Consider the following 576,716-nt stretch of genomic DNA (forward strand, 5'->3'; position numbering starts at 1 on the left):
GATAACAACGATGAAGATAGTGATGATGATAATGATGAAGAAGATTATAATAATGATGATGAAGATAATGAAGCTTATGATAATTGGAATATTTGTGGTGAATTTGAGAATGCAGAATAATACAAATATTTTAGTATATTTTTTATTAAAAAGGTAAAACGAAACCAAAGATTCCCCAAAAAGTTTTAATTTTTTTCAGATTCATTTTTACATTTACTGAATTTAGTGAAAGCAAAAACTGGACAAAAATTTATAATAATAGGAATACATATATTATTAACTTATTCTTTAAATTTATTTTGATTTCAAAGTTACAGCGAAAATTATGTTTTTTCCGAGAAACAAAAATTGTCTAATAGGTTAAAAAAATTTGTTCTTCCATTTTTTGAAAGCTGTGTTTTTAGGTATTTATGATTATTCATTGCAAAAATTTATAGATAATATTCTCTTTTGTGAGTTTTTTGAAAAAAATTTTACATTTATAAAATTTTGTGAAAAACAAAAATTAGATTTTAAATTTATACTAATATAAATACATACATACAATAAATTTATTATTTGAAATTTTTAATAGCACATTAAGTATGCTTTAATTTCCAATTTAATTCATTAATTTTTCGCTTTCCATTCCAAAGTTACAGCATAAATTGTGAACTAAGGTCTCTTTTTTCATAAAACAATAATGCCCTTAACGGGTTAAACAAATTTTTGTTTAAACTTTTTTTTTCTAAAATGCTTAGTTTTTATGTGCTTATAATAACTCATCAATAAAAAAATATAATATTTTAAAATTACGACTTCTATGAATTAATCGCCACTTTGGGTACCACTGTGCGTTGACTATAATTTCTTTACAGAAAATATTGCTTTTGCGTTTTTGACCCACATCAAGGCATCGAATATTGGTTGCAGATCAATGATGCCCATTTCATACTGCTTTCGCGCTGACTAACAACTCAAATATTCTTATTCTCTTTTGTTTAGTCTTCACTGAGACAGCGACAGTTACATCTATTTGTATTTTTAGATCAGCGAAATGCAATGAGCTCTCAATTGAGCTCTCTTGTTTTTATTTTCACATATACGCAAGCACACACATTGTATAAAAACAGTCAGTCTCGCATGAGCATTGATAGAAGCAGGTTGTGTTACGCTTTTATGCTTGTTTATTTCATTATTTCAGCTAGTTGTTTTATTTCAGCTTTTATGTTGAGCCGTGCATAAATGCTCATATTTCGTACGTTGAACGTTGGGTTCAAATGGTATCAAAGTGGCGATTAATTGAAATTTAGAAATAAAGTTTTTACAATAAATTTTGGTATAGGAATAAAGTAAATAAAATTCTGCATAAATAGCAGTAAAAATCAATCAACTACATATGTTGTTTACTTTCTATTCAGTGAGCGGTCAAAGTTAGCAAATTATTGCTGTTTTTAAAAAAAGTAAAAAAATTGGAAATTTTTACAATTCAAGCGATTATTACACTGTGCATGGAATTGACACTTTTTTTTCTGTCAAGAGGGGCACCCAGTGGCTTAAACTAATTCGGGTACGCTGAATTCAGTAGTGCTAACCGTTTTTTTAGGTTAGCTCGTATTTTCGAGATATACCGTTATTTCGAAAATGGAGGAGGTTGTACAACGTATATTCGCGTAACTCAAAAGCCGTTTAGTTTGTTGAATAAACTGAAAAAACTAAATTCCGCAACAAAATTACCTTCAAGTAAAGCTTAATATGTTTATAATCTTCGCAGTCGTTTTAGAAATATTAATTTTTTTTTGGAATACAAAATATTTTTTTAGAAAAATTTCGAAATTTTTGGTTTTTAAAACGGTATTAAAACTTGAAAAATGCATATACGCTCTTAATTTTTTTTTAAACATTTTGAAAATGAAGTTCCTAATAAAACAAGCTCTAAATAATTAAAATCTATCCACAACTTTACATTTTATTCAGAAAAAATAATACAAATATCCCCTAATATTTTATCAAAATGCAGTGCACAGTGGTATAGAAAAAAAGAGGGAAATAAATCTAAACCCTTAGTCTGATTTTAATGAAATTTGACATGTGCAAAGACGTAGTGTTGTCGAGTTTAAGGTTTGAATTTTGACCAAATGAGTCCACCAGAGGTGCGGCAAGGGGTCCAAAAGTAGGACTCGGGTATGATCAATTTTTAAAACGATCGTACAAAAAACCTCGTCTTGGCTATCAGCCATCTCGTATAGCTTAGGAGATATTCGCATTTGAAAATTAAATTATCAACATTTTCACCTACCATACATACTCCAGTATTGCTCCTTTTTTCTTTTATTGGACTAACTACAAATGTATATGTCAAACAAAAAAAGAATTGTTTACAAATCGTCACTGACTCCAAAGTTATATGCATTTGAATTTAAAAATTAAGAGCGTATATGCATTTTCCAATTTTTAATGCCGTTTTAAAAACAAAAAATTTCGAAATTTTTCTAAAAAAAAAGTTATATTTCTAAAATGACCGCAAAGATTAAAAACGTGTCAAGCCTTATCTAAAGGTAATTTTGTTCCCGAATTTTTGTTTTTTCAGTTTGTTCAATAAACTAAACCGTTTTTGAGTTACACGAATATATGTTGTGCAACCTGCTCCATTTTAGAAATAACGGTATATCTCGAAAATACGAGCTAACCTAAAAAAACGGTTAGCACCACTGAATTCAGCATACCCGAATTAGCTTAACCCACCGGGTGCCCCGCTTGACAGTTTTTTCAACTAGCACAGTGTTATTAGTATAAAATCTAATAAAAGTAAATCTTTTATAATGGTACCTTCACCATCTAGTATTAAAGTATATAGTAAACATTTTTTTATAAAAATTATGTGTAAATATTTTTAATAATTTTTTTAAAAAAGGTCCAAAATTGAGATAATTTCCGCTAGTTAGTAATAGTTGGAATTAGTTTTATGGATTTTAGAAAATTACACGCAGAGAAAAAATATAATTGGGCATGGTTACTGTAACCATTTATATAGTGTTACAAGTTTTTTAACTATATTGTAGTCACAGTAACCATTTACATGATTGTGGTAACCATAATATGGTTAACTTACGATTCACATGATTGTCTCAACCATATATATGGTTACAGTAAACATATATATGTTTGTGGCAACCATATTTATGATGAATAATTTTATCATAATATGTTGTTCTCAGATTATGATAAGCCGAGAGCACCATAATATGATAAGTCCTTCATCATATAAATGGTTGTCACAAACATATATATGTTTACTGTAACCATATATATGGTTGAGACAATCGTAAGTTAACCATATTATGGTTACCACAATCATGTAAATAGTTACTGTGACTATAATATAGTTAAAAAACTTGTAATAATATTGAAATGGTTACAGTAACCATGCCCAACTATATTTTTTCTCTGCGTGTATAAGATATCAGCTTATATTTAAAAACAAAAAAAGTCCAGACAATGCCCGGACCTTTTTTTTATTTTAATTTTTGTGTAAAAGCTCTTGTTGTCATTTATTGAACAATACCAGTAAATGATAACAACGATGAAGATAGTGATGATGATAATGATGAAGAAGATTATAATAATGATGATGAAGATAATGAAGCTTATGATAATTGGAATATTTGTGGTGAATTTGAGAATGCAGAATAATACAAATATTTTAGTATATTTTTTATTAAAAAGGTAAAACGAAACCAAAGATTCCCCAAAAAGTTTTAATTTTTTTCAGATTCATTTTTACATTTACTGAATTTAGTGAAAGCAAAAACTGGACAAAAATTTATAATAATAGGAATACATATATTATTAACTTATTCTTTAAATTTATTTTGATTTCAAAGTTACAGCGAAAATTATGTTTTTTCCGAGAAACAAAAATTGTCTAATAGGTTAAAAAAATTTGTTCTTCCATTTTTTGAAAGCTGTGTTTTTAGGTATTTATGATTATTCATTGCAAAAATTTATAGATAATATTCTCTTTTGTGAGTTTTTTGAAAAAAATTTTACATTTATAAAATTTTGTGAAAAACAAAAATTAGATTTTAAATTTATACTAATATAAATACATACATACAATAAATTTATTATTTGAAATTTTTAATAGCACATTAAGTATGCTTTAATTTCCAATTTAATTCATTAATTTTTCGCTTTCCATTCCAAAGTTACAGCATAAATTGTGAACTAAGGTCTCTTTTTTCATAAAACAATAATGCCCTTAACGGGTTAAACAAATTTTTGTTTAAACTTTTTTTTTCTAAAATGCTTAGTTTTTATGTGCTTATAATAACTCATCAATAAAAAAATATAATATTTTAAAATTACGACTTCTATGAATTAATCGCCACTTTGGGTACCACTGTGCGTTGACTATAATTTCTTTACAGAAAATATTGCTTTTGCGTTTTTGACCCACATCAACTCATCGAATATTGGTTGCAGATCAATGATGCCCATTTCATACTGCTTTCGCGCTGACTAACAACTCAAATATTCTTATTCTCTTTTGTTTAGTCCTCACTGAGACAGCGACATTCTAAGCGGGTGTATTGGTATTTTTAGATGATCACTCAATTTACTTCTGTGAACAATTTTTTTCAAAATAATGTCTCATTTCTAATGTCTCATTCTCAAGTACTCAACAAATACTGTAAAGATTTTCAAATTTTAATTTGACTTTTAAATTAAAATATAATCAAATTATTTTATTTTCCAAATCAACATATAATGACCTGTTTATATTAAAGGCCATTCTTTAATTTTATTAACAAGAATCTATTAAACACTAATATTTATTCTACTAGAATTTATTCATAGAAACACATTCAAAGAAAAAGCCGCAAACATTCTTAATTTTCTAAACAAATATTTGACTGCCTTAAGAAAAGAACATTTTCTAAATGCAAACAATAACAATGATCTTGAAAATAATATTAATATTAACAAACAAAAAAACAATAACAAGAAATTTGGCTAAAAATTTATTGTATTTTGAGCAAACAAAAAGTCAAGGTCATTGCCACACTTCAGTAATTTTCACTCTGTACACATATGGGTTTGTAGAATTGTGTGTAATTTTTTGGGTTGTCTTTAGTTGTGGAGTCCCTTTTTTGGCTTTTAAAAATAAACTTGAACTTGAAAAAATGCTCACAGGAATTTTTATGGCCAGACAGAGTTGAAAGACAGTGTAGTAGTTTAAAATACGAAAATATAAGTAAAAAGCAAATATTTAAAGTAATGCATTTAAGTAGAATATAATGAACACTTCAATAGATTAAATTTTGCCAAAATAAAAATAAATTAGATAAGAGTTTTATTTCATCTTCATAAAGAATGAAATAAAATAATATTAGATATTTTAATTATAAGTAGTTTCTAGTTTCTATGTAGGGTGTCTTTCGAATGCCCTGTAATTTTTTTTTGGAACATTACGACCTTTACTGTCTCTGTTTGTTTCTTGTACATAGAAATTGTCATGTCTTCTTATTTGTCAGTTTGTTTGTTGATTTTTTTTTATTTGAATTCTAATACAAATACATTCGAATTTACGCAAACATACTTACATTTCCACGAACGTTTGTGTTTATTTGATTTTTCGTTTTTGATGCCAATAAAACTCACTGCAGCAAAAATGTGTTTAAACAAATGAAATATTTTTTTATGCTCTAACGCCATTTACAATTTATTTAAAGTAAATTATCAATATTTGCAGTTTTCGTAAAGTGTTAAATACATATTTAATGTACATATGAGTTGTAAGAGTTTACTATTGGGGTATTCACACGGTCTGCTATTAGTCATATTGTCATAATATCTCTAAATATTATAATAGTTGTTGTTGTGTCTTTTTTTTAGTATTTTTTTATGACATAACAATAGACATATATCAAATAGTCTTATTAGTTTAGAACATTTTTTTTTGAAACACAACAAAAAATAGTAGACCGTGTGAATACCCCATATACATATGTTTAAACATCTTCTAAATTCGTATGTATATTAAATCAGATTTATTAATAGATGTTTTATTTTCATTTTTAAAAACAATATTTCAAGTTCTCCAGAAATTTAGAAATACACTTTAGTTTGGTTTTTATGTAGGTTCAAAGTTCATATTTTTGTTAATAGATGCGTTGATATATAATATGGGCATTTCCACCGAAAGGTCCACCGAGACCAGAAAATTAAAAATGTTTGAAAACACTTTGTTTTATCCCATTTCCATAGGGAAACAATCAAATTTAAATAATTTAAAGAAATTTTCCATTTATTCATAACTCATTTCGAGATATTCGAATGCAAAGTCGACCAAGGGCAACCTTTCTGATTTGAATATTTATAATGCACATTTTGTTTTGATACAAGTTCTTAAGGAGAGACATTATATATTGACTTTTGATATCTAAAATCTTCCTGAGGGTACAAAGAGTCAAAATAGAATGCATCAGATACTATGCGATTGCAAATAATTGTAAGTTTTTCCTTTGAATTATCACATATTTCGATGTTCCGTGCGACATTGAAAAACAACATTTGGTATCAGTGCGTTGAAAGTACATGCAGAAAGATTATCAAAAATTGAGTCCAAACAGAGATTTTTAATACAATTAAAATAAAAGAAACTTTATTGAAAAATAAGAACATTTATGATTTTGGTACTCATATAAAGTTGGTCCCGTGCGACATCGTAAGTGTGAAATTTAAAAATTTTAAAATTATTTTTTCTTCAGCATCACATAAATATGGTAAAATTATATCTTCTGTCATCTAATCATATTGAAAAGCATTCTTTGTTATATAATTTCGACAAAAAATGGAGAGAAGTGAAAATCATTCCAGGTATAGCCCAGTTGGACTACTGTTGTTGCAATGGGCAAGAAGGAAAATCAGATAGAACTGCGTATTCTGGAAAAAAATATCCGTTTGATATTCCTGAAACTACTTTCATTTAAATTTATTTTTTTTTATTGTAATTACTGATATACAATACTTTCCCTTTGTCTATACTTGATAAATTTTTTGAACGATAAACGCCAAAATGGTTGTCAAGATATAAAATTATAATTTTTTAGTGTTATTGCATCGTTATGACAAAATTGTTAGTGTTTTGCTCAGACAACATTGTTTTGAAAACAAATGTGATAAATATTTGTCAAGTATAGACAGGTGCTTATTCGTACTAAATATTTTTCTTACGTTTTTAGTTTGTTGATATTATATTGAAATAAATACATTGAATACTTCTGTTAATTTAAAAACATTTATACTAAGCTTGATTACATATTATTTCGTAAAAAGGCAACAGAAACTACATAAATATCATGATGGAAAAAAATGTCCCGTGCGACATGTCCCATAAGACTGTGATTAAAATTAATTAAAAAAAAGTATAACTAATTTTTGCGTAAAATCAAAACCATTTTTAAGAGACATCAATGCACAACATTCTAAAATTAGTCATATTGAAATATTGCCTCTGGTTTCGCTGAAAATTGGCGTTCGAATGGTTGGCCGCGAAATTGACTTCTGTATTTGTAACGTGCGAATGCCTCTTTTTTTTTGCAATTATCTTGAAAATGAAAACTTGCCCAAAATCAAACTTAGCGCCAATTATAGGGCTAATTAAGAGCTACAAATTAAGCCTTTTGTCAAAAAAAAATTCTATTTTTTTGACTTATTTTTCACTTTAAATGTGTACGAATGTCCCGTGCGACATAATGGAATTGCCCATATGTATAACTTTTCTTTTACACTAGTCAAATTTATGGATTCAAAATCAACAAATAACTGAAAATTATAAAATCTTTCCGTTTTGTAATATATTTGTTTGCACTGCCTTGCCGACTGCTGCATAACCATAACCGGTGAACACTACAAGATGAAACTAATTACTGTGAGTTATGTATTTTGAAGCCATTAATGAGACTAACAGAAAAGATAACATACACATATTATATATCAACGTGAAGGAAATTATGTCTTCTTTTCAAAAATGTACAAAATATTTAAGAATTTATAAAATTTTAGAAGACTTTTTTCAAAAATATGGAAATAAAAAATGGTAGCTGTTGTTTATTGAAAATTTTAATTTTTTAAATGCAATAAAAGTTTTATTTATGAATAGTTTTCAATGACATTTTACAAACTTATATAGAAACTTTTGATCCAAATCCAAAAGCGAAAAAGATATTTGTGTTAATGACAATCCCATAATTCCCAAAAAGCTTTTAGAAAATCCCAAAATTGGTATTTTTTGGATCTATTGAAGGCACCAAGTTCGGGGCTATTGCAAAATCATGAAGAACATATTGCGACATACAAAACAGGTCATAATTTTTTGAAAGCAGCTATGCGATTAGAGAACATGTTGTCTAAATTTGAAATTTATACAAAATAGGTCGACTTTGGAAGGCTCTGGACCACGTACAATAAGAATTATGACATTATTTTGCTTTTATAATATTTCCATAGATGTTATCTTATATTATATATATTTTATATTATTTATGTTTTTTTTTATTTTCTGTATAATTTAAAATTAACGTAAGCACTTTTTCGAAAAAAAATGGCGAAAAAACTACGTTTTTATTATTTTTTTTTAAGTTTGAATATACATAACTTTTGACTTACTAAAGTTTTTTAAACTATTTTTCCCTTGATTATTAGTAAGTTTGTTGTTAATTCAAAAAATATATTTTAAGAAAATCGGGAAAGAATTAGATCCGTTATTAGCAAAAAAGCAGACCAAGGGAGGTAAAAAACATAGAATTTTACTTTTCAAATGCGAATAACTCGTAAACTGTAAGAGATAATATATGGCTGAAGCAATGTTTTTTGTAGATCTCGTCTAGTAGATTCCATATATATAAAAATCTTTTAAATCGTATTGCACACACAAAATTGGCATCATTTATAATTTGATATGCCCGAGGTGAGCATTTGGGGCATTGTGTTGCGGCACCCCCTTGGAGTTATAAGCCAAAATTCAAAACTTAAATTTATCTATAGCCGCGGGTATTTTTATTAAAATCGGTATATTCGTTTAGAAGTTACAGATTTATTTTCACTTTATTCCCAGTTCCCCCACTGTGCGCTCTTTGAGCCGTGAATTCAATTCGTTAGTAGACCAGAAGGTTTGGATCAGTGGTTGTAGGTAGGACTATGATGTTTGGCTGTCCGCTTTGAGCATTTCAGGGGCAATGTTATCTGCTCTATCTGACATTATTTGCTTTTTAGGCTAAAACAGCGTGCAAGCGTGTGTTTGCGAAGTTTTTAACAGTGAGATTTTTAGCATAAAGATTTGGGTGTGCTCTTCCGCAGCTTTTTAGGCATCACATGCGAGTTTTGTGTAAAAGCGTCTTTTGTCGCTTCTATCACTTTGTTTAGATTTGTATCAGATGCCAAGTGTCATCAGATATCCATTGCTTTTTCCGTGGTGTTCTGTAACCAATATGCTCTCTGGCGACATCCTCAAAATGTGTTTGGATGTTTGGCCATTAAGTAACCGGATGGGCGCGTTGGACGTTTAAGACTTCCTTAAGCTCTGTGATGTAGTTATGCCTCCTACACAGAGAAAACAGATTCGTGATAGCAACCGAATTTGTTGCCAATCGAATGATTCGGTTGCACACATCGAATTTTTCAGTTCTATCAACAGAAAGTCAGTTGATAAAGAAGAATTTCGGTTGAAGCAACCAACCTTTGGTTACCCTTTCCAAAATTCTGTAGCCACAACTGCAAAATTCTATCACTAAGGTAGAATCATTCGATTGGCAACAAATTCGGTTGCTATCACGAATCTGTTTTCTCTGTGTAGCAGGAATTAGCAGGTTTCTTACTTCGTATTTCTTCGCAGATGTTTCGGGTCTTCGGATTGCAGCGACCTTAAGAAGGATAGATGCTATTAAAAGTTTGTGATCTGAAAAGCAGTCCGCTTCTCTCAAGGTTGGCTTTGCTGCACATTTCGGTGAACAACCGCCCATTCTCCGTCATTCTACCAATGTCATGTGTACCCGTTATCCTCCCCCGGTCTTTGTTGTCGGGTTCCAGTTAAACGTTTATATAGTAGCACTATATTGCATCGTGGTATTGTGGATTGAACTTGTTTCAGATGACTGTAAAAGATGTCCTTTTCAGTAATATCAGATATATCTGTAGATGCATAGCACCGCACGCATATAAGGTTTCTTGCCTTTGTACGGAAATTCGCAAGAATTATTATATCTCCGTATGGACAGAACTGTGTCGTAGATTATAGTGAGCACTTGCCTCGAGGGCCTTATATTAGTTGTTGTCTAAACACCAGATAGAGATAATGCGGCTATCGACGCCATTAAAAGACTTCCAAGGAACACTTAATTGGCAAATTCTTGTACAAAACCCTTGCTAGAGAGCTGGGGCTATCTAATCCCTGCCACCATAGCTAGCTAGCAATTCTACAAGCCCAGGACAATTACTAAAGCAACAACATCCGGCCTGGTAGTCCAGTCCGATGTATGGTTTCAAACCTGGAACAGAAGTCGATAAATCGACACACAATCGACCTCGACCGAAAACCAAGCCAAATAACCAGTACATGATGCAGATGCCACTACAATAATACATTTCCTGAGCATACCGTCAAATTTCGATCTGCTACAATTGGTGTTCCGAAATCTGTCACTAGCACAGACATCAGTGACCTCACCAATGATCCCACCTGTCTAAAAGTCCTAGGGCCAAAGGATCCCCGCTGTACTTGATAAGACTCAAGTCAGCTTCGAATTTAAAAATATTAAATTCTTTCCAGGAATGAGGTTCGTGCTCATCGGAGCCCGGTTTCGTCCCTTGAAGCTTTCTCAGTTAGCCACTCCAGTTATATAATGATCAACCGTCATTTTCTAAACAAAGAAGGCGACGCGATCATCACACCCGGAGTGTTTCCAGCAGGCACCAATCGGAGAGGTCTGACATAGGCGCATGCAAAAGATATGGTTCATATAAATTCATTTGTCTCCCCTCCGTATGGACAATAGTATGCCAACATCATTTGATTTTTGTTTTTTTGGTATATCGTTTGTTCAAGGAACATTTTCCTGTGTTCAAAAGAATGGAATTTTTGAGAAAATATATTGTAACTATGGTACAATATAGTAGCTGCATGGTGTAGTGGTTAAAGTGCTTGCCTACAAAACCAAGCAGCACAGGTTCAATCCCTGGCAAAGGACGAAGAATTTTCAATCATGGTTTTCGAGTTTTTAAAATTAACCCCCCTCTAGACAATACATCCAAACGAAACTGATACAGAAATAACAACAGTCTGGTTCTAATGGCAACATCGTACATGAAGACGCACGATACTCCAATAACAAGGAGTGCAGTCTTACATGGGAAATATGCGAAAAAAACAACTGCAAACAAATCGTATAAGATGGAGATGCTTTGTGGAAGCCAAATGCTCCCGAGAGGGGTAATGGAGAAAAAATGGTACATTACAAGACCCATATTGTTAAAATTGAAAGAGCGGTGCAAATGTTATATACAATTGATATTGAGCAATTTTACACGACCTTATATAAAAATTTGAACCTCGATAAAAGACAAAGGGAAACGAATTTAAAATGTTTATGGAACTTTAAATTTTGTAGGACCATAAAGATCCTGTGTACCTATTATTAACAAATTCGGAACTGGTAAGGTCCAATGACTCATCGAAAATTTTTCATTCTTCCCACATATGTAGAGATTGTACTGTGTAGCGTATGATTAATACATGTATATTTTAGAATTATTATTACTCATACGTCATATATAATTTTAAAGTTTGATGTGATTGAAAAACTTAAAATATTGTAATCAATGGGCATTGTTGCTATTTGTATCACTAAAAATACTTTTCAATAAAGTTATTTGATTTTTAGTTTTCCTTTGTGCTGCTTACCCACACAAAGTTTATATACCTTTGCCGACCAAAGACCAAAATAACCTTTTTTACTGTTTTAATAAGTCTCATGATAGTTTATCAAAACTAAATTAGATAATCTTGTTAAATTTATTTATATACTTACAGTAACATAAGTTCCAAGTTTATTTCTTTATAAACACAGAATTAATTTAATTATGTATAATAGTTGTAAAGTTTTTAACATGATTAAAAAGTGAAGCCTTGAAAATATTTAAAATCTTATACATAGAAATAAGGGATTATCTCTATAAAGTATTTGTTTGTAAGTAAATTGGGAAGAAATTGCGAATTAAATTTGTCTCCTTTATTATTGTTTTATTATAATTACTTGACTTTTAGGTAACCTTCAAGCTAATTTTATATTGTTAGAAATTTGTTAAACATGAAAATATTGAAGAATATTGTGTTTGTTGGTGGTGTAGGTTGTGGTTACTGTGTTACAGTTAATTTGAAGATTTTCAAAAACAATATTCGTACTTGTAGATAATTATGAATTTAATGATCATTCAATTGAATACAATTCATTCGATTCTAATTCATTTACACTATGCAACAACAAAATTAATATCATTCAGTGTGATAATATATGGAGTTGCGTGTCGCTTATTTTGCGTGCACATTTCTGATTTTCGATGATCCCAAGATTTAAGTTATTCTCCGTCCAAATGCCGAAATTTTGAGCAAAATCGGATAACGTTTATTTGAAGTTTCTAGTTTTTGTCAAAGTAGCAACAAAAGAAGTTAGAAAATATAGTCGGTCAAGCTCTACCATAAAGTCAGTCAAGCTCGATCATATACCGATTAAATGATTTAAACAATTTTTCTTTTAAAATTTCAATAATTTGTTTTTGTGAATGATTTACGGAAGTGGGCCTTATATGAAAGCTATTACCAATTACTGATGGATCGCTTTATATTGGAACTATGGTCAATTATACTGTGTATAATTTTTTGAATCATGGAAATATAACCATATACGGACATCACTACGTGATAAAAGACCAAAAAAAAGACCCCGTGTCTCCCAGTTTTGCCCAAAGTCATGCACTTTTTTATGGGCCCCAAAGATTTGGGGCCTCGGTGTAATTTTTGCAAAACATTGTCAGTTTCTCAGGCTCATATCTTGCAAACAGTTCGGAATTTGATTTACACTCTGAGGCAAAGTTGTAGCCCTTGTCATAAAGAACATAAATTGTGAACATATAAAATCAACAAAAACTTCAACTTCAAGTTCAAAATTGCAAAAAACTTTAAAAAAATCGAAATAAATTTAGAAATTACTTTTTTTAAAGCTGCTTATAAGTATGCTTTAGTTTATAATAATTTAATAGTTTAAGGCCCAAAAAACTTAATTCCTATAGTTTTTTCTTACTAACTTATATTGATTTACCTAAACGGTGTTAAGAATCATTCCTAGGAAGTTCATATATTCTAGAAAGTTGTTTATTGATATCTTAGATACTTTTAGTAGTTGATTGTTTCCCTGAATTTTGAAGGGAAAAAATCGAAACATGTTTAATGTTTTTTTTGCGATTTTGATCTTGAATTTTTTTGATTTTATATGTTCACAATTTTTGTTCTTTATGGGCTAAAACTTTGCCTCAGAGAATAAATAATAATTCCGAACTTTTAGCCTGAGAAAATTATCCCGTTATTATCCCTTTCCAAACTTTTTGCAAGATATGAGCCTGAAAAAACTATCCCTTAATTGCCCAAATCTTTGGGGGCCCATAAAATAAAAGTGCATGACTTTGGGCAAAACTGGGAGACACGGGTCTTTTTTGGTCTTTTATCACGTAGTGGTGTCCGTATATGGTTATTTTTTTCGTATTGCACTGTGTTATGGATCGATCCGTACAACATTTTTATGTGAGCCTTATTTGTATATACATCTTATTTGTGAAAAAATCTGTGTGCATTTCTATATAAATCAAGCACTTATGACCTATAAAGTCCTATTTCTGGAGGATATTTGTATGGGCACTAGGTTAGCTAATGGACTGGATTTTTACTAGTTTCAATATACATCGTCCTTGTGATTTTGAGTCGATCTGTATACTGTATATTATACTAATAGTTTTGGGCGTTAGAAACATCAGCACAAATGCATAATACGCTATTGTATAAAAATAAATGTTGAAAAAAAATCCAATCAAATAATTTTTGTAAAAATAAAATAAAAATTTTCTGACAAAGACAACCTATTATTGATGAAAACAGTTTGGTAAAACAAAAATTGATGGTGGTAAAAAAGTTGGTGAAAACCATTTTTAGTAAAAAAAAATTGTTGAACAAAAATGTTGGTTAAAGAAAAAAATTTTAGTAAAAAACTATTTGTTGAAAATATGTGAAAAAAAATTATGGTCCGATTTTAAATAGTCTGACTATAGCAGATACATTGATGTATCAATTAGAGTTTCCAAAAAACCGAAGTATTTCAAAACCGCTGTTTCGGTTTATTCAAACTTGACGTGTGTTCAAGAAGATAAAGGAAAATTGGCAATTTTTCTTTTAATAGAATTTTTTTTAATATATTAAATTAGTTAACTTATATATATACATTAATACACGATTGTCAATAAAAAAATAATCAAGAATAGTAGGCTCAACGGTATTATGATACCAAAAATGTAAAACTGAACCAAACTAAGGATTACTTTTTCGTTCTTCAAAATGGTACTTTTTGAATTTTCTATAATATTGAACGTGGAATCAGGAAATTACTTTGATTTCAAAACTTGTACTTTTTGAATATTTTATAATAATAAAATTAGGCAAACACGATTCTGAATGAGTTAGAATTCACAAAAGTTGATTTTAGTGGTACCTTTTCTTTTCATTATACCCTACACCACCATAGTGGGGAGGGTATAATGCGTTTGTGCAGATGTTTGAAACGCCCAAAAATATCAGTCTAACACCCACCTTAAAGTATGCCGATCGACTTAGAATCACTTCATGAGTCGATTAAACGATGTCCGTCTGTCCGTCCGTTATTCCGTCTGGCTGGCTGGTTGTCTGTCCATGTAAACCTTGTGCGCAAAGTACAGGGCACAATTTTGAAGATATTTCGATAAAATTTGGTACATATTATTTTTTCGGTCCAAAAACCAAGCCTATTGAAACTGGCTGAAATCGGTCCATTATTTCACCTAGCCCCCATACAAATGTGCTCCAGAAATTGGACTTTATCGGTCATAAATGTTTAATTTATATATGTATCTCCACAAATTTTTCTCCAAATAAGTTTTATACACACAAAATTCATGTCACCAAATTTTTTTACAATCGGTCCATAATTGGTCATAGCTCTCATATAGACCCACTTCCGAAAATCACTTTAACGTGCATAAATCTCTTAAAAATGTTGCTATACACACAAAATTCAACATAAATAACATTCATATAGACATAAATCACACGACTTAATTTCATGGTGATCGGTCCATAATTGGTCATAGCATCCATAAACGCCCACTTCTGAAAATCACTCACAAATATGAATTATTGATATTTTAAAAGAAAAATGTTTTTGATCATTTACTTAGTGTAGGGTATAATATGGTCGGGCTTGACCGACCATACTTTCCTACTTGTTTTTTTATGATAATGGACCTGAGTGGGAATAAAAAATGTGGGTCTTTATGGTAATTTTTTTATTCGAATGAACTAGAGTCCACATTACAATGAACCAATAAACATGGAACTAGAGACATGTTATCCTGAATTAGTATTAATTCACAAAGGGAGACTTGATAGTACTATTTCTTTCTTCTAATTGGATTGGCAAAGCGCGCCGGGTCAGTACACCACATTTTATCGAGTATTTGAAAGGTGTCGTTGTTACAAAAAAGTTGCATTCTTTTTTTTTTAAATTAAATAACTAAACAGTAATTTGAAGTTCAATTGTAAGGAAATAGTCGTATGATCAATATTTTTAAATGAGTTTATGTCGGCGAAAGATAGCCTGATACATCACCTGAAGCAATTATTGTAATACAATTAAAAAAAATTAAAGAAATCTTAAGATATTTCTACATCGATTTGTTTTTAGAGAAATTGGATGAATCATTGAATGAAAAAGTTTGTTTTTCATTTATAAATTTTGAATTTTTCTACTGAAAATAGATTAAAAGTTAAAACCAAAGAATAATTGTCGGTTTCGGTTTTAGGCCTTGAAAAACCGTGGTTTCTGTTAAAACCGAACACAAAGCTCTAATATCAATCATCTATGAAAAAGGCAGAAATTACATACGGAACGAAAAACGTTTATTAGCCTTTCCACTCATGATGAAGATTATACAATTATAATCATAAAATTCCATTCTTCCCAAACATCACTTTTACCACAGTTATTATGTATTGGAAGTGTTTATCAAATAAAATTTTTGACTCAAGACTCTTTCCGGTGAGCAATTTTACACCATCTTATATAAAATTTTAACATCGATAAAAGACAAACGAAAACGAATTTAAAATGTTTATGGAACTTTAAATTTTGTGCGCCCAAATTATTGACTCCTCCTACATATGTATATAGTGATGGTACAGTGTAGCGTATGATTAATATATGTATATTGTAGAATTATTATTATTATTACTCATACGCCTTATATAATTTTAAAGTTTGATGGTGATTGAAAAACTTCACAGATAAATAGTATTGAATAGTATTCCGCCACCTATGGTAGACGATTATCGTTTTTGCTAAAATTTTAAATATTCGATTTTATGATATATTCGATTTTTAGATATTGGGAGCTGTGCTGAATTTAAAATAGCCTCCAACAAAGTATAATGAGAATGACATAAAGTACAGTGTTTCTTTTTCGAACTTAGGTTAATATGATTTTCAGAATGTTATAGTCAATTGCTAAACTAAATTGAGATGAACCTTAATCTCTATATGTCCTATATTTGACCGATGTTCACAAAATCTGGTAGTGTGAGTTTTGCAATTTCGTTCGATATCGATATTTTTAAGACATTTATGTAGGTAAATATGTTTTTGGAAAGTTGTCTTTATATGGGAGATATGAAAAATCTTCCGATCTTTATAAAATTAAGTACTGAGATTTTTGTGAATATGTGCATTATTGATGTCGATTTTCAAACTTATAACGATATTTATAAGAGATTTATGCATATTTAAGTGATTTCCGGAAGTCGAAATTATATGGGGACTATGGTGTGATATGTACCGATCCAGACATATTTGTATGAATACTACTGCTATTCAATATGCATTTATGTACCACAATAGAGCCATATTCCGGTAAGAAATTTGTATGGAGGCTAAGGAATCATGAATCGATTCTTACCATTTTATACAGGGTTTCTCCATTTTCTTAGAAATAACTTGTGCAAAATTTCATGGTATACCTGCTATATTTTTAAAGAAAATATGAAAACTTTTTTTAAAAATTTGGAAGTTGTTTTATATGTTGGTTTATAACTTTGAGAATGATAAACAGTTTTTTTTGTAAAGTTTATTGATGTAGATTCTGTATATTGGATGAGAGAGTGTTTTACATTTACATACAGACGGACAGATAAACGGACATAGCTCAATCGACTTAGAATTTCATAATGATCAGTAACATATACACTTTGTTAGATCTCAGATGAATATTTCTCAATAACGACAAAGTTGTATTGTATATACAGTTTTGGTGCAAAAATTCCAAAGTATTATAGAAGTTACAATAAATTTAAAGGGAAACACCTTTTGATCCATATACCGTGGAATTGGTTAAAATCATATGGGATTCCAAAATTGTTATACAGTGTAATTAGCATAAGAAACAATAATGTTATTAGAGTTTCCTGTTGTTTTTGTTTTACCAATTATCATTTTCATTTGATGATATGTACGAGTTCAAGTGGTATAGAAGCAAAGGCTGTAATCTCCACTTTTTTAGTTTCGGTACTAAACACGTTTGATTTGCTCTAAATAGAATAATAAAAACACAATTTTATTTTATATTAAAACAATTATTCATATAATTCAAAAAGAAATAGTTTAAAATATTTTACTTAGTATAAGTTCAGCGTTTTTCAAATTGAAAATAACAAAATAAAAATTCATAAAATTTTAACTTTGGGTTGCTCCCTCCCCAAAACGATCCGATAAGAAGGGATTTTTGGAAATTCGGACGTTTAGGGGGTAAATTCGGTAACATTATATCTTCAAAACTAATAAAGATACAAAAAAACTTAAAATTGCTGTTACTCCATTTAAAAAATAAGCTGACTTTTTTTCGAAATTCGAACCTTTTAAGGGAGAAAACGGGTAAAAACTGTATTTTGGTACTTTTTTGGCACCCTATGTATATTTTAAACCAATAAACATAGAAACAAATTTTAAATCGTATTCTTTACTTATCAAAAAATAAAAAATATAAGTTTTGTAGTTTTTGGAAATTCGGATAAAAATTGTGTTTATTTTTGATACTTTTTCATAAAATATATTTTCTATAATTTGACATACACATACGAATATTTTATTATGAGCTCCCACAACGATACAGAAATTTATTAGTACAAAATTTTACCACCGCAAAAAGGGGATAAAATCGGGAAAATACATTTTATTTGAAATTTTTAAGCCAATTTTGAAAGAATTTTTAACATTGGTTTCTGGATTCATACAAAAATTAACTAACAGGGCGTTATTTGGAATTCAAGTGCTAAGTTGTATATTGGTCCTAATCCGGGTAAACAGTTTAGTACTTTTTTTAAAACATATTTTTTCTTGGGCACATTAACACAGATTTTAATCTTTTGAGACCTGTCTGTAGCATAAATAATTTTGGCAAAATGGATTATTTTAAAATTTAAAACTTGAGGAGTGTTCCAGGGGGAAAAGGGCAATTGGTACTTTTCTCCTAATGGTACTTTTTTATATTTTAAAGTATTTCATTTATCTACATTAAAGTTAGCTGATATGTATCTGAGTGTTTTAGAAACAAAATTAGTTGATAATATAGGAAATGCTAAACAAATTTAAAATTCAAACTTGACGGGTCAAAAGTGATAATCACTGGTACTATTTCTTTACTGCAATAGTACTTTTTGAATATTTTAAAAAAATAAACCTAAAAATTTTAAATTAGGCACACATGATTCTGAATGAATTCGAATTCACAATAGGTGACATTAGTGGTAATTTTCTATAATAATGGACTCAAATATATGAAATTAGACATTTACAATTAGATTCACAAAGGGAGACTTAATAGTACTATTTCTTTCTTTTAATTGGGGTGGCGAAGTGCACCTTATCAGCTAGTATTATATAAAAGCATACTTGGTATTGGCATATTCACTAATCACAAGCATTCAACAAATGTTACTAGAACGCATTATTACCTATGTTCAAGAGAAAAATGGAGTTTGCTGACTTTGCTTAAGTGTTTGTATTGTATTGCAATTTTAAACTTCTTACAATCCCTTAAGTGTGTTTTGTTCTGTAAAATGTTAGATTGTTTTAAGTGTGTGAAAATGTGTATGTATTACATTGAATATCTCTGCATTTATATTCATAGATATTTGTAAGATTATTATTATACATAAGTACTTGTATATTTGTTAAGAGGCTTTTGTAATAATAACAACACACATACAATACACATTGACTAAATATGATTAAATTGTATTTTGTACTAGTAACTAAATCATATTTTAATTATACAAAGTCTTTGCAAAATTAAACATTTTAAATGAAGATTTATGAATATTTAGGATTTACATTGATATTACAATTTAAAATTTGTCGTTTTTTTTGTAAGCAATTAAATTTTGAGTAAGCAATTATTAAGTTGAGATTTTCTGCTTTGATGCATTCACTTATATTTACTTATATGGATTTACTAAGTTCATTCATGACTTAGTAATTCAGATATAAATAAAAAATTTCAAAAATCGAGGCTTATATCTCAGCCATTTGTGCAGACTTTCGGAAATTTGATTTCAACCTACAGCCAGACAGTTGGACATATCTTTAACGATTCCACTATCTATAACGATCCAGAATATATATCTCTGGGTTTTTGACAAAACAACTTAAGGTTTTTAAAATTTTTCAGGAGAGCATAAAAACTGTTGAATTGATCGATAACACTATGCAACAAATAAAGACTTTTTGGAAAAACACACGATCATGGCATTATATTTTCGACTCTGCTATCACTTTGTATCCAATAGCCAACAACTAATTAAGACGTGGTGATATCGCTTAACTTTATATGGAAATAATACAGCTAATAGTCCGCCAAGCTAATTTTTTTACTTTTTTAGAATAACTTAAAGGGACACCTAATTTCTCAGAAACAATATTTAGCAAAGTTTTTGCTACGGTAAAACTGAACAACTCTTGTGAACATATTGTTACGTAATTGTACCTGAATTCAAATATAACGATTTTAACGGCTGATTTAAAAGTAGCCTAATGCTTTCAAATAACAGCGCTGTAATAGCAAACTGTAACATAACTGTGGGCATTATTAAATAAAAGCTTTCAGTTGACCATTGATCGTAAGTTGGCAACGCTGCGACCGTATATTCGAACTCGAATATTCAGTTAAAGAACATTATAGAAATAGAGCTTTCTAGATGGTTATGCAGTGTTATAAATAGTGGCAGAGGTTGCAGTCGAGGGTGAGTTTATCAGAGACGCCTTTCGAATAAACATCAACTAAGTGCCTTAAAGTGTGTTGTGTTTTTCAAGTAAATTCGTGTACATTATAAATTGTGTCTGTATTTCTGAGAATTTAAAAACGTGTATAAAAAACATTGAGTGGCTATTTAATTCTGTGGTTGTTGTACATTTTGAATAAATAAAGAGTTGTTGCAATTTTTAAACTACTAAACGGCTTTTATTTTCAATCAAAAGTATCCGGTTTATTTAAAGGAAATAAACCAGCGTTTTGAAAAGGTTAAAACGTAATAATATCAATGAATTCTGAACACTAAATAGCTCAAAAAATCACTTTGCATTATCCGAATGAGCTGATATTTAATATATAGATAGTCCTTGAGATGGTCTACAAAAAATGTAGTTCAAGAGACATTTAGGTTTAATTTTATTTTTAAATTTAGCTCGATCTTTTTTTCGTATTTTATACGCACTCGTTCAACAATACAGTATTAACTCAAAATTTAAAAATTTTCAGTAGAGGGCAAAAACTATTTGTGATTACATTTTAAGAGAATTTGAACATTTCAAATTCCATTTGAAAATATATTTACATTGTTTTTCTTTAAAATTTTTGCAATTATTGCAAAATAAATCTATTTTTTGAGTTACTACCATTTTTCTGGAATTTCTCAATATTTTTTTCTATTATTTTATCAACAAAACAGTATCAACTCAAAATACAACCAAATTCAAATAAAACAATTTGATTATTTTTGACTTGAACAAAGGCTCAATTCAAAATAATAGATTTTTTATGAAAATATAGGATGTATTTCTATTTAAATTTTTGTATTAACTCAAAATAATACTTTTTTGTTGATACAAGGTAGTCACTAATTATCACGAAAATGGTCTCAAATGTGGTTTTCAAGATGAAAGAGTAATCGGAATACGTTGAAATTTTTACAGTAGATAGATATTGATGTTGTCAGTTGATTTCTTGCAAAAAGTGAATTTTTAAAAATTTTCAGTTAATACAGTTTTGTTGAACGAGTGCGATATGATCTTGAAAGAAAACTTAATGCAATAATGTATAAAGCAAAATTTGACTCACTTAAGTGGACATTTTGAAACAAAATTTTAGGTTTGAGTAAATAATTCTAAAAATGAAAAGCACTGATCCTCAACAAAACAAAACGTTTTTACTATAACCCTATAAATAACGTCAAAGTGGGTACTTTTCTAAAAAAAAACTCAGTTTTTGGAACACAAGAGTTGTTAAGCTTTGCCGTAGCTACAACTTTACTAAATATTGTTTGTGAAAAACTAGGAGTCCCTGTAAGTTATTATAAAAAAATTGAAAAAAATTTTCTTTCTATATTTCTTTGGTGGACTCTTATCATCATCATAAATTAATAGGCAAGTCGATTTCTTTAGACCCCTTTTACGCTTACATTACACATTAAATTTGTTCAAAAAATATACCATTTTAAAGGGATTTATTCACAGAAGTGCAGAATATATATTTTATTGAAATCGGTTCAGGTTTTAAGGAGTTATAAGCGTTTAAAGATGTTACTAACACATATGCAAAAACGTGTACATGTGAACCTTAAGCTAAAAAGTAAACAAAGCAGTGCGTGTTTGTCCAATTTGTTGTTGTAAATAAGAGAAACAATTAAACAGTATTGATTTCGCTCTGTTTTAAGTGAGAGTTGTTATAGAAAACAAAGAAGAAGACTTTAGTATTCTAAAGTCACAAAAATATATTTTGAAGGTGTTTTTTTTTTTCTAACTCCCATATGCATAAACAATTTTTAAATTTATCAAAGGTTTATAAAACAAAGTTTCCATTCAAAATTTGTTTTATAAACCTTTGATAAATTTAACAAGTAAGAAAGTATGGTCGGTCAAGCCCGACCATATAAAACCCTACACTAAGTAAAAGAGCAAAAACATTTTTCTTTTAAAATTTCAATCATTTATATTCGTGAGTGATTTTCTGAAGTGGGCCTTATATGAAAGCTATGACCAATTATGGACCGATCACCATGAAATTAGGTCGTGTGATTTATGTCTATATGAAGTTTAACTATGTTGAATTTTGTGTATATACCAAAAGATTTAAGCGAGTCTATATGGGAGCTATGACTAATTATGGACCGATCGTAACAAAATTTGGTGATATGAATTTTGTATATGTAAAACTTATTTGGAGCGAAATTTGTGTAGATAGATATATAAATTAAACATTTATGACCGATAAAGTCCAATTTCGCGAGGACATTTGTATGGGGGCTAGGTGAAATAATAGACCGATTTCAACCAGTTTCAATAGACTTGGTCCATGGGCCGAAGAAATTATATGTACCAAATTTTATTGAAATATCTTCAAAATTGCGACCTGTACTCTGCGCACAAAGTTTACAAAGTAAATAATTAATTTTGAATATCTGGAGAACTATAATTCTATAAGAATTTAAACTCTGTATCAATCAATTTATTACCATTCTACGGAGGTTAGCTAAAAACGAATTTATTCCTGTTCCCTGTTCGAAGTTTAGCCTCCCTTATAAAGGAAAGATAAAGTAAAGCTTGATATTTACATAAAAGGTTAAAATGGGTGGGATCAGAGCAGTGGAGTGGTATCTCCCATACAAAATTAGTTAGTTATTTTCGAATATCAAGTGAGGTGTTATTTTCGTATTTCTATTCATATTTTTTAAAATTGTTCTAGGGTAGGGGTAGCGAAGTGCACCGGGTTATGCTAGTTTATATTATTGCCATATATAGTTAAGCGGTATCTCCAAGTATGAATTAGCTGTTGGCCATAAACTCATGATAACTTTTTTTGAGGGCGCAATATTTTGAGAATCTTTGGAGGCCCATACAAAAAAAATTGGTCACCAAAACTATATTATTGGATTTGTCGAGAAATGTTCGTTAAAATTTCTCCATCATTGTAGATTTTGCAACTTCGTTTTACTCTCTGTGTACTATTATTAAAGTTACTTTTCTCATAACAAAAGAGTCGGTTTCTTGTTTTCAAATTTTCCAAAAATTTTTAATATTTTCTAAGAAACAGTCATTATATTTATCTGTAGGCGGCACCTGCTTGCGATTATATTTTTGTAATAATAGTATTGTAATAATCATTTGATTTCATATTTATTGTTATGTTTCCATCTAATTGCCTACAAATCCATTAAACATATGCACATTAGGGAGCCACCCTAATAAACGAAAGTTGAATTTTGGCCATTCTGTTCCTACATTTCTTGTTCTAGTTGCCTGAGACACGTTAACGGCCTGGCGAGTTTTTAATAACTTTAAAATTTTTTGACCATTTTTTGTTTTTTATGTCATTATAACGACAATTACGTAAACATTTCTATTATTTTAAATTAAATTGCAAAAATAAGTTTTTAGTAACAAAATTTGTACAAAAACTGAAAAAAATGCATCTCAAAACTTCAGAGGGCTTAACCCCAACCGATTTACCTAAATTTTTTTCAGTATGATTTTTTTACTAATGTTCTCCAAACTGTTCCAAACAGAATCCAACTTTCGTTTATTAATTCCTGATGTACATATGTATGTTGCCTTCAAGGAGCACATGTTATTATTCTTATGAAAAATTTTCCGGAAAATAATTGTTAAGAATTCCCGGGAAATTTAGAATTTTTTACGGGGAAAAACGGGAAATTTAATATTGACGCAGTTTTAAAATTGTTTGGCAAAGAAATCAGAGAAATAATTAGAATTATTTAAATGTACTAATGTTTTTTAAAAAACAAAACAAAAAGTAATAGCCAAGCGACTATTTAACATATCTGTCGACCGTTTCATTATATGCCTGCAGCGGTTCCTTATCAAGTTCTGAATTCGGGATTGATAGACTAAGGTCTGCTGTGTCGTAAATACTGTAACCCTCTCCAGACGATACCCTTGCGGGTAAAACATCAGCTTTCGAGAGACTTGTTGGTATGCTTAACTGGAATGCGAAGCTAAGCTAAGCTCATATACATATATCTCCGATAAATCTTTCTGATATTGTAATTTGTAGATTATACCTGAATACCTGATGTAATCTTAAGCCGTGGCTGTAGTATCCTAGCTGGTTGTTTTATATTCATATTTTTCTAAAGCAGTACAGATTGTTAAGCATCAATTTGAATACTGCAACAAATTATAATTGTATACAATATAAAATAATAACTAGGAAATTTGCAAAAACATGTGCTCTTTACAAACAAAAATGTTACTTTCAACATGACTCTCAACAACTTACCAACGCAAGTACACTTACTTATCGAATACTTGTATTGCCAGCAATTGGAAGTTAGCCCAGCAGTTAAGCAACCCATCAGTTAAGCAAGTAGTCAATTTATCTCTTATAGACAGTAATTGTCAATAATGTCTGATCACTTGGCTGATTCCAATTTTTATATTTGGGTCATTTGACACGTATGTACTTTCTTATACATTCCATGTAATCTAGCGAGTTGGAACACTTAAGTGTCTCTAAGTAATCTGGAATGTAGTCACTTTAAATGTTTTTTTTTTGTTTTTCGTTACGTTTTTGTGAGTATTTCGTACAATCTGGTTTTATACAAATTGTGTTGATATAATTCTCATACAGTTTATTTTATTTTTTGCTTAAGTACACTTATCGTGATGTCAATTGTCACTTTAGTGTCTCTAAGAAATCTATATTGTAGTGAATTTAAACTTTTATTTTGTAATACACTGTAGAAAGTATTTATTTTACCCACCAGAAGTAATCTGTTGCAGAGATGGTGGATGAAGATTTGTTTATAAGCAATCGGTTATTGGACTGTCTAATTAGTTATGTAGCTGATCATGTAGCCAATTAGGTAACTATTACGTAACTAACTCTATGTAACCGGTATAGGAATCCAATGCGTTGATTACTTTGGACCAGCTATTAGACAGTCTCATTGTAATCAAAAAGGGTCAGGACCATCAGTTGATGCAAATCAATGCTTAAATATATTTAAATTATAAATCATTAAATGTAAATTTTAAATTTTTTTTTTCAAAAATCTACAATTTTACAAAAAAAATCTACAATTTTATAAAAAAAATTATAAATTTTTAAAAAATTCTTCAATTTTACAAACATTTTTTAAAATTTAATAAATTTTTCCAAAACTCGAACAATCTATCTTCCATTACTTTGATGGAAGATCGCTATACGATCACGAAACTTGTCTAAATAGGTGTGCTAAATAGCAGCCAAGATTTGTAAAACTAATTATAAGGTCTACACTGGTGCATATTCCTATAAACGCACACTACTTTTTTTTAAAAAGATTGTAAAAATTAAACATGAACATATTTAGGGGGCAACAAATTTCTTTATTAAATTAGTTAAGACTTTACTTAAAATATTGTTTACAAAAAAAATTCATTTGTACTTTATTTATTTTTTTTTACTTAATTTTCGAGATTAACAGCCATTTTTAAGGGTATTTTCCTATAAACGCACTTTAATTTATGGACCACTGTAACATTATTAATAATGTGTGGATGATCTTTTGTTATGGATTGTTTCAAAAATACGGTCTGGCATTGATTACACTAATTTTTTAAGGAGATTGAAATCAATTTCCTCCCAGACTTGCTTAATTCATAGTTTCAGCTCTGTCACAGTCATTATGCTTTCATTCTGGGCATTATTTGCATAAACTTTACGGGCCATGTATCCCCACAAGTTCTCCATTGGATTTAAGTCCGGACTACAAGCCGGCCAGTCCAAGATTTTCTTGCGAATTTTAGACGATTTTCTTTAAGTGCTTTTTTAGCATTGGTTTACATTTCGGCTTTTTCCATTTTATGTTTTCATCGTTTCGTAAAATGTGTGCAACGTGTTTGGAAGTCACTGGAAAATTCAATTTATTCTTTATTTGTGTGGAATTCAATTTGTTGCGGGTTGCTTCTTGTTTTATTAGATTAAGTTGTCTTCTTGTTAGTTTTGTATTAACCTTTGTAGGTTTGCGAACTCCATAATTTTGACCTTTCTTCAAGAAATTTCGCACCACACTTTCCGTACGATCGATTTTACGTCCAATTTCTCTATTGGAACATCCTTGGTCGTAAATAAATTTTATTTGAATCTTTTCTTGATCGGACAAAAAAGTTCCCTGGGCATCTTTAAAAGTGATGAAATTTATTGATTCAAATAGAAAAAGTTGCAGTAAATTGAGATGTTACTATAAGAAACGTACCTTTGGTTGAAAAAAAATTATAATTGATAATATATTATTTTTGGTAACTTTTTTAAAAACAAATTTCACGTCTGCGTTTATACGAATCTTCCATTTATAATAGCACCAAAAACATTTGATCGCATATTTAAAGCAAACAACAAGAATAAGAAAAAAAACTTGCTTACTTTCAAAAAGTACCGTTAAGTTGTCACTCATTGAAAAAGTTAAATTTTGCTTTTGGATGAGAACAACAAAGATATAACAAAAATACAGAAAAAAATTAAGTGCGTTTATAGGAATATACACAGTGTATAACTATTTCTTCATAATTTTCAGAGTCAATGAAGTGTTTTACAACTGCATCAAAATATTTCCAAGGCCCTGCTTCTAAATTATTCATTAAATGTATGGCATCATTGTGTTTCATTAAAAGTCTTATTTATGGGCCATTGGAAATACCAGCTCTCTGTACTCAAACCTGAAAGAAAGGCAAATCTTGGACCAGTTTTACAAAATATTTCTTTTTCTAGACTGCAATACAATAAGACTTACGAATCTTGAGTTAAAATATGTACATATTTCTTTGAGTGTAGATGCTGGCAGCTCAGATCTCTCTTTCGAAAGGTCAATGTCTCTTAACAAGTCACTTAGGGCATTTTGTGCAAAAACTGAAGGCGTCGTTAACACTTAAAAATCGTTGTCATGTTCATCTGAAAAAACTTCCACCATCGCTATATCCGACAAATCTGATAGATGTTCATTCATAAGAGATTTTACATCGTCCGAGTATAAAAGAGGCCTTTTAGCAGACGGTAAGTCGATTTATGTCATTTTTCTTTTATTCATACCATATAATTTAAAAATAAAAAACAAGTAAGAAAGTATGATCGGTCAAGCCCGACCATATAATACCCTACACTAAGTAAATGATCAAAATCATTTCACAGTACCAGCTGAATGTAAATGGTTTCATCTTTAAGCGTTTTTTTCTGAATGGTGGCACTATATCGATAAGAAAGCGATGATTTTTACCTTCAAAATGATAATTTTGGGAGACATTTTCGATAGCAATTGTTGGCAGGGTGTGTAGATTGTATTGGTTTAATATAAGAGTATTTATGAGCAAGTGTGTGTGTTTCCAAAAATGTTTGAACATTTACAAAACATATCGACATATTTGGTTTATAAATCTTCTTAGTTACTTACTAACAACTCATAGTAATAGATTTGATACTCAAATTTTAGGCCACTTATATTACAAGGACTTTTGTGGCCAAAGTAACTTGACATTTGTAACTTAAGGTTTTCTGCCCTTTTGTAGCTCGCTCTGTCTCTTAAGAAACAAGAAACATAAAGGACAATAGATAATGATGTTAAAACAACAGAGATACATTTATTAAAGTCTATGGTTTTCACTACGTTGTTATTGCTACTAAGCTGTAAGTGCTCAAGTTTAAATTGCTTTAAAATACTTATGAACAATTTTCCAAAGCAATTTCTAATCGAAAATAATGAATGTTGTCAATTGTTAGTAAACTATAAAGAATGCAATTTTAAACAGCTTTTCATAACTAATTAGGGTTTTGAAAAGCCAAAAAATAAATAAAGAACCACTACTGCATTTTCACAAGTACCTGAAGGAATCTTTTCCTTCTTCTACGTATGATTTTTGTTCACGTATACTTAAGTTATTTTTAATAATTTAGCTTGTCTTTTGTTGTTTTAATTTTTCAAAAGTTTTCATTCTTTGTCCTTTACACAATTCATACACACGTCTTGCTGTCACATCTTTGTGAAGGGTCATGCAACATTTGTTGCTTTTTTCTTCCTCAAGTTTTTAGCATCATTTAATGTCCTCCACGTTTATTGTTCTTGCTTCAAGCACAAGATAAATAAGAATTAGTGAGAAAAAATACTCTAAAGAAACTTAGTAAAATTGCGCTTTTCGTTTTTGTGTTAAAGTTGGCACAAAAAAGTTTTAAAGTGAAAAAGTTAATGCGCTAAATGTCATAAGATGTGCGTGTGTTCTTGCGTTTACTGTAATATATTTTCGTGGAGTTGACATTTGGCCAAGTTTGAAAAATATGGTCATATGAGCTGTGTAAACGAGCGAAAATACTTATATTTTAAATACTTTTGTAATAGAGTTTTGGTTTAAGAATTATTTGTGTTGTAATTTAATATTTATACACTTGAATTAAAACTGCATTTTTCTGCTGAATATAACCCCTGTACCAGAAAAATATATTATTGTCACATATTGATGGTGGGTATACAAATTTCGGCACAGCCGAATATAACACTATATAAAATTTGACAGCCAAAAGTCCATATATAAACAAAATAAACAAAACATTGTTTAATGTTCCATGCAAAAGAAAAAACTGTTGTCAAAGCAGTTTCGTCACAACATTATTTCATATGAAAGTGTAAATTATCTTATAACAACAAGTTCACTTGCTACTCTTATTACAATTAGAATTTTGGTTCAGAAGATATAGCTCTTCAAATTTGACTGAATTTCAGTGTTCAAAAAATAGACCATTTTTAGGTAATGCGATGCAGTTGATAGACCTATTTATTAAGAAAAAAATCAGGCAGTGTTTCACAATTGTCCAGTATTATATACATACATTCCGAGTACACTGGCTATATTTCATAATCAAAAAGCCCTACTAAACTGAAACGTTAGGAAACGTAAAGTGTTACAGAATGTTTGATGAATGTGAGCAGCAGCTTGATACTTGATTGTTCATATGATAATTGATCGTTAATATCCAGAAATCCAAACTCTCGGTAAAACTGGTGACTATAGCAATTTAGTATATTGAAGTTAGTTCAAATATTGAGTGTTCAGATCATCTTAAGGCCTATTACGTAATAAGCTAATGGTAGCAGATCTTTCAATTCTTTACAGAATCTTAGTAACATTTGGGTAAAAAAATATGGAAAAATGTAAAGGTTCATTATGTATATTCATTACAATAATTTTTTTTTTATAAAATATCGTCCACTTAATAAAACAGTGTATAATTTTTTTGCCATTTCGAAATAATTGAGTTTAAAATTTGTGTGTTAGTAGACATCTAGAACAAAAGTAATATTTCAATTGATCTTTTGACCCACCACACATAGAATCAGTTATGTAGATTATTGTATCCCAAAAAAGCATAATTTAAAAGCTTATAGGGTAGAGTATTTTTGAGATTTTTTTCAGATTTTTCGGAAGTGGTTTGGGATCGCTCAAATCGAGTTTTTGCCAAAAATCGGGTTTGTCAACCTTTTTTTGAGTTTTATTCATAATTTTGTCAAGATCCACGATTTTCATTAATTTTGAGGACACAGTTTAAAAGAAAAATGAGCTTTATTTTTGTTTGCAAAAAATTTTAGTTTTTGTAATGAATTGGCTCAATAAGGTGCCCTACATTACAATTTTTCGAAATTTTTTCATAAATTTTTGTAAATAAGGCTTTATAACTTTTAAAATTTTCATGAAAATGAAAAAAACTAAAAATGCAGTCTGAAAGATCAATTAATTCTTAATAATTTAAAATAATTTAGAAATTTTGAATTTGCTTTTACTGTTGTAATCAAACTACAAGTCGCAATTTCAAAGATAAAATTTGATACAAGCTTTTCTATTGCCAATTGTACGAATCATTTTGAATTTGGTTGGAATCGGTTCATTATTTCTACTAGCCCCCATACGATTGACCTATCTAAAAATATATAAAATCTCATAAATATCTTAGTTATAAAGATATCTAAACCAAATTGAGCACAAATAAGTTTTATATAAACTAAACTCGTGCCTACCAAATTTTGTGGAGATCGGTCCATAATTAGTCATAGCTCCCATATAAGGTCCACTTCCGAAAATCACTTTAACTAGCATAAATCTCTTAAAAATATTCGTATTCAAATAAGATTCAATACAAATAAGTTATATATATATGGAGGATTTCACGTCAAGTGAACCAACTTTTAAAATCGATGTCTTCCGATCGGGATGAAATTTACACCAAGGTAAATAGGTCTAACCTATTGAGGCATGGTCCAGAACTCTCAAAATGTAAAATTTTGACCAAACATGTGATTTTTCTCATCCATGTAACTTATTACCTACTGTTCTTAGCAAAATGTGTTCCAAATAGTTTAGATAGCTATTTCTTCAGTCTTTCGAAAAAAAATATTTAAAAAAAAAATAAAAAATTTTTAATATTTTTTTTCCGAAATCAAAAACTTTTTTAACTTTTTTTTCAAAATGGTCCCTTTTTTTCTTAAAATAAAGCTTAGATATTTTCCTTGAAGACCTATTTGGTCGCTTAGTGGGATGCGAGTTTGATATCTATCAAAAAAAATGTTTTGTAACTCAAAACATGCAATTTTTGACTTTTTTTGCAATATCAAAAACTTTCTTGACTTTTCTTTTCAAAATGGACCCTTTTTTAATTTTTTTTTCTCTAAAGAAAGCTAGGATATTTTCCTTTCAGACCTATTTGGTCAATTAGTGGGATGCGAGTGAGATAGTATCAAAAGTTTTTATTATGAATTAGACCGTTATTATCTACATATAAAATAATAATTGAAATACACTGAAAAGAAAAAGTTTTAAATTAATTTTTAGCACGAATTCGCCAGTAGCAAGAAATGTTTAATATATAATACAATTAGATGTAATTTGCAATGCTTTGCAGAAAATAGTTAGAATAGTACAAAACTTACTATTCATGATAATAATGTCCAAAAGCAAGTGACTCTATTTTATGTAGAATTTATTCTGTAAATTAAAAACAGTAAGTACAGATATCAAGTTAATGAAAGAAATAATATTATTAAAGTTTAAACTTTTAAGTTACCATAATTTTAAGAGGTGAATGATTATTGTCCTATGATTTCGGATTCATAGGTTTTTTGTATAAAGTTTACTGATCACCGATTTTTTTCATTTCGAAAACCAAAAAAATTACAAGACATCTGAATTCAGTTTCAATGATTCTCCAAAACTTTTGATTTCCCTCATATACCTTCGTTATTGATAAGAAACACGCATTTTTTAAAATAAAAAAATTATTTTTGTTCGAACAATCGACTTATATAAACTTAATACTATTTAGGTCGTTTAGTTATGACGCTGAATACTCAAACCAGGAGTCATACTCATTTCATAAGAATATTGTTAACCAAAAGGTAATTAATCCATCTATTTTATTTTTTATATCATCAGTACACTTAAAAATATTGTTACTTACAATTTGCATATAATAAGATACTTGCAGAATTTAAATATTGTATTTTAATACAAATTAGGGGGAATATTTGTATGTTCTTTAAGAAACTTTAATGATAATATCTTCTGTCAACTTCATCTCTGAACTTGTAGAAGGAATTAATTGTGCAAGTTTCATGGGATAAAGTAACTTGAAGCTGTGACGGACTGAGCCTTGAGGCACGGCAGCCATGATAATTTTGAACAATTCCAGTACTTTTACGTCGAAGTGTACTACAATTTATAAAATTTAGAATTCTCTTCACCTAATGAATTGTTGAATGTTCTCTTCGAATTCCAAATTCTATTTAAAAGCACTTTTCCAAACACTTTATCTAAACAATTCAACCTGCTAATGGGACGGTAACTATTTTTAGATTTTAGATCTTTACCCTGTTTGAAATTGGTATTACCTTGGCATTTTTGAAAGATTATAACATCAGACTTGTCCTTATTTTTGAGAACCTCAACGCCATTACTATGACTATGTCAGATTTCTTACCCTTTACTGCTTTAGTCAATAACCAGAAATATTTCTTACCCATTGGCAAATCTTGAAGAAATAGTTACCAGCTGTTATTTCTATCATTAGACACATGGTAATGGATCAGTGATGGACCAGCTGTTTTAGTATTTCTGCTTTTGTGCGTTTTATTATTGAGTCATTACTTATTTGAAAAATACTACTGAGGGCTTTGTAGGAGAATCTTGAAAATGAATTGGGGTGGTAAATAAAATAGTTTGATCTAAGGTGGTGATTGCAGAGTTTATTGCCAGCTGTGTTGTTTTGATATTAATGCAATTATGGCATTTATATATTACAGGACGATTTGTTTGAATTTTAGCTATGTGCAGACAGAGTAATCGTTGTCTCCACCAAAGCACCGTGTCCGTACAATGTACATTTTGAGCATATGGTTGGTCCACTTTTTTACGAAGTGGATTTCTACACTGTATGAAATGTCACAAAAAGCAGCATAAACATTCGTATGTCTTTGAATGTGTGAGTAAGGAACGAGGCATTAATTTTAGTTATACCCATTTACATATTTTTATACCCTTCACCTTCGTGGAAAGGGTATATATAAGTTTGTCATTCCGTTTGTAATTTCTACATTTTTCATTTCCGACCCTATAAAGTATATATATTCTGGATCCTTATAGATAGCGGAGTCGATTAAGCCATGTCCGTCTGTCTGTCTGTTGAAATCAATTTTCTGAAGACCCCAGATATCTTCGGGATCCAAATCTTCAATAATTCTGTCAGACATTCTTTCGAGAAGTTTGCTATTTAAAATCAGTAAAATCGATCCACAAATGGCTGAGATATGAGGAAAAAACCAGGACAACCTCGATTTTTTACCTATTTTTTACCTATATCTGGATTACTAAGACATTAATATAGACAATATGGATATCTAATTATAAATATTTCAAAGACATTTGCAACGACGTATATAGTAAGTTGGACCTACAATGGGTCAAAATCGGAAAAAATATTTTTTAACCAGAATTTTTTTTTTCAAAAAAAAAAAAAAAATTTACAAAACAAAAAAAAAAAATTTAAAATTTAAAAAAAAAAATTTTAAATTTTTTTTCCAAAAAATGAAAAAAAACAACTGGAAAAAAATAAATTTTGTTTACCTAAAAATATTTAAAATTTTTAAGTATAATTTGGTGAAGGGTATATAAGATTTGGCACAGCCGAATATAGCACTCTTACTTGTTTTTTTTAATTACATTTCTGACTGAGTAAGTTGATAGGTTAGGTTAGTCTACATGGACAGCCACTCGTCAAGCAGATCACTTGGTTCCATTTAAGAAACTGATCGCATTGTGATACCCAAGAAGTAAACAGCAGAATATTTATAATACGTCCTTGGTTTGCAAGGTGAATTAACCAGATAGGCCCAGTCTTCTAGCATGTGTCCCAATTATACAGTATTCTATAATAAGGATACTATTAGCCTTATTCGCTCACGACGGAATTCCATAAGTAGATTCGATCTGTCGGCATCATATACGTAGCAAGTCGACTTCGCTTTAACACAGGTGTGTTCATTGGTCCACCTGTTTTGTACATATAGCAGAGAATTCCACAGCAGTGGTGATAGTACACCACCATGGTGGTCTTTAAACATTTCTCTACAAAACTGCATCATTTGATTTTTCAAATTGGAACATATGCACAGATGTTCCACGATTATTCACTTTTGAGATACTAATGCCACCTAAGTAGCACATATGACTCTTGGAGTATCCTATTCGACGTATACATAGATGAATCATAAGTCCATCCATCGCATATGGGATAGCGACTTCTCAATGGAGGCTCAACATGCTTACCCTTGGTGTAAGATTTAGAGATGAGTTCCGTCGGAATAGTCATTCTCAAGTGTACCTCAATCGCCGTTTCTAGGGGTTTCAGCAGAAAGGTGTGAGTCGCCTTACCTCCTTTCGGAATGAAGACGACTCTACACATCGTCCACCGTATAGGTCAATCTGATACACGCTAGTTATAATTGATGAGTCATGCTATCACTATTTCTTCGTTATTCTGAAGACCAGCAGTAATGATGTCATCCGGCCCAGGGGATTTAAACTGGTCGAAGCTTTTGTTTTCCCAATGGATTCCTTCCTTATTCACTGGAACAGGGATAACATATCACAGTACAACACTTGATTTTGGGACTCAATTCTGACAATTGCACGTGAAAGTAGTCCCAAAAATAAGAACTTCTGCATCATTAGTTTTGTCAAGTTGGCTAATGGCCATACGAATTTTTTTTCCTCAAGGTGGATTTTTATCACTTTTTCTATATTTTAGCACGGTTATATCTCGTATACCGTACGGAATATCTCTTTTGTGGCTGAAGCAAAGTTGTAGATATTGAATAGTAGAAAAATAAAAATTAAAAAATGGGCATTTTTTAGGCACTGAAAGTGAATGTGAAGTAGAACCTCAAGTGTCTTCTTACTATTCAGAGTCCGTCTACCACAGGCTTTCTGAATATAGCTTGGTACAACCGGAGAGGATGATAGAATTTTACGTAATCGGTTAGTCTCAGATGATCCTACCACGCTGCCACTTAGAAGTCCTTCCAGGCTTTTAATTTCGTGTTTACCACAATGATCTTAAAGTGATTCAATGTTTCCCATCCTCTTTGTTACGTTGAACAGTTTTCGACACGTCTTTCAGTAAGATGGTGATATGGAATTTATGGTAGATGTCTATATTGATTGGTGGCACTTTAATGCCGGGCTTTGCAAGCTTTTCATTTTGAAGATTCATGATATCAGAATCGTTAAAATCAGAAAACGGATGGAACATTTTGCTGGTAGTAGCACCAGACAGTTTAGGCTGCTTGTATTTATTTCCTCAGAATCATTTGCGCTTTTGATTCATTATGGTAAACCAAAAGTGAAATTTAAATTATTAAAAAGAGTTAGTTTGATAAAAAAGAACCTAATACAGCTGATAATAAAACGTCTATTGGCTTTAAGTATTAGCATGCGGCTGAAGCAAGCCATTCAATGAATGACTCTTCCAATGTTTAACTTGTTTCGTAACGAAAACTATAGAAACTAGATACTATTATCAATTTAGTGTTCCAACTATTACTTAACACTGAGTGCAAACGCAACAGCAAATAGCCTGTATAAATCACTAAATCGATTAACAAAATTCCTTAACTACAATACGAATTAATATCACTCATACGTAATTAATATCATCATCCTCAGTTTCGTCATGTAAATTCCAAGCGTAACTTTCAGCCAAATTAGTTATTAACAACAAATTAGATAAATGTCTTTATTTGCAGCCATTAATAATGGTACTAAAGAAAACCCAAGTTGTTTTCTTTTTTTTTGTTTTTCTAGAAATGGAAAAAAAGAAATCACAAACATTTAGGGTTTGATAAATGATTTACAAAAAATAAGAAAAGTCGACCAACCGCAACATTGTCATAAAGAAATATATTTTTCTTTACTTTAAGAGTGAAAACCAAAAAAAGAAACCAGAAAATATCAAGTACGTACCTATGTATATATTTAGGGTTTGATGACTTTGTAATAAATACAAATTTGTAATGAATTTTTACTTGGTAGTTGTTATTGCTGGTTGTACCCAAAAACAAGCACCATTAGCCAGACAATAGAAAACCATCATTTATTTATTTGCTACTTTTAGGACAAGTATGGAAAAGTGTAAACAAATAATGTCTAAGAACAGACCATTTGTTTATTGTAACACATTCTCTCACTTTTATTTAAGTTACAGGACTTGGGTGCGTTTTCTAAGTCAAATAAATAAAGTGGTAAAGTTTTAAAACTTGTTTCTTTACTCGGTTTATTTGTGAGTTCTTGTGGCGGTTTTTTTTTGTTGAAATTAAGATAAATAATAATGGACAAAACAAACAAAATTTATGAAAGTCACAGATAATATTTTAGAATTAAATTTGTGAAATTTATTACAAAACTTTACAAAGGTTATATTTGATATCAGTTTAAAACGAAATAAAACGGTTAATCAAAATATTAGCCAATAATTATGTTGATTAAGTGATAATTTATACAACTAAACACATATTTTATTAAAATTGCATCATTGTTATTTTGTATATACTTTAACGTCGAAAAATCGTATTTAATAATTCTCAAGAAATTATGATTTTATTTTTATAATCATGATAAAGTCATGATGTTTTATTTACAAAAAAAGCTAAGCAAATATCTTAAATGAAAATATGATTTCTTACACTTGAAGTGTAATTGTTAAGAAAATTGAAATCACAACATGAAAACCAATTAAATGTTTTCCCAGTATTACCATGACCATTAAGCCATGTCAACCTACAAGGCTTTTAGCCAAACATTATTCAATTTTATGTTTAATGTGACCAACATAAAAGTGAGGTGTAATTAAATAATTTAAAACCATTTTTCATAAATATGTATTTTATTTTGTAAATAATTCGGTAGTTCGTAAACGATTAAATTTATCTGTCGGCCCACCAAAATTGGTCACTTCGGTGATGCAACATTTTGAATAATTTACCAATAAATTCCAATATTATCTGTATGTCAAGAAATTTTATATTCAGATTGTACTTGAAAATGTCTACAAAAACCATACTTTGTTCATGAGTAAATTAAAATTAAACTTCCAAAATAATTAATACGTAATGAACTGTTTAGTCTTTATGATGAATGTTATTCTGAAAATTGATCGGAAACCATTTTTCTTTAAAATGTTAATCAGCTAGTTCTAAAGTTGTCAGTATTACCAAATTGTTGTAAATAATACCCTTCTGGAGGCTTACAAACCTGGATTTTTTTTTTGAAATTCATAATGATTTTTGGTATTTTTTTTTTTCAAATTTTGTATTCTTGAGGTAAACATCTCAGCTGTGACCATGTGAAATTTCAATAGGATGGTTTCAATCGTGAACGATTAATATTTGCATAAAATGGTCCGAGGAACTCGGCCTAGGGTTATCAATCCTAGCAGAGATTTGCACCAGCGGATATATATTCCGATATAGCTACTCCATATTAACCACAATTGCCATTCAGGTCACATAGGGCTTAAATCAGTAGATGCCTTATGAAAGGACCTCGTGGTGCTAGACCTGTCGAAGTTCAGCCACGACATTCTCTTGCAGGATATACTTTAATTCCTAATGCTAAACAACTTCAAGATATGGTCCGTAAATTATCTGATTGACCGGCGGTCGTTCGTAGAGTTTATTTACAAACACTCACCACCACGAAGAGATAATCAAAGGACTGGCATCTATCGCCTACTTCTACTAAATTACTACATCTCTTAACTATCCGCACCTCCAAAAAGAGTGGAAGTGATATCGTATGCGATGACTGACAAATACACCATTTTCATAAAGAAACAAAAGGTCATGTTGTCGAAACTGTTCCTCTTGGAATGCCATGGGTGTAGTCATCCTAGCTTCAAAACATAGAGCAAAAGCCTCCCCCGAGGTATGTCAGGAAGGACCTTAGTATATACGAGGATAACCAACAAGGATAATAGTGTTATATTAAGCTATGTTGAGTCTTATATACCCAGCACCAATATAATACGAGCACTTATTTGCGTTTTGTATAAAAACATTTAACTAGTTACCCGATTTGGTCAGTTTTCTAAAACTAGCTATTATCTTTGGTAAATTTCAATACCGGAATCGAATGTACGTATTTTCCAGATGTGAGCCTTATATTGGAGCTAAATATAATTATGGATCCATATTCAAATGTGAATATGGTAGTGGTCCTTATATGGGAGCTACGACCCATTAATGACCGATATATATAAAATTCTTTACAGCGATTTTTATATATGGGTATTTCCTCCAGTCAACCAGGAAATATCGTACGTTCGCGACCAGTACGTTCGATACCGGTACTTTAGCCAATTAAACAAAAACCAATAGAGATATTTTATTGTGTAAATATGAGATTTATGCATATTTAAGTGATTTTAGAGAGTGATATATATATAGTGGTTATGTACCATAGAGCAATATTTCGGGTAGAAATTTGTTTGGGGGCTGGACCGATTCTTACTATTTTCAACACAGCTTGTCTTATTATACACCACCATAGTGGGGAGGGTATAATGCGTTTGTGCAGATGTTTGTAACGCCCACCTTAAAGTATACCGATCGACTTAGAATCAATTTCTGAGTCGATTAAACGATGTCCGTCCGCCTGGCTGGCTGGTTGTCTGTCTATGTAAGCCTTGTGCGCAAAGTACAGGTCGCAATTTTGAAGATATTTCGATAAAATTTGGTACATATAGTTTTTTCGGCCCAAGGACCAAGCCTATTGAAACTGAATGAAATTCGTCCATTATTTCACCTAGCCCCCATACAAATGTCCTCCAGAAATTGGACTTTATCGGTCATAAATGTTTAATTTATATAAGTATCTACACAAATTTCGCTCCAAATAGGTTTTATGTATACGAAATTCATGTCATCAAATAAACTCGTTTACGAAAATCACTTTAACGTGCATAAATCTCTTAAAAATTTTGGTATACACACGAAATTCAACGTAAATAACTTCCATATAGACATAAATCACACGACCTAATTTCATGGTGATCGGTCCATAATTGACCATAGCTCCCATATATGGCCCACTTCCGAAAATCAGTCATGAATATAAATTACACGGTGCTACGATGGAAAAAAACTTGGAAAATGACCCAGCGTGGGTTATAGGGCTTGCTGAGTTCATTACAAATTGTGTCAAAAAATTTCAGAAACACCCTCAAATTCAGAAGTTATTCTGAAAAAACCTTTTTCAGTGATGTTCGTCAACTGATCGATCTGTAACTCAGTCAGTTTTTATCCAACTTTAAATTTGTTACCGGGTTTGGAAAGAAAACTGATTACGCTTTAAAACGACGTGCATTTTTTTATACATTTGTAAATGATAAATATTGTTTTTGTTAAGAATATCTAAAAGAAAAACATAATTTATCACCTTTTTTGATTTTAGTCGCTGTTTATTCGGGTTTTTGGGTAAATGTTTTGAGGGGAACCAAGTAAATAACAACACATATGTATCTTTTAAATAATGTTATAATCATAGTTGGGGGTAGTGCACTAATTTTTAACTATCACTAATAGTTAGTGGTAGTGTAAAATATTTCACTAATTTTTTTAATGTTTAGTGATGAGTTGAAAAATATAAGCCTCACTCAATAATAGTGATAGTGTAGTTAAAATTTTTTAACTAATAATATTTTGAAAATAGTTAAAATATTTTTTTTGCAGCCTAATGAAATAATTTTTTCTACACTAAAATTTTTAGTTAAAAAAATATTCCTGCACTATTTTTTTCAACAAAGAAATGTTTTACTCTATTCATAGTTTAAGTTAATATATTTAAGGAAAAAACGTAAAAGCGGTATATAAATATACAAATTACAATAAAAAGAGGAATAAGCAATTACACATAAAATAATTAGCAACTATTGGCTTTAAGTAAAACAAGCTTTTCGAAATTCGAATCACTTAATTTATTTCTCGGAGGAGAATCCACCATTCCACTAAAAGAAAATAAACGCTCTACTGGAGCAGAAGAAGCCAAAAGCGTGTTAAATTTAAAAAACATTTGCCTTATTATTGGATATTTTTTGAGACTGCAAATATCAGTGTCCGAGCTTAAAAGGAATGCACGTATTTCACTATGCCATCTTTCTGAACAAAGGTTGAAGGTCCTAATATTGAAGATGTTAATAAACTAAGTAATTTCTTCAATAACTTTTTCACTTACTGTCAATTTCCCCAAAATCTAAGAATCCTATATTATCAGTGTTTTTTTGTGTTATTATTTCTTCGGATGCTGAAAAACACTTTGAAGCTTGCTCAACAAACATCTGTATATTTAATATTCTAGTTTAAACTGGAATAACTTCACGATCACTAATTTTGAATATATTAGTGCAAAGAAAATTATTGAAGCTTTTTTTTAGTTATTGTTAAATTTTTTAACTATTTGAGTTTAGTGCTTATTTCTACACTACCACTCAATTGATTTATAGTTAAAAAAATATCACTATCACTAAAAAATATTAGTGATAAAAATATAAGCTTCACTACCACTAAAGCTGATGAAAATTAGTTAAAACTATATTTTTTAAAATAATATTTAGTGCTAGTGAAATGTTGATTGCACTCAACATTTAGTGCACTACCCCCAACTCTGTTTTATATATATATTTTTGGTTAATGGTTTTTATCTATTTATAGTTTTAAATTTCAAAGAGTTTTAAGTTTTATATAGCACTTTTAAGTTTATAATTTATTTGTGTTAATTTTTTAAATATATTTAAACTTTCACAAGGGTGTTGGGGGCTTTCGCTGCTTCTTTATCTGTTGCTCTCACTCACTTCTTCACTTAGATTGTTGATGTTTTTATAATTCAACTCTCTTTTGAACCACAATCTTCAGTTGTGGGCGTCGATATAGCCAGTGTTGGTACATTTTGGTACCTTTTTGTTCATGGTGTGAACAATCGCTTTTCATAGCTTATTTTGATATGGAAGCTTATACAAATTTATACTAATATATAAAGAAAATTTAGTTCTTAACAAAACATGGTTTTAAATATTTAAATCGGATCAAAATTGTAAAAGTTATTCAACTTTTCATTAACACCTTTTTAGTCTTTTCTCCATAGAGAATTATACATAGAGACGAGACACTCCGATTTGACAAACAAAAATACAACAAATCATATGTCTGATACAACAACAAAATACATTGACTAGCATGTATTTTGTTGTTGCCAGAGATAGGTTTTTGACAACAGACTTATGTTTTTGACAATTACGTCTCGTCTCTATGTTACCCTATGGTTTTCTCTCCCAGCACATATGAATAAAAAAAAAAAAAACAAAAAACTGTACAAAAAAAATATTTGTACAATTTTTAATTTACAAGGTAAATTTTATCGAACTTTTTTCGAAAAAGTTTAATAACTTTGGCAAGTATAAACCGATTTTAGCAGCTAATGTCTCATTTTTGTCTACATAAAATTGTCTTTAAAATATAGGGTTTCATGGAAAAAAATTAAAATTGATGTTGTTGAATTTGAAAAATTACGAAAAAAAATAAAAAAGAAAGCGAAACTATTTATAAAAACTTACACAATTTCTTGGAATATAGATTCCTTGCATACATTTTATTAAAGTTTAATTCTTTACCTATCCGTAATTGTTTAGAATTTTTAAATCGTTCTAAAAATGTGTGAATTAGATGTACTAAAGTACTACGATATAGCCTAAAACAGTTTTTTCAAAATAACTAAAAATTTTGAGGGTGCTTCAAAATCTTTGAAAACGGTTCTAGTATGTAGTCACCAAGGCCTACAACCTCCATTGTTCGCTTTTCAAGTTCGGACAAAAAGTGTCATTTTGAAGCAGAGTGTTATTGAAATTATAAAATAAAAATATTTTTGCTGCACTCCTTGTTTCATCAAGGAGTGCAGCGATAAAATATTAATATTTCATATAATTTCCAAAACTTTTGACCTAATAGCCTTATAAATACACTGGTCTCATTCAGCACTTTTTAACACCTGACTTGTAATAACAAAAACAGATTTTTTTTCATTATTTTGCTCTCTTAGGCGATTGTTATATTTTTTTTTTAATTTTACCCCACAAAATTTCACTCGTATAATTTCTCTCCCCCTGCTAATTTGTTTCTTTAACAACTAGTAGTACTTATAAAATAAAATGAGTTTGTGTTGTACGTTCTTTTCTTTCTTGTTCTTAGTATTCATTTTATCATCAAAAGCTGTTGCAGGGCACGTTTTTTCAAGTACAAGACTTTAATCTGATTTTGGCTGTAGTAATGCCAATTGAAAAATAGCCACTATCAAATGTACAAGGGCAATGTGAACATAATCATACAAATGTACATAAATACATATAAAATACATAAAGTACATAAGTATAAATATAATATAATGTATCAATGTATTCCTGTTTTATGTATACGTACATAATTACATATGTACGAATGTTTACAAGTACATTCACATGATATTTTGTTATGTATGTGTGCGCAGAAATTATTATCAACAGTTGTTCATATTCTTACATCCGCCGGATGTTGTAACTTGTTGAAGTGTATCACTACATTAATACATAATTTTTGTATTCTTTGTTTTGTTTAGTCATTGTCGTTTTTATTACGACGCCTGTTTTTATGCATTTGTTTTTTCTCACTCTGTTGTTTTTTTTATTCATTTATATTCTTTTGTTATGGGAATGTACTTATTTGTGAGTGTCTTTGTAGGAAGGTATCATTGTGTGTGGTTTGGTTTTATTTTTGTAGTTGTTCTTGTTTCTATTTTTTTCTTTACTTCACATTAAGTTTTAATGTTGTAATATTTTGGGTAATTTGTTAATGCAGTAAAATTGTTAAACGTAACAGTAACTGACTTTCTTTTGTTTTTTATTATTGTTGTTTTTTTATTGTTTTCTGTCTGCTCGTTGTAAGGCGTAAGGTCAGTGTCAGATGCTAAAGATACAGAGTTAGGAATACGGGGTATATATTGTTAAAGGGATTTGGGATTTTCAAAAATTTCAAAGTTATATAGATTCATAATTCATTGGTTGCGATAACTAATATGATCGATGAATGATCCTTTAAAGAGACGTGACTTTTGTATCCTATGTTTACCACTTGTAGAATATCGAAAATGTATTGTCACTTTCTGGCATGGTAAAATCACTATCAGTGTTCCTATAGATATGCTTACTGAGCACTAGATCATACATACTGTACGGTTTGTTACACACGTTATTATTATTATTATTTTGGATTAATGGCAGAAGAAGATGAGAAATAATTGCAATTACTGCAGATGTTGTCAGAAGGAAGAAGATTCGAAATCGTTACAACATGATTTATTAACTGACCCGTTTAACAAGAGCCAATTCTAAGATATCCTGGTGTGAGCTTTTTGCATGATCTGGACATGATCAAACATGTTTCACTGACAGATCTTGTCAAATTAGTCAGGATTACCAAAGTAGAGAGGCCGATTTTTTTACCAATAATCCACATAAATTATATGTGAAGTTAGGGTTTTAAAAAATTGACTAACCTTGTTGCGTTAATAACTTGCATTTGCAGAATATTTTGTTCTTTCAGTACTTTGAAACATTCAGAAATTCAGAAGTAAATCCATCATTGAATTTGGCCATTAAAATTTGATTCGAGCTCAGAGAATTGTGCAGTACTGAAATTTGCAAAACTAAAGAATTATTTTACAAACACCTTCTCTGGATGTGGTCGTGCCAATACTGTCGATTTCAGTTGTGTTTTTTAATACTCAAACACGCAATATATCATGCAGCAGTAAAGTGTGATGTTCGATGGACTAAACATATTAAGTGCTTTCGGTTTATAAAACGTTGTAAATACGTTTCTCATATATGGGCCGGTGCACCGAGAACATTATTATAGAATGAAATCTACAGCTCCATAATGGAAAACAAAGCGTAGGATCCATTAATCGAAGAGAGCCAAGTTAGAGCATAAATACTAGAGTATTCATTCGAGTAAAGATCGTTCGATTAATCGAATAATTTCTTACGAATAATTATTCGAAAAATTAAAATTTCCATTTTCGAATAACGAATAATTCGAACAATTTTATGTATATAGAATAATCGAATAAAACGAATAAATGTTTATACATATTTAAATTTATTAAATTACTTAAAATTTTTCATAATTCCAAATTTAAATAAGTAATAATGACTGACAAAAATTGTATTGTTTCTGAAATTCGACAAATAACTAAATATATAGGGAATCTTACGATCACTTAAAATTGGAAAACGGCTACACCGATTTGGCTAATTATTTGTTCAAATGTTCGTAGTTATCCAATTTAAGTTTTTACTGAAGGAAAAATAGACCACGCCCACTTTTACGCCCAATTTTTTCGATTTATCTTCTGGCATGTTCAATTGTATGTCGCCTTTTCCCGTGTCGGAACACCACCAGCATTATTTGTTTATGCGCCAGAGAACTGCAATGAACGAAATTATGATATCACAGCAAACCAATCGAAAAGTATTTCTTTATTTTAATTGGTTAACTCTACATCGATCTTGCACTCTCGGTAACGTGAACTAATTAAAACCAAGGGGGTTCATGTTAGAGACATTGTTCATGTTAGCGATTGTCGAATTTCATGAGAAAAATATAAATTTTTTTTTAATATAAACCTGTGTTTTACATGTTTGAACGTGAAATTCTTTTATTATTAACTGCTTTATTAAAATATTCATTGAAATAAAACTACATAGCAAATAAAATTAATCATTCTTTCCCCCATTAACACCAAGTCTGGTTATGCCTTAACTAATAGTTATACTGTCGGTTAAAATTATTTTTGTATGTAAACTGTCAGTATAACTATTAGTTAACACATAACCAGACTTCGGGTTAATGGGCGTTTGTCATACAACAAATTAATTTAGAGGATACAAACACATTTTTTATATAAACTTTTAATTAAAAGTATGTACTTCAGTGTTGTCTACATTCTAAATTCGCTAATAACTTCGCCAATAAGCGTTTAATCAAGAAAAGGAGCTCCATCTGTGATCACTCATATTTCTGGAAAAAATTCACAATATCTAAATTCGCTAAGAACTTGACAAATAAGCGTTTAATAATGAAAAGGAGCTCGATCTGCAATCACTCATATTTCTGAACAAAACTTGATTTTTTTTATATAAAAACTCCAAATATCTAAATTCGCTAATAACTTAACCAATAAGCGTTTAGTCGAGAAAAGGAGCTCGATCTGTGATCACTCATATTTCTTAACAAAAATCGATTTTTTTATAAAAAAAACTCACAATATCTAAATTCGCTAATAATTTGGCCAATAAGCGTTGAATCAAGAAAAGGAGCTCAATCTGTGATCACTCATATTTGTGACCAAAAATTGATTTTTTATATAAAAACTCAAAATAGCTAAATTCGCTCAATAAGCATTTAATAAAGAAAAAGAACTCGATCTGTGATCACTAAAATTTCTGGCCAAAAATCGATTTTTTATATAAAAACTAAAAATATCTAAATTCGCTAATAACGTGGCCATAAGCATTTAATCAAGAAAAAGAGCTCGATCTGTGATCACTCATATTTCTGCCCAGAAATCGATTTTTTCTATAAAAAAAATCATAATAAATAAATTCGCTAATAACGTGGCCAATAAGCGTTTAATCAAGGAAAGGAGCTTGATCTGCGATCACTCATATTTCTGAACAAAAATCGATTTTTTATACAGAAATTCAAAATATCTAAATTCGCTAATAACTTTGCCAATAAGCGTTTAATCAAGAAAAAGGGCTCAATCTGTGATAAAAACTCACAATATCTTAAATCATTAATAATTAGCCAATAACCGTTTAATCAAGAAAAGCAGCTCGATCTGTGATCACTCATATTTTAGACAAAAAATTTTTATTTTATATAAAAACTCAAAATATATAAATATGCTAACAACTTGGCCAATAAGCGTTTAATCCAGAAAAGGAGCTCGATTAGATTAAGTTTCTTTGTCTCTTAGTAAGGCTTCTATGTACATATATTTTATTCTATGACCATAAAATTCATTGTACATATTTTAAAATCAAATGTAAATCAAAACCCAAACCAATATGAATAAAAATTACAGTTTTTGTCAGAACTTGAAAAGCGACCTAATGGTGGTTGTAGGCCTAGGTGAGGACATACTAAAACCGTTTTCAAAGATTTTGAAACACCATCAAAATTTTGAGATATTTTGAAAAAACTGTTTTAGGGTAGGTCGTAGTACTTTAGTACCTCTAACTCACACATTTTTAGACCGAATTCAAAATTTTAAACAATTATGAATAGACAAAGAATTAAAATGTATGCATAATATGTATATCGAAAAAATTGCGTAAGTTTTTATAAAAAGTTTCGCTTTATTTTCCAAATTCAACAATAGTTATTTTAGTTTTTTTTTTATAAAAACCTATTCTTTTTTGCACAGTGTTTTAAAGGGAAAAAATGAGATATTACTTGTTAAAATCGGTTTATATTTGCAAAAGTTATTAAACTTTTTTGAAAAAAGTTCGAAAAAATTTACCTGTAAATTCAAAATTTTACAAATATTTTGTTTTCTAGAGTTTTTTGTTTTTTTTTATTCATATGCGCTGGTGGAAAAATACTAAAAATGGTGTTAATTAAAAGTTGAATAACTTTTACAATTTTAATCCGATTTGAATAATTGAAACCATGTTTTATTAAAAACTAAATTTCCTATATATGTTGGTATAAAGTTTTATAAACTTTCATATCAAAATAAGCAATGAAAAGCGACTAAAATCAAAAAAGTTGATAAATTTTGTTTTTCTTTTAGATATTCTTAAGAAAAACAATACTTATAACTTACAAATGTATAAAAAAACTGCACGTAATTTTAAAGCGTAATCAGTTTTCTTTCCAAACCCGTTAACTGATTTAAAGTCGGACAAAAACTGACTGAGTTACAGATCGATAAGCTGATGAACATCACAGAATAACTTCTGCATTTGAGGGTGTTTTTGAAATTTTTTGACACAATTTGTAATGTACTCAGCAAGCCCTATAACCCACGCTAGGTCGTTTTCCAAGTTTTTTCCATCGTAGCACCGTGTTATCATTCAACAATACCTTTTTTTTTTAAACTATTTTATATTTCTGATGAAAATTTAATGATGAACTTTGTTTTTGAAAGTTTTTTTACATTATCAAACTTGAATAATGAATTTTAACGTTATTTTTTCTATCTGCATCAAAACTTAATTTTTGTTTATAAAAAAAAAAATTAAATTATTCGAATAATTCGATTAATTTTAAACATGTTGTCAAATTATTCGAACAAGTTAAAATCTCTTATTCGATTTATTCGAACAAGAGAAAAATCTAATAATTTGAATACCTCTCTAAGAAGGCCTGGCAAAGGAATCCTATGTAATTTTCCCGCATGTGAAAATAACTAGATTATAAGGACTTGCGTAGTAAGTAAATAGTTTGTTACTTCGTAACGATACGTTACAGTTTAGGGGCTCGTGTTACCCCGCCCTTGTCGAAAATATAAATATTTGTGCGAAAAATTGTCGTGACTAAATGATAATTATATTAAATCTTTATAATTCTTTCTAATTATAGTTATGTTATGAATCTGCAATCTTTTAAATATTCTATTGTCTCCTAAACATAAATAAAATCGAAGATTTCTTTGCACGATAATATGATAAAAATATAAATTATTTCTTTGTCGATAGTGTAAATCCAAAATTCGACCATAAGTTAAGAATTTAAAAACGTATTTTTTGTTTTATTTGCGTTATCTATAGTAAACATTAAGTACTTTGGCATAAAATTTAATTAATTTTGTTTTATTTCATTTGTTTGCTGTTGATGTTTGCTGTGTGCATTATTACTTACATATATGTGGGGGATTTCATGTCAAGTGAACCAATTTTTGAAATCGATGTCTTTCGATCGGGATGAAATTTGCATAGTATTGCATAGTAATTCAGACATAATGGCCTATTTTGAAAAAAAAGTCAAAGAAGTTTTTGATTTCGGAAAAAAATGATAAAAAATTTATATTTTTTAACAAATATTGAAAAATAGCTTTCTAAACTATTTGGGACACATTTTGCTAAGAACAATATGTAATAAGTAACATGGACGAGAAAAAAACCTGCTTGGCTAAAATGTCTAATTTTGATCCCTCTAACTCAGAGAGTTCTCCACCTATAAATATTGTTTCTCAATTACTATCAAATAGAAATGGTGCAAATTTTAAAAGTTGGTTAACTTGACATGAAATGCTTCATATATTAAGAATGTAAAGAAATTTACAAACAAAAAATGAACCAACATACTTCTATCAAATAATTTTAACATCCAATACAAACGAACATAATGTTGAAAATAATGAGAAAAACTGTAATAAAAATGAAGGTCAAGATTTCGACCTTATGGAAGTGGTGGCAATTTGATTTGAATACCAGCCTTACAGTCATACACGATTTTATCTCTTGTTAATGTTGCTGTTTTTTTTTGTATTATACTCTGCTGCCGATACACTTGACCTGTAAAAGTAAAATTAAGGTAATTTTCAAAAGAATTTTTTGCATTCTTATTTAAATTGTTCTTTAATATTTTAATTCTGTTGGCAATATTATTTGTAAAATACTTGTATAAAAAAGAATTTAAAGTAATTTCCAGAAAAAAATATAACAATCAAAACAATGAGATTATGTTAAGAAGTTTTATGAATTGTATTAAAAAAGTTCAACATGAACAGAAGTAAGAACAATATTTAATTTAATTATTAAAATGTGTATAAAAAACATACATAGATAGAACCACATTCTGATCTTTAGATATTGAATGCCCATGGAAACACCTTTACCGAATATTGTAACATATAGAAAATAGTAGAGGCTCAAAAATATTATTTTTTTTATCGAAATTTTTCGTTTTTTCCAATGGCCAACAATAATTAAATAGCGTTAAATGTGAAAAAGGTCACAACAAGTGTTAACAATGTCACAGAGATTTTATTTAATTAGAATCTGATTACATTCTATTTAAGAGAATTAAACCTTTGCAGATTTTCTTTCAACATTATAAAAAAGAAACATATTTAAGCTTCTTAAATAATATAAAATTTCGTTTCCTTTTCTTTCTACTATTCGTGTGCTTTTGTCAACTAAATGATTCTTTCTTTGCGTTTCTGTTTTATTTTGTCAATTAAAAATTAAGTTGAATTAATTTTGTTTATTTCAATTTATGTTTGTTACATTTTAAGGTATAAACAGTAAAATTAAATTGTAAATTAAAGTTAAAATTTAATTAATTTCACAGAAAAAAATTAAACCTCTTTACATTTAACTTAAGCCATTTTGGATTTGAACAATAATTATTCATCAATTATCATTAAGAATATCTTATAGTGTTGTTTTTTTAAGAAATTCTATTGAAACCATTTACTTGATCTTAAACAGCACTTATGCGCATTTGTATTATTAATAAATAAGTGCAAAATTTCCAATCAATACATATGCGGTAGCGTATGAGTAATATTAATTATTTTTAAAGTATTCGTATGTGAAAATGTACAAGTATGTAATTTACTTAAGCTGACACAAATTGTATGCAAAACAAACCAATTATCTTTATTTTTTAACGAAATTCTTTGTAAATCTTTTATTGAGTGCTAGGAGAATATCCTTGTATATAATTATGTTATTACCAGAGAAGACAAAAAAAAAAATGCACAAAAATCGGTGACTATTGCAAAAAAATATCAGGCAAAAAGCAAAAAAAATGTATTATGGATAAACAAAACTAAGAAAAAATCACAAAAAAAGGGAAGTTTTGAAAGTAGAGTTTTTGCCAATAATTGGGTATGCCGGCCTTTTTTGAGTTTTCTTCATAACTTTGTCAAAACCCACGATTTTCAAAAAATTTTGAAAAAATATTTTAAAAGTAGAATGTCCAAGCTTTATTTTTGTGTGCAAAAACTATTAGTTTGTGCAATGAATTAGCTCATTAAAGTGCCCTAAATTATAATTGGTTTGCAATTTTCCCATAAATTTTGTAAATGACGTTTTATAACTTTTAAAACTTTTACGAAAATTAAAAAAAACTAACAATGCAGTTATAAAGATCAATTAATTCTTAATAATTTAGGGACAACAATTTTTGCTTTTAAGTGGGAAAACCTGTAAAATTGGTACCTTTATTTCTTAAACAATCAATACTAAACTGTTGAAACGATTTGATTGAAATTTCGAACATACACCGAGCCTTACTTGGAAGCATCAATTGGCTATATTCTTTTTCACAACTAGGACCATAAAGCGACAAAAATGGGAAAAACGTGAAAAAATTGGTACCTTTAGTTTTTAAACATTGAATATTTGTTTTAAAAGGAAAACAGTTTTAATTTAGCTCACTATAGTCTCAAAAATATGCATTTAGAGAGTACCTTTTCAAAACTATAATTAAAGGGGTAAAAATGGATAAAATTGGTATTTTTTTGTTTATCCATATTTATGTCTGTTTATTTGTTTGTTTGTCCAATCTTCTAGAAATTTTTACGGTATATTCGTACTATATATTTAAAACTATTGGTCGTATACTAATTTTTATTTTGAAATTTTAAGTGGGCGTGGCAGCTCCCATACAAAGTTCATAGTTATTATGGTGTATCTGGTGAATTATCATTGTGAAAGTCGCAAAACTTCACGGGATTTACTTCGGTACTATTGTAGGCTGCTTGCCCCAAAATGGGCGGGATTGTATAAATGGGCGTGGCATCACCTATACAAAATAATTAGTTATTTTTGAATATCTGCAGAACTATAATTGTGACAATATTCAAACTTCATGCAGTGATAAGAAATTGATTGATCAATTTCTTATCACTGCATGAAGTTTAACCGAAAATGGGACGGATAGCAACAGGGGGTGTGACATCACCCATACAAAGTAAATAGTTTTTTTCAAATATCTGGAGAACTATGTATAATTGTGGAAGTCTTCAAACATTATCCGAAGAGCACCGTTAGCATTTTATATGGGCGTTATTGAATTAGTGGGTGTGGCACCTCAATGTACAATTGTTATTTCGAATATCTGGTGTGCTATAATTGTGAAGGTCTTCAAACTTCATATGAATCAATTTCTTATCACTGCATAAAGTTCAACGAAAAATGGGAGGGATTGGAACTGGGGCTGAGTCACCTCCCATACAAAGTTAATAGTTAGTTCTAGATATTTGGGCTTAGTGGGAATGACCTCCTTCTTATAAAGAAAATAGTTATAATTGAATATCTGGAGAATTATAATAGTTATAGTAATGCTTCAAATGAGTTAATTTGTTATCATTGTAGATAAAATATACATTAGAGTGACAGCCGATTTTTTTTTTAGATTTCAAAGAGTGCCGGGTGGAATATTGCGACACTAGGCCTAAATGTTAAGTGCTGAAAATTTGAGCCAAATCGGGCAACGATTTCTGGACGCGCATCGAGGTCAAAGTTCAGATATATGCAAAATTTTATTGTTAATATGAAATAAATAGGTGGTACTCGTTAACTTTCTGCATTGTTTTCTAGAAATATGTAGATATATTTATATTAATGAATATTACATTAAAACCAAATTTTTGGAAATTAACCCTGTATCTCCTTTGGTTCAAAATGACCCAAAAACTGTATCGCCAAAATTAGAGAAAAATGCAAATTTTTCAGTTTTTGAACAAATTTTGCTACTAAATAAATACTTTTGCAATTGAATGCAAAATAATCGAAATATGTACGTAATTATCGTTGTAATGATATATAAATGACAAAATTTGATTAAAAAATTTTAAAGTTATTACAAATTCGCCAGACCATTAACGTGTTTCAGGCCACTTGAACAAAAAATTTAGGAAAAAAATTAAGATATTTCGAGAAAAATTAAAATAAAATATGTCCATATGTACTTGTATATGAGTTTTTGTCTTCGTAGGATACCGTTAACCTATACGTTAACTCCATTTTCAAATTTTTAAAAATTTTGTTAAACAAATTTCAGATTTTTTCGATCATCACATTGGGGTTTATTGGAATAAAAAATAGAGAATAAAAATATGAAAAAATTATGTCAATACCTCATACAGTTTTTCCGTACCTGCGATTTAAATTTTGCGTTTTTCAAGAAAAACTAATTTTAAAAAAAATATTTAGGCGAATGAGTTCAATTTCCTTACTGTTATAAATTTTAAGTAAAACCTATTCATAATATCATAGTCCTTGTAATTTTAAATATGTTCTGAAAGTTTTACTAAAATCGTAAAACGATAACTTTTGAATCGTGAAGGTCAAAATTCAAATTTTTCAATATTTGGAATTTCTAATGAAAGGATAGCGAAATGTTATATATTTTTGGCCCGATTTTCATGAAACTATATATTAACTATATTATATATTTTTTATATAAATAATTCGAATATCAAGTGAATGTAATTGTGAGAATCTTTAAAGTTTGTGTAAATGCCAGTGCCCTGTTATGATGAAAATTAAGGAGGACGTGCCCCATCCCATACAAAGTAAATAGTTATTTTCGAATATCTAAACAAATACTATAGATTTATAATATATGAAGTCGGCATATATTATAAATCTCAAATAGTTTATGTGCATTTATTTAGAATAAATGAAGGTTGGATAGTTTATGGCAAGATTCGTAGTAACGATCTTATTATACTTTGCTCCTAAGTAACAAGGTGTAATCAGACGTGGACAAAATTCTAGAAATTTTCCTCAATTACAAGTCGTTAGCCTGCAAAGAGCAGTTTCATTCAATGAACCTTATTTGTTTAATTAACATTTAAATTAAACAAACATTGATTTGGATTTCATTAATCATACTTTTAGGCTAACGGTGATACGACCGACAAGTCAAACGAAAATTTTAAATTTTGTTTACAAAATTCCGTTTCTCTATTTTTGACTCTTTGAACACAAATGTCAGTAATCTCTGCCGAATAAGGTTTCAATAGGAATAGGCCATAAATTCGAAATTGACATGATCATAAAAACCATAAGGGCAGTACATGAATTAACCAATAATGTAATTAAACAAATATTCTTGTCAAAATTTACTCTAAATGATGAAATTGTTTTATTAAAAAATTTTCGCCAATAAACTTTTTATGAAACTTTTTTAAAAAAAAATTTAACTCCAGATGAACATGACAATTACGAAAAGAAGACTTAACTAGTTATGATCTTCATGATGATTAAGCTACTTCTTCCAATAGTCGTTAAACATTTCCAAACTCCAGGAAAAGTTTTTTTTGAAAACAAAACCACTGTTTTCAGCATCAATATCCTTAAATATTTTTATAAACTGATTCCTTGAAGCATTACTTCATATAAAACTTGTTGCTAATAGTCAGATCAGTAGTATGTACATAGTTATTATTTAATTTATTACTGATATTAAATGTTTGCTTTATACAATTTTTTTTTTATATTGTTTCCCTTGTGTACATTTTTAAATTTCGTTTGCTACCAGCAAAAAATTTGGGTCATATTAAATTTGTAAATTCTTTTATTCTCACCCTTGACAATTGGCATACATTTCTCAGCAGTCAGACAAGTGTAATAAAAGAAAATCAATTGAAAATTGAATTGAAAAAGTCAAAAACCCATGACACTCTGACAAAATCATGGCCACAAATTTAATGACAACGTTTATTTAAGCGTAAATGTTTTCCAAGACGTGACAAATATATTTAATTCGAAATCTTTTTGTTTTAGAATTTTCTATTGACAGAAATGTGCCTATGTGTCTGTTATATTTTTAATGCAACATGTACTGGTTGGCATTTTTAAATATTTAAAAATAAAATAATATGATTGTGATTCAGCAATAGTAGCGGTAATCACAATGTCGTGTACTTGAGCTAGTAATGTTGTAAGAAAGCACATTAGCACAAACCAAAATCGAAACGTGCTAAGTCCCTTTTAAAAAAAATTTACATTAGAGGCAAAAAATTTTGAAATTATTATTATTTATTTTGTATGAATTATAAATAATAATTTTATTTATTTTCTATTAGAGGACTTTTTTATTTTTATCGTTTTAATTTTGTTATTGGTTTTAAAGAAAAAAATTTAATATTTTCTAACCGTTATGCAGAACTGCTTTACGCACGTCAGCAGCAACATACCTGGGTATGTACATACGTTTTGTATGGGAAAAATACTAATATCTAACTCGTTTGTTGGAATTATTTTTTTATTTTATTAGAAATAGACAAATGGTTCAAATTTAGGTTCAAACAACCACTTTTTGAAAAAAGTGGTTATATAGGTAGTAGGGTTTGGGGTTTCCCGCATAATTTTATTTCCCGGGAAACGGGAATGAAAAATTTGATTTCCCGGGATTCCCGAGAATTTTTTACTACTAGTAAAATAAGTAAAAAAGAAAATTATTTTATAAAATTGTATCATTTTATTAAAAACAAAAAGAAAAACAATACATTATAATTCAATTGTATTAACATAAAACAAATAAAATTGGTTAGAATATTTGGAGATCATTTTATTAAAAATTATTTCATACAAATAATGTTATGTACATATATGTTCGTCATAGAAGTATTTTTTAAAAAAAATGAGTTTTCAAAATAACTGAGACATTCAATAAGTCATCTGACATCCAATTTCATATTTTAGTGGCAAAGTTTCCAGCCACTGAGGAAACTATTTCGCTTTCCACAGATGTTGGCTTTATCGTCAATAAAGCATTGTAAAGACAATCTATTGGTAATTGCTTCAAATAAAGCTGATTCCCGTTTAAAAACACTTTCAACATTTGATTTTAAATGTTTAGGGTTTTCTTTTGCAATATTGATTGCATATTCTAATTTGTTATTAAAATTTTGCTCCATTTGTATTTCGGAAACATCATCATTTACTCTTACAAGTGTGTGTAAGATCAACCAGTATCAAATAAAATAAAACTAAAATATTTGTTTTGAATCATAGGTATACACATTTTTTAAATTAAAATTAATTTTTTATTCATGAATATTTTTTAATGAAATTTTACAGTTATATAGATTTTTCTATTATAAATGGAGAAATAAAAATAAATTTTAAAACTTATAATCAGGAATTCCAAAAAAAACTGTTGAAAAATCCCAAAAATGGAATTTTTTAGTTTTTGGCTATAATATCCATACAAGGAGCGGGGATATCGGAACCGTTTACAAAATAATTAAGAACATATTTGGTCATATAAAATGGGTTACTTCATTTTGATATCGACTATGCGCTTTTGCACTAAAGTTGAATTTTACATAAAAAATAGTCGTTATTTGGATGGACCTGGTCCCTTCCGTATCAACAATTTTTAAATTTGTTTTCATTTAAAATATTTAGTGTAAAGTTAGCTTTTCAATTCCTAAGAATTTTATTAGATAACGTAAAAGGAAAAAAAGCAGAGACCAAAAATAACTGTTATTAAATTTTTTTAGACTGAAAAAGTTAGGCATAAATCAATGAATATTTTTTACGTTTTTAAATAAGAGTTATTCAAAATTTTTATTTTTTTTCGTTGCTCATAACTTTTATTTTCAATTTATATTTTTTTACGTTGCCTAATAAGAGTTATTCATAATATATGTATATTTTTTTAAGTTGCTCATAATTTTTATTTTCGATTTATAATTTTTTACGTTTCTCATAACTTTTATTTTCGATTTATATGTTTTTAAGTTGCCTAATAAGAGTTATTCTCAAGAATATTTTTTTTTCGTTGCTCATGACTCAAACGAATTTTTTTTCGACGCATTGCTTTCATTTTATTAGAACATACATTGTATTTTAACCTTCAAAATCGCAAAATAGACGCCTGGTATGAGATTGTTTGTTTTTATTGTGTGGTTTTTATTTACGAAGTATTTAGTTTCACAAACAATGTTTTGGCAGTATCATTGTCCATCAAGTTGCACCTTTTATCAGTCCACAAAAGACGCGAAGCAGAAAGTGCTCTTTCAACAGAAACCTGTGTAGCCGGCACTACATGGACAATATGAACCAATTTACGTAAAAATGGAGAAGTATACTTTTTCTCTTACCAATATTGCAACAAATCGGCTTCTTCGTCCAGTCTCACAGGCTTAAAGCTGTCTATATCAGCTATAGCTGCTAACAACTCTCGCGTCTTAGTCATGTTCTGAAGATAAATCCACTTCAAGTTCTCTAATTGATGTTCTGAGCAACGATGACGTATTTCGATTCGTCGATTAGTCAACCAGAAAATCGGATATTGGTTCAGGAGAAGTTACCGACATATTTTTCCCCTGAAAAAGAAATTTGAAAACCATATTAATCAAAAATAAAAGTAATGAGTAACGAAAAAAAATATTCTTTAGAATAACTCTTATTTAGCAACGTAAAAACATATCAATCGAAAATAAAAGTTATGAGCAACGTAAAAAATATATATTATGAATAACTGTTATTAGGCAACATAAAAACATAAAAATCAAAAATAAAAGTTATGAGCAACGAAAAAAAATATATTTTATGAATAACACTTATAAAAAATCAAAACATATTTTCATTGAAAATAATTATTAGTTAGGGAATAAAATTTTATTTCTACAATATAACAATTATGGCTCAATTTTTTTAATATTTCTTATAACTGTTATGTCTCTGAAAAAAGTACTTTTTTTCCAAAAAACTACTTTTTTAAAATTTTTAATGTCAAATGCATGTAATTTTTTAGTCAGTCACGATTTTTAAACAATTCTTTTTTTATTTGACATATACATTTGTTGTTAGAATAAGAGATAAATGGAATATCGGTTAATATTTAGACCCGCTGTTATTAAAAATGTAGAGTATGATGGGTAAAAATGTAGAAAAAAGCTATACTTTTCTTTTTACTATATATACCCATGTATGTATGTTGTTGGCGTAAGGGTGCAACTTTGTAAATGGGTTATATCTTCCGATCGGGTGATCCTATCCAAACCAAAATTCATATTTGTGCAAGTTACAAGCTGAACAAAGTTTTGTTTGTCAAAGAGCACAGTGTCAGATTTGAGTAATCTAGAGGGTCTAAAGTCTGAATTTTAAAGACGGGTAAAGATAATTCAATGATTTTTGAAACACAGTTTTCTTAAAAATGAAGGTGGGCGTGGCAATATTACGCCTACTCCCATACAAATGTTTTTTTTTTTTTTTTTTTTAACGTTTTATTGATTTATTGAATCTGTCTATTTTGACCTTACAATAAGTATTCAAATCTTATAACTAAAATTAAAACTATTTGCTCTTCAGCAAGAGAGCCATTATGGTAAACTGTCACTCATCTTAGCGGGGTGGTAGATCTGCTCTACGGAGCCTGGATCGGGTTTGGGTCTGCACAAGTTGTCTTGCCAGCGTATTGGGATGGTTTCGCAGCTTCACAATATATTTCTCACGGACTTTCTCGAACTCTTCCTTTACCAATGTCACTTCTAAGTCTCTGTGGATGTTTTCATTTCTTATGTACCATGGTGCTCCCGTCATGGTCCTAAGAATTTTAGATTGGGCCCTCTGTATAAGATCAATACTGGTGTTGCTAGCCATTCCCCATAATTGAATTCCATATGTCCAAATTGGTTTTAAAACGGTCTTATACAGGATGACTTTATATTCAAGGCTTAATTTTGATTGGTCACTGATTAACCAATGAAAGCTAGAGGCTTTTAACTTCATGTGAAGTCTCTTGGTTTCTATGTGTCGGCGCCAAGTAAGCCGTCTATCTAGATGAATACCAAGGTAGGTGACATAATCAGACTGCGGTATATTAACGTTGTTGAGTGTGACAGGTGGGCAATTTCCTCTCCTTAGAGCGAACGTAACATGTTTACTTTTCAGCTCATTTACCTTTATTCGCCAGTTTTTCAACCATGACTCCACACGTACGAGGTAATTCTGTAGTTGACTAGATGCCATGAGTGGGTTTTCGTCTGAGCTAATAATGGCGGTATCATCAGCAAATGTTGAAATTGTTAGTTTATCGCACGTAGGGAGGTCGGAGGTGTAAATCAAATATAGCGTAGGTCCTAGTACACTTCCCTGTGGAACGCCAGCTCCAATCTTGCATTCTCTCGTCACATAATCATTGTACTTAACTCTGAAAAGTCTATTCGATAAATAAGACTCCAGCAATTTATGAGTACATAGTGGTAGTAAACATTTGATTTTATGTATTAGACCCTTATGCCATACCTTGTCAAAAGCCTGAGCAACGTCTAAAAAGATGGCAGAACAATATTTCTTTAATTCAAAAGATTTTCGAATCTCTCCAGTTAAACGATTGACCTGTTCAATGGTGCCATGATGTTCACGGAAACCAAATTGGTGTACTGGGATAATGTTTCCATCATTCAAAAAAGGTATTATCTTTTCCTGGAATATTTTTTCGAATAACTTCGACAAACAAGGGAGTAGGCTAATAGGTCTATAAGAAGATGGCAGGGTTAAATCTTTACCCGGTTTAGGTATCATTATTATTTGAGAAATTTTCCAATTTTTTGGATAAATTCCTAGTTTCAAGATCGCATTAAACAATATAGATAGCACAATTATTGCCACATTTGGTAGGTTCTTAATCATTGATGGCGTTATTAAATCATATCCCGGTGATTTTTTCAAGTCTAATTTATTTTTAATTACTCTATTAACATCCTCAGGACTAATATCGAATTGGGCTGCATTAGCCATTGTTGAAGCTGGCCGTTCTTCTAGTTCAAACTCATTTGCCGTGGAGTTGGGTTGAAATACTTCACTTAAATGTTCAGCAAATACTGAGGCTTTTTCTATAGCACTTCGTGCCCAGGTTCCGTCAGCTTTTCTTAAAGCGCTTTGTGCCTCTACCGGTGGCTTAATGTTCCTCGTTGCCTTCCAAAGAGAGAAATTTGTGTATTTTGTACTCGTCAAACTTTTAATATATTTTTCGTTTATGCGATCCTCCTCTAAATGAAGGGCTCTTTTCAGTTTTCGTACTGCTGCGGACAGCCTCTGCTTTGCAGCAGGTGATCTATTATGTTGCCATTCTCTTCTGAGTCTTCTCTTTTCGAGAAGAAGTCTTTCAATATCCGAACTTGAAATAGGCGTATTAGTTTTTGGAGGGATCTGGCACCTAGAGTGTTCCAGAGCCGAAACAATCAATGACGTGAAGTCATTAACGGTCCTATCTATGTCTTCCTCACACTGTAAATTAGGATTTGTGTGGATATGACTGCTGATATATTTCCTATATTTTAGCCAATTTGTCTTAAAATACAAAGAGTCCTTAGGAAATCTTGGGGTGTTGGGTCTCTCACAATAATTAATAATTACAGGAGAGTGGTCAGAAGATAGATCATAGGATATTTCTGTGGATATTGCATTCCGAATAATATTTCTGCATATGGCGAAGTCTATTAGATCAGGAATTTTTCTAGGATCAGTTGGCCAATAAGTTGGGTGTCCAGGAGACACAAAATCTAAGCAATTTTTGCGATCAACTAGAGCTTTATACAGCTGTCTACCTCTGGGATTTACCAATCGCGAACCCCAATATGTATGTTTGGCATTGTAGTCTCCACATGCCAGAAACCGATCTCCTAGTGTTATAAAGAATTCTTCAAATTTTTCCTTGGTCATCGAAAAACGTGGTGGGCAATATATAGAGCTCAGAGTTAGGTCTCCAGCTGGGTATTCAAGGCGAATAGATGTTGCTTGCATATAATCCTTTGAAAACGCTTCTAGGGCATAGTGTCTCAATCGGTTTCTAATTATGATACCGGTACCGCCATGTGCCTTACCATCCGGATGGTTTGTGTAATAAAATGAGTATCCTGATATATTAAAGTTATATCTATTTGTAAGATGTGTCTCCGAAATTAACATCACATCGATGCTTTTATTTAACATAAAATGGGAAATTTCCGATTTGTGCTGGTTTAAACCATTTGCATTCCAGAAACATATCTTCAAAAAATTCATTTTCTTGTTAATAGAATTTGAATCATTTGGTTCTGTGCTCTCAGAAGCTCTTGTATTGTGTTTTGCATGGATGACATGAAGTTAGTCATATTTTGATTAAGAGAGGAAATATTCTCAGTAAGTGTTTGCATAAGGTTTTCCAACCCTCCCATATTTTGGGGGACTTTTGGCTTTTGATAACCCGTTTTTAAAATACTGGCGTATGAGCTGGCTCCAGCATTAATTGTAGCTCCCTGGCCATTTTCCTGTGATACTGGATGAGCCGCATTTATTTTATCATTTGAAAAATCTACTCATACAAATGTTAAAATCAAAATTTAAATATGTATACAATACACCACCATAGTGGGGAGGGTATAGTGGTTTATTTTTGCCAATGTTTGTAATGTGCAAAAATATTGTCCTAACGTCGACCTCAGAGTATACTAATCTGATCAGGATCACTTTCTGAGTGTATTTAGCGATGTCCGTTCGTCTGTCCATCGATGTAAACCTTGTAATCCAAGTACACATCACAATTTCAAAGATAATTCAAAAAATTTGGTACAAGCTTTTATATTGCCCCAAGGACTTATTGAATTTGGTTAGAATCGGTTCATTATTTCTTCTAGCCCCCATACGATTGCCCTATCTGATAATAGTTAAACTCTCATAATTATCTTAGTTATATAGATATCAAAATCAAATTCAACACAAAAAAGTTTTATATAAGCCGAACTCGCACCACCAAATTTTGTGACGATCGGTCCATAATTAGTCATAGCTCCCATATAAGGCACACTTCCGAAAATCACTTTAACTAGTATAAATCTTTTAAAAATATCGGTATTGCAATAAAATTTAATACAAATAAGTTATATATATATGCAAAAGTCATTTCGCCAAATTTTATTACGATTGGTCCATAATTGGGAATATCTCCCATGTGAGGCCCACTTCCCAAAATCAACAGCAACCTCTCCCAGATATTATGGACTTTCTAAAAAAACAAAAGTCTATAACTTTGTCGTTTCCAGTACTTATATTTCCACATGGGGCATTTCACGTCAAGTGAACCAACTTTTGAAATCGATGTCTTCCGCGATGAAATTTGCACCAATGTTAGTTCTATTGGATAGTAATTCCGACACCATTTTTCAACAAGATCGGTCAAGAACTCTCTGAGTTATAGGAGGTCAAAATTTGACATTTTGGCCAAACAGGTGTTTTTTTTTATCCATATAACTTATTACTTATTGTTCTTAGCAAAATGTGTCCCAAATAGTTTAGATAGCTATTTATGCAATCTTTCGAAAAAAAAAATTAAAAAAATTTAATAAAATATTTTTGATTTTTTTTTTTTTAAATCAAAAATATTTTTGACTTTTTTTTTCAAAATGGGCCCTTTTTATTTTTTTTTTTATTTTTTTTAAGAAAGCATAGGTCTTTTCCTAAGCGACCTATATGGTCGCTTAGTGGGATGCGAGTGGGATATCTATCAAAAAAAATATTTTGTAACTCAAGATTTAAAATTTTTGAATTTTTTTGCAAAATCAAAAACTTTGTTGACTTTTTTTAAAAAAAATGGACTCATTTTTTAATTTTTTTTTTTTGCTCAGAAGAAAGCTTATGTGTTTTCCTTTAACACCCTTTTTGTCGCTTAGTTTTGTAACTCAAGACATACAATTTTTTACTTTTTTTTGAAAAATCAAAAACTTTTTGACTTTTTTTTTCCAAAATGGACTCTTTTTTTATTAATTTTTTTTTCTCAAAAGAAAGCTTAGGTCTTTTCCTTTAAAACCTTTTTGGTCGCTTAGTGGGATGCGAGTGGGATATCTATCAAAATAAATGTTTTGTAACTCAAGACAAAGGTTTTTAAATTTGCACTATTTTAATTTTTTTCATATTTGTGTGTAAACCTTAAAAATTAAACTTACGCAGAGAAACTAGACACATTAGCCTTTCCGATGGTATGTAACATACCCAACTAAAATTTCATAGCCTCGATACTGTAATACCCATAATATGTTAACCTCAGGAATAAAAATCACTTTTTTTCTATGGAAATGTTGAATAATTTAATTTTGTTATTTATTTTTAATAATAATTAATTTAATATATAATAATAATAATAAAAAGATGAATAATTTAGTAAAATTTAATCTTAATCACAATAGATCAATTTATATAATAACTATTTTTACACTTAATTTATGAAGTTTTTAAATTTTCAAACATCCATACTTTTATCCTCCTTATTTGTCACCTTTATTAGCTGCTTTTTTTTGTCAATCCTTTCTTGGCGTTATTAGATTCAGCTACTGATTTCGCTGCTGGCTTCTTTTTTGGCTTTGGAAAGAAATCGCATTGAGTAGATGCAGAAAACTTTTTTAATTTGAGTCTTCCATCGACAAGCGGTATGAAAGCATGGTATTGAGCAGTGCCATCGATTGTTACCGCAGCATCGAATCTGCTCTTTAGTGTTTTCAATGTTTCCTCATGATCCTCTTTCCTACTAAAAACTATTTTAGTTTCTTTACAATAATTCTTTGGCCAATGAAATAAAGCAGTCGCATCTAAGATGAGATCTTGATGAGAGCACTGGAGGCTATACTTCGCTGCATACCATATAGGTCACTTAGGAAAAGACCTAAGCTTTCTTAAAAAAAATAAAAAAAAAAATAAAAAGGGCCCATTTTGAAAAAAAAGTCAAAAATATTTTTGATTTAAAAAAAAAATCAAAAATATTTTATAAAATTTTTTTAATTTTTTTTTTTCGAAAGATTGCATAAATAGCTATCTAAACTATTTGGGACACATTTTGCTAAGAACAATAGGTAATAAGTTATATGGATAAAAAAAACACCTGTTTGGCCAAAATGTCAAATTTTGACCTCCTATAACTCAGAGAGTTCTTGACCGATCTTGTTGAAAAATGGTGTCCGAATTACTATCCAATAGAACTAACATTGGTGCAAATTTCATCGCGATCGGAAGACATCGATTTCAAAAGTTGGTTCACTTGACGTGAAATGCCCCACATATAAAATCAAAAACACTGTCATGTCATTTTGCTTTTTTGAAAGCCAAATTTCGAAAATTTCATTATAAACAACTTGTTTGGGCATGATGCTTTTATGGGTCAAAATTTTTCGGGGTGAATTGGGCTGGATTTTCTTTTTTGTTTCTAGAAATAGAAAGGATGGTAAACGCTACAGTAAAAAAAATTTCACTGAACTCAACGGAACTCTGTAACTTTTTTTCTATTGAAAACTTAAAATTAAAAAAAAATCTTACCTAAAATGAATGTCTTGAATATTACTGCCAAACAAATTTAGCTGGCATTATTTTAAAATGCAATAAAACTGTTATTTAGTAAAAATATTTAAGTCTAATATTCAAAAAGAATTTTAAAAAATATCAAAAACCAACAAAATTCAACGTATTCAAACATTGATTATTTTGTGCAAGAACTATTAAAAATGTTTAATATCAATAAAACATCTCACTATCTGATACTGTTGTATTGTTGTTGTTTGTATTTTTTGTTTTAAAACATGTTTTTGTAAATACCGGTTTTGTTGTTTATTGTATTCAATAAAATTTTTTTTAAAAAATAGGATTTTTTTATTTTAATTAAATCCCGCTAAAACAATGAAATAAAACATGTTCTTCTTTACGATTATTTTATTCATAATTTTGCAATTGAATAGAAGATACAGATTTTTTATCGCTTGTTTTACGATCGACCCCACTGTGCGGCGCTATAAATGAAAACAAATTTTATATTCGAATTCATCGATAACAGGACAAAAAGCTAGATTCAAAATTTGTCAAAAGTTGTGTCACTTCATTGTTCTTTTACTTCTTTAATGTGGCAGGATCTCTTCATCATGAATACCGCTATTATGAAAGTATAATAGATATTGTTACGTTTTAACCTTTTCAAAACGTTGGTTTATTTCCTTTAAATAAATCGGATACTTTTGATTGCAAATAAAAGCCGTTTAGTAGTTTAAAATATGTAACAACTCTTTATTTATTTAAAATGTACAACAACCACAGAATTAAATAGTCAGTCAATGTTTTTATTTTATACACGTTTATAAATTCGCAGAAATACAGACACACTTTATAATGTTCACGAATTCACTTGAAAAATACAGCATACTTTAAGGCACTCAGTTGATGTTTATTCGTTAGCGTCTCTGATAAACTCACTAACTACTGCAACCTCTGCCACTATTTATAACACTGCCATCTGCGCTCTAGATTGTTCTTTAACTGTCAAAGCTCGTATATTCTAGAGCATCTCTGGTAAACTTTCTACAATGTTCATTAACTGAATATGCGAATTCGAATATACGGTCGCACTGAAAGCTTTTATTCAATGTTAATAATGCCCACAGATATGTTACAGTTTGAGAGGCACTGCTATTTGAAAGCATTATGTAACTTTTAAATCAGCCGTTAAAATCGTTGTATTTGAATTCAAGTACAATTTCGAAACAATATATTTGTTAACTTACTAATTAAGATAATACATACATTTCTTAAACAAAAAAATATTGTATTATTTCTTTTTATAGAAAAGTTTTACTAGAAAATAATAAATAAAAGTGAAATAACTTCAAGTTACTTTCTTTGACAACTAATAATAAAAATAATCCTTGAAATAACTATTAAAGCAAACAAACTATTACTATTTTTACAAGTATATTAGGAAAATATTGTAAAAGTTAAAACCCCCCAAAAAAAAATCATCAAAATAGAAAATAAATATAAAGTACATCATCTAAAAATATTTGTGAGTAAAAAATAAATTGTTAATATTTTAATGGTTAAAGGAAGAAATATAGAAATATTAATCATAAAAGTGAAGAAGATAAAAAAAGTAATAGCCAATATTTTAGAAGTATTTTTCATTGCCCTTACAAATGAACATGACAGAACGATGGCAGGAAACCTGGCAACCGAGTTGTAAACTGAATAAAATAGAAAAAATGTTGTGTATAATAAAAGGAAACTGAACTGTTGTTGCAGTAAAATGAAATTGTGTAAAACACAATGAAGTGGAAAATCAAAAAGAATAATATATATACTATTTACTACCAAAAATAAATGAATTTATACTCTGTGTACATCAGGTAATAAAGGTGAACACAAAAGGGTTTTCATCGATTATTTAATTAATAAAATTCTTTATGATATATTTATCACATGGAAACTGTTAAAATAAAACATAATTAAATCTATTTAAATATACTTTTAATATTGAAGTTTTATTTGCTATAGCATTATTTTGTATATATCGTAAACTAAAATGCGATTAAAAACTTGTTTTACTGATTCCGGTGGCATCCAAACTCGTTGTATTAAAAATAAAAATATTCTTAACAATATTCCAACATACTGATTAGAATTAGTTGTTGGTTTCACCTGCTTTATTAAATTGTTAGTTGGGGCCGTTGGATGTTTAACATTTTTTTACATTTTTGAAAAAAGGGCTCAAGGATATTTTGGCAGCTTACAGGGTAAAGTATTTTTGAGATTTTTCGAAAGAGATTTACAGGTCGCTCAAGTTAAGTTTTTGACAAAAATCTTGTTTGACGGCCTTTTTTGAATTTTTTTAATAACTTTGTCAAAGCCAACGATTTTCTTTACTTTTGAGGAAACATTTTAAAAGAAGAATGTCCAAGCTTGATTTTGTGTGCAAAAACTATTAGTTTTTCCAATGTTTACATTATAATTTTTCGTAATTTTTTCATAAATTTTGTAAATAACGCTTTATAACTTGTAAAACTTTTATGAAAATGAAAAAAACTAACAATGCAGTTTGAAAGATCAATTAATTCTTAATAATATAGGGACAACAATTTTCTTTTAACAGTTTTCTTTTAAAATGTGCTCGTTAAAATGGCTTTCGGAAGTGGGCATTGTATAGGAGCTATGACTAATTATGGACGGATCGTTATACAATTTGGTGACATGACTTTCGTATATATATAACCAGAGACCGAAAATAACGAGTTCACTTTCATTTCAATGGTAAATTCTCATTCGCAGCCATTTAAAAATAATTTTTTTGATATATCACTGAGAGAGTGATTTATTAGTGAACATTTTAGGTTTGGGGTTGAGAGAAACAGAAAAAACAAACACAAATAATCTGGATGAGTGATTTATAATTTATTTTCTTCGTAAAGGTCAGACCATTAAAAAACAACAAAAACGAATAAAGGTCATACCAAATCATTCAAATAAAAATCATTTTATAACTGTTATTTTCAGTGATTTATTTTTATACACGAGTTATTTTCGATCTCTGTATATAACATATTTGTGTTGAATTTTATTTCAATACGAACATTTTTAAGAGATTTATGCTAGTTAAATTATGGACCGATCGTCACAAAATTTGGTAGGCGCGAGTTTAGCTTATATAAAACTTATTTATGCTCAATTTGGTTTAGATATCTTCATAAGTAAGATATTTATGAGAGATTATCTATTTTTAAATAGAGCAATCGTATGGGAGCTAGTGAAATAATGGACCGATTCTAACCAAATTCAATAGGCTTCGTTCATATGGAAATGCAAAAGGCTTGTATCAAATTTTATCTTTGAAATTGCGACCTGTAGTTTGATTACACTACGGTGGTTTAGGGTATAAAAACCATTTTATGTACATAAAAGTTTTCGTATTCTTTATATAAATCAGTAACGGTAAAAGTAAATTTAAAAATTGTTGTCCCTAAACTATTAAGAATTAATTGATCTGTCGAAATTTTAAAAGCAATAAAGAGTTATTTACAAAATGTATGCAAAAATTACGAAAAAATGTTTTGTAGGGCACCTTCATGAGCCAATTCATTGCAAAAACTAATAGTTTTTGCACACAAAAATAAAGCTTGGACATTCTTCTTTTAAAATGTTTCATCAAAATTAAACAAAATCGTGAGTTTTGACAAAGTTATGAAGAAAACTCCAAAAAAGTTCGACAAACCCGATTTTGACAAAAACTCGACTTGAGTGACCTCTAAACCTCTTCCGAAAAATCTGAAAAAAATCTCAAAAATACTTTACCCTATAAGTTTTTAAATCATGTTGAGCACCCATGAAAATATAAAAATGAAAGATTTTTGGGACACACTAATGTATATCTTTTCTTTTCCGCTAGTCTCTAGTTAATGGCTATCAAATACATAATTCGCATTAATTAGCTTCAGCTTGTAGTTTTCTCCGATGTTTGGTGATGCAGGTTATCGGCAAAAATATATTACAAAACAGCAAGATTCTATACATTTTCAGTTTGTTGTTGATTTAAAATCCATAAATTGGACTAGCAGAAAAGAAAATATGTATATACTAGGGTGGCCCTTAATAAACGAAAGTTGGATTTTGGCCATTCTCACCCTCCAGTTTGGTGAACATTAGTAAAAAAATCATCCTGAAAAAATTTTAGGTAAATCGGTTGGGGTTAAGACCGATTGCGGCACCGCAAGCCCTCTGAAGTTTTGAGATGCATTTACAAGGGGAAAAAATTCATTTTTTTCAGTTTTTGTAAAAATTTTGCCATTAAAAAATTATTTTTGCAACTTAATTTAAAAAAATCGAAATGTGTATGTAATTTTCGTTCTAATGAGACATAAAAAACAGAAATTGGTCAAAAAATGTTAAAGTTATTAAAAATTCGCCAGGCCATTAACGTGTCTCAGGCAACTAGAACAAGAAAGGTAGGAACAAAATTAACATATTTTAATAAATATTAAAATAAAAGCTCATTTTTAATTAAAATATGTCCATATTTACTTGTATATGAGTTTTTGTCTTCGTAGGATACCATTAACCTATTCTTAGTTATGAACAAAAAAATAAAATTTTTTTAACGGCAGTTTCAAAACTCCATTTTTAAATTTTTAAAAATTTTGTTAAACAAATTTCAGAATTTGTTGATCATCTCATTGGGATTTATTAAGAATATAATAGGGAATAAAAATGTGAAAAAATTATCGAAATATCTCTTATAGTTTTTCCGCACCTGCGATTTAAATGTTGAAATTTTCGAGAAAAACCAATTATTTGGCAATTTTTACTCGAATAAGCTCTATTTCCTTACTATTATGAATTTTAAGCAAAACTTATTCAGAATATTATAGTCCAGATAATTCTTAATATACTCTGAAACTTTTACTAAAATCGGAAAACGGTAATCCTTAAATCGTGAAGGTAAAATTTTTCAGTATTTTGTTTATTTTTTTGTTCATAACTAAGAATAGGTTAACGGTATCCTACGGAGACAAAAACTCATATACAAGTAAATATGGACATATTTTAAGTAAAAATGAGCTTTTATTTTAGTGTTTATCAAAATATGTTAATTTTGTTCCTACCTTTCTTGTTCTAGTTGCCTGAGACACGTGACCAATTTCTGTTTTTTATGTCTCATTAGAACGACAATTGCGTTCAAATTATATATTGGAGCGAAATTTGTGTAGAGACATATATAAAATAAACATTTATGACCGATATAGTCCAATTTCGAGAGGACATTTGTATGGGGGCTAGGTGAAATAATGAACGGATTTCAGCCAGTTTCAATAGGCATGGTCCTTGGGCCGAAATTATATATACCAAATTTTATCGAAATATCTTCAAAATTGCGACCTGTACTCTGCGCACAAGGTTTACATGGACAGCCAGCCAGACGGACGGACGGACATCGTTTAATCGACTCAGAAAGTGATTCTAAGTCGATCGGTATACTTTAAGGTGGGTGTTAGACCAATATTTTTGGGCGTTAAAAACATTTGCACAAACGCATTATACCCTCCCCACTATGGTGGTGTAGGGTATAAATAGGTCTACATCGGAAGGCTCTGGACCACGTAATACGAATTTTCATATTATTTAGCTTTTATAATATATTCCGAAGTATTGTCTTTAACAAAAATGTAAACACATTATTTATCTTTTCCTTTTTTTTCTGTGTAATTTAAAATTAATGTAAGTACTTTTTTCGAAAAAAAATGGTGAACAATTTTTTATTTTTAAATTTGAATGCACATAACTTTTGACTCAATAGAGGTTTTTAAACAATTATTCCTTACGATTATTAATAAATTTGTTGTTAATTCAAAAAAAGATATTTCAAATCGGGAATGAATTGGATCCGTTATTACCAAAAGGTAGGTAAATAAAATAAAATTTTACCATTCAAATGCGAATAACTCGTAAAATATAAGAGATCTCGTCTATTAGATTCCATATATGTAAAAGTATTTCATACCCGAGGTGACTCACTTTGGGTTATTGTAGCTCGCTCCCCCCCTCCTCTATAGCCGTGGGATTTTATTAAAAAAGAGCTATTCGTTTAGAAGTTACAGATTTATTTCCACTTATTTTTTCAGTTCCCCCAATGTGCAGTGGTTAATTCTACAATCTTTATTTGCAACCTTCTGAATCTTTTTAAATAGCGGTATCGATTTAAGGATCACTATAGGTGCTATATAACTGACAGGATCTGTAAAACCCAGAAACCAGCCAGTTGTCTTCCCTTGACTGTAATTTTGTTAAGACCTTATAGGGATATTAATGGTTGTAGACATATTTTCAATTAAAAATAACATATCTTAATGCAACACCTTCATGTACGTGATTATATAATTGTACTGAAATTTATTGTGAAAACACAAGGTGCTGCACACTTTTTTTTTTTTTAATAGAATAAGAGCGGAAAACAGGTCAGTTGTTCGAGTATTTTTGAATAGACAGTAAAATGTGTAAAAAAAACTTATAACTTATTTTCTGAACTAAAAAAAATAGTTTGTATGTAAGAATGTTAGTGGAGAAGTATCCTGAAGTTTTAAAGGTAACAATTGACAACTTTGTACAAACTATATTGCTACTACAGCTGCAAAAATAGACATTTTGTGCATTGTAAAGTTATAAAGAGAGTGTCATTTGGTTTCATTTGCGAGACAACATTGCTAGTTCAATATCTCCAATATTGTAACAATCAGTTAAAAATCTGACACTGGCTGGACGGCTGCACGGAACTAGTTCCATATGATGCAGGGTAGATGCAATATATTGCGATTGGTTTGACTGTGTTAAATAAAATGTCTTTAAAATATTTCAGGACCATAGATAATTTTGAACGAATGTTCATCAATAATTAAATTAAAAATTAATTGAAAACCAGCATTTCGGCACATGTAACACTTTTGGAAAGATATTAGTTTTCTATGATTTTGAACTTTTGCTTTTTTTGGATTTTTGATGCTTCCATGGTTTGAAATTGTTTTCCGGATAAGCTCACTGTCCTAGAAATTAAGACTTTTTGATTGGAACAGAATAGCGACAATATAATTCTGAAGGGGTATGTTGAGTAGATAATTTTTGTAAAATAAATAGTCCAGATGTTCTACGTTTCTTTTTTGCTGTGGGTCAAATTTTTGATCGAAGGGAGTATTATACTATATGAAAAAAAAAATGTATCAAGTTAATGTCTGAGAGAATTCTAATTATCATAGTTTTATTATGGAATTTTATGGGAATCATTTTTGTGGAAGATTGATTTGCGTTTGCTAAACTTATTAGCGCTAATGGGGCTAGAGTATAACCCCACAAAGTGGGACACCTTGGGTCTAATTTTTTTTTAAATTGTTTGACCATATTTGACTTTAGAGCATATTTCCTGCTCTCCTGCTTATAATTTATTGATATTTGAGGTAAGAATCTAATTAATTCAATCTAACTATTGATTAATTTAAGTAAAAATACTCCTTTAATATATTTAAAATATACGAAAATTTCGTCGAATATTTTTCTTATCATTTGCTAAAATTTCATTAACTATTTTCCATAAACATTCAAAATACCAGCAACGTGTTTAACATGAATCTAAACTCTTTTTAAATTTCCCTTATGGTAGTTTATTTAAATTTGTCCCATAAACCCAAACTAATTAAAAGCAATAAATTACCTGAAATGCTGAACTGTTGTCAAATTATCATCAAACTATTGTTAGTTTTCGATATCAAATACATCGCAACAATACTTATACAATTTGTTATCATATAGTGTTACGCACAAAACACAAGTGATAATAAATTATAAATGTTAAAATCCACAAACAATTGACCAAAAATTATGTAACAGCAACTATAATAACTAGAACCTAAAACATTATACTAAACGAAGTATTTCACATAACAATGGACAAATAAAATCAAAATTGCTGTGTAAAAACATTTGTTAACAAAACAGTGATATGTATTCTACGTCCGATACATATGTAAAGGGTGTCCCAAAATGTAGGCAAACTTGCACAAATAGCTTGCACGGCTTTGCTGGTGCACATGCACTCTATTGTGGAAACTTTCCATGACCATTGCATAAAAATGGATAAATGTCCATGTTGCAGCGTTGAATTTTCAGGTTGATGGCTTGTTGGCATATACCTTAGACTTACTTTTATGCACAAATGTAATGACAAAATCAAATTTTGTACGAATTTTGTTTCAGGATGTGTATTGGAATTCAATACACATCCTGAAACATTAGAAAATAAATACAATTGCAAATTTTAACGAAAAATGTTACATCAAATTCACATTTACAAACATACATAATATAAAACAAGTTAGAACGAATAGGCAGTCAAGCCCGACCAATAGACCGTCTCACTTTTAATTTTTTTTCCGATTCTTAATCTACTCTAAAAACCAAGAATTTTGGTGTATAACACTTAAACATTGATAACGGGAAGTGGTTTCTAAAATCGTTTTTTCGTGTTTTAGGCTAACTGCATTTTTTCGATAAAATTCAAAAAAATCTTGCTTTAGTAATTTGCCTCTAACTCAAGCAGTTCATGACGGATTTGAACCTAATTACATGCATTAGAAAGCTAATTAAATTTCCTAAATGTTTCTTAAAGCAACATTGCCATTTTGTTCGATGGCTTTTTAGTCATAGAATTACAAATTCAGATTTTCAAATATGAACTTAATTTTTTTCAAATATGAACTTAATTTTTGCTTACCTTTTCTTATATAAAAATTAAATAAGGCAAAATTTGTATATTTCGTAAATGAAGTATGGTAGGAAGTTTTTAAATAAAGATTTTGGTGTAAAGAAAACCAGTTTTAGTTGAAATGATGGAATGACAAAAATTGTTTATTGTAAATTTTCTTCAATTTCATAAATACATTAATATAAAGTAAGAAGATATTGTTACGAAATTGTACTTGAATTCAAATATGACGATTTTAAGGGCTGATTTAAAAGTAGCATAATGATTTCAAATAACAGTTCTGTAATAGCAAACTGTAACATATCTGTGGGCATTATTAAATAAAAGCTTTCAGTTGACCATTGATCGTAAGTTGGCAACGCTGTTTGAATTCGAATATTCAGTTAAAGAACATTGTAGAAAGTATACCACAGATGGCGTATGTATTAGTAAGATCTAGAATATTCGAACTTTGACAGTTAAAGAGTAATCTAGAGTGCAGATGGCAGTGTTATAAATAGTGGCAGAGGTTGCAGTCGTTAATCAGTTTATCAGAGACGCTTTTCGAATAAACATCAACTGAGTGCCTTAAAGTGTGTTGTGTTTTTCAAGTAAATTCGTGTACATTATAAATTGTGTCTGTATTTCTTCGAATTTACAAACGTGTATAAAAAACCATAGAGTGACTGTTTAATTGTGTTGTTGTTGTAAATTTGAATAAATAAAGAGTTGTTACCATTTTCAAACTACTAAACGGCTTTTATTTGCAATCAAAAGTATCTGGTTTATTTAAAGGAAATAAACCAGCGTTTTGAAAAGTTTAAAACGTAATAATATTGATGTGGTTTTTTTCTTTTTTTCAAATTTATTAAAATTGTACTTTTGTTGGAGTTAAATGCGTTTTGTGAAAATGCTCGATGAGTTGAATCAAATCATTTTTGGAAATAAATCTAGCATTTCTAAACGGCTGGTTCGATCGGGATAAAATTTGACATGGGCGTAGCCAAGGAGTATTCGAGTTTAAGGTTTTAAAATGGGGCCTACAGAATGTAGGGCAGAACTGCTTTACGCACATCAACAGCAACATACCTGGGTATGTTCATACGTTTTGTATGGTGAATTGCTGCCGTTAGTATAAAAATGCTAATATCTAACTTGTTTGTTGGAATTTCTGTATTATTTTTCTTATTTTGTTAGAAATAGACAAAAGGTTCAAACATTTTATGATAACCAGTTTTACCCTTACATTTAGTCATTGTTTTTTGAATAAAGTGGTTGTATAGGTATGACAAAAAATGCTTTTTATTGAGTTTTTGCAAAGATACAAATTTTCAAAATTAAAATAATTTTTTTATTTATTAATAGTTTTTAATGAAATTTTACAGTTGTATAGACTCTTCTATTAGATATATTTATTTATAATCTGGAATCCCGTAATTCCCTAGAAAGTTTTGAAAAATCATAAAAATGGGAGTTTTTAGTTTTTTTGCTATAATATCCACACCAAGGGCGGGGTTATTGGGTGGGTAAAAACGTTGAAAAAATACAACACTTTTCAATTTGATCATTATATTTACACATTTACATGCGTTTTACTATTGTTCGAATAAAACTCGAATTATTCGAATAATTTAAATTTTTTTAAAAAATATGTAGGTTTTATAATATTTTATTATTAAAGAAAAACAAAAAGTAATTTTAAAGTTAACAATTCAAGTATTGATAATGTTAAAAAAACATTCGAAAACAAAGTCCATCATTAAATTTTCATCAGAAATATTCTGATCAGATTAACTCCCGAACAATCTACAAAACAATTGACTGGCAAACCCTTTAGTTGAGCTAGTTGGACATGATCCTGAATTCAAATACAATATAGACGTATTAAGAACTTTTTTTATGTCGTTCATTAATTCGGGTTTTAAATTGAGAAACTAATTCTCTAGTAAATTAATTATTCACTATTTCTGAATTATTTATAACAAATTGTATTATACAACACAAGCTCTATCAGGCTTAATATCAACTTTGCTTAATAAAGTGGTCTTGTGGAATTACACAATAAAGGGCTAATTTGAAGTCAGGCAGTGCATGATTGACGCATTTACAAATACGCAAAAATTTTATTACCATGTTAGACAAAGATATTCAACGATGTTCAAAATCATGTATAAGACGAACTCCATGCTGTTCTTGCAACAAAACGTTAGTTTGCAATATTTGTGTTTATCATTCGATTTATTATATATATTGCAACACTTACGTACCCGGTTAATAACATCGCTTATATACATATATTTTAAGATCATGACCTTCATCTATTTCAATGTTATCATTATAAAAGTCATCCTTAATACCACTTTCGATGACCGTTTCAAAATCACATTCTCCCTCACTTTCAACAACACTTTAATCTAAGTTAATATTTTGATTATTAATTACGATTCATCTAATATTTCGACAGCTAAATAACGAATATTTTATTCCGTATCTTTTATTTTCAGTGGTTCAAGTCCTAAGTTAAAAATTTTGAAAGATTTGTTTTTAGAATTGTAACTTCTTGCAGTAATATTTATATATTTGTAGAAGGAGCTATCGGAACACTCATCTACAGTGATCGAAAATCCCTTTGTCTTTAGTTACTTGTCAAATTTCAGAAACACTACAATTTTTGTGAGTCATTATTACTTATTTAAATTTGGAATTATGAAAAATTTTAAGCAATTTAATAAATTTAAATATATATGAACATTTATTCGTTTTATTCGATTATTCTACATAAAATTGTTCGAATAATTCGTTATTCGAAAATGGCCATTTTTAAATTGTTCGAATAATTATTCGTAAGAAATTATTCGATTAATTGAACGATCATGTATGTATGCTGTTGACTTAAGGATACAACTTTGTAAATGGGCTTTATCTTCCAAACGGGTAATCCTTACCTAGACAAACTTGGGACACTTGCGGAAAATAGTTTTGGCTAGGATAGCAAGAAATTTCAAGTCGATCCGATTATCCCATTATAAGGTATCTTTATGGAAAAAAATATAATATAAAAACTGGTCCGATTTTTCGACTATGACTTAGGAATTTGATCTATTTTTGACCAAAATTTCGACCTTGGGCCACATGTTCTAAAATCCCTATGTGTTCCCTATGTATCCCCAAAGTATTTTCCCAGCCCCGATGGAAATGTGGGACCTATGTGAAAATTTTAAAAAATACAATTTTTTGGGTTTTTCGCTCCAAATTTTAGGAATTTTGGGATTCCCTTTGACCTTTTGACAAGTTTTTTTTTAGACTTTGTTATTTAGAATGACAAATATAAACAAATTTTGACAATTTCATTGAGTTTTGTCAAATAAAGGGATTCTAAGTCGATTGGTACTCTTTATGGTGGATGTTAGATTAATATTTTTGGGCGTTACAAACATCGGCACAAACCCACTGTTGTGATGTAGGGTATCAAAAAACTCACAAATATAAATGAAACGGTGAGAATGTGTTTGTTACTCACGTATAGCACACTCACACATACATATATAAATGCTGAACATTACGCGAGAATTTTTTGTTGTACACAGAGAAACCAGTTTCGTGATAGCAACCGAATTTGTTGTCAATCGAATGATTCTACCTTAGTGACCGAATTGTACAGTTGTGGCTACAAAACTTTAGAAGGGGTAAAAAAAGAAGCAATTATGAATCTGTTTTCTCTGTGTAGAAACCATTTCATTTCAAAATAGTTTAGTATATTTTGTGTGTAAAACATGTTTTTTTATTGTAATTTCTCCTGTTTTGTTTTTGGAATTCTTTTAGACAATTAAAATGATCAGCAAATTTTGTAATAGTGAAATTTATCAAAACTAAATGATGCCATCATCACGAATACTGATCCTAGATATTTAAATGTAATTATGGAATAACTATAATTTCTTCCTAGAACTGCTAAAATGTAAAATTTTAGACAAATATTGCTTATATGTATATTGCTTACTAAAAACTAATTACACGGTGCTACAGTGATAAAAACTGGAAAACGAACTAGCATGGAATATAGGTCTTATTGAGTACATTACATATTGTGTCAAACAATTTCAGAAACTCCCTAAAATTCAGAAGTTATTCTAAACAAATGGTTTTCGCTGATGTTAGATCTTGAACTCAATCTGTTTTTGTCCAATTTTAATTTTTTAACAGGGTAAGGCTTAACATTTTTTTAATCTGCGCAGTTTTTTTTTTACAAATATATCCAATTTCTTTCCGCATTTTCCTATTTATTATGCCTCGGCTTCATACATTTCTTACTCCTCAGATCAATAGTTTAAAAGATACGATTTTTTTATAAGCTAGATTGGTGATATTTCCCACTGTGCACCGTGACTATAAGTTTATTCTACAAAAATGATCTACTCAACATGTGCTTTCAGAATCATAGGGTCGCTAGTCTGTTCCAAAACTGCTGTTGGACAGTGTTATTAATAAAATATGTTTATCATACTTTTTTATGGATATTTGTTTTACAAACGTTTGCTAAATTTAATATTTTATATAAAAAATGCAACTCCGAAGGTATTAAGCAGATACTTTTGAGTATCGAGTACTCAAGAAAACAGTTGATATTAAGTACTCATTTATTCAATACATTTATATCACTAGATCATAATATTATTTCAGTGGATCGTAAATATGAATACGTTAGATCATAATATGATTTTATTGGTGCATAATATGATTAATTTGGGTCATATAATGACTGATTTGGATTATAATATGATTACTTCAGAACATATTATAATCATGTATGACATTAAGATTACGACTATATTTATTCATAATATGTTTAAGAAAACCATGTTTTTTCTGTGCGTGTAAATAAAAAAATATTATTATAATTAAAATTTTATGGTTTATGTTCTCGCAATGGTAAGTCCTTTATGTAAATTAATATGTTTGAGTGCATGTGTGTACAAGATATTAACAAACTTTGACGAATTTATTACCTTCTATAGTTGAACAATTTGTTTTATGCTTAAACAAATATTTAGAACTAACCTTTTTTTCTGTCTCCAAACAAACGTAAACTACCTTAATATCCATGCTTGCTTTATTTTTCATCATTAAAACTTTAAAACTACATAAGTACATATGTAGGCATATACAAACATCACTTGCTGTTGGATTTTGGCAAAGAGACAGTTGTCTATCAAGTCTTTTATTATGCCAACACGTGTTGTTTTTGCTTTATAGTTTTGAATTGCAAAATTTTCCTACTTAAAGTCCAAACAACATGACGATTGAACACAACAGACTGTTTGTTTCCTTAGAACTTATTTTTAAATATGTCATCTGAATTAATAAAATCTCCAACATGTGCTCATCCCATCCTTATTTACATATATACTATATGTATGTACGGAAACTTTACTGTTTGAATAGATGGATGTACCATTTTACATTTGTAGATGATGACTTGTAATATTTTCATAAATTGAAAAGACAAATAAAATACTTGTATGAATCTGCATACTTGAACATTTGCTAGATTTCATTTGCTAAAACATAACAAACGCTAGTGCAACTTCTATACATACATTCGTACAAGGGTTCCTAATTTCCCGGAGTTTTGCCATTCCAAGAAATAATAAGAAATCCATTTTTTACCAGGAATTTCTTAATAAAAATAAAAGCCAGCTACATTCAGTAAATAATGTACATATTTTTATTAACAGATTTGAGAAGTCCGACTTAGTTAAATGTGGAAAAATGCTTAATTCTTTTCGTTTTCAAATCAGAGTGAATATAATCAGTAGAGCAACCCACTTCGTATTGAGAGGAAATAAGTGATTTTATTACTTCCCTCAAATTAAACCATGGCTGTTTTAGGACGTCTCCCAAAATATTTTAGGTCTAGTGATAACAAAATTACATTTTTCTCTGTGTTGGTGTAATAGTCATTATTTTCTTTTAATATGAAGTTTTAAACATCTTTTTAACATATTAATTAATACTAGTTTACAAAGTTTTTGTAACTGATGCGAAACATAAATGAGTTTGTCATTTTAGGTTGTCAAACTTTTGAGAAATATACAATATTCAGAAAGAAGATACTAAAGATACCTAGGTGGTGCTAATGTGACATTAAGTGACTATAAACTTCATCAAGTTTATTCGCTTAGAATCTTTTAAATATAATCCAGACTTAATGGTTAACGCATTACAATTGAGTATTAGCGATAACAAGCAATTTTATTAAAAAACAAGTAAGAGAGCTATATTCATCTGTGCCGAATCTTATATACCCTTCACCAAATTATACTTTAAAATAAATTTGTTTAAATATTTTTAGGTAAACAAAATTTTATTTTTTTTTTAATTGTTTTCCAAATTTTTTTTTTTAATTTTTTTTAAAAAAATTTTTTTTCCAAATTTTTTTTTTTTTTGAAAAAAAATTATGACAAAAAAATTCGGGTTAAAAAATATTTTTCCCGATTTTGACCCATTGTAGGTTCAACTTACTAAAGCCTTATCTACATCGTTGCAATGGACTTTGAAATATCTATCATTAGATATCTATATTGTCTATATTAATGACTTAGTAATCCAGATATAGATCAAAAATAGGTCAAAAATCGAGGTTGTCCCGGTTTTTTGCTCATATCTCCGTTATTTATGGACCGATTTTGCTGATTTTAAATAGCAAACTTCTCGAAAGCATGTCTGACAGAATTATTGAAGATTTGGATCCCGAAGATATCTGGGGTCTTCAGAAAATTGATTTCAACAGACAGACAGACGGACATGGCTTAATCGACTCCGCTATCTATAAGGATCCAGAATATATATACTTTATAGGGTCGGAAATGAAAAATGTAGAAATTACAAACGGAATGACAAACTTATATATACCCTTCTCACGAAGGTGTAGGGTATAATAATAGCCTCTGGTTCAAGCGAAGTGTTGTTAAAATGTATTCGCCTTCAGTCCTTCTACGCGTATGAACGTTTTTTAATTCATACGATAATAATAAGTATACGCCTGCTGTGTTTATTATACATATTTATTATTGTTAATTTTTGGAAACGTGACGTATGAGAAATATTTATTTCAGCATCAAGTTTAATATTGAGTATACGTCAGAAAAAAAAAAATAAACAGTTTTTTGAGTAATTTGTTTATTTGAGTTTTTGGTAGTTGGCTCTTTATTTATATCGCTTTATGCTTAGAAAAAAACTCAAACTTGACACCCTACACTAAGTAAATGAGCAAAAACATTTTTCCTTTAAAATTTTCGAAATGGGCCTTATATAGGAGCTATTATGGACAGATTACCATGAAATTAGGTCGTGCGATTTATGTCTATATGAATGTTATTTATGTTGAATTTTATGTGTATACCAACTTTTTTAGGAGAATTGTGCACGTTAAAGTGATTTTCGAAAGCGAGTCTTATATGGGAGCTATGGATAATTATGGACCGATCATAATAAAATTTGGTGACATGAATTCCGTATTTATAAAACTTATTTAGAGCAAAATTTGTGAAGATACCGATATAAATTAAACATTTATGACTGATAAAGTCCAATTTCAGGTTGTCATTTGTATGGGGGCTAGGTGAAATAATGGACCGATTTCTGCAGTTTCATTAGGCTCCGTCCTTATATTACATGTACCAGATTTGATAGAAATATCTTAAAAATTGCAACCTGTACTCTGCGCACAGAGTTTCGGGCTCGGTTTTAACCGAAACCGAATCCGCGGTTTTCAAGGCCTAAAACCGAAACCGACAATCATTCTTCGGTTTTCACTTTTAATTTATTTTCAGTTCAATGGTAGGCTAACTTTCGCAGGCTAGGCAAGGAAACCTTTTAATAAAGAATGACACAAACTCATTTAAAAATATTTGTCATACGAGTATTTCCTGACAATTTAACGTCAAATGACTTTTTATTTATTGAATTTAAAAACAATAATGCAAAACTTTTGTTACAAAAACTTAGTTATTTTCAAATATCCGATAAAAGTATGGAGGACTAGCTGGCCGGGTATGCTTCGCCACCCCAATTGGAAGAAAGAAATAGTACTATTAGGTCTCCCTTTGTGAATTAATATTAATTCAGGATAACATGTCTGTAGTTCCTTGTTAATTAATTCATTGTAAAGTAGATTCTGTCTCATTTAAAAAGTATTATTAGAATAAAAAAGTACCATAAATTCCCATTTTGTATTCCCACTCCTCTATTATAGATAATGCTAAAGAAAGGTAACACTAAAGTCACATTTGATGAATTTTAACACATTCAGATTCATGTGTGCCTCACAATTTTACTGATTCTAGGTTTAATATTATAGAACATTTAAAAGGTATCATTTTTAGAACGAAAAAGTACCCCTTAGATGGTTTAGCCTCATTTTCTTGATTATTTCATTACTAGGACATCAACACTAATGTATATAAGCTAACTAATTTAAAATACACCTTAAAAAAGTACCATTAAAAGAAAGAGTACCAATTTTCCTTTATCATATTGAATTTTTAATTTGTATAGCATTTCCTATATTATAAACTGATTTTGTTTCTATAACATTAATATTTAACAAATTATCCCAAAACCGCAATAAAACCGAAACCGATCGGTTGGACGGACATCGTTTAATCGAGTCTAAGTTGTGTTTTAGACTAAGATCGATTCAGAAAACGATTCTAAGTGGATTCTTTAAGGTGGGTTTTAGACTAATATTTTTGTGCGTTACAAACACCTGCACAAACGCATAATACCCTCCCCACTATGGTGGTGTAGGGTATACTTACTTTCTTTTTATTAATTAATTATTGTTTTCACATAGTTTATTTTACTAATACATTCTCACCACTTAGGTTTTTGACAACTATGTTAGGTTTATGAGAGCAGATTATTAGTTCTATGTGTATTTATCTATTTATGTTTCAGAATTTCAATTTTAAATTAAAAAATTCCAAATAAATTTGAAATCGAGAAAATTCAAAATAATATTGAGAAACATTTATAAATTATTTTAAATTAAAAAAAAATCATTAAATTCCACATAAAATATATAATTTACTTTTTAGAAACATAGTATTCAACCTGCTGCAAATGATTTATTTTGGTCAATTTCATATGAAACCAATTTTCATGAATTCAGAAGGATAAACATACATATTTATGTTTATGTAGAGTAAGATACAAATTACACAGTGCAACAGTGCAAAAAACACACGATCATGACAGTATACGTTCGACTCCACTACCAAAGGGTAATAAAACCCTATACTCAGTTTGTCCATGACCATTTTTTTTATGGGCCCCCAAACATTCTGAAAATCAGTTGGCCCTCAAAAAATGGTGTCATCAGTTTTTGGCCAACAGCTAATTTAGACTTGGAGATACCGCTAACTTTATATGGCAATAATATAGCTAAGAGTCCGCCAAAGAAAGAAGAATTTTGTTAAAATTTTTTTAAAAAAAATTAAAAAGCTATTTTTTTGAAAAAAAAATATAGGAGGACAAATTTTTTAGAATAACTTTCAGGGACTCCTAAATTTCTTGCGTCTTGCGGTCTTGCCTGATCAAGATTGGGTAACACGATGGGCCCGGATCATACTGATAATATCGCAGTGCAATGCAGATCTATACACTCGAACATACTTTTTTTTAACAACAAATCTTTGTTTTAGCGTACAAAGGTACGCTAAAACAAAGTGATCTTTGTGAGCTATTTAGAGTATCTAGTTGTGGTCAGATTGCATTGATAAGTTCACAAGAGTTATTCAGATTTACCTTAGTTACAACTTTGCCAAATATTGTTAGTGAAAAATTAGGAGTCCCTGGTGAAAAAAATTTTTTCTTCCTATATTTTTTAAAAAAGTGCACGAAAAAGCTATTTTTGGGTAAATTTTAACAAAATTTGTCTTGCTCTTAGTCTGGACTCTTAGCTATATTATTGCTATATAAAGTTAAGCGGTATCACCAAGTCTAATTTAGCTGTTGGACAAAAACTGGTGATTTTTTGAGGGCCCACTGATTTTCAGAATCTTTGGGGGCCCATAAAAAAAATTGGTCACCAAAATGGAAAAACTGAGTATAAGATTTTACTACCCTTTGGTAGTAGAATCGAACCTATACTGTCATGATCGTGTGTTTTTCCATTTGTTGCATAGTGTTATTTAAATTAAAATTTTTTCAATTTTATTTAAAACTTTTTCAATTTTTTTTTGGAATTTTTGCAATTTCAAAGTAAATTTTCTGTTTTAATAAATTCGAATCATTTAATTGGATGATTGGATCACTACAAACACATTTTATCTGTGTAGAAATATTACTGAGACTATATACTTATAAAGATATTCCCGAAATTGCCGGGATTTTCTTTAAAACTGTTTCACGATTAAAAACCCTAATACATATGTTTTTACATACCCACATGAATTGACGTAACTAAAGAAAACTGACATATGAAATGAATGAAAGTACGTACTTTGTACTCAAATTATGTAAATCAACTTGTTTAGAAATGTATTTATGCATTGTTTGTGTTATTTCTTTTGCTCTGTTTTATTTTATTTTCTATGAGTACAAGAATTTACGAAAATATGAGTGTTGTAACCTTTTATTTTGTCAAAATACATATTTTTTTAGTTTTCTTTTTATATACTTCTACAGTTATATTAAGATGGTCCCATTTAAATGGATATATTAAAAATTTAAATTTAATTTCAATGTTGGCTCGCGTTACAGATAAGCCAGCATCATTCCTAAAGTTACCGATATACATAATTGTAAAAATCGTTACCTCTAAATAAAGTTACCGATATTCTATAAATAATTTAAATTATAAATTATTCATAATCAATTTTTAAATTTATTACAGGCTAGCGGACCCGACAGACGTTGTCCTGTCCAAATTAGAAAAAAAGTTCGATTTGTGAATTTGTGAGAAGCTGTTTAAAATGTGTAAAAATAGTTAAAAAGAGAAAAAAAACGTATTTTTGAATGATAATGTTTGATTTATATTTTATATTAATCTTATGGTGTTCTATTTACCTTACACAGTACAACACCTGATTTTGGGACTCAATTCTGACAATTGCACGTGAAAGTAGCCCCAAAAATAAGAACTTCTGCATCATTAGTTTTGTCAAGTTGGCTGCCGTAATAATTTTATGACCATACGAATTTTTTTTCCTCAAGGTGGATTTTTATCACTTTTTCTATATTTTAGCACGGTTATATCTCGTATACCGTACGGAATATCTCTTTTGTGGCTGAAGCAAAGTTGTAGATATTGAATAGTAGAAAAAAAGTACGGAACATACCTACCCGAAAAAAGTGGACCCAGAGCCTTAAAAATCGCAAAAATGCCCATTTTTAAATTTTTTAACCAATTTTTCACCTTTTTTGCTCAATAACTGGATTACAAATCCAATTATGGACCGATCGCCATGAAATTAGGTCGTGTGATTTGTGTCTATATGAAAGTTATTTATCATGAATTTTGTATGTTTACCATAATTTTTATAAGATTTATTCACTTTAAAGTGATTTTCGGAAGCGGGTCTTATATGGGAGCTATGAATAATTATGGACCGATCATAATAAAATTTTTTGACATGAATGTTATATATATAAAACTTATTTTGAGCGAAATTTGTGTAGATACATATATAAATTAAACATTTATGACCGATAAAGTCCAATTTCGGGAGGGCATTTCTATGGGGGCTAGGTGAAATAATGAACCGATTTCAGCAAATTTCAACAGGCTTCGTCCTTGGGCCGAACAAATTATATGTACCAAATTTTTTTATGATCGGTCCATAATAAGTCATAGCTCCCATATAAGACCCGCTTCCGAAAATCACTTTAAAGTGAATAAATCTTATAAAAATGATGGTATACATACAAAATTCATGATAAATAACTTTCATATAGACACAAATTACACGACCTAATTTCATGGTGATCGGTCCATAATTGGATTTGTAATCCAGTTATTGAGCAAAAAAGGTGAAAAATTGGTTAAAAAAATTTCAAAAATGGGCATTTTTGCGATTTTTAAGGCACAGGGTGCAACTTTTTCGGGTAGGTATGTTCCGTACTTTTTTTCTACTATCCAATATCTACAACTTTGCTGCAGCCACAAAAGAGATATTCCGTACGGTATACGAGATATAACCGTGCTAAAATATAGAAAAAGTGATAAAAATCCACCTTGAGGAAAAAAAATTCGTATGGTCATTAAATTATTACGGCAGCCAACTTGACAAAACTAATGATGCAGTAGTTCTTATCCTTGGGGCTACTTTCACGTGCAATTGTCAGAATTGAGTCCCAAAGCAATGAACTGAAAAATGTTGTACTGTGTTATGATTGAAAGATCGATGTTCAGGTAACCAAGTAAAATAAAGAAATACATTTTTCGATTGCTTTGCTGTGATATCATAATTTCGTTCATTGCAATGCTCTATGATACACGACATTTTTTGTTGATGTCTGGCACGTAAACAAATAATGCAGATGGTGTTCCAACACGGGAACAGACGACATATGGAGCCAACGTCTTGTCCTTTGTACTTCCTTTAAGTATTGTTGACTCGAGGACGTTATGCATCAGGCTTTTTATCGCAAGCCAGGTGCCTTTACAAAGACGTGGCCCGATTGTGAGGCGGTAATCTTGGTAATTCCAGCGAGTTGGATAGTTGACGACAACATCTTGGGAAGTAACAGAATCCACCCATTTGTATGTCATCATTTGACACATGCGACAGCAAATTCAATTCGTCGACATCAATGTTTTTCGGAGCCAATCAATCATGATTTTTGTAATTTTCGGATGAGTTTGGATTTTGATTCGGTGAACTAGCAGAAAGCGTTGGAAAATTAAATGCAGCCGTTCGAAATGTCAATCGGGATTTTTCCGTTGCCAATGTCCAGCAATTGTTTGGAAAATGCTTCTCCAGATTGATCGTTCTGCAGCTCGACACACATGTTCATAATTTGAGTTTCTTGACGTGTTTCCATAAAACGGACGACTTCAAACATGTATTAAGTTCATCGGTTTGCGTTGACCATGGAACCACTGGCAATGTTTGCCAAAAATCACCTGCCAACAGAATCATTGCACCTCAAAACCCGATTTGATTGTTTCGTAAATATTGCAACGTTTTGTCTAATGACACCAAATACTTTTTATACACCATTGTACACTCATCCCAAACGATCAGTTTGCTTGCTGCAAAACTTTGGCCATCGCACTATTCTTGGAAATGTTGCATGTTGGATTTTCATTGGTTTGCATATTCAATGGCTGAATGAGCAGTTCGACCGCCTTCCAAGAACGTAGCAGCAATTCCTGAGCGTATCGTTGCCAAAATCAACGCGATCAGAAGTTTTTCCAGTTCAACCGGGAGCGTGCAAACAAAATCCTTCCAGTTCCATCTTTCACAACTTTCATAAGAGTGTCGTATGCAGTGGAAAGTTTGTTCGAACTGATTCCCTTAAGGCATCGCAATGATATTGTTTTTCGCGTCGCAACTCTTGATTAAATGCATCGTGCATCGGACGATTGGGAACTGTCATGCCTAACTCAGATAATACCTGCTTCGCCATCATCAATCACATGTCCTCAATTAATCAACAATCAAAGACTCGTTGAAAAATTTCCTCGCCCAGTTGCAAATTTGGATCTGATGTTCTATACGCCTTTGATGCAAAATATCATCACACATGGAATCTTTATACTTACTTCAAAAATCAGTCGGTTTATCTCAACATGCTTCCCATATGTTGAGATGTGCGTATTTGATGAGCATTTGACGAAAGCACTGCATCTCCGAAGGATTATTTCCAATGAGTGTCATTATCTAACAATCGCAAGCGTTGACACGTTTCTTTATATTTCGGAGTATAGCAGCGTTCGGGCAAAGTCACTTCCTTTGGTTACATATTTGCAGATGTATTTGATAAGTGGGCGTGGACAATTTTTCTTTCTGTTGCGAAAATTTAAAAAAAAAATTACCCAAATCCGTCCAGGCGTCTTGCCTGCGAAAAAGTGGGCGTAAAAGTAGTCATGGTCAATTTTTTCTTTCCGTAAAAACCTATGTTGGACTATGACGAATATTTGACAAAAAAAATTGTCCAAATCGGTCCAGCCGTTCTCAACTGATGCAATTACCAACGAACGACATTTGATTTTTGTTTATATAGATTTACTAGCTGTCCCAACAAACGTTGTTCTGCCATAGCTCACACAAAGTTTGAAGACTCCCACTATAATACTACTCCAGATATGCAATAATAGATTTTTACTTTGTATGGGAGGTGCCACGCTCATTGTTCCTAGATAGGTCAATTGTGAATCTAAACCATCCACGGACCACTCAAACACACACAAACAATTTCATCCAAATTGGCCCAGCCTTTAAGGAGGAGTTCAGTTACTAACACACGTACATAAGAATTATATATATAAAGATAAAACAAATTTGGTATGGAAATTTGGTTTTATAAGCCTTTTATAAAACAAAAAATTAATTATGAATAAAGGGGTTTAATTTCAATAATATGATTTGAAAAACAAATTAATACATTTTTTATAAAAGGTCCGTTTCATGAGCGGTTACTAGATACAACAAACCAAGAATCATTTTCAGGGAGCATTACAAAAAGACTTTCTTCTGTAAGTCAGTCTAATGTACACACAAAAACCAAAATTATTCATTCCGACAATTGTTGATTGGCATGGCTTTTGTTTTCTTATATTTTACTTCTGTTATATTTTTTGTTGTGGTTCTGTTTTTCTTATTGCATTTTTATAGTTTTCTTCTTTAATTCACTTCCTTCAAATAGTTTTTGGTTGTGTCTTTTACTTTTTGTTGTTTCTCTGCAAATATTTGCCAATATTACAATTGCAAATGTAGTGGCAAAATGTACATCAAGATTACCTACGTGTATATATGAGATATGTATGTATTTATTATATTTTCTTTACAGTTCACTGTGGTTCCAAATCAAAATCTAGGTGGACAAAATTATTTGGCGATCTTTTTATATAGAATTGGTGTCTCCGATTCCAAAAAAAATTCTTAAAAGATCAATATAAACTTTTTTCAAGTTACAGTAGGGTCTAGATATACATATAAAAAACATTAATAAAAAAATAAAAGAATACGTTTTCAAATCTGTATTTACTATATTTCAAATTACAGTAGGGTCTAGATATATAAAAATCAATAATAAATAAAGAAATATTTCTAAAAATTCCATTCCGTAAAAATTAAAAAAAAGTATTTCGGCGGGTGCTGGCGGCTATAATTTTTTTACAAAGACATTCCCCAGAAGTTTCTTTAAATTATGTATATAGTCATTGGACGGGCTTGGACGGTCATTTTTTTGGCAAGCTATATAACATTCTTAGAAAAAAAAAATATCAAAAAAATATGACATGAAAAAGGAGAGGCCCATAAATATAAGATATACATTTAATAATATCTTATATTTTGAAGTATATCTATGTTTTGAAGTATGAATTTCTATATGGTAAAACCATTGAGATATATCTAATTTAGTAAAGCAGTAAAATATTAAAAAAAATTAACGGAAATATGATTAAAAATTTGTTGAACTTGCGGCGCTTCTGTCGAGAAAACAAAATGTCCAATTGAAAAACCCATTTGTATTGGAGGAGAGCAGATTGTCAGCTTCCGAAAAAACTTAGTTTTTCCAAATTCTGAAGATACTGATTTTCATAATTTTGTCCACCTAGATTTTGATTTGGAACCACAGTGCAGTTGTGTTCAATGAAGGATATATGATGTAGTTGTAAATTATTTACATCCGAATGAGGAGTGTATGAGACCAATTTTGTTGTTCTGCTATATTTGTTGCTTTGTCTACGTGTGTAATATCAAAGAAAACATTTTGTTGATCAATAATCTATTAAGCAATGAAGTATTTAATTTAGAATACTAACATTATTTTCGACAATTCTATCTACTAATATGTGATCTGTGTAACATTTTGGACCAATCTTTAACTTAATTTTGTTTTTTAAGTATCGATGCCAACATTTGTAAGAGATTCATAAAGAAGATAAACACTTCTAGTTTCTCCGCTTCGAATCTCTTATATATCTCCCAGACAAATACCCAGTAGATAAATTTTCCTAAAAGCTAACTCGACAGTAAATTCAAATCTATATCTACGAGTAAAAATTACCAAATATTTTTACTCCATAAGTAACTAAACACTTATCTATCAGTGCTTATTTGTTGAAATTAATGGCATTAATAGTGAATGCATTCAAATTGAGGTTTAGCGGTAATAACCCATTTTGTTGAAAACAATAATAGCTCCTGATTCATGCAAAGTGCTATTAAAATTTATTCGCCTTCGGCTCTTCTACGCGTATGAAGGTTTTTTCATTCATACGAAAATATAAAGTATACGCTTGTTGTGTTTACTGTATTTGTTATTGTGATATAATATTTCTCATACTGACGTATGAGAAATATTTATTTCAGACACAAATTAAATATTAAGTATACGTTAGAAATCAATAGATTTTCTATGCATATGAGAAGTCGCAGAACAAAAGGTACTTTTTTGAAAATTTAAAAATTTTGGGAAATTGATTTTTTCTAGAAGATTTCAACCTAAATATTATAAAAATACCAAAAAATGAATTTGCAAAAAAATTCGAAAATTACCTTTTGTTCTGCGGCTCCTCATATGTGGAATTTCATGTCAACTTTTAAAAACGATATCTTGCGATCGGGATGAAATGAACCAAGTTTAGTTATATTGGATAGTAATTTAGATACAATTTTTCAACAAGATCGGTCAAAAATATGGGGTCACTATTTTGTCCAAATGGGCTCTTTTTTTCCAAAAGAAAGCTTAGGTCTTTTCATTGAAGAGTTATATAGTCGCTTAGTTTGATGCGAGTTGCATATCTATTAAAATAAATGTTTTGTAACTCAAGACATAGAATTTTTGACTTTTCTTGGAAAATCAAAAACTTTTTTGGCTTTTTTTTTCAAAATGAACACTTGTTTTGAAGGTTTTTCATCACCGATTGGTATTATTATTTTCTTAAAATTTCGACTCTTGAGATATATTCAGTTGTTTTTATTCTGTAGAAAATGTTGATCCGTTGTTTCAGCTGCAGATATGCAGCAGTAGAAGTTGGAATTAACAAAATACACTGTGATCACTGAAATCTTTTGGAGAATAACCATATATCTTCTTTGGGTTAAAATAACCCACAAACTCTATTATCGCTAAAATTTGGAAAATATGCATATTTTTGATTTTTTGTAAAAATTTTGCTATTAAATAATTACTTTTGTAATTGAATGTAAAACTTTCAGAACATATTTAGTATTATCTGGCCTATAAGCTTCTGCATAGGTTTAACTTAAAGTGCATAACGGTAAGTATCATTCGACAAAATTGGCCAAAAAATTAGTTTTTCCCGAAAATTGCAATATTTAAATCGCAGGTACTGAAAAACAACATATATATAATATTTCCTATTATAATGTCAAAAAATCCCAATGTAGCGATCAACAAATTCTGAAATTTGTTTAACAAACTTTTTAAAAAATTGAAAACGGAGTTTTGAAACTGCCGTAAATACTGATATATTTTAGTAAAAATTAGATTTTCTTTTAATATTTCTCAAAATATGTTAAATTTTTTCTAAATTTCTTGATCAAGTGGTCTGCGAAACTTTAATGGTCTGGAGAAATTTTAATAATTTTAATAATTTTAAAATTTTTTAACCAATTTTTGTCACTTATATCTCATTACAACGACAATTACGTACAGATTTCAATTCTTTTGGACTCAATTCCAAAAGCTATTATTTTCTAGCAAAATTTTTACAAAAACTAAAAAAATTGCATTTTTTCCAAATTTTTGCGAAAATGTGGTTCATTTTGACCTAAAGGAGATATAGGGTTAATATGTAAAAGATTTTTTTTAATGCAATTTACTTAAAATATATAAATCTACATATTTCTGAAACATATTGCAGAAAAAAAAAGTGAAGGAGTTTCACAAATTTATTTCATATAAATAGTAAAATTTTGCATATATCTGACCTTTTACCTCGATGCGCGTCTGTAAGAAAATATCTCAAAATTTTGAGGGTATTTCAAAATCTTTTAAAACGGTTTTAGTATGTCCTCACCTTGTCCTACAACCGTCACTAAGTTGCTTTTCAAATTCTGGCAAAAAGTATTTTTGTGTAGCAGAGTATGATTTTCAAGTTCTGTTTTGATTGATTTTTTTACATTCAAATAAAGGGTATTCCAATAGGGACTTCCGAACTTTTACATTTGATAGTGGTCATATTGTTCATATTCTTTTTCGTTCACTTTTGTTTCTCGGTGTAATAATCACATGAAATAGCCTGATTAATAGTTTATAATGGTTGTTTAAATCATCATAGATCTTTGTTCATATCTTTGCTACATTTATTTGCATTTGTTGAAACAAAAATCAAAGCAATAAAAAATGTTTACTATGAAAAAATAAATGATTGAATATTTGTTCTATTTTGCTGTTAACTGATTGAAGTTGCACAAATATAGCTTGTGCATCTATTTGAAAGCAGATTTGTTTTAATGTACTATATGTAAGACATGGAAAATATTGATTTAGTATAACGCAAATGCAAATAGTTTCCATATGAAATTTGGAAACAAGTTTCTTCAAAAAAATCTTATGATTTTTAATTTTTTTACAGTAGATATATAAATCGATGGCTTAATATAAAAAAGGCGTAAGTCGATTTTTTGTTACTTTATAGTAGAAGGAAAAAACTTAATAAAATCCATAAAATTTTAAAAACAAGAAAAGTTTCAATGCAATTTTTAAAAAGAAGAGACTTCACATTTTATTTCTCATTTAAAATTTATTTATTTTTATTTAAATTACGTTATTTAATATACCCTTTTTACATTGATATTTTTGAAAAAAAAAATTAGTTACGCCTTTTTTATATTAAGCCATCGAAATATAACTTTTATATAAGATTTGAAAATTTTTTTAGAAAAAAAATTTACAAATATAAAAAATATATTCCAAAATTTAATGGTTTTGGATTCACCAATGACAACTGTGTGCTTCTTATCTTGTTTATTGTAGATTTGTGCAAATATTTCACTAAAGCCTTTTCTACATTTGTATGATTTTTAAGGAGTTTTCCATTAAGAATTTAGTTTCTTTTTTTCTTCATAATGTTTGAATATTTTCAGTATACTCCAGTGGCTATTAGTATTTTTAGACTAAAGCTAGGTACTCTGTTAAAAATTTCGTGCGAAATGCTGTCAAACTACATATAAAATATTTGGAATGAAATATATGCGAAATAATTTCTCAAAAGCAGTACTCTGTTTTTATTGTGGAAAACATGTGAAATACATCTGGCAACCTTATTTTTCCACACGAAATAACATATGCAGCACTTCTTTCGCACGAAATTAAAACTAACAGCTAGCTGTCAAACAGCATATAAAATTTTTCGCATGAAAAAACCATAATTTTTCGCAAATATGAACAGAGTACTAGGCTTAAGGTAAAAGTAGTCTGGTTAATCATTAGTAAGACAAATTTGTGTGGTCAAAATGGTAACATGAAAATCAATGTTGCAATCTTCGATGTTGAAAGAAAATTTTGTGGAAAATATTTGCATGAGGAAATACAAACATTTTCGAATGATTTCCCTACAAATTATTTCGACTCACTATTGTTTAGACGTAGAGGTACTCACAGTTTTATTAAGGTCTATAAGGATAAGTGAAAGGATAATATTACATTTGTCTGTAAAATAATGTCTTAATTTTAAAGAATCTAGCGTCTAATAATACTTGCATATTTAAATATTTATTTAATAATTTCTAAAGATTTAATTCAAAATTCTGTTTTTGTTTATGCGTATTAATGGTAAAACCAATTAATTATTCGAGTTGGAAAAATGCTATGTTAACAAAAAATATCTTTAAGTTGAAAAGAAGCCACAATCTAAATTGTGCTACTACATGTGACCATAAACCCTTTTGTGCATATTCAGTTAAAGTAAAAAAAGTGACATATTTTTGCCAGTCTAATGAAAATTGACAAAATGCTGACACATACAGTTTCAGCAGTTGAGAGTAAAAATTTCTACTGAAAGTTAAAAAAAACAAAAAACTTCATACTAGGGTATCCATTCGAATAATAATCAATCGAATAATCGAAAAACTTTTTAGAAATAATTATTCGAATAAAGAATAATTCGAATAACACTGTACAACACCAAAAGAAAATTACGAGGTCCGACCAATAAATTTTGATAGAGGAGAAAAAAAAGACACGTGTATCGGCGTTTTGAAAGTTTACATTTTTTTTTTTTTTTTTTTAACGCTTTATTGAATCTGTCTGTTTCGACCTTACAATAAGTATTTAAATCTTATAACTAAAATTAAAACTATTTGCTCTTCAACAAGAGAGCCATAATGGTAAACTGTAACTCATCTTAGCGGGGTGGTAGATCTGCTCTACGTAGCCTGGATCGGGTTTGGGTCTGCACAAGTTGTCTTGCAAGCGCATTGGGATGGTTTTGCAGCTTCACAATATTTTTCTCACGGACTTTCTTGAACTCTTCCTTTACCAATGTCACTTCCAAGTCTCTGTGGTTGTTTTCATTTCTTATGTACCATGGTGCTCCCATCATGGTCCTAAGAATTTTAGATTGGGCCCTCTGTATAAGATCAATACTGGTGTTGCTAGCTATTCCCCATAATTGAATTCCATATGTCCAAATTGGTTTTAAAACGGTCTAATACAGGATGACTTTATATTCAAGGCTTAATTTTGATTGGTCACTGATTAACCAATGAAAGCTAGAGGCTTTTAATTTCATGTGAAGTCTCTTGGTTTCTATGTGTCGGCGCCAAGTAAGCCGTCTATCTAGATGAATACCAAGGTAGGTGACATAATCAGACTGCGGTATATTAACGTTGTTGAGTGTGACAGGTGGGCAATTTCCTCTCCTTAGAGTGAACGTAACATGTTTACTTTTCAGCTCATTTACCTTTATTCGCCATTTTTTCAACCATGACTCCACACGTACGAGGTAATTCTGTAGTTGACTAGATGCCATGAGTAGGGGTTCGTCTGAGCTGATAATGGCGGTATCATCAGCAAATGTTGAAATTGTTAGTTTATCGCATGTAGGGAGGAAAGTTTACATCTGAATTTCATTTGAGGGAGGGTTAAAATTTCCCAACTCTGGCACATTCTTATTGTTAATAGGCATAAGAAACCATGTGATCCTTACATTTTAGATATAAAATGTGTTCAGCAAATTTATGTAAAATGTTAAGGAGAACATTTTTTTTAGAATATGTTAACATTCTAAATCCTCATGACATGGGTCTTTTTGACCTTTTTTTATAAAATAGCAAAAAACACCATTAAAACAGGGATTTAAGGGGTTAAAATGTTCCGAAAAAATATTATCCGTGAAATTTTACTGTTAGTCCCTGAATACACCAAAACGGAAAATTCAACCAGAAAGTCAGAAATAAGTCACAACAAAAGAGAGCGTAGGGTTAATTTCGCATTTATTAAGAATTTTGATAGGAGGTTTTTTTACACCTCCTTTATATTTAGCCATGGGGAATTTTATTATAATCGGAATATGCCTTTAGAAGTTATAGATTTATTTCAACATTTTTTTTCAATTCCCCACTGCATTAATCCGAAAAAACATATAGGATGGCAGTGATAAAATAAACTAAGAACATGATCTTACAATTTATATAAATGGCTTTAGACGACAAAAACTTGAAATCTCTTATTCGAATTATATATTTCATTTGAACAAAATTAAAAATCTAATAATTTGGATACCCTACTACCTACCGTAAATGGGAGTGTTGTGCGTACAGTGAAAATGACACAATTCCAATGCAATTCATTTCTATCTTTTCTTTTTTTGGGGGGATTTTCCTGTTGTGTTCTTTTATGTCTTACAACTACTTGAACAATGATAAATGACTGCTGTGAGTATTTAAAACGCATATGTCTGATGTCTGTGTAAATTCACTTGAATTTGCGAGGACGTGTATGGTTTTGTTTCTTTTTTTCGTTTATTTTTTTTTGAAAGTATTATTCGTGCTGAAATGTTTTACTCTAATGGTCAGTTACACATTTGAGATGAACGAGTTGTTGTTGCGTTCTATAATTGATTATTTGCTTTAATTTCTAAGGCATTTGGTGTTTCTAGCAGACAAGATTTATTATCATCCAGTTGGCTTTTTGGTCATTAAAAAACTTGTCGTAACTTTTCTTAACAAGAAACTTTAAAATATTCCATTAAAGGAAAAACAGACTAATCGCTTAGTGAATTAAGGATATTACTGGGGAATGAAAGGCAGTGAATGGCTTGCGACTATTTATTTTTAAAAGTCGCCTAAAATCATATGTCCGCATTGATAGCTATTGGCGGTCAATGGTCACAAAAATTTTTGCGGCTAAGAAAAAATTTAAACTCATGGTAGTCGCCCTAAAATTTAGTAAATTATATTGTATTGTAGTTATATGAAAATTAACTGAATCATAAACATGGGAAAAATACGATAATCTGTGATAACTCATATTTTCAAGCTAAAATCGATTTCTTATATAAAAATAAACTTGAACATAAAAGTGGCTATAAGTCGCTAAACAATGATCCAAAAAGGGCGAGTTTATTAACATACAGAATTAACAAAATAATATTAGGACAATGAAATAGTATCACTTCTAGATTCATAAATATAGATAATTCAGAAAGTGTCATTAAGAATAAGAAAAAGTTCCCACTTTACTTAGAATTATGTGATTATCATAAAGAAAAAGTCCCCCTTTTTGGATTCTGATTAATTACTGGGAATGAAAGGCATTAAGAAAGTACCACTGGAATGCAAAACTATTAAGAAAGTACCATTGGAATGCAAAGGGTAACCCATTAGTACCATATATGCCACTTAATATTCTATAGTATCATTGAACCACTTTTATTTTAGTAAATGGAAGAATCGAAAATTTTAATTAAAATTCTTAAAATGTGAGAATTGCATTTCTACAAACTTAAGTTTTATTTTATTTGTTTAAATTTTTTTCAAATAACACTGTACAACACCAACAAAAATTACAAGGTCCGAGCAATAAATTTTGATAGAGGAGACAAAAAAATAAGACACGTGTATCGGCGTTTTGAAAGTTTACATATGAATTTCATTTGAGGGGGGTTTAAGTTTCCCAACTCTGTCACATTCTTATTGTTAATCGGCATAAGAAACCATGCGATCCTTACATTTTAGATATACAATGTATTTAGCAAATTTATGCAAAATGTTACGGAAAACATTTTTGTAGAATATGTTAACACTCCAAATCATCAAGGCATCGGTCTTTTTTGTCCTTATTTTAAAAAAGAGCAAAAAACACCATTAAAACACTGATTTAAAGGGTTGAAATATTCCTCAAAAATATTATCCGTGAAATTTTACTATAAGTCCCTGAATACACCAAAACGAAAAATTCAAACAGAAAGTCAGAAATAAGACACATTTATTAAGAATTTTATTTTAAAGTACCCAAAAATTTAGCATGAAACCCATGTCTTGAGGATTTAGAAGGTTAACATATTCTACAAAAATGTTGACCGCAACATTTTGCATAAATTTGCTGAATACATTTAATACCTAAAATTGTCTTTATAATAAAATTCTTAACAAATGCGAAATTAACCCTAGGCCCTCTTTTGTTAAGTCTTATTTCTGACTTTCTGGTTGAATTTTCCGTTTTGGTGTATTCAAGGGCTTATAGTAAAATTTCACGGATAATATTTTTGCGGAACATTGTAACCCCTTAAATCCGTTTTAATTGTGTTTTTATCTCCTTAAATCCCTGTTTAAATGGTGTATAAATAAGGAAAAAACGGCCCACGCCTTGAGGATTTAGAGGGTTAACATATTCTACAAAAATGTTCTCCGTAACATTTTACATACATTTTGCTGAAAACATTTTATACCTAAAATGTAAGGTTCTCATGGTTTCTTATGCCGATTAACAACAAGAATGTGCTAGAGTTGGGAACATTTAACCCCCCCTCAAATGAAATTCAGACCTAAAATTTCAAAACGCCGATACACGTGTCTTTTTTTTTTGTCTCCTCTATCAAAATTTATTGGTTTGACCTTGTAATTTTGGAAAAAATGTGATTTTGTTGTATAGTGTAATTAACGGTGACAAAATACTATGAATTTCTAAACGTTTCAAATATTTGTCTAAAGTATTGTGAACGCAATCGATTTCTTGGATTTGTAAATGACCAGGCTCAGAAAATATCTGGATAATACTTTTGACCTGTAAATGGTCTAACAAAATTTGAAAATTGTTGTGGACATTATTTTGGGCAACAAACGAATCACTCCACATAACTATATTTTGAATAGTTGGATGTTCTATCAGCAGAGTATTTAGTATTTTGTATATATATAATTGTTATAAAATTCGTCCCAAACGCAACAATAAGTAAATTTTGCCTTATTGGGAAAAATAATTGTATCGGTCATATTGCGAACATTTATTTTGCGATTATAATAAAATGCAAAACCTTAGGAAGGTTGAAAGCGATTAGCAAATCAAAACATACATCATCAGAAAAGAGTCTTGTTTTCAGTTATCTATGTATGTCTCGTTCTACTTTTGTTTCATTTCTGTAAATATCGAATTCTTCAATTTCTTCCTCCGTTGGATTATTTTTTATTGAAAATTGTGCGCAACGGTCACATTGCTATTTTCTAGGCTTCGTAAAGGACAAATTAAAACTGAATTTGAACTGATCTCTATAAAATCCTTCCGATTCGAGGGTTCTTGCTCCACATAAATGGGTAAATGCAAGGTGTTACAGCTAAAACTAAATAAGCGCGTCAAGCGTTGACTAAAGCGCTAGAGTTTCTCACTACGAACTAAAAAAAATTAAATATGTATACAGTAAGAAATTAGTTAATCTACAGCCTAGTGCAACACTGTCAGATAGAGTATGTTATACAACAGTATTATATATAAAAGGAAATTTTGCTCTATACGCCATTGAATGACATATAGAATGTATAAAATGGACACGATTTATCTCAGCAATGAGAAGAGATAGCCGAAAACGGATTGCAGATTTGATGAGAGCTGTGGCCAATTATTGACCAATATTCACAAAATTCAGCATTATGATTTTTGAATCCAAATTACTGATCTGTGTACTATTTTGGTTTAATATATGGATGCAATGACCTATTGTGGTCCTCAGTATTGGAGCGCTAATTTAGAAGAATTTCATATAAACAACGCTATTAACAAGAGTGGACCTTATATGGGAGCCATGCCGAATAATGGACCAATATTTAAAAAATCTTGTAGTACAATTCTTGGATACAAATTACTGATCGGTGTAAAATTTAGGTTCAGTATAGATTTTTTTGGATATTTGTGCAGGTTAGTGTGTTTTCCTGAAGTGGTTCTTATATGGAGGCTATGACCAATTGTGGGCCCATCATAACAATCGATTTGGTACACCGATTTTTGTATATATTGAATAAATTTGTTTCGAATTTCAACCTGATAACTATAGTTGTAACAAATTTATGAGGATTTTAGTGATTTTCGGGAGTGGACCTTATATGGGAGCTATGGTTAAACATGGGGACCGATATTCAAAAAATTCAGAAGTATAATTACTGGATACAAATTACTGATCTGTGCGTTATTTCATTTTGATAAATATTTTTTAAGGTGAATATCTTTTTCGGAAATGGGCCTTATAGGGGAGCTATAACCAATTATCATGATAAAGGAATTTATAAGAGAGTTATGAGTACTTAACTGATTTTCGTAAGTGGACCTTATATGGGAGCTATGGTCAAATATTGACCGATATTCACAAAATCCTGTAGTATGATTTCTAAATATAAATTACGGATCTGTGTAAAATTTTGTTTTTATATTGATATTTTTCAGATATTTATGTTGATTAATGTGTTTTTCGGAAGTGGTCTTTATATGGAAGCTATAACCAATAATGGGCCGATCTTCATAGGATTAGTTACAGCGATTTTGGTATATATGGGGATTATTTATGTTGAATTTCAACTTGATAGCGACATTTATAAGACATTTATGCTTATTTAAGAGATTTTCGGAAGTGTACTTCATATGGGGGCTATTATCAAATATAGGCCGATCCACGAAAAACTTTGTAATATAATTTTTTTACCACGAAACTTATTTTTGATGAATTTCCTATGGATATTCCTATTCTGTAGGCATATTAACAATATAGACCATAGATCCATATTTCGGGAAGAAATTTGTATGGGGGCTAGGAGGAATCATGGACCGATTCTTATAATTTTCACCAGAGTTACTCCTTTTATCATAAAAGTAACGAGTGCAAAATTTTATGATATTTGCTGCATTTTTTTTTGCAAATCTACTAAGTTTGTTTGCGTATTTTGGACGTGAGCGTGTTTTACACAGACGGACAGACAGACAGACGGACATGGCTAAATCGACTTAGAATTTCATAAGGATCAATAATATATATATATATTTATTATTTTTTTTGCAAGTGTACCAATTTTGTTTGCCTATTTTGGACATGAGCGTGTTGTACACAGATAGTCAGACAGACGGAAATGGCTCAATCGTCTTAGAATTTCATAAGGATCAATAATATATATACTTTGTTGGGTCTCAGATGAATATTTCTCAATGTTACACACGGAATGACAAACCCTCATTCACCACTTATGTGGTGGAGGGTATAAAAAAAATGGCACGATATGGTTATATTGGTATAAAGAGTAAAAGTATAGTTTTTAAAAGTTTATCCCCCAAAATATTCGAATTAAAAACAAGTAAGAGCACTATATTCGGCCGACCCTCCACCTAAATATGATGATATAACAATTGAAATAATATAACAATTGTTAGAAAGACTTGTTTACACAGAAGATATTTTATTTAAAATTTAAAAAAAATTTATATAATTCAATAATTTATAATTGAAACAAATTCAGATTCTTACCATTTTCAACACAGTTTGTCATTTATATCTATTTAAAGTATGAAATTTCACAATTTATATACTTAATAATTGGTTAACATTACACGTTTGGCTCAACAGTATAAAAAAGGGTGTACAAATATATTTAGACAAAGTTTAAGTGATTTCTATGTATTTTAATTGAATTTCATCTTTACAATAGTTATATGAGTATTATAGTTATTATCGCAAGTTGTGGGCAATTATGGACCGACATACACAAAATTCAAAATTGATTTTTAATAGAAACTAGCTGACCCTGCAGACGTTATCCTGTCCAAGTTAAAAAAATGTTTGTGTTCGATTTGTGCATTTATGAGAAGCGGTTTGAAAAGGGTAAAAATAGTTAAAAAGAAAAAAAAACGTATTATTGAATGACAATTTTTATTCATATAGGACATAGAATAAAATATACATAGAAGGGCTACTGAGAGAAAAAGAACCTAAGTATGTTGTAAAAACCCAAGTCTTGCAACAACAGAATACATTTAAATCAATGTACATATTTTAAGTTTTTATATCGATCACAGATCGAGCTCCTTTTCTTGATTCAACGCTTATTGGCCAAGTTATTAGCGAATTTAGATATTTTGAGTTTTTATATAAAAAATCTGGTTTTGGTCAGAAATATGAGTGATCACAGATCCAGCTCCTTTTCTTGATTAAACGCTTATTGGCCAAGTTATTAGTGGTTTTAGATATTTTGGCTTTTTATATAAAAAATCGATTTTTGGTCAGAAATATGAGTGATCACAGATCGAGCTCCTTTTCTTGATTAAACGCTTATTGGCCATTAAGCTATTGTGATTTTTTATATAAGTAATATAATTTTGGTCTGAAATATGATTGATCACATACCGATGTATTTTGCAGATGTATTTAATAAGTGGACATATTAGTGGACGTGGACAGTTTTTATTTATGTATAAACTTTTGCGGACTATGTATTGCGAAAATTAAAATAAATAGTTATATCGGTCCAGAAGTCCTGCGATTTTAAATTTATCGAAAAAAAAATGGGGTGGTCAATTATTCTTTCAGTAGAAACTTAAAATTAGCCAAATCGTAGCCGTTTTCCGATTTTAGATAAATCGAAAAAAGTGTGCGTAAAAGTAGGCGTGGTCAATTTTTCATTCCGTAAAAACCTAAGTTGGGGGCTATGACCAACATTTAAAAAAAAAATTTGTCTAAATCGGTCCGGCCGTTCTCTACTGATGCAATTACCAACGAACGACATTTGATTTTTATTTATATAGATAGAAGATAGATGGATTACTGATCTGTGTATTATTTTGGTAACATACATATATGGGAGCTGTGACCTGTTATGGGACTATCGCCATATAATAATTTCTTAGTATTTGAGCGGACCTTTTATTTGATCGGAGCTATGGCGAATTATGGACCGATATTTAAAAAATCTTGTCGTATGAATCTTGGATACAAATTTCTGATCGGTGTAAAATTTGTCATGTTCTTAGCCTCCCTCTATGCCCAATTATGGGCCGAACATGATAAAATTTAGTACAGCAATTTTTATAAATATTGACATTTTTTATTTCGAATTTCAACTTGATAACTCTATTTTTAAGAAATTGATGAGGATTTTAGAGATTTTCGGTAGTGGGCTTTATATGGGAGCTATGGTCAAATATGCAATGATATTCACAAAATCCAGTAGTTAGATAACTGGATACAAATTACTGATCTGTATATAATTTCATTTTGATATCGATATGTTTTAGATATTTATTAAGGTTAATATCTTTTTCGGAAACTGTCCTTATATGAGAGCTATGATCAATTATGGGCCAATCTTCATAAATTTCGGTACAGTGATTTCTATGTACATGAGTATTATTTGTGTTGAATTTTAGCATGATAAAGATATTTATAAGAGATTTATGAGTACTAAAATGATTTTCGGAAGTGGACCTTATATGGGAGCTATAGTCAAATATGGACCGATATCCACGAAATCCTATATTATGATTTTCAAATATAAATTACAAAATTATGGTCCGATCTTACTAGAATTTGGTACTGCAATTTTGGTATACATCCCAATGTATTTATGCCGAATTTCAACATGATAGCGACATTTATTAGATATTTATGCTTATTTAAGAGTTTTGAGAAACAAACCAAGTCTAAGAAATCCTGAGGGATAGAGATATGATTTGATATCAGTGACTTATGATGCAATGCAATAACATAAGACCTTATATCCCTTATCAGGATCTGTAAGACAACGCTAACTGCCGAATTCTACAAGAGGACACAGTCGGCTCTCAAATAATTACAAAATATGAGCATAGCAGTGCTGAATACCGAATCACAACCCATTTCGTGGCTGCGTAAATCGCATCATTCATCCTATATTTCTTGGCCACCATACAATATTTGAATCTTACCTAACACATCTCCCTATAGGCAGATATTCTATTTGTTGGAGTCCATAGAGTATTGAAATATTTATAGTTTTTGTCGATCACTTTGTTTTAGTGATCGGTAAATAAATATATTTCTGAAAATAATAAAAAATGGTATTACTTACTTATTTCATTTCTGCCACAATAATAAGTAAATTAAAAACTGAATTATTTTTTTGTTTAATAGTTTTGTTTTACTTAATAGTTTTTATTGAGTATCTTTATCATTCTTTAGTTCTTAACGAGTTTTTTTTATTTTATTTAGTATTTTTGGTTTTTATTCTTTGGTTTGGGTTTTTATTTATATTTAACTTAGTTTACTTAAAAGAAATATTAACAAAATATTTATACCAATATAGAGAATTGTTGCTAGGCAAATTAACTTAAAAAATAAATAATAAACATAAATTTACAAGGAGTTTTTTGAAAACTACACATTTATGGGAAGTACTTTTTTTCTTTTATAATTTTGTTACAACTTTTTGGAATTTGTCGATAATAGTTTTTATTTTCTTTGGCTTGTTTTCATAGAATAATGTTTTGGGTTTTTTGTTGGTAAAGTAAAAAATTAATCACATTTAAGAGACACTTACTTAAAATTAAAATATTATATAATTTTAATTATACATAACATGTTCATAAACATTCAGCTAATAGAAATTATTTTTATTTTTCTGTATATTACATTTTTAGTTAATTTAATTTAAGACTAAGTTTTTGCTTTACAATTTTTTTTGGTTGGAAATTTTCTTTAGTTTTAGCTTAATTTCTTTATAATTAATCATTAATACAGCATTTCTATACTCTAATTTATAATTAATTATATCTTTCTGTTCTTTTTTAATTAAATATTGATGGTTTTAAATTATTTTACAATTTTCTTGTTTATATAAACATTTTAAATTTGATTTAACTTGACTTAAGTTTAACTGTACATTGTTGAAATTGTTTAAGAGTTTGTTTAATTTTATTTTACATTTACCAAGATATCTGCTTGTGTGTTTTTATTAAACTTTTTAATTAATTAACTTTAATTTTTGTTTCTTATTTAGTTTTTTTTTTGTGGGAAATTCGATTTTATAGGCTCTTTTTTTTGAAGCTGCTGTGGAAGGTACAAAAACATTTTTATCTCTATTAGTAGTATTATTTATTTTAAAATTATTTCTCAATTAAGATTGCTTGTGGCATTCTCTTTATTTTAATTTATTACACAATTTATTTCTTATTAATTTTACATTCAACATTTTTGGTTTTTTGCTATTTTACATTTTATATTCTTTAAGATATGGAGCTTCTTTTTTTTTGTATATCATTTATAATTACTTTATAGTGCTTTTTATTGCTAAGGGAATTTGTAATTGTTTTATTTTCTTTTTGTATTTTTTAGTTAAAATTTAAATTTACAAATTTTGTTGCCAAATTTAATTTCGTTTTTATTTTTTTTATTGATAGTAGCTTTGCTTATTTTACACAGAGTAAAAAAAAGTTATTTAGTTTGTTTAAAATAAGTTTTTTTTTTTGTTAGTTTAACCCAGTTGCTGTTTGCAATTATAGATATGAAAATTTACTAAAAAATATTTAGTTTAATAAAAGTTAATTGAAATTTATTGCAAAATGATAATACTGCGCTGCAAAACATAAATTCACTACACTAAAATATGGAGAATTGTAGACTTGGCTGAACAATTTTTAACCTTGTTTTTGATTTTTCGAAAATATATCTGCTCAAAGCAGTTTTTTGTTGATTTTCAGACTTAAAACCAATAGAATATTAATACATTGTACTCATACTTATATGATAACAAAAATTATAAATTTGGTAACCTACACTAACACAGTTGTAAGGAATCTAACTCACAACTTAACCCTCTAATCCGTAAGAGTGCCTCAAGGCACTCAAAAACACCAATTACCTCAAAAAGTAATTCTAATTTTTATTTTAAATTTAACTGTGACTTTAGTTACAGATTTGTGAACATTTCCCTCGAAGGTGGAAATGCATTCTGACTTTTAGTTTTTATTCTGTCAGCTGTTTTGTGAGTGATGTCATAATTTTAGCACGTGCATTTTTGTGTGTAATTTTTTTAAATCAAAGTTTTACTAACTATTAGTCACCCGATCGATTCGAAATATCTTTTATTAGTTTTTCAATAAAATCGTATTATAATTATTGTTTTTTAAACCTAAATCGGCAACAATGCCCTGAGATACTTTTCACCATTTTGCACATGGTTCCTAAACTTAATTTGCAAATTAGTCTCTGATGGCTGTTCTGAGTTTATTGGGCCATAATTACCATATAAAAAATTATTCAACAACTTTTTTTAGCTTTTTAAAGTTTGCGGGTTAGAGGTTTAAAGTATAGCAGATGATTTTGAGTCAATTTAAAGATATCCGGCCATCTGACCGCCAAGTTGACTTTTCATGTAAACCTTGAGCAGGAAATGACAATTGATATTGAGATAATATTCGGCTTAAGCAAAAAGAGGTGCTACATTATACTGTACCGAATCTTAAGGTACGTTCAAAAAACCATAACCACTAAAAAAATCCATATTTCACATTCCATTGAAGCAATTTTTATTTCATGCTTCGTAAAAGTAAGCTAATATCAAATAAGAAATAATTAAAAATTGTGGTTAAGTCATTTTCATTCAAATATCCAAAACAAATGCAGAATATTCATACAACAAAATATATTTAACCAAAACAGACTAACAACATGTTCATTATTAAAATTATTCCAAAAACTCGTGATTGGCTATCACAGAATTCTATTCCGATCGAAAGTGGAATTATTTCAGTATTTTGCTTTTTCACAAAGAGTAAAACGAAAATGTTTGGAATAAAACCATCTCCCGCGGAACTGTATTTTGTTTAATATTGTTGGGTTTTCTTCAAATTTTGCCAATTCAAAATAAAATATTTATTTTTTGTGAATGAACAGAAGTAGTAACGAAGGTAGAACAAAATCTAATGGAAATTGAAGCCATTCTAATACAAATGACAAATGGTGCAGGTTTGTGTATAACCAATATTAGAAATAGGGTCAGTTTAATTCTTTATATTAAATTTTTATTGGATTTTCTTATTTGTATTCAATTTAAGTTTAAAAGCAAAGCCATTTTTTAGATTTTTAACGAAGTCTACATTATTTAATTTGAATAATTTGATCTAGCCGGGAATTCCCGTGAAATTTCAAAATGGGGATTTCCCAGGAAATGAAAAAGTGCAGGAAAAGAAAAAATCTAATTTAGATCCATATTTTCTAAGTCATTCACTTAGGACAAATTGAACTTGTCGTGTTTTTTTGTTTAAATTCAGCCGCTTATAGACCGATTTTCCAACTGAACCAGCACCATATCTGATTTATGAACCAATCATGTTTGCAGAATGTTGATAGCAACACACAGAAGGATATCGTTTATCTGCTCTGCTATCAATTAGTATCCAGAATATATTCTTTAATATTTGAACTGTGAAAAAATTTAAATTTTTTTAATCCTCAAATCCATTCGCGTGAAAAACATTCACGGAAATACTTCAAAAATATTGCATTTTACTTTAAATGTTTTTATAAAATTGTCAGAAATACATTTCGTACTATTATTTGATAAAAGTTGCAGATATTTGCAATATTGGACTTGAAAATTGTATCCATATTTGTTAGGTATTTATTTAAAATGTCCTTTGCAAGTTTTTGCCGAATTTAATAACGATTGATTGACATTTTTACAAATAAAAAACAATTTTCTTAAAGGCATTATAAATCAGAATATGAGTTTAAAGTATTATGTATGAAAAAGTGAATTTTTGTCTTATTTATTACGATGATAAGTCAAACAATATTTTAAAAAAATTTATTACCGAATTTGCCTATATAAAACTCTTTGGTGGTTGATGACCCAAGGTTCGATAGTATTAATCTGAATTCCGTTTTCGAAATAAAATTTTATCTCTTAAACATTCCGTTAATGAATTAATTAATATTGAATTCAATCCTTTGAGAATTTATTCTTTAAAGAATTCTTTAATGAATCATTAAAATTTTCTTTAATTAAAATCTTTTACAAATAGCTTTAAACGTGTATTGAATGATTAAATATTTCTTCAATACGAATCTAATACAAAAAAAATTAATCGTTCAAAGGGTGAATGAATTCTATTATTCTATTTAATGAATGATGCTAAGTATTAGATGTTGTGAATGGATTAGGGGAATGAATGGTTGATATATTTTAATTGCGAATTAAGATTTTAAGCTGAAATTTAAATTATTAATTCAAAACTCTGTTGATGATACATCTATTTATTGTGATTCGTATGCATCTCTAAGGTGAACTGAACAAAATTTGTCTTTGTATCATAATATTGAAGTAAACGGGCATAGTACTGTAGAGAATATAAAAGTTTTAGGTCATATCAAACTATTTTTTTTAGAAATTTCAACATTGACTGGTCATAACTTTGTAAAGAAATTGGATTTAAACCAGCGACTTGAGTTTCATTGATGTTTTGAATGTAACGAAAAACTTATAATCACCAAATTTTATGAAGATGGTTCCTTAATTGGCCACTTTTTATCAATAAGTAAAATAAAAATCTATTATAATTGCAGATTTTGGGGATATTTCGACTTTTCGAAATTTCGGCTATTATTATTATTCTATTTATTTCTGTTATTGTGTACATATTTAGTTTTAGTATACTGTTGCAATTAAATATTTTTTACTTAAAATGCTCTAAACAATATTTCATATTGTACTTTAAAATAATGTTAATTTTAATTCCAATCATATTTACTACTTTTTATGCCATAAAACTTAGTATTTCAATTAAATTGACAAACTCAGTGTCTTTATTCCTTGTTTTCGTGACAAATATTGCAATTGTTTCTTAAAAATGATTTATTGCCACATATAACAAATGAAATGGAAAGTTTTCTATAATGTTTTGCAACATATTTTAGTTTTCATCCAAATAAAATTTCCTTCCTTTTTGGTAATATCAAATGATACTGCTATTCAGTATTGACACTGTCATGAAAGTTTGTAAAAATAAAATATAGAATACAATTTACAAACTACAAAACAAATCAAAACTATACTTTGCTAGAGAATAAATGAAATAAAACAATAATACAATAAATGCAATATATTTGATTTAGGGAGGTTAGGGTGTGCCCAGTCCAAAAAAAAAGGAAAATTCTTTTAAGTTTCTATAGAGTTGGTTGTCAATGCATCGTGGAAAATTATAATTATAGACAATATTAATAATATTTAAATATTGCCATTCTCATGGGTCATCCTTTGCTGGTTTTTTTTCTCCCAGTTTATTGGCTGAACCAGCAGCAGTATAAAAAGTTTTCTAATAAAAATATTTTCCAAAAGCTTGACATGCTCTTATTCAGTCATTCATAATAAATTTTTCATAAATATTTAAGACACCAATAAATAATGTACATTTTCTTTTATTTAAGAAGAAATTGTTTACTAAAATATTAATGCAAGTGGGTGTATGTAAGTGTTGCTATGTGGCAGGGTATGAGTTGTAGTCTTCATATTTTTTCACAGGAAACAAAACCAAAAACATTAGAAAAATTAAAAAGAGACACGAAATGAGAACAGGAAATAAGATGCAAGCGCATTTTGTGGTGTACCACCGATTATTTACTGAATGGAGTGTTGGAAAATAAGGTTCTAGAATTTAAATTAAATGAGTTTCTTATTTTTTCTTCTTGAATCAGCATTGAGAGCATGACTTCTATTCATGGAATACTATGTAATGGAACTAGGAAAATAGTTAATGAAAGTGACAGTGAAGACATTAGTGTTTATGGATAATCGATTTGAAGTTTCCAACCTCAAGGACCAGGTACTTAATTTCAGCAAAACACATTCCACTCTAGTAGTTATCAATAGAACAATCGAATCGATAGAGTTGAATGATCTACTGCCACCGATAAGCTCCTTTACCCTTTCCTATAAGCTACTAATTGAACTTTAAAGCACCGGTTTTGTTTATATTGACGTGCTCTTACAGAATCTGTGGTGATATTAAAAAAATGATCTCAACTCTACTGTTATCAGTTATTTTTCAACGTAAAAATAAAAGTTCGCATGAAATTCCAAAAAAAGTGTTTTAAATAGCCGTCATAAAAATAGAACTCATATGAGGAGTTTTATTTTTACCGTCAGAAAAAACTTATTCGAGGAGTTTTTTTCGTATTAAAATAAAATTCATTTGAGGAGTAATAGATTCGTATTGACGTGCTCTTTCCGTGATATTAAAAAAAATTATCTCAACTCCACTGCAGACAGTTATTTTTCAACGTAAAAATAAAAGTTCGCATGAAACTCTTAAAAAAGAGTTTTAAATAGCCCTCCTAAAATAAAAATCATTTGAGGAGTTTTATTTTTCTCGTCAGAAAAAAACTTGTTCGAGGAGTTTTATTTTTTCCGTCCTAAAATAAAAGTCATTTGAGGAGTTTTATTTTCCCGTCAGAAAATAAAACTCTTTTCGTTTATTTTCTACATTTTTTCAGTATATTTTTTTATTGAGTCTATCTGATATAATCTTTGTAGTAATTTATGTGTTTAAGAAAAAAAAATAACAATTTGATAATAGGAATCAAACAATCACTTCAAAAACAATAAAAAAACACACTTGATTTTATTTTTATGACAATTTATTCAATTGCAATGCAAGGTGCTTTACAAATTGTAATTATCTGACTAGCGACAAGCTTTAGGTGTCAATTTACACAAAATGAGTTTTATTTTCTGACGGGACAAATAGTAGGATAATGAATGGGGTGCATTAATATTGAAATCGTTTGATAAAATCACAACTGCAACAACTCATATAGAGCGATTTCTGAGAAAGCTCGATATATATCGAGATAAGTTATAAGAGAAACCACAAGCAATATACTTTCGTCAAAACGATAAGTTGAATGACACTTTTTTACGACAAGAAGGCTAGCAAGTCTCCAATAGAACATGTCCTTCTAAATCTATACTGGCGATTGAAAAATTCGTCTTCATCTCTAAATATTTAAAAAAGTGGGAAATCTCCTGGAAATTGTTATTGGGTCACTTTCTTCTTGTAGGAATTGGCGTTACCAACAGCAGTCGGATTTACCATATCCGATTTTAATGAAATTTACCACATACATAATATATCAATTATGTTGCTCATATCAGTGACTTTTTCAATGGAAATTCATTCCGATGTAAAAATATCGCGATTTGAAAATTGAAAAATTTGTTTAAATTGTCTTAAATGATACACACATAATTGCCCACAACTTCGAAGCTACTCGAAGTCCAACCTAATTTTTGATTCCATTTTAAAGGCAAAGAGATTGTCCTTAAAATGGTATGAATAAAATTGTTTACTTCCAAAAGGTTAAAGGTCAATTTTCAGAGTATATAATTCATTACAAAAAATATGAAAGATCGCGGTGTTAGAAATTCAAAAAGAAAATGGTATGAGTTCACCAAAAGTCTCTACTATATTCGTGCAAAAAAAATTCGATGGAGACTCGATTAGTTCAGGAGTTATGAAGAAAAATGTTATTAAAAATACATTTTTTCATATAAATTCATATAAAGATTTAAGCACCTGTGTTTTACTACATAAATTGCAATAGATTCAACTGTGTTCTGTTTTCTATTTGCAAAATGGCAATAGATGCCTATAGAAAATAGATGACTATAGAAAAGGTGGTAAGTAAAGTGACCACTCAACCGCAAAGAGATAACATATAAGCTAGAGTTGAAGAACACTGCTTCAAAACTAATGCTGGCATGCCAACTATCCCAGGAAACCTATATATGTTGAGATCCGCTAAAAAAATTTTGATCTTTAGTTGGTCGCTGATAAGCTACAACGAATGACAAAAATACATACAACTCATACTTCGGCAGGACATCATGTATCCTAAAGAATATGTGTACGTTCCCCTACAAAAATTTATTTATAACTACACATAACACAACAAGAAACACAGTCAGTATTTATGCTAAAGCCACATTTCAAGGTTTTTATTTTCTAGTTTAAGTCCCAACGTATTTGCTCAACTACTTAACTACGAAATGTGTGTCTTTCGAAACAGTTGCACTAAAAGCAGGCAAATGCCTTTTGTAGCATAGATTTTTTAAAGCATTTTCATCTTTACGATGCGCTGTTTTTCTTTAAGATTATTTTGCTGAGTTTGTTTTTCAATGGAAGAAAACAATTTTGCGTTCAAATGCGCCACACTATTATGTCCTGAAGACACTTGGTGGTGTTTGGGTTCGCAACAAGAATTCATAAGTCTATGTAACAAAGAAACAGTTGCATATACATTTTATACTTTTTATAAATTTTATATTTCTCTTAGACTCATTTTGCATGCATGACTAAAAAGTATAAACACACATACGTACGTGAAAATATTGTATATTTACAACCTAGCAGTTTTATAAATAGTCAATGTACACCTTTTAGACAGTAATTTTCACTAGTGTATAATCATTTGACCATTTTGTGCTCTTTGTATTCCAAAGGAAAGTTAAGTTAGTTACTTTATACACACCAGGTAATTTAGCGTGAAGACAATTGTCACTTTAGCGTCTCTAAGTAATCTAATATATAGTCACTTTAAACTTTTGTTTCCATTAAACTGTATAAAGAAGTTACTTGACACAACAGAAGTAATATACGTGAGAGTGAATTATCACTTAGTGTCCCTTTGTAACGTGAATTGTAAGTTTGTTTATCATATTCTATTTGTTCATAATTCTTGTTCGTGCAAGTTGAATACATTTCGAAAGATTTGTTATATTTATGTTTAAAGATTATTTTTTTGAACAAACTTATAGTCCAGTTGGTCTGATTTTTTTTTCAGTGGGTCAAAGTTATTATTTTTTGATCGAAGGGAGCATTATACCAACTGAAAAAATGTTATAATTTAATGTCTGAGAGAATTCTTATTGTCAGCGTTAAATTGTGGAATTTTATGGGCATCATTTTTGTGGAAGATCTCAAACTTCTATCTTCTCTCTTTAGGGGCCAATTTGACCCTTATTTTGACGAAATCAAAAAAGTCATTTCAAAAAGGACATTTAAGGATTTAAATATTCAATATTTTTAACGGAAAATTTCAGTGAGGATCACCAAAGTTGTAAATAAAACTCTTTATGCTTAATTAAAATGGCAAAATTACTCGCCACCTCGAGTCTCACATTTTTTTAAAAAATTTTCATCAACTAGCGATCAACTACTTTAAAATATAAATAGTCCTAAAGAAGATTTACAAAAACCATGCATATATATGTAAGTTATTTTTTTTTATTTCAAGAGCTATTTAAGTTTATTTATTTATTGTTTTTAATTCTGCTCGAACTTTTTTTGTTTTTTTTTAGATATGGCGGACCTATGGAGGGTCAACATTTTTTTTAAAAATGTCAGCTACATTTGCTATAAAATTCTGAATAAAATCAAAAGAAGTTGCAAAAAGTTGTCTCGTACCTATAAAAAATTACACGCATCAAAGTTTGGAACATCTTCGTATTTTTTAAGTTTTTTCCCAAAAAAGTCCCTATAGTTTTTATTTTGTAGAAAAAAAATTTCTTCGGGACTATATAAAATTTATATATGATCCGGAAAATGAACTTAATGCGAAAGCGTGTAAAATAAAACTTGGCTAACTGAAGCGGACCTAGTCGCCCCCAGACCTATCCAAACTTAGTCAATTTAAAAAAAAAATAAGTTTGAGTAAAAAATTCTGAAAACACAAAGCACATATCCTAGAAAAGGCTCCATATTTGTATAACCCTATATCTTATTTCAATACAAAGAAAGCGATTTTACTATTTTACATGGTAAATAACGTCACAGTAGGCACTTCTTAAAAACACTCAGTTTTTGGAACACATTTTCCCCGTTTTAGGAATTTTGGTATTTGAAAATAAAAACTGCAAAAATTATCATAAAATTATTGATTTAAGAACATTTGCATCTACACTATTTTAAAACTTCATTGTTATATCTTTAACAGTTAAAATTTTACATTAATTCAAATTTTATATTTTTGTTCATGGAAAATCAATATTTTATAATTTTTTAGTTTCTCAGGCAAATGACGGCCGAAAAATTCATAAAATTATTTCATTTCACTAAACTGTTAATCTCGAAGTCGATAGGTTTGCACCAATGCCAAGTGCTTATACAAAAAGCTTATATTTATTCATCAGGAGCTCCACAAACCTTGCAGTCTTTTGAAAAATTTTAAATTTTTTTTATACATTCCATACATTTTGCATGTTTTGGAAAAAACGTAAAAATACGGTAATTTTTCTCATGTTCTAACTTTGGATGCGTGTAACTTTTTGTAGGGACGAGATAACTGTTTTTATTGTATTCGAAATTTTATCGCAAATATAAATTTCGAATCTCCGTAGGCCCGGCAAATCTAAGAAACCAAAAAAAAAAATCGAGCAGAATTTAAAAAGTTAAATAAATAAATAAACGTAAATATCTCTTGAACTAAAAGAGATAACTGACATATGCATGTTTTTTGTAGATCTCCTTAAGGACTATTTATATTTTAAATTTCAGATCTTCCGGTTCATTCTTGGATTTTTGGCGATTTTTTAAAAAAATGTGAGACCCGAGATGACGTGTAAATCTCTGTTTACAATTTTTGTATCGTTGGTGACCTCCACTGAAATTTTCCGGCAAAAATTTTCGTAGAATATTTGAATCCTTTAATGTCCTTTTTTAATAAACTTTTTTCGATTTTCTCGAAAAAAGGGTAAAATTTACCCCTAAAGAGAAGAGATAGAGGGTTAAGATCTTCCACAAAAATGATCCACATAAAATTCCACAATATAACTCTGACAATAAGAATTCTCTCAGATATTAACTGACAACATTTTTTTCAGTTAGTATAATGCTCCTTTCGATTACAAAATTAAAACTTTGACCCACTGTAAAAAAAAATTGAAAATGCCTTTTAGATAGACTATATATTAGGGGTTCAATTAGTTTCCGCCTAGAATACGTACAGATAGTTTTTTTGTAATATATATAGGGTCAACTGACTTTTGCTTAGGGCACGCAACATAATTATACATGACTAATTATGTTGCGTGCCCTAAGCAAAAGTCTGGCTAAATGTGTAACCAGTAATTACTCTAAATTATAGGTTAAATTACTATTTCGCGTCAGTCAATCAGAACTGCTGGGATATTTAGAACTTGTTAGGTATGTGCTTACATTTCTAAGTGTATTCTAATGTTGAATGTATGTGCATTTGGTAAATATGTTTTGTTTTTTTTCTAAGAAATTTAAATTTTATTATACATGTAGAAAATATTTATATTGCTCTCGTATCTGATTGTTTTTTTATGGTGCTTCAGCAAAGCAATAATTTGCCTGCCACTTCGGTTTTAAAGTTTGGTAATGCGTTTGCAGCAAACCTAGCTTGACTTAAATTTTGCTATTAAATATTGGTTTCTAACGCTAGTTATAAAAAATTTGTAATTTGTACTAAATTAGCTGGTTAATAAGGTCTTGATTTTAGAAATTTATGGTGAACTTATTACCCAACCAATTTTGTGGCAGTTATTCCATATAGGGTGCCCCGATAGACTAGACGATAGTGTGTTGGACTATCAATCCAGGGGTTGCGGGTTCGATTCCTGCCAGAGACTCTGGGTGTTTCTGCAGACAAGCAAAACGCTTCGCAGTTTGTGTTCGTATTTAAAAAAAAAAAAAATAAAAAAAAATATCAGCATAGTGTGATGTTACTGTTGTTGCAAAAGCAATATAAAATATGACAACCCTCCTATAGAGAATTTGAACTAACTTCTATACAATATATTTATTATTTTGCCTCGTGTTACAATAAGTAGTGACTTTGCTTGAGACTGCCACTTGAGACGACACAGATTTTAACTTTTTGTTGTAGAAATACAAAAGAAAGACAGCTATTTTAAATAAAATTAATAAAATATTTGTTAAAGAAAATTAGATTTTTAAGCCTTTTTTAATATGTTTGAAAATGTTTTGTAAAATCTATTTCAATTTAATTTAAATATAATTTGATCGAATACATAAAATATTATAATTCATTATCTTAAACTTTAGAAAATTATCTAATGAAAAAGACGAATATATTTGTAATACAATCCTATAATATGACTGATTTCTTCTATCAAAAGTAATAAGCTGCACAAGAAAAAATTTTATTTCAGAAGTCAAACTGACGGACATCAAAACCGATACTTAAATATAAGGATTCAGAAAATTCTAGCCTTTTGTATCAATTTTTGTTAGGAATTACTTAACCATCAGCAATAACCTACTTTAAAGTATTTAAAAAACACTCCGAAAAACAAATATTTTTTTGTGGGATTGTAAGTTTTAAATATAACTTAAATTATTTTATTTTACACTAAAATTTTCTTTGTGTTATTTTTTCGCTTATTTAACAAAAAAGGCGCACACGCGTTTCATTTAAAATCAAGTCGTGAACAAATTAATATTTTTGTTCATGATTTGTGGTTTTATCATGTCGGATAGAGATAAATGCATCATATAAAATGTACATGAATAATAATAAAAAATAAAAAATAAAAAAAAAATGTGAAAAGCCTACACTTTTTGTAAAAATAAAATCATTTACATACAATTTATAAGTGTATTAATAAAAATCTGTTGTAAAACAAAAATATAACAGTAATTTTTCTATAAAATTTAAAGCATACATAAAGTTTTACATCAATGATTTTTATAGCAGAAACGTTTTATGTCAAGTTGCAGGATATTCTTAAATTTTGTTAATTTTGTATAATTGATATTCTAGATACGCTTCAATTTAAAATGCCTTTTTTGCAATATATGGACATTTGCACTGAATTAAAATGTTAATAAAGAAATGATATTTTCTAGCATTATAACAAACAAATTCATAAATATTTTAATATAATTATGGAATTCACAAGGTCATCATGAAATATTGTCATAATGTTCTAAAAGCAGTTAAAGGAAGATTGGTCAGAAACAAAGAAACCAAAAAAATTAAATTGGCACAAATTTACCACTTATAATTTCCAGTAATAGAAAATATCAATTTAACCAAATCAGTACCGCAATTCTGAAACTTTTTAAAGACAAAATTTTGTCGTTAAGTAATCAAAATTCGTTTGTTAACAATATTTATCGATAAGAGATATTCCGAATTAAATGTTACCGATTATTTTCGTTAAAAATAGTCGGTAGATAACGAAATTTGTCGGTAGGTTAACGACAAATAAAGTGTTCTAGTTAAGCCATAACGATAATTGTTAAGAGTTAAGGCTCCATTAGAGTTAAGGCTCCATTAGAGTTAAGGCTCCATTAGTCTTTGCGTTCTGTAACGTTTCTTTATTAAATTTCAATGTATTTTGAAAATATTACATTTTTTATTTTTTTGTTAATAATAAATATTTCCCTTTCAAAAATGTTGGCACCACTGCTTTCATATTGATAGCATTTTTGTGTGTATGTGATATCAGCTGTTTTAGCTATCACTTAACGTTGCGGAAAAAATTCTGTTTTCAACAGATTCATCCGCAACAGAACGGCAACATTACAGAAAAACTAACGACATACACAACTTTCCCTATGCTAAAAACAACAGCTGATTTGTTACGGAACGGAACGTACAAACTAATTAGGCCTTTAGTTTTGTAACATAAATATATTTTTAAGATAAATTTAACCCTTTGTGGACCGACGGTACTTATAAGTACCATAACAATAATAAGCTTACAAAATGAATACAAAACTTATTTTGACCCTTTTAGCCCAAAAGTACTTTGCAGTGCATTATCATCTTTGGAATAATATATTTTGTTTGCCTATTGGCAAACTCGCTTTCTGGAGTGTAGAATATTTATCCCTATATTCAAATTTCCTAGTGAGCATTTTAAACAATATTTGGCGATGTGATACGAGTATAAACATTAGAGTTCGTTTGTGACCAGGTCACTTCATTTGTTTTTCGGGTTTCATAATTTTTCTGAAGGTTTTTTGCGTAAAAAAAGCAAAAACGGTTGCATATATTGCAAATCTGATTTCACCAATGGATTCTGCATCAAAAATTAATACAATTGATGTTTTTTGAATCCTTATAAATAGTTCCACAAACATACAACAGGGGGTGCAAATATCATAATAAAAAATAAAAAAAGAATTTTAGTTTTTTTAAACATGCACGATGAAAATACATTTTATGACATATTGATTTTTTGTATTTACGTGATATATAGCGTTTTTGATGAAAATGTCTTAAAAGTTTTATGCTGGACATTGTATGATAATGAAGTGGAATTACCTAAGGCTAAAAAAATGTAATTAATGAATAGTTCTATTCCAAATTTGCTATTGAAGGTAAAATAATAGAGATATTAGTGATTCTTAGTTAAATTTGAACTACTTTTTTTTTCATGATAAATTTTTGGGGTACTTTAAAATAAAATTCTTAATAAATGCGAAATTAACCATAAGCTCTCTTTTGTTGTGTCTTATTTCTGACATTCTGGATTTTCAGTTTTGGTTTATTCAAGGACTAACAGTAAAATTTCACGGAGTATATTTTTGCGGAACATTTTAACCCCTTAAATCCTTGTTTTAATGGCGTTTTTTGCTATTTTTAAAAGAAGGACAAACAATACCCATGCCTTGAGGTTTTAGAGGGTTAACTTATTTTTTTCTCCATTACCCCTCTTGGGAACAATTGGCTTCCACAAAGCATCTTCCATCTTATACGATTTGTTTTGAAGTTGTTTTTCGCATATTTCCCATATAAGATTGTTATTGGAGTATCGTGCGTCTTCATGTAGAACCAGACTGTTGTTATTTTTGTATCAGTTTCGTTAAACGGTTGTTGTTCCTGCTAAGTAGGTGATTGGTCTGCTGTAGCGGGTCCAAGGATACATGTAGGATGTTGCCATAAGATCTAGCCTATTGTTATTTTTGCCTTGTGTCAGTTTCGTTAATCAGTTGTTGTTCCAACTAAGTAGATGATTGGTCTGCTGTAGCTGGAGGGTAAACATATTCTACAAAAATGTTCTCCGTAACATTTTACATAAATTAGCTGAACACATTTTATACCTAAAATGTAAGGATCACATGGTTTCTTATGCCGATTAACAATAAGAATGTGCCAGAGTTGGGACACTTTAACCCTCCCTCAAATGAAATTCAGATATAAACTTTCAAAACGCCGATACACGTTTTTTTTGTCTTCTCTATTGGTCGGACCTTGTTGTATAGTGTAATTTATATATATACAAGAGTCAGTCGGTCCATAATTAGTCATAGTTCCCATATAATGCCCACTTCCACAAATAGGTTTCATGTATACAGATTTCATGCCACCTAATTTTATGGCGATTGGTCCTAATTAGATTGGTGTAGGGTATCATATGGTCGGGCATGGCCGACTATACTTTCTAACTTGTTTTTAATTTGATACATTTTAAAATTGTTCGAAATGAGTCATTGGTGTAGAACTGGGCTTTTTATCTACGAATTGTATAATGTTACAAGGAACACAAGTGGTCAATTCACAAGGTCTCTTATCAGTCATATTGTCATAATGTTCTAATGTCCTAATACATCACCGCTCGGCAGATCGGCTTAACCGACTTTTAGGCATTCGGAGCAGGTCTCTGCTGGTTGGTTACGATAACACAATAAACATAGCATATAGAGTAGTATTATTTTAGGAAATTTTTTGCTTGAAAAATAATAAAAACTATTTTGAAATATTACGACATTATGACAATATGACATGATAAGAGACCTTGTGAATTGACCAAATGTATTTGTATCCATATTTTTTTTCTGCGTGCTCTTGGTTACAAACCCGTAAAAATTTGTTGTATTTAAAACTAACTACAAGTAAGGCCTTCATTGATGTCGGCCATTATGCTGTATTAGATCTTGCTTACAAATTATATGTAAATAGAGAATAAGGTAAGCAAACTTGTTGTTATTTTGTGGCCTGCATATTATTGCTGTTCTAAGTTGAGTGTATTTTACTGTTATTGTTATTGAATGGAAGTCATTACCCTAATGTTGTAGTTGAATCAAGGGTTAGATACTATTGTTTTTTTTTGTTTTGCTTTGTTATTTGTTTGTACTCTCCCTACTCTCAACAGAATGTTGTAATTAATAAGGTATTTGTTTGGTTTTTATAAGCAATATACAATTACCAAAATATATATTAACAAACTAATGAAAAAATCTGTTCAGAGCTTTTTGATTAATTTACATACCCTACAGTAAATCACAATAAATTTACATTTGCAAAAAACTTGTTTAGTTTAAAGTAAATTCACTAAAAATAATGAAAATACATCTCTTAATATAGCTTCACAACAAATATTCACATTGGAAATCAAATGAAATTTTAAATTCAAAAAATCAAAAATATAACCAAAATTTCATAAAATTAAAATTCAAATTTAAGTAGTTTACAAAAATAATTAAATTACATTTTAATTTTTTTTTGTTTAACTTTTCACATAGTTCAATCCTATTAAATATAACTTTAGTGTACTTTAAGCGGCTGCAAAAACAAAACAAAAATTATGTGTTTGCATACTTTAAGGCTTTGCAGAACTTAAAAGCCTATTTCAAGGTAAACTAAACAAAAGAATTTAAAAAAAAAATATGAAAACAAAAATGTTAATACAAAAACAAAACAGAATACTAAGCGCAGAGGAGCCGACCAGCAGCTGCCTGCATAAAACTTTGTCTCTTATTATGTACAAAGTTTTATAGAAACAATTTTAAAAATACATGGGAAAATAAAATGAAAACAAAAGTGAAAAAATCAAGAGAAAAATATTTACTGTTTCGTACTGTTTCATTGCCACAAGCAATGACAAAATAAAGAAGATAGAAAAAAAAAGAAACCACTAGAAACCAAAACAATGCAAATATTATTCAGTTCTGATTACAGGACCAGCCTGTGAAAACAAATAGAACTGCGATACATTTGACAGTAAATTAAAAAGGGAATGGAAATAAAAATTGTATATTTAAAATGAATGGTAAATGTTACACCAGTTACTTCAATTTTAAGAAAATAACACGGTGCTACGATGGAAAAAAAAACTTGGAAAACGACCTAGCGTGGGTTATAGGTCTTGCTGAGTACATCACAAATTGTATCAAAAAATGTCAGAAGCACCCTCAAATTCAGAAGTGATTCTAAAATAACCGTTTTCAGTAAAGTTTGTCAACTTATCGACCTGTAACTCAGTCAGTTTTTGTCCGATTTTAAAACTTTTAACGTGTTTGGAAAGAAAACGGATTTCGCTTTAAAATTACATGCATTTATTGATAAATTTGTACATTACATTTGGGTTTTAATTTTTCAAATCGGATGAAAACTGTAAAAGTTATTTAACTTTTCATTAGTACCTTTTTTAGTATTTTCTCCCTCAGCGCATATGAATAAAAAAAAAAACAAAAAACTATACAAAATTTACTAATTTAATTTACAAGGTAAATTTTTTTGAACTTTTTTTGAAAAATTTTAATAACTTTTGCGAATATAAACCGATTTTAATAAGTATGTCATATTTTTCTCTATATAAAATTGTCTTTACAACACTGTGCAAAAAAAAATTGGTTTTCATAGATAAAATTGAAAATTACTATTGTTGAATTTGAAAAATTACTAAAAAAAATAAAAAAAATTAAACTTTTTATAAAAACTTAAACAATTTCTTGGAATATACATTTTATGCCTACATAAAAGAAAAGCCTGATTCTTTCTCTATCCATAATTGTTTAAAATTTTCAAATCGGTAAAAAATATGAGAGTTAGAGGTACTAAAGTACTACGACCTACCCTAAAACAGTTTTTTCAAAATAACTCAAAATTTTGGGGGTGTTTCAAATTATTTGAAAACGGTTTTGGTATGTCCTCACCTAGGACTATAACCCCCATTAGGTCGCTTTTCAAGTTCTGACAAATATTGTAATTTTGTAGCAGAGTGTAATTTGTATAATCTTGTTATTACAGAAATTTAGAAAATGTTGGAAATTCTTAAAGAATACTGAACTCAACAATACAATTTATCAACACATCCGTAGCTAAAAGTTAACATTAAATATAATTCCTTTAAGTATGCTGTGCAATTTTGTAGATAGTTGATTGTGGAAAGTTTATTTTACAATAATTAAAAAAAATATTAAATGATTTTAAAGTTTTTATACAAGCTTTACAAGCTTTTTTACAGACTAAGGTCAAATTACAGTATTTAGTTTCTTTTTAATATATTGTAAAACAAAAACGAATGATAAATGGTGTATGGTTGTTTACTTGCTAACAGCAATAAAAACACATAAATTCCAACAACATCTTAAAGTATGCTATAAATGAAAATAAAAATAAATAGCCCACAGGTATGCTGTGCATTAAATACCAACTTATACGTATTTAATCGTTAAATAATAACAAGCACAAGGCGAGAAGACAACACGAGACAACTTGTTAAACGCCACTATTAAGAATATAAATACTCCTGCTACTATATAATAAAAATAACGGACGAATGACAAACAAAACAAACAAATAAATAAATACATAATACCTTTTATTATAATTTCAAATTAATTGTAATTTATCATGTTATTTCTGGAATCTGTTAGAAACTATATACTAAAAATATTCTCACAAAGAAATACTATATAGAAATCATTTTCAAGAGAAGGCAAAATATGTTAGTTTGTATTATTGTTAAGATAATATTTATGTGTGTAATACATATATTATATTGTGGCATGCTTTCAGGCGTATACAATTAAGATTTGTGTTTGCATAAGTATGTATAACAGTTACAGAACATGATGCTCCCCTCTAGGGATCATCCCTACAAAATTAACAACAACGAGAGAAAATATCAGAAAAGGAAAACTAAATTTACGTTTGTCTTCAGGGAACACGTTTTTGTGTTTAGTCTTCGAGCCACTTAGGAATATCATTGCTGCTTTTGAGAGGAAACTTATGCTCTACTACAATTATACGAGGCTTTTGTGTTGTTTAACAAAAGCACAAGTTAGAGTGTATGGTTTGGCTCTTCAGCATTTTTATATTATTTTGTATTGTTCAGATTTTATGTATTAGTTTAATATATTTAGTTGTTTCTTTTGTTGAATGTGTTAGTTTTCATTAAGGTTTTGCTGGGTGTAAACAAACGATAACAATAGCTGGTAAGAGTATTTTAACAAGGAGGTGTTAAATTGAGTTTAAGTAATGCAATGTCTAGGCCAAACCGCCAAAATATCTTAAGAGCAAAACAACAAACTTTCCAGTAGAAACATTTTTGTGATTGTTGGCATTTTCAAAATCAATGTATACATATGTACAATTCTAGATTTTCGATTTACATTAAACAAATATTTTGTTGGTTAAGATATTTTTGCTGTTTGGGGTCGATATCTTGTAATTTGTTTAATTAGCTGTAATTATACATATTTTAGTGCAATTAAGTAAATTAAATTACTATGAAAAAGTACTATTATAATTATGTATTTACGTATTTAACTTTAGATTAATGAAAAGCACTGACGTTTTTCAATTACAGTTGTAGATAATTGACAATAATTGGAATGGTATCAAATAACTATGTTGATTAATGACTATAAAATGTGTGGCAATAAATTAAAACAAATTAAGTCAAAATCTAAGAAATTATATCTGATGCTTGTTTTTACTTTTGAAATATTATTTCAAGTTTTATAGTCATCTTATATCAGACAACATCAAGTTGTACCAAGGCCTACATTTGTTTTGATTGGATCACTTAAAATAATAGTTATACAGAGTGTTATTTTAAATTATTTAGGAAAACAACAAGTATTTTACTTAGCACTCTAAGTTCTTATATGATTTGATTGATACGAAAAGTAATATGAGTTTTCAAAAACCATGTAATCATCAGATTTTTTAAAACTCGTCCCAGTTATTGAACGCAGACGACAACTCAGATAGTATAAAAGTTGTGTTCCTAATTTCACAGACTTTTTACGTTCCCTAAAAATATATAAAAAAAATCTGTTCGATTCTGAAAATTTGTTAATACTAATTTAAGCCAAAAACCATCAAGAATTTTCATATAAGTCTATAAAATGTATATATCTTTATTAAAGAGGTCCGACTAACTTAAATCTGGAAAAATCGATAGTTATCTTATCCTTCGAATAGTTGTCTGAATAATTCTGAATATCATCTTACTAATTCCGTTAAAGCTGGGTTTCCGCATACAACGTAATCGGCGCCGATAACGAAAACTGAAAAACGTTGATGTTCGTCACCGTCTCGTTTCCGATTTTTTTTGTTTCAGTTCGGTGCGTTGCGGCATAAAACAGAAACGAAATTATTTTTTAATTTTGGATGTAGCACATTAAATAGAATTTCATTAATTTTGACAAAATCTATTATTTATTACTCTTCCAATAAGGAAACATTTTTTTTTATTCATTTTAATTTTCTTTAAATTTGAATTAAAATAATTTCGTTCCTACAGCACCGAAAACAACCTACTTGAAGTTGTTTTCGTTCCGGCCCCAAATGACAGGGTTTTCGTTACTGATCGGTGCCGTTTCGTACCAAATTTTCGTTGCTGATTTCTGAAAAGAACTTTTTTTTTGGAGCAAATGTATGGAATTTCGTTTTCGGTGCCGATTAGACCCCTTTCACACTAGGCAATTTAGTTGCGCAAGTCTCTTGTGTTTGTAGATGTCAGAGGTAATGTTGGGTTAAGGAGAAGAAAATTTTGCATGCTGTTTTGTTGTTGGGCAAGAGACTTGCGCAACTAAATTGCCTAGTGTGAAAGGGGTCTTACGGTGTATGCGGAAACGTAGCTTAAGAAGTCGTCTTACTAGAAAAGAATATTTTCCTGGTATAATAAACATTTTTGTTTGATATAATCGGATTTATGTTTTTGTTCTGGCTAAAACAATGAATATTGCGATGAAAAATATTCGGTTTTTTAAATCGTGGAAACTGATTTTCTGTTCGAAAATATTTTAGGTTATAAACGAATCACTCGATTGGAGCAAGTTTTATTCTGTTGATGTTCTAATGTCGCATTCTTGCACCTAAATCTTCGTTTGTCATCAGCAATCCGCAATCGTTTTAATCAAATGCCTGCAAATTTTAATTTAAATCAAAATTTAACTTAACAAAAAGTGTTATTGCTTATAATATTCACTCTAAACATAATTTTTTTAATATCTAGACCATATTGTAACTCGATAAATACGAAATGCAGAGCTTTTTATAGATAGTTTTTGTATTTAGAGATCACTAATAAATATAAGAAAACCATTAAATAATTTTATCCAGCTAGATTTGAATTTGGAAGCACAGTGAAAAGTGACGGAAAATTATGTCGCGTGCTAAATCAAAAGCTATAGAGAAAAAAACTAATATAAATATTTCAACATGATAACTTTTTTTTAAAAAATATATAAAAATTTTGTTTTTTTTCTAAATTAGTTCTATTTTTGAAGCATAATGACAAAATCTACATTTTTCGCGAAACAAAGATCTACTAAAAACTATCCTAAAATGGAAACAAGAAAAATTGTTGGATTTCTTTATTTTTTTTCACTTCAAAGCGTACGAATGTCGCGTTCTTGACTATTTCATTAACATCACCTATTGAAATACCCTGAAAGTACAAACATAAATAAACGTTACAATTAATTTTGAAGGGCATACAACATATTATTTGAAAATATTTTTGTATGAAAATAAGAAGTTTGTGTGAGTGGAATATAAATTATACGCAATGAATTTCAAAATTTAGTTATATATTTCATGATAAATGAAAAACTAAACTCACAGTTTGGGATAAGGAACTAATCTTTAATATACTTGTAGGTGGATTTAGTAAAATTATTTTGATTTAATACTATGTTTAATAATGAAAATATTGTGACACGAAAAATGTCTAATTCATGCTGAGATCAGTCACCTTTAGTATAAAAAATACTAAAAAAAAAGATTAAACAAATAAAATATTTTAAAGCCTCCTTGTTTTTGTTCCAGCTACCAAAAAAGCAACAAGCGGAAGTTTAGTAAATAGAAAATATTTCTCTAAAAATAACACCAATTCACTAATATACTAACAGAACTCAATACAAAAAAAAACATACACATACAAATACACACATTTGTATAAATAAAGAATCCTGTCTCTTGAATGTGACTACACGGAGTACTCTGTGAATAATGAAAATTGTAGTATTTGTTTGGGTGTTTATTTTGTTGTTGTTATTGCATATATTTCCCAGCAGTTCTAGGAGAATGTACCGAAGTAGTGATTTTACCTATCATTTAGGATATGAACTAGTTACTTCAATAGCCACGTGACTAGTTGTTTTTATACGTGTATGTCCTAAACGGGGGGTCAATTGACTATTTTTGATTACAATGAGACTTTCCAAAAGCTGGTCAAAAGTAGTCAATGCATACCGGTTACATAGCATCAGTTACTTTACTAGCTACCTAACTGTGTACTTGATCAGCTATATAACTAGTTATTTTAACATGTACGGGTGCTAATTGACCACAAATAGTCATCTAAAAAATATGATAGACAGTCCAGTAAGCGATTGCTGGTAAACAAACCTTCATCCGAGAACTCTCTAATATATAGCTTCTGTTGTCTAAAATTACTACTTTCTAAAGTGCTGTACAAAATAAATATTTAAAGTGACTTCACTATAGGTTACTAAGACTATTGACTTCACGCTATGTTACATGAGATATCAGTACTTAGGCAAAAATAAAAATTAACTGTATGATAATTATATCAACACAATTTGTATAAAACCAGTTTACTCACAAAACGTTTAAAGTGACTACACTCCAGATTACTTAGAGATACTTAAGTGGTAATTGTCTTCACGCTAGATTACCTGGGATGTATTAAGTAATCAATTGTCTTCTCTCTGCACTACAAACAGCACATACGTGTCAAGTAACCCAAAATATATAAATTGCAATCAGACATTTGTGACAACTACTGTTTATAAGGGATACATTAACTACTTGCTTAACTGCTGGGTTGTAAACTGGGTGCGTGTATGTGTGTTTATACTCGCTCAAGTGTAAAACTTATTGCTCCAGAAATAAAACATGTTGTTGTACATAAAATATATGTAGCAACAGAAAAAAAAAATAAACAACAACAAGTAAACAATCACTGTTACTACGAGTTTTACACTAACAACCACTACAATGATGACGACAAAAAATGGTGACGACCTACTACAACTACAGTTTCAACCAATTTTACTCCTGCACACCTTCACACACCCATTCGTACATACATATGAATTAGGATATCCATTCGAAAATCAAAAAATTCGAATAATTTTATGTAGAACTAGCATATTACCAGCTACTTCGTTAGCATATATTTTTTTGATATTAAAATAATAGTATATCAATGTAAAATTAAAAAAATGTGTTACTTATGTAGCATAAAACATCTTAACTTATCAAATTATTTGATTAGCAAATAACGTTAGTACATAATTTTCAAAATATTTAATAGTCCAATTGCACCTGGTTCCTATTTATTTTAATTTAGCTAGGTTTATTTTTATAGACTATTCAAAAAGTACCATTAGAATAATGAAAAATTACAATAAAGTCCCCACTTGTAGATTTCCTTTCGCTTAGGTCCATATAAGATTTATTTAATGTTCTTATGTTCATTGGTGAAGGGAATACAAAAAGTACCATTCGCATAAATAAAATGTAGCAAAAGTCTCCCCCTTGAATTCTCACTCATGACCATAAAGCTTAATTTCATGTTTCTAGGTCAATTGCTATAGAAAATTCAGAAATTATCATTAGAATAAAGAAAAATACTATAAAGTACCATTAGAATAAAAAGAAGTAATCACTCAGCTCCATATATGCTAAATTTCATATATGTATCTAATTATATTATTGTAGAAAATTCAAAAATTACCGCTATAATAAGGAAAAAGTTCCATAATGTCACTACTTGTAGATTCGGGTCCATATAAACTTAGCATAATGTTTCTAAGTTCATTGGTGATGAAAAAAGAAAAAGTACCATTCGAATAAATAAAAAGTACCACAAGTCCCTCTATTAATTACCACTCATATAGAACCATATATGCTTAATTTCATGTTTATAAGTCCATTATTATAGAAAATTCAAAAAAGTACCCATGAGAATAAAGAAAAAGTACCATGAAGAATCCCCTTGAATTTTCACTCACTTAGGACCATATACGCTTAATTTAATATTTCTATGTCTATTATTACAGAAAATTCAAAAAGTACCATCAGAGTATAGAAGAAGTATCAAAAAGCAGCCACTTATGGACTCCCACTCACTCGGTCCATATAACCTTTATTTCATGTTTCTAGGTTCATTGGTGAAGAAATTACAAAAAGAACCATTCGTATAAAGAAAAAGTACCAAAAAGTCTTCCACTAGAATTCCCACTCACTTAGGACCATATGCTTAATTCATGCTTAATTTCATGTTTCTAAGTCTATTGTTATAGAAAATTAAAAAAGTACCGTTAGAAGAACAAAAAAAGTACCTGTAGTTCAGTTCTCACATTTTGGTACCTAAATATTATCTCCTATTTTTAACACTAACTTCACTCAGATACATATCAGCTAACTTTAATGTCGATAAGTGAAATAATTTAAAATATTAAAAAAGTAGCATTAGGAGAAAAGTACCAATTTTACTCCAATTTTGAAATTAAAAAATATTCCATTTTGCCAAAATTGTTTATGCTACAGACATGTCTCAAACAATTAAAATCTGTGTTAATGTGCCCAAGAAAAAATATGTTTTAAAAAAATACCAAACTGTTTACTCGGATTTGGCCCAATATAAACCTTGGCAGTAGAGTTCCAAATAACACTCGTTAGTTAAGTTTTGTATGAATACAGGAACTAATGTTAAAAAATTATCAAAATTAGTTTAATAATTTCAAAAAAAAATGTATTTTCCCGATTTTATCCCCTTTTTGGTACCCTTTTTATCCCCACTGCGGTGGCAAAATTTTATTCAAATAGATTTCTGTATCGTGGTGGGAGCTCATAATAAAATATTCGTATGTCTATGTCAAATTATAGAAAAACATATTTTATGAAAAAGTACCAATGGTTCGAATTTCCAAAAAGTACCAAACTTATATTTTATATTTTTTGATAAGCAACGAATACCATTTAAAATTTATTTCTATGTTTATTGGTTTAAAAGATACATAGGGTGCCAAAAAAGTACCAAAATACAGTTTTTACCCGCTTTCTCCCTTAAAAGGTTCGAATTTCGAAAAAGTACGAAACAACGCAGCTTATTTTTTAAATGTAGTAAGATGCAATTTTAAGTTTTTTTGCATCTTTATTAGTTTTGAAGATATAAGGTTACCGAATTTACCCTTTTTTGCCCCCTAAACGTTCGAATATCCAAAAAGCCCTTCTTATCGGATCGTTTTGGAGAGGGACTTTATTAAAAAAAAAATTCTATTATTCGAATAATTCTATTAATTTTAAATGTGTGATCGAATTATGCGAACAAGTTAAAATCTCTAATTTTCTTTATTCGAACATAAGATTAATCGAATAATTTGGTTACCCTAATATGTGGGTATGGGTGTATATTTTTCGAGTTGTTTTTACAGTACATTATTTAAGGCGATTGTTGTATTGTTTTTGTCCTTCGTACAAGAGAATGTCCCATAAGCATGTTTTTTTTTATTGTTGGCAGAGTATTAAAGGAACTTTTTTAAGAGTAGATTGTATCATAAAAATAATATTAATGTTGTAGTAGTAGAACTTATGTAGTTGTTGAACTAATGCAGATTATGAGAAATAAAAAAAATAAATTAAAAGAATTTTATTACTACAAGTTTTCGGTATTTCTTACAATAATATGTGCGGATCTTATAATCTCTTAAGTACTGAAGTGAAGGTGAACATTTCCACATTAATGAAATACTAATTATACCTACGCTACGATTGTGCTGATGTTTGTAATTCCAAAAAATATTAGTTTAACACTCACCTTAAAGTTTACTGATCAATTTAGAATTACTTTCTAAGTCGTTCACACGATGTATGTCTTCACATTCTTTAAATTGTTATTGACAACATTTAGGCATTACAAAATATGAATTTCGAAATGAATAACTCCTTTAAATTCCCTGACTTACTTACATGTGTATTAAAAATAGTGAATGCTGTAGTCAGCATCAGAGAAGAGTTCCTGGTAATGACGCTGTTGATTTTGTTATGCTTGGTTTAATATTTACGAGCTGATGTTTTAAACTCGGTAAATTTCTATTCCCAGACAGACGGGGGAGTATGAGTGAGAAGGTGTGTTGAATTTTTTATTTTTTATTATTGAATTATAAGGTGTTCTAAATATGCTGCTTTCGTTACAAAATTGGGAACAGGCAGAATATGAAAAAAAATATATATTTTTTTTACCTAATTTTATTTTAGTAAATAAAATTTGAAGGAAATAAAAAATAGGGCACAATGAAAAGCAAACATTTTAATCTAAAGTGTATTAAAGCACGTAAACAAATAAGGGTATATTTTTGAGCGAAAAAATCGATGTCAACACAGTTTGGTTAAATTATGATAAAATATGAAGAACAATTATTGAAAGGTTTCAGGTTTTTCTTGATACGCACTTTTTTTTAAATTTTATAGTTTGGTTTTTTTCGGTCTTAAAGCTAAAATAATGTATAAAATCTCATCTACTTAAAAATTTTCAAGAACCCAAAATTCTTAAAATATTGGGAAATTTTTTTACATTAGAAATACATGTAATTTGAAGGGTATTGAAAAACGAACAAAATCGCCTGGTCGTGACAGTTGATGCACGAACAGTTAGGAATAACTTTCTTTTTTTTTAAATTAATGAAATTATTCACTTTCTTAAAATATTAATTTATACTCATCACCAATAAAATTCTAGTACCAAATTAATTTGGACAGACAGTGTGCCACGATGGATGATGAGGTGATATACCCCTTCTCTGGTATTTTCTTGTAAATTGCAAGTCGATTGTCCAGCAAAATAGTTTTATAAACAAATTTGGTTAAAAACTATCATAACTATCATAATTATTAGGTAAAACTAATCCGTTCTAAATCGAATGATGCGTTTCAAAGTTATTCAATACTAATTTTTCACAAAAGTGACCGAGATGTCCAACAATACTCAAGATGAGTGAAATAGAGTTTTGTTTCCAGAAGAACCATCGTTTAATATGGTAAATTCGGAAGGAATGTGATGAGTATGTCGGTATCCTAATCAATGATTGCAATGTACTGTTAAGCATCAAGTGGGGCATGTGAAGGTGTGGGGTTGCTTTTTGGGACAAAGCTTAGGATCTCTACACAAAAACTATGGTATAATAAATAAGAGTGTGTATCGAAATAATCTGCAACATAATATCTGCCTGTTTCACGATGTCAAAAGAAAAATGAGTCGAACAAATTTGTATGAAAAACACTCAGTTTTTAAAATTCTTTCGAATAGTTTTCATACAAATTTGTTGGAATCATTTTTCTTTCGACATCGTGAAACAGGCCCTTACCCCAGGGAAACAGTTTATCCTTTGGATATTCAATCACGACAAAGTTCGATACCTTAAAGATGCGCTCAGCTGATAGAAAATAAAGGATTCGCCACTAAATATAAACGTTTTGTTCTGTTACACAGAGAAAACAGATTCGTTGTGATGACCATATTTGTAGCCAATCGAATGAATCGATTATATTCTCAGATTTTTTTTTAGAAAATATCCGAATTATTGTCACCCCAGCCACAATAGAAAAATCCGGACATTAAAATTGAATGATTCGATTAGTAACAACTTCGTATATCACAACTAAAACAGTTTTCTCTGTGTAGTAATAGGTCTGTTCATTTACTTTCCCAGTGAATACTTGCAACGAGAGAATAAAATCAAAATTTACAAAATTATTCTATTAAATTCTCAAAAATATTAAAAAGTAAATGAACGCTTTTCCAGTAGCAATTGTTTTATACGCGCAATTTCCTTATTTTATTCCTTTTAAAATGTATAAATACTCACATTTTCTTAAATTTTATTGAAAATTATTTTTTTTTTTAATTTTTTTACCACAAAAATAAAATTGTAAATAAATAAACAATAACACAAAACATATGAAATATAAGCTACTAACTATTACGAGTTCAAAACTTGTAATAGCTTGCAACGAGAGAACACTCTCTAAAATTTATACGCTCTTGACTTTTTCTCTACTTTCAAGTTTTTTGAGTTAATGAACGCTTTTCCAGTAACAATTATTACTAGTAACAACTTTTGTTATTGAACAGAGCTAATGTCATGGGTATTGTTCAATTTTAAATTTACTTTAAATTGTTATTGAAAAGTAAGAAAAAAACAAATATAGAAAACTTTAAATAATATGTATATTTAAATAAAATTATTATCTGGATTTAAGTTTTTAGTTAAATTTTTATCTTTCAAAAACTGTGATTTATTTCCTTTAAGAATTGTAACAACTCTTTATTTATTCAAATTTCAACAACAACAGTTTAACCCTCCGGTACTCGCAACTGATCTAGTTGATACAGGCAAAATGTTTTTTATTGTAAAGTTTTTTAAATACCCTAAGTTTTGAGCTATTTTTTGATCTTCCTTCCAGAAGCCTCAAGAAATTTATATTTCTACAATGATCAACTCAAAACTTTTATTCTAAGTTGTATGTTCCACAGCTATGTTAATAATATCCACAGATATGTTTGTAATGTCCACAGTTATGTTAACTATTGTTAATCGGCCGGTAAACAACATTGTCCATAATTAAAAGTCTCCAGAAATAGAAATGTTGAGAAACTTGATGCCACTTGAAACCAGCCATTACATATCTTTATATTTGAATTCATATACAATTTGATAAAAGGAAATTATATAAAACCACAAAAATTGCTAAGATTTTAAACGCTTCTATGAAATAAAACATGATTGGAATATAGGCTAAAAGTAGCAAAAATTTCAAACCCACAGTTATAAATATTTCTTTTACACAAATCATTGTAATTTATTTTTAGATCAAATACTATTGGGTGATTCCATGAAATTACTTGTTAAACAAGTTAAACATGAAGTAAATTCTACAACTTACTATAAATAAAGGCAAGCGCAAATAAATATTTATTTTGTGTATTACCAACAATTAAAAGATAAACTACCTGGGTATTAAAAAGTAGCAAAACACCATAATGAACAATTAATTGCCAACATTTTCGTTGAATAAAAAAAGTGTTGCCTTAAATAACTTTTAAACAACATTAAACAGATTTAATGCCAAAAGTATTTATAATTGTTCTTAATGAAGACACAAAGAAAAGCACTGAACACACGTGTTGTTTTGTTATTTACCTAAATAAACTTTAAACTTAAAAATTCACTTTCTTTAACAAAAGTTTAATTTAACTTTAAATGTATCCTTTCTTTTGTTTTACTTAGCTTTGTACAGTTTTGTTGTTTTTTTATATATATAAAATTAATTAAGTTACATTAAGCAAAGGAAACTTAAAAATAAAATAACAAGGGTTTTATTTTATTTATATAATTTTTTTTGTGTAGCTACTTAAACTCAAACCAGTGTCAGTGACAAGAGAACAACAAGAATAAAAACGATTACTTATTTGCTTTTCCTTCCATTCATGTCGTATTTATGTGACATTTTACCACCATTAACTAAAATCCGACCCGCGGGTATTTTTAGTTAAAAGAACTCGTATGTTTGTCAAATAAATAAATAAAAAAAAACCTGTAGACAAACACTTTAAAAGCTTTCAATTTGTCTTTGTATTGTGTTTTTGTTCGCTTTTTTCGGGTTAATTTTGCTTTAGGAGTGAGAAAGTTGAAATAAATTTGTTTTGAAACAAAAATGGTTTTCTTGGGTGAAAAAACGATGAAAATGATGCCAGCATGAGATTTTGTTTATCAAATACTCTACACTATAGTATGATAGAATTGATTCATATACGTGTGTGCAGAATCTTATGAATATATAGTTGATGATGATGATATGATGCTTTTTTACCTAAAAAAGATTCTTCTAATCAACCAATGAATGATAACTAGGGGCGGATTTTCATGCATTTATTATTGAAAAATATGCGCCTAAAATATCTTTCAAAAAACTCAAAATGTGACTTAGAATTTAAAAAATATGCACTTATATTTTTATGAAGAAATATAAAATAATTAATTATGGATTGCGCAAAGTTCAAAAAGAACATAACAGTGTTCCCAACAGTTAGGACTTTTTAAATTAAACCAGGAATGGACACGTCTGTGCTATTTTTATTGCTAGCGTAAAGACCATTGTCACTTAAGTGTCTCTAAGTAATCTATAGAGTGGTCACTTTAAACGTTCATTATGTAATGCATTTGTCTCTAAAAAGTCGTAAAGGGTCAAGCAGTGGGTAATGTTTAGGACATGCACGTGTTAAAATAACTAACTGTGTATGTAAAGTTACAAAATCTTTCGATAACAAAATCTCTTATAAATTGAAATTTAATGAGGTTTTGAAACATAAAAAACTCAATTTTTTTGAAGCAAAATATTTGCCCTTTGACGACAAAAAATTTTTAAAAACTGGGATAATATATATATTAATATGCATTTTGAAGTTAAATATAATAAAATATGCAAAAATATGCCCTAGCAAATCGATGCCATTTTACAAAAAAATGTGCGATTCGGAAAAATAATTAGTCTACATTATATTTGCATTTGTATATTTTAGCCACCCACTAATGACAACTCTAATATTTTATTGGTCCAAGGATGAATTTTTGTGAAACTGGCTTAAATCGGCTCATTAAAAATATATTAAAAGGTTTATAAATCGAAACGTTGCGCATTGGGTTCAAGTGTGTGCAAAGTGGCGCTTAATTGAAATTTAAGAATTAATTTTTTATTCTTATACATGATTTTGAACATCATTGAACATCTTTGTTTAATATGATAATCAACTTTTTGCGCATTTTTATATGCGTCAATCATATACTGTCTGACTTCAAATTAGCCACGTTCACTGACAATGATATCAAACTTTGGACATATTCCCTTTATTGTATAATTCTCCAAGACCACTTTATTAAGCAAAGATTTGGCAACGTTGATAGAGCTTGATATATAATAAAATTTATTATAAATAATTTAAAAATAGTGAATAATTAATTTACTAAAGAATTAGTTACTCAATTTAAAAACCGTACTAATGAATGACATAAAAAAGTTCTTAATACGTTTATGTATATTGTATTTGAATTCAGGATCATGCCATTGCTCAAATTTTTTAAAGCATAGCCCCAAAACAAACTAAAGGGTTTGTTTTGTAGATTGTTCAGGAATTAATCTGATCAGAATATTTCTTTTGAAAATTTAATAATGGACTTTGTTTTCGAATGTTTTTTAACATTATCAATACTTGAATTGTTAACTTTAACGTTATTTTTTGTTTTTCTTTAACAATAAAATATTGAAAAACAGACATAAAAACTTCATTCTTTACTTTAAAAAAAAAATTAAGGCCCTAATTTTGTAAATCACGTCACAAAGTGATATTTATATGGAAAGCAAAAACCAAATTTCAAAAATTTTAAAAATTTGTTTTTGTTTTATATAAAAATTCTTAACAGAACAAACGCACCAAAATTCAAGCGTTGATTTGCCTTTCAAAATTTGAAAATTTTGTATATAAAACAAAAACATTTTTTTTTAAATTTTTGAAATTTTGTTTTTGCTTTCCATATAAATATCACTTTGGTGACGTGATTTACAAAATTATTGCCTAAATTATTCGAATAATTCGATTAATTTTAAACGTGTGATCAAATTATTCAAACCAGTTAAAATCTCTTATTCGAATTATTCGTTTTATTCGAACAAGAGAAAAATCGAATAATTCGAATACCCTATTGTATACTTTATTTATTTTATTATGTATTCCTCATACGTTAGCAGATTCAATTTCAAATTCCTCAAACTAAATAACCATTGCATACTTTTTGGTTTGCACCTACTTATGTTACTTGCCGGGTTAAAACGTATGATAAGTATTTAATTCTGATAATAAGTATACGTCACAGGGAAAGCACATACTTTTGAGTAGTAATTGTGTAGCATAATTTTGGGATAAATTTAAGAAATCACTAGGCGTATGATTGATATCAAATTCATATACATACATATTTAGTAGGGATGCCAAACGGGACTGTGTTTTGCAAATTCCTGGATTCGGGATTTTAGAAATGTAAATCCCAGGGATTTTCGGGATCGGGATTTCAGGATTGTCATCCCTAATATATAGTAAATGTGTAGAAAATATAAAATGTTCTATAAAGTATACACAGTCTCAAGATTTGTAGTTTTTAGTTGTCAGAAATGGTTAATATTAAATAACTATAAATATACAAAAGTGGTAAGTAAAATTTCAAAATTATTATCTCAGTCAAATGGAATTGAGAATAAATATATTACTAAATATACATATTTTAATTATTGGTTTATTCATTAAATTTCAACCAAAATATGTAAAACAATTTTTTAATTAAATATTTGATAATTTTAGAATTTAGTTATTATCACTTTCTGATATGAAACTGAAAATGTTACAAGTCCCAAAAAGGACCTATAAGATGCAAACGCACTTCTTCTTAGCTGTGATTATTTGTCATTATAAATCATATCAAATCACTGTGGTCCCAAATCAAAATATACAGTGGTGGCCACCAATTTAAGACAAATACTTGAATTTTTTTCATCAACTGAATTTTAAGTGCGATAGAGCCAAAATAAAAGGACCTCTAAGGGTATGAAACTAGAAACATTAATAATAATGTTTCTAGTTTCTGAAAAATGTTTGGAAAATTCGGTAAAACATATATGGACAAAGATATGTGGAAAAACGTTGACCCACCTCAGCGAACATCCGCTGTTAATAACATGATATGACCGAAACTAATGGAACTAAAAATACGAAAATTGTTCCGAATATTTTATAATAATAAAATTATAATGATATAAATGTGAGAAAATATGTTTATTTAAAAAAAAAAAATTTTGGTCAAGTTGTAGAAAAATTTTATGTGTTCATGGTGAATATGTATGAATTGACACAGTCGAATAAAACACACTTGTGTGTTAAAACAGTCCTCATGCATACATATTTGTGGAAATATTTGAAAAAATAATTGACAATTACATGGAATTTAGCAAACAAATTTTGTCTTAAATTCCTGGCCACCACTGTAGGTGGACAAAGTTATTTGGCGATCTTTTTATATAGAATTGGTATCTCCGATTCCAAAAAAATCTTTAAAAGATCAATATAAACTTTTTTTCAAGTTACAGTAGGGTCTAGATATACACATAAAAAACATTAATAAAAAATTAAAAAAAATACATTTTCATGTTTTTTTAAAAAGATCTGTATTTACTATATTTCAAGTTACATTCGGGTCTAGATATATAAAATTCAATAATAAATAAAGAAATATTTGTAAAAATTCCATTCCGTAAAAATTAAAAAAAAGTATTTCGGCGGGTGCTGCCGGCTGAAATTTTTTTACAAAGTCATTCCCCAGAAGTTTCTTTAAATGATGTATATAGTCATTGGACGGGCTTCGACGGTCTTTTTTTTTTTTGGCAAGCTATAAACATTCTTAGAAAAAAAAATATCAGTATATTTGAGAACCAAGTTTAAAGGACTATAACAGGAAAATGGAGAGGCCCATAAATATAAGATATACGTTTAATAAAAGCCTATATCAATGTTTATCTATGTTTTGAAGTATGAATTTCTATATGGTAAAACCATTGAGATATATCTAATTTAGTAAATCAGTAAAATATTAAAAAAAATTAACGAAAATATGATTCAAAATTTGTTGAACTTCTGGCGCTTCTGTCAAGAAAACGAAATGTCCAATTGAAAAACCCATTTGTATTGGAGGAGAGCAGATTGTTAGCTTCCGAAAAAACTTAGTTTTTCCAAATTCTGAAGATACCGATTTTCATAATTTTGTCCACCTAGATTTTGATTTGGAACCACAGTGAAAATAATTAATAAAACTTCAGTATCAGATTTCAAAAATATTTCAAATCATGGATTTTAGAACGTTTTTTGTCCCTCCTGTAATATTTCGGAAAAGGACTTTGTACACTAAGCTAACGAAATGAATTATAAATTAAATTTTTAAGAACAAAACACATTAATGAAGTCAAATTTATTGAAAGAAGTTATGTACATCAAATTCAATTTAACGTTTGGTAAAATCATCACTAAGTTTAATAGTTTCATTATGTGCAATTTATTCTGAAAAAGTTTTTCCGTAAACTCATCGACAAACATTTGCCCAATTCACAACTGGTGTTGTAGCGTTGTATCGTTGTATGTCGTAAATATTTTTCAAACAAATTTTTCGAAACAAAAACAAAACATTAATAAAAAAAATTACGACATACAACGATACAACGCTACAACACCAGTTGTGAATTGGGCTATTGTAATTCTTAAAAATATTAATCTAAAGAGGTTTGTAAATCAGAATTTTGGGTTTCAAATCAGACCAATAATGTTTATACAATGAATATAAAAAATGCACAAAAACATGAGATTTATTAATTTTAGTTCCAAATATTAAAAACCGGTTACCGAGTGATAAAAGCTGGTTAAACCGGTTAAACGAAAATCAACATTTTAAATTAACCGGCTCACAAAAAACAGAGATTTCGAAGAAAATCCGGTTTTTAGGTTAACCGGATTATAAACACTAGTAAAAAGAGAAAACAAAAAACGTATTTTTGAATGATAATTTTTAATTATATAGGTTTAGTGTATGTTTGATTTACATTTGATTTGAAAATATGTATAATGAATCTTATGGTGCTTTATTTACATTTTGATTGAAAGATCGATGTTCGGATAAGCAATTAAAATAAAGAGAAAATCTTTTGATTGCTTTGCTGTGATATCATAATTTCTTTGCTCAATTATACATGATATTTTTTTTTGTTTTGTTGTCTGGCGCATAAACAAATAATGCTGAATAATGTTGTTGTTACGACACGGTTATAGGCAGCATACAATTGACTATGCGAGAATCATGGATTTTAAAGGTCAAACACACAGTGACTGCCCTTGAGATTGGTTAATAGTCATTGCCAATGCAAGCCGTACCGGAATCTGCAAGCGTTTATACTCGAATGGCACGTCTTCTCCATTGAATTTTCCTTTAAGTACCATTCGATGACGTTCTTCATCAGGTTTTTTACCGTAAATAGGGTAGCATTACAAAAACGTGGTTGGTTTTTGTTTCTCAACATAATAATTACCGATCCGACTTCCAGTTGGAGATTGTGAGGTTGTAATCCGGGTAATTCCTGCGAGTTTAAAGACTCTTTGGATGACGTCGAAACAGATTTCGAAGTCATCAATTCGACAGCAATCTCAATTTGAATCTTAATATTCAATTCGTCGACATCAATATTTTTCGCAGCCAATATAACAGGTTTGCTCAACCAATTGCAATTTTGTACAATGTTTTAGAACACCTTTCGGATTCGGAGTTCGGATTTTGATTCGGTAAACTGGAGAATGCGACCAGAAATTGAGTGCAGCCGGTCGAAATGTCTACAGGGATTTTTCCGTTGCCAATGTCCAGCAATTGTTTGGAAAATACTTCTCCATCTCGCATGGTTACAGTCAATTTAAGTTTCTTGTTTTCACAAAATGGATGACTTAAAACATACATTAAGTTGACCGTGAAATCACTGGCAATGTTTGCCGAAAATCACCTGCCAACGGAATGATTAAATGCGTAAAATAGGACGATTGGGAGCTGTCATGCCTAACTCAGATAATAGCTTGTTCGACATCATCGAGCAGATGTCCTCAATTAATATTAAAGCCTCATTGTAAATTTCCTCGCTCAGTTGCAAATTTGGAATAAGATTTTCAATAGGAAATCTGGTTTTTAACTTTATTTTTTATAGAAAATCTTGAGTGAAACAGTATTTTCTATAATTACATTGGATGTAACACGAAAATCGTGTAGAACATAACAAATTCGTTGAAATCCTTTCTATTTCACTTTCAATTGTTTTTCTTATTTCCACTAAAAATAACAACAACTACAGAAGCAAACAAATTAGGGATATAAAAGTAAATAAAAGAGTGCTGAAAGTAAAATCGAAAAAACAACAAAAGGGTGAGAAACTTAAAAGACTTTCTAAAAATTTATAAAAAAAAGTTTAAATTTAATAACAACTTATGCTCACACACATACATACACAATTTTAGTCTCCCTCTTTTATATTCGCAGCCTTTGAGGAAAAACCTCATCACATCATCAACAAATTACAACAAAAAAAGTGTTAAATTGTATTACAAAGACTTTTCATTCAATTTTAAAAATAAAACACTGAGAGGAAGCAAAAAAAGAAAACAAAATGACAGCTGTCAATAGCATAACATTTTACGCGAAGATTTAATTGCCAGCATTGAAACAAAAAAAAATAAATTTTTAAAGTTTTTGTGGTTTTTATTGTTTTGTGAGCTCGATTAACAGCAAAAAACAATTTAAATTAATTGTAAAATCCATTAAGTGCGGTTTGCAATGTAAAATTTGAGCAGGCAGTTGGCAAAAGAATGCAGTGATTTTAAGAAAATTGCATTGCTTTAGATATTAATTTATTTACTTATACATATTGTGTGAATTTCTGTTGCATACAAACTTAATATTTTTTTTCTTTTTAAACTCGGCAAACAGCTACTGATTAGCCAGCCCTTTCCATAAAAACCATTTTGCCATTATTGTGAAATTAAATATTATTCGAAACCACCATGAATAAATTGTATGGAAAGTCGGCTGGAAAACACGTAAATGTACAATATAATTGCAATTAAATGCAGAATATTCATTGAGTTCACAATGTAATTAAATAAATATAAAAAAGGTAAAAATAACTTGTGGAAAAAAACTCAATGTAAATTCACTGAATTGGTAATGATGTATTATATGGCGCACAGCTTAAGTACAAATTTATGTATATGTTGTATCATTTTACCAAAATGCTTTAAAAATTGTGTGGAAAGTTATCCATAAAACTGGGTTAAATTTATTTTGCTGCGTATGTTGTTGATGTGGTTGCTCTTCTGTATTATTAAGTTAATAATATGTATGAATATACAAATTTATGTCGATATAGTTATTTAATAAGTATCTGTTTCAATTTGCATTTGTCAATTCGATTTATATTTGTTTGCCACTTATACATAAATAATGTTGTTATACAATTTTTTCACCCATTTATTTAAGTTTTGTTTACCAAATGTATTTTTCTCAACTAAAAGTTATTATTTAACTATGAAATTTTGTTTTTATTAAATTTATTTTGACTATTTCATTAAAACAATTTTTGGTTAACTTTTGTTTCCTATTAAATTTTCGTTCATAAAAATTGGGTTTCAAACATACTGATGTGAAAGTTATACACATACAAGTACTATAAATGCGGTTCTCAGTAAGTTTATTTTAGTTACATTTCATATTAAATATTTCACAAAAATTTACACCTAACATTTGTTTTGAATTTATTGTAATTCTGCTTTAATTACTATTTCCAGAAATAATATAAGCACAATTACTTTAATAACATTTCTGGAACTAGTAATAAAGTAATAATTTCTGACATCCACAATGTGAAAATGAAAGTCATACTGAGGAACATTTTACCAGAAGATGATTGAAAGCAATGTTCAAATGTGTAGGGAGATGTCGAAAATAATGGATAATTCTTTTAGATAATTACACTGTGCACGAAATTTACACTTTTTTCTGTCAAGAAGAGCACCCGGTGGTTTAAACTAATTCGGTTACGTTAAATTCAGTGGTGCTAGCCGTTTTATTAGGTTAGCCCGTATTTTCGAGATATACCGTTATTTCGAAAATGGAGGAGGTTGCTCAACATATTGTTACTTTTTAACCTTTTCAAAACGTTTGTTGATTTCCTTTAAATAAACCGGATACTTTTGATTGCAAATAAAAGCCGTTTAGTAGTTTGAAAATTGTAACAACTCTTTATTTATTTAAAATGTACAACAACAGAATTAAATAGTCACTCAGTGTTTTTTATACACGTTTATAAATTCGCAGAAATAAAGACACACTTTATAATGTACACGAATTTACTTGAAAAACACAACACACTTTAAGGCACTCAGTTGATGTTTATTCAAAAGGCGTCTCTGATAAACTCACTCACTACTGCAACCTCTGCCACTATTTATAACACTGCCATCTGCATTCTAGATTGCTCTTTAACTGTCAAAATTCGAATATTCTAGATCCATCTGTGGTGTACTTTCTACAATGATCTTTAACTGAATATTCGAATTCGAATACAGCGTTGCCAACTTACGATCAAATCAACTGAAAGCTTTTATTTAATAATGCCTACAGATATGTTACAGTTTGCTATTACAGCACTGTTATTTGAAAGCATTATGCTACTTTTAAATCAGCCCTTAAAATCGTTATATTTGAATTCAAGTACAATTTCGTAACAATATATTCGCGTAACTCAAAAACGGTTTAGTTTATTGAATGATATGAAAAAACCGAAGTTCCGCAATAAAATTACCTTTAAGAAAGGCTTAAAATGTTTTTAATCTTCGCGGTGGTTTTAGCAATATATTTTTTTTTTGGCAAAAAAAATAATTTATTAGAAAAATTTCGTAATTTTTGGTTTTAAAACGGCATTAAAATTTGGATAATGCATAAAGCCTTTCTTGAAGATAATTTCATTGCGGAATATAGTTTTCTTCAGTTTATTCAATACACTAAACCGTTTTTAAGTTACGCGCATATACAGTGGTGGCCAGGAATTTAAGACAAAAATTGTTTGCTAATTTCCATGTAATTGTCAATTATTTTGTCAAATATTTCCACAAATATGTATGCATGAGGACTGTTTTAACACACAAGTGTGTTTTATTCGACTGTGTCAATTCATACATATTCACCATGAACACACAAAATTTTTCTACAACTTGACCAAAAAAATTTTTTTTTTAAATAAACATATTTTCTCACATTTATATCATTATAATTTTATTATTATAAAATATTCTTACCAAATTTCGTATTTTTAGTTCCATTAGTTTCGGTCATATCATGTTATTAACAGCGGATGTTCGCTGAAAAAATTTCATACCCTTAGAGGTCCTTTTATTTTGGCTCTATCGGACTTAAAATTTAGTTGATGAACAAAATTCAAGTATTTGTCTTAAATTGGTGGCCACCACTGTATGTTGTGCAACCGCCTCCGGTATATCTCGAAAATAAGAGCTTACCTAAAAAAAAAACTGAATTCAGCGTACCCGAATTAGTTTAACCCACCGTGTGCCTCGCTTGACAGTTTTTTCAACTAGCACAGTGTTATTATCATTCTGTCATTTATCATTTATTTTTTCGGTAAACCACTAATCTAATTAAGTCTTACATATTTTTAAAGAATTAAAAATATATAAGACTTAATGTTAAAAACTTCACAAAGAAAAATCAATAACAACATAGTAAATTTCCTTCCATTTTTCTTAAATCTTAAATAGTTGCTCCTAAGTGTAGCATAAACAAGTAATAGAGCTATATTCGGCTGTGCCGAATCTTATATACCCTTCACCAAATTATACTTCAAAATAAAAATGTTATATATTTTTAGGTAAACAAAATTTATGTTTTTTCCAGTTTTTTTTTTCATTTGGAAACAATTTTTTTTCGAATAGTTTTTGTTAAATTTAAAATTTTTTTTTGTTTTTTAAATTTTTTTAATATGTAGCGAAAAAAACTTTTGGTGAAAAAAATCGGGTTAAAACATATTTTTTCCGATTTTGACCGATTGTAGGTAAAACTTACTATGGTCTTATATACGTCGTTGCAAAGGTTTTTGAAATATCTATCATTAGATGTCCAAATTGTCTATATTAATGACTTAGTAATCCAGATATAGATCAAAAATATGTAAAACAAGTAACAGAGCTATATTCGGCTGTGCCGAATCTTATATACCCTTCACCAAAGTATACCTTAATTGTATTTTGAAAAAAAAACAAGTAAGAGTGCTATATTCGGCTATGCCGAATCTTATATACCCTTCACCTTTGTTGTGGATGCATTATTATTTTTTATAATTAGTATATATGTATGTACATTGCCCACTTTCAGCGTACAGCATCCTAAATTTATCAAGAACACAAAAAACAACAACAACGCCAAACGAAACAAAACACCAAAAGAAAAAACAAAATACGCAAGGCAATGAAACCAACACACATCCAAACATACGTTTAATTGTATAAAAAACAACAACAACGCCAAAAGAAACAAAATACGCAAAGCATGCACATTAAAACATACGATTTGTTCATTTTTTGTCAAAAAAACCAACACACAACCAAACAAACGTTTAGTTGTATAAAAAACAACAACAACGCCAAAAGAAACAAAACACAAAAAAAAACAAAATACGCAAAGAATGCACATCCAAAAACATACGTTTTGTTGCTTTTTTGTCAAAAAAACCAACACACAACCAAACAAACGTTTAGTTGTATAAAAAACAACAACAACGCCAAAAGAAACAAAAAACAAAAAAAAACCAAATACACAAAGCTTGCACACCCAAGCATACGTTTTGTTGTTTTTTTGTCAAAGCATGCAATACATTGTGTTTTTTGATGAAATTTTCAGAGGTTGTCTCGGATTTTTGCTCATATCTCCGTTATTTATGGACGGATTTTGCTGATTTTAAATAGCAAAATTCTCGAAAGTATGTCTGACAGAATTGTTGAAGATTTGGATCCCGGAGATATCTGGGGCCTTCAGAAAATTGATTTCAACAGACAGACAGACAGACAGACGGACAGACAGACAGACAGACGGACATGGCTTAATCGACTCCGCTATCTATAAGGATCCAGAATATATATACTTTATAGGGTCGGAAATGAAAAATGTAGAAATTACAAACGGAATGACAAACTTATATATACCCTTCTCACGAAGCTGAAGGGTATAATAACAACAAAAATAAAAAAAAGTAAACCAAACGCACTCAAATACATACAAATTATGCACGCGTGTGTTTGATTTGTAATTCTCATTTCATTCCACATTGTAGATTCTACATTGCAGAATGTTGTTGTTTGTGCTGTTTACGTACAGCGTTGCCGTTTTGGGCTTTTCCTACCAAATTTGGTAGGATTTTTTTCGTTTGGTAGAAAGGGAAATTTATTTCTACATTCCCGGGTACTCGAAATATATTATGATACTGTAAATTAGGAATATTATAACCAAATTTCATATAAAAACTTAGCGTTATAATTATTAAATATCAGAGCTTCGAATTAATTAATAAAATTTGAGCTTAATTCACTAAAATCTTAATCCGTAATTGCAAAATGTCAGCCTTTTATTCCATAAATCCATTCCTAATATTTAATTTTTTAGATTCATTCCAAAGCCATTGTTTAAACTGAATTAAATTTAAAGTTAATTAATAATAGAATTTTTTCAAACTTTGAATGATTAAATTTTTGTTAAATCAAATCATTTATAAAATTAATTGAAAAAAATTTTCTTATGCATTTTTGTACTAGATTTGAATTGAAGACAAATTTAATCAATTAATAAATTTGAGAAGCTATTTTGTTATGGATTTGAAGAAGAAATTTAAAGAAATTAGAATGATTCAATAAGAAATAAATTCTATAAATAATGAATTCACTTTTTAAATTTTCATACGAAAAACCACAAATAAATAATAATAGTAAGCGATCTATTATTGCCGAGATATAAGCAAAAACTGTAAAAACAACTTTTCACTGTTTGTTTAAAGAATTTCAGGAATACTGTTCTGTAAAATCTCATAAAATATTAGGTGTTTGCCAAACAAGATGGTTATCTTTAGAAGGTGTTATTGCAAGAATCATAGAACAATGGGACAGTTTAAAATTGTATTTTATATCACGTTTTTATGACGTAAATGGTATAAGAGCAGCAGAACTGGCAGAATGTATGTCTAATAAAATCAAAACTTATTTTTTATTCTTGACATACATACATATGTATATGAAAAAAATGGTAGGTTTAAAACGATTTTGGTAGTTTTTTGACAAAAATTTGGTAGGAATAAGATTTGTTCAGTGGCAACGCTGTTTACGTATGATAGAGTTGCTCATATGAGAACTCATTATAAACAACTCTCTCTATTTTGTTAGAGAATAAGATTTACAAAGAAACAAAATAGGATTGGTGAATATACTCAATGTGTATTACACACATCTACATACATATATACACACAACTAAACTTTTGTTTTCTTTTTATTATGCTATTATATATGTACATGATTTCATGAAACGCTAATAAAATACATGGGTTTTTGCTTATATCTCGGCCATTTGTGGACCAATTTTCTCGATTTTAAATAGCAACCGAGCTGGGAAAATTCCGGAGATTTTGATGTATCAATCATGTTTGTAAGTTATTTAGGGGATTTGGAAAGTTGATTTCAACACACAGACGGACATGGCTATATCGACTCCGCTATCTATAATGATCCAGAATATATATACTTTATGGGGTCGCAAATGAAAAATGTAGAAATTACAAACAGAATGACAAACTTATATATACCCTTGCCACTCATGGCGAAGGGTATAAAAATCGAGGTTTTCCTGGTTTTTGCCTTATATCTCAGCCATTTGTGGACTGGATTTTAACCCATTTCGATCCGAGATAAAATTTTTATTTATTTTTTAAACAAAAAAAACTTTTTTAGGGTAATTCTGACCCCCTGATTGCAAATATCTGGTCAAAAATTTTTTCCGATTTTTCGTTTTCCCAGAAAAGCCAGTTCAATATTTCGAACAGTTAAGTTTAAACATATGTGATGTTCCGCATTTGCATGTAAATCATGGTTTTTATGTTTTATGAAACAGTTATGTTTTATGAAACAGTATGTTGGCAATAATTCCCCATGCTTATTATTTTAATTTTATTTTGTTTACTATTTTTAAAAATTAATTTAAAAAATTTCTATTTTTAGACAATTTTTATAATTTAATTTAATTTTAAGACAGACAGACAAACGGACATGGCTTAATCGACTCCGCTATTTATAAGGATCCAGAATATATACTTTATAGGGTCGGAAAATTATATTGTGGAAATTACAGACGGAATGACAAACTTATATATACACTCCTTACAAAGGTGAAGGGTAAAAAAATCGTGTGTATAACTGAACCTTGTGAATAATAGTTTTTTCTATAGAAAATCTTGTGTATAACATGCTTTTATATAATATATATTGTGTATAAAATTGTTTTATAGAAAATGTTATATATAACAGCATTTTCTATTGAAAATCTTGTGTATAACAGTTATTTTAATAGAAAATCTAGTGTATGTCTGTTTCACCTTATAGAAAATCTTGTGTAAAACTGTATTTTCTATAGAAAATCTCTTGTATAGCTTTATTATCTTTATAAAATAGTATGTATAACAGCTCCTTATATAGAAATCTTGTGTATAACAGCGTTTTCTATAGAAAATGTTGAGTATAACAGTATTTTCTTTAGAAATATGTGTTTATTTTCTAGAGAAAAAATTGTGTATAACAGTTTTTTCTAAAGAAAATCTTGTGTATAACAATATTTTTTATAGAAAACATCGTCTTGTGTATAACAGTTTTTTCCATACAAAATCGAATTTATAATTTTCTTCTATAGAAAATCTTGTGTATAACTTTACGTTTTATAAAAAATCGTGCAAATAACTGTGTTTTCAATATTTTCTATAGAAAATCTGGAGTAAAACTATATGGTTTGTAGAGGTTTTTTTCAAATGATAATTCTGTGTATAACTTTAGTTTTAATAGAAAATCTTGTGCACAATAACATTTGCAATTGAAAATATCGAGTATAATAATATTTTCTATGAAACATTTTGTGTATAATAGTATTCTCATATAGAATCTTGCGTATAACAGTATTTTCTATAGAAGATCTAGAGTATAACTGTATTTTCTACAGAAAATCGTGTGTATAACAGTTTTTTCAATATAAATTCTTGTGTATAACAGTATTTTTTAATAGACAGTTTTGTGTATAATAGTGTTATCATATAGAATCTTGTGTACACAGAAAAAACTATTTCTTAAACCGTTTCAATTCAAATATATATCACATATTGAACTGGTTTCAACTATTTTATAATTGAATCAAGTATTCATGTGCTCAAAAACTAAATTTTCTGATATTTTCTATTGAATTTTGAGTTTTGAATTTTATAATTTTGACAATTGAATATACAATTTTCATTATTGGTTGAAATTTAAATACAAAAATTATTGAATAGATAATTTTCGTAATTGAAAACACATTTTAGTTAAAAACACATACAAATAATTGAAACCAGTTCAATATGTGATATATATTTGAATTGAAATATATTTTTTTTTGTGTATAACAATATTTTCTATTAGTTAAGCCTAAATATAAAGAATATCTAGTTGGTAATAAATAATATGGATCTTCAAAAACATCCGAAAGCTTTTTTCGGATGAAGTGCAGACATTTTTCATTAATATATGTATATATATGTGTATCAAAAGAACTCTGCATTTTCATGGCATAAATAAATATATTCTTGCAGCAAATTTTATTTTAATTTAATTTTTTATATGCATTTTAAACAAAATAAATATTAATATTAAAAAGATATTTTCGCTTCAGCTTTTCTTTAGTAAAAATCAATATTTATTGTTAAAAGTATTGAAATAAGTTGAAAGAATAAATAACAATGAACATAATTATTTGTTAGCTTTTATTTCTCTTGCCTTTTATCATGTGGCATTGCAATGTTTCAGTAGTTATTTATCATGATTATAATGAATTTTAATTAAAAACTTATTTTAATTTCGTTTTGTTTCCTTGAATATGGTCGATTGGTCGGTCGGTCATACGACCAAACATGCTTATCGTACAATAATATTAAGTTTTTAATATGTATATATGAAATATTGCTTGTACGAGTATTTAAATAGTGTTAAAAAGATGTATGCACATACTTTTCGTATTAAAAACAGCTCAAAGTTAATTGTTAATGTAAAACAATAGGGCCATTCCTGGTATTTAATAGAAATTAAAATCTTAACAAAAAGCTATAATTTATAAAAACATATTGTAAGTTATAGAGTTAAGTTAAGAAAACTGACCTTAAGTAAGAGTAACTTTTAAAAATTCTTGCTATTCTCTTAACAGTTTTGTGAAAAGTTTTTGTTTTGTTTTTCGGAAAAATCTTTTTTTACTTGTAAATATTCGAATTTATGTACGATGTGTTTTTCAACAGTGTTTTCAAATTGTTGTCATTTTGCCAAGAGTGCAATTCATTTCAGGTGTTTGTTTCTGAACATAAACTGTAGTTGGCAGTAGAAGTTGTTTTAACAGCAAATACCTTTAAACCATATTTTATCAAATACATTTTTGAACTTGTGTACGTATGTATGGATTTCACCTTTAAGCTCTTTGCTATTAAGTATTGAAAGAGTTTTCAATCTGTTTTGTTGTTGTTTTTTTTTTTGAGGTGGGATGGATTGAGGGTTAAAAAAGATATTGGAGGGCTGTATGACAAATTTAGGTTAACATTTTGATATTTTAAATAAGATCTTTCAATATTATTTGCTATGAAATTTTGTATATATATTTTCAGTAGTTATGGAATATTTTAAAGCTAATTTTATAGACCTTGAGAGATATCTATTACGAAATGATTTAAAAAGATTTTTTTTCATGACATATTTCCTATAATTTGTCATTAGAAGGTATTCGTTGGTATTTTTCTCCAGGTACGAGTCTCCGTCTTCTGTTACCTTGTGGATTCAACTCAATTGCATTTCTTGTGATGTCATTCCATGGCCTTCTCAATGTATTGCCTATCCATTGCCATTTACGTCTTTTTATTTCTGAGGCTATGGGCTGTTGATTAGATTGTTCCCAGTCCATAATATTTGACATCACCCTCGGTCAGAATATTCGCAAGATCCTTTGAAGACACTAGTTCACAAAAACCTGGATTTGTTCATGTCTCGAGGGGCAATGATCCACGTCTGACAACCGCATAGAGAATAGATTTAACATTCGTGTTAAAAATGGTTAACTTTGTACACTGGGAAAGTGAGGACGAATTCCAAATAGATCTTAAACAACCGAAATTTTGTCGCGTTTTCTGTGCGACAGAATATAGCAAAAATGGCTGACACCATCTATTTGAGTATTTTTAATTTTAAATAACTCTAGAGACGTCGCATTAGCTCGGAGGGTTTTGGTTTTAACAGTATATATTTTAAGACCAGCCGTATCTCTTATTGTTGTTATGCTTCCCAGATTTGATGCAAGGTATGAGAAGCTGTGAGCCAAAAGGCAAATTCATCTGCGTAATCAAAATCATTCAGGACTATATTAAACTCAGCCTTACCGAGCTCCGATTTCAACCTTTTCGGTTCTTCTTAGGCGTGTATAATTCGGCAACTAGCGTTCTGTTAAAGGCACTTAATAAGTGAGATAAGTTTGAGCGGGACTTGTTTACACCTTAGTGCGCTCCAAATCACACTGGATTTAATTTGTCGAATTATATAAAGCACATGCATATATAATGGTGATCGCCATTACACAGATTGCTCGACGATTATTTAATTATTTGAGCGATGACCGCGTTGGCAATGCAGACCAAAGTTTCTAAGATCTCCCTTCTTTGGAATGTTTATCACTTTGCCATCTATCAGTTTGTCAGGTAGACTTTCATTTTCCCTGATGCTGCGGATGAGTAGGTAGATTATTTAGGCGCTTGTATGAGAGCCTTTAATAATTCAGCAGATAAAACTACATATGTAGGTGTATGTCGGTACTAAACCGAGCGTAAGATAGTATAGTTTTTTAAAACCAAGCTCTAATATTGTGATAGAATATATTACAGCCATCCAATGAATCTCCCTCAGCCTTCACACCAAAAATTCTTCCAAATAGACCGTTCGAAAATCTATCTGTGTGATTACAGAGCAAGAAAGAACTTTACCTCAATGGTAAAGTACTACAAATAAGCCATCCTTAGCTAGCTACTCGAAACTTTATCTTTAAAGGGAATTGCCGATAAACTGTATACCTTCCTTACAATGACTTTTGCTGAAGCTGCAGATAAGTAAATTGAAAATTTTGTTTGACCCTAAAAAACTTTAGCGACTAATGCTAAAACTCATACGTTACTAAAAGCGCACTCATAAGTCAAGTCTTGTTTGATTTAAAAAGATCAAAGGCAACTAAGGTTGTCAATTATTCTAGTTTTACTTTAATCGAATAAAAGTTTATAATTTTTAAAAATTTCCTCGAGTATTCCAATAAATAACGATTTAAAAATATAATTCATACAATGTAATAAAATATACTAAAAACCAGAACATTTGTTTCGTCTCTTATTAAATATTCTATGAATAACCCACGTATATTGATACAATTTAAAAACACAATATGTACTACTCAAAACTTTTTATTTTAACCGCTTTAATTTTGCAAGTTTTTTTTTATAAAATAACAATATTTTGTTGGCTGTTTCAAGATGAAAATAATGTCTGCTACAAAGTATGCTAAAAATATAGTAATAATAATAAAATCCTAAAAGTATGCAAAACAATTTATATACTGGTTTTTCTTACTTGCACTAAACTAGTTAAGAGAATATAAAAGAAATTGAAAATGAAAATTTCACACAAAAATCAATGAATATTTTATAAGAATTTTATAACTTAAGAAATTGCAGAAAACTAACAAGTACATACATACCTATTATTACTTATGTGTTCTTCTTAGATGAATAAGAAATTGTGGCAAATATTTAAGTCAATAAAAAGTTTTTTTTACAATAAAATTATTAAATATTTTAAATGATCCTGAAAACTAATATTGCTCCCCTATTTTAAAAATATTTTTTATTAAAAAAAAAATACAAAACAATTCATCAAAATCGTTGTAAAATTCCACAACAATTTATATGCAAATTTCAGTGTAGTAAGTATATTTGTGCAGCAAATCTCGTTAAAATTAAACTCAAAAAAACTACCCAGATTTCCAAAGGGAATTTGAAGTAAAAAAAACATCTAAAACATAAAATAAAAATCTTTAAATAAAACTGCAATAGCAAAAACAATGGAAAATAATTGCACACCCTATAGACGTATTAATTAAATACTCTAACAGAATTTTTTTTATTTTTTCTTGGCTTTTCATATCTTTTGGATTTTTGCCATGTCGGTCTTCAGAGGAAAGAAATCTTAACTATGATGCAAAGTGATAACAATAGAAAATGAGGGGGGTAGTTTAACAATAACACACAAGTGGACAAAAGAAATGGAAATAAGAAAATGGGGGTAAAAAAAGTTAGTACAATGATATTTAAACTAAAGTTGGTGTGTTGTACACCAGGATGGTGAATGTATTCAGTTTATCAGGATGTTGTGCAAACATTATTTGAATACTAAATAGTGAAATAATGTTTTTTTTTAAATATCAGTTATATTTCTATATAGTTTCATGCAGCTATCTGGTCCCTATAAAAAGTAACACAAGTTCATGCTCACACAACAATTTGTTTAAACTATCACAATATATTAGGACATTATGACAATATGACTTAATATGAATCCCCCAATTGTGTGCACTTCTGTCATTGAAAGTGTAAACATATTGTTACGTTTTAACCTTTTCAAAACGCTAGTTTATTTCCTTTAAATAAACCGGATACTTTTGATTGCAAATAAAAGCCGTTTAGTAGTTTTAAAATGGTAACAACTCATTATTTATTAAAATATACAACAAAAACAGAATTAAATAGTCACTCAGTGTTTTTTTATACACGTTTGTAAATTCCCAGAAATACAGACACAATTTATAATGTACACGAATTTACTTGAAAACCACAACACACTTTAAGGCACTCAGTTGATGTTTAATCGAAAAGCGTATCTGATAAACTGACTTACGACTGCAGCCTCTGCCACTATTTATAACACTGCCATCTGCACTCTAGATTGTTCTTTAACTGTCAAAATTCGAATGTTCTAGATCTTACTAATACATACGCCATCTGTGGTGTACTTTCTACAATATTCTTTAACTGAATATTCCAATTCGAATACAGCGTTGCCAACTTACGATCAAATCAACTGAAAGCTTTTATTTAATAATGCCCACAGATATGTTACAGTTTGCTATTACAGCACTGTATTTGAAAGCATTATGCTATCAATCAGCAATCAGCCCTGATGTCAACTAATAGCTTGGAAACATACATGGTTCTGGTCTTCCTTTTTAGACTGGAAGAGGAATAAAGAAAAAGTACCACTAATTAACCCCTTTTTATTATCATTCACTCAGAACCATATATGCTCTACTTCATGAAGTACCAATTGATCCTAAATTTGCCCTGATGCATACCAGCTAACTTTTGTGTCTGGAAGTTTAATAATTTAAAATATTAAAAAAGTACCATTACGAGAAAAAGTACCAATTTGCGAATTTTGAATTTTCAAAATACACCATTTTGCGGACATTTTTTTTTGTGATATAAATATATATCAAACTATTAAAATATGTATTCATATATTAAAAAAAGTACCAAACTGTTTACCAGGATTTGTAAAAAATATTTGAGTTTTTTATACTAAAAATGGATTTTTGGTATAAAATATAAGTGACCACAGATTTATTTGGATTGGATTTATCTAAGCCTTCACACTCAAGATCCAAATAGCAGCCAGTTAGTTAATTTTGTGTATGATTTTGTGTAATTATGTGGTTCCAAATCAAAATCTAGGTGGACAAAATTATGAAAATCGGTATCTTCAGAATTTGGAAAAACTAAGTTTTTTCGGAAGCTGACAATCTGCTCTCCTCCAATACAAATGGGTTTTTCAATTGAACATTTCGTTTTCTCGACAGAAGCGCCAGAAGTTCAACAAATTTTTAATCATATTTTCGTTAATTTTTTTTTTAATATTTTACTGCTTTACTAAATTAGATATATCTCAATTGTTTAACCATATAGAAACTCATACTTCAAAACATAGATAAACATTCGTATAGGCTTTTATTAAGTGTATATCTTATATTTATAAGCCTCTCCATTTTCCTGTTATAGTCCTTTAAACTTGGGTCTCAAATGTACTGATATTTTTTTTTTATAAGAATGTTATATAGCTTGCAAAAAAAAGACCGTCGAAGCCCGTCCAATGACTATATACATCATTTAAAGAAACTTCTGGGGAATGAATTTGTAAAAAAATTGTAGCCGCCAGCACCCGCAGAAATTCTTTTTTTTAATTTTTACGGAATGGAATTTTTAGATATATTTCTTTATTTATTATTGAATTTTATACATCTAGGGTCTAGATGTGAAATATAGTAAATACAGATCATTTTAAAAATTTAGTTTCAGAAACACATGAAAACGTATTTTTTTTAATTTTTTATTAATGAGTTTTATATGTATATCTAGACCCTTCTGTAACTTGAAAAAAAGTTTATATTGATCTTTTAAATGGTTTTTTTGGAATCGGAGATACCAATTCTATATAAAAAGAGCGCCAAATAATTTTGTCCACCTAGATTTTGCTTTGGAACCACAGTGCAACGTTGGCTTGATAATATCGAATAAAATGTGTTTTTTTTTAAATAAATTTCAGTATAATAAAATATTCATATCTATATGTCAATTTATAGAAAAAACATTATTGGGAAATTCACAAGGTCTCTTATCATGTCATATTCTCATAATGTCCTAATATTTCACAATGGTTTTTATTGCTTTTCAAGCAAAAAATGTCCTAAAATATTACTACTCTGTATGTTATGTTTATTGTGTTATTGGAACCAACTAGCAGAGACCTGCACCGAATGCCTAAGAGTCGGTTAAGCCGAGCCGCCGAGTCGTGATATATTAGGACATTATGACAATATGACTGATAAGAGACCTTGTGAATTAACCATATGTATTTTATGAAAAATGTACCAAAAATTAAGTACATTGTACCCCTTAATTGTTTAAATTTCCAAAAAGTACAAAACTAATGTGTGCTATTTTGCAGTAAGTAAAGAATACGATTTGAAATATATTCCTATATTTATTGGTTTAGAATAAACATGGGATAGAAAAAAAGTACCAAAATATAATTTTTACCCGTTTTAAAAAAAAAGTACCAAACACATGTCTGCTAGTTTATCAGGTAGATAAAGATGCATTTTAAATTTTGTGTGTATCTATATTAATTTAGAAGATGTTAGGTTAACGAATTTACCCATTTTTACCCCCTAAAATTTTGAATATTCTTAAATCTCTTCTTAGGGGAATCTATATTCCAATTTTATTCTCTACATATTCATAAACCTTATTTCAAATGTGTTTCATATATGGACCTTATATTTCATATCACCAAATGATTACACGGTGCCACGATGGAAAAAAACTAGGAAATCGACCTAGCATAGGTTATAGGGCTTGCTGAGTACATTAGAAATTGTGTCAAAAAATTTCCAAAACTCCCTCAAATTCAGAAGTTATTCTGAAAAAACCGTTTTCAGTGAACTTATCGATCTGTAACTCAGTCAGTCTCTGTTCGACTTTAAATTTTTTAACGGGGTTAAAAAGAAAACTGATTACGCTTTATAATGACGTGCTTTTTTTGATACATTTGTTAGCTATAAGGATTGTTTTTGTTAAGAATATCTAAAAGAAAAACAAAATTTATCAACTTTTTTGATTTTAATCGCTTTTAATTGCTCATTTTGATATGGAAGCTTATACAAATTTATAACAATGTATTAAGGAAATTTAGTTCTTAACAAACCATCGGATAAAAATTGTAAAAGTTATTCAACTTTTCATTAACACCTTTTTTAGTATTTTCGCCCTCAGCGAAAAAAGTCTTTCTACAATTTTTAATTTACAAGGTAAATTTTGTGGACCTTGTTTCGAAAAAGTTTAATAACTTTTGCAAATATAAACTGATTTTAACAACTAATATCTCGTTTTTGTCTACTTAAAATTGTCTATAAAATACTGTGCAAAAAAAATAGGGTTTCATAGACAAAAATTAAAATAACTATTGTTGAATTTGAAAAATTAGGAAAAAAATAAAAAAGAAAGCCAAACTATTTATAAAAACTTAAACAATTTCTAGGAATATACATAGATCTTATACATACATTTTATGAAAGCTTAATTCTTTACTTAACTATAGTTGTTTAAAATATTGAAATCGGTATAAAAATGTGTGAGTTAGAGGTACTAAAGTACTACGACCTAACCTAAAACAGTTTTTTCAAAATAACTAAAAATTTTGAGGGTGTTTCAAAATCTTTGAAAACAGTTTTAGTATGTCGTAACCTAGGCCTACAACCTCCACTAGGTGGCTTTTCAAGTTGTGACAAAAACTGTCATTTTGTAGCAGAGTGTTATCAAATCATTCTCAAAATTTTGACAATTGAGAAAGGGTTCTATTTAAAAGCATTCTCAACATTATAGCAATGTTAATTGTTTGCTGGGTTAGTAAATTAAAAAGTATTGAAATTAAAACAAAAAAATTGTTTTAACATTCTAAAACTACAAGTCGTTCCAGACGAGTGTAAAGCTTTAAAATTCTTAGTTATCCAGTCCTTCACTTATTACAAGCACTTACTAACTATAGCTTCAAGCCGTTTTGCAAAAGATTTCTAAATGGAGAAAACTTTAAATGGTAAGATGTTAAAATACAAAATGTTACGATAAAGTTTTATTTTCTTAAGAACATACTATTTCTTTTTGGTGGTTTTAACCAAATAAAAAGTATACAAAAATAACCAGAACTTTAAGAAACATGGGTTTTTTCTGCTTTTAGTTTTTTGTTATTAAGTTTTGTTACTGGCACAACAGATATAGAAACTATAAATAAAATAACAACAAATTGTTGTTTAAAATTGTAGCAGTTGAACAGAATGAAATTATGAAATTTATGAATATTTATAAGAAAATAAAGTTTATTTTAACAGGATTATTTGTAAGACATAAGTATAGTCAAGTGTATTTTAAATTATCTGGCTAAAATATATATTACAAAGCAATTAATTATAATCATGAGTGCTATATTATATGGCAGTAAATCATTAGAAGTTAATTGTAAGTTTTTAATTTGTATTTTTATGTTATTTTCTTTAAATTTAATGTGAATGAAAACCATATATATTTCTAACAGTGTTTCAATTTTATCAATCATTTATTTTGTTTTGTATTTCTTTTAACGACATCATATTTTCCTTTATAATAAAAGCTAACAATGAAAGCAAATCAAATTAAATTTTTTATGGTATTTGAAAAGCGTGACCACAACCTAAGCAATTGTTTTGAGTCAACATCAAATTAATATGTTGCACCCTTTTTCCAAAGTACATACATACATATTTTTATATAAATACATATGTATATTAGGCTAGATCCGTTTGTATGGAGTCAAAAGTATTTTAAAATATCATTTCCAAAAATTCTAATTCTGCAGCTAGACATTGACTGAATCAAAGGACAAAATGGTTCCTTTTTTCCACAGAAATCTGCTATGTAGATGTATCGAATGGCATAAATGAAATATCTGAAAAATTCCGTTAAAATTAAACTATTCCATTTTTAATTGAAATTGAGAACATTATACATGATATTGAGAAAATTCCAAATGAAGTTGAAAATTTCTACTTAAAATTGGGAATTTTCCTATTACCATTGAGAATATGTAGTTGAAATTGATAAAATTCCAAATGAAATTGAGTAAATAAATTTGAAAATTCCAATTTAAATTGAGAATATGAAGTTGAAGTTGAGAAAATTTTAATTGAAATTCAGAACCATAGAATAGAATAAGCGTTACTGAGAGACAAAAAACCTAAATCAATATGGCCAAAAAATTAGTTTTTCTCGAAAATCGCAAAATTTAAATCGCAGGTACGGAAAAACTATAGGAGATATTGACATAATTTTTTCACATTTTTATTCCCCATTATGTTTACAATAAATCCCCAAGTGATGATCAACAAATTTTGAAATTTGTTTAACAAATTTTTGAAAAAATTGAAATTGGATTAAAAAAAAAAATTTTTTTTTGCTCATAACTGCGAATAGGTTAACGGTATCCTACGAAGACAAAAACTTATATACAAGTAAATATGGATATATTTTAAGCTCTTATTTTAATATTTCTCAAAATATGTTTATTTTGTTCCTACTTTTCTTGTTCTAGTGGCCTGAGACACGTTAATGGCCTGGCGGTTTTTGAATAACTTTAAAATTTTTTAACCAATTTTTGTGTTTTATATCTTATTAGAATGACAGTTACGTAAACATATCGATTATTTTAAATTAAATTGCAAAAGTAATTATTTAATGGCAAAATGTTTACAAAAACAGAAAAAATTACATTTTTTCCCCTTGTAAATGCACCACAAAACTAAATCGCAAGTCGGCACGGGTTGCAATCATGATAGAAAGACAAAATTTCAGATTTAACTATAGTTTTATATATATAAAAAAATTAGAGGGTATGCGTTCCGAAATCCCAAAACAAAAAAAATTTTTGGGACACTCTAACATACAGTCATATCTTCTCTCCTACATCACGGTGATTTACGGTTGGTATATTTCTTGATCCTTGATTTACAATAGTTTTGATTTTGGACTAAATTATTTGATTATGGTTAAGCATTGGTGATTAGGGACTCAATCGTAAAAGTGTTGCAGGAGAGTTGTCGAAAATTGTATGTGTAATTGTATCTTGGATTTAAAGGCAGAAATCTTTGTTTTCTAGTCGTAGTCTAATACATTTTTTGTGGGAGTAGTTATTTTCAGGTGATTTTTTTTTTATAATCAAAGAAAATTATGCGACTGTCGGATGGCTTTGATATTTTACAGAAGCTCTGGAATTTTTTAAAATACGCTAAAGATGTACTTTAAGTAATGATGCTCTTCACATTAAATCATTCGAAACATAGGAAGCCAAGACAAGGTCAAATATCTTGGATAACTTACATTTCAAGAAAATAACGCAACAGTCACCATGTAGTTAAGATAGCCCTTGATATAAGTAGTTGCCAGTTCACCCCAAATGTTATAAAAGCTACGGCGAATTGCCTATATATCTATATCCTTTGTACAATACATACGAATACTTTTATTAAAAAAATAAGTTGGACTACCTTCGTTTATAACAAAGTATTAGACACTGAGTTTTTGAGTGAAGTTTGGATCATATGTCTATAAGACTGCCCCTCGCCTAATGACGTGGTGCAATGGGGCCGAAAATATTCAGTATATTCCAAGGAGTCTAGTCTCTGTATATCAATACGATATCCCGAGCATAGCTGCGTCTTTCATGTAGTAATTCTGATGATTATTGATGATGCAGTTAAACTTATTCGGTATTGTATGTAGCCTTAGTTATTCGAGTTCTTGAGGAAAGAAATTGCGTCTTTTGGTCTTGGGAGTGGGTGTAGATTTGTTAGATTTTCCAACTCAAACCTTGGGGCAATACTGAAGACCAGTCGATGAAGCCCAAATTTGTATTACTGAACAAGATATATAACTCTAGGGCAATGTCAGGATATTGTTCTTACTACTTTATTACTTTTCGCCATTAACTGAAAATTTCTTAAATAACCCTAATAGAAACTTAACCTTGATAAAAGTGATCAAAACTAATTTGAATTGGGCTGTCTAAATGTGATTGAAAGTCCGAACATAAAGTTTCTAGTATTGAAAATCTTGTACTAAGTAGCGTAATGTTTTCAAATAAAGTTTAGGCTTATAAAATAAGGTTATACGAAAAATTAATTTTTGCATAGATTTAAATTAGACTTTCGATTTTGTCTGGCAATATTTCTGCGAATAATACACATTTATTAATTATAAAATGTTTCTGATACACATTCGATCCAGTCGAATGTTTTAAAGATTCATTTGTATTTATTTTGGTCAAAATTTATATCCGAATTTCGAACCAGTTCTCGTTAGTCCAACATTTGGCGTTAATCTATACTTGATGACAATTCGAAAATTCTAACATATGCTCTTAAAATAATTTGTAGATCATCCTTAAACTTGATGTTCGAAAATTCGAATTTAAAAAATTTTAAAAATAATAAAAGGTGGTCTAAAGTAAACAAAATAAACTAATAATAAAACAAGTACGAGTGATATATTCGGCTGTGTCAAATCTTATATATCCTTCAGCAAAGTATACTTTAAGAGAAATATTGACAAGAATTTTTGATAGAAAAAATTTTTGATGAAATAAAAAATTTGTGAACATTTTTGGTGAAAAACAAAGTTTTGTTAAAAAGAAAATTATAGGAAAAACCAAAGAAGACAGCCATTTACATTTGGTTAAATAGCAACCGAGCCAGGTCTATACTCAACATATTGATGTATTAATAATTTTGGTAAGTTATTTGGGGGCTTCTGCTTTTATTTAAATGATGTGCAAAGAAGGAAATAACTTTTAATTTAAATCAAGCTATTCGAGTCCTGAATCAGTAAAATATTGTGACATGCTTTTATATATAATATAATTGTATAATGTAATATATAGTTCGATTTAAAGTTTGTTTTTTTCTGGCAATTTATTAATTTATTTTACATTTTTTAAACTGTTTAATAAATATTTCACCTCAATTTAGTTGGTATTTTGATTAGTCATTATATATTTTCATAAATTTATGATAATTAAGAGCATAACCCTCAAAATAGCTTTTATTGCTCTTAATAAAAATCCTATACTATCTCCAAAAAAAAGGCAAACAATTTCCATTAAAAAAAGCTCGTTACGCCCCTGCCTACAAAAATCCTATTTAAAAACATTAAACCCTTAACAGATATCCTAAAAACGAATAAAAATAAAAAGTACACACCTACACTCACATATAAGTTGCTGCTCCCCCTAATCGGTTTATAGGTTTTAGGGTCATAAATGCAACATGTGTGTCTGCGAGTTTAATAGGTCATAAAAAAAATAAAATGATGTATGGATGTGTTAAACGGTATACTCATACTCGAACATGAATTTAAGTTATCCAGCTCATACACATACGACTGCACAAGAACTTGTAAAAGGAAGCGAAATATATTTTTTGTTTCCTTTCTCATTATCAATACAATTGCTGTAGAAGAAAAAACAACAGCAAAAATAAAAAATTTAAAAATTTTTCCACTTTAACTCTAACAAGTGGATAATAAAACATTATTGCTTTTAAATGTTGCACAAATAAAACTAAAGAGAATTTGACAAAAAAAAATATTGTTTTACCTTTAAAATTATAGCTTTTTCATGTTTGCTTCTAATATACTTAGTAAAATATTTGTTTGCAAAAAATAAATCAAAAAAAAAAACAGAAAGTAGAAAAAAGAACAATGGTAAATCAGAAATAAATAAGCTGTATAAAGTAAAGGCAATAGCGAGTTAAGCGAGTCGTAAAATAATGTTTGTATTAAGACTAACAACAATGAATTTCATTACACTGAAAAAAGTTCGTATCAAAGAACGTTTCTATAAAAATTTAGATCGTTATTTTTTAAATCAGTCCACCTCACTTTGAAAAATTGTTCATGTAAACTATTTTTGTTTTTAGAAAACGTGTTCTATTTTACTCTCGAAATAAGGGGGTTAATTTCTAGCATCATCAATCAATATATGCAATTTTATGAAATGTTAATAATTTTGGTTTTCTTGTAAAGTTAATGTGTAAAAACTGTTGCTAATTAGGTATTTTTTTCAGTGTAAAATAACAAGTTGTATCATATTACAATTTTCTAATACAAAGTAAACTCAAAAACAATACTACTATTATTTGTTATCTCGAAATATAAGCACGAGGGCAATACCACAAGTCATTTTTATTTCTAACAAAGTTACGTTCTTACTGTTAAAATATTTGATGAAACAATATTATTAGTTTTCAAATACATCGATATTGAGTAAAATTTATCGTAATTTTCCTATTTGAGGTTATGGCATTCGATAACGAGCAAGAAAATTAGTTCATTTTATAATAATTTCGATACGATAGCTCATTCGATTACGAATGCGGTAATTTGGCCCTTGGTTCGATTTAGATGTTATTGAGATAATAAATACGACTTTTGTTAAATATTGCTGATCGTCTAATTTCACTGTATTACAAAATTGTACCGTTATACCCTTCAGCATGAGTGGCAAGGGTATATGTATATAAGTTTATCATTCCGTTTGTAGTTTATAGATTTTTCATTTGCAACCCCACAAAGTATATATATTCTTGATCGTTATAGATAGCGAAGTAGCTATAGCCATGTCTGTATGTTGAAATCAACTTTCCGTAGCCCCAAATAACTTACAAATATGATTGATACATCAATATATCGGGAATTCTTTCGGCTCGGTTGCTATTTAAAATCGTCTGAGATATAAGGAAAAAACTGAGACAACCTCGATAACTAAGTCATTAACAGGGCAACCAAAAATATGCAATATCATATTTTTTGCTGTGCATCGTATAAACATATGAGTTAGTTATTTATCCGTTTCAGACAATTAGAAGAATTTTGGCATCGATTTGTTAGTGCATATTTTTGCATATTTTGCTCGTTACTGCATATTTTTGCATATATTGCGTTTTATAGCATATTTTTGCATATTTAACTCATAACTGCATATTTTTGTGTCATATTTTCTTTATTTCCATTATTTTGTTTTCTAAATATAATTTTATTGCTTGTATTGTAATTTTTCATTTCTATATTTTACAATTTTGTTAAGGTCCAATGATAATTTGCCTAAGCTACTTAAAGAAAAAATTAGAGTACCCATAATCGACTTATCTTCATTAAATTTTCATTGACTTAAGGGATCTTAGTTTCAATATATTTGAATTAAATTAATAATATTCACACACAAATATCAAAATTTAACAAATAGTAAAAAATACATAAAAAATTAAAAGAAAAGAAAATGGGCAACTTCTTAACAAAATGTTGGATACATTTAAAAAAAACTTAAGGTGGCTTGAGACAGTTATGGTTGGGCATTAACAGTTTACCACTAATGCAGAATTAAACAACTTTTCAGCAAATGTTCAGAATATTAAGATCCATCGAAAATATCACGTTCAAATCACGTTGATAGATTTACACAAATTGTAACAAAGATATTAGGAAATCATTAAAAAACAATCAATTGATGAGAAAGGAAAAAACATAGAAAATGTCACGGTATTTTGAGTACCAGTAATAAAAATGCAAAAATGTTTTTTTTATTTTTCCGCAGTTTTAAAGAAAACAAATCATTTCACTATTGTAAGGCTTTTTGATAATTCTGTTTAAATTTTGGAAATCAAATTTAGATGTTAATCTTCATATATGATGAATGCTCCAAAATCCAATACAATTTGTTACCAAACAATTACAAACGCTCTCTATAGTGATTTCGAAACATAATGCAAATGATAATAAAGTAGATTTTAAGGAAATTCTTGATATCCTCTCCCTACAATATTATACAACTAATTACTGAACAAACTTTTATTTACTTCTTATATTCTTTTTAATAAAACATTGAAATCAAACAATAACCAACTATTTTAAGTGCATATTTTTTATATTTTAAGAGTATATTTTTCTTTTTTAAGTGCATATTTTATGCGCATAAAACACTTTTTTTAAAGCATATTTTTGGTTGCCCTGGTCATTAATATAGACAATATGGATATTTCAAAGTCTATTGCAACGATGTATATAAGGCTATAGTAATTTGGACCTACAATGGGTCAAAATTGGGAAAAATATTTTTTAACCCGAATTTTTTTTTTTAAAAAATTTTTAAGAAACAATTTCGAAAAAAATATATTTTTTTTGAATTTTCAAAAACAATTTTGACAATTTTTTAAATTTTGTTTACGTAAAAATATCAAAAATTTGTATTTTAAAGTATAATTTGGTGAAGGGTATATAAGATTCGTCACAGCCGAATATATGTATCTCTTACTTGTTTTCATACATTGGAAGAATTACTTAGTAACAGGTTTTACTTTTAGTTTGTTATTTAGTTTAAAAAAAATTATTTTGTTTCTTAAAAAAAATATTCAAAAGTTAAAAATTATTATAAAGAATAAATATTTTTAAAATAGACTTTTGTTCCCAATAAAGGGTCGTTGTAGATACTTAGCCCTGCCCACTTTTTATGTTAATAACATTATGGTTATAAGCTAGTTCTATAACTATCAGTGTTAAACTCCTTATATTTGAAATTTTATTTTTGTCTCCATAGATTGTACTATACTATGGCCGAAAAACCCAAAGTAGCCCATAAGGTGGATTTTCAAAAAAAATTAATGCTTACTCTCTAAAACTGTCTCTTTATAATTTGGTAGATACATATATTTCTATAAACCTTAGAATAAATTATGACAGTCGTGTCATTTTTTTCATGGTGCTTCCATATGAACTTACCTTTTGCAAAAGCAGCATTAAATTGTGAGTTTGAAATTATTTGTCAAAAAAATATTTACATGGCATAAAACCTTAGTTTTCCACGAACAACTTCATGTAGGAAACTCCTTTATCAGTTGTGATCCACGGGAGTTCTACTCCACATATAAATTCTTAAATTTATTCGAATTATTTCCTACTTTATTAAATTATTTTATAATGGAATTACTTTAAACTACTTGACGATTTATTGAATTAAATAAATGTAAAGTATTATATTTCGAGTATTTTTATGGAAAATCTTGAATGTTAATATGAATTCAAGGGGTACATATACCTCCATGGGGAACCGTAGGTTTTAAGGTTGACTATAATCATATAATAGATAAAGAATAAAATATAAATGTTCTACTGTTTAATACATATAACTCATCCAAATGAATTGTTTTTCCGAAGAATAGGATCAGAATTGTAGGTAGGTTTTTCCAAAAAATATAAATGTTACTATGTAATGCATTTTCGATGTGAAAATTTGTGCATAGCATGGGGAAAATGTTTTCAAAAAGCAATCAATCGAAAGAAGAATATTAACTACTAAATTTTATATATCGCTCATTTGCTGCAACAACGTCATAACTCAAAATCCGGGTGTTTTGAAAAAGTTAATTATTTTTTGTATGAGAGTGTTTTTTCGTTTCAAACGTCAACATTAAAATCCATGTTTTCTCGCATATTTGACAAGTAAAAATTTGGGTTAAATACAGATTAGCAAAATATTAATATCTACTATTTAAATCAGGTTTTATTTTTGAAATCGCATGATCTGTTGAAATTTTATTAAAGAAATATTAAAATGTCATAAAACATTCAAAGCCATTTTTCTCAAAAAGACTTTTTTGAATTATGACGTTGTTGCAGCAAATGAGCGATATGTATATCAAAGAAAAAACCAAAATTTTGTGAAAATGAGCGAATTCACTTAATTGTGAATAAATTCGAAAAGAATCAATCGATTTTTGTGATCGATAGCTCATTTTTTTGCTATTATATGTGGCTATGTGATAAAGTAATAAATCTGAACAATTGCTGCCGTTTTCAATTATTCATGGATTTCTTAAAACAAAAAAAGATATTTTCTTGTAAAAAATATATAGTGGGGAGGGTATAATGCGTTTGTGCAGATGTTTGTAACGTCCAAAAATATTGGTCTAACACCCACCTTAAAGTATACCGATCGACTTAGAATCACTTTCTGAGTCGATTAAACGATGTCCGTCCGTCCGTCTGGTCGGCTGGCTGGCTGTACATGTAAACCTTGTGCGCAGAGTACAGGTCGCAATTTTGAAGATATTTCGATGAAATTTGTTACATATTATTTTTTCGGCTCAAGGACCAAGCCTATTGAAACTGGCTCAAATCGGTCCATTATTTCCCATAGTCCCCATACAAACGTCCTCCTCAAATTGGACTTTATCGGTCATAAATGTTTAATTTATATATGTATCTCCACAAATTCCACTGCAAATAAGTTTTATATACACAAAATTCATGTCACCAAATTTTGTTACGATCGGTCCATAATTATTCATAGCTCCCATATAGACCCGCTTCCGAAAATCAGTTTAACGTACATAAATCGCTTAAAAATGTTGGTATACACACAAAATTCAACATAGTTAACTTTAATATAGACATAAATCACACCTAATTTCATGGTGATCGGTCCATAATTGGTCATAGCCCCCATATAAGGCCCACTTTCAAAAATCACTCAAAAATATAAATTATTGAAATTTTAAAAGAAAAATGTTTTTGCTCTTTTACTTAGTGTAGGGTATTATATGGTCGGACTTGACCGATCATACTTTCTTACTTGTTTTTCCTTCAATTTGTTACTATGACTCCGAATATAAACGTTTTTGAGTAATCATTAATTATGTGAACAGACGTCTAAAAAAATTCAAAATTTTACTTAATTTTTTTTTTTTTTAAAACCTCTACCTCTCATAGAATTTAGAATTTGGACCATATTTGTACTACTCGAACCACAATACATCAAAATTGTGTAGTGGTTTAAAAAGTCTCAAAATTTTTCATTTATGATTGATAATGTTCTATTTCGAGAGCATATTTGGGCTAGGAAAACTAATAGACTGCTCCTATTCTAATTCAATAGGCTTCGTCCTAGGTGCAATAAAGAAGCACGTGCTTCATTTTCGACTCATACAATGATCCTGAGCTGATTGGTATACTTTAAGGTGGGATGCTGGGACAATGTTTTTGCACATTACACCCATTATGTTGGTGTAGGGTATAACAAAATTCTTGTATTTATATTAAAAATTCAAATATACACAAAGATCTCAATTCACCAAAAAATGTAACAACAGATTTAATGAAAAATTATCACATTTGAATAAGAAGAAGGTAAATTGCAGACCTGTGGTGAAGAAAGTAAGGAAAAATGTTAAATCAGTCAATAATGTCATAATTTGTTTATGAATGATTTGACATTTTTCTTTATTTTCTTCAAAATAAATTGTTATGGACAACAATAAACGTTAACTTTTTAACCTTTCCAAAATCTTGTTTACCAAGTCCTGTTGGTTTAGCCTTTAATGTTTTGCACGCCAAAAATTTAATCACAATTTTATGCATTTGAAACATTTTCTAAATCCTTTGTGAATTGTTTGTAATATTTTAAAAATATTATTAACGTAAAATGTTTATGTACATCCCACAGTAAAGGTGATTAATAATAAAGACTTTTAATCTTTAATGTCAGGGGTTTCTGACAATAAAAGTTCATAAAGTTTAACTATAAAAATTTTGACTTTGTGTTTATTATAAATATGTACCTTCCTTTGTTAGTAATGTAGCTTTACGTGTATCTGTTTTATGGCATTTTAATCTAAAAACATAAATCTAACTTAAACAAATATGAATATAAATTTAGTTTTAATATAAGACATCGAAATGTCTTAAAATAATATATGTAAATAGTTGTGTAAACTTGTGGAATAAATGGCATTTAACAATGTTCATAGTTACATTTGTATTTGTAATTCTGTTTAATATATTTAGTAAATAAATATTGGTTTTAGCAAAACCTAAAAATAAATACATCTGTTTTAGAGAAAATCTTATATTTGCATGCATAAGTATTAAGGAAATATTTAAATTAATGTCCTCATACAAAATTATTAAAATCTAAAAATATCTCTCACATGAGATACCATAACAAATCAATCAAAATTTAGCCTTAGGCTAAAATCCTCCTACCATATTTCTGCTGAAATAATACATATTTCCAAAAGATTATTAAGCCTTTAAGCCGAAAAGGGTTTTTAACCCAATGTTGGTCAATATTGATAGAGTGAAATAAAAATTTTATATTTTTTCAGCATTACTGCCACAGCGAAAGAAAACAAACATATATTTTTTAACGATTTCCAAACTAAATGAAAAAAAAAACAAGGTCAGAATATGATGCACAACATTTATGGCATGGAAGCCGTTAAAAAAAACGACCGTAATGAAATGGAAAGCAATATTTTTTTTGTTTTCATTTTTTAATCTTTACAATACTCGTACTTAAAGCTGGATTCTTTTGGTATTTGTATTTGTATTTTTTTTTCATTTATGTATATCTTTAAATAAATAATAATGTTTGTAATAAATTGTTGGAATATTATTATTTCTTCTTTATTTGTTAATGGCTGCTGCAACTCTGAAGTATTTAAATGGTGTTTTAAATTCAGCAATAAAATGAAAAAGTAAAAATAAATATTTGTGCTTCGTATAACGTGCGAGTATTAAGGTTTATTTTAGTTTAAAAAAATGGCAACGAAAAATAATAAAATCAAGTAAATTGACAAGTTGTTAAACATTTGTTCATTTAAAAAAGTCATACATTCTTATTTGCATTTTTCTTTACTAAGTATGAACGAATCATAACCAAGTTGTGATCATATCACAACAGAAGTCACGAAAAACATTTATAGATACCACTTTTCAGTTTACATTCTTAAGGTCGCAATTTTAGCGATTTTATTATGAAATGTGTAAAAAACCTAACACCGCATTTACAAGGAGACAAATGCAATTTTTCCAGTTTTTGTATAAATTTTGCCATTAAAAAATTACTTTTGCACTTTAATTTAAAAGAATAGAAATGTGTACGCAATTTTCATTGTAATGAGACATAAAAACGGAAATTGGTCAAACAATGTTAAAGTTATTAAACATTCTCCAGGCCATCAACATGTCTCAGGCCACTAGAACAAGATATGTAGGAACAAAATTTACATATTTTCAGAAATATTAAAGAAAAAAATACTTTTTACTTAAAATATATCCCTATTTACTTGTATATGTGTTTTTGTCTTCGTAGAATACCTCTAACCTATTCGCAGGTATGACCAAAAAAATAAAATTTTTTTAACGACATTTTCAAAACTCCATTTTAAAATTTTTAAAAATTTTGTTAAACAAATTTCAAAATTTTTTTGATCATCTCATTGGGATTTATTGAGAATATAATAAGGAATAAAAATATAAAAAAATTATGAAAATATCTCCTACATTTTTTCCGTACCTGCGATATAAATTTTGAAATTTTCGAGAAAAACTAATTATTTGGCAATATTTTGGCGAATGAGCTCAATTTCCTTACTGTTGTGAATTTTAAGTAAAACTTATTCCGAATAATATAGTCCAGATAATTCTAAATATACTATGAATACTTTACTAAAATTGGAAAACGCGAATCATTAAATCGTGAAGGTCAAAGGTCAAATTTATTAGGAATTTTTAATTTAAAGATAGCGAAATGTTATTTATTTTTTGGCCGATTTCGATGCATCTTAAGAAAAATATAACATGATAACATAACAGCACAAGAATGAAAATTAACCCTTAATGACACTTGGGGTAAAAATTAAACTCAAATTTTAAAATCCCGAAAAATTTACTGTCAGTATCAGAGACCGAAAATAACGGGTTCACTTTCATTTCAATGGTAAATTCTCATTCGCAGCCATTTAAAAATAATTTTTTGTGATATATCACTGAGAGAGTGATTTATTGGTGAACATTTTAGGTTTGGGGTTGAGAGAAACAGAAAAGAAACAAACACAAATAATCTGGATGAGTGATTTATAATTTATTTTTTTCGTATAGGTCAGTTTCAGACTTTTATTTGCGAACATGAAAAATAAATCGCAAAAATGCATTTGATGCAAATCAACGCTTAAATATATAAAATTTATCAAAAGATTAATAACAATTTAAAAAAAAAATATTTCTGTTACTCAGACTTCATTACTTCATACTTATCATATTCAGCCCAATTATGAATAAAAAATTCCCCGGGAGTTTGTTGCCTGGGAGTTTTTTCCCATTGAATTTAAATAGGAATAATGAGAAAAGGGAAAAAACTCCAGGGGAGTTTTTATTCATAATTGGGCTGATTATTTCCATAATTTGTTAAAAATTACTAACAATATGTTATTGTATGTAAATAAAAGAGAAAGTAACAGTTATTAAGAACAAGAATAAATAAATTGTTTAGCTCACACCAAACCATTAAAAAACAACAAAAACGAATAAAGGTCATACCAAATCATTTAAATAAAAATGATTTTGTAACTGTTATTTTCAGTGATTTATTTTTATCACAAAAATATAAATCACAATTTGGGTTTTTTGGTATATGGACGAGTTATTTTCGATCTCTGGTCAGTATGAATGGTGCAAATTTTAATGGTTTTTATAATTAAATATTTTAAACTTAATAAATCAAAAGTACACTAAAGGTTAAAATTAATTTTATTCTTCAAAAATGCTCAATAAAATATTAGTTACGTTATAAAGGTAAGAATTTAGCTGTTTAAAAAATGTGTGGTCAAAATTTTTAAAATGGGTAATACGATATTTTTATGTTAGCTTCCTTTAAAAATTAAATTTTGATCAGCACTATTGTTTTTTTATGATTCTAAAAGTTTCGGGTCATTTTAAGGGTTAATTTCCATTTTTGTGCTGTTAGTATAAATACATTTACGCGGTACTTTATTTACGCGAATTCGATATAACGCGAACTCAAATTAGCAACCATTTTTTGAAATACGGGACTTCTTTTACACGATTTTTATATAACGCTGCAACAAACAACAAGAAACAAAAAAAACACAAGCGAATAACAGATTTATTTTTTGAAAACTTTTTTTTATTTTTATAAATTTTTTGTTACATATGTTTTGATCTCTTTTATGTATTAGAATATTTCGTTTTTTTAATTGACATTTTTTCCTTAATTTTCGATAAGAAATAATTTTTTAGTTGAGTTTTTTTACTTCACTTTTGTTTTAATTAAGTTTTTAAAAGTACAAATAAAATAAGTTTACTTAAAGTATATATCGTCGCCTTAAATGCAAACGGACGTAACTAGATTTTTATTGTTTTTACAGGATACGTTATAAAGTCAATAATAATAGTGTATTCTTGGCCATTTTTCAATCAATCAAAAACTCGATTTTGAATTTTTGTGTAGTTAAGTCCGCTTTCACTTAAGGTGACGATATGTATGTATGTACATTGGGGATATAACATTTGACATATTTTGCAAATATGCAAATTGGCATAGCATAGCCGAATAGAGAATTAAAAATTATGAAAAATCAGGATATTATTTTTTCGCAGTTGTTAAAAAATTTCACGCACCAAAAGCAATAAAGTTTTTTATTTAATATTTTCAATTAATTTGAAAAACAGTATAATTTATTTTAATAATAAGTGCGGACATACTTCAAAAGATAATTTTTTATGCCTCACACTTTCAAAAAAAAATTATGAAATTATTTATATAATTTTTCAAAGAAAAAAAAAATTGGTTTATTTTAGAAATTGGTGATGTTTTTGATTCCAAATGACCTAAAAAATGATTTTCATTATTATTTATACATCATTGGCCATGCCAAAATTAGTTATATGCCTAATGTACATATGTATGTGTTTTCTATTTAACACGATTTTTAGGTCCCAATTTCTTTTTTGTTATGTGAGGTGTATTGTTTTACGCGAAATAAAAAATGATTGGCCCCACAAAAGCATTTCGTTCTAAAGTAGAACCTCGTTTTACGCGAATTTGATTTACACGCAACTTTTTTGGGCCCAACAAACCGCGTAAATGGAGCCCTACCTGTACTAAACTTCGTGTTATAGGGCTTGTGGCACGTCTTAACCCCAACCGATTTACCTAAATTTTTTCAGGACGATTTTCTTTACCAATGTTCACCAAACTGGTGGGTGGACTGGCAAAAATCCAACTTTCGTTTATTAAGGGCCACCCTAATGGGCATAGTACTGTAAAGAATGTAAGGTTTTTAGATATTTGTTGGGATATTTTTGTAGCACATTTAATTATACCCTACACCACCATAGTGGGGAGGGTATTATGCGTTTGTGCAGATGTTTGTAACGCCCAAAAATATTAGTCTAACACCCACCTTAAAGTATACCGATCGACTTAGAATCACTTTCTGAGTCGATTAAGCGATGTCCGTCCGTCCGTCCGTCCGTCCGTCCGTCTGGTTGGCTGGCTGGCTGGCTGGCTGGCTGGCTGGCTGTCCATGTAAACCTTGTGCGCAGAGTACAGGTCGCAATTTTAAAGATATTTCGATCAAATTTGGTACATATTATTTTTTCGGCCCAAGGACCAAGCCTATTGAAACTCGCTGAAATCGGTCCATTATTTCACCTAGCCCCCATACAAATGTCCTCCCGAAATTTGACTTTATCGGTCATAACTGTTTAATTTATATATGTATCTCCACAAATTCCACTCCAAATAAGTTTTATATACACAAAATTCATGTCACCAAATTTTGTTACGATCGGTCCATAATTAGTCATAGCTCCCATATAGACTCGCTTCCGAAAATCACTTTAACGTGCATAAATCGCTTAAAAATGTTGGTAAACACACAAAATTCAACATAGTTAACTTTAATATAGACATAAATCACATGACCTCATTTCATGGTGATCGGTCCATAATTGGTCATAGCCCCCATATAACCTCACTTCCGAAAATCTCTCAAAAATATAAATTATTGAAATTTTAAAAGAAAAATTTTTTTGCTCTTTTACTTAGTGTAGGGTATTATATGGTCGGGCTTGACCGACCATACTTTCTTACTTGTTTTTTTATATAGCTTTTTTATAATATAAATTTATTGTTGATTTTGCATTTTATATTTTATTATTTGTTAATTTTTCGATGACTTAAGGAAACTTGATTTCGATTGGAATTAAATTTAAAATATACACACAAATATAAAACGATTATTAAGATTTTTTTTTTCAAAATTAAACAAATAGTAAAAAAATACGTAAAACAATTTAAATTAAAAAAAAAAAATTAATCTTAAGGGCTAATATGACAGACTTTTTATACCCTACACCACCATAGTGGGGAGGGTATTATGCGTTTGTGCAGATGTTTGTAACGCCCAAAAATATTAGTCTAACGCTCACCTTAAAGTATACCGACCGACTTAGAATCACTTTCTGAGTCGATTAAACGATGTCCGTCTGCCCGTCCGTCTGGTTGGCTGTCCATGTAAACCTTGTGCGCAGAGTACAGGTCGCAATTTTGAAGATATTTCGATCAGATTTGGTACATATCCGTCCATTATTTCACCTAGCCCCCATACAAATGTCCTTCCGAAATTGGACTTTATCGGTCATAATTGTTTAATTTATAAATGTATCTCCACAAATTGCGCTCCAAATAAGTTTTATATATACAAAATTCATGTCACCAAATTTTGTTGCGATCGGTCTATAATTAGTCATAGCTCCCATATAGACCCGCGTCCGAAAATCATTTTAACGTGCATAAATCGCTTAAAAATGTTGGTATACTCACAAAATTCAACATAGTAAACTTTCATAGAGACATAAATCACACGACCTAATATCATGGTGATCGGACCATAATTGGTCATAGCCCCCATATAAGGCCCACTTCCGGAAATCACTCAAAAATACAAATTATTAAAATTTTAAAAGAAAAATATTTTTGCTCTTTTACTTAGTGTAGGGTATTATATGGTCGGGCTTGACCGACCATACTTTCTTACTTGTTTAATTTTGAAATTTAAGATTTAAATTTTTAAAACAATTAAAAAAAATTTATCTATTTTCTTATTTGTTTTATTAATGCCATTCATATTGACTTTTTATTGTTTGCATTTGTTGTATATGTGAATTTTGGGCACAGATTAATTGAGAAATAATAGAATTTACATGTAAAAGACATATTAATTCTTCAAAATAAATTTTAAGTAGGTGTCGCAAATTGAAAATAAACTTATTTCACTCAGTATCATCCAAATAATTTATATTATAAGTGAATATTTAATTTGTTGCTTATAATACGGAAGTACTATTTTGAAAATACATCTAAACTACATGATAATTCATGGAAGATGGTCTAACTGCAAGAGCATATGAAAACTTTTAGAATATTGTTTATTTTTAAAAATAATTTAACTGTAAAGTTCAGAACTTTTCACATCTTGGTTAAGCCCGTAAATAATACAATAAACATTAAAATATTATATCGGCTTAAACAAGATACATTCCAGTTAAATGTTAAATAACAAGAATAATAAAATTAGCAAACTGTCTTATTGTATTACATACAGTTTTCCAAACATAAAAGACAATTTTAAGAAATTACTTATACATGTCAAGTTAAAATAAAAGTTGCTTTTTACTTATGTTTTTCGTATTTAATTTTAAAACGTTGTGTCACAAACAACTCGTAAGTATTTATAAATGCATGTGTGAAAAGTGGCACTTTATTTGCAAAGATAGAACAGCAAAAAATTAAATGTAACAAAAGTAAGAGTATGAATGAACTTTGAAGTGTGTTTTTCTTTGGTAAATACTGTCGTTGACACAAACACATACACTCATTTGAAGTTGAAATGTTTGAATGTAAGTTAGGTTGGCACCAGAAAAAAACGTTGTAAAATTTGTTATATTTTTATCCAACATTTAAAAAAATATGTCTAAAATTAAATGAAAATGTGTTAAAATATTATTGTTATCTTTATAGTTTACTAGCTAAAACCTTTATACTTAGTTTGGAGTTAAACAAATATATGTAAAATAAGGGAGCTATTCGGACAAAGTTTGACTAATATCGTAATTATAGTTCTCAAGATATTTAAAAATAAATATTTAATTTATATAGTTGGTGACTCAACCCCTGTATCGATCCCTCACATTTTTTGGTTAAACTTCATGCGGTGATACAAAGTTGATACATAAAAAGTTTGAAGACATTCACAATTATAGTTCTGGAGATATTGGAAAATAACTATTTAATTGGTATAGGTACTGCCATGCCCATTTTTTCAATTGCACCTATTTTCAGCTATGAAGCGTACAATGGTACAGTAGTAAATTTCGCAAAGATTACAGTTCACCAGATTTCCATAATAACTATTTATGCAGTTTATATGGGTTATAATGGTTTATAGTGCCACGCCCACATTAAATTTCAAAACCAAATGTATCCTATGGTTCAGTATAAATTTCAAAAGGATTGGTCCAGTGGTTTAAGCTGCTGTGAGTCACAATTATATATCGCACTTTATTACCTCAACATTTTTAAAATTTCACTTTTTGCAAGAAATCAACTATCTACTGTACAAATTTCAACATATTCTGATTATTCATTCATTTCGAAAACCACATTTGAGACCATTGTCGTGATAGTGTGGTGACTTCCTTCATATCTACAAAAAGTTTTATTTTAAGTTAACACAAACGTTGAAATATAAATGAATTGTATATGCACCAGTGTATATTCCTATAAACTCACACTACTTTTTTTTAAAAAAATTGTAAAACTTAAACAAGAACATATTTAGGGATACAAATTTGTTTATTTAATTAGCTAAGACTTCACTTAAAATATTCTTTACAAAAAAAATCATTTGTACTTTATTTATTTTTTTTACTTAATTTTCGAGATTAACAGCCATTTTTAAGGGTATTTTCCTATAAACTTAAATTTATGGACCACTGTAGCATTATTAATAATGTGTGGATGACATTGATTCCACTAATTTTTTAAGCAGATTGGAATCAACATGGAGAAACATGGATTGCAGCATTATCTTGTTGGAATATGCAATCTTCATCCATAAATGAGAGAAGAACATCTTCCAACAGTTCAAACAAAACATATTTTCGACTTTCCAACTGCAGAAAACGCTGCCCAAAGCATAACACTGAAACCATCGAAATTACGTTTTGACATCCGAACATTGTTTGATCTCAAATCGTGCCAATATGAGTCAGTACCGTCTAAATTAAATTTTTTTTTCGTCAGAGAAAAATTACTTTTTTCCACTCATCTGTCCATTTCATATATTTTCTTGCGAATTTTAGACGATTTTCTTTAAGTGCTTTTTTAGCATTGGTTTACATTTCGGCTTTTTCCATTTTATGTTTTCATCGTTTCGTAAAATGTGTGTTTGGAAGGCACTGGAAGATTCAATTTATTCTTTATTTGTGTGGAATTCAATTTGTTGTGGGTTGCTTCTTGTTTTATTAGATTAACCCTGCGGGAAATTTGTGTCAATTGTTCTAAGAGCACTTGTCCTGTGACCAGTGAATACAAAATTATTACCAAAATGAACGAATTATGACAGGTGAAAACAATCGGATCATTGTGATAGGTCACATAATGAACGCAAATGAACCGTTTCAGTTTATTATGAAACTGGTTACCAAATAGAATGAATTTTTTTAATCAAATATTATTAAAATACGTTGAACCGACATTGAATAAGTGCACTTAGGTTAGTTCAGCGACTTGTTCACTTGGGACAATATATGAGACAGGTCTTGTATTAACCGAAATTGAATACGTCCATTTAGGTAAGTTCAGAGACCTGTCACAAAGTGTCAGAAAGGTGTCAATTAACCCCTTCCTAGGACATCCCCATGTTAAAGTGACAGGTCCCCTTCATATAAAGTGTTAGAACTGGAACCGGTCCCTACCACTTTGGAACTGCCACGTGATAAGTTTGGTGTTAGTTCCTTTTCCCATAGGGAAGTTGTCTTCTTGTTAGTTTTGTATTTCCCTTTGTTAGTTTGCGAACTCCATAATTTTTACCTTTCTTCAAGAAATTTCGCACCACACATTCCAAACGACCGATTTTACGTCCAATTTCTCTATTGGAACATCCTTGGTCGTGAAAAAAATTAATTTGAATCTTTAAAAGTGATGAAATTTATTGATTCAAATAGAAAAAGTTGCAGTAAACTGAGATGTTACTATTAGAAACGTACCTTCGGTTGAAAAATAACTAAAATTGATAATATTTATTTATTTTTGGTAACTTTTTTAAAAACAAATTTCACGTCTGCGTTTATACGAATCTTCCACTTAAAATAGCACCAACAACATTTGATCGCATAATTAAGGCAAACAACAAGAATAAGAAAAAAAACTTGTTTACTTTCAAAAAGTACCGTTAAGTTGTCTCTCATTAAAAAAGTTAAATTTTGCTTTTGGATGAGAACAACAAAGATATAACAAAAATACAGAAAACAAGTAAGAGAGCTATATTCTGCTGTGCCGAATCTTAATACCCTTCACAAATTATACTTTAATATACAAATTTTAAATATTTTTAGGTAAACAAAATTTTAATTTTTTTTCCAGTTGTTTTTTCGAAATTGTTTTTTAATTTTTTTTTTAAATTTTAATATTTTTTTTTTAATTTAAAAACATTTTTTTTTTTAGTTTTAAAATTTTTTTTTTTTAATATGAAAAAAAAAATCGGGTTAAAAAATATTTTAACCCATTGTAGGTCCAACTTACTATGGTCTTATATACGTCGTTGCACAGGTCTTTGAAATATCTATCATTAGATGATATCCACACGCAGAGAAAAAATATAATTGGGCATGGTTACTGTAACCATTTAAATAGTGTTACAAGATTTTTAACAATATTATTGTCACAGTAACCATTTACATGATTGTGGCAACCATAATATGTTTAATTTACGTTTCACATGATTGTATCAACCATATATATGGTTACAGTAAACAAATATATGTTTGTGGCAACCATATTTATGATGAATAATTTTATCATAATATGTTGTTCTCAAATTATGATAAGCCTTAAGACGAGAGCACCATAATATGATAAGACCTTCATCATATGAATGGTTGTCACAAACATATATTTGTTTAATGTAACCATATATATGGTTGATACAATCATGTGAAACGTAAATTAACCATATTATTGTTACCACAATCATGTAAATGGTTACTGTGACTATAATATAGTTAAAAAACTTGTAACAATATTGAAATGGTTACAGTAACCATGCCCAACTATATTTTTTCTGTGCGTGCATATTGTCTTTTATAATGATTTAGTAATCCAGATATGGTTCAAAAATAGGTAAAAAATCGAGGTTGTCCTGGTATTTTCCTTATATCTCAGCCATTTGTGGACGGATTTTCTCGATTTTAAGTAGCAACCGAGCCGGAAGAATTTTGGAGATATTGATTCGTGTATGTAAGTTATTTGGGGGCTTCAGAAAGTTGATTTCAATACACAGACGGACATGGCTATATCGACTCCGCTATCTATAGCGATTCAGAATATATATACTTTGTGGGGTCGCAAATGAAAAATGTAGAAATTACAAACGGAATGACAAACTTATATATACCCTTGCCACTCATGGTGAAGGGTATAAAAATTAAGTGCGTTTATAGGAATATGCAAAAGTGTATAAATACCTTTAAAAATACATAAACATATCAGTGTGGGGCGATAAAGGAATCTTAATGTAATACAAATTTACAAATATTTCGGAGAATAATCAAAAAACTTTGACATTCTGGAGAACTTTATCTTTTGTAAGGCCATCGGCAACATGTGCACCAAATATTATCTAATTCAGAATAGACAAGTTGAAAAATAAATTTTGTTGATCGAATTGTTTAGTTTTATCCCTGTAAAGATATCATATAGATATTTTACCCTTTTTACTCTCTGAACTTTAGAATTGCCAAAAATCCATTCTGTGTAAGTAGTATTATTTGCCGAGCGGGTAGTAAACGTGAAGCAAACTTCCATTTTATTTATTCGAACAATTTAGTTTTTGGCCTTCCTAATACGCTAACATTAACGTACACTTTATGCGTGTGTTAATTTGGCTTTGTGAAATATTAAAACAAAATAAACAGACACCAATAAGACGAGCTATGTACATTAGGGTAGCACCAAACAAAGTTTAATTCATTTTAGTATACCGTTTCTGAAAATGTTAGTCCTTTGTTCAGTGTTTGGGGAGCTGGATAAAAAGATCCGATTTTAAGGTTTTTATGATTTTTTTTCATATTTATAGCAAAGGAAACATATCGTCACTTCAAATGCAGTAAGAACTAAAAAATTCAAAATTGAGTCTTTAATGGATATTGGTACAGCGCAACAAAAAAAAAACCAAATTAGCGACTTTATTGAATAAAGAAAATCATATTTTTAATCACAATACTTTAAATTTTATTAAAGTATAAAAAATCTAAAAAAGTTTTGACAGGCCTGACGATATGAAATATTGGTATCGTGTGAAAGGTCTTTAAAAATATTAGAACTTTACATATAATTAAAATAATTAGTTTAAATTAATAAGCGTTTTACGAAATTGAATATACATAGTTAAAATTTTATTTGAATATTTGAAATCCTATAAACTGGAAAAAAAATAATAATAATGTTTGTGTGAAATGTTGCAAGTATTTTAGTAAATTAAAATGTTTTATGCAGTAATAAAGTGAATGGAAATACACAGAATAAATTATATTTCAATTCAAACATTTATCCCATATTGAACTGGTTTCAATTATTTCATAATTAAATCAAGTATTCATTTGCTCAAAAACAAAATTTCTTGATATTTTCTATTGAATTTTGAATTTGATTATTTTGACAATTGAATATACAATTTTCGTTATTGGTTGAATTTCAAATACAAAAATTATTGAATAGATAATTTTCGTAATTGAAACACAAAAAAATAACAAAAATGTGTTTTCAATTACGAAAATTATCTATTCAATAATTTTTGTATTTGAAATTCAACCAATAACGAAAATTGTATATTCAATTGTCAAAATAATCAAATTCAAAACTCAAAATTCAATAGAAAATATCAAGAAATTTTGTTTTTGAGCAAATGAATACTTGATTTAATTATGAAATAATTGAAACCAGTTCAATGTGTGACAAATATTTGAATTGAAACGGGTTAAGAAATAGTTTTTTCTGTGTAATGAAGAAAATATGAGTCGAAAAATTAAAATAAAATTCGAAGTAGATTAAAGCTCGAAAAACTGAAATATTTCAAATATGAACAAATCGTAAAAACCTACAATAAGGACTATATTATCCTTTGATCCATCTCAGCAAATACTCAACTCAGCACAAAGATTTTGAGAAATGGTCTCCTCAAACAAAATAAACTTTCATTTTAGTTGGGAACATCGACACCATACAAACTGGGCCCCCCTAATGTATAAGAATGAATGAATGTTTGCTTTTAGGCGTTTGAAATCTTTTATATTTCTCTTTAAATTAGTATGCAGTGTGTTTGTAAATTTTTATTACGCATTTTCATATGTACAGTGGGGAGCTCAAATGAGTACATGTTTCTATTTTCTGCACTTCTTATGGAATAAAAATAAAACTAATAAAGCAAATCCAAAAATGTTTTCTGTCATTTATTTTATGTTTAATATGTAACAAAATTAATTACAATTCAAAACAAAAAACATCCAGTTCTAAATAAAAAAAACAGACAAAACTAAAATAACTCGCATGTACTCAATTTTGCACCCCACAATAACTTTAGGGAAGAATTGCATTTTTTAAAAAAATTTTCAAAATCCTTTATTACGTAAATAAAATTTTACATGCATTGGCATATTTTCTATCAATTTTTCATTAACTTTTTTTGGAATACTCTCTCTCTCGTGCTTAATCCGGTGTTAAAGCTCGTACAAATTGGTAGGAGTTAATCGGTATTGTTTCAACCGCCAATTCTCGATTCACTAAAAATTCTCAATAGGATTGAACTCAGGACATTGAGCTGATAACTACATTAATAAGAAATTTTTCTAGGAACACCATTCTTTACGATTTTTGACGTGTGCATTGAAAAATTGAAAAATTACTTCTTCTGCAGGATTTTCCCTTTTGTATACAAAAACGTGATGATGAGACTAAAAAATCGGTATGGTGAGTCTGCAAAATACGCAGATGGTTTTCTTTACCCATTATTTCATTGATTCTTTGCATTGGTCCAAGGTGGCACCATATAAAGCAACCCCATATCATTACCGTGTTTTACTGTTTCCTTACTGTATCACCAATTTTGAAAAAATCGGCGAAATAATGAGTTAAGAAGACTATCTGCGTATATTGAAGACTAATCATACCGAATTTATAGACTTGCCATTCCGATTTTGTAGATAAGAGCGCCAATCATGTCGAAGAAGTTATTTTACAGCAGAATGGCGAATTAAAGCACTCATCAAAAACTTTGAAAAATGGTTTAGTAAGCAAAATTTCTACCGAAATAGTGTCCAGTTCGATATACTGACCTCAATACGTAATCATCTTTGTGTTTTTCACATTCATCTTTTGACTTTGTCAAAAGAAGTAATTTTTTTTTGCAGAAGAAGTAATTTTTCAATAGGATGGTGACCCAATGCACACGTCAAAAATCGTAAAGAATGGTGTTCCTAGAAAAATTTCTTATTAATGCAGTTATCAGCTCAATGTCTTGAATTCAATTCTATTGAGAATTTTTAGTGAATCGTGAATTGGCGGTTGAAACAATACCGATTAACTCCTACCAATTTGTACGAGCTTTAACAGCGGATTGAGCACGAGAGAGAGAGTATTCCAAAAAAAGTTAATGAAAAATTTATAGAAAATATGCCAATGCATGTAAAATTTTATTTACGTAATAAAGGATTTTGAAAATTTTTTTAAAAAATGCAATTCTTCCCTAAAGTTATTGTGGGGTTCAAAATTGAGTACATGCGAGTTATTTTAGTTTTGTCTGTTTTTTTATTTAGAACTGGATGTTTTTAGTTTTGAATTGTAATTAATTTTGTTACATATTAAACATAAAATAAATGACAGAAAGCATTTTTGGATTTGCTTTATTAGTTTTATTTTTATTCCATAAGAAGTGCACAAAATAGAAACATGTACTCATTTGAGCTCCCCACTGTATATGTTTAAATATTTATTAAAATGAACTCACATGTTCTTTCACACACTCGTTTACGTGTGATGTATAATCAGTAATAATGCCATTATTTAAACAGTTTGTCTAATTAAGTTAATAGTAGAAGAACGAAAAAAAAGTATTCAGCAGGATTTTATTTAAATAATGAGATTTACTTTTAGCTTATTTTCATTGTAATTCGTTTTGTCTTTTCCAGTTTTGTATCTACTCATTACGGGCTTTTTCATTTAGAGTACAGAAAAAGTGTGTATTTAAAACAAGATTAAATCAAATGTTAAAACCTTTTTATGGTTTAATTGTTTGTGCAACAAATATAATCATTATGTTATTTGTTTATCCTTTAACTGACCATTTTGTTGGTTTTCTGTTTATTTTCATTACCACTTTAAGGATAAAATATGCGTAAAAAGTTGATATATTTTAAAATGAATTAAAGAATGAAAAATATTTGCATTGTGTTGGATTAAAATTTATGTTGGTATGAGCAAAATTATTTTTCTTTTAAAATTTCAGTAATTTATTTTCGGAAGAGGGCCTTATATGGGAGCTATGATTAATTATGGACCAATCGCCATAAAATTAGGTCGTGTGATTTATGTCTATATGAAAAGTATTTTTGTTGAATTTTATGTGTACACCAAAATTTTTAAGAGATTTATGCTAGTTAAAGTGATTATCGGAAGCAAGCCTAATATGGGAGCTATGACTAATTATGAACCGATCATAATAAAATTTGGTGACATGAATTCCATATATATAAAACTCAGTTGGAGTATAATTTGTGTTGATACCTATACAAATTAAACAGTTATGATTGATAAAGTCTAATTTCGGGATGACATTTGTATGGGGGCTAGGTGAAATAATGGACCGAATTCAGATTCAATAGGCTGTAGGCCGAAAAAATTATAATATCTTCAAAATTGCTTAGAATTGACTCAGAAAGTGATTCTGAGCCCATCGGTATATTTTAAGATGGATGCTAGACTACTATTTTTGGGCGTTACAAAAATCTGCACAAACGCATAATACCCTTTCCACTATGGTGGTGTAGGGTATAAATATGGATTTATTATGATGCTCTATGGTAATAGAGTTGATGTTAAGTCTAACAGCGACAACAGTACACTAACAATCTGCATCTTGTTATTACTATTTATATACACAGTGCCATCTTCTAGAAGTTCCATGAATCATCTAACGGAAAAAAAACAGAATGCTCTATTTCTAGATCTTTTAGCAGCTTTAATGTTAATGTTAATATACTTGCATACCCGGTATGCAAAATGTCTCGAAAATAAATCACTTTTTCGTAAAATTTAATTTCAATATACTGCATAGAATGTGCGTGGTTTCCTATAACAAGTCAAAATTAGTTATTATTCTCATTCTAATGTTACCACATGCACATTCTTTATTCATGCATTATATCAAATTATATATCGATACAATTTTACGAAAAAGTGATTCATTTTCGAGACAACTTGGAATCATTTTGAATACTGGGAAGTAATAATCCTCGTATATACAAAGGATCTTCCAATAGGGACTTCCGAACTTTTACTGTTGATAGCGGTCATATTGTTGAAGCTACATCTGTCTAATTTGTATACCCTCCACCATCATAAGTGGAGAATGAGGGTATATATAAGTTTGTCATTCCGTGTTTAACATTGAGAAATATTCATCTGAGACCCAAGAAAGTATATATATTATTGATCCTTATGAAATTCTAAGTCGATTGAGTCATATTCGTCTGTCTGTCCGTCGGTCCTTCTGTCTGTGTAAAACACTCTCACATCCAAACTACATAAGCGAAATTAATGAAGTTTATACCAAAATCTTTTTAATTTTTCTAAGCAGTTTGGTATTGAAAAGCAGCAAAATCGAATTGATAGAACCAGAGTTATGGACCCAAATGTAAGACAACCTTCAAAAATTTTGATAATTTTCACATCTTTTTTTGTGACTATGGGTAAAATCATTGCAGAAAATACCATGAAATTGTTCACTCATTATTTATATGACAAAAGGACAAATTGTGTTGAAAATGGTAAGAATCGGCCCATAATTTCTCCTAGCCCCCATACAAATATCTTCCCGAAATAAGGTGGTATGGTATATAAATGCACATAGAATTGCAGTATCCATACAAAGTTCAGCAGAACTAAGTTTCGTGCAAAGAGAAATCGAGAGACCAAATTTTTTTTTTTGAATCGGGCACTATTTGAACATAGCCCTCATATAAAGTTCTCTTCCGAAAATCACTCAAATACTTTTTTTTCATATATATCGTTATCGAATTAAAATTTTACAGAGATGTTACTATTAGATTGTGTGAATATCGGTGCATATTTGACCATAGCTCCCATATAAGGTCCATTTCCGAAAATCACTTAAATACTCATAAATCTCTTATATTATAAAATTATAGACTCTTTTGAAAATAATAAGAATCCGTAGTTATTTCAATTATAAATTGCATATTACCAATCCTCATAATCGGAGCTAAATCCCAATAACAAACACTGAATATGGATTTATAGAGGAAACAGATTCGTAATATCGAATGATTCGGTTGCACACATAGAATTTTTCGGTTCTGGCAACAGAAAATCAGTGGATAAAGAACAATATCGGTTGAAGCAACCAAACTTTTGTTACCACTTCTAAAATTTTGTAGCCACTAGTGTAAAATTCGGTCAGTACGGTAGAATCATTCGATTGGCAACAAATTCGGTTGCTATTACGAATCTGTTATCTCTGTGTATTAATGTGTTTATACAAATGACATTTCAATAATTCTCAGCATATTTAGGTTGAGGGTATTTCAGATTCGGCGTAGCCGAATATAGTACTCTAACTTGTTTTAGTTTGTTTTTCCAAATCACCACGTTCAACAGTGCAAATGATAAAATTGTTTTATCAAAATGGGTGTTCTGTTCGGCAAAGTTCCGCGCCCTTCACTTACAAAATTGTCGAATTTGAGACGATACCAATCCATATGACATCCAAAAGCATCCAATTAGTCACAGTTTGGTGTGGATTTTGGGCTACCAGCTTCACCGTCCATGTCGAGTGCTATAGGTTAATGATTGCCAACTTATTTTGGCCTGAATTGGATGATATGGATACCAACGACATGTGGTTTCAACAGGACGGTACTAAGTGCCACACAGCTCATGCCACATTGGACATTCGCCACGGGCTATTTGGGGGCATGGTCATCTCACGTGAGTGTGATGTGAACTGGGAACATCACATTCATCGTGCGATTTGACCACTTTAGTTAGTTTTTCTACTATCAATTCGGGCTACTAGAGTTTTCACCCAAAAAATCATCGACTAAAATTAGTTTCCAGTCAAATAAAAAGATTACTTCAAAAAAAAAACAGTAATTCCTAAATTAACGTAATGGGTCAACGAAGAATAGGAATATAATTTAAAATATATTTTTAGTTTCTACCTTAAAAAATTTAAGCAACATGTTTTCAAGTTAATAACATTCCGTTTATATTATTAAACTAAACTTTTTCTTTGTATTTTATACAACATTTTTAATCAGAGTAAATTAATTTGTGTAACAAATTATATTTGTGCGTGTGTGTCTGTCTGGTTGTTCACGTCATATTACTTCATAAATAATTAAATCATTTTTGATGGATTTTCGTTTGTTTTATTATGTTCGTCTATAAATCATGCAATTAATAAAGTTTTATACGTCCTGTTGATTTTATAATAAATTAAGTCGGCAACTTTAATCACAAAAGAAATTATATTTATATTTACACATTTATATGTTGATATGGGGGAAAGTTTTATTAACATTTAAAAAGATTTTTAATATTTAAGACATTTAAATAAATGAGGGGATCATAAATTAGATTTTTGATTTAAAAATGTTTAGTCATCTTGTGTTGTTAATATTAATATCTACTATGATATTTAATTGTATTTTCTTTAGCTTAAAACTCTTGCTGGGATTTTCTCTATCTTTCTCTAAAAGTCTGCCCAACTACCGGGTTGTCATTTAAGACTCACAAGTAATTACCTAAATACGTTAACATTTTCTACATTCATTATTTATTTAAAAAATTTATTAAAACTAACAAAGCACAGCGTGACAATTAACAAAGATTTTAAGTAAATTTGGTTACACGTTACATTTTTGTGACAGGAGAGTTTGAAAATATAGTAAGACATTTTAAGTCACCTTGAAAGAAATAAAATTTAATTATTCTTTATATTACGGAAACATCTTACGTTAGTTTTCTGATAAAATACTTTTTGTTTTGCTATATTTGTATCCTCCTCTATAAATTGTTAATATCCTGTTTATTTGTTTTGTTAGTTGTGTCTATATTGTGCAAATTGAATTGTCAATCAACAACACACATTCAAAGAGAAAATTTAATTAAACATTTAACAAAATGTTTAATTTTGAATTCAAGCAGAAAAAACGTAAATAAATACTCTGTAATGGTTAGGGCTTATTTTTTGGTAAAAATTTTTGGAAAAAATGTTTAAAATAAATAGGAATTAAAAAACCACAAATTTTAATTACACCAAAATAAAACATAAACATTTTCAATAATATAAATTGATATATAAATATGTAGTAGTAATTTAAATACATAACCTTTTTGAAAATGTTTCATATATACTCGCACTTATAACGAAATAGTTGGTATTTTTATAGCAGACATATTTATACCCTACACCACTAATTTAAAGAGATTATTATGTGTTTGTGCTGATGTTTGTAATGTCCCGAAATATTAGTATAACACCCAGCACAAAGTGTTTTAACTATGTCCGTCCCACAGTGGTATGAGAAAAAAAAAGAGGGAAATAAATCTGTAACTTCTAAACCCTTAGTCCTATTTCACATGCGCAAAAGGGAAGTGTTGTCGAGTTTAAATTTTGAATATGGAACTAATGAGCTGGGCCAGGGGTCCCCAAAGTAGGACACCTCGGGTATGGTCAACTTTAAAAATGATCCTATTTTTTCGTTTGTTTTTCGATTTCAAAAAAATTACACATATAGAATCTTCACATTATGTAAATTCTCTGTGAGTTGTTAAGTTTTCCCTAATTAATTTGCCATGTAAAAAACATAAGTTAGACATGTTATATATCAATGGATAGAGGATTTTATCTACTTTTCAATAATGTATATAGCTTTTGACAATTAAAAAATTCATGGAATACTTTTTTGAAAAATATGAAAAAAAATTTTACAAATTGAAATAAAATTTTTATTTATAAATAGTTTTTAATGCAATTTCACACTTATATAGATTTTTTTATTGAAAATGGTAAAATAAAAACTAATTTTAAAATTTGTAATCAGGAATCTCGCAATTTCCAAAAAAGTGTTGGAAAATCCCAAAAATGGACTTTTTTAGTTTTTAGGCTATAATATCCATACCAATTATATCAAAAATTATAATTTTTTTTTTCATTTAAAATATTTGATTTCATTCAAATCGGACTAAGGGTTTAGAAGTTACAGATTTATTTCCCTCATTTTTTTTCTCATACCACTCTGCGCCCGTTTGATGGATACGATTGGTGTGATGGGTGTTCATGTAAACATTGTTGGCAATTTTGAAGGACTTTATCGGTCATGAATGTGTGATTTATATAGATATCTACACTGATTTCCCCAGAAGTAAATAAATATAAATCACATTTACAAATTCTGTGCGAAACGGTCAAAATTTTTATGTATTTCGGTTCCAGTAGTACAAATATGGTTCAAATTTTAAATTATATGGAGAAGTTTTTTTTTTAAAAAAAATGGTGATTTTTTTTAGACGTTTCTCCACATAATTAATGATTACTCAAAAACGGTTAGCCCATATTATTAAAGTAAACTTAAACATATTTAAATTTACATAACCTTTTATACATTTATATATTTTGTTTTAATCGGCTCAGTAGTTTCGGAGTTATAATTACAAATTGAATCAAAAAATATATTTTTTACGTGAAAATACCATTTTTTTGTTTAAAAAAATCTAAATTTTTCTAATTTATTACTTCATCACAAAGCCACATGTTATAGGAATAAAATAAGATATCGATCATAAAAATCGACGGATTTTTTTCGAATTTATCCACAATGAAGTGAATTCGCTAATTTTCAGAAAATTGCACGTGCTTACAAGCGTGTACTGTGAGTGTAAATTTTACGTGTGTTTTTGTTACAATAACAAAACACATGAAAACTTTTTTTTTTTTTTAAAAAATGGACCCTTTTTTAGTTTGTTTTTGCTCCAAAGAAAGCTTACTGCTTTTCCTTGAAGACCTTTTTGGTCGCTTAGTGGGATGCGAGTGGGATATGTATCAATATAAATATTTTGTAAATCAAGACAAAAAAATGTTTGACTTTTTTTTTTGCAAATCGAACTTTTTTTCAAAGTGGTCCCTTTAAAAACTATTTTGACTTTTTCTTCAAAATGGGACTTTTAAGTTATATTTTGTAGATGTTAGAGGCTATAAAACAATTTTTATATTTGATGTGGATAACCTGTGCCTCATATATTATTCAAAAAGTCGGGTATGAATCACCAAGTTTCTCACAGACCCCAGAGATTTTATGTTGTTGATGTTCAACACAATGTTTAAGATATGTTTGTATAAATACAGGAATTTATATTAAAAAGTGTTTGCTAAGTTTTCGATTTATAGAAACAATTGGGTGATTCACAAGGTCTACTATCATATCATATTGTCATAATGTTCTAATATTTCACGACTCGGCGGCTTGACTTAACCGACTCTTAGGCGTTCTGCTGGTTGGTTACGATAACGCAATAAACATAGCATTTTTTTTTAGCTTGAAAGTCAATAACAACATTTTCAAACTATTGTGAAATATTAGAACATTATTGCATGATAGGAGAGCTTGTAAATTGATCAATTGTATTTGTCTTATTTAATACCTTATAGTGTCAAGGTCAAGCAAAACCATAAGATCGACTTTTTGCGAAAAAGAACTTTTTTTATTGTTGAATATTAATCTGTGGGTATGAGAATCAATGTTTGTTCTACGACTTTTTTATTTCTGAATTTTTTGAAAAGATACCGTTATTTTTATGTTACCCCCGAAAATCGCCTTTTTGACCCTTAAAACCAAAATATTAGGCTTGACAATGTTCCGCAAATTTATCCAGGAGTTTTAGGTCTACATTTTTTCTGTATGTACCAACTTCGAAAAAAATCAAAATAAGATGTATTTTCTTAAATTTATAAAAGAAAATTTATTACCACCACCTTGTGGTCATTTTTTGATAGAATTATTGTAACAGAAAAATAGCTAATTTCAAAAAATTTCAATCTGTGATGAAATTCTGACAAAAAATAAGAAATTTAGATGGAAAGGTAATAAATATTATACCGAATGTGTTTTTTTATAATTAAGTTTATTAATATCAAACGAATTTATTCAACGTTATTAAATTTTATATATGTATATCAAAATTTTTCACAAGTAGTTTAGATAGTTATTTTTCATCAATCATTCGAAAAATAATAAAAAATATTTTTTTCAATTTGCAAAAAAAAAGTCAAACATTTTTTTTTTAATTTTTTTTCCAAAGATCGAAGAAATAGCTATCTAAACTATTTGGAACAAATTTTGCTAAGAGCAATAGGTAATAAGTTACATGGTTTAAAATTTTGACACCCTCTAACTCAGGGAGTTCTTGACCGTTGATAGTTGTATAAACTACTATCCAATTGGAATAACCTTGCTGCAAATTTCATCCTGATCGGAAGACATTGGTTATAACAATTTGTTCACTTCACATGAAATTCCCCATATATGTATTTAGTTACAGTAGACCGTACCTCAACAAATAAAAAAATCCCCGTTCACCCCCTAATATAAAGTATTTCTGCAAGGCTGTTACGAAAAAAAAATGTTTTTAAATTTTTTTGCCGAATGTAGGTATCGCCTTTTTTAATTTTTCATTATGTCTTTGTCAATTTCAGTCGGATCTTAATGTATGATATATCAATGTTTTTGTCTGGAGAAGACCAATGTTTTTCTCTAAGGTTAGCAAACGTTTAGTGATTTCTAGTGAATTTTTTTAATTTTCATTAATTTTCTGGTGGATAAATACTAGAACGGGATACTTAACGCCAATGGCCTTAGAGCATATCAAATGATATGATCTATTCACATTGCTATCATACATCAAGATCGGTTCACCATGTGAAAAATGCCAGAAATAGGTTCGCTTGTTTATATCTAAAATTCCTCCCAGCCGCTTAACAATAGAATGCTTAGTTTATGAGATATTTATAGCGAATTTTGCATTTTTTCAGTTTTTTTAGATTTTTTCAATTTATGTCCGAACAAAACATTCTATCGTCAAGCGGCTCGGAGAAATTTTAGATATTGAAGTTCTTGCCCAGTGTGCAAAGTTTCGAGCAAAACCCTTAAGCCGTTTTTGTGCCATTTGAAATATAAAGTTGTGATTTTTCCATTTTCACAAAATTCATTCAGCATTTTTTTTACTGTACTGATAAATTTTTTATCTTAAATGATAGAAATTAAAATTCGAATTCTGTTGAAAGATCAAATTCGCAAATAACATCCTATATTTCACACAACGAATAAATGAGAGCCGCCATAATGTCCGTCAGAGGTAGCCGAATGTATCACCCAATGAATAGATGTAATTTGGTATAAATATCTTTAAGTTGGAAAAAAGTTTTTTTTGATATATCGCTAACTATATCTCATGAATAGGAAAGACTATTTTTTTTACCAAGAGTAGCAAAACTCAGGTAAATTAAAATTAGTTTGGCTTTTTTTTAAAATCGAACTTAATGACACAATGAATGTTTTGTAAATCGAGTGATTTTTTTATGTTAAGCAAATCGCACGATTTTGTACATTGAAAGGGGTTTATTTACTCGAAAGATAAGTGAGTAAATCATGTGAATTCGATTTACAGAAGATCACAATATGTGAATTCGTATTGAAAATTAAAACGTTACTCGGATTCAGTTTACAGAGCACGGCCGTTAAATAAAAAGTTTACAGGTGTATTGTCTTGTCTGTCTGTTTAAAGCACAGATTCTATTTACCTTCTCCTGGGATAACGACATGTTAAAATGACAGTATAAAGTGTTTGAACTGGATCCGGTCCTCTACCTCATGAGAATATACAAAAACTTCACTGATGTAGAACACATACATACATATATTGCGTAATAAAATTTTAAATATTTCACTTAACAGTATAAAATAACTAAAATAATATCATTGACAATTGTATTACAACAGTTTAAGCCATTGATTATCATTTATTGAATATTTAAATTGGTATAAATTAAAAAAAACCTGTTTAAATTCTATTCATGCAAAAATAGTATATTAAATACATTCAGCATTTAAGCCATTTGTTAACAGACAGCATACAAAAATATGAAGTTGTTTGTGAAGAACAATAAATTTAATGATTATTAAATGTATATATATGAAATACGATTTATTAAAAAAAACTAAAATAAATATCATTTTAAATAAATAGCGGAAAATTTTAAACTATAAATAACTTTGTCGCTGCGATGAATGAAGTGTAAAGGTTTTTTTTTTAAAAAAATTTCTTTCATTTTAGGGCATTTGGATATTAAACTTACAAATGAACATATTTTTGCAAAAATAACATTCAAATAGATTAGGCCTTCATTCAATGTATATAAAGAAAAAACTAATTCGAAACAATTAACAAATACTCAGCTGCAGTTGATCGATATTGATCAATTCAGATGAGAACTCAGATGCTATAAAATTAGCTTAAATATTTACCAGGTATGAATTTAGTAAGTAAAATATTGGGTTTTGAGTTAATACTGAGTAGTAATTTTTAAACTTTTCTATAACGAAAATCTTAAGAACAAAATATCGGTGTAAAATAAGCATTTCTCTTTATAGTAACTTTGTTTCATAGTTTTAGGAATCATAAATGAGACATCACAAACAAATTAATCTTGGGTTTTCTGATTTTTTCATATTCGTTAAACACATAGTATTTAGAGTCATTTTGACATTTCCATTTTTATTTCTTTTAATTTCGAAAAAAATCGCGATTTTATTCAAGTTTTTATTTTTAAAAAATTTAAAAAAATAGAATTGTGTATCATTAAATATCGGATTTTAAATAAATATAAAATATAATAACGAAATAAATTAATGAATTAATTAAGTATATTTAGTAAAATGAAATCAAACACTTTCCCCTGTAACTATGAAACAAAGTTTATTTTTAAAGTTATATACAAATATGTATATCAATTAAATAGTTTGTAAATTTTTTTTATCTTATTAATCACTCATAATGTAATTAATTTCTGTGGAATTCTTCTTAAATAATAATAAATATGTTGGTTTTTGTCTTTTTTTTTCATAAATATTGCTAATGATTTCATAATTAATTAGTCGTTTTTGAAAATACATTCCTATTTTTTAATTGTTTGTAGTATTTATGGTTAGTAACCAGAAAATAAAATTAAAAATATTTAGAACTTTTAAGAGATATGCCAAGGATAAAAAGTAGAGTATAAGGAGGACCATTCGCCAGCGCCTCATCTGCTAACAACGATTAACTGAACACACTGTAATCGATTTTGTTACATTACCAACTTTTGTTTTCTTTCATGTACCACCCCACAAAGTTTGAGAGTTTCATTTTACATTTGATACAGACAAAAGTATTTATTTTTTCTTCTAAAATTCCCGAAAATATTCAAGTGTAAGCACTTTCTACTTGACTATTATGTATGCTAGGATGGGTAAATTTTTTTGTTCAACAAGCGTATAGCAAAAACGTAATCTACGAAAAATTCTAAGAAAATTTCCCCAAGAAACTATGGGTCACTATAACTATAATCAAAACCTAGCTCCCGCTGAGAGACTTCAAAATACATGTTAAAGAAATTTCACTATCCAACAAATTGAGACTTTTTGATTGGAACAGAATAGCGACCCTGTAATTCAGAAAGGGCATGTTGAGTAGATCATTTGAACGAAGGGAGAATTATATTAACTGAAAAAAAATGTTATAAGTTAATGTCGGAGAGAATACTTATTGTCAGATTTATATTGTGGATTTTTATGGGGATAATTTTTGTGGAAGATCTTAACCCTCTATCTCCACTCTTTAGCAGTCAATTGGACCCTTTTTTCGAGAAAATCAAAAAAAGTCCTTTAAAAAAGGACATTTAAAGATTAAAATATTGTACGATAATGTTTGCCGGAAAATTTTAGTGGAGGTCACCAAAGATACCAAAGTTGTTAATAACGCTCTTAACGCTTAATTATATTTCAAATATCAACTCATTCGTATCATAAATAGAATGTGAGACCCAAGGTGGTGAGTAAATTTGCTAATTAAGCGTAAAGAGCTTTATCTACAACTTTGATATCTTTGGTGACCTCCACTAAAATTTTTCGGCAAACATTTTCGTAGAATATTTTAATCCATAAATGTGCTTTTCTAAAATAATTTTTTGATTTTCTCGAAAAAAGGGTCAAATTAACCCCTAAAGAGTGGAGATAGAGGGTTAAGATATTCCACAAAAAGTATCCCCATAAAAGTCCACAATATAACTCTAACAATAAGAATTCTCTCAGACAAGGTCATGTCTGTAATTTTTTCAGTTAGTATAAAGCACCCTTCGATCAAAAAATTAAAACTTTGACCCACTATAAAAAAAATTCAGACCAGCTAGACTATAAGTTTATTCCACAAAAATGATCTACTCAACAAGCCCTTTCAGAATTATAGGGTCGCTATTCTGTTCCAATCAAAAAGTCTCAATTTGTTGGACAGTAAAATTTCTTAAACGTGTTTTTTGAAGTCTCTCAGCGGGAGCTAGGTTTTGATTTTAGACCCATACTTTTGGTAATTTTCTTAGAATTTTGTGTAGATTCCGATTTTGCTATACGCCTGTCACGTTTTTTCTCGCCCGAATTAATTCAGCCACCCAATACATACTTTATTGGATATTTTATGTTTTCTACATATGAAAATGTATTGTTTAAACCATAAAGACTAGACATAGAGCGGAAACTCTCCTGTCAAAGACCTAACTCAGTTTTCAGAGACCTAAGTGGTAAGGTGAGAATGTTTTAGTAGAAAACAAGTAAGAGAGCTATATTCGGCTGTGCCGACTCTTAGATAATCTTCACCAAATTATACTTAAAAATTATTTTTTTTTTAATATTTTTAGGTAAAAAAATTTTTTTTTATCCAAATTATAATTTTTTTTTAAGTTTTTTCCAATTTTTTTTTTTAATTTTAAAAAAAATTTTTTTTGAAAAAATTTATGACAAAAAAAATTTTTGATGAAAAACAAATTTGGGTTAAAAAATATTTTTCCCGATTTTGACCCATTGTAGGTCCAACTTACTATAGCTTTATATACATCGTTGCAATGGACTTTAAAATATCTATCATTAGATATCCATATTGTCCATATTAATGACTTAGTAATCCAGATATAGATAAAAAATAGGCCAAAAATCGAGGTTTTCTCGTTTTTTTCTAATATCTCAGCCATTTGTGGGTCGATTTTGTCGATTTTAAATGGCAACCGAATAGGAAGAATTCCCGACATATTGATGTATGAATCATGTATGTAAGTTATTTAGGGGCTACGGAAAGTAGATTTCAACATACAAACGGACAGACGGACATGGCTATATCGACTTCGCTGTCTATAACGATCCAGAATATATATACTTTGTGGGGTCGCAAATGAAAAATGTAGAAATTACAAACGGAAAGACATACTTATATATACCCTTGCCACTCATGGCGAAGGGTATAAAAACTATGTGAAAACAAAAACAACACTCGTATGTGTGATTATTTAGAGCATTGGTAGGCAAATAGAGGCATTTAATTTGTATGCATGTTTGGGTAAAAAATAAAATATTCGCAACAACATCAAGCAAATGAATGAAATGTGTGTATTTTTACGCTCTATTACGCTCTTTTGTTCACATTCGGGTTGTTTGACGAAAATCATCGTAACCTGAACAATATGAACGCCTACCATGGATTTAGAGTAATTTTTTTATTTGAGTTTTTTTTTTTAAATTTCCGCTCTATGTTTCTCTATGGTTTAAACTTTTAAAATAGTTCCTTTCAGTTAACCGAAAAACCGTATTGTATTCGGTTAACCGAAATGCCGGTTTTCTAAAAAGGCAAAATTTCGGTTAACCGACAAACCGTTTTTTTAAAAAGTCGGGTAATGCCCAAGTATTTGAAACAATATCAAATTTAAGAATATCTTTCGTAGTTTTTAAAAGGTAGCGTATCAAAAAAGTGGTGTATGGTCCCCCTTCTACCCAATTTGGGAACAGTAAATTCACTTTGTTTTTTTTAACTAAATTAGTTTAATTTAGCTTTATAAATATAAATAATTCTTGTTTGTTTAACTACATAAAGTTGTAAATAAAATATAATGATTTGTTTAACGCTCACCCTGTAATCCAGTTGCTCATATACAATATGTATGTTTGTGTGCGTGTATGTTAATGTAGTTGTGAAAGAGTATAGATGTTTGCGTGTGTGTGTGCTGTAGTGAAAACTTATAGTTGTAATAGTAGTGGTAGTGTAAATGCCGTTTGTTATATACTAGTATATACACATGTAAATAGTGTTTTAGTTGTTGTTTAGTTTGTTATATGTAGTCGGTGTTTTTTGTTGTAGCTGTTGCTGTTTCAATTTCAGTTTTCCAGTTGAGTTGTTGTGGTTGCTTTTGATTATTCTAAACTAATACTGTTTCCATTTGCCTGCTATCGCCCGTTCTAGTAGCCGTGTCCAGTGTCTCCACAACAATTGTCGTAGAAGCCACTGTTACCGAATCTCAGGGACCATACGGCGTAATCGTCAATGAAGTCGCATCTGCTGAGCCGGAAACACAACATACCAATGATGAGGCATAATCGCTGGTTCGTTTTGTTGGTCAAATTGCAGACACCTGTTCCAATTCAGCCGACGAACGACCAGAGTTCATGGCCACCACATGTTTCGAGGCATAGTCCGTGACAAAACGATCACTATTGCGTGGATGTATATTGCCAATGTCTTGATTACAACACCAGGGATTACGCGTTGTCAGAATGCGTTTGAAAGCATCACGAAATTCCTTGTTGAATATCGAGTAGATAATCGGATTGAAGGCGGAATTTGAGTAGCCCAACCATGAGAGTATCTTAAATGTTTGGCCACCTATGCACGTCTTACAGAAGGCAGCCACAATATTCACACAAAAGAAGGGCACCCAACAGATGAGAAATACACCCATTATGACACCCACCGTTACGGCTGCCTTGTGATCAGACACATGATATGGTGAACTATGATGCAGGTTGCGTACTTTAAACTTTTTCTTCTCTTGAGGTTTGGGTCGTCGTATACTTTTGTAACGTTGCTTTTCCGCCACCTCGCCTGGCCTTGTTACAGCCTTGATGGATTTCACGTGTTTTTGAGCATAACAGTAAAGTCTGCAAGAAAATAATAGATAAAGGAGAAAAATACTTCATAAAAAATAAACTCAAACTAATGTTAAATGTTACGGCAAAGTGGTAGCAAGTAGTAAGAATATTTAATGAGCATAATTTATGACAGGTTCTTGCCTTCAAAAATATATTTAAATTGCCACAAAAAGCACATTAATTCGTTTAAATATTATTAAAAGAGAATGATGAATATTTCCGCAGCTTAAAAATACAAAATGCAAAATTGAGGAACAAAAAAAGGTTTCATTTAGTTCCTTTTTATTACAGCAATATGTGAGTGTTGAAATTGGCAACCAAGAGAAGCAATCCATGCATTTAATCGTGGTATTTAAGGGAAAAATTGCCTGTACGTGTTGGTGAATTTATTTAAAAAAGGACTGAAAATATATAGAGGTTAACAAATAGCATAGTAAATAAATTTAAATTATCCTCAAACTCAAAAACTAAATCTATATACAAAACTCAATTCAGTAATAGATTTTTTTCCTGAATCTTGAAATATGAACTATGTATTTTATTCATTTATTTCCTCCCAAATAGATCCACTAGGGCAAAGTTTGGATATCTAAGAATGTGTGTCTTCTAAACCAACAAGTATAGAGGATTATAAAATTATTACTTGGTACTTTTTTGGGAAATTCGAACCTTCTATGTCATAGACATACATATGCAATCATTAATCAAGGTTTATTATTACAATTCTTTAAGATTATGAGGTATGGTAAACCTCTATATTTTATGGAGAAATTGAATTTTGGAATCGAAGAAAAATTGATGTATTACAAGATCGTATGTGAATCTTGGCCAACCAGCATCGACACCAAAGAGAAATATCCATGGCACTGAGGTAATTCTTTGTATTTGGTGGAAGCAAAGGGGTCATATTATAAGCTACTGAAATCCGACCAGACCATCACAGGAAACTTGTACACAACTGATTCGTTTGAAGCGTGAATTGTCCGAAAAACGCCCACAATATGCGACCAGATATGAAACCATTATATTCCATCATGACAACGTTCGCGCACATGCTGAAAGACTGTTAAAAAGTATTTAGAATAAAGATGTTGGGAAGTTTCACCTCAACCGGTTAATAGTTCAGACCGTGCCCCGTCAGTCGATGCAGAAGGATTACCCTTCACTTCAGAACAGAATATCGGATGTTGGCTTGATTCGTTCGTGCCCCGTCAGTCGATGCAGAACGTACCCTCTGGATTACTCTTCACTTCAGAACAGAGTATCTGATGTTGGTTTGATTCGTTCATGGCCTCAAAAGATGAGCAGTTCTTATGGCTCGGAATCCATATGTCGCCAGAAAGATAGGAAAAGCTCATTGCTAATAGTGGCAAATAAAGAATGAGATCGTGAAATTCTTAACACACGGTTTTCATTAAAACTTTTAACGCAAGTATTATTTGATTTTTTTGTAAAGCATGTCAGTTATTATGTTTAATGTCAATTATGTTCATTTGTTGTTAATCTGATTAAAATTAATGACCAGAAAAAACTACATACTAAAATTATTAAAAAACAAAACCCAACTTGGTCCTACAAAAAGGTCTGCTATCAAACTGTTTCCAATGTTATTAACCCTCCGTTACTCGCAACTGATCTGGTTGAAACAGGCAAACATTTTTTTATTGTAAATTTTTTTAATCACCCTAAATTTGAAGCTATTTTTTGATAAAATCATATCTTTACTGCAATTTTTTTTGTATTAAACTTTTAAATACGTTGCATTTAATATTGTTTTTATGATTTCGAAATAAAAAGTGAAGAGATTATTTTCAAACGCTCCTTTTTTTATTGATATCAGTTTGATACATTGCGACTAGTCTTGATTGAAAATGATTGCGACTAACGGAGGGTTAAACAGTACCGGGAGAACTTGTCCGTTGATATCAAACCTGGTTTTGGTAGAAGGAATGGTCCATATGATGTTTCTAAAGCCAAACAAATATATAGCATTTTCAAAAGAGCTCCCAACACCTCCGGTATGAAAACAGCCCGGTGAGGTCAGTCTCGGACTATTTGGCCAGTTTAAAGTCAATGCAGGTTTAAAAGCATACAAGGCTCAAAAAGTTCCTGACTCTGCTAAAAATTTAGAGGCCAAATACGGAGCACGGAAATTGAAGTTTAATTTTATACAAAAAATATAACTGCTGCATAATGGATGACGAAATTTCCGGGTCAATATTTTTATGTTGCTTATGCTCGAGGGAATGTTGTAGAAAAGCTAAGGGCCCAAAATCAGACAAAATATCCCAAAACGTTCTTGGTATGGCAAGCAATATGCAGTTGCGGAAAAAGATGCCACCCTTTTGTTACAAAGGGCTCTATAAATACCAAAATTTACATCAAGGAATGTTTAAAAAAGAGGACGCTTCCATTCAGAAGACTTCTTAATGTGTCCACTTACTTTTGTCCATTCATAAATGCATAACTATTGATTATAACTATAAAAATAATATTTTTTGAAAATTGTAATACTTAATAATTTCAATCAAATAAAAAAAATTAAAACTGTAAGTTTAGTGTTATCATTTTTATTAACAATTATGATTTTTTCTATCTCCGTTCTTATTTAAATGTATACTAGCGAAAGAGTTCGAATATATACACTTACGAGTACTGATTTTGTATTTAATTTCAAATTCCAATTAAATCTGTCTAATTTCAGTTTAATTTATTTATTTGTCTTTCACCATTCCACCCAAACTGCCAAACAAATAAATCTTAGACAAAAATAAAAGGAATCAAAATAAAGCAGCCAGAATCGTTTTCTTCTTCATATATTTATTTATCTTATAACCCCTTGTAAAACCAACAGTTGTAAGATGAATTAGACTAATTAGTTTTATTGTTGCCATTAAAAGTTGTAAAATTCGTGACAGTTTTTTAATGTCATGTTGGAAATAAATTGTACAAGTATTACAAAAAAACTGAATTGCTTGACAAAATACTATTCATTTTTTTTAAAGAAAATAAGATTAAAAAACGAAGTCTTAAAAGGGATAAGAAGTTAAAATGCTATGTTACATAGGGTAACATAGAGACGAGACGGAATTGTCAGAAATATTATTTGTAGTATTATTTTTTGACATTAGGATAGCAGACAAAAAAAAATATTACTGATGTCTCTAACTAAATCGAAAATTTTGGTTTTGTTTACAATACCCTGTGTTCTAACAGTGTGGTAGTTGTTGTAGCAGTAGTGGTTTCTGAGTTGATAGCCCTTGGTTGAGTGAACTCGTGTTATTCCGGTGTGTGGAACCAACTGTCGTGGTTACTCCTGTACCATTCTTTCGGTTATAATCAGCCCAATTATGAATAAAAATTCCCCGTGAGTTTTTCTCCTTTTCTCATTTTTCCTATTCAAATTCAATTCAATTCAATTCAATTTATTTATTGATAATCTGTAAGCCAAGAATGGCCAAATTGATTACAAAGTGATTATATATGGCACTTATATTTTACATTATTATTTATATTAATTTATTATTAAATAATTTGTATATTATATATTTTTAACTTAAATCTAAATAAAAATATCATGGACGTGAATAGTTTTCTCTAAAAAAAAAATCATAAAAAGCAAAGAAATTAAAAATAATATCATATTACCACCTTCACCAAAAAGATTCAAAATATTAAAGATTTGACTTAATCTTGCTTTTAAATTCGGAAATAGAGTGACCGAAGTGCCTGTCACTGTATGGTAAAACAGAATTCCAGATACGACAAACTCTTACTACAAACGAACGTTGCATTATCAATGAGGAAAAACGAGGACAAATTAAGGTATGTGATCTGGAAGAATTTCCAAATTCAAAACGAGATAAAATATAATTTGGTGTATCATTTTTAAAAACCTTATAGAATAACGTCATTAATTTTACCTTCAAAAAGTCCTTAAATGTGCAACCTAAAAAGTCTATTACATGAGAGGATACGTGATCCCCTGACCGAAGCCTATATACATATCTTATAATTCTATTAAAATATTTTTTCAGCCGGCATAAGTTATTATCCGTAGTTCCAGAATATATTTCCAGGCCATATAGTAGTATTGGCATTAATGTAGCATGGGCCACTAGTTTCCGAACATGCAATGGTAATGAACAATTAATACTATATAGTTTACGTAATGCAAAAGATAATCTCGAAAATACATAGTTTAAATGATAATCAAAACTGAGTTTGTGATCTATATAAATTCCCAGAGTTTTCAAATAGTGTACATATTCCATTTCCTCGTTGTTAATATAGATTCGTGGCATATTAATTCCCTCTGCATTGAAAGCAATAGCTCTGGATTTTGCCAAATTAAGGACAATAAAATTTGCATTACACCATTCCTCAATTCTTTTCAAATTACTTCCAATATTAGACATTAGCAAATTAACATTATTTTCTTTTGTTGAGAAAAGCAATTGAAGGTCATCGGCATATAGGTGATTAACAATATTAGATAAATTATTAAAAATGTCATTGATGTATATTATAAAAAACAATGGTCCTAATATTGATCCCTGTGGGACACCACGAATTACGTCTTTCGTTATAGAAATACGCCCCTTATGTTGAACAAACTGAGTGCGCCCAAATAAAAACGATTCAATTAATAAGCATGCTGTCCTAGAAAATGAAAAAAATGAAAATAGTTTATTAAGTAAAACTTCATGACAGATCGACTCAAAAGCTCTACTTAGATCTAAGCTAACTAAGACCGAAATATTTGTACTGTCAATCTTGGATCGAATTTCATCCACCAAATTTGTTACCAGTGTTGTAGTATTGTGATGTTTTCTAAATCCAGATTGAAAGTCAGAAATACGAGATGAAAAATTCAAACTTTCTGTGATTTGATCACTAAATAAAATTTCTAATAACTTTGAGCAAATCGACAAGATGCTGATAGGTCTAAAATCTGCAAGATGTTTTGCATTCTTCACCTTTGGTATCGGAACCACTCTTGCTATCTTCCAACAATCAGGATATCTCGATGACGTTATAATGTTATTGTAAATATATACTAAATGTCTAGAGACTAAAGGGAAAATTAACTTCAAGAATTTTAAAGATACCCCATCTGGACCAATAGCGCCCGATCGAATCCTCTGTATCGCATTCCATATTTCAAGTTCATCTACTGTACGAAAAGAAAATCCTTCTAAATTGTCACTAAGTGGCTGTGTTCGGTACAATAGTGATGGGACATTATCAATAGTTGGCATTATAAAATAATCATTTAATCCATCCACATTTATATCATCAGGCGAGCTATTATTATCACCTATAATGCCAATTTGTCTGATTTCCTCCAACATCTGCGTTTGAGAACATTTTGTAAGCATTTTCTGAAAGTAATGGTCTCTCTGTTTTCTAATTATGGATTTAGTCCTATTTCTATGCTTGCAGTATATTCGCCATCTCTCATCAGATCTTTGTTCAAAATAAGCCCTATATGCTAGATCTCTACGCTCTCTAGCCTGAATTATAACCGAAGATTTCATCCAGTCAATATTTCTACGCGTTCTAACAGCCTCCAACGGAATATGTTTTTCATACAATTGTAATATAGTCCGACTCAAAAATTCAGCCTGTCCATTTATATCAGCATTATTATATATTGCACTCAAATCCATACTATTAATATCCGCCTCAAAAGCCATGTAGTCAAATTTACTGTAATTTCTCACCATCCTCACTTCTGATACCATTACAGATTTTACCTTTATTGATAAATATATTACAGCATGACGTGAATTTAGCGCAGGAAAATGGAATTGACCACTACTAGCTATTAAGTTATAATCCGATATTAGGAAATAATCCAGTAGTTTAGTTCTACTGGAACCCATAGTAAAATGTGTGGGCAGATTATTGTGAACAATATTCAAACCCATTCCCCCAAATAAATTTCTCATCCTTAAATTATCATCGAATAAGTCTATATTATAGTCTCCCATTAAAATTACCTTATTATATCGTGCAGTACAATCGGCAATCAGTTCCTCACAGCTAGAGATAATTCCATATGGCAAATAAATTACTCCAACCATGATTTTCTCACCTCCTTCCACTTCTAACTCTATAAAGATACCCTCAGCCACTCCCTCATCCATCACCTTAGTCACTAATCTGGACTTGAACCTCTTATTAACATATATACAAGTACCACCTCCTCTTCGAAACGATCTGTCACTCCTAAATATGCGATATCCATCCAATGACACTGAGTTATCAGATATATGACTTGTTAGCCAAGATTCCGAAACTCCAATCAAATCAAAAATTCTATTACTGAAAACGCTCCTGATTTCATCCAACTTGGTAGCATTTTCCCTTGGTGAAATACTTTGTGCATTTAAATGTACAATATTAAGACTATGCTGGTTTAAATTTAAATTCTGAATCTCATTATTGGTGATGATGGGTCCAATATTATTATTCATAATTGATATATAGAGAAACTATCCATATCCATGACATAATTAAAAGATTAAATTTTCTAATATTATAAAACTTAAAGTAATACAAATTTAAAAGTAAGCAAGCTGACATAGTGTTCTTGAAGTTGCTCGATAAAACCATTTCTAAAAACAAGTTATATTGTATTCATTGTTATTTTTGTAAAATTTACTTAATTCGAAATTTTCACAATTTTAATAGAATGAAATCCATTTAAGTACAAAATAAATCTCTTATTAAAGAAATAAGATTAAAAAAAAAATAAAAAATAGCATTCATATAACATCTTTTTAAATTGATATTATTTTAATTATTATATATTAATATAATATATAAAAAACAAAGAATCCAAAGTCAAAAATTTTAATACAATTCTGACTAAAATAACATGAATAAAAAGATAGTAGTAAAAAGAATTTCTATAAAAAAAAACATTAATTCATTTTACTCTTATATACATATTTATATGAAAGTATAAGAGTTACACTTATGATTTGAATAATTTACACTCTCTTTGTTTATAGCTTTTATATTAATTTTTCAGTACATTAAGTGTACCAGTAAATATACGCAGAGATGGAAACATCAGTGTTAAGGAGACTTTTAATTTTTAGAGACTTTGTTTTAAATGACTTTATTCAGTTTCTAATTTCTTTAACAAACAAATTAAATTTTTCGGTCAATTCTTAAAAATTCTAGAAAAAGTAAAGTGAAATTTTAAAGTCAATTTGAACCTGAATTTTATGTTTAATATACAAGATTTATAAATTTTTACTAATAAAGAATATTTTTATTACGTTACCTGAATTAGTTATTAGGTTTTAATTTCAGAATAACACAAAGTAGTTACTCATTGTTTTTGTTAAAGCTGGCATTTGCATCTCTGTTTGGTACAAATAAAGTGACGAAATTTAATGTAAAGTGAATAAGGAGAAACAATTTTTTATTTGAAGTTTACCTCGTAGAAAAATAAAATAAAAGATAATAACATTATACTTGGATTATTGGAGAAAGAAACATATATATAAAAAACATAATAATTTGTAATTGAAAAAATAAAACATTTTTAATATTGTAAAACTAAAATTTAATTTTCTGAAGTTCTTCACGATTGACTATCTTTTCTGTGCCATCAGGAAAGAACAGCTTCACCAATGGAACAATCCTATTTTTTATTTGAAATTTGGTTATTTTCTTCTCATACTTTAGTTTTCGGCATATAAACTGTAGACTTGCGGCCATCGGTGTCAAATGGTCATTAATAAATACCCTTGACTCAGTATCTTGGAAATCATCAACGATTTGGTTTAAGGTAAGATTTTGTTTTTCAAAATATTTTTTTGTAAGTTCATCGCGTTTTCTGATAGAGTTAAACTTAACCAGTGCCACCTTCTTGTTCCGTGTCCAAGTGCAGAAATTTATATCATACGGCTGCAAATTTACACCTAGAACATCAGCTATCTTTTCAGTAGTTGAATATAAATCATCATTTGTCAGTTTCTCTGGGAGTCCTCTTATCGTAATATTTCCACGATTCATCTGTTTGTGCAGAAAGTTATTTTCTATCTGGAGCTTTTCTATCTTCAAATTTGTTGTTTCTTCAAAGTGCTCTACTCGAACCATACAGTTTTTAAGATCAGATTTGATAGAGGTTAATTCTGACATTACATTATTTGAAAGAATATTTGTTATTTCTAGTAATTTCGCTTCCAAATTATCTAGTTTTGTGTTAAATTCCTGTACATTGGGTTGATTGGCAATGGATTGATTACCATTATGGTTATCCTCAGCTGGTAATTTAATACACTGAGCACATCTATATATTAGGTGCCCATTACTCTTCTTAATAGAATCAGTCAAAGAAACTGTTGTTTTAGGGACACTATCCGCTACACATTTTGTATGAAATTTATTTCCACATACAGCACATTGAACAAAACCACGAGTACAACTTTGTCCACACAAAGAGCAATCCATTTTAAGTTTTTTTTTTAAAATTCTTTCTTCCTTAATTTCTTTTTGTCCTTTTACTTTGTATTAATAAATTTGAAGCTGTGTTAAATGAGTTTTTAGTGTTTAAAAAGAAACGTCAAACGATTTTTGACAAATCAGTGAATCTATTGATTTAGATAAGTTCTTATTGGGAAGAGTTTTAGATAAAGAGAGCGGTTTAATAAAAATTCTCTTTTTATCACGTTTTCGTTTTTTTTTTTGTTATTTAATTTTTTGTTGATTTCTTATGTTTTAGAAAAATCAATTTATTTATTTAATATAATATACTGTTTTGAAGAAAAAAATCTCAGATTATAATTCACTGCAAGTAAATTCACTCGGTGTTTTACATAAGTTCGTAGTGTTGAATTAATTTCAGTCAGTTTTATAAATTTTCACTTTCAATACATATTTCATATTTTATTCACTAAATAAGCATTATTTAAATCATATGCTTGTATTATTTTTTTCCTTTATGATTTTTTGATTTAATTAAGTAAAAATTACTATTTAAATTAGATTTTGTTCTTAGAAATAATGTTTTTTTTACGAGCCACAAAAAATACGTCTATTCGCGTGCCATGCTTATATTACAATTTTGAAAAAACTCCCGGGGAACAAACTCCCGCGGAATTTTTTATTCATAAATGGCAGAGTTGGGGGTAGTGCACTAAATGTTGAGTGCAATCAACATTTCACTAGCACTAAATATTATTTTAAAAAATATAGTTTTAACTAATTTTCATCAGCTTTAGTGGTAGTGAAGCTTATATTTTTATCACTAATATTTTTTAGTGATAGTGATATTTTTTTAACTATAAATCAATTGAGTGGTAGTGTAGAAATAAGCACTAAACTCAAATAGTTAAAAAATTTAACAATAACTAAAAAAAAGCTTCAATAATTTTCTTTGCACTAATATATTCAAAATTAGTGATCGTGAAGTTATTCCAGTTTAAACTAGAATATTAAATATACAGATGTTTGTTGAGCAAGCTTCAAAGTATTTTTCAGCATCCGAAGAAATAATAACACAAAAAAACACTGATAATGTAGGATTCTTAGATTTTGGGGAAATTGACAGTAAGTGAAAAAGTTATTGAAGAAATTACTTAATTTATTAACATCTTCAATATTAGGACCTTCAACCTTTGTTCAGAAAGATGGCATAGTGAAATACGTGCATTCCTTTTAAGCTCGGACACTGATATTTGCAGTCTCAAAAAATATCCAATAATAAGGCAAATGCTTTTTAAATTTAACACGCCTTTGGCTTCTTCTGCTCCAGTAGAGCGTTTATTTTCTTTTAGTGGAATGGTGGATTCTCCTCCGAGAAATAAATTAAGTGATTCGAATTTCGAAAAGCTTGTTTTACTTAAAGCCAATAGTCGCTAATTATTTTATGTGTAATTGCTTATTTCTCTTTTTATTGTAATTTGTATATTTATATACCGCTTTTACGTTTTTTCCTTAAATATATTAACTTAAACTATGAATAGAGTAAAACATTTCTTTGTTGAAAAAAATAGTGCAGGAATATTTTTTTAACTAAAAATTTTAGTGTAGAAAAAATTATTTCATTAGGCTGCAAAAAAAATATTTTAACTATTTTCAAAATATTATTAGTTAAAAAATTTTAACTACACTATCACTATTATTGAGTGAGGCTTATATTTTTCAACTCATCACTAAACATTAAAATAATTAGTGAAATATTTTACACTACCACTAACTATTAGTGATAGTTAAAAATTAGTGCACTACCCCCAACTATGATAAATGGGCTGAATATGTACTAGGGTATTCAATCGATTAACCGTTAATCGGTTTATTTTTTTGTATTTATTTTTCCGTTTCTATTCAAATTAAAATTAGATATTTTTTTGAACATCCGATAAACATGTTTAGTGAGTATAACAACAGACATATTAAATTTACATGTATTTGAAATAGACGAAATTTTTTTGAAATGAGTCTTTTATTAGAACTAAACGAAACTATTAAAAGTATTAAACATCTAAAACAATCCAAAAATGATTTCAATCGTATAACTAAGGATTTTATATGATTAGAAAAAACTAAGAAAAGAACTGAGATATTGAATATGAGAGTTTTTTCCAGCAACAAAGTCATAATTCAAAAAAAGTCGTTTCCAGAAAAACGTCCTTGAATGTTTTATGACATTTTACTATTTTTTAAATAAATTTTCAACAAATCATGCGATTTCATAATATAAATGGTTGATGTTAATATATTTTTAATCTGTATTTAACCCAAATTTTTACTTGTCAAATATACGAGAAAACATGAATTTTAATTTTGATGTTTACAACAAAAAAACACTCACACAAAAACTAATTGACTTTTTTGAAAACTGATAAAACTATATGAAAAACACGGAGTTTGAGTTATGACAATTTAAAATTAAAATAGAAATTATTCGATTAAACGAATAATTTTGAATTAACCGATTATTACACTCAAAATATTATGTAGGTAAATTGAATAGAAAATTCATTATTATTAACTATAAATTTATTAAAAAAACGGACCGCTAACATTTCATTTGAATCAAAAGAATTTTTCATTTATTTTTTAATGTTTTTTTATAACTAACAATTTACGTAAAAATAACTGATTTTTCTTTAGTTTTTTTTGAAGGCAAATGAAAAGCTTATACTGAAGAATTATTTTTGTTTTTAAAATGATATGAAAACAAATAACTGCAAAGATTAACTGTACAGAAAAACAAATTTTTCTTGTAGTTTGTTTTTTGAACAACATGCTTAAAAAGTTAAAAAATTATTTCTTTAAAAAATTACTATTTTTTCATTAATTTTTAACATTGTGGAAAACTTTTTGAATAAATCAGTTACTGTAAAGAATGTTTGAGTGTATGAACAATCCCCACTAACTTTGGAGTTCCAACCGACCCATGCTATACAAAAATTTCCAAAAATCACAATTTTTGGCACTTTCATGAAACAATCAGCGAAATGGCTATGTTTGTTTTGGAGTTTACATTTTTTAATACAACTTAATAATAGAAAATAAACTAAAAAAAATTATTTGAAATCTTTTTTGCTCTCAAGTCTGGGCAATTTCGCACAGCTCTCTGATGTCGTCGCCATAAAAGCCATATAATAGCAACAAAATGAGATATCGGTCGTAAAAATCGATTGATTGCTTTCGAATTTGTTCACAATTAAGTGAATGTTCTTCTTTCGATTGCTAGAATTTTGAAAACATTTTTCCCATGTTATGTAAAAATGTTCATATATGGGGCATTTTATGTCAAGTGAACCAACTTTTGAAATCGATGTCTTCCGACCGAGATGAAATTTGCACCAATGTTATTTCAATTGGATAGTAAAGTAACTCAGACACAATTTTTCAAAATTTGACATTTTGGGCAAGCAGGTGTTTTTTCGTATCCATGTATCTTATTACCTATTCTTCTTAGCAAAATGTGTCCCAAATAGCTTAGTTAGCGTTTTCTTCAAAATGTGTCCCAAATAGCTTAGTTAGCTCTTTCTTCAATCTTTCAAAAAAAAAAAAAAAAATATTTAAAAAAAAATACAAAATGTTCAATATTTTTTTTTTCCGAAATCAAAAATTTGTTTGACTTTTTATTTAAAATGGGCCCTTTTTTCTTAAAATAAAGCTTAGATATTTTCCTTTAAGACCTATTTGGTCGCTTAGTGAAATGCGAGTGGGATATCTATCAAAATAAATATTTTGTAAATCAAGACATACAATTTTTGACTTTTTTTGCAAAATCAATTTTTTCAAAGTGGACCCTTTTTTAAGAAAGCTTTCTCAAAAGAAAGCTTAGGTACATTCCTTTAAGAAAATTTTGGTCCCTTAGTGGAATGCGAGTGAGATATCTATCAAAATAAATATTTTGTAACTCAAGAAATACAATTTTTGAATTTTTGCGCAAAAATTTTTTTTTTTCCAATATGGGCCCTTTTTTAAATTTTTTTTTTGATCAAAAGAAATCTTTGGTCTTTTCCTTTAAGACCTATTTGGTCTCATAGTGGGATGCGAGTGGGATATCTATCAAAATAAATGTTTTAACACAAAAATTGTATGTCATGCGATACAAAACATTTATTTTGATATATATCCCACTCGCATCCCACTAAGCCACCAAGGAAAAGACCTAAGCTTTCTTTACAGCAAAACAAAATTTAAAAAAGGGCCCATTTTAAAAAAAAGTCAAAAAAATTTTTGATTTTGCCAACAAAAAAAAAAATCAAAAATTGTATATATTCAGTTACAAAACATTTATTTTGATATTTGATCCAATCGCATCCCACTGAGCGACCGGATAGGACTTAAAGGAAATCAACAATCAATTAACATGAAATGTCCCATATATACTGCGTTTCAATCGGCTCAGTAGTTTCGGAGTTATAATAACAAATTGAAGCAAAAAATATATTTTTTACTTGAAAATAGAATTTTTTTGTTTTAAAAAATCATGAAAAATCTAAAACGGCAGAAATTTTACAGATTTTTGGTCTTATCGCAAAGCCACATGTAATAGGAACAAAATGAGATATTTTTTTTCGATTTTCAAAAAATTGTATGTGCTTACAAGTGTGTACTTTGAGTGAACATTTTTTACATGTGTTTGGTTTTTGTTACAATATCAAAATAAGCACATAAAATTTTGCGATAAAATTCCCATTTTTTTTATTTTCCTCAGGAAAGGGAAAAAGTCCGGAAAATTAGGAACCCTAGTGCCGACCAATGTAATAGATCCATGGTGTTAATCTAATACACATTTAAATTTTTGGCAATACTAAACATATCCCTGTTTATGTTTAATTTGCATTCCTTAATTTAGAATCATAGAACAGAATAAGTTTTAAAGACACATTAATATAAAACCTTAAAATAAACACTTTACATTAAAACCTTTTTAATCCTTAAGGTATGCAACATTTTATCCATCATTTTAATACCTTAATGTAGGCAATTTGAAAATTCATTCGAAAATACTTCTGGAATAATCCAGAAACCATGACACAAAAGTAAAACTGCAAATACTTAAATATTACTACAAAACATCATATAGATGAAACGGAAACATTTGTAAAACTAGTTTTCAGCTTTAAGTCTTTGGTACTGACATCCTTTTTTTCATAAAATTAACTCAAATTCTGTATGTTTGAAAAACCGTACACACAAATATACCCCAGCAGTTTTACAAGTAGTCAATGTATCCCTTAAATACAGTAATTTTGATTAATATTTCTACTAATATTTGTTAATAGCATTACTTACATAAAATCACTAGTTGGGAATAGTCACCCAGAACTGCTAGGATGTCTGTATGTTTACAGTTAGTTGCCTGTATGTGTAATCACCTTGACATATTTTAACATCACAGTATGACAAATACAATTATTACGAGTTGAGTAAAATGAATGGAATTACGGTCTCTACACAGATGTTGGCCATTCAATACAACTGACCATATAAATATTGTAGCCAATCACAAGAAAAAGAGAAAGAAAGGAAATAAAGTAAAATTTCCTCACATACATACATTCACAATAAAATGACTTCAATATTTATTTCGAATGATACATTGGGGATCATTTGTGAATTATTTGTTAGTTTAACATTTAAGTAGAAAAATATGACTAAAAGCATGAGTTGGCAATAATACTAAATAATAACAATATTTAATAATATCCCAAAGTCTATAAAGTCTATAATAGTTATATTTTAAGTATGTATATTCTAAGAATTGAAAGTATTTCCAGCTAGAGAGTTGGTTAATTAATCAACAATTTTTTTGCTGGATTAAACTAAATTGAGTACTTTTTCATAAGGCCATCCAATTACGAAAATTTTGTCAACTTTAGTAGGACATTTTACTTAGATGATTAAATGATATATTTACAATAGCTTCGTGTTACTGACTCAAACGGATAAGTAATAAGAAAATTAAAATTGTTTTATCTTTCTGAATTACATGCCTTAATGTAAAGTTATCCACTACTCAGACAGGAATAGTAAATATAAGTCTGGTTCTTAGTTATCGAAGAGTATGCTCAAGTGACAAGGAAAATATATTCTAGGGATAAAACAAGAAACTTTTTTCCTTATTTCGAACCAAAGGTCAAATTAAAAAAAATTTGGAGAATTTGACTAAGCATATTTTTCCAAATTTGTTTATTATGACACGAACGCTTGTTGAACGAACGCTTGTCGCTCATTGCAAACAAAAGTTATGTTGGTTTAAAATTTAAACTAAATCTTAAAGGCCTTATTAATAATCAATTATTAAATTTATTACAGGTTTATAAAACCAGTTTTGTATGGAAATTCTGTCTTATAAACCTTTTATAAAATTAAAAATTGATTATGAATAAGGGCGTGAAAATAAAGCTATGCTGATTCTCTATGCTGAAAATTTTAACATTCTTAAATAGTCAAAACATTATTCCAGATCATCAATTCGGATTCCGTAAACATCACGGAACAATTGAGCCAGTTAACCGCCTAAATGGAGAGATACGAAAATCTTTCGAGCTAAAAAAGTACTGTTCGGCAATATTTCTAGATGTTGCCCAGGCTTTTGACAAGGTATGGCATAAAGGTCTAATACACAAGATTAAATGCCTACTGCATTTAGACGTTCTAGTACTCACAAGATACTAGAGTCTTACCTATCGGATCGCTTGTTTAGGATAAAATGCGGCGATTATGTGACAAGCGACTATGAGATGAATGCTGGTGTACCTCAGGGAAGTGTTCTAGGATCAATCCTGTACTTATCATACACCTCAGACTTGCCTGAGTCCGAAGAATTAACCATTTCCACATTTGCAGATGACACTGCAATTCTTAGTTCTTATGTGGACTTAAATGTAGCATCTAGAAATATTGATAATTATCTCAGGCACGTGGAGACGTGGTTAAAAAATTGGAGAATACAAGTGAACGAAATCAAAAGCAAGCACATAACGTTTTCACTTAGGAGAGGAAATTGTCCACCAGTGACACTAAACAGTGTGAACATCCCACAGTCTGACCACGTTACATACCCTGGCATTCATTTAGATAGACGTCTTACTTGGCGTCGGCACATAGAAGCCAAGCGGCTCCACATGAAACTAAAAGCTTCTAATTTACACTGGCTAATCCACCACCAATCGAAATTAAGCCTTAACTGCAAAGTCAACCTGTATAAGACAGTCCTAAAACCAATTTGGAAATACGGAATCCAATTATGGGGAACAGCAAGCAATACCAGTATAGATATTATACAGAGGGCACAATCCAAAATTCTAAGAACCATGACGGAAGCTCCATGGTACATAAGAAACGAGAACATCCACAGAGACTTAGATGTACCCTTGGTCAAAGATGAATTCAGAAAAATTCGTGAAGCTTATTTATCAAAATTACATCATCATCCGAACCCGCTCGCAAGGCCACTTACAGTTACTCAAGACAGCTCAAGGCTGCGTAAAGCTGATTTACCACTCATCTAATTTTTTAAATATGATTCTCCACTGAGAGATAATAATAATTGTTTAGTTTTAAGATTTAATTACATATTGTAAGGCCTAGAAATTAAATGCAGGAATAATATTATAATAAACCTAAAAAAATGCTGATTCTCATAGACGTATGATTAATATTATTTATTACCTTCATAAGATTTATATTTATCATACGCTCTATAAACAAAATTTATACACAATACATACATCATGTAAAGTTCCAAAAATGGTGATTTTTTTAAATTTTTGTATGGGGACCTCCCCCAGGGGGTTCCAGAGGGTGTGTCACTAGCATAGGTGGGTCGAACCTCCAAAGTTAGTGGGGGCTGGTCATACATTTAGACTCGATTGGGACATTTTAAATGGGTTAAAGTGGGATTTTTCAAAATTCAAAATAAGGAACATCAGAATTCATTTTAGAGTTATGGTTGCTTGGGCAAAGTTTCTTATTTTGATCCCTATTTTTAACCGCCCTAGTACACATTGATGTGTTCGGTTTCAGTAGTAGAGATATTTTTTCCAAGAAAAAGAAGAAGGAGAGACTGTAAATCATAGGTAGGCTTTCATATTGTTCAGTATACGAAGGTTTTCGTCAAGTTACACTTACACAACCCGAATGTAAACAATAGAGCGTAAAAATAAAAATATTTCAATCAGTTGTTTGATGTTGTTGCGGATATTTTATTTTTTACCCACATACGCACACAAATTAAATGCCTCTATTTGCATAACAATGCTGTAAATTTTCAAGGGATCTCTGGCCCTAATTAAACATTACAGCTACGAATCTTCTAGAATGATGAATATGAGTACTCTGAGAATCATTTTAGGATATTAAGGATATTATTTCTTTTTTAAGGATATTTATATTGTGTTGGTACATGTTGTTCTTGTACAAAGTAATAATTTATACTCGAATAACTCGATTAGCGAACATGAGATTTATGGCACCTTATTTGGAATATCACGGTTCCCAATATCGTTCATCGACGAGATTGTGTAACCATTTTTTTGAGCAATAATTTCCTTACATTTTGTTTAATTTTCAAAAAGAAATTTTTTAGGATTTTCAAGATTATTTGATGATTGTAAAAATGTGGCGGCATGAAATAACCCCCACGAAATAATCCCCCAAAAATAAAATGAAATAAACTCCCAAGAATTAGTACAGAGAGCAACAACAACGATTTTTGGGGGGTTATTTAATTTTTTGGGGTATTATTTCATATTTTGAATTGGGGGATTATTTCATATGAAATAATACCCCGAAAAATCATTATGAAATAAGTCCCCAATATAAATTTTGGGGGATAATTTCATTTTTTAATATATAAAGAAAACTTAAAATCTGTAATATATGTCCCCGAAAATAAAAAATCGCTCGATTTTTTATTTTTTACACAATTTTTCGCCTGCGACGCTTGTTTACAAAATAGTGCACTAATTCAAAATATATTTACAAATCAATATTTTAACAAATCTCATTAAACCCAAATATATTTCGTATTGAAATATAGTTTTTATTTCATTCAAAAGTCTTAAAGGAGATTTCAACTCAAAATTAGAAAGCTACAAGCATTGTTTTTATTCCGTGCAAACATCTCAAAATATGCAGTTAATACAGTATGAAGCTAAAGGCAGATGCTATTTCAAATGCCTCCCAAATTTGCAACTATCCAAGTTGTTGGATTACAGTTCAGGAAACTATACAAGTATTAACAACAATTTTTATTTTATTTTGCCAAAAGTAAATACAAACATTTGGGGGATTCAAACGTTCTGCTATTAAGTTATATTGTCATAATATCCTTATATATTATGATAGTTTAAACAAATTGTTGATGTGCTTCAAACAAAAATTGTTATTTTATGATAAAACAATAAAAATAGTTCAAAAAGTCTTATTAGTTTAAAACTTTTTTGTTTGAAAAACAACAAAAATGTGTTTAAACTATCGGACATTATGACAATATGACCTAATAGCAGACCGATTGAATCCCCCAATTGTTTTTGATCACCTTCACTGTGTTTGGGGACTTATTTCATTTTAAAAATTGGGGTTCTGTTTCATATGAAATAAGACCCCAATAATGGGGGGTTATTTCATTTTATTTTTGGGGTGTTATTTCGTGGGGGGTTATATAATGCCGCCTAAAAATATATTTGTCGACCTCGACAGCTCTTCCAAGCTTGAAATATAGGAGAGAGGTATATACGCAACATCAGAATGGGCATTGACAGAATTATTCAACACTTTATCTTTCACATTATGACAAATTTTTTAGTAATCGTTGACCAGTAGACATAGTCTCATATCATACGTACCTATTTATGATGCAGTGACCTGTAATTTTTGATACCAAAAGCCTTAACTGCTAGCCGTGGAATTCAATATTTTCTCTCGCTTAATTTAAGAGCCAAATCAAACTCAAATAGTTTATGTTGGATTTGTAATTGACAAAACAGTCTGGCCTAATCATCAAATATGCAGTTACCCTGAGCGTTATCTTGGACATGGACCCATATTTGAGGTATTCTATAATGTATATATCTCACTGTCACATATACACCAGACGTTATTCGGTTAGCCGAATATGTCGAGAATATATCCGCTAATCCATTAGCTATCTATCAGTTATCATCAGATATTCGATAGTACCAAACTGTATTACAAAAATCAGATAGCCTGAAAGATAATACAGTTCAACAAAATCTAAACAATTTTAGAGGCTTTTAAACCACTACACAATTTTAATGTATCGTGGTTCCAGTATTACAAATATGGTCCAAATTTTTAATTCTATGGAGAGGTTTTTTTAAACAAATTTTTAAGTAAAATTGTGATTTTTTTAGACGTTTCTCCACTCAAAAAAAATTAAAAAGGGTTAGTGTGATATTATTAACTTAAATGATTTATATATTGCGTTTTAATCGGCCCAGTAGTATCGGAGTTATAATAACAAATTTAAGCAAAAAATTATTTTTTTATGTGAAAATAGCAAATTTTTTTGTTTTAAAAAACTCATGAAAAATCGAAAACATAAATTGTTCAGGTTTATTACTTTGTCACAAAGCCACGTATAATGGCAACAAAATGAGATATATATCATAAAAATCGATGGATTCTTTTCGAATTTATTTCCAATTAAGTGAATTTCCTTATTTTCATAAAATTTTTGTTTTTTGTTTGATATACACAAAATTGAGTAGTAATGTTCTCCTTTCGAATGATTGAATTTCGAAAACATTTTCCCCTTGATATGTACAAATTTTCACGTATATATTGCGTTACAGTCGGTTCAGTAGTTTCGGAGTTATAATAACAAATTGAAGCAAAAAATATATTTTTTACGTGAAAATAGCTAATTTTTTTGTTTTAAAAAAATCATGAAAAACCTAAAACGGCGGAAATTGTTCGGGTTTATTGCTTTATCGCAAAGCCACATGTAATAGGAACAAAATGAGATATCGATCATAAAAATCGAATTCGAATTTATTCACAATTTTCACAAAATTGTATTTCAAACCAAAATTTTCATTTTCTATTGGATCGATTTCTATCAGCTTTGGATTGTTAATAAGTTATTTGAAATTATTTACATATTTTTGTATAAAACTGATTTTTGTTTCTGGTGGTATAAAAAAAATAACAAGTTAAATATTTTATAAGTGGTACATTTGTTGTAAAAATAGTACTCAAATAAGTACTATACACTATATATTGTACCAACACTTTTCATCTTTTAGCCACTTTATAAAGAGTTTATGAAACCAGCACATGTTGGTTGGTTGGGTGGTTTGATGTTGGTTAAAATATGTTGTTTCCTTAACAATTTTGAGTGAGTGTAGAGTTTCTAGCACACAATGACATGTTATTATGAATGAGGAGCAGCAGCATATCATAACACTTGAACAACACACGATATATTAGTGGCCAGGGACCATGTCTTGTGGTATTTTATTAAATTCTTACAATCACATTAAGAAATAAAGCATAAGTAGACAGTGTGTTAGAAGTAAAAAAACAAAAAAAATACTAAAGACAGATTCTATGACCAATAAAATTTTACAAGTGTTTAACACCAGACACATGAGTGTGTAAATGTATATATAGTAAGTAACTATGACTTGTATGATTTGTTTGTATCAAGGGGAATTTGTAAGAAAAAAAGTCTGATGATACAAATAATCATCATCGTTAAATTTACACTGCTCTTTATCACTGTAATTTGTGCAGTATTAATGCGAAGATGATTATATTGGTTGCCCAAGAAAATAAACTTTTATTTCTTGCCATTGAAAATTAAAAAAAAGAGAAAAAGAAAAACAAAAACTTTATCTTGCTGTTGGTCTATGGGGAATTGAAAAGGAAAACTATTTGTGCGAATGAAAACGGACAGTTTGGCTGTCGGAGGAGAAGCTTGTTTTTCTTCTGCACTTAATTTAGTTGCGAATTATGAAAAGAAAATTTCTCAAGTCAATCAATAAATTTTCATTACTTTAACTTGAATTCATGAGAGAAAATTAAATATTGTGTTTTTCTATTATGTTGAGTGATTGCAATAGATTAATCAATTAGTATTTAAAAATGAACTGAATAATAATGAAATCATTGTAAATCACTTAACTTTTAAGACAATTTTCTGCTCTTTGTTGCACTTTGTCTATCATAGATGCTTGCAAGGTTAAAAAATTGTTCATTTAATATTTTTGGATCTTGGGTCAATATTCGGTAAACTCATGTTCTTTATAGTCATTTGGACATTTCGATATTTAATTTCGAAAAACTCTCGATTTTATTATTATTTTCGGAAAAATTTAAAAAATAGGTACATATTTTGCAATTTCACCTAAACGTAGATTATGAAGCTGATGATGGATTTGATTGATTTAAGATGCATTTGAAAGATAATTATGTCCTAATTGAAATATAGTTTTTCTTCTCAAAAAATGCTCTTTATGCAAATGCAAAATGTTCAGCCAAAATCTGTAAAATGATAAGAGAACTATTTGGGCAAAGTTTAAAGAATCTCGTAATTATAGTTCTCAAGATATTTGGAAATAACTGTTTACTTTGAATTTTAGCTGACTCACACCTATTCCGATTCCTCCCATTTTTAGGTAAATTCCATGAAATTATTTTTTGTAAAGTTTGAATATTGTCACAATTATAGACCACCAGATATTCGAAATTACTATTTACGTTGCATGGGAGGTGACAAGCCCACAAATCCAATAACGCTTATTTTCAGCTAAACTTCGCATAAAATACTTTCACAATTACAGTTTTCCAGATACTCGAAAATATCTATTTACTTTATATGTGAGGGTCCATAATCCCTGTTGTTGTTGTAACAATTACGCCGTTGCTGGAAGTACTTCCCTGGGGAAAAACTTCCGGTTGATACACCTATTGCAGAGATGACATTCTTTGATAGATTGGGAGCCTCCTGTTCCGATCCGTTGTTGGTACACTTCATGCACTGATAAGACATTGATTCATATAAAATTTGAAGACTGTTACGATTGTAGTTTTGCAGATAGTCGAAAATAATTACTTACTTTGTATGGATGGTGCCACGCCCACTAATATCATCCCTTCCATTTTCACCCAACCTAAGCACAATAGTACCGAAGTAAATTCCGCGAAGTGTTGCGACTTTCACAGTTATAGTTCACCAGATATTCCATAATAACTATTTACTTTGTATGGGAGGTGACGCGCCCACTTGAAATTTTTAATTTAAAAGTAGCCTATTATGCCTTTTAGATAGTCTATTATGCCTTCCGGTGAATTTCAAGAGGATCAGTCCAATTGTACAAACAAATAAGTAGACTTACATAAATTTGTAAATATAATATCGAGCCCTTAGCGCCAAATTATCGTAAGCGACAAAACACAAATTTTACAGGAGAAGGTTTTTTCGATTATTTTGAAATTTATACATAGAATTAAAAATTGTATGATGCGATATACTATAATTTCGTTTAAGCTATTTGTCTATTTTTCAAAAATATTTATAACTTTTGACAATAAAAAATTCATGGAATACTTTATTGAAAAATATGACAAAAAATGTTTTTTATTGAATTTTTGCATGGATACAAACAAAGTATAACAAGTAGTCCAACTCTTTGACAGCAGTACCTAACTATAAGCATGTATTAGTGAAAAAGTACCTAACTCTATACATGTGTTAGTAACAAAATTACACATGTGTTGGTACCTTTTAAATTTTCTCCAGGCAACAGAGTTCTTTAAATTTTAATTTGTATGAATTTTCAATACCAAAAATTGGAACTCTGTCCTATAATTTAAATTCTACAATAACAAAAAATTACATGTCAGAAATTCCAAAAATATTTTTTCTTGATTTGTGCAAAATAGAAACGTTTTAACAATGAAAATGTGCAAAAAGTGTTTTAAAAAAATAAAGAATAACATGTGTTAGTGTAATAATGTGTAAAAAACGTTATTTTTATTAAAATGTAAAAGTTAAAATTTCAAGACATTTCATTGGTTAACATTTCTCTGAACTCACACGGTACCCGTATATGTGAGAGAGTAATTTTAAAAAATTGAGAGTCGGACTACTTGGTATACTTTGGATACAAATATGTATTTCGAATTGAAATAAAATATTTATTTATGAATAGTTTTTAATGAAATTTCACAGTTATGTAAAATTTTCTATTTAAAATGGAAAAATAAAAACGAATTTTGAAATTTATTATCAGCAATCCCGCAATTCAAAAATGGAAATTTTTAGTTTTTTGGCTATAATAATCATACCAGGGTCGGAGCCGGTCGGACAAAATAATTAAAAGCATATTGGGCCATCTAAAATCGGTTATTATATTTTGATATCGAATATGCAATCTGAGAATTTTTGCCCTAAAGTTTAATTTTACATAAAAAAATAGGCGTTTTTTGAATAGATTTTAATTATTTTTTTTTTTCATTTAAAATATTTTATGATAACTTAGCTTTCAGAAAGTATAAATTCCTTATACATCCTCTTAGAAATTTTTTTCGATAACTTAAAAAGAAAAAAAGTTCTTCTTTCCCAAAAAATTAGCGAAAAATCGGCTTTTAAATTTTTTTTAAATTCAATTGCATTTAACTTAGGACTTAGTCATTATTTTTAAACAGTTCTTTTCTTATTTGACACATACGTATGTTGTTAGTCCAATGAAGGAAAACTGGAGAAAATCGGAAAATATTTGGATACGCTGTTATCAAAAAACTGGAGTAGGTTGGGTAAAAATGTTGAAAATTTAATTTTTAAGCTATAAGAGACAATTGTTAGCTACGACTAGGTCTTTTGTAGCACACGATGAAAGGATTTTATGTGTGTAATTTTTATGAAATCGGAACACAAACGAAGAAATAGGATCATTTTAAAAATGTAATATACCCGAGGTGTCTTACTTTGAGGACCCTTGGTCGCGGGCTTGGTGGGCCCATGAGGTCCACGTTCAGAACTTAAACTCGAGAACACTTCCTCTTTGCGCGTGTGAAATTTCATTTAAACCAATCTAACCATTTAGAAGTTACAGATTTATTTCCCTTTTTTTTCTTCTATACCACTATGTGTCGCTTACGATAAAATTAGTTTACTGTAAAATGTAACCATTGACTTACGATAAAATCTTACTCCCTATAATTTTGAAGTTATTAACAAGTTTGATATTCCTAGAACTCTAAAACATCAGTCGGTCCATAAATTTTTAATTTTTGCAATAAAAAAAAATTTAGAAAATGTCGCTTACGATAATTTGGCGCTAAGGGCTCGATATATAAGATAGACAAGTTCGACTGTGGCGAATCTTGAATACCCACCATCAATGTGTGACCATAAAATATTTTTCTGTTTTGGGTATTATGGACGGATCGACACAAAAGTGGCTAGAAAGAATTAAGTTCATATAAAACTTTTTTGTGTCCAATTTCATCACGATATTAATTATTACAAGCCAATTACACTGTCCAACAAATTGAGACATTTTGAATTGAACAGAATAGCGACCCTATAATTATGAAAGGGCATGATGAGTAGATAATTTTTGTAGAATAAACTTGTAGTCCAAACCATGGGTCAAAGTTTTAATACTTTAACGAAGAGAGCATTATACTAACTGAAAAAACAATTGTAAGTTAATGTCTGAGAGAATTCTTATTGTCAGAGTAATATTGTGGAATTTTAAGGAGGTCATTTTCGAGGAAAATCTTAACCATCTAGCTCCTCTCTTTAGGGGTCAATTTGACACTTTTTTTTTAGAGAAAATTAAAAAAAGTCCTTTCAAAAAGGACATTTAAAGATTAAAATATTCTACGAAAATGTTTGCTGAAAATTTCATAGGATCTTCCACAAAAATAAAACCACAATATAAATCTGACAATAAGAATTCTCTCAGATATTAACATACAATATTTTTTTCAGTTAGTGTAATGCTCCCTTTGTAGACCAGCTGAACTATAAGTTTATTCTACAAAAAGGATCTACTCAACATGCCCTTTCAGAATTATAGGGTCGCTATTCTGTTACAAAAATGCTGTTGGACAGTGTTATTACAAGCCAATTATGAATGTTGATACATATCGGGACAAATGTAGCCCGATTTTATTTGTGACTGCTCAAGCTGTATTCGGGGAGAACATTTGTGTGGTTCTAAAGTAAATTTGGATCGATATTGTCCATTTTCAATACCAAACAAACCTTATCAACAGAGAGTATTTTTTTTTTGGAAATTGTCCATTCTTTTGGGCTCTATCGTGATTTTGTCTTAGAATTTCATAGGGACCCAGAATATATACTTTTGCGTCTCTGCGATTAATATTTCGATGTGTCACAAACGTAAAGGAAGCCTCAGTAGAATTTAAAAATTTCAAAAAATACTATGTTGTCTTTGAAAGATTCACAGTTTCTTCAGTGATATTTAAAATTTATACTTACAGGTAAATTACGTGGCATTGTCAATGTCAGTGATTGACATTTCACAAATTTTCATTCATTTATTTGAATTGTGGTTTTTAGTGTTTGTGAACATTTTATTTCAGTCTCAACTAGATGTTTATTTTTATGTATTTAAGGTCTGTTTGGTGTTTGCATACTACAAAAAATTGTGGTTTTTAAATAAAAAGGACATTCACATAAACATGGAGAAATATTTGAGTGTGTGTGCGGTTGAACTAATATTTGTTTAGGATGAAATTTAAGTTCAACCACTAAATACGGGACTGTGTACGTATTTATTATTCAATTAATGCCCAAAGGTAAAGGTAACATTAATTAAATAAATACCACTTTAGCCGCTAAAAAAATACATTTAATTGAGTCAATAGAATAGCTTGAAGTAAATAAACAGAGAGCCTAGAAGTAGGCAATGATTTGGGTTTGAAGTTAGTTTATATAGGTAGACTTATAAAAATAACAAAATTATTTCAGTAAAATGTTATTGCATAAAATAGTAAGATTTTCTGTAGAAATTTGGACACATTTCATGCTAAACAAATACCAAATTCTAAAAATATTTCTTTAACTACTCCCTACTTTTTAGTTAGTCTAAGTGCCATTGTTGTAAAGACTTCAAGAAAAATAACAGTTTCATTTATGAAATACATGTACCAGCATAATTTAAACCTTGAATTAAAATTTGTTTTTTTTGTTTTATACTTACCGACAATAAATGCCAATCATCACAACGCATGGAAAATAAAAACTGATACAACTGGACACAACTGCATACGTTGGCGTTAAATCCAATGCACACGTTGGATACTTTTTGCCATTATCCTCCACAATTAACGGTTGATCGGGTCGATGCAACCCCAATGAGATTGGCACAAATGACACAAAGGCGGCTAATAGCCAAATGGCAGCAATGGTGACGACAGCTACACGTCTTGTCACCCATCGACCGTATCTGTATAAAACGAAATGAATGCAAGAATATTAAAGAATAAAAAGAAAACATCAGTTGAAAAAAAGAGAAAATTCAATGCGATATTTGAATTCGAAATGCATGTTTGCATGTGTACAATGGTGGGTCAAATTGTAGGGGGCCGAAAAAAATGTACAAACGAGCATTGCGATTCTTGTTCTAGAAACATTACCGATAAAACCATAGCTCTAAAATTTCGAGCCCTTGGATTTCATTATGAAAAAAATTAAATATTCGTTAGTTTTCACAATAATTTCCTCAATTTCTCCCAAAAAAAGGCGACAAAATCCAAAAATTCCACATACACATTTGACTAGAGGAAATCAAATTTTCGATTGCCTCGATGGAAAAATTAAAATTTTTAAAAATCCGAGGGATAATTTTTGAGCTATAGTTTCTTTGGCAATGTTTCTTGGAATTTCTTGGACCCATAGAACAAGAACCGCGATATTTATGTATATATATGTAGTAAATAATAACTGATGATGATAATGCTGCTGCTGGTTGGTTACAGTGACTATTAAATATAATAATATTAAATAATTTTACATTGTTTTATAAATCGTAATCCTGTTTAGATTCCACGTATATTAGAGTGTCCCAAAATTTTTTTTTTTTGGAGTTTCGGAACGCATACGCTCTAATTTTTTTTATATATATAAAACTATAGTTAAATATGAAATTTTGTGTTTCTATCATGATTGCAACCCGTGCCGACTTGCGATTTAGTTTTGTGGTACATTTAGAAGGGGCAAAAATGCAATTTTTTCAGTTTTTGTAAAAATTTTGCCATTAAATTATTACGTTTGCAATTTAATTGAAAAGAATCTATATGTCGTTCCAATAAGACATAAAACACAAAAATTGGTTAAAAAATGTTAAAGTTATTAAAATATCGCCAGGCCATTAACGTGTCTCAGGCCACTAGAACAAGAAACGTAGAAACAAAATTAACATATTTTGAGAAATATTAAAATAAGAGCTTATTTTTACTTAAAATATATACATATTTACTTGTATATGAGTTTTTATCTTCGTAGGATACCGTTAACCTACCTATTCCCAGGTATGACCAAAAAAATTATTTTTTTTAACGGCAGTTTCAAAACTCCAATTTCAAATTTTTAAAAATTTTGTTAAACAAATTTCAGAATTGTTTGATCATCACTTGGGGATTTATTGCCAACATAATAGGGAATAAAAATGTGAAAAAATTATGTCAATACCTCCAATAGTTTTTCCGTACTTGCAATTTAAATTTTTCGAGAAAAACTAATTTTTTGGCCATATTTTGGTCCATGTAATTTTAAATATAGTCTGAAAGTTTTACTAAAATCGGAAAACGTCAACCCTTAAATAGAGAAGGTTAAAGGTCAAATTTTTCAATATTTGGAAAATCTCATGGAAAAATAGCGAAATGTTATATACTTTTGGTCCGATTTTGATGAAACTCAAGAAGAGTATAACATGATGTCTAGTATTTATAATAACAGCACAAAAATTAAAATTAACCCTTAATAGCACTTGGGGTTAAAAAGACACTCAACTTTTAAAATCACGAAAAACACATTCTATATGAATGGTGCTAACTTTAATGTTTTTCAGAGTTAAAAATACTCAATCATTCAAATTATTTTTTAAATTTAATAAATCAAAAGTACACTAAAGGGTTAAAATCAATTTTGTTATTCAAAAATCCTCAATAAAATATTAATTACGTTATTAAAGCAAAAATCTGGTATAAATACAATATTTTGCCGTTTGAAAAATGTGATGTCAAAATTGAACAAAATTGTGAATATTTTTCAAAATGGCTTCGTAATACTATTTTCTAATTTCTATTTTCTACACAACACAGTATTTTAAAGTTTGTTTCCTATAAAAATCAAATTTTCATCAGCACTATTGAAATTGACTATTATTTAATGGTTTTAGAAGTTTGGGGTAATTTCAACTCCAAGTGCTATTAAGGGTTAATTTAAATTTTTGTGCTGTTATTATAAATACTAGACTTCATGTTATATTTGTCTTAAGTTTCATCAAAATCGTTTCATTGAAAATACTATTTTTTGGAAACAATAGCTCTAGTATTTTTTTTTTGTAATTTGAGTTAAGCTATTTTGGACGAAAATGGCTTCGCATTTTTTTTATAAAAAGGTTTAATTTGGAATTCATTTTTTTTATAAAAAAAAACTTTTTTGTGATTTGTTAAAATTGTGTTTGTAAAAGATTAAGCAATATTTAATTGGAAGTAAAGAATTTTTGCAAGAAAAAACGTTTCGATTTATTAAAGAACTTATTTTTTTTTGAGTTAAAGCCGTTTTGTTTTTCAAAGAATTTCATACATATAATTGTGTTTTTATAAAAGCTTTTCTTTTTTTTCGAAAATATTTTATTTGGAAACAAGCTTTTTTGTAATACAGAAATTCGGCTTTTGTATTATTAAATAGATTTCTGATAAAAGCTTATTTTGTAAAAAAAACTTAATTCAAAGAATTGTCCATTGTTAACTATGACCTTTCCCCATTTTCTGGCAACATATGGATTCCGAGCCAAAAGAACTGCTCATCGTTTAAGGCCAAGAACGAATCAAGACAATATCGGATACCCTATTCCAAAGTGAAGCGTATTCTAGTGAGAGCGGTCTGCATCGATCGAAAAAAATAGTAGTCGGATGGGGCACAGTCTGGACTATAAGGCGGATGAGGCTAAACTTCCCAACTACTTCATTACAAATAGTTTTTAACAGGTATTGCAACATGTGGCCGGTGCAAACATTATTGTCTTTTATAGTGTTATAGCGTTATTTTTGGACATGCAAAATCGTCTTTCAAGGACTCTCGGCTTCATTTCGTATGGTTCCCAATTTCTATAATTTTGGATGAGTATCTCCCAAACAATTTGCTCTAATCTTCATGGAGTAATTGCTTCAATTCTTCAATGAAACACAATCACCAAAAGCTTCGGAGAGCAATCGGTGTGATTCAGCGTAACTTATTTTCCAATTAAAGAAGTAAAGCAAAACTTTCCGCATATGACGCTTTGTTGGTGCAACATTTTTTTTCGAAGCAAAAAAAAAACTTTCTTGTTTACACTATAATTTTCAATAACTAAGTGAGAATTAATGACAGATATGAACCATTTAAAATGACAAAAACCGCGATCAAAAGATACGCCATCTATTTTAAACCCCGCATTTTTTAGTTTGACTTATTTGAAGCAAATGATCTAGTAGTTTCTGTAGTTGGAATGGAGTTTTGTTTCCAAATACCTTTTTTTTTGGATGTAAAGGGCTTCAACAGCTTTTTTGTAAAAAGCTTTCATTTGGAGTTAATGTTATTAATAAAAAAGCTTTTGTGTGAAGCATTTTTTCAAGCACTTTCAGCAAATAAGATATTGGGGTCCACAGCATTTATTGGCGTAATCTCTTCGAAAACGTCATACGAAAATGGCGTAGGCAGTTAGAAAAAATACTCAGTACAAATACAGAAAGTGATGAAGAATGTGAAGATTATAGTTTTGAGCAGACAACATAGAAAAATTCGTGAAACTCCAGCACTATTATGTGACATGGCTAGAGAGAACAAAACGACATATGTGTCCGATGTGGCAGTCAATGTGTTAAAGAAAAGAAATTTTTTCAATGGAATTAACCTTTTTTTGTAATACAGAAGAAGGATTTTTGTAAAATAAACTTTGGCCGGTATTTTTTTATTGTTAAATAAATTTCTGATAAAAGAACTTTTTGTAAAAAAATATAATTTTTGATTTTTTGTAAAAATGGTTTTTGTGTGATTAAAGCTCTTCTTTTTATTTTGAATAAGGCCCTAATTGTATAAAACGCAACGCCTCCATTTTCTTTGCGTTGCATTAAATTACAGTTTGCAAATCACTGCGTTCAAGCAAGTGACTGCTCGCGTTGTAACATCTGATTCATACGTTATTGTGATTGCAGTTGTTTGAAATTGTATATTTTATACAACGCAACGCTTACTTTTTTTGTCACTTTGACTGTCAAATTTAACGCTTCAATTTTCTTGGCGTTAGTTTAAAAAGTGGTCAAATATTCTTAAAAAAAATAACATATATTTAAACATTTTTAAATATAATTGTTTCTGAAATAAACATACTTATGTAACTACTTTAGGTTTGGACTAGCATCAAATGTCTGCCCAGTACCGCAATTTTATAAGTTTTTATATATTCCTATCGGTTGCTCTAACAAATTTAATATTCAGTATTTGAAGTTAACGATTTCTCTCGGTAATACATATTAACGACGAATATAGTTAAAAATATAAATTTCATTATTTTTAAAATTAAAAAAATCATTTTTATTTATTAAAATGTTCACTGTATTTTCGTGTTGGTAGATAAAATTGTAGTCGTGTGAATAAATAATCGCATTTATATTTAAAAATCAAACACCAGCTCCCCCAAATACATATATTCGCGAAACCTACTGAAAACAGAAGAACAAGAGTTTTTTTTCTAAAAATCAAAGTAACCCAGTGTAGTCCATATGTCTATGCCACAATAAGTGATCATTCAGAATTTAGATATTTGTTGTTATATGGACCGTCGAAAAATTCAGATGAATTTCCTTCTAAGAAAACGGTCTTAAAAACGATTTTTTAGCTTTTATATAAGTTTATACTCGTATCACATCGCTAAATAAATTGCTCACTAAGCATTATACACTCCAGAAATGTGTTAATTAAGGATATCATGCCCCATATAAAAGTTGCTCTTAAAATTCGAATACTATTTTTTAAAAACAAATGATAATTAAGGCAAGTTAATTTGTATATTTAAAACTCAAATCAGTCTGTATCTAACGAACACAAAAAGGTTGACCAATCGTGCTTTCACGGCTTATTTCATTATGTTACAAAACTAACTTCTTAACAATTATCGTTATGGCTTAACTAGAACATTTTATTTGTTGTTAACCTGACAAATGTCGTTATTTACGGACTTTTTAACGAAAATAATCCGTATAATTCAATTCGGAGTATCTCTTAACGATAAGTATTGTTAACTTATGAATTTTGATAACTTAAGGACAAAATTTTGTCGTTAAAAAGTTATTGAGTTCCGGTACTGAGCTTCCACAAGTATCGTTCTCTACCCCAGCAGAAACTTCACTTTTATGTTTTTAATATTTATTTTGTTATATTTTTGTGTCTTCTTTGAACAAATATTTTATGGATTCAAAAGTAAATAATCGCCATACAGCTGTTTGGCTTACAGCATTGCCAACACGATATAACTACATCTTTTGGTATGTTTATACCCTACACCACCATAGTGGGGAGGGTATTATGCGTTTGTGCAGATGTTTGTAACGCCCAAAAATATTAGTCTAACACCCACCTTAAAGTATACCGATCGACTTAGAATCACTTTCTGAGTCGATTAAGCAATGTCCGCCCGTCCGTCCGTCCGTCCGTCTGGTTGGCTGGCTGGCTGGCTGTCCATGTAAACCTTGTGCGCAGAGTACAGGTCGCACTTTTGAAGATATTTCGATAAAATTTGGTACATATAATTTTTTCGGCCCAAGGACGAAGCCTATTGAAACTGGCTGAAATCGGTCCATTATTTCACCTAGCCCCCATACAAATGTCCTCTCGAAATTGGACTTTATCGGTCATAAATGTTTAATTTATATATGTATCTACACAAATTTCGCTCCAAATAAGTTTTATATATACAAAAATCATGTCACCAAATTTTGTTACGATCGGTCCATAATTAGTCATAGCTCCCATATAGTCCCGCTTCCGAAAATCACTTTAACGTGCTTAAATCATTTAAAAATGTTGGTATATACACAAAATTCAACATAAATAACTTTCATATAGACATAAATCATAATTCAGAAAATCACACACGAATATAAATTATTGATTTTTTAAATGAAAAATATTTTTACTCATTTACTTGGTGTAGGGTATTATATGGTCGGGCTTGACCAACCATACTTTCGTACTTGTTTTATTTTAAATTTTAGTATCAACTTATACAATGGCAACCACGGCTACGTAGAGATTTGACAATAGAAGTGACATCGTAATATTTCGGCGTTGACCAAACACAATGCCGTAGTGATTTATAAAATTTTATATTTTTTGTTAAGCGTTCACAACAGCGTTGGTAAAGCGTTTAACGCAAGTGATTTACAAAATTAGGGCCTTAATCATTTTTTTTAAGAAAAAAAGTCTTTATGTGAAATTAGTTTTTGTGTTTGTTTAGAAAATGCGAATTTGAAAAATTAAAGTTATTTTTGATAAAAGTTCATGTTGATAAGAATTTTTCAGCCTTAAAGACGACTTTAAGTCAATAAAGTTGACTATTATTTTAAATTTCGTACCATAAAACAAATTTCAAATATAATTTAAATTGTTGTTTTATTATTTCAAAAATAACGCTTTTTATTTTGAACTTTTATGTACATTTTGTTATTTTAATATTTTGAAATTTCTTTTCATACCCTTTACCATGATTGACAAGGGTATATATAAGTTTGTCATTCCGTTTGTAATTTCCACATTTTTCATTTGCGACCCCATAAAGTATATACATATATTCTGGATCTTTATAGATAGCGGAATCGATATAGCCATGTCCGTCTGTCCGTCTGTGTGTTGAAATCAACTTTCCGAAGCCCCCAAATAACTTACATACATTGAGAAAATCGGTCCACAACTGGCTGAGATATAAGGAAAAAACTAGGACAACCTCGATTTTTGACCTATATCTGAATTACTAAGTCATTAATAAACACAATATGGATATCTAATGATAGATATTTCAAAGACCTTTGCAACGACGTATATAAGATCATAGTAAGCTGGACCTACAATGGGTCAAAATCGGAAAAAAATAGTTTTTAACCCGAATTTTTTTTTCATCAAAAAAATTTTTTTTGTCATAAATTCTTATTCCAAAAAAATTAATTAAAGAAATTTAAAAAAAAAAATTTTGCAAAACATTTTTTAAAAAAAAATAAAAAACAATTTGGAAAAAAAAAATTAAAAAAAATTTTTGATTTTGTTTAAATAAAAATATTTTTAAGTATAATTTGGTGAAGGGCTTATATACCCTTCACCAAATTATACTTAAAACTTATACTTAATTCGGCACAGCCGAATATAGCTCTCTTACTTGTTTTATTTACATTCATTGAAAAATATTTTCAATTATTTGAATGTATATGTTGGAAAAAGTTTTGAAGCTTTTTTCAAATAAAAACTAAAGTTCTATTTTAAAATAAAGTCGACTTTAACAAAAATTAACTTTAAAATTTCTCTCAGAGTTAGGGTGTTTCTTTCTGTAGTTCTGGTTTATATTGAAACATTAAGTTTGGAATAAAGGTTTTTTAAAACTAGTTTTTACTAGGAATAAAGAAATGGAGCTTTTTGTGAAATAAATTTTTGTGGGTAAATATTTTATTATAGAAATTGCCTTTTTGATAAATGTTTTTTTAGTGTATATTTAAAATTAACTATAAAATATATTTTAAAGTTAATTTTTGTTAAAGTCGACTTCATTTAAAATAGAACTTTTGTTTTTTTTCGTACCATATGAAACATTTTAAAAAAGCTTTCAAAACTTTTTTCAACTCATACATTCAAATAAAAGAAAATATTTTTTAATGAATATTTTTTAATAAAAAAAAGAAAGATATTTTCTAAAAATTAAAAAAAATGTACATAAAAGTTCAAAACCAAAAGCTTAATTTATAATAATTTTAAATTATATGTATATGAAATTTGTTTTATGGTACGAAATTTAAAATAATAGTCACCTTTATGGACTTAAATTCGACTTTAGGCTTTTGTGGTTAGGCTGAAGGTTTTTTTTTGTAAATAGCATATATACTACGTATTTAAATATGAATCTTCCAGATTTTATACTGACCTTAAAGTATATCTGACAGATCTGTGCCAGATTTTTGTAAAAAATTACTGAAATGGTTCGAAAAGTATATGAAATTTTGGGGAAAATTAAGAGCCTTAATTACTACAAATGAAGTTAGTTAGCGAAATATTGATTTCATACAATTCATAATTATTGAGAGTTCCAACTATATGGTTATCCACTGTAAAACTATCCCACTGACTGAGTGTGGACATGTGTGCGTACGATGCATACGTAAGTGTGGTTTTACAAAGTGAAACGAAGGCATATATACAGACAGATTCTTGTTAATACAACTCATATGTCATGTATCTGACATAATGATGGTTGACAAACAGAAAAAGAAGAACAACAACGAGAAGAACTGAAACAAGAAATAATGTTCAACATTAAACGTATGTCTGCAACTGACAAATGTTGCTTTCAACATCTTACGAATTCTTTTTGGGCATAAACGAAACTTTGTTTAATGTAATGAGAAATTGTCAATAATGAACAGTTGATGAAGTAGATTAAAAGCAGATTAATATTTTGGTAAATGACTTAAATTTAAGGAAATGCTTTTCAAATGTCTGATAATTGAGAAAATTGGTTTAGCTTTAAGCTAAATTGCTAAGTTTTAGTGGAAAATTATTTACAATATTATATAAGGTGCTAGAGGTGTGAAATTCTGATAAATTTATAAATATGTACATATTAATTTAATGAAAATAATGTATATGCAAACTTAATATTGTCTTAAAGTCGGAAATTTATGTTTTATATTTTTAGTGCAGAGTTTTATATATGATTTATTTCCTTACTAATACAACCTGATATATAATTTCTAAGGCATATTGAAATTTATTAACACACAACATGTCTTCCTAGGAGGAAGGGTCATTAGAGCAGGAAGTCATAAACTAAACAGAATAATACAATTTCCTGTAGCCAACATTTTTCACTTCAATCTTACTCCAACATAGATATTGTATTCCATTTTGCATTATTCTCCTGATTATAAGCAATAAAATTTAATAGTCCGTATATTAGTTCTGTTTTATGGCACAAAACATATTTTATTATCTCCTTAATAGAAGCGTGTTATTCAAATAATATTATTTCATGAGATAAAAATAAAATTATGATTTTATTAACCATAAAAAAGAGGATAGGAGAGAAGAAAAAAAATATAGAAATCTCAAGTGTATCAATATGAAACCAACAGAGCATTTAAATCACAAAAGAAAATAAAATAATACAATTTAAGTATAAATAACACCATGCAACAGTTTTAATCTTGTTTTCCATAAACAAGGAAAAATCGATATATTCGACCGTACATAGTAACACTGTGTACTCAGTTTTTTTTCATCGGGTCAGATGTCCTTTTAAGTGGACTTTTTAAATTTCAAATGATAAACAGTTTTCAAAAAAAATATATTAAATGAGCTATGGTGGAAACAAATCTTATAGCGGTTTTCTTCTAACATAAGTTATGCATTTATTCTGCCTTTTACCCTCTTTTATGATATTTTCTGAAAAAAATGTAGTTAGGTAAGCGTATACTGTTTTCTTTTCAAATAATTTTGCCCTAAAACCCTTAAAATGATATCTGATCCGATCATGAAAAACAGAGTACGCAGTATTAATATGTATTGTATCTACTTTTAGTATGTACCAATTTCCCATGGTTACTATTGTTGCATGGTGTAAGACGTAAGTGTTTTTGATTGTGTGTTTCTGTGTTAGAGACACAGGAGTAAAAACAAAATAAACAGCTTAATATCTGCATTTGCTCATAAACAAAGTACAAGTAAGAATACAAACGACACAGGAAATCTTTGTCGAAGTCAACTGAAAATCATTTTATATTTCAAACACACAAAACAACAATAAAAATAAGAAACGAAACAACAAAAATATCCAAAGTAACAAGTCATAAAATCGTGTATGTTGGCAGAGCTCACATGTATGTATCTTCACTATAAATATTCGCAAATAGAAAGTGAATTTGCAAGCAAAAGGAAAAACACGCATTCAATAGAAATGTTTAGGAAACGGAAATTATATGAAGTGGTCTTACGTTGCGTATTCAATTATTAACGGATGTGTGTCACACAAAGAAATATTAGATCATAAATACAGAAAATACGTCCAAAGAAGTCAAATAAGTAGAGAAAATAAACGAATAGGGAAGTTTACATTTCAGATTATGCATAGACTAACTGAATTAAATGTATTGAATTTTCAAAGAATTTAACATAAGAAATATGAGATTATATACATGAGCATCTCGTTGGTGCAAAATATTAAATATTTGCAAAATAACTAAATTAGGCAAGAGTAATGTGTATGGTCAATACACTACACCTATCTTAGTGAAATGAAAAAAAAAATTAAAATAACACATGCTATTCGAAATATATTGATATTCGAAAATAGTTTACTAACTTGGAATGGGAGATACCGCTCCACTTTTCTGATCCCACCCATTTTTATATTTTTTATGTAAAAAACTAACTCATGCCAAGCTTTACTTTAACTACTATAATTCTTCAATTAGAACTAATTAATCTGTACGGGAGGAGTCATTCCTACTAAGCCGATTCCGCCCAATTTCGAAAAATCATCATCAATATGTTAGTAATTTGGACAAAGTTTAAAGACTCTCAAAATTAAATTTTTTTTTTGTAATGATGGTCCCACAATCATTGTTCCGGCCTCTCTATTTTTTATATAAACTTCGTACAATGATAATGAATAAGTTCGCTATAAGCTAAACTCCGTAGAATGATAAAAAATTGAATTATAAAAGATTAAAATACTTTTACAATTATAGTTCTCCAGATATTCTAAATTAACTATTTACTTTGCATGGGAGGTGCTACGCCCTCTAGTCTACTCCGCACAGTAATAAGAAATTAATTCGTAAATATTTTAAAGTCTTTTACAATTATAGTTCACCAGATATTCGAAATTGACTATTTACTTTGTATACAATGTGCCACGCCCACTAATTCAAACACGAAAATTATCAGTGAAACTATGCATAATGGTAAAAGAGATATACGGACAAAGTTTGAAGAATTTTGAAATTATAGTTCTCAAAATATTTAGATATATGTATGTCTTCCGATCGGGATGTACCATCTGCACCAAAGTTGGTTGTGTTCCATAGTAACTAAGACATAATAAGATCGGTTGAGCACACTCTGAGTTAGAGGGGGATCGATTTGGCAGGTGTAACTTATTACACATTGTTCATAGAAAAATGCGGTCCAAATAGTTAACATAGATATTTCTTAAATTTTTCGAGAAAAAAATTTAAAAAAAAAAAAATTTGAAATTTTTTTCAAAATCAAAAACTTTTTTTAAATTACCTTATTTTTTTCTCAAAAGAAAGCTTAGACCATAGGGTACAACTAGAGGCGCAACTGAGAGTAAGCTGAGTGTAACAATAATTCCTCTCTTCACACGTACTTGTGATATGTGAATTCAACATACTTGTGAGAGAAATTAACACATTAAAATACTTGAAATTTTACCTTTCTATATTATTCTATGGCTTAGATATTTTCCTTGAAGACCTTTTTGAATGCTTAGTGGGGTGCTAGTTGGATATATATCGAAATAAATGTTTTGTAGCTTAAAACATAAAATTTTTGACTTTTTTGCAAAACTTTGTAAATTTTTTTTTTCAAAATTATTTTTTTTGCTCAAAAGAAAGCTTAGATATTTTCCTTGAAGACCTTTTTGGTCGCTCAGTGGGATGCGAGTGGGATATTTATCAAAATAAATATTTTGTAACTCAAGACATATGTACAATTTTTGACTTTTTTTTTTTGGCAAAATCGAAAATTTTTTCCAATTTTTTTAATTTTTTTTCTCAAAAGAAAGCTTGTTTTCATTTAAGACGTTTTTAGTCGCTTAGTGGGTATATTTTGATATATACTCTACTTAAATCCCACTAAGAGACCAAAAAGCTCTTAAAGGCATAGGCAAAGCTTTCTTCAGAGCAAAAAAAAAAATTAAAAAAGGGATAATTTTGCAAAAAAAAAGTCAAAAAAGTAAAATTAAATTAAAAATGAAATCTTACTGTTCTGAAAGCTACGATAAATCAATTTTGCGTAACGCTAAATATTTGAGGTTAAAGGTCACATAAATTAAATTTTTTTATAAATTTGTCTTATTTTGCATACTAAATAATATCTTCTACTCTTTTTGTTTTCGAGTTATAGTAAATTTTTGTGATTTTGTATTGAACATAAATAAAGTTTGTTTGCCCATTTTTATTCCAGCCTTTAGCCGTTATAATACATTATCATCCCGTTCATCTTATATTTACTTCATAGACCATAGTGCAACATAATTTGATGAAACAAAAAAATGTTTTAAAAAACCGAAATCTGTAGAGCACACATTTAAATTCTTACTGCATATTTCCGGTTTCCCTGGATATGACCAACTCCAGATGCTTGTGTAATTGGAGATGAGCAAGATAATGTTTTTGGAATCAATAACAAGGAACGCCATTATGGGATCAATGGCGTTTGAAAAACTATTGCTCAAGAATTGCGATTTAAAATGAGAATGTTAAAGGGCACAAAGAAGGCTGAAAGCGTTTAGAATAATTAACAATAACTACATACGTATTTATTAAAATTATTACTGATTAATAACTTGAGCCGGAATAAATATTTTTAGAATTATTGTTACGTTTTTATCATTTATTTATACAAATTTACATAACAAAAGTTTAAATAGTCACTATGTGCTCTTATACAAATTTACGTTTATAATTCACAATAATAAACTCTCTTAAATTACACTTTATAATGTACAAGAATCCAGTTAATGTTAACTCTAATAGAGCCTATGATTACCTAACTACCGACTGCAGGCTCTGCCACTATTTATACACAGCGCCATCTCCCTTCCAGTAGCTTCATGAATTATTTTAACGGACAAAACTAGAATGCTCTGTTTCTAGAGCTTTCAGTAGCTTGGAAATTTGGCTCAAATTGAACAAGAGCATACATTAGGGCAGGTCGATTTAAAAATCGCACCAGTGACAATTAAAATCGTACTCTAGGGATCAAAATAATATACTTTGACCAAGGAACCATTCCTCTAAAATTAATACTGTTGTTTCTTATTTTGACACAAAGGTCAAATTTTGAAAAAACCCACATTTACCAATTTAAAGTGCCCCAATCGAGTCTAAATGTATGACCGACCCCCAATAACTTTGGACGGCCGACCCACCCATGCTAGTGGCACAGCTCCTGGAACCACCCTGGAGGAGGTCCCCATAATCAAATTTAAAATAATCACCATTTTTGGCACTTTACATGATGTATGTACTGTGTATAAATTTTGTTTATAGAGCGTATGATAAATATAAAGGTGATGTAGTTAATAAATAATATTAATCATACGCACAGTATGAACAAGTGAGGTTGCAAAAATCAAAAATTGCATGTGCCCCTAAAAAATACTGAATAAAACTCTTTTACAGTAAATTGTCCAACGATTTCAAATATGCTACTCTATTACAATCAGATATTTGGTTCAGAAGATATAGCCCTTCAAAGTTGGCTGATTTTCAGTTTTCAAAAAAACACACCATTTTTAGGTAATTTGGTCCGCTTGCAGATACAATATATCGAAAACGATGTAACGAATCGTAATTTTTTTTTTGATTCTATTGATAGATCTATTTATTAAGAAAATAATAAACAAAAATTGTGTTGTTTGCTTTGCATTTGTCAAGGTACATAGATATTTACCAACTATCTATTTTTTCAATATTTCTCAAATTTGAAGGAAAATTAAAAAAAAGAAGTTAGAACGGTATATTCGGCTTTGCCGAATCTTAAATACCCTCCACCTGCATTCATATTTTTTTAGGTTGATATATAGCTATAACCAATTATAGGCCGATCATTATAGAATTAGGTATAGCGATTTTGGTATATATTTTTGCTGATTTTCAATACCAAACTGCGTAGGACAACAATAAACATATTCTTTGCAAGTCTACCAATTCTGTTTGCGTGTTTTGACGTGAGCGTGTTTTACACAGACACACAGATGGACAAACAGACGGACATGGCTCAATCGACTTAGGATTTCATAAGGATCAATAAAATATATACTCTGTTGGTTCTCAGATGAATAGTTCTCAATGTTACACACAGAATGACAAACTTATATATACATGAATGAACTCATTACATGAATGTAAAGAGTATAGCATTATATGAGTATTGAGAGTGTTTCTGTGTTTCAAATCGAGTGCAAAACAGCGAGTGAATCAAATCATAGAGGGCTTTATTATGTGATTTAATTATAATGAAATTCTTTGAACGAATTACTATTCTTATGAATTTTTATAGCGAGATTACAAAATAAAACGCATTATTGTTTACATGTATATTTTATTAATCTAACTCATGTAATAATTATATTTAAATGTTATTTAGAGATGTAAGCAAAACTACTGTAAATTGAAAAATATAAAATATAAGGACCACAAGAAGAGAGCATCTACTTCTTGTGGAACTGCATTTTTAGTGATTCATGTGTAAAAAAATAATTTGATTTACCGCAATATCATTTGAGGCAATCGAGCATCGTTTTTCAGAAATTACGTTACGGGTACAAGAGAAAACCCTTTCTGAAGGTGCGCTACTTGCAGGTATTGCTAAGATTCGGCAGCTCAATTTGTGTAAAAAGGGGATCTCGTTCTTATGCTAATCCCACCACTTAAGTGTGTCGAAATCGTCAAAAAAGGACACTTCTGTTGTTTAGTATCGTCTCAACTCTGAGGCCACTGAATCCTCGTTGGTTTGAAAATCAGATGATCGAATAAAATCTGAAAACAGTTCTTAATTTTTCGATGAGATTGGAGCTACTGATTGTTATTGTGGTTCTGTCATAGGCTCACAATTCTGTATTAGGCTTTGTATCAACTCAATACATTTCAATTTTATAAGATTTCGATCTTCTTCAGAGAAACTTAGCAATTTGTTTGCAGGTGGGAACAGAAATAGTGCAACTCGATGCCAGATGGTCAAATTAGAAAATACGACAGTTTCCAAGTAGTGCCTAAGCTCGTTTTTCAAAGACTTGGCAATACTTATATCCTCATTGTTTTCTGCGCATTTCTTTAGAAGGCTGTTTACATAAATGTAGACCAAATGAATTGTTTGAGGGAGAGAAATACCCTCTAGTACCTTCGAGGTTTCTTCAAAGGGTCGAATTATGTCGAAAACAGCAGTTATATTTCTTAAATCAATATTCTGTATACGATGGATTTCATGTTTTTTTATTATTATTTGCTTTAATTATTTTTCTTTTGGCATTTAAAACTCGATGCACTCAATTCAGAATATTTATTTTGTATTCTTTTTATATACGTAAGTTGTTTACTTACTCGATTTGAATGTAGACGTCTACAAACATAATAATACTCGCAATGATTGAGTAGAACAAAAACTTGAATTATTAAAATCAAAAGTACGTACACTTTGTAAATAATATTCAAAACAACAAATGAGTTGAGTGCAAAGCAATGAATTACTCATTGTGTGTGACAAATAGAGTCACCCATGCAGGGCTCTATTACCAACTATACATTTTTTCAATATTTCTCAGCTTTGATGGAAAATAAAAAAACTATCAATTTCTATATTTGCCATATTTTCCAAATAAGTTCTTTGATTATTTCTATACCTAATGAAACCAAATTCCAGCTGCACGTTCTTGCCCCATTTTTTACTAGAGATAAAATTTTGAAAAAAAAGAAATGGTTCCGAAAATAACATATGACCGTGAAAAATAAAACATTTTTTTCCCAAAAAATTTTTTTTTTATCTTTTCTTTTTATAAAAGCCTTTAAAAGGAAACATAAAAAATTAAAAAATTTTAAAAAAATATTTTATTTTACTTCCCATAAAATTGATTTTGCCACAAATTTCAAATTTGCTGAACATTTTTTAACACTCATTTCATAGGATGATCAATTATAATCATATGCTTTTTAAATTTTTTGATTTCACATTTGGTTTGAAAAAACTCAAATGGCGCCACTGTGATAAGTCAACATAGCTTTATAAAATAACAGATTTTCTGAAATCGTAACCAAAGCTCAAATAGCTGTCTATTTATGTATTTTTAAGAATTTTGAATCGGTTAAAAAATGAATGCGTATAATGCGTAAACGCTATACTATAAATATAATAAAACAAATAATTGCTTGCAAATATTCCAACTTTTGACTATATAATTGATTTACAATTTTGCATCTACTGTTACTTAAAGCTTAGAAAGCTTAGAAAACCAAACTCACTAAAAACAATTTTCCATTAAATAAACTGCATGCTTACCACGTAGAAACATTTCTAGCAACTTTAAAATTTACCAATTTTAAACACTAGTTTGCCTTCAATTTCCCACATGAATAATTTAACGAAACAATTACTTTCGCCATTCAGAAAACTGCTGCCAATAACTTTAACAACACACAGCAATGTCGATCAATTTTGAGTGGAATTTAACAAGTTTATTATATTTCCATTAAGTTTTTCCTCTTTCAACTTTGAAGTGTTTTACGAGAGTGTTTGTTCTTCGATGTAAAATAGTGGCAAAAAACAAACAACAGGAAATGTTTGTTAAATAAAATGGTATAAGACATGTATGAAATTACTTAGACATTTAATTAAATTTCAACCGGAAGTAGTTAGAAAGTAAATAGTCGTATATTCTACTCATTCACACACACACATTCTTTTACTCATGCCGATACTTACTTGCAGATAATGCAATGAATTTATACGGGTTCTGTAAGTGTGTACGAGTATGAGTATTGTTGATATTAATAGATGTACATTAGACCGGACCATACAAAATTTATTTTCATTGGAAGTGTCTAATTTTATACTAGGGTGGCAACAAATAAATGAAAGTTGGATTTTGGCCTGTCTCAACACCCAGTTTGGTGAACATTGGTAAAAAATGAAGTTTTAAGATGCATTTACAAAGAAAAAATTATTTTTTTTCAGTTTTTGTAAAAATGTTGCCATTAAATAATTACTTTTGCAATATAATATAAAAGATTCGTAATGTGTACGTAATTGCCGTTGTAGTGAGATATAGAATACAAAAGTTGGTTAAAAAATGTTAATGTTATTAAAAATTCCCCAGACCATTAACGTGTCTCAGGCCAGTAGAACATAAAATGTAGGAAAATTAAAACCAAAGCTAATTTTTACTTAAAATATATCCATAGTTACTTGTATATGAGTTTTTGTCTTCGTAGGATAACGTTAACCTATTCGCAGGTCTGACCAAATAAATTTAATTTTTTTTAACGGCAGATTCAAAATTCCATTTTCCAAATTTTAAAAATTTTGTTAAACAAATTTCAGAATTTTTTGATCATCACACAGGGATTTATTAAGAATATAATAGGGAATAAAAATATGAACAAGTTAGAACGGTATATTCCGCTTTGCCGAATCTTAAATACCCTCCACCTGCATACATATTTTTTAGGTTGATATATATGGTAGCTATAACCAATTATAGGCCGATCATCATAGAATTAGGTATAGCGATTTTAATATATATGGGGATTATTTATGACGAATTTCAACTTAATAGCGATATTTATAAGATATTTATACTAATTTACTAATTCCTAATTCCAAAAAAAATTTATTGTTGTGATGTCTTTTAGCACGAAACTTGTTTTTGCTGAATTTTGTATGGATACTGCAATTCTGAAGGCATTTATTGACCATAGAACCACATTGGGGGCTAGGAGAAATCATGCCCCGTTTCTTATAATTTTCACCAGAGTTAGTCCGTTTATTACGTGTGTAAAGTTTTATGGTATTATCTGCAATATATTTACACAAATAACCAAAAATATGTGAAAATTGTCAATTTTTTTTTTAGGTTATCTCACATTTTGGTTCATAGCTCTGGTTCTAGTGAACCGATTTTGCTGATTTTCAATGCCAAACAGCCTGGAACAACAATAAACATATTTTTTGCAAGTCTACCAATTTTGTTTGCGTATTTTGGACGTGATCGTGTTTTACACAGACATACAGACGGACTGACGGACAGACAGAAACACAGACGGACTGACGGACAGACAGACGGAGATGGCTCAATCGACTTAGAATTTCATAAGGATCAAGAAAATATATACTTTGTTGGGTCTCAGATGAATATTTCTCAATGTTACACACGGAATGACAAACTTATATATACCCTCATTCAGCACTTATGGTGGTGGACGGTATAAAAAGATATGTATGTCAATACCTCCTAGAGTTTTTCCGTACATGCGATTTAAATTTTGCGATTTTCGAGAAAAACTATTTTTTGTCCACATTTTGGGAATGCGCGTAATTTCCTTACTGTTATAAATTTTCTCATGGAAATATAGCGAAATGATATATATTTTTGGGCCGATTTTGATGAAAATTAAGAAAAGTATGACACATAGTCTAGTATTTACAAAAACAGCAGAAAAATTAAAATTAACCTTTAATAGCAACTTTGAAGCCATGTGACGCAAACTGAAACAAAAATGACGAGACTTATATGATATGTTTCAATGCTAATAACTCTGATTATTTATTCTCTTTATCCCATTGGTCACAAATTTTGCAACAGCTAGTTTTCGCTATTAAAAAACAAAATAAAACCTATACAAAGCAAATCTTTTTTTTAAGCACATGTCTAATGTACACATGTATTAGGAAAGTTTAAAGAAAATTGTTTAGTATAGAAATAAATAAATGTGAAAAGAAGTGTTATCGACATATTGTCTACCATATTGAGGAGTATCATAAACTAGAAGACAATTTATATGGATCAATGTAAGTAATCCGGACTATAAGTACATTTCAAGAGGTTAGAAAGTTAAAAAAATGACAATAGTCAACTAATTGATAAATAAAATGAGAAAAATCGTAGAAATGGTTTTATTGAAATAGTATTGGTCTTTTTAAGTTAAAAAATATTACAAACTTAACATACATACATTTCTGCCAACAATATTATGAAAGCTTAACTCTATTGATAGTCTGCGTTTTGTGCTAATTGCTTTAGTAGTTTCTAAGATTTCTACTGCTTAATTTTTGTTGTTTTTAGTGACCCACTGCACGTATGATGAACATTTATGAATTTATATGAATTTAAATTAATCATACCCCCAACTGATTGCGCATTCATTAAAAGTTATCTAAATAAAATGAATGATGTAGTGGCAACTAAAGTTTAAATTTTTTGATTTTTCTTAAGACATTTTTCAATTTTTTTGAATTTATATTTGGAGCAAAATTCATAAGAAAATTTGACGTAATTAATTTCTATAAGTTACACAGAATATATTATTAAATGCTGGTTTTGTTAAATTGATATTTGACCAAAGTAGAGGCTTCCTCAGATTGAATGTATGTCCCCAAATAAAATGTGATTTAATTCCAACAATATTGATTGTCCAAAAATAATTTTCACAGATTGCAAAAAAATCTCTTAAAATCCATATGACTTAAATTCATATTTATTTTTCATTAGTCATCTGTCAAAAGCAAATCCTTAGTTTTGATTTAAGCAATTTATTTTACCTTTACAAAATCGTCAAAAGGACAATGAATCAACAAAAATTGGTGAGGCTGTTGTTTGTTAAAGTAAATTGTTTTCTCAGCAAACGCTTAAAATAAATTCTATAGACAATAAAAAACACACATTCATTTTATCATGCACATACAAACACATAAAATAATAAAATGAAAGACAATTCAGAGTTCAATATTTGGCTGTGCCGAATCTTGTACACTATTCAGCTTAATAGAATAGAAGTAATTTTAAGGTACATGTAGAAATATGCGAAAATTTGCAAATTGTGAGAGGTGTTATGATTTCTTTTAATTTCTTACACTAAACCAAATATTTTTCCTTTATAATTCCTCATATTTAAATAAAAACAATCTTTGAATGATTTTATAATACATACAATTTAATATCTTATGTGACAGATTTTTCTTTTATAGTAAAACAATATACAAACATATATTCTGTAAATATTCGTATACAAAAACTAAAAAAAAACAAGTAAGAGTACTTTGGGGGCTTCGGAAAGTTGATTTCAACAGACAGACAGATGGATATGGCTTAATCGACTCCGCTATCTATAAGGATCCAAAATATATATAGTTTATAGGGTCGGAAATGAAAAATGTAGAAATTACAAATGGAATGACAAACTCATATATACTGAATCTTAAATATTCTTTACCTATTATAAACACAGTGCAAACAAGTAAGAGTACTATATTCGGCCGTGCCGAATCTTAAATACCCTCCACCTAAATATGATGGTATAACAACTGAAATAATATAACAATTGCTAGAAAGACTAGTTTACGCAGAAGATATTTTATTTCAAATGTACAAAAAATTGTATCTAATACAGCAATTTATAATTTAAATTTCTATTAGAACGTATGAAATTTAACAATTTATATAAATAATAATTAGTTAATACGTTTGGATCAACATTTTTCCCTGATAACCTCAAGTGAATAAACAGAGTATAAAAAAGGGTATACAAATATATTTGGTGAAATTTCAAAATATTTGGTTGTGGGACTTATATGAGAGCTATGATTTGATTGTCATAAAATATTGTAACGTGAATTTTATGGACTTATATGGGTGCTGTGGCCAATTATGTACCGATATTCACAAAATTCAATATTATGATTTTTGAATACAAATTACTGATCTGTGTACTATATTGGTTCAATATATGAAAGCTATGACCTATTATGGTCCTAAGTATTTGAGGGCTATTTTTATAGAATTTCATATAAACAACGCTATTAACAAAAGTGGACCATATATGGGAGCTATTCCGAATTATGGACCAATATTTAAAAAATCTTGTAGCAAGAGTCTTGGATACAAATTACTGATCGGTGTAAAATTTTGGTTCAGTACAGATTTTTTGGATATTTGTGCAGGTTAATGTGTTTTCCTGAAGTGGTTCTTATATGGAGGCTATGACCAATAATGGGCCTACCATCATAAAATTTGGTACATCGATTTATTGTATATATTGAATAAATTGGTTTCGAATTTCAACCTGATAACTATATTTGTAACAAATTTATGAGGATTTTAGTGATTTTCGGGAGTGGACCTTATATGGGAGCTATGGTTAAATATGGACCGATATTCAAAAAAATCAGAAATATGATTACTGGATACAAATTACTGATGTGTGCGTTATTTCATTTTGATATCGATATGTTATAAATATTTTTAAGGTTAATATCTTTTTCGGAAATGGGCCTTATAGGGGAGCTATGACCAATTATCGGCCAATCTGCCTAAAATTTGGTACAGTGATGTCTGTGTATATGAGTATTATTTTTGTTGAATTTTAGCATGATAAAGATATTTATAAGAAATTTATGAGTACTTAACTGATTTTCGGAAGTGGACCTTATATGGGAGTTATCGTCAAATATGAACCGATATTCACAAAATCCTGTAGTATGATTTCTAAGTATAAATTATGTATCTATGTAGAATTTTGTTTTGATATTGATATTTTTTAGATATTTATGTAGGTTAATGTGTTTTTCGGAAGTGGTCCTTATATGGGAGCAATAACCAATTATCGGACGATCTTCATAGAATTAGGTACAGCGATTTTGATATATATGGGGACTATTTATGGCGAATTTCAACTTAATAGCGATATTTATAAGACATTTATGCTTATTTAAGTGATTTTCGGAAATGAACTTTATATGGGGGCTACGGTCAAATGTGGGCCGATCCACAAAAAATTTGGGGTTGTAATTTTTTTAAGCACGAAACTTAATTTTCCTGAATTTTGTGTGGATAGGCATTTACAGACCATACAACCATATTTCGGGAAGAAATTTGTATGGGGGCTAGGAGAAATCATGGACCGATTCTTATAATTTTCGCCAGAGTTAGTCCCTTTAACATAAAAATAACGTGTGTACAATTTTATGGTATTAGCTGTAATATATTTTCACAAATAACGAAAACTATGTTAAAATTATCAAGTTTTTTTTAGGTTGTCTCACATTTTGGTTCATTACTCTGGTTCCACTGAACCGATTTTGCTGATTTTCAATACCAAACTGCTTAGGAGAACAATAAATATTTTTTTTGCAAGTCTACCAATTTTGTTTGCCTATTTTGGACGTGAGCGTGTTTTACACAGACAGACAGACAGCCAGACGGACAGACGGACAGACAGACGGACATGGCTCAATCGACTTAGAATTTCATAAGGATCAATAATATACTTTGTTGGGTCTCAGATGAATATTTCTCAATGTTACACACGGAATGACAAACTTATATATACCCTCATTCACATAGCTGTAAATTGTGAATATTTTTATTCAAAATATTTCCAAAAACTTAATTATTTTTGAATTTTAGTTATATTTGAAAAAATAAATTTATATTGAAATCATTCTATATTATTCAAAATAGGATACTAATTAATATATATCTATTTAGAATATAAAGCAATAAATATTATTTGATTTAAATAGAATACGATATTAAATATATTATACTGAAAAGTTTTGAATAAACATTCATAAAATTATACTAATATTATTTGTATTTTAGTAACAATAAGTTGTATTTTATTCAATATATAATGAATAGATTTTAAAATATTTTAATCAATATCAAAACATGTAATTATTTTCAAATTATATTTTTATAGTAAAAATAAAATATTAATTTAGTTTATTCAACTAGTTATAAATGAAATATTATTTTATTTATTCGAAAATTTGTTGATCGATTTTATTCAAAGCAATTTTCTTTGAATAATTTTATTTCTCCAAAAAAAAAGAAAAATATTTAAATATTCAACAAAAAAATTTAGAATACTTTTATTCATAGAAATTTTCTTTGAATAATTTTATTTGTGAAAATAAAGTCAAATATTTTAACAACTAATTTTTGAACAGTTTTATAAAAAAAAATTTTTGTGTGTGAAAATGAACTCGGACGATGAAGATTTTTCATCCGATGATTATGAAAAAGATCCTTCGTTTTCTATGAAAAACCAAAAACAATGCTCAAAAATAATTCAACGATAAATAGCCCTAGGAGGAATGCCATGTCAGACGATCATTTTGAACAACTAGTTCCTTTAAAAACAGTTTTCAAAAATAATTCATGAATTTTGTTCTTCACAATTTAAATTAATAATAAACCTCCAATTGAAACCATAAATCTGTGTTCATATTCTAGTGATAATCAATGATTAAGTAGTAGTTTTTAAAAATAGAATATTAGATATCATAGAATTAGGGTCTGAAAAAATGTGTAATTCGTTTTGAAAATAACTTTTTCAACTCAGAATGCAATCAGAAGACATTTTACATCAACATTATTGTGAAATAAAAATATTCTTTAACATTTATTAGAATTATTTCTATTCAGTAATTTTTGGAAAAATAAATTTATTTGTTTCAAATTTGTGAGAAATAAAAATATTTCTAAAGTTTTATTAGAATTATTTCTATTCAATCATTTTTTGTTTGAATAATTTTAGTTTTTTGTGTTTTGTTTGAATAAATATTCCAAAGAAATTAGTTGATTTTTTTGTATCTAAATGAAATAAATTTAAATTTTATTCAACTTTGTTTTATTTGAATATATAAAATTTTACTATTTTCTAAAAAAAATTCAATATAATTTAATTAAACTAATATAAAATGATTATATTTATAATTTATTTGGTTTTAAAAGATATAAATATGGATAAATTTAACTGTAAATATTATTAATAAATTAGACAAATACTTTATTTAACTAATAAATAATTTGGAAAATAAATATTTATAATTGGAAACAAAAACTAAAATAATATAAAAAATATTTATATTTAGTATTTTATTCACAAGTTACAGCTATGCTCATTCACCACTTATGGTGGTGGAGGGTATAAAAATAATAGAAAATATACTATATTCGGTTTCAATAAACAATTTGATAATAGCAAAAAAAAAATAGAGTCAAATTCATTTCGTACTACATGCTAACTGGGAGTTTAATTTTCACCGCAATTTTAGCCTAAAATACTAATAAGCTCTAAATACTTGCACATAGTAATCTTTTAGTGTTTTCACCAATTCAAATCATCTAGAAAAAGAGTTTCAAGGTTTTTGTTTTTTCAGTCGTGGTTGTCATTCTCGTGGAATAACTCATATATGGCGGATTTCATGTCAACTTTTAAAAGCCATGTCTTCGAATCGGAATGATATACAAACGTTAGTTCTGTTGGATAGTAATTCAGATACAATTTTATAACAAGATCGGTCGAGAACTCTCTGAGTTAGAGGGCGTCAAAATTTGACATTTTGGCCAAGCAGGTGTTTTTCCTCATCCATGCAACTTATTACCTATTGTTCTTAGCAAAATGTGTCACAAATAGTTCAGATAGTGTTTTCAAACTTTCGAAAAAAAAACAATTTAAAAAAAAATTGGCCGAAATCAAAAACTTTTTTGACTTTTTTTCAAAATGGGATATTTTTTCTCAATAGCAAGCTTAGATCTTTTCCTTGAAGAACTTTTTGGTCGCTGGAATGTAAGTGGGATATCTATCAAAATAAATGTTTTGTAACTTAAAACATACAATTTTTTACTTTTTTGCAAACTCAAAAACTTTGTTGACTTTTTTTGTTACAAAGAAAGCTTAGGTATTTTCCTTGAAGACCTTTTTGGTCGTTTAGTGGTATGCAAGTGGGATATCTATAAAAATAAATGTTTTGTAACTCAAGACATAAATTAGATTTTTGCAAAATCAAATTTTTTTTTCGAAAATTGGCCACTTTTTATTTTTATTTTTTGCTCAAAAGAAAGCATAGGTCTTCTCCTTGAAGACCTTTTTGGTCGTTCAGTGGGATGTAAGCGGGATATCTATCAAAATAAAAGTTGTTTGTAACTCAAGACAAAAATTAGATTTTTGCAAAATCTAACTTTTTTCAAAATGGGCTCTTTTTTATTTCTATTTTTTCCTCAAAAGAAGGCTTAGGTCTTTTCCTTAAAGCTCTTAAAGCGAGTTTGATATCTATCAAAATAAATGTTTTGTAAATCGAAAGATAATTTTTTTTGCAAAATCAAAAAGTTTGTTGACTTTGTTAAAAAATGGCCCATTTTGAAAAACAAAGTCAAAAAAGTTTTTGATTTTGGATAAAAAATGTAAAATTTTTTTTATTTTTTTTTTAAATCTTTTTTTTAGAAAGATTGAAGAAATTGGTATCTAAACTATTTGGGACACAGTTTGCACAAATTGAGATCCCCTCTAAGTCGGAGAGTTCTTGATCGATCTTGTTGAAAAATTGTGCATACCAATTTTAAAATTTCTGAGAATTTATAAAGAGCATTCATTGCATTTTTAAATTTTCTGAGGATTCATTTATTAATCAATTTTATTTAATCGAAATTTTATTTAATCGCCAAATTAATAAAAGGAGAATGAACTCGAAAAAACATACATTTACGGAAAATCTACTGCAATCATTTTAAAGGCTTAGAAATTAGTGTATTAATTCCATTTATACTGTAGAAATTACAAATGGAATGACAAACTTATACTGTATATAATCTAACCACTAGTGGTGAAGGGTATAAAAAACACAATTTAATGAAAAAATACTACAATTTTATTAATTCTACTTCTGTTGTAATAGAAACCATTTAAAAATAAAAACAGCCTTGCGTAAGGTAAGGAACTTGTAAAGAAAATAAATGAAAATGAAATGTATCATGAGTTATTTGGCTTTTTACACTGTACACATTTCCACCTTAGAATATATCACATAACAAGTGTAAGACTGTCACAACTCAAAGTTTAAAATGTATGGGTACTGCTATACGTTCAATATATCGAGTCCTAACCCCAAAAATAACGTAAGCGAAATTTTTTTCAAAATTGACTTTTTAATGAAAATCGATAGAAAATTGTCGTGTGCATCAACACCTGAAATAATGAAAATTAAGTGTTTATATATACAGAGATAACGCAATTTCAATTATATCGTAAGCGACTCTCACCTTTTTGCTTTACCGCAAAAATATCGTAAGCGACATAAAAGCAAAAAGGGGCAGTAAACAAAAGTAAGAGTAGCCGAAGAACTAGAGAGAAAATCAAAAGAAATTGAAATACAAAAAGATAGATGTACTAAATGTGATCAAGGAAAATATTTAGACAGCAGTCGCATCCAAACAGAAGAATTTAAGTTTAAGAATTTTTTTTAAGGAACAAAAACAAACTAGTTTCGACCTTCAAAAAGTTTTGAATATGCCTCATAGTAAAACAAGTAAGAAAGTGTGGTTGGTCAAGCCCGACCATATAATACCCTACACTAAGAAAAAGAGCAAAATAATTTTTCTTTTAAAATTTCAATAATTTATATTTTCGAGTGATTTTCGAAATGGGCCTTATATGGGAGCTATGACCAATTATGGACCGATTACCATGAAATTAGGTCGTGTGATTTATGTTTACATGAAAATTATTTATGTTGAATTTTATGTGTATACCAAAATTTTTATGAGATTTATGCACGTTAAAGTGATTTTTGGAAGCGGGTTTTATATGGGAGCTATAACTAATTATGGGCCGATCACAATAAAATTTGGTGACATGAATTCCGTATATATAAAACTTATTTGGAGCAGAATTTGTAGATATATCCATATAAATTAAACATTTATGACCGATAAAGTCCAATTTCGGAAGGACATTTGTATGAGGGCTAGGTGAAATAATGGATCGATTTCAGCCAGTTTCAATAGGCTCCGTCCTTGGACCGAAAAAACTACATGTACCAAATTTTATCGAAATATCTTCAAAATTGCGACCTGTACTCTGCTCACATGCTTTACATGGAAAGCCAGCCAGACGGACGGACATCGTTTAATCGACTCAGATGCCTGGAAGTAAGTAAGTATTAAAATTACTTACTTACTTCCAGGTATTACCATGATGCCTGTTGTTTCTATTCACAGTACAATAGAATCATTTACTCGAAACCGAACTGTGTGGGCTCCTAGTGAGTGGCCTACAGTTATTCGAAGTGCAAGAACAAACCCTTACTGGAAAATGTTTTCTGATCTGCTTCTTTCAAAGAAAATAAAATTAAGCCCGATGTGGTCTGCAATTTTTGATACAACCGTGATTACATTGATTTAAATACTTCTACGGTCAGTGGACCCCTTCCGCTATACAACACAGAATTAAAAATTTCGTCACATAAATTCAATGATCGAAAAGCTCTTTGCAATAAAAATATTCCTCAATGTTTTCATAACGAATATATTGGCCTAAAACATTCCCAAAATATTAAAGACGCCTTAAACGAAACATATGAAGAAGATGTGCCTTAATTTCCTAAGCACCTACTATATTATGTTAAATCTTTACTATGATTTATAAAAAATGTTTAATTTATTGCATACTTTAAGAAAATATATTTTTCGAAACTTAAGACAATATTTTTTCTTAGTAAAGCATTTATCGTATGCGCCACAATTTAGTCTCAGCTGCCTCAGAGACTGTAAAAATAACGTAAGCTCCAAAACAAATTTGTTGCTCACAAAATTAACTTAAAAATTAATTTATCGCATGTATGATACCATTAAGAGACTACATTTTAATTTTCAAAGAAATCCTTCGCACAACTTAAAAATAACGAAAAAAACTCTCTCCTATAAAATTTGATTTTTGGCGCTTACGTTATTTTCGCTGTTAGGGCTCGATATATTGTGATATTTGGATCGCGATCCATTGTAACGGCACTGCTACACGTTCAATATATATTGACCGCGATCAAGTATCGCGATATTTATTGAACGTGTAGCATGTGTACTGATGGATCGCGATCGCAGAATAACCTAATTTTGCGTGTTCCATTACAATGGATCGCGATCCAAATATCACAATATATATTGAACGTGTAGCAGTACCCTAATAGATCACGCAAATTTAGGTTTTTCTGTGATTTGGATCGCCATCCATCAATACTGCATGCTACACGTTCAATAGATATTGCAATACTGGATCGCGGTCAATATATATTGAACGTGTAGCAGTGCCCTATGAAATGCATTAAAATGTTTTGGATATCTTGATCGTTCTGATTTTACAACGTTCGCGTTAACTACACCATTTCCAATTGTATTTCAGAAGTTTCTAATTGTATTTCAGAAATTTCCAATTGAATTTCAGAAATTTCTAATTATATTTCAGAAAATTCCAATTCAATTTCAGAAATTTCCATTTATATTTCAGAAATTTCCATTTATATTTCAGAAATTTCCAATTATATTTCAGAAATTTCTAATTATATTTCAGAATTTTCTAATTATATTTCAGAATATTCCAATTATATTTCAGAAGTTTCTAATTGTATTTCAGAATTTTCTAATTGTATTTCAGAATTTTCCAATTGTATTTCAGAAATTTCCATTTGTATTTCAGAATTTTTAATTTATATTTAAAATGTTTCTAATTGTATTTCAGAATTTTCCAATTGTATTTCAGAATTTTCTATTTGTATTTCAGAAATATCCATTGGTATTGCTATTAGAATTTTCTGAAATACAAATGGATATTTCTGAAATACAATTGGAAAATTCTGAAATACAATTGGAAACTTTTTAAGTATAAAATAAAAATTCTGAAATACAAATGGAAATTTCTGAAATACAATTAGAAAATTCTGAAATACAATTGGAAATTTCTGAAATACAATTAGAAATTTCTGAAATATAAATGGAAATTTCTGAAATATAAATGGAAATTTCTGAAATTGAATTGGAATTTTCTGAAATATAATTAGAAATTTCTGAAATTCAATTGGAAATTTCTGAAATACAATTAGAAACTTTTGAAATACAATTGGAAATGGTGTAGATATGAAATATTTTTGGAATATTTAGATGAAATTGAAAATAATTTAACTCAAAATTGTATTTTCTGAGTTATGTCAGTCTTATACTAACTCAACGATTTTTATTGTGTGTGTTCCTGTATTTTGTTTAACATGAAAGTGCTGACACTTGACAAATTTTAAATTGTCACATATACTATATATGTTTGTATGTGGGACTGTAAATATGTTTGTTAGGGTGGTCCCGTTTGTATGGTGGAAAAATAAGGTTTTGATGTTCAAAACCTGAGCTGGATCAAAAGATAAATAGTATTTTTTTAAGGTTGTTATGACATTTTGTCGCAAAGGATATATATCGCTATATTAAACCTTTTTGGCTGGGCTGGGCGATCTTTGTCTTCCGTGTAAAAATCACTACTTCTGAACCGCACAAATCATGTCTCGTACGTTGAAGCCGATGAATCGCATTCACCATAAGCTTCGGTGAGCAGTCACTTGTTTTCAAATTAAAGAAGTAAAGCAAAACTTCCTGCATATGACGCTTTGTTGGCATAAAATTCGACATTTTCAAAGCAAAAAAAAATTTGTTAATTCATTATAATGTTTAATAACTAAGTGGGAATAAATGATAGGTATGAACCCTTCCGCGTTCAAAAGATCTTCTATCTTTAAAAACTTAATATTCTCATATTCTCAATTTAATTTTTTTGTAGCACTCTAATGTATATATGTGCTCCTGAATATATGCATCATCAAGTGAATGTAGCATTGTGTTCTTGCTCTGTAGAGTAGTGTAATTTGAAATGCATTTGTACATACAGTTGTGGCCAGGAATTTAAGACAAAAATTGTTTGCTAAATTCCACGTGATTGTCAATTATTTTTTCAAATATTTCCACAAATATGTATGCATGAGGACTGTTTTAACACACAAGTGTGTTTTATTCGACTGTGTCAATTTATACATATTCACCACGAACACATACAATTTTTATACAACTTGACCAAAAAAATTTTTTTTTAAATAAACATATTTTCTCACATTTATATCATTATATTTTTATTATTATAAAATATTCGGAACAAATTTCGTATTTTTAGTTCCATTAGTTTCGGTCATATCATGTTATTAACAGCGGATGTTCGCTGAGGTGGGTCAACATATTTCCACATATCTTTGTCCATATATGTTTTACCGATTTTTCCAAACATTTTTCAGAAACTAGAAACATTAATAATAAATTTCATACCCTTAGAGGTCCTCTTATTTTGGCTCTATCGCACTTAAAATTCAGTTGATGAAAAAAATTCAAGTATTTGTCTTAAATTGATGGCCACCACTGTATGTATGTATATTGTACATATGTACGTATACAACCACATATTCGTCATTTGTTTATTTATAAATGGGTATTTTCCTTTTTCTCCTCTGTTTTAGTGTGTCGGTGGTTGTAATATGGTTATGTGTGTTGGTTGTTTTTTTTTATTCATTTATACACAGATACTTTTACATATTCATACATATGTATGTATAACTACACGTTGGTGTATGCATTTTAAATTAACGTTTTTTTCCTGGTGACAAAACTTTTTCCTGTTTCTTTGTTTATGAGTTGCTGTAACATTTTATGACTCTGTTCGTTCTTGTTTTGTGTTTTCTATGTTTATTTCTGTTAATTTATTTGTACATTTATGAGTGTGTTGTAGAGTTGTTTCAATTTATTATTGAGGCACTTTTCGTAAGCAGTATGGAATATGAAAACCAACATATTGAAAATATTTTGTAAAAGTTTTGATAAGATGGACAAAAAAAAATGTGGCTGACAACATCATTATAAATGCATAACTTTTATTTGATTGGATATATAAAAAAATACTTAAAAAATTGTAGTAGAAATCCATATGTTGATACAGGCAGACAGCCAAACGGAATAGAGTTGAATTTAGCAAAGTAACACACAATTTTTTACTTTTGTTTTTCTGTATATGGGCAATTCCCTGTCATCGTACGTGACATTTGTACGCATATAGCATGGAATAGATTTAGCAAATATAAGAGTATCTGAAAAATAATTTGGTCTTTATGTTCCATTCAGAGGAACATTCGAAAAATATCTGTCCAAAATCTCTATCCAAATAAGGCTATATCGTACGTGACATAAAATGGAAGTAATATTGAGGAAATATCCTAAATTTTGCGAATCGTGAGAGGCGTTATGTTTTCTTTTAATTTATTACACTAAACCAAATATTTTTCCTTTACAATCCATCATATTTACATAAAAACAATCATTGGATGATTTTATAATAAATTAAATTTAATATCGTTTGTGGCATAACGTACGTGAAAAATAAAAATATGTATACAAAAACTAAAGAAATAAATAGAAAATATATATTCGGTTTCAGTAAACAATTTGATGATAGCAAAAAAACATTTCATACTAGGGTAAAAGGGGCACTATACGCCACTTTTTTTTAGGTATTTTCATATTAAAACCACAATACATATGAGGGATTTCACATCAAGTGAACCAACTTTTAAAATCGATGTCTTCCGATCGGGATGAAATTTGCACCAAGGTTAGACCTATTAGATAGTAATTCAGACACAATTTTTCAACAAGATCGGTTAATATCTCGGAGTTAGGGGGGGTCAAAATTTGACATTTTGGCGATACATGTGATTTTTCACATCCATGAAACTTACTACTTATTGTTGTTAGCAAAATGTGTCCCAAATAGTTTAGATAGCTATTTCTTCATTCTTTCGAAAAAAAATATTTAAAAAAATAATAAAAAATTTTTAATATTTTTTTTCCGAAATCAAAAACTTTTTTGAAATTTTTTTTAAAAATGGGTCCTTTTTTTATTAGAATAAAGCTTAGCTATTTTCTTTGTGTACCTATTTAGTCGCTTAGTGGGATGCGAGTGGGATATCTATCAAAATAAATGTTTTGTAACTCAAAATATTAAATTTTTGACTTTTTTTTTGCAAAATCTAACTTTTTTTTAAATTGGCCATTTTTTAATTTTTTTTCGCTCAAAAGAAAGCTTGGGTCTATTCCTTTAAGACCTATTTGGTTGCTTAGTGGAATGCGAGTGTGATATATAGCAAAATAAATGTATTGTAACTCAAGATATAAATTTTTTGATTTTTTTTTTTTGCCAAAATCGAACTTTTTTCAAAAATGGACCCCTCTTTTTAATTTTTGCGCAAATAAAAGAGCTGTTTGTTCGCTTAGTGGGATGCTCCGAGAGTTATTGACCGATCTCGTTGAAAAATTCTGTCTGAGTTACTATCCAATAGAACTAACCTTGGTGCAAATTTCATCCCGATCGGAGGACATCGATTTTAAAAGTTGGTTCACTTGACCTGAAATCCCCCATATTGTTAATTTTTTTTCTTGTTTCGGATACTTAGATATGTTGGCTTTAATTTAGATAATTTCAATCTTGCCTATCTCATCTTAATATACATATTTTTTTAACATTTCTAGACTGACAAAAAACGGCGAAACCACCCCATCCATGGGGTAAATGCGCCATATGGATGGGTCAGATTTGTCATTTGTAAAATATATTCACAAAACAAAGTATAATAAACTAGATATTTATTGTTTATTTCACATAACTTAGAAAAAAAAATGTAAACAAATTGTGACTGATTTTTTCTATATTTTATCAACATTTTGCTCTAAATCACAGGGATCCCTTGTATCTGGCGTATGTGCCCCAGAGGAAGTTTTGAGGTTTAATATAAATTTGTTCATACTTCAAATTAAATGTCCGAAAAAATTATTGTCATTTATTGTTTAATACTATTTGCAAGTTAACTTTTCAACAGACGACTTTGAATGTTTAATATTAAATTTCTTCAAAATGGCCCTACGGATTCTATCCATTTTTGGATTGAATATAACTGGAATATTTTATTTTCATAATCCTCAGTAAAATTTATTGTAATTATAATTACAAAGGCGTTATTAGCCTGTTTGCTTCAGACTACATTTAGCGTATGTTACATTTTTTCACAACAAGTTATTTTCTTTGAACATACGACAAAAAGCCCACTGGATATACATAATTTGATAGAGTAAAAGTAAAAATTTCAAGATAAAATCTAAAGAAAAATCTAAAAATCCTAATGAAAACCAATGAATGCGAATAAAATTATCTATTAGTCAATTTACAAGGTTTCCTATCATGTCTTATTGTCATAATGTTCTAATATTTCGCAATGGTTTAAAAGTATTGTTATTGGCTTTCAAGCTAAAAATTAACTAAAATAATACTACTCTGCAGAGATCTGCGCCAAACGCCTAAGAGTCGGTTAAGCCGAGCCGCCGATTCGTGTAATATTAGGACATTATGACAATATGACATGATAAGAGACCTTGTGAATTGGCCATATATTTATTTATTGTGTTATCGTAACCAAACAGCAGAGACCTGCTCCGAACGTCTAAGAGTCGGTTAAGTTAAGCCTCCGAGTCGTGAAATATTAAACATTATGACAATATGACCTGATAGAACACCATGTGAATTGACCATATGTATCTTTGAATAATTCTTAAAAAAAAATTCCGATCACTCTCTGCGGAAATTTAGCACATCATGCTTTTTAAATCATTTACTTTGATGACATCAAGTTTTTTGGGTTTTAATATTGCTAATTTTATTTGAAAGAAGTTACCCGGTATCTCTCCCACTATGCGTCGCACATTTTTAACAGTTTTATAAATCAATTCATCCTTACCATTCATCAGTCTATACATTTTATTTTACTGAAAGGAATGCATTTAAAATTCTGCCCCTAATTTCTGTATCTGCCTTTAAAAGCATACCTTGTTAACTTAAGCCAATGCCGTTTGACTTGGGACAATTGTCATTTCTTGACAACAATTGTATTTGCAATATGAAAAATCATCATTTTGCATACAAAAAATGTCGTATGTCTATTGTTGGTGCACATACGACAAAATACATGCTCAGGACGATAAAATATTGTCACCTACGATGAAATGCATGCTGAATATCTCGATACCTATACAATTTGGGATAAAACTGATGATACCATTAGAAAGAGCTTGCGAAGTGTGTTATAAATATGTAATAATCTCAAAATCGAAAAATTTCACACAAGACATTCGTATTTTGAGGTACGATATGTAAAATTAAACTTTCAGGGATGATAAATAATCGATAACACTGCGGAACAGAGATTTTGGTGCCCGAGATTTGAACTACCTTTTGTACACGTTGATGAACCCTCATTACTATGTTATACTTGTTTTTTTCCAGTCAGCTCGCGTTTTCGAAATATCGCGGTTTTTATATTTTCATTGAATAGCCTATTTTTTGGTGTTTTTCTTCAAAATTATGGGTAATGCAATTAAGAATATGACATTTTTTTAGCATGAGACTGGTCTACATAAACATATGTTTCTTTTGAGTATAATAATTCTAATGGATATTTTGGCATATTTGTCTGATCTTTCGGGAAAGTTGAAATTTGACTTTTTTAGCTTTATCCTTAATAAAATTGTGCATTATGAAAATTTTAAATAAAAAATTATCACTGCACATTCAAGGCATTATAGCGAATATAGTTTTTAATTAAAATGAAAAATTAGTTAAAAATTTAATGAAATATTTAGATAATATCCCTAAATTTTACATCCTAAAAAACAATTTTTTTTATAAATAAATTTTTAGGTAGTCATCAGTCTTAGTTTTTAATACACATTTAAATCTAACTACAGCAATGTAAATACTTCATTTGACGTTTTTAAAATATTGCGAATTTTGTATTTACGTGATTTACAGCGTTTTTGGTGAAAATATCTTTAATTTTTTTTTAAAAACACTAGTATTTTACAGAAAAAAATAAGTTTTTACAAACATATAGATTTATTTCTACATTATATATCCAGGAATTGCCTATGTTGCGAATTTGAATACCAAAGTAAGCAAAATACAATTGGAGAACAGTGTTGTAATTAATTTTCGCTGATCTTTTAACATATATTCGTCACAAATGTAACAAAACATATTAGGATCTTTAACACAGCATCTCATCTTACTAGCCATAATGAAATAATATAACAAGTGAAATTATATTTATAAAAAAACAGGTGTAAAACATTCAAGTTACGAACATTTATATAGCTTTTTTAATATGAAATACATATGAAAAATACTGTAAAACTTTGAGTTATTTGCCAAATAGTTTAGTATATTTTCAGCGAATTTTCAATATTTTTATATAAATTAGTTTACTGATAAGTTTTTACTGTATATAGTGAAAAAAATTTTAACCCTTTTACCATAGGTCAAACTTATAAGGATGAAACTGAAAAAGGTAATTTTCAACATCCTTTCGATATCACCAATATATCCTGAAACTTAGATAAACAAAATTGATTTCAAAGAAAAGATAATTTTGTGTAGAATACCAGTACAAAGATGCGTTTTTAATTTTAGTCTCCATTTATGAAATAACCCAACAAAAAGAGAAAAAAATACAGAATAACCAAAAAATTTAAAATCGCGATATCTTAAAAATAAGAGCTCCTCAAAAAAAACTAAATATAGTTTTGACTATGTAATGTCCCATACATGATTTATCAAAAACATTTTCCGCGGCACCAAACCAAATTGTCAATTTTGTTCCTCTGTGTAATAGAATACATAACTTGATATTGAAACCAAATCAATTACTCGGTTTTTAAGTTATTCAGTGTTGGCAGATGTGCCCCTATGGCGAATGATCCCCCTTCTACCCTACATGATATTTGTGAGTTTAGTTTTCACCGCAATCTTAGCCTAAAACCTACCAATTAAATATAGTCAGTTTAAACTATTATTTTTGCGCTTAATATGTTGTATAACCCAGCAGTTTGAAAAGTGCCAATTGGAAACCTTGCACTAGCTATATTACTACTTCTACAACTAACTAGTTCGATGTGGCTGCTAAAGTGGTAGTTAAATGGTTATCACTTGCACTACGTTTCACCAGCATATTCAGTAATAAGCAATAGTCACTTATTTGTCCTAAGTTTTTGAAAATAAATTCAAGAAAAATAAAATCATCTAAAATATACCACTTCGATGGCCAAATGTAATGCTGAATGTGGCCGTTTGTGTTTTCATTCTCAGTGATGATGTAGAAAATACAAAAATAGTGAGTAGACTCACATGTTATTCTTAATAACAATTAGAGAGCAGTACAAATAAAAGCTCTGTGGTTTAGTGGTTAGAGCATTTGACTAGAAAACGAGAGGTTATGTGTTCAACCCCGCTCTCAGAAAAATTTATTTTTTCTTTTTTTCTCAAATGCTGGTGTATTTTCACTATTGAATTTAATAGTGAAGTGTTATGCAGAGTGTGCCAATCGGCCACTTGCAATGACATCCCCGTGTTAAATTCACCAGTCAATAACGTTGCGAGTGGGTTGAAAATTCACTAGTAGTAGTTCTTAGTGGCCAACGAATTCGATGTAGCGGAACTAGTGCAATGAACTGCAGGGAAGCTCCAAATACTTTCACATAGTAACATTTGTGTGTTTTCTCAATGGAATTGCCCATATGCAAGTTGTTACAACTGATCACTATTTATTACTCATACGCTCGCGTAGTTCACGAGAAAAATAAATAAAACCATAATAACTGTAACTAAAATTAATACATAAATTAATACTTTTTAATTGCAATTATTTTGAAAATTAACCAAAACTTTAACTTTCTTTTTTTTTGTCTGTATATGTATATTAGTTACAATTGATCAATATTACTCATACGCTAACATAGTTCATACTTTTTAATTGTAATTATTTTGAAAATTAAAACCAGTGACAAACTGGTTTTAACTTTAACTTTTGATTTTAACTAGTTACAATTGATCAATATTACTCATACTTTCACATAGTTCATACTTTTTAATTGCAATTATTTTCAAAATTAAATGTCACTGGTTTTAATTTTAAATTTTTGTTTAACAAATTGTAGTGATGTTTTAGCCTATAGTTATACTGATAGTTTTCATACAAAAATTACACAGTGATACTTTTTTTCTGGTATGTATTGTCGACTACAAAGAGAATATTGTTTTGAAATTTGATAAACACATCGAAAATCTTGAGTTACGGTATTTCATACCTTAATGCACTTATAAGCCAGCAACTTAGTTTACTATCAACTGATTTTAAGTTTTGTAGCAGAGAAATGCATGTGTATTTCTCCAGCAATCCTATCATCCCTATCAGCAATGACATGTGAAATTTATGTTCCCATGAAATATCCATTTCCCTTGAAGGGAGAATTGCTATCGTGATATTCCCATGAATTGTTCATTCACAATAGTTGATTTTGTTCGTAACAAATGTTTATTATTTACAAAATTTCACAACATCCGGAATTTTTTCAAGTGAACAAAGTTGATGAAAGTAAAATGAGAAAATATTTCATGTGAAATAATGATTCCCGATAGGGGTGTAATATATTTTACAATATTTAATTCCATATTTTCGGAATTTGGAGAAGTTTTTACTAAATATTTTATAAATGAACCGTAGCTTTTATGAATTTATTCGTGAGCAAAACGCAGTTTTCTATTTAAAAATTCGTTAACAATTTACTGAGTTAAGTACGTTTCCGCAAACACCGTAATCATCACCGACAACAAAATTCCATACATTTGCACCGAAAAAAAGTTCGTTTCAGAACATTTTTTCGGTGCAAATGTATGGAATTTCGTTTTCGGTGTCGATTACGGTGTATGCGGAAACGTAGCTTTATTGAAATTTTTATTAAAACAAATTTGTTTGCAATGAGAGCCTGACTCATGTAAAAATATTTTTGTTTTTAATTCGACGTTTTAATCACAATTATAATAAAAATCTGTGACAAACATAATAAATTTTGCTATATTTTTGATTTATTTCGGAACTTAATTCACCTTAATCTCAATTTTTTACCACATATTTACACACTCACATAATATTAAAATTGTTTGAAACTTTGCCAAGGAACCATACCTATAAAATGAATTCTGATCTTCCTTATTTTGACCCAAAGGTCAAATTTTGAAAAATCCCACTTTGACCCATTTGAAGTGCCCCAATCGAGTCTAAATGTTTGACCGACCCCCACTAACTTTGGAGGGCCGACCAAGTTGGCACACCTCCTGGAACCAACTTGGGGGTAGACCCCATACAAAAATTTCAAAAAATCACCATTTTTGGCACTTTACATGATGTATGTATTGTGTATAAATTTTGTTTACAGAGCGTATGAGAAATATAAATGTGATGAAGGTAATAAATAATATTAATCATACGTCCGCATAGTTTTATTTTTAAGATTTAGTTTAAAATTTAAACCAACATAACTTTTGTTTGCAATGAGCGAAATGATTAATACGAATAGTTTTAGCGTGCTTAAGTAGCGGAGTATTCAACAAGAACAAAATGGCGTTCCTGTCACAATAAAAAAATATGCTTAGCCAAATTCTAAAAAAGAATACGATTTTCCTTGTCACTTAAGCGATTTTTTTGCGTTCCTACAAATACATGATACGATATTTTTAAAGAACATTACATTATGGTGGAAATTTATTCGATGTTTTTCGAATACAGATTAAAATATTAGAAAATGTGTACAAGTGCTTATTTATAATTCTTAATTAATCACAATTTTTTGGCTCATTATTCTGTATTCAAAAGAAATGTATTTTTAAACAATGTGATCGATAAAGAAAAGGGATAATAAATATGTATCTTCTAAACTCATGGCCCCATGTATGAACGAATCATAGAGGAGGACAAACATAAGATTTCATAAATTTAAATTTGTGATCATCTTTTTACAATGCAAGGTGTGATACAGTGTGTTAAATTCGATCACATCTGTTGTGCAAAACATTGTAGACCTTATCAATCGTTTTCCAATTTTAATAAAACTTTCAGAGTCTATTTATAATTACTTGGGCTAAAATATTCTGAGTAGGTTTTACTTAAAATACATAACAGTAAGGAAATATACCATATTCGCCAAAAAATGGCCATATAATTGTTTTTTCTCGAAAATTTCAAAATTTAAATCGCAGGTACGGAAAAACTATTAGAGATATTTTCATAATTTTTTCATATTTTTATTCCCTATTATGTTCTCAATAAATCCTAATGAGATGATCAAAAAAATCTGAAATTTGTTTAACAAAATTTTTAAAAATTTGAAAATTAAGTTTTGAAACTGCCGTTAAAAAATTTGTATTTTTTGGTCATATCTGCTAATAGGTTAACGATATCTTACAAAGACAAAAATTCATATACAAGTAAAGCTGGATATATTTTAAGTAAAAATGAGCTTCTATTTTAATATTTCGCAAAATATGTTAATTTTGTTCCTACATTTCTTGTTCTAGTTGTTTGAGAAACGTTAATGGCCTGGAGAATTTTTAATAACTTTAATATTTTTTGCAAATTGCAAAATTATTTTTTTAATGGAAAGTTTTTTACAAAAACTGAAAAAAATTCATTTGTTCCCCTTGTAAACATTTCGGGAAATATTATATATATAAGTGTAAAATTTCATTAAAAACGATTCATAAACAAAACTTTTATTGCATTTTAAAATTTTAAATTTTCCAAAAAAATCAGCTATAATTTTTTGTTCGCATATTTTTGAAAAAAGTTTTCAATAATTTTTTTAATTCTTAAAAATTTTGTACATTTTTGAAAAGAGAACACGCTGATATATAATATGTATATCTTTTCTTTTCCGCTAGTCTCATTAATGGCTTCAAAATAGATAACTCACAGTAATTAGCTCCATCTTGTAGTGTTCACCGGTATTTGCTTATGCAGCAGTCGGCAAGGCAGTGCAATAAATTGTATTACAAAACGGCAAGATTTTATAATTTTCTGTTTGTTGTTGATTTTGAATCCATAAATTTGACTCTTTCCAAAAATGTACAAAATTTATAAGAATTAAAAAAATTATTGAAGACTTTTTTCAAAAATATGCGAATAAAAAATTATAGCTGATTTTTTTGGAAAATTTAAAATTTTAAAATGCAATAAAAGTTTTGTTTATGAATCGTTTTTAATGAAATTTTACACTTATATAGAAACGTTCGATGCAAATCCAAAAGTGAAAAAGATATTTGTGAATTGTTAATGACAATCCCACAATTCCCAAAAAACTTTCCAAAAATCCCAAAATTTTGATTTTTTGATTTTTGGATCTATTGAAGGTACCAAGCTCGGGGCTATGAAATCCCTTTGCCTGATATTGAAGAACAGATTGGGACATACAAAACTGGTCTTAATTTTTTGAAAGCAGCTATGCGATTTTAGAATATGTTGTCTAAAGTTGAAATTTACATAAAAAATAGGTCTACTTCGGAAGGCTCTGGACCACGCAAAAATATGAATTTTGATATTATTTTGCTTTTATAATATTTCCCGAAATGTTGTCTTTCAGAAAAATGTAAACACATTATTTACTTTTTTCTCATTTTCTGTATAATTTAAAATTAATGTAGGTACTTTTTTCGAAAAAAATGGAGAAAAAACGACTTTTTTATTTTTTTTAAGTTTGAATGCACATAACTTTTGACTCAGTAGATATTTTTTAACAATTCTTTCTTAAGATTATTAATAAATTTGTTGTTAATTCAACAAAGAAAATCGGGAAAGAATTGGATCCGTTATTAGCAAAATGGCAGACAAAGGTAGGCAAAAAAAATAAAATTTTGCTTTTCAAATGCGAATAACTCGTAAACTATAAGAGATAATATATGGCTAAAGCAATGTTTTTTGTAGATCTCATCTAGTACATTCCATATATATAAAAATCTTTCAAATCGGATCACAAACAAAAATTTGGCATCATTTTTAATTTTTGATATACCCGAGGTGCCCCACTTTGGGGCATTGTGGCTCGGCCCCCCTTGGTTGTTTAAGCCCAAGTTCAAAACTTAAACTTATCGACACCTCCTCTATAGCCATGGGAAATTTTATTAAAATCGGGCTATTCGTTTAGAAGTTACAGATTTATTTCCACTTTTTTTTCAGATCCCCCACTGTGCACCCTAGGGAACATATATTTCTTTTTTAACGTAATAATCTGAAAAAATGCAGTGTGATAGTTGAAGATAACTGTCAAGCGGGGCACCGGGCGTGTTAATCTTCGCCGTCGTTTTAGAAATATTTTTATTTTGGTAAAAAAAATATATATGTAAAAATGTCGAATTTTATGTTTTTAAAACGTCATAAAAAATTGGAAAATTTTTATTTTGGAAAAATACCCTAATCTGACAACTCTAGCTACAGTTACCGAAATAACTAAATATAATCCAAATTACCTTTTAGTAATTTTGAATCGGTAGCCAACAAAACTTTTGCTATGGAACTGCTCACATTCATACAAATCTACATGTAAGTATCACACATGTATTTCACTTGTACTCGCTGTGGTTTCATTTTATTTAACAATGACTGGTTAAAATTTATGTTTTTTTGTGTGTAAATTATTCACTTTAAGTGACGCAAAGACAACAGAAAAAGAAATTAAATAAAGAAACTGAAATAAAAACGATACAAAATGGTCTCATGTGTGTTGTTTAACAAACAAAATACTATTACAAAGAAAAAAAATTAATAAATACTTGTACAAAATACCACTAAAAAGTAATAGAATTTAAAATTTACAAAAAATCCAGCTACAAAATGAAATATCTTTGAGAAATATTTTTAATTTTAGCTGACAAACAAAAAATTTAATCTTCATTTTAATTGAATCAAATATACTATAAATTTTATATTATTTTTATGAGATCATGTCACAAAACATTTAAAAATAATTTAATGTAATAGAAAATATTTAATGGCATCAAATGTAATGAAAATTTGTATAAAAATCCTTTCGTAGTCCTTAATTTTTTAGACAGTTTAAAGCAATTAAAACAATAGGATTTCATGCTCTGCTCAACAACAACAAACCCAGTAGCAACAGCAGTAGCAGCGGAAGGATGTATTTTTTACCATAAAACAAAGAAAAAAAAATCATTTCTTAATTTAATGCCCAAAATAACAAAATAATTATTTTTTGCCAGTTTAAATAGCCACCAGCCGGAGCAACAACACTCTGAAAAAGGACCACAGCAAATGATAAGATTTTATAACCATAGATTATTCACCTTTTTTGTCCTGGCATTTCTTCTCTCTTTGGATTTTAACTACGAACAACTGGCATTTAATTTATTCCATTTTAATTTGTGACGTGTTGTACAACTTGGTTGATATTAGAGGTAGAAATTGTGTAAAATAAATTTTTAATTTTTTTTTCTCTTTCGGTACCACTTTTAAAACGTTTGACAAGCAAATAAATAAATTTTGTCAAAGTCAAATGGCAACAATTCATAAAAAAATGGTGATGTTGAATACATTATAATGCAAATAAGTGCTGAATATTTTAACAGGACTGTTGGTAATGAAATTTAATTTTTTAAAGAGAAAAAACAAAACAAATTGCTGTGACATTTAGTTAATAGACCGCCCCATTTTAATTAAAAGCTATTTTTTTACGAAAATATTCAGAAACAAGTAAGAATGTTATTTCTATTCGGTAGGGGCGACTCTTATATACTCTTCAACAAAGTTAAGATAAGAAATAGAACAAATATTTTTGTTGATGAAAAAATATTTATGTAGAAAACTATTTTTTATGAAATTTTTTTCCAAAATTTGCCAATTGTGTATCCGAATTTCTAACCCGCGATATTTATCGCTGGACAGGTCTTTCATTATATACTTAGTAAAAAAAACTCGAGTTTATTCCGAAATTCACCCAATATAAAAATGTAACGGTTAATGTATATGGTTAATACAATCATGTGAATCGTAAATTAACCATATTATGGTTACTACTATGATGTAAATAGTTACTGTGACTATAATATCCATATCCATAATGATCCAGAATGTAAAAACATACTTTATGAGTAGCAACTGTAAAATGTGGAAATTACGAATGACATAAAAAATGGTATAGGAAACAAAGGGAAATAAATCTGTAACTCCTAAACGGTTAGCCCGATTTGAATAAAATTTGACATGGGCAAATAGAAAGTATTGTCGAGTTTAAGTTTTGAATTTGGACCTCATGGGCCAGCCAGGGGCACGGTCAGAGGTCCCCAAAGTAGAACACCTCGGGTATGTTAATTTTAAAAATTATCCTATTTCTTCGTTTGTGTTCTGGTTCCTCTAAAGCGTCAACTCATAATTTAAAAATTTTCAGTAGAGGCAAAAACCTGTTTTTTAATACATTATAATGAAAGTTGTAGACCAGTACAACTGTATTTTCTGGCGAAAGAATAGAGAAAATGATGTATGATTTTTACAGTGGGTAGATATGACCACTAGGGTGGCCCTTAATAAACGAAAATTGGATTTTGGCCATTCTCACCCTCCAGTTTGGTGAACATTAGCAAAAAAATCATCCTGAAAAAATTTTAGGTAAATCGGTTGGGGTTAAGACGTGCCGCAAGCCCTCTGAAGTTTTGAGATGCGACACACAGTTCAGTTCTAGTTCAGTTCGGACGTGTTTATTTTTACTCCGAGTTAACTCGTTATTTAAATGTATCTATCGGAAAATAAATATAAATATCACCTGTTTATTATTTACGCGAAAGGACGCTTTTTTTTAATAATATTATTAAATAAAAAAATCAAAACAACAACTAAAAGACAAATAAGTAAAAAAAAATTCTTTATATTTTTTTTTCTTTTTTTTAACCTTTTTTGTGCATTGACTATTAAATAAAGATCAAGAGTGTTAACGAAAGTAATTACAAATACTCTTAAATGAGTCTCTTCAACGAAAACAGTGAGCGAAGGTTAAGTGTAAACGGCAGAAATGCATACGTTACAGTTAATGTAGACGAAAAAAATATAAACAAAACAAACAGAAGAATAGATGACAACTTGTTTTTAACAGCCAAACCTGTTAACCGCGCTCGTTCTTGTTCCCCCGCATTGACAACAACTAATGATTGTCAAACAAAAGAAAATTCAACTCAATCAGAAAATAAAAATATTTTATCTATGCCTGAAAGTATGCTAGCTATATCAGCTTCAGATACGAAATCCACCACACTAACTACAAATAAAATTAACCCATTAAGCGGCGCTGTACCCAAGATTAGTCAACCATTAAATAATGAAAATAAATCCCAAATACAGGTTGGAATGGACCGGTATATTACAGTTTTAAAACGGGCACGAAGTCCCAAGTCCTCGAAAGCGGCACCCTTGGCCAAATTATATAAGGATAGTGAACCTCATAGACTAAACAATGAAAATCGTTTTTCTATTCTGGAATGTGAAACTAATGAACCAGTAAATAAAATCCATTCTACAAAACCACCCCCCATTTACTTGAGAGAAAATAATTCGAATCCACTGGTTCAGAGCCTGATCTCATTAATAGGAGAGAACTCTTTTTACGTAATCCCAATCAAGAAAGGCACGATTCATGAAACTAAAATACAGGTCAATAGTGAAAACGATTATAGAAAGGTTGTAACATATTTTGAAACTCAAAAGAAAAGTTTTTACACTTATCAGCTGAAAGGAAGCAAGGGTCTACAAGTTGTAATAAAGGGTATTGACTGTAATGTTGAACCACTCGAAATAAAGCAAAGCTTAGAAGATAAAGGCTATAAGACAAAAAATGTGATAAATATTAGAAATCGCGAAAAAATACCCCAACCACTCTTCCGTGTTGAACTTGAACCCGGTGACATAAACCTGAAAAAAAATGAAACACATCCCATATATAACTTGAAGTACTTATTGCATCGTAAAATTACGGTAGAAGAACCACACAAACGATTTGGCCCCGTTCAATGTATGAATTGCCAAGAATATGGACACACCAAGGCATATTGCAAATTGCCACCAGTATGTGTCATTTGCGGGGAGTTGCATAACACATCCCAATGTAACAAATCTAAAGATGATCCTAAAATAAAAAAATGCAGCAATTGCGGAGGTAACCACACAACAAACTACAGGGGTTGTCCTGTCTACTCAATTGTTAAAAAATCACAAAGCCAGAAACCAAAGATTTTCCCCGCTCAGCCATTAAATAAACTTAAATTTGAACTACCCCCCGTTACAACAGACATATGACAACAAAGTAACATACGCAAATGTACTTAGAAACAACCAAACTCAGCCGCAAGTCCGTCAACCCCAAAACGAAAATATGAACCCAGAGGTAAGAGAGCAAACGCCAATTTTCAGTTTTACCCGACTAGAATCTACAATAGAAACTCTTGTGCAATCGGTAAATAACTTTACAAACTCAATGAGTAACATGATGCAAGAAATGCTTAAGATGCAACCAATGTTATTGCAGGCTGTGCTTAACAGACCATGAACTGCCTAAGAATATGTTTTTGGAATGCAAACGGCATACGCCAACACAAAAACGAACTCGAATATTTTTTAAGAAACCAACAAATTGATGTAATGCTGGTTTCTGAAACTCATTTGACGTCCAGAAGTTCCTTTCGAATAAATGGATATGTAATATATGACACCAAAGATCCCAGAGGTAGAGCATGCGGAGGCTCGGCAATTTTAATAAAAGCTCGAATAAAACACTACTTAATGTGTGATTTTTGCGAAGATTATCTTCAAGCTACTACAATCTGTCTTGAAGATTTTCATCGAAACTTAGTGATTTCATCGATATACTCACCCCCAAGATTCTCAATTACAGAAAGTCAATATAATAGATTTTTTAAATCACTAGGCCCCCGTTTCCTGGCTGCTGGCGATTATAATGCTAAGCACACATTCTGGGGATCACGACTGATTACCCCTAAAGGTCGTGTTTTGTTCGACTCAATTTCTAAAATGGGTTTGCATGTGCTTTCGAGCGGCCAACCTACTTACTGGCCTACTGACCCACGAAAAATACCGGATGTTATTGATTTTAGCGTGATGAAAAATATCCCTAGAGAAATGATTCAAATTGAATCCTCGCTGGAACTATCTTCAGATCACTCACCCACTATTATTACTTTATTGAGCCCCCTAGAAATTGTATCCCCGACTGGTAATTTAGCGATGGCAGGCACAAGAATAAATTGGCTCAAATATAAAAAATACCTCAGTACACATTGCTCGGAAAACATACCGCTAAGAACACCAGAAAACATCGATCACTCTCTTATCAATTTCGATAAAAATCTCAGAATGGCTGCTCAACATGCTACCCAAACACCCCGAAAATTCAGATATAATAGAATTAATTCTGCAGATGTCGAACGGCTCTTAAATGAAAAAAGAAGATTTCGAAGAGAGTGGCAATTGCACAGATCCCCCCAACTAAAATCGAAGCTTAAAGATTGTATAAAAAGACTTAAAAAGCTCTTGGAATTTCGAAAAATGGAATCATTGAATAAATATTTAGAAAGCCTGGACGCAACCCCGCAATCGGATTACTCATTATGGCGAGCAACAAAAAATCTTAACAGACCCGTTATAAGTAAGTCTCCCTTGCGAAATTCAAGTGGTGGTTGGGCAAGAAATGATACTGAAAAAGGGAATCTGTTTGTTAATCATTTAAAAAAAGTATTTACACCGAACACATCAAACGAAGCAATTGAGTTGCCACCTGTTGCACCCTATTTTGGAGCAGCCGTACCCCTTCGTTTTGAGATTCGAGAGATCGAAAATGCTATTGCTGATTTAAATCCCAAGAAAGCGCCTGGTATGGATAAGATCAGCAACAAGATGCTTATGGAGCTACCCCGGATAGCAATAAAAATAATTCTTTTTATTTTTAATGCTATATTACGACTTGAATATTATCCTCCAGAATGGAAGGTTTCACTGGTTACCATGATACCCAAGCCGGGAAAAGATCACACAAAAGTAGAATCATACAGACCCATCAGCCTATTGTCTAATATATCAAAGCTATTTAAGAAGATACTTATGAACAAGTTGTACCCGATGTTAACTGAAAACAATTGTATTCCGAATCATCAATTTGGATTTAGAAGAAAACACAGTACTATCGAACAAACCCATAGACTTGTAAATATGGTGAGAAAAGCGTTTGAAGAAAAGAAATACTGTTCTGCACTCTTCATCGACATCTCTCAAGCGTTTGATAAGGTATGGCATGCTGGATTAATATACAAATTGAGTCAAAATTTACCGGCAAACACACATAAGCTGTTGGAAAGCTATTTAACTGGTCGAACATTTAAGGTTAAAGAGGGAAACTTTTTAAGTACTGCACAACCCATTGAAGCTGGAGTCCCCCAAGGCAGTATCCTGGGACCTTTTTTATATTTAATATATTCGTCTGATATGCCAACTAACAATCGCACTCATGCATCAACATTTGCTGATGATACTGCTATTCTAAGCATTCATGAAAACCCTCAAACAGCGTCTCGTTACTTACAAAACCACATATTTGAATTATAAAAATGGTTAGAACAATGGAAAATTAAAGTCAACGAGCAAAAATGTACACACATAACATTTACATTACGTAGAGAATCATGCCCCCCTATTCATATCAATAACCAAACACTAATTCAACAATCGGAAGTGAAATACCTCGGAATACATCTCGATCGTAACCTTACATGGAAAAGTCATATAGATGCAAAGTTGACTCAAATGAAATTGAAATCAATTCAAATTAATTGGCTTATTGGCAGAAACTTCTACTTTATAACATGATCATAAAACCGATATGGTGTCATGGCATACAGTTATGGGGCACGGCCTCAGCGTCAAATATAGAAAAGATCCAAAGACGCCAAAACATGTTTCTGAGAATGATCACAATATATATACACAAAGATCTAAACGTGCCCATTGTAAAAACTGAAATCTCGAAAAAATGTGCAAAAATATTTAAAAAAACTTGAAGTTCACCCAAACCCGCTGGCCCGCAACATATTAGATAACCGTGGCCACACTCGATTAAGAAGGAGCGACACAGCAGACCTAATCTAGAAGGAAGAATGCCTATTTAACCAAAACAACCATGAATACAAAATTGTTTCGTCCGGCACTGGCTGGACTAATTAAATAATAATTATTAGATATAAGATTAAATAGTGAAGATACAATAAATAAATAATAAAAAAAAAGTTTCACCCAATTCTGCCCAAAAATATATAACATTTCGGTATCTTTCCATGAGAAATTCCAAATATTTAAAAAATTTACATTTGACCTTCACGATTTAAGGGTTAACGTCTTCCGATTTTAGTAAAACTTTCAGACTATATTTAGAATTACCTGGACTATAAAATCCTGAATAGCGTTTATTTAAATGGCACGGGTTGCCCTTCTTAGAACAAACTAAACATTTTTTGGTGGTATTTTAGGTCATTACGAACGTTGTCAGGGGGTACCGTTTCAACATTTCAAAAAATTTAATTCTAAGGTACACACTAATGCACAACTATATTTTTTCTCTGCGTGTAAGGACATCGCTATATCGACTCGGATATCCAAAATGATCCAGAATGTAAAAATATTCTTTATGCGGTAGCAAATGAAGAATGTAGAAATTACAAACGGAATGACAAACTTATACAGTACCAAGTATAAAAAATGCAACGCACAGTGGTATAGGAAAAAAAGGGAAATAAATCTGTAACTTCTAAACGGTTAATCCGATTTGAATTAAATTTGATATGAAATAGAAAGTGTTGTCTAGTTTAAGTTTTGAATTTGAACCTCATGGTCCAGCCAGAAGCACGGCCAGAGGACCTCAAAGTAGAACACCTCGGGTATGCTAATGTTTAAAACGATTTCCGGGTACAACTATATTTTTGGCGAAAGAGTAGAGAAAATGTAAGATTTTTACAGTAAGTACATCGATTTCATGCAAAAAGTGAAAATTTAAAAATTTTGATTTAACTCTCTTTAGGGGAACCAGTGCGATAAGTACATAGAATCTCATAGCCATTTTTAACCCTCCGTTACTCGTAAATGATCTGGTTGATACAGGCAAACATTTTTTTATTGTAAATTTTTTTAAACACCCTTAATTTTAAGCTATTTTTTGATAAAATAATATTTTTACTGCAATTTTTTTTTTTGTATTACTCTTTTAAATACCTTGCATTTAATATAGTTTTTATGTTTTCGAAATAAAAAGTGAAGAGATTATTTTGGAAACGCGCCTTTTTTATTGATATTATTTTGATACGCTGCGACTAGTCTCGATTGAAAATGATTGCGACTAACGGAGGGTTAATAATAATTTTTTTTGGAAAAATTTAAAAATCTAATAAATTTTCTTAGAGTTGAATTTTTTGTTTACTGCCACAAATTTACCACTGATTTTACTAAAAATTTTATAATTATCCTTAAGTACAAAAATATTTTACAAAATGGCATACAATAACTGACTACGACCACAAAGAATTTATAAACAGCAGATGAAGAGAATTGGATTCCGTTACAAGGAAAACCAAATACAATTTTTCACAAGGGCCACAAAAGATTTTCAAGTCGCATCTTCTAACACGCATACCTAAACATAAGCGGCAAGCGTTTTCTAGTTGTCAAAATTTCTCATGCCCATACAATTTGTATGCAGCATGCCGAAATAATGCGGCGGCAACGCTTTACTATTGGAAAATCCGATTTTGACAGCGCGTTTAATAGTGAAGTTAGTTGCAAAACACAATAAGTGTAAACACATACATACAAACTCATTTTTTAAACTTTAATATTTAGTTTTTTTTTATAAAATTTTTGTTTACAAATCACAAAACAAAAATCAGAAACATTTATATTGTAATGTACTTTATTGTTTAAATAATCCGGGATTTTATATTTATTTGTTTGATAACTTTCTTTACGCTTTTATTTAGGTATGATATTTCAGCGTTAAAGCTAAGCAGAACGCTTTTCATTAGGTAGGCCCATTGAATGTACGAAATCGTTATCTGTCGTGAAGCGTCTTATTTGTGGGCCATTAACAAAAAACAAAGTCTGGTTTGCATAATATCTTATTCTGCAATTGTCATGTTTTTTCTCAGAGGCCAGTCTTTTAAGATTTAAATTCCCGGGACTATCCGTTTTCCGAGAAAAATTATTCAGGGGAACATCAAACTCTAAATATAATCAATCAACTTTTATTTAATACTCAAATATAAAATGGCCTTTTAATTAAATAAATAAAACATCATCATAACATATCGCTTTTAATTTTGTTTTTATTAAAAGTTACATCAGTTTTATTATGACAACTTTGACATTCATTCAAAAGATATTAACTTTGACATGCTTTCACTTTAAATGCTTTTTATATGTTGCTTGTTTTTCTCATTTTTATTATTATTATTATTATTATTATTATTATTATTTCTTTGTTTAAATTCGTGAACAAGACACATAAAGTTTTATTGATTGCACAACTCAATTTTTATCCGCTTCAAACATACTACTAACGTAAGCGTAATTCTAAACACGAGCAAGTGATAATAATTTCTTTACATTTTTATATTATTATGACATGAAAATTGTAACAGTTTTTTGGATAAATCATTGGTGAAGTTGACAAATTCAATAAAAATGAACAGGGCTCTGTTTTATCAACATTTAAATTATTATACAAAAAACGAAACGGGAAGTTTTATATCTATTGAAATTTTGCTCGCCATTAGCCCCACTTTGAAGTTTGATTTTATAATTACAAAATCTTAACATTCACCTTTTTAGAAATCAAAATAGAATTGAAAGAAGAAATGTTACCTAAAAAACAATGTAAATTCACAAATTTTCCTATTTTTAGGGTTAAATATTCATGACTCTGCATGTATAAGCGAAAATATAAAAATAAATAAAATATGAAGGAAATCCTTTTTATATGTGTTTTAACTGCGTGTTTGAATAAATAAATTTTCCTAAGTATCAATATTGGAATCCTAAAAATATCTAATATCTACTAATAAACTTTATTGATTGAATTCTAAATGTATGAGAGTGTTTTATGAGTAAATTTTGTATAGGTTTGTGTGTGGGAATACTATTCATAGTATATCAGTGTGTTTTAGTACCTTTCATTCCATTGTCCATAGAAGAAAGAATATCAATAAATTTTATGACAAAGATTGTCATAAGTACACATTGAAATCTTTGTGATTGAAAATACTATTTGTTCAGGTGTAAATTAGTAAGATTTCATTGTGCTCCCTTGTAGCTTTCATTGTCTCTTTCATGTCCTTTTTTTCTGCTCGAATATTGTATGAGTGTGTTTATGGGTGCGTTTGTATTCTAAATCAATTTAATGCTTAAAATCTATAAAATTGGTTATTCACAATTCTTCCACAACTCATTGCACAACTATTTTCCTTACTTCTGAGCCATAATTCAGTTTTAGTAATTTTTTGCTTGAATGCCTTCTCCTATTCCCACTCTCACTCAGTGTCTTAGGTGTCTGCCTCTCTGTTTTCTGAGTGTTTTCTTTCAACACATTAGGATTTGTGTACGCACTGGTATGTGTGCGGTTGTGTTTACTAGGGTGGTCCTTATTTTACGCATTTTGGATTTTCAATGTTCACAAAGTATAAAACTGTTTTTTGTCATCTATTTTTTTTTTTAATTTTTTCACCATTTTATGAATTATGAGATGTTTTTACATTAAAATTGAATTTAAAAAAAAAAACAAGTAGTAAAGTATGGTCGGTCAAGCCCGACCATATAATACCCTACACTAAGTAAAAGAGCAAAAACATTTTTCTTTTAAAATTTCAATAATTTATATTTTTGAGTGATTTTCTAAAGTGGGCCTTATATGGGGGCTATGACCAATTATGGACCCATCACCATGAAATTAGGTAGTGTGATTTATGTCTATATGAAAGTTTACTATGTTGAATTTTGTGAGTATACCAACATTTTTAAGCGATTTATGCAGGTTAAAGTGATTTTCGGAAGCATGAATTTTGTATATAAAAACTTATTTGGAGCGTAATTTGTGGAGATATATTTATAAATTAAACATTTATGACCGATAACGTCCAATTTCGGAAGTACATTTGTATGGGGGCTAGGTGAAATAATGGACCGATTTCAGCCAGTTTCAATAGGTCCTTGGGCCGAATAAAAAATAAATAAATATGTACCAAATTTTATCAAAATATCGTCAAAATTGCGACCTGTACTATGACGGACGGCTGGCTGGCTGGTTTTTATACCCTACACCCACTATAGTGGTGTAGGGTATAAAAACTACCAGAAAAGGAAATTGGTATCATTAGCCAAAATATGGTCAAAAAAAATAGTTTTTCCCGAAAATTACAAAATTTGAATCGCAGGTACGGAAAAACTGTAGGAGATATTGCTATAATTTTTTCATATTTTTACTCCCTATTATAATAAATTCCAATGTGATGATCAACAAATTCTGAAATTTCCTTACTGTTATAAACTTTAAGTAAAACCTTCGTGATTTTAAAAGTTGAGTGTTTTATTAACCGCATGTGCTATTAAGTGTTAATCATGATCATCATGTTATATTTCTCTTAAGTTTCATCAAAATCGGCTCAAAAATATATAACATTTCGCTATGTTTCCATGAGAAATTTCAAATATTGAAAAAATTTACTTTGACCTTCACGATTTAAGGGTTAACGTTTTCTTCCAGACTATATTTTAAATTACCTGGACTATAATATTCTGAATAGCTTTGACTTAAAAATCATAACAGTAAGAAAATTCGGCTCATTCGCCAAAATATGGCAAAAAAATTAGTTTTGGTATTGACATACTTTTTCATATTTTTATTCCCTATTATGTTCTCAATAAATCCCTATGTGATGATTAAAAAATTCTGAAATTCGTTTAACAAAATTTTTAAAAATTTTAAAATGGAGTTTTGAAACTTAAAATTAAAAAAAAAAAGTTTTTGTTTAACCTGCGAATAGGTTAACGGTATACTAAGAATACAAAAACTCATATACAAGTAAATGTGGATATATTTTAAGTTAAAATAAGCTTTTATTTTAATATATCTCAAAATATGTTAATTTTGTTCATACATTTCTTGTTCTAGTGGCCTGAGACACGTCAATGGCCTGGCGACGATTTTTTAATAATATTAACATTTTTTAACCAATTTTTGTATTTTATATGTTATTAGAACGACAATTGCGTACACACTTCTATTCTTTTAAATTAAATTGCAAAAGTAATTATAAACTGAAAAAAATGCATTTTTCTCCCTAGTAAATGCACCTCAAAACTAAATCGCAAGTCGGCACGATAGAAAGACAAAATTTCATATTTAACTATAGTTTTATATATGGGGCATTTCATGTCAAGTGAACCAACTTTTGAAATCGATGTCTTCCGATCGGGATGAAATTTCCACCAAGGTTAGCTCTATTGGATAGTAACTCAGATAGTAACTTTCAACAACATCGGTCGAGAACTCTCTGAGTTATAGGGGGTAAAATTTTGACAATTTGGTCAAACAGGGGTTTTTTCTTATCCATGTAACTTATTACCTATTGTTCTTAGCAAAATGTGTCCCAAATAGTATAGATAGCTATTTCTTCGATCTTTCGAAAAAAAATATTTAAAAAAAAAAATAAAAAATTTTTAATATTTTTTTTCCGAAATCAAAAACTTTTTTGACTTTTTTTAAAATGGGTCCTTTTTTTTTTTTTTTTTTTTTTCTTAAAATACAGTTTAGATATTTTCCTTGAACACCTACTTGGTCGCTTAGTGGGATGCGAGTGGGATATCTATCAAAATAAATATTTTGTAACTCAAAACATAAAATTTTTGACTTTTTTTGCAAAATCAAAAACTTTGTTGACTTTTTTTTTTCAAAATGAACCCTTTTTTAATCTTTTTTTTTAGGTCAAACAAAAGCTTAGATATTATCCTTGAAGACCCTTTTGTTCGCTTAGTGGGATGCGAGTGGGATATCTATCAAAATAAATATTTTTTAACTCAAGACTTACAATTTTTGACTTTTTTTTTTGCAAATACGATTTTTTTTCCAAATGGGCCCTTTTTTTAAAATTTTTTTTGTAGTCAAAAGAAAGCTTAGGTCCATTCCTTTAAGATATTTTTAGTCCCTTAGTGGGATGCGAGTGGGATATCTATCAAAATAAATATTTTGTAACGCAAGACATACAATTTTTTAATTTTTTTTTGCAAAATCAAAATTTTTTTCCAATATGGGCCCTTTTTTAATTTTTTTTTTGCTCAAAAGAAAGCCTAGGTCCATTCCTTTAAGATATTTTTAGTCCCTTAGTGGGATGCGAGTGGGATATCTATCAAAATAAATGTTTTAACACAAAAATTGTATGTCTTGAGTTACAAAACATTTATTTTGATATATATCCCACTCGCATCCCACTAAGCGATCAAAACCATCTTAAAGGAATAGGCCTAAGCTTTCTTTATAGCAAAAAAAAAAATTACAAAAAGGGCCCATTTTAAAAAAAAGTCAAAAAAGTTTTTGATTTTGCCAAAAAATCAAAAATTGTATATCTTGAGTTACAAAATATTTATTTTGATAGATATCCCACTCGCATCCCACTAAGGGACTAAAAATATCTTAAAGGAATGGACCTAAGCTTTCCTTTGACTACAAAAAAAATTTTAAAAAAAGGGCCCATTTGGAAAAAAAATCGTATTTGCACAAAAAAAAAGTCAAAAATTGTAAGTCTTGAGTTAAAAAATATTTATTTTGATAGATATCCCACTCGCATCCCACTAAGCGAACAAAAGGGTCTTCAAGGATAATATCTAAGCTTTTGTTTGACCTAAAAAAAAAGATTAAAAGAGGGTCCATTTTGAAAAAAAAAGTCAACAAAGTTTTTGATTTTGCAAAAAAAGTCAAAAATTTTATGTTTTGAGTTACAAAATATTTATTTTGATAGATATCCCACTCGCATCCCACTAAGCGACCAAGTAGGTGTTCAAGGAAAATATCTAAACTTTATTTTAAGAAAAAAAAAAAAAAAAAAAAAAGGACCCATTTTAAAAAAAAGTCAAAAAAGTTTTTGATTTCGGAAAAAAAATATTAAAAATTTTTTATTTGTTTTTTTAAATATTTTTTTTCGAAAGATCGAAGAAATAGCTATCTATACTATTTGGGACACATTTTGCTAAGAACAATAGGTAATAAGTTACATGGATAAGAAAAAACCCCTGTTTGACCAAATTGTCAAAATTTTACCCCCTATAACTCAGAGTTCTCGACCGATGTTGTTGAAAAATTGTGTCTGAGTTACTATCCAATAGAGCTAACCTTGGTGCAAATTTCATCCCGATCGGAAGACATCGATTTCAAAAGTTGGTTCACTTGACATGAAATGCCCCATATATAAAAAAATAGAGGGTATGCGTTCCAAAATTCCAAAAAACAAATTTTGAAACACTCTAATGCGCACCCATTGAAAAACGCTTATAGCTGAAATATGGACATTGTATGGTAATGAAGTGGAATTGCCTCTGGCGAAAAAAATGTAATTAAAGAATACTTCCTATCCACATTTGCTTTCGAAGGTAAAATAATAGAGATATTAGTGTTTTTTAGTTAAATTTGAATTATTTTTTGTTTCATGCTAAATTTTTGGGGTACTTTAAAATAAAATTCTAAATAAATGAGAAATTAACCATAGGGTCTCTTTTGTTATTTCTTATTTTTGACTTTCTGGTTCAATTTTTGGTTTTGATGTATTCAGGGACTTATAGTAAAATTTCACGGATAATATTTTTGCGGAACATTTTAACCCCTTAAATCCTTGTTTTAATGGTGTTTTTTGCTCTTTTTTAAAAGAAGGACTAATAAGACCCATGCCTAGAGGATTTAGAATGTTAACATATTCTACAAAAATGTTCTCCGTAACATTGTAAATAAATTTGCGGAACACATTTTATACCGAAAATGTAAGGATCACATGGTTTCTTATGCCGATTAACAATAATAATGTGCCCGAGTTGGGAAACTTTAAGCCCTCCTCAAATGAAATTCAGATGTAAACTTTCAAAACGCCAATACACGTATCTTTTTTCTTTGTCTCCTCTATCAAAATTTATTGGTCGGACCTTGTACTTTTTTTTGTGTTGTACAGTGTAATTAACATCGAAAGGTTTAGAATTCGGATATTCTAGTTTAAAAATAATTGTAGAAATAGAGCTTTATAGATGGTAATGCAGTGTAAATAAATTAGCAATGAGAACGTGTATAAAAACACTGAGTGACTATTTAAACTGTTGTTGTATAAATTTAAAAAAATAAAGGGTTGTTACAAATTTTAACCCAGCTTTTATTATCAAAAGTATCAGGTATATTTAAAGGTAAAAACGTAACAATATCTATTTGTTGAAATTAGGTCATAAATACTAGAAAATAAGCTAGTTTATAACCGAAACCTTAATATCATTATTTCATTCAAATCGGTCAGTACGCTGATATAAAAAGTTATTGAAAATATTGCTATATTGAACCAAAACTTCATTGTTGAAATTTTTAGATGACCTCGGTAGCATCGAAAATACAAAAAGTGTTAAATAAGGGCCACCCTAGTGTTTACATATTTGTGTCTGTGTTGTATAAATAAAATATTTATAAGTGTATGAGAGTGCGTGTGAGAAATTCTTTGTAATTTGTTTAGTAGCATGTGTTTTTTCTGTGTAAATAAAAGACTTTGAAAATGGCATCAAAAAGGATTTATTATACCTTTCACAATTTATGACACAATGACTACAATGAGTTTGTTATTTGTTATTGTAGGTGTTGTAGGTAATAAGAAAAGGATAGAGCTGTAGAAGTCATTCAATAAATTTCCGTTTAACTTCTTTAAGTATTTGGTCACTTCCCAATATTGGCCATAAAGTGGCCTAATCCCTATGAAAAACCATTTTGGTCCTTAAAATGTGTTGACCAAATACAATTTAAATTTAAATCATTGCTTAACCCCAACATAAATAAATAAAGAAATAATTTATTGCACTTGCCCACATATGAATATTTATGTGTGTCTAACCGTAAAATAATTATTATATTAGATAAAGGCACACCAGCTGGCTTAGAAAAATGTTTGAGTGTGTGGCAGTAATATTTAAATGGATGTGATTCTACAAACTCCAACTAATTTTCTATGAATAATGTAAAACTATGAGTTCATTGTAAATGGAAAATGATGTAAAAACTAAAATGATATCACAGTAAATAAATGTGGTGAAATGTGGCAAGAATATTGCAGAAAATGTAGTTATACTTAGCAGAGACAATAATTTTTATATGTTTAATATTATGTATTCGATATAGAGGTATCTGATCTGAATACGTTGCTAATAATCATAAATGTCTTAAAAGTAATTACTATTTTACATCCTATAAACATCTACAAAGCAGACTTAAGGTGCAGTGTACAATTAAAACCACCACACTCACACAAATAATAACAACACACTCTAACTTTACTTAACTTTAACACAATAAAGGAAGATAGAAATCTGTAAGGATTACGCTAATCATTTAAATGACCACAAGAATCTACCAGAAAACCTTTAAATTAACTACACAATAAGCACAAAAGGCAAAACGAGTGAATACTGAACTGAAATGAAAGAGAATTAAATTAAAAGAAACTAAACCAAAAGAAACTTTGTGTTACTTACGTTAAGTTTCGTGTACAAAACAAACTTTGCACAGCAACACAATGTAACAATTGTATTTTGATTTCGACTACAATTCGTGACTGGCACATTAAAATGAATTGGAATGAAGATACAATATATAATGCTATTAACTTTTCTTTTTTTTTTTTAGATAAATATAGATTAAATCCTTAAAATAATATAGTTTTCTTATGTACATAAAATAAATAAGTAAATAAAAGCAAACCTAAAACAAAAACATTAATAAATCAATAAATTTGCCACTATTTATAAATAAAGCTTTATGAAAACCATGTGCACATATCCAATCAAATATATGTACACATATAAACACAATTATATTAGGGTGGCTATAAAAAACCTTTAGAACTTGAAGAAGAAACTAATATCCTTTGGCCCAGCATGTCAGGGGGATTCCCAAAACATTTCCTTTAGATAACCCAAGGTTTAGACTGGTCTCGTTAAAATTATTTTGTTTATATTTGGAGAATAAAGTAGGTGAAATACCTATTTTGCCCGTATTGCCCATTCTAAGGTATTTGTGCAAATTTAATCCAAATAATAACCCAAATTTGCCAAATAAGTTCCTAAGTACTTAGCAGTATTAAAAACATTTGCTATCATTAGGAATAATTAATTACACTGTGCTAGTTGAAAAAACTGTCAAGCGGCGCACCCGGTGGGTTGAGCTAACTCGGGTACGCTGAATTCAGTGGTGCTAACCGTTTTTTAAGTTAGCTCGTATTTTCGAGCAAACTGAAAAAACCGAAATTCCGCAACAAAATTACCTTTAAGAAAAGCTTGACATGTTTCTAATCTTCGCAGTTATTTTAGAAATATAAATTTTTTTTTAGAAAAATTTCGAAATTTTTGGTTTTTAAAACGGCATTAAAAATGGAAAATGCGTATACGCTCTTAATTTTTAAATTTAAATGCATATAACTTTGGAGTCAGTCACGATTTGTAAACAATTCTTTTTTGTTTGAAATATACATTTGTAATTAGTCGAATAAAAGAAAAATAAAGTAAATCGGGAAATATTTGGACCCGCTGTTATATGGTGGGTCAAAATGTTGATAATTCAATTTTCAAATGCGAATAGCTCCTAAGCTGTAAGATATAGCTGATAGCCACGACAAGGTTTTTTGTAGTGCTCGATGAGGAGATTCTGTATGTGTAAGATTTTGAAGTCGGAACACAAACGAAGAAATATAATCTTTTTAAAAATTGATCATACCCGAGTCCTACTTTGGGGACCCGTGGTCGCACCTCTGGTAGACACATGCGGTCAGAAAGGTTTGAACCTTAAACTCGACAACACTTTTTCTTTGAGCGTGTCAAATTTCATTTAAATCGGACGAAGGGTTTAGATTTATTTCCCTTTTTTTTATATACCACTGTGCACTGCACGGTGTAGCTACTTACTACGAGTTATGTATTTTGATAAAATTTTAGGGGATATTTGTATTCATTTTTGTGAATAAAATGAAAAGTTGTGGACAGATTTTAATTATTTGTGTTCAAAAATGTGGAATGTGGATATTCATTAGCAAACTGAATTTTTATAAAAAGTGTTTATTTTTTCTTTTTGGGAAGGGGGTTGCTCATCCCAGAATATTAATCTAGCTACGCTTATGTGCGGTTCAGAAGTGGTGATTTTGACATGGAAGACAAATATCGCCCAGGCCATCCAAAAAACTTTCAAGACCAAGAACTGAATGCGTTACTCTACAATAGAGTTAATTTCAAAAATTTGATATGCAGGTATCATCATTTTTCTGAAGGTTTTTGCGTAAATAAAAATAACAGAGTCCTTTTTTTAGAAAATTTTCACTCCTTGTGGTGGTTCAACACACCTACAGACGCGAATTTTGACCACATTTTTCTGTATAGCAAAAACGGTTCAATATATTGAAAATCTGATTTCACTGAATCAAAAATTAATATGATTGATGATTTTTGAATCCTTAAAAATAGTTCCACTAACCCACAACAGGGGGCGCAAAATGGCACCAATAATTCTTTTCTATCACTAACCATTAAAAAGTTATGTGGCTTCAAATTTATTTATTTAACAAGAAATTAATATTAGGTAAAAAAAGTTTATAAATCGACTAGTGAAAGCAGATTTGCAATATATTCAACCGTTTTTGCTCTACAGAAAAATGTGCTCAAAATGCGCGTCTTTAGGTGCGTTGAACCACCACAAGGAGTGAAGATTTTCCAAAAAAAAGAACGCCATTATTTTTATTTGCGCAAAAACCTTCAGAAAAACAAGTAAGAAAGTATGGTCGGTCAAGCTCGTCCATATAATACCCTACACTAAGTAAAAGAGCAAAAAAAAAATTTCTTTTAAAATTTCAATAATTTATATTTTTGAGTGATTTTCGGAAGTGGGCCTTATATGGGGGCTATGACCAATTATGGACCGATCACCATGAAATTAGGTAGTGTGATTTATGTCTATATTAAAGTTAACTATGTTGAATTTTGTGTGTTTACCAACATTTTTAAGCGATTTATGCACGTTAAAGTGATTTTCGGATATATGGGAGCTATGACTAATTATGGACCGATCGTAACAAAATTTGGTGACATGAATTTTGTGTATATAAAACTTATTTAGAGCGGAATTTATGGAGATACATATATAAATTAAACATTTGTGACCGATAAAGTCCAATTTCGGGAGGACATTTGTATGGGGGCTAGGTAAAATAATGGACCGATTTCAGCCAGTTTCAATAGGCTTGGTCCTTGAGCCAAAGATATAATATGTATCAAATTTCATCGAAATATCTTCATCGTTTTGAAACTTTAATGAGAAGTATGACCCCTTTCACACTAGGCAATTTAGTTGCGCAAGTCTCTTGACCAACAACAAAACAGCATGCAAAATTTTCTTCTCCTTAACCCGACATTACCTCTGGCATCTACAAACACAAGAGACTTGCGCAACTAAATTGCCTAGTGTGAAAGGGGTCATACTTCTCATTAAAGTTTCAAAACTTTTGCATTTTTCCTGAAGCTAAGTCCTATCTCAAATGTTTTGCTGGAATAAGGTGTTTTTGTAATCAATTATTTAAAGGTTTCAAAGTTATTAAATAACTTTTTGGAATTGAATGAAACATTTTAATTAGTTAAAGTAATTCGTGAATGTTTTAAAAATTTTTAATTTTGTGTCATTAAAACTTTTAAAAAAATCACTAAAAAAGTACTTAACACTTACTCAATATTTTTTCGCGTTCAAATATTTAAAAAGCTGATTTTTAAAATACTTTTTCGTTAAAAATTGTTTGCAGGGATTTGTTTTGTGGCTGTATAACATATGAGTTTATGTGTTCGTTGTATCTACTTTACCAGCATTATAATGTTTTAGATACTTAAAGTATATAAAATTATTTATGTTAAAACAACAGCATCGCCCCCATTACCAACAGCCATCATTATTATCATCATCATTATTATTATTAATATTATCATCACCGTATGCAGATGACACAATTATAAATACAATATAAGGACGAATAAAGCAAAAAAAAACAACAAGAAAAAAAAGACAGGGAATTTCAGTGAATGACCAGTATTTTATCAACCAGCAACATCATCATCAATGTCCCGCATGCTCAACTCAACATTCACAGCGTCCTCAATATTATGTGATGAATATTTTTAGTTTATTCCTCAATATATTGTGTATTTTCAACGATTTAATGATTTTGTGATAGTGTGAGTTAGACTAAATACACACATACATATTATACATACATATATCAATGTATGTATATAAAATTATACTAATATTAGGTATATATTTATGTATTTTGTATTTTATATAGATATAATATGTGACAGACTTACCTCAGTGGATCTTTTATGTGTATGTAACGGTCTAAGGATATTGCACATAAATTTAATATGGATGCCGTTGAACACATCACATCAAAGGCAACCCATGTATCACAAAATTGTGCACCAAAAATCCAATAACCTACAAAAGACAAAATACAAACAAAACCAAAATGAGATATTAAGTAAATAGTATGTGTATTATATATATCTATCTATGTACATAAGTAAGACTACTTATATATATGTAGTATAATTACTATAGTATGTTTATATAAGTTTTTATACTAAAAGTACCTACATTCATTAATTATATTTAAAATTTTAGATTACAGTTTCAAAACTCATTATATTTATGAAAAAGATTTAGTAGTCTTTTTTTTTGGTCTTTGATATACGTATTTTTTAATACACTTGCCAGCGGATTAGGATGATAAACAATTTTTATAAATTTAATTAATGTGTTTTCGTACTATTAAAAATGTATATATGGTCGTTAATTTAAATTTCTGGGTACAGACTGGATTAAACCAAATAATAATGCCACTTGCATCCCATTAAGCGACCAAATAGGACTTAAAGAAAAACAATTAAGCTTCTTTTGAGCAAAAAAAAAAGTTCAATTATGTAAAAAAAAGTCAAAAATTTTATGTCTTGAGTTACAAAATATTTATTTTGATAGATATCGTACTCACATCCCATTAAGCGACCAAAAAGGTCTTCGAAGAAAATATCTAAGATTTCTTTTGAGAAAAAAAATTGAAAAATGGGCCCATTATGGAAAAAAAGCAAACATTTTATGTCTTGAGTTACAAAATATCACAGGGCAACAAAATCAAAAAAAATTTAGAGGCTTTTTAAACCACTTCACAATTTTGATGTATTGTGGTTCCAGTAGTACAAATATGGTCCAAATTTTAAATTCTATTGAGAAGTTTTTTTTTAAATTTTATTTTCTAAAATTGAGAATTTTTGTAGATGTTTCTCCACATAATTTATGATATCTCTAAAAGGGTTACTCCTATATTACTGAAATAAACTTCGAAAAGTTAAAATTTACATAACATTTAATCTACTTATATATTGCGTTTTAATCGGCTCAGTAGTTTCGGAGTTATAATAACAAATTGAAGCAAAAAATATATTTTTTACGTGAAAATAGGAAATCTTTTGTTTTAAAAAACTCATGAAAAATCGAAAACGGCAGAACTTGTTCAGGTTTATTACTTTATCACAAACCTACATATAATAGCAACAAATTGAGATATCGCTCATAAAAATCGATTGATTCTTTTCGAATTTATTCACAATTAAGTAAATTCGCTCATTTTCATAAAATTTTATTTTTTTGTTTGATATACATAAAATTGAGTAGTTAATATTTTTCTTTTGATTGATTGAATTTTGAAAACATTTTCCGCATGCTATGTACAAATTTTCACATATATATTGCGTTTTAATCGGCTAAGTAGTTTTGGAGTTATAATAACAAATATATTTTTTACGTGAAAATAACAATTTTTTTGTTGTTAAGAATTAGTGTGCTGAATTCCCAATAATTGATAAATTCACTGAAATTGTTGGGGCATAAGCTAGTTCCTATGCGCATTTCACTGGCTGCTTAGGCCAGATCATCAGGAAACCTTTTCCCAAAAGGCTTTAGAAAAACTAAAGATATTATACAAATAAAACACTAGAGTGAATGAGAATTACAGACAATCAAATTTTTTTGTTTTAAAAAAATCGTGCAAAATCGAAAACGCTAGAAATTTCTCAAGTTTATTGCCTTATCACAAACCTACATATAATAGCAACAAAATGAAGTATCGGTCATAAAAATCGATTGATTATTTTAGAATTTATTCACAATTAAGTGAATTCACTCATTTTCAGTGTTCTTTGAGTGTAAATTTTACATGTGTTTTGTTATTGTAACAAAAACATAGCATGGGAAAAATATTTTCAAAATTCAATCATTCGAAAGAAGACCTGTAGTTTGTTTACAAGGTTTACATGAACGGATGGACGGCATGGCATAGCATGGCTTAATGGACTCAGAAAGTGATCCTGAACAGAATGGTATACTTCAAGATGTGTGATGGGACAACATTTTTGCACGTTACAAACATCAGCACTAACCCAATTACCCTCCCCACTATGGTGGTGTAGGGTATAAAAAGTTAGATTTTGCAAAAAAAGTCAAAATATTTATTTTGATAGATATCCCACTCGCATCACACTAAGCGACTAAAAAGGTATTCAAGAAAAATATATAAACTTTCTTTGGTGCAAAAAATTAAAAAAGGAAAAAAAAATTTACAAAGTTTTAAATTTTGCAAAAAAAGTAAAAATTCTGAGATTTGAGTTACAAAACATTTATTTTGATAGATATCCATCTCGCATCCCACGAAGTGACCAAATAGGTCTTCAAAGAAAATATCTAAGCTTTCTTATGGAAAAAAGGGCGTATTTTGTAAAAAAAGTCAAAAAAGTTTTTAATTTCGGAAAAAAAAATTTTAAAATTATTGAATAGATAATTTTCGTAATTGAAACACAAAAAATAGCAAAAATGTGTTTTCAATTACGAAAATTATCTATTCAATAAGTTTTGTATTTGAAATTCAACCAATAACGAAAATTGTATATTCAATTGTCAAAATAATCAAATTCAAAACTCAAAATTCAATAGAAAATATCAAGAAATTTAGTTTTTGAGCAAATTAATACTTGATTTAATTATGAAATAATTGAAACCAATTCAATGTGGGATAAATGTTTGAATTGAAATATAATTTTTTCTGTGTTCATAAACAGTCAATATTAATGAGGATTGCATTAGAGGCGACTTCTTTCCACGGTCGCTCCATCATAAATTAAATTTCACTGAAATAGCTAGTTACATTTAAGTTCTATTAAATTTATTGAGGACTTACATAAAAGTTTATCAGTTTAGATGAAAAGTTTCGTACTCAGAAAAAACTATTGTGAAATACAGTATTGCTTATAGATTGATTGAAATTATTTGTATGGGGTTATTTAATGTTAAAAGTCTATGCCACAACCATTGATGCTTTGAAGAAGGAAATTTAACGCTGTAACTCTGAAATTCAGCAGCATTTATGAAATTGCAATTTTTCATACTAAAAAATGTGTATAAATTTTCTTAATGTATAAAATATTAAGAAAATTTATACAAATTTTTTAGTATGAAAAATGCAATATTTTTGAAAGACGGAGTTTTAAAGTGGCATATTTTTGAATCTCATTGAGATATTGACTTGAAATTTTTTTTGGAAGACCAAAAATTAAATTATCTAAGCAAAAAATATAGCTCGGAATGAATGTGGATCAAATTGTTCCTAATATTTGCAAACCTATTAAAATTTTGATATAAATTTTAGTTTTAGAAACTCAATGAATATGTAATATATAATAAAATCTTTATTTATTAACGAAACTCAATGAAATTCAGCGTTTTTTAAGTTTGTCATTCTAAATAACAAGGTGTATAAAAACTTGTCAAAAGGTCAAAAGGAATCCCGCAATTCCTAAAAATTGTAGCAAAAATCCCAAAAATGGTATTTTTTTACAATTTTGCCTATAGGGTCCACATTTCCTTCGGGCTGGGAAAATACTTTAAGGAAAAATAGGGAACACATCAGGGTTTCCAAAGCTGCTTTCCGTTTTCTGATCCCTGCTTTGGGATTTTAGAACATGTGGCCCAAAGTTGAAATTTTGATAAAAAATAGGTCAATTTCTAAATAATGTTCGAAAAATAGGACATGGTTTTTATACCAAAATGTTCTCCGTAAAGAAACTTTATAGAAAAATATAAAATTGTTATACGTTCTTAAAGAAAGTTGTTTTTTAATAAAAAAAGAGTTAAGTCACCTTTTTGTACAAAAAACAGCAAAAATATACTATTTTTTGAATTTTTAAATTGAAGATCGGTTATTTTTGGATTCGTAATTGATATTGCTCTGAAATCTTTTGTATGTTATTGGTAATTTAGTTGTCTAACTAACAAAAATTCGAGTCCATTCGGTCCAAAAGTGCGCCCTATATTTTTAAAAAAGCGGACCAAGGTATGGCAAAATGTTTTTTCAAGACCTAGCCGAGCGCTTTCCAAAAATATTAAATTCTTTGAAATCGGATGGGAAACAAAAAAATGGCAGGTGTTTAAAAATTGTACATGTCGAAGGTACACTACTTTGAGCCCCCATAGCGCCGCCCCTGGAGCATTTGTAGGGCCCATTTTAATAACATAAACTCGAGTACTCCTTGGCTACGCCCAATTCAAATTTTATCACGCTGGGACCAGCCGTTTAGAAATGCCCCACTGTGCGATGGAGAATTTCGACAAAAGTGGGCAAATGTGCTAACAATGCCGTTGGGGCGATTGGCACCCTAGCCTGAGTACATTTGTGATTTGTTAAAAATCTTAATAAATGGTTATATCAGAATATTTATAAAACAAAATTTGCGGTCAAAATTGAAAATTTAGAAAAAAAATGTTTATTATTATTTAATTGCTTTTCAATTGTAACACAGTATTATTGATTCATTTAAATTTTATTTGATAAACACAAACAAATAAGTTTTATAGAATTTTATTCTAACAACAATTTATACAAATTTGTAATTGTCAAATATTTACATTTTAAACTCAGTTAAATTAATAGCTCAAAACTTAATATGTCACTATAAAATGTATATTGTTAGTATTAGCACTTGTGAAATGTTAAAATGGCCAGGCTTTAAAAGTAATTTACATAGGAATTAATTTTGTAAATACTACATAATTTAATTGATGTACTCATGTAAACAAGTAAGTAAATACGAAAATTTTAATATTTATGTTAGTTAATTTGTTATAACACTTATATGGCAAAATTATAAATAGATGACAAATGAAGATGTTTTCATAATAAATCTGCAGCAGAAAGTCAATAATATTTTTGGTCTGAGAAATATGCCAAAGAATATCGAGAACATATTTCAGAACATATATGTAGCTGAATCGTACATATCGCTTTTATGTATTTTAAAGATACCATTTGTTTTACTGTTTTAACTAATCTCAGGCCTTATGTACAAAACTCAGTAAATTGTTTTTAAATATGTATATCGTTACCTGAAACTTAAAGAGTGTGTATGCACGTGTAACACGTCTTCTAATATCAGATATGTATGTAATTACTTTTGGCTATGATTTGATAAATGTGTAACGATAACGATAGAAATATTAGTTCCGATTTAAGTTAATATTAACATTTAAACCATAGCTTTTTTTTAACGGAATTGTGTAAATAAAACTAAATAGAAAAATTTAGTGTAACTGCAGTATGCGGGCGGCGTGCCCGATTTTAATAAAATTTAGCATGCGTTATTTTTTATTTCGGAAAATGTATGTACCAAATTTCTAGACATTTGCTTGGATATGAAAAATTGTATGCGAAAAAGTGGGCGTTGGGCGTGGTCGATTTTGATAAAATTATTTTTTTTTCTTAATTTAGTCCATATAATTAGCGGTGCCAAATATCAATGCTATACGACCACTCCTTATAATATTTGACCAAACATGTATGAAGCAATCCCTCTGTGCGCTCCACAGCACAGTGGATAATATAAGGTGAATGCATATCATTATTATTTTTTGCAAATGTTTGAAATTATCCATAAAACAAGTTCTAACGTAAAGCTAAGATATCAAGCAATAATTATTTGCAGAAATAATAGTTATTATGTCAACAGAAGTATTCGAAAATGCCGACAGGACACACTACTTTCGACTTTAAAGATTTGGGGAGTTAAAATTATGCAATATTCAAGAGCGTATTTTTAATATTTATAATTATTTTTTTAAAACTGTTATATCTTGTTGGAAAGGGAATTTTGTCCAGATTCTATTTTAGTTATGAGTTTTGTATATGTTGCTAGCAGATTTGAAATTTATTCATTTGAAATATATGTATAATGCTTTTTGGATAACCTACGCAACTTTGACTAGGATTTTAGCTGTTGGCGCCGTTTGCCGCCGATCTAGTTTTAACATAGAATTAAAGCTTAACTTATTATCTAAAAGATATATCAAAACTAGCTGCCTTTCGTTCCTATAGACAAATGGCATGCAAAAATGTTGAGCAACTCAGAAATTAAAACAAAAAATTGTAAATTTAATGAGCTATTTTATCTAGGCAGTTTTGCATTTCTTATTAAACAAGAATATAATTTAAACAATTATGGAGAGACAAGGAATTAAGCTTTCATAAAATGTATGCATAAATTCATATTCCAAGAAATTATATGAGTTCTTTTTTAAAAAGTTTCGCAAATAGTTTTATTTTTTTTCGTAGTTTTTCAAATTCAACAATAGTAATTTGAAAACCTATTTCTTAAAGATAATTTTATGCAGAAATAAATGAGACATCACTTGCAGAAATCGGTATATATTGCAAGAGTTATTAACATTTTTCAAGAAGTTCGAAAAAATTTACCTTGCAAATTAAAAACTTTACATATATTTTTTTATAGTTTTTTATTGATATGTGCTGGGGGAGAAAATACTAAAAGAGGTGTTAATGAAAAGTTAAATAACATTTACAATTTTCATCCGATTTGAAAAATTAAAACCAAATTTTGTTACGAACTAAATTTTCTTTATACATTGATATAAATTTGTATAAGGTTTCATATCAAAGTTGACGAACATCACTGAAAACTGCTTTTTAGAATAACTTCTAAATTTAAGGGTGTTTCTGAAATTTTTTACACAATTTCTAATGGATTCAGCGAGACCTATAAATCTAATGAGAAAATACATAAAAGCAACTATTTTACTTGTCTTAACATCTCAATTTTATACAAAAATTAAAAAAAAAATAAAATATGTATTTTTAAGCGCTCATAACTTTTTTTATAATGATTCGCTTTTTATGTTTGAAAATACAAATTAAAGCTTAAAGTCCCACCTATTTAACAGAGAAAATATTACAGAAATACTCATCCATTCAAAAGTTATAGATTTTTGATCCGAAAATGACCAAAATTTTCCACTGTGCAAAGCCAGAAGTTGTGAATGAAGTTATATGAGAAATATTCTTCTAAGACCTAACAAAATATATATTATTAATCCTTATGAGATGCTCAGTCTATTGAGCTATAGCTCATCTGTTTTTATTAAAAATATTGTTTGAATTTTTCAAAAATTTTTAATATTTTGTGTTAATAGTATATTTTTTATAAAGAAAAATTCTTTTTTTTTTAATAAATAATTTACTATTTTGAGTATTTGATTTTACAATTTCTGTGATAGGTCCTATTTCTATAAAAAAAATGTTTGAGTTTATGGATTTTGTATTTGAATACGAAACTCAGTTTTTTTCCTCAAAAAAATTACAAGTTTCACATATTTTTTGTTATTTTGTGTAAATATATTACAGATAATACTATAAAACTTTACACTCGCGATTTTTATAATAAAAGCAGTAGCTCTGTTGAAAATGTTAAGAAATTCACGCAGAAAAACCAAAAATTCAAATCCAATTTCATAATTTATAAAGTTAATTGAATATCTTATTGAAATGGGACCTGTCACAAAAATCGCAAAATCAAACAACAAAATTTTTAAATATTTTATTGAAAAAAGAAATATTATTTGAAATTCCACATAAAATCAAACAATATTTTTAATAAAATCATACAATCAAATAGTTGGTTTTAAATAGATATTCAAACGATATTTATTATTAAATCAATTAAAATATTAATAACATTTAAATTCAAAATCAATAAATATATTAATTAAATATAACAAATTACATATGCCATAAACAATAGACATACTCTTATAAACAATATTTTCTATAGAAACTACTTATATACACAATATATTCTAAAGAAAATACTGTTATACACAATATTTTCTATAGAAAAATTCTGTTATACACAATATTTTCTATAGAAACTACTGATATACACAATATTTTCTATATAAAATACTGTTATACACAATATTTTCTATAGAAAATACTGTTACACACAATAATTTCTATAGAAAAATACTGTAATACACAATATTTTCTGTATAAAATACTGTTATACACAATATTTTCTATATAAAATACTGTTATACACAATATTTTCTATAGAAAATAATGTTACACACAATAATTTCTATAGAAAAATACTGTAATACACAATATTTTCTATATAAAATACTATTATACACAATATTTTCTATATAAAATACTGCTACAGCCAATATTTTCTATAGACAAATACTGTTATACACAATAGTTTCTAAAGAAAATACTGTTATAAACAATATTTTCTATATTAAATACTGTTATACACAATATTTTCAATATTTTCCAAGCGAATAGGTTAGCGGTTTTTTACTAAGACAAAAACTGATATACAAGTAAATATGGATATATTTTAAGTAAAAATGAGCTTTTATTTTAATATTTCTCAAAATATGTTAATTTTGTTCCTACATTTCTTGTTCTAGTGGCCTGAGATACATTAATGGCGAATTTGTAATATCTTTAACATTTTTTAATCAATTATTGTCTTTTATATCTCATTAGAACGACAATTATATACACATTTCGATTCTTTTAAATTAAATTGCAAAAGTAATTACTTAATAGCAAAATATTTACAAAAACTGAACAAATGTTTCCCCCTTGTAAATGCACCTTAAAACTTTCAGCGACGAGCGACACGGGTTGCTCTTCTTAGAACAAGCTAATCAACATTTTGGTAGCATTTAAGTCATTGCGAAAGTATTCAGCGGGTACCGTTTCAACATTTCAAACATTTAATTCTAAGGGATACTCTAATATATATGAGGAGCCGCAGAACAAAAGGTACTTTTTTCACTCATTTAAAATTTTTGGGAAATTGAGTTTTATTTATTTCGCCCCCTTAAAAAACTGCATGAACCTGGAAATGGTAACAAGTTTATTACTTATCAATAGATACATCTACATCATCATGCCATAAGTCACCACTTTAAATGTTAAGGATGTTTGATATAAAACCATTTTAATATCGGAAAAAGAACCTTTGTTAAAAACTAAAGAACAAAAAAGTACGTTTTGTTATAAACGAAATTAAAAAGTATGTTTTTTATGCGTTTTTTTAACGATAGTATTTTAAATTGATGCTTTTAATCCTGATCTAATAGTATATAAACAAATTACACACTGAAATTATTTTTTTTTTTCGTTTTATACAAGTGTTGTACGTTTTGTTAAACAACGATTTTTTTATAACCCATTTTACTAAGTTGATTTTTTCTGGAAGATTTCAACCCAAATATTATAAGAATACCAAAAAAACAGCTTTTGAAAAAATGCGAAAAAGTACCTTTTGTTCTGCGGCTCCTCATATATACTGTACCCGATAACATTTAAATGCATGGTCTAGCAATGTGAAATTAATCACTGATATTACAGAAATTGTATTCAGGTAACTTTACGTTTTAGTTGACGATATGGAAATTATATTTCTAAAGAACTACTAGTATAAACTACTAATAGAAAATAATAAAAGTGCACAATGACATGTACAGAAGTAAAGAGCAATGTAGTTTCAACATCCTTAATAACTAGTTTGAAGATATGAAAACATAAACACAAACATCAAATGTAAATATTTACTCATTTTCTACTCATTTTCATCTCATATAGACATGAATAAGCAGCAGTCGAACGGAAGTAAGTAGATTTCAAGTATGTATGGAAATATGTATGCAAACCTAATAAGTACTTGCAGGAGGCAAATAAAATATTGTTATTTTTTTCCTACTTAATATTGATATTTATGGTTGAAATAAATACAAATTTATACATAAACATTTACTAAGAACATATATCTGAGTTTAGTAAGGTGACCCTTATTATGAACTTTTTATTTATGCTATATAAAAAATTTATATAGCAGTGAAGAAAATGTTTTTCTACAAAATACTTTTTTGGAAAAACGTAAAAATATGGCCCATTTTGCATTTATAAATTTGGATGCGTGTAACTCTTTGTTGGGACGAGATAACTGTTAGCAAGTTGTTTTTATTTTATTTAGGATTTTAACGCCAATATATCTGATCCCTTTTTTAAAAAAATTGACACCCCGTACGCCCGCCATTTCTAAAAAACAAAAAAAAGATCAAGCTAAATTAGATAAATAATTAAATAAACCTAAATATCTCTTTTACAAGAAGAGATAACCTCCACACATGGGCCCATTTTTTCGTAGATCTTTTCAAGGACTATTTATATTTGAGACTCGAGGTTACCAAATTTGAGGTTCCACAAACTGGCCATCATTACCCCTAGGAAGCTGAACAAATCAATTCGAATACACTTCAGCTCCAACAATATCTCCAACGGTTTCCGGTATACCGAATTATTTACAAAAAAAAGTACAGTGACACCTCGATTATCCGTAATGATCGGGACCGGGAGCATTCTGGATAATCAATTTTCCCGGTTAATTGAGTACCAAATTTGAGTAGGTTTTTAATACATATAGTTTTTCGATAATGACATTTAAAGCTCCATATTGCACCCTGATCCATCGGCTGGATCAAAGTCGTCCAATTTGCTGTGCTCATATTTGCTATGTTACCTAAGCTTTTGTATTGGCATTACGGAAATCTCATGGACATTTTTTAAAGCCCAATAAATAATGCCTTGCACTTGTTTGTACCAGCAGTATTAACGCAAACTAATGTGGTTAGTCTCTCCATTGAGACTTTGTGCCATTCTATGAAATTTCCACTATGGCAAGCTAAAATGCTCTCAATTAAACACTTCCAAAACATGTCTGTTTGTGGTTGATTATTCAAAAATAATCGAAAAAAAATTATGCTTATAATCCTGGATAATAGAGGTAATTACGGTTAATCGATGCAAACAAATTTAAAACGATCCAAAAATGTTTTGTTTTTCTTTCCCGGATAATTGATGTTGCCGGTTAATCGAATCACGGATAATCGAGGCCTCACTGTATCTCAACCACTGTGCACTGTTTTCCGAAAATATTTTTCACACTTTGTTATTCAAATTCGCAACTTAGAGAATTCCTTAATATACAATATATATATTTTTCTATAAAAGAAACTAAATTTTATACAAAAAATAGTATTGTTACGAAATTGTACTTGAATTCAAATATAACGATTTTAAGGGCTGATTTAAAAGTAGCATAATGCTTTCAAATAACAGTGCTGTAATATCAAACAGTAACATATCTGTGGGCATTATTAAATAAAAGCTTTCAGTTGATTTGATCGTAAGTTGGCAACGCAGTATTCGAATTCGAATATTCAGTTAAGGAACATTGTAGAAAGTACACCACAGATGGCTTATGTATTAATAAGATCTAGAATATTCGAATTTTGACATCTAAAGAGCAATCTAGAGTTCAGATGGCAGTGTTATAAATAGTGGCAGAGGTTGCAGTCGTTAGTGAGTTTATCAGAGACGCTTTTCGAATAAACATCAACTGAGTGCCTTAAAGTGTGTTGTTTTTTCAAGTGAATTTGTTCATTATAAATTGTGTCTGTATTTCTGCGAATTTACAAACGTGTATAAAAACATTGATTGACTATTTAATTCTGTTGTTGTTGTACATTTGAATAAATAAAAAGTTGTTACCATTTTAAAACTACTAAACGGCTTTTATTTGCAATCAAAAGTATCCGGTTTATTTAAAGGAAATAAACCAAACGTTTTGAAAAGGTTAAAACGTAACAGTATTAAGTATCAATTATATCGATATTATCATTTTATTATAATATAAGCATTTTAAGATATTTTCACCAAAAACGCTAAATATAAAATTCATGACATTTAAAAATCAGCAAATTAAGTGTTTCTATTGCTGTAGCTTGATTCAAATGTGTAAATATGAAGAAATAAGACTAATGATTTAATTCCCTAAACTAATGATTTAATTCCTAAAAAAACAGTCACCAGAATTATTATACTCAAAACAAACATATGTTTATGTAGACCATTTTCATGCTAAAAAAAATTTCACATTCCAAGCTGCATTATCTACATTTTTTACGAAAACCCTCTTAAAGGAATGGACCTAAGCTTTCTTTTGAGCGAAAAAAAAGGTCTTCAAGGAAAGTATCTAAGCTATCTTTTAAGAAAAAGAGGGCCCATTTTGAAAAAAAGACAAAAAAGTTTTTGATTTCGGAAAAAAATATTAAAATTTTTTTATTTTTTTTTAAATATTGTTTTCGAAAGATTGAAGAAATAGCTATCTAAACTATTTGGGACACATTTTGCTAAGAACAATAGGTAATAAGTTACATGGATGAGAAAAAACACATGTTTGGCCAAAATGTCAAATTTTGATCCCCTCAAAGAGTTCTTGATCGATCTTGTTGAAAAATTGCATTTTTTTTTAAAGAGAAGTAACACTAAGGCTATTAATAGCCTATATATAATTGTGTTACTTTCTTTGGAAAGGGGATAGAGTCTAGAAGAAAATGTGGTGAAAGGAGGAGAAAAGCTTTTTATTGACAACTCTGCAATTGCGCGTTATGTTTGATATTAGCGCAGGTTGCAGCGCCTCTGGTAGTGAGATGGCGCATTAATCAAGCCAACAACCTTTATTTAATTATTTTACTTCGGTGGCGTTTTAGTGTTATACCACCGAAGGAGGGCGCTGTGATATATATTAGTTATTATTAAACTAATAATTATTATAAACTGATGTTGTTGATTGGCAGCGGTTGGGAATCGAACCCAGGCCACAAATACCATATCATGCTCAATGATCAAACGCGCTAACCAATTAAGCCACAGCACCCATTAATTTAAATTACTATCCAACCTTGGTGCAAATTTCATCCCTATCGGAAGACATCGATTCTAAAAATTGGTTCACTTGACATGAAATCCCCATATATTTAAGGCCTTATTCATAAGCAAATTTTAAATTTATTATAGGTTTATAAAACAAATTTTGTATGGAAATTTATAAAATTAACAAGTAAGAAAGTATGGTCGGGCTTGACCGATAATACCCTACACTAAGTAAAAGAGCAAAAACATTTTTCTTTTAAAATTTCAATAATTTATATTTTTGAGTGATTTGCGGAAGTGGGGTTATATGGGGGCTATGACCAATTATGGACCGATCACCATGAAATTAGGTCGTGTGATTTATGTTTATATGAAAGTTTACTATGTTCAAGTTTGTGTGTATACCAACATTTTTAAGCGATTTATATACGTTAAAGTGATTTTCGGAAGCGGGCCTCTATGGGAGCTATGACTAATTATGGACCGATCGTAACAAAATTTAGTGACATGAATTTTGTATATATAAAACTTATTTGGAGCGAAATTTGTGTAGTACATATATAAATTAAACATTTATGACCGATAAAGTCCAATTTCGAGAGGACATTTGTATGGGGGCTAGGTGAAATAATGAACGGATTTCAGCCAGTTTCAATAGGCTTGGTCCTTGAGTTGAAAAAATAACATGTACCAAATTTCATCGCAATATCTTCAAAATTGCGACCTGTACTCTGCGCACAAGGTTTACATGGACAGCCAGCCATCCAGCAAGATGGACGGACATCGTTTAATCGACTCAGAAAGTGATTCTAAGTAGTTCGGTATACTTTAAGGTGGGAGTTAGACCAATATTTTTGGGCGTTACAAACATCTGCAAAAACGCATTATAGAAAATATGTATTGTTTTACTACAAGAGAAAAATCTGTCACGTACGATATTAAATTTTATCTATATATATAACAAGTAAGAAAGAATGTCGGTCAAGCCCGACCATATAATACCCTACACCAAGTAAATGATTGGAAATATTTTTCTTTTAAAATGTCAATAATTTATATTCGTGATTTTCGGAAGTGGGCCTTAAATTTTATCGAAATATCTTTAAAATTGCGACCTGTACTCTGCGCACAAGGTTTACATGGACAGCCAGCCAGCCAGACGGACGGACATCGTTTAATCGACTCAGAAAGTGATTCTAAGTCGATCGGTATACTTTAAGGTGGGTGTTAGACCAATATTTTTGGGCGTTACACACATCTGCACAAACGCATAATACCCTCCCCAGGGTATAAAAATGAAATGGTCCATGTATGTAATGTCATCATGTGAGACCGGCTGGAGCGATTTCGCTGAGTTTTTTTTAATCGATTCGAAATTTTCAGAAGATGGTTTGTAAAGAAAAAAAAAATCAAAAACTCCGGGTAAAACTCGGAAATTCTTTTTTTTGTGAGTCCAGTCAACTGTAATAAAAAAGCTCCCTAAGTATGCAGTACAAATTTAGATATTTTATTTGCAAATAATATGCTGTACAAATTTAGATATTTTATTTGCAAATAAGAACAGGCTGGTGTGAGTGGGTTGAAAAAACTTGAAGAACTAACATTAGTAAATGCTACCGGGCGAAGGCGGGGCCATCATCTAGTTAATTATAAAATCAATCAAAGATTGTTTTTATTTAAATTAAAAGAAAACATAACGCCTCTCACGGTTCCCAAATTTTCGCATATTTCTACATTTACCTTAAAATTAATTCCGTTTTATATCACGTACGATATGTCCTTATTTCGCTCGATATTTTGGACATGAATACTTCGAAAGAACTTATTATTTTTTTAAAATGTAGTACCCTCTGAATGGAACATAAACACTACATTATTTTTATTTTTCTTTTTGCAAAATCTACTCCACTCTATAGGCGTACAAATGTCACTTACGATGACATGGAATTGCCGATATGCAATCTCTAAGCGTATTTTGATGACAAAGAAGAACTTTATTCCTCGGGAGTATCAAAATTCCAAAAATTGTTAAATAAAGGCCAGCCTAATGTACATTACACAAACATATGTACATATTTAAACAACAAAACCATAGTTTATTTCCTGTTAGTTTACACACACACATGTATGTATGTAAGTATTAGTTTTGTTATGTGTATGTTATTTGTATATATTTTCTACATATGTTTGTATCATTTATGGTTAATACTCTCGTCCACAAATTGGTTGTCAAGCCATGTCGTTGGTAAACGACAGCTGGTAACTGACATACACTGTTGGTTGGCAATGGATGACGGTCTGGTCAGGCTATGGTTTCCATTATATACACATATTTATATGTCGATGCATGTTTGATTGTATGTATATATATACAATATGTGAAAAATATAAATGCATTCCCATTTTATTACTTAGATTACTTATGTTTTGCACATTCTATAAAATTACATTTACATATGCATATTAAAATATAACCACACATATACACCACATACACGTATGTATAGTAGACGAGTACATATGTATGAATACATGTGTAATGCAAATGAACTGCAAATTAATAAAAGGAAAAATAGGATGAATGAATAAGAACAGGATGCACATTTAGGTTAACATTTGAATTTATATGCAGTCTCATTTCTCATAATCTTTTGTATGGTAGTTTGTATGAGTTACGTTTTTTAATTGAAAAAATTTACATTTTATGGGAATGACCTATAAAATATAAGAACTGTATAATAACATATTTTTATATTGTAAACATATGCATACGAAGGAAGCTAACAGCAATTACTTAGATGTAATATTTATATGAAATTGCTTTTGGTTTGTAAATTTAAAATGTATTATGAAATGTGTGATTTTATATAAATAATTTACTGCACAGTACAAATATGGTTTAGTTATGAATATGTTTTTGTAAAGGAATTTCAAAGAGTGCTATTTATATGCGGATCTTTCAATTTCAGAAAATACTTTTTGTGATAAAGATAATCTAAATTCTTTTTTTAAACCTAGCATAAACAAAAAGGTATGGTTTCACTTATTGTTTATTTAGTTTATAATCTGGGTTTAATTGAGTATCATTGGCCACTTAAACCTAAGTAAGAACTGTCAAAACACAAACAGCTGGAATAATAAAATGAAATGAAAAAAATTAAAAATTTTGAGGAATACACAAATCGAAGAGTATGACATGCCAACAAAATTGACAGTTCATAATCCATTAAGGAAAATTGCAATCATTGACCACTATTTTCAATTGTCATGTAAAACGCTAGCTCTTAGTTATCAACTTATTTGCATTTGAGAATTCAAATTTAAAAATGTTAACACATCTTCTCAAAAAAAATACTTCAGAAAAAATCTAAGCCATGTTATAAATAATGTAGTGCCACCCCCAAAAAATTGAGATTCTCTAACGTGAAGACGACAATCAAAGGTCTAAAGGCTGGATAATCACCTGGGGGTCGATTCTGGTTCTGTGAAACAGTGAAATGAAAAGTTTTTTCATTTCCCATTTCACAGAACCAGAATAAGTAATCTGCCCAACTCAGCACTGAGAATTATCATGTTCATCTTTAACTCAATAATACGTATAGGATATTTCCTATCCTCATGGAAAATATCTTGTATCATAACTATAAAAACCGGGAAAATATGTCACTCAAGTGACAATATACCGTCCCATTAGCCTGTTGTCAATATTCTCAAAACTTTTTGAAAAGTTTCTACTTGAGAGCCTTACAGAACACCTTGATGAAAATTGCATTATTCCTGACCATCAATTTGGTTTCAGAAAGACGCATAGTACTATCGCACAGGTACATCGGATAACTACTTTTATTTGGAAAACCTTCGAGATCAAGCCGTATTGCTATGCATTAATTATTGACATATCTCAAGCCTTCGATTATTCGATATTAGATTACTACCAATGAATGCACATAAACTGCTTAAAAATTATATACAAAAAAGATCTATCCAAATCAGAAAATATGTGTTCTTGTCACGGCCGTGTCGATTAAATGATGTCCGTCAGTCCATTTAAATCTTTTAATCAATCTGCAGGTCGCAATTTCAAAGATAATTGGACACAAAATTGGCACAAACTTTTATAGCCTATTTTGGTTAGAGTAGGTCCATTATTTCTCCTATACCCCACACAAGTGCCCTATCTGAAAATAGTTAAGCTCTCATAAATATCTTAATTATTTACATACGAGTTTAAGTTATTAAAATGGACCCAACTAATGCTCAAGTGGCGTTCAAAGTAGGGGGTACCTTAGACATGTTAAACCCGTGCCGGTTTAAACACATCCAATTTCAAAGATTTTTATATCTATCGGAAGCGCTCGGCTAGGTTCTGAAAAAACATGATTGCGTGTGCTATTTATCTCATACAATTTCCGAGTTATAGACATTTTAAAATTTTGCCATACCTTGGTCCGCTTTTTAAAAAAATATAGGTCGTACTTTTGGTCAGAATGGACACGAATTATTCTTGTTAGTTAGACAACTAAATTACCTATAACATACAAAAGGTTTCAGAGCAATATCAAATATGGATGCAATGATTTTCAATTTTAATCTTAAAAAAAATTTTAGATTTTTGCTTTTTTTTAACAAAAAAAACTTTCTTTAAGAATATATGTTTTTCAGTAAGCTATCTTTACGGAGAACCTTTCGCTATAAAAAACATGTGGCAGATTTATTTCCAAAAAACGTTGACGTTGCCCCACTGTGCATACTAGGGCTGTTCGATTTAACAACAGCTCAAGTGACAAGGAAAATCATACTCTAGGGATCAAAATAGGAAACTTTACTCAAGGAACCATACCTCTAAAATGAATTCTGACGTTCTTTCTTTTGACCCAAAAGTCAAATTTTGAAAAATCCCACTTTGACCCATTTAAAGTTCCCCAATCGAGTCTAAATATATGACCGAACCCCACTAGCCTTGGTGGGCCGTACTAGTGGCACACCTCTTGGAACAATCCAGGGGGATCCCCATACAAAAATGTAAAAAAATCACCATTTTTGGCACTTTACATGATGTATGTATTGTATATAGAGATGCCAAACGGGGAATCCCGTTTTTCATAAATAAATAGGGGAAATTGTCATTTTTGTGTGCCCTTTTCATGCATTTTGACATTCTACATGCCCGAATATCGCAAAGTGATGTTCAGCAAAGTTGTTAAGCTCAACTCGTGCTACAACATGGTTAATAAAGGAAAGTGGTATTTTTGGTTTTCCTAGAGTGGGGCTGTGGAAAATCAATTCTTCACCTTTTTTTGTAAGTTATCTAACAAAACTCAATTTAAATCCTCTTCACACGAAATTGATTTTATCTCAGATGAGGAGCTCGAACAAAATGAAATTATTTCGATTGCTCAAATGCTAAAAGATATTATTAATAAATGTAAAAAACCCAAATAACATTAACGAAACCAAATTATTTTTTTTTTTGTTGGTTTTGCTGTTTTGATATTTTTCGGCAGCAGCATATGTCGGAAACAAAATTCGTTCCAGAATGTCAGACGAAACCATATATGCAATAGTAAGCTTTTTAGTGTCTAATAAAAATTAATTGCTAAATAAAAAATTTACTTTCAATTGTAAAGACATAATTATGTACGTTTCTTTCTTATAATTTTCGGGATTTTAGATTTCCCGAAAATGCCGAAACCCCGGGACGGGATTTCGGAACTCTTTACCAAATCCCGATCCCCGTGATTTTCAAAAATCAGTCCCGATTAGCATCTCTAATTGTGTATAAATATTGTTTATAGAGCGTATGATAAATATAAATGTGATGTAGGAAATAAATAATATTAATCATACGTCTATGAGAATCAGCATAGCTTTGTTTTTAAGATTTAGTTAAAACTTTAAACCAACATAACTTTTGCTCGCAATGATCGAAATGATTAGCATGAATAGTTTTACCATGCTTAAGTAGCGGAGTATTCAACAAGCACAAAATGGCGTTCATTTCACAATAAACAAATTTGGAAAAATATGCTTAGTCAAATTCTCCAAATTTTTTGAAATTTGATTTAAAATAAAGGCCCAACTATAATATGCACAAGCTAGCTTAAGTTATTGTCGAAACCGAACGAAAAGTCCGTCAAATGTTTAAGAAAATCCGAAGAAACTTTTAGGTGGCCATAATGTACTTACGTGCAATTTAGCCCCATTTGCACATTTATGTGCAACACGTATTTAAAAACAATACGTATTTTTTACTATTTTATGAAAATAAATTAATTTTCTTCATCCTTTTCTTTTTTTCTTTGTATAAAATAAACAAACTTACGGAATGTGCGACCAGCTTCGCTCTTTGCTTAAGCAAATAAAATTTGACGAAACTTGACGAAACTCTCTTAAGTACATTATAGTTTGTCACATTCATTTTATATGTATTTGCACAGTTGCTTAAGTTGACTTAAACTAGTGTATGCATATTATAGTTGGGCCTTAAGGAACATCAGAATTCATTTTACAGGTATGGTTCCATGGGCAAAGTTTCTTATTTTACTCCTTAGAATATGATTTTCCTTGTTACTTGAATAATAAATATAATTGAATTTTGCAAATGTTTCAAATTAACCATAAAATAAGTTCTATCGTAAAGCTAAGATGCCCAGTAGAGTGTCCCAAAAAACAGCACAAAAATTAAAATTAACACTTAATAGCACTTGGGGTTAAAAAGACACTCAACATTTAAAATCACGAAAAACACATTCGATATGAATGGTGTTAACTTTAATGTTTTTCAGAGTTAAATATACTCAATCATTCAAATTATTTTTTAAATTTAATAAATCAAAAGTACACTAAAGGGTTAAAATCAATTTTGTTATTCAAAAATCCTCAATAAAATATTAATTACGTTATTAAGGCAAAAATCTGGTATAAATACAATATTTTGCCGTTTGAAAAATGTGTTGTCAAAATTGAACAAAATTGTGAACATTTTTCAAAATTGCTTCGTAATACTATTTTCTAATACAAGTTTGTTTCCTATAAAAATCAAATTTTCATCAGCACTATTGAAATTGACTATTTTTTAATGGTTTTAGAAGTTTGGGGTAATTTTAACTCCAAGTGATATTAAGGGTTAATTTTTGTGCTGTTATTATAAATACTAGACTTCATGTTATATTTTTCTTAAGTTTCATCAAAATCGGCCCAAAAATATATAACATTTCGCTATATTTCCATGAAAAATTCCAAATATTGAAAAATTTGACCTTTGACCTTTGACCTTCTCGATTTAAGGGTTAACGTTTTCCAATTTTAGTAAAACTTTCAGACTATATTTAGAATTACATGGACTATAATATTCTGAATAGCTTTTACTTAAAAATCATAACAGTAAGGAAATTCGGCTCATTCGCCAAAATATGGCCAAAAAATTAAAAAAAAAAACATTTTTATTCCCTATTATGTTGACAATAAATCTCAACATAATATCATAAATGATCAAAAAATTCTGAAATTTGTTTAACAAAATTTTTCAAAATTTGAAATTGGAGTTTTGAAACTGCCGTTAAAAAAAATATTTTTTTGGTCATACCTGGGAATAGGTTAACGGTATCCTACGAAGACAAAAACTCATAAAACATAAAAACTCACACAAGTAAATATGTATATATTTTAAGTAAAAATAAGCTCTTATTTTAATATTTCTCAAAATATGTTAATTTTGTTCATACGTTTCTTGTTCTAGTGGCCTGAGACACGTTAATGGCCTGGCGATTTTTTAATAATTTTAACATTTTTTATCCAATTTTTGTGTTTTATGTCTTATTAGAAAGATAATTATGTACACATATCGATTCTTTTAAATTAAATTGCTAAAGTAATAATTTAATGGCAAAATTTTTACAAAAACTGAAAAAATTGCATTTTTTCCCCTTGTAAATGCACCACAAAGCTAAATCGCAGGTCGGCACGGGTTTCAATCATGATAGAAAGACAAAATTTCATATTTAACTATAGTTTTATATATATAAAAAAATTAGAGCGTATGCGTTCCAAATTCCAAAAAAAATTTTTTTGGGACACTCTAATGCCCAGCAATAATTATTTGCAGACATTTTAGTTATTATGTCAACAGTATTCCAAAATGGCGACAGGACACACTGCTTTCGACTTTAAAGATTTGGGGTGTTAATATTATACAATATTCAAGGCCGTATTTGTGCCACTGCAAAAATCTCCATGATTTGTTATGCCATCTGGAATCTCTTAATTTTTATTAAAATATTAAATATTTTTCTGGTTGTCAATTTTTAAAAATTAAACGAAACAATTTAACTGTTATCATGTTTCTGAGCCCTCGCCATTTTCACTGAATTACAAGGAAAGACTTAATAAATTTAAAAAAAGTTCCTAGTGGTTTCCATACCAAAAAGTTTATACCATTAATTATAATTAATTTTATTATTTTGTAATTCCTAATTATTTGTATTTATTTAGGAATTCAAATATAAGTACATTTGTTTATTATGAAACTTGTGTATTTTATTCAAAAACCTCGTGGAATTCAGCAGAAGTTTACATAGACTAGACTAACAATATTTTTTATAATAGCTAAAACTTTATTCTCATTAAGTATAAAACAGTGTGGTATTCAAAAATATGTAGCAAATTTATGCTCAACTAAATAATCTATACTTTTGTAAAAATATTGAAATTTTTGTTGAATTTTACTGTAGATAACATTATTGTTACGTTTTTACGTTTTTATCTTTTAAAAACTTTGGTTTACTTTCTTTATTTTACCTTATTCATTATTTACCATATTCATTTAATTGCAAATAAAAGCGATCAGTAGTTCAAAATTTGTAACAACTCTTTGCTTATTTTAATTTACACAATAATTTAAATAGTCACTCTCTTTTAATACACATTGTAACTTATAAAATACTTTTTCATTATTTTAAACTGCAATATATACTGCACAAAATAATCTCAGTTGAAAAGGATTAACTGGAAAATTCATTAAAAAATTACTTTGTACCAAATATAGTATTCGAGGATTAAGTTTGATATTCAAAATTAACATCCATATTTGTATAAAAAGTATGGCTACCATCATAAAATACTGTTCCTAAATCAAGTGAACATCATTTTGATTCAGAAAATTTTCCCATCTTTCAACAGTTTGTCCTAGAATAGTGCCATTCTCAAGCCATTAATGCCCTTCATGTAAAGGTTCCGAATATTATGAAAACAAGCAAATAATTTAATACCTTTAATCTCATAGTGGTGCCACTTTAGTTTGAATTCAGTACCATTTTAAAATCTAAATTTTACCTCTCTGCTTCCTATCATTTTAAATTACTTTTTAAGAGTTTGTGCAAAACAAATATATTGTTGAATATCTAACTTTTATATAAAATATAGATTACAAAAAATACGAATAAAATGTTTTACATACGTTTCAAAAATGTTTTACATTTTTAAATTTCCTGAATTGGTTGAAAAGTTTAAAAAGTTTTATTACAATTTAAACAATCAAACAAATGCAAACAGCTAAACATGTGTTAATTTTTCTGTCATTTAAATACAGCATTTATAAATTTAGTTTAACAATTTAATGCGGGTGCCCTTGTTAGCATATGTACATATGTATAGTAGAATAAAAAAGTTAGAAATGTATGGGGAAAAATCTGAAAATGAATAGAGTATTGTTGACATTTATAATTGAAATCAATCATACAAGTTTATGTGACTTGCAAAACTTTGACAATAAATATTTGCTACATAAAAAGTTTTTTTTATTCTCTTTCTGCCTTGTGTATTCTTTTTTCTTTTTGCTTCCTTGTCAAAATATAATATCTTTTGTCAACATACTCAAACTCCAAGGAAGTTAAAAGTTTTAAGAAATTTAACAAGTACTTCTATCTAGACATACATGTGTAGCATTAACATGTCGATATATTTTATTAAAACCCACTCAGGAAGACTATAAAATGTAGAAATGTCTTCTTGATTTCCTTTTTTCTTCAAATACTGCTGTATAGACAGGTTGGTGTGGCAACTTAATTTCTTATTTTCTGTCGCTATAACTTCCTTTAAAATGTTTGCTTAATGCTTTTTATTTTTTTTAGAGGCTTTTGAGAATACAACAGTTCTACCTGCGTAGAATTCTTTATTGCCTTAGGACTTCCGTTTTAAAATGTGTTTTGCATTATTCATGAAAAAGCAACTGCTTAAAAGTTGTTATTTGTTAATATGAATTTTTATTTATAAAAAATGATTGTTATTAAGAAAATGGTGAAAAAAGTGGGCAGGAAATTTGTGCTAAATATAGTGTATACTGTTTTGGATTTGGTAAATTTTAGCTTAGAAAAAACGTTGACGTCATTATAATGATATTTTTGTTGTTTATATATTTTTAAGTACGTCTATATTTGTGACCGATATTGCAGGCGAAACGCAATTAGTAAATAAAAACGGTCATATATTTTTGTATTCACAAAGTCTTATATGTATAGCTACTTGTAAATGTACATATGTGAATTACAGTTCATAGATTTGTAAATTCGAATACTTTAGGGCTTCTTATCAATTTGGCATATTCGTATATGAGCAACTGTGTCTACAAATGGCAAGCCAACAGTTGTGGACGTGAGAACAGCAAACTTATTTTTATATTCACAGTTTTAAAGAAGTGGCCACTTGAAATCGGTACACACTTTAGTAATCATAACAACGCCCCCTGTTATCAAAATGTTTTTCACAACAAATCTACCGTTATTCTACAATGAATTGCTTGTCATTATGTTTAGTTTTAAAAAGTGTAGACACAATGGTAAAGAAGCTAGAGATAAAATTGTGCACAAATATCTAGAAAATCCGACTTTGTCAGGTTAAAATATAGCCAAAATCTGGTTTTCGGCAGATATCTGGTAACAAATTTTACGTCTCGGCAGCTCGAGGTTGTGTGTCTTTAAATATGAATACGTAAAATTGAACAATAATATTAATTTGGCTGGCAATCCGCAGCTGCGGCTTGAAGAGTCAAGCTTTTCAGAAATGTTTTTAATTTTTATGTCAACAGCAGAACTGCTTTACGCACGTCAACAGCAACATACCTGGGTATGTTCATACGTTTTCTATGGTGAATGGCTGCCGTTAGCATAATAATGCTAATATCTAACTCGTTTGTTGGAATTTCTGTATTATTTTTTTTCTTATTTTGTAAGAAATAGACAAAAGGTTCAAAAATTTTATGATATCAGTTTTACGCTTACATTTAGTCATTGTTTTTTGAAAAAAGTGGTTGTGTAGGTATGACAAAAATGCTTTTTATTGAGTTTTTGCAAAGATACAAATTTTTCAAATTAAAATAATTTTTTTATTTATTAATAGCTTAATGAAATTAATGAAATTTTACAGTTATATAGACTTTTCTATTAGATATAGAAAAATAAAAACAAATTTTGAAATTTATAATCAAGAATCCCGTAATTACCAAAAAAGTTTTGAAAAATCCCAAAAATTTGATTTTTTAGTTTTTTTGCTATAATATATCCACACCAGGAGCGGGGTTATCGGAGCCCTTTACAAAATAATTAAGAACATATTTGGTCATCTAAAATAGGTTACTATATTTTGATATCAACTGTGCGATTTGAGAATTTTTGCCCTAAAATTGAATTTTACATAAAAAGTAGGCGTTATTTGAATGGATAATTTGATCACACTTTTAAAATTAATTGCATTACATATTCGAATAATTTAAAAATCAAAAATTAGGTTTTTTCATTGTTAAGTAGTATCGTCTAAAGCCACAGTTAAACTGACAGTTTTCAATAAAAAATAATTTTAAGCAACACAAAATTACTATTAGTTAACATATAACCAGATGTGGTTTATACATATACATTTTAAGACCAAAATGTTCAATATATTGTTATTTGTTTAAACATAAAGGGTATCAATAACGGAACAATATATAGCGATGCTAATACATAGTTGGAATTCTGCCAATATTTCGTTCGTTTTTGTTAATTTTGTAAGGAGAATGTTGCTCCAGGAAGTCATGAAAGGATTTGTCTCTAAGACGAAACCAATAACACTTTTATAAGCAAAAAGTCTGCAGACCTGATTGTACCTCCGAGGGTTAAACCATTATTTTTATTCGGTTTATTAGATTATTCCACATACAAATTATTCGTAAGTCGACATTTTTAAATTCTTCAAATAATTATTCGTATTTATTTTAAACGTTTTTGATTATAATGAGACTGCCTGATAGCTGGTTCAAAGTAGTCAACGGATTGGATTCACATACCGGTTACATAGTGGCATTTACCTTACTAGCTACCTGACGGCAACATACCTGGGTATAATTTGCATTTTTAAAATGCTGTAGCTCTGAATTAGATAATCGGATCAACTTGAAATTTCTTGATATCCTAGCCAAAACTGTTTTCCGCAATTATCCCAAGTTTGGAAGATAAAGCCCATTTACAAAGTTGCACCCGTTATTTGAATGGACCTGATCCCCTCCGTATCAAGAATTTTTAAATTTATTTTCATTTAAAATATTTAGTGTAAAGTTAGCTTTTCAAAAAATATAAATTCAAAAAGTATAAAAATTTATTCGCAATAAAGACTCATAAACCCACAGTAATATTTTTTAAAGCTTAATAAATTGCCTTTCATTCCATGTATAAAATGTCAATATACGTTGTTTAATTTAAAAGTTATGCTCGCTTTAATCCGCACCTATTTTAAGTGGCCACTTCTTTAATATGTACATTTAATAATGATTGTCTTTTCTAACTTTTGTAAATTTTGTAACTTGTCAAATTGTGGCGAATAGCATTTATCAATGAATTTTTAACAAATTCGTTTGTACTGAAGTTTGTAATGCCCAAAAATATATGTCTAACACCCATCTTATAATCACTTTCGGCATCAATTTAACAATGTCCGTCCGTCTGTCCAGGCTGGCTGTCTGTCCGTGCAAATCTTGTTTGCAATTTTGAAGATATTTCAAAAAGATTAGGCCAGTGGGTATGATTTGTGTTTTGATTTTTGACAAAGAAATTTCTGTAAGATTCAACTATATAGTGGAACGAGTTTCCGTTGGAAAAGTCACTGATATGAAAAACATATTGGATATATTTTGTATGTGGTAAATTTCATTAAAATCGGAAATGGTAAATCCGACTGCTGTCTGCTTTCACATGGATCCTCCCTATAATTTTGTACTCCTACAAAATAACCAAACCCAATAATTGTAAAAATGTGTGTCTTCACAATAAAACGAAATATATTTTTTATAATAGCTTAAAATTAATTCTCATTTAATTTAAAACAGTGTTGTATTTAAAAATGTTTAGCTAACACAGTACAACACATGATTTTGGGACTCAATTCTGATAATTGCACGTGAAAGTAGCCTTAAAAATAAGAACTCCTGCATCATTAGTTTTGTCAAGTTGGCTGCCGTAATAATTTAATGGCCATACGACTTTTTTTTGCTCAAGGTGGATTTTTATCACTTTTTCTATATTTTAACACGGTTATATATCGGTATACCGTACGGAATATCTCTTTTGTGGCTGAAGCAAAGTAGTAGATATTTAAATTTACACAAAAATTTAAAAAGTCGTACTCTTTTAATGCACACACTTTCATGTATTTTGTTTTTTTTTTAGAGATGAGTGCGTGAGGGATTTCGGTAGATTTTCTGAAAGTTTTCGCCACTGACGGAAATACCGCCAGACATTTTTTTCAGAACGCGGAAATTTCTGCTGAAATTACAAAAGTGGACTTAGCACTGATAAAAAGAATGCATACAATACTAATTGTTGTTAATTGTGATCATAAGATTCATTTGGAAAATTTACGTAAATTTACTCACAATACGGCTAGATATTTTGTTGAAAAATATCCCTGGTTTTGTATGCCACTTTACATAAATTTTTTATTCACGGGCCGGAGATTATACAGCAAGCACTTTTACCTTTAGTAAAATTAGCAGAAGAAACTCGAGAAGCAAGAAACAAAGATTTTAAAAATTATAGAGAGCAGTGTGCTCGCAAATACAGTTGGGAAAAGTCCAATGAAGATATTTTCAATAGGTTTCTGCTAAGTTCTAACTAGGGTATTAGAATTATTAGATTTTTCTCTTGTTCTGAAAAAAGTCCATTTTTAAATTTTTATCAGAAATATTCTGATCAGATTAACTCCCGAACAATATACAAAACAATTGACTAGCAAACACATTAGTTTCCATTTTGCAGCTATGCTTTAAAAAATTTGAGCTAGTTGGACATGATCCTGAATTCAAATACAATATAAATGTATTAAAAACATTTTTATGTCGTTCATTAATTCGGGTTTTAAATTGAGTAACTAATCCTTGTAAATAAATTATTCACTATATCTAAATTATTTTTAACAAATTGTATTATACATCAAGCTCTATCAGCGTTGCCGAATCTTATATAATATTTGTGTTTATCATTCGATTTATTAAATATTTTGCAACACATACGTACGCGTTTAATAACATTACTTATATACATAAATGATCATGGCCTTCATCTATATCAATGTAATCATTATAAATGTCAACCTTAATATCACTTCCGACGACAGTTTCAAAATCACATTCTCCATCACATTCAACTCTACTTTAATCTAAGTTAATATTTTGATTATTAATTGCGATTCTTCTAATATTTTGCCAGCTAAATAACAAATATTTTATTCCGTACCTTTTATTTTCATTGGTTCAAGTCCTAAGTTAAAAATTTTGAAAGATTTATTTTTAGAATTGTAACTTCTTGCAGTAATATTTATATATTTATAGAAGTAGCTACGGGAACACTCATCTACAGTGATCGAAAGTCACTTTGTTTTTAGTTATTTGTCGAATTTCAGAAACAATACAATTTTTGCGATTCATTATTACTTATTTAAATTTGAAATTATGAAAAATTTTAAGCAATTTAACAAATTTAAATATACATATATGAACATTTATTCGATTATTCTACATAAAATTGTTCGAATTATTCGTTATTCGAAAATGGCCATTTTTAAATTGTTCGAATAATTATTCGTAAGAAATTATTCGATTAATCGAACGATCATTAGTCGAATGAATACCCTAGTTCTAACCCATTTATATCTAGCATGAGTAGAACAAAATTCTAATTTATCAGCTTCGGAATTAGAGTTAATTTTGCCACATAAAAATTCAAACGTTAAACCATAGAGAACATAGAGCGGAAACTCGAAAAAAACTCAAACAAAAAAGTTATTCAAAAAAGTTACACATACGAGTGTTGTTTTTGTTTTCACATAGTTTTTTTACGAATACATTCTCACCAATTAGGTTTTTGACAACTGAGTTAGGTTTTTGACAGGAGAGTTACCGCTCTATGTGTTTTCTCTATGCGCTAAACTTTCGCTTTTTAAAAAAAATTCGGTTCAATTCGTAATATTTCGGCGACATAAATGCCAAAAACTTATGTCAATTGGTAACTCAGTTTTTATATAAACAGCTGTGAAAGTTTACATTTTTTAAATAAAGTTTCCAAGCTGAAAAAAGTAAAAAAAAAATTGCATTAAGGAAAATGTGATTTTTTAAAAAATTAAAAAATTTGTTGGAAGGTCAGACTTGCACCAAAGCAAATAATTTTATTTTTCTAGAAACATACAAAAATTTTTTATAACTACTTGTAGCGAAGCATGAGAGCTTAATGTAGTAATTTTTACAACGATAGCGAATGTCAAAGACAACACAATTGCCTACCCAAAATTTACTTATAGCGGAGCCCCAAGAAAACGCCAAACAAACGAAGAAATGCTATTTGTAGATATATGAGAATATAAATTGATTTTTTTTTGGAAAATTGTTGATGAGATGGAGGCGGGTTATAAGAAAAGTGAGGGGGGGGTATTTGTGTAAAGAGCTATGAGAATATAGATTGAAATCTTTTTTGAAAATGTTTGGAGAGTTGGTGGGGGAGGGGTTTATCAGAAAAGAGGTCTCTACACAAAGTTTTATGAAGCTAGATCCTTTGGAAATAACTTAATTTTGAATACTTCTATACAACGCCAATGTAAAAATTCAGATAGTTAAAAATTTCAGATTTATTTCCAAAATATTTGGATTCTACGCCACTGTGAAATGTAAAAATATAAACAATTTTCTATATACATAACATGAATGCAAAATAAGTAATATTACAATTTTCAAAATAATCCCTGATAAAAAATAAATATGTATCTAGTCAATCCAAACTAAAAATAACTTTCATTTAATTTATTAGTTTACCAACCTCAAGCAGTCTTCTAAAAAGTCTCACATTTATCATTGGATTATGTCACTAAGTAAAATATAAGTTTAAATTATAATTTAGTAGTTTGTCTGATGACATTTAAAGAGACATTTATTAAACATACACCACATATGACAAAATAAAATGCATTCTCCCCTTAAAATATACTACTATTTTTATGCTCATGTTTAAAAGTAAGATATAATGCATGGATGTGTGCGTTTTTTGTGTGTGTGATGATAAAGCAGTTTTAAATCTAATAAAAAAAACTCTAGTTCTTTTTCTTCATCGTCGTCGTCAGCATATATGATATAATTCATACATACATATTCATTTATTTCATACACACAATCATACCAGCACATCCGCTAAAAGAGGAGGGGAAAAAAGTAAAAGTATGACATAAAAAATATTCAAGAAGAACTCGTAACTTTATTATTGATCCTTATGAATATATGCTGGTTGGTTGTACGAGTATGTATGTAGAATACATCTAAGTATATGTGTGAGTGGCTATGTTTGTGTATATATGTTTCATACCTGAATTTATGGTCATGAAAGAAAGGCAAATAAAATTATAAAAAAAGCATTCAAGCCAAAAATAAAAATAGACGAGTTGAGACGATGTTGAATAAAAATCATTGAACAGATTTATGTTTATAGTATTTGTGTGTACCCATAATTAGGTTGCCCTTATTTTGCACTTTTTGGGGTTTCGAAGATCTCAAGGTTGAAAATGTGAGTAAACTGTTAGTATTTCATTAAAATTAAAATTTTCTGAAATCGATAATTTGTTAGCAAAAAATCATAAAATTTCATGCATATCTCTAATCCAAGCTTTTATATTTTCAAAGTATTTTTTAAACAAAATTTCAAAAAATTAATAAAATTTTAGTTGCTCTATATATTATTATTTCTTAAAAATACATTTCTTATTCCATTATCTAATATTTAATTTCGAATATGTCCTTGGACAGCTAATTCACGTTTTCGTAATTTTTATATCTGTCGGCAATATAGCAAAGTCCAATAGAGCAATGTTAGACCTTTGCGCTTAAAATTAATGAAATTTGTTTCTTTATATAAATATTGAACTCTATTGAACCTCTTCTGACTAAGGAGTGAGATCGAATAAACATTAACACACGTTTTTCCTTAAAACGTTTAACACAAGTATTATCTATTTTTTTATATTTAATTATGTTCATTTGTTGTTAAGCCTTTCCCTGTCCTGAGCACGTCCGTGCATCACATATATTCACAAATTATATTATTTTTCAATTAACAAAAAAAACTTTGGACGTACGGCAAATTGTTTTTGTATGTGGACAGGCAAAGGGTTAATCTGATTAAAACGAGTGACGAAAAAATAGCGTACTAAAATTATTAAATAATTATTTTCAACAAAACCCAAATTGGTCCTACAAAAAGCTGGTCAAACAATCAAAAGCCTGCCTTCAAACTGATTCCAATGTTATTAAACAGTATCGGCAGAACTTGTCCGTTGATAGAAAACCTGATACAGGTATAACGAATGGTCCACATCAGAGATGTGCATGAATACCATTTAAATGACATATTTATTATTTTGCAAACGTGAATACTGAGTTATCACTATACATCAACTAAACGAATACTGTCATTGTATGATTCACTAAAGCAAGTGTTTTGTTACAATATGCATGTAATTGCTTGCATATTCTGTAAACTCTTACCATTCACAAAAGCAGCGAATCAATATGAGTGTTTTGAATATACGCAGAGTTTTTTGAGTATTTAGAAGGATTTTCTTGCATATTTCTATTTTTTCAATATTTTTTATTATTTTTCAGTTCATTGTATCAAAATAAGACGAAACTTAGTTCTTGAAACAAATTAATGCACTGATTTTGTCTTATGCATTCAACTTATCATCGAGCTTTTATGAATCATTTGAATGTTTTGCATACAAACCAAAACACAGTAGAGTAACTTCGGGTAATGTGGTATAGCTGCTTTACTCTAAAACTAAGAGCATAGGAGTAGCGGTACCAAGCTTAAGAGTTTTATGATCTCAGAAAATTAACATTGGGTGAGTGTACTTCATTTTTGCAGGTCATGGAAATAGTCAGTTGTAAAAAATCAACATTATCTTGTGGTAGACTTTTTTGTGATCTGTTAAAAATTAATCTTTTTCTAAAATCACGTGTTTTAAACATTATTAATTTAATTTTAAAGTCAAATGGGAATATTTTGCTATTGAAGAACATATGTAACAATATATCATATTTAGTGTATATGCTTAATTTTATAATAATTTCAATAAACCACGTGGTCGGCTAATGTGGTATAGCTAAAGAATTTCAAGCAAATAATATGCCAAAGAAATGTGAAGTATGAAAATGGACAGCGGAAGATTTGAAGAACGCTATCTGAGCTATTAGAAACAACAAGTGGACATTTTTTCGCATCAGTTATTCAATGTCTCCTACGAAGCGAAGAATGTATTGAGGAGCTTCTGGTAAGCTTGGTCAGCCGCCAACTTTAACCGCATCCATTGAAGATGATTTAAATAAAACGCAACTCATTTACTAATTAAAATACTATGCATCGGTTATGTGGTTTATGTTACAGTCCAATTTTTTCAATGGCTTGTTTATGGGCTTTTTCTCTTTTTTCTTTTTTACTTTCATGGATGTAAACCTAACACTTGTAGTAGAACACTAGCTGAAAACTGTTCCAATCGAATTAAGATTTTAAAAATTATAGTCAAATAAAAAATAGGTATACCACATTACCCGTACTTACTCTAATCATTTTTGAGTTGTTATTGTTAACGGCATTTAAAAAATTATTGAGTAAATGGCAATCAATTGTGAGAGCGCAAGCAGTGCAAGCAATATAATTTTCACATGTTGATGATTGAAAACACAAAAAATGCAGTGATTTCATTCATATAGACAAAAAGCGAATCAACTCATGTACATCTCTGGTCCACATGATGTTTCTAAAGGCAATACATAGAAAGCATTTTTAAAAGAGCTCCCAACATATCCGGTAGGAAAGCAGCCCGATTAGCTCAGTATTCGGACTATTTGTTACGAAAAGTTAATTCCAATGCAGGTTTAAAAACACACAAGGCTCAAAAAGCTCCTGACAGGAACTCTGTTAAAAATCCAGAGTCCAAAGATAGAGCACGGAAATTGAAGTCAAATTGTATAATACATGTACAAATTTGTCGCAGCTTCCAGGTCAATATTTGTATGTTGCTGATGCTCGAGGGAATGTTGAAGACGAGTTTAGAACCCAAAAACAGAAACAATTTCCCAAAAAGTTCTTGGTATGGCAAGCTATATGCAGTTGCGGCAGAAGAAGTCAAACATTTGTTACAAAGGGCTCTGTAAATACCGAAATTTACATTAAGGAATGTTTGCAAAAAGGATGCTTCCATTCATAAGACTTCTTAATGTGTCCACTTATTTTTGGCCTGTCATTATTGTAAGCAAGGTCTTGTGTGGTATAAGACAAATAATGTGATATTTGTACCAAAAGATGCAAATCCTCCAAATTGTCTGGAGCTAAGGCCAGTGGACAAAAGGTGTCCAAAAGTGTCGTAGATCTTAAACGGATATAGACTACCTGTTCGAAAAAAGTGACAGTGACAGGCTTTCCGGTGTTTGTAAGTTGTAATAATAATTTCAATCGATAATTTCAAATCAAAACTGTATGTTTAATGGTTTATTTTTATTAACATTTATGTATATTAAGATTTTTTCGATCTCACTCCTTATTAACAATGTAAGCTGATTTTTGATTTGGACATGTTTAGACAATATTAACCAAATATTGTATAATTATGTAACTAAAATCAAATTAAATTCCAATTCCACTTTTAGGTAATACATACTGAACGACACCAAAAATATGCAGGGGTTCTGATATAGCAATTCCGTTTTATTTGAGTCCATAGAATTCAGAAATACGTACAAAGATATATACATATGATTTTCAAATAGAAAATATTTTTTGAAAATCGGTTGGAAAGAGCTGTATTACGGAAGTTTTTAATAAATTTTAATTTTCTTCGCGTTCTACGTTCCAAAATATTTGTTTCTTATTTTAGTGAAAAAACATATTAAAGTCGCTTTCCAAAACAAAACGTAAGTAAATACAAATCCATTAAAAATACTAATTTATGTTAATTTGTATAATAACATGTTTTTCGACTTTTTCATAAAAAAGATTTCTATAAATCCTTGTTTATAAAAAAATGTAAGTATCTTTAAAATAAACAATTTTAAAACTAGTTCCAAAATAATTTATCTATGATGTTTTGAAGTTGTATCTTTAAGAATACATTTATTTTACTAAAACAAAGTGATCGAGAAAACCTATGAGTATCTTCATAATTTATGGACTCCAACAAAACAGGATACCTTCATATTATTAGAATCGAACAAAGTTTTTTTTAGTTTGTTGATATTTCTTTGAAAAAATTTATGAAAATTTTGAATTTGGGATTTGAGATACAGCACGAGACACAAATGTGTAAATAAATTTGGAAATATCTATAATTTGAATTTTTATGCTCAACATTTACCAATCTGACAATATTTTTTACACAATATGAAGATCATGATTAGTGAAGTATAGCAATACAAAAAAATTAATGTGAAGTAATGGCATTTAAATACCAGGATATCAAAAAGTTAAAAACTGAATTACACAATTTTGTCGCATTTTCTTTAAAGTTAAATAAACTTCTTATTATTATTTAGAAAAAGAACAATTTTAATCAATTTCATTAATGACAGTTAGTTAAAACATGTTACTAGTTAACAATTTACAATTCTTTAAGGAATATTGAATATGAAGAAGATTATCACCGAAGTTGCAAATTCTGTTACCGAGCAGCTGAAAAATGGTATCTCCTATCGAAAAATATCCACCAAATTCAATATTTCTTTTAATCTGTTGAGAACATAGTGAATATATGTGGTTTGGCTTTTCCAGCACCAATTTGTGGACGGAATTCAATTCTATTGTTAAAAGATGGTCTCACTATATAACGTCTAGTTGCATCAGGAGATGAAAATAGTCCCCGTGAGGTACAACCAAAACTATCTTCATGCTACCAAATTAAGATTTCAAAACGTGCATCTCTTAGAGAAATCAAAAGATGTGGTTTTTATGCAATAAAGATTGTTAAAAAACCTCGTTTAACTGAAAGACACAAGTCTCTTCGACTAACATTTGTAAATTTTTTTAAGAAATGGACCTTTGATGATTGGGAAAAAGTTATATGTACAGATGAATCGAAAATTAACCATTTTGGAACTGATGGACCAAAATATGACTACCAAAAACGAAATGCGCCATTTAAAGACCGTGATTTTATGACGACTATGAAATATGGTGGTGGAATATTGCCATTTTGTGGTTGTTTTTCTGTGAAAGGTGTAGGAAGACTTCATAAAATTGGTAGTAATATGAATGCAGGAATGTATATAGACATTATCAAGACAACAGATGTGGATAGTCTGAATGATTGGCGTGGACAAATTGAAAACACTGTGATACTACAAGATAACGACAACAAACATAAGTCTAAAAAGACCCTTAATTTTTTAAAAACCGCCAAAATTACATTGCTGGATTGACTCCCACAATCTCAGAATTTAAATCCGATTGAGAATTTGGTGCGAATTCTAAAACGTCGCGTTTATAATTATCAAAATCCATTTAGAAACACAACTCAGCTCTAGGAGCGCTCCCATGATATCTAGGGATCTATAATGCTAGAAGAGTGTCGCAAACTGGTGGAGAGTATGCCCTCCAGAATTCAGGCTGTCATTGACGCGAAAGCAGTTTCTTCGAAGTACTAAAAAAGTTACTTTAGTAATCTGCGCCAAAAGTGTGTAAATGGGTTGCAGTTATTTTTTTTAGATTACTGGAGTATAACTAAGGAAATATTTTATTTATTTAGTCCTAAAATATCCTTAATAAATATTGTTTAAAAAAACACAAAACGTTTCTTTATAAACATTGCACTTTAAAAATGGTGTCACAAAGTGTAAATATATGACCATCATTTACACATTTTTGTCTCACACTGTATGTATGACATTTTATGATTTTTTTTTATTAAAATTGTGGTTATTGATGTCAGGAAATTTGTATATTTAATTTTGAAACAAATAAAATACTAAAACTTTTTGGAAATACAATTTTTTGTAATATTTTTTTAAATATTACTACTCGAAATGCAACCTCTAACTGTGTTGGCTCAAATATTTAGCAGGGACCGTAACGGTTATAAGGGATATCAAAAAAGTTATTTTATAGCCGTTATTTTGTGACTTTGGTATTTATTTATCTGCAAAGAAAAAACCAAAAAACCAGGAAAAAATTATAAAATATTTATTAAATCTCACTTGCTTAAATCTCACAGTTTCACGCGAACTTTTATTTTTACGTTGAAAAATAACTGTTAACTTTGGAGTTGGGATAATTTTTTTAATATCACCATAGATTCTGAAAGAGCACGTCAATACGAATCTATTGGTATATAAGAGTATATGTCTCCGTTGACTCTAACATAGTGATTTTTTGATTTCAAATTTTCTGGATAACCGTTATTTACGGTCCCTGATATTCAGTGTTTGTTGTTTAGATGTCGGAGAATATTTTTAGAAATACGGGTTACCCTAATCAACACACATATGTAGATCTATGTAAGTGAACATTACAGAAATACAAATTCAGGTTTTTATATGAGAGTAGCTCAACTAACTCAAAACTTCCAATGAAACGTTGCTTTACCAAAATCTTTAGATTGGATTAAGACTGGATTGACTGGTGCTAGTCCTTGCGTAGTTACATGTAGAAACTGTGTAGAAAGATTTTCACTAAATTCATCATATAGTCAATCACATACACGCACAACACAGCCTTACAAACAGACCAACATAATATATCTTAAGCATTATCAACGGAAATTGTATACACATATACCCACCCACACATACATACAACCATAAATACATGCCTCGCCAGACTTGGCACAATTTATTTGGTGTAAATTGTATTTTGTGGCATGAGAGTTTTAGAGAAAAAGTTGAGATTTGTTTTGCCATATTCTTCATACTTGTCTGCTTATACTTTATTCGATTTCTTTTTGTTATTGTCAATAAACCTTATTTCCGTTAAGTTTTGTAGCGGATATACATACACACTTACTTAAGTGTTAGCATGTGTGTGTTTGAAATAACAGGACTGCATGTTCCATTGTAAGAGTATGAGTGAGTGAGCGAATGAGTGAGTGCTTGCGTGGTAAGTGTTCGATACTTTATTCCATCAACAGGTTTTTATTATTTTTTATCGGTTTAAAGAAAATTCTCTTCAATATTACATTATCTTGAACAAGAAATAAAGGCGAGAAAAGAAATGGTTTTTCTTAACAACACGGATGTCTATTGTGTTTGAAGTGTATGAAAGAAAACTTTAGTTATTTATCTTTACAATTTATTTATTTTCTTTCACATTCATTTTGCTGTTTTTTTTTTCAATTGAATTTTTAAATAAATTTTTCTGTGTCATTCTCCTTAATTTTCACAATATCGTTATGATAAGATACCCAAGCCAGTGAATGTTAAAGAATTGCATTAGTCTGAGAGTGAGCATGGGTATGCCTGTCACTTAAATGTAAATACAATTTTGAAATATAATAGATTTATACTATATCAATTGTAATATTTATTTTCGACATAAATTTGATTATTTATTTCGTTTTCCTTAAACAAAAATAAAAGCAATACAGAAAATGTTACTTGTTTGTTCAAGAAAAACATCATAATTTGTTAAAAATTTTAAATTTAATTGAAAATGTAATCACTCAAAGAACGTTAATCAGATTTTAATAAGAAAACATGTCAGATTTTTTAAATGAAATTGTGTAGTATTAATTTATAAAAAGCCAAATCAATCATAATTATTTTTTGCAAATGTTTGAAATTATCCATAAAACAAGTTCTATCGTAAAGCTAAGATATCAAGCAATAATTATTTGCAGAAATAATAGTTATTATGTCAACAGAAGTATTTGAAAATGGCGACAGAACACACTACTTTAAATTATACCATATTCAAGAGGGTAGTATTAATATTTATAATAACACTAGTTTACAAGGCTTGCTCATGAATTGAAACATATGGGGATTTGTGTATTTAAGTCTTCTAACTTCAGAAAAAATTTTTAAAAAAATCCTGGACGTCAAAATTTTGTGATATTTATTAAAAATGTACATTAAATTAGGACAAAAAAATTGAAAGTGAAGTGTTTAGTCCACTTTTTATAATTATTTTCATTTGTCTCCCTTACGACACTTCAACAGTAGTCTCCTAACATATTCTGATCCCAAAAACCTTGATAATTACTCTCGAAAAACTTCAAATCTTAATGGAAACGCTTTGCATGTTCGTCACTCATGTGTCCGAGGTTTTCCGGGAAAAAATCCACATGAGAATGTAAAAAGTTAATTTTGAGGGATATATTTACACCCATCAGTTCAAAATTATGTAATAAATTCGCAACAATATCTTTGTAATTTTGACTTATTCTTATTCCCCAAAAATTCTTGAACAACAAGTTTAAAAGAATTCCATGCTGCATTTTCAACATCGGTTAATAGACACTCAAATTTGGTATCAACCAAAATGTTTCTTATCGCTTCTTTTAGTTTAGCCTCAGAAAGACTCGGGAACACGCTACATAAATATTGAAATGCTGGTTTTGTCTTATCTAAAGCTTTTACGAAAATTTTTTAATGAAAATAAGCATTTTGCAGTGTTTGTGTTATAGGAATACCTCGATTTGGCTGAATAATTTTTCCGCAAATAAAACAAAAATGGTCTGGGTTTATTTTACACTTTCTAGAAGACATTTTAAAATAGTTCTTACTTTGGAGTTTTGTATTTAATAGCGATTTATTAACGTTTATCTACAGGAAAGATGTACTTTTAAACAGTATTTATTTTTTCCCGTTATTTTTTTTTTTGGAATTTGTCAAAAGAAAACAACTCTGAAAGTATCTAGCAGCTTCGCCAGAATGTTGAGTACCCTAAAACGATGTAAATACTTAATTACTACAATTCGGTACACTACAGTATGCATTAGTAGTACTCATGGGAGGTGAAAAATAAAAACCCATATATCTCAAAATTATGACGTATAGGTGGGAAGCTAAAAATTGTCAATTAAATAGCGTCCCTAACTCTTCTCAAAAATACAAGTTTCATTCCATGAGCAAACAAAAATGTTTGATTTGTAAACTAGTGTTATTTTTTTAAGATTGTTATACCTTGTTGAAAAGGTCATCTTGTCCAGATTCTATTTTGGTTATGAGTTTGAAGCTTAACTTATTATCTAGCCGCCTTTTCGTGCCTATAGACAAATAGCATGCAAAAATGTTGAGCAACTCAGAAATTAAAACAAAAAATTGTAAATTTAATCAGCTTTTTTATCTTGGCAGTTTTTCATTTCTTATTAAACAAGAATATAATTTAAACAATTATGGAGAGACAAGGAATTAAGCTTTCATAAAATATATGCATAAAATGCACAATGCAAGAAATTATATAAGTTTTATACTAAATTTTCTTTATACATTGATATCAATTTGTATATGCTTTCATATCAAAATAAGCAAAAACTGACTGAGTTGACAAACATCACTGAAAACCGTTTTTTAGAAAAACTTCTGAACTTGAGTGTGTTTCTGAAATTTTTTTACACAATGTCTAATGCTCAGCGAGACCTATAAATCTAATAAGAAAATACATAAAAACACCTATTTTACTTGTCTTAACATCTCAATTTTATACAAAAATTAAAAAAAAAAATAAAAAATGTATTTTTAAGCGTACATAACTTTTTTTGTAATGATTCGCTTTTTATGTTCGAAAATACGAAAATAAAGCTTAAAGTCCCACATATTCAACATAAAAAAAATATTACAGAAATACTCATCCATTCAAAAGTTACAGATTTTTGATCCGAAAATGACCAAAATTTTAATAATAATTTGAAAATATTGTAAAAATCAGTTTTTAAGAGACTTTCACTCATTCAATAAAAAAAGCACAGTGTTAATTGTTGATCGAATTTAGTGTTACTTTGATATTTCGGTTGTTTGGTCAGAAAATTTTGTCAAAAATATTCGATTTCCAAAAAATTTATACGAAACAAAAAGTTGTATCATAGTTATTTTTAATGCCAACCGCCCGGTGGTTAGTAATAAACTAACCACTTCACTTCACAAAAAACTTTGGAATGGGGTAGTTTTTTTATGGTTTGATTACTTTTTTCTTACTTTTTATAATAAACTAACACTGATTAAAGTAAAAATGCAATTGTTTTGATTTTAAACTTATACACAAACAAGTAAAGTATGGTCGGTCAAGCCCGACCATATAATACCCTACACCAAGTAAATGAGTAAAGATAGTTTTCTTTTAAAATATCAATAATTTATATTCGTGAGTGATTTTTGGAAGTGGGCCTTATATGGGAGCTATGACCAATTAGGCCGAAAATATTATATGTACCAAATTTTATCGAAATATCTTCAAAATTGCGACCTGTACTCTGCGCACAAGGTTTACATGGACAGCCAGCCAACCAGCCAGCCAACCAGCCAGCCAGACGGACGGACATCGTTTAATCGACTCAAAAAGTGATTCTAAGTAGATCGGTGGGTGTTAGACCAATATTTTTGGGCGTTACACACATCTGTACAAACGCATAATACCCTCCCCACTATGGTGGTGTAGGGTATAAAACTCGTGTCTGAAAGAGTTAAAGTATATATATCGACTCAGAATCACTTTCTGACGATATCCGTCCAGCAATTTTGAAGATATTTCGATAAAATTTGGTACATATAATTATTTCGGCCCTGAAATCGATTCATTATTTCACATAGCTTCCGAAAATCACTTTAACGTGCATAAATCTACTGAAAATGTTAGTATACACATAAAATTCAACATAAATAACTTTCATATAGACATGATTTATGTCTATATATGTGATTTGCACGACATAATGTGATGGCGATCGGTCCATAATTGGTCATATCTCCCATATAAGCCGATTTCGAAAATCACTCACAAATATAAATTATTGAAATTTTAAAAGAACAATTTTATTGCTCATTTACTAAGTGCAGGATATTATATGGTAGAGCTTGACATTGAATAAAAGCTTTGAGTTGAGCATTGTTTATAAGTATGGCAACACTAAATGATTAATGATTAACATCGAAGGCTCTAGAATTCGAATATTCTAATTTGAAGATCATTGTAGAAATAGAGCATTCTAGATGGTAATGCAGCGTATATAATAGAGTGACATCCGATTTTTTTTTTTAGATTTCAAAGAGTGCCGTTTGGAATATTGTGACATCAGGCCTAAAAGTTAAGTGCTGATTTCTGGACGCGCATATATGAAATAAATAGGTGAAACTCGTTAACTTTCGGCATGGTTTTCTAGAAATATATAGATTTATTTATATTAATGAATATTACATTAAAAAAAAATTAATCTCCTTTGGATCAAAATGATCCAAAAACTGTATTATCGCCAAAATTCGGAAAAAATGCAAATTTTTCAGTTTTTGTAAATATTTTGCTACTAAATAAATACTTTTGCAATTACTGCAAAAGAATCAAAGAATCTAAAGTTATTAAAAATTCGCCAGACCATTAACGTGTCTCAGGATACTAGAACAAGAAATGTAGGAACAAAATTAACATATTTTGAGAAAAATTAAAATAAAAGCTAATTTTTATTTAAAATATATCCGTATTTACTTGTGTATGAGTTTTTGTATTCGTAGGATACCGTTAACCTATTCGCAGGTATGGCAAACAAATTTTTTTTTTAACGGCTGTTTAAAATCTCCATTTTCAAATTTTTAAAAATTTTGTTAAACAAATTTCAGAATTTTTTGATCATCACATTGGGATTTATTGAGAACATAATAGGGAATAAAAATATGAAAAAATTATGTCAATACCTTTTAAAATTTTTCCGTACCTGAGATTTAAATTTTGCGATTTTCAAGAAAAACTAATTTTTTGACCATATTTTGGCGAATGAGCCCAATTTACTTACTGTTATTAATTTTTAGTAAAACCTGTTTAGAATATTATATTCCGGGTAATTTGAAATATAGTCTGAAACTTTTACTGAAATCGGAAGACGTTAATCCTTAAAACGTGAAGGCCAAAGGTAAAATTTTTCAATATTTGGAATTTGTAATGAAAATATAGCGAAATGTTATACGTTTTGGGCCGATTTTGGTGAAACTTAAGAATAATAACATGAATATGTATATGTAACAACAGCACAAAAATGGATATTAACCCTTAAAATTAAAATTTTGCATATATCTTAACTTTGACCTCGATGCGTCCAGAAATCGTTGTCCGATTTGGTTAAAATTTTCAGCATTTAACTTTTAGGCCTAGTCTCACAATATTCCAGCCATACAACTGATTCTCACTCTAGTATATAAATTGGCCATGAAAACACTAAACGAATGATTCTAATTTAAAGCATCGTTAAGTGAAGACATCGACTGCATTGCCAGTGTATACTTGCACATTATAAAGTGTGTGTGTATTTCTGCGAATATATAAATATGTATAAAATACTGAGTGACTATTTGAACTGTCATTACTTGCGAAGAAAAGTGGATCCATTCGAAGCGTAAGAAATCGTATATGTATGTATATGCTTTATATTTTGTAGGACCAGAAGGGTTCTATATATTATGAGCTGCTAAAATCTGGCCAGACCATCACAGGGAGCTAGAATTAACCGAAAAATAGCCATAATGTGCGGCCAGACATGAAACCGTAGTATTTTATCATGACAAATCTCGGCCACAAATTGCAATCAGATTCATCATGGGCATTAACGTGGACCTTCAATATATGCAAAAATTTAAAACTCATCTGTTTCAAAAACGAGTATAGGAGAAAGAAAATTTTCACAAAATTTGAGCTTGATCGGTTAAAAAAGTTCGTGAGAACATTTACAAGGGGGAAAAATGCTATTATTTCAGTTTTTGTAAAAATGTTACCATTAAGTAATTACTTTTGCAATTTAATATAAAAGAATCGTAAAGTGTACGTAATTATCATTGTAGCATTTTGCACTGTTATTGTAAATCTAAGACCTTAAGGTATATTTTCGCAACGTTCATTAAAACCGCCAAAAATATATAATATTTCGATATCATTCATTTAAAAATTCCAAGTATTGCAAAATTTAACTTTGACCTACACGATTTAAGGGTTAACGTTTTGCCTATAATATTCCGTACACAGAAAAAACTATTTCTTCAACCGTTTCAATTCAAATATTTATCCCATATTGAACTGGTTTCAATTATTTCATAATTAAATCAAGTATTCATTTGCTCAAAAACAAAATTTCTTGATATTTTCTATTGAATTTTGAGTTTTGAATTTGATTATTTTGACAATTGAATATACAATTTTCGTTATTGGTTGAATTTCAAATACAAACATTATTGAATAGATAATTTTCGTAATTGAAAACACATTTTTGTTATTTTTGTTATGTTTTATTTTTGAGCAAATGAATAACTGATTTAATTATGAAATAATTGAAACCAGTTCAATATGGGATAAATATTTGAATTGAAATATACTTTTTTCTGTGTATAGGTTAAATTTCTTAAAATTCATAACAGCAAGGAAATTGGTATCATTGGGCATGTCCAAATTAGTAAAAAATAATATTTCGTAAGTAGCTAATTATTTTAAAGGATAGATGGAATTACAAAAATGTCAATAAAATTGGATTTTTTTTTTTTTAAACAATATTTTGATGGAGGATATAAAAAATACGGTATTGAATATAATATAGCGCTATGTAATAAATTGTGTAACATTTTCAAATATTAACTTAAAATTAAATCTAACACGTACAAAACTGACAGCCTCAACAGTGCCAAACAAATATCATTTGCTTGGAAAATATACATCAATTTGTTGACAAACACGTGTACTACTTCAATTACAAAAAATCTATAACCTTCGTAACATTTTGCAGGTTATTTTACATTTTTTAGATATCTTTCTTCTTTTTTTTTTTGGTAAAAAGAAAAAAATAATCAAGCCACGAAAAGGAAAAATTGAAAATGTGGAAAAGTGAAAACTTACCCAACAAATCATTAACTCCAGCAAATGTCATCACCAGCGAAGCCACAAATAAATCCGCAATTGCTAATGATGCTAGAAATAAATTCCCAATACGACGCAAACTGCGTTCTGTATAGATGGCAAGGCAGACGAGTATATTTCCGGCAATTGACAAGAATATTAGTACAGATAGGAAAATGCCTGCGAAATAAAAGAACAAAAAAAAAATAACAACAAGAAAACGGGAGAAAGAAAAATGAGAGAGAAAAAAAAAAGAATTTTGATTAAAAACCCCCCAAAAAATTGACGGGGAATATTCATGATTTCCAGTGACAAAACAGGCAGATAGACAAACAAACGAATAGACAGACTGACATGTAGAGATAAATGAATATGAAGGTAGTTAGTTTGTGAGTGAGTGAGTGACTGGCGTAGAGTGATTGAATGATTTGGGAGAGTGACTGTATGAATTTATGGCATGAGTGATGTTAAATGCAAAAACATTTTCATAGACACACACTTATATAGAATTTTCCATTTGGATGCAACACTTTGAAGAGAAAATTTATTTAAAAAAAATACTGAGTTTTCTAGTATGTATTTCATTTCATTCTGCGTATGTAACATGCAGCATGGTGCATATAGAAAGAACATGCAGGGTATAGGATTTTGTTTGAATGCTTGAAGGGAAATTTTGTATATGTATGAGTGTGTGTGAATGTTTTTGTGTTTCTTGAAGTATTAAGTTATTTGTATATGAGTGAAATCAAAAAATGTTGCACAATTATAAAATACTTTAATAAGTAATTAAGGTATTTATAGACGGCAATACTGAGTATTAATATTTGTCAAAAACTCAAGTATCATAATACAATTTCATCATCTAAACAAAATTTGTATTAGATTTTCAAAAAATACAAATGATTTTTTTGATTTACGATCGGTATTGAAAATTTGTTTAAAACAATTCAAAAACTTTTTATTTTCGTATGTATCGGGTATGTATTTATAAAAACAAATAAGGCAAATAAAAATGTCAAGAAAATATAAAATAAAAATAAAATTTTCAGAAAAATATCAATCAACAAAGAAATAAAATATTTGTAATACTATCGTGTAAACAATAAATGTTTTTTCAAAATGACTTTTTGAAATACCGACTGATTTCAATAATATTTTAAATTTGAAAAGTGTTAATACTCAGTATTGCCTTCTATAAATACCTTAAATGATACATATTTTTGAAGTATATTTTTAATATGTTTCATTTAATGAAATTCACTGAATTATAAATCAGCTGTTTACTTTGTAGCTGTCGTCTTAAAAATAATTCAGTAGCTGACACAAGACTACAACTGCAGTCAGCAGAATTTGGGTTCTTGTAGTCGTGTAGCCAGCTGTCTTCAATGTGTTTAATTCATTAAGTTACCGGACGAGTACAAAGTTTTTTGAAGTTCATAAGGAAAAGTAGTTTTTGTTTTAAACAGTGCGCTTTACTTGCTCTTCAAATGAACAAACTTTATAATCTTAGGAATAAGATTATTTTATTAGTCATTTTTTTAGGTTAGTTCTCACGAATTTTAAAATTTAATTTTCAACATTTTTACTCGCCTTTCTTCAGGTTTTTGAAAACAGCGTATCCAATTTTCTCAATTTTTCTTTTATTCAACTAAAAAAAATGTTTTTGTCTAATAAAACAAAAATTGTTTCAAAATCATGACCGACTCCAAAGTTATATTCATTTGAATTTAAAAAATCGATTTTTTGCTAGTTTTTTTTGGCAAAAAGTACTTTTTTTAAGTTACATAAAATATGTCTATGAATATGTATAAGAAATTTATATTTTTTAAAAAGCTAACTCTACACAAAATATTTTAAATGAAAAAAAAAATTACTTAAAAAATAAACTTAAATTTTCTGTAACATTTTTTTGGGCGAATTTGACTGAAAAAAAAATACACAGAAAAATCTACAAAATCAATTTTAAATCGAAAAGTACAACATTATTTGATTTCTTCCATATGTTAGTGTGTATGTGTTTTAGTGTTTGTTTTTTGGGATAGATAGAGACATTCAACGACATTTACTTTACCAACAACAACTAATGATAAAAGTGACTCCACTTCGGGATCCTCACCCACTATCGTATCGGTTTCTGAGGGATTTATCCATGATGTCTCATTAAAATATGTCGTTATCTAAAAATAGAAAATGTAAGAATTATGAAAAATTAAATATTTTATTTTTACGTAGCGTATGAGTATTTTGAAAATAGTATGTTATTGATATCAATTATACGCTTCTAATTTAATCCTTAATTTCACCACAATACAATAAAATCGGTTTTAGCTATTTTAAAACTCAGATATTTACATATTTAATTACTGCCAGAGCTAGGGTTAAATCAATACATATAAAGGGAAAAAAGTCTTTAAAATTCATTTCGCAAGTTACTAAAGATCATAATTAATAAATAAATATATGAGGCATTTCATATCAAGTGAACCAACTTTTGAAATTTATGTCATCCGATCGGAATGAAATTCGTACCAAGGTTAGGTCTATTGGATAGTGTAGACACAATTTTTCAACAAGATCGGTCGAGAACTCTCTGAGTGCTCTTCAACGAAAATATCTCAGCTTTTGTTTGAGCTAAAAAAAATAAATTAAAAAAAATTTGAAAAAAAAAGTCAACAAAGTTTTTGATTTTGCAAAAAAAGTCAAAAATAGTTTTGAGTTACAAAATATTTATTTTGATAGATATCCCACTCGCAACCCACTAAGCTACCAAATAGGTCTTCAAGGAAAATATCTAAGCATTATTTTAAGAAAAAAGGGCCCATTTAAAAAAAAAGTCAAAAAAGTTTTTTCGGAAAAAAAATATTAAAATTTTTTTAATTTTTTTTCGATAGATTGAAGAAAGAGCATTCTAAACTATTTGGGACACATTTTGCTAAGAACAATAGGTAATAAGTTACATGCATGAAAAAAACACCTGCTTGGCCAAAATGTCAAATTTTTGATCTTGACCGATCTTGTTGAAAAATCCAATAGAACTAACCTTGGTGCAAATTTCATCCCAATCGGAAGACATCGATTTCAAAAGTTGGTTCACTTGACATGAAATGCCCCATTTGTATGCATATTTTAAAGTTTTAATGTTTGTATTACTCATCATCATTTTGAAATCTTAATTTTCGTTGTCAAAAATTAGCAATTACTACATTCAAAACTCTACGTATGGATTTTCGAAACAAAATCAATTTTTGCGTCAAAAATTCTAATTTTCAAATTTCGATTTATGAAAAAAAAATTTCACGGTCCAATACAAGACCAACAACCAGTCAATCCAATATCGGATACTCTGTTCTAAACTGAAGCCTATCCCAGAGAGAGCATTATGCATCGATCGAAAAAATAGTATTCGGAAACACGGTCTGGACTATAAAAGGGTTGAGGCGAAACTTCCCAATCACTTCATTCTAAATACTTTTTAACAGATATTACAACATGTAGCCGAGCGTTGTCATGATGAAATATTGCGGTTTCATGTCTGGTGGCATATTCAGTTCAATCGAATCAGTTGCGCTCGGTACAGGTTCCCTGTAATGGTCTGGTTAGATCTCAGCAGCTCATAATATATATATCACTTTTGCTCCCACCAATTACAGACCGGCTGGTTGGCCGGGCTTCTCTTACGGATTTTCTTTTATAGCGTTCAAGCATCATTTCGGATACGCCTTTAAAGGTCTCTCCGCTTCAATTCGTACCCAATTTTTCAGCTTTTGGATGAATTCATCTGATCGCAAATGGTTTGAAATTACTGCTTGAGCAACTTCCAAAGCTCTTGTTGAGTTTTACAACAATATTCATTCAAAACCATCTTTCGCTCGATGGAACACATTCTCCATAAGCTTTGGTGAGCAATCGGTGTGCTTCAGCGGCACTTTTTATACCCTACACCACCATAGTGGGGAGGGTATAATGCGTTTGTGCAGATGTTTGTAACGCCCAAAAATATTAGTCTAACACCCACATTAAAGTATACCGATCGACTTAGAATCACTTTCTGAGTCGATTAAACGATGTCTGTCCGTCCGTCTGGTTGGCTGGCTGGCTGTCCATGTAAACTTTGTGCGCAGAGTATATATATTTTGAAGATATTTCGATCAAATTTGGTACATATTACTTTTTCGGCCCAAGGACCCAGCCTATTGAAACTGGCTGAAATCGGTCCATTATTTCACCTAGCCCCTATACAAATGTCCCCTCGAAATTGGTCTTTATCGGTCATAAATGTTTAATTTATACATGTATCTACACAAATTTCGCTCCAAATAAGTTTTATATATACAAAATTCATGTCACCAAATTTTGTTACGATCGGTCCACAATTAGTCATAGCTCCCATATAGACCCGCTTCCGAAAATCACTTTAACGTGCATAAATCGCTTAAAAATGTTGGTACACACACAAAATTCAACATACTTAACTTTAATATAGACATAAATCACGCGACCTAATTTCATGGTGATCGGTCCATAATTGGTCATAGCCCCCATATAAGGCCCACTTCCGAAAATCACTCAAAAATATAAATTATTGAAATTTTAAAAGAAAAATGTTTTTGCTCTTTTACTTAGTGTAGGGTATTATATGGTCGGGCTTGACCGACCATACTTCCTTACTTGTTTTAAATTAAAGTAAAGCAAAACTTTTCGCAGATGACGCTTTGTTGGTACAAAATTCGACATTTTTGAAGCAGTACCTAACTCTAAACATGTGTGAGTAACAAAATTATACATGTGTTGGTAACTTTTAAATTTTCTCCAGGCAACAGAGTTCTATAAAAATGTTTTAAATTTTAATTTGTATGAATTTTCAATTCCAAAAATTGTAACTCTGTCCTATAGTTTAAATTCTACAATAACAAAAAATTGCATGTCAGAATTTCCAAAAATTATTTTTCTTGATTTGAAAGTGTGCTAAAAGTGTTTTGAAAAAATATAAAATTATATGTATTAAAGTAATAATGTGTAAAAAAATGTGATTTTATCAAAAATTAAAAGTTAAAATTTCAAGACATTTCATTTGTTTACATTTCTTTGAGCTCACACGGTAACCGTATATGTGAGAGAGTAATTTAAAAAAAATTGAGAGTTGGACTACTTGGTATACTTTGGTTTAAACTTTAAAGTCATACAACCAATTTTTTTCGGAGTAGATTTTCAGACAGTTAGACTAAGAAAATGTCTAGAAACATATTTTCTAGACAGTTATTGTTCAAAATATTATAAATTTATTTTCCCGAGATCTTCTCTTGGTCGTACTCTGAATTGTATATGTGTTATTGACCATTCAGTTGATATCTTTAGGAAATATTATTTTTTCCAAAAAAATTTGTTGGACAATGATAACTATTTTTAGGAAATATGTTGAGAATATGTATGTATGTATGTATGTATCCTAAGCATTAATATGAGAGCAGTAAGTCATCATGGATATGTTTGTAAAATTTTCTTTTCTCTTAAAATTTTAACTTTAAACAACGATAAAGTAGAAAAGAAAGCAACTTCCAAATTGACCATAAATAACCTGTATACTAAGTTTTAAAAAATTTGGAACGGTTATTGTCTAATAACTTTTCGAAAATATTTGTTTCCTCCCTAAAATAGTTGAACCAGAATTATGTAGTCTGTTTTTTAAAATGCAAAAGGTAATGCAAACGTATACTTAATATTGTGATAAATCTATTAATTAGTAATTATACGACCATAATCACAATAACAACACAAAATGGTTTATAATTTAAATTAATTAATTTTTAATACCTACTTCAGGTTTTATTTTATATTACTACATGAGCTTAAATTTAACATGCAGCATATTTAAACTTTGTAATTAAAGTTTATGAGTTTCAAATATTAACAACATTTTCTTTTTAAAGTGCTGTGCGATTTTTCATGCCGTAATTGTATTAGAACTCTAAAAAAGTGAACAGTTATAAAACTTGTTTATATTTAGAATGAAAAAAAAGGAGGTATTACTTTTTTCCATAAAAAATGTGCACAAAATGAAAATGTAGATTTAAGTAAATAAATTGTATAAGCAACGAATTAAAACAGGGCTATACAATTTTTTTTAATTATTGTTACACCATACACAGAAAAAAATTACACGGTGCTACAGCGTCATGCTGTGTACATTACAAACAGTATTTTCTCTCCCCAATGAATACAAAACATCAATCTACTATAAAAAGCAAAATATTTTTACAGATTTAAATTTACAAGTTGAATTTTATGAACTTTTTTCGAAAAAGTTTAATAACTTTTGCAAATATAAATGTAAAAGTAATGCCTCGTTTTTTCTATATAAAATTGTCCTTAAATCTCTGTGCAAAAAATAGGTGTTCAATGAAAGTATACAGAATATTATATACCAGATAATTCTAAATATACTATTACAGTTTTACTAAAAGTGGACAACGTTAACCTTTAAATCGTGAAAGTCAAATGAAAATTTAGCAATATTTGGAATTTCTAAATGAATGATTGGGAAATATTATATATTTTTGTGCCGATTTTATTGAAAGTTGAGAAAAATATTTCTTAAGGTTTTAGATTTACAATAACAGTGCAAAAATGGTACCTAAATTTGACTGTGTTTTTCGTGATTTTAAAAGTTGAGGGTCATTAAGATTCCAAGTGCTATTAAGGGTTAATTTCCATTTTTGTGCTGCTATTGTAAATTCAGGACCTTGTTATATTTTTAGCAACTTTCATTAAAATCGTCACAAAAATATATAAAATTACGCTATCATTAATTTAGAAATTCCAAACATTGCTAAATTTTTCCTTTGACCTTCACGATTTAAGGGTTAAAATTGTGCGCTATTAGTAAATTTTTCAGAGTATATTTATAATTATAATTATAATAATAATTATCTGGCCTATAATATTCTGTTTAGGTTTTACATAAAATTTATAACAGTAAGGAAATTGGTATGATTAGTCAAATTTAAATCACAGGTACGGAAAAACTGTAGGAGGTATTGAAATATTTCTTTCATAGTTTTATTCCCTATTATATTCTTAATAAATCCCTATGCAATAATCGAACAAATTCTGAAATTTGTTTCACAAAATTTTTAAAAATTTTAAAATGGAGTCAAACCTGCGAATAGGTTAACGTTATCCTATGAAGAAAGAAACTCATATGCAAGTAACTATGGATATATTTTAAGTAAAAATGTGCTTTTATTTTAATATTTTTCAAAATATGGGCAGTTCCACGAAAATCGTAACCACGACTGAAATAACAAAAACCATTGAAACTTTTTTTCGAGATGACTTGAATAGAAGAAAATAATAAAATGTTATTATGTGATTGTATTTAGATCAGATTACAACATATTAAAGACAAAAAAACTAATTTAAATTGATTATATTTAATTTTTTAATGCTTTAGGCTAAAATTGCAGCGAAAACTAGGCTCCCACTTGGCTTGTAGTATGAAATGAATTTGATTCTGATTGTTTTTTTGCTATTTTCAAATTGTTTATTGACCCCGAATGTATATTTTCTATTAATTTTTTTAGTTTTTGTATGCATATATTTACAGAATATATATTGTTTTATTATAACAGAAAAGTCTGTCACGTACGGTATGTCACGTACGATATTAAATTTTATTTATTATAAAATCATCCAAAGATTGTTTTTATTTAAATATTATAAAGTAGAATCATATAGACCCATTAGCCTATTGTCAAATATATCAAAGCTATTCGAAAAACTGTTAATGCACAAGTTAAAGCCGATAGTGAATCATTTTGATTGTATTCCAACTCATCAATTCGGATTTCGAGAAAAACATAACACCATAGAACAAACTCACAGGTTGGTAGAAATCATATCCAAGACATTTGAAGAAACAAAATATTGTTCTGCACTCTTCAAGTATGGCATGAAGGATTATCGATAAAAATAAAACAATATTTACCAGTGAACACACACAAGCTTCTAGAAAGTTATTTAAGTCATCGAAAGTTCGCTCTTAAAGAGGGAGACTTCATAAGTTCACCACAGCCTATTGAAGCAGGCGTACCCCAAGGAAGTATACTGGGTCCATTCCTATATTTGCTATATACTTGTGATATGCCTACAAACAGTCGAACCCACATATCTACTTTTGCTGATGACACAGCTATACTAGTCATTCATGAAAACCCCCAAGAAGCATTTGTACTTTTACAAGACCATATACTCGACATAGAAAGGTGGTTAAAACAATGGAGAATAAAAGTAAACGAGCAAAAATGTATACATCTTACATTCACATTGCGTAGAGAATCGTGCCCTCCAATCCTAATAAATAATCATATAATACCTCAACAAACTGAAGTTAAATATCTAGGTCTGCATCTAGACCGACGTCTTACCTGGAAAAAGCATATAGATACGAAATTGACTCAAATGAAGTTAAAATTACTACAAATTTACTGGCTAATTGGTAAAAACTCGAGATTGAGTTTACATTGCAAACTTTTGCTGTACAGCTCAATAATAAAACCCATATGGTGCTATGGAATTCAATTATGGGTCACGGTCTCAGCTTCTAATATTGAAAAAATTCAAAGATTCCAAAATAAAATATTACGAATGATAACAGCAGGGCCTTGGTATGTGAGAAATATTAACATTCATAAGGACCTAGGTGTCTCCCTGGTGAAAAATTAAATAAAAAAACAAGCGGAGTCATATTTGCAAAAGTTAGAAGTTCACCCAAGCCCACTTGCACGAACATTAATGAGAAGTAATGGCTACATCCGACTAAGAAGAAGGAATCCAACAGACCTGCGCTAATGATAGGATCTATAAATTAAACATAATTTTTCGTCCAACTGTGGTGGGACGTAAATAAAAAATAATATTTAGATTTAAGATTTGAACAAATTATTGATAGTTCACATTATTTTGTGAAGATACAATAAATAAAATATGAAATAAAAAAAAAAATATGACGGATTGTAAAGCCAAAATATTTCATTTAGTGTAAGAAATTAAAAGAAATCATAACGCCTCTCACGATTCGAATATTTTCGCATATTTCAACATGTACCTCAAAATGAGTTTCGTTTTATGTCACGTACGATATACCCTTATTTCTCTCAATATTTTGAACAACAATATTTCGAAAGAACTTGTTATTATTTTAAAATATTGTTGGTTTATTTCCTTTAAATAAACCGGATACTTTTGATTGCAAATAAAAGCCGTTTAGTAGTTTGAAAATTGTAACAACTCTTTATTTATTTAAAATGTACAACAACAGAATTAAATAGTCACACAATGTTTTTTTTATACACGTTTATAAATTCGCAGAAATACAAACACACTTTATAATGTACACGAATTCACTTGAAAAACACAGCACACTCAGTTGATGTGACTTCGAATATACGGTCGCAGCAAACAGCGTTGCCAACTTACGATCAATGGTCAACTGAAAGATTTTATTCAATGTTAATAATGCCCACAGATATGTTACAGTTTGCTATTACAGCACTGTTATTTGAAAGCATTAGGCTACTTTTAAATCAGCCGTTAAAATCTTTATATTTGAATTCAAGTACAATTTCGTAACACTATATTACCCTCTGAATGGAACATAACGACCAAATTATTTTTCAGATACTCTTATTTTTGCAAAATCTATTCCATGTTATAGGCGTTTCCATATCATCGTACGTGACATTTGTCACGTACGATTATATGGAATTGCCCATATGTTAATTTTGTTCCTACATTTCTTGTTCTAGTGGCCTGAGACACGTTTTTAAAAACTTTAACATTTTGTAACCAATTTTTGTCTTTTATATCTCATTACAACCACAATTACGTACACATTTCGGTTCTTTTATATTAAATTCAAAGGTAATTATTTAATGGGAACATTTTTACAAAAATTTAAAACATAGAATTTTTTCCACTTGTAAATGTTCTCACGAACTTTATTTTATGTTTTATTCTAACCTCACACAAAAGTGTCAATTTTTTTTTTATTCTAACCTCACACAATAGTGCCCTTCGTTTTTGAAACAGATGAGTTTTAAATTTTTCCATAATTGTTTAAAAATTATGAAATCGGTCTAAAAATGTGTGCGTTAGTCCGAGGCCACGCAATGAGCGGTATTTCTGAGTGTAAGTACTACGACCTACCCTAAAACAGTTTTTTCAAAATAACTCTAAATTTGTATGGTGTTTCAAAATCATTACAAAAATTTCCTTAATAATTTAAAAATTTGTTTGTATACTTAGTACTTGTTTAAATGGTCCTTTTATGCCTTTAATAACAAATCTTTCAATACAGAATGTTTCATGCCTCATATGTATCTAACCTTCAGCCGCTTATATGCCGCTTTTAAAAGCAATGTTGAAACTTTTTCAAGTGTCTAGTTAAAGGAAGAAATACAAGGGAAAAACAGTAACTTTTGCTAATGTATTACGCTAAACTGCGCTAATGAATTTCTGTGCTAAAGGGCGAACGAATGAACACACGCACACAAAAATTTCATATTCTCACGCACTCGCCTGCTCCAACATACCGATGGCTTATATACAAAAAGGACTATCTGGAGGGAAAACTGCGTCTATGCTGTTGAGTCTGTGTGTTTTTCCAAAAGTCTTAAATATACAGTTTTTTTGCTCTCCTAAATTTTATTTTTGCAGATAGCCCTTTTTGAATATAAGCCCTTGATATGTGTGTACAGTAGGACGGATCAATTTCTATGGAATTAAAAAAAAGAAGTTGGTAATATTTCTAGCTAAAACAAACAAAATTTAAATAAATTTTTAGAAATGTTATCCTAAAACAAGCTAAACTTTAATTTTAGTTGAGACCAGAGATACCTTTTCTTAATCCTTACAAACAGGGTGCATCCTACTAATGATACATTTGTAGTAATACCATTAAAAGAGAAACCAAACACTCATATTTTTGCACAGAAAATAACAAAAGTGTAATGATGATTGTTGTTGTTTTACAGTTTGCATGTTAAAGAAACACTCACATGAAAAGGGCAGAGATACAATCAACAACGACAACAACAGTTTTATAAACAAAAACATCCACAGACAACACACACAGCCATAAACAAAAGAACATTATTGTTATTTTAAGGAGGCAATATGAAAAATGAGATTTTTTCCTCAAAAATAAAAAAAAAGATAAACAAAAATATTTTTTTTTTTGCAAAGTTGTTGTCGCTTTTATTTAAGCACAGAAATGATGATGTATTTTGTTGTTAAGGAACTAAGAAGTCACATAAACAACTTTTTCATATGTGTGATGAGAGATTATGAATAAAAAAAACTAAGAGCAACAAAAAAAATTAATTTCCTTTTTGTAGTTTCCGGGGGAAGTGTGAGCGCAAACTTAAATAAATATTTAACTAGTGTTTGTGTTGGAAATATAGATCTTAGTTACTAAGGAATTATCTATTGTAAAATGGGTGACAATTGTATATTAAATTTAATATTAATATCAAACAGTTGATTCCTTAAGTTTTAAAAAAATTAAAATTTTTAATAAAGTCGCGAAATATATTAAAAATATATATGTAACTAATAGGGTATTCGAATTATACGATTTTTCTCTTGTTCGAATAACTCGATCAAACTTTTAAAATTAATCGAATTATTCGAATAATTAAATGTTTTTTAAAAATGTAAAGAATGAAGTTTTGATGTCAGTTTTTTAATATTTTATTGTTAAAGCAAAACAAAAAATAACGTTAAAGTTAACAATTCATGTATTGATAATGTTAAAAAACATTCGAAAACAAAGTCCATCATTAAATTTTCAACAGAAATATTCTGATTAACTCCCGAACAATCTACAAAACAATTGACTAGCAAACCGTTTGGTTTCCGTTTTGGAGCTATGCTTTAAAAAATTATAGCTAGTTGGACATGATCCAAATACAATATAAACATATTAAGAACTTCGATGTTCAGTTGCCGACGTCATGTGTGTTATTCTTCGGAGACATCTATCAAGTTTCGCATGCATAGAGGACTACAGACTTGAAACAATCTTACCAATTAGGGGACAATAATTCAAATTCATTTTAACGAATATGAGATACAATCGACACAGATTCGAAAACAATATAAATAAATAAAGAATAATGGAAACAAATACAATAACTATTGGTCAATTACATTCCAAGGTGGCAGAAGGTCTCAACAACGGTAAGATATTTATGACAATATAGTCAAATATTTATTCACAATCAAACATATATTTAATTTAAATTTGATTAATTATTTTGTAAAATCTATTTAGCATTATTATTAACTTAGACATTCGTGAATATCTATACCGTTCAAAATGTAACGTTACCAAGTAACGTTCAAATTTACTGACGTTAACCCTCTAACCGGCCAATTTTATTTCGTGGTAAAATAATATACCAGGTTATTGTTTGAAAAAAAATAAATACGTTGGAATAAAAACAAACAAAAGTCAAGTGCACGTTCTTGTTTATCACAACAAGTAAATTGTTTGTCTCTTTACACATATTTACCGTTATAACGGAAAAAATAACCAAATAAAGCATCATTACATACATTTAACATACGCGCCTAAAGGCAGCCCTGCCGGTTAGAGGGTTAACGAGCTTCGGGTCAAATTTGATCCAAATAGAAAATATATATTTTTTGCATCAATTTTTTTATATAAAAACCTAACCTAGTTGTTGACATTTGAAATTAAATAAAGCTCATAAAATATCAAAAATACCAATTCAATTTTAATTTCGACCTTATGAAGGATAAGAAAAAATAGTAGCTTTGAAAATTGCTCTGGGAATTAAAGTTTTCATTCAAGTATAATGTTCAGCAAGTATAATGAAAAGAGACAAATATATATTAGTGCTGTCAATGATATATTGTAGTGCTACCAAAGCACTATAGGTTAAACGACTACCAAAGCTGTGCTAAAGTCCAATTTTTCAAACGCAAATATTGCACTTTTTTTAATGCCATTTTGTAACCAATACTCCAAATTAACTTTTTGTTTTTGGTAAATATTAAACTCCGTTTGACAACACGCAGTCAAAGACATTGCATTGTAATCACTTAATAAATTATGTTGAAAAACATGTATTACTTTCAAATTTTCAATTGCATATTTAAATTATTTCGCGAGTTATAAAGAAGAAAGTGAAAATGGGGAACAATAAATTAAGTAAATAAGTAATGTTTTTTGTTAAAACATGTGATAAAAATGTTTAACTTGCTTGAAATAAAGCCACTTTTTTAACATAACCTTAAAAGTGCTGCGACTGTTTTCAAAATGTAACTTCGTGGAAGCTTTTAAAATTTCGGCAAAGTTCGGCAGATTAAATGCAAACAGAAATGAATATATTGAAATGTTATGAACCAATTTTCGTTTACATTCAATAGCCGTTTTTAGCCGTTTTCGAATAATACTATATTTTTTAGGTTATTGTTTGAAATTTGGCTTAATGAAAATTCAAAAAAAGAAAAATTTTATGTCGTTTTCAAACATGTAGTGGACAAAATTGAAGTTAACATATTTTCATATGAAGTGGAGAAGCATATAACGCAAACAATGCATTTTTTATATCCTACACCACCATAGTGGGGAGGGTATTACGCGTTTGTGCAGATGTTTGTAATGTCCAAGAATATTAGTCTAAGACCCACCTTAATATGGTGCATATAATTGTTTCGGCCCAAGGACGAAGCCTATTGAAACTGGCTGAAATCGGTCCATTATTTCACCTAGCCCCCATGCAAATGTCCTCCCGTCATTGGACTTTATCGGTCATAAATGTTTAATTTATATAGGTATCTACACAAATTTTGCTCCAAATAAGTTTTATATAAACGGAATTCATGTCACCTGATTTTATGGTGATCGGTCCTTAATTAGTCATAGCTCCCGCTTCTGAAACTCACTTTAACGTTCATAAATCTCTTAAAATTGTTGGTATACACATAAAATTCAACTCTCATAAAGAAATTAATCATACGACCTAATTTCATGACGATCGGCCCATAATTGGTCATAGCTCCCATATAACCCACTTCCGAAAATCCCTCACGAATATAAATTATTGAAATTTTAAAAGTAAAATTATAAAAGCAATGAGACTCTTACCAAAGTTTCGTTGCAATCTATTTTACTGCATATTGCTGAAAGATGCAAAAAGACGCTGTAATGGAAGCGGAGAAGACAGATTTTTTAAGCTCCGATTTAATATTAAGCTGTACCTCAGATCCATTAATTTCCCCATCACTTTTATATAGGCGCTTACAAAATCGGAAAAGTTCCACACTTCCACCTGAAGTAATTCACTATACCCACCAATACGATGATATTAATGAAAGTTAAGAGGACGTTTTTGATTTAAATTTACAAAATGAATTAGATTTAAGCAATTACTAAAAGTTTTAGTATAATTAGAATAAATTAATGTATTAAGTTTGCATTAATGATTGCAAAAGGGTTAATTTTTGGTCGTTAGTGGGTTAAATTTCATTTTTTTAATAGAATTATTCTTACTTATGAAATTCTTCAAGGTTTTGGTTTGAATACCATGATTTTTTAGCAGTTATTAATTTTGAACAGAAAAGGTTTATTTAACCTATAGTGCAAAGCTCTGAAAAAATTTAACATTTGAAATTGAATAGATTTGAATAAAATTCATAAAATATCAACCACTTACTTTTAGAAAAAAATAAATTTTAATTTGAAAATGGGTCAAATTTGACCCGAAGACCCTATGAAGATTAATTGAACAACGGTAGACAATAAACTGCATTTTGAAATATCAACCCATTGACCCATTTAAAGTGCCCCAATCGAGTCTAAATGTTGACCCCCACTAACTTTGGAGGGCCAACCCACCCATGCTATTCGTACACCCCCTGGAACTCCCTGGGAGGTCCCCATACAAAAATTTAAAAAATCTCCATTTTTGGAACTTTACATGATCTATGTATTGTGTACAAATTTTGTTTATAGAGCGCACAGTGGTTTAAAAACTTTTTTTTGGAAATAATTCGGTATCTTGGGAACTATTGTTACGAAATTTCACATGGTTTACGTTTGTTCAGCTTCCTAGCGCTAATGGGGGCAAGTACGTAGCCCATCAAAGTTGGTCACCTCGGGTCTCAAATTTTTTAAAAAAATCGCCAAAAATCCATTTATGATCCGAATGAGCTGACATTTTGAATATAAATAGTCGTTGAGAAAATCTACAAAAAATATGCTTACAAGTGTAGGTTGTCTCTATTAGTTGAAGAGATATTCATGGTTATATTCGATCTTTTTATGGTTTTTTAGATATGGCGGGCCTACGGAGGGTCGAAATTTATTTTTAAAATCAGCTATTTTGGCGATAAAATTCTAAGCCTTTATTTACTCCTCAGAACTTCCACAAACCTTGCCCCATTTGACAAGTTTGTACGTTTTTTCATATAATGAGTGCAAAATCTGTTACGCAAAAATTTATGTTAAGTCAGTATGTGTTTGAATTTAAAATTTACATTTGATATGTTAATAACCTTTTGCATGAAATATATGAAAAAATGTACAAATTTTTCGAAGAGGCCATGGTTTGTGGAACTTCTGAGGAGTAAATAAAGGCTTTTTGTATAAGTATTTGATATTATTGAAAACATTATGACTTGTGGATTGATATCTTAGTAAAATTAAATTCTTACTTAAAATATATCCATATTTATTTGTATATGAGTTTTTATCTTCATAGGATACAGTTAACCTATTCGCAGGTATAAAAATGTTGTTAAACAAATTTCAGAATTTTTTGATCATCACATGGAGAGTTATTGACAACATACTAGGTAATAAAAATGTGAAAATGTATGTCAATACCTCTTATAGTTTTTCCGTACCTGCGATTTTTGGGCCGATTTTGATGAAACTTACGAAAAATATAAAATGAAATCTAGTATTTACAATAACAGCACAAAAATGGAAATTAACCCTTAATAGCACTTGGTGTCCAAATGACCCTGCACTTTTAAAATCACGAAAAATACAGTCATTTTGACCCCAAGTGCTCTCAAAGGTTAATTTTCATTTTTGTGCTGTTATTTATATTTTTCTTAAGTTTGATCAAAATCGGCCCAAATATATATAATATTTCGCTATCTCTCCATGAAAAATTCCAAATATTGAAAAATTTGACATTTGACCCTAAAGATTTAAGGCTTAGCGTTTTCCGATTTTAGTAAAACTTTCACAGTACATTTAAAATTACCTGGACTATAATATTCTTAACAGATTTTAATTAAAATTAATATAATTAATTTAAATTTATTTAAATTTCAGTGCTTATTACCCTAAAGTTGCTAAACTGTGTAACTCTGACACAATATTTCGGCCAGAGATTCTCAAAATTACCAGAACAAAATTGTTTATAACAAAACAAATGCCTAAAGTCTATATATTTTCCAAAACTTTGCTCACATTTAACTTTCCTAAAAAAATTAATGACTTTTGAATTTGTTTCCCATATGAGACTTTAAAAATGTAGGAGTACAGAGACACAATAAGTCTTATCTTGCAAATAAAATCTAACAAATACACACAAATATATAAAAGTAAAATAGGACATTTTTTAATCTTCTATTAGACATTTTTGGTTTTTCATTTATGGTTTTTAACTTTTTTTTTTTGTTTGGTTTCCAGGCCCTTTTTTCTGTTGGTTGGTGGCTGCTTAAAAATTTGTTGACTTGACATTTGGCAAACAAAACAAACAAACCAAGCAGTCAGCCAGCCACCAGCCTGCTTTAAATGACTGTATGTATGTATGTATCTAGTGGATCTGTGTATATGTGAAGAAACCACTAGATATGCTTGAATGAATTTAATTAGTTTTTTCGAAATCCGCATCAGTAAACAAATGATTTCAATGTATGAAACATTTACAAATTGACATATGTGACATGTGTTTGGATGATCGAATGGTCTAATTGAAATTACATACAAAATGCTAAATTAAATATGTTAGAAATTTGTTTCAATTAATTTAAATTTACAATATTTACATACATTACACATGTTTTGCTTAAGTAATAAAAATTAAGTTTTAAAGGTATAAAATATTCTATTTTAAACCACAATTTAATACATATGTATTTGCTTTTAATTTCAATTATGAATATTATGTTTGAGCTGGAAACCAAAAATAAGTGATAAATAGGAGTTTTTCAAAATATATTTGAAATCATTTGTGGTAAATTTAATTACGAAACCATAATTACTCTTTGTTCTATATTTCTAAGACTTTCTTAACCTGTAACCCCTAAATAGTGCATGAATGTTTAGTATGTTTAAATATAATTTAATATTCAAATATTATTTAATATCCAATTTAATTTCTTCAAGTTTTAGCCTTGGAATGCTGGATCGAAGAACAAAAATTTATAAACCAACAATGAGCAATTTTAGTATAATATCGGGTTTATGGTTTGCTTTTTAAATAAAATGCAAACCATAAAAGATATTTATCTCGAAAATTGTATTATTAGCTTCATATGTCCACCACGGACACGTTTGCGCGTGATTCGTTGAATGAAATTTCCAACTACCCGGCCACACATTTTGACAGAAATAAGCAGCTACCTCTCAATATTGACTCTGAGCTCCTCTGACGACGCCGTTTTGTTGGCAATTTATGGTGAACAAAAAGGGCTAAATACTTAGAAAAAAAAGGCTAAAAAAGGGCTAACATTTTTAATTAAAAAAATACATACATTTGACACAAAAAACAACTTAGAATGTTACATTTGGCTATGCCGAATAGACAATCAAAAATGTGTGAATATAACACACGTTCAAATGCAAGAAAATAAGATTATTTATTCCTGTATGTTGATCCTTAACTTTAAAATAACGTAATATGGGGCCACACGTATATCATATGGCGATGTTTTTAAAGCCTCGTATTTATCACCTGGCCTGCAAAATGCTCCTAGGCAAATTTTTTTATATGAAAGACATATTATGTATAAAGTAATCCTTTGTGATAACTTCGATAGAGAATAATTTGATAAGTGAATATATGGCAAATATGCCTCTCATGTAATGCAGAAAAAAAATATTCTAAAATATTAAATATTCCCAGTATGCAAAATGATTCGAAGTTATGTCTAAAATGAATAATTTTTTCGTAAAATTTTATCGATATCGACTTCGATATAATGTCGAGAATGTGCGTGTTTTCCTAAGTAGAGTGCAGAGCGATGAAGAGTCGAAAATTATTTATTATTCTGATTCTAATTTTTATCGATATACTATACCTTTTTCGGTATTAAAAATATTCTAAATTGATTCGATTTCGATTAAATATATGAACAATTTCGTATACTTTATACCATCGAGCAATTTGTTCTTGAAATAATGCATATTCAATACCTTTATTATTATCCAATAATGTTGCGTTAGATGTGTTTTCATTTTCAAATGCAATAAACTCTGCACATATTTCTGATGTTTGCTGATTATGAAGATTCGAATTGTCAAAAACAACATCCATAATTGGCTGCGCTTTTCTTTTAAGACGTCTTTGATCCATTTTTCGTGTTAAACTATATTTTTATGAATATGTTATTGATAGGATTAGAAATAAAATTTTATTTTCTCACAAATTGACAAAAGAGTAATATGTATGTATATGAATTTGTCAATTTGTTTAAAAATAAAATTTGACATTAAAAAAAAAAACTCGAACATTATTCGCCATTTCTATAAAATATTGAAATACGATATTCTAAAAAATGTAGATTAGATAGAGCATCATAATAAATTCATATTTTCGATTTTAATTCGAAATAAGTTCGATAAAAAGAATTGACTCGAAATGTTGCATACTGAGTTGATTTTCATTTGCAAAAACATAAAGTTTGCCATTAGTTAGTAAACATATTAAAACTAAGGTAGCCAAAATATGTAAACATAATTATTTAATTTATATTTGGAAAAAAAGTTAATTTTCTATATTTGATCAGATAAAAATGATCATAGCTAAATTATTACACTATGAGACAAAAAAACTAAAGTAGACATACCTGGAAAGTAATACTATTTTTCTGATATTCTTTATCGAGTACAATAAGAATATGTTTTTGAAATTTGCAAAACACCTCCAAAATCTTGAGTTACGGGTAAAAAACCGGTTCTTCATACCTTTAAGCACTTATAAGCCATTAACTAAGCTGATTCTCAATCGATTTTAATTTTTTAAACGGAAAGGCCATAGTTTCTTTTTTTTAAATCCGTTTAAAAAATTAAAATCGATTGAGAATCAGCTTAGTTAATGGCTTATAAGTGCTTAAAGATATGAAAAATCGGTTTTTACCCGTAACTCAAGATTTTGGAGGTGTTTTGCTAATTTCAAAGACAGATTCTTGTTATACTCGACAGCACCTTCCAGAAAAATTTTATCGCATTCCAGGTATTATTTTTTGTCGCATAGTGTTATCGATAATGAACTTAATTTTTGTTTCTAAATTGGTTGGATTGTAGTCTTTGAAAACGGTATACTACATGGCATGTGTTATAAAATATTTGTTAAAGCACTATATTTACGTTAATACATCGCCCAGATAAAGTTAAAAGTATTCTCTTTAACCCTATATATGATTTTATAAACGCCCGTACCCGCGCGTAAAACATTAACATATTTATTAACAAATAAATATTTAATTTATTAATGTATCTCCACAAATTCCGCTCCAAATAAGTTTTATATATAAAAAATTCATGTCACCAAATTTTGTTACGATCGGTTTATAACACAGTGCAACAGTGAAAAAAACACACGATCATGACTATATAGGTTCGACTCTACTACCAAAGGGTAGTAAAACCCTATACTCAGTTTGTCCATTTTGGTGACCGATTTTTTTTTATGGGCCCCCAAAGTTTCTGAAAATCAGTTGGGCCTCTAAAAAAGGTGTCATCAGTTTTTGGTTAACAGCTAATTCAGACTTTGTGATACGGCTTATCTTTATATGGCAATAATATAGCTAAGATTCCGCCAAATAAATTTTGTTGCAATTTTTTTCCAAAAAATAGCTTTTTCGTGCACTTTTGTTGAAAAAATATAGGAAGAAAATTTTTTTTTTTACTTTTTTTCTAATAACTTCCAGGGTCTTCTAATTTTTCACTAACAATATTTAGCAAAGTTGTTGCTACGGTAAAGTTGAACAACTCTTGAGAACATATGAATGCATTCTGAACGTGTCTAGTCACTCTAAATAGCATATAAAGATCACTTTGCACCTTAACAATTTTCGTTTTTACTATTTTTTTACGCTAAAACAAGGATTTTTTGTTAAAATAGTATGATCAAGTCCACACTTCTATATTGTGCTGTGAGTGGAGCCTCAATGTCACACATTTAAAAAAAAATCGCCAAAAAGCCATTTAAGATCCGAATGAGTTGAAATTTAACATGTAGATAGTCGTTGAGAAGGTCTACAAAAATATACTTTTATCTGTAGGTACCTCCTTTAGTTCAAGAGATATTTAAGTTTATTTTTTTTTTAAATTTTGCTCGATCTTTTTTTTGTATTTTATATATGATGGGCCTACGAAATGTCGAAATTTATTTTTTATATACGACGTATATTTGCGCTAAAATTCTAAAGAAAATAAAATAAACCTGATAACAATTATTTCGTCCCTATAAAAAGTTACACGCATCCAAAGTTGAAGCATCTTTTTATACATTTCGACTTTGTATGCGTGTGTTTTTTCCCAAAAAGTCCCCATATTTTTTCTTTTATAAAAAACTAATTTTCTTCGTGGCTATATACATTTTTTATGATCTGGAAAGAGAACTTAATGCAAAAACGTATAAAGTAAAATTTGACTAACTTAAGCGGACATTGTACCCCCCAGCCCTATCCAAACTTGGCCAATTTTTAAACAAAATTTTAGGTTTGAGTAAAAAATTCTAAAAACGCAAAGCACCGATCCTCAAAAGCTCATCATATTTTTATAGCCCTATATATTGTTTATATACATACAAAACGTTTTTACTATCATACTGTAAATAACGTCAAAGTGTTTTTCCAAAAGTCTTCATTTGTTGCATAGTGTAATTAGTCATAGCTCCCATATATAGCCGCTTCCGAAAATCACTTTAACGTGCATATATTGCTTAAAAATGTCGGTATACACATAAAATTCAACATAGTTAACTTTTATATAGACCACACGATAAAATTTCATGGTGATCGGTCCATAATTAGTCATAGCTCCCATATAAGGCCCACTTCCGAAAATCACTCAAAAATATAAATTATTGAAATTTTAAAAGAAAACTGTTTTTGCTCTTTTACTTAGTGTAGGGTATTATATGGTCGGGCTTGACCGACCATACTTTCTTACTTGTTTACTTGTTACTTGTTACGCGTTTGAAATTGTTGGATTAAATATGCAAGTCCTTTCATACATACATATGTATGTATATTTTTGTGTAATATTACACCGTCCGACAAATAGAGAAAAAATTCGTTAGACACGAACCGGATGATATACGTCTGAAACTATAAATTTAATAGAGAAAAACTGTGTTTTCAGTTTTTCATTTCGTGATCCTGTGTCCTTTTTTAAGGACTTCAAAAAAGTACATTTTTCAAAAAATATTTAAAAATACTCCTGCTATTGCAATAATGACGAATTATAAGTCAAAAGAACAAGAAGAGTTGTAAAATAATTTGTATTATCTTTATTCTATCCTGTAAGGATCAAGAGATGTCAAAAATGTCCTTTAAAATGTTCATCCTTTAATATCCTTTAAGATTGCCAATAAATTCCTTTTAAAAAAATAGTGCGTTAAAGACCCAAATATTCTATACTAAATGTCAAAATTTCATCCTTTATATATATTAAAATATAAAAAAAAAAATTATTTGTATACAAAAAAGTTTTATTAAGAAAAGTGCATGTTTATAAACTACACCACCATAGTGGAGGAGGTATAATGGGTTAGGGCTGTTGTTTGCAACATACAAAATATTGTCCCAACGCCCACCTTCAATTATACCAATCTGATCAGGATCACTTTCTGAGTCGACTAAGGGATGTCTGTCCGTCTATCCGTCCATCCATGTAAACCTTGTAATTTGGCACAAACCTTTATATTGCCCCAAGCACAAAGGCTATTGAATTTGGTTAGAATCAGCCCATTATTTATCCTAGACCCCATACAATTGGCCTATTTGAAAATAGTAAAGCTCTCATAAATATCTTAATTATAAATATATTCAAACCAAATTCAGCACAATTAAGTTTTATGTGTGCCGAATTTTACCAAATTTAAAATAAAATATAAAAAATCAAATAATTCAAATTTAAAATATTTTTTAACACTTAAGTACTTAAGATAGAAAGATGAAATTGGCATATGGTACTCAATAATTGGATCTTTAACTCATTATTTTTAAAAAAAAAATTATTGGAAATCTAAAAGGATATTCAAGGATAAAAATTTGAAAGGACATTTTTGACATCTTTTGATCCTTAAAGGATAAAATAAAAATAATACGAAATATTTTACAACTCTTCTTGATCATTTGACACCAAATTTGACATAGTAGGATGATCAGAAGTATTTTAAAACATTTTTTTAAAAATGTACTCCTCTGAAAATTTGAAGACTTTATAAAAGGAAACAGGATCACGAAATGAAAAACTGAAAACGCAATTTTTCTCCATTTAATTTATTGTTTTAGACGTATATCATCCGGCTAGTGTCTAATATTGAGTGTCGTACGGTGTTATGAGCCTTCTTTATTATTATTTCAAAAACATTAAATTATTGCTCAATATTTTAATAGATGTTGTAATGTTTTACATTCCAAATAAAACACGTAAATTATTATAATATTGCAGAGTAGAATTTTGTGGAACCCTACCTTTAAACAAATTTGAATTAAATACTAAATTAAAGCAATTTTCTAAGTGACTGACTTAAGGCTTAAATATTTTTAATTGAAAATATTATAAAAACTTTATTAATTAGTAAAAATTCATTTTAGAACTTTTCTGAATCTGAACAAGATAAAAATGGATTTTACTAGTTTGGAAAATGTTGTAATAAACATTTTCCAAACTAGTAAAATTTGTACTCGCATTTGGAAAATTTAAAAATGATTCTTCATTTAAAGGCATATCCAAACATCGACTGTTAATATTAACCGATTTGACTCAACTTGGAGTATTTTATTAAGTTTTATAATAATCCGATACAAGTTCCACGAAATTTAAAAAATTGTTCATAAAAAAAAACATTTTAATGTATTTTGTAATAAAAATTTAGAAGACTTACATTAATAAGATCTCTAGGTTCAATAAGAATTTGATACTATAACCAATATTTCCACTTGCTGCATACTTAAAACCGAATATAACAAACCCTTTAAAAACGGATAGACACTAAAAAATTAAATCTAGTAAAATGTTTGCAAATTATTTTTGGAACATCAAATGAAATGAGCGTTTAAACCTCTTAAAAGCTTTTAATGTATTAAATATTTTTCATTTAGCAATTTTGTTTTCATACAACAACGAGTAATTTAAACACTTGTTATTTTTATTTTATAGATTTTTCTTTATTTTTCCGCAATTTTTCAAACAAATTGTTCACAGCAATCAACGCTTATCATTATTACTTTTATTAAGATTATTATAGCGACGATGATGATTATTATGATTTGCATAATAATAATATTTCTTTATGCTAATTTATACACAGAGTTTGTCTATTTATTAGGAGTGTGTAAGTATTCAAAGTTATTAAAGAGTAAGAGTAAGAATAAGTATTACACTATTTTACAAGGTTTTTGTTCATGATGCGAAATATGGTTATTGGGATAAATCATTTATTTGTTACCCGTCCGCTCAAAAACGTGAATTAGCTGATTTAGGAAAAATAGTAAAATTTTTATTATCCTTTTATTCAACTGCAAAAAAATTGTGTTACAATTTATTTGTTCACATTATAGAAACCAAATCAGTTGTTAATATATAAAAATACCTTACATATTTTTGAAAACAGATAACCGTTTTTTTTTAGGTTAGCTCGTATTTTCGAGATATGCAGTTATTTCGAAAATGGAGGAGGTTGCACAACATATATTCGCGTAACTTAAAAACGGTTCAGTTTATTGAACAAACTGAAAAAACCGAAATTCCGCAACACAATTACCTTTAGTAAGGCTGGCCATGTTTTTAACCTTCGCAGTCATTTTAGAAATATAATTTTTTTTTTAGAAAAATTTCGAAATTTTTTGTTTCTAAAACGGCATTAAAAATTGGAAAATGAATATACGCTCTTAATTTTTTAATTCAAATGCATATAACTTTGGAGTCAGTCACGATTTGTAAACAATTCTTTTTTTTGTTTGACATATATTTGTAGTTAGTCAAATAAAAGAAATATTTGGACACGCTGTTATCAAAAAATTGGAGTATGGTGGGTACAAATGTTGATAACTTAATTTTCAAATGCGAATATCTCCTAAGCTATAAGAGATAGTTGATAGCCACGACGAGGTTTTTTGTAGTGCTCGATGAGGAGATTATATATCGGAACACAAACGAAGAAATAGGATCGTTTTAAAAATGTATCATACCCGAGTCCGACTTTGGGGACCGCTGACTGCACCTCTGGTGGATTCATGCGGTCAATATTTAAACCTTACACTCGACAACACTTCTTATTTGTACATGTCAAATTTCATTCAAATCGGACTAAGAGTTTAGATTTATTTCCCTCTTTTCTTTCTATACCACTGTGAACTGCATGATGTAGCTAATTACTATGAGTTATGTACTTTGATAACATATTAGGGGATATTTGTATTCTTTTTTGTGAATAGAATGAAAAGTTGTGGACAGATTTTAATTTCTAATGCCGTTTTAAAAACCAAAAATTTCGAAATTTTTCTAAAAAATTATTTTTTTGGCCAAAAAAAATTTATATTTCTAAAACCACTGCGAAGATTGTAAACATGTTAAGCTTTACTTGAAGGTAATTTCATTGCGGAATTTCGTTTTTTTCAGTTTATTCAATAAACTAAACCTTTTTGAGTTACGCGAATATATGTTGTGCAACCTCCCCATTTTCGAAATAACGGTATATCTCGAAAACAAGAGCTAACCTAAAAAAACGTTTATGCTGCTCTTGACAGTAAAAAAAGTGTCAATTTCGTGCATAGTGTTATCAGTTAATGCATATTTGAGTTCAAATAAAATTTTTCAGTTAAAACTAGTGTTTATAAAAAACCGACTTTTTAAAAAACCGGTTTGTCGGTTAACCGAAAATTGGGCTTTTTTAGAAAACCGGTTTTTCGGTTAACCGACATCGAAAAAACCGGTTAACCGTCATATATATGTAGAAAACATAAAATGTCCAATAAAGTGTATACAGCTTTAAAATTTGTAGTTTTTGGTAGTCAGGAATGGTTAATATTAAATACCTATGAATATACAAAAGTGCTAAGTCCATTTTATTTTGTAAAAATTTCAAAATTATTATCTCAGTCAAATGGAATTGAGTATAAATATGTTACTAAATATATAATATACTTGTTTTAATTATTGGTTTATTCATTAAATTTTTCTGATATGGAATCAGATTTCAAAATATTTCAAATTATGGATTTTGGAACGTTGTTATTTCTGAAAAGGACTTTGTACACTAAGCTAACGAAATGAATAATAAAATAAAATTTTAAGAACAAAACACACTTATGAAGTCATATTGATTGAAAGAAGGTATGCACATCAAATTCAACTTGACGTTTGGTAAAATCATCACTAAGTTTATAATGAATCATTATTAAGATTTTGCTTAACTTCTAGAATTCTGCGGAATTTAATTTTTATAGTTTGATTATGTGCAATTTATTCTGAAAAAGTTTTTAAGTAAACTCATCGTCCTCTACTATTTAGAATCATTTTAATTCTTAAAAATATCAATCTAAATAGGTTTATATTGTAAATCAGCAGTTTAGGTTTCAAATCAGACCAATAATATTTGTACAATGAATATAAAAAATGCACAAAACCATGAGATTTCTTAATTTTAAACCTAAATTTTAAAAACCGGTTAACCGAGTGATAAAAACCGGATAAACCGGTTAACCGAAAATCAACATTTTAAATTAACTGGTTCGCAAAAACCGAGATTTTGAAGAAAAACCGGTTTTTCGGTTAACCGGTTTATAAACACTAGTTAAAACCGAACATGAAACTCTAAAAAATATGTGTTTCATTCGATGAACAATAACATTTTTTTTTGTAAACTTGTGTTATTATTATTCCTTTTGTGGCTGTTGTATTCCTTTATTGAAAAATAACAAAAAAAAAAACAATTGTTAAAAGAGTAAACAAAATTTTGTTAATGGAGAAAACAATGTAGAAAAACTGCATGTTAAATTGTATTTGAAGACTTGTAAAATATATGCAGATTTAGTTTAACATCATTTGTAGAAATCATGTTAATTTGCTACGCTAATGGTAATGACTGCCTTAAATTTTGCCTTGAAGGTTATATACTAAGCAAAAATGTATGCAGACTGCACCGTCAAAAAATGTTGACTAAAGTAAAAAAAAATTTAAAAAAATTATTTTGTGTCGTCTACTATTTTTAGTTTTACACCCACCACCAAAAAGATGGGGGTATGTTAATTTTTTCATTTCGTTTGTAACACATTGAAATATTCATCACAGATCCACAAAAGTACAAAATCTGGGTCCTTATAAGACGATCTAGAATGTATGTCCGTCTGTCTGTCTGTTGAATTCACGATAGGACCTATAGAGAAGGCCTTAAGGGAATGATTTTTTCTTCAAATATTGTAGAGTATTGAAAATGTGCAAAATCGGTCTGGTAGAACCAGAGTTATGTACCAAAATGTGAAACATACTCCAAAATATAATACTCTTACTTGTTAATATTGACGATTTAAAGCAGACCTTTTACTGACCATATATTAAATTTTCTTTTACCTCCCACACATTTGTTAGGAGTCCTAACTTAGGACTAATTATTTGGTATTATTTTTCTTTTCACTAAAATTTCTTTCACAAAATTCGCACACTTCAATGGTTTATGTCATTTTCGATGTCTACTGTTGCAGAAAAATAACATAAAAGAACTCATAGACGTTTGTTAATTGGCAATAAAGTAAATATGCTTTGTTAAGAAAATACAAAAAGAAAAAAATCAATATTACAAAGGGAAATTTATTAAGCTCAAGTAAATCATTTATTAATTTTGTAATTTACAGAAAGAAACATATTTTCATATTAAGTACTTAGTAAGTTAGTATCTTGTAATTATTAAACAATTACTAGATTGTTTAAACTATAATTTTACTATCATGGAAATTAAAAACTTGTTGCTTTGTATAGCTATAATTCATTGACATTACACTTGTAAAGTTAAGCACCATTTTACTGTAATACATTAAAGACAATAATAAATTTTAAATTAAAAGCACTACAAATTAATTGGCTCAATAAGAAACTAAGACTTAAGAGATTATAAGAGATTAAATGTTAGAAATGAAAATTGATGTATGGATAAATTTATAAGTACTTAATAGCATTCCGTAATAATAGTAATAATTTAATGCCTAGAGAAATAAATCAATAAGTACATACATACACATGTTAAAATACTTAAGATTATTGTTGTCCATTTATCAAGGAGAAACTAATAATTCATTAATAATTTTTTCTTAATATTGTATAGGACAGTAGATCTAGTGGATTGTACCTATATTAGATTGGCTCAAAGTACTACTGAAACGATTGATAACACTAGTTTACAAGGTTTTTGCTCATGAATTGAAACATATGGGGATTTGTGTATTTAGGTCTTCTAACTTCGGAAAAAATATTTAAAAAAATCCTGGACGTCAAACTTTTGAGATATTTATTAAAAACGAAAAATATAAAAATGTACATTAAATTAGGACACAAAAATTAAAAGTAAAGTGTTTTAGTCCCCTTTTTATAATTATTTTCATTTGTCTCCCTCACGATACTCCAACAGTAGTCTCCTAGCATATTCTGATCCCAAAAACCTTGATAATTCCTCTCGAAAAACTTCAAATCTTCATGGAAACGCTCTCTATGTTCGTCACTCATGTGTCCGAGGTTTTCCGGGAAAAAATCCACATGAGAATGTAAAAAGTGAATTTTGAGGGATATATTTACAACCATCAGTTCAAAGTTAAGTAATAAATTCGCAACAATATCTCCGTAATTTTGACTTTTCTTACTCCCCAAAAATTCTTGAACAACAAGTTTAAAAGAATTCCATGCTGCATTTTCAACATCGGTTAATAGACACTCAAATTTGGTATCAACCAAAATTTTTCTTATTTGAGGACCCACAAATATCCCTTCTTTTATTTTAGCCTCAGAAAGACTCGGGAACACGCTGCATAAATATTGAAATGCTGGTTTTGTCTTATCTAAAGCTTTTACGTAATTTTTTAATGTAAATAAGCATTTTGCAGTGTTTGTGTTATAGGAAAACCTCGATTTGACTGAATAATTTTTCAGCAAATAAAACAAAAATGGTCTGGGTTTATTTTACACTTTCTAGAAGACATTTTAAAATAGTTTTTACTTTAGAGTTTTGTATTTAATAGCGATTTATTAACTTTTATCTACAGAAAAGATGTACTTTTAAACAGTATTTATTTTATTTCCGTAAATTTTTTTCGGAATTTGTCAAAAGAATACAACTCTAAAAGTATCTAGTAGTTTCGCCAGAGTGTTGAGTACCCAAAAACAATGTAAATACTTAATTACTACAATTCGGTACACTACAGTATGCATTAGTAGTACTCAGGGCAGGTGAAAAATAAAAACCCATATATCTCAAAATTTTGACGTATAGGTGGGAAACAAAAAATGGTCAATTAACTAGCGTCCCTAGCTCTTCTCAAAAATATAAGTTTCATTCCATGAGCAAACAAAAATGTTTGATTTGTAAACTAGTGTAATTATGTTGGAGAAGTAGAATAATGATTGTCCTTCGCATGTCGCGTGAAACCAGATATCTTATATATTGGCAGGGCTAAATTGCCACACTAAACTTTTACAATTATGTCAATTATGCACAATTTGAATTTAACGGTCTGTAACGACTGCACGACATTCATCATTTTTACAAATATTTCCAGTGACGGAAACTTCTACTTATCAACAATGTGGATAACACGTTGTTATTAACATTGTTTCTTAGTATAACAACATTAAATGTTAAAGCTGCTAAAAGCTTCAGAAATATAACATTCTAGTTTTGTCCGTTATGCCAAACAGAAGCGGACAGAGATTTCTTTTTTTTATTTTATCCCCTATTTTCATCCAAAGATCATAATATTATATAAAATAAATACACTTTTGAACTGGATTAACTTAAAATTTTAATTAATTTTACTCTACAGTTCCACGAAAATTTTAAAAATTTTCCAAAATTCCAATATTTTTGAAAACCATATTGACTAAGAAACATGATGTCTACCAGATTGAAAGTCCGATAACAAGCGAACTAGAGAAATATTGAAAAGAACTTTAACAAACAAAAATATAGAATTATGGAAATACAACGTTTTATGGGGCTGAATGGGCCCTTTCAAATTATACACACTAGTTTAGAAACGTTTTTTTTTTTAGAAATAATTCGGTATCTCGCGAACTATTGCAGATATTGTTACGAAATTTTACATGGTTGGAGCTCTGAGGTGTTTTCGACACCTCCAATAGCCCCTAAAATTTGGTCACCTCAGGTCTAATTTTTTTTAAAAAAATCGCCATATATCCATTTATAATCCCAAAGAGCTGAAATTTTAAATATAAAGAGTTCTTAAGAAGGTCTTCCCTCATACCTCTATATTAGTTGAAGAAATATTTAGGTTTATGATTTATTTTTTTAATTTAGCTCTATTTTTTATTGGTTTTTTTTATATATGATGGGCCTACAGAGGTTCAAAATTTATCTTAAAGTATCAGCTATATTAGCAATATATTCTAAAGTATTTTTTTAGTTTTTTTTCCCAAAAAAAGCCCATATATTTTTTCTTTTGTAGAAAAAAATTTTCTTCGGCACTATATACATCTTTTATATTTTCCGGAAATATAACTTATTGGAAAAGCATGTAAAGTAAAACTTGGCTCACTTAAGCGGATATAACACCCCCAGAACTATCCAAAATTGGCCAATTTAAAAAAAAAACCGTTTGAGTAAAAAATTCTAAAAAGGCAAAGCACTGATCCACGAAAAATCTCCATATTTGTAGATCCCTAAATTTTTGCTTAATTACCAACAAAGTTTTTTTTACTATCACACGGTAAATAACTTCACAGAAGGCACTTTTCTAAAAAAAACCTCAGTTTTTGCAACACATTTTCCCCGTTATAGGAATTTCGGTGTTTGAAAAAAAAAATAATTTCATATATGTTTGAGTTTACATTATTTCCAAATTTTGTTATGATATCTTTAACAGTTAAAATTTTACATTAATTCAAATTTTATATTTCGAGGAAAATCACTATATTATACTTTTTGTAGTTTTTAAGGTAAATGACGCCCTAAAAATTTATAATATTACTAGCTGAACCCGGTCCGCGATGCTGGCCCTTACACTAATTCTGTTTTATATTGCATCTCGATTTAAATATACAGTGTCGGACAAAAAAAAAGCACCCGATCTGACATCGCACCCGAAACACTGAGGTGGTCATTTTTTTGACAAAGTTGTAGCATTTATTTCTCGAAAGAAAAAATAAAAATAATTTTTTGACAATTTTTTTTTTGGATTTTTTTTAACTTTTTTTATTTGCAAAAGTTTGGCCACAATTACTGACCTTGAAATCATTATGTATAGTGTCATTAGCGGTATAGTGTAAAAAATTGATTTTACCACGCCCCTCCGCCCACAGACCGAAAATCAAAAATCTGAAGATTCACTGAAAATTTGATAAAAATCGGTTAAGCCATATCTCCGGAACCACTATGCTATTTCGTGCACAACTTCACAAAAACCATCTACAGACCATCCCCAACGTACCCTGAAATTTTGGTTGAAATCGGTCGACCCGTTTTCTCAGTTAGTGGTGACATCAAAATTTATAATTCTTTTTATACATAAGATTTAATTTTACTAAAATATCAATCTTCAAGTCCTAAGATTTTCACCAATATCAAATACTTATATAAAAAATCTTTATTTACTCCTCAGATGTTCCACAAACCTTTGAAAAATTTGAACGTTTTTTTCATATATTGCATGCAAAATGTGTTACACAAAACTTTCTTTTAAGTCAGTGTTAGTTTGAATACAAAAGTATACACATTTTGCATAAAACCAATTTTAAAATGATTTTTTAAAACATTTCGTACAAATGTCTGCACAACTCTAAGATGAACTAAAATTTCAAACTTTTTTTGAGTAAATTGTTAGAAGAGAGTAAGAAAATTTTGCATGGCACAAACTTTTGGAAGATACAATAAATTGAAGAAAATAAACACTAGTTTTGCTCTGCTGAAAAGTTCTTAAAAAACACAAAGCTGTTTGAAAAACACAAAGCTGTTTGAAAAACGCAAATGCTTGTTTAAACCTAAAAAAAGAAGGTGTGAATTCCAAAATGTACATATGTATGCAATGCAACCTTAAAAAGTCGAGCGATTCTTAACGCAACCGTGTAAACGTTGATAATGTTTCATATCGCAAAATGTATGAAAAAGTAAAAACAGGCAGTATGGTAAGTTTTGTTTTAAATTTTTACTACGCGTTTGCATGCTTTGTCTTGATAAAGATATGACTGCATTGCATACATACATTTTGGAATTCACCCAAGCTGTAATAAATACCTGTGCTTTTTATTTCATTATGAATTTATTTCTTTTACACAAAATGTATAAACATTTTTGTAAAAAACTTTCGTCTCATTATTTTTAAATGTCTGCATGGTATATTTCATGGTGAAGGCTGGCCTATGCATTAATTCATTACGACTTTAACCTTTATGTCAACGGCAACATAGCTGGGTACGATTTGCATTTTTAAAATGGTGTAGCTCTGAATTGGATAATCGGATCGACTTCAAATTTCTTGATGTCCTAGCCCATTTACAAATTTACGTCAACAGCATACATACCTGGGTATCCATAGTAAAACGCATGCAAAAATAATGATTAAATTGAAAAGAATAGTATTTTTTCAAAGTTTTTACCCACCCTACTCTACATTTTTGATAAACCCGCTGTTATATAATATATCCCGATTTTCTCCATTTTTCTTTTATTATGCTAACAACAAATATATATGTCAAACAAAAAAAGAGTTATTTAAAAATCGTGACTATTTGAATTTAAAAAGGCGATTTTTATTTTTAAGTTATCTAACAAATTTCAAAGATGATGTATTAGGAATTTATACTTTTTGAAAAGCTAACTTTACACTAAATATTTTAAATAAAAATAAATGTATGTAAAATTCAAATTTACGGCTAAAATTCTCAAATCGCATACTCGATATCAAAATAATGTAACCCCTTTTAGATGGCCAAATATGTTCTTAATTATTTTGTAAAGGGTTCCGATAACCCCGTCCCTGGTGTGAATATTATAGCAAAAAAACTAAAAAAATCCCATTTTTGTGATTTATCAAAACTTTTTTTGGGAATTACGGGATTCCTGCTTATAAATTTTAAAATTTGTTTTTATTCTTCCATATCTAATAGAAAAGTCTATATAACTGTAAAATTTTATTAAAAATTATTAATAAATAAAAAAATAATACAGATATTCCAACAAACGAGTTAGATATTAGCATTTTTAAGCTAACGGCAGCCATTCACCATACAAAACGTACACTGAACCAAATATCCGTAGGTAAAAATAACAAAAAAGCATCGGTAAATTTTAACTAAAAAAAATATTCAAATCAACTGGGTTTTTGTTCAAATACACGAAAACATTCTTCAAAGAAACTATTTTTTATTCAAATCAACAAAATCTTTTAGTTGAAAGATTATTTTAGTCACATTTGTTAATTTGAATAAAATTTTCTTAAAAATAACACACAAATTCTCCCAAATCAACAAAAATTTATTTAAAAGGCTGGTAACTCATCGTAAAAATATTTATTTGAAATAACTCATGCATTTATTCAAATTAACATACCTAAATTTATTCAAATTGACTAAAGGCACGTAGAAATGAAGAAATTTTGTTAAAATTAAATAAATCATTTTAGTTAAATTGAATAAAATTCTTAAATTTAAATAAATTTCTTCATATTGAATAAAGGCATGTAGAATTGAAGAAATTTCTTCAATATTTAACAACATGCAGTGGACAAGCAAACGATGCTTATTAGTTGTCATTTCGTAGTTAAAGTTAGTGTTTCAAATTAAAATATTTATAAAATTTTATAATAATTATAAATATTAGTTATAATGATATGAATTATCATTACATCTTTTAATGTTGGTTTACAAGATTCAGTGATTATAAGCAAACAAAAATGTTTGTGGTGATTATGTTTGTTTTTATTAATATAAAGTCAAGAACATAGTCTATAAATAATATATGGTTATGAAGTGTTTTAAATGTAAAAAAAGCATGGACGGAAAATTTCTCATCTATAACACATGCGAAAAAGCATCACATATCCAATTGAATAATCACGAAAGAATTGTTGATTACTATTATAAAATTCTCAATAATATCCCGAAATGCAGTGAGACCAATTTGGCAACATTAGCTACAATACTCTTGGATGTCACCAAATGCCAAAGAAGAAGTTTAAAAATTACTAAACGAATGAAGTTTTGGAAGTCTTTTCCTTGTATTTTCTATATAAATGAACATTTTGTTAATCAATTTTCAATTTGTATTTTGCAGGTGAATGTATAGATGTAAATGCAATAAGTCTTCTCCAGCTGTTCAAAAGGGAGTTGTTAATCTAGGTAAGAATTCTAAAATGTGTATTATTTAATATCAGTTGTGATTAAGTATTTTATTTAGATCCTCCAGAAGTAAATATTGATGAAAGCATTGAAGCAATATTAAACGACAACTGTTCATGGGCTGTTGATATAGATTTCAGCAGTTATATCCACATGCGAATGTTTTCAATGATGGCCTTGAGTCGTTTTCATCAAAAATTATCCTTGTCTTTGAAGAGCGTATAAAAGTCCAAGCAAACAAGCTCCTATTTCAAAATATGCAAAAAATGGAAAATATAACTCAAAGTAGGTTTTATTATAATGATCATTCAATACATTAGTATTAATAATTTTGAATCTTTTCAGATGGTCGATTCCTTGGTATATTTTGTTCAATATGAAAAATGGAAAAAAGATATGTACAAGGTTCTCCATAAGAGACTCACAAAAGAGTTTCATATTTGATGGAAGCACAGTTGCGGCCTGAGAAATTCAAACCATCAATATTAATTTCAGGTTCTTTTTTAGAACCACAAAAAATCACGGTATATTGTGAAGGAATACAATATCGAATGCATTCCGTGGTAAAAGCTATAGACACATGATATTTTTTTATATTTAATTTAGAATATTCTAAAGAATCGATACTAGTTTGGTTCTTCATTCAGAAATATTTTTATAAAATTAAAACTAAATGTGATTATGACAGTCCCCAAATAAATTCATTAATTTCAAACTTAAATTAGTATATTGAAATGTTTAAATGTAAGTTTTCTCCTAAATTGTATTATTTGTTTTTATTATATAAGAGTGATTTTTACATTCTTCTATACTTTGTATAATAGAAAGTATTTTGAAATTTTGGTCCATTATATGTAATTAATATTAATACTGTCCACATCATTAACATTTTGAATGTTTCCTTTTTAATTTTTTTTCGACATTTATATATTTATGGCATGAAGTAAGAAATGTTGTTTTTATGGAAATTGTAATATTTCGTAAGAAAACTATGATTTAACTATAGGTCCATATAGTAACTACTAATATGTATAACAATTGGCGATATTTTATGCACACGTAATTATATATTACCGTTAACATACTTATAAGATTATACACATTTAATTTATATTTATGTAATTTTTATATAATAAACAATGTTCATTTGTTGCAATGAAATAGTTTTTGTTTTGGTTTTTTTTATATCATTTTATTTTATAACCATACAAAAATGCATTAAATAATATAAAGACGCTTTTAAAAATGTTCAACTGGGATATTAAAACCCTTTTACCGAATATTCGTAGAATTGAATAAAATGCAATAATTAAAATGAAGAATTAATCTACATTGTGAATATTAATTTTTGTTAATTTAACTATTCAAATTAACACAATGAAAAATAACAAACGCATTTATTCAAATTGACGATGTTTCTTCAATTTTGACTATTTTAATAAAATTTGCAATTTTACTAAAAAATGTGTGTTAAATAGACGAACATTTTTGTTAGTTGTATAATAACCTTCTTTTCATCAATTCCACACCCCATTTTGCGTTATTTACCTACCACTTCAGGTTCTGTGTATGAACATACCCAGGTATGTTGCTGTTGACGTGCTTAAAGCAGTTCTGCTGTTGACATAAAGGTTAATGGTTTATTATAATATCCAAAAAAATTTTTCAATGGCCTTGCAATCATTTAAAAAAAATAGGTTTTGGTTTTTTTTGTTCTTACAAGCATTTTGATTTCCTTTTTAATATTAAAACTCTTAGTCACTAAGTGAGTAATATTTCGCTGTAGCACAGTATTTAGATCTTATGTATTATGCTCGTGAAACGTATAGTAAAGTGTTTTTTTTTAATTTATTTATTTTTTTAAATATAATCTTGTCGACCAATTATTGTATCAGGTTCTCTACAAAAAACATTTATTTAATTACACATTATAAATATGTACAACAAATGTTTGTTTAAAACAAATATTTAATCACATGTATCATTTTTTATTTTTTCATTTTTAATTTTAACTTTTTTTTATTTAATTTATTATACAATATTATTGTTATTTTTACTTTGTTTTATAGTATTAAATAATTGTTTTCTTTTTGTCTTAAAATAAAATAAAAGTTTTTATTAACAATACTTTTTTATCCCTTACACACACACACACACTCTGGTAACTATTTAAAAGTATAAATGTAATTTATTATACACATACACACAATTTAACTTAAACCTATTATTTATGAAGATTTTTCTCCTTTTTTTTCATTTCATATACATATAATATTATTTTTAAACTTTTGTTACCGAAACAAACTCAGAGAAAAACGACCTTAAGGCACAGAAGTTCAAAAATGTTGATAAGAATATTTTGTTAAAACAATATTGTTGTTATTTTTATAGCAATGAAAAATGAAAGGGATAAATGTGTTTTTATTTAGGTTTTAAATAATAATTTTTGCAAATTTTTAGGCAAAGTAGTAGCTTAGTTTGATATACAAGTGTTTGAAACTTTATTTCGCAGTGTAACGAGAATATTTCCAATGGCAATATAGTTATATCGAAGAAAGACAAATAAGACTTAAAAAACAGTTAATTATACAAATGTTTGTGTTATGGCTTTTAACAGGTTAGCCCTAATCTCAGCCTCAAAAAAATTAAGTTGTGTTGTTTTCCACACATACGTTATTTCTGTGCACATACGGTATTGTGGCAGAAACAGCACATTTTACGACAAAAAATGCAAAATACATTTGTGTGAAAAACCACACAAGAGAGTAAGCAAAGTCAGTTTTCAAAAATTTTAAGAAATTTCTCCAAAATTTACATATAAAAAATTATTACTTTTGTGTGGTTTACCATACAAGGATAAGGTGATTGGTAATTTTAATAAAAAGGTTTTACCTTTCATCTCTAAAAAATTGTCTCCGGCATCTCAGTGTAATGTTTGACTGATGTTCACAAAGTTTTTATTTTCCTAATTAAATTTTTCCTTAAAAATAAAATTTTTTGTTTTTAGTTTTGGTCTACTTCATCCTAAGGTCTGTTAATTTTTTTGTAGTTTAATTTTAGTTTAGTTTCTTATTTTGTTTCATTTATTTATGTGTGTTTCGTAGATATTCTCTCAGTAATGGTCAATTTATCATATACATAAATTGAATTTTGTTTCTCCTGGCAAAAATCAAAAAAGAAAAAACCAAAGTTTTTTACTTAAAAATAATTTGTTGTTTCTGTCTATTTTAAAGTTGGAAATGAAAATGGATGTGGAAAAGTTTTCTGTATTTTGCTTTTGATAATTTATTTATTTTTTTCTTTTTTATAAAAACAGCAACCTATTGAAGTTTATGTGTGTGTGAAAGATACTTGTGGTAACACATGAGTATGAAGAAAGTAAATGTTGAATTTAATTTATTTGTGGGGAGCAGTATATTACATTTGAATTATTACTCAAAGATAATTTAAAATATAATAAATTTTGAAAACTTTCATATCATAAAGATTTTTGAAATTAAAAAATGTTATGCTTTTAATTAGTTCACTGCAACATAATAGTTCAATTACTTCAAGTGGAAGTGTGGAACATTGCCGCATCCATTACAGCTAGAAAAACGTCTCTTTCCATTTAAAAAATTCTTTCAGCAACGAAACTTTGGAATGCGTCCCATTTGATTTTATCATTATACCCTACACAACCATAGCGGGAAGGTGTTTATAACGTCCAAACAATTAGTGTAATACCCACCTTAAAGTATACCGATCGACATAGAATCACTTTCTGAGTCAATTAAACCATGTCCGTCCGTCCGTCTGTCCATGTAAACCTTGTGCGCAAAATAAAACAGATTTCGCTAAAATATGCTACATTTAATTTTTTCGGCCCAAGAACCAAACCTATCGAAACTGTCTGAAATCGGTGCATTATTTCACCTAGCCCCCATACAAATGTCCTATCGAAATTGGACTTTATCGGTCACAACTGTTTAATTTATAGAGGTATCTAGTTTTGTTGCTAATAAGTTTTAAATAAACCTCCTACAAATGTTGGTAAAAAATATTCAACATAAATAACATTCGTATAGACATAAATTGAAAGTAAACAAGTTTTTTTTCTTATTCTTGTTGTTCGCCTTAATTATGCGATCAAATGTTCTTGGTGCTATTTTAAGTGGAAGATTCGTATAAACGTAGACGTGAAATTAGTTTTTAAAAAAGTTACAAAAAATAAAATATCAATTTTAGTTTTTTTTCAACCAAAGGTACGTTTCTAATAGTAACATCTCAATTTACTGCAACTTTTTCTATTTGAATCAATAAATTTCGTCACTTTTAAAGATGCCCAAGGGAACTTTGTTGTCCGATCAAGAAAAGATTCAAATTAAATTTTTTTCACGACCAAGGATGTTCCAATAGAGAAATTGGACGTAAAATTGATCGTTCGGAAACTGTAGTGCGAAATTTCTTGAAGAAGGGTCAAAATTATGGAGTTCGCAAACCTCCAAAGGGAAATACAAAGCTAACAAGAAGACAACTTATCTAATAAAACAAGAAGCAATTCCACACAAATAAAGAATAAATTAAATCTTCCAGTGACTTCCAAACACGTTTCACACATTTCACGAAACGATGAAAACATAAAATAGAAAAAGCCGAAATGTAAACCAATGCTAAAAAAACACCATAAAGAAAATCGTCTAAAATTCGTAAGAAAATATATGAAATGGACAGATGAGTGGAAAAAAATAATTTTCTCTGACGAAAAAAAATTTAATTTAGACGGTCCTGACTTATACTCATGCTATTGGCACGATTTAAGATCATACGATTTGCGGATGTCAAAACATAATTTTGGTGGTGGCAGTGTTATGTTTTGGGCAGCGTTTTCTGCAGTTGGCAAGTCGAAAAAATTTTTTGTTCCCACAAAAATGAACAATGTGATTTATAACGAACTGTTGGAAGATGCTCTTCTCTAATTTATGTATGAAAAAACAAGATAATGCTGCAATCCATGTTTCTAAGTAATCGAAATCTTCGTTCAATGAACACAGCATTCCCCTGTTGGACTGGCCGGCTTGTAGTCCGGCCTTGTGGGGATATATGCCCCTTAAATTTTATGCAAATAATGCCCAGAATGAGAGCATAATGACTGTGACAGAGCTGAAACTAAGAATTAAACAAGTCTGGGAGGAAATTGATTCCGATCTGCTTAAAAAATTAGTGAAATCAATGCCAGACCGTATTTTTGAAACAATCCATAACAAAGGATCATCCACACATTATTAATAATGCTACAGTGGCCCATAAAGTAAAGTGCGTTTATAGGAAAATACCCTTAAAAATGGCTGTTAATCTCGAAAATTAAGTAAAAAAAAAATAAATGAAGTACAAATGAATTTTTTTTGTAAGCAATATTTTAAGTGAAGTCTTAACTAATTTAATAAACAAATTTGTAGCCTCCTAAATATGTTCTTGTTTAATTTTTACAATTTTTTACAATTTACTGTACACAGAGAAAACAGATTTGTAGTAGCAACCGAATTTGTTGCCAATTCAATGATTCGGTATCACACATAGAATTTTACGGTTCTATTAACGGAAAGTCAGCTACTAAAGAAAAATTTCGCTGGAAGCAACCAAACTTTTGTTACTGCTTCTAAAAGTCGGTTGGCATCAAATTCAGTTACTACCACGAATGTGATTTCTCTATGTATATTTATTAGGTTATTTGTAGTCAATAGCCATATTTTGAAAATTTTTATACCCTTAAACATAAGTGACAAGGGTTTATATAAGTTTTTCATTCCGTTTGTAATTTCTAAATTTTTCATTTGCAATCCCACAAAGTATATATGTATGTTCTGGATCGTTATAGATAGCGAAGTCGATATAGCCATGTTCGTCTATCCGCCTGTATGATTCTTACATACATGATTCATACATCAATACATCGGGAATTCTTCCAGCTCGATTGCTATTTAAAATTGACAAAATCGGCCCATAAATGGCTGAGATATAATGAAAAAACCGGAACAACCTAATATCTGGATTACTAAGTCATTAATATAGACAATATGGATATCTAATGAAAGATATTTCAAAGTTAATTGCAACGATGTATATAAGGCTATAGTAAGTTGGACCTACAATGGATGAAAATCGGGAAATATATTTTTTTAAACCGAATTTTTTTTCATAAATTCTTTTTCAAAAAAAAATTAAAAAAAAATTTGGAAAAAATTAAAAAAAAAATTAGGAAAAACAATTTTGAAAAATAATAAAAAAAAATTTTGTTGAAAAAATATTTATAAAACTTTATTTTAAAGTAAAATTTGGTGAAGGGTATATAATATTTGGCACAGCCGGATATAGCTGTCCTACTTGTCATGGTTAATATCGTCAAAATAATGCGTATGCCTCAGTAAAGACATGGATGCTTTTGCCCGATATTCTATCCTATATATAACTACATCCCGTGTACTTAAGGATTCAATGTTAAATAAGAATTGAATTGAAATTTTCTTTAAATTGTTGGATAGTCTTTATTTAAAGGATTATACATTTTATTTTCATAAAGTTTTACAAATTTACAATCGACTAAGTAATTTTTTGCTGAATGTTATTTAAAAAAAAACAATTTTAAATTTAATGCCTTTAAAAATACTCATACATGAGAAAAATATATCTATCAATAGCATTCATTCTAGGCAGGTGGTCTTAAAATATAAAAGGTAGAAAATAAAAAAATCATATTTTAATTCAAAGACAAAAACTCTAATAAATTCTAGACAGTTTAGATATTTTACACAAAATATATAAAAATTTTCATCAAAAATTTCCATTATATCTGCTTGGTACACTTGATGAAGGTAGCTAGCCTACACACTTTTTTATACAATTTTTCCAAATAAAAAAAAACAATCTTGCCAACATCTATGTAAATCTATTGAATTTAAATATTTATTTTTATAGTTCTAAGTACCTTTATTTCTCTTGTAAATTGTTTTTCTATGACTTTTAATATTACATTTTGCCAGCTGTTGTAAAAATGTTTGGTAATAAATATATTTTTATTATTATTATTGCTAGGCCATATAGGCATTTAGAAAAATATCATAAAATAAAACAAAAATACACCCACCACTCAATAATGCTTTATGTTCAGTTTTCTTCGTCTATAAATAAAACATTTAGAGAAAAAGAAAATATACTTTTTATACTAAATTCTAATGAAATGTCCATGGTCAAAGGAGTAGAACAAAATTATTCAATTATTTTGAAATTGGATATAATTGCAAAATTCTCTAGAAGTCTTTATAAATTTTGAATAATTATACATGAAAGGAATTGCAAAACTTGTTACTTTCATGATTTTTTTTTAATATTTCAGATTCTTTACTTTGTATAGAAACTCTTTGGAATAATCAACATGTACGAAAATATTTCATATTGTTTCTTTATTCATATTAATTCATATACCTACCTATATAATTGAACTAATATAAAATAAATACGTGGCGTATGCTTAATATTTATTTTTTAACCGAATAAACACATGAATCATACGTTCAGGTCACGAAACTTTAATATTTTTCCTTATTTGATTAAAACAAGCATTAACTCAAAAAAATCACAGTGATTCCCAAAATAATATTTTTTTTAATTTTGAAGCAAATTCTTCCTAGACGACGCATAGTGGGGTCAAATGCCCTTTTTTATTTAATATATCAACAATTTATTTATTAATATATCAACAACAACAATTAATATATCAACAACAATAATAGCCATTTATATAATGTCCATTTGAACTGATAAAATCCTTCTTTTTTTTTGCACTTCCAATATAAAAACTAATATCAAAGCCACTTCCACAAATAATTCAAATTTAACTTTACCCAAAACATAACAATAAATATCTGAACTTGATGATTGCATAATTAGATTTGTTAATTTTTTTAAATTACCTATTACAAATAGTATTTATTTGCGGAAATATTTTTTTTTATACATTTTTTTAAGTTTTTTTCTTACAATATGTAAATTCAACACGTGACTATAAAAATACCGTTTCATATTTCACTTTAATTTTTTGCCTGCTGATGTAGAATATTGTGATCTTTAAGCTGGTGCTTAAATTTTCCACGATACTTGCAATTTGTTTTTTCAATTAATACGCAAAATTAGTATGTTTGGCCCCTCTGTGCGACGAGCAAATTTTTACCTTAATGGCTTTATTTATCATCAAAATTGCTGCATTTGGAGTTCACAGAATCCACACGTTTTTGTTGAAAAGCAAATATAACCTCAATGTTTCACATTTGGTTCTGATTTTGAGCTGCAGACATCATTGGACAACACTTCTGCGAAAATGTGACTAGTTATCGATATCGCTACAGAGCTTTGTCTGTCTAAATTTAATGATATTGATGTGGACGACAAGTTATATTAATAAGCTACAAGCCATACAGTCCGTAAAACAATAAAATACCTGCATGAAAAGTATACTCTTTCGTTTTGGTGATCATGTTGTTTAACACAATTGGATTGTTTTACATTCTGTTAAACAACATGTTCTTGGTATTCATATCATCCAATTCAGACCCAAAGAAGTTAGCAATCATCGATGTGGTGGTGGTGGCCTAACCTACCTCGTCTTCAGACACCGATGACGCAGGCGTCCCAAATTGCAAAATCAATCGTCTCAAATTCGAAAATTTTATTTGTTAACGTACCCACGTCTCCGTAAAATGGGCAAGGGGAACGGTAAAATAATTTTATCATTTGCACGTGTATTTGAACGATAACTGAGTAAATGACGGCCAATTCGACAGATTAAACTTCAACAATAAGACCGCTATCAACTGTCAATGTTCGGAAGACCCTATAGCCTTTAGTTTTTTAATCTTTCAGTTGAGATAAAACTGATATAAAAACAGGATTTTTAGTGAAAACCTAAAAGTGAAAATATTTCAAAAAAATATTTCAAACATATTGTGATTAGCGCACTGTGGTATAGAAAACAAGTAAGAAAGTATGGTCGGTCAAGCCCGACCATATAAGTAAAAGAGCAAAAACATTTTTCTTTTAAAATTTCAATAATATACAGTGTGAGACAAAAATGTGTAAATGATGGTCATATATTTACACTTTGTGACACCATTTTTAAAGTGCAATGTTTATAAAGAAACGTTTTGTGTTTTTTCAACAATATTTATTAAGGATATTTTAGGACTAAATAAATAAAATATTTCCTTAATTATACTCCAGTAATCTAAAAAAAATAACTGCAACCCATTTACACACTTTTGGCGCAGATTACTAAAGTAACTTTTTTAGTACTTCGAATAACCTGCTTTCGCGTCAATGACAGCCTGAATTCTGGAGGGCATACTCTCCACCAGTTTGCGACACCCTTCTTGCATTATAGATCCCTAGATATCATGGGAGCGCTCCTAGAGCTGAGTTGTGTTTCTAAATGCATTTTGATAATTATAAACGCGACGTTTTAGAATTTGCACCAAATTCTCAATCGGATTTAAATTCTGAGATTGTGGGAGTCAATCTAGCAATGTAATTTTGGCGGTTTTTAAAAAATTAAGGGTCTTTTTTGACTTATGTTTGTTGTCGTTATCTTGTAGTATCACAGTGTTTTCAATTTGTCCACGCCAATCATTCAGACTATCCACATCTGTTGTCTTGATAATGTCTATATACATTTCTGCATTCATATTACTACAAATTTTATGAAGTTTTCCCACACCTTTCGCAGAAAAACAACCACAAAATGGCAATATTCCACCACCATATTTCATAGTCGTCATAAAATCACGGTCTTTTAATGGCGCATTTCGTTTTTGGTAGTCATATTTTGGTCCATCAGTTCCAAAATGGTTAATTTTCGATTCATCTGTACAGATAACTTTTTCCCAATCATCAAAGGTCCATTTCTTAAAAAAATTTACAAATGTTAGTCGAAGAGACTTGTGTCTTTCAGTTAAACGAGGTTTTTTAACAATCTTTATTGCATAAAAACCACATCTTTTGATTTCTCTAAGAGATGCACGTTTTGAAATCTTAATTTGGTAGCATGAAGATAGTTTTGGTTGTACCTCACGGGGACTATTTTCATCTCCTGATGCAACTAGACGTTATACAGTGAGACCATCTTTTAACAATAGAATTGAATTCCGTCCACAAATTGGTGCTGGAAAAGCCAAACCACATATATTCGCTATGTTCTCAACAGATTAAAAGAAATATTGAATTTGGTGGATATTTTTCGATAGGAGATACCATTTTTCAGCTGCTCGGTAACAGAATTTGCAACTTCGGTGATAATCTTCTTCATATTCAATATTCCTTAAAGAATTGTAAATTGTTAACTAGTAACATGTTTTAACTAACTGTCATTAATGAAATTGATTAAAATTGTTCTTTTTCTAAATAATAATAACAAGTTTATTTAACTTTAAAGAAAATGCGACAAAATTGTGTAATTCAGTTTTTAACTTTTTGATATCCTGGTATTTAAATGCCATTACTTGACATTAATTTTTTTGTATTGCTATACTTCACTAATCATGATCTTCATATTGTGTAAAAAATATTGTCAGATTGGTAAATGTTGAGCATTAAAATTCTAATTATAGATATTTCCAAATTTATTTACACATTTGTGTCTCGTACTGTATATTTTTGAGTGATTTTCGGAAGTGGGCCCTACATGGGAGCTATGACCAATTACGGACCGATCACCATGAAATTAGGTTTTGTGATTATGTCTATATGAAAGTTAACTATGTTGAATTTTGTGTGTATACCAATATTTTTAAGCGATTTATACACGTTAAAGTGATTTTCGTAAGCGTGTTTATATGGGAGCTATAACTAATTATGGACCGATCAAAATTTGGTGACATGGATTCCGTATATATAAAATATTTATATATATTTGGAGCGGAATTTGTGGAGATACATATATAAATTAAACATTTATGACCGATAAAGTTCAACTTCGGAAGGAAATTTGTATGGGGTCTAGGTGAAATAATGCACCGATTTCAGCCAGTTTCAATAGGCTTGGTCGTTGGGCCGAAAAAATAATATGTATCAAATTTTCTCGAAATATCTATAAAATTGCGACCTGTACTCTGCGCAAAAGGTTTACATGGACAGCCAGCCAGACGGAAATCGTTTAATCGACTCAGAAAGTGATTATAAGCCGATCGTTATACTTTAAGGTGGGTGTTAGACTAATATTTTTGGTCGTTACAAACATCTGCCCAAACGCATTATACTCTCCCCACTATGGTGGTGTAGGATATAAAAACCAGCGCAGATTAATTCTTAAATCTTATTTTATTGCGGAATTTGGGTTTTTCATGTTTATTCAAAAAGCTAAATAATTTTTTAGTTACGCGAATATATGTTGTGCAACCTCCTCCATTTTCGAAATAACGGTATGTCTCGAAAACCAGAGCTAACACGTAAAAACTGTTAACCCGCCAGATACTCCGCTTGAGAGTTTTTTCTACTAGCATAGTATTATTAAACAAATTTGGCATGAATATGAATATTCTCGTCACAGTTGGCTTTAAAATAAATGGAAAATAACTTAAATTAAATCCACAAGAATTATCTATCATGAGTATATTGTAATAGTAATTATTTAATTAAGAATCCAATAATGTAATTCTTTTCAAGTTTCGAATACACTTTTTCTTTTCATTAATAAGGCACGGTTTTATGTTTTGTCCAAATCCCTGTGATTAAATTAAATCATATTAAATTATGCCTATAAGCATAAAACACAACTATAAAGTGCCTTTAACAAAAAAGGGTTCCCAAAATTGTTTTAATTTATTGTTAGTGATAGAACATAATCGAAAATATCATGCTCAAAACATTGCAATTAATGTTAAACAATACAATTTACCAAACACTATAAAATGATAAAGGATCAACGATACATTCTATGAACACTGACGGCAAGATTCACCAACAAGATGGAAACATGTATGAATATTTTAAATACAAAATGCTTATTAAATTTACTATAAATATTTCATTAGATAAGGATTGTAATCATACTAGAAATAAACTCATACATTGCTAAAGAACATTTATCAAAAATTCTTAATATAATTTATCCTTGTTTTTTACATTGATGAAGGTGTTGGGACTGAAATCATGATCAATAAAACTTATTTTACCACAAAATCTTTGTAAAATATGTAATGGAAAAAAATATAAAAATAAATTCCATGGTAAAGCATTTGCTTTGTGGGTAAAATTCTTTTATTTGTTTTTGTATTTAAAATTTTTAAAAAATTCATTAGTTTTTTTCAACACTTTGGTAGAACAACACTTTTGGGGTTTGTGTCTTTATTTTTATTTTTTGTTTTTGAAAGTGATATTCATAACATAGTTTCAATAGAAAACTGCAAAAATTATGTTTTAGAAATAAAATAGTTTTGGCCTTCAACCCCTCAGCTCTTCAGTCAGCAAGTAAAATATACATATTTTAGGTCATTTAGTTTGTTGCTCTTCTTGCTTATTTTTAACCTCAAAGATATGAGTTTTTCTATAAATTATTAAAAAATATTGCTAGAAGGTTTTCACTAAACGAACAAGAAGCCAAAATACATGAAGTATTTATTTACTCAAAAAATTACAGGAAAAGCCCTAAATATCTACCTAAGTGAGTTTAGATATATGACATGTTTTTGCAAATACGTGTATGAGTATCCTTAGAATTTAAGGTATTTGGGTTTTCATAAATGTGTTGGAAAACAACTAAGTAGAACATGCAATAAAGTATGTTCTTTTTTTTTATTTTGTAGAAAAACTGAAATTTTTCTAAACACTCCTTAAGCATGATTATCATTTTAAGGCTCCAAGGAATTGAAATTTTTTTAGATACATACATTTCGGCGTTCTTGCACAAACACAAGAACGAATACAATTTATGTATATTGAAAATCTAATTAAGCAAAGTGTAGGGGCTTTTTACTATATTTTTGGAAGTAATTTTTTTCTGTTTTTGGGGGATAAAAAGTAATAGACAAAATAATAATAATGATTTTTACATGCATAAGCATAAAAGTTGCTTCAAATATTAAAGTACTTTTTCATATTATAAGTAACTCGTCTTGGCAAAGTATATAATGTAACTGCGCCAACAAAAAGAGCTGTGTGTAATTTTAAATGATGACGAAACATCTTAGAACTCAAGTCCATAGAAACCCTATATCAAATTGTAGATCGCAAAATATGGATTCAAAATTCTATCCGAAGGAAACTTTATCAGATGCAGGAATTGCAAAATATTTAAAAGAAGACGATTGACTGTTTAATTGGTTCAATGCATGGTCTCTCTGAAACAGTAATAAAATAGCAAAGCTGTCCAACAATATACTGAGTCACTACAAAAGGTCCAGACAATTGTTGTAAAAATTTAATTAAGTTTAAATTGTTTTGCCACTACCATAAAATTTATTATTTCCTCTAAATAAACCTGATTCATTTTAATTATAAAAAATTACACAACAATTTAAATAGTCACTCTCTTTTAATACGCGCACAATATGGTTGATGTTAACTCTAACATCACCTACGGTATACTGACCCACTCAAAACCCCTTATTACTATATTATATTCACAGGGAAATATTCTAGAAGTCTCATGAATAATCTAACGGAAAAACTTGAATGTTCATTTTCACATGTTCCAAGTACACTGAAATTATACTGTAAAGTATGTATAAAGTCGGGCAACATTTGTCCCTAGTTCCCGTACAAGGCCCTTTCTGAAAATTACTTGAACATTCATAATTGCCTTATGAACCTGTATAATTATATGTGTATACCAACATTTTTAAGAGATTTATGATCGTTAAAGTGGTTTTAGGAAATGGGCCTTATATGGGAGTTATGACTAAATACACTAGTTTACAAATCAAACATTTTTGTTTGCCCATGGAATGAAACTTATATTTTTGAGAAGATCTAGGGACGCTAGCTAATTGGACATTTTTTTGTTTCCCATCTATACGGCAAAATTCTGAGATATATGGGTTTTTATTTTTCACCTGCCCTGAGTACTACTAATGCATACTGTAGTGCAACGAATTGTGGTAAGTAGGTATTTACATCGTTTTTGGGTAATCAATACTCTTGCGAAGCTACTACATACTTTCAGAGTTGTAATTTTTTTTTGACAAATTCCAAAAAAATTAATAGGAAAAAAATCAATACTGTTTAAAAGTACATATTTTTTGTATATAAACGTTAATAAATCGCAATTAAATACAAAACTCCAAAGTAAAAACGATTTTAAAATGTCTTCTAGAAAGTGTAAAATAAACCCAGACCATGTTTGTTTTATTTGCGGAAAAATTATTCAGTTAAATCGAGGTTTTCCTATAACACAAACATTGAAAAATGATTATTAACATTATATTGGATTCCCCGTGTCAAATCAGGATAAAAAGTGGGTCCCTCATTCAATTTGCACAAATTGTAGTGAATATATTCCATTTAAAATGAACATTAAAAATGTCAGTTTGGTTGACCCACAAAAAATAGTTTTGTCGCCACTCCACATTAAATTAGGTTTAATGAAAAATTTCGTAAAAGCTTTAGTTAAGACGAAACCAGCATTTCAATATTTATGCAGCGTGTTCCCGAGTCTTTCTGAGGCTAAATTAAAAGAAGGGATATTTGTGGGTCCTCAAACAAGAAATATTTTGGGTGATACCTAATTTGAGTGTCTATTAACCGATGTTGAAAAAGCAGCATGGAATTCTTTAAAACTTGTTATTCAAGAATTTTTGGAGAATAAGTCAAAATTACAGAAATATTGTTGAGAATTTATTACATAATTTTGAACTGATGGGTGTAAATATATCCCTCAAAATTCACTTTTTACATTCTCATGTGGATTTTTTCCCGGAAAACCTCGGATACACGAGTGACGAACATATAGAGCGTTTCCATTAAGAATTGAAGTTTTACGAGAGGAATTATCAAGGTTTTTGGGATCAGAATATGCTAGAAGACAACTGTTGAAGTGTCGTGAGGGAGACAAATGAAAATAATTATAAAATAAGGACTAAAAAACTTCATTTTAAATTTGTTTGTCCTAATTTTTATATGTTTCGTTTTTAATAAATATATCAAAAGTTTAACGTCCAGTATTTTCATATTTTTTCCGAAGTTAGAAGACCTAAATACACAAATTCCCATATGTTTCAATTCATGAGCAGAAACCTTGCAAACTAGTGATATTTAGCGATCGCACTATGTGCCCATTTAAAATTTTTGCGGCAAAAATTCAAATGTTCAACTTTCGCTTTTTGAAAATAAAAAAATTACGGTTCAATTCCTAACACTTCGACGACATAAATATCAAGAATCTATGCAAATTGGCCACTCAGTTTATATATAAACAGCTATGAAGGTTTACATTTTTTAAATAGAGTTTTCAAACTGAAAAAAGTAAAACAAGCAAAACAGTAAAACAAAGTGATTTTTTTAAAAAAATTCGTTATAACTAAGATTTTACCAAAATGGATTTTTTTTCAAAATCCTTTATTACTTAGATAAATTTTTAAACGCATTGGCCTATTTTCTACCATTTTTTCATTTACTTTATTTGGAACACTCTCTCTCTCGTACTCAATCCGCTGCTAAAGCTCGTACGAATTGGTATTAGTTAACCGGGATTGTTTCAACCGCCAATTCACGATTCACCAAAAATTCTCCATAGAATTGAGCTCAGGACATTGAGCTAGTAACTGCTTTAATAAGAAATTTTTCTACGAACACCATTCTTTAAGATTTTTACGTGTGCATTGGGTCTCCATCCTATTGAAAAATTACTTCTTCTGCAGGATTTCCTCTTGTATATACATAATTCTGATGATGAGACTACAAAATATGATGGGTCTGCAAAATACCCATTATTTCATCGATTCTTTGCATTGGTCCAAGATGGCGCCATATAAAGGACCTCATGTCATTACCGTGTTTTACTGTTTCCTTACTGTGTTACCAATTTTGAAACAATCACGAAATAATGAGTTGAGAAGACTATCTGCGTATTTTGAAGTCTCATCATACCGAATTTATAGACTTGACATTCCGATTTTGTAGATAAGAGCGCCAATGATGCACAGTGGGGCAGAATCAAAATTTTTGGGAAATAAATCTGGCATTTCTAAACGACTGGTCTGATCGGGATAAAGTTTGACGTGGGCGTAGCCAAGGAGTATTCGAGTTTAAGTTATTAAAATGGGCCCTACAAATAAGACAGGAGCGGCGCTATGGGGGCTCAAAGCAAGGTACCTTCGACATGTAAAATTTTTAAACACGTGCAATTTTTTTGTTTCCCATCCTACTTCAAAGATTTTTATATTTTTGGAAAGCGCTCGGTGAGATCTTGTAATTTCCGAGTTATAGGCCATTCAAAATTGAAATTTTAAATAATTTGGTCCGCATTTTTAAAAATATAGGTCGTAATTTTGGACCTAATGGACACGATTTTTTTAGTTAGTTAGACAATTAAATTGCAAATATCATACAAACGATTTCAGAGCAATATCAATTACGAATCCAAAAATAAACGATTTTCAATTTAAATATTCACAAAATAGTTGATTTTTGCAGTTTTTTGGACAAAAAGGTGACTTAACTCATTTTTTATTAAAAAAAAACTTTCTTTAAGAACATATAACAATTTTATGTTTTTCTATAAGGTATATTTACGGAGAACATTTTGGTATAAAAAATATGTCCCAGTTTTTGAATATATCGCCCCTACGTCCTTCGGAATTTGACCTATTTTTTATCAAAATTTCAAATTTGGGCCACATGTTCTAAAATCCCAAAGCTGGGATCAGAAAGCCGAAAGCAACTTTGGAAACCTAGATGTGTTTCCTATTTATCGCCAAAGTATTTTCCCAGCCCCAAGGGAAATGTGGACTCCATAGGCAAATTGTAAAAAATATCATTTTTTGGATTTTCGCTTAAATTTTTAGGATTTTATTACATATTATATATTTATTGATAGTCTAAAACTAAAATTGGTATCAAAATTTTAATAGGATTGCAAATATTGTTAACAATTTGATCCGCATTTATTCCGAGCTATATTTTTTTGTATAGATAAGTTAATTTTTGGTCTTAGAAAAAAAATTTCAAGTCAATATCTCAATTAGATTCAAAAATATTCCACTATAAAACTCCGTCCTTCAAAAAATGAGTCAAAACCAATGACTTGTATTGACAAATTTTACATGTCGAAGGTACTTTGAACCACATAGCCCCGCCCCTGGATTATTTGTAGGACCCATTTTAATAACTTAAACTGGAATACTTATTGGCTAATTTTTCAATAGGATGGCGACCCAATGCACAATCGTAAAGTATGGTTTTCGTAAAAAATTTCTTATTAATGCAGTTACCAGCTCAATGTCCTGCTGTTTTATCTTTCTCGTCAGAAAATAAAACTCATTTTATGTAAATTGACACCTAAAGCTTGCCGCTGGTCAGGTCATTACAATTTGTAAAGCACCTTGAATTGCAATTGAATAAATTGTCATTAAAATAAAATCAAGTGGAATTTTAATTTGTTATTGTTTGATTCCTATTATCAAATTGTTGTTGTTTTTATTTCTTAAACAAATTACTACAAACATTATATCAGATGGAATCAATAAAGGAAGATACTGAAAAAAAGTAGAAAATAAACGAAAAAAGTTTTATTTTCTGACGGGAAAAATAGAACTCCTCAAATGATTTTTTGTATGATGGCTATTTAAAACTCTTTTTAAGAGTTTCATGAGAACTTTAGATTCTGCAAGAGCACGTCAATACGAATCTATTGGTATATAACAGTACAGGTCTCCGTTGACTCTAACATAGAGAATTTTTGATTTTAAATTTTCTGGATAATCGGTTTTAAAGGTCCCTACATACAACCAATAATTTTTTTAAATATCTAAATGAGAATTTGTTGAAATTATATGGAAATGTCCAAATAAATCTACAGAATATGTGTCTACCGAATATGGTCAATATCGGAAAACTCAAGGGCAATTTACAAATTTCATAAGTTATTTGGCAAAGTTTCCGTTGTATCGTCAACAAATGTATATATTAACGTAGCCTTTAAAGTGAGATCTTCTCAAATGAAGTAAACCAACAAGTAATAAAAATAAGTCCATTTTTCTTTGCAAAACTTGGAATATCTATATGAATATCACCAATTATAAACATTATTAAATAAAAACTAAATACATATACTGCAAAAAACAACTACTCAAAATTGCAATTAACTTTAAACAAAAAAATAAAAAATAACACTGATATAAACTGTCATTGCACTTATACACACAACCATATAAAACTCTACATTTCACCTAACAATTTCACTTAAATTATTTTAATGAAACATTAAAAGCAACCAGAAAAGTGCAAATAACAATAAAAATAAAGGAGAAGTGAAAACAGGACGAAGAAGCAAGATTCTCAATACAAAGTACAACATAAATTAGGGTGACGCTTATTTTGCACTTTATTGATTTTCGATGATCACAGGTCTAAAATTAATCTTCATAATCAAAAAATCAAATGATGAAAATTTTAGCTAAATCGGATACCGTAGAGAAAACTGTTGTTGAAAAATAATTTTTGTTAAAACAAATTGTTGGTGAAAAAATCGAAGTAGTCGAGGTTTTTTCCTCATATCTCAGCCGTTTATAGGCCAATTTTCTCGAGCCCCTGCATAATTTTGGTGTATCGTTGTGTTATTGGCAGGTCCAGTCATATTTCGGGAGGACATTTGTATGGAGTTATGTGAAATAATGAAACGATTTCATCCAATTTCAATAGGCTTTGTTCTTGTGTCGAAAAGGTGATTCTGAGTCGATCGATATACTTTAAGGTGGGTGTTCGACTTATATTTTGGGGCATTACAATCATCAGCGGAGATAACGGTGAAAACTTCGGAACTTGAAAGCACTTGAAAGAGTTCAAATTAAGGACCACCCAAATCTACATACAAAAAGTAAAAAATTAACATAAATACTATACAAGGAAACAAGAAAATTACGTGCTTTTTATGTTTAATTACAACAATCTTACAAGATGTAAAGCTCACATTTATACACAAGCAACCAGAGAGAAAAAAGATGCAGTTAAAATAAGCAGCTGCTGCCGGCAAACTATCAATGAATGCATAAAGGAATAAATGAACAAATTCAGGTGAAGATGATGCCAAGCAAACACTCCGACAAACACCCACTTGTAACAATACGACACTGTTAGTGCATCAAATACGAGTAATAATGTATCTAGATAAAAATTTTCACTTGCAATAACAATGACGATGATGCTGATAATGCTGTTGATTACACTTGAAGAATGTAAATTGAAAATGAAAGGAAACTTTTTAACATGGCTGCATCTACATAAATGTGCTCGATAAAGTTGCCAACAAAATAAGTCAAGAACAATTGCCATTTGAATCGTAATCAGTTGCCATGAAGTGACTCTAAAGTTAAAAGTGTTTGTGTTGTAATTTCGACAATTAAAATCATTGCAATTCCTTCCTAGACATTGCAAATGTTTGTAGAAATATACACAGAGAAAAAAGAAATTTATAATTGGAATGTATTTATAGACTACACCACCATAGTGGGGAGGATATTATGCCTTTGAGCAGATGTTTGTAATGCCCAAAAGTATTAGTCTTACACTGAGTCGATTAAATGATATCCGTCCGTCTGGCTGGCTGTCCATGTAAACCTTGTGCGCAGAGTACAGGCCGCAATTTAGAAGATATTCCAATAAAATTTGGTATCAGAAATTGGTCCATTATTTCACCTAGCCCCCATAAAAATTTTCTCCCGAAATTGAACTTTATCGGTCATAAATGTTTAATTTATAGGTATCTTCACAAATTTCATTGAATGTTCATAAATATTACAAAATTGTACATGACCGAAATTTTTATTTTTTTTTACTTTTTTAATCATAAGAGTCATATATTGACACAATCTTCCTAGAGGAATCAACAAAATCTGAAACGTATAAATATTATTATATATCATTAAGCATTCACTAATATTAAAAAATATTATCTCCTCCGAAAAATGCTGCAAATTTTGTATCTAAAAATCATGAAAAGGAAAATATAAATCTTTTTTCGGTGTATCTACAGTTTTAAATTGACAAAAAGAGTAATTAAAATTTATTTAGAATTTTACAACACGCTTTGAATTAAAAGAAGAATAGGCAAAAATAGCAACACAAAGGTATTTGTCAGGAAAACTTGATTAAATGGAAATAAATCTATATTCAAGAACAGCTACTAAGAAGGCCTTCATTAAAATTAAATAAAATTTGGAAATACTGATTGTTTTTTTCCAATCCAGTTCTAGTTCAGTTCTAGTTCAGTTCTAGTTCAGTTCTAGTTCAGTTCTAGTTCAGTTCTAGTTCAGTTCTAGTTCAGTTCTAGTTCAGTTCTAGTTCAGTTCTAGTTCAGTTCTAGTTCAGTTCTAGTTCAGTTCTAGTTCAGTTCTAGTTCAGTTCTAGTTCAGTTCTAGTTCAGTTCTAGTTCAGTTCTAGTTCAGTTCTAGTTCAGTTCTAGTTCAGTTCTAGTTCAGTTCTAGTTCAGTTCTAGTTCAGTTCTAGTTCAGTTCTAGTTCAGTTCTAGTTCAGTTCTAGTTCAGTTCTAGTTCAGTTCTAGTTCAGTTCTAGTTCAGTTCTAGTTCAGTTCTAGTTCAGTTCTAGTTCAGTTCTAGTTCAGTTCTAGTTCAGTTCTAGTTCAGTTCTAGTTCAGTTCTAGTTCAGTTCTAGTTCAGTTCTAGTTCAGTTCTAGTTCAGTTCTAGTTCAGTTCTAGTTCAGTTCTAGTTCAGTTCTAGTTCAGTTCTAGTTCAGTTCTAGTTCAGTTCTAGTTCAGTTCTAGTTCAGTTCTAGTTCAGTTCTAGTTCAGTTCTAGTTCAGTTCTAGTTCAGTTCTAGTTCTAGTTCAGTTCTAGTTCAGTTCTAGTTCTAGTTCAGTTCTGGTTCAGTTCTAGTTCAGTTCTAGTTCAGTTCTAGTTCAGTTCTAGTTCAGTTCTAGTTCAGTTCAACATCGGTTTAAATTTAATCCCAACTCAAACCAGGTATTATTTTTACTAATACTAACTGCAAATCAATAAATTGGAAAATTGTTTTGCCCAATATTCTCTTAAAATCATAAATCAAAAACATACATGTCTTAAGGTTTAACTTAACTGTCAACAAGTTATTTAATACTAACGCAAACGTTTGTATAAATTCACTTCAGGAGACGTATATAAAGTATATCATGGTAACAGGAGCGTAGACAATAGTGTCGCTAAAACACAAACACTCGTCCTTAGAATCAAACATTTATTTCTTTAAAGCAACCGCACGCTTACTTATTCATCTACATATACACGTGTATATGGCTTTCAGAACACACAATTTATACTATCGAATTGTAATCATGAAACAGAATCAAATGAAATAAAATATTTGTTTGTATGTTGGTGACATTTGTAAAGTAGCCAAAGTAGCAATTTTTTTTATTTTTCAATACCATTTTTCTTCTATTGGAAGCCATTGTAACTAAACCAGTGAATCGGTAGAAAGCAATTGTGTAGATGTTTTTATTTAGTTTTGTTGATACTTTGACGTTGAAATTGGTCTATTGTTCAATGAAATTGTATTCAAGTTCAAAATAAAAAATTACAAAAGCGTTGAATGTTTTAATTTTAAAAAAAAAATGTTTATACAGTTTTTGATTATTTGGTAAACTTTAAATGTTTTTGGTTAAAAGCATTAGTGTTGGAATTGATGGTGTAGCAATATTAAATTTATTGCTAATTTCGATAAAAATAATAATTTGACTTTCATACTTTGTATACGAAAAGCAATTAAAATTGGAACTGAACTAGATGTGAAATGGGGTTTTAGGAAAAATGGACCTTACCCTTTAAAACTTCGTACGCAACAAAGTTTGAAGTAGCTCAAACATTTTAAATGCACTTTTGGTTTGTCTTCTATCTAGGTTCAAAGTTCAAAGATATCTTCCATTTTCTATAGATTTTCGTAAATTATAAGCCATTATATGGTTAACAATATCTTCAGAGTGGGACCATCAACATTAGTCTTTAATTTTTATCTTAAAGTATACTTTGATGATGAATATATCACCCTTAGTTGTTTTTATTTTAATAGATTTCCAAAAGTCCGAGTATTCTTAAAAAATTTTAAATTTACTACAGCAGAAAAAAAGCAATTTCAAATCAAGTATGTAAATTCAAAACATACAATAAACAAACTCATAAAAAATGTGACACAAATACTTACTTACTACATGCAAATCTATGAATTAATCTAATAAATAAAGACATCCAAACAAGCTTCATCCTCTCCTTCATCTAAGCCAAACAGTAAATAAAGTCATCACAAAACTTTAAACACACAATATATGACTTAAAAGGAAACGAACAAGAAGTAACAGGAATTTATGAGATCTCTCTCTATATGGATAAAGTTTTCTATAAGGATACTTATGCTCATATGAAGCAAAACACTTTCATCAAGTCTGGATGTGTGTTAAAAAAAACGCACAACTTGCAGACTGAAATAACTACATAAACACTAGTGCGAACTCATACATAAACAACCGCTTTTTTCACTTGTAAACACACATTCTCATATTTATGTATGAATATCAGCATCTATCTGTCGATATACAGATTTGAACTACCACTACCACTTTTCTAACATCCTTTTTTTTCCCATTCCCATTCACAATTTAAATTTGCATTGCTCTCGCTTGCATCCGCATTTTATTGATTTTCTTTTTCCTGCCATTTTAGACTGCCATACACTGCCAACAGCTGAATTTTGTTATATTTTATAAAATGAAAAAAAACTAAAACTGTTTAGAAAAAAAGTAACACAGATATAAAAGAGTGTGTACAAAGTGCATATTAAATGTTAGAAGGTCAATTTTTATATTTGAAAAAAATGTACAGGAAAAAAAAGGAGCAACAAAAAATAATAATAAAGAGATAAGAGATATACAAAGTAACATTTGCAATGCCAGTATAATAAGCATTTCATATTATGAAGATAAACTGGAAAAGTTGTTAAAAAAGACTTACTTTAAAAAAATATGTATAACAGTTGACTTAATATTAAACAAGAATCTTAAATGCGAGTACATATACACAGAAAAAAAAAATTCATAATTGGAATGAATTTTGTAATAAATATTACTAATCGAACTTGACTTTTTTTTCCCAAACTTATTTCATTCAAAATAAGAACATGTTCATAAATATTATAAAATTTTACATGTCGGAAATTTTTGCTTTTTTTACTTATTTTTTTTAATAAATTGCATTATAATTGTATTATATAATGAATTAGTGCAAGAATATTTGCATAATAGCCATATATTGGCCAATATTTTAAGATAAAAAGGAGAATATCTGAAACTTAAAAATTATCATTAAACATAATAAAACATTCATAAATATAAAAGCATTTCATCCTCTTAAATCAATTTAATCATTTTCGCGCTTTTTATATCATTTGGTAGCTGAAAATCATAAAAAAACTAAAAATTTTCCATGAAAAATTTCAAACATTTTTGAACAACATAAAAATAAAAATGAAATTGAAATTATATTTTTCAAGCCTTCTAGATTTTATTTCAAAACATAAAATATTAAAAAAATCATACTATTTAAGAAATTATTTATAAATGTTATGAATTGAAATCAATGAATTCGAATCATAATATTTATGTTGAAACTTTTTTCTGTGTAACAAACATTTATTTCAAATATTTAGTATTAGAGGCAAATTTCATATAAAATTTGAGGCAGAATTAATTTAAAATATTTTTAACAAAATGTATTTAAAACAAGTAAGAGTACTATATTCGGCTGTGCGGAATCTTAAGTACCCTCCACCTAAATATGATGGTATAAAAACTGAAATAATATAATAATTGTTAGAAATACTAGTTTACGCAGAAGATATTTTATTTCAAATGTACAAAAAATTGTATCTAATTCAGTAATTTATAACTGAAATTCCTATTAGAACGTATGAAATTTAAGAATTTATATACTTAATAATTAGTTAATACGTTTGGATCAACATTTTTCCCTTTTAACCACAAGTGAAGAAACAGAGTATAAAAAATGGGTATACAAATATATTTAGACAAATTTCAAAATATTTGGTTGTGGGACTTATGTGGGAGCTATGACCTATTATGATTCGATTGTCGTAAAATATTTTTACGTGATTTTTATGTATTTATATGAGAGCTGTGGCCAATTATGGACCAATATTCACAAAATTCAGTATTATGATTTTTGAATACAAATTACTTATCTGTGTACTATTTTGGTTTAATATATGGATGCTATGACCTATTATGGTCCTAAGTATTTAAGGGCTATTTTTGTAGAATTTCATATAAACAACGCCATTAACAAGAGTGAACCTTATATGGGAGCTATGCCGAATTATGGACCAATATTTAAAAAATCTTGTAGTACGATTCTTGGATACAAATTACTGATCGGTGTAACATTTTGGTTCAGTATAGATTTTTATGGATATTTGTTCAGGTTAATGTGTTTTCCTGATGTGGTTCTTATATGGAGGTTATGACCAATTATGGGCCTATCATCATAAAATTTGGTAAGAAATTTATGAGGATTTTAGTGATTTTCGGGAGTGGACCTTATATGGGAGCTATGATTAAATATGGACTGATATTCACAAAATCCAGAAGTATGATTACTGGATACAAATTACTGATCTGTGCGTTATTTCATTTTGATATCCATATGTTTTAAATATTTTTTAAGGTTAATATCTTTTTTCGGAAATGGGCCTTATAGTGGAGGTATGACCAATTATCGGCCAATCTGCATAAAATTTGGTAGAGTGATATCCATATATATGAGTATAATTTTTTGTCGAATTTTAGCATGATAAATGTATTTATAAGAGATTTATGAGCAGTTAACTGATTTTTGGAAGTGGACCTTATATGGGAGCTATGGTCAAATATGGACCAATATTCACAAAATCCAGTAGTATGATTTCTAAATATAAATTACGGATCTGTGTGAAATTTTTTTTTGATATTGATATTTTTTAGATATTTATGTAGGTTATTGTGTTTTTCGGAAGTGGTCCTTATATGGGAGCTATAACCAATTATCGGCCGATCTTCATAGAATTAGGTACAGCGATTTTGGTATATATGGGGATTATTTATGTCGAATTTCAACTTGATAGCAACATTTATAAGACATTTATGCTAATTTAAGAGATTTTCGGAAGTGTACTTTATATGGGGGCTATGGTCAAATATGGGCCGATCCACGAAAACTTTTGTAATATAATTCTTTTTATCACGAAAATTATTTAGCCATCGAACCATATTTCGGGAAGAAATTTGTATGGGGGCTAGGAGAAATCATGGACCGATTCTTATAATTTTCACCAGAGTTACTTCCTTTATCATAAAAGTAACGAGTGCAAAATTGTATGATAGTAGCTGCAATATATTTACAAAAAATGTCCAAAAATATGTGAAAATTATAAATATTTTTTAAGGTTGTCCCACATTTTAAGTCATAACTTTGGTTTTGCTGTACGGATTTCGCTGAGTTTCAATACCAAACTGCTTATGGCAATAATAAACATTTTTCTTGTAACTCTACTAAGTTTGTTTGCGTATTTTGGACGTGAGCGTGTTTTACACAGACGGACAGAAAGACGGACATGGCTCAATCGACTTAGAATTTCATAAGGATCAATAATATATATACTTTGTTGGGTCTCAGATAAATATTTCTCAATGTTACACACGGAATGACAAACTTATATATACCCTCATTCAGCACTTGTGATGGTGGAGGGTATAAAAAAGTAATAAATACCAGGAATACGAAAAATGTCGATACAAAAATTGTTTTTGAATGTATGTATACTAGGGCGGGTCGATTTAAAAATCAACCAAGTGACAAAGAATTCGTACACTAAGGATCAAAATAAGAAACTTTGCCCAAGGAACCTTACCTCTAAAATGCATTCTCTTGTTCCTTATTTTGACCAAAAGGTCAAATTTTGAAAAAAAAAATTCCACTTTGACCGATTTAAAATGCCCCAATCGCCACCCATGCTAGAGGGTTTAATACAAGAATGACAAAAAATCACCATTTTTGGCACTTTACATGATGTATGTATTGTGCAGTGTTGCCAGGAGCTGGCAAAAAAAAGAAGCTATATTAACTTCAAGGACATAAAAAGCTAAACTGCTTAAAAAAAAGCCAAAAAAAAAAATAATTTGAAAATATGTTCATAAAATTCATCTGCATTACTGAAAGGAAGTACTAAAAAGTTAAATACTAGATTAACCATGTCAGAAAATAGACATTGTTGGTTCTATATTTGTCCATTTGTAGTTTAAAATATTCTGTCTCTGAGCCTTAATCTTTGTAATTTCATTATCATTTTTTATCTCAACGGATAAAAAATCTATTTTGCGAAGAGTTTTCATATGGTTTAGTTTAATTTTCCGTATTATTTTCAATTAGATCAAATTCTTTGCATTATATTACAAACAAACACGAACTATGTAGAAAAAATGTTAAATCAAAAAACAGCTTCGTTGAATTGCTTAAAAATGATTTATTTACTTTTTGTACTTTTTACAATACTGATTTCAAAAAAAGATGGCTAGTTACAGCCATCGAGTATCACAAGCCTTTAAGAGTTTGTGGGGCTCTTGTCCACTATATAACGATGAATATAATGTGTAATTACAATTTTGTCTTGAAAGAGAATTTGCTAGAAATTTTAGTTTTCAGATATAAAATACTCTATTTCATTTTGAAGCACTTGATATTAGCTGTTGTTATTTGTTCTTTTAATACTGCACAATTCTTGAGTATGTTGAAAAGCTAAATGAAAAATAGTAATGAATTAAAATAAAAATGGTTCACAAATATAAATTTAGCCTTTTCATTTATTTACTCTTAATTTCGAAATTTGGGTTTTAGCCCTTTTTAATTTCAAAAAAGACTATTTTGAAATTAAAAAAAGACTAGAAAAAAGCCACGAAGCTAAAACCAAAATATCGAGGTTATGGAGCGTATGATAAATATAAATGTGATGTAGGAAATAAATAATATTTATCATACGTCTATGAGAATCAGCTTAGCTTTATTTTTAAGATTTAGTTTAAACTTTAAACCAACATAACTTTTGATCGCAATGAGCGGAATGATTAATACGAATAGTTTAAGCGTGCTTAAGTAGCGGAGTATTCAACAAGCTCAAAATGACGTTCGCCTCATAATAAACAAATTTCGGAAAAATATGCTTAGTCAAATTCTACAAATTTTTTGAAATCTGAATTCATTTTGGAGATATGGTTCCTATTTTGTGCAGATGTTTGTAACATGCAAAAATATTGTCCCAACACCCACCACACCCAAGATATTTCGATACAATTTGGTACTTATAATTTTTTCGGATCAAGGGCGTAGCATATTGAAACTGGCTTAAAACGGTATATTATTTTACCTATCCCCCATACAAATGTCCTCCTGAAATTGAACTTTATCGATCATAAATATTAAATTTATATAGGTGTCTACTAGGGTAATCAATTAACAAAATGTGTTTTCAATTATAACAAAAATAACAAAAATGTGTTTTCAATTACAAAAATATTTTTTTCTGTGAATACAAAAAGATAAAAGAAAAATATTTTTGTTCACTTACTTAGTGTAGGGTATTACACTACACAATATACTTTCTTACTTGTTTTTAAATTTCTTTCTTTTTTTTTGAAAGCTTGAAACTATTTTGGACAAATTTTGCTAAAAACAATAGGTAATAAGTTACAGGGATGAGAAAAAACACCTTTTGGCTAAAATCTTGTTGAAAAATTGTTCCATTCTATACAATAGCACTAACATTTGTGTAAATTTCATTCCGATCGGATCAAAATTTAGTTTACTTGACACGAACTCCCCCATATGGGCAAAAACACGACGGAAGAAACAAAACCCATTGAAACTTATTTCCAAGATGATTTGAATAGGAGAAAACATTAAAATGTTACTATGTGAAAGTAGTTAGAGCTTTTTACAATATTTTAATTTAATTACTATATTTTAGGCTAAGATGGTGGCATTATTTTTTTTAAATATAGTATCCTCTGAATGGAACAAAAATATTCCACTCTATAGAAGTACAAATGTCACGTACGATGACAGGGAATTGCCCATACATATGTAAATTTTGAATTCTTGCTATTAAGTTGCCTTAAAAAAGCAAATATTTATTGCATATTCTTTGAGGTTGTTTTACAGAACAAAAGAAAAACTATTTAAAACTTCACTATAAATGACATTCATAAATAAAATACGAATAAAATGTTGTCTTTTACATTTAAATGTATGCAATTTCATATATTTTTCCAGCTTATTTAAAAATATCCACATGATCTGCATAAATATGTTGCAAGTTATTTGTATATTTCGAAAAGTTGTAAAAAGACCAATACTGACTTTTGCTTCGTTGTCTTATTCTGTTTTCTTTTAGCTGGTTTTCTTCGTAATTTTTTTTTCTCAACTAGAACAAAAGTGCAAATTCATGTTTTATGTTTCGAAAGTCTTTTTTTTAAAGAGTTTTCATTGTAACCTGTATATTTGCTTGCTTGTATTACCAGATGTATTGGAATGATGTACAGCATGTCTTAAATATAAAGAGATGAATAATGTCATCATCATCATCAGCATGTGTCATAATGCTAGTAGTATTTTCTTTTACGTTTTACATTTTAATATGCATCTTACTAAAATGTAAAATGTAAAAGAAAATACTAGTGTTGTATGTAACACATGAAAAAAGAAAATTGTGTTTTTTTTACCTCAAATGTGGTAGCTGAGAAATTGTGTCAGTTTTAAGAAAAACTTTTTTTTAACAGTTTAAGAAGGATTTAAATTGTCAATTCCACATAAATATGTTAAGAAATTTGAGTTAAGTGAATGCTTAAGATATGCAATAAATAGGAAATTAACAAACATACTCAGTACACAGTTAAAACTGATTCGTGGTAGCAACAGAATTTGTAGAAAATCCAATGATTATGCCTTAAGTTTAGTACTCTGTTAAAAATTTGCAAAATAATTTCCCAAAAGCAGTACTCTGTTCTTATTGTGAAAAACATGTGAAATAATTTGGCCACCTTATTTTGCAACTACGAAATAATATCAGCAGCACTTCTTTCGTACGAAATTAACACCAACAGTTTTATATCAAATTTTTCGAATGGAAAAACCATATTTTTTTACAAATATGAACAGAGTACTAGGCTTTAGTGATCGAATACAGTTGTGGGTACAAAATTTTAGAAAGAGTAACAAAAGTATGGTTGCTTTAACATAAATTCTTCTTTATCAACTGACTTTCTGTAGATAGAATTGAATAATTCCATGTTTGCAACCGAATCATTCGATTAGCAACAAATTCGGTTGCTAATACGAATCGGTTTTCTCTGTGTAGGAAAGCATTTAGGAATAAAGTGGAACATGTTAATGTCTCTTAAATTTTACCACAGAATTCTACATTTTTCAAATTATGTCAAGTAGAATCGGTAGCTGTACGCTTTCATGTTTAAATATTCTATTGTCAGGAGCGGTATTGCAACTGATATCGCATGGGTAATTCAAAACACACCCCACCTTGGCAAGTTCATTTGATTAGTAGTAACTACGCGCATCGAGGTTTTACTGATTTACTGGTCTAATAGCACCAACTTAATAATTACTCCCACAACATGACATTGAAATCTTTTAAAACTTCACAGTATTATACTGTACATTAGGACTATAACCAAATTTTGGCCCTAGCTCCACGCGATGGCAAATGTTGTGTTATTTACGATAACATTTTTTTCTGATTATCTTGGAAGAAAAACCTCACCCACAAAATCGATTTTTTAAAGTCATAATTTTCATAAATTTTTATTAATATTTTTTATTTTTTATAGTAAAAAAGCAGATTTTTACACTCAGGGAAAAACTGCAACTTAAAAATAAGAACGCGTCATATTAATTCAATAATTTTCAATATAATATTAAAATACATTAAATCAATAATTTTATACTTTGAATTAATGTAGTTTCTATTTATTTCGTCGAATACATTAAATCAACATTGTTTTAAAGTGAAAACATATTATTTTAAGTTTTTATTTTAATAATTTTTTAAATAAGTTCAAATTTAAATTGAAAAGCATTGAATTAATAAGAAACATTTTAAAATCTATATGACAACACTTTAAATCAATATGTAAACCATATCAGTTGATTCCCTCTTTATTAGTTTGTGAAATTTTGTGTGTAGTGGACGCTTTTGATAAAAATGTCGCTGAAATTTAATTTAGTAGTAAGTTAATTTTTTTAAATTTATGATTTTACTAAAATCGCTTTCTATATTAGATAAATGCTGTATTCTAAATGGCACAATTTTAAGGAAAAAAATCAAAACTTCTACGAAACTGAACTTCGGAACGACTATTGCAAGGAACTTTTCCGAATTGCTAAAACCACGCAAAAAAAAGACATAACAAGGATTTTATAAAAAAATCTTGTAGAAGGTAATAAAATGAAATATACATGTATCGATGATTTTAAAGTTTACGTCTGGCTTTTTTTATTGGGAGGGTTAAATTTCAAAATCTTGACTTTACAAATTTTATACGATTAACCATGAGAAAAATTGTCAAATTGATTCCCCCCTCATAGACATAGACATAAAATTTACTGTGTAGTTATTTTTTCAGATGCTGAAGATTTTATAATTGCAACTTTACTCAATGCGTTCTGCCATGTTCAGCTAAATGCAAAATCCTTCCGGAAAATGCTGCAAACAAGCTAAGATTGCAGATGCACAGGAAAGTTTCGCAGTATGTTTATTATGTATTAACGAAATTGAAGAACTTTTTACAAAATACTATTCCTTTGGACTAACCGTTCAAACATTTCATCTTGTAGTGGAACATTCTGCTGGAAAGCTAAAAGGGTTTTATATATACTTCGCCAAAACTTTGTATGAATTTGAATATTTTCTTGAAATGTGAATAAATACTTGCATGAATTAAAAATTTGTTTAACCTGGTACCATTGTGCATTTTAAATTTCATAACGTTTCAATATTAAATTAATGCTGAATAACCTTATTTTTAAATTGTTTCATTTTTTCATTCAATATTGTTTCAATTTTATTTCTAAAATAAAAATATAATTTCAATTACTTTTCCACATTGTTTTAATATGACGACAATATAGTTCTATAAGAATTCAACATTAATTCAGTGTTATTTCTATATTGTTTCCATATTAAAATTTGTTAAAATAGGGCAACTTTAAATTAATATTGTTCCATATTGAAATAAAAAATGTCAACATTACTAGACTTTCGTTAATGTTTCTTATTGATTCAATATAGGTTTTATTGATTTTAAATTGTTTTTTCTCTGGGTGTACCCTTTATCGAAATATTTTAAATATAGATTCGAAATGCGAAAATTGGGATTTTTTGTTAACTTTAGAGAGATTTAGCGAGATTTGCTTAACCAACATCGTATTGTTAAAAAATTACACTATCGATTTGAATTTAACGGTCTGTTACGACTGCTTGCAATATTCATCATGTTTATAAACATGTCCATCAGTAGAAGTTTCTACTTATTAACAATGTTGATATCACGCAGTTATTATCATTGTTTGTAGGTATAGCAATACTAAGTTTTTAAGCTGCTAATATTAACATTGAAGCTTCTAAAAGTTCTAGAATGCGAATATTCTAGTTTTGTCCGTTAAGATCATTCATGAAGCTACTCGAAGGAAGATGGCGTGTTTATAAATAGTAGATGTCGTTGCAGTCGTTAGTTAGTTGATCATAAGCGCTGTTAAAGTTAGCAACAACTGCATTCTTGTACATTATAAAATGTGTAATTTAAGTATGTGTATTTCTGTGAATAAATAAAATAAAGAGTTGCTACAATTTAAAACTACATACTAAACTACTTTTATTTGCAATCATAAGTATCTGGTATATTTAGAGAAAATAAACCACCGTTTTTAAAAGGTAAAAACGTATATTTCTTTCTATGTTTATATTTACTATCTGAAAGTGTGACAAAGTAACAAATATCAGTATATATATATATTTTTTGTAGTTTCAGACAACAACTCACAGATGAATTTAGAATAACTGCTTTTAAAATATAAAATAATGGTACAACATTAACAATGTATATATTAGCATAAATGAGGAGCCGCAGAACAAAAGGTACTTTTTGAAAATTTAAAAATTTTGGGAAATTGAGTTTTTCTAGAAGATTTCAACACTCAGGTCTCGTTTTATGCGGATTTTTTTATGCGGATTCAAATTTATGCGATTTTTAAATTAATTTTTTTTCTAGAATTTTAAAAGATTTTGAAATTTTAGATGGTTTTTTTTATTCTTCATTTACCTAACCGAGCCCTTAAGGGCCTTACCTTTTTACCATTTTTAAATTTAACCAATTTTGTATCACTGATATAATGGTTATAGTTTGTTTTTTACAAAATCAAATGCTTAATATAGATTCAGATACGGAAAGAGAATTAAAGATTCATCGCGGACTGACTGATCTGTTTTCCGGATATCAGGAGTTGCATAAGCAACTTAAAAATTCAAAATTTTATGACAAATTATTATTTCGTCCCCTATTTACTAGATTAATTCTAGTGATGAAAATGATATTTTACCGTATGACAATATGATTATATCATCTAGTGCTGAAAGTGTCGTTGAACCAATTCCAAACCGATGCAGAAAATTATTCAGTGATTCAGATTAATCATACATATTTACAGAATTTCCTTAAAAAATGTGTTAGCTCATTTTTTTGGATCATTTTCACTTTTTCTGTAATTATAAATATTTTTGTTTATTTTTTTAACGTATTTTGTTTTTATTGTTAAGTAAATTAAATAAATATATTTTTGTTGATTTTTTTTATGCGATTTTGTTCTGATTTTTTAATAAAAATCTGAATTTATGCGGTTTTTCAGAATTTTGGAACGAACCATTAGTTTTTGTATGAAGCTAGAGTATCGTTTTATGCGAATTCAATTTATGCGATTTTTTTTGGAACGAATCTATCGCACAAAACGAGACCTGAGTGTATCATAAAAAGACCAAAAAATCAACACTTTATCAGACTCGGAATAAATGTAGTCTCTGAAATTTCCATTTTTAACACTTTTTTGTTATTTTTTTTGGTGATTATATGATTATTTACCATTGGGGATTTATTGCTTTGGGAACTAGTTAAATTTGTTTTACACAAAATTTAAATTAATGATGCCACACATGATTAGTATGATTGAGAAACCATTAGACAACATTATCTGTTGTTGAAAAATATTATCGGTTATGTGTTAATAACGAGACTCAAATGAAGTATACAACAAATCCTATTAACCATAATTTAATAATTCGAATGTAATCACTGCTATTTTATTACCCACATCTGTTTGTATGTTGCTAATTAACAAATTTGTTTGATTATTAAGCAAACAATCATCAACTGAATTGATGCTTCAGCGGTTGTTATTCACAAATCCTTAATTACTACTTCAATTGTGTGACACTTTCATTTTCTGACTCACTCGACAGTATTTACGGCTGTTTGTGAAAAACACCTATTTTTGTTGAAATATGTTGTATATACAAATGCTTGTATAGATGTGAATATGTACGTACGTGTGTCAGCTAAGTGACATAATACAGCTTAAATCACACATCCTTAAATACTTGTGTGAATTCTGCCATCTCACCGCAACATATTCACCAAAACAGAAAAAAAACACAATATTTACTTCAACATCATCGTCATCATTAGCATCATCTGTCTGTATGATGGTGTTCGTGTGTGTTTAAATGAATTTGAATTTAAATCGTTCTGCGTTTATAAAAATGTATCTTTTTGCCATTGTATTTATGATAAAAGGGAAAATATGTATTGAAAAACCACACACGTGAAAAAACGCAATTGTACGTATGTTCTCTATATCTGCTTTGTGTGTAAATATAGTAAAATTTCTATAGTACGTATTTTTATTCATAAACTTTAATATTTTCACTTCCTGTTTAGCACACACAATACTTTGGTGGCAGCCATATTTGCTGCCTCATGTAATCAAAGTAACACAAAATCACAAACTCTTACTCACATACAGAAGTACATACCTTTGTATATTTATCATATACATAAGTACCTGTTATGTTGCCTGGTTATTTTCATTAGATATGAATGTATATAATCGCACAGTGGTTTAAAAATATTTTATTTTGGAAATAATTCGGTAGCTGGTGAACGATTGAAGATATCTTAATGAAATATCACATAGTCAATTCAATGAAATATCACATATTCACAAGGGTTCGTAGATGGAATGGGAGCTAGTGAGAGGCTCTCCAAAATTGCTTAACTCGGTCTTACAAAATTTAAAAATAATCACCAAAATTCCAACAAAGGATCAACAAAGCCTTTTTTGGCAGAGATTCTGAATGCTGTTCTTTAGATTTAAAGATTTAATCTTCTTTGTTCTAGATGCATTACAGCAAAACTTGTTGGTCTATCATTCGATAACATTCTTCTTGGGGCACTAGATTCTCTAGCGTGAACAAACGTTTTATCTGGTAGCCTTTCCCAATAGAGACCAGTTTCATTCGCATTGAGAATAACATCGGGAGTTAGATTGTGCTCAACTTTTTATTTTGAAGGGATACTCTTAATCGGCAGGAATATCCAATCATCACTTGCTTGAATTCCTTTGGCTCTGGTTTTAATAGAACTTCATTTCCACCAGCGGATTTACATCATTCTTTAGAGATCAACGATATTTTGAGCTATTCCTGATAGCTTTATATAGAAGGAAGAACTTCTGCAAATACTTGCTGAAGTGATTCCACTCAAACCGAAACTTGCGAAAGTCTGCTATAAGAAGTAGCTTGTAGAAGTTATTGCGACGAATTTGCTGCAAGAAATTGCAGACATGTTAAACAGTATAAATATGATTCTGAAGGTAAATATTAAAATAATTTATATAAAAAAACATTTTCCAAAAGTAACTCGTGTATTGTTAAACACGTAATTTCTGCAAGCCATGACTTCTGGAAGTCGACTTCTAATACGTGTTTACAAGACAAAAACTTCTGGAAGCAACTTCCGCAAGAAAGGACACACGGCTTAATTGCCAATGTAAAACATTTTATCGTTCGTATGATTTTATTTTCACCAACATTCGTTATATCAATCTCACATTTGTTTAAAACTCGTTCTGTAGGTACTTAATGTTATAAATTAGTTGTACGTTTTTCAACAAAATTTAATTAGACAAAAATTGTCAACATAAATATCTCTTAAACTAAAAGAGATAACCCACAAATGTAAGCAAGTACATTAAAATATCTCTAATCCAATTTCCATAATAAAAAGTTTCTAAACCACTGTGCATTATGCCACATAACATGTACGATGTATTATCATGTGAAAATACACACAAAAGCCGCAGTTATTTTTCGTGACAAATATTTTGTGGCTTCTTACAGGATTTATTTGAATATACATAAGTTGTTCTAGAAGCCATTTAATACAATATTTTATAATAATAAATATTTATACTTTTACTTGAAAACCAGCCATCATAATATCTAATTTTTATATTTTATTTTCTATGCAGTTATACAATGCGAGAACAGTGACTCAATTAAAAAATACATTTTTTAAGTTATTTTCCATGACTTTTTATAAGGAAAGTTCGATTAATCTAACATCGTGTTAATCAAATTTCTGATTAATTAACACTGTGCAACAGTGAAAAAATACACGATAATGACAGTATAGCCTCGACTCTACTACCACAGGGTAGTAAAACACTATACTCAGTTTGTCCATTTTGGTGACCGATTTTTTTTATGGGCCCAAAAGTTTCTGATAATCAGTTTGGCCTCTAAAAAAGGTTTCATCAGTTTTTGATTAACAGCTAATTCAGACTTTGTGATACGGCTTAACTTTATATGGCAACCTTTTATCTGTAGGTTATCTCTTTTAGTTCAAGAGATATTTAGGTTTAATTTTTTTTAAATTTTGCTCGATCTTTTTATCGTATTTTATATATGATGGGCCCACGAAATTTGTTTTTTATATATGACGTTTATTTGCGATAAAATTCTAAAGAAAATAAAATAAACCTGATACCAATTATTTCGTCCCTATAAATAGTTTCACGCATCCAAAGTTGAAGCATCTTTTTATATATTTCAACTTTGTATACGTGTGTTTTTTAAGTTTTCTCGCAAAAACGCAAAGCACCGATCCTCAAAAGCTCATCATACTTGTATAGCCCCATATATTGTTTATATATATACAAAACGGTTTTACTTTCATACTGTAAATAACGTCAAAGTGGGCTATTTTCTAAAAAAAAACTCAGTTTTTGGAACACATTTTCCCCGTTTTAGGAATTTCGATGTTTGAAAACAAAGAATGGCAACATTGGTGATGCCATTGACTTAAGAACATTTAGATCTATATTACTTCCAACTCTTATTGTGATGTCTGTAACTGTTAAAACTTTATATTAATTCAAAGTTTATATCCTTCTTGATGGAAAATCACCATTTTAAAATATTGTTAGTTTTTAAGGTAAATGACTTCCGAAATAACACAAAATTGATTAATTTCACTAAAATGTCAATCTCCAAGTCATAAGGTTTCCACCGTTATCAAAAAATTTTTTTCAAAAGCTTATATTTACTCTTCAGAAACTCCACAAACCTTGCCCACTTTCAAAAATTTTAAAGTTTTTTCATATCATGCATCAAGCCGGTCTAGCGTGATCAAGATTGGATAAAGTGATGCGTCCGGATCATACCGATAATGATTTGCCATTCTTCGTTATTCCAGCACAATAGAGAAGTATACACTCGAACATACATTTTTAACAAAAAATCTTTGTTTTAGAGTCAAAAAATAGTAAAAAACTAAAATTTTTAAGCTACAAAGTGATTTTTGACAGCCATTTAGAATGCCTAGATACACTGAATCAATTAAGTCTCCGTACAGACATACTCATAATATAAACTAGCAATTTATGATCACTTTTCAATACATATTTAAAACTTTTTTTAATTCATTTTATAAAAAATCTTATAAACTAGAAATCAACATAAAAAAAATACAAACGTTTTCCTTAAAAACATAAAAATTTAAATAAATTCAATAATTGTACGAAAAGTATCACCAAAAAAGTCTCCGTACAGTTAACCGTTTTAAGGCTAGGAATCCCAATATTAAACTTAATTGCATTTAATATGTGGTAGGTCCTCCTTTCTAAGCAATTGCTTAATTTTAATGGCTGTGCATGGAATGGACCAGCTTTGTTGTTGTCAGGGAATCCAAAAATAAGCAAATTTTAATGGATAGAAAGAAAATTATTATTAACAAAATGAAGGAAAAAATCTAACCGAAATCAAGGATATTGTAAAAAGACCACGCTCTTCCATTCAGTACGTTATTCAACAGTTCAAAAAAACCGGAACAATGGCAAATAAACAAAGAACTGACCATCCAAGAAAAATAGATCACCACTTAGAGAGAAGAATTGTACGATTTGTAGAAGGTAATCCAAAAATTAACGCATGTTTAATTGCGGGAAACTTGAAAACTAGTGATGAATTAACGGTAAACCCCCAAACTGTAAGAAACGCTCTTAAACTAAATGGATACAATGGTCGAGTAAGCCGTAAGAAGCCCCTTGTTCGAAAAGTGAACATGAAAAAGAGATTGGATTACGCTATGGGATCGAGTTATTTTTAGCGATGAAAGTAAATTGAATGTTTTTGGTTCTGATGGAAGAGAAATGTTATGGAGAAAGCCAAATACTGAAATGAATCCGAAGCATTTGACGCTAACCGTAAAGCATGGAGGAGGTAACGTTATTGTTTGGGGTTACATGGCTTCATCTGGGGTCGGATAACTTATTTTTGTTGAAAACACTATGGTATAATATGCATACCTTAATATATTAAAAGAAAACTTAAAACAAAGTTCTGGAAAATTAGGCTTGGGACGTTTGTATTGCTTCCAACAAGACAACGATCCTAATCACACCTCTAGATTAGTAAAGGAATGTCTTATTTATAATGTTCTTAAGCACTTAAATCGCACAGCTCAGTCACCTGATCTCAACCCGATTGAGCATATATGGGATCACTTGGAAAGAAAGGTTCGGCAGCACAATATAACAAGAAAAGATCAGCTAAAAGCCGTTATAATGGAAGAGTGGTATAAAATAGATTCCCTGACAACAACAAAGCTGGTCCATTCCATGCACAGCCATTAAAATGCTGCAATTGCTCAGATAGGAGGACCTACCACATATTAAATTCAATTAAAATTAATATTGGGATTCCTTGCCTTAAAACGGTTAACTGTACGGAGACTTTTTTGGTGATACTTTTCGTACAATTATTGAATTTATGTAAATTTTTATGTTTTTAATGAAAATGTTTGTAGTTTTTTTATGTTGATTTCTAGTTTATAAGATTTTTTATAAAATGAATTAAAAAAAGGTTTAAATATGTATTGAAAAGTGACCATAAATATCTAGTTTATATTATGAGTATGTCTGTACGGAGACTTAATTGATTCAGTGTATGTTCGGATTGCATTGATATGTTCACAAGAGTTACTCAGATTTACCGTAGCTACAACTTTGCTAAATATTGTTAGTGAAAAATTAGGAGTCTCTGGAAGTTATTCTAAAAAAAAGTAAAAAAAAAATTCTTCCTATATTTTTTCAACAAAAGTGCACGAAAAAGCTATTTTTTGGCGGACTCTTAGGTATATTATTGCCATATAAAGTTAAGCCGTATCATAAAGTCTGAATTAGCTGTTAACCAAAAACTGATGATACCTTTTTTAGAGGCCCCACTGATTTTCAGAAACTTTGAGGGCCCAACAAAAAAATTCTGTCACCAAAATGGACAAACTAAGTCTTCATTTGTTGCATAGTGTTAATTATTCGATTAATCAAATATTTTACTTATTCATATTAATGAATTTGATTGAATAATTTTGATTGTTCTAAGCAAGGAATAATTGATAAGTTACAAATTTGAATATTTTCAAATTAATTATTTCTTAGTATTTCGAAATTATACTGCAAAGATTGGTGAAAATCAGGCAACATTTGTCTCTAGTCCCTGTATAAGATCCGCCCAAAGAAATCGACTTGTATATTCATAATTGTCATAGAATAATTAATATCCTGATGAATTTGGACAAAAACAAGTCATATATGAACATAAATCTTTCATAATTGACTCAACCCCATATCTTAAAAATATTTTATTCTCACATATTGATGGTTATTTGTTTATTTTATTTTAAAAATTAAAATCAATCTCAATTTTATGAAAAAGTGGACTTAGCACGTTTGCACAATACAAGCTAAATCTGAAAATTCAACATTTTTTATATTTGAAAGGATCTGTTAAGGACCACTAGTAATAATTGTAAACATTTTCTGTAAAAATATCTTTGAGAAAAAATAAAAATAATGTACACCTTAAAACATTTTATACCGGAGCTAAGGCTTGTATGTATGTGGGTTTTTAACTAAAAATATCTTAAATTCAAAATATATGTAATATTTAACATTGAATAATTTATTTTTGGACTAGTAAACAATTTTGAATCGAAACTTTAAGAGAATCGCAATGAATTTTATTACGCTGGTTAACTTTTTGATATCAGATAAAAAGTTGGAAATAAATATAAATTTTAGGATAACCAATTTCAGCAATTACCAAAGAATATACAAAAATTCAACATTTTTTAAAATTAAAAATCGAATATTTTTGGAAAATCGAATATTTTTGGACTCGTAAAAACTCGATTGAAAATGTTTATATAGATAAGGTATGATCAAATTTTAATTTTCAAATGCACATAACTCACTAACTATAAGAAATAACATATGCAGATTAATTACCAAAATATTTTAATTCTTCCCCTTTCTATGATTTATGTTGTATGTTAAAATCATTTTATTTGTGATAATGATTGTTGTTATTTAAAAACTAGTGAAGTAGGAAGCTAAAAAATTGAATCATAAGTTACCAGATAAAATAACAATTAGGTGGACGTACTTTTACATTCCTCTGATGACACTTGTTTTCATTGAATTAAATGTGGGACTTAACTTTATCTTTTCATGTTTTTTTAGACTTGTAAATTTAATAACCTAGAAACATAAGCAGAAACTTTTAGCTAGCTTCTAATGGGTAAACCTAGCAACATGAAATTTGGAGCATATGTTCCTAAGAGATTTAACAATCCAGCAAAGAGATAGAAGAGGTTTGTATTTCTTCTTTATTTATCAAATTAAAATTTTTAATTTACTAAATTAATGAATTTAGCAACATAAAATTTAGCACGTGTGTTCTGGGTTGAGATAAAAAACAAATTTAGAGCCTTAGATGTAATTTTGATTTCCGTTGATAGAAAACTTTTGTATCTTAATTTATTAAAAAAAATAACATAAAATTTTGTACATATCGTCATTTTGCCTGCAAAAAGGCAACACAACATTTCAGGAGATAGACAATTAATATGGCTCTTAAATGATCAAATACAAGTGTTTTATACAAATTAAACATAGGCCTTTTTGCCGGCAAAAACACGATATGTGCCTCCAAAGATTCTGACAATCAGTCAGAAAAAGCTATTTTTTTTTACAAAACTGTAAATAAAATTTGTTTGGTAGACTTGCCAATATATTGTTAAGTGGTGTCCCCAAGTCTGAATTAGCAGTTGACCAAAAACTGATGACACTTTATTTGAGGGCCCACTAATTTTCGGAATATTTGGTAGCCCATAAAAAAAAAAATTGGTCACCAAAATCGCAAAACTGAGTATATGGTTTTACTAGCCAGTGGTAGTAGAGTCGAACCTATAGTGTCATGACCGCGTGTTTTTGCACTGTATTTATAATAAGTAAAGAATAATTAAGATTCAGCTATTTTTATACCCTTCACCTTCGTGAGAAGGGTATATATATCAGTTTGTCATTACATTTGTAATTTCTACATTTTTCATTTCCGACCCTATAAAGTATATATTAGAGTGTCCCTTAGAATTAAATTTTTTGAAATGTTGACACGGTACCCCCTGAAAACTTTCGTAATGACCTAAAATACCAACAAAAAAATTTTAGCTTTTTCTAAGAAGGGCAACCCGTGCCGACTTTCGATTTAGTTTTGAAGTGCATTTACAAGGGGAAAAAATGCATTTTTTTCAGTTTTTTTTTTTCAAAATTTTGCTATTAAGTAATTACTTTTGCAATTTAATTTAAAAGAATTGAAATGTGCACGTAATTGTTGTAATTGTTGTTGTAATGAAATACAAAAGACAAAAATTGGTTAAAAAATGTTAAAGTTATTAAAAAATCGCCAGGCCATTAACGTGTCTCAGGCCACTAGAACAAGAAATGTAGGAACAAAATTAACATATTTTGAGAAATATTAAAACAAAAGTTTATTTTTACTTCAAATCCATATCCATATATTTGTTGGTTTGTTGGTTTGTTTGAGCATCACGCCTAAACGGCTGAACCGATTTTATTGAAATTTGGAACATAGGTAGATCCTTACATTTAAGCGTCAATAGGCTATATCTTTTTTTAACACTTGGACCAGAAAACCGGTAAAATTGGTACCTTTAGTTCTTAAACAATCAAGAGTAAACGGCTGCATCGATTTGATTGAAATTTGGAACATATATATTTCTTTACTTGGAAGCAATAATAGACTATATAGTTTTTCTTAACTTGGACCATAAAGGGACAAAAAAGGACAAAATTTGTACCACCCATACAAAGTAAATAGTTATTTTCGAATATCGGCAGAATTTCGTATTACAATTTGAAGTTTAACTAAAAATGGGACGGATAGGAACAGGGGCTGAACCACCTCCCATACAAAGTAAATAGTTATTTTCAAATATATGGTGAACTATAATTGTGGAAGTCTTGAAATTTAGTCCGAATAGCACCCTTATCATTTTACATGGTTTGGCTGAAAATAGGCGGCATTAAATTATGTACTGTGTACTATTTTGGTTCAATATATGGAAGCTAGGACCAGAGTATTTGAGGACTATTTTTGTATAATTTCATATATAAACAACGCTATTAACAAGACTGGACCTTATATGGGAGCTATGCCGAATTATGGACCAATATTTAAAAAATCTTGTAGTACGTTTTTTGGATACAAATTACGGGTGTAAAATTTTGGTTCAGTACAGATTATTTTGGATATTTGAGCCGGTTAATGTTTTTTCCGGAAGTGGTTCTTAAATGGAGGCTATGACCAATTATGGGCCTCTCATCGTAACATTTGGTACATCGACTTTTGTATATATTGAACAAATTTGATTCGAATTTCAACCTGATAACTAATTTGTAAGAAATTTGTGAGGATTTTCGGAAGTGGACATTATGTGGGAGCTATGGTTAAATATGGACCGATATTCACTGTATGATTGCTGGATAAAAATTACTGTTCTGTACGTAATTTCATTTTGATATCCATTTGTTTATATATTTATTAAGGTTAATATCTTTTTTTGTAAATGGGCCTTATAGCGGAGCTATGACCAATTACACTATGCAACAAAACACAAGATCATAACAGTATAGGTTGGACTCCACTACCAAAGGGTAGTAAAGCCCTATACTCAGTTTTGCGATTTTGGTGACCAAGTTTTTTATGGGCTACCAAATATTCCGAAAATTAGTAGTGCTATTAAAAGTTAATTTCCATTTTTGTACTGTTATTGTAAATACTAGACTTTATTTTATACTTTTCTTAAGTTTCATCAAAATCGGTCCAAAAATAAATAACATTTCGCTATATTTCCATTAGAAATTCCAAATATTGAAAAATTTGACTTTTGACCTTCACGATTTAAGGGTTAACGTTTTCAGATTTTAGCGACACTTTCAGACTATATTTAGAAATACCTGAACTATAGTATTCTCAACAGATTTGACTTATAATAAACAATAGTAAGGAAATTGGGCTCATTCGTCAAAATATGACCCAAAAATTAGTAATTCTCGAAAATCGCAAAATTTATATTGCAGGTACGGAAGAACTATAGGAGGTATTGACATAATTTTTTCACATTTGCATTCCCTATTATGTTGTCAATAAATCCCCATGCGATGGTCAAAAACTTCTGAAATTTGTTTAACAAAATTTTTAAAAATTTGAAATTGGAGTTTTAAACTGCCGTTAAAAAAAATATTTTTTTTTTGGTTGTACCTGCGACTAGCTTAACTGTATCCTATGAAGATAAAAACTCATATACAAGTAAATATGGATATATTTTAAGTAAGAATGAACTTTTATTTTAATATTTCTCAAAATATGTTAATTTTGTTCCTAGAACGACAATTACGTGCACATTTCGATTCTTTTAAATTAAATTGCAAAAGTAATTACTTAATAGCAAAACATTGAAAAAAACTGAAAAAATGCATTTTTTCACACTGTGAATGCACCTCAAAACTAAATCGTAAAAGCTACAAATTTTTTTTTGGTGGTATTTTAGGTCATTCCGAAAGTTTTCAGCGGGTACGGTACCCGCTGAAAACTTTCAACATTTCAAAATATTTAATTCTAAGGGACACTCTAGTATATATATTTTGGATCCTTATAGATAGCGGAGTCGATTAAGCCTTATCCGTCTGTCTGTCTGTTGAAATCAACTTTCCGAAGCCCCCAAATAACTTACATACACGATTCATACATCAATATCTCCGGAATTCTTCCGGCTCGGTTGCTATTTTAATCGGTCTACAAATGGCTGAGATATAAGGAAAAAACCAGGACAACCTCTAAGTCATTAATATAGACAATATTTTTGATGGATTTCAAAGACCTTTGCAATGACGTATATAAGTAAGTTGGACCTACCATGGGTCAAAATCGGAAAAATATATTTTTTTTTCTAAATATTAAATGTTTTTCTCTAAATATTAAAAAAAAAAATTAAATTTAAAAACAATTTTTATTTAAAAAAAAAATATAAAAAAAAACTAAAACAATTCGAAAAATTTTTTTCTTTCAAAAAATTAAATAACTTTGGAAAAAAAAATTTTGTTTACCTAAAAATATTTAAAATTTTTATATTGAAGTATGATTTGGTGAAGGGTATATAAGATTCGGCACAGCCGAAAATAGCTGTCTTTCTCGTTATTATTAAATATTATATGATTTGCTCAAATCACTTGATAGCCATATGAATTCTTTCGAATTACTAGACTGGTAAAAAATTTGTGCAACAAATACATTATAAAGCAATAAAATAAACAAATAAAAACATCATATATCTAACAAACAGCGCAAATAACATAATTTAATTCTTTTTAACACTTGGATTTTTAAGCAAAAATTTTCCAAACAGCACAATAAAGTTAAAATACAATATTTATATTTTCTCAATAATATTTTCCAAGAACTGTCAACTCAACAAGATTTTTCAAGAACTGTCACCTCAATAATAATTCGTTTCCAAGAAAATAATAAAACATGTAATACCTTTAACTTCGACTTGACAAAGTTTTGATTTCTTATGTAAACCCGACAACTCGCCTGCTAAGCATATTAATTATCACAGATACTGCAGCTTTCTTATAAGAGGTCACAAACAATATAAAAAAAATAAAAAATAAAGAACATTATAAAGTCTTAAAGAAACTTTTTGTATCATAAATACCAAAATAAACAACTCAAATGGTATTTAATAAAAATAAAGGCAATACAAAGAAAAAAATATATAAGAATTGAAAACTTCAGATGAGCGTTAGAATAAAGACAGGTGGGGAGGAGTTGCTAGTAAACAATTTGAACTTATTAGGCATTATTAAAGTATAACAACATATTTGGAATTAAAAGAAGAACAAATCTGTTCAACTTTGATATAAAAAAAAAATAAACTTATTGGTACCAAACAACAATCGCTCATACCTACAAAATGCTAAGAAAAAAATCGTAAATATCTCTGAATGGGCGAATAAAATAAAAAATTTAATTATTATTTTTCATGGCCCATAAACAAAAAATACGCCTGGCATAAATTGTTTATTGGCAAATGTTGCCAAAGATACATGCATTAAAATTTAATATTCAAGGGTCTTTTTACCAAATCAAATATGAAAAAGAAAATCAATGATTTTTTCCCTAGAAACAAAAATTAAAATTATTTATGGGAAAAAATTTATCAAAATTTATTTATCTGTCTGTCTCTGCAGAGACCCAAAACTAACACTCATAAATACACAGTTAAAATAAAATATTATTTTATTTAAAGGAAAAAACCCTGATAATAAACTTTAATTTGCTATGAAATTTAGCGCCCTAAAATATGCTATAATATATCATAATATTTGGTGTTATTTTTAGAAATTGTTTACCAATTCCGGTTGTATTTATTTTACTAGGATTTGTTTACAATTATTTTGTCTGTTTGCTATTAGTTTATTTGCTAAATAAATAAAAAAATTTCAGATTTCATATTTTCTATTTGTATACATTAATTATGACTACTAATTATATTTAATAAAAATGTAATATATAAATATAAATTAGTTATTTACTCTATATATTTATTTACTAATATATTAATTTTTAACATAATTAAAACTTTTTTATGGGCTTTTTATACAAATAAATCATAAAATGCTACAAATTTATTTAATATTTGTTTTAAAAACCACCAAAATTATGCAACATATTTGCAATTATTTTTAAATGAATTTTAAATGCAATTTCTAATTAATGTAAATCATGTTTTCAACTTATATAACATTAGCTTAGTTTGCAAAAGTACTAAGTCCAATTATTATAATAGTGATAAAAATAAATTTAATGAAAACACATCCTTTATCCGTTATTTAATTGTATCTTCTTTTTATGATTTGCTATTCATAAGTGCTAAGTCCATTATCTCAGTCAATTCGAATTGAGTATCAACAAGTTAGAGTGCTATATTAGTATATGGGGGATTTCATGTCAAGTCAACCAAATTTGAAATCAATGTCTTCCGATGGGGATAAAATTTGCACAAAGGTTAGTGTTATTGGATAGTAGATTCAGACACAAGTTTTCAACAATATCGGTCTAGAACTCTCTGAGTTAGAGGGGGTCAAAATTTAACATTTTAGCCAAACAGGTCATTTTTATCATCCATGTAACTAATTTTTGTATCATAAAATTTTTTCCTCAACATATTTTTCACTAATAAAATCTTTCAATCTTTATCTTAAAGAAGAGATACTTTGGTGAAGGGTCTATAAACTTCGGCAATGACATATACATAGCTCTTTGACTTGTTCAGTTATATAATTGGCCCGATGAATTGTTCTGAATAACTGAATAGTTCTCAATAATATTTCCATACACTGTATTTAAATTGAATATGTCGAATATACACCACTCTATATGAGATTGAAGAACATCCATTTATCCCGGAAATGTCACTGTTTTGTGGATTTTGAGCTGGCGGCATCTTCGGTCCATATTACTTTGAGTGCGACGTTGGGCAGGCCATCACCATCATTGGCGAGTAATATACAGTAGCCCAAGAAAGTCTACATACGGGAAAAATTATTATGTTACTTTAATTTAAAGCATTTTTTTAGTTTTTTTTTATGAGATATATAATAATACAGTCTTTTGTCGATTTTAGCAAAAAAAAAAATTCAAATAACGCCCAAAAGTTCACCGTTATTAGAGTTATTGATTCTAAGTAAAATATCGAAAAATTTATTCTCGGTCAAGCCTACTTTTGGGTGGGCGGGGTTATTAAGTTTCATAATATTTTGAACATTAAAGCCCAAAAAACAAAAAAAAAAATCGTTATTTGACTCAGAATCAAAAATTCTAATAACCGTGAAATTTTGAACGTGATAGGAAATATTGCTAAACACGACTTAAGTGATGTTGTTTTAATTTTTTTTAGTGTGAATTTATTTTTTTAACAAATATATATCAATACTTTTAACTTACAAATACAGCTTTCACCGAAGGAAATTTAATTTGAATTCCTGTATGTAGACTTTATTGGGCTACTGTAGGTCGATGATTAGACACTTAAAATTCTTAACAGTAAGGAAATAGAGCTCATTCGCCAAAAAATTACCAAATAATTGGTTTTTCTCGAAAATTTCGAAATTTAAATCACAGGTACGGAAAAACTATAACAGATATTTTCATAACTTTTTCACATTTTTATTCCCTATTATATTCTCAATAAATCCTAATGAGATGACCAAAAAATTCTGAAATTTGTTTAACAAAATTTTTAAAAATTTGAAACTGCCGTTAAAAAAAAATTATTTGTTTGGTCATACCTGCGAATAGGTAAACGGTATCCTACGAAGACAAAAACTCATATACAAGTAAATATGGATATGTTTTATGTAAAAATGAGCTTTTATTTTAATATATATCAAAATATGTTAATTTTGTTCCTACATTTCTTGTTCTAGTTGCCTGAGACACGTTAATGGCCTGGCGAATTTTTAATAACTTAAACATTTTTTGACCAATTTCAGTTTTTTATGTCTCATTAGAATGACAATTACGTACACATTTCTATTCTTTTAAATTAAATTGCAAAAGTTATTTTTTCATGCCAAAATTTTTACAAAAACTGAAAAAAATGCATTTTTCCCTATGTAAATGCGTCTCAAAACTTCAGAGGGCTTGTCTTAACCCCAACCGATTTACCAACATTTTTTCAGTATGATTTTTTTACTAATGTTTACCAAACTGGCGGGTGAGAATGGCCAGAATCCAACTTTCGTTAATTAAGGGCCACCCTAGTGACCCTACCTTTAGACTTTTTCTTGTGGGGTTTTCTTAAGTTGCAGGACACAAACTGCAGTGCCAACATAACCCAGGATATCGGTCAAACTCAGCCTGATTTGACATAAATCTGGTCCGATCGGAACAAAATTTGACGTGGACATAGCCAATGATCGGAGTTATAGGCATATGAAAATTGAAATTTAAAAATTTTGCCATACCTTGGTCCGCTTTTTTTAAAAATATAGTAGAGTTGGGTTGTTCATGAACGAACAAGTTCAATTGAACAATTCAGTCAAATGAACAATGTGAAGTTGTTCAATCATCTTGTTCTTTATTGTTCTTTTTATTCACTTTATTCTTTTGGTCATCTGACATTACTTTAGATGTTTGAAATTTATATTTTGAAAACGCTTTTAAATGGGATTTATGTTGTTTGAATTTTATATAATTCCTTATTTTCTTTATTATTAAAATCATGTTATAATATGCCAAATTCTTATTCCAAAAGCAGAAGTGACCTGTTCTTTTTGTTCACAGCAAAAACATTAAGAGAGCAATTTTTCATTCACTTAGTTCAGTCAAACACCACGGAATAGAAGTGAACAACTGAACAAAAAGAACGAACTTGATCATTTATTTGTTCTGAACAAAAACGACCAATCAGTAAAAAGAACGATTATGCCCAACTCTAAAATATAGGGTGTAATTTTGGGCCAAATGGACTCATTTATTTTTTAATTAGACAAATAAATTACCATTAATAAAAATTAGTAGATTTTTGCTGTTTTTTGGGCGATAAGGTGGTGACTTAATTATTTTTTATTAAGAAACTAAATTTCATTAAGAACATATAACAAGTTTATGTTTTTCTGTAAGTTATCTTTAAGGAGAAGATTTTAGTATAAGAAACTTGTCTTATTTTTCGAATATAAGCCCCTTGGCCAAATTTGGGCCACATGTTTTAAAATCCCAAAACTGGGATCAGAAAACGGAAAGTAGATTTGGAAAACTTGATGTATTCCTCATTTATCCACAAAGTGCCTTCCCAGAACGAAAGGAAATGTGGACCATATTGCAAGATTATAAAAAATATCATTTTTGGGATTTTCGCTTCAATTTTTAGGAATTGCGGGATTCTCTTTGTTTTTTACACTTTGTTATTTAGAACGAAAAACGTTTAAAATTTCACTGATTTTTATTAATACTTAAATAAAGATTTTATTACATATTTATTGAGTTTCTAAAACTAAAATTTGTATCAAAATTTTAATAGGATTGCAAATATTAGCAACAATTTGATCAACATTTATTCCGACAAAATTTTTATTTGTTGGTCTTACAAAAAAAATTTCAAGTCAATATCTCAGATAGATTCATAAATATGCCACTTAAAATTCAGTCCTTCGAAAATATTGCACTTTTTCATATTTTAGTATAAAATGTGACTCCGTCCAAAAATCCATAACTTCATTATTTCTTCATAAAAATGTTTGAAATTTGTTATTTGTATTAAGAATAACATAACCAACCGATCGATAAATATTTCGATTTTCAAGTACAGGGTTTGGTCAAAAAAGCATGGACGTTCTAAAAGTTTTAAAAAATTGCACGTAAGCGGCTGAAATTTATTCCAAAAATAAAGAATAAAATATGTGATCGAAAAAAAAATCGGTCATTCAAATTTCGGATTACATATACAGGGTTGGTCCAAACAATCATGGACGTTTTAAAAGCATCGAAAAAATTAGGTTATTCATATAAATGCCTGAAATTTAGTCCAAAAATGAAGAATAGCATAAGTAATTGAAAAAAATGGTTGTACAAATTTCGGAATACATATACAGGGTTTGGCCAAACAATCATGGACGTTTTGAAATTATCGAAAAAGTTAGGTTATTCATGTAAAATTTGAAATTTGGTGTACATTTAAGAAAAACACACTTGATTCATCGCCAAAAATATTATAAATTGCATATAGGAGTTGGCCAAATAAACATTGACGTTATAAAACTATCGAAAAAAGTATGTCAGTTTTGTAAATGGCTACAATTAGATTTATAATAAAAAATAACATAAATGATCCATTGAAAAAATTTCGACATACAAAACCATGGTTTGGCCAATTCAGCATAGACGTAAATAACTCTCAAACTTACATAATTTTTGAAATTAACCAAAAAAAATACAAAAAAAAATGTGTAAAATATGTAGGACTGATATCGTTTTGGTTATTAGAATGGCAGATAATTGCAGCTTAAATTTATAGTACTTACTCTTGATACTTTACAGTATTAAGGCCCAACTATAATATGCATAAACTAGCTTAAGTCAGCTTAAGTCAGCTTAAGCAACTGTGCGAATACATATAAAATGTATGTGACAAACTATAATGTACTTAAGAGAGTTTCGTCAAGTTTCGTCAAATTTTATTTGCTTAAGCAAAGTGCGAAGCTAGTCGCACATTCCGTGCAGAATCAGCTGTTTGTTTATTTTATACAAAGAAAATAGAGAAATAAATGAAAAGGATGAAGAAAATTAATTTATTTTGATAAAATAATAAGAAATACGTATTTTTTTAATTGCATGTTGCACATAAATGTGCAAATATGGAGCTAAATTGTTTTGAATGCACGTAAGTACATTATCGTCATCTAAAAGTTTCTTCGGATTTCCTTAAGCATTTGACAGACTTTTCGTTCGGTTATGACATTACCTTAAGCTAGCTTATGCATATTATAGTTCGGCTTATGCATATTTGTTCTGATCTTTCAAACTTTTTTTAATTTAGTTTCTATAGATTTAAAACTAGTTCCTAATCACTTCACTTTATATAAAAACTAGCTAAAACCCGGTGTGCTTCACTACCCGTACCGTAAAGATTTACAATATATTTAGTCTATCTAAAATTAGTTTCTGTTCATGTGAAAAACATGGATTTTCTAGATTTAGTCCGCAAACTTGCAAAGACTGACGTTGAGCTTTAGGAAACTGCAATCGAATAAAATCAAATGGCATTTCCGAAGTTATAATTCCCAGTTATAAAGGTCTCTCCGATTAGATTGTTCATTAATTGCCTTACTGTAAGTCGAGTGCCATTACAAATGTATACAAATTTTAACATTTACTTAATATTGTTGGTAGTCCGCGCACTTCTGTACTAAAAATTAATATTGATAGCTGCTATAGCTTTCCCTATATATAATTTGTCATTATATCTATGGAAGGTGCCATGCCCACTTTTGCTAGTTTGCCCATTTTTGGCCTAAATATGTAATTCATACAAAGTTTCATTGCTTTACATATCAAAATTATTGACATAGATATGATTTTTAGTATTTAGTTTGTATGGGATGTGCCAAGCCCACTATTGATAGTCCGCCCATTCTTGTCCTAACTATTAATATTGATGATAGAATAACCGTGCTAAATTTATGAACTCTATCTCTTATTGTATCCCATATAATAGATTTTTTAATTATCATCATATGGGAGGTGCCACGCCTTCTGAGGCTTCTACCCTCATTTTGGCCTCAAATATTTATACAAACGGTGGTATTGCTCACGCAAAATTTGAGGACTATATCTATTATAATTTCCAAATTATTTGATACTTAAAATTAACATTGTACAGGAGGTACCACGCCCACTTGAAAATTCAAAACAAAACGTATCCTATTGTTCCTTCCAGATATAGAAAAACATACAGTCAATATTTCAAGCAAATCTGGTTAGCCGTTTAGCCGTCTATAGACCTCAAACCAATAAATATACATACAGTGGTGGTCAAAACATATGCAACCAGCAACAGAATTTTACAAAAGTGGTTTAAACTACTTTAAGATGTAAACAAAAATTTTCATTTGCTTATAATATTTTTTAATTAATGCTTTAAAAATAAGAATATGAAATTTAATTCAGAATTTTTTGCATTGAAAAGAAAAAAATTTAAAAAACTACGTATGGGTTGATATTTCATTGGCCAAAACATATGCAACTAATTGCTTTTAAAACATTTCTGTCTATAAAACTTAATATTTCGTGGCAAATCCTATATTTTCAATGACGGCCTTACATCGGCAAGGCTGTGAAGCTATCAAATTGGCAATAAAATTTGCAGGAATAGCGTTCCAAGCATCTACCAATCCTTGAAACATAATATCTGAATTAGTGCAAATTCCGGTGTCGATTCTTTGATTAATGATTGCCCAAATGTTCTCAATGGGATTTAGATCTGGTAATTGTGGTGGCCATTCCATTACCGAAACTGTTTCTTGTGCTAACCACGATTTAACAACATATGAAGAGTGCTTGGGGTCGTTATCGTGCTGAATAACTCATCGAAGAGGCTTATTATCCTCAGAATTTGGAAGCATTACTCTTTCCAAGATGTCTCTATAGATAAATCCATCCATTATTTCATTAATTTAGAGCGATGGGCCAACTCCAGCTGCAGAAAAACTGCCCCCATACCATTACGTTGCATCCTCCATGTCTCAGTGTCTTTTTGCAGTATGTGCTTGAAACCGCGTGTTAAGTGGTCGTCTTACGTAACACATGAAATCAATTCCGATGATATTAAATTCGGATTCGTCGCTAAATAGGACAGTCGTCCATTTGTTTTCTGGCCAATTTAAATACTCCATAGCAAACTTCAAACGTTTCTTTTAATATAAGCGGTTTTTGCGCGTAGGGAAATCGTCGGTGAAGCATGCAGGATGCAACGTAATGGTATGGGGGTTGTTTTTCTGCAGCTGGAGTTGGCCCACCGCTCTAAATTAATGAAATAATGGATGGATTTATCTATAGAGATATCTTGGAAAGAGTAATGCTTCCAAATTCTGAGGATAATAAGCCTCTTCGATGAGTTATTCAGCACGATAACGACCCCAAGCACTCTTCACATGTTGTTAAATCGTGGTTAGCACAAGAAACAGTTTCGGTAATGGAATGGCCACCACAATTACCAGATCTAAATCCCATTGAGAACATTTGGGCAATCGTTAATCAAAGAATCGACACCGAAAATTGCACTAATTCAGATATTATGTTTCAAGGATTGGTAGATGCTTGGAACGCTATTCCTGCAAATTTTATTGCCAATTTGATAGCTTCACAGCCTTGCCGATGTAAGGCCGTCATTGAAAATATAGGATTTGCCACGAAATATTAAGTTTTATAGACAGAAATGTTTTAAAAGCAATTAGTTGCATATGTTTTGGCCAATGAAATATCAACCCATACGTAGTTTTTTAAATTTTTTTTCTTTTCAATGCAAAAAATTCTGAATTAAATTTCATATTCTTATTTTTAAAGCATAAATTAAAAAATATTATAAGCAAATGAAAATTTTTGTTTACATCTTAAAGTAGTTTAAACCACTTTTGTAAATTTCTGTTGCTGGTTGCATATGTTTTGACCACCACTGTATATACATATAAACACACATTCACTTTTATATATATAGATAACACGCATAAATTCCTTAATAACTACGTGGAATGGTTAACTGCTAACTGTTTTATAAAAATATGTGCTAATTTGCAAAAGAAACTTTAAAGAAAAAAGCACAGGCTACTTTAAGTAAAAAGTAAAAAAATCACATTTTTCTAATATTAAAATGACAAGTAAAATCCTCTGACTTTACTTCTCTATAAATAACCATATAGTTACTTTATAGCAAAAATAATTATGATACTGTATATTCTGAAGTGTTAAGAAAAATTTACCATCAAAATTTTATAAAAATTAAAAAAACAACAAAAAAAATTTTTGTCCGGAATTTACCACCATGCATTGACTTGTTGTTGAATAAATCATTAAGAAAATTTATGCAAAAAAAAAAATAATATCAAAGAGTGCAATATTTTTGAAAGAATGAATTTTAAAAGTGGCATATTTTTGAATCTAATTGAGATGTTGAGTTTCTTAACACTTTGTTATTTAGAATGAGTCGTTAGAAATGCCAGAATTTTGATTCTGCCCACTGTGTATTATTAAATTGATTTTTTTTTCATTATTTAATTTTATTTGAAAATATTGCTACTTTGACCCAAAACTTCAAATAAAATGCGAAATTTCTGAATGTTATTCGAATTTGCACAAATGGTAATTTAATTTTTAGAGGACGGAGAATAATTGTAGACCTTGGAAGCATCAAAAATCCATAAAGTACAAAATAAAGGCCACGAAATTGTACACCCTATAGCGCTTTCTGTGCTTTAACACAGTAGTATCAAGTTCAACTAAGTATATATTCTGATAGCTTAGGTCTTCCTGTATAATTGAAACTATATTTATTTATTTTAAAATATATGTACTCATTTTACGATAATTTTTATCTCCAGACAATGAAACTCATACAATATTTATAATAATCCATACATATATCATGATGGTGGTTTCCCCAGAAACTAAAACAAATGAAAAGTTTAAAAAACACTAAAAACATGCCAACATGTACGCCACGTATGCATGTCCTTTTTTATTTCGAGTTAAAAATTATAAACACAATATTTTATTTTATTTAACAAAAACTTCAACATATTTTTTCTGTTTTATTTGTTAAACACGACCCAGTCAGTATGTGTGTGTGGCTTAGTGGTGGGTTTCAATTGCAATTGTGTTAGTATAACAAAACTTGAATGTATTTAAGTGTTAGTGGAAATAGATGTGAGTATGTGTGTGTTTGTGTTTATATAAATACATGTTTGAAATATTATTCACACGTTTAAGTTTCAATCGAATGTAAATAATGAGTTTAAAATAGAACAAACAAAAAACAAAAGCTCATGTTAAACACTACTGACACACAGATACTCAACAGCACACCACTACTAGCAGCATGACAAAAGGCAAACGAATATTTAAACAATGTGAGTGATAATAAATAGAACATATTTATTGAAATTCCTGTTAAAAAACAGTACACTTATTTAATAGAAATTGTATAAATTTTCTTGATCCTACTAAAGTTTTAATATAAAGTGGAAAAAAATATAAAATTACACCCCCTCCCCCCAGATGGTTGACCTGGATCCGTGCCTGTCATAGACCCACATTAGTATATACAGTGGTGGCCACCAATTTAAGACAAATACTTGAATTTTTTTCATCAACTGAATTTTAAGTGCGATAGAGCCAAAATAAAAGGACCTCTAAGGGTATGAAATTTATTATTAATGTTTCTAGTTTCTGAAAAATGTTTGGAAAAATCGGTAAAACATATATGGACAAAGATATGTGGAAATACGTTGACCAACCTCAGCGAACATCCGCTGTTAATAACATGATATGACCGAAACCAATGGAACTAAAAATACGAAATTTGGTCCGAATATTTTATAATAATAAAAATATAATGATATAAATGTGAGAAAATATGTTTATTTAAAAAAATTTTTTTTTGGTCAAGTTGTAGAAAAATTTTATGTGTTCGTGGTGAATATGTATGAATTGACACAGTCGAATAAAACACACTTGTGTGTTAAAACAGTCCTCATGCATACATATTTGTGGAAATATTTGAAAAAATAATTGACAATCACCTGGAATTTAGCAAACAATTTTTGTCTTAAATTCCTGGCCACCACTGTATATATTCTGAGTCCTTATAATTCTAAGACAATCTAGCTATGTCCGTCCGTCCGTCTGTCTATTTAATGCACGAATACTTGGTATTGAAAATGTTCAAAATTGGTCTAGTGGAAACAAAGATATGGACCAAAATGTGGGATAATCTCCAAAAAGTGGATATTTTACAAAACCAGTTTACAATTTTCTTTATTTTTGTATTTTTTTAGCTTTGTTTACATCCAAATGCAACTCCGATCAACTACGACTTGCTTGTTTTTCGAGAGATGAACAGAGCCATACGACTGTCAAATTCATTTCATTACAAATTACGTTTCAACAATCCCATTCGAACTCTTTTGCACAAAAATTCAACAGACAATGTTGACAGGATTTTAGTTTTTACTGGAATCAAAAACAATTTCTGGTAATTAAATTTTGAATATGTAAAATTTTTATCTTGAGATTTCCATAAAATTTAAAGTATTGTTACGAAATTGTACTTGAATTCAAATATAACGATTTTAAGGGCTGATTTAAAAGTAGCATAATGCTTTCAAATAGCAGTGCTGTAATAGCAAACTGTAACATATCTGTGGGCATTATTAAATAAAAGCTTTCAGTTGACCATTGATCGTAAGTTGGCAACGCTGTTTGAATTCGAATATTCAGTTAAAGAACATTGTAGAAAGTACACCACAGATGGCGTATGTATTAGCAAGATCTAGAATATTCGAACTTTGACAGTTAAAGAGCAATCTAGAGTGCAGTGTTATAAATAGTGGCAGACGTTGCAGTCGTTAGTGAGTTTATCAGAGACGCTTTTCGAATAAACATCAACTGAGTGCCTTAAAGTGTGTTGTATTTTTCAATTGAATTCGTGTACATTATAAAATGTGTCTGTATTTCTGCGAATTTATAAACATGTATAAAAAACATTGAGTGACTATTTAATTCTGTGGTTTTTGTACAATTTAAATAAATAAAGAGTTGTTACAATTTTTAAACTACTAAACGGCTTTTATTTGCAACAAAAATTATCCGGTTTATTTAAAAGAAATAAACCAACGTTTTAAAAAGGTTAAAACGTAACAATAATATTGCCACCGCCAAACTTTACAGTCTTATTTGTATACTTTGGATCTAATCTTTTTCCCTTTGGTCATCTTACAAATGTTCTCCCATCACTGCCTCTTAAATTGTATTTGGATTCGTCGAAAAATAGGACAGTATTCCATTTCTGTATCGACCAGTTTAAATGATCCCTGGCAAATTGTAGACGAGGAGAACGGTTCTTTTTAGAAATGATTGGTTTTTTCACAGGACGATAAGTAACCAAGACTAGCCTCATTTGCCCTGCGACTAACTGTTCGGGTACTTATTAACAACCTCTCGAGGAGTTATTTTTGAGAATTCGTTGAACTCTCTTGCTATTAAATTATCTTGTCTAGAAGTAGTCTTACAAGGTCTTCCACCTAAATGTTGAGTTTTTACAGAACCGGTCTCACGAAATTTCTTTATAATTTTTGAAATTATTAAATAAAAAATAAAATTTTTTTTTCCGATTTTAACCCATTGTAGGCCCAACTTTCTATGGTTTTATATACGTCATTGCAAAGGTCTTTGAAATATCTATCATTAGATATCCATATTGTCAATATTAATGACTTAGTAATCCAGATATAGGTCAAAAATCAAGGTTATCCTGTTTTTTTTTCTCATATCTCAGCCATTTGTGGACCGATTTTGCTGATTTGAAATAGCAAACTTCTCGAAAGCATGTCTGACAGAATTATTGAAGGTTTGGATCCCAAACATATCTGGGGTCTTCAGAAAATTGATTTCAACAGACAGACGAACATGGCTTAATCGACACCGCTATCTATAAGGATCCAGAATATATATACTTTATAGGGTCGGAAATGAAAAATGTAGAAATTACAAACCTTCTCACGAAGGTGAAGGGTATAAAAATCCTATAAAAAAATATTTTTTATATTTTATTTACCCATAGATCTCTTGATATAAAAATTTTATGACATCGACTCTAAAGAGTGAGCAAAAAAAAACGTATGCTTTTATTAATTTAAAAAAAATATTGGCATATGTCGCTATTTATAAATTTATCTAATATTTTCCGAAAATCCTCCCATTAATGATTTTATTGTTGCTTTTGTTACCGTGTTGGAAGAATTGGTCCACTTACGCTTAAAATCATTTTAAGCGTAAGTGGTCCTGGGATATCTTTCCTGTGTTCTTTAATTATTTTTTTTACAAAAGTTCAATACCATTCAACAGGTTGAAGCTCTAGACAGTTGGGTGCATTTGCCTCCCGTGGTGCAAAATTGACATTAACGTTTTAGTACCACTCAAGGACCGTTTTTCCATAGTGGCATGATGCCAATTCGGACCAGAAATATTAATATACAACTATGACTTGCTAGGTTTACCCAAAATTAAGAGAGCCATACAACTCTCAAATCCGCATGTCAAATTATTTCATTACAAATTACGTTTAACGATCCCATTCGAACGCGGCTTTAGTGTTTATTAAACATTTATTTTTTATACCCTACACCACCATAGTGGGGAGGGTATTATGCGTTTGTGCAGATGTTTGTAACGCCCAAAAATATTAGTCTAACACCCACCTTAAAGTATACCGATCGACTTAGAATCACTTTCTGAGTCGATTAAACGATGTCCGTCCGTCCGTCTGGTTGGCTGGCTGGCTGGCTGGCTGTCCATGTAAACCTTGTGCGCAGAGTACTGGTCGCAATTTTGAAGATATTTCGTACATATTTGGTACATATTATTTTTTCGGCACAAGGACCAAGCCTATTGAAACTGGCTGAAATCGGTCCATTATTTCACCTAGCCCCCATACAAATGTCCTTCCGAAATTGGACTTTATCGGTCATAAATGTTTAATTTATAAATGTATCTCCACAAATTGCGCTCCAAATAAGTTTTATAAATATAAAATTCATGTGACCAAATTTTGTTACGATCGGTCCATAATTAGTCATAGCTCCCATATAGACCCGCTTCCGAAAATCACTTTAACGTGCATTAATCGCTTAAAAATGTTGGTATACTCACAAAATTCAACATAGTAAACTTTCATATAGACATAAAACACACGACCTAATTTCATGGTGATCGGTCCATAATTGGTCATAGCCCTCATATAACCCCACTTCCGATAATCACTCAAAAATATAAATTATTGAAATTTTAAAAGAAAAATGTTTTTGCTCTTTTACTTAGTGTAGGGTATTATATGGTCGGGCTTGACCGACCATACTTTCTTACTTGTTTTTATTTATTGATACTTTGACATAAAACTCTAAACTTCAAATAAACCTAAAGTGCAACCTCGAAACATTAACTGATTTTAATAAATTTAATAACTTGGCGATATCAAAAATGTGCAACCCTAATAAATATGTATTGTTTTGCTTAAAATTTATATATCCTCTTGTGAAAACTAAGTTGTTGTTTTGTATTTAATATTAAATAAATGTAGACAAACTTTATTTCTATAACAACTAATAACAAGTAAGAGTATTATATTCGGCTGTGCCGAATCTTGTATACCCACCATCAATATGTGACAATAAAATATTTTTCTGATATAGGGGTTATATGGGGTGTAGGGTCAATTATGACCCGATCCTCACACAAGTAGGTTCATATAAGTCTTGATATGTCCAATTTCATCATGATATTAATTATGAAAAGACAGTTATGAATGTTCAAGTCATAATGTTGCCCGATTTTTGCCATACTTTATAATATAATTTCAGAGTACTTGGAACTAATTTGCGAACATTTTATAAGGATTGCCGCATAGTCAACATATTTATGACTGCTCAAAAAGTGTTTCAGGAGAAATTTGTGTGGCGGCTAGGTGAAATCATGGACCGATATCGCCCATTTTCAATACCAAACAAACCTTATCAGCAGGGACTATTTGTATAAAATTTCAACTAGCCAACTCCTTAAGTTTGAGCACTATAGTGTTTTCATTAGACAGACAGAAGGACGGACATAGCAAGCTTATCTTAGAATTTCACAAAGAACCAGAATATATATACTTTTGTGTGCCTAAGATGAATAAATTGATGTGCTACAAACGGAAAGACAAAATCAATATACCGCCAAGCTTTTTTGAGGAAGGGTATAAAAATATGTAAAATGTTATTTTTATGAAAAAAGATGTGAGCCCATGTATGTATGTATGTGTATGTTTGTGTTTATACATGTATCGCTAATATGTTTATGATAGTTTGTGGTAAAGTATGTGTCTGAGATTTTACATATTTAAGCGATAAACACAAATTTTATACACATATCAGATTTCTATTTTTCTGTTTCTGAGCACCCTCATCATAAAAAAGGGTTTCTGTTGGAAAACCAAAAAGAAAAAACAGTTTGTAATGAAAAAACTTCTTTCAATATTTTATGATTGACACAAAAATAAGGCTGTGGTTATTTTCAAACCACAACCTTAACTTTCCTTATCAAAAAAAACGAAGACAACAAATTAACATGTGTTTTGATTAAAGGAAAATTTACTGGCCTTTTATTTTCACATGTAACCTCAAGCGTGTAAAGTCTGCTTTAAAGGCGTGAATACTGTGAAATATTGAATAAATATAAAATAATGTTTCAGTTAAGATCTGTTTAATATTTACACCAAAAGAAGATTTTATTTATTCAATGACAGCTTAAACTATGTAGATATGTATTGAAGAAATTTGTTAAATTATTTGCTACAAATTAAATTAAATTATAATAATATTTTAAGTGGGATTCAAAAAAAAAATTAATTTCGAGCATAGCAAATAAGTTGTACAAAATAAAACTTTTTGTCAGAACTTGAAAAACAACCTAATGGGGGTTGTAGGCCTTGGAGAGGATATACTAAAACCGTATTCAAAGATTTTAAAATACCCTCAAAATTTTGAGTTATTTTGCTCTTTTAGGGTAGGTCGTAGAACTTTAGTACCACTAACTCACACATTTTTAGACCGATTTGTAAATACTAAAAAATTAATGATTTAGGCTTTCATAAAATGTATGCATAAAATGTATATTCTAAGAAATTAGGAAATCCAAAAATAAACGATTTGCAATTTAAAAGTTAAAAAATAATACATTTTTGCTGTTTTTTGGGCGAAAAGGTGACAACTCTTTTTTTTATTAAAAGAAAATTTCTTTTAGAATATATAACAATTTTATGTTTTTCTGTAAGATGCCTTACAGAGAACATACAAGGAACATTTCAGTATAAAAAATATCTTCTATTTTTCGAATATGTCGGCCTTACGCCCTTCGGAAATTTACCATTTTTTTTTATCAAAATTTCAACATTGACCCAACGGAAAGCAGCTCTGGAAACATTGATTGTTCCCTATTTATCCCCAAAGCATTTTCCCATCCCCGAAGGAAATGTGGACCTATGGCCAAAATTGTAAAAATACCATTTTTCTAATTTTCGCTCCAATTTTAAGGAATTGCGGGATTCCCTTTGACCTTGTGACAAGTTTTTTTACACATTGTTAATTTAAAAAACGATGAAAATTTCACTTAGATTTTTTAATAAATAACGATTTTATTACATATTACATATTTATTGAGTTTCAAAAACTAAAATTTGTATAACAATTTTAATAGGATTGCAAATATTAGGATCAATTTGATCCATATTTATTCCGAACTATTTTTTTTTTTGTATAGATAAGTTAATATTTGGTCATACAAAAAAAATGTCAAGTCAATATCTCTATTAGATTCAAAAATATGCCAATTTTGAAATGCCTATAACTAGGAAAATATAATAGAAAACAAGTAAGAATAATACCCTACACCAAGTAAATGAGTAAAAATATTTTTCTTTTAAAATATCAATAATTTCTATTTTTGAGGGATTTTCGGAAGTGGGCCTTATATGGGAGCTATGACCAATTATGGACCGATCACCATAAAATTAGGTCGTGTGAGTTATGTCTACATTAAAGTTAACTATGTTGAATTTTGTGTGTATACCAACATTTTTAAGCGATTTATGCACGTGATTTTCGGAAGCGGGTCTATATGGGAGCTATGACTAATTATGGACCTATCGTAACAAAATTTGGTGACATGAATTTTGTATATATAAAACTTATTTGGAGCGCAATTTGTGGAGATACATTTATAAATTAAATATTTATGACCGATAAAGTCCTATTTCGGAAGGACATTTGTATGGGGGCCGAACATTTGTTGGTCCTTGGGCCGAAAACATTATATGTACCAAATTTGATCGAAATATCTTCAAAATTGCGACCTGTACTCTGCGCACAAGGTTTACATGGACAGCCAGCCAGCCGACCAGACGTACGGAGGTCGGACATCGTTTAATCGACTCAGAAAGTGATTCTAAGTCGATCGGTATACTTTAAATATAGGTAGGATAATATTCTTTAAGAACTGGTATGATTTGTCACCGTACCGTTTATACCTTATGTGTTATTAATTTTTTTCTCAGATACTATATTTTAGTCAAATTTGAATTTCAGTGGAATAAAAGTGCTAAGGTTCAAAAGGGGTTAAACAAATTTTACTACCAGGAGAAAGGCCAAAGTGTTCTCTTTAAGCCCATATATACTTCTTGACTTGTTTTGACGTGATTGTTGAACACTTTTTTCATTTGAATGAAATTCTCCCAATTTTTTTTTTTCTATTTTTATTTTACCTGGCGTAAAGTACAAGTCGCAATTTTGAACATATTGAAATTTTGTACATACATTTTTTTTGGCCCGAGGACGAAGATTGTTGATAATGACTGAAATCGGCCCATTATTTCACCTAGCGCCCATACAAATGTTCTCCCGAAATTATGCTTTATCGGTCGTATATGGTTAATTTATATAGGTATCTACACAAATTTTGTTCCAAATAAGTTTTATATAAACTGAATTAATGTCACCTAATTTTATGATAATCGGTTCATAATTAGTCATAGCTCCCATATTAGCCCCGCTTCCAAAAATCACTTTAACGAGCATAAATCTATTAAAAATGTTGCATAAACATAAAATTCAACACACGACCTAATTTCATGTCGATAGGTCCATAATTAGTCATAGCTCCCATATAATGCCCTCTTCCAAAAATCATTCACGAAAATAAATTATAGTGTAGGGTATGATATGGTCGAGCTTGGCCGAACATACTTTCTTACTTGTCTTTATCTGCTGATAACTTTTTTAATAAGTATAGCTGATTCAAAAAATCTAAAATTTCTCAACAGCTGCTGAACCGATTTTAATGAAATTAAAACTGGAGAAAAATTCAAGAAGTTATCTTTCTAAAATATCTCTATCGGTTCAAAAGTTACAGAGTTTTGGCCGCTGAAAAACGATAATGAGCCACTGTGCGCCATAGAAGCATTTTGTTCTAATTTCATAACCTATTGTCTATTACATGCAATAACGTATTATTTTAGCTGTGCGTTGTAGTTTGTGTGCTCACATTTAACCAGATGTTATCTGACCAAATTGGACCATAACGTTATTTTCCTTAAAAAATTAAAAACTAAAAATGTGTCTTCTGAAAAATTACATTTTTTGAGTTATGACGTCGCACAGTGGTTCAGAAAAGTATTTTTTTTGGCAATAATTCGGTATCTCGGGAACTATTAGAGATATTATTACAAAATTTCACATGGTTGGAGCTGAGGAGTTTTCGAGTTGATATACATTGTTCAGCTTCCTACGGGTAATGGAGGCTATTTGTGGCCCCTCAAATTTGGACACCTCGGGTCTCAAATTTTTTAAAAAATCGCCAAAAATCCATTTATGATCCGAATGAGCTGAAATTTAAAATATAAATAGACCCGGGGAAGATCTACTAAAAATACGCTTACAAGTGTAAGCGTATTAGTTGAAGAGATATTTATGTTTATTTATTTATTTTTTTTTAATTTTGCTCGATTTTTTTTTGGTTTTTTAGATATAGCGGGCCAACGGAAGGTCGAAATTTTTTTTAACGAAATCAGCTATATATATGATAAAATTCTAAATCATATAAAAAAATATCTTGCTAACAGTTATGTCGTCCCTATAAAAAGTAACATGAATCCACATTTGGAACATGTAAAATGGGCCGTATTTTTTACGTTTTTTCCCAAAAAAGTCACATATATTTTCTTTTGTAGGAAAAAATTTTCTTCGGAACTATATACGATTTGTATATGATACGAAAAGAGAACTTAAAGCAAAAGCGTGTAAAGTAAAACTTGGATCACTAGTCGCCCCCAGACCGACGCGTGGTTGCAGCAAATGAGCGATATGTAAAAATGTTATAGGTACTGTACAAAACATTTATATAGAAAATTTGTACAACTATTGTAAATTCATAAGACTGTAGAACGTCAGTTGTGAATTGAACAATTGATACAAAGAACATAGTTTAGTTGTCGTAAATATTAAACAAATTATGTAACACAAATAGACATAATTCATTGTATATAATTCATAGAATTGTATAGCATGATAATTTTTTTTAAAACCAACTGAGAATTACACAATAGTTAACATGTAGTTATGTGGAAATATGATAATTTTTATAGTCCCTTTAACAACAAGACAATGTGAATCAAAATTTATTATTTACATACAATTTCTGGCAAATATAATTTTACTGAATTTTCTGTGTCAACAAAGTTCTTTGTATTACAAATATTTTTGCAGTATATTAGTTACAACTACTTTTACTTATAACCCAGCAATGGAGTTATAAAGTGTAAGTTAAAATATCAGACAAATAATGTTAATTCCATACAAAATAAAAACAGGACAAAAGTAGCGAATAAAGTACACAAATAGAAAAATATAAGTATTACAACTGAACAGAAAAATTAAAGAAAAATAAAAGTATTTAGTAGCAGCAGCAGTAGTAGAGGGGCAAATGCTTAAAAATAAATATAAGGAAAATTATGTTTTATTTTTTGTATATTCATTTATTTTTCTAGTAAACAAAACATATGGATGGATGACTGAATAGAAATACTGGCAGACGGGCAGATATATAGACACACACATATAAACGACTGTATATGTATATGAAAAACTTGTTAAAGGATGCTCAAAGGCTCAAGTAACATAAAAATAAATTGTAACCCATACACACGTACATACTTACATATGTAGTAGGGTGGTACTAATGCAAAATATAATAAAATTTATAGGTGCAAATATTATTTATTAAAAAAAATCCAATTTAATAAATTTTAAGTCTGGATTAATAATGAAAATAGAAATGGTCGAACCTATTATGAGTTAGTCTGTGGACCGATTTGAAATTGGCGAATTTCAAGAAAATTTTATTTGATTACATTATTTCTTATAAATACATGATAATCTAAGGTCAAAAATTCAGCGTTTAAAGTAATTTCTCACATTAATTATATTTGAGGTATTTTAAATAGAACAAGTAATAAAGTATAATAATACCCTACACTAAGTAAAAGAGCAAAAACATTTTTCTTTTAAAATTTCAATAATTTATATTTTTGATTGATTTTCGGAAGCGGGTCTCTATGGGAGCTATGACTAATTATGAACCGATCGTAATAAATTTGATGACATGAATTTTGTATATATAAAACTTATTTGGAGCGAAATTTGTATAGATACATATATAAACAAGTAAGAAAGTATGGTCGGTCAAGTCCGACCATATAATACCCTACACCAAGTAAATGAGTAAAAATATTTTTCTTTTAAAATTTCAATAATTTATATTCGTGAGTGATTTTCGGAAGTGGGCCTTATATGGGAGCTATGACCAATTATGGACCGATCACCATGAAATTAGGTCGTGTGATTTGTGTCTATATGAAAGTTAACTACGTAGAATTTTGTGTGTATACCAAAAGCGATTTATGCACGTTAAAGTGATTTTCGGAAGCGGGTCTATATGGGAGCTATGACTAATTATGGACCGATCGTAACAAAATTTGGTGACATCAATTTTGTATATATAAAACTTATTTGGAGCGAAATTTGTGTAGATACATATATAAATTAAACATTTATGACCGATAAAGTCCAATTTCGAGAGGACATTTGTATGGGGGCTAGGTGAAATAATTGACCGATTTCAGCCAGTTTCAATAGACATGGTCCTTGGGCCGAAATTATATGTACCAACTTTTATCGAAATATCTTCAAAATTGCGACCTGTACTCTGCGCACAAAGTTTACATGAACAGCCAACCAACCAGCCAGACGGACGGACGGACGGACGGACGGATATCGTTTAATCGACTCAGAAAGTGATTCTAAGTCGATCGGTATACTTTAAGATGGATGTTAGAGCAATTTTTTTGGGCGTTACAAACATCTGCACAAACGCATAATACCCTCCCCACTATGGTGGTGTAGGGTATAAAAAACCAAAAGTGAGAAATACATGAAAAAAATACGTTTTATTATATTATTATTTTCAGGTAATCTAAATCCCGAAAAATATGAGAAAGAAACATACATATCGAATAATTACACTAGTTTACAAGGTTTTTGCTCATGAATTGAAACATATGGGGATTTGTGTATTTAGGTCTTCTAATTTCGGAAAAAATATTCAAAAAAAATCCTGGATGTCAAACTTTTGTGATATTTATTAAAAACGAAACATATAAAAATGTACATTAAATTAGGACAAAAAAATTGAAAGTGAAGTATTTAGTCCACTTTTTATAATTATTTTCATTTGTCTCCCTCACGACACTACAACAGTAGTCTCCTAGCATATTCTGATCTCAATAACCTTGATAATTCCTCTCGATAAACTTCAAATCTTGATGAAAACGTTCTCCATGTTCGTCACTCATGTGTCCCAGGTTTTCCGGGAAAAATCCACATGAGAGTGTAAAAAGTGAATATTGAGGGATATATTTACACCCATCAGTTCAAAATTATCTAATAAATTTGCAACAATATCTCTGAAATTTTAACTTTTCTTATTCCTCAAAAATTCTTGAACAACAAGTTTAAAAGAATTAAATGCTGCATTTTCAACATCGGTTAATAGACACTCAAATTTGGTATCAACCTAATTTTTTCTTATTTGAGGACCCATAAATATCCCTTCTTTTAGTTTAGCATCAGATAGACTGGGGAACACGCTGTATAAATATGTTATTTGAAGAATTTTAAAATTACCATATTTGAATAACAATTAATTCGAAAAATTTTTTAATAATTCTGAATATAAATAAGTATTAAAATCGTCTATTATATTCACAATAACTCGTTCCAATCACAACGAATGGATTTGATCCAATTCACGGTTTGCATTCACCTTTTCCCATACAATTTGCAGTAGAACCAAAACCAAGTTTTTCACAGAAATACTTAAAAATAAATTGTTTTCTGTCAGCCTGGATTTTATTTAGAATCGGAAATTATAGGGTCCTGATTCAACCTTAGGACAAAATTTGTGTTTTTCTTAAGAATATTATTGCATATATGGTTTCATCTGCCAATCTGGCAGACAGCCTTTGGACAATCGAAATATGTATTTTCATTTTGTTCGACCTCTTCATCTGAGATAAAATCAAAATAGTTTGATGCGGAAAAAAAAATGAAAAATGCATTTTCCAGGGCCCCAAAAGTACTGCTTTCCTTTATTAATTATGTTGTACAGCTTAACAACTTTGCTGAACATCACTTTATGATATTCGGACATGTAGAAGTCAAAATGCATGAAAAAGCCACAAAAAAAATAAAATTGTCCCTATTTATTTATAAAAAACGAGATTAGGAAAATCCCGGGATTTAAATTAAAAAATACCGAGTTTCGGGAAATTCTTGGGAACGGGATTCTTCTTTTGGCAATTCTATTTATAGCGTAATTTCAAAATCAATATACTTATATTGAAAAAGCAGACATAACAGTGAAAAATAAAATTTCAGATCCTAATAATATTCAATTTCTCTAAAATAAAAATATCATTTGATTTCTTTACATTTTTTTTTTACAATGCCTTTCGAAGGATAGGCAATAACAATATAACAATTATTGAAACATTCAAATAAAGACTACAAGATAGATACCAATTCATTTTTAAAACAAGTAAGAGAGCTAAGGAGTGAGATCGAAAAATTCTTAACATACATATATGTTTATAAAAAAGAAACCACTAAACTTACAGCTTTAATTTTTTTTTTATTTGATTGAAATTATTATTACAATTTACAAAAAAAATTATTTTTATAGTTTTAATCACTAGTGATGAAATTTTGAACCTTTTTCGGAAACCCTTCCATTAACGTTTTTATAGTGCTTTCTGTCACTTTGCTCGAACATGTAGTCCATCTCCGTTTAAAATCTACCACACTTTTGGACACCTTTTTTGTACTCTTCAATTCTCTTTTAACAAGAGCCCAATATCTCTCCACTGGCCTTAGCTCCGGGCAGTTTGGAGGATTTGCCTCTCTTGGTACAAATACCACATTATTGTTCTTGTACCACTCAAGGGCTTGTTTGCCATAGTGACAGGATGCCAAGTCAGGCCAAAAATAAGTGGACACATTATGAAGTCTTATGAATGGAAGCAGCCTTTTTTGTAAACATTCCTTGATGTAAATTTCGGTATTTATAGAGCCCGTTGTAACAAATGAGTGGCTTCTTTTGCCGCAACTGCATATTGCTTGCCATACCAAGAACTTTCTGGGAAATTTTGTCTGCTTTTGGGTCCTAAACTTTTCTTCAACATTCCCTAGAGCATCAGCAACATAAAATTTTTGACCTGGAAGTTGCGAAAAATCTGCCAGAACATACGTTTCGTCATCCATTATGCAGCAAGAATATTTTTTTATAAAACTTGACTTCAATTTCCGTGCTCTGTTTTTGGCCTCTAAATTTTTAGTAGCGTTCCTGTCAGGAACTTTTTGAGCCTTGTATGTTTTTAAACCTGCATTAGCTTTAACTTTTCGTACCAAATAGTCCGAGCACTGAGCTAACCGGGCTGCTTTCCTACCGGATGTGTTGGGAGCTCTTTTGAAAATGCGTTCTATTTTTTTGGCTTTAGAAACATCATGTGGACCATTCCTTCTACCTGAACCAGGTTTTCTATCAACTGACAAGTTCTCCCGGTACTGTTTAATAACATTGGAAACAGTTTGACGGCAGACCTTTGTATGCTTGGCCAACTTTTTGTAAGACCAAGTTGGGTTTTGTTGAAAATATTTAATAATTTCAGTACGCACTTTTTTCTGGTCACTCATTTTAATCAGATTAACAAAAAAATTAATATAATTGACATTACACATAATAACTGACATGTTTTTCAAAGGTAACTTGATCAAAAAAAAATTCAAATAATACTTGGGTTAAAAAATGTAATGAAAAACGTGTGTTAAGAATTTTTCGATCTCACTCCTTATATTCGACTGTGCCGAATCTTATATACCCTTCACCAAGTTATACTTAAAAATAAAAATTTGAAATATTTTTAAGTAAACTAAATTTTTTTTTCAAAAGTTGTTTTTTTTTAATTTTTGTAAAAAAAAATATTCGAATTGTTTTTTTTAAATTTAAAATTTTTTTTTTGTTTTTAATATTTAGCGAAAAAAACTATTGGTTAAAAAAAAAATTCGGGTTAAATATTAAAATAAACAAAAAAAATTTTTCAAAAGGTGTTTTTTTCATTTTTTGGAAAAAAAAATTAAAAATTTAAAAATTTAATTTTTAAATTTTTATACCCTACACCACCATAGTGGGGAGGGTATTATGCGTTTGTGCAGATGTTTGTTACGCCCAAAAATATTAGTCTAACGCCCACTTTAAAGTATACCGATCGACTTAGAATCACTTTCTGAGTCGATTAAACGATGTCCGTACGTCCGTCTGGTAGGCTGGCTGTCCATGTAAACTTTGTGCGCAGAGTACAGGTCGCAATTTTGAAGATATTTCGATAAAATTTAGTACATGTTATTTTTTCGGCCCAAGGACCAAGCCTATTGAAACTGGCTGAAATCGGTCCATTATTTCACCTAGCCCCCATACAAATGTCCTCTCGAAATTTTACTTTATCGGTCATAAATGTTTAATTTATAAATGTATCTCCACAAATTGCGCTCCAAATAAGTTACAAAATTCATGTCACCAAATTTTGTTACGATCGGTCCATAATTAGTCATAGCTCCCATATAGACCCGCTTCCGAAAATCACTTTAACGTGCATAAATCGCTTAAAAATGTCGGTATACTCACAAAATTCAACATAGTAAACATTCATATAGACACAAATCGCACGACCTAATTTCATGCTGATCGGTCCATAATTGGTCATAGCACCCATATAAGGCCCACTTCCGAAAATCACTCAAAAATATAAATTATTGAAATTTTAACAGAAAAATGTTTTTGCTCTTTTACTTAGTGTAGGGTATTATATGGTCGGGCTTGACCGACCATACTTTCTTACTTGTTTTTTTAAATTTAAAATTTTTTTTGGCTTTTTTTAATATTTTGCGAAAAAAAAACAAACTATTGGTTTCTCGATTTTGACCCATTGTAGGTCCAACCTACTATGGTCTTATATACTTCATTTCAAAGGCATTTGAAATCTATCATTAGATATCCATATTGTCTATATTAATGACTTAGTAATCCAGGTATATGTAAAAAATAGGTCAATAATCGAGGTTGTCCTGATTTTTTCCTCATATCTCAACCATTAGTGGACCGATTTTTTCGATTTTAAATAGCAACCGAGCCGGAATTCCGGAGATATTGATGTATGAATCGTGTATGTAAGATATTTGGGGGCTTCGGAAAGTTGATTTCAACAGACAGACGGACAGACGGACAGACGGACAGACAGACAGACGGGCATGGTTTCGTCGACTCCGTTATCTATAAAGATCCAGAATATATACAATTTATATGGTCGGAAAATTATATTGTGGAAATTACAAACGGAATGACAAACTTATATAGTATACCCTTCTCACAAAGGTGAAAGGTATAAAAATGATCATAGTTATGACTAGGGGGAGGATTTTCATGCATTTATTATTGAGTAATTGTGCCTACATTATGTTTCAAAAAAATCAAAATATGTTCTAAGAATTTCAAAAGTATGCACTTATAATTTTGTGCAGATGTCCAAAAAAATACACACCATAGTTCCCAGCAGTTAATGGTTTAAAATTATAATTGTTTTCTTGAGAAAACAATTGTTATGAGTTTATCAAAGGTTTTTCATACCTAATTTTTCATCCTTAAACTGTGATATATTTTATAGATTATATAAGGTTACGCTAATTTGTTATTAATTGTTGAAATACTTATGTAAAATCTCATAATTTATAAATTTTAACTTGAAAAAGTAATTTGAATAAAGGAAAAAATATATAATAATAATAATTGTTATGAGTACTTGTTTAAAGCCATAATCTTTAGAGCTTCTATCTTCCGATTTACCATTTAAAATTATGAATAATTTGTATGCGTTGTAAAGTAGAATCAAACCTTGATTTTCATATCGTAATAACCCAGCAGTTAGGCAAGTAGTAAATGTATCCCTTATAGACAGTAATTGTCACTAATGTCTAATCACTTGGTTGATTCCAATTTATATATTTGACAAGTATGTGCTATTAATGCAGCGAGAAGTCAATTGGTTACAATGTACATCCCAAGTAATCTAGTGTAAATACAATTGTTACTTAAGTATCTTTATTTAATCAATAGTCTATAAGTAATATCTGCTTAGGACATGCATGTGTTAAAATAACTAGTCACATAGTTAGTTATGTAACTAGTTGTCACCCTAAATGATAGGTAAAATCACTTGTTGAAGATAGTCTCCTAGAACTGGTGGGAAAGAAGTGTCAGGAGCGGTACATGTGTATATGAAGTTACAAAATCTTTTGATAACGAAATCTCTTATAAATCGAAATTGCAATGACAACAAATTTTACTGATTTCGATACATGTAATAAATTTTTGATACTTAAAAAATTCTAAAGCAAAAGTTCTGAAATAATAATTTTCAATTGCTGATAGATAAATGAAGAATTTTTCCGAGAACATTTTATGCTACTTCTGTAACAAATTCGACAAAAAACTTTTTGTCCAGACAATATGTTGCCCATTGACGACAAAAAGTTGTATTTTTATTAAAATGAAATGAATGGATTTCCCGTTAATACAAAAAGTGGACGGGGAATTTGGACCTCTAATCCCTACAAATCAAGCCACGCTAATATTTATAGTCTAATTAATATATCATTAGCTTAGTACGCAAACGTAACAAGTCCACTTTTGATTGAAATTAAGATTTTGATGCAGAAATATAGTAAAACATATGATAAATATTTTGCAATAAAAAATTTCGTTATTTTATTGATTGATGATTTTTCATTGAAACGCAAAAGTGCTAACTCCACAAAAAAAAATAAGAAGAAAACATTCTAAGTCCAGCAAAAACATTGAATATGCTATTTAAATCTACTTTTTCAATATTAGTTGCTATACTACTTTAAAGATTAACATTTTTCGATGTAATCACTATAGTATGGTTACACAATTCACTGTGAAATAAAAAAAAAAATAGATTTTGAAGAAATAATAATAAAAAACTAATTTATTTAAGATTTTGAGTTATTTTGTTTTACAGCAATGAAATAGGACTGTTTTTTGTTATTTATTTAAATAATATAAAATAATAAAACCAACTTGTAAAATAATATAACGAGAAATTAAAATTTATTATAAGAAAATGTGCTAAGTCCAGTCAAAAACACAAAATCTTAAAAATCAAAAGAGCTAAGTCCCTAAAAATGCCTTCAGTTTCTAAAGTCATTTTAATTATTTTATTTTTTCAACTGATGCTTAAAGGCAACAGATCAAAGGAGAGAACTGCGTTTACACATCTAAAGAATATTGAAAGCAAAAAAAGATAGAACGTTTTTTGTCTCTCCTGTAAAATTCAAAAAATGTAACTTGGCACTTAGCTAACGACATTCAAAATAGTTTGGAAAAGTATTTTTGAACCCGAATTATTATGGGTCAAAGATGTTCAAGTAAAAAAAATAAAAAAACCTATTGTTAAATGGTTTTTTTTTACTTTGATCCAAAACTGGAAACTGCAAAAAAAAATGTCCAACGTTTTATCCGATTTTTCAAAAATTTTCAGCATTTGAGTTTTAGAACATTGAAAATTTAAAAAGTGAAAAACAAGCACCACCCTAATATGTATGGATCATGTTTGTATTTATAAAAACTCTCATTTATACAACGACACTGTAACACTTATTTACATACACATACAAATTTTGTTTTAATTCCAAAGAAAGAAAAACATACATATATTCTGTTGGCTTTGTAAATAGACATACATATGTATACGTATGTATGAATGAATGAGAGAGAGTCAGGCAAACACAAACATATGCACACTTACACACATCCCCACACTCCTGCTCCTGTATATGGTTTGTTTGTTTGTTCTAAAAGTAGGTTGCTGCTCTCTAGCAGGGAGAAAGTAATATTTAGTAGCAACTTTGGCGGCCGACAATACTAGCTGCTACACTGTGGCAGCAAATCGTACTGTGCTGTGGCATCCAACTGGAATGATTGAAAACTTAACTAAAACCCAGTAAAGCGTACATTCCCAACGAAAAAAAAAATCACACAGAACTGAACTGAATAGAATATATTGATGAGAAAAACGTTTAAGCATAGTAAAATACAAATAAAATCCAGATTCAGTTAAGCACAAAATTTTTATTGATTTTGTTAAAACAATATTCCAATTTTCTGTTGTTGCTGCCACTGTTGTTGGTTTTTTTTTGCTTCTGCTGTAAACATTTTATTTTTGGAAATTTAAAAAAAATTTCGTTAAAAGTATTTAAACTTTCATCACAAAGAGAAAAAAGTTTTTTAACTTTATTTTTGTTAGTTAACTAGATTTTCTCTGTGAATGAGATGCTTTAAAAGCATAAATTACATGGATGTCTCATTTGGTAAAATGATTAACTACACTTTTTGAATTTTCATAGAATTTAATGATACTTAACTAATTTATATTCAAAATAATTTTTCATAAACTAATTTCATTTCACCACTTTTCTTTACTTTATGTATTATGGAGTTAATCTATTTGACAAGTAGCCTTACTCATATGTAAGAGTATGCCGAAATGTTTTTTAAATATTATAAAATATTTATTTTTTTAAAGATATTTTTCTTATTTCTAAATAAGTGAACAATAAAATGAACAGAAATGCTTCAGAAAGTTCAATTAGTAATATGATGTTTAATTTGGTCGATCCCCATATAAACAATAAAGTTTAGGGTGTCACACATAGTATGTAAATACCAAAAAGAGTACCACTGTTGTATTACAGCTAAGACTTATTAATATTTCCAAAATCTCACGCCACAGTGCGATTTCTAATGAGACCAGATGGTTTTTGTTCTGGTCGGAGGAAATACTTAAATTCGGTGCAAGGGATAGTGGCTTTTTTGAGGCTTTATTCTATTCTATTTTAAGCGACCGAGTTAGTACTTTGGCCATTATAAGTAAGCCCATGAAATCCATTTATATTGTCGCTTGTAAACTAAAATAAAGTATCAATGCCAATTCGCCCAAACATTCGAAACAAACATCGTATAAAAATCTTTTCGTTTTTATTAATATTTTTGCACTTCTCAAAGGTTTAGAAAGCATTTTTAAAATACATCATCCTTAATGGCTTATGAACTATATATAAGATAAAGATATTAAATCAAAGTACAGTAGTAACAAAGAATAAGAAATATTTTTTTTAATAATTTTTAATATAGAGGATAAACATTAAGAAAATATTCAAAACCATTAAATGGTACTACTAAATACATTTTCAGCTGCCTCAAAACATGTTTTAACTCTTTCACGACCATAAGACTACTAGGGTAAAAGAAATCATTTTTTCTATTTAATGTGAATCATTTAGCGCCAAAAAAAATATTTTGTTTTAAACAAAATTAATTAAAACAAAAAAAAATTTAACGGATTTACTGGAATTTTGGTCGTAAAGTTAAAATTTCATTCATGTTTATTGACTACATATCACTGCACGCAACATGAGTAATGATCTTATAACTTTATGTAACAAAAATGCACATACCAGGCCTAATATGTATCGCAATATAAAATCTTAAATTCAGTTTTACACATAAAAACATTTTTCTACAATTCTTGAACGCAGTACCAAAATAAAACTGTCAATTTTCAAAGACAATAAAAAACAAGTAAGAAAGTATGGTCGGTCAAGCCCGACTATATAATACCCTACACTAAGTAAAAGAGCAAAAACATTTTTCTTTTAAAATTTCAATAATTTATATTTTTGAATGATTTTCGGAAGTGGGCCTTATATGGGGACTATGACCAATTATGGACCGATCACCATGAAATTAGGTTGTGTGATTTATGTCTATATTAAAGTTAACTATGTTGAATTTTGTGTGTTTACCGACATTTTTAAGCGAATTATGCACGTTAAAGTGATTTTCGGATGCGGGTCTATATGGGAGCTATGACTAATTATGGACCGATCGTAACAAAATTTGGTGACATGAATTCTGTGTATATAAAACTTATTTGGAGTGCAATATGTGGAGATACATATATAAATTAAACATTTATGGCCGACAAAGTCCAATTTCGGAAGGACATTTGTATGTGGGCTAGGTGAAATAATGGACCGATTTTAGCCAGTTTCAATAGGCTTGGTCCTTGGGCCGAAAAAATAATATGTACCAAAGTTTATCGAAATATCTTCGAAAGGTTAACATGGACAGCCAGCCAGCCAGACGGACGGGCGGACATCGTTTAATCGACACAGAAAGTGATTCTAGTCGATATACTTTTAGGTGGGTGTTAGACTATTATTCTTGGGCGTTACAAACATCTGCACAAACGCATTACAGCCTCCCCACTATGGTGGTTTAGGGTATAATAAATACTGTAACCGAACTTGTTTTAATTTATGCACATTAATAAGCGATACGTTTACGAACTAATTAAAATTAAAATAGCACCCATTATTTTTTTCGTTATTTGGTTATTCAATATTTTTGTGTTAGGACACCGGTGTCCCCGTGGTCGTCAAAGGGTTAATAAACTTGGTGATGCTTAATCATTCACTTATCCTATACTTCACAAATGAATAGCAAATTACACAATTTCTGATTATGTAAAACGCATCTCAGAATGATTCCTACATCCCAAATATTTATTTGAATATTTCGTCGATTTGGATTTAAACCTGTTCAGCCAGATGGGGGCTTTGTTTAATTATGAACCGATCTTCATAAAATTTAGTAAAATTATTAAGATTTATTTGTTTATATCCTACACCACCATATTGGGGAAGGTGCTGATGTTTGTAGCACGCAAAAAAGTCTATCATGCACTTTAAAGATTACCGATCGAATTATCAACACTATCTGGGTCGACTAAACGATGTCCTTCCTTCCGTCCGTCTGGTTGGCTGGCTGACTGTACAAGTAAACCTTGTGCGCAAAGCATAAGTCTCAATTTTAAAGATATTTCGATAACATTTGGAACATAAAACTTTTTCGGCTCAAGTACGAATAATGGCTGAAATCAGTCCATTATTTCACTTAGCCCCCACACAATATCCTCCCGAAATTGGTCTTTTTTGGTCATAAATATTTAATTTATGTTGGTATCCACACAAATTTTACTCCAAATAAATTTTATGTCTACGAAATTCATTTCACCTTTAACGTTAAAGTTATTTTCGGCCCGCTTCCGAAAATCACTTTAACGTGTATAAATCGCTTAAAACTGTTGGTATGTAGAAATTCAACAGAAATAATTTTAATATAGACATAAATCACATGACCTAATTTCATGGGGATCGGTTCATCATTAGTTATAGGCCCCATATAAGTCTCTCTTCCGAAAATCATTCAAGAAAATAAATTATTGAAATTTTGGACCGATTTCAACCAAAATCCGTTGGATTTGTCTTGGGACTAACTAATTCTAAAACTATCAAGAAAATCCTTTAACTTAAAAAATACTTGTAATAATTTTGGCCAGGTTTTCTAGTAAAATGTTCCTCTGCGTTCCTCATGATGGTGACAAGGTCGCCCAAAACGTATGACTTGGTTTGCGCACTATCCTCTGCCACATTAATTTTTTTATTGAGGATTTCGGTTCGGAAGTAACACAGGTATCTTCACCTTAGTTGAGGTTGCTAGTTTTTGATCTAAGTCTTCAAGGAATTTCGCTAAGTAAAACCACGTCTGACTTTGCACCTGGCGACACTTTCCTAAGTAGCCCAATAGATAGTTTGAGAATAACGGAAGAAAGTGCAAGCCAGCAACTTCGGAATCTTTAATTTGGTCTGATTGACATGACCAGGATTTTCCAAAATATCTCAAGTGTTCATCCTCCTCTTTTCCTGAGAGATACCACCATCGATAATATATTATTAATAGTGGATTTCTAGAAATTTCACTGAAAGAACAACAACTATTTTTGCCTGTCTAAAAAACGTTTAGTCGTCGGTCACATGAACACCTAAATGGATGACTCCTTCTGCGATATTCTTCGTTTAGAAGCCTCAGAAGAGAACTTACCACTTCTGGGTGGATGGTAGTATGAAAGTATTTTGCCTAGCCAGGAGGCTCTTGACCCACCCTATTAATCGATTTCATTCGATTGCACAGTGGGGCATAATCAAAATGTTTTGGAAATAAGGGCAGCGCTCTGGGGGTACCTTCGACATGTAAAATTTTTAAACATTTGGATTTTTTTTGTTTCCCATCGAATTTGAAAGATTTTTTTATTTTTGAAAGCTCTCCGAGTTATAGCCGTTTCAAAATTTATATCTTAAAATTTTGCCATACCTTGGTCCGATTTTTTAAAAATATAGGGCGTTATTTTGGACCGAATGGACTCGAATTTTTTGGGAGTCCATTCGGACTCGATATCAATAATGGATTCAAAAATAAGCGATTTTCAATTTAAAAATTCAAAAATAGTAGATTTTTGCTTTTTTTGGCGAAAAGGTGACTTAACTCTTGTTTTATTAAAAAAAAACTTTCTTTAAGAACATATAACAATTTTATGTTTTTCTGTAAGGTATCTTTACGGAGAATATTTTTGTTTATAATACATGTCCTATTTTTCGAATACGTCGGCCCAATGCCCTTCGGAATGTGACCTATTTTTTATCAAAATTTAAAATTTGGACCACATGTTCTAAAATCCCAAATGAGCAAAATTGTAAAAAATATAATTTTTGGGATTTTTCAATTTGGAATTGCGGGTTTCCCTTTGACATTTGGACAAGTTTTTATACACATTGTTATTCAAAATGACAAATTTAAAAAACGTTGAAAATTTCATGCATTTCGTCCAAAAAACAGCAAAAATTAACTATTTTTTTAATATTTAAATTGAAAATCGTTTATTTTTGGATATTGCTCTGAAATTGTTTTTATATTATTTGTAATTTAGTTGTCTAACAAACAAAAAAATTCGATTAGATTCGGTCCAAAAGTACGACCTATATTTTAAAAAAGTGGACCAATGTATGGCAAAATTTTAAAATTTAAATTCTGGAAATTATAAGAGAAAATAGCGCACACAAGCATGTTTTTCTAAGACCTGGTCGAGCGCTTTCCAAAAATATAAATCGAATTGAAATCGGATGGGAAACCGGATGAATATGTTCCAGAAGATATTTCTACAATAAAAGGGAAAATTCTAGTAAAGTTTACGGTCGAAACTTGCAGCAGTCTAATTAATGTGAAAATATTTATCTAGTGTTTATCTTTAAGTATTTGATTTTCATTTGCAAGCATTTAATCTCTAGTTTTAATTTATTTCAAATGTTTGTTTTTGATACCATGATGAGATACTTTGTCTCTCTACATAGTTTACTTTAAGTCATGTTATTCTTATCACTGTTATTTTCAATTTCTTTCTATCCTTATTTGAACTTGCCACAGCTTTTGTTTTAACCAAAATAAAAGCAGGGGGTTTTAAGTTAAATCGTTGGTTTATTTTATTCTCTACTAATGCTCCTGATACTGTAAAACTCCATTTCAGTTTAATTCTTTATTTCATGAGTATTTCAATTTGTTTCTTTTTTTGCTTCTTTTCATATATTTTATATATATATTTCTTTTTTAATTTCCTTGAGGCCTTGGCAAGTTGCTATCGAACTTTTGTGTATGTTTTTTGTTGTTGTTTCTATTATTGTTGCACATACATGTCAATTGAAATTTATATCAATTGCAGAACATGCAATTGCATCATTCTCATATATTTTCTTCTTTCTTTTAGCAGGATACACAAAAAACAAAGAGGATAAACTTCTATGCAGCATTACCTGTCTTTTCGATGAAAAGCAAAACAATAAAATTTATTTCCGCCGGAATGGGGAGAAAAACTTCGAAGAAATATTAAACTGTATAGTTGGTGCATATATCAAATAGAAACGGTTAAATAAATATTGCTACTGAAAAGAAACAAACACTTGAAAAGAAAATTGAAAACACATCAATGGCAGATCCGGTTATTTAATATAAACTATGTATTAGGATGACTCTTATTCCAATATTGTTCGCCGTCATCTTGAAATGGAAATTAGAGCAAAATTGGATAAAGCTTAGATTACATGCAAATTCAAAAATTTTTTTAAACGAAATTTCCTAAAATTAAATAAATGGTTTTTGATTCCAACAAATGATTTAATATTTGTTAATATGTATTATATTTTTTTTTGTTTTAGTGAGGCTCTACGCACTGCGACTAAAGGATCTTTAGTGCAGCCTTAGATTTATTTCATCCTAATAGATTTAGGCTACGTATAAAGCCAAGTATTCTATTTGGTGAGAGATCAATTACGTCCCCCGGGGCCATTAAGGCCCTTCCGAGCCATTTAGTTCTGCATATTGCCAGCATTGGGCATAGAACATGTTCAGAGGTTTCGGCATGAAGTCCGCAGAATCTGCACTGTTCATTCTCAACGTTACCTAACATAAATTGGAGATACTTCAAACCACAGTGTCCGAGCGAAAGCAACGACTGGGATCTACGTCTGGATAGGGTGATGAATCGTTTGGACTGTCTTAGTCCTGGTAGATTACCCCAAAAACGGGCAAATTCCGACACAACCCAAGAACGAATACGTTCCATAGTGTATCAACGCGTGATGCCAAAGAACGGTTCAGGACCTATAAACGATCGTCGAGCACCCCTGTTGGCAAGACAATCAACGCGTTCATTGCCAGCGTGACCTTCATGGCCAGGTACCCAGCACAGTGTAAGTTCATAATATGTATTATAACATAACAAATTCATTTTTGACTACTTTCTTATATTTAATATTTTGACCCCTTTTATATCTGGGGTCAAAACATGGGACAATTTTGACCAAAGTCAGTTATTTGGGGGCTACGGAAAGTTGATTTCAACATACAGACGGACTTGGCTATATCGGCTCCGCTATCTATAACGATCCAGAATATGTACTTTGCGGGGTACCAAATGAAAAATATAGAGATTACAAACGTAATGACAGACTTATATATACATATGTGGTCTAGGGTGGCCCTTAATAAACGAAAGTTGGATTTTGGCCATTCTCACCCCCCAGTTTGGTGAACATTAGCAAAAATATCATCATGAAAAAATTGTAGGTAAATCGGTTGGGGTTAAGACATGCTGCAAGCAATAAGGGGGAAATATGCATTTTTCCAGTTTTCTAAAACCATAAAAAAAGTCATGATTTTAAAAGCTTGGGGTCATTTTAACTCCTAGTGCTCTTAAGGGTTAATTTCCATTTTTGTGCTATTATTGTAAATACTAGACTTCATGTTATATTTTCCTTAAGTTTCATCCAAATCGGCCCAAAACTATACAACATTTCGCTATCTTTCCATTAGAAATTCCAAATATTGAAAAATGTTACCTTTGACCTTCATGATTTAAAGGTTAACGTTTTCCGATTTTAGGAAAACTTTCACACTATATTTAGAATTACCTGAAATATAATATTCTGAACAGATTTCACTTAAAATTAATAATAGTAGGGAAATTGGGCTCATTCGCCAAAATATTGCCAAAATATTAGATTTTCTCGAAAATTTCAAAATTTAAATCGCAGGTACGGAAAAACTATAAGAGGTATTGACATAATTTTTTCAAATTTTTATTCCCTATTATATTGATAATAAATTCCCAAGTGATGATCAAAAAATTCTGAAATTTGTTTAACAAAATTTTTAAAAATTTGAAATTGGAGTTTTGAAACTGCCGTTAAAAAAATTAAATTTTTTTGGTCATACCTGCGAATAGGTTAACGGTATCCTACGAAGACAAAAACTCATATACAAGTAAATATGGATATATTTTAAGTAAAAATTAGCTTTTATTTTAATATTTACCAAAATATGTTAATTTTGTTCCTACATTTCTTGTTCTAGTTGACTGAGACACGTTAATGGCCTGGCGAATTTTTAATAACTTTAACATTTTTTGACCAATTTCTGTTTTTTATGTCTCATTAGAACGACAATTACGTCCACATTTCAATTATTTTATACTAATTGCAAAAGTAATTTTTTTAATGGCAAAATTTTTACAAAAACTGAAAAAATGCATTTTTTCCCCTTAAATTACATCTTGAAACTTCAGAGGGCTTACGGCACGACTTAACCCCAACCGATTTACCTACACTTTTTTCAGGTAAATGCCTTTTCCCCTTATAAATGCATTTCAAATCTTCAGAAGGCTTGCGGCACCCTAAACGATTTATCTAAAATTTTAATTTTGATCGGTTAACTGTTCGATTAATTAAAAATTGACGAATAACAAATAAACCGATTAAATTGTGTCGATTAACCGATTAACGGAAATTTCTTTTTATGCACTTTAACATAATGTCAAAGTAAAATTACATGTTTTTTCGAACATCCAAGAAACAAGTTTAGTGAGTATAACAACTGACATATTTAATATACATGTATTTGTCGGAATAGAACATGATAATAGACAAAACTGGAGACTCTACTGAAACGAGTTTTATCAGAACTTATCGAAAACTAAAAAAATAACTGAGGTATTGGATATTCTTTACCATGACTTACTTTCGATTTCTCCAACATCTACAATCATCGAGAGAGTTTTTTCCAAGTCGAGTTTTATTAAAACTTATGAAAATTATTTACTTTTTGGTTGAATTGTTATGTTTTTTTATTTTTATGTTTTTTTTTTTTTTTAATTATAAAATACTTAAATAAGTTCACAAAATTCGTGGTTTTATTTTCAGTTTAAAATTTAAATAGAAATTATTCGATTAATCGAATAATTTAGAATTAACCGATTATTAACCGATAAAATCTAAACCCCGATTAATTATTTGCTCGATTAACCGAATAAACCAACAACCCGATTAATTGAATATCCTAATAGATATCCAACTCGCATCCAAATAGGTCTTCAAGCTAAATATTTAAGCTTTCTTTTGAGAAAAAAAGTCAAAAAAGTTTTTGATTTCGAAAAAAAAATTCCAATTTTTTTTTTCGAAAGATTGAAGAAATATCTATCTAAACTATTTGGGACACATTTTGCTAAGAACAATAGGTAATAATTTACATGGATGAGAAAAAACACCTGCTTGACCAAAAGGTCTAATTTTGACCCCCTCTAACTCAGAGAGTTCTCCACCGTTCTTGTTGAAAATAGAACTAACCTTGGTGCAAATTTCATCCCGATCGGAAGGCATCGATTTCAAAAGTTGGTTCACTCGAAACCAAAACTACGTGAAGTATGATTAATATTAATTTGTCAATTATATTATTAAACACTCATACGTCATAGGTAGCGATTTCATTAAATCTGTGGTCGTATAGAAAAACTAAATAAATCCGCATTAAACAAATTTTAATTTTAAATAATGTTAAAGATTTTTGGTTCCAGTGAACTCATTTAAACCTAAAATCGAAGTAGTTTTTCCAAAAAAACTCTTTTTCAAATTTATTTAGTATTTTACGGAATTAAGGCAAATTTAGAAATCATTTGTGAAAAAATATTAGCAATTTGACACAGCACGTTAATTTACCCGTTTTATTTAAGAAAAAATCTAGTTACTATAGTTTGTTCTCTTTTTTTTAAATAACTAATATTGTTTTGAATAAAATAAAATTTAAATTCAATAAACTTTATTTTGATCTTATCATTAGTTTAATTAACTTGAAGGATAAAATATGTTTTCTAAAAAAACATATAAAAAGCATAACAGTTTTTATTAAATAAAAAATTCCCCCTCCCCAAATTCTTTGGCTGGATCCGCTCTAATCGAGTTATTGAAACAATAAGTAACTTTTTCTCCCTTCTTATTCTATAAGCATTGGGGCACATGGATTGAGACAGAAAAATGTTATGCCACTAATTACTAAACAATTTGTGAAGTATTGAGTAGTTAGAAAGATGGAAATATCCTCCGGCTTAACTGCCATTTCACTTAACCGTCCGTTACTCGCAACTGATCTGGTTGATACAGGCAAACATTTTTTATTGTAAATTTTTTAAACACCCTGAATTTTAATCTATTTTTTATAAAATAATATTTTTACTGGATTTTTTTTTGTATTAGTCTTTTAAATACATTGCATTTAATATTGTTTTTATGTTTTCGAAATAAAAAGTGAAGAGATTATTTTCAAATGCGCCTTTTTTATTGATATCAATTTGATACATTGCGACTAGTCTCGATTGAAAATGATTGCGACTAACGGAGGGTTAAGCGAATATTTCACTAAAAATTTTATATAGGTATATACGAACACATTAAAATTAATATTTTCAAGGAAAATGTAAGATATCTTCTTTCAGATATTTTTGTTCAAAAAAGATTTAAAATACCAAAATGACGTTCAAATCTATGATATATTAGCTTTAATATGAGATCAAAAATTATTAAATCTGACTAAGAGTTCTAAAGTTAACAGTTTTATTTTAAGTATTTTCCTCACCCCCATATTTAAAAATATGAAATTTGAACTTACATATGGGCAATTCATGTCATCGAACGTGACATTTGTACGCCTACAGAGTGGAATAGATTTTGCAAAAATAAGAGTATCTGAAAAATAATTTGGTCGTTATGTTCCATTCAGTGGGTACTAATTTGAAAAAAAATAAGTTCTTTCGAAACATTGTTGTCCAAAATATCGAGCGAATTAAGGGAATATCGTACGTGACATAAAACGGAAGTAATTTTGAGGTACATGTAGAAATATGCGAAAATTTGAGTTTCTTACACTTAGAGTTTATAAAAAGCCGACTTTTTAAAAAACCGGTTTGATGGTTAACCGAAATTTGCCCTTTATCAGTTAACTGTCTTCGAAAAAACCGGTTGACAACCTTTGAAATATTTTTATATATAGAACACATAAGTGCATTTTATTTTGTAAAAATTTCAAAATTATTATCTCAGTCAATAAGAATCTTATATATAAATAGCCCACACGTTTTTTTGTGGTACACTATTAAATATGTTATTGTCCACCAATATTAATGAAACATATATGGTTTTATCTTTTTCTATTTGAATCAATAAATTTCCAATAGAGAAATTGGACGTAAAATCGATCGATCGGAAAGTGTTGTACGAAATTTCTTGAAGAAAGGTCAAAATTATGGAGTTCGCAAACCTACAAAGGGAAATACAAACTAACAAGAAGACAACTTAATCTAATAAAACAAGAAGTAACCCGCAACAAATAAAAAATAAATTGAATCTTCCGGTGACTTCCAAATACGTTGCACACATTTTACGAAACGATGAAAACATAAAATGGAAAAAGCCGAAATGTAAACCAATGCCAAAAAAGCACCATAAAGAAAACCGTCTAAAATTCGCAAGAAAATATATGAAATGGACATATGAGTGGAAAAAAGTAATTTTCTCTGACGAAAAAAAATTTAATTTAGACGGTCCTGATTCATACTCATGCTATTGGCACGATTTAAGATCAAACGATGTTCGGATGTCAAAACGTAATTTCGGTGGTGGCAGTGTTATGGTTTTGTTCCGACAAAAATGAATAGTGCGATTTATAACGAACTGTTGGAAGATGCTCTTCTCTAATTTATGGATGAAAAAATGGATGAAGATTGCATATTCCAACAAGATAATGCTGCAATCCATGTTTCTAAGCAATCGAAATCTTGGTTTAATGAGCATAGCCTTCCTCTGTTGGGCTGGTCGGCTTGTAGTCCGGACTTAAACCCGATAGAGAACTTGTGGGGATACATGGCCCGTAAAGTTTATGCAAATAATACCCAGAATGAAAGCATAATGACTGTGACATAGCTGAAACTAAGAATTAAACAAGTATGGGAGGAAATTGATTCCAATCTGCTTAAAAAATTAGTGGAATCAATGCCAGACCGTATTTTTGAAACAATCCATAACAAAGGATCATCCAAACATTATTAATAATGCTACAGTGGCCCATAAATTAAAGTGCGTTTATAGGAAAATACCCTTAAAAATGGCTGTTAATCTCGAAAATAAATAAAGTACAAATGAATTTTTTTTGTAAAGAATATTTTAAGTGAAGTCTTAACAAATTTAATAAAAAAATTTGTAGCCCCCTAAATACGTTCGTGTTTAATTTTTACAACCTTTTTAAAAAAAAGTTTATAGGAATATGCACCAATGTAGCAGAAACGCAATCTACGGAAAATTCTAAGAAAGTTTCCTCAAGAAACCATAGGTCTAAAATTCAAATCCTATCTTGCGCATTTCGTCTTGTACTCTAAACATTAATTTCTTATTTTCTGATGATGATTTTTAGATGACGAAGGAAAATCTTAGAACTTCGAATCCAATCATCCAAAAATTGAAAAATAAAAGCCACCCTAATGTGTATAAATTTACCATATTGTTACGTTTTTACATTTTAGAAACGGTGGTTTATTTCCTTTAAATAAACTGGATAATTTTGATTGCAAATAACAGCAGTTTAGTAGTTTAAAATTGTAACAACTCTTTATTTATTAAAATGTTTGTGTTTTTAATACACCCACTTATATTACACACTTTATAATGTACAAGTATACAATGTTAATACAGTTACCAGTGTTACTTCTAACAGCGTCTATCATAAACTGTCTAACGACTGCAACCTCTGACACTATTTATATACAGCACCATCTTCTTTCGAGTAGCATCTTAACGGACAAATCTAGTATATTCAAATTCTAGAGCTTTCAATGATAATTTTAGCAGCTTAAACATTAAGTGTTGCCATACTTACAAACAATGCAAATAACTGCTTGATATCAACATTGTTGATAAGTAGAAGCTTTATAAACATGATGAATATTGCAGGCAGTCGTTACAGACCATTAAATTAAATATTTGCTTTTTGGGTTCTCATTTGGCCAGTCAATAGATTGTGAAAAAAGAAAATATCGCTTGCCGTTGTTTGAATAGAATTTTACAAATATTTGTACCAAAGCATTTTTTTTGGTTTTTCATTTAAAATAATTCAATTTAAATACTGTTAATTTACACCACAATAATTGTACATATATGTTTTTATTTTCCATTTAAATCCCTAACCAAATGTCATAAATACATTCATACATACATACAAGTAAATACTAGATAATTTTTTCGATATTATAATCATAGTTGCTATTGTCATGGTTTGCCACTGACATTGTTGCATATTCAGCAGTTTTTTGCTCCATGATAATTTTCATGAAAATTATTGTATGTAAAGAAAAAATTCAAAACTCAATTATGAAAACATTTTGCCACAATTTATGATTGAAATACATATATAGAAGTATTTACATTTAAAGTAAAAATAATCACAGTCATTCTCCACACTCGGAGGCAAACACTAATAGAATAAAAATATTTTTTATTATTTTTATTTAAAATGTAGTTTTTTTAATTGATTTTAATTGTCAGCATGCAACAAAAAAGCAAAAAAACAGAACAAGTTTAAAAAAAATATATTAAAAATATTTAATATTTCCCTTATTGACAGCATTAAAAAAGCTGCATCATTTAGCATTTAACTAATAAATTTAAAATGTTTATAAAATGTATGTTGGTATTATTATGGTACTTTTGTTGTTGTTTAAACAACATTATTAATTACTTATCAAAGGACTAAGGATAATAATTTAAATATTGTTTTGTGATTGTGCGAATATTTTAATAACGTGAGCGTTAAATAAAAAAACCAACCACGAATGTTACAATGCTACAATGACAGCAGGCAATTACTTTAATAGCATTTTAAAGCATATTTTATTGTAGTTTTTGCTGCTGTTCTGTTCTTTATTAATAATATTGACAGTTTATGACAGGAAGGACATGAAAAAATGAGGACATTTAAATTTAATATAGCTTTAATAAAGTTTAAAGTGTAAATAAATTTGCATAAATGAAAAAAAATGAAAGGAATTAATTTCAATGTATGAATTTTTTAAGCAATAATTTTAAAAACATTTTATATTTTATTAATTAAAACTGATAAGGTTATAATGCCCCATTAGCTCAGAATTCAATTTCAGAGTTGTCTGCTAATAAATCGTACATTCCCCATTAAGTGCCGAAAAATTTGATGATGATAAGATCATCTGAATGCTGAAGAGTTGATCTGAATTGTTTCTGGGCATTATATTTGAAATTAATTAATAAATTTGATATATTCAAAGAAATTTTTTCATTATCTGTTGACCTGTGTAATAAATCATAAGTTAAACTAAATTTATTTATAAACAAGTAAGAGAGCTATATTCGGCTGTGCCGAATCTTATTTACCCTTCACCAAATTATACTTCAAAATAAAAATTTTAAATATTTTTAGGTAAACAAAAATTTTTTCCCAAACTTGCTTTTTTAATTTTTTGGAAAAAAATGTTTCGAATTTTTTTTTTTAATATTTTATATTTTAAAAAAAAATTTTTTATTAAATTTTTTTTTTCATTTTTTTTAACATTTAGCGAAAAAATGAACATTTGGTGAAAAAAAAATCGGGTTAAAAAATATTTTTTCCGATTTTGAGCCATTGTAGGTCCAACTTACTATGGTCTTATATACGTCGCTGCAAAGGTATAGGTTTAGGTAAACAAAATTTTTTTATAAACATGTTTTTTAATTTTTTTGAAAAAAAAATGTTCGGCAATTTTTTTTTAAATTTTAAAAAAAAAATTTTTTATTAGATTTTAAAATTTTTTTTAATTTTTTTAATATTTTGCGAAAAACTGAACTTTTGGTGAAAAAAAAATCGGGAAAAAAAATATTTTTTCAGATTTTGACCCATTGTAGGTCCAACTTATGGTCTTATACGTCGCTGCAAAGGTCTTTGAAATATCTATCATTATCATTGTCTATATTAATGACTTAGTAATCCAGATATAGGTCAAAAATCGAGGTTGTCCTGGACCGATTTTCTTGATTTTAAATACCAAACGAGCCGGGAGAATTCCGGAGATCGTGAATCGTGAATGTAAGTTATTTGATTTCGACAGACAGTCGGATCCAGAATATATGTAAGTACTTTATATTGTATTGAGGAAATTACAAACGGAATGACAAACTTATATATAAACTTCTCACTAAGGTGAAGTGTATAAAAAGATTCCTCTTCCTTATCCTTTTTACCTCTCCACCTTTCACTTATTGTATTTTTTTTATAAAACACAATAATGAAAATGAAAAGCACTTCACATTTTTGCTGTAGTTTAAATCACGTATTCAACTCATTTGTCTTGGATTTCAGCTCATAATTACTTTAATTTTTTACACGTAAATTATGTTCTTAGTGCATGACTTACAAAATGTTGGTGTAAATATAAAACTGAAATTATTAAAATAAAATACCTCAAATCATCTTGGAAATCTTTATAAAAATAAATGCTATTTAAATTCATATTCATTTCAATTTTATCACGGATTGGTTTTAATCCTGTCTTTGATACCGATTTTGTTTTCATAAAATGGAATTATGTTAGTGTGTAAATATGTGGTAACAAATAGAGATTAAGGTGTATTAAGTTACTATTTATTACATGTGCAATATTAAATTTTACTTTTAAAAATACTAGGGGAGAAACAATAGCACATTTCGGATTTCTCATTTCCGATTTTGTCGAAATTTACGTTTCCGATTTTATCGAAATTCACAAATCATAGACTTTTTGACTCGAGAACCTTTCAAGTCCAAAAATTTAAACAAATTTAAAAATTTCACAAAAGTGTACATTAGGGTGGTTCGAATATATTTTTATTTTAATTTTAATGTGTGCTAACCGGAATATATGTATATTAAGCACCGTGAAAAATGACATATGATTTTTTTAATTTTTTATTAAGGTTTATGGGTCGCTACCGGCCCCGAACTTTGGTGTTTTTGAAAAATCTCTGCCCTTTTAACATTTTCTATGTGGGTCAATTTTTTATTTTCGATTTTTAACAACGAAGGGTGTGAAGTTACGAAATAATTACATTTGAAATTTAATATAAAAGAATCGAAATGTGTACGTAATTTTCGATGTAATGAGATATAAAAGACAAAAAATGGTTAAAAAATGTTAAAGTTTTTAAAAATTCCTAATGCCATTAACGTGTCTCAGGCTACTAGAACAAGAAATGTAGGAACAGAATTAACATATTTTGAGAAATATTAAAATAAAGGCTAATTTTTACTTGAAATATATCCATAGTTAATTGTATATGAGTTTTTGTCTTCGTAGGATACCGCAAACCTGTTCGCAGGTATGATTAAATAAATAAAGTTTTCTCAACGGCAGTTTCAAAACTACATTTTCAAAAATTTCAGCATTTTTTTATCATCTCAATTTTGCGATTTTCATGAAAAAATAATTTGTTGGCCATATTTTGGAGAATGATACATATTTCCTTACTATTGCGAATTTTAAGTAATACCTATTCAGAATGTTCATAAAGTAAGGAGCCATTCGCCTAAATATGGCCAAATAATTTGTTTTTTTTTAGAAAATTGTAAAATTTAAATCGCAAGTACGGAAAAACTATATTCTGAAATTTGTCTAACAAAAATTTTAAAAATTTGAAAATGGAGCCGTTAAAAAAAATATTTTTTTTGGTCATACCTGCGAATAGGTTAACGGTATCCTACGAAGACAAAAACTCATATACAAGTAAATATGAATGTATTTTAAATTAAATTGCAAAATTAATTTTTTAATGGCAAAATTTTTACAAAAACTGAAAAAATTGCATTTTTTCCCCTTATAAATGCATCTCAAAACTTAATAGACCTTGCGGCAAGTTTTAACCCCAACCAATTTACCTAAGATTTCACGATGATTTTTTTACCAATTTTCACCAAACTGGGGGTGAGACTGGTAAAAATCCAACTTTTGTTTATTAACGGCTACCTTATTTTAAACCGTGAATGGTTTTGAGTCAAAAAGTCTATGATTTGATAAACACTTGTAATCAGAGATAGAAAATAACTCGTCCATATACCAAAAAACCCAAATTGTGATTTATATTTTTGTAATAAAAATAAATCACTGAAAATAACAGTTATAATATGATTTTTATTTAAATGGTTTGTTATGATCTTTATTCGTTTTTGTTGTTTTTATTGGTTTGGTGTGAGATAAACAATTCATTTGTTCTTGCTCTTAATAACTGTTACTTACTCTTTTATTTACATACAATAACATATTATCAGTAATTTTAAACAAATTATGGAAATAATATGATAAGTATGAAGTAATGAAACCTGAGTAACAAAAATGAGAATTTTTTTTTAAATTGTTATTAATCTTTTGATAAATTTTATATATTTAAGCGTTGATTTGCATCAAATGCATTTTTGCGATTTATTTTTCAAAGAGTACATAACCTTTAGTACGTTTATATATTGCGTTTCAATTGGCTCAGCAATTCGGGGTTATAATAATAAATTGAAGCAAAAAATATATTTTTTACGTGAAAATTATTAAAAAAAATCATGAAAAATCGAAAACGGTAAAAATTTTTCAGATTTATTGCTTTATCGTAAAGCCTTGTCGACATTGCTTGGGGAAAAGTGTTTTCAAAATTCTATCATTCGAAAGAAGAACATTAACTACTCAATTTTAAGTATATCAAACAAAAAAAACTAAAATTTGTTTAAATGAGGGAATCATTGTGAATATGAATCGATTTTTATGATCGATATCTCATTTTGTTCTGATCAAATTTAATAGAATTCTGTATTTATTTTGTTATTAGATTTCGTGATCACTCACAAAACTTCACTACTATCGGTGTTCACATTTGTTGCATCCAGAAACAGACAGCCTGAGCGTGCGGAGGAATGAGCTTCACCAAGTTAAACTAAATTAGAGACATTTCTAAATAAACTTGTATCCGCTTAATACTTGTGTTTTGTTTTTGTAATCTGATAATAAAGCTCTTTTAGGGATATATTAAAATCGTCCTTACTCTCTATGAAAGCAATAACAACTATATTTTATTTTATATCCTGTTTGTATGTCTTGCACTAGTTTGTGTTAAATAAAAATGTTTGTAAGTGTTAGTGAAGAAAACTTTATTACAACTACAGCTTTCTTCAGATATTTATTCGTACTAGGAGTGGCTTAATTTTAGTGCTTCATTTTCCTGTGTCGTTTAAAAGAGATTGACAGGATTTATAAAAAGAAAAATTCCTTACAGCTTAAGTTTTAGAAATGTGTATTGTGGTTAATGAATGAATGAATTACAATGTCCAACAGCATTTTTGGAACTGAATAGCGACTAGGGTATTCAATCGATTAACCGTTAATCGGTTAACCGATTAATTTTGGACGGTTAACTGTTCGAATAATTTGAAATTGCCGATTTTCAAATAACAAATAAACCGATTAATTTGTGTCGATTAACCGATTAACCGAAATTCCTTTTTTTTGCACTTTTTTGTATTTATTTTTCCGTTTCAATTCAAATACAAATTTCAAATTAAAATTATATATTTTTTAAACATGATTAGTGAGTAAGTATGTATAACAACTGACATATTTAATTTACATGTATGTATTTGAAACTTTGTATTTACATGTATAGACGAAACTTTTTTTTTTAATGAGTCTTTTATCATAACTAAACGAAACTATTAAATTAATAAAAATCTAAAACAATCCAAAGGAATACTCTTTATCATTCTTTTGATTTCTCCAACATATGTATACAATCAGCGAGAGAGTTTTTTTTCAAGAAAAGTTTTATTAAATCTAAAGAAAAAATCGTTTAAATTATATTATTTTTTGAAAGATTATTTCAGAAGATCTCACTAAAACCCTAAAAAACTCACACATCGCTCATTTGCTGCAACAACGTCATAATTCAAAAAAGTCGCTTCGAGAAAAACGATTTTGAATATTTTATGACATTTTACTATTTCTTAAATAAATTTTCAACAAATCATGCGATTTCAGAAATATAAACAGTAGATGTTAATATCTTTCTAATCTGTATTTAACCAAATTTTCACTTATTAAATATACTAGAAAACATGAATTTTAATTTTGATGTTTACAACAAAAAAACACTCTCACACACAAAAAATAATTGACTTTTTTGAAAACTGATGAAATTATATGAAAGATTATAGAACAGCGTATATTTTTCATAAAACACGGAATTTGAGTTATGACGTTGTTACAGCAAATAGGCGATATGTTTATAAAAATGATCTCAAATACCTTATTTGCTGTTTTTTATGTTTTTGTACACAAAATTCGTTGTTGTATTTTCAATTTAAAATTAAAATATAAATTATTCGGTTAATCGAATAATTTTAAATTAACCGATTATTAACCGAATAAATCTAAACCTCGATTAATTATTTGCTCGATTAACCGATTAAACCAGAAACCCGATTAATTGAATACCCTAATAGCGACCCTATAATTCTGAAAGGGCATGTTGAGTAGAGCATTTATGTAGAATAAACTTATAGACCAGCTGGTCTGAATTTTTTTTACAGTGGGTTAAAGTTTTAATTTTTTGATCGAAGGGAGCATTATACTAACTGAAAAAAATGTTGTAAGTTAATATCTGAGAGAATGCTTAATGTCAGAGTTATATTATGGAATTTTATGGGGATAATTTTTGTGGAAGATCTCAACCTTCTAGCTCCTCTCTGTAGGGGTCAATTTGACCCTTTTTTGAGAAAATCAAAAAAAGTCCTTTCAAAAAGAACATCTACGGATTCAAATATTCTACGAAAATGTTTGCCGGAAAATTTCAGTTGAGGTCGTCAAAGATACCGAAGTTGTAAAAAAAGCTCTTTACGCTTAATTAGCAAGATTACACGCCAACTTGGGTCTCACATTTTTTAAAAAAATCACAAAAAATCTATTTATGATCCGAATGAGCTGATATTTAAAATATAAATAGTCCTAGAGAAGATCTACAAACATTTTTTTTTTTTCAAATTGCTTTTTAATATTTTTTTAAAAAAGTTTTTCAAAATTTTTTTTTAATTTTTAAAAAAAAAATGTTTGGGATTAAAAACAATTTTTTCCGATTTTGACCCATTGTAGGTCCTACTTACTATAGCCTTATATACATCGTTGCAATGGACTTTAAAATATCTAGTAATACTTAGTAATACAGATATAAATCAAAAATAGGCTAAAATTCGAGGTGGTCCCGGTTTTTTCCTTATATCTCAGCCATCTGTGGACCGATTTTGTCGGGCTATGGAAACTTGATTTCAACATACAGAGGGACATGGATATATCGACTTCGCTATCTATAACAATCCAGAATGTAAATACTTTGTGGGGTCGCAAATGAAAAATGTGGAAATTACAAATGGAACGATAAACTTATATCTACTAGAGTATTCATTCGACTAATGATCGTTCGATTAATCGAATAATTTCTTACGAGTAATTATTCGAACAATTTAAAAATGGCCATTTTTGAATAACGAATAAATCGAACAATTTTATGTAGAATAATCGAATAAAACGAATAAATGTTCATATATCTTTAAATATATTAAATTGCTTAAAATTTTTCATAATTTAAAATTTAAATAAGTAATAATGACTCACAAAAATTGTATTCTTTCTGAAATTCAACAAATAACTAAAGACAAAGGGACTTTCGATCACTGTAGATGAGTGTTTCGATAGCTCCTTCTATAAATATATAAATAATACTGCAAGAAGTTATAATTCTAAAAACAAATCTTTCAAAATTTTTAACTTAGGACTTGAACGAATGAAAATGAAAGGTTCGGAATAAAATATTTGGTTTTTGGATGGCGAAATATTAGAAGAATCGCAATTAATAATCAGAATATTAATTTAGATTAAAGAGGAGTTGAATGTGATGGAGAATGTGATTTTGAAACGGTCGTCGAAAGTGATATTGAGGATGCCATTTATAATGATTACATTGAAATACATGAAGGCCATGATCTTAAAATATATACGTAAGTGTTGCAAAATATTTAATAAATCGAATGATAAACACATTGCAAACTAACGTTTTGTTGCAAGAAAAGCATGGAGTTCGTCTAATACATGATTTTGAACATCGTTGAACATCTTTGTCTAACATGGTAATAAACTTTTTGCGTATTTGTAAATGCGTAAATCCTGACTTCAAATTAGCCACGTTCACTGACAACTATATTAAACTTTGGACAGATTCCCTTTATTATGTAATTCCCCAGACCACTTTATTAAGCAAAGATTCGGCAACGTTGATAGAGATTGATGTATAATACAATTTGTTGTAAATAATTTAGAAATAGTGATTAATTCTTTTACTAAAGAATTAGCTACTCAATTTAAAACCCGAATTAATGAAGTACATAAAAAAAGTTCTTAATACGTTTATATTGTATTTGAATTCAGGATCATGTCCAACTAGCTCAAATTTTTTAAAGCATAGCTCCAAAACGGAAACTAATGTGTCTGCTATTCAATTGTTTTGTAGATTGTTCGGGAGTTAATCTGATCAGAATATTTCTGTTGAAAATGTAATGATGGACTTTGTTTTCGAATGTTTTTTAACAATATCAATACTTGAATTGTTAACTGTAACGATATTTTTTGTATTTCTTTAACAATAAAATATTAAAAAGCCGACATCAAAACTTCATTCTTTAATTTTTTTTAAAAAAAATTAAATTATTCGAATAATTCGATTAATTCTAAACGTGTGATCGAATTATTCGAACAAGTTAAAATCTCTTATTCGAATTATTCGTTTTATTCGAACAAGAGAAAAAACGAATAATTCGAATGCTCTATTATATACCCTTGCCACTTATGGTGAAGGGTATAAATAGTATAAATATTTATTCGTTTAAAATAAAACTCGAATAATTGAAAACCTCTAATTTTACCTATAGTTTATATTCTTAAAGAATTTGAATTTCCAAAGGGTATGAAAATATTTTGATATACATTTTATCGATAAAATAAAGATGTGTTTTAAATTCTGCTTTTATTTATATTAGAAGGTATGTAAGCGTTAACTATTTCAATTATAATTTATTTAATTTCGAAACATAATTTCCAGATGAATCTAATAGGCAGTTTCAGTCCAAATTAAATGTTTTTAGCATAGAGAATTACTTATACATAACGTTGAGACACTCCGATTTGTCTAACAAAAATACAACACATCATATGTCTGATACAACAAAAAACAAGTAAGAAATTATAGTCGGTCAAGCCCGACCATATAATACCATACACTAAGTAAAAGAGCAAAAAAATGTTTCTTTTAAAATTTCAATAATTTATATTTTTGAGTGATTTTCGGAAGTGGGGTTATATGGGGGCTATGACCAATTATGGACCGATCACCATGAAATTAGGTCGTGTGATTTATGTCTATATTAAATTAACTATGTTGAATTTTGTGTGTTTACCAACATTTTTAAGCGATTTATGCACGTTAAAGTGATTTTTGGAAGCGGGTCTATATGGGAGCTATGACTAATTATGGACCGATCGTAACAAAATTTCGTGAGATGAATTTTGTATATATAAAAATTATGACCGATAAAGTCCAATTTCGGGAGGACATTTGTATGGGGGCTAGGTGAAATAGTGGACCGATTTCAGCCAGTTTCAATAGGCTTGGTCCTTGAGCCGAAAAAATATTATGCACCAAATTTGATCGAAATATCTTCAAAATTGCGACCTGTACTCTGCGCACAAGGTTTACATGGACAGCCAGCCAGCCGACCAGACGGACGGACGGACGGACGAACATCGCTTAATCGACTCAGAAAGTGATTCTAAGTCGAACAGTATACTTTAAGGTGGGTGTTAGACTAATATTTTTGGGCGTTACAAACATCTGCACAAACGCATTATACGCTCCCCATTATGGTGGTGTAGGGTATAAATACATTGATTAGCATGACTTTTGTTGTTGCAAGAGTTAGGTTTTTGACAACTACATCTCGTCTCTATATTTTCTGGCATAGAGAATTATACATAGAGACGAGACACTTCAATTTGTCAAACAAATATAACAAATCATAATTCTTATATAACAACAAAATAATAGCATCTATTTTGTGTGTTGCAAGAGTTAGGTTTATGACAACAGACTTGGGTTTTGACAATTACGTATTGTTATGTTACCCTATGGTTTCTACATTGACATTTAAATAAAATTTTTCAATTCATTTAAAATTTTCCTCCATAATCATAGTCAGTAATTTAATCAAATTCCATTCAATAATATTTCACCCCCAAAGAAGCACAACTACTAATTTAATATAAACAAAAGGGACCAATAGAAAACTGTGTACACTGAGCCAATCTTTTCTTTTCCTTTATTAAATTGAATAAATAAAGAGAAGCATTTTATACATTTATAATAAAAGCAAAATGAAAATGCATAAATTTGATTTTCTAGACTTTTTCCTTTTGAGGGAAATTTCACAACCCTCCTAAAAACAAAAAAAAAAAAGTGGTAAACTGTGAAGATAAATATAGATTTCCTGGTCATTTCGATTCCATGTATTATTTAAAATAGTAAATATGTCCATTTAACTTACCGTACTTCCTTCGTAATCGCTGGTTAACAATTGTATATCGATTTCTATGTCAAGGTTTCCTTTTGAGCTGGCTGTTGAAGTAATTAATTGAAGGGGCAAATGATCGACCATTAAACCATCAACCAGTGAATTGTTGCTGTTGCTGATGCCAGCACTGAACGTGCTGTTGACATTGTGTAGACTTCCCACAATATGGCTGTGAGTCATATTTAGAGCTGGCGCTAACAGGGAGATGGAAGAATTATAATTGCTGGCGTTGAGGGTGCTGTTATTAGTGATGTTGCTGTTGTTGTTATTATGATATAATATTGTGTTAATATTGGTGTTGCCGTTGGCCATGGCGGTGTTATTTCCGGCCGTATAACTACTATGATACGGATGTGCATATGATGAGGAGGAGTGTTGGCTCTCCGCCATGTAGGTGGCCAGAGCACCTGTTGTTCCTGCCACCGCCAGTGCAGCAGCCGTTGTTACCGAGCTATTTAAGGCAGCCACAACTTTTAATGTTGAGGCAGCCATGGTGGCTAAAGCGGCCAAAGTTGAGCTGGTGCTGGTGGCATAAGAGTTCGAGGTGGTCATTTTTATATATATTTTTTTTTGTTTCGTTTTAGTTTTAATTTGTTTGAACTTTTTTCACACTTTAATTGTTTTTATTTTTTTTTATTTTGTTATTTTCGTTTTACTTTCTTTTTGTTTTGTTTTATAGCACTAAGGAATTGAATTTATTTATAGCACTGGGTTAAATATTTGCCAAAGAGAGCAGCAGCATCCGTGATGTTAGTAAAGAAAAGTTGAAAACAAATGTTTGGAGGGCTTAAAATGTGCAGGAATTTTAATTGCAAAATAATTGCTTGAACTTGTAGAAATTGTTAGACCAATGCAAAGGAGTATAAAACAAGGAAGAAGGTAAGAAATAAGTAATAAAAATATAATCCAAACCACAACTGCTGTTTTAATTTATTGGCACTTATTTCAAGCAAAATCACAAACTGTATTTTAAGGTTTTTTAATTTTATAAATTTAGTTTTAAGAGTTTAGCTCATTTTGTTTTAATTTTAACACTTAATTTCTGCTTATTTTTAGTTTCATATCATTTTAGGTTTGCATTTCTAATTAAACGGAAATAATTCTTTTCAAATAGTCTTTTTTTATTTTTTTTTGATAAAACAAAAATTAACAAATTTATTCCATATTTGTTCGTTTCGTTTTTATCTTTATCAAAAACGGAAATTGCAAATTTTAACGGGTTTCACAAACATTTTATTTCCCATTCATTCATATTTTTCTGACTGACTTTTTTTAGCTTTCGTTTTTATTTATGAAATATTTTTGCTTGTTTTATTCACTGTTTTAAACATTTTTTTCTCTTTAGTTTTTTTTTGTTAGTATTAGTTATTTGCCGTTATTTCTGTCATGCAATATTGCATATTTATTTGGTTTATTTCATTTCATTTCGTTTTTTTATTCCATTTTATTCTTCTTCATGTTTAACTTCCTGTTGACCGACAAGTTTTTGTTGCTGTTGCTTCTGCTGTGAGCATGAGTGTGTAGTTTTGGGGCTGCAAGGGAAAATATTGTAAAATGTAAACAAAAAAAATGTAATAGTTTTTTTCCAAGGGACTTATTGCTAAAATAAAAACAACATGTTAACTAAAATTGTTTTCATTTAGGGTCAGTCTAGTTTATTAATTAAATATTTGATTGTATTGGTATGTTTGGTATAGAGCACTTTTGCCATAAATTATTTTGAAAAAATCATACAATTTCTTTAACATAATCTGATTGTTTTTGGAAGATAAATCATTTCTGTTATGGCTTAAATTGAATTATTAAAAATATCCACAAAATCTGAAATTATTGGCAAAAAAAAAGTTTTTTTTTTATTTTTGTGGCTTCTCGCTCTCAATGCCATCATTTCGTAATCGATTTTAAATTTTTAAAAGGATATGAAACGAAAATCCTTACAACTTACAAATAATATGTAAATTCGTATGTATTTATAAACTACAAGTAAAGCTACGTTTTCGCATATACCGTAATCGGCACCGAAAACGAAATTCCATACATTTGCACCTAAAAAAAGTTCGTTTCAGAAATCGGCAGCGAAAATTTGGAACGAAACGGCACCGATCAGTAACGAAAAACCTGTAATTTGGGTCCGGAACGAAAACAACTTCAAGTAGGTTGTTTTCGGTTGTAGGAACGAAATTATTTTAATTATTTTTTTATTTCAAATTTAAAGCAAATCAAAATGAATAAAAAAATTAATTTTCTTTATTGGAAGAGGAAAAAATAATCGATTTTGTCAAAAATAATGGAATTCTATTTAATTTCCAATTGACAACTTAAAAAATAATTTCGTTTCTGTTTTATGCCGCAACGCACCCAACTGAAACGAAAACAATTCAGAAACGAGACGGTGACGAACACCAACGATTTTCAGTTTCAGTTTTCGTTATTGACGCCGATTACGGTGTATGCGGAAACCCAGCTTAAGTAACAATTTCTTAAACATAGAATTTTTAAATAATTTTTTTTTTAATTTTCAACTTTGAAGGAAATTTTGTAAAAATTGCTTTAAATTGAATTAGTTTTTTGCTAGGTTAACTGATTTTGAAACAAATATATACGTTATATTCATTTGAATTTATGAGAACATGACAAATATGTTGAAAAACTAAATTTCCGGAAAATCTAAAATCCAAGAATTTCCGGAATATTTGTCAGGAAATTTCGGGAATTTATTTATACTCATCAGACCGTCAGTATACATATGTATTGTACCTAAGGTTGCCAGCCGGGCCGAACTTGGCTGGATTGTCCAGCTTTTTTGATGCCTTTTCAGTTTCAAGTTAAAATTGAATTTGTCCAGCTAAATAGAAATTTTCGAAAATAATATCCATGAATGAAAATTTATTTGCTCTAATTAGTACACAGTAATAACTTGTGCAAAAAACTGTATGTATTGTTTTGAAGAAAGGAATAAAATAAATGGGAACACGTGTCATATGGAATTTATGATTATGATGTCAATGAACAAGAAGACGAATGTAAACGTGAAGGATTACACAGGGCAACAAAATCGAAAAAATTTTAAAGGCTTTTTAAACCACTACGCAATTTTGATGTATTGTGGTTCCAGTAGTACAAATATAGTCCAAAAAATGGAGCGATATAATATTTATGACCGATAAAGTCCAATTTCGAGAGGACATTTGTATGGGGGCTAGGAGAACTAATGGACCGATTTCAGCAAGTTTCAGTCGATTTCAAGTTTTCAAGATTATACGTACCAAATTTCATCGAAATGTCTTCTAAATTGCGACCTGTACTCTGCGATGTCCAGACGGACGGACATCGTTTAATCGACTCAGAAAGTGATTCTAAGTCGATCGGTATACTTTAAGGTGGGTGTTAGACCAATATTTTTGGGCGTTACAAACATCTGCACAAACGCATTATACCCTCCGCACTATGGTGGTGTAGGGTATAAATGTATTTTTTATGTGAAAATATAAAATTTTTGTGTTTTAAAAAACTCATGAAAAATCAAAAAGGCTGAAATTGTTCATGTTTATTGCTTTATCACAAACCCACATATTATAGCAACAAAATGAGATATCGATCATAAAAACCGATTGATTAATTTCGAATTTATTCACAATTAAGTGAATTCACTCATTTTCAGAAAATTGTATGTGCGTACAAGCGTGTACTTTGAGTGTAAAATTTACACTCAAAGTACACGCTTGTGTTTTGTTATTGTAACAAAAATTTTAACAAAAAAAACGATTTGTCAAATGATATGGTTCTATTTTTTTTTAGAAAAGTTGTATGTTTATGTGAGAGTTTTTCCTATTTTAAATTAGATTAGAGCTAAAATATTAAAACGAACAAATTTAGAGGAATCTTGTATAGATTTTCAAAATTGTTAATAGATCTCTAAAGGTTTGGAATTGGCCAAATCCGTAAGCTCAAAAATTAAATAAAGTGGCAGTGTTTTTAGTGTTTAATTTTAAATTATTACTTTTAATTTTCTTTATTTAAATACATACATACATATGTATGTATATTATGGTGGGTCGATTTAGCAATCGATATTGTGCCATCGATTTTTCGATAGCTTTTGCCATGAAGAAAAAAAGCGGCCAAATTTCAGAAAAAGTAAAAAAAAATACTTTTATTTTTTAAGGTTTAATTTCTGATCGACTGATTTAATTTTTATTTAATCAGCCGATTTTTTCTATTACCCACTAAAAAAGTTATTTTTTAGAATAACTTATGAATTTGAGGGTGTTTCTGAAATTAGTTTACAAGTTTTTTATACCCTACACCACCATAGTGGGGAGGGTGTTATGCGTTTGTGCAGATGTTTGTAACGCCCAAATATATTAGTCTAACACCCACCTTAAAGTATACCGAACGACTTAGAATCACTTTCGATTCGAGTCGATTAAACAGGTCGCAATTTTGAAGATATTTCGATAAAATTTGGTACATATTATTTTTTCGGCCCAAGGACCAAGCCTATTGAAACTGGCTGGAATCGGTCCATTATTTCACCTATCCCCCATACAAATGTCCTTCCGAAATTGGACTTTATCGGTCATAAATGTTAAATTTATAAATTTATCTCCACAAATTGCACTCTAAATAAGTTTTATATATAAAAAATTCATGTCACCAAATTTTGTTACGATCGGTCCATAATTAGTCATAGCTCCCATATAGACCCGCTTCCGAAAATCACTTTAACGTGCATAAATCGCTTAAAAATGTCGGTATACTCACAAAATTCAACATAGTAAACTTTCATATAGACATAAATCACACGACGTAATTTCATGGTGATCGGTCTATAATTGGTCGTGGCTCCCATATAAGGTCCACTTCCGAAAATCACTCAAAAATAGAAATTATTGAAATTTTAAAAGAAAAATGTTTTTGCTCTTTTACTTAGTGTGGGGTATTATATGGTCGGCATTAACCGACCATACCTTCTTACTTGTTTTTACTTTAGCACCGTGTACAATGGATATAAATATAGTTAAACAAAATTTTTACACAAAACAAAAATTAAAATTTTTGTAGTCACAGCTGTAAAATTAGGTTATTAAGATAGAATCATTCAATTGGCAACAAATTCGGTTGCTAGAACGAATCAGTTTTCTCTGTGTATTAACAAAACCTGTAATCATCAGTATGATTTCAACACGATCCACAACTTCATCAAAACAATAGGATGGCTGGAATGTGACTGTGGCCTTAAAAAATAGATCGAAATATTTAACCTAATCTATACTCTACAATTTTACTAAGTTTTTATACTTTAAAAATGTGCTTCCTTCCATTTTCACTGGTAGGCCACATCATCGGGAAATAAATTACTAATAGGCTTTTGGAATGCTAACGCTATTATACATATAAAACTATACAGCGAATGAGAATTGCATTTAATCAAGTTTGAATTGTAAAAATAGCAGAGCTTAGACAAAAACAAAACCCCTACAATTATTTTCCCTACTATAATTGGTTGGATGTTTTAAGATTCTAAATGTAGTTTGTAAGTGGTTAAATGAAAAAACAAATAACTTTATTGTATTTTAATTTAAATAAATTGCAAAACTTATAAAGCCAGAAATATTTTTCACATTTGAGGTGGCAAAATTTGGCCAACTGTTGCTGGGTCTGTGCTTAAAACTCATACTTTTTAGGATAATATTTTGAAAGCTTAACTACGACTCAAGTAATTTTCAGTTTCCAAGAAATCTGTCCAGTTACATATTTGACATGAGAAGTTGCATATTTCTAACCATTTAGTTTGCGTTATATTATGCTAGATTTTTATTTATATTTCATAGAATCTCCAACTAAATACTTTACTCTTTCGCTATATATTTCAGTGGGGAATTTATTAAAGAACAAAAAAAAATCCATACAAAAACTTTTTCTGATTATAGTATATAGCTTTTGTGTTATTGCTTTTAGTGACATTTAAGGAACATGTATTCGAAAATAAAATTTAAAAAAACGCACTTATGTTTTGTTGTTCCATGAACTTTAATTAAAAAATCTGGGTTGATAAAAATTAAAATAAGAGAATTACTGCACTTGAACCAAATAGTGTGGCATACTTTGGGGATGAACATTAAAGTATTAAAAACTTATTAGATAAATCATGTGGACAAAACAATTAAAAATATCTCTTAAAGTTAATAAAATTCTAATTACACAAATTTACAAATAAAAAAAATATTTTTTTTTTGAGATGGCTAAATTTGGCCAATAGTTTTTTCGCCTGTGCTTAAAACTTAAAAATTTTAGGGCAAAATTGTGAAGGCTTAACTACAATTCAACTACTTTTCGGTTTCAAAGAAATCTGGCCAGTTAAAGATATGACATGAGAAGTTGTATATGTATTTTTATCCATTTATTTTGTGATATTCCCCACTGTATATTAGTGACATTGTCATTATTATTAAAAATCTGCATTTATATTTCATAGAATCTCCAACTAAATACTTCACTATTTCACTTATTATATTTTTGTTTCTTCCAATTTAAATTTAAAACAATGTTCAGTGGGGAATTTGTTAAAGAGCAAACAAAAAATCCATACAAAAACTTTTTCTGAGTATGGTATATTGTTTTTGTGTTATTGCTTTTAGTGACATTTAAGGAACATGTATTCGAAAATAAAATTAAAAAAATCACACTTAAGTTTTCTTATTCCATGAACTTTAATTAAAATCTGAGTTGATAAAAATTAAAATAAGAGAATTACTGCAGTTGAACAAAATAGTGTGGCATACTTTGGGGATGAACATTAAAGTATTAAAAACTATTATTTAACACTTGTTAGATCGTAAATCATTTAAAAAATGTAGACAAAACAATTCATAATATGTCTTAAAGCTTAAAACAAAATTCTACTTACATAAAAAAATTATTTTTGATGGATATTTTATTACACAATCATCCATAGAATAAACATATAGAACGGAAGGAGAGAGTAATTTATATGGAAAAATTACTCTCTTTTCACACATACGGGTGATACAATAACAAAATACATGCAATACATTCTCATGAATTAGGTTTTTGACAACACACTTAGGTTTTTGGCTCTCAGTTACCTATCTAGTTGTTGTCTATGCAATCATCATTGAAATTATTTTCCTGTTTTCAAAAAATATTTTAATTTTCTTTTATTTTATTTTCTTAAATAACTAAAACGTCATATTTAAAACAAAATTTTTCAGAAAAATTAATAAATTCATATTAATGTTCATTTGAACAACTGTCAACAGTATGAATTCAATTCAAAACAAAGTATTTCAAGTAGCCCGACTCTTTGACAGTAGTACCTAACTCTAAACATGTGTTAGTGAAAAAGTACCTAACTCTAAAAATGTCCCTGCAGGGAATGCCAATAGTAAATTTGTAGTGATTTACTAGTGACATTGTCAGTAGCACTACTAACATATCTTCTATTGACATTTAACATTAGCTTGTCATTGAAAATCCACCAGTAGACACTTATCACTATTGACTAGGTAGTTATTTTCTATACCTATTGACTACACAGCGTAATAAAAAAACAAAACTATTGACTCAATCGTCGACAATGTCACCAAAAATACACTAGAACTGTTGTCCCTAACGTATCTCTACTGACGCTTAAAGGAAAGTTTGTCCACATTTTAACTAGTGCAATTTTTTGTAGAGAAATAGTATTGACATAGAGACATATGGTTCTAGGCTGGCTACAGGGGTGTTAGTAACAAAAATGTAGATGTGTTGGTGCCTTTTTAATTTTCACCATGAATTTTCCCCAAAAATGTTTTAATTTGAATTTATTAAAATTTTGTTCTATTTTCAATACCAAAAATTTAAACTCTGTTCTAGATTTTAAAATCTACACAAAAAAAAATAAAATGTCAAATTTAATAAAAAGAAATATTTTTTTAATTTGTGCTTCAGAAAAGAAAAAGTGGTAAATGTATTGAAACAATATTATGAAGTACCTAATGTCTGTTAGTGAATTTAAGTGCATTAAACTATATTTATTCGACAATTTATAGTTAAAATTTCGAGAATTTTGATGTGTTTAATTCTCTCACAAGGGTGTTGAATTCACACGGAACCCGTATATGTGAGAGACTAATTTTAAAAAATTGAGAGTTGGACTACTTGATTACTATTTCGATTTTTCATACGGCATTGTCTGTGTGTCGCATACATAAACAAAAATTTCATGAGCCGTATGTGTCTATGGGCCCCTAAAGGCCCAAGCCACGCAATGAGTGGCTAAGCGGCGCGCGTCAAAGCGATAAGCGTCAAAAAATTAAAACACATGAAATACTACTGAAGTTGCCACACAATTACTGAGCGGCTAAGCGGTAGTATTTCATATGTTTTCATTTTTTGACGCTCATCGCTCTGACGCTAGCCGCTCATTGCGAGGCCTCGGCCTAACTGTGCCGATCCGATCGAACTAACTGTATCGGATTTGAACGGAATTATCGGGGTTTTTGGCACCAGCATATGTTAGGAGACTATAGTTGGAGTGTATAAAATTAAAATATTTATAAAAACAGAAACAATATGTCTCACATCATGAACAAAACCCTTGAAAGCTAGTGTCTCCAGCAAAAACTCTAATTACATAGTAAGCCAGCATGTAATACTGAGGCTAATAACTACTGCTGATAACTACTTGTTATGTAACTGAAACACTAGTTGTTTTTGTTCACGTTTTGACAAAATTTATGCGCCTCGCTTACTTACATTCACCCCAAGTATATTTATCTAAATAAATAAGAAAAAAAATTGCCTTGTGAGCGAATCGAACTGGCCAGCTCCATCGTTTTTGTGTTTGAAAGTCTAGCTCTCTCTGATCCATGTACGAGTTATTTTATTGTAAGTTAACAATGGTTTTAGCACAAAAAGCAATAGTTCATTCTACTAAATAAAATAATGTGCTGCGTAACGACTACTCATTACAAAGTAATGTATGTGGTAACTAGATGCCATTACCAAAATGTCAATACAAAATTTTTCCTGTGTTATTATTACTAATACGATAACTTTTTGAGTAAGTACTTTTAGTTGATTCTATTAATAAACATTTTACACGATTTCAGGGGATTTAAGGTGGCCTTGGTTATAAGCATTCACATTTCAATATCTTACAGAAAAGTTTTTACATTAAAATTTTATTAATAAGTTAAAGTGCTATAGTTATTTATATACATATATTTCACATTTCGCCCCTTTTATTTTTTCTACTAATCTTGCAAAATTATTTAAATATTAAATAGCAATTTCAGCATTTTAGCCAACTGAATTTTATGTTCAGAACTACAATATGTAAAATAGGCATATAAAATCCTATTAAAACACTTAATTTTCTTAACATTTAAAGTTTAAACATAAAATGTTTTGAAGTGTACACAAGTCAAATATTAAAGAAATTTGTTGCCATGGAAAATTCTTTTATTAGTCTAGAAATATAAATGACATTTTATGTTTGTATAAACATAAATATTTATGCAAACATTTATTAAAGTAAAAAAATAAAAATAACAATGTAAATGCAAATGTCAACAACATTTGAAAAGTAAAAAAACATGTTTTCTCTGCTTTTATTTCTGCTTTTAAATGTTCAAAAAGAAATATTTGACCTCTCTAAAACCCTTGGAAACTTTATTAATTTGCAAGTACATCCATATATTGAGTGTTGCTAACGACTTAATACTTTACATTTTTTAAAGATATTTAAACAAATAAATATTACAGTTACTTAATAAATAAGAATAGTTGTTTTGGAAACGGAAACATTTAAATTAAATGCAAAATTTCTTTATATTTTTAATAAAAATCTTGGAAATTCAAGAGTTTGTCTTTGACACCGCTGGTAATATTTGTTAAATATTAAACATATAAAGCTGGTGTAATGATTATAAAGTGTATGTGTTACGGCAACAAATACAACAATACAAAAACAAATAACTTTTATAGTGTCAAAAACAGCTGATTAATGTATACAAATTACAGGAAAAAAATGTTGACAAGATGAAAGTTGTAAACAAACTCGGGCAAAAAATAATCAGCTGTTTGATTAATGTCACTTGGTTTATCATTACACCATGATATAAAGCATATAACCGATGTTGGAATTAACCACCTACATATTTAAAGAAGTTCATTATCAAAATTTTTTTTTACACCATGATATAAAGCATATAACCGATGTTGGAATTAACCACCTACATATTTAAAGAAGTTCATTATCAAAATTTTGGTTATACCACTATCAAAAAAAGATGGGGACATATTGATTTTGTCATTCCGTTTATAACACATCAACATTTTACATATTATTTTATATATTCTGGGTCCTAACAAGATTCTAAGACGATCTAGCTATATCCTTCCGTCTGTCTATTGAAAACACTATCCTGTCCTTCCTTTCATTATACCCTACACCACCATAGTGGGGAGGGTATTATGCGTTTGTGCAGATGTTTGAAGATATTTAGATCAAATTTGGTACATATTACTTTTTCGGTCCAAGGACCAAGCCTGTTAAAACTGGCTAAAATCGGTCAATTATTTCACCTAGCCCCCATACAAATATCCTTCCGAAATTGGACTTTATCGGTCATAAATGTTTAATTTATAAATGTATCTCCACAAATTGCGCTCCATATACGTTTTATATATACAAAATTCATGTCACCAAATTTTGTTACGATCGGTCCATAATTAGTCATAGCTCCCATATAGACCCGCTTCCGAAAATCGCATAAATCGCTTAAAAATGTTGGTATACTCACGAAATTCAACTTAGTAAGCTTTCATATAGATATAAATCACACAACCTAATTTCATGGTGATCGGTCCATAATTGGTCATAGCCCCCATATAAGGCCCACTTCCGAAAATCACTCAAAAATATAAGTTATTGAAATTTTAAAAGAAAAATGTTTTTGCTCTTTTACTTAGTGTAGGGTATTATATTTCTTACTTGTTTTTAATAACGAAATGATTGGGCATACACAAGTTTTATATGAATCTAAATTTTTCTACCAATTTCTGTGAGGATTGACCCCTATATCACAAAAATATTTTATTTTCAAATATTGATGGTGGCCTCAAGATGAATAAATCTTAAAATAATACATTTCTATTTAATAAGAAAAACTAATTTAAAAATAAGAAATATTCTTCATCCACTCTGTAATTTGAGTGTAATTATAACAAATATTTATACTGTTTCATAGTGGAGCTGAATCAAATTTTGTTGGAAATAAACGTGGGCGTAGACAAGGAATATTCGAGTTTAAGTTATTAAAATGAACCCTATAAATGCTCCAGGGGCGGCGCTGTGGGTACTCAAAATAAACTCGTGGCATTTTATTGTTTCCTAACCGATTTCAAAAATTTTTATAATTTTGATACAAATATTAATTTTAGAAACTCATTTGCCCAATTCACAATTGATGTTGTAGCGTTGTAGCGTTGTATGTCATAAATATTTTTCAAACTAATTTTTCGAAACAAAAACAAAACGTTAATAAAAATAATTACGACATACAACGATACAACGCTACAACACCAATTGTGAATTGAGCAATTAAATATGTAATAAGTAATAAAATCTTTATTTATTAACAAAAATTAACGTTTAAATTTGTCATTTTAAATAACAAAGTGTAAAAAGACTTGTCAAAAGATCAAAGAGAATCCCACAACTCATAAAAAGCGGTGTGAAAATCCCAAAAATGGCGTGTTTTACAATTCTGCCAATTGGGTCCACATTTTAAAAGTAGCTGGGAAAATACTTTGGAAATAAATATGGAATACATCAGGGTTTCCAAAAATGCTTTCCGTTTTCTGATCCCAGCACATGTGGCTCAAATCGAAATTTTGATAAAAAATAGGTTAAATATGAAAAATATGTCATGTCTTTTATACCAAAATGTTCTCCGTAAATATACCTTACAGAAAACCATAAAACTGTTATATGTTCTTAAAGAAAGTTTTTTTTTAATAAAAATAGAGTTAAGTCACTTTTTCTTCCAAAAAACTGAAAAATCTACTATATTTTTAATTTTTAAATTGAAAATTGTTAATTTTTGGATCTGTAATCGATATTGCTCTGAAATCTTTTCTAGATAATTGGTAATTTAATTGTCTAACTAACAAAAAAAATTCGAGTCCAAAAATACGACCTATATTTTTAAAAAATCGGACCAAGGTATTGCAAAATTTTAAAATTTAAATTTTTAAATAGATAATCAAGACCTAGCAGAGCGCTTTCCAGAAATAAAAAAATCTTTGAAACAATGAAATGGCACGTGTTTAAAATTTTTTTAATATCGAAAGTACCCGACTTTGAGCCCATTAAATTCCACAATATAACTCTGACAATAAGAATTCCCTCAGACATTAGCTTACATCATTTTTTTCAGTTAGTATTATTATGCTCCCTTCGATCAACAAATCAAAACTCTGACCCACTGTAAGAAAAAATTCTTTAAAAATATTTTAATAATAGTTTTGAATATCGTAATTTTGAAACTTCAACCCAATATAAATGCGAACAGGACTGAAACCAAAGTATAACAAGTAGTCCAACTCTTTGACAACAGTAAATAACTCTATACATGTGTTAGTAAAAAAGTACCTAACTCTAAACATGTGTGAGTAACAAAATTACACATGTGTTGGTAACTTTTAAATTTTGTACAGGCAACAGAGTTTTATAAATATGTTCTAAATTTGAATTTGTATGAATTTTCAATACCAAAAATTTTAACTCTGTCCTATAGTTTAAATTCTACAATAACAAAAAATTACATGTCAGAAATTCCAAAAATATTTTTTTCTTAATTTGTGCAAAATAGAAACTTTTTAACAATGAAAGTGTGCTAAAAGTGTTTAAAAAAATATAAAATTATATGTGTTAAAGTAATAATGTGTAATAGAACGTTATTTTATCAAAAATTAAAAGTTAAAATTTCAAGACATTTCATTTGTTTACATTTCTCTGAGCTCACACGGTACCCGTATATGTGAGAGAGTAATTTGAAAAAAATTGAGAGTTGGACTACTTGGTATACTTTGACTGAAACTGTTGGGATCCAAAATATCAATGAATTTCCGCCTCAAATTGAAGTTCATTTAAAATGGCATTTTCAAAACTTTTTATTCTATGATCCAAAAAACCTTGTTTTTTAATTAAAAATCACAAAGTCATATTAGTGGATTTATGTTTATGTTATTAAAGATAGTTTAAAATTAGTTCTTAAAAATTACAATTTTGTTAATATTAAAAAATTCTATCTAAAAAAAACTAATATGTGAATCCTGACAGTGTAGAACGTGACAATTTGCAGGATTGTCGTGTCCAATATATTGGCAATCAACATGGGACTTAACATATGGAACTCCATCTTCCAATCTTTGAATTGGAAAATAATTGTTTAAAGTGATTTTTTAAACCAAAAATTGAAAATAATAATGTGACTTTCTGTTGATAGTTGTCATGTTGAAATATTGACAATATCACGTTTGCAATAAAAATTACTTCAAGTAATTTCAACAAATGTTTTAACAAATTTATTTTTATGCTAAAATAAAAAAAAAAAAAAACTAAATAGAAACAATCCAATGGCGTACGCGACACATTTTGAAAATCAAAATAAAATGTGTTATTACTATATACAGTGGTGGCCACCAATTTAAGACAAATACTTGAATTTTTTTTAATCAACTGAATTTTAAGTGCGATAGAGCCAAAATAAAAGGACCTCTAAGGGTATGAAATTTATTATTAATGTTTCTAGTTTCTGAAAAATGTTTGGAAAAATCGGTAAAACATATATGGACAAAGATATGTGGAAATACGTTGACCCACCTCAGCGAACATCCGCTGTTAATAACATGATATGACCGAAACTAATGGAACTAAAAATACGAAATTTGGTCCGAATATTTTATACTTAATAATAAAAATATAATGATATAAATGTGAGAAAATATGTTTATTTAAAAAAAAAATTTTGGTCAAGTTGTAGAAAAATGTTATGTGTTCGTGGTGAATATGTATGAATTGACACAGTCGAATAAAACACACTTTTGTGTTAAAACAGTCCTCATGCATACATATTTGTGGAAATATTTGAAAAAATAATTGACAATTACATGGAATTTAGCAAACAATTTTTGTCTTAAATTCCTGGCCACCACTGTATATCCAGTAACTTTTTTAGTTAAGGCCACTTAATTTTAATTAAAATTTACAGCCATCTTTAAGGTTTTTATTTTTTTTCATTTTCTTTATTTCATGTTCTCTATGTTTCAAATAAAAATCAAATTTTCTGCATTAAATTCATTAATCATATAATAATATACTGAATCCGTTTTATGCATCTAAAGGTATTTTAAAGTTTATTAATTAAACAATTTTCCCCAATTAACATGCTTAAATAGAATTAATATAATAAAAGGATTTAGCTCCAAATTTAGAGAAAAATTTGGATTACATGATAATAAATTAGATTTCCTTCTTGATCGATTCCTGTTCATTGATATTGACGTGGTAGTTACAATGTAATGAAAGACTGACGTTGAATGTCCCTTTTATGTGAATTCTTAAAGAATTAGTAATCCTTAATTATACATTTTTATCACGCTGTATTTTTTACTTCCGTTTCTAACCTAAAAATCAATAACCATTAAACTAGCCGCCTTTTTCTAAAATCTATACTAATTTCAAACTACTTATTATCACCCTGTTAACACATTTCATTTAATTAATACCTAAGAATGTTAAAGGGTTCATTTACATTTCGAAATTGTTAAACCCACCTAATAATTTTCTATAGAAAAAAATGTTTATGGTTTTTGCCATAATTTTCTTGCTCATTGTTTCATTTGAAATAACTGTAATTAACACTTTATCGTATTGCATAAGTTAAGGAGAGAATATTAAAAAAAACTACACTAAAAACAATTGTTTTTTTTAATTTACCTTTGTTTAAAGTTGGCAGCATGCAACTGCTTTTTATGTCAATTTAACAAACAAAAAAATAATGTTTTATTTTTACTAAATTTATGTAGAAAACACAAGACACGCAAAAAACTATATTCAACAACACAATGCATAAATATCGACAAAAAAGAGAAATAAAATTTTTAACTTTTTGCGAAGCTAGAATTACATGGTGTTGACACGCAAAACTTTAATAGCAGAACATAAACAGGAAATATGCAACCGATGTGGCATGGGTTTTCAACTGAATATTTATACATTTATATGTATGTATGTTTGTAGGTATTTTTTGTATTGTTATATTAACGGTCACTATTGTAAAAATATTGAGGTAAAACTAGTATTTTTCACAACAAACACATATTTAATTTTCACTAAAGTAATAATTTTTTTGTAGCTAATACCGACGGTACTATCAAAGAAAACTTGGCCTACTTTTAGGTTAAGGATATTTTGTGAATTTTTTAATTTGCTTAAGTTTTAACATATATTTTGTTTGTTTAACTGTTAACATTTTTAACACACAATTTCAAAAATTATTATTTTTTTTTTTCTTAAATTTTCAGTATATTTTTTAATTAATTAATTTTTGTTTAGTAGTTTTTTTTTGTGAAATTTCAAATATTTCTTTTATTTAATTCATCCGTTATTTTTTTATATTTATCCATTTTGTGTTTTCTGTAGGTGAATTTGTTTTTAAAACCGTACAAGATGAAAGCTTAATGTTGACTAAACATGCAGCAGCTTGCTTACTATGCTTACCTTACACAAACATACTGCCAAGCACACGCACACACTCTCACCCATCAAAATCATACTCACACAAATACAAACAGTTCATACAACTTCAAACACGACGTTATTTTAAGTTCGAATCTACCAAGTTAGCGCGCGATTGACAACAACATCATAAGCAACGCTACAAGAAGTAATTTTACCGTTAACACTCACACACACACACATAAGCCATCATAAAAGCTGTTGCTTTGCTCCCTGTTACCTCGTAGCAGGGTCCGAAACATAAATCTTAACACTACTTAACCAAAGTTTTGTTTTCTTTTTATAGACACAACTTATTTTATATTGAACGCCAAAATGTATGCAACAATTTGTTGTATTTGTGTTTTTCTTTATCAACTAATACCACCACATTTTTCATATAAAATATTGATAAATTCGTTAAACAGGCTGAAAATCAACTCCGCGCATATACACAGAGAGAGAGAGAGCAAAAGGAAAAGCTTTTATTTGTATTCTCTCTTTTACTCTTACTTTCTGTGATTTTATTGTGAATTTATGCTCAAAAATCACCTGTTGGTCGTCATCGTCGTAATGCACCGGTTTCGTTGGCACACAATTTTCATGTTTAGTAGGCAGTAGAGTACCAGCAAATACGAGTAACTATTTATTTAGTTTAGTGGCTTAGTAGGTCTGTTTACGAAAACCACCCCCAACTCGTTATCTCTAGTGCAAATGAAAGTAATAACAAGTGTAATGATAACAACAGTGGGTCATGTTGGTGTAAACACAAATATATGTAATTTTTTGAAAATAATAGTTCAAAAAATTATTATTACATTGCAATAAATTATAATGGTGAATTGCAAAAATCCAGCACAAGACAAATAATCTATCTGAGGAAATTCAAAAATGCTGAAGAATTTTGCTAAAAATATTCTAAAATAAATATTTTTAGCACACGGAGTTTTATTTTGTAACCGATAATTACAACAGTTTGCTTTAATAATTTTTTGTCATTGTGCTCAAAATTTATGTTAGTTAAAGTTGAATATTTAAAAAGTTTTTTAAAAAATACAGCTTGTGCTTAATTGAATTTTAAATTCCTCAATTTAATAAAACTGTCTAGGAACTACACACTAATACAAAAGTGAACGAAAATATATGCGGGGGTTCTAACATAGCAGTAAACGAATCATTCATTTTTGAATTAATTCGCGAATCATTCACACAAAAAAATTAATTGAATGAAATTTGAATCAATTCAAATGAATTTGGTAAAAATGAATTGCAATTCGTTTTCAATTCATTTGAATTGATTTTGAATTAATTCAAATGAATTAGAAAAAAGAATTAGCAATTCATTTGAATTGAATTCATTTCCAACTCTTTTGAATTGATTGAAATTTGAATTGATTTTGTTGGTAAATCTACAGTAAGTATCAAAGTCGTTTTGTCATTCAACTATTTTTTTATGTAAAAGACAGCAAGCATTACATATATTGTTATTTTTCGTGATTTTTGATTATTTGTGAAATAAATATAACATAAATATTAGCAAAAAGTTTGTCGTTGGTTGGTTGTGGTTCACAAAATTTCAAAAATTATTAATTGCTTCTTGAATATTAAATGTGTTTTGTCGTTCAGCGTATTTCAAAATAAAAATCGGTTCTTCTTGAAGAAACAAATTCCAAACACCATGTTTTCATTGATCAAGCGCGGATACAAGACAAGGCTTTTCAATTTTTGTACTGGATATTTTCATTTTGGTAGGAGAAATTTTTTATTCCCCCTAGAGATTTGCTCTTGAATTTGATTGATTGGAACTCATTTTTGCTAATTCTTTTTTCTAATTCAACTGAATTAATTCAAAATCAATTCAATTCAAATGAATTGGAAATGAATTCTGCCTATTTCGTTTGAATTGATTCAAATTTCATTCAATTCATTTTTTCAATTCAATGAATTAATTCCAAAATTTAGCTAATTCATAATGAAATAAAATCAAAAATGAATGATTCAATTACAGCTCTGTCATAAAGCAATTCTGTTTTGTTGGAGTTCATGGAGTACGGAAATACTTAAAGTTTTTCTAGATTACTTCGTTTTAGTGAAATAACGATATTCTTAAATTACAATTTCAAATCAACATAAATAATCACGATCTTTACAAACTAATTTTTTAATTGTTTATTTTATTTGACTAATATGAGTTTTGCCTTTTAAAAAGAAAAATTCGGTTAAAGTCAGGATGCTCCCAAACTAAAGCAAAATACTGTCAGCTATATTTTTATAACCTACACCACTATAGTTGGGAGGGTATCATGCGTTTGTGCAGATGTTTGTAACGCCCAAAAATATAAGTCTAACACCCACCTTAGTATACCGATCGACTTAGAATCACTTTCTGAGTCGATTAAACGATGTCCGTCCGTCCGTCCGTCCGTCGATGTCCGTCCGTTGTCTGGCTGGCTGGCTGGCTGGCTGGCTGGCTGGCTTGCTGGCTGTCCATGTAAATCTTGTGCGCAGAGTACAGGTCGCAATTTTGAAGATATTTCAATCAAATTTTGTACATACTACTTTTTCGGCCCAAGGATCATGCTTATTGAAACTGGCTGAAATCGGTTCATTATTTCACCTAATGTCCTCTCGAAATTGAACTTTATCGGTCATAATTGTTTTATTTATCTATATATCTACACAAATTTCGCTCCAAATAAGTTTTATATATACAAAATTCATGTCACCAAATTTTGTTACGATCGGTCCATAATTAGTCATAGCTCCCATATAGAACCGCTTCTGAAAATCACTTTAACATGCATAAATCTCTTAAAAATGTTGGTATATACACAAAATTCAACATAAATAACTTTTATATAGACATAAATCACACGACCTAATTTCATGGTGATCGGTCCATAATTGGTCATAGCTCCCATATAAGGCCCACTTCCGAAAATCACTCACAAATATAAATTATTGATATTTTAAAAGAAAAATATTTTTACTCATTTACTTGGTGTAGGGTATTATATGGTCGGGCTTGACCGACCTTACTTTCTTACTTGTTTTTATTAAAAAAAAGAATACGATAGCAAGGGTATATACAAGTTTGTCATTCCGTTTGTAATTTCTACATTTTTCATTTGCAACCCCACAAAGTATATATATTCTGGATCGTTATAGATAGCGAAGTCGATATAACCATGTCCATCTCTCCGCCTGTATGTTGAAATCAACTTTCCGTAGCCCCCAAACAACTTACATACATGATGCATATATCAATATATTGGGAAAATTCCGGCCCACAAATGGCTGAGATATAAGGAAAAAGCCGGGATAACCTCGATTTGTGGCCTATTTTTTATCTATATCTGGATTTCTAAGTCCAGTTAATACAGACAATATGGATATCCAATGACAGATATTTCAAAGTTCACGCAACGATGTATATAATGCTATAGTAAGTTGGACCTACAATGGGTCAAAATTGGGAAAAATATTATTTAATCCGAATTTTTTTTTTACCAAAAAAAATTATTTTTTTAAAAATTGTAAAAAACTATAACTATTTACAAATTTTATTTGAAAGTATAATATGCTGAAGGGAATATAGCTCTCTTAATTGTTATATCTCAATCCGACTATTCGTGAAAAAATATAAGTTGAAATTGTTAAATGAGTATGAAAAATGCCTAAATTTAAACAAAAACAAGTAAGAAAGTATGGTTGCTCATTTACTTAGCTCATACACTAAGTAAATGAGCAAAACAATTTTAAAATATCAAAAATTTATATTCGTGAGTGATTTTCGGAAAAGGGCCTTATATGAGAGCCTTATATGACCAATTATGAACCGATCACCATGAAATTAGGTCGTGTGATTTATGTCTATATTAGAGTTATTTGTGTTGAATTTTGTGTGTATACCAACATTTTTAAGAGATTTATGCACGTTAAAGTGATTTTCGGATTAGCTACGATTAGCTAAGACTGATCGTAACAAAATTTAGTGACATGAATTTTGTTTGTATATATAAAAATTATTTGGAGCGAAATTTATGGAGATACCTATGAAAATTAAATAATTATGACCGATAAAGTCCAATATCGGTAGAAGATTTGTGTGGGGGCTAGGTGTAATAATGGACCGATTTCAGCCAGTTTCAATAGACTTGGTCCTTGGGCAAAAAAACCAAATTTGATCGAAATATCTTCAAAATTTCGACCTGTACTTTGCCCACAAGGTTAACATGGACACCTAACCAGCCAGTCAGACGGACGGACATCGCACAGTGATATGAGAAAGAAAAAGAGGGAAATAAATCTGTAACTTCTAAACCCTTAGTCCTATTTGAATGAAAGAGTTTAAGTTTTGAATTTGGACCTCTTCAGCCCACCAGGAGCTGGGCCAAGGGTCCCCAAAGTAGGACACCTCAGGTATGTTCAATTTTAAAAATGATCCTATTTCTTCGTTTGTGTTCCGATTTCAAAAAATCACATGTTGAATCTTATTATCGAGTACTATATAAAACTTCGTCGTAGCTATCAATTATCTCTTATAACTCAGGAGATATTCGTATTTGAAATTTTAATATTTTTACCCACTCTACTCCAGGTTTTTGATGACCGAATATTTCCCGATATACTCCATTGTTCCTTCGTAGGATTAACAACAGATGTATATATCAAACAAAGAAGGAATTGTTTAAAAATCATTACTGTATCCAAAGTTACATGCATTTGAATTTAAAAAAATTAAAAAAAACGATTTTCGCTATTTTTTGGGGAAAAAGTACTTTTATTCCTTTTAAGTTATCTAAAGAATTTCTAAGCCGATGTATAATGAATTTATAGCGTTTGAAAAGCTAACTTTACGTCAAATATTTTAGATGAAAAAAAAATTATTTTTGATACCGAGGGGACCAGGTCCATTCAGAAAACGTTTATTTTTTTATGTAAAATTCAAATTTAGGGCAAAAATTCTCAAATCGCATAGTCGATATTAAAATACAGTAAAATATTTTAGATGGCCCAATATGTTCTTAATTACTTTGTAAAGGGTTCCGATAACCCCGTCCCTGGTATGGATATTATAGTCAAAAAACGAAAAATCCCATTTTTGGGATTTTTCAAGACTTTTTTGGAAATTGCGGAATACTTGATAACAAATTTCAAAATTTGTTTTTATTTTTTCATTTTAAATAGAAAAATCTACATAACTGTGAAATTTCATTAAAAAATATTTATAAATAAAAATTTAATTTCAATTTGAAAAATTTGTATCTATGCAAACACTCAATACAAAGCATATTTTTCAAAAAAGTATTCCATGAATTTTTCAATTGTCAAAAGTTATATACATTTTTGAAAAGTAGAAAAAATCCTCTATCCACTGATATATAACATGTCTACTTTATGTTTTTTACGTGGAAAATTAATTAGGGGAAACTCATTTTACGCAAATAGGAAGTGTAGGACACCTCGGGTATGTTCAATTTTAAATATGATCCTATTTCTTCGTTTGTGTTCCGATTTCAAAAAACTTACACATGTAGAATCTTCTTGCCGATATTTTAAATGAAAAACAAATTTATAATTTTTGATACCGAGGAAAAATTTAAAAATGCATGGAATACTGTTTTGAAAAATATGACAAAAAAATGCTTTGTATTGAGTTTTTGCATATAAAAATATACTAGGTGGGATTTTAGGGTTCGGGGTTCGATTCCCGGCAATCACCATGGGTATCTCTGTAGATAATTTAAAAAGACTATAAGTTTGCACTTGTTTTATAAAAAAGCAAACAAATTTATTAGAAAAGTATTTAAATCTACTTAAATAAGTTTTTAGTAACAGTGATTAAAAATACAAATTTTTAGCTTTTATTTTGAAACATTTGTACAGTATAAATTTATTCAAAGTATTATTAGCAGGGCAACCAAACTCTGCTTTTTTTATTAAATTAAAGAAGTAAATCAAAATTAAAAGTTCTTAATGTTGCTAAAGTTATAGATATTCAGTTTTCAAACAAATTTAATTTAAGAATTCCCTCCATTGGAATTTTCAAGACAAGTTTATATTGCGTAACACTCAACTTTGCTCCCGGGCAACAAAGCCGAACAAGATACTCAGTAACATATCGAAAAAAGCACAATATTAATCGGAAAATATTAACAGTTGATTTCAATGGAAGCATACCTTTGAAGAACCTGGACGGACAAATCTTTATCCAAACTTTCGTATGTTGTGTAGAAACTTATCTCCACATTATATCCCTAAAACATTAAGATTTAGCGATGAAGTTTCACAGCTTATTGATAGCAGTTTAATTGTACACGAAAATGCGAACTGTTTCACTGTTCACAAATTCGTCGTTAGAGTTATGTTCAGAACACCTCCAATGAACTCTATTCTATAGAAAACTGAATTTTTATGTACAGTTTTCAATTAAGTCTATCCAAGACAGTCTTTATTAGAACTACTCCATGATAATTGACCATTTATGACCCAATATTTATTTCATGATAACCGATTTTTTGAAATTGTCATCTCCGTGTTACTAATAATCCTTCCTAGAGCAATTTGTTCTATTCTTTGATTTTGGATAAACAGCTTCACATTTTGCTATTTATTTATATACATTCTACATCAATTTAACCCAACTCAATTCAAATCCGCTTTTAAAAGAAATTAAAATATAAAATTATCTTTGAAGAAGCAAAAAAAAAGTAAAGAAATGAATGAATGCATAAAAATAAAAACAAATTAAATTAAATAATTTTGCATTGGAATCAACAGCACAATAAATCCAGGGTAAATCATTTTAATCTGATGATCATCAACACACAGCGCATAAAATTTAATCTCTGTTTAGAATAAAAAGAAAGACCAGAATGAAAAGGAAAATAACAAGCACTAAAGTGCGAAAATAAAACATTTTTCTTTAACATAAAAATAATGGAAATGGAATGAAGAAATATTGATGACAGCCAAACTAAACGCGACATAAGAGGGAGCAACAGTTGCTGATGCTCATCATGATTTTGTAACAAAATTCATTCATTCATTTATTTATACGTTTGTTCGTTTTGAACTGAACACAACTAAATTGAACTGAATTGAATCAAATCAACAAATTTACACAAAAATGTTTTTTTTTTGTTTCGGTTTCAGTAACCGCGCAAATACACCGATACACATTAATGGAAGAAAGGAGAGAATTTACATAAAACACACATTTACATACATAAAACATAAAGACAAATTGCTCTTGAAAAAGCAACAAATATCTTTTCATAAAGACAAAGACACAGCAAACAAAAAAAAAGGTAATTTTATTGTTGATTTTATCATTAAATTGTTAAAAGTTTAATTTAAGATGGCAAATTGTGGTGTAATAAATTTCAATTGCACTAAAAGATTATTATACGCGCTTTAGCTCTAATGGCTTTAGTACATAATTAATGCAGGACCATTAGCATTCAATAATAAACGACATAGAAATACAACTTTTCTAGTTATATTTTATTTATATTTCATATGCTTAATTAAATTTCAGAATAGTAGCGCTATTTTTTTTAAATACACACATAAGCTCCTACACTCGCTATAAAAACGTAATCAGTAAGACATTGATTTTATTGCATCTCGCTGTAATTAAGATCACTGCACTATTTCCGAAAATAAATTGTTGCAAGCCAAACCACACTTCTATTTTTGGTAACTCCTTAGGGTCAATTGTTGCAATATTTTTTCTGAATAAAATGGTTCTTTTTTACTACTTTTACTAGCTTTTACTACCAAAAATATCCGAGTTATAACCAAAATTCAAAACAAAGTATCATCAAGTGCACGTTTTTAAACAAAATAACGTATACGTTTGAGTAATTAATTAATAAATATCATTTTACTTTATAGTAGTTTCCGGGGCTTGACCGACCCGACCATATAATACCCTATACTAAGTAAATGAGTAAAAACATCTTTCTTTTAAAATTTCAATAATTTATATTCGTGAGTGATTATGACCAATTACACAGTGCAACAGTGAAAAAAACACACGATCATGACTATAGAGGTTCGACTTTACTACCAAAGGGTAGTAAAACCCTATACTCAGTTTGTCCATTTTGGTGACCGATTTTTTTTATGGGTCCCCAAAGTTTCTGAAAATCAGTGGGGCCTCTAAAAAAGGTGTCATCAGTTTTTGGTTAACAGCTAATTCAGACATTGTGATACGGCCAATAATATAGCTAAGAGTCCGACAAATAAATTTTGTTAAAATTTATTTCCAAAAAATAGCTTTTTCGTGCACTTTTGTTGAAAAGATATAGGAAGAACAATTTTTTTTATTACTTTTTTTAGAATAACTTCCAGGGTCTCCTAATTTTTCACTAACAATATTTAGCAAAGTTGTAGCTACGGAAAAGTTGAACAACTCTTGAGAACATACCAATGCATTCTGAACGTATCTAGTCACTTTGAATAACACATAAAGATCACTTTGTACCTTAACAATTTACGTTTTTACTATTTTTCGACGCTAAAACAAAGAGTTTTTGTTAAAATAGTATGATCAATTCCACACTTCTATGTTGTGCTGTATTATTTACTCGGCTGAGGTGTTCGGAATGGGGATCTGTGAGTGGACCCTCAATGTCACACATTTAAAAAAAAATCGCCAAAAAGCCATTTATGATCCGAATGAGCTGAAATTTAAAATAGATAGTCCTTGAAGGTCTACAAAAATATGTTTGTATCTGTAGGTTATATGTTTTAGTTCAAGAGATATTTAGGTTTAATTTTTTTTTAAATTTTGCTCGATCTTTTTTTTTGTATTTTATATATGATGGGCCTACGAAAGGTCGTAATTTGTTTTTTATATATGACGTATATTTGCGATAAAATTCTAAAGAAAATAAAACAAACCTGATAGCAATTATTTCGTCCCTATAAAAAGTTACACGCATCCAAAGTTGAAGCATCTTTTTATATATTTCAACTTTGTATGCGTGTGTTTTTTAAGTTTTTTCCCAAAAATAAGTCCCCGTATTTTTTCTTTTATACAAAACTAATTTTCTTCGGGACTATACACATTTTTTTATGATCTGGAAAGAGAACTTAATGCAAAAACGTATAAAGTAAAGTTTGACTAACTTAAGCGGACATTGTCTCCCCCAGACCTATCCAATCTTCGCCAATTTTGAAACGAATTTTTAGGTTTGATTAAAATATTCTAAAAACGCAAAGCACCGATCCTCAAAAACTTTTCATATTTGTATATATATTAATATATTTGTTTATATACACACAAAACGTTTTTACTATCATACTGTAAATAACGTCAAAGTGGGCTATTTTCTAAAAAAAAACCAGTTTTTGGAACACATTTTCCCCGTTTTAGGAATTTCGATGTTTGAAAAAAAAGAATGGCAACATTAGTGATGCCATTGACTTAAGAACATTTAGATCTATATTACTTCCAAATTTTCAAAGTTTTTATTTTTCTTTATGGAAAATCACCATTTTATAATATTGTTAGTTTTTAAGGTAAAATACGTCCGAAAGAACACAAAATCAATTCATTTCAAAATAAAATGTCAATCTCCAATTCATAAGGTTTCCACCGATATCAAAAACTTATATAAAAAGCCACAGATTATTACAGATATGAATCAGCTGTTATTAAAAACAGGGCAACCAAAAACAAATAATAAATAAATGTCAAAATGGTGGTGATATGAAGAGAGGGACAAACAAATATATAATAATATTTGTTAGTCCCTCTTTTCAAAATTCGTTACTAATATATTTCCAAAAAAAAAATCAAATATTATTGTCAACAAATTTAATATTAAATTCTGAAAAAAAGTTTGTTAAAAATAAAACGAATTTAAAACGCAAATTCCACAAGAAAGAATTTGCAACAGCATCAAGCCAATGAGGTAATAACAGAACATTTTTAATAAAAATATTAAAAGTAACAATAGTAATTTCCGCAGGAAAGAACTTCAGGGAACAGCAACATCCAACAAATTTCGGTAACAGACCTGTTACAACAAAAATAAGATGAAACCGCTGTGCTCAACTTTTTCAAACTGCTTTAAAACTTTTATCAATTAGGATAGCAACGTAAATTTATATTTTTAATAATAGTTTAGCTGAATTAATTTATTTTCTAAATAAATTGTAGAAAATGTAAATATGTATATATTTTGGGGCATATGGGACAGGGATGCATCACCCATTGGATGTTGGGTTTGTTTGTACCGCTTTAGTCCTCTTCCTCTAGTCACAAGCAAACCGCAGATATTGCAGCATTTAATCGGTTGGGTTTTGCCTTCGTGTTTGTTCATTTGTATTTTGGCACTACAAGTAATAGATTTTAAAACAAATTTTTAGATGAACCGCTTGTATGTGATGTTTTAAGAAGTAAGAACTTACATAACTAGAAGATTTTTTTTTTTCATCATTTATTTATTGTATCTTCATTATTTAATGAACTAACAATAAGTGGTTAAAATCTTATATCTAAATTATTATTTAATTAGTCCAGCCAGTGCCGGACGAAAAAATTTTGTGTTCATGGTTGTTTTGGTTAAATTGGCATTCTTCCTTCTAGATTAGGTCTGCTGTGTCCCTCCTTCTTAATCGAGTGTGGCCACGGTTATCTAATATGTTACAGGCCAGCGGGTTTGGGTGAACTTCAAGTTTTTTAAATATTTTTGTACGTTTTTCGAGATTTCAGTTTTTACAATGGGCACGTTTAGATCTTTGTGTATATTCGCATTTTTGATATACCAGGGGGCAACTGTGATCATTCTTAGAAACTTGTTTTGGCGTCTTTGGATCTTTTCTACATTTGACGCTGAGGCCGTGCCCCATAACTGTATGGCATAACACCATATCGGTTTTATGATCATGTTATAAAGTAGAAGTTTACAATCTAAACTAAGCGTGGAGTTTCTGCCAATAAGCCAATTAATTTGAATTGATTTCAATTTCATTTGAGTCATCTTTGCATCTATATGACTTTTCCATGTAAGGCGACGATCGAGATGTATTCCGAGGTATTTCACTTCCGATTGTTGAATTATTGTTTGGTTATTGATATGAATAGGGGGCAGATTCTCTACGCAATGTAAATGTAATGTGTGTACATATTTGCTCGTTGACTTTAATTTTCCATTGTTTTAACCATTTTTCTAATTCAAATATGTGGTTTTGTAAGTAACGAGACGCTTCTTGAGATTTTCAGAAGATTTGTGAATAAGTAATCTGCGACCATCTGTAAATGACTTGCCACATATATTAGAACAATGCTTCCGGACAACTTCATTAGACCGATGTGCCAGGATATTTTTTGCTAATTTTAGGAACAAGCTTAAGTTTTCTTTGTATTGATTAAACAGTTTTTTCTTTCATTATATGTAGTTGGTTGATCGTCAACCAAGTTTTCTTGCACTAAATGCTGTTCAATAATATCACAGACAATTTCATTCTATCTGAGTTTTAATTTATTAATTGTTATTTACAATTTTGTTAATATTTTTTTATTTACAAAAATGATTAAAATATGTCTACTTAAATTTTTTATTTTTGTTTTCAGTTTTTTACAGTCATATATATGGTCTCTCACACTCATTGCTTACATTGAAAATTGTATTTTTGTTCTCGCTCTGTAAATCACGACCAAAATAAAGTTTTTTTAAAAGTCAAAATAACCATACGGTTCAAAATTACTTATATGACACCTATCATTAGTTGCATATCTGTATAATCTGTGCTATTGCATATATACAAAATGGGTTACCCATTACTTTTTACTAAAATTTTTTCGGGGTTCCTATAATTTGCATGAAGTTTACAAAAAATAACGCCCATGAGGTGTTCGTCGCGTTGTCGCCAAATAATTTTTTGACACTGCATTTTTTTACTGCTTGTATATATGCAATCGTAATAAAACTGTAAACGATTGTTTTCATATCTCTTTAATTGAAGTAAATAATAGGAAAATTCATGTACTCGTAGTTTTTAAATTTAAGTAAAAATGTGTAACTTTGTTATTTTGCCATGTTATTTTTGTTAACGGAAATTCACCCCTTGCAATGTTGAACAAAAATGTTGTTTAAATTTGTTGTGGATGATTTTTAAACCCCCCTCAAAAAAATGAAGTGCAATAAGGGTGCACCCACGCAAAAAACAGCAGATGATGCGAATGAAAACAAAAATCTAGTATTTATAAATTCACCAGATTGTAAAATGAAAATCATATAAAAAAATAAGTTTCATAAATAAAGAGTGTGCAAAGCAATTGTTTGTTTTTCAAACGAAGAAAATATATTCGATTCACTTTTGCTTCTTTTTCTTGAAAATGTCAATCAACATGAAACTGATATGTTGACAGTCTCAGATTTGTAATATTCATACAAATGATGCTATAATAATAGCACCATGTCCAAAAATGTCATATGAGTTGAATATCTTATATTTATAAAAAAAAATTACTAACAGCAGTGGTCGGCATAAACAGAACATGCTACATTAATAAATGTACACAGGTCAACAAATAAAGAAAATGTTGATGCCGACATACCATTAGAATACCATTAATGTTTGTAAATTTTTTTTCCTACGTGTAGCCGTTTCGTAATATTATAATGTAATTCAAAATAACGTTAATACATTTTCGTGTTCATTCTTTAAACGCACACACAAAAACAAAAACAAAACAAACAAACATTTTACCCAATTGTTTCGGTTGTTATTTGTTTTTAAAGGTTTATTTTTGTTTTACCTGAATCTCGTTTTGTTTTTTTATTATTTTTTTTCTCATCTATAAAAATATTTTTGTTAGAGTCTCAGTTAATGGGTTGATAGCGAGATTCAAGAGCGGGAACTACATTAAAACTTTTGTACAAAAAAAAAGTGATATAAAAATTGTTTAACAACAAAAAAGCACCAACAAAAACACAACATGTGTTTCTGTTTTTGTTAACAAAATAAAAATAATTTAAAAAAAAGTAAAAGCAGACAAAAAATTGCTACCAACAAGAAATTATTTTTAACATTTGTTTTATTTCAGCTTATTTTGTTTTTTGTTCTTTAAAATCAACAGCAAAAAAAATAGACAAGAAAAAGTACTTCCAGCCAGTTGGGTCAAAAAAAATTTGTTTAAAACTCAAGTGCTGTCAGATTATAGAATGGGATTTTTGCTGTGATTTTGTAGAGGGGACTTTTCGACCATTGTTAGGAATATTGTGGTTATTGGTCTTTTTCTATTTACACTTTAATAATAAAATCTATATGTAACTAACCAATCTCTTAAGATCATTCAATTTCTTGGAAAAAACACACGCATCCAATTTGGAAATTTATTAATAAAAGTACTTTAGTGATTTACTCATTATGGGCCTTATTTGCTTAGAACAATAGGTAATAAGATACATGGATGAGAAACAACACCTGTTTGGCCTACTATCCAATAGGGCTAACCATGTTGCAAATTTCATACCGATCGGATGTTATCGATATCAAAAGTTGGTTCACTTGACATGAAATCCCCCATATATAAATTATTTGTATTGAACATTATTTGAATACCAACATTTTTAAGAGATTTATGGTAGTTAAAATGTTTTTCGAATTTTATTTGAATATCAACCTTTTTAAGTGATTGATTATGACTAATTATTGACCAATCGTCACAAAATATGGTAGGATTATTTGCGTATATATGAAACATATTTGTGTTGAGTTTTATTTCTTGTAGATACAAACAAATTTCAGAGATTTATGTTCATTAAAGAAATTTTCGAGAGTGGTGCTCCCATATGCTTTGGAAAATTGTGGACCGATCGGTACTAAATTTGTTAGTACGAGTTCAGATTATAAAAAACTTGTTTGTGCTGAAAGTTGTATGTGGGCTTCGTCGTTAGGCAATATAAAACACTCAGTGATCCTGAGCAGATTGGTATATTTGTTGGTGAGTATTAGGACAATATTTTTGCGTTTTGTTAAAAATAACATTAAAAAGTATGTTTTTTAAGCGTTTTTTTTTAAACGATAATATTTTTAATCTTGATCTAACATACAAACAAATTACACACTGAAATTAAATAATTTTTTTAGAGGTACTAAAGTACTACGACCTACCCTAAAACAGTTTATATTTTATCAAAATAACTCAAAATTTTGAGTTATTTTGAAAAAATATACTCACCTAGGACTATAACCCCCATTAGGTCGCTTTTCAAGTTCTGACAAAAAGTGTAATTTTGTAGCAGAGTGTTATTATCAAAATTGAAATTAAAAAAAATAAAAATTATTCTTGATTCTAATTCAAGAAATACACGTTAGGATAAATCATACCAGTATGAAATTAGTTGTCGTATTAACGAAATATGAAAATCAAAAGTGTTTGATTGTTTGATAATTAGGTTTCGCGTATCAATCATGCTGTACTACATAATTTATTTCATCAACAGCTGATTATATACATATGTATGTCAGTTAGTTTGTGATAGATTTTAAATAATTAAATTATTAACACTGTCCAACAAATTGAGACTTTTTGATTGGAACAGAATAGCGACACTATAATTCTGAAAGGGCATGTTGAGTAGATCATTTCTGTAGAATAAACTTATAGTCCAGCTGGTCTGAATTTTTTTTACAGTGTCAAAGTTTTCATTTTTTGATCGAAGGGAGGAGTATACTAACTGAAAAAAATGTAAGTTAATGTCTAAGAGAATTCTTATTGTCAGAGTTATATTGTAGAATTTTATGGGGATCATTTTTGTGGAAGATCTTAACCCTCTAGCTCCACTCCTTAGGGGTCAATTTGAGCCTTTTTTCGAGAAAATGAAAAAAAGTCCTTTCAAAAAGGACATTTAAGGATTAAAATATTCAAGGAAAATTTTTGCCGGAAAATTTCAGTGGGGGTCACAAAGATACCAAAGAAATAGATAAAGCACTTTACGCTTAATTAGCAAAATTGCGCGCCACCTTGGGTCTCACATTTTTTAAAAAAATCGCCAAAAATCTATTTATAATCCGAATGAGCCTATATTTAAAATACAAATAGCCCTAGAGAAGATCTACAAAAATATATATACATATGTAGATTATGACTTTTAGGTCAAGAGTTTTTTAGGTTTATTTATTTACTTTTTTAAACTTGTTCCATCTTTGTATAGTTTTTTAGATATATCGGGCCTACGGTGGTTCGAAATTGTTTTTTTAAAATATCACCTATATTCGCGATAAAATTTCGAATACTATAAAAACAATTTCCTAACAGTCATGTGGTCCCTATAAAAAGTTACACGCATCCAAAGTTGGTACATGTAAAAATGGCCGTATTTTTTACGTTTTTTCACAAAAAAGTCCCTATATATTTTCTTTTTTAGAAACAAATTTCTTCGGGACTATATAAAATTTGTACATGATTCGAAAAGAGAACCTAATGCAAAAGCACAGAAAGTAAAACTTGGCTCACTTAAGTGGACTTTGGACTTCCAAACTTTGCCAATTAAAAAAAAAATTTTTGGTTTGAGCAAAAAATTCTAAAAAAGCACCGATCCTCGAAAAAGCTCCATGCATGTATAGCCCTATATCTTATTTAAATAACGGTAAATAACGTCGCCGTAGGGTGTTTTCCAAAAAACTCAGTTTTTGAAACACATTTTCCCCGTATTAGGAATTTTGGTATTTGAAAATAAAGAGTGTTAAAGATTATAATTCCATTGCTTTAACGACATTTGGATCTACACTTTTTCCAAATTTTATTATAATATCTTTAACCGTTAAAATTTAATTTTATATTTTTGTTCATGGAAAATCCCAATATTAAATTTTTTTAGTTTCTAAGGTAAATGAAGTCCGAAAAATTCATAAAATTACTTCATTTCACTATACTGTTAATCTTTAAGTCCTAAGGTTTTCACCAATACCAACTACTTATACAAAAAGCTTATATTTGTTCATCATGAGCTCCACAAACCTTGCTCCCTTTTAAAAAATTTTAACGTTTTTTTACACATTCCATGCAAAATGTGTTTTTTTGAAATAACGTAAAAAATACGGCCAACTTTGGATGCGTGTAACTTTTTATAGGGACGACATGACTGTTAACAAATTATTTTTATAGTATTCGTAATTTTAAAAAAAGAGATGGAACAAATTTAAAGAAATAAATGAATAAACATAAATAACACTTGACCTAAAAGCGATAATTTACTTATGTATATATATTTTAGTAGATCTTCTCTAGGACTATTTATATTTTAAATATCAATTTATTCGGGTCATAAATAGATCTTTTGTGATTTTTTTAAAAAATGTGGACCCAAGGTGGCGTATAATCTTGCTAATTAAGCGTAAATAGCTTTATTTACAATTTTGGTATCTTTGGTGACCACCACTGAAATTTTCCGGCAAAAATTTTTGTAGAATATTTGAATCCTTAAATGTCCTTTTTGAAAGGACTTTATTTGATTTTCTCAAAAAAGGGTCAAATTGGCCCCTAAAGAGAGGAGCTAAAGGGTTAAGATCTTCCACAAAAATGATCCCCATAAAATTCCACAATATAACTCTGACAATAAGAATTCTCTCAGACATTAACTTACAACATTTAGTATACTCCTCCCTTCGATCAAAAAATTAAAACTTTGACACTGTAAAAAAAAATTCAGACCAGCTGGACTATACGTTTAATCTACAAAAATGCTCTACTCAACATGCCCTTTCAAATTATAGGGTCGCTATTCTGTTCCAAAAATGCTGTTGGACAGTGTAATGAATTATTACGATTTGTAGTAACGTCTATAACAAATCCATACTTCAACTCATACTGCGATTAGTACGAAATTTAATATCGTGTATTATCAGCATAATAAACACAAAATGAGAATTAAAATTTTAACAGTTGTACCTATTATGGGTTAGCATGGGATAACAAATTAAAAAATTAAGATTAATTCATTATAAAATACAATTTCCTTCCATGACTAAATGTTGATCTATTTGATTAATATGTTTAATTTATAATTTTTTGATTCGATCTCCCACTACTTTGACAGTTTAACAAAATTTTATTATAACATTTAAAAACTAAAACAATTTTAAAGCTTTTACGCATTTGATTAATACAAATTCCATTAAAATATTTACATATGTATATTATAGAGAGTCAATGAATGAAACACTGTTAGCAGCGTTACCATATGTCAAGTTTTCCCTTTTTTTGCAAGGTTTTTGAGATGCAAAAAGTTTTATTTTTTTAAAAAAAAGTTTTTTGGAAAATTGTAAATTTATGATATCAATAAGTTGAACCGTTTATTTCAAAATGATGTTCCCAAATTCATTTACTAAATATGGTAATTCATTTATTTAGGAGCTGAAGTGTCTTCACCACTAAATTCACATAAATTATCTCAGTCTAATTATATGTACGAATTTGGTTTTATAACTTTAGTATGTATGTAGTTAAAAAAAGTTTTTTTTGTTGAAAAAAAGTTTTTTTTTTAGAAATAAAAAGTTTTCTTCAAAAAATTTATGGCAACACTGACTGTTAGTAACAACATTTGTTTAACAATCTACTCTTTCTCTCTTAAATATTGTTGCTGTTATTTTATTGAAATCTGCTATCTATATACTCGCCTTAAAAATCTAAATAAAAAATAAAATAATATTGAACGTCAGTTGTTTGATGACACACTGGAAATTTGAAGTGACGTATTGGGCGAAAAAATAAACGTGATTGAAAATAAAATTTAAATGCACAACACGTTTTATTTTCAATATAAATAAATACAATTCCTTACTCTCTTAGCTAAATGAATTAACACAACATTTTTATATACAATAACAAATATTGTGTACAATTTTAACTTATTTCTGGGCATTTTTAAACGTATAAAATAAATTTTATTTATATAAGATATACGACAATATAAATCATAAATAAATGGAAGTAAGTAACTAGATCATTCAAATAATAAATTTGTTTTGTATATAAGGAATTTATATCTATTTACTTATTGATTAAACAGAATTACTTTATTATTATTAAAAGTGTGAATTTTTGTTCAAATGAGTTAATATTTTTGAAAATTCTAATTGTTTCTCTTGATTAGAGCGGAAACTTTTAAATATTTAGTCTGTGTTTACAATCTACAATCATGACATCAACTTTAAACGAACATCGTGTTGAGGCTGTATAAATATTGATCTTTGGTTTTATATTTATTTGTTCAAAATTTCATCGATTGCTGTTGCCTCTCTCATAAAATACTGTTGAGCCAACTAAGTAAGCATTCAAAAAAATCGCGTTAAAACCAAATAAAAACGAGTAAATTTTTAAATTATTCATGAATAGTGTTGAATGTCTGTTAAAATAAAAGCCTGCAACTTTGAACGAAATTGTATTACAAAAATTCATATTACAACCTAAAAAGTTATTCTTTAAAAAAAGTATTTTTTTTACTCAAATTTAAAAGAAAATATAAGAAATCGTTTTTTTTAGCTTTCTGTTTTTTTATACTAGTTTATTTCAATATATTTTATTTTTAGATTGCACAGTGGGGCAGAACCAAACTTTTTTGGAAATAAATCTGGAATTTCTAAACGGCTCATCCGATCGGGATAAAATTTGATATGGGCGTTGAAAGGGCCTTACAAATGATACAGGGGCGGCGCTAAGGGGGCCCAAATTAGGGTACCTTCGACTTAAAAAAAATTTAAACACGTGCAATATTTTTGTTTCCCATCCGATTTCGAAGATTTCTATATTTTTGCGCTCGTGCTTGCGTGTGCTATTTATCTCTTATAATTTCCGAGTTATAGGCATTTCAATATTAAAATTTTGCCATACCTTGGTCCGCTTTTTTAAAATTATAGGTCGGACTTTTGAACCGAATGGACTCAAATTTCTTTTGTTAGTTAGACAACTAAATTACGAATAACATACAAATGATTTCAGAGCAATATCTATTATGGATCCAAAAATAAAAGATTTTCAAATTAAATATTCAAAAAATATTTATTATGTGATCTATTTCTTTTTATTAAAATTTCACCTATGCGCCACATTCCCTATATATCCCATATTAAAATGTATTCCCTATTTATCCCCAAAGTATTTTCCCAGCCCATAAGAAAATGTGGCCCCATGGCCAAAATTGAAAAAAATGCCATTTTTTGGATTTTTGCTCCAATATTTAAGAATTGCGGGATTCCCTTTGACCTTTTGACAAGTTTTTTTTACATTTTGTTATTTAGAACGAAAAAAACGTTGAAAATTTCATTGAGTTTTGTGGATTGGGAAGTTTGGGCCACATCAGTATGATGATCTGTATTATTTTGTTAAGAATTTTTATTATTTTATTTACTTATTGAATCTGCCTTTACTTCTAGGCCTTTTATTAACTATTCATATTTTATAACTAAAGCTAAAAGCAATTCGCTCTTAATAGGCAACTATGATGGACATATGCTCCTAAATTCAGTAGGGTGGTAGATCAGCTCTACCAAGCCTTGTTAGAGTTTGAGTTCTAATTAATTGAGAACCATGATGGCAAATTAATAGGATGGTAGAGAAGCTCCGAAGTATTTTTGATTGGGCCCTCTGTATAAGATCAACACTGGTATTACTTGCCGTTCTCCATAACTGGAATTTGCTGCGACGCAAATTAAGACGTCCTAAAAAATCCACAGGATTGATTTATTCATTTACGAAAACTTCGTCTAAACGTAAGAAAAAACAAGTAAGAAAGTATGATCGGTCAAGCCCGACCATATAATACCCTACACTAAGTAAATGAGCAAAAACATATTTCTTTTAAAATTTCAATAATTTATATTCGTGAGTGATTTTCGGAAGTGGGTCTTATATGGGAGCCACGACCAATTATGGGCCGATCACCATGAAATTAGGTCGCGTGATTTGTATCTATGTGAAAGTTATTTATGTTGAATTTTATGTGTATACCAACATTTTTAAGAGATTTATTATTCACTTTAAAGTGATTTTCGGAAGCGGGTCTTATATGGGAGCTATGAATAATTATGAACCGATCATAATAAAATTTGGTGACATGAATTTTGTATATATGATACTTATTTGAAAATTTGTGTAGATACCTATATAAATTAAATATTTATGGCCGATAAAGTCCAATTTCGGGAGGATATTTGTATGGGGGCTAGGTGAAATAATGGACCGATTTCAGCCTATTTCAATAGACTTCTTCCATGGGCCAAACAAATTATATGTACCAAATTTTATCGAAATATCTTAAAAATTGCTACCTGTACTTTGCGCACAAGATTTACATGAACAGCCTGCCAGACAGACGGACATCGTTTAAACGACTCAGAAAGTGATTCTAAGTCGATCGGTATACTTTAAGGTGGGTGCTAGTTAGCGAGCACTAGTTCTACTCGAGATCGTTTTATTTCACAGTTTTGGGCAGAATAAGGTGGTGACTTCAGCCTTTTCCAAGACAATCGGTAGAGTCTCACATGATGCACTTCTATCTAAATATATTTCAAAGAAAAGCCAAAACCGAATGACAAACATGTGTCATCCGTTTTTGGCTTTTGAATATAATTCTAGTTCGATCAGCGTTTGGAATTATGGATCTCTGTTGCTATTCTTTGGTTCAGTTTTAAGCATTATTTTAGAGTAAAAGTCTTATGTGTTAAACATTATTACCAAACCCTTACCTACCAAAAGTTTCGGATATTTGGAGAATAGTCTTCCGTCTACACTTTAAATAGAATGATAATTCAGTGATTATTAAAATTTTCTAAGTATAGAGTCCTCAATATTAATTTGGAATATTGAGATGGAAATTTGTCCAAATCTTCCTTTTGGAATTCTAAGGTGTTCAGTTTTATGATGATAGTTGGAATATTTGGATCACTAAATAGATATAAGGAAGGATCTAGTTATTATTTGAATAAAACTTGGAGAAAGGAAAAAAGGAAATTTCTTTTAGTCGAAAAGTTTGATTACCGGTTGGAATATGAATATTTTTACTATACTGTCTCTAATATTTTTAAAATTATTTTAGTATAATAGACATAGCAGAACATTATTGCCCAACTCTTCTAGTCAAATGAAATAAAATCATAATCAGGTGAATATTACAATTCTCAAATTAGAAAGAAAATATTTTGAAAGACTTCAAGATGAAACCAGAATATTGCCATTTGAAACCAGTAAATGATAAAAATTAATGATAATGTGTTAGTAAAATATAGAAGAGAAGACTTTTATTCAACAAAAATAATATCCAACCTAGTAAAATGCTAAAGATCTGTTAATAATATCGGATCAGATTTAAGCATTATTTTATTCTTTTAGACAGACTTTTCTAGTCATATCTTAAGGATCTTGTCATATGATCTGTGATCTGTGAATTTAAAATGTTTTTGGGATTTATTTTAATAAAATAATATTAAAATCAATGAACTATTTTACACATTGTTTTGCAATAATTCAAATTTTATTGGTGAACTCAGATTAGTGTTGGAATATTGAGATCTGAAAGCAATATATGCTTAATTCTGATGCTTGATTTTAGTGCAAAAGTGGAAGGAGCAGATTTTCAAATAGAAAACATTACCCAAATTAGTTTCAAAAGATGTTACGGAGAATATTTTTGTAGAATATGTTAACCCTCTAAATCCTCAAGGCATGGGTCTTGTTTGTCCTTCTTTTAAAAAAGAGCAAAAAACACCATTAAAACATGGATTTTAAGGGGCAAAAATTTTCCGCAAAAATATTATCCGTGAAATTTTACTGTAAGTCTCTGAATACACCAAAACGGAAAAATCAACCAGAAAGTCAAATTTCGTATTTATTAAGAATTTTATTTTAAAGTACCCCAAAAATTTAGCGTGAATAAAAATAGTTCAAACTAAAAATCACTAATATCTCTATTATATTAAGAAACAGATTTTCATTTGTTACAGAAACTAAGAATCAAAAACCATTATTTAGACTTGTTCCAGAATTCCTCGTTATATTAAGAAAGAAATTTATTAATTCAATATTTTATTGTACAAATGGTAAGGTCTTACTAAACACTTTTTACCCAAACAAGATCTTGTCTGTTTTTCTATACCCAAAATCAAAAAAAATGGGGGTATATTTAATTAGTCATTCCGTTTGTAACACATCAAAATATTTGTCGCAGACCCACATTAGTGTATATATTCTCGGTCCTCAAAATATTCTAAGACGATCTAGTTATGTCTGTCCGTCCGTCTGTCTGTCTGCTGAAAACGTGATAGGGCCCAAACGAAAGGAGCTAAAATTTTTCACAAATACTCTCTATTAATAAGGTTTGTTTTTTTATTAAAAATATTAGTCCATGATTACACCTAGCCCCCATACAAATGTCCTCCCGAAATACTGTTTAAGCAGTAATAATTATGTTTATTATGCGGCAAGGCTGACAAAATTTTGCACAAATTAGTTTTCTGAAATTATACTGTAAGTTATGGCGAAAATCGATCAATATTTGTTCTTAGTCCCCATACAAGGTCGCCCTCAGAAAATGACTTCAGCATTCATAATTGTCTTATAATAATTAATATCTATATCTATTCTATATGAACAAAAATCTGTCCCACATATTGATGGTGGGTATACAAGATTCGGCACAGCCGAATGTAACTCTCTTACTTGTTGTGTTTGTTATATTAAAATTTTTTGTTTGAGTTTTTAAATACAGGCTGACAAAATACTCATCTCATTAGGTATTGTTTTGATTTGTCATTGTTGTATTTGTTAATTTATTTATTGTATGACCAGGTATTTTGTGATTTTTGCTAAAAGGCAACGAAAATACACACCAAAACTAAATATTATGATCAGTCCGTAAATAAAAATCGACTAGAGTGGTAATGACGAGTAGTTGGTCAGTTAGTAATTTATAAGCGAATATTTAAATTAATTAATCAAGAAAGAAACAAATTAACAAAATATATTACAAATAAATATATGACATAAACAAATAAACTAAAAACATGAAATAATCGTTAATCGTGTAACTACGTTTGTGTTAAATTAAAACTCACTATGTGCCTTTAAGTGAAAAAAAAGAAAAACCCCCATATTGGCTTACAAAAAAAGAAATTTAAAGCAAATAATTACAGTGCAAAATTTTTTAATCTCAAATTCATAAGAAATTTTACTTTAAAAAAAAAAGTAAAATGTTTAAGTTATACTTAAGTTCTTTGTCATTTTTATTACTCATCTTTTGTTTTAATACGCAACATCTTCAAATTCCCCCTGTGGCTTGTCCCAATTATTTTCAATATTTCATTGATAATTCACAGTACGTCGGAAAGATCTCGATACCCACAGTATCGAATAGTATAGAGTTGTTGGTGTATTTCAGTCAGAAGCAACCATTGCAATCGGTAAGAGAATTATGTGTTTTATTTTTGTTAAACGAATTTCTAAATGTTAAGTAAATAACAATTGTACATATTTGTTGATTTTGTTAAGTGGACTTTATTTTGAAGTTATGGCCAATAATCGATACTTGTGTTTAATTTTATCTGGTGAACATTGGCAAAAACAATCATCCTAAAAAATGTTAGGACGTGCCGCAAGCTCTCAGAGTTTTGAGATGCATTTACAAGGGGAAAAATTAATTTTTTTTTCAGTTTTTGTAAAAATGTTGCCATTAAAGAATTAATTTTGCAATTTAATTTAAAAGAAAAGAAATGTGTACGTAATTGTCGTTCTAATGAGGCATAAAAAACAGAAATTGGTCAAAAAATTTTAAAGTTATTAAAAATTCCCCAGGTCATTAACGTGTCTCAAGCCACTAGCACAAGAAATATAGGAACATATTTTGAGAAATATTAAAAAAAGCTCATTTTTACTTAAAACATACTATCCATATTTACTTGTATATGAGTTTTTGGCTTCGTAGGATACCATTAACCTATTCGCAGGTATCACCAAAAAAATAAAAAAAATTTTAACGGCAGTTTCAAAACTCCATTTTAAATTTTTTAAAAATTTTGTTAAACAAATTTCTAAATTTTTTGATCATCTCATTGGGATTTATTGATAATATAATAAGGAATAAAAATATTGAAAAATGATGAAAATATCTCCTATATGTTTTCCATAAATTTTAAAATTTTCGAGAAAAGCAAATTATTTGGCAATTTTTTGGCGAATGAGCTCTATTTCCTTACTGTTACAAATTTTAAGTAAAAACTATTCAGAATATTATAGTCCTGATAATTCTAAATATACTCTGAAAGTTTTACTAAAATTTTAAAACACTAAACTTTAAATCGTGAATTTGTGAATTTCCTTGAATTTGTTAATTGTCAAGAGTTATATACATTATTGGAAAGTAGACAAAATCCTCTATCAATTGATATATAACATGTCTACCTTATGTTTTTTTACGTGGCAAATTAATTAGGGGAAACTTAACAACTCGCAGATAATTTACCTAACATAGAAATTCATAAAAAAGCATTTTGCCTACATAACAACATTTTTATGAATGTAAACAACAGTGCTAGGTAAATTCTCAGCGAGTTGCTAGGTTTTCCCTAATTAATTTAATATAATGTAAACATGTTATATATCAATGGATAGTCGATTTTGTCTACTTTCCAATAATATATAGCTTTTGACAATGAACAAATTCATGGAATACTTTTTTGAAAAATATGACAAAAAATGCTTTTTAATGAGTTTTGGCATACATACAAATTTTTCAAAATGAAATAAAATTTTTATTTATGAATATTTTTTAATGAAATTTTACACTTATATAAATTTTTTTATTGAACTTATTTGGAGCGAAATTTGTGTAGATACATATATAAATTAAACAATTATGACCGATAAAGTCCAATTTCGAGAGGACATTTGTATGGGGGCTAGGTGAAATAATGGACCGATTTCAGCCAGTTTCAATAGGCTTCATTCTTTGGCCGAAAAAATAATATGTACCAAATTTTATCGAAATATCTTCAAAATTGCGACCTGTACTCTGCGCACAAGGTTTACATGGACAGCCAGCCATCCAGCCAGACGAACGGACGGACGCACGGACATTTCCGGAAAAAGTGGCGAAATTTATAAATACCGAGTAATATGCCAATATTTTAAAATTTAATGAATTTGTACAATATTTGAATAAATTTATACGACCATAGTATGTAACACCCAAAAATATTAGTCTAACTCCCACCCTAAGTGTATCGATCGACTTAGAATCACTTTCTGCGTCGATTAAACGATGTCCGTCCGTCTGGCTATCCATGTAAATCTTGTGCGCAAAGTACAGTTCTGAATATATTTCGATAAAATTTGGTACATTACATTTTTCGGTCCAAGGATCAAGTCTATTCAAACTAGCTAACATCGGTCTTCCAAAATTGGACTTTTTCGGTCATAACTGTTTAATTTATATAATTATCTACACAAGTTTTGCTCCAATTAAGTTTTATATATACGAAATTCATATTACCTAATTTTTTGACGATCTGTCAATAATTATTCATAACTCCCATATAAATCCCGCTCCGAAAATCACTTTAACGAGCATAAATACACATAAAATTCAACAGAAATAATTCTAATATAGCAATAAATCACACGACCTAAATTTTTGACGATCGGTCCGTAATTAGTCATAGCTTACATATAAAGCCTTCCTCTGAAAATCATTCACGAAAATAAATTATTGAAAAATTTAAAAGAAAATGTTTTTGATCATTACTTGTTTGTATTTCACTTGTTTTTGCCACACTCTTTAGACAGACATCCTTAAATCAACTTCCTTATATATAAGGATCCACTTTTCCATTATTAATTTATAAGGTTGCAAATTAATATTGTAGAAACAACCTTCAGACACGATGAAGGGTATAAATAAATTGTTATTTTAACATTTTATATTTTCATCAATTTATGGTTCATCCATTTCTTGATATAACTCCAATTACAAATATAGCAAAATATAGTGATTATGATTATAAATAGTCAAATGTAGATCAAACCCAGCAAAAGCAAAAACTCATTTTTGTTGGTTTATTTAGAACAAAACTTATTCCCATAAAAAGTATTGAAATATTCCAAAAATGGGATTTTTTCGTTTTTTGGCTATAATATTCATACTAGGGGCGGGGTTATTAGAACCCTTAACAAAATAATTAAGAACATATTGGGCCATCTAAAATAGATTATTATAATTTGATATCGATTATGCGATTTGAGAATTTTTGCTCTAAATTTGAATTTTACATAAAAAAATAGGCATTTTTTGAATGGACCTGGTCCCCTCGGTATCAAAAATTATAATTTTTTTTTCATTTAAAATATTTCACTATATATTTTTGAAATCGAAACACAAACGAAGAAATAGGATCATTTTTCAAATTGGTCCCGCTCGTGGTGGAGTCATGAGGTCCAAAACTTAAACTTGACAGTACTTCCTCTTTGCGCATGTGAAATTTCATTCAAATTGGACTAAGGGTTTAAAAGTTACAGATTTATTTCCATGTTTTTTTTTTCTCATACCACCGTTTAAAAACAAAAATTTCGAGATTTGTGTAAACATTTTTTTTGCCAAAAAAAAATTATATTTTTGATACGACTGAGCAGATTAAAAAAAGGTTTAGTCTTACTTAAAGGAAATTTTATTACGAAATTTCAATTTTTTATTTTATTCAATAAGTTAAACAGTTTTTGAGTTACACGAATATATGTTGTGCAACCTCCTCCATTTTCGAAATAACGGTATATCTCGAAAAAAAGAGCTAACCTAAAATACGGTTAGTACCAATGGATTAAGCGTACCCGAATTATGTTAACCCGCCGGGTGCCCCGCTTGACAGAAAAAAGTGTCAAATTCGTGCACAGTGTTATTAATACCTAATATGTGTATGTTATTAGCCAACGTTGCGTTTTCGATCGGGTAGTGGTACAAGATGGGTTAAAGATGCCGAAATGTTATTTATTTTTGGGCCAATTTTGATGAAACTTAAGAAATATATAACATGAAGTCTAGTATTAACAATAACAGCTCAAAAATGGAAATAAACCTTAATACTTGGGGTTAAAATGACAATCAGCTTTTAAAATCACGAAAAATACAGTTGCTATGAATGGTGCTATTGGATTTGGTTAGAATAAATTATTGAAATTTTAAATGAAAAATGTTTTTGCACATTAACTTAATGTAGAGTATTATATGGTCGGGCTTGTCCGACCATACATTCTTACTTGTCTTTCTATTATATTCTGCAGAATTTTACATGGGATGTAAATTATGCCAATGAAGTATGTACTTGACTCGTATGTAAATTGTACAATACTAACTACATTATCTAGATTGGCTAAGAAAAATTTATAATTTTTGAAACATTGAACTTTTCCATAATCCAATATTACACTCCGCATAGTGATGTAAATAATTTTACGCACAAAATTTGATCATAAAAATTAAATTAATGCCTCTATAAAAGTTATGATTACAAAATTATTAATTCGGATATAGTAGTGGCTTTGAAAAATTTACATACATAAATAAATTAATAGAAAAAGGTGATCAAATTCTTATCTGACGAGTGTATTTTAGTATTTATACCATTATTTATTTATGTCTATTTTCCTGCGTCTATCTTCTTCAACTCTTAAAAATGTGTTTGGTCATCTTATAAATCATCTTGTTCCGTATTTTGTTGCTGCATTTCGCAGGGAATACAAGTTCGTGTGTCTATCTTCTGTCATTCCTGACATCTTAACTGGTTTTATAACAAGCATTAATGTCTTTTTTATTAACGTTTATGTTGAACATTCATTATTTTGTAAATATAAAATTAAAAATTCAAATTAATTCTTGAAATATTTATGATAACAAAATTGTTGAATAGTTAAATATTCATAGTGTTTTTATATGAGAAAATAAAAAACAACAACAAGAACAGTTGCTGTTTAACTACTTAGGAGAATAAGTTATTGGCTAATTACACTGTGCTACATCAAAAATATGCAGGGGTTCTCATATAGCAAATCTGTTTTACCTATAGAATGGAATAGATTTTGCAAAAATAAGAGTATCTGAAAAATAATTCCGTCTTATGTTGCATTCATAAGGTACTATATTTTAAAAAAATATTAAATTCTTTCGAAACATTGTTGTCCAAATTATCGAGCGAAATAAGGTTATATCGTACGTGACAATTTTGAGGTACATGTAGAAATATTCTGCGAATCTTGAGAGGCGTTATGTTTTCTTTTAATTTCTGACACTAAACCAAATATTTTTCCTTGCTTTACCTCTATAGCCCTCCGTTAGTCGCAATCATTTTCAATCGAGACTAATCGCAATGTATCAAATTGATATCAATAAAAGAAAAGCGCGTTTGAAAGTAATCTCTTCACTTTTTATTTCGAAAACATAAAAACAATATTAATTGCAATGTATTTAAAAGCGTAATAAAAAAAATTCAGTAAAAATATTATATTATCAAAAAATAGCTTAAAATTTAGGGTGATTAAAAAAATTTACAATAAAAAAATGTTTGCCTGTATCAACCAGATCAGTTGTAACTAACGGAGGGTTAAATTTTGCGAATGAGCTCAATATCCATACTGTTATGAATTTTAAGTAGAACCTAAAAACTGGAGAATGTTAAACCTTAAGTTTAATTTGCCATGTAAAAAAAATAAGGGAGACATATTATATATCAATGGACTTTTGACAATTAGAAAATTCATGGAATATTTTTGGAAAAATATGACAAAAAATGGTTTTTATTGAATTTTTTCATAGATACAAATTTTTTAAATTGAAATTAAGCTTTTATTTATGAATAGTTTTTAATGAAATTTCACAGTTATGTTGAATTTTCTATTAAAAATGGAAAAATAAAAACAAATTTTGAAATTTATTATCAGCCATCCCGCAACTCTCAAAAAAGTGTTGAAAAATCCCAAAAATTGGTTATTTTTGCACTAAAGTTGAATTTTATATAAAAAAATTGGCGTTTTTCGTTTTCATTTAGAAGATTTGATGAAAAGTTAACTTTTCAAAAAGTATACATTTTTTACACATCCACGTAGAAGTTTTTGCGATAATTTAAAAAGAAAAAACGCACTTTTTTCCTAAAAAATTAGCCAAGAATCGCCTTTTTAAATTTTTTTAAATTCGAATGCATATAACTATGGACTTAGTCATTATTTTTAAACAATTATTTTTCTATTGGACACATGCATGTATAGTTACTCCAATAAAGGAAAATTAGATAATCGGAAAATATTTGGATCCGTTGGTATCTAAAAACTGGGGAAAGGTGGGTAAAAATGTTGAAAATTTAATTTTCAAATACGAATAGCTCCTAAGATATAATTGATAGGTAGGACGAGGTTTCTGTAGTGCTCGATGAGGAGATTCTATATGTGTAATTTTTTGAAACCGGAATACAAACGAAGAAATAGGACAGTTTTAAAAATGCATACCGAGGTGGGCCCATAAGGTCCAAGTTCAAAACTTAAATTCGACAACACTTCCTATTTATGCATGTGAAATTGCATTCAAATCGGACTTACCGTTTAGAAGTTACATATTTATTTCCCTTTATTTTTTTTTCTATACCACTATGAGTCGTTTAATTTTCTATCACTGTGTAATTAGATGCGTTTCGTTACCTCTATCGTATTAAATGAAAAAGTTAGAGAAAGGTTTTATAAATATGAAATTAATTTATTTAATCAATGCCTCCAACAGTAAAGATTCAGAAGATTACGTATCACTTTAAAGGATTATGTGACATCGATCTCAGAAACTACCAGTAATACTTAGATCCTATAAAGATCCTTCGCCTGGGTAAGGATCTTGCGAGGACTTAAGTACACCTGTGGTCTAACATTCGTTTGTGAATGTGCAAGTTCATTTGGCACATTCACAAAGGGTGACTAAATGTTACTTATCTTGTCAAGATATTGTGGTCTAATAACTGGATTCTAATCTTTTGCTGTTGGGTCTAATACTAAGTCTTTGCCGGGGATTATACGGTACATATACACTTTTAAGGTCAAGGTGAGTGGTACCAGTACCGATGACTTGGATGGTTAGTTAGTATTTAAATAAACTAGTCCACGCACGTCGTCACTGCGTTGATGGTCCAATTTTTTACGTGCTCATTCGTGGGAACAAAAATTTATCCGAAATTATTTAAAACAAAAACAAATGAAACTTCCGCTTTCGGGGACGATGGAGAGGGGTCAGAGGGGTGGTGGTAACGGCAGGCAATCTGGAAAGCTACAGAGTTGATAAAAGTACACGTCACTGAGGGTTCTGTAGTGACTATTCATGTGGCACTTAGATCTTTGAAATGTCACTTAATATATTTTTAGTGGAAGACTGCAGGAGAGCTCTCAAAGAGTTATTGGTACAATACTCAATCAGATTATGTTAGGCACCAGGGCACTGATCTAGATTATGGTATTAAGGAACGGGGGGAGGGGGTAAGACCTCTGATATATCACTACTACAGGCTAATATGTGAAAGATTCCTTTACTCCACCAACCAATCCTGGTGTAGTATTACGGTTTATTAAGTTTTCAAGACTTTTTGGCTAAAACTGGATGCAAAGACAACAAAAACACTAATTGGGTTGGATAGGTGTAGTCTCAGAATTCCAGTAGGAGTGATAAGAGGTCACTTCTCAATTGCAACCTTCATAGGTAAATGGGATAATATCATACAGGATTTTTGTGGGGTGTGTGGGGATGTAGAGGAGTTGGAGACAGTAGAGCACATTATATGCAACTGCCCGAGACTACAGATTCATAGATTTAAGCCTCCGTTAGTAGCAATCATTTTCAATCATTTGATATCAATAAAAATAATCTATTCACTTTTTATTTCGAAAACATAAAACACAATATTAAATTCAAAGTATTTAAAATAATAATACAAACAAAATTGCAGTATAAATATATTTTTATCAAAAATAGCTTAAAACTTAGGGTGTTTAAAAAAATTTACAATAAAAAAAAATGTGCCTGTATCAACTACATCAGTTGCGAGTAACGGAGGGTTAATTTGAAAAAAAGTGGCAGTGAAGCACACCGATGCTAATGGTGAATATGTTTCATCGGTTTCATCGGATTCTGTGTGTCTGAAATGCAGCTTGAATGCTATAAAAAAAAAATAATTTTTGTAACGAATCATTACTTGCGCTGAAAAATGGATCCATTACGATAACCGTATCGTATGCGAAGCCCGTCCAACCAGCCGAATCGACATCAATGCCAAATATCCTTGGCGCTAAGGAAATGTGTTCCTTTTGCTCCTTCTATTACGAGCTGATGAAATCTGACCAGACCATCACAGGTCCCATAATTTTTATGCAATTGAGTAAAATGATATTGAAAATATCAATATTTTTACAAAATCTGTCCACATTTTTGAGCGGGTGGGTAATGTTTAAATGGCAGACTAATTATAATAAATGTTTATTATAATTTGTAAAAGAAATTAGAAAAATAGATGTGACATTTTTTTAATGATAAACTTATTTTTTTTTTAAAAAAATTTACCATTTGCTAAAGTTTTAATTTTGTTGGTCGAGTAAGTTAATGTCTGAGAGAATTCTTATTGTCAGAGTTGTACTGTGGAATTTTATGGGGATAATCTTGGTGGAAGATCTTAACCCTATAGTTCATGTCTTTAGGGGTTAGTTATACCCTTTTTTCGAGAACATCAAAAAATGTCCTTTCAAAAAGTACAATTAAGGATTAAAATATTCTACGAAAATTTTTGACGGAAAATTTCAGTGGGGGTCTTCAAAGATACCAAAGTTGTAAATGAAGCTCTTTACTCTTAATTCGGTCTCAATTTTTTTTTAAAAAATCACCTAAAATCCGAAATAAAATAAGATTTTAACTTGACAATGTAGGGATTTTTGTTTAATAGAGTGTAGTGCGCATGGTAATTATTTAGTTTAACTTAATTTATTTTTATTAATCTTTACAGAATTACTATGGCCGGATTTCATTGGAAAGTAGAAATCCTATTATATATCGGGTGGAATTTCCCTCTCCCAACGAAGTGCCTAAGTTGACCAAAATAACAGTCAATGGTCAGGATATTTGCATATCAAATGACTGTAAGTTAATCAAATATAACATGTTTCCCTCCTTTATAATCATTTAAACTCGTTTATTCATCATTTTAGATGCAGCTCCCAGTACACGTCTCTTTTTAAACCACAAATTAAAAGTAACCACACAAGCATTATCCAGTACCATGCCCCAAATTCTAACACAGCAATACCCCTTTAACACACAAACATTTCAACAGTTTCCAACGTCTGTTATACAGGTGCAACCCACACGAGAAGTAGCACAGTTTTCACAAACTCCAACGCAAATATATGACAACAAATTTGGATCTACGGGCTCAGAAACTCAAACTTTAGACCAACCAGTGAGAGCAAATGCCCAATGTGGTCTCGGCAATACGGTAACGGCCTTTGTATTCGGAGGCGATGAAGTAATGCGTGGTGAATTTCCTTGGTTAACAGCCATTTATGTTAAGTCAGCCGGTTTGCGATTCTTATGTGGCGGTTCGTTGGTTTCCTCCAGGACAGTGGTTTCGGCAGGTCACTGTTTTAAAATTGGAAGCGTAACAGCCAGTCGTTTGGTTGTGAATTTGGGTAGACACAATTTAGAGGATTTCAGTGAGCAGGGCTTTGTCACCAGGGAAATAGAGAACCTCTTAGTTCATCCTGAATATAATTCGAATCTGTTTCCGGATGCCGATTTGGCAGTGCTACATCTTAAGCAACCAGTGCAGTAATATTCCATAAATATACAGTAATATGTTTATAATAATAATAATAAAAAAACTTTATTTCTTTCTATTCACCAGATATTCAAATGCAATACGCCCTATATGTTTATGGGCTGACAACTCCGACTCTAATTATATAGTGGGTCAAGCTGGCGTATTGGCCGGCTGGGGAGCAGACGAACTGGGCCGCACATTTACTCCGGTACCCAAGAAGGTCGATACCAAAATAGTAAGTGACGCCGAATGCCTGCGCTCTTCGCCCGCCTACAATATGCTGACCTCACCACGCACCTTTTGTGCTGGAAATCGTGATGATACAGGTCCCTGTATGGGAGACTCAGGCAGTGGCCTGATGATCAGCCGCAATGGCCGCTGGTATTTGAGGGGCATAGTATCGGCTGGCCAGACAAAAGATCGTAAATGTAATTTACAAGAATTCGTGGTTTTCTGTGATGTGGCAAAACATATGCAATGGCTACAAAATAATTTAGTTTCGTAGTTTTAAAATTATGTTTAATTAACAATAAACAAAATACTTATAAATATATTTATTAAATATAACTTAAGGTACTATCAGACTACATGTATTTTACATATGTACCGTCAAATTTTCTATCTGTAAAAGTTGTACACATCGTCTGATACATATAAAACATTACATGTGTAAAATACATGCTCTATTTTCCTGTGAAAAACATAAACAAAACAGCTGTTTTGCTTTGAAATAAAATTCTTTGAAAAAAATTTTAAAGAAAATGAATAATGAACATGAAAAGTATGCGGTTGTAACATCCATTTTACTTTTAACAACATTATAATTTTAGCAGATTTATAATTTTAACAATTTATACACATCAATAAGTCAGCTGTTGTTTACATTTATAGGTTATGTCATACGGAAAAACATAGGCAGGTGTGATAGCAAAAATTATGTATCATATGTAAAATAATAATTTTGACATGCATACGGAATTACATATGAATAAAAAAGTAAAATCATATATGTAAAATACATGTAGTCTGATAGCACCTTTAAGTCTGCTTTTACACACAGCAAGTCTAATTGAAGCAAGTCTACTTGAAGCCAGTCTCTTCGATTCCCTTTTAAACTTGCTCGTCTGTTTACACACAGCAAATCTGTGTTCAATTTTGTATGTCAAAACCTAATAGACGCCATATTGAAATAGAGAAAACAAAAGAGAATTGAAGAGACTTGATAGTACAAGCAAGTGTGTACCCTAGGGTGGCCCTTAATAAACGAAAGTTGGATTTTTTCCATTCTCACCCTCCAGTTTGGTGAAGGTTAGTAAACAAATCATCCTGAAACAATTTTAGGTAAATCGGTTGGGGTTAAGACGTGCCGCAAGCCCTCTGAAGTTTTGAGATGCATTTACAAGGGGAAAAAATGCATTTTTTCAGTTTTTGTAAAAATTTTGCCATTAAATAATTACTTTAGCAATTTAATTTAAAAGAATCGAAATGTGTACATAATTGTCGTTCTAATAAGATATAAATGACAAAAATTGGTTAAAAAATGTTAAAGTTATTAAAAAATCGCCAGGCCATTAACGTGTCTCAGGCCACTAGAACATGAAATGTAGGAACAAAATTAACATATTTTGAGAAATATTAAAATAAAAGTTTATTTTTACTTAGAATATATCCATATTTACTTGTATATGAGTTTTTGTCTTCGTAGGATACCGCTAACCTATTCCAAAAAAAAATATTTTTTTTAACGGCAGTTTCAAAACTCCATTTTCAAATTTTTAAAAATTTTGTTAAACAAATTTCAGAATTTTTTGATCATCACATGGGGATTTATTAACAACATAATAGGGAATAAAAATATGAAAAAAATATGACAATACCTCCTAGCGAGTTAAATTTTGAGATTTTCGAGAAAAACTAATATTTTGGCCATATTTTGGAGAATGAGCCGAATTTCCTTACTGTTATGATTTTAAAGTAAATGCTATTCAGAATAGTATAGTCCAGGTAATTTAAAATATAGTCTGAAAGTTTTACTAAAATCGGAAAACTTTAACCCTTAAATCGTGAAGGTCAAAGTTCAAATTTTTCAATATTTCAAATTTCTCATGGAAAGATAGCGAAATGTTATATATTTTTGGGCCGATTTTGATGAAACTTAAGAAAAATGTAACACAAAGTCCAGTATTTACAAAAACAACAGAAAAATTTAAATTAACCCATAATAGCACTTGGGATTAAAATGATCCCAAACTTCTAAAACCATTAAAAAATAGTCAATTTCAATAGAGCTGATGAAAATGTTATGTTTATAGGAAACAAACTTTAAAATATTGTGTTGTGTATTAGAAAATAGTATTACGAAGCTATTTTGAAAAATGTTCACAATTTTCTTCAATTTTGACCACACATTTTTCAAACGGCAAAATATTGTATTTATACCTGATTTTTGCTTTAATAACGTAATTAATATTTTATTGAGGATTTTTGAATAATAAAATTGATTTTAACCCTTTAGTGTACTTTTGATTTAATAGATTTAAAAAATAACTTGAATGATTGAATTTATTTTACTCTGAAAAACATTAAAGTTATCACCATTCATATTGAATGTGTTTTTCGTGACTTTAAAAATTGAGTATCTTTTTAACCCCAAGTGCTATTAAGGGTTAATTTTAATTTAAACTAAATTATTAAGAATTAATTGATCTTTTAAACTGCAATGTTAGTTTTTTTCATTTTCATAAACATTTTAAAAGTTATAAAGCCTTATTTACAAAATTTATGGAAAAATTTCGAAAAATTGTAATGTAGGGCACCTTAATGAGCCAATTCATTGTAAAAACTAAAAATGTTTGCACACAAAAATAAAGCATGGACATTTTTCATTTAAACTGTGTCCTCAAAAGTAGTGAAAATCGTGGGTCTTGACAAAGTTATGAAAAAAAAACTAAAAAAAGGCCGACAAACCCGATTTTTGGCAAAAACTTGACTTGAGCGACCTCTAAATCTCTTCCGAAAAATCTGAAAAAATTCTCAAAAATACTCTACCCTATAAGCTTTCAAATTATGCTTGAGCCCCAACAAAAAATTTTTTTTGGGACACCCTAATCTATATGTATGTAAATTTTTTTTTTCTATAAAATAAACTAAATTTGATACAAAAAAATTGGATTTTTTTATTTTTTGTATAAATTTTGAGATATTTTCACCAAAAACTGCAAAGGTAGTATTTCTATTGATGTAGTTGTTAGCTTCAAATGAGTATTAAGAAATAAGATTTTATTACTTATAAAATTTAATTACTTATAAAAAAATGATGGGGTATTATCTAAATATTTTATTACATTTTTAAATAATTTTAAATTTTTCTTTAGAAATTTTGGAGTAAAAACATTTTATTGAGGATAAAGCTAAAACATTATTTCTAGAAAGATCAAACAAATATTCCATAACATCTACCAGAATTATTATATTCAAAAGAAACATTTGTTTACGTAGACCAGTTTCATGCTAAAAAAAATTTCACATTCTAAGCTCCGTTACCTAAAATTTAGAAGAAAAACACCAAAAAATATGGTAAGCAATGTGAATATAAAATCGCAATATTTCGAAAACGCAAGCTGACTGGACAAAATAAGCTTAACATAGAAGCGACGGTTCATCAACTCGTACAAAACATCGTTGAAATTTCGGGCACCAAAATGTATGTTTCGCTGCACAGTGGGGCAGAATCAAAATTTTTTGGAAATAAATCTGGCATTTCTAAACGGCTAAACTAATAAAAAATATTCGAGTTCATTCGGTCCAAAACTACATTTATAAAAAAGTGGACCAAGGTATGGCAAAATTTTAAAAATTTTGAAAAGCCTATAACTCGAAAATTATAAGAGATAAATAGCACAAGCATGTTTTTTGAAGACCTGTCAAAGGTACCCTACTTTGAGCCCCCATATCGACGCCCCTGGAGCATTTGTATGGCCCATAACTTAAACTCGAATGCTCTCTGGCTACGCCCACGTAAAATTTTATCCCGATCGGACCAGTCGTTTAGAAATGCCAGATTTATTTCCGAGAAATTTCGATTCTGCCCCACTGTGCGCTGTGTAACACAGTGCAGCACGAAAAACTATAACCATATACGGACACCATTACGTGACAAAAGACCCGTGTCACCCAGTTTTGCCTAAAGTCATGCACGTTTTGTTTATGGGCCCCTAAAGATTTGGGGCCACGGTGTCATTTTTGCAAAAAAGTGATCATTTTCTCAGGCTCATATCTTACAAACTGTTCGGAATTTTGATTTACTCTCTGAGGCAAACTTGTAGCCCTTGTCATAAAGAACAAAAATTATGAACATATAAAACTGTGAATCAAAAAAACTTCATCTTAAAAATCAAAATCACAAAAAACTTAAAAAAAATCGATTTTTTACCTTTTTTCCCCTATTCAGGTCCATAGGTAGTAAACCGTTCAAAATTCAAGGAAACAATCAACTACAAAAATGTACCTAAGATCTTAATAAATAACTTTCTAGAACATATGAACTTTCTAGGAATGAGTCTTAACACCGTTTAGGTAGGTCTATATAAGTAAGTAAGAAAAAACTAAAGGAATTAATTGTTTTGGGCCATAAACTATTAAATTATTATAAACTAAAGCATACTTTTAGGCAGTTTTAAGAGTAAATCAAAAATCCGAACTGTTTGCAAGATATGAGCCTGAGAAAATTATCACGTTTTTGCAAAAATAACACCCCATAAAAAAAGTGCTTGACTTTAGGCAAAACTGGGAGACACAGTCTTTTATATTTATATTATATTAATACACACAGTGTAATAATAACATACAAATACATATAAATATAAATCGTCTAAAATATCGCAACATGGACTTCGTGCCCTCAATTTGTTTTTCTACCAGTATGTCATTCTTAGCTGAATAACATTCACATGATGAGGAAAATTTTTAGTGAAAATAATTTACAAAACAAATGTTCCAGAAATATTGAATATGTATTTATAGTGCAAAAATAAACTATTTAACAAATTTTATTTTATTTCTATGACATGCTACACAAATAATTGTATGATTGCTTTATTTAATCAAACAATTATTTGGTGAAAGTACTTGATATAGTGTGACCTTACGGCAAATATATTTAATGATTATTTTTGACATAAAAAGTGGAAAATTAAGTTCAGTATATGATAACAAAATTCAGTAAAACTTTAGTAAACTAATTGCTTTGCAATTCGAAATAAATGTTTTAAGCTTATAAAGATTTGCAAGATCAAATTTTTATTTTTGTTAGGTATTTCTATAGCTAGTGGTCACACTATGGTCACATGAAGAAAATATTTTTATTGCCGACAAATAATTTTGTTTGCTAAAATCATTTGGTTGTTTGCTCTAAATTTTATTTGTGCTCAGATTCAGACAATGTAGTATTTGACGAAAAACGTCAAGTGTTTGCGTAGTGTGACCTTACCTTTATAAATATGTTTACTGCATTTTCTATACCTCAATAAATTTACCATAGTTAAAATTAAACCAAGCGCCCTAAAGTATACTACACAATATTCTCTACTACAAAGGACCATATTTTCAAAATTTACTCGTAACTTTCACAAATATGCAATTGACAAATTAAATAATTTTCCTTGTAAATAATACACACAAATACATATGGTTTAAATAAATTTGCCTTCTCCCTTAAGGAATGTAAGTATTTATTGAAAATACATAAATGGCTTCCAGTCCTTTAAAGTTGATTTATTTCCTTTTATGTATGAATGTTTATTGTTATAATAATAAATATGTATGTATGTATTTATGAAATTCAATTGTTAGAGATTTGTCAAAGTTATTTTTTTTTTTATTTAAATTGCATATATCAACATTTTGGTCAATTATTTTGCAATTGATTCATGCTGAGTTTTTGCGGCTGAATGATTTTTGTGTTAAATCCAATCACCAGGATGTAAAAAGAGAACCAAATAATAAAAATTATGTCGAATATTTTGCTTGCTAAGGGAAAAAAGTTTTCAATATGGTTTTTAACAATTACACCAAACGGACATTGTTAAAAGAACAACATTTTTATAAATTATTATGTTTAATTCTTTAGCTGAGGAAATGTGGAAATATTTCGAACAATAAGTTAGATTGAATGATCAAAGAGATGAATAAATATTAAAAGATTAAACATATCGCTACTTAGAGTTTGCACACTTTTTATGAAAATTGAGATTTTAATACAAAAATCTTAAAAAAAGTAAAAATACATTGTTTTTTAACAACACACTTATAAATATGTCGTGTTTTCTAGCTTTTATACCTTGGTATGCAAAAGTTCCAAGATCATTTTGTGGTACGAAAACGTCTTTTGAGGCCGAGATCGAATCAAAATAAATATTATATTGAGCAATTACACTGTGCATGAAATTGACACTTTTCTCTGTCGATTTTTTTAGTTTATTCAATAAGCTGAACCGTTTTTGAGTTACACTAATATATGTTGTGCAAGTCATATTCTCCGATGTAGCGCATCTCCATACAAATGGCTTCGTGAATACGCACAGTTGTGGAATTTGGGGCTCAGAAAATCCTCATTCAATTCATGAGAAACAGTCTGGTGCGGATTTTGGTCAGCTGGCATGATTTGGTCTCACATTTTTGAAGATGATGCAGTGACTGTGATCGGTATTCGTTACAGGAACATGATAATGCAGTTCTTGTGGCCTCAACTGGACGGCAGGGATCTGGACGAAATGTGCTTTCAGCAAGGCGGCGCATTCTGCCACACCGTGCATGCAACAATCGATTTATTGCAGCAACGATTTCCAGAACAAATTATCTCAAGAAATTCGGATTTCAACTGAATCGGGCTTATGCGACTAAACCAGAAACAATACCTGAGCTCAAATAAATGATCAAACGCGTCAACGGTCAGATACAGCCACTTCTCTTTGGAAAAAGTCACGGAAAATTTCATGAAAAGTGTAATGGCCTGTCATCAGAGCCGTGGGGGCCATTTTACTTAATGGGGTCGCAAAAGAAAAATGTGGAAATTACAAACAGATTTAAATATATCCATCTAAAACCCAAGAAACTCTTAAAAAAAGAGTTTTAAATAGCTGTCATAAAAAAACTCATTTGAGGAGTTTTATTTTTTCGTCATAAAATAAAAGTCAGTTGAGGAGTTTTATTTTTCCCGTCAGAAAAAAACTCATTTGAGAAGTTTGATTTTTTCCGTCATAAAATTAATGTAATTTGAGGAGTTTTATTTTTCCCGTCAGAAAATAAAACTCATTTTATGAAAATTCACATCTAATGCTAGCCACTGGTCAGATTATTAGAATTTGTAAAGCACCTTGCATTACAATTGAATAAATTGTCATTAAAATAAAATCATGTAGGATTTTAATTTGTTATTGTTTGATTCCTATTATCAAATTGTTGTTGTTTTTTTTATTAAACAAATAACATACTACAAACATTATATCAGATAGACTCAATGAAGAAAGATACTGAAAAAATTAAAAGAGTTTTATTTTATGATGGGAAAAATAAAACTCCTCAAATGACTTTTATTTTATGACGGAAAAAACAAATGAGTTTTTTCTGGCGGGAAAAATAAAATTCCTCAAATGAGTTTTTTTATGACGTAAAATATAAAACTCTTTTTAAGAGTTTCATACGAACTTTTATTTTTACTAGAAACTATTTGCTAGTATAAGTCAATTTCATTGATATGAAAACTTATTTGGATTTAACCATATTAATTGATTTTGTGAAAAATTATTTGTGCAAAATCTTAGACAAACAACTTTAAAATCCTTATTTACTTAAATATTGATACTATTAACTTTTTGTCAAGAAAAGATTTTAAAGAGAAATAAATATGCTTAAACAAAATATTCTTAAGGCATTTTCTGCCTTAAGAAAATTCAAAATGTTTAACTAAATCCATACGAATTTAAATTTTGAGAGTTAGCGACAAATGTTCTTTTATTTATGTATGTATGAGTATGAATATCAAGGAAAATCAAGTGAAAGTAAATTGATTTTATTTTGCAAATGAAATGTATTTACATTTCAATTTTCCTCAGTTTGTGTGCGTTTATTAGGACTCCAGGGTGTGATTTTCCAACATCAAACAACGATAAAGTAACAATTTGACAGCACTGAAAAAAGCGAATATATAAAATCTCGAATACACAGGAATATGCAAAACTTTGCTAAATTAAGTTTGGCTTAAGCCCAACATGGATTAAGTACTGCTGACATAATGTACAATTTTTTGTTTGCAAGAAATAAATTTAATAATTTATTGCTAGATAATAAACTAATGCTTCATTTAAAGTTTAATTTAAAGAGCAAATATAAAATATATCAAAGTTTAAATTTAGTTTCAAACATCTAAAACCGGATTGATTGACGTAAACTCAATATTTATTTGAATTAAATAAATATTATTCATACGTCCACCGCAGGGGTTTTAGTTCAGCAAGGATGATTAAAGTTCTTTTGAAGAATTCTTATGAATTACATATTTAGGAAAGTTTGCTTGCTATATGTAAACAAATACTTAGAGAATTGACAATACCAGCATTTTTAGGAATTTCAAAGGGCTGTTAAATTTGACGCTATGGTAAATATGTCAGGTTTAGATGACTGACATCAATATATTTATATTTTTGATGTGTAAGTGACATAAATCATAATTCATTTCTATTGTTGCACAAAAAACAAACAGAAGTACTGATATGATTTATGATAGATATTTTCATTGAAAATAAGGAATATGTTAAATTTTAATAAATAAGGAAGCCATTGGGCATGCATACATATTTCAAAGAAAACAAGTGAGAGATTTGTATTCGAATGTGCCAAAACTTGTATACCCATCAATATGTGATAACAAAATATTTTTCTGATACAGAGTATACTCTGTACAAGAACAACATATTATGATAAAATTATTCATCATAAATATGGTTGCCACAAACATATATTTGTTTACTGTAACCATATATATGGTTGATACAATCATGTGAATCGTAAGTTATCCATATTATGGTTACCACAATCATGTAAATAGTGACTGTGACTATAATATTGTTAAAAATCTTGTAACACTATTTAAATGGTTACAGTAACCATGCCCAATTATAATTTTTCTCTGCGTGTAGGTTCGATAAAATTCACAAAAATTGATTGGAAGTATAGCTGTTAATAAATTTGTACAAAATTTATTAACAGCTATACTTCTCTATTGAAGATGTTCTTAGCAAAATGTGTCTCAAATAATTTAAATAGCTATTTCTTCAATAATTTCGAAAAAAACAAAAAAATTTAATTTTTTTTCGAAATCAAAAATTTCTTTTTTTACTTTTTTTCAAAATGGACCCTTTTTTCTCAAAAGAAAGCTTAGATATTTAACTTGAAGACCTATTTAGTCGCTTAGCGGAATTGTAGTATATACTAGAAAGTAATAAGTTCATTAATTTGAAAATTTTTTCACTATTTTGACCACGCATTTATTAAACGGCACAATATTGTGTTTATATCTAATTTTTGCCATAACAACGTAAATAATATTTTATTGAGGATTTTTGAAGATTAATTGATTTTAACCCTTTAGTGTACTTTTGAATTATTATATTTAAAAAATAACTTGAATGATTAAGTTTTTTTTAATTATAAAAAACATTAAAATTAGCACCATTCATATTGACCTATTTTTCGTGATATTAAAAGTTGAGTGTCATTTTAACCCCAAGTGCCACTAAGGGTTAATCCATTTTTGAGCTGTTACTATAAATACTAGACTTCATGTTATATTTTTCTTAAGTTTCAGCCAAATTAGCCCAAAAATATATAACATTTCGGTATCTTTCCTTTAGAAATTCTAAATATTGAAAAATTTGATATTCGACCTTCACGATTTAAGGCTTAACGTTTTCCAATTTTAGTAAAACATTCAGAACATATTTAGAATTACCTGGACTGTAATATTCTGAATAGGTTTAAATTAAAATTCATAACAATAAGGAAATTCAGATCATTCTCTAAAATATTTTTATTCCCTATTATATTTGTAATAAATCCCAATATGATTATAATAAAGCTTCTGAAATTTGTTTAACAAAATTTTTAAAAATTTAAAAATGATATTTTGAAACTGCCGTTAAAATAATTAAATTTTTTTGGTCATCCCTGCGAATAGGTTAACGGTATCCTACGAAGACTAAAACTCATATACAAGTAAATATGGATATATTTTAAGTAAAAATCTGCTTTTATTTTAATATTTCTCTAAATATGTTAATTTTGTTCCTACATTTATTATTCTAGTGGCCTGAGACACGTTAATGGCCTAAAATTGCATTTTTCCTCCTTGTAAATGCATTTCAAAACTTCAGAGGGCTTGGGCACGTCTTAATCCCAACGGATTTACCTAAAATTTTTTCAGGATAATTATACCCTACACCACCATAGTGGGGAGGGTATTATGCGTTTGTGCAGATGTTTGTAACGCCCAAAAATATTAGTCTAACACCCACCTTAAAGTATACCAATCGACTTAGAATCACTTTCTGAGTCGATTAAGCGATGTCCGTCCGTCCGTCCGTCTGGTCGGCTGGATGGCTGTCCATGTAAACCTTGTGCGCAGAGTACAGGTCGCAATTTTGAAGATATTTCAATTAAATTTGGTACATATTATTTTTTTGGCTCAAGGACCAAGTCTATTGAAACTGGCTGAAATCGGTCCACTATTTCACCTAGCCCCCATACAAATGTCCTCCCGAAATTGGACTTTATCGGTCATAAATGTTTAATTTATATATGTATCTCCACAAATTCCGCTCCAAATAAGTTTTATATACACAAAATTCATGTCACCAAATTTTGTTACAATCGGTCAATAATTAGTCATAGCTCCCATATAGACCCGCTTCCGAAAATCACTTTAACGTGCATAAATCACTTAAAAATGTTGGTAAACACACAAAATTCAACATAGTTAACTTTAGTATAGACATAAATCATACGACCTAATAAATCATACGAAATTTTAAAAGAAAAATTTTTTTTGTTCTTTTACTTAGTGTAGGGTATTATATGGTCGGGCTTGACCGACCATACTTTCTTACTTGTTTTCTATACTAATGTTCACCAAAGTGGCGGTTGAGAAGGGCCACTCTAGTGAATCTAGTATAAAAAATCGATGTCTTCCGATCGGAATGAAATTAGTTAGGTTAGTTCTATTGGATATTCGAATTTTTTAATAAGATCGTTCAAGAACTCTCAGAGTTAGAGGGGGTCAAAATTTTTAATTTGAGCCAAACAGGGGCCGAATTACCGCATTCGATATCGAGTAAAATTGATCGTAATTTTCTCATTTGAGATTATGGCATTCGATATCGAGCAAAAAATTTAGTACATTTTATCATAATTTCGATATCGAAATCATTTTTCGATACGATAGCTCATTCGATCACGAATGCGGTAATTTGGCCCCAGGTTTTTTTTCTCATCCATGTAACTTATTACCTATTGTTCTTAGCAAAATGTGTCCCAAATAGTTTAGATAGCTATTTCTTCAATATTTCGAGAAAAAAAAATAATATTTTGAAAATGGGCCCTTCTTTTCTGAAATTTTTTTTTGGTGCAAATTTCATTCCTATCAGAAGACATCGATTTCAAAAGCTGGTTCACATGACATAAAATCCCCCATATATATATGCGAATTTCTGTAACCCAAATTATTTGAATTCTAACAGACTCTAACTTGAACCACCCTCTTACTGCACTATAAATAATAAAAATTACGGTATAGTATGCACTTTGTTTGGCTGTTCACTTTGCTTAATCAAATGCACTCAAAGTTCCAAAAATTCCATAATAAAGATTTTATTTAAACTTAACAAGCTGACAAGTTTCCGGTTTCGATGAACGTTCAACGGAAATCATTCGTTCGTTCTTTCGTTCTTGTTGGTGTTTCACAGTTAAGTGCATGTTTTTTTTTAAGTTTTTTTTACTGCAGCAAATTTGTAGGTAACTGACTGGGTAAATAATCGTTTAAAGTCAAGCTGAATTTCGTCCTCCACTAAGGAAAATTAAGTCGTAAAAAATGACAAATATTTTGGCAAATTTTCACTTAAATTGAAGCATAAAAATGGGATAACTGACAAAAGTGGGCAAAAATTCAAACTGTAGTTTTATAGAGTTGAAATTAGGGTTTTTTTTTTGCTGGTGGTTTGCACAATTTTATGGTTAACAACACCACACTATTTCCAATTGTATTTCAGAAATTTCTAATTTAGTTTCATAAAATTCCAATTATATTTCAAAATTTAAGAATAGTATTAGTCTGCTTTTACACAGGGCAAGTTTACTTGAAGCAAGTCTCTTCGATTCCCTTTTAAACTTGCTTGTCTGTTTACACACAGCAAGTCTGTGTTCAATTTTATATGTCAAAACCTAATAGACGCCATAGCGAAAATGAGAAAACAAAAGAGACTTGCCAGTACAAGCAACTGTCTACCCCTCTCGTTTCTTCTTGCCTCTCTCTCCTATAAACTCTAGACTTGCGCAAGAAAACTTGCCCTGTGTAAAAGCAGACTTACAGAATATTCCAATTATATTTCAGAAGTTTTCATTTCTATTTTAGAAACTTCTAATTGTATTTCAGAATGGTGTAGTAGTAAATGAAAAATGTAACCTACATTAAATAAAGTTTATTAATTTTCTATAGAAAGATTTTGATTGAAAATTATTATAACATTCATATTTTTATAGCCAGAATTTTCTATAAAGATTTTATTGCTATAATTTTTATAGATACACGAATCTTTAATAAAATTAATCGATTGAAAAGTTGTTTAGTTTATTTTAGCTAATAGGGCCTGAACATTTTTCTATAATACAGGGATTTCCAGAGTCATATATATATAAAAAATGTATGGTCCATGTATGTAATGGCATCACGTGAGAACGGCTGAAGCGATTTGGCTGATTTTTTTTTATTCGATTCGAAATTTTCAGGAGATGGTTTGTAAAGAGAAAAAATTAAAAAATTCCGGGTAAAAATCGAAATTTTTTTTTAGTGCGGTCAACTGTAATAAAACAGCTCCCTAAAGTATGCAGTACAAAATTAGATATTTTATATGCAAATAAATAAGAACAGGCAGGTGTTTGTGTGTTGAAGAAACATGAAGAACTAACATTAGTAAATGCTACCGGGCAAAGCCGGGGCGATCAGTTTTTAAATAAAACACAGTTTTATAAAATTGTTTGATTAGTTACATTAGGGTTACATTACTTTTAACATTCATACATTTAAATAAAATGTAAAGCATGTAGTACTTTAGCCATTGCTACTACTTAAGTATATTGCCCCCACATAGTTTTTTTTATTCCTTGTCTGATGTCAACATAAATACTATAAAAAAGGAGAAAATATCAGCTGAATAAAAGTAAAAAAATAATATGAAAATAAACAACAACTAGATTTGTCCAAGGGCTATTTTCAGTTGTAAACCGTCTGCATCAAACATCTTTAGCAGCATTTAACTAGAAAAAAAAACATAAACAAAAATGTCAACGTTTGCTTTTGGCTTGTGGTCTAAAAGTATTAATCATCTCTTGCTCAGGACAATGGTGGTAAGGATGCTGATGATGATGATGGTGGTAGAGCTGTTTATGATGCTGTTTTTGTAGTTGGTGGCACAAGTTAAGGGCAGTAAAAGTTATTGGCGACAATGTTGCTCTTATGCACATTCTCATACTCAAACACACTTACACTCTGTGGTCACAAGCATTTACTCAATACAACAGCTGATGTAGGAATTTTACTTTTGGACTTACTATTTCAAACCATGGTAGAAACAAGCAAAAAATACACAAAAGAATTAAAGCATAAAGTATGTATGTGTCATGAAAATGGTAGCAAAAAAAAAACAAATAGAAAAGGGATTAAACAAATTGAGGTTAACATTCTAGGTTAAGGACATTTATTTACAAGTAAATGTGGTTGAACGTTTAATAAAACTCAAAAGAATAGAGATTTACACCACAAATCGTATCTAGTAATCTAATAGACAGGGCAAGTTTAAATATGAATAACATAAATTAAAATAAGCAAGAAAAAAACTAAAAACGGTAAAATATGCACAGAAACATGCACAAACATGGCTGGATTAATTAATAAACATTTGTTTACATAGCTAGATCCACTTTACAAGGACCAAAAATATATAAATATATATGTTGTGAGATCTATACCCAATAGTTGATGTCTGGTTGTGGGTAAAAAAACTCAAAAGCAATAGTCGATCGGCAAAAAATTCCTTTTTTTCTACAAATGTGTAAAAAGCAATTTGCTAATGAATGTAAAGAATTATAAGAGGTAGTAAGAAATTTAATGTGCATTACAAAGATAGCAAAAATTTTCTATAGAAAATGTATCGATATCAATAATTATGAATGCAATTGAAATAATTTTGTTATAAAAAATTTATTTTTCCATACACGGCATTCAAGGTCAGTTATTTTAAAATTTTAATTCACAGTGGTGTACTCTGAAGTGAATGATTTGGTGTAAGCGAAGAAAGGCCGGTAGAGTGTCCCTTAGAATTAAATTTTTTGAAATGTTGATTCGGTACCCGCTGAAAAATTTCGTAATGACCTAAAATACCGCCAAAAAAAATTTTAGCTTGTTCCAAGAAGGGCAACCCGTGCCGACTTTCGATTTAGTTTGGAGGCGCATTTACAAAAATTTTAAAATTTTTGCTATTAAATAATTACTTTTGCAATTTAATTTAAAAGAATCGAAATGTGTACCTAATTGTCGTTCTAATAAGATATAAAAGACAAAAATTGGTTAAAAAATTTTAAAGTTATTAAAAAATCTCCAGGCCATTAACGTGTCTTAGGCCACTAGAACAAGAAATTTAAGAACAAAATTAACATATTTTGAGAAATATTAAAATAAAAGTTTATTCATACTTAAAATATATCCATATTTAGCGAAATGTTATATATGTTTGGGCCGATTTTGATGAAACTTAAGAAAAATATAAGACGAAGTCTAGTATTTACAATAACAGCACAAAAAAGGAAATTAACCCATAAGATCACTTGGGGTCAAAATTACTGTGTTTTTCGTGATTTTAAAAGTTCAGGGTCATTTGGATCCCAAGTGCTATTAAGGGTTAATTTCCATTTTTGTACTGTTGTTGTAAATACCAGACTTCATGTTAAATTTTTCTTAAGTTTCATCAAAATCGGCCAAAAAATAAAATATAACATTTCGCTATCTTTCCATTAGAAATTCCAAATATTGAAAAATTTTACATTTGACCTTCACGATTTAAGTGTTAACGTTTTCCAATTTTAACAGTATGCAAATTTAGCTCATTCGCTTTTTTTCCTTTTATGTTTTTTCACACTTTTATTCCCTATTATGTTCTAAATAAATCCCCATGTGATGATCAAAGAATTCTGAAATTTGTTTAACAAATTTTTTAAAAATTTGAAATTGGAGATTTAAAACTGCCGTTTAAAAAAAAATCATTTTGTTTTTGGTTATACCTGCGAATAGGTTAACTGTATCCTATGAAGATAAAAACTCATATACAAGTAAATATGGATATATTTTAAGTAAGAATAAACTTTTGTTTTAATATTTCTCAAAATATGTTAATTTTGTTCCTACATATTTTGTTCTAGTGGCCTGAGACACGTTAATGGCCTGGCGATTATTTAATAACTTTAAAATTTTTTAACCAATTTTTGTCTTTTATATCTTATTAGAACGACAATTACGTACACCTTTCGATTCTATTAAATTACATTGCAAAAGTTATTATTTAATCGAAAGTCGGCACGGGTTGACCTTTCTAGAACAAGGTAAAATTTTTTTGGTGGTATTTTAGGTCATTACGATAGGTTTCAGCGAGTACCGTATCAACATTTCAAAAAATGTAATTCTAAGGGACACTCTAATATCCGTTAAAAAGCGAACTCGAATCACGTCTTCAGGAAAATGGGGAACGGGCATCTACGTCTAGAGACGCGGAAACAGAAAGTGAACGTGAATCACGTGTTGAGGAAAATCGCGAAAGGGCATCAACGTATAGAGCGCAGTTCACCTACATCGAAAGCTGCAGGGACACCCCAAAAACATATCGAAAGAGTAGAAGAAAATGGCTCGATCAAGAGAAAGAATCGAATTAAAGTTGGCGGAGCACAGTGCTATGGGTTCTCAGAAGGAGTGCTCCTATGACAATAAAATTTGGTACACTTGTTTCATATAGAAAAGCTAAATATTAAAAATGGTTCATATCCAATAGTTCCTACGGGTACCTCCTATACAAGGGTCCTTCAAAAATAAGGTTGTATCAGTCATAAATTCTTAAATAATGCAGCGATCTTATTTAAATTTTGCTTATGTTAGTTCCAAGTGCCCAGATATCATACTACAAAGTATGAAGAAAATCGGTCCATATTTGAACGTATTCCACATATAGGTCCCTTTCTGAAAATTGTTTTATAGTTAAAAACTCACATAAAAATAATAGTATCGTGATGAAATTCGACATAAACTAGTTTTATATAAACCCAAATCTATCTGTTAAGTTTCATAAGAATAGAAGCATAATTGCTCCTATCCCCCATATAAAAAGTAAAAGTAAAAGCCTAAAAGTATGCAAAATCTTTTATTGAAAATATGCATTGAAATTTATTGTAAATATTCATAAAAAATACGTGAGTTTTATCACAAAATTTATAAGTTTTTTTACACAAAATGAAAGAAAATATTTCAAACATTCATTTAGCAGTAGTACTAAGACGGAGGTAGACCGAGCTAACTTATTTTTTTTTCTAATGAAAACTGCAAATGTTAAATCTTTTGGAGCCATTTTGATTTGCTCAGATCTCTTAAACTATATATGTAATTTAAACACTTTTTCTTTCTTATTAAATTTAGAATACTATATTGTAATAAAAATGCTCTAAAACTATTGGTAGTTGAACCATATTTATTGTATAAACAACTGAAATGTAGTAGAATTTTCATCAGTTTTCGTTGTATAATATTTAGATAACTTTACCACACTCTTGTTTATACAAAATTTAATTTTTTTCGAAAACAAATCATGGTTTTCTACTAATGAAATATTTCTCTACAGAATTGCATCATTAACCATTAACAAAGCACAAGGCCAATCGTTGACTATTGCTGGCTTACATTAGGAAAATTTATGTTCAATTGTATGTGGCTTGCTCCAGAGTTTATACACTAAATAATTTATATATTTTAACTTCAAATAGAAAAAAACAAGAAAGATTGTATATCCCCTGGCCTTAAGATGAATTCATAAATAATATCCCATTTGCCTTAAATACTGTTACGTTTTAACCTTTTCAAAACGTTGGTTTATTTCCTTTAAATAAACCGTATACTTTTGATTGCAAATAAAAGCCGTTTAGTAGTTTGAAAATTGTAATAACTCTTTATTTATTTAAAATGTACACCAACAGAATTAAATAGTCACTCAGTTTTTTTTTATACACGTTTATAAATTCGCAGAAATACAGACACACTTTATAATGTACACGAATTCACTTGAAAATACAGCACACTTTAAGGCACTCAGTTGATGTTTATTCGAATATCGTCTCTGATAAACTCACTCACGACTGCAACCTCTGCTACTATTTATAACACTGCCATCTGCACTCTAGATTGTTCTTTAACTGTCAAAGCTCGTATATTCGAAGATTAGAGCTTTCGAATACACACGCCATCTCTTGTGAACTTTCTATAATATTCTTTAGCTGTCAAAAGTCAAATATTCGAATTCTAATATACGAGTAGCATCAAACATTCAACGTTGCCATACTTACGATCAATGATCAACTCAAAGCTTTTATTTAATGTTAATAATGCCCACAGATATGTTACAGTTTGAGAGTCACTGCTTTCAAATAGAATTATGCAACTTTAAATCAGGTACAATTTCGTAACAATACATTAAATACATACAATTTTTTGGAAATTAATCTGGCATTTCTAAACGGCTAGTCCGATTGGTATAAAACATGACGTGGGCTTAGCCAATGAGTATTCGAGTTTAAGTTATACAAATGCTCCTGGGGAGGTGCAATGGGGGCTCAAAGTAGGGTACTTTCTACATGTAAAATTTTTAAAAAAACTGAGTCAATTTTTTGTTCTCATCCAATATCTCAAATAGATTCAAACATATGCCACTTTAAAACTCCGGCCTTTAAAAATATTATACTCCATGTGGCCCAAAGTTGAAATTTTTATGAATAATAGGTCAAATTCCGAAGGGCTTAGGAGCGAAATATTCGAAAAAAGGACATATTTTTTACCAAAATGTTATCCGTAAAGATGCCTTAGAGAAAAACTTAAAATTGTTCTTAAAGAAGAATAAAAAAAGAGTTAAGTCACCCTTTTCGGATCCGTAGTAGATATTGCTCTAAAATCTTTTGTATATTATTGGTAATTTAGTTGTCTAACTAGCAAACAAAATCAGGTACAATCGGTCCAAAAGTTCGACCTATATTTTTAAAAAAGCGGACCAAGGTATGGCATGTTTTTCAAGACCTAGCCGAGCTCTTTCCAAAAATATAAAAATCTTTGTAATCGTATGGAAAACAAAAAATGCCACCTGTTTAAAAAATTTACATGTCCTACCAGAAAGTTAGTTTCCAAAGGTTAATTTAAGTAAAAGTATCATGGAAAAGTATCTTTAGTATGGCTCCATGTTTGAAGTAGGAGATAATGAGAAAAATAACAACTGCAGTGCCATTAAAAAACGTATAACAAAAGAACTGTAATCGCTTTTAGATACAAATACCTAATTATTTTTTGTCTGTAAACTTTAAATCATTTTTTAATGAAAAAAAAGCAAACATACCTTTACCAAATTAGCTTTATTTCTAAATACTAAAATATATTTTTAACATTTCATTAGTGTTGCTAGTTTAGTTTTAATAGAATTAAAATTCTTTTGTTCAAAATTTAGCGTTTGAACTTACAAACACTGCAAGCACACAATTCAATTGTTTTCAATCATTTTTAAAAAGTTTTTTTCATTCATGTGGGTCGAGGAAAAAAGGGAAAAGTTTAAACAAAAATTATGAACTTACGAATAAAAAAATTGTTTAACGCTTTGTATTTAAAATGTTCGAAAAAAATTAAAAAAAAGTCAAATCCTTCCACTCCTCAACGCTATTTAACACATCTCTTTTTACGTTATCCTTGATACGAGTGGAAGTGTTTGTGTGAAAGTTTCGTTGCTTTTTCCATTCAATGAAATTATTAAACTACATAAAAATCACATTAAAAAGTTTCTGTTTTTTGTTTCGTTGTATTTCATTTTTTACGAAACAGACGCCTCGTAATTGCATTAAATTCACATAAAACTCGTAAGGATGATTAAAGCTCATACAAACAAAAAAAAAGTTGTGAAATATTAAGAAATACTGGGAGATTCCTTTTAATTATGAGTTTGAGTTTAAAGTTTGTGTGACAGAAAGTCACACAAATAAAGTAATTTGAGGAGTGGTCGGCAAAGATGAAGTTAATGCACACTTATGAATAAAACTAGCTATAAATAACATATGAAGGAATTAAAAGAACTGGTTTTAATTTCAATATTATCTTTCTGCCGATGTCCAGATATTGACATTTTCAAGTTTGACTTCCAGGATGTTATTTAAGAAGTGATGTAGGTACGTACAAGAAATAAATATTGCACTGCACCGACTTAATTTATCAATGAAATTTTTTAACACAAACTGTCTCAGTTATAAGTTGAAATAATTTTTAGTTTTCTATATTGATTTTTTTAAAATTGAATTACTAAACACATTACGGCGAAGTTAATTTTGTATCGATACAAAAATAGCCAGAGATTATCACATTAACGCTTACTAAAAACTATTGCAGTTAAATTCAATATATATATATATATTTTAATTCAAATTAATGTACCAAAAGTCAACAGCCCTTCGTTTGAATGTAGAGTGTTTGGTAGCACAAAGTTTAAATTTAATTAAAAGCAACATAGTTGAAATAAAGCCCTATTAATTCATTTAAGAAAACAAAATGTTTTAAATATTTGACAATGAAATACTCGTAATCATATTAAAATAATATTAACTACTTTTTAAGCCATTTTTTTTAACAACATTTAGCATTTATTTTTTTATTAAAATTAAATAAAATAGTGTTGCATATTAAATCAAAATGAAAACTATAAAATGCTCTTTGTTACATTATTTAGAAACAATTTTCAGCAATTGATTGCCAATCCACAGTTTATTTAAATACATCTACAAATCTAAAAGCTACTAAATATTGATTTGTTTTTACTATAAACTTTTAAATTTATGCATTTAAATGATGGATGGCTGTTCAAATGAATTCCAAATTTTTGTAATGTATTTTATTTAGTAAATTGAAAATTGATATGTTATGTTATGTAATTTAATTTAAAGTAACATTTTGGAAAATAAAAACATCATTCATATGTTAGTTAGGTTAAACAAAAAAATTTCTGTTTCTAACTGAAATTACGTTTACGTTTACATTTCTTACATATCTATAAATATTATGAGTACTTATTCTAAGATGATCTTTTTGTTGGAATTCATGAATTCATGATCATACAGATTTAAGGGGCATTCCAACGAACTATAACGTGACTAAGAAATGAGCCAATATATAAGCAAATATCTTGCTAAAGTTTCTATATAGCCAATACCATTAGCTTCAATTTAACTATATAAAATCTACATGTCGCACTGGTTCCTCTATAGAGCGTCAACTTTTTTTCAACATCGGCCAAGTTTAGATAGGTATTAAACGTTTTTGCATTAAAATCTCCTTCCGGGTCATATAAAAATTGTATATAGCTCTGCACAGTGGGGCATAATCAAAATTTTTTGGAAATAAATCTGGCATTTCTAAACGGCTGGTCCGATCGGGATAAAATATTTTCAAAAATATTAAAATCTTTGAAAACGGATGGGATTCAAAGATTTGGGAAAAAACTTAAAAAATACGGTAATTTTTACATGTTCCAATTTTGTAATTTCTTATAGGGATAACTGTTAGCAAGTTGTTTTTATTTTATTCGGAATTTTTTTACAAATGTAGCTGATATTCTAAAAAAGATATCGACCGTAAGTAGGCTCGCCATTAAATTCTAGAACATTCGGATCATAAATATGCTATTTATCTCTTATAATTTTGGAATTATAGGCATTTAAAAATTTAAATTTAAAAATTTTGCCATACCTTCGTCCGCTTTTTTTAAAATATAGGGCGTACTTTAGGACTAAAGGGCGTACTTTTGGACTAAACGGCGTACTTTTAGAACCTAATTGATATATTAACTTGAAATTTTTTTTGCAAAACCAAAAATTAACTTATCTAAACAAATGAAATGAGTTCGGAATAAATGTGGATCAAATTGTTCCTAATATTTGCAACACTTTTAAAATTTTGATACAAATTTTAGTTTTAGAAACTCAATAAATCTATATAATTAAAAATCAAATGTCGTTCGCTGGTAATTGCATCAGACCGATTTAGACAATTTTTTTTTTTTTAAATGTTGGTCATAGCCCAACTTAGGTTTTTACAGAACGATTTATCTGAAATCGGAACACGGAAAACGGCTACATCGATTTAGCTAATTTTATGTTTAAATGATCATAGTAATCCAATTCAAGTTTTTACGAGTTATAAAATATTTTTATATTCTTTATCAAAGGTTTTTCATACCTAATTTTTCATCCTTAAACTGTGATATATTTTATAGATTATATAAGGTTAAGCTAATTTTTTATTAATTGTTCAAATACTTATGTAAAATCTCATAATTTGTAAATTTTAATCTTGAAAAATTTGATTAAATAATAATTTAAGTTTCTACTGAAAGAAGAATTGACCACGCCAATTTTTTTTCAATATATCTAAAATCGCAGGACGCCTGGACCGATTTAACTAATTTCTTTTTAATGTTCACATTACGTAGTCCGCTAAAGTTTTTACATAAATAAAAATTGTCCACTCCACTAATACGCCAACTTATTAAATACATCTGCAAAATACATCGGTCTGTGTTCAATCATATTTCTGAACAAAAAAAAAAGTAAAAAAAACTTGTTGAAGAAGATAAATTAAATAATAATTGATTTAAAGTACAAACTGTTATAAACAATTACAAAAACTGGTTTAAAGTGAAGAGAAAATAACAACTCTCTCAGTAAAAAAAAAACAGTATGTCTGGAAAAACTCGCAAAAGTTTAAACAAAAAAAATAAAATTATTTGTTTGCAATGTAAAACAGAAGTGTTGGAAAGTGAGGATGCTTTCCAGTGTGATTTTTGTAACAAAACTCTTCATACTGTGTGTACGAAAATGGATAAAAAGCAAATTGATAAACTATTAAATGATAGCTCTCTGGAATACAAATGTCATTTTTGTTTACCAGTTGACAATACATCCATGTCAAATGATATTGCACAAATAAAAACAAAACTTAATCAGCTGGATGATATTAGGGAGACTATTCAATTTATGTCCACCCAATACGATACAATTTTGAAAGGAGTTGCAAAAAATGAAAAAGAAATTAATATATTAAAAAAAGAAAACAAATTTCTCCGCAAAGAAGTTACCGAATTAAAATCGTCAGTTAAATTTTTAAATGACATAAGAGTGCAAAATAATTGCATTGTTAATGGAGTAACACTTAAAAGTGAATCTGAAAAGGCATTAGACATTGTATTAGATTTAGCTAAACAAACTGAAGCTAATATTTGTGAAAATGATATTGAAGATTGCTACTTCTTAAACTACAACAATCAAACTAAAAATAATTTAAATAAAAAAAGATCGATTATTGTGAAATTTTTGAATAAAAAATCTAAGCAAGTTTTTATGAATCAAAAAGCCACTTTAAAACAAATTGATAATTTAACAAGTAAGAGTGCTATATTCGGCTATGCCTAATCTTATATACCCTTCACCTTTGTTGTGGATGCATTATTATTTTTTATAATTAGTATATATGTATGTACATTGCCCACTTTCAGCGTACAGCATCCTAAATTTATCAAGAACACAAAAAACAACAACAACGCCAAACGAAACAAAACACCAAAAGAAAAAACAAAATACGCAAGGCAATGAAACCAACACACATCCAAACATACGTTTAATTGTATAAAAAACAACAACAACGCCAGAAGAAACAAAATACGCAAAGCATGCACATTCAAACATACGATTTGTTGATTTTTTGTCAAAAAAACCAACACACAACCAAACAAACGTTTAGTTGTATAAAAAACAACAACAACGCCAAAAGAAACAAAACACAAAAAAAACAAAATACGCATGCACATCCAAAAACATACGTTTTGTTGCTTTTTTGTCAAAAAAACCAACACACAACCAAACAAACGTTTAGTTGTATAAAAACAACAACAACGCCAAAAGAAACAAAAAAAAAACCAAATACACAAATCTTGCACACCCAAGCATACGTTTTGTTGTTTTTTTGTCAAAGCATGCAATACATTGTGTTTTTTGATGAAATTTTCAGAGGTTGTCTCGGATTTTTGCTCATATCTCCGTTATTTATGGACGGATTTTGCTGATTTTAAATAGCAAAATTCTCGAAAGTATGTCTGACAGAATTGTTGAAGATTTGGATCCCGGAGATATCTGGGGCCTTCAGAAAATTGATTTCAACAGACAGACAGACAGACAGACAGACAGACAGACGGACAGACAGACAGACAGACAGACAAACATGGCTTAATCGACTCCGCTATCTATAAGGATCCAGAATATATATACTTTATAGGGTCGGAAATGAAAAATGTAGAAATTACAAACGGAATGACAAACTTATATATACCCTTCTCACGAAGCTGAAGGGTATAAAAACAGTATATATAAATGACTTTCTTAGTAAAGAATCTATGGAAATTTTTAATCATGCAAAGACTTTAAAAACATTAGGCTACAAGTTTGTGTATGCAAGAGGTAGTAATGTATTTGCCAAGAAAGATGAAAAATCACGTCAAATAAAGTTAAAATCAATGGATCAAGTTGATCAAATGTTAATTGGAGCTTCTGGAGGTCATTTTAGACATAAAGCTGATATAGTTCAAAATGAGGCCAGTGATGATGAAACCAATGATGATGATGATAATGATGAAGAAATCTCTTTTAGATCGCCTAATTAAAATTGTATTTTTTTTATTATATAATAATTGTAATAGATTTCCTTAATTCTATGAATTTAAAATACTTTAAAAATATTAAATCTTATAATACAGTCATTAATAAATATCAAATTAAAACATTTAATATATTGTCTGTAAATGTTAGAAGTGTTTCTTCGCTTAACAAATTTAACAAATTTAAAAATGAAATTAGTCGAATTGAAAGACTTCCTGAAATAATTGCTGTTCAGGAAACATGGTTCCAAGATAATTTGACAAATCTGTATTCTATCCCTGGCTATGAGGTGGTTAATTGTTGTAGGAAAGATGGTTTTGGTGGAACATCTATTTTCGTAAAGTCAAGTCTGAATTTTAATGTGAAAATAAATTGTAGTGCTGGTTTTGTTGAAGCTGTGTCGATAGAGATTCCTAATATTAAAATTATGAATAAGTCTTTGATGATTACATCTATATATAGATCCCAGAAATGTATTTTTGCTGATTTTTTGAAAAATATTGAAAAAATGCTCACGACGTTAAATGGTAAGCCAAATATAATTGTCGGTGATTTTAATGTCGATATGTTAAGCAATAATGGAAGTCGTATTCCATTATTAAGTTTATTTGCTGAGTATAATATGCATTCCTGTCATGATTTAATCACAAGACCCCAAAGTAATACTTCAATTGACCTTGTTTTTACTAATATAACACCAGACGTCTTTGTGCACTGTATTGAAAATAATCTAAGTGATCATAATTTTATAAGCTGTGGGTTTGAAACTAATTTAATGGAACGAAATACATCAATAGAAAGGAAAACAAAACTTGATTATGATTGTTTTGGACAATATTTGGATACTAACTTGTCAAATTTGAATCTAATAGACACTTCCTCAAATATATGTGAAAATTTTATAAATATTTTATCTGATGCAGCAAATAATAGCACAATAACAACCAATAGACGTATGAATTTTCGCAAAAAACTTACACCATGGATGACAGATAATCTCGTTTCATTAATTTACTATAAAAATAAATTATTGAAAACCCGAAGGAAAAATCGTACAAATAGTATAGTCATAGAACGCCTTAAAAGAATAAGTAATGTAATAAAAGTATGTAATAACTACCTAATGAATATGTACTATATAAATAAATTAAAATCATTCAATGGCGACACAAAAAGAACTTGGCAATTTTTGAACATGGAATTAGGTCGTAATTGTCGTGGTGTAAACAATATTTTAACCGAAAATGGAAATATTTTAACTGAGAATGAAGATAAGGCTGCAACATTTAATACATTTTTCTATAACAACATCCAAAATATTCATTCAAGCAATGTCTTAAATTTTAGTGGCAATATTAATATTTTTCGTACCTTAATTCCGGAGCAAACAACGTTTGTGTTACAAAAAGTTAATACAAGTAACGTAGAAATAATCTTGGATAATTTAAATTGCAATAAGGGACCTGGTTATGATAATATTACACCAAGAATGTTACTAATAAGAAAACACTTTACAGCTCGAATAATAAAAACTATTTTCAATAAGATGATTGATGAGGGTAATTATCCAGATGTTCTTAAAATACATAAGATAATTCCAATACCTAAAATTGCAGGAACTAATAACATACAAAACTTTAGACCAATATCTGTTTTATCGATTGTGGACAAGGTCATTGAAAAACTAATATTTCAACAAATCTCTGATTATATTGATAAGAATGACATTTTGTTTGAAAGACAATTTGGTTTTAAAAAAGGTTCTGGAACCGAGGAAGCCGTTATAAATGTTATTGAATATATTTGTGATCAGCTTGATTTGGGTTATAGTGGTGTGGCAGGAGTTTTCTTTGATTATTCCAAAGCATTTGATCTTGTTGATCATGATATTTTAATAAAGAAACTGAAAAATATCGGCGTTTTGAATAAAACTCTAGACATATTTAGAAGCTATTTGCATAACAGAGCCCAGTATGTACAAATAAGTGAATCCAAAAGTACAAGGTTACCAGTTAATTGTGGAGTTCCACAAGGAAGCGTACTTGGTCCACTTCTTTTTAAAATTTTTATTAATGACGTTAAAAACATTTCCTTTAATGGAAGGCTATTTATGTATGCTGATGATATGTGTTTGTTTTATCCTTATAAGTATAAACAAGTCTTGAGAACCCAAATTGAATATGATGCAGCTATTTTAACGGAATTTTCACAATGTAATAAATTAATTATTAATTCAAATAAAACTAAATTTGTAAGATTTAAACCGTACAATTTGCATACTGATGACTCCATGTCTGTTTATATTGATGGTACTGTTATAACCGAATCGAATATGGTGAAATATTTAGGAGCAACTTTAAATCACAACTTATTATGGGACGAACATATATTATCTTTAAAAGCCAAAATTTCATCTGGTATTGGAATACTTTATAAGTTCAAAAATAAACTCAACTGTAATACAAAGTTACTAATTTATCAAGCCCTTGTGCATTCACATTTCACTTATTTACCTTCGATATATGGGTGTAGAGTAAATAATACTTTAAAATCACTACAATCAGCCCAAAATAAAGCTTTAAAATTGGTGTTTAACCTGCCCTTACAATACTCGACGCTGGATTTATTCAAATTGCATGCCAAAAATATACTGCCAATACGAGGAATATATAAACAAAAAGTATTAATATATGTATATAAAGCTTTGAAACAAAGTGGAGATAGATCAATACAATTTTTTGAAAATATATCTCTTAGCAGAAGAGTTACTAGACAAGCTCATAATCTATGTTTTGCAAGGTGTCGACTTGACTTGACGAAACAACGTATAACATTTTCTGGACCTCTTGCATATAATCAACTACCTGTCAGTTTGCGAAATATACAAGCTATTTCAACATTTAAAAATCATATTAAACAATTTTTACTACGAAATATTGAAACACTTCTAACATAATCTATATATTTACAAACTATTTTTTTTTGTTTTTTTATTATTATGCATAATTGTATTTTTTATTAATTGGATAATAAAATTGCCTCTAAAAAGCCTTTAAGGCGCTGAGGCATAATTTATAATTTGAATTTTTTATAATGAATAAAGAAAAAAAACTTAAAAAAAAAAAAAAAAAAATCGATTTTTTATATAAAAACTTAAAATAAATACATTGGCTAATAACTTGGCCAATAATCGTTTAATCAAGAAAAAATCGATTTTTTATATAAAAACTCAAAATATCTAAATTCGCTAATAACTTGGCCAATAAGCGTTTAAACAAGAAAAGGAGCTCGATCTGTGATCACTCATATTTCTGACCAAAAATCTATTTTTTATGTAAAAACTCAAAACATCTAAATTCGCTAATAACTTGGCCAATAAACGTTGAATCAAGAAAAGGAGCTCGATCTGTGATCACTTATATTTCTTAACAAAAATCGATTTTTTATATAAAAACTCAAAATATGTGCATTGATTTACATGTATTCTGTTGTTGCAAGATTTAGGTTTTTGACAACATAATTATGTTATTTGTCTCTTAGTAGCGCTTCTATGTATATTTATTTATATATCCTATATGAATAAAAATTATCATTAAATAATACGTTTTTTTTTTTTAAATTATGTTTACCCTTTTCAAACCGCTTCTCACAAATTCACAAATCGAACACAAGCATTTTTTTAACTTGGACAGGACAAAGTCTGTCGGTTCAGCTAGTATGTAATAAAATCTTTATTTATTAACAGAACTCAGTTAAATTTTCAAAGTTTTTTAAATTTGTCATTCTAAATAAAAAGGTATAATAAAACTTGTCAAAATTCCAAATATGGTTTTTTTTCAATTTTTTTAATAGCTTAAACTCGAATACTCCTCTCGTTAAATTTTATCCCAGCCGTTTAGCAATGCCAGATTTATATTCCAAAAATTTTAATTCTGCCCCACTGTGTATCAACGAAAATGCAATAAATAATTTCCATCTAAACTAATTTAGTGAAAGGGATATTGAAAACTAAAATTTTTGTAAATCATTCACTTTGTTTAAGCACATTTAAGGGGAACTAATTGAATTAAGCTTATCGAAAATACAAACACAAATTATTAAGAGTATTTTTTATATTGAATAGAAAAAAAGGAAACTAAAAATATGCTCTTAAAATAAAATAGTTTTTGTTTGAAAAAAAAACCAAGTTAAAGTTGGTTATTATAGGATTATATTAATATGTTAGTGAGTTCAGTGTTAGTGATTCAATTCGAGTTTTAATTGTATAAATTGCTATGTGTTTACCAAATTCTTAAACAAAAAATTCTGTTTACAATGTTTAAAAATACTTCACATCAACCGAATTTAGAGGGTGGGCCGATTTGTATGGACAACAATTTGTCGATATTGTGCCATACATGAGAATACAAAATTTTCAATACGACATATCCAAAAAATCATTTTCGAGGCGCCCAAATTTCAGAAAAAGTCAAAAAATTTACTTTTATTTGTAAGGTTTTTTTAGTAGGTAAATTTTTAACTTTTTCTGAAATTTGGGCGCCTCGAAAATTATTTTTATACCCTTCACCATGAGTGACAAGGGTATATATAAGTTTGTCATTCCGTTTGTAATTTCTACATTTTTCATTTTCGACCCCATAAAGTATATATATTCTGGATCGTTATAGATATAGCATTGATATAGCAATGTCCGTCTGTCCGTATGTATGTTGAAATCAACTTTCCGTAGCCCCCAAATAACTTACATAAATGATTCATACATCAATATATCGGGAAATCTTACGGCTCGGCTGCTATTTAAAATCGACAAAATCGACCGCCAAACGGCTAAGATATAAGGAAAAAACCGGTCAACCTCGATTTTTTACCTATTTTTTATCTATATGCGGATTACTAAGTCATTAATATAGACAATATGGATATCTAATGATAGATATTTCAAAGTCCATTGCAACGACGTATATAAGGATATAGTAAGTTGGACCTACAATGGGTCAAAATCGCGGAAATTTTTTTTTACCCGAATTTTTTTTTCACCAACAATTTTTTTTGTCCTAATTTATTTTTCCAAAAAATTTTTTTTTTAAAAATTCAAAAAAAATTTTTTCAAAACATTTAAAAAAAAAATTTTCTAAAAAAAAATGTTATTAACTGGCATCTCTCTTTATTTTGATTTTCATGCGAAAACAATAAAGCAAGTTGTTTTATTTTTGTTTTGTTTTTTCATTACCCACTTACAAACTACAGTTTGAGTTGAAAAGAAACCAACCAATTGTAGTAGGGAATGTAAGAAAAGATAAACTCACTGTTTATTGTTGGTGTTTGGTTTAAGCTTTGATATTTTTACAAATAAAGCTTCTCATTCACTCTAGTGTTTTATAATATCTTTAGTTTTTCTAAAGCCTTTTGGGAAAAGGTTTCCTGATGATCTGGCCTAAGCAACCAGTGAAATGCGCATAGGAACTAGCTTATCCCCCAATAACAAATTTCAGTGAATTTATCAATTATTGGGAATTCAGCACACTAATTTTTAACAAAAAAAATTAATTTTGTATTCCCGTATAACTTTTTGAAAAATTTAATTTTGTTTAAATAAAAATATTTAAAAAAAATAATAAGTTTCCTGAGCAGTTAGATACTAAAATCAGCAAAATCGGAACAGTTTTTACAAGTCTTTTGCAATTTTGGTTAAATATAAAAAAACATTGAAATTTTGCATACGTTATTTTAATGATAAAAGAATAAACTTTGTAAAAATAGGTAAGAACTTATCCATGATTTCCCGATCGCCTAGAAATTAGGTGTGATTTATACCAATATGAAAGCTATTTTTGTGCTCGTTAAATACAATACTATAAGTAACACCGTTCGACACTCAATATTAGACACGAACCGGATGATATACGTCTGTAACAATAAATTAAATGGAAAAAAACTGCGTTTTCAGTTTTTCATTTAAAAGGACTTAAAATTTTCAGAGGAGTACATTTTTAAAAAAAAGTTTTAAAATACTTCTGATCATCCCAAATTTGGTGTCAAATGATCAAGAAGTGTAGTAAAATATTTCGTATTATTTTTATTTTATCCTGTAAGGATAAAAAGATGTCAAAAATGTCCTTTCAAATTTTTATCCTTGAATATCATTTTAGATTGCCAATAATTTTTTTTAAAAAAGATCCAAATATTGAATACCACATGCCAACATTTCATCCTTCTATCTTAACTACTTAAGTGTTAAAAAATATTTTAAATTTGAATTATTTGATTTTCTTTCGAAAAAAATATAACAAAATCCGTTGTGAAAAGCAACGAAGAAGACTTTTTAATAAACAAGTAAAATGATATAGTCGGACAAGCCCGACCTTATGATACCCTAAACCGGGTATATGATTGATTATAAAGAGTTTTCTTATGATATGAAACTTATTTGTGTTGAATCTTATTTGAATACACACATTTTTGGTAGTGGGCCTTATATGGGAGCTATGACTAATTATGGACCAATCGTCACAAAATTTGGTGGAATGAATTACGAATATATGAAACATATTTGTGTTGAATTTTGTTTGGATACTGACATATTCCAGAGATTTATGTATAGTAATGACATTTTCGAAAATGTTGCTTATATGGGAGCTATGGAATATTGTTGACCGATCGTCACGAAATTTGGTCGTGAGAGTTCGGCTTACATAAAACTTAATTGTGCTGAATTTGGTTTAAATAAGTTTATAATTAAGATATTTATGAGAGCTTAACTATTTTAAAATAGGCCAATTGTATGGGGGCTAGGATAAATAATGGGCTGATTTTAACCAAATTCAATAGCCTTTGTCCTTGTAGCAATATAAAGGTTTGTGCAAAATTTTGTCGAATTATCTTTAAATCTGCGACCTGTAGGTTGATTACAAGGTTTACATGGATGGACGGACTGACGGACGGACAGCGCAGAAAGTGATCCTGAGCAGATTGGTGTACTTTAAGTTGGGTGTTGGGACAATATTTTTGTATGTTGCAAACAGCGCTAACCCATTATACCTCCCACACTATGGTGGTGTAGTTTATAAACATGCACTTTTCTTAATAAAACTTGTTTGTATACTATTAAATTTTTTTTTATATTTTAATTTGACCTTTATATATATAAAGGATGAAATTTTTACATCTAGTATAGAATATTTGGGTCTTTAATGCACTATTTTTTAAAAAGGAATTTATTTGGCAATCTTAAAGGCTATTAAAGGATAAGCATTTTAAAGGACATTTTTGGCATCTTTTGATCCTTACAGGATAAAATAAAGATAATACAAAATATTTTACAACTCTTCTTGTTCTTTTGACATACAATTTGTCATTGTTGGAATAGCAGGAGTATTTTTAAATGTTTTTTTAAAAACGTACTGCTTTAAAACTTTGAAATCCTTAAAAAAGGACACAGGATCACGAAAGGAAAAACTAAAAACACAGTTTTTCTCCATTAAATTTATAGTTTCAGACGTATATCATCTGGTTCGTGTCTAACGAATTTTATCTCTATTTTTCGGACGGTGTAATAGAGTCCATAAATTTTGTACGGGTACATTACGATACGAGTAGCGAAGCACACCGGGTTTTAGCTAGTAGTTACATAAAAATAAGTCATTCTAAAAATTGTAACAGTTTTTTCCTTTTATCTCAACAATTAGTGTTTATCATGAATCATACATTTAGCCCAAATTGTGTATTTTATTGTAAAACACAATTATAGTAACAATTAAATAAATTCAACACATTAATATTTATGCCGTGCCTGTAGGTAGGTACACAAGCACCTATTCACTTCACTCTTGTAATAATATAATCAACTAAATTACAAATATTAAATTTGCCACACGAAAATCCCTTTTCGAATGTGTGATATTTTAAGCAAACAATAAAAATGAAAAATATGTACATATTTATGCAAATATTTTAGATTAAATATCCTAAAATAATTAAATTGAAGAGAATTCCTCTAACAATACAAAACCCATTAGACATAGATTTAAAAAGATCCAACAAAATCCACCCAAATGCAAACATTCCGCACTTGAATATTACAATTCCAATATCACGAATACAATAGAAATACGACAACGCGATAGTACTCGTAATAAATAAATAAATATAAAATACAATAAATGGAATGATGGTGTAAAAAAAGTGTTATCATTTGAAGCATCTATTCAACCATCCATTCATTCATCCATTTACTCAGGCAGGCAGACAGACAATCAGTCAGACATTCATTTTTATTCATGCGCTCGTCTATTTATTGGTGTGATTTGTAGCTACCATTGTAATAAAACTAAATCAAACCGACTAGAAAAACAGAGTAAATATTCTATATTCATTTGTTTTGCAGTAGGTAGTCTAGTGTACCCTATAATATGAAATGTTTTTTTTAAGATAAGAAAACTTTGCAAAATTGAGTTACGTAGTTTTTTCGAAAAATATTTGTTCCTTTCATTCTAATATACATATCAAAAATAAGCTGAATTTTTTCTTTTTTAGGTTCAAAATTTGGACCCAAAGAGCATGCGACCCGAATTTGTTCTATTTCGACCTTTCTCTATTAGTTGTCGAAACAAGGTCGTTTTAAACATCTATTTTTTTTTGTTTTTTAAGAAATTATGGAGTTTCCTTGTTTTTTCAAATTCAAAGAAAACTAATCTTTTTAAAACTAACTAGTTGTGTATTTAGTAAAGATTTGAATGTAATACTACTAAATTTTCCAATGAAAACTTGTTTTCTACACAAATTCTCTTTTAACTTGACAATTCAGCTCATTCTAAATTCAACACAAGCAACTGAACTTTAAAGCAGGAACAGCAGCTAGAATTATTCATGACCATAGAGACTACACATTGAGCAGAAACTAGAAAAAACTCAAACTCAAACAAAAAATTTTAATTTAAATTCACACGTGCATATGAGTTTTGTTTTAGCTCACCACCAAGGTTTTTGACAACTGAGTTAGGTATTTAATGGAAGAGTTTCAGATCTGTGTTCGTCTGTCCTTGACGAAGCTCATTCTGGAAGTCAAATTTCGGGCCACCTTTTCGAGAATTGCTGGCCGTATGTCACGAATAACATGAACAATGTTGGCATCCAAGTCATCAATTGTTGCTCAAATATTGCGTTTATCAGCATAAAACAATGACTTCACGTAACCCTACAGGTATTAATCAAGATGTGTCAGCTCGCACAATCTTGGAGGCCAATTTTTCGAAATCAATTTAACGCCAAATTTTAATTTCAATAAATCAATGAATGCAGTGGTCGTAAACCTACTCTCGAACGCATCAATGTCATCCACAATTTCAAACAAAAAATTATTGATCATGGTGCAGCAACGATCTGTACTGACTGTAACTCGAACTCAGGCTTAAAAACCAGAGTTTAAACAGCATTTTATGCATTTTTCTGAATGTAATTGTCATATGCGGCAATTTTGTTTATTAACAAACCCGATAAGCCAACAATGAGCCTCATAGCTGAACGCAATTTTGCTATAAAATAGTCGATGACTGATTTTCAAATTAAATTTGAATAATTTGATAGCGTTGTTCCAGACTCAATTTATTCGTGATGATTTGCCAGAGTATACTGATTATAAATGTCAAAAAGTGAGCGCAGTATGACAGTTCGTTTGACTGTTACTTGGGGATCAAATATAAAAAATACCTCAGTACACATTGCTCGGAAAACATACCGCTAAGAACACCAGAAAACATCGATCACTCTCTTATCAATTTCGATAAAAATCTCAGACTGGCTGCTCCACATGCTACCCAAACCCCCCGACAATTCAGATATAATAGAATTAATTCTGCAGATGTCGAACGGCTCTTAAATGAAAAAAGAGGACTTCGAAGAGAGTGACAATTGCACAGATCCCCCAACTAAAATCGATGCTTAAAGATTGTATAAAAAGACTTCAAAAGCTCTTGGAATTTCGAAAAATGGAATCACTGAATAAATATTTAGAAAGCCTGGACGCAACCCCGCAATCGGATTACTCATTATGGCGAGCAACAAAAAATCTTAAAAGACCCGTTATATGTAAGTCCCCCTTGCGAAATTCAAGTGGTGATTGGGCAAGAAATGATACTGAAAAAGGGAATCTGTTTGTTAATCATTTAAAAAAAGTATTTACACCGAACACATCAAACGAAGCAATTGAGTTGCCACCTGTTGCACCCTATTTTGGAGCAGTCGTACCCCTACGTTTTGAGATTCGAGAGATCGAAAATGCTATTGTTGATTTAAATCCCAAGAAAGCGCCTGGTATGGACAAGATCAGCAACAAGATGCTTATGGAGCTACCCCGGATAGCAATAAAAATAATTCTTTTTATTTTTAATGCTATATTACGACTTGAATATTATCCTCCAGAATGGAAGGTTTCACTGGTTACCATGATACCCAAGCCGGGAAAAGATCACACAAAAGTAGAATCATACAGACCCATCAGCCTATTGTCTAATATATCAAAGCTATTTGAGAAGATACTTATGAACAAGTTGTACCCGATGTTAACTGAAAACAATTGTATTCCGAATCATCAATTTGGATTTAGAAGAAAACACAGTACTATCGAACAAACCCATAGACTTGTAAATATGGTGAGAAAAGCGTATGAGTAAAAGAAATACTGTTCTGCACTCTTCATCGACATCTCTCAAGCGTTTGATAAGGTATGGCATGCTGGATTAATATACAAATTGAGTCAAAATTTACCGGCAAACACACATAAGCTGTTGGAAAGCTATTTAACTGGTCGAACATTTAAGGTTAAAGAGGGAAACTTTTTAAGTACTGCACAACCCATTGAAGCTGGAGTCCCCCAATGCAGTATCCTGGGACCTTTTTTATATTTGATGTATTCGTCTGATATGCCAACTAACAATCGCACTCATACATCAACATTTGCTGATGCTACTGCTATTGATGATACACACATTACATTTACATTGCGTAGAGAATCATGCCCCCTATTCATATCAATAACCAAACAATAATTCAACAATCGGAAGTGAAATACATATAGATGCAAAGTTGACTCAAATGAAATTGAAATCAATTCAAATTAATTGGCTTATTGGCAGCAACTCCACGCTTAGTTTAGATTGTAAACTTCTACTTTATAACATGATCATAAAACCGATATGGTGTTATGGCATACAGTTATGGGGCACGGCCTCAGCGTCAAATGTAGAAAAGATCCAAAGACGCCAAAACAAGTTTCTAAGAATAATCACAGTTGCCCCCTGGAATATCAATATATACATACACAAAGATCTAAACGTGCCCATTGTAAAAACTGAAATCTCGAAAAACGTACAACCGTGGCCACACTCGATTAAGAAGGAGGGACACAGCAGACCTAATCTAGAAGGAAGAATGCCAATTTAACCAAAACAACCATGAACACAAAATTTTTTCGTCCGGCACTGGCTGGACTAATTAAATAATAATATTAGATATAAGATTTGAACCACTTATTGTTAGTTCATTAAATAATGAAGATACAATAAATAAATGATGAAAAAAAAAAACTTGGGGTGATACGATCAAGTTTTGCCTTTCATGTTTTAATACACTCACACTTTTTTAATAATACACTCACACTTTTAAGAATTGAAACGAACTTGCATTCAATTTCTCTTTCAAGTTGGTGTTTCAATTTTCCAACAAGAAAACAGCTGATTACAATTTGTTGTAAAATTGCTTTCAAGTTGCGTGCAGCCTACGTCACGGCTTTAAATTTTTGTAAATTTTGACAAACAGTATGTGTAAAAGACTAGCAAGAAAAACTTGATCGTGTGGCTAACCCTGTTGTAAGTTCTATTGGGCTTAAAGAACAAACTTTAGGTGTATTTATCTATGTTCGTGACACTGCACAGCATTATTTTGATATTGCAATGACATGACATTGAGTTTTAGTTTTCCTAGCAATGGACAATGATTTACTTAGTATTCACAACATAACAAAGCATGAAATATTGCAGCAGGCCTCTACTATGAGAGTGCATATTTTGTCAGGTAAAATCAGGGACCGTAAATAATGGTTATCCAGAAAACTTGAAATCAAAAAATCACTATGTTAGAGTCAACAGAGTCATATACCAATAGATTCGCATTGACGTGCTCTTTCAGAATCTATGGTGATTTTTCAACATAAAAATAAAAGTTCCAGTGAAACTCTTAAAAAAAGAGTTTTAAATATCCGTCATAAAAAAACTCATTTGAGGAGTTTTATTTTTTCCGTCAAAAAATAAAACTCTTTTGGATTATTTTCAACTTTTTTCAGTATTTTTCTTTATTGAGTCTATTTGATATAATGAGTGTAGTAATTTATTTGTTTAAGAAAGGAAAACAACAACAATTTAATAATAGGAATCAAACAATAGCAAATTAAAATCCAAATTGTTTTTATTTTAATGACAATTTTTTCAATTGCAATGCAAGGTGCTTTAGAAATTGTAACGATCTGACCATCGGCAAGCTTTAGGTGTCAATTTACATAAAAGGAGTTTTATTTTCTGACGGGAAAATAAAACTCATCAAATGACTTTTATTTTATGACGGAAAAAATAAAAGTCCTCAAATGAGTTTTTTTTATGACGGAAAAATAAAAGTCCTCAAATGAGTTTTTTTTTATGACGGGTATTTAAAACTCTTTTTTTAAGAGTTTCATGCGAACTTTTATTTTTACGTTGAAAAATAACAGTTTTAGATGGATTTTTATTTTTATAGTCACAAAATAACTTATAACCGTTACGGTCCCTGGGTAAAATTGTTTGCGTCAATCCTTTCTATACTGTTTAGAAGTTGAGTTATTGTTTTCGAGTAATCGAATATTAAGAAAAAGTCTGCTATACAGGAAAAATATATGAAAATCAATATACATATATATTCTTATGAACTTGTTTTGATAGTGGAAACATAAGATTCGACACAGACGATAGATAGGAGTGTTTTACCTTGACAAATAGGTACATTGAAACGAATATTGTTGGACAAAATTATTCAAAGTTCGTATCATACACATTTGTGAAAAAATACTAAATATTAAGAATCCTGCAGAAATGTTCACATATAATGGAATATTTACAATACATACTATGTATTGGAAACTGCGGACATACATATATAAAAAGGATTTATTTTCAGAGTTCATTTAAAAAATATTTTGAAATGCTTCTATTTTTGTATTAAATGAAATAGGCCTATAAATATAGAAAAACCTTCTATAAATACAACTTTTACACACATTCGTATGCATTTGGCTCCCACATATACATAACAATCATTTCGATAAATTTTTTGTTGATGAAAGTAGTTACACCGACCCAAAGATAAAATTTATGTGTGTTTTTTCGTAAATATATCTTGTATGTATAAATTTATTTTTTGAATGTGTAAATAATGTGTCTGTGTATGTATTGTTAATGATAATAAAAATAAATTCTATAGAATTATTGTAATTTTTACAAATAGTTAGTGTTTTTTTGTGCTTCTTTCCATTTGTTTTATTTCATTTAATTGTATTGCTTATTGCAACTTGGAGTATCGATTGTGTGGCGCATAACATTCAAGTATAATGTAAAAAAAATTTATTATAAATAATTTGTGTTTAAATTCCAAAACATTTCAACAATGGCTTAAATTTAATTGAAAATATTTGTGTTCAAAACATACCTGTAGGTCGGCATTGTTTTAAATTATTAATAGTTAATCATTTATAACAATTCAGCAATTTAAATATGTATGTTCTTTAGGGTGGCACTTATTTTAGATATTGTCGATTTTCGAATTAAATTAATAAATAATTTTCATCTATTTTATATTTTTAATAATTTAAAGTGCTGATTTGGCCAGAATTAACCCCAGATATATAAGAGTTAAGAATTTTCTAGAAATTGTATATTACAAAATCGAAAATTAGAAACCCAAGGAAACAATCTGAAATTAAATACATATGGGGCATTTCATGTCAGGTGAACCAACTTTTGAAATCGATGACTGAGTTAGAGGGGATATCCCACTCATATCCCTCTAAGCGAACAAATAAGTCTTAAAGGAAAAGACAAAGCTTTCTTTTGAGGAAAAAAATTTTTTAAAAAAACGGCCCATTTTGGAAAAAAAAAATCAAAAATTGTATGTCTTGAGTTACAAAATATTTATTTTGACAGATATCTCACTCGCATCCCACTAACCTACCAAAAGGGTCTTCAAGGAAATTATACAAACTTTTGCTTGAGCTAAAAAAAAAATTCAAAAGGGTCCATTTAGAAAAAAAGACAACAAAGTTTTGATTTTGCAAAAAAAAATAAAAAATTGTATGTTTTGAGTTACAAAACATTTATTTTGATAAATACCGAACTCGCATCCCACTAAGCTACCAAATAGGTCTTCAAGGAAAATATCTAAGCTTTATTTTAACCCTCTAACCGGCAAGGCTGCTTTTAAGCGGGTATGTTAAATGTGTGTAATGCTGCTTTATTTGGTTATTTTTCCCGTTATAATGGTAAATATGTGTAAAGAGACAAACAATTTACTTATTGTGATAAACAAGAACGTGCACTTGTCTTTTGTTTGTTTTTATTTCAACGTATTTCTTTTTTTTCAAACAATAACCTGGTATATTATTTTACCTCGAAATAAAATTGGCTGGTTAGAGGGTTAAGAGAAAAAAGGGCCCATTTTGAAAAAAAAATCAAAAAAGTTTTTAATTTTGAAATATTTTTTTCGAAAGAGTGAAGAAATAGCTATCTAAACTATTTGGGACACATTTTGCAGTGTCTGAATTACTATCCAACCTTGGTGTAAATTTCATCTCGATCAGAAGACATCGGTTTCGAAAGTTGGTTCACTTGACATGAAATACCCCATATTTGAAAATAGGATACGGAATGTATTTTCAAGAAATACTTTTATTAAATTTATATTTCCACGAAATCCGCTAAATTTCTACATTTTTCATTTTGATCCCACAAAGTATATATATTCTAGATCGTAATAGATAACGAAGTTGATATAGCCATGCCCGTCTGTTTGTCTATCCGCCTGTCCGTCTGTATGTTGAAATCAACTTTCCGTAGCCCCAAATGACTTAAATGCATGATTCATATATCAATATAGCGGGAATTCTTCCGGCTCGGTTGCTATTTAAAATCGACAAAATCGGTCCACAAATGGCTGAGATATATGGAAAAAACCAGACAACCTCGATTTTTGTCCTATTTTTGATATATATCTAGATTACTAAGTCATTAATATAAACAATATGGATATCTAATGATTGCTATTTCAAAGTCCATTGCAACGATGTATATAAGGCTATAGTAAGCTGGACCTACAATGGATCAAAATCGGGAAAAATTGTTTTCAATCCGAATTTTTTTTTAGCAAACAAATTTTTTGGTCAAAAATTATTTTTCCAAAAAAAAAATATTGTTTAAAAATTAAAAAAATTGAAAAAAAACTTTAAAAAAAAAAAAAAATAAAAACAATTTCCAAAAAAAAAACTATTTCAAAAAAAATTTTAAATTTATTTACCTAAAAATATTTTAAAGTATAATTTGGTGAAGGTTATATAAGATTCGGAGCAGCCGAATATAGCTCTCTTACATGTTTAATCCTCATTTAGTGTTTATTCCCTGCAGTTGTAGGGGACTGTTCGGTGATTTTACCTACGTGACTAGTTGGTCCAAAGTACGGGTACTAATTGACCTCAAACAGTCAATTAAAATGACATCTCATAGACAGTGCAATAACCGGTTGATTGTAAACAAACCTTCCTTTGACAATTCTGCAACAGATAACTTCTGGTTTTTAAAACAACTACTTTCTAACGTGCAATACAAAAAAACATTTAAAGTGACTACACTCTAGATTACTTAGAGACATTAAAGTGATAATTGACTCCAACCTGGATTACCTGGGATGTATAAAGCAACCAATAGACTTCTCTCTGCACTACAAAGAGCCCATACGCCTCAAATTATCCAAAATATATAAATTGGAGTGGACCATCCACTACTTGCTGGGTTAGAAGCGAAATTTTTTTTTTTATTTTTGGAAAATTCAATTAAGATTTTTTAAAAATAAAATATGGGATTTGAGATAAATATATATGAACTTTTACGTTTTTATCAAATTGTAATCGGTTAACAAATACAGAAAATGTAAAATATTATGGATAGTTATGTATGTTGAAATCAACTTTCCGAAGCCTCTAAATAAATTATATACATACAGATTAATACATCAATACATTCGCTATAACCCAACTTCGGTTGCTATGTAAAATCGAGAAAATCGGTACACAAATGGTTGAAATATAAACAAAAAAGTGATTACCTCGATTTTTTCAACCAATGTTTTTTTAATCAATTCTTTGTTTCAGCATTTTATTTCTTAGAGTATATTTTGTATATAAGATTCAGATACTTGACCAAAAACTCGAAACACCAAAAAAATGTGCAACCTCTAAATATTATCCGATTTTGCTTAAATTGTCTGCAATTTTAGAACCTGGGAGAACCGTATATCATAAAAAAAGTCCAATATAAGGGCCACCCTAGTATACATATTTTCAGATTTTGTTTTTTGTTCTTGCAATATAATTTATTAATTACTCGAAAATATTTAAATATTTAAACTGTGTAAAACAGCTTTTATTTCATAAAAGGGCAGACAATTAATTGTAAATTTATAGATGTTTTTTCATTATTGAATTTTCATAAACAATAAATAATAAATTAAATTTTAAAACATAAAAAAGTAAATATTTTGTTAATAAAAATTAAATACTTTTGATTTCTTATTTAATTTCTTTATGTCTGTTTCTTTTTATCTGTTAATTTAAGAGAAAATAATTGCAATTACCAATTCTAATAACTAATCGAAATCGAAATTGAAATGATAATAAATTACAAAATAATTATCTAAAATGAAAATACACACATACAATCATCTAAACACACTCAATTGCACACAACATCTACAACAGAGCTACAGATAAATTCCCCTGTTTACCACAAATAAAGACAGAAAGAAGACCACATTTGGGTGGTCCCAAAAATAATTGTCGATTATCATATCAAAACCTAATGTTTACTTTATTTTATGATACTATTTCTCAAAGATTTGGCCTTTGTCTAAGTAAGAGAGCGTCAAATAGGATTTATTTGACTAGTGTTACGTGTTCGCTAATTATTCTTAGGTTTTCGGTTTTTTCTTTTTAATTTTGTATTTAGAAATTTAGAACTGAAAAAACAATAGTTTTATTATAATACAATTTAATTTCCTAAAGTATTAATTTTTGCAGCTCGACATGCATTTTCACAGGCAATTTGAGTTTCTTGATGTGTTTCCACTAAACGGACGACTTCAAACATACATTAAGTTCATCGGCTAGTGTTGACCGTGGAATCACTGGAAATGTCTGCCGACAGAATCATCGCACCATAAAACCGGCTTTGACTATTTCGAAATCTTGCAACGTTCTGTCTAATGCCTCAAAAGACTTTTTATGCGCCATTGTACATCCCAAACGCTCAGTTTCCTTTGCTGCAAAACTTTGGCCATCGCACTGTTCTGGAAAATGTTGCATGTTGGATCTTCATTGATTTCCATATTTAATGACAACTAGAGTGCTGAATGAGCTGTTCGACCGCCTTCCAACAACGTAGCTCCAATTCCTGATGAAGCAAGTACAAGTCTAATATCATTCTGCGAGCGTATCATTGCCAAAATCAATGCAATCGAAAAATTTGTTCCAGTTCCACCAAAAAAAAATCCCTCCAGTTCCATCTTTCACAACTTTCACAAGAGTTTGTTCCAATTGATTCCCTCAAGGCGATTGCAATGTCTATATTGTTTATCGCTCTTAATTAAATATGTCGTGCATCAAACAATTGCAAGCTGTCATGCCTAACTCAGATACCTTGTTCGAGTTAGGCATGTCCTCGAACAAGGTATGTCCTCAATTAATATCATAGCTTTTTTGTAAATTTCCTCGCTCAGTTGCAAATTTGGAATTGATGATCTAATACGCATCTGATGTAAAATATCATCACATATAGCATCTTTGTATTTGCAGAAGCATTTGATGATAATTATCGAAAACAATGTTCGTATTTTATGAGCATATGACAGCATCTCCGAATGTGAATTCCCAATGAGTGTCATTCTCTTAAAATCAAACACGCTTCTCTATATGTGTCACACAATTCACCATTTATAGTTCGCAAATCTTGGAATGATATTTGGCCACGAACGTTGACTAATAGCAAACGCAAACAGAAATGCGCATCGTTTCTTGGATAGACTGCGTAAATGCGACCTAATGCGTCGGTGGAAAATAAATGAGGGAAACCTGGAACTGGATTTCTTTGTTTCCGCCGTTGAAATTTCTTTGGCAAATGATTCCAAGTATTCCGGCATATTTCAAAAAATATGGTCAATGTTTTAGATGGCCGTCGATCAACTCGTTGTAATACATATTCCTCAGTAAAGTACACTCTTAGAGCATTATCCAGATGTACGGCTAAATAAACAACAGTTGGATGTCTTTCATTTCGATACTGCTAACATAGCGGCCAATTTGAATTTGAGTGAATTCGTCGTTGGAATTATCCGCATTAACTCCAATCATAGCCATTAACTCCAATCATAGTCACTGCCTTTGGTCACAAATTTGCAGATGTATTTGATGGATTTCACGGAATGGCAAGATTCGACGTTGATGTGTGCATTGAAAGTTTTGGAGAGTTGTGGCGAATACGGAACTATCCAACGAATAAAAATTGCCGAAGATTTAATAAAAGTGGTCGTATTAGTGGACGTGAACAAATTTTATTTATGTAAGAAACTTTTGTGGACTATTGCGGTGCAGACGTTATCCAATTTTAGATAAATCGAAAAAAGCGGGCGTAAAAGTGGACGTGGACGATTTTAGATAAATTTAAGAAAGTGGGCGTAAAAGTGGGCGTGGTCAATTTTTCATTCCGTAAAAACATAAGTTGGGCTATGACCAACATTTAAAAAAACAAGTAAGAGTACTATATTCGGCCGTGCCGAATCTTAAATACCCTCCACCTAAATATGATGGTATAACAACTGAAATAATAATTTACGCAGCTCTAATTCAGCAATTTATAATTGAAATTCCTATTAGAACTTATGAAATTTAACAATTTATATACTTAATAATAAATTAATACGTTTGGATCAACATTTTTCCTTTTTAACCTCAAGTGAAGATTCTTCACTGAAGAAACAGATTATAAAAAAGGGTATACAAATATATTTAGACAAATTTCAAGATATTGGGTTGTGGGACTTGTATGGAAGCTATGACCAATTATGAGTCGATTGTCATAAAATATTTTAACGTGATTTTTATGTATTTATATGGGAGCTGTTGCCAAATATGGACCGATATTCACAAAATTCAGTAGTATGATTTTAAAAATTACTGATCTGTGTACTATTTTGGTTCAATATATGGAAGCTATGACCTATTATGGGCCTAAATATTTGAGTGCTATTTTAGTACAATTTCATATAAACAACGCCATTAACAAGAGTGGACCTTATATGGGAGCTATGACGAATTATGGACCAATATTTAAAAAATCTTGTAGTACGATTCTTGGATACAAATTACTAATCGGTGTAAAATTTTGATTCAGTATAGATTTTTTTTGGATATTTGTGCAGGTTAATGTGTTTTCCTGAAGTGATTCTTATATGGAGCCTTTGACCAATTATGGGCCTATCATCATAAAATTTGGTACAACGATTTTTGCATATATAGAACAAATTTGTTTCGAATTTCAACCTGATAACTATGTTTGTAAGAAATTTATGAGGAGTATTATGATTTTCGGGAGTGGACCTTATATGGGAGCTATGGTTAAATATGGACCGATATTCACAAAATCTAGTAGCAAGATTGCTGGATACAAATTACTGATCTGTGCGTAATTTCATTTTGATATCAATTTGTTTTAAATATTTATTAAGGTTAATATCATTTGCGGAAATGGGCTTTATAGGGAGCTATGACCAATTATCGGCCAATCTGTGTAAAATTTAGTACAGTAATTTCTATATATATGCTTATTATTGTTGTCGAATTTTAGCATGATAAAGCTATTTATAAGAGATTTATGAGTACTGAACTGATTTTCAGAAGTGGACCTTATATGGGAGCTATGGTCAAATATGGACCGATATTCACAAGATCCCGTAGTATGATTTCTAAATATAAATTAGAGATTTGTACAAAATTTTGTTTTGATATTGATATTTTTCAGATATTTATGTAGGTTAATATGTTTTTTGGAAGTGGTTATATGGGAGCTATAACAAATTATTGGACGATCTTCATAGAATTAGGTATATCGATTTTGGTATATATTGGGACTATTTATGACGAATTTAAACTTAATAGCGATATTAACAAGACATTTATGCTTATTTAAGTGATTTTCGGAATTGAACTTTATATGGGGGATATGGTCAAATATGGGCCGATCCACAAAAAATTAGGTGTTGTGATTTTTTTAAGCACAAAACTTATTTTTCCTGAATTTTGTGTGGATTCTGCAATTTGGTAGGCATTTACAGACCATAGAACTATATTTCGGGAAGGAATTTGTATGGGGGCTAGGAGAAATCATGGACCGACTCCTATAATTTTTACCAGAGTTAGTCCTTTTAACATAAAAATAACGTGTGTAAAATTTGATGGTATTATCTTCAATATATTTGCACATATAACAAAAATAATTTTAAAATTATCATGCTTTTTTTAGGTTGTCTCACATTTAGGTTCATAACTCTGGTTTTTTTTTCTTGCAAGTTTAACCATTTTGTTTGTCTATTTTGGACGTGAGCGTGTTTTACACAGACAGGCGGACATAGCTCAATCGACTTAAAATTTCATAAGGATCAATTATATATATATACTTTGTTGGGTCTCAGCTGAATATTTCTCAATGTTACACACGGAATGACAAACTTATATATACCCTCATTCACCACTTATGGTGGTGGAGGGTATAAAAATTGTCCAAACCGTTCTCAACTGATGTAATTACCAACGAACGACATTTAATTTTTATTTATATAGAAGAAGATTATGTGAATTTTTTTTGTACATATAATTAAGTAGTTAATGTTCATCTTTCGATTGCTTCAATTTTGAAAACATTTTCCCCATTTTATGTACAAATTTTCACATATATATTGCGTTTCAATCGGCTCATATATATTGCGTTTCAATCGGCTCAGCAGTTTCGGAGTTATAATAACAAATTGAAGCAAAAAAAAATTTTACGTGAAAATAGCATTTTTTTGGTTTTATGACCATAATGAGGAAGAGACGGTATATCACATATTATTATCACAATATGACTGACTAGTTCCATGAAGAATAGTTTACACGGAACCTAACCATATGATACCGAATTTGCTTATTATTCCTTTGGAATAAATAACTGAGAAAAATCTGCAAAACCTGATATTTAAAAATACAAATTTTGAGAAATGGTATGTTGCAATGAAGTAGAGAACCAGCCTAATAAAAATATATATCATACACTTTAACCACAATACGCAAGGCAAAAGGCTGTACTGTACGTAGAGTAAATTCGTTTTATTAATGCGCATAATTTTACACACATTTATGAAATACGTAGCTACATTCAGCTGGCAAATCTATATGTGCTAATGAATGCAGGTTTTTGTATGTGTTAAAGCAAAGTAATTTTCTCAAAATCTCATTGAATAACTGATTCAGCGAATTTCAACCAAAAAACACCCACTTACACACATAACGAGTGAAATTGCTATTCGAACACCTACTACACCAATAGGTACCCATACGCATTAATAATACAAAAGCAGTTCAAACAAAATACCAACAATCATTGCAAAGTACAACTATAATACAACAAAAACTACAACTATAACCACAAAAAGGATAAAATGATTTGTACTATCACTCCTGCTGCTTACAATCCTTGTAGCTTCTTGTTGCTTCTGATGTTGTTAATGTTGCACAGTGGCCTAAAATAAAATAAAATATTGACGAGTTTTCAATAGTTTGATATTTTGTTGAATACTAAATGAGAGTACATTTTATAAATTTGCTTTATTTTCTATTAATTTGATTACAAAGGTCAACAGCAAAAAAAGGCTTTAATGGTTACCTAAGTACAAAAATGGTAAAATTTTTGAATTCTATGGATAGATTTTTTTTATATAAAATTGCGAATCTTTGTAGATGTTTCTCTACATAATTTATGATAACTCAAAAAGGGTTAGTCCGATATTATTGAAGTATACTCAAATAAAGTTCCAATTAACATAACCTTTAATCTGTTTATATATTGCGTTTTAATCGGCTCAGTAGTTTCGGAGTTATAATAACAAATTGAAGCAAAAACAAGTAAGAAAGTATGGTCGGTCATATAATACCCTACACTAAAGTAAAAGAGCAAAAACATTTTTCTTTTAAAATTTCAATAATTTATATTTTTGAGTGATTTTCGGAAGTGGGCCTTATATGGGAGCTATGAAACTTATTTGGAGCGCAATTTGTGGAGATACGTATATAAATTAAACATTTATGACCGATAAAGTCCAATTTTGGAAGGACATTTGTATGCGCGCTAGGTGAAATAATGGACCGATTTCAGCCAGTTTCAATAGCCTTGGTCCTTGGTCAGAAATAATATGTACCAAATTTGATCGAAATATCTTCAAAATTGCGACCTGTACTCTGCGCACAAGGTTTACATGGACAGCCAGCCAACCAGACGGGCGGAAATCGTTTAATCCACTCAGAAAGTGAATATAAGTCGATCGGTATACTTTAAGGTGGGCGTTAGACTAAAACAAACATCTGCACAAACGCATTATACCCTCCCCACTATGGTGATGTAGCGTATAAATATATTTTTTACGTGAAAACTGGATTTTTTTTTGTTTTATAAAAATCATGAAAAATCGAAATCTTTTCGAATTTATTCACAATTAAGTGAAAACATTTTGCTATGAACAATATGTAGTAAGTTACATGGATGTAAAACAATAATACGTAGTGAAACTGGAATTAGTTGGATGTATTTTTGAATCTTCTGTTGAGATGAGAACTCAGAAAGAGTAAATATATCGCACAAATTTTTAAATATGGCCCACCGTGCATTGCGAGTACAAGTGATTACACATATCCATACATACATATGTACTATGTGCGTGTGGGTGTCTTACACAAGGCAATGAAGTGTGTGCATGTGTGGCAGTAAGAGAGACTGAAATTTAATCGTGAAAAACACAACAATCAAATGCTAAGATCAGCATGTCACTTGCAATAGTGTAACAAGCATATCAAAATGCCAACAACAACTACAATGACAGCAGCAACAGTGAGATATAAAGCGACACCGCGGTGAAGTAGGTATTGTTGCAACACGATTTGGAGGTGGCATGTGTGTTGTAAGAAATTTAATTTGACTTAAATATATAAATGTAAATCTATATACATTAGAGTGCTTCAAAAAAAATTAATTGCGAATTTCTTTTAATTCATATAAGAGTAAATCGGATATTTTAAAAGTTATGTGCATTTCATAGCGACACACATATTATATTCTCTCTGAGGCAGCGACGAATAGACATGCTAAGCAGGTGTATTGATCTATTTTCCATTCCCGCAGAAAGAAATATTTTGATAGTTTCATATATTCCGATCTTAAAAAAAATCTTTGAAGTATTGCTTCGTTTTTCACTACAATTTACATCGATGAAAAAAAAAATCGGATATGAAATTTGTTCAAAGCAACGTAATAAAATAAACAGTAAGCTTAAGTAAAAACTGCAGAAAAGTATTAATATAGACGATTTCTTGTAAACAAAGTAGGCTTCAGCCTACTAAATAACTGAAATTTTATTTAGTTCACTAAACTATTAGTAGGCGTTCATATTGTTCAAGTTACGAAGATTTTCGTCAATTTACACGAACACAACTCGAATGTAAACAATAGAAATATTGCATTCATGTTTGATGTTGTTGCATCCCTGATTTTAGGTAAAAATGTGATTTTATTGAAATATTTCTCAAAATACATATGTCTTTTTTTGTTCCCACATTTCGTATTCAATGTCCTGCGGAATTTTGATTAGCTTAAACAATTTAAAAAATTTTTTTTTTGTATTTAATTAATTAATATAAAAGTGTTTCCAAAACTGAAAAAAATGTTTCCCTTGTAAATGCATTTCAAAACTTTGGAGCCGTGGCCCCACCAGTTAATGTCAGCATTATTTACTTTATCATGAGTAAAATGGTTTATCCCTAAAAACTAGTGAAAATAAAAAAATTTAAACATACTACACTTCAAATTGCAAACGGATGATAAGTAACAATTGACTCTTCAATAGATTACTTCTGGTGGGTTAAAAAAACAGTTGCTAGAGTGCAGTACAAAATAAATGTTTAAAGTAACTACACTCTAGATTACTTGGAATGTATAAAGTAACCAATTGACTTCTCTCTTCACTACAAAGGACGTATATGTGTCATAAATATTTGAGTCAGCCAAGTGATCAGACATTACTGACAACTACTATCAATAAGGGATATATTGAATACTTGTATAAATCCTGTGTCAAGTTTACAGCCATACATAGTGCATTTTACCAAATATTTGAAAAGTGTTTGGTAAAATTAGTTATTCAAATTTTAATGACATAGAAGAAACAAGAAAAGTTTGCACCTTTCATTGTACACAAATATATAAGGTAATTTGACCATTCCGATTTAAGTGGTAAATGTTTTTGAAAATACTTAGACCCCAGAAAGATTCTTTGAAAATATCAATTGTTAAATAGAAATGAAACCGAGAATAAAACAACATATGCGTAAATATCAATATAAATAAAGTAATTGCTCTTCAAAGTAAATGAAAATAAACATTTTATAAAAGGCGCCTTTAAATGACCATTGTATTTACTAAACGAAGGGAACTTATGTTTAATTAACTGAACATTGGCATGTTTTCTTTTATATTGCAAATTATTGAAAAGGGCTAACAAGCATAAATACAGTGAATAATTAACATAACTTAGTTTGTTCAATCATTTATAAATAAAGATTTTGCATTTGTTTACATACATTTCATTTAGAGAAATACTAGTAAGAGAAAATCACAAAATGTTTGCCAGGTTATTTTTATTATGCCCTATATTATGCAGTAATTGGAAGATATTATAATGCTACAGAGCAATGAATTTCAAAGAATTGGGAATGCCAATCCCGATATCCTCGAATTTATCGGAATTAACCCGAATTGTCCCCGTGTTTTCATATGGACATATACATAAGTTGTTGCTAAAAGTGCACATCAAATGCAAACAAATGTCATTCGAATTTTACGGTACATATGGACACACCACTTTTTCCCTTATTTTGTACATCAGACGTAAAAAAAGTTTTTTTTTTAAATAAATTGCACCAAATCAAATTTCTACATAAAAAGTTCTTGAACAATTCGGATTAACAAAGCCCGAATTCTGGGTATTTTTGGAAATAATAAATCCCGAATATCCCAGTGCACAGTGGTTTACTTTTTTTTTGTTTTTGGAATTAATTCGGTATCTCGGGAAATATTGGAGATATTGTTACGAAATTTCACATGGCTGGAGCAGATGTATTTTTGAGTTGATTTGCAGTTGTTCAGCTTCCTAGCGCTAATAGGGGCCACTGCGTTGCCCCTCAACTCGGGTCTCAATTTTTTTTAAAAATCGCCAAAAATCCATGAGCTAAAATTTTAAATATAAATAGTGCTTAAGAAGATCTACAAAAATATGCTTACATATTAAGGTGGAGCGATAATGTATGAAATTTTTTTTTTTTTGCTTTTTGTTTTCAATGGAATAGCGATATACAGTTGCTTTTAATGAGTAAGTCAAACGTACGAAAGATTACTTACCTATTTTGATGTTTTGAGGTGCCCCAACACAATTAAAAAACAAAAATATGCCTATTTTTCATATGGTCATTAAACAAACTTAAAGTTTATGTTGAATATAAATATTTTTTTGTATTGTTAGGTCAATATAATTATATCCAATAATTAAAAAAAAACACATTTTTACTTGAAAAACTAAATTCATATTTCATACGTTTTACAACCCACACATGCCGAAGTGGGTATTTTTATACCCAATCCACAAAATCGTACTTGTAGCTTTGCAAAGTGGGCCTAATCACTTGGTTATTCTTTTTACTGATAGTGGACATCCAAGACTACTAGACATAAGGAGGGCATTAGGGACTTCCGCTCTCTCCGTTTTCTAGAGCCATTTATTTTTGTATTATTAGAATGATGTGGGGGCACCAAATGAAATTGTTTGTGTATATTTATTACTTAAAGCGACTTTAAAAAAAATCAAAATGGTGGAGCATATAATTACATATCTGTGGACATTTGACAAAACGGCTTCTTTCTAAAACGTCAACTTTTCAGGAGAGCGAAAAAAATTGTAAAAACTACTAACAAAACATTTTGTGTAGAAAATTAAAGAAATGTTATATATAAACATTACAGACAAATATCCAATAAACAATTAGCGCTTTTGTTTGAAAGAGCAATAGTTTTCTTTAAAACAGCAACAATAAATTTTAAGCTTTTTTGTCAAATGTATTTTTAGCAAACAAATTAGCTTAAGTCGTTTTGTCAAAATTGTTTTAATTAAATTAGAGTCGGCAGCCCAATTATGAATAAAAATTCCTCTTTTCCTCCTCCTCTTTTCTCATTTTTCCTATTCAAATTCAATGGGAAAAAACTCCCGGGGAACAAACTCCCGCGGAATTTTTTATTCATAATTGGGCTGTTAAAAAAAAAGTCGAAAGAACATATTTCGGTATTATATAAAAAAATATTCAACTTTTTCGGTACAATAGCCAAATAATTAATCAAATATAAAAATGTTTCTTTAAAAATAGTAAATATTTGATTAGGTTGAATTTTAATATAAAAATTAACTTTTAAATAAAATAATACTATTATCTAATTATAAGAAGAAAACAGTAAAAAATCTTATTTTGCGATTTACTTTGTGAAACTTTATTGAGTTTCTTCTTCGTCAAGATCCAGATAGATTTTAAACGATCTTTATGCTTTAAAAAATGTGTAGATGGGTATTTATCAGTGACAGCATATCCATCAAATCGAGTTTTTTGTTATGTGATACGACTAATAAAGACATATAACTTCGACCAATATTGAAAAGGATGAATTTTTCTTAATTTTTTCAATTTGCTCATGCACTGTTTCAGATCCATATGACCCACAACTAGAAATGTATGGTCAAACCATTCACATGATCGAAATTTTTGGCAATCCATCACTTGAACCATATGTTTTAGCCAAAGATTTTTCTATTTTATGGTCTTTGGTCGAAAACAAAGACATATTTACGTGTTATTTTTTCACTTCATTGGCCATAGCCTCAAGTGTTTTACTTCATTCATTTACACGAATTTTAATTTATTTTTATTTAGTCTAGTATTAAATAGCAAAAAAGCTTCTTTTCTTCTTTTTTCCATTTTTAAAAGCACTTATGTTTCGTTTTTGTAAAAGAACCTCTGTCGATACAAGACGTTTTGTCAAAACGAAAACTCGCAATCAACTGATTTAAAAATCTACTTGTCTCATACAAGTGGTAGGTTTTTCAATCTTTGCTTTCGACAAAACGACTTCTTTCGAAAGAAGCTGTTTTATCAAAAAATAATTGTTAAAAAAGTGCTAAAACTAAATAGAGATAGGCTGTTTTGTCAAAAGGCAGTTACTAGTTTTTTCAAAATATTTTGAATTCTATGAGAGAAGTTGTTTTATCAAATTGAAATTGGGGAAAAACCTGAAAGAGGTCGTTTTCTCGATTGCGTACCTCATGTTCTAAGACCAAAAGAAGCGCATTCAAATTTTATATTTACTACAAAAATCCTGTAAAATTGTCTTATCTCGAGAGAAGTCGTTTTTTCAAATATCCACAGATATATTACATATGTAGGTAGGTCTCCATTAGTTGAAGAGATATTTAGGTTAATTTATTTTTTTAATTTAGCTCGATTTTTTTTATTGGTTTTTTTATATATGGCGGACCTATGGAGAGTCAAAATTTATCTTAAAATATCAACTACATTAGCAATAAATTCTAAATGAAATAAAAAAACAGTTATCTCGTCCCTATAAGAAGTCAAACGCACCCAAAGTGGGAACATTTAAAAAGTGCCGTATTTTTTAAGTTTTTTCCCAAAAAGTCCCATATATTTTTTCATTTGTAGAAAACAATTTTCTTCGGGACTATGTACAACTATGTATATATACGGAAATGGAATTTAATATAAAAGCGTGTAAAGTAAATTTTGGCTCACATAAGCGGACCTATCCAAACTTGGCCAATTTTTTAAAAAAAAATTTTGATTTGAGTAAAAAATTCTATAAAAGCAAAGCATCGATCCTTGAAAAAGTTTCATATATGTATAACCCTATATGCTTTTTAAATATCTACGAAGCTTTTTTACTATCACACGATAAATAACGACACAGTAGGCACTTTTCTAAAAAACTCAGTTATGATATCTTTAACAGTTCAAATTTTAAATTAATTCTAATTTTATATTTTTCTTCATGGGAAAAAATAATAATATGGTGATTATATAATAATTTTTTAAGTTTTTTTGAGTTTTCAAATCCTAAGTTTTTCAACAATATCAAATACTTGTATAAAACCCCTTTATTTTCTCCTCAGAAGATCCACAAACCTTGCCCCATTTAGGAAGCTGAATAACTGTAATAGTTCCTGATATACCGAATTATTTCCAAACCACTTTTCTAAACCACTATGCAGTTAATTCCGGCATTTTTGCTTTTTTGAGACAGCTTGAAGCTCCTAAAATATTTTTGAAACTTCAATTCCCAGATTTTTTAATTTCAAGTAGCAGTATGACTCCATGGCATTGAAATTAAATTAAAATTAAAAACGGAATGACAAACTTATATAAATATATCCTTACCTCTCGTGGCGTTTTTTTTTCATTTAAAACTACTAGAATTTCCTTAAATCTCTCTACTTTTCATGTCTATGGAAGTATTAATATGTTTATGCTCAATTTAATTAAGTATAAAGCTTATATTGTACTTATATGCTCCATAAAAAATTGAATATATACCATTTCTCTTTATTTTCTGCTAATAAAAGTTGGTGATTGAATTTAATTTCATTGACTTATTTGTTTTACAGTATGAACATAAGTTTTAATTAGTTTTTTAAAAATATAAATTCATTTTATTAGTTTTTTATTAAAAAAAAATTTGAAATTTAATTATTTTTATATACATAAATAATTAAATTTCAAATATTTTTTTTACAATATTTTTTGCATTGAATTCATTAAATTGAAATATTGTCTTAACTAGGCCAGCAACATTAAACAAAATGCCCTAAAGTAAACATTTTAAATAAATACAAAACACCAAAAATACACCAATACTTACGGGCGTTTTTACAAATGCACAACTACACAAATATTTATGTATGTATATGCATTTGTATATAAATCCATACATATGTACTATGTACTTGTTGAAATAACACTTTTCATTGCCATTTAATATGATTTATAAACGCTCATATATTTATAGCCTTAAACTATGCTACATAAATTCATTCATACATATCTACATAATACTCAAACATTGATGAACATCGCCATTAACCATCCTCATTAGGGCGGGTCGATTTAAAAATCGCCCAAGTGACAAGGAAAATCGTACTTTAGGGATCAAAATAAGAAACTTTGCACAAGAAATCATATCTCTTAAATGATTTCTGATGTTCCTTATTTTGACCCAAAGGTCAAATTTTGAAAAATCCCACTTTGACCCATTTAAAGTGTCCCAATCGAGTCTAAATGTATGACCGACCCCCACTAACTTTGGAGGGTCGACCCACCCATGCTAGTGGCACATCCCCTGCAACAAAAATTTCACTTTACATGATGTAGTATGTATTATGTATAAATTTTGTTTATAGAGCGTATGATAAATATAAATGTGATGTAGGTAATAAATAATATTAATCATACGTCTATGAGAATCAGCATAGCTTTATTTTTAAGATTTAGTTTAAACTTTAAACCAACATAACTTTAGATCGCAATGAGCGAAATAATAAAAAAACGGAGTATTCAACAAGCAAAATGGCAAAATGTCATTCCTGTCATAATTAACAAATTTGGGAAAATATGCTTAGTCAAATTCTCCAAATTTGACTTTGGATCAAAATAAGGAAAGTCCTTGGCAAAGTTTTTTTTGCGTCCCTACAAATCGACCCGCCCTAATTTTCATATATGTCGTAAATATTTTGCACAGACACAGAATCACATTAATAATTCAATTTATCATCTAGCGATTATTACATGAAAAAAGAACAAAATAAATAAATAAAAAAAATATGTTTAAAATAGGAAAGACAAAAATCCATACATAAACGGAAAATTTATATATTTATTAATGTATATTAGGGTGGTCCTTAGATTAATTTTCGAATTTCGGTGTTATCAGGTCTAAGCGTTGGTCCCCACGCTAACCCTTAATATAAAAAAAAAACAAGTAAGAAAGTATGGTCGGTCAAACCCGACCATATAATACCCTACACTAAGCAAAAGAGCAAAAACATTTTTCTTTTAAAATTTCAATAATTTATATTCGTGAGTGATTTTCCGAAGTGGGCCTTATATGGGAGCTATGACCAATTATGTACCGATTACCATGAAATTAGGTCGTGTGATTTATGTCTATACTAAAGTTAACTATCTTGAATTTTGTGTGTATACCAACATTTTTTAGCGATTTATGCACGTTAAAGTGATTTTCGGAAGCGGGTCTATATGGGAGCTATGACTAATTATGGACCGATAGTAACAAAATTTGGTGACATGAATTTTGTATATATAAAACTTATTTGGAGCGAAATTTGTGTAGATTCATAGATAAATTAAACATTTATGACCGATAAAGTCCAATTTTGGAAGGACATTTGTATGGACGCTAGGTGAAATAATGGATCGATTTCAACTAGATTCAATAGTCTTCGTCCTTGAGCCAAATAATATGTACCGAATTTTATCGAAATATCTTCAAAATTGCGCAAATATCTGTACTCTGCGCACAAGGTTTACATGGACAGCCAGCCAGCCGACCAGCCAGCCAATGGACATCGTTTAACCTTCGCTTTACCAATACCCACCCGGGTGACCACATCGTTTTTATTGGTTTAATATTTTTTTTTAATTTTGTTTCGATTTAAATGAAATTTATACTCACTGAATAGATTTTAGAGTTCTATAGAATTTAATAGAAACATTTTAAACTTTTTATAAGGTTTTTTAAATTTTTTAAAATTTCGTTCGTCGCATATATTTATAGAAGTGTAGTGTCACCCGGGTACATAAAAAACTTTGGTAAAGCGAAGGTTAATCGACTCAGAAAGTGATTCTAAGTCGATCGGTATACTTTAAGGTGGGTGTTAGACAAATATTTTTGGGCGCTACAAACATCTGCACAAACGCATTATATCCTCCCCACTATGGTAGTGTAGGGTATAATAAAATTTTGCATTTCTGAAGCATATTTTTGAAAATGTTGTTTAAAACAAATATAAGCAAGAATAACTTCAGAATTTGGGAGCACCAAATATCCAAAAATTCAATATATGGGCGACCCTTATGAATACATATAAGTGTGACATACTCTGGAGGGCATTTAACAAAAGTACGGTGCAGCATCACAGTGGAGGAAATTAAAAAAAAAGTGGAAATAAATCCAATTTTAATAAACTTTCCCACAACTATAGAGAAAGTGCAGCTGAGTTTAAGCTTTGAATTTGAACGCCCCAAAGTTGGGTGTTTCGTATATATAAAATATTAAAAATGATGAAAAATTTTTTTCTCGATCTGTTTTGATAGAAATATATATACGTCAAATTGACAAGAGGAGACCTACAAAAAACAAACCTATAGCAATATTTGTTATTTTATAGTTTATAGAGATATTCGCATTTGAAAATTAATATTTAAATTGTTTTACCTGCCTTTCTCTGGATTTTTGCTAAGAGCAGATCCAAATCTCTCCCAATTTTTTCCAAATACATAGTTTTTAATTAACGACAATTTTATAATTATACGCCAAAAAGAATTATTTCAGAATCAATACTGAGTTAAAAGTTATATGCATTTAATTTTAAAAATAATTCTTTTCAAGACTTTTTGCGAATTTTCACTTTTGCATTTTGAACAAAAATGTCTATATAACTGCAAAATTTCATTAAAAACGTCATCTACATTATTCGTTCAACAGAAATGTCAAAAACTGAAAATTAAAAACTTCATTGTGTGGACACGAATGCAGTTTCAAAATAGAATTTAAAAAAATAAAATTTTCCAAAAAATTTAGGTAACATTTTGTATTCCCCTATTTTTGCAAAAAGTCTTCTATAAATTAATTCTGAAAAATTTAATACAGCCTTTAAAGAAAAAGAAGACACAATTTCCTATACGCTGATATATAATTTATATTGTATCTTCAAAATACATAACTCGCAGTAATTAGCTTCATCTTGTAGTATTTTTCAAACAAGTATCTGTAAATTTTCTGTTTGTTGATTTTGAATCCATAAATTTAAATAATGGAAAAGATGAGATACACATATTGCAAATCAACGTATAGGAAAATGTATAAAATTTTTAAGAATTAAAAAATGTATAGAAGATTTTTTTGGAAAATTTTAAATTTTAAAATACAATAAAAGTTTTGTTTATAAATAGTTTTTAATAAAATTTTACAGTTATATAGAAATTTTTTATCAAAATTATTGGGAATACCACAATTCCCTAAAAAAAACTTTTCAAAAATCCCAAAAATGGTATTTTTTTAAAGTATTTGACTCAGTTGTTGATACCGAAATCCGAGCTATTAATTCCCATACAAATAATTAAGAATATATTATGGTATATGGAATTAGAGAAAATTTGGCATAAATTCGAAAATTAGATAATACAAATAGGTAAATTTTGGAAGGCTCTGGATCTCGCGATACTACAAACTTTGAAATTATTTTTCTTCTGTGGTACTTCCTAAAATATTACCTTTAAGAAAAAGGGTAACCCATTATTAACTTTGTTTTTATTTCCTGTATAACAAAACATTAATGTATGTAAGTTTATTTTTCGGAAAAAAAATCTCGAAAAAATAGTTTTTTTAATTTAAATGCACATAACTATTTACTCAGTATTGATCTTGAGAATAATTATATATTTGTTGTTAATTTTATAAAAAAAAATATTTTAGTACTGAAATTTTAATATAAGAGATACATCATAGCTATTGCGATGTTTTTTGTAAGTCTCTTCTTGTAGATTCTACACAAATCTCATAGAGAACAAAAATTTGGCATCATTTTTAATTTTCCATATACCACACGCAGAGAAAAAATATAGTTGGGCATGGTTGTGGTAACCATAATATCGTTAATTTACGATTCACATGATTGTCTCAACCATATATATGGTTACAGTAAACATACACATCTGCTCAAAATAATAGATACACCTAATTGGAAACAATTTAAATGGCGGTAACATTGAAAATTTCCTCGCAAGCGTTAAGAATACATCATATTATTAAAATTTCTATCTGGCAATGTCATGTCAGTCAAAAATCTGGCAACTATTTGCTTTCATGTTGATTTTTAAAAACGAATTTATTTGAATTACAAAAAATTATTTGCTCATAAAAATAGATACACATCAGTAATTTGTAATTTGTTTATATACAATTTTTTTTTTGTGCAATTTTTTGTTCCTATTTACGTGAAACAGTAAGTATAATTTAAATTTTAGCAACAATTTTATAAAAAATAGGACTCTTTTGAAGAAAATGGGACGAAATCATCATTGTACCGAAGATGAGAAAAAAATTGTTCAAACGATGAGAAATCAAGGAAAATCATTACGGGAAATAGCAAGAGCATAGGAAGATCTTTACATTTTGTCCAAAATGCTTTATCTAAAAAACAAAAAAGAGAAACTCGCGGTAGACCAAAGAAAACCAGTCCAGAAACAGATAGGCGGATCGTCCTTATGGTTAAAAAAGACCCTTTCATATCATCGAAAGCTATTTCTGCGGAGCTATGTAACGAAATCAGTCCACAAACAGTTCGTCGTCGTCTTTTACAAGCTAAATTGCCGGGAAGAATTGCCAGAAAAGTGCCACTAATGCGCCAAAAAAATATCAAGACAAGATTAGAATTTGCTAAAGAGCACTTACAATGGTCCGGGTGTGAAGGCGAAAAAAAATGGAGAAATATTTTATGGAGCGACGAAACAAAAATAAATTTGTTTGGAAACGACTGCCAAAGAAATGTACGCCGACCAAAAGGAAAAGAATTCCACGTTAAATTTACAAAAAAGACAGTAAAACATGGCGGGGGAAACATAATGGTTTGGGGTTGCTTTTCATGGAATGGTGTTGGTCCGATATTCCGAATAGAAGATACCATGAATGCTAGTGGGTATAGAGACATATTGGAAAACGTAATGCTTCCATATGCATCGGAAAATATGCCATTAATATGGACATTCCAGCAGGACAACGACCCAAAACATAGTTCAAGATTAGTTAAAAACTGGTTCTTGGAGAATAACGTACCTGTTTTAAGCTGGCCCAGCCAATCCCCTGATTTAAACCAAAGGAAGTTTTCAAAAATAAAGACGATTTATGGGAGAAAACGCAAAAAATATGGTACGAGATTCCATTGGAGAAGTGTCAGAACTTGATATCCAGTATGCCCAGAAGAGTGGAGAAAGTTTTACAAAACAAAGGTGGATATACTGGATACTAGCTTTACTTTAATAATAAACTAATTTTTTTAAGATAAAATTTATTAGCTTTTGTTTAATAAGAATTTTTAAAAATGTATCTATTATTATGAGCACCAAATTTTTCGAAATTTAAGAAATTTAATTTACTTTATAATATTTATTATTAATTATGAAATATTTTGTTTTTGTTTTTTACTCTCCTTTTAACTATAAATAAAAATCGACTGAATTTTTTTTATAATTTTACAATATACCATTATTTTTTTTCGTTTTTAAAAAATAAATTTTGGTGTATCTATTATTTTGAGCAGATGTGTATATATGTTTGTGACAACCATTTATATGATGAAGGACTTACCATATTATGTTGCTCTCGGCTTATGGATATCATAATCTGAGAACAACATATTATGATAAAATTATTCATCATAAATATGGTTGCCACAAACATATATTTGTTTACTGTAACCATATATATGGTTGATACAATCATGTGAATCGTATATTAACCATATTATGGTTACCACAACCATGTAAATAGTTACTGTGACTATAATATTGTTAAAAAACTAGTAACACTATGTAAATGGTTACAGTAACCATGCCCAACTATATTATTTCTCTGCGTGCACTTTGGGGCTTTGAGGTTCCACCCTCCTTAAGGCTTAAATATGATTTAAAATTTAAACACAGCTGGACCTCCTCTATAGTCATAGGTAATTTTATTAAAATCGAAGTTACAGATTTATTTCCACTTTTTTTATTTTCCCCACTGTGCAGCACAAGGCACAAAAGGGTAGAAAAATTATATTTTATTATATACAAATTGTATCACAATAAAATATACAATATAAAATTAAAAATACAAAATATGTAACTCTGCTTTAGGGCTGCAGAATTTTTTAAAGGATAATTTATTTCACATGTCTTTAAAATTCAGTTAAATATTATTATTTTTTTTAAAGCTATAAAGATTTTTTTTAAAAAGTCCGGTTTTGTAATTTATTAAGGTTTGTAAAACATAATTGGTTTCATACAACTTTGATAAATTTAAAATGTTATTATGAATTCGATTAAATGATATCTAAAATTAAAATAAAAACCTGTTTTTTTAAATATTGTGGATAGATCCATTTAAAACAAAATGAGTGAATGTAGATGCAAGAAAATACGGAATAATTGCTTAAAGCGAATTCCATTTAAATCAATAATATAAACGTCACCTCCTTAAAGAAACGCCAGCATCACAATTAATGCGAAAAAGTGACAATAAAATGCCAAAAGCAATAAAATATTTATTTCTCTGCTGCACACGGGCACCTTTCGAATGCCAAAGCGTTGAAAAGGAAATTACTTTAGCTCTAAGGATTAGAGTGAAACAAAACGCACATAACAATAATCCAAATTATAAAATCAAACAACAGTAAATGAACAATCATATTAAATGAACAAAAAGGATTTCACAAAAAAAAAAAAAAAACCAACAATAATTTAATGAACAACAATGTTAAAGCAAAAGTATAAGAAAAATAACACTGTGCTTCTTCGAAAAATGTATCCGAATTAGAGATTCCAAACTGGGAATCCCGTTCCCGAAAATCCCGGGGTTTTCGGGATTTCTTAAACCCCGAAGCCCGGGATTTTTTAATTTTAAATCCCGGGATTTTCGGGATTTTCCACATCCCGTTTTTCATAAATAAATATGGGAAATTGTCATTTTTGTGTGCCTTTTTCATGCATTTTGACATTCTACATGCCCGAATATCGCAAAGTGATGTTCAGCAAAGTTGTTAAGCTCAACTCCTGCTACAACATAGTTAATAAAGCAAAGCGGTATTTTTGGTTTTCCTAGAGTGGGGCTCTGGAGAATCAATTCTTCACATTTTTTTGTAAGTTATCTAACAAAACTCAATTTAAATCCTCTTCTAACGAAATTGATTTTATCTCAGATGAGGAGCTCGAACAAAATGAAAATATTGCATTGCTCAAAGGCTAAAAGATATTATTAATAAATATAAAAAACCCAAATAACAATAACGAAACCAAGTTAAAATGTAGATTTCACTTTAGTTCTGAAGGAATAAGAGGAAAATACTTGCAGATTTGTTATAAGTATTTGCAAACGGTTTTGCCATATTTTAGCTATAATCGTAGGTCTTTATTCAGTCATATTTTAGCTTCAATCCTAGGTTTTTTTGGTCATATTTTAGCTTCAATATTAGGTATTTACTTATTCATATTTTAGCCCCAATCATAGATCTTTCTTTAGTAATATTATACGTCCATCTGATCCATAAAGTTTGGGAGAGAGTAAATATTTTTAATATATTTTACACTCAGTTGCGCCTCTAGTTCTACCCTATTTTCTATATTTTCGCTTACATTTATATCGAACAAATAATAAAATTGTTACAGGGTGTAATTTATATTTTTTTTTTATTTACTATTGTGTTTATTTTATAAATAAAGGTAAAAAAGTAAAAGGTAAACCAAATTTATACCTACCGTCTGCATAATTCTTGCCATAAAACAATATTTTAGAAAACAATATGTGTTAAAAAACTTTTGACAAGTATTGAGTAAATATTTTACTTGGAAATGAACAGAAAAAATACATATTTTATACATCACCAAACCAAAAGAACAAAAAAAGATGTAATAAACAGCTAGAGCAAACGAAAATAAAACAATGTGAAATGAATGTGTTAAAAGTAAAAATATATGTATGTCATAAACACATAATATACATACATATCGATGGCTTAATATAAAAAGGCCCTAACTCGTGTTTTTTTGGTAAGTCCAGATTTTCGTTTATTTCGATAAATGGTTCGATCATATATCATAATTAGAACAAAAAATATCTACTTAAAAAAACACGAGTTAGGGCCTTTTTATATTAAGCCATCGATATATGTATGTACATTAGACCTGCTCTTAAAAAATTAGTTATGGATGGGTCTTATTTTGTTCTTTAACACTAATTGAAGCACAATTTAGGGACAATCGTGAAATGTGAAATTGTGTAAACAATGCTGATTTTCTGATTTCTTTCAAAATGGTAAAATTTAAATAATATTTTTTAAACTCGATGAAATTTTCGATCCGGATGAAATTTTCACCAAGTTTAGCTCTATTAGATAGTAATTCAGACACAATTTTTCAACAAGATCGGTGGAGAACTCTCTTGGCCAACCAGGTGTTTTATCTCATCCATGTAACTTATTACCTATTGTTATTTTGCTAAGAACTGCCACAAATGTTTTAGATAGCTATTTCTTTAATTTTTCAAAAAAAAAACAAATTAAAAAAAAATAAATAATGTTTGACATTTTTTTCCGAAATCAAACACTTTTTTTACTTTTTTTCAAATGGGCCCTTTTTCCTCAAAAAAAAAAAAGCTTAGATATTTTCCCTTAAGACCTATTTGGTCGCTCAGTGGGATGACCAAAAAAAAAATAAAAAGTGTCCATTTTGAAAAAAAAGTCAACAAAGTTTTTGATTTGCAAAAAAGTCAAAAATTCTATATTTTGAATTACAAAATTTTTTTTAAAGATACCCAACTCACATCCCACTGAGCGACCAAAGAGGTCTTTAAGGAAAATATATAAGCTTTCTTTAGAGAAAAAAGGGCCCATTTGAAAAAAAAGTAAAAAAAGGGTTTGATTTCGGAAAAAAATGTCAAACATTTTATATTTTTTTTAATTTGTTTTTTTCGAAAGATTGAAGAAATGGCGTATAAACCAGACCCATATCATATATGGTTCATGTTTTATAGCCCTCTTGGACATATCGTAAATTTTTCTGCAAAATTAGCAATGTTGTGGGATTGAATACTTTGAAACGAGTTGGAAAATTTCTTTTATCCTTGGGTATCTTAAAAAAACATTTTTTGTACGATAATTGTAGTTAACGTTATGCAAATAGTGGAGGCCAAAGGTCACATAAATCGATGTTTTGAATAAATCTTTCTTATTATGTATCATACGCCCTTTGAAGTTATTAAAATTTTCCACATTTTGGTTAATGAACACATTATAACATTAATGAACACATTAATTCTTTGCATCTCAGAAAAACTTTCTAGCCCATAGTGCAATGTCCGATTATATAGATTTTGACATGACGTTACAAGTTGTAATTACGAATGTATTTTGATTTAGTACACATAATCTAATTGAACAATGAATTATCCAAACCAAATTTAATTAGTTTTAGCCACAAAAGAACAAAATTAAAACAAGCTAAAGCTAATTTTTTAAGGTGCTAGTCCAATGGTGTTTTCTTTTCTGGCATAAATGCTGCATTTTTTTCTGCCTTTTACCCTTCTTTGTGTTCTTTTCTGAAAAAAATGTAGTTTGGCCGTGTTCTTTTCTAATAATGTTACCTTAAACCCCTGAATATATGCAACATGTTTCACCCTCAATTTTATCAAAGGGTTAGAAATTCACCACTTTTTATGTAAGCAAAAAGTATAGTTTTATAATATTTAGAAGCTTCATAAAAGAAAAGTGCATAAATGGTAATGATTTTTGTTCTATTGTGATCGTTAAAAATGCAACACATTATGAGGGTATGGGTAACATTTTATAAATGGTACAAAATATATAGGCAACATTTTGTGTCAGAAAAGAAAACACCATTAAATAGTTGACAATGAAATATGATAAACATTAAAAAAGACCAGAATTTACAAGTATTCTACAAAAATGTTGACAAGAATTCTTCGAGACAAATCAGGGACCTAAGCATTTGAGACCAAAACAATAGACCGTGTGGGTCTTTCAGTAATAAAAGGCGAAGCAAACGTTTTTCACTATTAAAAATTCAGTTACTTACCTTATTCATTCATAGGAAAAGTCCTTCAAACTGCATTTAATGATATTGTCCTGAAGAACCAGCTGAATGGATGACACATGGCGGAGTATTTCGGATCATTCCGGTGCGTAGAACCGGCTGTCGTGGAAATGAATAGCACAATTCCTTGTCAGTTTTAGCGTCTACAACAACAACACGAAGCAATCGACATTTTTTGCCCTTCATCCTAGATATATTTAAGTTGCATACTTGTCCTTCCAAGAAAAATATAAAGTTAAAACAGCTTTCCAATGTTTGTATAATGAGGCTCATGACAAATCCTTAAATGACCGATAGTCTTGATGTTCAGCATTCATTTGCAACAAGTCTAGATCTATATAAGAAGAACAAAATTAAAACAAACTAATTTTTTAAGGTGCTAGTCTAATATATATATGTATATACAGACTGATCTGGTAATACTCACACAACTCAATTCTCAACATATTGTTGCCTACATACATATGTATGCCGTATGTAGGTAAAGAAAACATAAATAATTTTTGGCATATGTAAATTTTTGTAATTTTCAAACTGAAGTTCAATAATAAATAAGCAGAATAATACATTTTGAAAGTAACTGGATCTGGTTGTATTTAGTACTGTTGTAAAGGCATTGAAACATACACATTCTCACTTATTGTGAGCCTAGTTATAGGCAACATAATTTACGCTGCATAGTCTGAGGAGCTTTAACAAAATTATAATAATTTATTCTTATTTTCTTTAATAAGAATACAGAAAATTGTTGTTTTGAGACATAGGTAAACATATTAAGACGTTTCCAAGAAGTAAATGGAGAAAGTGAAAATTGGGTAAATAAAGCTTTCAAAACATATCTATGAAGAATATTAGTATTAACAGTGTTCTGCAACTGAAATAATTACATACATGTAATATTTTCCATGACCATACAAAATTTTAAGTTCTCCAGAATTTCGAAATTCACTTTAGTTTCCTAAAGTAAAACTGTAAATAACTTTTGTTTTCTAGAAAACCCAAATCCAAAAATGATTAACGATACCTTGTGGAGACTTTTTGTTTCCTCGCAGAATAGGGTTTTAGATTTTTGCAATTACTTACTAAGAAGGAGTAAAAATAAAGAAAAGTAACCCATACTATTTTCTTAATTAAGGATTATGTTAGTCTTTCTCTTAATCCATAGCTAATCCCATTTAAATTTTAATATTTTTTTTTATTTCTAGACAGCTTTATCATAATTCATATTAATAATTGCACATACCATTAAATAAGTTATAAAATTTGTCATTTGTATAAACAAAGGTAAAGAAAAAGAAATGATATATGTGTCTCTACAAAAGTCTCATTAAATATTGCTTTGAATCAAAATGCAAACGACATCATGTTCGGTACATTAATAAAAATTGCTAAATACAATAAATATTTACATAAAAATTTACATAAATAAATCTTAGATAAGACACCTGCTACATTTGAGACACATAGATACCCAAACAGCCCACTAGTTCTATATGAGGTAATACACCATTTTTTGCCGGAACTATTTACAAGATATTTGTGTAATGACTGATCAAAATTCGTCTATAGTGGGATCAACCAGTTACATCTTATCTAAGAAAATATAAAGGGATTTTTTGAAAAAAAAGCCTCAAAAATACGGCCAATTTTACATGTTCCAACTTTGGAGGCGTGTAACTTTTTACAGGGACGAGATAACAGTTACTGAGTTGTATTTATTGTAGTCAAAATTTCATCGCAAATATAGATATTTGAAAAAAATTCGACCCTCCGTATATAGGCACGAAATATCTAAAAAAAAATTAAAAAAAAGATCGAGCAAAATTAAAAAAATAAAAAAAATTAAACCCAAATAACTCTTGACCTAAAAGTGATAACCTACATATGTGTAAATGTTTTTTGTAGATCTTCTCAAGCACATTCGGATCATAAATAGATTTTTGGCGATTTTTTAAAAAAATGTGAGACCCAAGGTGTCGTATAATTTTCTAATTAACCGTAAAGAGCTTTACTTACAACATTGGCAGCTTTGGTGACCCTCAATGAAATTTTCCGACAAAAGCTTTCGTAGAATATCTTAATCCTTAAATGTTCTTTTTGAAAGGATTTTTTTTATTTTCTCGAAAAAAAGGTCAAATTAACCCCAAGAGAGAGGAGCTAGAGAGTTAAGATCTTCCACAAAAATGTTGCCCATAAAGATCCACAATATAACTCTGACAATAAGAATTCGTATAATGCTCACTTCGATCAAAAAAAAATTCAAACCAGCTGGACTATAACTATGCAAAAATGATCTACTCAACATGCCCATGTAGGGTCGCTATTCTGTTCCAAAAATGCTATTAGACAGTGTTATTAGTTTAGTTACCCTATGGTGATTAGGGTGTCCCAAAAAAATTTTTTGCTGGGGCTCAAGGATAATTTGAAAGCTTATAGGGTAGAGTATTTTTGAGATTTTTTTCAGATTTTTCGGACGAGGTTTAGAGGTCGCTCAAGTCGAGTTTTTGCCAAAAATCGGGATTGTGGGCCTTTTTTGAATTTTCTTCATAACTTTGTCAAGACCCACGATTTTCATTAATTTTGAGGAAACAGTTTAAAAGAAAAATGTCCATGCTTTATTTCTCTATGCAAACATTTTTAGTTTTTGCAATGAATTGTCTCATTAAGGTGCCCTACATTACAATTTTTCGAAATGTTTCCATAAATTTTGTAAATAACGCTTTATAACTTTTAAAATTTTTATGAAACTGAAAAAAACTAACATTGCAGTTTGATAAATCAATTAATTCTTAATAATTTAGGGACAACAATTTTCTTTTAACAGTTTTCTTTAAAAATATACAAACATTTTTAAGAGATTTGTGCTCGTTAAAATGATTTTCGGAAGTGGGCTTTGTATGGGAGCTATGACTAATTATGGACCGATCGTCACAAAATTTGGTAGGCGTGAGTTATGCTTATATAAAACTTATTTGTGCTCAATTTATTTTAGATATCTTTATAACTAAGATATTTATGAGAGCTTATCTATTTTTAGATAGGGCAATCGTATGGAGGCTAGTAGAAATAATGGACCGCTTCTTCCTTGTGGCAATAGAAAAGCTTGTACCAAATTTTATCTTTGAAATTGCGACTTGTAGTTTGATTACTCTATGGTGGTGTAGGGTATAAAAATCATTTTGTGTACATCAAAGCTTTCGTTTGCTTTATATAACTCAGGAACTGTAAAAGCAAATTCAATAATTGTTGTCTCTAAATTATTAAGAATTAATTGATCTTTCAAACTGCATTGTTACTTTTTTTCATTTTTATAAAAATTTTAAAAGTTATAAAGCCTTATTTACAAAATGTATGGAAAAATTTCGATAATTTGTAATGTTAGGTGCCCTACATTACAATTAATTACAAAAACTAAAAATGTTTGCACGCAAAAATAAAGCATGGACATTTTTCTTTTAAACTGTGTCCTCAAAAGTAATGAAAATCGTGGGTTTTGACAAAGTTATGAATAAAACTCAAAAAAAGGCCGACAAACCCGATTTTTGGCAAAAACTCGACTTGAGCGACCTCTAAACCACTTCCGAAAAATCTGAAAAAAAACTCAAAAATACTCTACCCTATGAGCTTTCAAATTATGCTTGAGCTCCCATGAAAATAAGAAAAAAAACTTTTTTTGGGACACACTGGGTGATGTGTTTCTACTTTTGTTTTGTAATTTGAAATCAATTAACATTTTTTGAAAAATATTTTGGTTTAAAGAAGTGGCCACTTAAAATCAGTACGGATTAAAGCGAGCATAACTTTTGAATGAAACAACGTATGCTAACATTTTATACATGAAATTAAAGGTAATTTATTAAGCTTTAAACTGTTATTAAGCTTTTAACTGTAGGTTTATGTGTCTTTATTGCGAATATATTTCCTGGCTTTTCTTCTTGTGCCTCCCATTAATAGCTGCACAACTTTTCTTCCCACTTCTACCGTTATTCCAGCATATTCATTCCACTTTATTCTCATCAATATCTTGTTATTTACTGTACCTGCACTCTTTTCTAATTTAAGTTTAGCAATTTCTCGATTGGACGAAGATTTGTGCAATTTGTTTAATTGATGTGTTTTGGTATAACATCAATATTATTCTCATTATACCACTTCATAGTAGTACTTGAGTAATGAAAACTTGTCATTGAGTAATGATAACTTGGCTGAAACTTTGTATCAGATGTGTGATGTCTTATAAATGACAGCAATCGCTTTTCCAAACTCTCTTTTTATATAAAATTCTGAAAATTCTTGAAAAACATGTCTGAAAAGCTTGACTCTTCAAACCACAGCTGCGGATTGAGTGCCAAATTAATATTTTTGTTAAATTTTACATATTCATATTTAAAGGCCACACAACCTTGAGCTGTCGAGATGTAAAAATTTTGATATGATATCTGCCGAAAATCAGATTTTGGCTATCTTTTAACCTGATAAAGTCGGATTTTCTAGATGTTTGTGCACAATTTTATCTCTAGCTACATTTCCCATTTTGTCTACACTTTTTAAAACTAAACATAATGAATTGCAATTCACTGTAGAATAATGGTTGTTAAAAACGTATGTAAATCTTTTTCCATTTTGATAACAAGTGGCGTTGCTATGATTACTATAGTGCGTACGGATTTTAAGTGGCCACTTCTTTAGAATTCGTGTGCAATAAAATTTGATTAACTTTTATAAAAAAACGTATTAGAGGATGACAAATTCTACTTCTTATGACTGTCACGAGCTTAAAAATGAAGTCAAAGATCTAGAGACTTTACAAGCGGTGACCGCTCTTTCTTAGCCCAGCCATTATCTAGCCGTCCCGAGAACTACAGGGTTATGTGTCCTGTACACCCTCTTTCATAAATACATGCAACTTCACTTACATAGCATATGTATAAGAATTGTATAACATTATTTCGATTTAAAAGAAATACTTTTATTTATTATCTAGCAAAGGTTTTGTCTAATTCAAAGCTGCAAGTGATAAAATATATAAAAGAAATCATTGTAAAGACTTTCAAGTTCAAGGTTATGAAATCAAAAATACTAGAGTTTAAATACCAAGTGGAAGGTAATTAAGTGAACAATTAAATCATTTTAAATTTTCAAATACAATTTAAAATATTGCCTGGTAACATACATATAAAGGCAGTATTAAATGTGAGTCAATGAAACTTTGTCTCACTGTATTATTTAGCATTGTTTTTAATTCAATGTTTCTTTAATTACTAAATTGCTGTTGTTTATTATTTAATTTTAACTTTTTTTTGTTGTTTTATAAACAATTTTATTAAACAGCAGCTGTTGCCATTAAAAATATGTATGTATGCAAGCCATTGTGTGCTTTTAAAATCATACACTTTTCATGAACTCTCCATCTTTCTGCTTATAACCAAATAAATGGCTGTTTCGTTTTTTAATAAAATTATTATTATTATTATGTATTTTATGTTTTTGGAAAATAATTTCATTTAAATTTACACTCTCATATATTTTTGCACCAACATTTATTTTTCATAATTGCAAATTAAACACACTTGCGGTAAATGAGGTTTCATTTTAAATATTTTTTTTCATTCATGGATGAAAATAAAGTTCAACAATAACGTTAAGTATGAATAAGATAATAAACTTATAATATATTAAGAATTTAATAAGTTTAACAAGTACACTTTCTTTTCGCATGGTCTGTCTCAGCACAAGGGGAAAATAAAATTTAAATTTATAATTTAAAGGGTTAAAACTGTTTATTAAGTGGCAGAGTTTTTTGTTGTGTTTAATTCTTCTTGCTAAAATTTAGAAAATACTGTATGCATGAAAATAAGCCCGAAGAAATAAGTAAAAATTTCAATTAATGAAATTATAAAAATATGTTGCTTTGCTTTGAAATTAAAGCTTGGCAATTACAGTAAAAACGCAAAATGTAAACAAGTAAGAAAGTATGGTCGGTCAAGCCCGACCATATAATACCCTACACTAAGTAAAATAGTAAAAACATTTTTCTTTTAAAATTTCAATAATTTGTATTTTTGAGTGATTTTCGGAAGTGGGCCTTATATGGGGGCTATGACTAATTATGGACCGATCACCATGAAATTAGGTCGTGTGATTTGTATCTATATGAAAGTTTACTATGTTGAATTTTGTGAGTATACCAACATTTTTAAGCGATTTATGCATGTTAAAGTGATTTTCGGAATCGGGTCTATTATGGACCGATCGTAACAAAATTTGGTGACATGAATTGTGTATATATAAAACTTATTTGGAGCGCAATTTGTGGAGATACATTTATAAATTAAACATTTATGACCGATAAAGTCCAATTTCGGAAGGACATTTGTATGGGGGCTAAGTGAAATAATGGACCGATTTCAGCCAGTTTCAATAGACTTGGTCCTTGGGCCGAAAAAATAATATGTACCAAATTTGAGCGAAATATCTACAAAATTGCGACCTGTACTCCGACCAGACGGACATCGTTTAATCGACTCTGAAAGTGATTCTAAGTCGATCGGTATACTTTAAGGTGGGTGTTAGACTAATATTTTTGGGCGTTACAAACATCTGCACAAACGCAAAATACCCTCCCCACTATGGTGGTGCAGGCTATAATAATAGTCTACTTTAAGAAGAACAATTTTTGGTCACAGTGCAACACGAAAAAAAATAACCATATGTAGAAAACACTACGTGATAAAAGACCAAAAAAAATCCAATGGCTCCCAGTTTTGCCCTAAGTCATGCACTTTTTTCATGGGCCGCCAAAGATTTGGGGCCTTTAAAAAATTTTTTTTAAAGTTTTTTTTGCGATTTTGATCTTCAAGATGAAGTTTTTTGATTTTATATGTTCACAGTTTATGTGAACTTTATGGCAAGGGCTACAGCTTTGTCTCAGAGAGTAAATCAAAATTCGGAACTGTTTGCAAAATATGAGCATGAGAAAATTATCACTTTTTTGCAAAAATGACACCGAGGCCCCAAATCTTTGGGGTCCCATAAACAAAAATGTGCATGACTTTGGGAAAAACTAGAAGACACGGTTCTTTTTTGGTCTTTTATCACGTAGTGTGTCCGTATATAGTTATATTTCCATGACTCAAAAAATTACATACAGTGTAATTAAGGGGCAATGTTCTTAATAACACTGTACGACACAAAAAAAATTACAAGGTCCGACCAATATATTTTGATAGCGGAGACAAAAAAAAGGCAAGAATATCGGGGTTTTAAAAATTTACATCTGAATTTGAAGGGGGGTTAAAGTTTCCCAACTCTGGCACATTCTTATTGTTAATCGGCATAAAAACCCATGTGATCCTTACATTTTAGGTATAAAATGTGTTCAGAAAATTTATGTAAAATGTTACGGAGAACATTTTTATAGAATATGTTAACCATCTAAATCCTCAAGGCATGGGTATTTTTTGTCCTTCTTTTAAAAAAGAGCAAAAAACACCATTGAAACAGCGATTTATGGGGTTAAAATGTTCCGCAAAAATATTATCCGTGAAATTTTACTATAAGTCCCTGAACCCAAAACGGAAAATTCAACCAGAAAGTCAGAAATAAGACACAACAAAAGAGAGCTTAGGCTTAATTTCGCTTTTATTAAGAATTTTATTTTAACCCTGTCGGAACCACTGGGATAATACGTCCCAGCAATTTTCAAATGAAATTTCTTATCTAAATAACACCTAAACCATGTTTAAGAGTTCATTATAATATTTGAATAGAAACATAACGGT

General features: G+C 29.2%; 2 protein-coding genes across 2 annotated transcripts; one reads left to right on the forward strand and one right to left on the reverse strand.

Annotated features, from left to right (window-relative positions):
* Window positions 1-193,826: 193,826 nt before the first annotated feature.
* On the reverse strand, window positions 193,827-456,264 carry Dop1R1 (Dopamine 1-like receptor 1). The gene is made up of 6 exons (XM_065499443.1): window positions 456,128-456,264; window positions 327,365-327,470; window positions 325,294-325,473; window positions 281,913-282,042; window positions 220,183-220,428; window positions 193,827-194,491 (listed from the first exon to the last, which is right to left on the reverse strand). The coding sequence occupies exons 1-6, from the start codon at window positions 456,236-456,238 to the stop codon at window positions 193,951-193,953; spliced, it is 1,314 nt and encodes a 437-aa protein (XP_065355515.1). The 5' UTR covers window positions 456,239-456,264; the 3' UTR covers window positions 193,827-193,950.
* A 38,592-nt stretch (window positions 456,265-494,856) lies between these two features.
* Window positions 494,857-505,436, forward strand: LOC135950028 (serine protease gd-like). The gene is made up of 4 exons (XM_065499553.1): window positions 494,857-495,371; window positions 503,976-504,108; window positions 504,178-504,796; window positions 504,873-505,436. The coding sequence occupies exons 1-4, from the start codon at window positions 495,162-495,164 to the stop codon at window positions 505,291-505,293; spliced, it is 1,383 nt and encodes a 460-aa protein (XP_065355625.1). The 5' UTR covers window positions 494,857-495,161; the 3' UTR covers window positions 505,294-505,436.
* The last annotated feature ends 71,280 nt before the right edge of the window (window positions 505,437-576,716 follow it).

The sequence above is a fragment of the Calliphora vicina genome, chromosome 1 (genome assembly GCF_958450345.1).
Source record: "Calliphora vicina chromosome 1, idCalVici1.1, whole genome shotgun sequence".
NCBI lineage: Eukaryota > Metazoa > Arthropoda > Insecta > Diptera > Calliphoridae > Calliphora > Calliphora vicina.

Excerpts from the sequence above, each read along its gene's own strand:
- LOC135950028 (XM_065499553.1), top strand. The coding sequence starts at position 495,162 with ATGTTTAAGTTATACTTAAGTTCTTTGTCATTTTTATTACTCATCTTT. Across the intron at positions 495,372-503,975 it reads AGAAGCAACCATTGCAATCG|AATTACTATGGCCGGATTTC; the intron begins GTAAGAGAATTA and ends TAATCTTTACAG. Across the intron at positions 504,109-504,177 it reads TATTTGCATATCAAATGACT|ATGCAGCTCCCAGTACACGT; the intron begins GTAAGTTAATCA and ends TCATCATTTTAG.
- Dop1R1 (XM_065499443.1), bottom strand. The coding sequence starts at position 456,238 with ATGGTCGATCATTTGCCCCTTCAATTAATTACTTCAACAGCCAGCTCA. Across the intron at positions 327,471-456,127 it reads GCGATTACGAAGGAAGTACG|ATAACGACATATTTTAATGA; the intron begins GTAAGTTAAATG and ends TTCTATTTTTAG. Across the intron at positions 220,429-281,912 it reads CACATAAAAGATCCACTGAG|ATACGGTCGATGGGTGACAA; the intron begins GTAAGTCTGTCA and ends CGTTTTATACAG.